Raw genomic sequence first — 571,984 nt, forward strand, 5'->3', positions numbered from 1 at the left:
CCCCCGAGTGGGACGGGTTAGGGGACAGATGATGGGGATGGTGGGAACACGAGGGTGAGAGAATGATTCTATAAAGTGGGCCCAGTGTCCTGACCCCCACGCCCTTGCTTTGCCAAAAAGCAATTCTCCTGCAGCCCTGCCTGGCTCAGTGGACAAGATGTGTCCCATTCCTCAGCCAACTGAGGCAGGGGCAGAGGTCAGGCGGTCAGTGTAGGTAACAGGGTGAGGTGGAGAGGGTGGCGACTAGTTCTCAAGTAGAGAAGGAGGGTCGCTGGCCTCCAGCACCTCACGTACCCTACAGGAAAAAAAGGGAACACAATAAAGAGGGGCTTCCGGGGTCTAGAAGAAAGCAAGTCACACCTCTTCCCATGGGCTTTTGGTTCCGAGGACCCCTCCTCTTCAAGGGAGTCTGTCCTCTAGAACTTTCTTAAATTAAACTTGCTGGCTACGCTTGCCTTGGTGTTTCTCAGGTGTTTATTCCTCAACACACAGGAAACAAGAACACATTACTGATCTGCACCAGACCAGTATCAATGGCGTCTGTAGGGATTTTGTAGATGTCTTCTATAGAGGTAGGAAGTTTCCTTTTACAGTAGTCCTTGTCTGAGGGGGACATGTTCCAAGACCCCAGCAGATACTTCAGTAAGCTCTGAATCTTACACTTCAGTGTCTTTTCCATCTTAACCAAGCACTGGCATGCATGGCAGCAGAGCTCTGCAGTTTGAGGTGCAGTAAAACTAGCCTATGCTTCCATTTCAATGTTTTGTTGTTGTTGTTAGTGGGAATTGCTGAGTTGCTGCAGCTGACCTGCAACTTGATATCTCCTGCCTCCGCTAGCTTCCTGAGTTGCTGGGATTACAAGCATGCACCACTCTGACTGGCAGCTGAGAACTGTCATCATAAATAGATACTGAATTTTGTCAAATGCTTTTCCTGCATCTGTTGAAATATCATAAGGATTTTCTTCATTAGTCTGATTTGGTGAATTGATTGATGGCTGAAGGTTGAACCAACCTTGCATTTCCCATTTGTTTTACCTTGGAATAAACAGTAACTTCAGGATAAAGACCTCTTCTTGCTGGGGATGTTACCCAGTGATACAGCGCTTGCCTAGCATGTGTGAGGCCCTGGGTTTGATCCCCAGTACTATAAAACCAACCAATCGGGGCTGGGTTTGTGGCTCAGTGGTAGAATTGAACCCAATGCCTCAGCATGTGTGAGGCATTGGGTTCAATTCTCAGCATCACATAGAAATAAATGAACAAAGTAAAGGTCCATCAACATCTAAAATTAAAAAAAAAAAAATTAAAAAACCTAACCAACCAACAACATGCCATCTATTGCTGGATTCAAACACGCACACGCGCACACATACACACACACACACCCCTCTCCATATTTCCCAGGCTGGTCTCAAATTCCCGAGTTCAAGTGTTCCTTCCTCCTCAGCATCTCAGGTAGCTAGGACTACAGGTGTGTGCCACCACATGTCTGGCTCTTCAATTTTTCTCATGTTTTGTTGAGGTTTTGGGGTCTATGTTCATGAGGGATACTGCCTTGAGGTTTTCTTTTCTTGTAAGGACTCATGTGGTTTTCATATCTGGTAATGTTGGGTTCCTGAAGGGTTTATTCTTCTAATTTCTGTAACAGTTTGGAACTAGAATTAAGTCTCTCTTTTCTGTTTGGTAGAATTTTTCTTTGTATATTTATAACTAGTTGGTACATCTGTTTATTCTAGTATCTGTTATTTCTAGTTTGTATCTTTTTTAATATTTATTTTTTGGTTGTAGTTGGACACAATATCTTTATTTTTTTAAAAGAATTTCTTTTTTAGTTGTAGATAGACACAATACCTTTATTTTGTTTATTTATTTTTTTATGTGGTGCTGAGGATAGAACCCAGTGCCTCACATATGCTAGGCAAGCGCTCTACCACTGATCCACAATCCCAATCCCTGTTTATTTATTATTTTTTAATATTTATTTTTTTGGTTGTAGTTAGATATAATACCTTTATTTTATCTATTTATTTTTTATGTGGTGCTGAGGATCGAACCCAGGACCGTGCCTGTGCTACGCGAGCGCTCTACTGCTGAGCCACAACCCCAGCCATCCTAGTTTGTATCTGTAGGGATTTATCCTTTTCATCTAAATTGTCAAATCTATGAGCATAAAATTGTTTGCAGTCTTTCCTTAAAATCATTTTAATGTCTATAGGGCCTGTAGTAATGTTCTCTCTTTCTTCTCTAATATTATTATTATTTAATTTTAATATTTTTTTTTTTTAAGTTTTCAGCGGACACAACATCTTTGTTTGTATGTGGTGCTGAGGATCGAACCCGGGCCGCACGCATGCCAGGCAAGCGCGCTATCGCTTGAGCCACATCCCCAGCCCATAAACATGTAATGTTATAAATGTCCTTCAAGATATTATGTTGTGGGCTGGGGCTGAGGCTCAGTGGCAGAGTGCTTGCCTCGCACATGTGAGGCACTGGATTTGATCCCCGGCACCACATAAAAATTACTAAAATAAAATAAAATAAACATATCGTGTCCATCTACAACTAAAAAAGTTTTTTTAAAAAGATATTACATTAGTTACAATCCATAAATCTTGATGTGAAATGTCAGTTGGGTCAATTGGTTGATAATGTTCTTCAATTCTTCTTTGTCCTTAAGATTTTCTATTTGTTCTCTCAATTGGTGAAAGAGAAATGTAGACATCTCTGACTATAAGAGACTACTTGACATTTCAGGTCTAAGTTTTGCTTCCTGCAATTTGAAATTCTATCATTAGGTGAATACACATTTGATTTTTATGCTTTGTTTTATAGTTTTGTAATGTCTCTTTAAAAAAAACACTATTTTTTTAGTTGTAGTTGGACACAAGACCTTTATTTATTTAATTTTATGTGGTGCTGAGGATCGAACCCAGTGCCTCACACGTGCTCTGCGAGTGCTCTACCACTGAGCCACGACCCCCTACTGTCTATTTTTATCTTTGGTTATATGAAATATACATTGCCTGACATTAACAATTGATTAAAGTACTGGAGATAGGATGCAGGGGTACTTTACCATTGAGCTACCCCACAGCCCTTGGTTCTCTTTTTTTAAATTTTTAATTTCAAACAAGTTCTCACTAAGTTGCTGAGGCTGGCCTCAAACTTGTGATCCTCCTGCCTCTACCACTCAAATCACTGTGCCATTGGGACTGGCTTAGGATTTCCGTGTCGTTATCTTACATTGCTCGCACTCTTTAGTGGAGAAGTTCTGCTCTTCCATTTGCCTCAAGTGTGTTGGCCTTAGCCACATGTGACATGGTTGTGATAACTGCTTTGAAGTTTTTGTCTGATAATTCCATCACCTGGGTCATCTGAGTTGGGTCTGTTGATCATATTTTTTTTAATATTTATTTTTCGGTGGACACAACACCTTTATTTTATTTGTATGTGGTGCTGAGGATCGAACCCAGCGCCCCCGCATGCCAGGCGAGCCCGTTACTGCTTGAGCCACATCCCCAGCCCTGTTGATCATCTTTTCCTTTGGAAATGAGTCACATTTTCATGATTCTTTGTACGTCAAGTAATTTGGGGTTGTAAATTGGACATTTTATGAATCCGTTATGTCATTCTCTCCAGAGAATTTCTCCGGAAAATGTTGGGTTTTGTTTTCACAGCGGGTCAGCCTGGTTAGTTCAGACCACAACTTCTACTACCTTCAGTGGCGCATGGTTACAGTCCAGGTTTCATTTGTAAAGCTTCTCTCAACCTGTGCCTCCCAGGTGTAACAAAGCTGTCTTTAAGCTAAAGGACAGGCATGTAGATCAGCGGAGAGAACTGAGAGTCTGGGAATGAACTGATATTTGTGACCCACTGATTTTTGACAGGGATGCCAAAGTAGCTTAATGGGGAGAGAACTGAGTTTTAAACAAGCGGCCAGGACAGTGGGCCACTGCCCAGAGCAACACAGGGCCCACCAACTGCACACCATACACAAAACTCACTCAGTTGACCACGGACCTAACAGAAATAAATAAGACCATGAAACTCTTGAAAGGAAATCAGGCATAAATCTTATGACAATGAATTATGCAAGGTTTCTTAACTATCACACCAAAAGCAAAAGCAACAAGAAAAAAAATAGATTTCCTTGGCTTCCCCCAAATTGAAACATTTTTTTTTTAAAGAGAGAGAGAGAGAGAGAATTTTAATATTTATTTTTTAGTTTTCGGCGGACACAACATCTTTGTTTTGTATGCGGTGCTGAGGATCGAACCTGGGCCCCACGCATGCCAGGGGATCGCGCTACCGCCTGAGCCACATCCCCTGCCCCCAAATTGAAACATTTTGAACTCTTAAGGACACCATCAGAAATGCAAAAAGGCAGCCCACGCGATGGGCAAGCACATTAGGAATTCCTAGAACTCAACAAACAGGCAACTTACCCAGTTAAAAATGGGCAAAGAGTCTGCATAGACACGTCTCCAAGAAGACTCCAGAGGGCCACAGCACATGAAAAGGGGTCACCCTCACTGTCCATCAGGAAGGTGCACATCTGTGCCGCGTGGCACACCAACCCACACCCGCTGGAATGGTGGACAGGCACCAGCTTGGGGAGGGGTGCAGCAGCCGCAGCCTCATTCCTGCTGGCAGGGCGGGGACGGGGCAGCCCCTGTGCTGGTGAGAAGACGGACCTCCCCAGCAGCCCTGCCCCATGTACCCCAAACGCATGCTCTGATGCCTACATCAGCACAATTCACACAACAAAAATGGCACCAACCCAAACGGATGAAGGAGTGAACAGGGAGTGCTCCACCTGTAAGTGGAAATCATTCCGCCACCAGACAGAAGCCGCACCCTGTGACAATGCGGGTGAACCTGTGCCACGTGCACAGCCAGCCTCACGGCAGACGTGCCACTCCACCACAGCAAGCCCACAGTGGGGCTCCACGGCGACAGGCCAGCAGCTGCTCAGGGCTGGGAGAGGGACAGGACCTGGCCAGGGGTGACAGCTAAAGAGCACAGGGCTTGGGGGCTGCTGTCCGCACCTTTTCCACGGGCCAACCCACAGGGTGGCGTGCTTCTCCACCGAGCTCGGGGCCGCCGAGCACCAGCCTCCAGCGGGCCTCCCCCGAGGTCACTTCATACCTGACCTCTGCATGAGCCCCCTGCCCCTCCAGCCCTGCCAGAAGCCAGCCAGCCCCTGCACAGGCGTGTGGAAGGCTGTCCCTGGGATGCCTAGGGTGGCAGGACACCTGGGGGACCCTCAAAGGCCCAGCATGAGGTCACATCCTCCAGGGGGGTCTGGACACCACGGACAGCTCAGGGTTATCCTAAGTCCTCAGGGTTGTCCCAATCCCTGAGGTCCTGGGACCACAGCCCCTCCCTTGCCCACCTGGCAGGCCCACTCAGACCTGAAGAGTGCTAAGCAAGGGTGTGCCTGGTTGCAGCTGTCCCCTGGGAGGGGAGGGGAGGGGCTGGCAACCCTCCCCCCTTGTCGCCATGATGACGCCCTTGCCACCTTGTCCTTCCTGTCGGAGGCTCCCCAGGTTCTGTGGGGGCATCAAGTGCACTCCACCATGCCCACCTGAGACTGGGGACAGGGGTCCCCTCCTTCCAGAGGCATCTCTGAGGGATGGAGGGTGGTGGGGCTGTAGGATTCCTGCTCAGCTGCTGCAGGCTGTGCTAACTCCCAGGCCCATCGAAGGGCTGAGCCTTCCAGCAAGGTCCAGGTCAGAATGGGACAGGTGCCCAGGCCCGGCCTCAGGGCAGCACAGGTTGAAGTGGTGAGGTGGCTACAGCCAGGGCAGCCAAAGCAACCACCCACAGAGTGCTGGGTGTGAGCCACAGCAGTCCAGGAACCCGGGCTTCCGGAGGAGACACACCTGGGCCCACCACGCCCAGGGCAGCTCTGGTCGAAACTAGCAAAACCTGGAAGTAGCTCAACCAACAAGGTTCATCCACGACAGAATGTCACCCAGTGTGGAAAAAGGACTCTTGGTGCCTCGCAAAGGCTCTGTGAAGTGACAGGTGCCAGGGTCCAAAGGTGTCACACCATGTAGTTCTCACTGTGCAGCATTCTCAAAAACCAGGTAAGTGGTCACTAGGGTGAGGAGTGGGGAAAGGGAAAGCCCGAAGGGCTAGCAGGAAGGGGATCTGGGAGTGACAGGATGTCCTGTGTCCTGACTGGGCACAGGTTCCAGGACCCACACATGCTGAAATTCATGGAACCGTTCAAATAAAAATCCAGTTTCCCCGTGTGATCACTTAGAAAGGGCTGGCGGTGCAGCGCTACATGATGTCAGGCACGACACTCAGCCCGCCCCTGCCGGGCGCCACCCAGATTGCCCTGGTTGGGTGCTGCCGCTGCCCCTGCCGTTTCCTGGGGTTCGGGGGCAGTGGGTGTGCACTTAGCTAGTGGCTGTGATGGCCGCCACACTCAATGTGGCCGTGTCCCTCGCGTCATTACTCCTTTGGTTTGAGTGCTGTCCCTTCCAGAACTTGGGTTGGCATTCAGCTGCCACCTGACACTGTTAAGAGGTGCTTAGGTGCGGGGCCCCAGCCTCCCGGGGAGGGGTGCAGCCCCTCTGCTCTCTTCCACCAGGTGACGGCACGAGGCCTCACAGAACTGGAATGCCCAGTGTTGTCAGAGCAGCCCAGAGCGGCCACCGCTGGTCCCTGCTTCTTGGTCCGCGCACTTCCAAGGTAGGGGCCCAACTTAAAGTAAATGAGCCTGGGGGCGGGAAGAGTGGAGATGCCACCCTGGATCTCACACACCAACAGCCGAGGCTGCATGGATCGAGGGCTGGCTGCCCACAGGAGCTTTGGGAAACACACGGGCAACCTCCCCACTGCCCCAGCCTGTGCCCTGAAGTTTGGTATCCCCCAACTCCCTTGAACTCACCACCCTGCACTCCCCTGCCCTCCACATCCACCCAGCAATGGGCACCGCCATGTGGCCTGCTCCCAGCAAGCAACCATCAGTCCTGTCCTCCTTTCCAAGTCCCCACTCACTCCACAGGGCCAGTCCTGCCGCAGGCTTTGCACCTGATCTTGCTCATGACTGTTTTGGGTCCTGTGTCCCACACTGAAAGGAACTCGGGTCGGGTTCTGGATGTCACTGGGCTCCCGCGGCTGGCCCCACGCAGGCAGGGAGCTGCAAGCCAGGCCACGCCAAGGCCAGAGGGCAGGAATCAGCTTAAGGTCATTCTGGGATGCCAGCTCTTGAGGTTTAAGGGCAAACTCAAAAGATTAATGTATGAGGCTTAACCTACTGGGCAGTACAAGGGGATGTGGCCCCTGTCCTCTTCTCAGTTGCCCCACCTGGCTTGGGTCAGAGAGCTGCATGCTTGGGGCTGCGCGGGACCTGGCCTCCCTTAGAGATGCCCACTGGCTAGAGAGTCCAGGGTCCTTGAGGAGGCCAAGAGGCAGGAGGGGCTACCCTCCTGGCTGCCGGCAGGAGCTTTGGGAAACACACGGGCAACCTCCCCACTGGTGAGCTGTGCTCAAGGCGAGGCCTGGGAGTCGCTCCCTGGACCTGCTGCAGCAGAGGGCCAGGGTCTTGGGCCTGGACAGGCCTCATCCAGGATACCATCCTCAGGACCACCACGTGCTCCCATGGCAGGAGCTGGCGGGCAGCCTCAGGCAGTGGCTTCTGCAAGTCCCCCCCCTGGCGGACATGCACACTTCAGTAGGCGGGGCTTGGCTGCCACCAAGCCTGTGCTCAGTGCTGCCCCTGACTCTGGAGAAGCTGAGACCTGGCAACATGGACCAGTGTCTCCCGGCAGGGTGTGGAGGCCATCCAAGGAAGAGGACTTGCCTACATTTCCCTGGGCCTCAGGCTCCCCAACTGGGCTTTGTGACCCCAAACCATCTGCCCTCACTCAGGAGGACCCATCTCAGGCCTGAAGCAGGGCAACCCAGACATCTGGCCACCAGCCACCAGCCCTGGGAGCCTCACAAAACCACCAGAGTAACAGCACATACTCAGCAGGCCGTGTGGCCAAACTGCCCCCCACCTTGAGGAGGGCAACTGCCCAGAGGTGACCATGGGGGCCCAGGCCACACAGAGCCCCTATGTCCTCCTAGGTACCCAGTGCCCAGACCTTGGCTTTGCCCAGTTGTGCTGGTCAGGGATGCCTCAGTTACGGTCAAGGGCAGGAGCCATATTCCAACCTACTTGCAGAGCTGGGGCTAGGCTGGTTCCCCCAGAGCCGGCCATGCTAAGATGCTGACCACACCAAGTCCACGAGGCAGCAGGCCAGGAAGGGGCCAACTTTAATATGGGGGCAACCAGTTTGGGGTTAAAGAGGAAGCTCCCTATTCCTGGTGGCCCCTGCTCTTGTGCTGTTCATGGGCCAGTGAGACCCCGGCCAGGCTGTCTGATGGCGAAACAGGTGCCTTGCATGAGCAGTGGCTTCAGGCTGGGCCTGCTGTCCCGGCAGCTGGTGGCTGGGACTGTCCACAGCCACGGGCACATGGAGCACGCCACGGCTGCTACAGCGAGTCTCACCATCCCCTTCAGGATGTCTTTTCTCAGCAAGGCAGAGCCACTGTGTGGGGGCACGGCTGGGGCTCCGGGAGTCAATCTAGCAGCGACAGCCCCCCGGCCCAACTCTCCCAGAGGCTAGAAGCTTGCCTAGGCTGTCAAGTAGAGGTGCCAAGAGGTTCTGGGGTGTCTGCCCCTACCCCGCAGGAAAGCTGAGGCATGTCGTGGCCCGCTGTCCGCTTTCCCACAGGCACCAGGGCTGCTGAACAGCACCAGGGGCGGGTGGCAGGCCTGGGCCTCTGCCACCATGGAACCACCCCGTCAGAAGCCGGGCCTGGCCAAGGGTCTGCATGTCGCTGTTTAATCCAGAATGAGAGCAGAACAGCAGCGTCACTGTGCAATCGGACTGAACCGTGAAGGGACACCCAGGAGCCGTCCCAGCACGTGAGCCTGCGTGTGCTGCTGTTCTGCCCGACAGCACCTTCTGTGCTGGCCAGCCTGGCCACGCCGGCCGGCCTCCTGGGAGCCCTCCGGGGCCACCACACACCCAAGCTGTGTGGGTTTATCCTTGTAGAATCCTGCGAGTCCTGTGAGGGGCTGAGCTACGAGGCTGCCACCAGGTCTGCGGGCCTGGCTCTGACCTTGACAGGGTCTTTTTCTGTGAAGGAAACAGACACATCTGTGATATGGAAAAGACCACGGCAGATGCTTCCAGAAGACGAAGTCAGAGGCCACTAGAGAAGGCCACTATGGGAAGGTGTGCCCAGCCAGGGGAGGCAAGGTACAAACAGGAAGCCAGTGGGCCCACACAGGGCAGGGGAGCATGGCCCCCAGACCAGCTCCAGTGAGGGGCAGGGCCCCTGGAGCCACAGAGGATCAGGAAACAGGAAGACCAGGACAAGAGAGTCAGGCCTGCTGGGGTCTCTGAACCTGGGACAGATGCCACCACAGGGGAGCCACCCTCAGCTGCACAAACACCCCGGCAGGGCCTGCACCCCGGCAAGGCCTGCGTGGCTGACGAGCCTCTTCCCAATTCTAGCATCTGGACGTGGCTGCGACTGGGCCTGGCTCTCCGCCCTGGCTTCCCCCAGCCAGCCACATCTGCAGATTGGCCTGCCCACTGCACTGGGAACGCTGGCCAAGGGAGCGTTGTGTTGTTCCCTCCTAGGATGCGCCGTCCTGCATCCCAACAAGCTCAGAAGGATGAGGCAGGGAGGTACCTGGGAGTGTTTTAGGAAGGGGCTCTGAAGGAACCTCCGGTAGCTCTATTTGTTCCTGTAAAAAGCAAAGGGTAAGGCTGTAAGGCCAGCAGTCTTCGAGGAAAGGAAACCTACTTAACTAGCTACTGCAGTCGGATTTAAAGCAGGACAAGAGCCCTCCTGTTCAGACCTGAGTCTGCACGCCCCCCAGCTCCAGGCATCTCTGGAGATTCAAACCACCCCAGGTAGGGACACAGCCACTATAGCAGTGGCTTCTACAATGATCCTGGGGTCCTGTGGAGCACAGTGGCCAACTCTTGGGCTGTCCCTAGAGGCCCCAATTCCCAAGGCTAGGCCATGCCAGGACCATGGGTGTGATATGGAAAAGATATGGACACCCAGGCTGTGCTGGTGTCCACGGGTCCAGAGAATGACAGTGGCGTGACTGCTGGGAGGTGTCAAGGAGCCGTCACCCCAGGGCAGTCTGTGGGGGAGGCCACCTCCCAAACTGAGGCCTCTTTACCTTGGGGCCTGTTTTCCTATGCAGTTCACCAGGCTCTCAGGCCCCAGTGGACAGGAGGTCATGGACTCTGGAGGGCTGGGGCAGCAGGCAGCTCTTGGGGCACAGGGAAGCCCTGGCACACTGAGGCAGGGGCCCACAGAGATGGCGCACTCTGCACAGATGTCTGGCAGAGGAGGATGCGATTGCAGAACAGACCCCCCTGGGCCCAACCTGCACAGCAGGCCAGACACAGGCAAGGGGAGAGACCCACATCATGGCTGGGAGGCCTGGCATCTGCCCTATCCACACACAGGTCACTGCCTGTGCCAGTCCTGGGGGTCAGCCCTGGAGACCACTCATCCATGCTGTCTCTTCAAGCTGCTGCTAGAGTTATGGAGAAAGGCCTCTGTTTGGCACAGACCTGAGTCACTTTAGGAAGGAAAAGCAGGTGCAAAACCAGAACCCTGTGCTCAAAAAGACAGCTGCAAATGCCACAGGTGGAGGCCTACTGCATCCTGTAACCCAGTAACTGGGGTCTTACTGCTTAGGCAACCATGCCTGACCCTGGGTCTCATCACCCAGCAACTGTGCCCAGCCCTGGGGTCCTGTACCTGAGTGATAGCATTCAGTTCCTCCAAGATGGCATCTTCATCCTCCTGGGTGAAGCTCCCTGCTAACAGCTCATCTATTTGCTGCAGAAGAAGGAATAGCAGTTAGGTCTGTTAGGTTGGGGCCCAGGGACAGGAGACAGCCTGTGGCTCCAGGCCTCCCCTGGACAGCAGCAGCCGTCATGAGAAGAAGGGCGGTTTGCCCCCAACGTCCTCCAAGCTGGCAACAGCACTGAGCAGCAGGTGGGGGAGGCCCCGGTACCAAGCAACACCTACCCGCTGGTACTCCACGGCCTCCTGGGTCTCGTCCAGGATCCTCTCCACTTCCTCTATGGACATCACCTGGAGGTCACGAGGTTTGGGAGCGTGTCAGTGAGGCAGACGACAGCCCCTTCATCAAGGGCCACGCCTTGGTGCTCTGCCCTGCTTAAGTGAAACCAGGCGAGGGGGCACCTGACCAGTCTGCTGGCCAGTCTGCTCAGGCAGGGCCCTGGCCTGGGCTGCCAGAGCTGTCAGACCTGACTTCAGAGGCCTTGGGCTGCAGGGCCTAGACCCCCTCACCCGAGCCTGCCCTGGCATCGTTCTCTAAGTGGGTGATCTGATTGCCAGGGGTGAGTTAAAATGGCATCTCTGCTTAACTGGCATGCACACCACCAGTACCACACTCAACCAAGTGGCACTCAGGAGCTCAGCTCTCCCACAGCCCGCCTGCTGGCCCACTCATCTGAGCAGGAGGAAGGAGGCCTGCGCTGGGCTTCCTGAAGCAAAGAGGGAGCTTGCTTCCCCTAGGAAACCTTCGAGGTTACTCATCACGCTGCTCTTTACCCTAGCCAGACCTCTGGTCACTAGAACCCACAGACCCAGCCCACACAGCACTGTGCAGCACCCTCCTTGGTCCTTTTGGCCCCGAGTGCCTGTGCCAGCCACTGATGGTACCCCTGGCCCAGCCCAGGTGATGGGCAGGAAGCCCTGCTGGCTCTACTGGACCCCCTCCTCCATGCCTCGCCCAGCAAGGACCTACCTGGTGCATCTTGTTCAGACACTCATTCCCCACCTGCAGCCCCTCCAGCACCTTCATCTCGATCTGGGTGAACTCGATGCTCTGGACCTGAAAAGAACCAGCCCCAGGAGGTCAGCAGCCTGCCTGTACTCCTGACCCAGGGGCAGGGTTCAGGGCCACAGCATGCTGACCAGGGGCTTCTGGGCATTCGGACAACTTCTGCACTCCCCCTTCCTGTCCCCTCCCATGGCCCATTGGAGACAGAGGACAGAGAAGGTGCCAGAAGACATGTGAAGGACGTCTGAGTGCTCAATCGGTGGCTCAGGCTACCCAGAGTGGAACCATGCTGCTTGGGCAGTGCACACGACCAGGGGAGGCTCAGCCCCACCCTGAGCACGCACAGTGCCCAGGACCACGTGGCTCGGGCAGGGGTCCTGCATGCCTACCATGGTCTCCAGGCTGCTGATCTGGCTCTCTGTCCTGTCCAGGAGCTGCTCCCGGTAGCGCTTCTTCTTGAGCAGCAGCTTGGCACGTCTGCAAGGGGAGCCGGGTGAGTGCTGTGGCCCCAGCTGGTCCTGCCCACCAGCTGCAGGCCACCTCCCCCCCACCCACTCACTCCTTCCGGCCATCTCGCAGGAGCTGCCGGGCCAGGGCCCGCTCCCGCTCCAGCTGCTGTGAGACCCTCTTCTGGTACTGCCTCAGCTTGTCCCGCTGCTGCTTCAGTTGCTGCAAGAGAAAGTGGTCTGGTATCGGGCAGCCCACACGACTAGGCCCTGGCCAGGCTGCCTAGCTCTGCCCATGCTGGCTGGGGGCTCACAAAGGAGCTCTCAGATGTAGGCCACCCTCTAAAACAGCGACCTCTGTGGGGCAGGACTATCTCCCAGGGATGTGTGGCAACACCCAGAAGCACTTCCAATTTCATGATGTGGGGTGCTGCTGGCATCTGCTACCTCCCATGTCCACTGCACCAAGGAGAACCTCACTCTAGTCACCACAGCCTGGCCCAGGACACAGGAGGATGGGCTGTGAGCAGTACGTGTGCTCAGGGCCAGGCTGGGAAGCAGCCACCAGTCAGTCCCTGGAAGGTTCACATACAACAAGGAGCAGGCAGCTGAGGGCACCTGAGCCCACGGCACTCACAGCCCAGCGGAGACTTGGGGCATCCCTCCTGCCTCTTAGTGTGTGCTTAGCTTCCCCCTTTCACTTCTGTCCATCTGAATGGAAAACAAGCTGCCAGCAGGCGATGTGCCCATCAACTAAACTCCTTTCCCCACCTTGGCTGCCCAGAGGCACAGGCACTGCCCCTTGGTCTCTCTTCCCTCCTTAGGTCATCTCCTAAGAGGAAATGGTGGTGCTGTGATGAGCAGCGTCAGGGTAGTTCGCACACTCAGGACGGGGCCTGCAGGATGGTTCCTGCTAGTGAACCCAGTCAGGCAGATGCTCGCCTTTAGGCTCAGGGAGTAATCATGGTATACACCGCCTCCCTCCCGGTGCTCACCAAGGGCCGGCCCTGCAGGGCCAGGAGGGAAGGCGCCCACTGTGCAGCCCCCCCCGACCCCAGCCTGCCCGCCCTGCGCCAGCAAGGCCTTCCTGGCCACCACCCACAGCCCGCAGGGGACACACGGCCTCAGAGAGAGTGGAGGAGCCCACAGAAGGCAGGCTGGCTGGGGGCAGGGCAGAGGGCAGGGGCAGCACTGTGCTCTGGGACACGGAGCACCTCGGACCGCGAGGGGCGGGCAGGTCTGAACCACTCTGAACCCGCGAAGGTTCTGCTTGGAGAGCGGAGGGAGGGCAGGGGGCGGCGGGGCGGGGGGCGGAGGGAGGGCAGGGGGCGGCGGGGCGGGGCTTCGGCGCTGAGCTCAGTTAGTGACCGGCGGCTGCTGGCGCTGCGGATGCCCCGGGGTCCAGAAGCCCGGGTCAGAGCCGCCTGGCCCCGACCGGGTTTCCACGGTACAAACAGAGCCCACTTCGAGGCAGACTTAGAGGGGAGCGTCGGAAAGCCAGCGGCCACGTCCGGGCGCCTTCTGGAGGCGGACTTCGGCCCAGAAACAGGTCGCTGTGGCTGCGCGTCCCTCCCCGTCCCCGACTCCGCTCCGCTGGAGAGCTGGGCACTCGGCCGCGGCCCAGCCCTCCCGCCGCGCCTCACCAGGATGGCTCTGTCCTGCTCGGTGACCCGGCTTTGCTTCTTGCGGCCGAACAGATTGCCCATGGCGGCCCCGCGCCCGCAGCCCAGCCGAGCCGCCGCCGCCCAGCGGCCACCGTACCCGGCGCCTACGGCGGCCGCGCAGGGCCCCGCTCCACAGAAAGCGCCTGCGCATGCGCGTTCCACCCCGTCCCATCGGGTCCGCCGCAGGGACGGAGGTCGCGCTCGCGCGCCGCCTGCTGGACTCGCGGAGAGGAGCCGGGCAACGTAGGCTCTGCGGCCTCGGTAGTGCGCTCGGGACCGAAGAAGAACCTCCTACTTAGAGGGACCTGCGGGTCCACTTAACGCAGACTCCCCGCGGCATCACTGCCCTGCGAGCTCTGAGCGCTAGAAGCTGCACTTGGTGATGTCCATTTGACGTGCTGGACCTGAAAGTGTTTGTCCAAGTGCTGCGCAGCAGCCGCGCCCCTGCTATTTGGTCTGGCCGTTCCTTTGCTCCCCTACTGGGTTCTCGCTGTGCTCAGACACAGTGGCGTGGCCAGTCCCAACTTCTTGGTGGAATCTGGCTGTGCCCCTGGAGGAAGGCTTTCTCCCTTCGGGACAGAAGCATTCCCAGGGGTAAGGGACAGCTGCTGCTGGGAATATTGCAGCCCTGTTACATTTGCACTAAGCCCAGGGATTCTCTAAAACCATCTGACCTCTCGCCTCCACCCCACAGGTTAGTTAAATGGGGTTGTGATAGACACCTGCCCCAGGGCGTGGCACTAATCTCCGAGGCACCTCCCCCGGCGTGGCATTGCCCGTTGCCCGTTGCCGGGGTAGGTGTACTTCCCCAGAGGAAATACGGGGACTGTGCTCGTGGTGGAGCTTAGTCCAGAGAGCACTGAGAACTGGGCACCAGCTACTGCAAGGATCTGTGGGCTCCCTGGCCCCATTAAGAGTCAAACTTGAGTTAAGACCACACCTCATCTGATGGTGTAAACCCCTCTCTGATGGGGGCATCTGTGTCCCCTGGAATCAGCAACCATTTAAAGGCAGCCTCTTGTGATTCCAGAGCTGCATGCCCACCTCCTTCCTCTGGGTCACAGTACTCTCCCATACTGGTCCTTCTGGGGGGGGCCTGGAGACCAGCTGGACTTACCTGCAGCAATGCTTTCTGGGTTCTCTCCAGATCCTGAGCTCCAGGTTTGTGACTTATGTCTGGAAACAGGGTGACTTAAGTCAGGTTTTGGCCACCAGGCCTAGACTGTCTCTGTGCACAGAGTGAGCAGTGTTCTAGGGGACTGCCCACTTCTTTTGCTCCCAGGGACCATCTGAGTAGCTGGGGTTCCTACAGGCCAGGACACTGAGTACCAGGCTGGCTGCCCGCTACAGGCCGTGCCCACCTCAGCTTCAGCAGCTCTGGGTCACATCATCCCTGTGACATCCAGAGCCCATCTCAACAATGGCCCTCCATCCCCATGGTGAGCTTGGCAGCAGGCCCAGAACTGAGCGAGAGGCCTCCTGTCACTTGTGGGGTCCCAGGTGGTGTCAGCCACATGCAAAGGTTGTGTCTTCGACCTGTATAGTTGGGGGTGTAGGTGTGCAGGTCACACTGGATGGACCCAGTTCAACAGTCGTCTCTCTGTGGACCTCTGTACTCTGGTCCTCACAATGCCAGGGACACTCCAGCATCTCACACTCACCCACTGAGTCCCCTGTTGAGTCCGAATTTCAGTCAATCCAAAAAACAGGTTGTGGTGGGCTCCAAGGGCGGGTCTAGGGGCTGGGTGCACTGTTGGGCAGTGGGCACACCTGCCTCAGGAATCCAGCCCCATCTGGGCTCTGTCTCAGCCTCCTGTCTAACACCCTGGAATCCACTTCCACACATAACTCCCCAGGTCTCTGCCAACATAGATTTGAAAATCTTTGAATTCTTGTAGTCTGTAAACCGGGGTTTGGCAACTGCACCCTGTAAGCCAGGTCTGGCCTGGAGCCTACTTTGTTTTGTACAGCCTGTGAGCTAAGAATGGTTCACATTGGAAAGGGTTGAGAAACACACACACCCTGCCACCACCAAGACAGAGGAAGGAGGAAGAGGAGGAGGATAGGAAGTGGACAGAGATCCGTGTGTTGTGCAAAGCCTTAGCTGTAGACTATTTGGTCCTTACAGAAAAAGAACCCCAGCCCTGCTGGGAGTGGTTTCCTGCAGTGTCCCAGGTGGCCCTGCTCTGAGGGTTCACTGCAGGCTGTGGAGCCCACTGAGGAAGATGGGAACCCCTGGAGGACTTGCAAATGTGGGATGCCAGTCCCTTGGGCCACTGCTACTAGGGCCACGGGAGAGGCTGTGAGTGGCCTGGGAGACCAGGAGGTCAGCCTTCGTTGAGATTCAGCACTGCCCTTTGAGTTCAGGGTCATCTTTCTATCAAGGCCTCAACTTTCAAGCCAGGAAGCTGGCGAGGGTGTGAGTGGTGCATGCCTAAGGTGTGGAGCCACAGTGGCATCTGCCCAGGGGGAATGGTCATCCCTGCCGCCTGGGGCAAGGGTGGAGGAAACAGTGACTCCCATAGGCCCAGGCCAGTGGCAGGCATTTCCATTGTCAAGGTCAGCAGTGCAGTGCAGTCTAGCCCCAGGTCAAATCCAAAGCAATGCCCATTCCACCTCGGAAGACCTGCATCCTGGAACCAGCCCTGGGACCAGACTTCTGTTTTGTGCAGTCCCGGTCAGCTGGCAGAAGCCACAGTGGTCATGTGAACAGAGAGTAGGACGGGAAGACCTCTAACCAGAAAAGGACTTGAACTATTAAAAGGGCACATGAGAACCCGAAGACAGGAATGGCAAACCGGGACAGAGAAGGGGGGGAAGAAACAGGACCCGGGAGAACAATCCGTCCAGGACAGGGCAGGGAGCCGCCAAGGGTGAGAACCAGGGTCACCCGTGGGGAGACCACCAGTGGGCCACGGAACCCAGAGCGGGTGCAATGGCCAGGAACTCCACCAGGCAGCTGAGGACTTTCCTGGGAGCGCGACTTGGAGGAGCCTGCATTTCCATTGTCTGTACACAGTGCTGTACCCGGCCAGATGCAAGAAGCAGCCACAGGTGGCAGAGCAGGTTGCCAAAGAGCAGGGCCAGGAGGGAGCTGGGCGGTAGAGCAGGTGCCCATGGTTGAGGCTGGGCCCATCCCCAGCACCCCGGACACAACAGAAAGGGAAGCCCCTGCCCCCGCTGGGCAGACCAAAAGCCCTGTGGCCTGGCCCATCGCACGCTCATGCCCAGCCCTGGCCTCTCAGCCGCTGCTATTCCAGGACCCTCCACCAATCCCTGGGCTGAAGGCTCCTCACCAACAAGCCCACGGAATCCAGGGCAGGCATGGGATCCACAAATCCAGCCTGGCCAGGTGGCTCTGGTGTGGCTCCCGGGCGTCCACCTCTGCACTATTCTCCAGCTGGAATCAGCAAAGCCTTGATGTCTGTGGGGGTGGCAGATGGCCACTCATCTCCCTGGATGCACCTGGGTCTCCCTCAAGTTAAGTGGAGGAGAGGAGGGGTGACGGGCTCCCACTTGAGGTATGGTCAGCAAGTGAGGGCGGCTGCCCAGACAGGGCACTGCTGCTTCTGCTGCTGGGAAGGCTTAGTGGGATGACTGGGGGAGGGTTCGAGGTGGACACTGGGCTCTCCCCAGCCAGCCTTTCCCACTGTGCTCCAACAGGAGCCATCCGGAGGCTGAGAGTTCAATGTACCTGTAACCCTGCCACCTCGGGGGAAGCCTGGGGGAGGGTCTTCAGATGCAAGGGTCCTGCAGCCCCATGTTTCCCCATCTTCTCACTCTGCCTTGACCCGAGGATTTAAAGCCCTCTCCATGTCATTCCTGAACTGCGGTCTTTCCAGTGCCCGTGGGAGCCAGCGCCCACCTGCAGCCCTCACAGTCCTGCTTCCACAGGGATTTGCTTTGAGCTGCTTCTGGATCTCCTAAACGTGGCGTTCCAGAACCGGTTCTGGGCCATGACAGAGAGCGTTTTGCCACACAGGCAAAGATGACCACCACCCACCTGTGCTGGCCAAGCTACAGAGAACCACGGACAGGGCAGTGCAGAAAACAGAAGTGTCCTGCGGCACTGTGGGGCCCGAGGCCTGAGGTCAGGTTTCAGCAGCTTCCCTGGGCTCGGAGGGAGGTCTGTTCTAGGCTCTCCCCGCGCTGGTGGCGCTGGCAACCCTTGGCTGCTGGTCTGGAAGGAGGGCTAGGGCTCAACGTGAGTTTCAGGGGCTCAGCTCCAGCTGGAACACAACAGCAAGGCTGTTGCTGAACTGTTCCTGTTGGAGGAGCTGCTTCCTGAATGACTTCTGACACTGGATACTGGGCTGCGTGTTCTCAGGAAGGCAGGAGCCTCTCTGGGCATCTCAAGCAGGAAGGTACGTGCTGCAGAGAACCAAGGGCTCAAAACCACGGAAAGAGTTGGAGGAATGAAGACTAGGGAATCCCATCCCTGGATGGTGGGTCAGCAGCATTGGAGTCTGGGGCCACTAGATCTGCAGGAAGCCCTCTGTGGTGTGAGCAGACATGCAGAGGCCATCCCACAAATTGCAGGCCCACCAGGTGGACTGCCACTGCCCGGAGATGGTGACAAGGACTCCCCACCTTCTCCACCCCTAGAGAGAGCTTCGCATTAGTGGAAATTAACCTGTATTCAAGCTCGAAGCTCCAGCCTGTGCGGACCCAGGGTAGCAGCAGGCTGGGGAACATGGGGCACGCACTGGGGAGGCAGGAGGCAATCAGGAAGTGGCATTCCCGTGGCCTGGAGATGACATGTCTAGAAAGAGGCAAATGGTGTGAAAGTGGTCTCTGTGGGAGCCAGTGCTATAAACCCAACGTCATTCAAGAGTCATCTGTGTCCAGAGGCCCACTAGGCTCCATGCAGGGTGGGCTAGGTGCCCGGGACCCCAATGGGGTGACTCCAGTCCGTTTGGGTGCAGGAACTGGCTGATACCACAACCAGTGTGCAAGCCATAGCTGAACACTCTGTGGCCCTCATCTCCACTTCTCAGTCCAGGAGGGCCCCCATCTCCCAGGCCAGGCTCCCTCCTGGACAAGAAAGCACAGTGTAGGGAGAGAGAGCACCTCGCCTTCTCAGGCCACAAGGCCGCTGACAGGGGAGAGCTCTGATTGGCTCAGTTTAGGCCAATCAGCTGTGGCCTTGGGGAGTAGTGATGAATGATTGGCCCAGCGCAGGAGTCCTGCCCACACCTAAGCCAATCCTCAGTGTCCGGAGAGGGGCAGTTTCCATTCAGCCGGGGAAGGAGGGAGCATTAGCCCCCAAAGGGACTTTTTTGTCCTGTCTTGCCCATGTGTGTGACATGTCCAGGGCACATGTTGACGCCTGGCTCCGGCCAAGAGACCCCAGGGAACTTGTGACGGGGCCGCTCTTGGAAATGGAAAGCCCGCAGGCCGTGGGATGCAGGTGGACGCTGGGGAGGGGCCGTGGGGTCTCGGGTGTGACCGAGAAGTCAGTGGCACCGCGGAGAAAAAGGGATGAGCCCCCTAGAAAATATCGGTCCTGGACAAACGAGTGTCAGAGGAAACCGCTCGCTTTGATCACACCTGGGGGTGTCGGCAGCGGGGGCAGCGGGGGCGGCGCAGGACCCCAGAGGGAAGGTGTCCTGGGGCTGCCCTGGGGAGCAAAGGCCCTGTTGGCTGGTGACCTCGGCGACCCTCGGAATGAGGGACGCCGGCTGGCAGGGATGCAGGGCTAGGACTCCCAATGGGGCCGTGGAGAGCAGGGGGAGGACTGGGGCAGGGAGGGCGCTGCAGGGCCTTGGGCCACTGACCTCCCTCCAGGAGGCCAGGCCCCACCCGACTTCCCGACTTGTGTGGTGACCCCCCGTCAGCGACCACGCGGGGGCGCTGCAGGACAGGCGGCCAAGGAGCTGGGGCGGCAGGCGGGACCCCAAGCACAGGCCGTGGCAGCCCCGGGTGTGCTCAGAGAGGCCCGTCCTGTGCGGACTCGCGAGGTGGGCCCGGGAAGCCCGCGGCGGTGCAGGTTTGGGAGGCCCCTGTGGGGTCTGTCGGCTCTGAGAGTCCCTGAGGAGACACTGCCGGGTGGGACGTCGCAGGGGTGGAGGGTGGTGGTCAGGGAATGCCTCCTGGAGGAAGTGGCATCAGATGCCAGGAGGCTGAGCACCAGACAAGAGGCCGTGGAACAGTGCAGGGTAGGGCAGCCTGGGCGCGAGGGCTGGTCTTACTTGGGCCTCTCAACCAGTCCCTCTGGCTGCTGTTCTGTGGGGTGAGCTGTCATGCTGAGAAATGGGCTTGGGGGCCCTGGAGTGGTTCAGGTGAGAGTCAGTGGATGGGGCAGAGCTGCATATCTGGACTTGCGGATGGGTGAGAGATGGCCATGAGTGGACAGGGCATCGGGCAATCATGCCCCTAGGTGGATGTGGTGCCCTTCAGAAGGGAATGGCAGCCCCACTCCAGCCTGGGACCCCAGGACAGGCCATTTCGCTGGGGGGAACTGAGGTGCACAGGAGTTTGGTAGCCTGCCTGAGGTGGGTGGGCATTTCCACACAGGTGGAAAGTGGGAGGAGGCTCCTGGGGCCTGGTGTGGGGGTCCCTGTTGGGCAGGGTGCTGAGCTTTGGATTGCGCTGTGGCTGCAGCCTGGAGCAGAAGGACACAGGCTGGTGCCTGGGCAGAGGCCTGGGAAGACAACTGCCACAGGAGGCCACAGCCCTTGAGTGGTCCCCTCTGCTCTGGGCCAGTAAAGCACGGCAGCAGTGATGGTAGGTCATGTCCCAGGCTGGTCCTTGAGACCCAGTGGCTTGTCTGAGCCACAGCTTGATGGCCACTGCCTGGGGGACCCCAGCCAGATGCCCAGTGGAGCCGCCGCTTCTGGACCCCTGACCCTGAGATGCAGAACATCTGCTGCCCCAAGCTGCTGGGTTTGGGATTTGTTTGGAGCAATAGGGAATGACACCAGCGCAGCCATCCCACCCAAGCCCAGCTGTCGGCTCAGCCCATGCCAAAGTCTGGCCAGGCCTGGAGGCCCTGCTTGGACACTCACTCATGCAGAGGTGGGTGGCAGGCTCTGTTCCTGGTCCTGTGGCCTCCCTGCAAGACTGCTCGCAGGGGGTCTTCCTCCAGAGCCCCTGGCCCAGTGCAGAGGACAGGCCAAGTTGCCGGTGTTGTGCCCCAAAGGCAGCAGTCCTTGAGGCCTGGGATGTTCCAGCCTGGCCCTCTGTTCCCTGAGACCTGGTCTCTTACTGTCCCTGGCACTTCCTTGAGTCTGAATATGTTCATGCTGTCATTTAGGCAGAATGATAGAATGTATTTCTCCTAGGTCTGAAGACTGGGAAGTCCCAGGGGAAGAGGCTCACGGGCTTGGGGTCTGGTGAGGACCGGCTGTCGCTCTAGGTGGTGCCTTCAACGCTGCATTCTCACCTGGTGGAAGGCAGAAGGTGAGAAGGGCTGGAAGCTACCTGAAGGCCTTTCTGTGAGGGCCTTGGTCCTGCTTAGCAGAGGAGCTGCTGCTGCTGATTTTTTTCTTCAGAGCTGGGGATGGAACCCAGGGCTTCTATGTGCTAGACAAAGTGCTCTGCCACTGAGCAGCACCCCGGCGCTTTTTAAATTTTATTTTGAGACCGGGTCTAAGTTGCTTAGGGCCTTGCTAAGTTGCTTAGGTTGGGCTCCAACTTGCAATCCTCTTGCCTTAGCCTCCTGAGTGGCTGGGATAACAGGCCTGGCGACTGCTGTCGGTACTTTTGATATATTATGAATATTGAACCTTATCTGTTCCATGATTTGAAACATTTTCCCCCTCCTGTAGGTTGTTTTCCACAGTCTTGAAGATGTTCTGTGCATGGAAACTTTTATTTTTATGAATTCTAGTGTATCATTTCTTTTGTCATGTGCTCTTGGTGTCAAATCTAAGACTTAGTCGCTATATGTAAGGTCATAAATGTGCACCCCTGAATTTTTTTCCAGATGCTTTGTCATTTTAGCTTGTATATTGAGGTCATGGGCCCACTATGAGCTTGTCCTCCTACCTGGGGTGAGGTGGGGGCTCAGCTGCACTCTCCAACTGGCCCAGCCCCATTGCAAGGCTGTTCCTAACCCACAAATGGTCTGTCCTCCTTCTCAACAATCAGTTGCTCAGTCAAGTTGGGTCCACTGGTCCCGCTGGCTTGTCCACCTGCCCTTATTTCTGTACCACAAGGTAGCTTTGAAGTAAGTTGAAATTAAGTGACATGAATCGAATTCTTCCTTTTCAGTGTTGTTGGCTACTTGGGGCCCCTGGCAGTGCCATATGAACTTGTTCTTTCTATTTCTGCAAAGAAGGCAGGGGAACTGGGCCGGGGCTGGTGTGAAGTCTTGGGTCCCGTTGGGGCACCGCCGTTTTGCCGTTATCAGGTCTTCCAACCCAAACCTGGGCTGTCTCCTCATCTGCTTGGGGCCTGTGGCTTTCAAATCTGTGCTTAGGTATTTTGTTCTTTTGTGTTTCACTGCAAATGGAATTGGTTTCTTAATTTCCTTCTCAAATTATTCAATGCTGGTGCATCATTTGAATTCTCCCCCTTCACAGGCCACGGAATGGGAATCCTCACGAGGCGGGCTCTCGTGGAAGAGCCTCACCTGGGTTTCCCAGCTGCACCCTCCACCCCTCCCAGGGGCCCCTCCTGGAGTCACAGACACTCAGGTCCAGGTAGGAGCTCCTTGTGTGATCCTGCTCCTGCTAACCCGAGGCCAGGCTACAGTTCTTGATCCCACAGGTAACCCCAAGACTGAGAGCCTGGGGCGATGCCTTCCCCGCCCTCCATTACCCCTGAGGACCCATGTCAGCCAGGGCTGAGGAGGGAAGGCCTGCAAAGCTAGAAGGGACTCTGCCCCTCCCCCAGATACGCTGGGTTCTGTTGGCCTCATCAGGTGTGGGGCTCTGGGTGGGTGTCCTTGGGGGTGGACAGCCTCCTGGTCATGTCTGCGTGGCCCCTTCACCCATGGTGCTGTGCCCAAAGTGACGCTGGCTTCCGGGCTGGGGGCCTGGGTGGTAGGATGGCTTAGGAAGCCTTGGCTCTGGCCTTGGTGGCCATGCTAACTGGAGGACAGCCCTTCCTCTCGGGGCTGGGGTCCTGCATGGTGAATGGCCTGTCACTTCCCTGGCCCCTGGAAGTCCCTGTGGGGCCTCAGTCTGTTTGGAGGATGCTGACCTATCCCAGGGAGAAGCAGGTTCTGGGGGGCGTGGCAACCATCCTCCTAACTGCCCTGGGCCTGCCTGGCCAGGGTAAGGCAGGGTCTCATAGGTCAAGGACCCAAGTGGTGGTTGGAGGTGGGGAGGGCTGAGGGGCACCAGGGCTGCCTCCCTGGCCTGGGGACATGAGGCCCAGCCCGCCAGGTGGGGCCAAGAAGGCTGGGCCCCACGAACATCCAGGGCTGCCACCACTGTCCTCAGGGTCTCCCCTCCCCCCACGGTGCTGTTGAGAAGGCCCTGGGGACACTGGTGGCAGCCTGGGTGTGTTCCCCACCCACAGGGAGCACCTGGCCACAGAAGTGCAGGATGGACCTTCCCTGCAGGGCCCCACAGCTGCCCTCAGGAGGGGAGAGCTAAGAGAGAGCTTCCGGGAGCGACCTGCCCAGGGCCAGCCTGCCCAGCGTGCTCCTGGCTCTCATGCTACAGCGTCTCAGGGATAGGTGACCTCCCCAGTCACTGGCCCCACTTCTTGTCACCTGGCGGGCAGGCGGGGTCTACCCCTACTTGGCCTCTGGGGTGCTGAGGCAGGGTGGGGCCAGAGGTGACTGGGCTGCAGCCACAGGGACCTGGTGTCCTGGTGTCACAGGAGGGCACAATGGCTGATGTGAGCATGCAATAGGCTGCCATTGGGGACTCCCTTTTGCTTCCTCCCTGTCCCTCTCTCCTTCTGGGTGTGGCCTTTGCTCTACATTCCCCTGATCTCTGAGCCAGTTGCAGAAACCAGCTCTCGACCACAAAACAGACCCCAAATCGGAGCGTCCTCCCTTGAAGAGAAGAGAGGCCCATGAGCAGGAACTCGCTCCCTGTGGGCAGCCCCTGGCCTGACGCCCCCACGGCCTCATAGACTCTGAGGGGAGCTGAGCCTGAGACCTTGAAACAGCTGCCTCCTGCCGAGCGCTGCCCCCCAAGGCATGGCCTTTCTGTGGGGCGAACTTTCGCAGGGCCTCCTTCCAGGACCAGCAGCTGCGGGCCCCATGGCTAGTGGGGCAGTAGAGGCCAGGGAGGTTGACCCGTGGAGGGAGGCACTGGAGGCTCTGGGCCTGGCTCACCTGTCAGCACCCCACAGGGCATGTTGCTCCTGTCCTGCCTCCTTGTCCTGCGGGGGTCACCTGAAGCTGGCCATTTGCCTCTTCTGCTGGGCACGTGAGCAAAGCCAGCCTGCAGCCGGCGCCCTTGCCATGGCCACAGGCCTGGAGTGGCTGTGGAGATCCGACTTGCCGTCAGGCCTCCTTCCTGAGACTGCCTCGGGTCCGTCCCCCGCTGTTATGAACACCGGATTTGTTCTCAGGTCGTGCGGACAGAAAAACTGATGCTAATAGGAAAAATATCACTCTTCTAACCAGAGCTGACCTGGCACAGCCCCACAGCGCTGGGCACCTCTCTTGTTTAGGATGAACCCTGACTTAGCAATCCCAGCACAGGAGCCCTCCAGGTCTCCATGGCAACGGCTGCCTCCCTCTTTGGCAGGCGTGGAGGACTGGGAGCAGCGGCCGTCTGCGTCACGGGAACCCACCTTCTCAGGGCTGCACCCATGGCCAGGCCCCAGGTTTGCTGCTCATGGCCGCAGGCTGCCCCCAGGGGCCACTAGATCCCAGGACAGTGGCCAGCACAAGGCCAGGGAGCTCCAGAAGGCAGGAGCCGCGGCCGTGCAGCTGTCGGGGCTGCAACCTTCCTGGCTTCTCTGGCCAAGGACCCTGAGCCTTTGTGGCTTCTGTCTGGAAGGAGGGTCTCTGGCTGTGGACAGAGGGGGCGGTCCGCTGAATAATGCCTCCAAAGATGTCCACATCTCAACCGCAGGGCCGATGACTATGCTTGCCCCCTGCTGAAGCCGGTTAGAGGCTGAAAATTGGTTCATTTGAAAATGGGATAGGGCTGGTCACCCAGGGGCCCAGGGTAGTCAACAACATTGAAAAGGAAGTGATGTCAAAACAAAGCCCTCCCCTTCCCTGGACCTCCAGACACGAGAGACACTGCTGGCTCTGGAGAGAGGAGGGGCAGACCAGGGCTTTCTCCCCAGCAGCAATGCTGCCCTGGGACACCTCATTCTCAGCCCCGCGAGACTCGAGTGGACTTCCCACGTGGCATAACGGCTGGCCTTGTCAGAGAAGCAAGTTACAACACAGCAGCAGGAGCCCCCTGGAGCTCGGCCTGTGCAACCAAGTCATCTGCTCCCAAAGGTAGGGCCGCACTGGGTTGCTGAGGCTGGCTTTGAACTGCGACCTTCCTGCTTCCGCCTCCCAGCTGCTGGGGCCATAGGTGCGGCCTTCCCTTGAACAAACTCCTCTCACAGGGACAGACGGGGCACATGATATAAAGTGCTGCGCTTTCTTGTGGGGCTGAGGCCCAGCTGCCCAGGGCAGCTGCAGAGGACTTAGGCGATAGCCGCCCCAAGGCTCCCCGCAGGCCTGCCTGGCCCCCCAGGGGCAGATGTTGCTTCCTGGGCAGAGGCTGCCACCAGCGGCCACTTGTGCACGTCTTTAACTTTTATTAAGTTTATTATTTGTCATTGCTCTTAGCTTCACATTACGATTCCATGTTTTGTCAAAGTCTTTTTCAATTCTCATTTTGGTAAAATAAATAGAGATAAAGGAACTCTAGGCGGTGCTCTCTCGAGCCTGTTAACTTCATGATTGAGTTTTCGCATCAGCCTGGGAAGGCCCCGCCCACGCGGTGCTAGTGGATGCACAGCATGAGCAGGGCTCCAGTGGGACCAGGGAGGGGAGGGCCTGGCCCTTCCAGAGCCATCTGCACTTTGCCGGTGGTGGTTTTGCCTCAAAAGTAACAGAAATGCAAGTTAGGCTGCAATCGAGCTGAACCTCAGCTACGGGAGGTCAGCAGCTCTGTGGGTGAAGCTCAGTTTCCGGAAGGTTCCAGGGTTTCACCCACAGAGCTTAGGGGGTGCAGGGGAAAGGGTAGAACTTGTGGGGGAGTCAGGACTTTCTAGGGCCTTCCTGACTCCAGGCTGCTTGTGCTCCCAGGCGAGGGAAGGGCCTTCACCCTGGAACCTCCTGGTGGACAGCTCATTTCCTGGGGGCAGCAGAAGGGTCTCCTCCTCCTCCATCCTGCCTTGTCCACCCGTCTGGCTCTGGGGTTGGCTTAGGGCTGCCCTCAGGACTCCATCCACCTGGAAGACAGTCTTGGCCAAAACAGAGCTATCGCCCCCCACATGAGGGGCCTGGCCTTCCTGTCCCGACTCACTCAGACCCCACTATTATTGGTCTCTGATCAGCAGAATCAATTAAGCCCTCTCATTCCTCATCTCTGAAAGATCCTGATTCCCAAGGAAAATGGAAACGCTTTCCAAACGCCATCATTGTAGTTGTGCCATGTGTGTGCAATCGGCAGCAATTCCGAGCTCCCTCCCATGGTCCAGCCGTCCACAAGGCCCCTCTGGAACTGCACATGCACGCGCGCGCATACACACACACACACACACAAACACACGCACACCGGGCAGGCCAGGCTAGGCCTCCAGAATGCTTCTGCATCACGGACTGCAAGATGCAAGCCTTGCTCACACCAGCGTAGGGCAAAGAGCTGAAGACCGGCTACTGCTACCCACAACCCCTGGGGCTCCGTGCACCTCAGCACCTGTGTGAGGTGTGTGCATGGCAGGGAGGCCATGGCACCCACGCACACATGCACCCCAAGCAGGGACATGGAGGTCCTGGCCATGGTCACTAGAGCAGCACTTCAGGGATGAGCCTGCAGTTTGGGACGGTGGCTGATTTGTGAGGACCTCATTGTGTCTAGAGCAGCAGAGCCAATGGGCCCTCTCCTGCGAATGCCTTCCTGCGAGAAGGACCCAAACCAGAGTCCAAGGGCCTGGCTGCATGGGGGGTGGGGTGAGGCTGGCGAGCCCCCCTCTTCGTACCACGACCCCCCTTGACAGGGAGGCCTGCAGCTGAGCAGCCCTGGAGGGCCAGCTCGGGGCTGCTTCCTCCTCACTGCTGGCTGCAGGGGTCTCCCTCCCTGTTTTCTGACACCTCCAGCCTCCTCCAGCCTGTTCCCAGCGGCTCCAGGCTCAGGCCTTGAGAGGACAGTGGGGCCAGGCCAGGCTGGTGGGGGCCATTCTGGGGCCCACGGGAGCCCCAGTGCTGCTTCTCTGTCAGGGCTCTGTCGTTTCTGTAGCTAATGCTCTGATCACAGGAAAAATAAAACAAGTCTGTTCCCTTAAAAAAACCTCAGAAGGAAAAGAGGCCAGGAAGGGGCCGCGGTGCACAGCTGTGTGTCGGGAGTCTCGGAGCCTGGGCGCTGGTTCTCTGCGAGAAGTGATGTCAAAACAAAGCCCTCCCCTTCCCTGGACCTTCTAGACATTACAGCGAAGAGAAAAAAGAAAGCGCGTGGCCCTTCCTCCGAGGGCAGCAGCTGGGTCAGGAGCCGGCGTCTGCGGCGAGCCTGGGGTTCACTGTGTGTGGGGTGGCCGCAGCAGGAGCCCGGTGCCACTATCTGACGCGCTTCTCCACCGAGTACACGGAGATGTAGTAATCGTTGCTTCCCACGGCCAGGTGGGGCTGTGGGGCGAGAGAGCAGACATGAGTAGGGGCATGAGTAGGGGCCACAGGCTACAGCCGGCAAGGTCATTCCCGCAGCCTACCTCTGCACTGAGAGGGCTCGGGAAGGCGGCCTGTGAACTGCCAGGTGTTGGCAGGATGGGGCGTTGCCCGTACGCCAAGCACAGGCAGAGCGTGCATTACCCACAGGGCCCTGCTGGCACTTGGGCAGAGCTGTAGGCAGGCTCCAGTGGAACCCCGCACTGCAAGGAGCAGGCTGGCAGGTCCTAACTTGAAAACACGACCGCCTACGGCCCAGGGGCAGAGTGAGTGGACAGGCCTGTATCACACAGACTGCTGCCTCACCAGGAGGAGCATGCCTGAAACTTTCTGCTGGAGTTTCCCCTGATGGCATGTGTACAGGGACCAGAGGACACTGCTGCTGGCCCTCTGCTCCTCATGTGTTCTGGAGACTAGGAAGGGAAGGCCCAAGGCTTGTGGGTCACTCAGGTGGCCCTGTCCCCTACCCCCACTGCCCCCACCCTGGTGTGAGGGCACAGACCCAGTGTGGGTGGAAGGCCAGGCAGCTGATGGCCCCGACTCGCTGGCCCATGAACCCGTCGTAGTACTTGATGTTGTTGATGAGTTCGCCGTTTCCGTTGTAGATGGCGGTGAACTGGTTCATGGAGCCGCTGCAGCAGGAGGAGGAGGAGAGAGGTTCAACAGTTATGTCCCTCTCCTTTGGGCTGGGAGACAGAACGGCCCCCAGAAGAATGGCTTAGGGACAGGCCAGCTAGGGATGGGGCTGGTGTGGTGGTGGGGACAGGCCAGGAAGTTGGCCCAGGGTCCCCAGGCAGAGAATGGCAACTTGTCTGGATGCCCTCAAGTGAGGATGCAGGCCTCCATCCCTGGAGACCCCTCAAGAGTGTTCTGGGAGAGATGCGGCAGGGAAGAGGCCTGTTCTCAGTTCACGATGGTACTTTAATCTTCCACCCCATCTTTCTCCAAAAGGCACGTGGCAGGGCTGGGGAAAGGTGGCATGGTGGAGAGGGGGCTGCGGGAGAGGCAGCACCTACCATGCGATGAGGTTTGCCTGGGGGTGGATGTCCAGGGACGTCAGCCCCTTCACAATCTGTAGCACATTCACAGACTCAGGCATCCGGGGATCAAAGAAGCGCACATCTCCATTGACACTGCAAGAGAGGGCCGCAGTGAGGCCTGCGGGCCAGGCCTGGGGATGCCCTGCTTGTGCCCTGGCTGGAGGATGATGGCCCCGGACATGTGCAGTCTGACACCCACTTGCACCCGCTACTGGAAGCCAAAGCTGCCAGGGCGTGCTGTGCTCTGGTGCTGGGCCCAGCGGCCAGGCCCTCACTAAGCTCTCCCAGAGCAGAGAAGGGTCGCTTGTGATGCCTAGGGCCACTGCTGAGCCTGCTGCAAAGCAGGACACCCATGGGGGATGGGAATGGCTGTAAGTCAAGGTGCAAAGGAGTGAGCTACTGGTCACCAAGATCAGATTTTGGGCCACTGGGGGCCAGGGTGGTGGGAGATGGAGCTGGGTGGGGTCACACTGCCTGCAAGGAGGGCCCTGCCTTCCACCTCTGCAGGTGTCCCTCCCAAGAGCGGGGTTTTGTCTTTATATCACAAACAAGGAAGAGAGGGCATCTCTTTGAAAGAATGGAGGCTTTGTGACAGTAAATCACACTCTGGTGTCCCTTTAACGGGCAAATAAGTATTCGCTGCTCTCAGCACAGTATTTACCGAACAGCAGAACTGAATTTATGCACAGACAGTGATGCGTGGCAGCGGGCAGCGGCAGTCCTGCTGGCCACGTGCCTGCAACAGCATGTGGCCCTGCTGCCTGTGGGGAGGAAGGGGGCCATGCCCCCCAGGGCTCCTTTCTGCTTGGCAGGTGTCTGACCACCCTCTGGCTCTGCACCCTGACCTTCCTGGCCAGTCCCAGTGCCGGAGTCAATTTCTGCCCTGAAATGCCAGCATCCCTGTTTAAACACCAAGGACGTCTTTAAACGGAGGAAAAATAATGTTTTAACAGCAGGACGTCTCGTGACTATCCCACGTTACCTCACGCTCACGATGTGGCCCTCGGGGTGCTTCTGCAGGTGGGCCTTCACCACCCAGGCTGTGTGCTCCCGGTAGGTCATGACGCGGCTGCAAGGAGGAAGGCGTGGTCAGGCAGTGCTGGGCAGGGCCAGGCTCAGCTCCTCTCCCAGGCCACTCAGGGCTCTGGGCGGACAGCCGTGCTGGCTCCACAACAGGAGGCCACATTATGTGGCCTTGAGTCAAGAAAAAGGAAGCATTTGTGGAGAGTGTTGAGCTGCCTCTGCTGCGGGGCCCCAAGTAGCCCTGCCCATGCGGGGACATAGCCTTTTCCTGAGTCCTACTCTAGTGGGCACCTACTGTGCCCTCCTTGGGCTGGCTTTTGGCCCTGGGCCACTCTCAGGCCCACACTGACACCACGCTGTGTCATACTCCCAGGCCCCATCACTGGTCACTAATGTTGCCCATCTGTGTTAATAGGCGCATCGGGAGTGTGAACCCCAGCCTTAAAAGCCCTAAAGCTGTCCAGGGGCCCTCTGGGGTTAATGACCAGGAGCCCAGGTGGGAGCTGCTGGCTGTATGGACCAGGGCTCCCAGGGGCCTGCAATGCCTGGCAGGAGCTCTCAGGACCCCTCACATACTACCCACAGGGAGGGTACCAGCTGGTCTCCACCCCTAGGCCTCAGAAGCAGCAGGGTCAGGCCTGCTTGGGGTTCCCCACTCAGCCCAGCTTTCCAAGACCCCTGTGTCCCTGCCTGCTGGAGCTTGGGGACCAGCGGCTAGGGCCTGTGGGCTGCCCACTGCTGCCCTGCAGCTTGGGAAGTGGAAGCACGCCTCTCCTCTCCTGCTGCCTCCTGCCACAGTCTAGAGAGCTCTCTGAGCCATCCTTACACCCGGGAGCCACTGCCCCATCTTGGGGGGAGACTGACCCTATGCAAGATGTAAACAGCAACATTCTCAAATGCCTGGGGAGGGCCGAGGGGCCTGGCAGGAGGGGCTGCAGGGTAAGGCCAGGAAGGGACACTGCTGTGAGGCGGATGCAGGGAAGGGAGAGAGGAGGGAGGGTGCTGGGGGACTGGGTAGGGCTGAACTGGTAGGGCCAACACCTGGAGGGCCAGAGCCTGTGTCCCCACTCCCAGCTGAAGGGTCGAGGGTGCTGGGCTTGGGGCAAGGAGGGACCACCATGAACCCGGCTTAGGTGCGTTCTGAGGGCGAGGTCGGCACGGAAGCTGCCTGACACAGCCAATGCCCGGGGAATTGGGGGAGGTGAAGACGGCCGCTGACTTCTCTCCCAATCACCAGGCCTGAGGGAGCAAGGCTGCCTTTTGCTGGGTACTGAGGGGGCCCTGCCTGGGGCTGGGGGCTTCCTGGGATCCTCTGGCCCTCTGTGGAGCCAACTCCCAAGGTCAGTGCCTGCCTGCCCAGATGGGTGTTTTTGAGGGGACAAAGATGGCTTAACTAAAGGTCTGGAGACAATGGACGTCCATGAGATCCACTCTGAAGTGCAAGATTCAGCTGGCTGCAGTGGACTCCTGCTGTTGACCTGCACCCTGGGAGCAGTCTACCAGCTGCCCACAGTGGTGCCTCTGGGGACAGGTTGCCCATTCTGGCAGGGACCTCCCCCCAGGGAACATGAGAGCCTGTGGTGCCCTGGCTTCCCCCTGGGTGCCTGAGTCAACACCCATCTCAATCCTGTCCCACTGTCCTGGCCATGAGGATATTTCATCTCTGGTGGCCACTGCTGTGCCTCCTGGACTGTCCCTGTTGGCACCAAGCCTACTTCCCAGAAAGCAGTGGGTGCATGCGAGACACCAGGAACAGGACCACGGGGACGCCCGGCCCAGCCGTGGATGCTCTGCATCTCCTGTTGAGGGCCTTAAGCCTCAGCCCCCTGTCACCTACTGAGTGGCAGCACCCAGAACAGCAGTGACACCTGGTCAGCCCATGCTGGGCCCACACGTGCTCCCTGACTCCCTGACGCTCCTGCTCACAACCCATGTGAGATGGAGGCTGAGATGGTGGGGCCTTGCCAGGACCCCCCCACTGCCGTTCTCTCCAGGCACAACCTCCAGCATGCCCAAGGCCGTCCACCCACTTCCACGGCCACGGGGACTGGCCTGCGTGGAACATGCCTGGCTGGAAACCTGCTGTGGGCTCCTGGGGAAAGCATTATGTCCCACTGAGCAGCTGGGACTCCTCAGTGGGCAGTGAGGTGACTGCTGTTGTGTGGAGGGGCAGGGGCCGCAGGCAAGGGGGTGGGGCTGAGCTACCATTCGCTGAGCGCCATCCTCCTGTCGTAGACACGGATGGAACCGTCGCCAAGGCCAGCCACAATGAGCGAGCGGTGGGAGTCGCAGGACAGACTTGTCACGCAGCTGTCGGCGCCCGTGGGGATGTCCTGGCCCAGACAGAGAGGGCTGAGATGGGGCACCGCTACCCCAAGCCCACATGGGCCTCACCTCCCTCCCTGTGGGCTGCGGCCTTTGCCTCCACCTGCAAGAGGCCATCGCAGGCTGAGGAGCTCAGATGGGAGGGAAGGGCAGGGGCACATGGGACTCGGTGCAGCCAGATCTGCCTGAACACCTGCCCTGCACCTGTGCACCGGCCAGGGCAGGCTGAGCTCCGGCAGCATCCTGGAGGCACCCAGGGCCACCTGGCTATTGGCCAATTAAACTTTCCAACACCATCTCCCCCTTTCCTGAAGAGAAACAAAGTACACTTTGGCAAGGAGAACTCCTATTAGCTGCCCCTGAGGACTCCTGATCAGTCGAGGGAAGAGCGGAAGCGTGGACCCTGCTTCCCCTGGTGGCTGCACACAGCAGGAAGACTGGTGAACGCCGGCAGGGGGAGCCGCAGGCAGCAGATGGGCCTGTGGGGGCGGGGACGGACACGTGCTTTCCAACCCCAGTGGGGACGCTGTGGGAAATCTGCACATGTGGACTCTGTGTGAGGTGCATGACTCTGTAAGAGCCCCCCCACTTCTCCCTGCACCTCGAGGCAACAAAATACCCGGGAAGGCACCAGGACCACAGCTTTGGGCGAAGGCAGCTGAGAGTGGGGGAGGAGGTGGGTGGCCAGGGACACACTGGCTCTGGAGGCCCTTACACTCCACAGGGAGATGGATCTGAGCATTAGGGTCTCCATGCTTTGCCCTTGAGGAGTGGGCACCTGTCAAGCTCCCCAGCAGGAGCACAATGAAAGTTGTTTGGTGCCATCATGGGATCTGGGCCCAGGACAGCAGGAGGCCAAGCACAGTAATTGTGAGAGGAAGTGACCTCAGGCTGCAGCTCTCCCGGGCGTCACCACAGTGCCTAACAGTGGTGAGGTCCAACCTCATGTCCAGCTCCTGTCACTCCTCCTTCCCGGCTCAGTTCTGTAGCAATGTGGAGCAAGCAGCCTTCCTGCCACCAAGGGGCCAATGTCTCTCCCTCGGTAGGGAGGACAGGAGAGGGTGGGGAGGTCTCTGCCCTGTGCCTCTCCAGGGACTCTAGAGAAGGGTGTCCTGGACTAGAGCCCTCAGGTGCATCCCTGAGGTAGCTGTGATCTTGCCTCTGCTCCTAAAGCGGTAGGCACAGCTGGATTTTAGCAGGTGGCCTGTATGGCCCTTTCAGAGGTGTCTTAGGCAAAACCAGCGCAGATCCCTTTCTTTATTAAAACGAAAAAGAAAAGATGCTTTAAGCGGTGGGGCTGTGGCTTGGTGGCAGAGCGCATGCTCAGCACTTGAGAAGCCCGGGGTTCACTCTCAAAAAAATAAAAAAAAGCTTTGAAAAGCACACGAATAGTTAATCTTCTAATTTAAAATATTTCACCCCGCTGATTTCTGATACTCCCTAATCTGCCAGATAAGACAATATTTAAAAATAATCAGGATTAGCTTAGACTTAATTATGCTGCAGCGCAGGGTCAGATGCCATGATTAATGTGCAGCCAAGGTGGTGATCAGCTCCGAGGCTGGGAGTCTGTTCTCGCCCATCAGCAGGCGCCATCTTGCCCATCTGCTTCCCTGGAGGGCTGAGACAGGCACAGACTGAGCTTGCTCTGGAGATCTGGGTCTGGGTTATTTGAACAAGGGGTCTGTTCTGTGCAGAGGGAGCATGGAGAGCCTGGGGGAAGGGGCTGCACAGGGACCAGGTGCTTGTGGGGCCCACCATGGTTACCTGCACCTTCGTTTCACGGTCGGTGTCCCAGATCCGGACAATCCGCACATCCCCTGAGCTCATGAGGAGGCCAGTTTCTTGCTCCCAGTCCACCACCATCCCAGCTCCTGGGGAGGCAAGTGGGACACGGGGTCAGTCCCTGGGGCTACTCCAGGCAGCCACTCAGTCAGCGGCTCCAAGGAGCACTGCCACCCCTCCCACCATTGGGCAGGTCCCCACCTCCTCCTGAACCCAGGCTGGGGCTCCCAGGGCAACGAGCTCAGGCTGCTGCGGTGGTGGCAGCCTGCCCTGGAACCCTGCCACACTGAGGCATCTGCGAGAGGGAAGAGTACTGGGGCCCAGCCACTTGGGAGGCTGAGGTGGGAGCACCAAGTTCAAGACTGGCCTGGGCAATGCAGAGAGGCCCCGGTTAAAAAGAGAAAGGAAAGAAATGAGGGTGTCCTTTTCTGTCTGGAACTGGACAGGGAGTTATACACGCGCATCATAGTTTCTACTTAATACAAAAATATTTTGTGTGTGTGGTGCCGGGCATGGAATCCAGGGCCTTCCACATGCCAGGTGAGTGCCCCACTGCTGACCTACGTCCCCAGCCCCACACGACTTTAACTGTGTAATTATAAAGGTTTTAAGCATACACGAAGGAACATGGTGGAAATAAACCCTTATAACCCACCACCCAGATCTAACAGTCCCCAGCAGTTTGTTTTGGGGGTGGGGTGGGGCTGGGGGGGCCCAGGGCCTCGTGTGTGTGGCACCCAACTGCCGGATGCGCGCCTGCCCCAGGAGTCACACTGCGGCCACGTGTGCGCGGGCCCCTGGGCTGCAAAACCTGCCTCCTCCACACGGAGCAGCATAGTGCTGCGCGGGAGTCCGACCTCCCGCACTTGCTCTTCCCTCTGATGGCCTGAGGGTCTTCCGACCCGGTCCAGAGAGACAGCTGCCATTCAGACGTCTGTGTGGCACTCCACCGACAGTCATATTAGCTATTCCCTCGTGGAAACCACATCTCAAGCCACACCTAAGTGTGTCCTCTCGCGCAGTAAGCAGCCCCGGAGGGGAGCTGTGGGGCCACGTGCTCTGCACCACATAGTTTCTCCAGCTGTGGTTGCCTCATAACAAAAGGGAGGGAAACTGAAAAGGAAGTGTCCATGCAGTCTGGCCGGTGTGGTCGGCCGCCTGGGCACCAGGCAGGCTAAGGTCCAGGATGAGGGTCTGTGGGGACTGGCACCTGGTGAATGCTGAGAGAAGCAAGGAACCCAGAGCACATGAGTCACCCTCTCTGGACCAGAGACTTCTCCCAGGACGCAGCTCAGTCTGTGTCCCGGCTGTCCTGTGGTGCCACCACCTCATCCTCCTGTGCCCTGGGCCTTCCAGCTGCTCCTACCGCCTGCTTCCAACCAAGGCGCCATAGCCTCGTGCAGCCTGGGCCCCACCCTCTGGCCACTGTCCTCTTTTCTTCAAATAGCCTCCGTAGAAAAGGAGAACACAGGAAGGAGAGCCACAACATTGCTGGGACCTGGACGTCCCTGGAGGAAGGGCATACCTGTCCCCACGTGGAAGTCATGTGACAAGGTACCAACCACATAGCATGGGGTGGGGGCAGGTGGGCTCGATGGCACCTTGTGCAAGGCCAGAGCCCCACGTCTAGGTACACCTGGACAGCCAGTTTGCAGCTTGAGAGACCCAGCTGGGTAGAGATGTGGAAGTCCTCCAGGACAGCGCTGATGTCTGTCCATCTGTCCTACAGAGGGAAGCAAGCCCTAGGTCCTGGGTAGCCAAGCCTGCAGCGTGGAAGTCTTGGTGGAGCAGAGGAAGGGATTCTGGAGGGGAGGCTGCTGTGCCCAGGTGTGTGTAGCTCGCTGAGCAGGAGCCATGGGGGCACCATGCGCCAGTTCAAAGTGTGCTTGTGTCCTGCTCACCCTAGGTACTGGACTGGGAGACACTGCACTCCCCGGAAGGCAGAGGTCCGATCCCTGCTTGACGAATCCTGGACACAGGCCTTGGATGTGTGTCCTGATACATAGCCTGACCAAAGAGCTAATTCTTTCCTTAAAACAGGGAGACAAGGCAGGACAGAGCAGAGAGCGTGGAAGTCAGACCAGCCACCCGCATCCCAGGCCTGGTAGTGGAGAGCCTCGCCTCGCCCTGCGCTGCCCTGGAGCACAGCTGTAGATTTGGTGCCTGCCAGCCAGTGGCTAGGCGCCCAGCTTTGTGGCCAGCCCAGAACTGACCTCTGTGACTTAGGGAGCTCTGGCTCTGGCTTGTGCCTCTGCATGGCCACCTGCCCCAGCCTTGGGGCTGCTGCTCTGTATACCTCCTTGGTTGCTCCAGTTAATGAATAGTTACCACTGACCAAAGGCTCAGGTCAACGTTCACAGGCCGAAGCTGGACCATCGCACTTCTCTCAGGGCCAAGGTGGTGGGACAGTCTCGCCCTGGCAGCCTCACGCTCCACCCTGGGAACGGGGCCCTCCCTGACTGACAGGGTGTGGAGGATGGTCTGGTTCTGCCTGTGTCTTCACAGAGACCACTGCTGTCCTGTGGCATAGCTTCTCACGTATGTGGCAGGGTCTAACCAACCACTGGGACAATGTAGTGAGGACACCCCCGGCCCCACACAGAGGAGGGCCTCTGGTCTTTCTTTAGGGTTTCAGAGACGGTAGTTGTGTTGCTCTTTCCCTGACACCTGCCCCAGCCCTGTGGTTTAGTTTAGTTTTCTCTGGGGAGATAGGACACTGAGTCTCCGTATAAAACTTTTACAGAGGTCAAGGTTGAGTTTTCTCAACCATCTTGAGTTTTCTCACTCATCTTCCCTTTATCTTGAACTTTTAATATAAGAATTCTTACAAAACACTAAGATGTGAGTCCAGAAGGTTCCCTGGCACATCCCTCCAACACCCTGTAGGCCCTGTGGCCAGAGGACAGGCAGCTGTGACTCCACATTAAAGATGGGCTGGGACAGAGAGCTCTGGAAGGCAGGTCTCCCTGTGAACCTAGATTCTGCAGCCAACAACCCAGAAACACACTGGCTGCGGGAGGAGTGAGGTTCTACTTGCTTATAATTTGTCTCAAGAGCAAGGTCCAGAGAGAAGGGGCTCATTTTGGTGTTCTCTGCAGGAGGGAAGGGCAGGGACAGAACTGAGAGAACCAGGAGAGGCCCCACACAGACAGGGGCTGGGAAGAGGACTCGGATGGGGATGCCGAAATCACAGGCAGGAGGAGGAGCAGCCAGTGGTGGGCCACAGTCACCTCACCTGGTGTCACCAGGGTCAGAGGGCTGTGCTCACGGGTGGCCATTCCAAGATGCACAGAGGGCTCTGGAAACTCAGGCCTGGACAGTCTGACCTGGTGGTCCTCCCAAACTGCTTGATGGTGCAAAGCCATGCCCAGAGCTGCTTTGGTGGCTGCCGATCTCACCAGCCTGGGCAGCCCACCACACTGGTCCTCAGGAACATGTGACATTTGCTGCTCAGGGCCAGTTAACCACAATGTGTTTCCAAGCCACATTCAGCTTCACACCAGGACAGGTGTGACCAGAGCTCAGGGCCATACCCAAGACTCAAAGGCACTCAGAACCCTGGGCCTGTAAGCCTCCTGGCTATCAGGGGAGGCCACCTGCTAATAAACTGGGGACTCTGATGTGAATGGGTGGCTGGTAGGGAGCTGGTCCAGAGGCCTTGGAACAGTGACCCTTGCAGCTCTGGACTTCCTCCCCGAAGAGCCCAGACCCACCTCGTGTGGTGGGCAGCATGTCTGAGAGCCCCTGCCATGCAGTCACCATCTCTGGGTTCTTCTCCAAGTCAGCAAAGTTCTTCCACACCCTGATGGCGCCGTCATCTGAGAAGGAGAGAGGGGGACATGATCCTCTGCCCTGTGCTGGCCTCGCCTGCACCCCACATGGGGGTCAGATCCCTGTCCTGGACATCATGCTCCACCATGCCCAACAGTGGGCCCTGCACAGGGCAGCCAGGCGCTCTGGACACCTATTCCCATGCTCTCGCAGTGTGGGACTCTGTGCTCACTTCCTGAAGGGCAACCGGGGAAGCTGGCAGCAGGGCAATGGGACCTGTGGTCTCTGGGCACCTGGAGGCCACAGAGCTTCTCTGGAGCCGGCTTGGGATCCCTGAAGGGGAGCTCTGTGGCCTCCAGCTTGTCCCCGGGGTGGGAAGGAGGGCTTGGTGGAAGATGGGAGACGGGCGGGCCTCACCTTCTCTGTTCTTCCCCTTGAGTACTTCAGTTGCTCATCTTGTGCAGACCCATTCTGTCCAAACCCTTTAGGCCTGCACCTTGTCCCCACCTGCCTCGGTGCTCTGCACACAAACCAGCCTGAAGCTGGAAGGGAGGGTGGCCCACGGGGCTCTCACACAGACACAGGAGGCCCTCTGCCTTGCAGGTGGCCTCAGCATCCTCCAGCAGACAGGCAGGGGGTCAGCTGTGTGTGGTGAGCCTCCCTCCCCAGGACCCACTCTTTGGTCTCAGTCCTGAAGGTTGGCCTCCTCCACCTGTGTGCCTGGCTCTCTAAGGCCACCTTGCAGTGCGTGCCCTGCTCTGTGGCTCCCCATAGGGGCCCACTCTTAAGGAGCCCATCCAGCCTTCTTGCCTTTGGTGATAAGAGATGCTCATGTCTGAATTGTGCTGCCCCTCGGCTGGGCCTTGCTGGGCCCTGCCCACTGTGCCGACGCCTACAGGGAAGGACTGGCTTTGGACATGGGCTTCCTTCTACCAGGCTGAGACGGCTCTTCTTGGAGGAGCAGCTGCTAAGGGACATTTCCTCATGGTCAGGTCAGTCACAGGGAACCCACAAACACTTCAAAATAGATGTCACTGACAAGCAGCAGCCTCGGGAGCTCAGATGCTCAGGTCCGGGACCAGGACCAGACAGGGCGGAGCGGCCCAGGGCAGGTGAGCCTAGATGCCGGTCTCCTCCCTCCGCTACTGACACCTTCCTACCCACACAGCTTGACCCTGGCTTCTCGTTAGCAAGAAGGCATCATGGAGTCAAATTTTTCTTTTAATTTTTTTTTTTTTAGTTGTAGATGGACACAATACTTTCATTTTACTTATTTATGTATTTTTGTGGTGCTGGGGATCAAACCCAGTGCCTCAGACGTGCTAGGTAAGCACGCTACCACTGAGCTCTAACCCTAGCCCCCATGGAGTCAAATTTAAAGTGCCAAAAGAAATGACAGCCAGGGGACTGGGGTTGTGGCTCAGCAGTAGAGCGTTTGCCTAGCACGTGTGAGGCCCTGGGTTGATCCTCAGCAGCACATAACATAAATAAATAAAATAAAGGCATGTGTCCAACTATACCTAAAAAATAAATATTAAAAAAAAAAAAAAAAAAAAAAAGAAATGGCACCAGCCTAGGGTGACTGCCTTGGAGAACTACTGCCTACTGCTCTATAGTAAGAGTGGGATGATGATGTTTCAGGCCAAAATAAAAACCAAGAAAATCTCCAGTGTGAGATCCACGGCCACCGCTACCTGATGGGCACCCTTCCAGAGAAGCCCAACTTGCAAAGGAAGGGGGAATGCAGCCCTGGGCCATCATAGCCAGGCACTGAGCTGCTGCCCACTGCATCTCCCAGGAAGACCAAGGGGACAGAGGCTGGTGGTGGGATGTTTCCCAGAAACATGGAAGGGCCAGAGACCCAAGGCGAGAGGTCACTGTCCAGGAGTCCTGCCAACGCTGCCATCTCTGCTCCTGCCCTGGGACCATACCCTTTTATAAACACCCCCATTTTAAAAAAATTTTTTCTTTGGTAACAGGGATTGAACTCAGGGGCACTCGACCACTGAGCCACATCTCCAGGCCTATTTTGTATTTTATTTAGAGACAGCGTCTTTTTTTTTTTTTTTTTTAGATATTTATTTTAGTTGAAGACGGACCAATACCTTTATTTTGTTTATTTATTCTTATGTGGTGCTGCGGATTGAACCCAGGGCCCAGCACGTGCGAGGCAAGTGCTCTACCACTGGGCCACAACCTCAGCCCCTAGAGACAGGATCTTACTGAGTTGCTTAGGGCTTCGTCCTTGCTGAGGCTGCCTTTGAACTCACGATCCTCAAGTCTCAGCCTCCCAAGCTGCTGGGATTACAGGAGTGCGCCTCCGCACCTGACAAACACCCCCACTTTTAAACTTCATTTTTACTTTTTTGTGGGGCTGCTTTGGAACCCAGGGCCCTTCATGTGAGGGAAGCAGCTCCACCACGAGTGCCCCAGCCTCCGAGCCTCCCTGGTCTGAGTGACAAACTGAACAGCGTGTCTCATGGCCCCCTTGCTCTGCGCGGCTCAGGTGCATGCAGCCAGGCCACTCACCTGTGGCTGTCAGGAGAAGGGAGCAGTCCTGGCCGTTCAGGTACTCCATGGCAGTGACCCTGGTGTAGCGAGGGTTCCCATTGTGGAAGTAATCCAGCTTTTCTCCTTTCTCCCAGTCCCAAAAACTTGAGGGGATAAGAGGAATGAGACCGACCATCAGGGGAATGCAAACAGAGTCACAGCAAGACACCGGTCACTCACGCCCACGGGACGGCTGCCACCAAGAGCCAAAGTAACGAGGGGAGTGAGGAGAAGCTGGAGCCCTGAGCACCGCTGGACACAGAAGGTCAGCCCCTCCTCCTCTGGGCCCATCCAGGGATGGAGAGATGACAGGAACATGGGGCTACACGTCCACCCCTGTCCACTGCAGTGCGGAGCCAGCTGGGGGCCCAGATGGGGTGGGGGAGAAAATGCTTCCCCTTCCAGTGGAAGAGGGCTCAAGGCAGCTCCTGCTCCTGCCATGCCACGGCAAGTTGCCGTGGACACTGCTGTGTCACATGAGCCAGGCACGAGAGGGCAGTGCTGTGCAGTCACTTCTACAAGTCCCTAGAGTTGCCCACCTGGGGCACAGTGGGGGTGGCCAGGCCAGGGAGCGGGTATCTGGGTGTGATGGGACTGCTACGGTTTGGGAAGATGGGGTGCTCTGGGGGCACCATGGAAACGTCCAGCGTGGGCAGCCTGGACGTTATATTTCACCACAACTAAAGCAGAGTAAGCAAGTGAGGACAGTAGGCGTCACGACACTGCCCCTGCCCACCTCACCGCCAGCGGGTACCCTGCACCGCACAAGCCAGGCTCGCTGCTGTGAGGCCCGGCTCTCGGGGCCGTGCCTTCTCCTGGGTGCTCTTCTGTGGGAGCCTCTCAACATGCTTCTTTATCACGGAGCAGGTCTGGAGGCTCTTGTCCCTGTCCTGAGGCCCATGGAACTAGAGGCCACCTTCAGTAACATGACTAGAGCGGGGCATGGGTGGGTGGGCAGGGGATGGCAGGGAGAACGCAGGGATGCTGGGCACTGGTGCTGTCCCCAGGTAGGGTCCGTGAGTGAGGCCTACCAGATGCTGTCCTTGTCAGCCACGGCGATACATGGTGTGAAGGGGTGGAACTTGACCACGGAGGGGACACCAGGATTCCTGTTCAGAAATATCTGGTCGTCCAGTCTGGTGATGCCTGCCGGGGTGTGGGGGGGAAGCAGGATGAGCCAGGGCTGGCTTGTAGACAGCAATACCCACATGTTTTAGAAAGGCCAGTGTCAATGCTTGTGTCTGGGGGCCGGGAGAGGCACAAAGGAGACCAAGGCAAAGCAGGAACCCGGGAGGGGGCCAGAGCACACCCCAGGAGGCAGCATCCCAGGGGCAGGGGTGTCCTGGCTCAGAGCCGATGCTGGCAAGTGCTCCATCAAGGCCCTCAGGCCAGACGGCAGCAGTGTTCATGGCAGTGCAGATCTGTGGCTAAGGGGTCTATGAAGGGCGTATGGATTCAGAATGAAGCCCCAGGGCTGTGACCTGCAGAGACTCAGGCCTGAGACTCAGGCCTGGGACAGGGGCAGCCACCACCTGCACCATATTCAAGGGGTCTTCCAGTCCAGAAAGAGGCTAGCCAGGAGTCCATGACCAGAGGACACAGACTCATAAGGCTAGCCAGAGAGGGTGTGGGTTCCTCCTCACCAGGCCTCACACCAGCACAAGGAAATACCCGCTTAGGGCTTTGCAAGAGCCCACCTGAGAAACAACCAGAAGAAGAGGCAAGAGACGCAGTTGGGACGGGCTGATATGCTTCCGTTGGATAACAGGGGTTTGCTTGGACCAGGTGCGGGTCCCTAGCACGGGGCTCTTCTGCACAGCCCTGAGGAGAAAGGCAGCAAGGCCAGCTCTGACCACAGACTCCTGTGTGGCCCTGGCACCTGGGTGCTTTGGGGACCATATGCCTCCTCAGCTGGCGAGAACATCTCCAGGGTGGACAGAGAAAAGCCGGTGGCTCTGTGTAGCTATGCTGGTGTGGCGCAGCGGGGGAGCCCAGCAGGAGGGCAGCCCCCACCTGGGCACAGCTGATCTGCTGTGGGTGGCTGGGCTGACTTTGGCTGTGGGTCTTACACAGCAGCCTCCTTCCCTTGCCCATGCCCTATGCTGTTCAGGTGGCCCTGAGACCACAGTGCCAAGGGTTGCAGCCACAGAATGTCGGCACTGCTCAGTGCTCAGCTGAGTGAGTGGCTCGGCCAATTCCTCCATCTTCCAACTCTTCTTTTTTTCCCCTTCTTTTTGGCACCAGAGATTGAACTTAGGGGTGCTTAACCACTGAGCCACATCCCCAGCCTTTTTTATTTTTTGAGACATGATCTCACTAAATTGCTCAGGCTGGTTTTGAACCTTTGATCCTCCTGCCTGAGCCTCCTGAGCAGCTGGGATTACAGGTGTGCGCTGACTCTTCTTTCTTAAGTCAGCAAGCAACAGAGGCCGCACTAAGGAGAAGAGTGGTCTGTGGGGGGAGGGCTCTGCCCAGGCGAAGGGCGCGCGTCGGTGGAGCCAGCTGCTGTAGCCTGAGATGCCTTCTTCTCACCCAGGGAGTTTGCTTTTCTTTTTTGTGAGAGCCAAAATAGTGGGCATGGCTTTGAGCACTGAAAGATGAAGGGAGACATCCAAAAGCAAACACAGAACCGAGTGCTGAGGACACGGAGGCTGGCGAAGGCAGAGGCGGGGTCGCCTTGGGGTGGCCTTTGCTGGCTCCTGTTCTCTGGCAACGACTGTGCTTCTCCAGTTGACTGCGTTCAGCCACAGGCACTGCATTTCTACTTACTGTTTACATCTTCCCCAGCATACAGGTGGCTCTCAAATAAAAACAGGCACAGCGCGCCCCAGTGCTGAGCTGGCAGTGCCTGGAGAGGGTGAGACTCTGCTCACCTCAGCGGCTCTCGGGCCGTGTCCACGGCGTCTCCCTGCCGTGTGTGCTGCCGTTTCCAGCAGACCACCAGCCCCTCTCCTGTGTTTTTGACAAATGTCTTTTTTTTTTTTTTTTTTGGTCACAAACACTGGAAAAAAGAATTCCTAACTGTGGTTTATAAAGATATTCTTCTTTTTACGTCTAGAAATCTTGCTTTTTGTTATTCATAACCAGAAATGCCAGTCACATACCACCTCTGCAGCTGGGACCAACTGCTGGTATGAGCAGCTTGAGGTCCCGGGCCCAGCCACTCTGTGGGCAAGAGTGCCCGGCTGTGAGGTCAGGGGTGGCGGAGGCCATGAACTCTGCATCCCAAGCCGTGTGGGCTTGCGCCCTGGGCTGAGGCTGCCTGGCTCTCATCCCTGCTGGCCCTGGGGGCCTCCTGCTCACTGCCTCCATCGGGGGGCCGCCTGCAGCCCAGACCTGCTCTTGGGAGCTCCCTCTGCCAGTCCTCCGCAGTGGCGGCAGCCTGCGGTCCTCAGTCGCTCACTGCCTCCACCCCATGGTGCAAACGAGGTGGTTAGCAAGGGGGTGGTTTCTGGCATCTGTTGCTAATTTGGGAGGTTTGGTGCAAATGGGACTGAAAGCAGTTCGGGATGGACTTGAAGACTGCTCCAAGGACCACGTGGAGATACTGGGTGAGGCCAGACCTGTATTTGTTTTCTGTTCCCAGGAAAGGACACCCTGTCAGCTAGGGAGACATGGACCCCCAGGGCTTAAGAAGCACTTGTACCTCCCCTCTGGAAACACCACAGTGCAGAGGTCGTGCTCCCCAAAAAAGGCTGCCAGTAGCCAGGGCCTTGCTGACAGTCTCCCCTGGAGTGACCATGCCCATGGAAAGTGCAGTCCCAATAGCCCCTCTGCCCCGAGGTGCCCCTGTCCCCAAGCCAGGTCCTCCCTGCTCCCAGCTCCAGTCTGCACAAGCCTGCTGAAGGACTTAACTGCAAGGGGGGCACAGGGGTACTCTGGGTGTCAGCGGCGTGGGGGCTGTACAAGGCTGCACATGGGTCTGGCAGGTGGGCTGCTCACAGGGCACCCTCCTGGGCCTTCTGCTCACCAGGGAGAACTGTGCGCATGCCCTGCCCTGCCGGCTGCTCTTACCCTTCTGGATGACCTGCTGCGCCTGCTTCCTGACGCGGGTGTTCCGCAGAAACCGCCATTCCCGCTCCTTTCGGATCTGGCTCTCCAGGTCGTGTTCTTCAGGGATCTTCAATGACAGAAAACATCCAATTACACTCAGCAACTTGGAAACGGTCACTGTGCAGAAGAGAAGGATGTCTTTCCCAGAAGAGGCAGCTCAGGGCCACGCCTGCAGCGTGCTCTCCATCCACGCCTGGGCTGGGTGACCCTCTAGCCAAGCTGGCTGAGGGCATGGCTAACAGCTGCAGGGTGCAAGCTGAGACCCAGGAAGTGCCTCCCAGCCTGCGCCAGGCCAGAGGCCACGCTGGCTTGGACCATAAGACCATCCATGCGGTGTGGGAGTGTTCTGCACCCCACACCCAGGGTGGACCCGCTGGTTCCTAGCCAGAAATCCAGTTGGGAAGTCCTCCAAGATAGGGTTAAGTAAAGGGGATCAAAGCCTGTCTCCTGGTGGCTCAGGGAGCAGAGGCAGGCCTCCCACAGCAGCCAGGGCAGTCAGGACGGCCATGCGGGTCAAGAGCACATGTGTGTCATTCTGAAAGTGCTCCTGAGGAGAAGTGCGAGGATAAAGGGCACTGAGCAAGATGGCCAGGCTTGTGTCCCTGTGTGCATGGCCCAGCAGTGGGAAAGCCACACACAGAGAACACAGGAGGCTGGGTGGCTCTCGATGACCACGCGGCAGCTCTCTCTGCCTGGCGTCCCTGTGTGGGCAGGCGGCCCACGGCTTGTTCTCCAGCATTTTATCACCATGTTTCTTTTTCTTCTTGAAAATCCAAAACATAAACCCAACAAAAAAAGCAACAACAAAAAGGAGGACATCCAAACCCAGCAACAGGAAGAGGTACCCAGGGCTCCCTGGCTCGGGCCGGCCGAGGAACGGCCCCAGGATGGCAGGGGTGGGTTGTGGATTCATAACAGTGGGTTTCTTTTATGACAATCCAGAGCTTATTCGGAAAAAAAAAATAACAAATGACCAGATAGGTAGAGCAATAACAAGGAAAAACCTGGAAAACGCGTGAAGCCCGTGCAGAGGCGGCGAGGAGCGGCTCCGCGATGCAGCTCTCGTTTCTCCAGGAGCAAACTGGAGAAGGAGGTCTAGTAGGTGCTGCGGGGACCTGAGGGGACCGAGTTCCAGGCCCCTGACCAGCTCTCTGTGGTGGGGGCACCTGGAGTGCATCTGAGGTGGCCAGGCCATCTCCAACCAGTGGCATGGAGAGTCTCCAGGCCCCAGACTGCAGCTTCCCCCGGGCGAGCCCTCAGAGGGGAGCCTGCAGGCCCACAGATGGAGGGTAAGAAAGGACAGAGGAGGTGCAGGGAGAGGCAGGGTGACGGTGGGTGGGCAGAGAGATGGGAGGCGACAGAGGGCGCTCTGAGGACAGTGGCACCAACTGCTGGGGACTCTTCAGGACAGAAAAGAGGAAGTTGGCCAAGAGATTATTGTCCTTTGTGGTGGTTCTTAATCCCTGCTGTCCCTCTTCCTCTGTGTCCCTCTGGGAGAAAGCGCTCTGGTAAACAGGAGTGGAGGAGCAATGTCCCCCGCCCCTCAGAGCTCCTGGGGGCTGTGGGTGGCGGAACAGTGCTACGTGATTAGGATCATGACACCACCGACTTTGGCACCTCTTGGCTTCTTCTCAGACAGAAACCAATTACAGTTCCGCAGCCTCCCACGGAGGTGCGACAGCTGAAAGCCAGGAAGCCAGCTCCTTTCCGGTTGCAAAAAATGGGAAAACCAAATAGAAACCCTTGGGCTTGTGATCTGAGGAAGATGAGGGGTCCCAGAAGGCTGTGGGGCAGCAACCGGGGGCATGTCACAAAAGGGTCCTGGCAGGAGAACCTGCACATCTTGGAGCTGGGTCTCATTTTCAGACCTTTGCATTTAAAAAGGCTCAAGGGCTGGGGTTGTGGCTCAGTGGCAGAGTGCTTGCCTCCTACGTGTGAGGCACTGGGTTCGATTCCTAGCACCACATATAAATAAGCAAATAAAACAAAGGTTCATCAACAACCAAAAATAATAATAATAAAAAAAAGGCTCAATTCAGAACAGGAACAGGACTGTGGAGAGTGGCGAGGCTCGGGTAAAGCTCAGGGGAGAGGAACCTGCTGGAAGGACACTGGTGCTTTTCCAGGGGCTGAGCCCCAGGTCGACACAGCAGACATGGGGGAGCACGTGACCCAGTTCCAACCCTCCATCCTTTACAAGAAGCCACACAGTGTGTTTGTAGCTGTAGCAGGCAGCAGTGCCCACTGACTCCACGTCCTGCCTGAGCCCCCTCCAGGAGCACTGCTGGAGGGGGCCTGTCGGACCCCTGGAGCGCAGGACGTCTATACCCAACAAGGGCCCTGACCTCACTGGCTATGCTTTTCCTTAAGTATGCCCTTGCGTAAGAGAAGAGAGCGCCTACCCCCTAGAGTGCGGCTCACAGAGATCCAATGCACCTCCTCTAGACAGTTGTGGGTTTTGCAAATGCCAGGATCCTAGAACCACCCGCTGCTCAGGACAGAGAGAGTTCCTGCATCCCTAACGAGACCTCCCTTCAGCCCCAGGCCCTGGCAACCCCTGGCCTGATTTCCAAACCCCGTTGTGCCTGTTCCGGGAGCCCTGTGAAGGGACCACTCCATTGGGACCTGTGATGGCCCCGCTGCTGTGCGTACCAGCAGCCCTCTGGGACTCTCTGCTGACTGGTGGCCCTCGCATGGCTGTGTTGGCTCCTCTGTCTGCCGGGGGTGCGCGTCTGAGTTGCTTCTAGCTTTGGTGACAATGTACATGGCCACTGTGAGATCCACATGTAGGTTTCTGCATGAACTTCTTAGGTTCCTCTGTGGGTTGCTGGGGTGTGCTCCTAACTTTATGAGAAGCAGCCAAATGTCCCCCAAGTGCCTACACACCCGTGTTGGCCAAGAAGGGGCACGCCAGTGGCTTCCCATCCCTGGCTAGTCCAATCTTGCCTCGAGTGCAGGTCAGTCCTGCGGTGGTCCTCCGTGTGATCATCTGCCACTTGTGTGTCTCACCTGGGCAAGGGCCATGCAAGTCTTTCGCCACCATTCTTTAACTGGGCTGCGTTTTCCCAATTGTGGGATTCTGAGAGTTCTTATGCATACCACATGCAAGTCTGTGTCAGACATATGCTTGGCAGTTTTCAGTCATTGCCTGTCTTTCCTTTTCTCAATGGTATGTTTCAAAGCTAGTGTTTGATTTTGATGCAGTTCAATGTGCCACTAGACCGTGTGGCTTATGCCTCCTGTATCTTAATGCAAAGTCAGGAAGGTTCTCTTGTTCCTTCTAGAGGTTCTAAGGTCAGGAGTCTTGCAGTTGGGGTGTTCACTTTGTGTAGCTGGTGTGCAGGGGTGAAGTGTGGAGCGAAGCCCTTTCTTGGGACTATAGCACTGCTTGCTGAAAACTTCATTGAACGGCACTGTTTTCACACATTCCTTGAGAGTCAACTGAACATGTCTGTGCAGATCTACTTCTGGCCTCTCGGTTCTGTCCTGTTCATCTATGTGTCTGTTTCGCCCCAATCCCACACTGTCCTGATCAACTTTACACAGGGTCTTGATATCAGAGTGTGAAGCATCTAATTCTCCTTCAATTTCAAGGTTCTAAGGTTATTTTAGTTTCTTTGCTGTTTCCTACAGATTTCATAATAAGCTTGTCAATTTTTTAAAAATTTCATTAGAATGTCGACTAGGACGGCCTGCGTCTACCATCAGCCGAGGGAGTTCTGGCATCTCCACATCACCGTCTTCAGGTCCATGTACATGGTCCCCACTTATTCAGGTCTTCTCTGATTTCTTTCATCAGTGTTCATCAATTTTAGCATATGGATTTCCTTTTAAATCTCTACCTAGGTTTTTGTGGTGCTTTTACAAATGGTACTGTTTTGGAGCTTTTTGTAAGCAGTACTGGTTACTTGTTACAGAAATGCCATGGATCATACCTAATGCCTGTATTCTGCAAACTTTTACTAAACTCACCACAGCTCCTTTTGTAGATTATCTGTAACTTTTTAGACACAAATAACATCTGAGAACAGAGAGGGTTCTTTCTACCCTTCCTATCTGCAAGCATGTGTTTCCTTCTATGCCTCCCGACAGTCCAGGACCTCTGGTAGGCTATTAAATGGTGGGATAAGATGGCCTGGCCTTGCCCCTGATTTTAGAGAATAAGCACCTAGCCCTGTGCTGAGAGTGCCCTGATGAGCGCTGCTGGGCGGGTGTCCTTTACTCCTAGCTGGTGAGTTCTTACCATGAATGGCTTGAGGTGACCCTGTGGCTCTTCTCCAGTCTCTGCTGAGCCAGCTATTACAAGCAACGCAAATCCAAATGTGGTGAGTGTCTTTGGGCAGATGTTAGTACACATGTATCTCAGAGGTTTTAAGTCCTCAGAGCAGGACTGCTGGTTTTGAGAGCATGCCCACTGGCAAGTCTTTCTCTCCTCCTGTTTTTTTTTTTTTTTTGGCAGCACAGGGGACTGAACCCAGGGTGCTCTACCACTGAGCTACACTACCAATCCTTTTAAAAACATGTGAGATGGGGTCTAGGTTGCCCAGGCAGGCCTCAACTTGCCCCGTCACTGGGATCACAGGCGTGCACCCCGTGTGGGCTCTTTCACGATTCTGACAGCCGTGGCCAAGTGCTGCTGTGGAGGCGGCGTTGCCCACATAGCCACAGCACCAGGGCACCTGTGGCCCTGCCCCTTTGTGAACCAACCTTGGGATAGAATCAATCTTTGAAATCTGCCAACTGAGAAAAAAAAAGTCATATTACTTTTATAATCAGAACAAAATTCAATACATCTTTTTCTCTAAGCAGAGAGCAGACAGTTTTTAACTGGGCTCTGTGGTCCTGTGGTAGGCACGAGCTTTGACAGACCACGCTGCGGGGAGGAAAGCTGCCTCTTCAGCTGAAGGTGAGCCACGCCACAACAAGGTCCTCTGGTGGCACAGACCTGTAAGGAACTGATCCGAGTGGTGAGAGCCCGGTAGGAGCTGCCACGGGGGCCACGTCCTGGGTCCTCATCCCACTCGCCATCTGGACACCCTGCTGTCACCGTGGGCCACATCTTGTTCCCTGGTGAATGCTCAGTTCTGTACGCAGTCTGATGTAGTCTGGGGTTTGGGTTCCCCACTCCTCTTGATCCAATCTTGGCCTTAGAACTATTTTTATTTGGCTGGGGCTGCAGCTCAGTGGTGAAGCACTTGCCTAGCACGTGTGAGGCACTGGGTTTGATTCTCAGCACCGTGTATAAATAAATGAATAAAATAAAGGTCCATCAACAGCTAAACACACACACACACACACACACACAAAAGCCCTATTTTTAGTTTACCTGTGAAGAAGCAGGCAACTAAAAAAAGCTCTTAATGCATTTTATTACACAAACATGCCACTAGATGATAAATTAAATTAATAAAAAGAATGCCCAAAAGCCTACCATTCAGAGAAAGTAGAAAATATTCCTGTAAAAATCACAAGATAAAAAATGCCCCGCTCCCTCTTGTGCAGTCAGAAAGGTTTCTAATCCTTGTGAAGGAAAGCCACATTGGTCCCTAGCCCTAAGACTTTGGTTGCCAAGGTGTGATGGACACACTGACAATGAGGGTGACTGTGCTCTCAACCAGGACTGGACAGCGGTCATTTCAAGCTGCACCCACTGACAGCGTGTGTTCGCATACCTGGCAGGGTCAGAGGAAAACAGCGGCTTACTTATTCCACAACTACTGCCTGCTGCCTCTGAGTGGAGCAGGAGTCCTGAAGGGGCCCCTCAGCTACTCTCATCTGCAATGTCCAAGCCTCTGACCTCCCGTGGGAGGGAACTCAGACACTCCTGCAGCTGGTGATGGTCACAGGGTGGACACTGGCCTCAGGTGCACGGGAGCAGCGCTCAGCACTGCTGCGGGAAGCACTCCTGGCAGGACCAGTCGCTGTACAGCCCTCACTGCTGGGAACCTGCCCTGCCCTGCTGCTGCGCGCTGAGGCGGCCCCCGCTCCTTGGTGCCCAGGAGAAAAGCCAGCCCTTCGGAAAACGTCAGTTTATCCCAAGTTCAGGAGAAACATGCTCTGGGCACCTAGACCATTCCTCCTTCATCTTACGTCGATGATGGAGAAGAGGCATCATCCAAGCACTTCCTGAAGAGCTGCTCACTGCCTTCCAGAAATCACCACACGGCCACCACGGCCACTACCACGGCCACCACGGCCACCACATCCACCACCACCGTGCAGTAATAAGGGCAGGCCTCCAGGTCCTCAGCTGCCTTCCAGAAGTCGCCACCCCCCCAGGCCCGTTTCAGGAAGCCAACCTCTGCTACAGGTAAGCGTGCTGGCTTCTGAACTGTGCCACCATGGCTCTAAGGACGGCTCTCTGTCCACGCCGGGTCTAACTGGCTACCCTGCTTGCTCATGACTCGCGTGGGTGTTCACTCTGTAAGTTCCAGTGCCTGCTTTCTCCTTCCTGTCCTGCCTCTCACTTTCCCCGCTGCACATACCTGTGCTGACGGCCAAGGCGCTGAGCCAGACCGCCCCAGCCCGTGTGTCACTGCAGCACAGGCTGCACTTGCAGTCAGGGTGGGTTTCTCTAGGACCGCCCTGGACACAGGGCAGCTTCATGCTCAGTACAAACTGCAGAAGGCAGGAATGTGCGAGGCAGAAACCAGCTCAGCGCCTCCAGGCCATGCCGACCGGCCCTCTGGGAGCTCGCACTCAGGTGCCGCATGCACAGCAAGGGCTAGGTTTTGGCCTGCTTTTTTTCCCCCAAATTTTATCATGAGCATTTCCTTATGCCATTACTTACAAAGCTCACCAAACATGTACTTTTCAGCCATTCAACCTTACTGAACACTAAGTGGATCCCAGTTCCATTCCTGAGTGGTACAGGGACCTACTGCGTCTCTGATGATTTTCGTAAGGTAGCACCTAAGCAAACCAGCCGCAGGTTGAGGGGAACGGCTGCCGGGGGCTTCCGATGCTGACTGTGGAGCTTCTTTTTGGAACGACTCGGCCATTTTACACTCTCCGTTTAGAAATGGAATAGTGTACCCTGCTTCCCTCAGCAAGGGGCTCCAGGGGCTGGGGCTTTGCTGCCACCACAGGTGCTAATGGTGAGGCTGTAGTTTTTAAAAAATATTTTTTATTTTGATTTATTTGTTTTCTTTTATATGTGGTGCTGAGGATCGAACCTAGTGCCTCATGTGTGCTAGGCAAGCGCTCTACTGCTAAGCCACAACCCAGCCCCATGAGACTGTGTTTTAGGCATGTGTCAGGTCAACTGGGGTGAGAGGGGAGCAGTGTGGAGCTGGGCCCAGCGCTGGCGCAGAAGCCAGGCAGGCATCTAGCTGGTCAGAGAACAAGATGCACCCTTCGTTCTCAGACGGCCACAGGAAGGAAGGGGAGAAGTCCAGGAATGTGCTCTATGCTCACGGGGACCGTCACACTGGAGGTCATGCTGTTGGTAGACCCTGTTCCTCCTGCGTGGGAAGGGGGCTTGAACCAACAGCCACAGAGCCACCGTGAACACAGGACACATCTATGCTATGGCTGGAGTTGAATCAGACTCCAAAGCTGGTCCTGAGGAACAAGCCCGAACGTGCTGGTACTGGTCCAGCTAGCGCGGTCTTAGCATCCCCAGAGTGCAATGTCATCAAGCATGGCCCTTGGAAGTTGTGTGGCCTTACCAATGAGGATGGAGTGACACCTGTGGCCTGGGACTGTGGCAAGACAGCCTGCTCCTCCCTGAGAGGACAGGAGGGAAGCACAGCCTGCTCCTGGGGCTGTTCTGTCTTGCTGCTCAAGCACCCACCGTGACAGCAATGGGCACCACCTCCAAAGGCCACCAATGTGGCACGAAGGAGTCACAGAGGCCAGCAGCAAGGCTGGGGCAGCAGAGGGCCCCCCCTGGGCCAGGGGACAGGGGCAGGACAAGGATTTGGCTGCCAGGATCACTGGGAAAGAGTGGAGGTCAGGCTCTGGAACCGCCCGCGCTGGGGACGCACCTTCATGACAGGCTGTGCGAAGTAGCGGGCGCTCCAGTCGCAGAAGCCCGTCTGCATGGCAGCACAGACGAAGCTCTTGTGTCCAGTGGCATCATCGGCATCATCCGCGGTCTTCAGGGCATCAGGAAAGGGGGGGTTAGCCGGGAAAGGAAGGAGCAGTCTCACTGTCCCTCCCTCCCCACATGCCTGTGGGAGGTCCTGGCTAGGGACAGAGGTCATGGACATCTGGGCATGACTGCTAGGGACGGTCCCTCTGCCTCCTTCTCACTTGGGCATCCTGGTGACCAGGTATCCCTGACCGTCTGGATAGGAACTGGGGGTCTGGGTGAGAAGCAGGACTGGCATCTGCCCTGCTGCCCCTGGTTTGGCCAGTAGAGCCACGGCCCTTCTCCTGGGCCAATTCCCATGGCTGGCTTTGAGGGGCAGGTGGGCCTCACATGGTTTATCAGTTCCTCAGTGCCTGGCCAGGGCTGCTCCCCTGGCTGAGCCCAACTGGGTGTGGGTGGGCTGGGCTGCTGACCTCTGTGCCCTGATGCCAGGGGCCGCTATGAGCCCTGCGCTCTGGCTCTGTCCACCAGGTGCAGGGCGGCCCTGTGGGGAAGGCTGCAGCAGTCCCCTGGCGCCCCGGTGCTGGGGTGGGTTTAGGCCACTCACATCCCTCCTGGCACAGAGGAGCCTGGGTGGGGCCGTGAGAGGTGCCCACTTCCTGGAGAGCAGTGGCTTTGGCTCTGGTGAGCCCCAGGATGGGTCAGGTGGGGACCACCACGCTGCTGCACCTCTCTGCCCCCAGCTGGCATCAGGGCCCAGCCAGAAGGCTGAGCACTGACACGGAGAACTGCCGGTCACCACAAGGTAAGTCTGGGTCCAGGGCCAACCTGCAAGGCAGGGACTCCGGTGCCCCCTGGACAACAATGAGAGGGCCAGCTGCAGAGAGGTGCTCAGCACTGAGTGCGCCTGGGGCAGCCAGATGCCCTCAGCACGTCCTCCACACCCTTCTTTGGTCCTCCTGTCCTTGATGAGAAAGTGGCAAACAGCCTGGACAAGACAGGAGGCCTGGGTCAGCCACACTCCCATGGCTCTCAGCCTGGAGGGAAAGCACGGACTCACCCACCGGATCTCCTTTCCGCTGAGGAAAGAGGAGCAGGGAGCTGTGTGTGGAGTAACTGAAGGTTCATGGGAAGCAGACAGCCCCCAGCACCACACCAGAGCAGCTGCCACCCGAGAGGAGGCGTCGCTGCTCACCCAACAAAGGGAACGGCAGGTCAGCTCAAGCTAGTGCTGTACTGTGGGGTCGCCAGGACTCGGGGGCAAGATGGGGGAAACCAGGCTGAGGGCAGAGGGGGGCACAGCGAGAATGCCAGGACCCAAACCCGAGGCCTCGCCCTGCCCTGCCCACCAGAGGCCAAGCCCTCCACCCGGTCAGGATGCTCGGTGCTTGAGGTCAGAGCTACAGGAGGCACAGCCTTCTCACCTGATCTGGACCCCTGTCAAACATCTTCCGTGTCCGGGGGAACTGGTGGGAGTGAGGGGTGTACTGCGTCCCTGGGGGGCCCGTGGTGCCCGGGCGGCCTGAAGGCAGGTCCCGGCTGACTGGTTGCTTGGCCACATCATTGGTCAGGCTGCAGCTGCTGGTGCTGGATGCTGGCGGGGAGCCTCTGCATTGGGAGAAAAGCCGACGGTGAGCTTTATGGAGGGCCACCACTCGGCGACAAGACTCCCTGCCACAGATGCTGCTAACGTGGCGACTGCCGTCTTTGGGCAGCTGCTGGAGCAGGCACTTGCTGGACACGCACAGCAGAGAGGATGGGTGACTGAGCCCGGAGCAGGCCTGCTGGGAGGAGCCTGAGGTTGCTTGCGCCGGGGCAGTCAGGACCCCCGCTGCCTCTGGGGGTGAACACTGCTCTGGTGTGGCAGGGCAGAGCCACTCTGCCGCCACCCACGTGGGGAACTAGGTCCCTGGTGAGATCCCGAAGGCCAATAAATCAGGCTGAGTTCCTCTCTCAAGTCCTGCTATGTGCAGAACAAGGCTCCTGAGGCAGGGCTACTTCTAGGAAGGGCTCAAGTGAGACAGATGTGGGGCGTGGGGGAGATGGAGTACGGGAGGAGCCCGGGAGCAGGGAGGGCGGGGAGGCAGAACACAGGGCAGCGAGGGGGAGAGAGAGGGGGGCTTAGCAGTGGCAGGGCGCTGGACCCTCAGCTGGCACAGAAGCTGGCCCCAGGCCACTTACCCGACCTGGTGGATGTGCATGCCCTTGTTGGTGGGGCTGGCCGGTGCCGACTGGGTCAGAGAGGAGGTGTCCAGGATGCGCTGGGGCCGGGCATTCACTGTGGCCTGAAAGAAAGGACGTGTGATGTGGGGGTCGAAAGGCAACAGCCTCTGATGCCACAGGCGCACGAGGTTGGTGGCTGTTTGTGTGTTGCTTCACGATGGTGGAAAAGGCTTTTGGCTGAGGAAATCTGAAACCCCAACAGAAGGCCCCCATCAGCCCCCAAGAGCAATGCCCCGGACCAAGAAAAGCTGATGCTCATCTAGAAATGGCGGGCTCCGCCTGGGGGGTCGGGGTAGGGCTGGGGAGTGGTCTGTATGACGTTCTTGAGGCAGACCACGGGGCACCTTCAGGACCGTACACGGCCACCTCCGCCTCCTCCCTAGAGTCCACCAGCCCTTGTGCAGGAGCCGTGGGGGCTTTCAGGGCCAGGCAGGGCAATGAGGGTCAGGGAGCACCTTATCAGTATGTGCTGCCCAGGTGGGCTCTGGGGTGGCCACCACCAGGGCAGCCCATGAGCACAGCTGCTGTGTGACTGCCGGTGCCTCCTGTGCTCAGGGTCCAGAAGATGGCGGAGGCCGGGAGGGTGTAAGGCCTGCGGCACTCCTCTGCCTCCAGGGGCAAATGGGGTCTCCTGCCCTGGCCTGCTACCGGGCTGTGACCGTACAACCTCCTTAAGATCTCCCTCGTCAAGGGCCTGGGAGGGCAGCTCGGCACAACCCCGAGTCCCAAGTGACGTCCCTGTGGTCATCTGCACTCAAGGAGAGAATGTCACCACAGCCTGTCATTCCCATGTTCAGGGGCTACCCAAAATAGCTTTTCAAATGTAGCTCTACGGATGAAGAGAAGGTCATAGGTTCTGCAAGTGTCCTTCCAAAAACGTTTGCTGGGCTTAAATTCCAACACAGGAAGCTTTGCGCCAGCTGGGATGTGGCATCTGGGGCGGTGGTCCTGCTCGATTCTCAGTGGACCTTGTGCAGGTATGGAACCCGCCATTTGCTGGGAACCAGGTGGCAAAGGCACTTGGGTGCAGCCACCTTGCTGCCCACCCAGGGCGGCTGGTGTCTTCTTGGTCAGGAGGACGGGCCCACTGACCCTCATCAGGATACCCGCTGAGAGCCAGCTATGCCAGGCTGCCTCTGGAGGTTGGGCAGACGTCAAGCCAGAAGACAAGAGCCCCCACCGCGAGGGCTTTGTTCTGGGGGCCCTCCTGGCCTCAGGTCTCTGAAAAACTCGACTTGCCATCAGGAATGCTGTTCCTACAGTTCCGCCAGTAGACATAAGTCAAAACAACCATAATGGTCTTTATTTAAATAGCGTCGACATTTCCCAGTAAAAAACCCTCGGCTTTGCTGGGCTCATGGCCACACCTGTAATCCCAGCAGCTAGGGAGGCTGAGGCAGGAGGATCACGAGTTCAAAGCCAGCCTCAGCAAAAGTGAAGTGCCAAGCAACTGTCTCTCAAAAAAAATACAGAATAGGGCTGGGGATATGGCTCAGTGAACAAGTGCCCCTGAGTTCAATCCAGGTACAAATATATATAAAAATGATGGAACCAGCAGGAAAAAGGAGCCAAGACTGGCTCTTGAAGGCTGTTTCTCATGATTTAAGAGTAATGTGTGTTCTTCGTGAATTTGTTTTGATTTTGTATTTAAATCATTCAGTCAATTCTGCGGCACACATACCCTGCAAAACCTGACAGCCATGATTTCATAAGTTAAAATGAGAAAAGAAATTTAAAATTAAATCATATGTGTGATATGTGTCTTCTGAAAATTTCTGGAGAAACAGTGGGAGGTAATGGGGTTATGAAGCTTCAGAGGTTGACAGCAGACCTCCACAAATCCCCAGCCCTCTCTCGAGCCCAGAGCAGGGGAACTCGACTGTGGGCGGGCTGCAGGGGACTTTAGAACCATGACTTGCAGCCCAGGTGCCCCTCTGCCTCTGTTCCTGGCAGCTCCTGGGGAGCCCCTGTGGGAGCCCGTGGCCCTCAGCTCTGCCGAGTGCAGCCTGTAGAAGGCTCGATGCTGCTCACACCTGGGTTGCGGCTGTGAGGCCCCATTTTGAATCATTTTCTGATTCTGACAGGTGGACCTGAATGGGGGCGGGGGAGGCTCCCAGGGCCTAGGTGAGCAGGCTTCATGCTCGGATGGAGCTCTCTTCTGCTCTCATCCCAGTGTGTCCACGTTTGGCACTGGTTACGTGGCTGGGTACAGGCCACATGGTGAGTGTGAGTGGACACTCCTGGGAGGTGAGCACTGTGGGGAAAGAGGATATGCCAGAAGTAGGGGACTGCGGGAGGTTTCCTGCGTGTCCTGTCATGCGGCGGGCATCTTGCTGGGAAGTTCTTGGTAGAGGACAGACGGCATGGCGTGTAAGACCCAGCGCCCTGTGTGAGCCCTTCCTGATGGCTCTGCTGTCATTGTCACCTGGCACACAGATGCACCCTCTGGGAAGACCGGAGCTACATTCCCTTGTGGCAGTGGGTCTGAGCCCTGCATAGCATGCAGCAGTGAGAGGTGAGGGCATGGTGCCCAGCCAGCTTTACAGAGGCAGCATGACTTTGTTAAAGGTCGGTTTCAGGCAGAGACGCTGCAGGATGGAGATGCATCCCCCCGGGCAACGCCGGGGCCTGCCCCAGGAGCAGTGAAGCCCACTTCCACCTCTAGCCTCCAGCATCACAGCTCTAGGGGTTCTCTAACCAGACCGTCACAGGACACAGAAGTTGGGCCCACAGCAGAGAAACAGCCCCGGGAGAAATCTCAGTGGCACAACAGGGACTCCCCCTTCTGGATCTGCTCGGACTCCAGTGAAAACACGGCTGCTCTATGTGGGGAGAGTGTGGCTCCAGAAATGTTCCTACTAATTCCACGTCAGAGTTCTGCATTCACGTGTGAAGGACTCTCAACAGGAGCCCGCCGCAGGGCTTGGAAGCCCCCCAGGCTGAGCGAGAGCCAGACCTGCTGTTGCTCCACTGCTGAGGAGAGAGCGCGGACACAGCGCTTCTGCCTCCACAGGTTCTCCTGCAGACTGTTTCCTGAATAACTACTTGAGACTTCTCTTTTGGAAATTTAAGTCCTGGGTATGACATTAACTGCGTGTTCGCTACACTCAAAGCTCAGTGCCCTAGATCCTGAACACTGCAGGAAGGGACCCTGAGTCACCTAGGACCCTGTGTGGCTGAGGCCAAGGAGTTTCACCCTGCTGGCTCGCTCCCTCCCTTGTGGACCTCGCAGGAGGAGAGGCAGGGCGCTCCACCTGGGGCTGTGATACCACTAATGCTCACGCTAATGCATGTCCCCAAAGGGTCAGCCCAGGGACAAGACCAGCCTCACGGCCTGAACACTGGGAGGTGGGGGGAGGTGGGAGGAGCTGGCAGAGGCTCAGAGCCAGGAGAGTCCTGGCTATGCTTATGCTGACCCCAGGCTGGTTGCTGCTCCCAGAGCCCCTCCTCTGTGCTTGTTCTTGTGTGGCTGCCCTTGAGCGCATAGCAGAGTCCCAGGGAGAAAGGTCCCCGGGCTGCCACCCAAGAACCATGGAGCTGGTCCCAGGCATGGCCCACCTAGCATCTTAGTTTAGAAGGTCTTTCCGGGGGGGCTTCTGCAGGGAAATTAACACCATTAATTAAACACCATGTAAAAGGAGCTTCTTGGTGAGTAGCCGTGCTGTGACCCAGCAGGCTCGGCGGTGCCTGCCAGTACCTTTCCTGAGTTTCTCAGTCTTCATCTCACTGGTGGTTCAGGCCTTGGTCTCCCTCCCACTTGGACATTTTGCCTGGGTCAGGGACATGAGCCCCTGGTTTCTGACACACCTGGTCTGCCCACATTCCATACAGGCATATGATGCCAGGGGTTGCTGGGGCCATAGCCACAGCCGGTTCCTTGGGGTCTTTGTTTTCCTCTTTCTACTTCTGTAATAAACACTAAAGCAAAATGCAAGCCTCGGGCCATGGAAGAGGGTTTGCAAACCTGACAGCAGGCTGTAGTGGGGAGGGGGCTCTTTCACACAGGCCTGCTCAACGCCTGCATTTGAATGAAGAATTCTAAGGGGCATCCCACAGTAATAAGGCGCTTTCTGATGAACAAAATTTGGCCTCAGAATTCATCTAAAATAGGCTCATTTCTCTGTAAAAATGAAATATAATCCCTTCAGTTCCTGCAACGGAAGGTAAGGCGCCTCTTGAAATTAAAATGAGAACAAGAAAAATTCCCTTAATACTCATGCTTCCCAGTCTTCCAGAAGCCGTGTCTACTCGGAAACCCACGCACGTGCAGTGCTCGCACACACACAGGTGGCGCTGTGCTGCTGCAGGGTCCCCAGAGAGGCCATCTTGCTCCGGCTGTGGTGTGCCTTCAGGGTGGTGGCCACGTGCACACTGGGTGTGTGCCACCCGAGGCCAGCCAAGCAGGCAGAGAGGCCAAATGCCACCTTACTGGGGACTCCAGGACTCGGTCAGGACACGTCAGGTGATTTCCTCAGGGGCTGCAGCTTGCCTACATGCAAGGTGACACCTAGGAGGCTGAGTCTCCTTGACCCGGGGGCTTGGCCTTCCTGGCTCCGAGCTGCAGCCTGAGCACACAATTCAGAGGGCCCGGGTGGGTGGCGGTGCTGCGCCTCTCCTGCGGTGCAGGGAGGACAGCTCCTGGGCAGCACCCAGCTCCCAGAGGTCGGGTCACAGCAGCCAGCGGGCTTAACACCAGGCTCCAGGATTGCAGTGTGACATGATCCAGGCAGCTTTAGCCAGGGCAGCACTGAGTCTCCATGACTAAAATACTCAAGAAGCCACAGTAGCTGGGACAAAGTGACAAGCCCAGGCCTGCAGCTGGGCTGCCAGGAAGTGCAAGGGTGGCCCTGGCCAGCAGGCCATGCTGTGCCTCCAGGAACAGTAGAGAGGGCGTGGACACCTGTGTGTGCCAGAGGCTATGGCAAGGAGGGGGCCAGCCAGCCTCTGCTCTCTGAACACAAATTCTAAATTTACAGCATTCATTAACATCCATACAAGGCTTTTAAAATGATTTAAGTGAAAACGATTCTTTCCCCCCACCCCTTCTTTTCCATTTCTGTGACTAAAACCCAGGGGCTCGCACATTCTAGGCAAGTGCTCTACCACTGAGCTACACCCCCAGCCCGTTTTATTTTTCAACTTCTAAAATTTTGAGATAAGACCTGGTAAGTTGTGCAGGCTGGCCTTGAACTAGTGATTCTCCCGCCTCAGCCTCCACTCCTGGTGAAAACAATGTCTCAAACCCACTGTTGAGCTCTGGCACTACTGGTGGAGCCTGAGTCAGAGGCTGGCAGAATGGATAAGTGGTAGGGCAGGCCTTCCGTGACACGCTGCCCTAGCCTGCCAAAGCTTCCGCTGCGCTGGGCCCAGGGCCTGCGGCTGACGGGGTGGGGTGCTGGGCACAGGGCCCTGCAGCCTTCCCTCAAGTTCCCTTCCTCCTCTCTTCCTGCCTATTTCCTTTCTCCCCTCCCTCCGTCTCAGACCATAATATGAAACATACATTTTTAAACAGTTTTCTACTTGAAGCAATCCTATTCTCAGTTGAGAAATCAGATGATTGGAGCATGTATTGGTTCTTTTTCTTTCTTTCTTGCCAGGGAATGAACCCAGTAGGTTTCTACTAACAATGAAAATGTTAACGTGATTAGCCATTTTCCACAGGCAGTGATGAGCACAGCGCCAATGCCCTCGTCTCGCAGGCCGCTGCAGCTGGTCACCCAGTGGCGAGGGACTGAGCGAGGGGGTCAGAGTGCTAGAGTGGACAATGCAGGCTCTCCCCAGCTGGGAGGGTGGTGCCTGATGCTGTGACACTAGGAGAAGTTCTGGGGAGGAAGGGAATGAAGTCTCGCTGACCAGTGAGTGGACGCTTCTAGGGTTAGGGTGCCAAATGTGAGCACATCTTTTGAGCCCAGGACCAGGATTTACTTCTGCATCGTTCTTGCCGTGGCTTTAGAGAAAATGGGCCTGGAGACTACTGCATTGGAACACTGGGGAGCCGCAGGGCTCTGTCACTACCACCTGAAGGACAGCCACAGCCACTGTCAGAAAGACAGAGCTCAAGCCACAGGAGCAGCTGTGGTGTGTGAGTGGGGGTGCGGGCAGCAGGCTTCCAGCGCAGGGGCAGTTGCAGGAACTGGAGTCCAGCAGGTGCTGGGCGCTGGGCAGGGCTGCAGGACATGCTGGGAAGGAACAAGCAGGTGGGCTGAAAGCCTCGGTCCTGGTCCTCCTGGGCCTCACAAGCAGCACCTAAGGATGGTCCTTGCTGTGCTGGGGCCAGAGGCAGTGACCGGCACCTGGTCTGGAGTGGGTGCCAGCAAGCTGTAAGACCTGGTGACCTTTCCCTGTACTCTTCTTGCAATTTTTCTGTAAGCTTGAAATTATCAAAAAGTTGCAAAAACATTTTAAATGCTAAAGTAAATAACCTCTAACTCCATTCATAAAAGCAAAGCTGCCAGGTAAGAGTGTAGTTGTTCAGTAAGCAACTAGAGTACCAGAAAGACCTGCTCGACTGTTTTTAGATGCTAGGTGTTGGGTACCTTGGGTCTGAGGTCCCAGCATATGCCCTACAAGCCGCTGCCAGCCAGTCCCCAGCTGCAGTGTAGAGGAGAGAAACCCAGGTGAGCCCGGAACTCTGGGGAGAGAGGACGCAGACGCTGAGCTCCAGGGAGGCGTGGGCGCTGGGATTAGCTGGGTAGAGAAGAGGGAGGGGAGTTTCCAGGGTCTTAAGGGAGGGCCCTGAGCTTTCCATACTCTTCTGCTCATAGGTGGGGCAGCCTCCTGAGGCTGGGCAAAGAACACCAGGAGGCGGGGTAAAAGGCACAGGTCCACATTCCCAGCTACTCAGCAGGCTGAGGAGGAAGAATTCAAGTTCAAGGCCAGCCTCAGCAACTCAGTGAGACCCTGTCTCAAAATAAAGTTAAAAGGGCTGAGAGTGATGCAGCACTAATCTCTGGGATATATAAAATACTCAAAAAACTTAATACCAAAAAACCCCACAAATAACCCAATCAGTAAATGGGCTAAGGAACTAAACAGACACTTGATAGAAGAAGAAATATAATCGATCAACAAGCATGAAAAAATACCCATCATCTCTAGCAATTAGAGAAATGAAAATCAAGACTACTCTAAGATTTCATCTCACTCCAGTCAGAATGGGAATTATCAAGAATATAAGCAATAATAAGTGTTGGTGAGGATGTGGGGAAACAGGCACACTCATACACTGCCGATGGGACTGCAAATTGGTACAACCACTATGGAAAACTATATGGAGATACCTCAGAAAACTTGGAATGAAACTATTGACCTAGCTATCCTGTTCCTTGGCTTATACCCAAAGGACTTAAAATCTGCATACTACAGTGATGGAGGCAAATCAATGTTTATAGCAGCTCAATTCATAATAGTTAAACTACGGAACCAACCTAGATGCCCTTCAACAAATGAATGGATAAAGAAAATGTGGTACATGTACACAACGGAATACTACTCAGCCTTAAAGAAGAATGAAATGATGGCATTTGCAGGTAAAAGGATGGATGCTAACTGAAATCAGCCAATTCCCCAAACCAAAAGTTGAATGTTCTCTCTGATAAGCGGATGCTGATCCATAGTGGGGCAGCAGGAGGGTGGTGGGGGAAGAATGAAAGAACTTTGGTTTGTGTAGAGGGCAGTGAGGGGAGGAGAGGGCTGTGGGGATGGGGAGGACGGTAGAAAGAGACGGACATTATCACCCGACATACATGTGTGATTACACTACTGGAGTGACCGCACCGTGGACAGCCGGAGGAACGAGAAGTCGTGCTTTAGGTCCAAATGCCTTCTATTGTAAAAAACAAATAGGGCTGAGGGTACGGCCCAGTGTGGAGGGACTGCCCACTTGCCATGAGGCCCTGGGTTCCATCCTCAGTACAGGGGAAAAGAAAGAAAGAGCAACAAGAAACTAGAAGGCATCAGGCCAGATTCCCAGGACTCACAAAAGAACCGGGGACTGTCTACACTCCCCGAAGAGAGAACTATCAACCCATGCCCTGTGCTCTCCCTCGAGCACGAGAAGAGGAGCAGATGAAATTCAGGAGCAGAGGGAGGGAGAGAGGGGAGCTGCCAGCCACAAAACTGAAAACGGAGGACAACAGGAGCCAGCCAAGCCAGGAGCCAGCTCTCTGAAGTGTCCTTCGCCACAAGAGCCAGGAGAGGGGCAGTCGCACCAGAGACGTGAGGAACACGGAGCACACAGATGCGAGGAGTGTGGGAAGCAGTGAGGGCCTCACGACTAAGCCACGTGCGGACAGGTCAGGCATCCCATGATCCAGGTTGACGCATTTTGCAGGTGTTTTTTTTTTTTTAATCTCAGGGATTGAGCTCAGGGGCACTGGACCACTGAGCCACACCCCAGTCTTATTTCATATTTTATTTAGAGATGGGGTCTCACTGAGCTGCTTAGCGCCTCACCTTTGCTGAGGCTGGCTTTGAACTTGTGATCCTCCTGCCTCAGCCTCCCGAGCTGCTGGGATTACAGGCGTGCACCACTGCGCCCGGCCTGGATGGTGTGTTTTTAAACTGCCTGGAGATTCCTGCTTGAACTCCCATGACTGGAAATGAGCTCCGCGTGCGGCAGTGAGCGACCCAGCGTACGTACCTTGTAGGCGATGCTGTTGAGCACTTTCATGGCCAGATCAGACACCTCTGGGTAGGGGTCGGCAGCCAGGTGCAATAGGACTCTCCAAATCTGAGTGTAAACACTGTTAAAAGAAACTCCTAGAAAAGAAACAGGAGACGTCTTAGTGGAAACAGCTCCTGCACACGCATTGCTGGTGTCCGAGGCACTGTTTTCTGGACATGTAACCATGGTACCAAGAGCGAGGGTAGGGAAGCTCCCCAGTGAGTTCTCTGATCCTGGGCCAGGGAGTCAAGAATCCCAGCGGTCAACAGACCCCTCACCCACTCTCATCTTCTGAGCCTAGGTCTTCCCCAAATGAAAGCTGGGATAGGACAGGGCAGATTTGCATCTGGGATGCCCCTGCAGACCACAGAGGACCGCTGGTCCCCAGGAGGCATCTGAGCTCCAGTCCCAGATGCCAGGAGCTGCTGTGGCCCTGGCATGGTGTGTGGGCTCCACTGGTCACCCCACATACGGCGCTGCACCAAGCTCCTGGAGAACATGAGAGGTGTATGTGACATGACTCTGCTCCAAGGTCTCCCAGCCTAATGGCCAGCACTGACCAAGAGGGTGCCAGACGCCCACAGCACAAGGCCTTGTGCTGCAGCCCAGGTGCAGAGACAGGTGACACAGGAGCCACTGGGGCCCAGGCGCGTCAGAGGAAGACACACTGCTCAGGGCTCCCAGGTGAGGTCAGCCCCCAGGGTGGAGGCTTCGGGGAGCAGGGCCACACCACAGCAGATGGGAGAGGCAGAGGGGAACCTGAAGGGGTGTGGTCTGAGCGAAGGCTGCCGTGGGATGTGGCTGGTGGGGAAGGGCAGAGCAGCCCCGCAGTGCCCAGGCTCGTGCTGTGGCAGATGGGTGCTGGCTTCCCATGGGGGAGCCAGAGACGACAGGCTCCCAGGGGCTTCGGGGCAGGGAGAAAGCCACACATAACTGCATTCTTTTTATTTTGGGAGAAGCTGGACAATTTGCTGAAAAGCACATGTTCTATTCAACAACAAAAAGGGATTTGAGGAGAATTTCAAATAAGCAGTGATCCTGTGACCCTTCCTCAGACAGCTCTAGTGAGCCCCTGGGTTGACCAAGGAGCTGAGACCAGGCCTGCTGTCAAGAGAGCAGCTCAGTGAGCACGCGGTCAGTGGGACGGGCTTCGTGAGACACACTGAAGCCCCAGACTGGAAGGAGGCTGAGGCGGCCAGAGCCAGCCCTGCTCAGGGGCTCCTCGGGGTGTGTGCTGTGTCGGCTGCTCACCGGCCCCCGCCCTCTCATTTATGGACACAGGGTGGGCAGCACTTCACCTCCATCACCCTCGCCCGCAGAGGAGACTGGGAGGGTACGACCCCACGAGAGCTTACCAAAGCCCCTGCTTCCTCACCATTCTGAGTGGGGGTAAGCTCTGTCCCTGCCCTGGAGGCCCACCACAGAGGCACTGGGAGGCCCAGACCCAAGGAAGGCCACCATCTGGGTGACACTGCCGGGCAGTGACTGCGACCTGTGCTCACGTGCACTCACGTGGTCAGCAGCCCCAGGCCTCTGTGCTGGCCCTGCTCACAGAGCCCCGTGCCTGCAGGAGACCCAAACTTTTGAGAAATGAGACACAGCCCAGTCCAGCTTGAGGAGGCCTACAGAGGTGTGGAGGACCCCAGGGAAACCCCAGCCCATTCAACCCTGCTCTCCTTCTACCCGGCTTTAACTCAGAACAGAACCTCCAACCCCAATTCCACAGCTCCCAACGGCTGTCTAGACCACAGCCAACTCTAAGGAGAATGTTTGGTAAAATCATCCAGAATCTCTGTGGGAACACTTTCTCAAATGGAGTCCACATCCCTGCCCCAGCAGATGGCCTGTTTGTAAGGACCATGCTCTGGGCACTGGGGGACCCCCAGGAAGTGCCTGCATTTTGTCTTTTCAAGAGAAGGCAGGCAGGAGGAAGGTGCTCCGAAGTCACTCTCGAGGCAGGCCCGATTTGTGACGCAGGCAGAGGAGAGAAGGGCGCTGTGTGGCTCTGCGCGCAGCTGCAGTCAGGAAGCAGGTGGCCAGCCCGAGAGGAGCTGGGCCTCCACCAAGCCACAGGAAGTCCTCGCAAAGGTGCCTCTCGCTCACCACAGCCCCCATCCAACACCCTGTCCCCTCTATTATTTTCGGTCTCACAGGCATCCTCTGGCCGAGTGACGCATCGGAAGTGGCTTCCTGTGAAGCTCAGTTGCCGTGTGACACTGAGCTGTGAAGAGACCGTGGTGCTGACAGTAAATCCCAGCTTGACTCAGATGACAGACCTTCGTCACAGAACAGGGGGGTGGGATGAGGGGAGCGACACGCGGCGGGCAGGGAGGGGAGTGGGGACATGAGGACGCAGGCTGCAGCTCCTTAACTGAACAGGTGCCGCTGGCAGGGGTGTGGGGTCCCAGCTCCACCCCTTTGGAGCTGTGTGGCCCCAGGCCTCATGTGCTGGGTGGAGGTGACAGATGTGGATCCCCAGGGGGAGGTGGCCAGCAGGGCCCCAGCAGGAGGGGCCAGCACCACAGGGAGAGAGAGGGAGGGTGATGCCTATTAGCCATTATTATCATTTATTTTTTAGCAACTTGTCTTTATTACTGTCTTGACTTTCTGGCAGACTTTGACTTTGATGTAACACTGTTCATGACTCAACAGGGAATAAAAAAATCTAATTTTTGCTAGTTTCTTTGACTATAATGGATAGTATAATTATTTACTAGTAAAAACAAAACTGTGAGAAGGAATTGGTCTGATTATTTACCTTCATTTCTCTGCTTGGCCAGGATAATGATTCTCTTAGGTTCCCTGTTCTATGGATTGCTCCAATTTAAAATCTGCTGTCTCCAAAACAGAGCACAGCCACCTGCCCGCAGAGATAGAGGCCACTATGTGAACCCAAAGCAGGGACACCTGAGGCCTGCCTGCAGACCCCGGCCATGTGCCGGGCTCCTGCCAGATGAAGAGAACCTATTTTCACGCCTAGACCAGAAGTAATAAAAGACTGTGACAGAAGTTTCCAGGATTTATATTTCAGAGCAAGGGCCCCAACTTTTTGAAAAAGCATATGATGTAGGGAGATCTACTCAGACAGAGCTCTGTGGCCAAGCCTGAGCCCCGGAGCCCTGCCCTGCAGCATGGACAGGACAAGTGGGGACAAGCCCTCACCTGGGTCTCAAGGACCCAGGTTCAACGTTGAATCTGGGGCTGTGGGTGGCCAAGAGCCTTCCACCTCTCTTTAGAAACCAGTTCCCAAGCCGAGGTGGTTCTATGCTGTCCCTTTCCTGTCCCTGGTGCCCCAAGGGGCTCTCTGGGATTGCCTGACTCCTCAGAGGCTGAGCCACGACCAGAAGCAGCTTTCAGAGAGCCAGGTCAACGCTCTGCTGCCCTTCCTTCTCCCTCTGCCAGCTGTGGCCCCAGCTGCTCCCAGCAAGGACAGAGCCCCACAGCCTGCACCACCTCACTAGCCACGCGCCCCACTGTGCCTGTGTGTGCTCTCAGCAACAGCAAGAGGGTTTGGGGTGGGGGCTTTGGCTTTAAAAGCAGTCTATCTTGAGCAGGGGGGCCAGAGCCATCCAAGGTCTCATCACCCTTTTCCAGCCAAGGGTGGGATCCCTGGGTTGCTGTGCTCCGCTGCTTTGCTTCCTTGTAGCTGAGCGCAGGGCCTGTCCGTGGAGGAGAAGGCAAGCTGACGCTCTAGCCAGACCAGGCCTGGCAGGTATCGTGCTGAGAGGCCTAGAGCTGCATGCAGGCTGCCAAGGACCCTCCCAGCCAAGGGGAAGAAGGGAAGGGACAGAGGTGGCTTGGAGGTGGTCATGTCAGGCCACAGGGCAGGAACAGCAGAGGAGGCCTGGGGCTGAGGGTGGTGTCTGGGCTCTTCTCCAGGAGTTGTTCTGTCTTGGGATTCTGAGCCGGGCAGAGGGCTCGGGACTTGGCTTTCAGACCATCTCCTAGGCTTGGGCTATGGTCTGACTCCGACTGTGACTCCTGGAGGCTCCTCCTTCTGGCGAAGGGGTGACAACAGGGTCTTGAGGACCAGGGGCTGGAGGATGGTGGCCAGGCTGGCTCCAGGCTGCTGCTGTGGTCCCTCTGCACCCTCCCCTCCACCAGCATCAGCTCTATCTTGGATTTGTTATATGGGGATGCATTTCCAGCTTGGTACAAAATGCCACTGTTCAGCAAGGAAGACCTGACCCTGGCCTCTAGCTCCACCCTAGGCAGTGCCTCTGGGACAAGACTCCTGTGGCTGGTAGCAGGCCACCGTGCCCCTCTCCATCAAGTCCTGAATGGCCAGTGGACAAGTGGGGACGGAATGCACACAGGGACATGCTCCTGGGCTGGCACTCTGGCCTGGGCATGGAGAGGAACGTGGTGCAGGGACCACGTGCACTGTAGCCACTGTCATGTGGGGTCCCGAGGGTGCAGCACAGCTGGGCCCTCGTTGGATGCAGGCCCTCTCCAGTCTGTGTCCACCGAGCTACTCCACTCCCACAGAAGGGTGTCAGGAACATGGGGAGGCAAGGGCCCGAGACCCTGATGCCTATGCTTTCCTCTCAGTCTGTGCTCCTCCAAGGAAAAGATCCCTGACCCAACACCACAGAGACGCTGTACAGGACAAGTTAGTGCATCAGGGCCAGAACCAAAGCCCAGGCAGGCGTGGGCTGGGCTCTCCTGCTTGCCGAGGAACCACCTCCAGACCCTGGAGCTAGGGAGCACTCGCCCGTGGCCTGCGCCACCAGCTACCACTGCACCTTGGTTGCATTAAAGGTGCATTCCAGTTCAAAGGCACATGTCACAGGTGACAGAGAACTGTCTCCTGGGGTGATCCAGCAGCACTGCGTGTGCTCCGAGTGCCTTAGGCACAGGGCGTGTCAGCAAACCATCAAAGGCCCAAGGCCCTCAGTGCTGCCTGACAAAGGGACTGTCCCTGTGAGTTGGTGTGGTGAGCGGAGCACCTCCTTCAGGTCTCACACCCTGGAGGGTGTGGCGGCCAGACCTGGGTACCGCTGGTCCTCTGGGGAGCAGCTGGTCGGAGCCCTACAGAACCACCAGACAGACTGCCCTTATAGGCAGGACCAAGCAGGTCCCCTGAGCCTTGCGAGGTGGTGGGGCCAGTCCTGAGGCCTCAGGTGTGTCCGGGCTGCCTTCTCTCCAGCTCGGCCCAGCCAGGAGCCAGATATCTCAAACTAACGTGCCGGGGGAGGAGTTCAACTCTCAAAGCATCATAATGGAAACCGGAAAGTAACCCAGAGCTGAAGAGAGAGAACCCTGCCTGTCAGTGGGAGGGTTGGAGATCAGAGGCCCTACAGGGGCTCGCAAGTTCACACTCTTCATTAGGAAGGAAGGAAGACTCAGAATTAATGAGCCGTTTTTATTTTCACTTCAGAAATGAAAAAGAACAAGAGAATAAACCTAAGGAAATAGGAAGAAATAAGCTGCACACAGTAGTGCACACCTGTAATCCCCGCGACTCAGGAGGCCGAGGCAGGAGGACTGCAAATTCAAGGGCCGGTTCATCAACTTAAGTAAGCAACGTAGGGAGACCTTGTCTCAAAATAAAAAATAAAAAGGGCTGGGGATGTGGCTTAGTGGAAAAGCCCCTGAGTTCAATCCCCAGAAGTGTGCAGGCACGCACGCGCGCGCGCGCGCACACACACACACACACACAGAAGGAATAAAGATAAATTAGAGGAACACAAAGTGAAGAAGTAATCACAAAGAAAATCAACAAAGCAAAGTTAGAACTTGAAGACACTAAAAAATTAACAAATGTCACTGTAAGACTAATGAAAAAAGGGAGAAAAGCAAACCCAGCCGCAGGAATGACAGGGGGAGGGGCACGTGAGGACAGCTGGAACAGGCCGCCCCACAGTGCCAGGCTGGAGTGCCAAAGGCTGGAGGCCCAACCGCAGCGCGGTGCCAGGGCTCCCACTGGCTGAGGGATCTCCCTTAGTCACAGTGGGAAGGCCAGGCATAGGTGACACGGAGCGTCAGTGGAGGAAGGAAGAGGAGGTGGAGAGGGACAACAGGTGCCACTGTGGGAAGCAGCCAGACTGAGTCTCACAGGGAGAGCACTCGATGTAGGAGCTGCTGAAGATGCACCGCGGAAAAGGAAAGCTCCCAGTCTCTGTCTGAGACACGAGGAGCGCCGGAGACGCTGGCGCAATCCTGAGGAAGACACACCCAGGCCTCGCTGAGCAGCACCCACACAAGGACAGGGGACGACGGACTTCTAGTGGGGCACCAGCTGCGCGCAGCACCAGAGTTAGTAACGGACTCTGACAGACTGACAAGGGCAGCGAGTGCACAGGAGCCGGGGCCACCTCCCATCAGCTCCTGCTCTCAGCCAGACAGCCCCTTAGGACCACGAGCGCTGGCACTGAAGCAACGGAGCTGGGCGCCCTGAACAAATGAGCCACCACCCCTCACACAGCCCTTCCACTCAGGGGCCTACAAGAGGCACCGGTGTGTGCACACCACCTCGGGCTGGACACCCGCCCTGTGCCAGCACGGCATGAGGAGGGCTGGGAGGCCCAGCAGACCAAACATGGAGACAGAGGGCACGCCTGGCGGTGGGCTGAGGGACAGGGAATCAGACATGCGTTCCTTGGGTGTGGGCAGGGAAGGCATCTATGGAGAGGCCATTTGGTCAGAACCCTGAGGAACTGGGCACGGGCTGGAGGGCCTGGAGCCCGCGGAGACAGGTATGATGGGGAACAGGGAGTGGGGACAGCACCCCAGTAACTGGGGGGTAGGGGGCAAGTCCTGTTTGCTTATAGAAAAAGAGGCAGCCACAACTCGCCTAGTGTTGCACACCCAACAGCAGAGCAAGGATCGGACTCTGTGGGTGTGATGCGAGCAGACGGCAGAGAGGGTGCCGAGGTCAATACCAACGCCAGGCAGTCTGCAAGGTCCCGAGCCCCCGGGCGGCTGTGGCATCAGAGGCCTCCAGGGCGGCTGTGTCTGCCAGGGGTTCAGGGACAGCAGGTTGGCAGGGCTCAGGCTCCCTGTATGATGCGCAAGTGGGGACGCAGCACACGCAGGTTCCACGTGCTGGTCCCTGTCACTGTGGAACATACAACGTGTTTCTCCACATTAAAGACACCCTGTGAAGACTGAGACCGGCTGGAGGTCAGAACAGGAGAGGAAGAGGCTGCTGGGTCAGGGATACATCTGTTGCCAGCAATCTCAAAAACAGTCACGAAGAGAAAACACGGCAAGTTCCTATTTCCACTGACACCAGCGAGCAGGTAGCAGAACCTGGAACCAGGAGGAGGCTCTGCAGGCGGCCCGAGGGTTTTCCCAGGAGCAACGCCCTCTGCCTCCTGCAGCAGGCTCTCACCTCACTGGGTGCAGCTGGCCTGGGTGCTGTGGCGAGTCGGCCAGTGCCCCTGGCCTCCACTCCCTTGATACCAGCACCCCAGTCGCCCACTTGTGACAAACAGCCAGTCTCCCAGGGTGCAAGAACACATAGCTGGAAACCAACAGGACAGGTCCATCCAGTGCAGATAGTCAGAGAGACAGTGATGACAGCCCTCCTACACCAGAGAGCTGAATGGCTCCCCTATCCCTGGACTGGCCCATAAAACATTGTCCTATCAAAACAAAGTGACCCCAGCTTCCCTGTGTCCTGGGGCAGATTGTTCTTACCTCCTCGTGGTTCAGTCAACTTTGATTCTTTCTTGTTCAACTGTGATAGTCTTGGCCCACTTGCCTGACCTGGACCGAGGCCTGTGCTGTCCTGGGGAGTGGGCCGGCCCGTGGGTTGAGGGAGGAGGGCAGAGTGGGGTGGCTTACCTATGAGGGAGTTGAGGGCAGAATAGGAGCTCACGCGGCGCATCTTGTCGATGGTCTCGAAGGACAGGATGTACTCCTCGTTCTCGGGGCTGCCCAGTGTGCTGCTGGCGCTGCTGCTGGTGCTGAGGTTCCCAGGGGAGAAGGCCACCGAGCTGCCCGCTGGCCGGGACACATGGGGCAGGTCAGGGTGGTGCCAGGGCCTGCCCTCTGCTCTGACAATTAACAGCCTGCTGAGGTGGGCTTTTCTTCTACAACACGAGGCTTAACACACACAGGCACAATGCATGCACACACCCTCATGGTCTCCCGGGGACGGGGGTCACGGCACCCAAGCCTTGACTGCTGCTCCCTGCAAGTCTGTGAAGTGCCCTCGGCTGTTCTGTGTGCTCAACTATAACAGCCTTCCTGCACCTGTGACTAGAAGGAGATTCCCTAGAGAGCTGGCTAGTCGCACCGCAGACAGGAAGTCAGGGTGCGTGTCTTGGCAGAGAAGGGCTGAGGCAGAGTGGTACTTGCTTAGATAAAAGTTTCCTAAAGTAACACCCTGAACCTTTCCCACCTACACAGAGTTCCAGGATCTTACATTCTTCCGTCAAGCTCAGATTCTGCAAAGATTTGTTCAGGCTCCTGGCCGTGGTGACAGCCCGGATGTTTCCATAGGAGCTCACAGAGCGAAGCCTGGGGGTGCACGGACTGTCTCGCACTGGGGTCAAACTACCCCCCTCTAGGAAAGAAGAAAGAAAGATAGTGACAGGCTTCGTGGCAGGAGGCCACACACCCTGCACACCCCCCCAAGTCTGCAGGTGCAGCAAGAAGCCAGCAGCTGCCACTGAGGCAGAAAGAATGTAGAAGAGGGGCTTTTTAGCTCAGTAGATCTGGCATGAGCCTGGGATCCAGCTGGACAGACAGTGCACAGTCTGAGAGTGAGCTTGTCCCCACGAGGTGCTCAGGGGTGCGGGCCATGGACCCTGCCTAGGAGCGCCAGCAGGGCTGAGCTCCATCGCATGGTCTGCTGGGGGTGCCTCCCTCCAGTCACTGGCTGCTTTGGTCCAGCAGCTCATTCTTCATCCTCCCTGATGGACAGAGAGGAATACTTTGCTGGGGGTCAGAGCCCCTTCCACTGTGACCTGGAGGAAGAGGCAGTCCACCAGGATGAAACACCAGCGTCAAAAACCATTGTGCTCCAGCAAGCGGAGGCTGCTTCCGCCTGACTCACTGAAACTCGACCAACGGCAATGCGGCTGCATTAGTCACCACAGGAAGATGCTAATGCTCTTCTCTGCAAGTCCCTGTGCCACAGTTTTGCCATCCTTCAAGATTTCCATGAAATTGGTTTCCAAAAAGGGTAGGGAAAGAAGGAAAAGAGTAAGAGGTTCAGAGTGTGGCCCCTTTTCCTGTCCTTTATATTTGGCTAAATGCCCAAGACAATGGAAACCCTGGGGGCCATCCACAGCCAGTATCAGAAACCTCAACTCAGATCTGGCCCAACTAAGTGATGGCTGATGTTGTGGCGAAGGCCAGGGTCACCAGCTGTACCTGTGGCTGCTGGAGACGGCAAGGGGTAGTTCTTTTCCTCCTCCATAAACTGCAGGGCTACGGTGCAGAAATTGCTCTCATACTGCACCACAAGATGACTCAGAGCCACCACCAGCTCCTGTCGAGAGGGAGAAGGGACAGTTAGGCTCACGGGAGCTGGAAATCCACTGGATCACAGGCCTGTGAACTAACACCTGCACTGAGTTGCAACAGAACAGAGTAGAGCAGGACTATAGTTGGCATCAGACACCGGCACGGGCACAAGCCATGAGCAAGCAAATGGCCGTTGAGGCATGAAGGGCCTCCAAAGAACACGGCGTGCCTGCCAGACTTAGCCTGTGGAAGCTAGGTGGGAGCAATGTGGGACTTCCTGGGGCCACCATGTGGGTGCACAACTCCAGGGTGGGCAAGGTATCAGTCCTGCCACCCTGGGCGGAAAGGGCTGCTCTATTCGACCCCAAGGTCTGGTGAGCAAACCGAAGCAGGCTATGCTGCCAAGCTGCAGTGCGTCCTCTAGAACATTCATAGCTATGTCAGCCTCAGCCCCTAAGAGGGAATGAGGAGAGTCCGGGAGTTAAAGTGACTCAGGCCAAATGCCTTAGTCCAAGGAGATGGACACAATCCCTATCTTTTAGGACAGTTTAAGGCTACAACATGAGTGCTCAGAGATCTGAAAAGATGTGAGGAAACAAATCAGGATTTGTTTACAAAATGAATCCTCTCCACCACTATTTTGAGCTGGGGTCAGGTTCTGCCAAGTCATTCATAGACACTGCCACCATCCCGCACTGGCCACTTGCACCAACTACCTAAATCCCTGTCAGACTCTCCAGGTGACCCGCAGAACACACCCCACCTCACATACCTTCCGGACCATGGGGCTCCCGTCATTAATCAGCTGGGCAAGCATCATGGCCACGTTGTGGTCAATGGTGGTGGAGTGGTCTGTCCTCTCAGCAGAGTTGCCCACAAATGTGCCAAGGGCGAAGACAGCTGCACATCGGACCTACAAGGCAAGGGATGGGGTCATAGTTATGCCATGGCTGGCGTTTGCTATCTGCCGGGAGAAGCCTGCACGTCAATCCAATCCAGTTTAGATAAGCTCAGCTCAACTCAATTTCACACGTGCTCATTGAACAGTACTCTAAGCCAGAGCTACACTCGTATTGATGGAGCAGAGATGGGGAAGTCCAGGGGAACCAAAGAGGGTCATCAGGGCCCCAGCTTCAGGCACGAGGACCAGGTTGCAGAGGTGGGAGCTGCATTTCCGCTGGAGTTGAAAGAATCCCTGGGCACTGTGGAATCTGTGGTTGAACAAGACAGGTGTATTGGGGAAGGGGCTGGACTGGGCTTAGAGGGAAGGGGTAGTATGGGAGACGGCTTTGGAAACACAGTGGAATGGAGGCCGGGGTAGGCTGAGTCCTTGGGGGTCCAGAGGTAATGAGGGGAGCACCCTGGGCTGGCATGGTGTCCAAGGGTCTTGGCTCAGCTTTCCTGCCTCCAATGTCTTGTGATCTTGGGGAAGAAGCCAACCTCATGCTGCCCATTTCCTCATCTCTAACATAGGAGTGGCAGGAAGATTCAAGGAAATAACATGAAAAATCCCAGAATTTCAATAAAAGTTGGTAAGACTGCTGTGGGTGTGAGTAGTCTGTGTGGGGGATCCTGGATAATGCTTTGAATGCATTTGGAGTCACAGTAGGTAGAACGGGAAGGTCCAGTAGGTCTCAACCCCTGAGCTGTGAGCCCCTGCCACTCAGAGCTCCACAGCACAAACTGAGGTCTCCAGATCCTGAGGAGGCATTTCCCAATCTGCAGATGGGGTGCACTGCAGGTCTGGGGCCGTGCTCCTGAGCCCCCACACCTCACTCTCCTTCCGTCCCACAAGTGGCTCTGTGCCCAACAGGACCATAGCACGGGAGGACACGGGGATCAGGACTCCTGCCTAAGACAAAGACCAGCATCACCAATAAAAACCAATTCTGGACATTTCAGATGCAGATTTATATACTTCTTGTGTTTTTCCTAATCATACAAAACCTAATCAAAAATAATCTGTGGAAATTAAGGGAAAAGATTGGTGCCATCACCAGAGACGGGAAGGGCGCTGCGGCAGCCTGGGCGTGCTCAAAGGCTGCTTGTGCAGCCCTCAGTGGGCAGGGAGAGTGCTGAGCAGCTGCAGGCCTTCATAGCACGCTGAAGAAGCTGTCTGCCGTCAGCTGCACACGCGCGGCGCACACAGCAGCCCATGCTCCTGGGCGGGCACGCTGGTGCAGAGCTCCCTGGGAAGGAGAGGGGCCACCTCTGTCGGCAGCCAAGGCAGGATCTGGGTCCGAGCAGGTGGTCAAGTGTCTGGAGTAGTGCTTGCCCTCTCACATGGACAGCCAGGCCCTCCCGCTGCTATTCAAGTTTCCTCTCTGGGCAAACTGCCCACCCATAAGATGTCTCACCAAGAGGCTTTGTTCCTCCAAAAGGCAGGTTCTGCTCTCTGATAACACAGGAGGTGAGAGATGATGTTAGGGCTCTCCAAAGCCATAGGGAGACCTGATACCCAGATGGATGGACACAGGGCATCCCTGAAACAAGGGCTGGTGTCTTTGGGACAGGTGCCACTGCTCTCTCCAAGAGACTTAGCTCAAGTCCTACTGAGGTGTGAAGTGCACAGAGGGCCGCCACCCAGAACCCTTCAGCGAGCCAAGAGGACAGTGCCCTCCACTCAAACCTGGGACAGTGGCAGTTTCAGTTTAGACCCTGAATTATTGACAACTATGCAGTAATAATCTTTGACAAACATTGCAGGGTCCCTTGTCCCCATCAAAGTCCAACAAATAGCCTCCAGAGTGAGCCCTGAGGTCACACAGGGGATATTACCACCGTGTGACAAGGGGGACTGGGCAGCACCAGTAGCCGGCAGGTCTTAGTGAGCTGGGCAGATGGTTGCACCTCTGCGGAGTACCCTCCACATGCAGACCATGGGGTGCACCAGGATCTGCCCCAACACTGTCAGCCAACACACACCCGTGCTCTCAGCAGGAGGCCTTCCTTAAGTACCCAAGACGTGAGGGCAGAGTGCTTTATCAGCAACTTGGGGACAGGCAGCCCAGGTGACCAGCATCATGATAAGCAGATGGCCATGCAGCAGGAGAAAGCAGGTCAGGTCCTGTGTTCCACCACCCAGAAGGTCCCTGCTCCAAAGCTCCTACTCACTATCCTGCCATCAGGGACTCAGCCACCCTTCCCTAGCCACCTGTGTCATCAGGGCCCACCTCTCCCTGCAGCTGGCCACAATGCATCAGGGTCTACTTCCTGGGGCAGGAGGGCACCGACCAGCAACTGCATGTACCACATCCTAGCTGTGGTGTGACCTGCAGAAATGGAAGCTTTGTTCTGAATGAAAGCGCCATCTGGCCTAAGCGAGCCCTGCCAGCCCTGTTCCACAGACACTACTTGGTGGCCCCTGCCCTGCCTTCTGGGCCTGGTGGGTTTCACAAGTCCTTTCTAAATGGGCTCTGATACTTTAGAGCCACATTTGGTCTTCATATCTCAGGGGCACTGTTCACATTTATAGGCACTGTCCCAGTGATTACAGGGTCTGGGGGAATGACATTGGTTTCCATCTGGTTTGAGTCCATGTGTAGTGGACATGAGGAGGCTGGCCTGTGGGCAGTAGCTCTGGAAAGCCCAGGACTCTGCCCAGGGCCCCATACCACACATGAGAACCAGCCAGGACATCCCATTGGCCTCAGGCTGGGACCACTGATTGGCCTCTGACCACCAGCCCTCAGTTACCACAGGGACCATAGGCCTGGGGAGGCTGTCTTCCTGGCTACAAGGACACTCAGACCAACTCCCTGGCCACCTATGGCAAGCTTGCCTGGATCCTGCTTCTCTTCTGGCCTAGTCTTTGAGGGGACATCATGCCTAGCGCCTGCTCCCTCCAGCTCCTCCTCGGCTCTCCACACTTCTAGTATTATGTCACCTTGTTTCTTTGAGAACAAACTGGAAAGTAAATTAAAGATATTTCCCCGAGGATTTATTCCTGAGGACACCTCCCTTTGAGAGGCTTGGAGAACTCGTCCCGCCCCCAAGGGCAGTGAGGGCACTGCTGGTAGCAGGCTGCCTGCACCGAGCCCTATCCCCCAGAGACCTACCCTGAGGGCAGCTGGAGCCACCATAGGTGCTAGGTCTCAGTCCATTGGGGGGGGGGTCTGGGAGCCTCATGGGCTCCATTCAAGCTGATCCACAGGATGAGGAGGCAGGTGGAGTCCTGGATAGTCTGCCTCCACCCCCATGGCCAGCCAAGGACTGTGTGGCTGACGTGCATAATGCCTTTGCCTGGGAGCAGGGGTTGGGGGTGGGTGCTGGTCGCAGGCTGCTGCAGCTGAAGCCTAGCCTGGCCCCACAAGGTGCTACAGTGCAGAGCCTGGCCTGCCCGCAGTTGCCCCTTCGACCTCAGAAAGGTTGTCAGTGCATGACTGCACCGAGATCCCAGGGTCCCGCTTGTGTGATTTCCACGTGGCCCTGGAGTCTTGGGACGTAAGGCCACGCTCTAGCCTGGGAAAGCCTCTGAATTGTTCCAACATGATCTTTCCGTAGACAATAGTAGGAACATGGGCAGGAGGCACCCCGACACCCTGGTCTGGCTTAGAGCAACCCACAGGAGGACAACTCACCTCAGGGATAGGGTCAGAAAGGAGGCTGTAGAGCTTCTCGTGGGCACTGTCCCTCACCCCACACCATCTTGCTGAGTCGAAGTTCTGCCAGATCCGCCCCAGGCATATGGCCACCCACTGGCGCAGCAGTGGGTGGGGGTCACTGAGCTGTTCCAGGCAGATGGCAATCAGGTTCCCCTGAAGGCAGGCTTCCTGGACAGGGCAGGACAATACAGACAGGTGGTTCTCTGCCTTCAGACTCTGGGCCTGGATGGCAGCAGCTGCCATTTCTTGGGGAAGACTTGCTCAGTCACAATACAGGATTGCTCCACTTTCCTCATTTTAAACCCCATGGATTCAATCCGCCCCCACAATGGTGAGCTAAATGAAGGGCCGGGCCTCTGCTGATCGTGCACCAGCAGCCCTGGCTGGTGTGCCCTGCTGGCCCACTTTCTGAGGCTGACTGCCAGAAGCACAGTGCCCTCTGCAAACATGGCAGCCTGGCTGAACGTCAGCTCTGTGACATGTGGGGTGAAACAGTCTCCTCTGCAATGCCAGGGGAGGGCTCAGGGGGACTGCAGCCACTGGGACACTCACCTGCCCTGTGGCATAGCTGTTGACGATCACAGCAAGAATGAAAGCCGTCATGGTCCTGTGTTCAGCCTGGAAAACAAAGCCAGCCTTGGTGTACATTCCCCCAGGGTGGCTCCTGGTTCCCTAGCACAGCAGCACCACCTTGCACATCCTCAGGGTGGCCGAGGCAGGGCTGAGAATGAGGGCCACCTTGGTACTGTTTTCTGACTTGGGACGAGCAAGACCCAGAGGGCAAGAGCAGCTTTGGGCTCGCCTGGGTGGGCAGACTGCACCCTTGACCTGTTAGTGCCATGAGCGGGGCCAGGGAAGGCCAGCAGAGAACATCCTAACTTGACTTCATCCCCCTCTGGCTTCCTATGGGATGCTCAGCCTCCATTCCCCTCTCTGCCTGTGCTCATCTTCTGCATGGTGCCTTGGGACGTGCACTCGCTGGCCGTCTTATGTGAGCTGCACCCCTGCTTGTTGTGGCCCAGTGCCTTGAATCCCGCGCTCTGCCTCTCTCCCTCTACCTGGTGGCAACTGACATCCTGCCAGCATGCCTACCACTGCCTCTGCTCCCGCGGCCTGCTCTTCCCTCTGGGCTCTCATGGGCCTGCTGGTGCCTTCTGGGAGTTAGAAGTGGGAAGTGTCACCTCACCACCCAGGGGCTGGCCCTGCAGGTGGCCTTCCGGGGGAGGGGGGAGGCTGGCCACTTCTGGAACTTTCCTCCTCGCCTCTGACAGTTGCTACTTGGATTAAAGTGTGTCCTGGTGAATTTGTTTTCATTGGGCTTTCAGGGGACTCATTGTGCTTCTGAAATCCAAAACCCCATCCTTCCTCCAGATCTGGCAAGTTCTCAGTCACAGTGTGCTTGACTGTGGCTTCTCCTCTGCCTCACCTCCCCTGGCTCTGGAACGAGATGAGCCCCAGTGGACTTGGCGCCTGCGTCTCACCCTCTGGGTCTTGCTCCTCCCAGGCCAGTCTTCTCTAGCTCACCCACACCACACCCCGTGGCTCCTCCTCCACCGTCCACTCCACCTGCTGAGTTCTCAGCGATAACCACGGTCTGTTCTTCTGTTTTAGGTTCCACTTTTTACTTTCCCTCAGATCTTCCTACTTATTTTTGAGGACAGGTATGAAGCACAGGGCATTTTTCTTATGCAGGCATAAAACTATTTTGAAAAAACAACACCTAGATCTACCATTGGTGTAGTTAGACCAAACTGTCTTGGGCCTTTGCCACTCTCATTTATGCCGACTCAGTCTCTGCAGGGACTCCATGAGCCTCCGTTCCTGGGTGCAGCTCTCCTACTGTGGCCTGGCCAGTTCTCCTTCCTGATGCACCTGATGGAGGCCTTGAGGGCAAGCCAGCTTCTGGGAGAGTCCCCAGGCCTTGTGCAATAGGTACCTTCCAGCCCCCAGGGGACCCGGGAGTGGCCCTCATGACTTCCTGCTGTGGCGCTCACGCACTTCCCCATAGGCTGAACAGGCCCAAGGTGGTCTCTCCTTTCCTTCAACCCAGACATGGACAAGCGGTCCTTCTCAGAAGCGGGGCAGCTCTGCTCGTCCTTGTTAGTGAGGGCACAGGGCACGCCTCTCGGGCTCCTGGCGTGAGCGCGGCTGCAGTGCTGTCTGCTCAGGGCCTCGACTTGCACAGGTACAGGGTCTGTGTGGAGTGTGGTATCCTGGAGGCCCCACCAGGGCTCCATAGGTCTCTCAGTTCTGGCATTTGACAATTTCTTCTCTTTCAAACCTGGCTATACCCTCACACTCTCACGCACTGGAGCTGCGGCCTGTCCACAGCAGCTTAGCCCTTTCTCCTTTGCTAGATTGGTTTTCCTACTTGCTCTGAGTAACGGGAAGGTTTATTCCAGGACTCATGTGAAGTATATCAAACCGCCTGTGGGAATGTTTAGATATGTCACTGAAGTGAAGCACACAAGTACCAATGACCTGCTGTACAACAGTTCTGTACTGTTTGTGTTTCTCTCTCTTTTATCATTTAGTTTAGAAAAACAAGTAGAGGGTGAAATCACATACAGAAGTTCCTTTACACAACCAAAGTGACCTGGAATGATAATATGCTTAGATATTCTGGCAAAATTACTTTAAGGAATTATCTGGAGTGTCTATTCTGCCCTCATTCCTATGCTAGGGCTGGAGGTGGGAACAATGACATTGACCTTAAGACGTTATGACAAGTTAGTATATATCATATCCGTGAACATCTAATTTTTGAATAATTTAATAATAAAAATATTTAAAATATAAGCTTTTAAATAATCTCTTCTTTCCTCCTCCCGTCTTCCCTCCTTCCTGAGATCCTGCCATGCTCCAGGGCTTCCGAGGCACCTGAGTCACCTTGTCATAGATGTGAGAGTGCCGGCAGGGCCATCCAGTTGGGTGGACAGGTGCTAGGGAGGGGACAAAGATTTGCCAGTAAAGGGTGACTGGCGTGAGCCCACCAAGCCCCCTGGGATGCAGGTCAACTTGTCCTCTCAGGGGCAGGAAGGGCACGGCATGTTCAGCTGCCCACACCCCAAACTCCATAAGCAAGTGGCCACAGCCACCTTGCTCCTCCCTAGAGAGCTGCGCAGACACACATGTGGGGGGAGGGAGGGGACCCAACTCCCAGGACCCTCCAAAAGACAAATGAGGTCGGTTCTTACTGGCATGTATGGGTCAGCCAAGACGGAAAGGAAGTACTTGTGGCCGTTGTCCTTCACGAGGTCAGCTTGGCACGACTGGAGGAGAAAGGAGACAGAGGAAGAAACGTGTGAGTGTGGCTGGGCTCCTGTTTCCCATAAGTACGGCGAGGGACGCATGGAGAGTCCTGCTCCTTGAGAGGCATTTTCCCTTGGGAACAGCTCAGGTACTGTGCATGGATACACTTCTTGAGCCAAGGGAAAGGGGCTGGGCCCAACAAACTTCCAAAAGGGCAGCACCTGAGTGCCTCTGGGGAAGCCCTCCGCCGTTGGCTTGCTTCATCCCCCTCTGGCTTCCTATGGGATGCTCAGCCTCCATTCCCCTCTCTGCCTGTGCTCATCTTCTGCATGGTGCCTTGGGATGTGCAGTCTGTGTGCACGCTGGCAGTCTTGTGTGAGCTGCACCCCTGCTTGATGTGGCCCAGTGCCTTGAATCCCACGCTCTGCATCTCTCCCTGCTGGACAGGCTGCTGTGCTTACAGCGGCTTCCGCCTCCCCAGCCCCCAACCCCCAGACCCAGTCCTGCTGGGTCATGTCCAACACTGGACACCACTTGTTTTTACAGCTTCCCGCCTGCTGAAGCTTTTCAGGGGATTTTGCTTGGACTCATAAAACACAGGGAAAGTCACGCACACCAATACAATACTTATGGATTTCATCTCACGGTCATGTTTTAACAGGAGCCTCCTAGAGGTCCAAGTCCCTGACCAAAGGCAGAGCTACTCAAAGGTAAGTGCTGGGCCAACTGCCTGGTGCACAAGCGGCTCCAGCTCTCAGGGTCACTGGAACACATGAACACGGCCAGCTGTGGTCATTGTCTGTCACACTTTTGAGGCCTACTACGTGAGCACTGGCCTGCTCCTGGAGACAGGTGTGATCATGTCCCACTCTGCTGCTGGGAGACAAAGGAGCTGACAGCCCACGTACAGGTGACCCGAGCATGCATGACCAGAGCCACAGGAGCTGCGGGTGGGTGGTCTGCAGGAGCTAGGCTGAGGACTGGGCAGGTCTGTTTCAGGGTGGAAGCGAGAGCCGGGGAGGAAAGGGACTGAAGGGAAACGGGCAGAAGCAGCAGATCACACAGGGCCAGGAGGCGTGGAAGGGCCAGCAGGAGCTGAGGCACGAGGGACACGCAGCAGGGCCCCAGGTCCAAGGTCTCCTGCATTGGCAACAAAGGCTGGCTGGAAGGGGCCAGACTAGAGCTGAGGCTCCCACACGAGGGCCACATCGTGGGGCTGATTCCATGAGGTGAGAGGTGCTGCAGAGGCAGGGGCAGGGGAGCCCACCTCCTGCACTACTGCCTGAACAGATGGGGGACCATTTGGTACGGGGTTCCAGGGTGGGAGCCCTGTGGTCAGCATTGGAGGTGCCTGTGAGACACAAGGGAGCCATTGAGCAGGAGGTGGACACAGACCTGAAGCTTGGAGTGGGACCAGAGTCGAGTCGCAGGGGCACTGGTGGAAGCTGAAGACCCCCAAGGGGAGGGTGTGCTACAGGGTGGAGGGCAAGAATGAGGCCTGGGGATGGAGGAGATGGGTGCCCGGGAGGAAAGAGGCTTCCTGCCGTACCAGGCACGCAGCTTCCTGGGTGATGCAGAGGAAGCAGCCTGGCTCGGAGGCTGGTTGGAGTTGGTAGCCCAACCTCCACACGGGACTGGCTGATTTGGGGGACATTTTGCAACTGCTGGTTCTTCGTAGGAATGAAATGATCATGCTTTGGACATTCAGGGGTTGAGGATAATGTCTCAGGAGGCTCCAGGCCCATGGAGCTGAGGAAGAGAGGAAAGGGGGCAGGATCTGAAACAGAACCCAGGTTGAAGGCCAGGCTCTCCTGCTTGCCAGCTAGGTTTCAGGAACCTGTGCTCAGGTGGTGCGAAGACCAAGTAACACGTAAGAGCCATGAAAACATTGTCATGTGGCACAGAGGTGAGGAATGCCATTATTCTTGGAGAGGAAGGGACCTGTGAAGCACGGACAAGATGTTAAGTGGTCAGCCTGGCATGACTGGGGGTCCAGGGTCTATGTGCAGGAAAATCCATTAGGACATTAAGGATAATGCGCCCACAGAGCGAGATGCACTTCACCAGCTCCCAGAGGCTCTGCTCTTGGGGACAGAGGGAGTGCCCCTTTTCTCAGGATCCCTTCTCAGAGGAAGAATGGCTTTGCAGGTGGAATCTGCTGGCAACTGCAGCCCAGAAGCTCTCTGCCCATCCCATTCGTCAGCATGCTGTTATAATGAGGAGTTCTCTGGACAGCACTAAACTGATGGGGTGGGACACTGGCCTCCTTCTGCTGAGATGGGAACTAGGCAGGCTGGAGAGGGGGCGTGGGCTCCGGCTGCTGCTTTTAACCTGAGCGGGGAAGCCAATTAAGCCTGCAGTTTTTAGGAAACAAGAGATTCCTCGCCTTAACTGAGGCTGCTGACAAGACTAAAGCGCATGGACTTGTCCTCCCTGTAAATGCCCCGCCCGAGGGCAGGAGTGAGTGGCAGATGTCCTCAGCAATGGGAAAACCTTCTGAGAAAGGAGCTGCTTTTCTGTGTGGCAACCAGAAGACTGAGAGATCAAATCAGAGCCCAACCGCGGATGTATAGCACCTTAACCACGTCTTTTTTTTTTTTTTTTTGACAGAGAGAGAGAATTTTTAATATTTATTTTTTTTAGTTTTCGGCGGACACAACATCTTTATTTGTATGTGGTGCTGAGGATCGAACTCAGTGCCGCGCACATGCCAGGCGACTGCACTACCGCTTGAGCCACATCCCCAGCCCCCTTAACCATGCCTTGCTGAAGAGTGATGACGCATCACTAAGGCAGAACCTACTAATTCTGAACCAGCCTCTGGAGCCAGGGAACCTGAGACGCCAGTTTCACGTGAACAGTAACTCCAGATCTGGGCCTGGTGATGATGAGGTGCCTATTAAACGTTCTCCCTTTGGATGAGGCTGTTACACGGTGGAGCAGTCAGTAGTAATGATACTTTCAGACATCTACCTTAGTTTCAGTGCTCAGCAGGTATCATTTAATCTTGGTTTATAACACTCAAAATTCTGTGCCCCTTCCCCAGTGACACCTGCCAAAGGGGTAGGGTGCAACCTCCTATGGCCTGTTAACTCTGCCAGTGACTGACAGGTAGCAGAGAGACATAAATGGCAGGAGCAGGGGGTTAGGGAGATAATCCTATAGACCAGGCATATTGTACTAACCACCCCCACCCAATGCTTTCTTTTAAAAAGCAATTTACTTAAGGTCACTCTGGCCCTGCCTGGCTCAAGTCAATAGCACATGCTACACTTTCAGCAAAAAAATTATTATCTGTAGGAGGAATGCTGGCCCAAAGCTCCTCCTTACTGATAAGAAGAACAATGAAGGGGAGGGGGACTTCTGTGACCTTCACACAGACCACTGGCCACAGAATCTCTAAGAACAATGCATAGGCAAAGGTGACCCAGAACTGCCTTTGAATCTTTTTTGGTGTGTGCTGGGGACTGGACCCAGGGGCGCTCAAACACATCCCCAGCCCTTTTATTTTTTATTTTGAGACAGAGTCTCACTAAATTGCTCAGGGCCTTGCAAAATTGCTGAGGCTGGCCTTGAGCTCGGGATCCTCCTCCTGAACTGCTGGGGACACTGTGATAGGGAAAGGCCCCACCTCCATGGGCTCTGCTTGGGTGCCTCTGGGAACAACCCTGCACACTGTGACTTGGAATGTGGTGCAATCCTGCTGTCAGTCAGAATTTGAGAGGTGGAGCTGGGTGGGACTCTCTGGAAACCTCCCTGGGGGAACTGAAGGGCACTAGTGGAAGTGGGGATGTGTCCCTGTCCTTCTGAGGACCCACTTTTCCCCTTGACTGTGTCCCTGTTCCCCCTTTCCTTTCCCTTCTAGTAGACTCCTGACTACTATTCTACATGCCTTGACTGAAACCCTTCCTGTGGACTGGCAAAAAACTGTGCTCTCAGACTCCATGGTGGCTCAGCCCCACAGATGGGTCTGGCCCTGCAGCAGTGCCAAGGGCCTCATTAAACTGAAAGGAATGCAAGGCTTCAAACTACAAGGGCAGGCGAGACAGACAGGTGCTGCGCCTTGAACAAGCACAGGTTGGTGGAGAGGGTCCGGCCCAGCCAAGGCACGGCTCTAGCTGCCACGCGTCAGCAGGCAGCACCTCCCAGGCTCTGCCGTGCTGTCTGCGCTCTCCCGAGATCAAGCACAGCTATGACATATTAAGGCCAGAGTGAGAAGAAGTGGGAGCAGAGGAAAGAGTAGAAAAAGGAATGGTTTCTCAGCGACCCTCCCCCACCACACTGAAACCAACCCTGCTCCTTTGGGTCTCTGTGCACTAGGATTTCAGGAATTAGGACACGCAGGCAAACACGGGAGGACTGGTGGCAGCAGCTTGCGAACAGACCCAGCAAAGGAGCAAAGAGTAGGAGGAAGCCCAGCCCAGGCCCTGGGCCCTGCAGGTGACCAGGGAACCAGGGAACGCTTGTAGGCTTCCCTCCAAAGGATCTGGCAAGAGAGGCATGGGGAAAAGAGCCTGCTTCAACTCTCCTTCTTACAGAGGATGGGACAGCAGGAAACCTGGAATTGACACAGACCAACAGGCAGCCATGCCTAACGAGTGGAGCATGACGGCAGCGTGAAGACGCGGGGAGCCTGGAGCGTGGGACTCGGAACCAGGCACGGCCCCCGGGAAAGAGAGTTCACTGTTGCCCGGAGGAAGGACCTGCAGCCTACAAGGTAAGGAAGTTCCCAGCAAGAGGAGAGCCCTGCCAGGTGAGCCCCTGGGGGGCTGCGCCAGGAGCCTGGAAGACAGAGTGGCTTTGAGCTCTCAGGTCGTTAAGCCAGTGGGTCCAGCAACAGTAACAGGTGCTAGGGGTTCTGCCTACTGCTCACCAGGCTCACTGCTGGTCACAGACTCAGCAGGACACCTACCAGGAACGGAAGACACCCTCCTCCTCACCTCAGCCCCCAGGTTCCCTCTCGCCAAGCACAGACATGGACACTCCCATTTTCCAGAACTGGCCAATAACTTCAGATACCGAGAAGCCCTTTGGCTGCCCTCTCCTACGTGCCATCCAGGGTAGACATCGACGTGGAGCAAGACGACGGTGCGGCAGCTGACAGTGTGCCAAAGTCACTCCTATGTGCACAGACTTTTGTGCTTTAGGTCTGTTTTTGGACACGTTATAAGATGTGATACTTTCAAGGTTAAAAAATCAAAATGATAGAAAGGCATTGATGGAGCTTCCACTCTCCCTGGCCTTGTCTACTTCCTCTGCCACTATACATGATCAGAATTAAGTTTCCTATTTATTCCTCTAATTAAAAAAATATATATTTTTTTTAGTATTGAGGATTGAACCCAGAGGTACTCTAACACTGGGCTACCTTCCCAGTCCTTTATGTTTTGACACTAAGTTGGTGAGGCTGGCCTCAAACTTGGAAACCTCCTGTCTCAGCCTCCCGAGTTGCTGGGATTACCATGTAATGGTGTGCCATACCACAACTAGCAAATGTTTTTCTTTATAGAATGTAAACATGGATATATATACATGGCAACCCTTTTCTTAAATAAAAGGACCTACCACATCCAGGTTGTATGCCTTGCTTCTCTTTCTTTTTGAAATTTTAATTGGACCTGTGATGACATACTCATGGGGTGCAGTGTGGCAGTCATACCTGTTACCTGCCTTCCACAGCTGACAATGCACCCATCCTGGGAGTGGGCCACTCGGCTTATGTGATACTTCCCTCCAGATCGCCTTCTTACTTGAATGCAGTCAGGTTTGCGACTTTTCAAAGACATCTAGGTTGAGTCTCTGCTTTCATCACTTGAAGGTTAAAACAGAGTTTGTCTGGGCTGGGGCTGTAGCTCAGTGGCAGAGCGCTTGCCTAGCATGTGTGAGGCACTGGGTTCAATCTTCAGCGCCACCAAAAAATTAACAAATAAAATAAAAGCATTCTTTTTACCTGCAAATACCAAAACAAACAAAAAAAAACACCCCCAAACCAGAATTTATCTGGTGTTAGGTTTGGCCCCCCCCAAAGCTCTTGTGTTAATAATGCAGGGATGTTCAGACGTAAAGATTAGATTATGAGAGCCGTGACCTACTCAGTCCAATCTAGTTTAAATGGACTGACTGGTGGTATCTGTGGGCAGGTGGGGTACAGCTGAAGGAGGTGAGTCACTGGAGTGTACCCTGGAAGGGTGCACCTTGTGGGCCCACACACAACCACCCCCAGCCCCACTGCCTTTCCAGGTTGCCATGGACTGAGCATACTCTTCTGTCATGATGTTCTGTCCTACCTTGGACCCAGAGCAATGGACCTGGCCCACCAGAGGCTAAATTACTAAAATCATGAGCTTAAAATAAACGTTTCCTCTTCTAAGTTGTTCTTGTCAGGCATTTTGGTCACAGTGATGTAAAGGTGACTAACACAGAAATTGGTACTGAGAAGTGAGGTTGTTGCTATGACTAACCTAACCATGTGGTTCAAAATCCTTTGCAGCTGGCCTGTAGGAGCAGTTCGGAAAAGTTTGGAGATACATGCTAGAGAGGTCTTAAAATGTAAGCAGAGCTTAATATGTGATTTTGATGGGAGCTCAAAAGACCAGAATGAGAATAGGAATGCATACGATAAAGACTGTGCTCATGAGGATTCAGAGGAAAATGAAGATTATTGGAAATTGGACTAAAGGCCATTTGTGTTATATTCTGGCAAAGAACTCTGCTACATTTTACCCATGTCCTGAGACTTTGTTTGAAGCTGAACTTAAAAGTGATGAACTCATTAACCTGGTGGAGGAAATTTTAAGGCAGCACAAGCAGTCAGTCAGTAGCATGGATTTTGCTGGTAGCAAAATCATACCCATTGCAGGCTCAAAGGGAAGAAGGAAGGATTCCTTTGAGAAGAGACTGTGGGGGTGTGCTGCTTACACAAGGGAGCCTAGGAAATTATTTCACTGTGCTTAGTTGCCTAGGCACACAGACACCACTACATTCCTGATCCCAGGGAGCCCAAGTATTGCATAGACTGATGGCAGACCCTGGCGTCTCCCACATGGTGCTGGTTCTGCAGGAAGGCAGGATGCCGGAGTTCAGGGGTCGTGGAGCACTCAAAGGAAGACCTGGGAGGCCAGGCAAAGTGTAGCAGGGTCAGAATCTCCGCGGGCTGCCCGAGTGCGCGACGCATGAAACTGTGAAGGTGGAGCCGAAGCTGGAATGGAAACCCTAGGAATTAAGCGATGCTGGTAATGTGGACTGTCTGCCACAGAACCTGCTGGCTGTGGAGAGAGCCAGGCTAAGGGAGGCCACGAGGGCCACAACCGCTAAGGCCAAAGAGGTGGGGCAGCCCCACCCCTTCAGAGCACGTCCTGCAGCCACGTGTCCTAGATGCTGTACCAGGAGTCTGCCCAGACGGGTTCAGTCTTGTTTTGGTCTCATCCCTTCTTTCTGCACCCTTATCACTGTGATTTGGAATGGGAATGTGTACTCTGTGCCACTCCATATTGCATAGACGTAACTTGCTTTTGATAAGTGCTCAAAGCCAAGAATTTATCTTGAGTCTCAGATGAGATTCTGGACTTGGACTTTGGGCAAAGCTGTGCTGGGACTACGGGACTCTTGGAGAAGGGCTAAATGCATTTCGCACTGTGAGATGGACATAAGCTCTTGAGGCCAGAGATGGAATGTTATGGTTTGGATGTGAGGTGTCTCCTCCAACCTCCTACATGAACACAGAAGTATTCGCAGGTGAAATGATTAGATCACGAGAGCCGTGACCTAATCAGTCCATCCTAGTTTGAATGGATTAACTGGGAGGCAACTGTGGGTGGGTGGGGCATAGCTGGAGGAGGTGAGTCACTAAGTGAATGCTGCCATTTTCGCTACTTTTCAAAGACATCTAGGCTGAGTCTTTGGTCTCCAGGATGCATCTTCTCTGTGGCCCTTCCCTATCCCCGGTTTCCTGGCTACCCAACTTTTCTCCATGCCCTTTTGCCGTGATATTTTGCCTAACCTTGGTCCCAATGGAGTTGGTCCACTGTGGACCAAATCTCTGGAATAGTAAGCTCAAAATAGATGTTCCCTCTTATAAGTTGTTCTTGTCAGGTACTTTGATCACAGCAATGAAAAAGCTAACACATCTGGGTTTTCTTCTAATACTTTCATGGCTTTGTTCTTTATATTTGAAGACACTTGCTCTTTAACTCTGGTGTTCAGGATCAGCCTCCGTGTCAGTGTTCCACTACTGTGACAGAATACCTGAGAAAATCAATATACAAGGAGGAAAGATTTATTTTGGCTCATGGTTTTATTCTGTGGTTGTTGGTTCCCTTGCTTTTGGGCCTGTGGCAAGGCAGGATATCATGGTGGAAACAGATGGTAGAGAAAGCTACTTACCTCATGGCAGCTGGGAAGCAAAGATGGAGGAAGTGGGAAGGCTGGGGTCCCACTATCTCCTTGAGGGTGTTCCCAAAGACCTAAGACCTCCCATTAGGCCCCACCTCTTAGAGGCTCCACGACCTCCCAATGGCAAAGACTCGGGGAACAAACCTGTAACACATGGGCTTTTGGGGGAGATTTAAGATTCCGACTATAACTGCCTCCGGTTATCCTAGCTCTGCCATTGCCACCCCAGTGACCTAAGTGACATCTCCATCATGCATGTCTCACGCCTACTCAGGTCCGTGTCTGGTGCTCCACGGTGCCGTGTCCGCCTGTGGCCCAGTACCACACTGCCGCTGATTACTGAGAATTCATGGTGAATTCTGGTATCTGTCAGGACTACTTCTCCATCATTATTCTTCCTATTCAGAATATTTCTGCATTTTCTTATTTATTTCTCCACATGGAGATTAGATCATTTGTCTAGTTCCAGGAAAAAAAAGTCTGCTGGTAATTTTATTGGGATTATATTAAAGTTATAAATTAACTTAGGGAACACTGACATATTTATGACATTGAACCCTTCTGTAAAGAACAGGCTATGCTTTTATTTGTTCAAGTTGATTTTTGGGTCTCTCAGGAATGTTTTAAGGTTTTTCTCACAGTGGCTTTTTATGTCTCAGGTTAAGATTATTCCTAGATTTATGATTCTACTATAAATGGGTGTTCTTTTCCATTTTATCTTCTACCTGGTTGTTGCTTTTGATTTCTGTATATTAATTTTAAGCCTCCATCCTAGTAAGTTCTCTTATTAGTATTTAATTGATCCCATTGGGTTCTAGGCACACATTCCTGTCATTTGCAAACAGTGACAGTCTTATTGTTTTAGTTTTATGCCTTTCTTTCTCCCATCCATGGGAGGTGCTGATAATGGCAGTGTCCTCTGGCCGTGTTCCTCAGTGGGAACGCTCTCCTGCCACCCCGCCCCTGTGAGCTGCTGCTGGGTGGACTTGAAAGCTCTTGTGGGGAAGGAGTTCCTGATGGCTGTGTATGCATGAGAAGACACTAGATCCTTCCATCCTCCCCTCAGTAGCTTCCCTAATGTTGGACCATCCTTGTATCCCTGGACAAACCCCATTTTGTCAGGGTATATCATCTATTCGTTTGCTGCATTATTCCAAATATTTATAAGTGAATATATTATAGTTTGTTTTTTTGGTGCAATCTCTTTCAAGTTTTAACAACTGTGGTAAGAGACATACAACACTCCACCATGTTGACCACTTTCAAGCGCAGAGCTGAGTGGCAACCACAACTTCTTCCGATATAAAAGCGCACTCTGCCTGCCTCTGTGTGAGCAGCGAAGGGCGGCCTCCCCCACACAGCTCCTCCTGGGCAGTGCTGCTGGGGACAGCCCACTCAGCCCCTTCCCTCTAGGCAGGGCTCTCAGGACCTCGATTCTGCCAGAGGGAGAGAGCAGCCAGTTCCTGGAAAAGGCGCCTGAGCTGGTGCTTCCAAGGCCTCACGTCACGCCAGTCAACTACGGCTGCCCTTCCCACCAAAATGACAAAGTCGGGGGGAGGGAGGTTAGACAGAGAGTTGGGGGACACGCACACAGCCCAGCCAGGCGCTCCACAAGGAAGGGCCTCCTGGGAGCCTCCACTCCCTGGCTGGAGTCAGGTGTCTGAGCTGGTGACTGAGAGTGGCCTGACAACCAGGCTGCCTTCTGCAGACTCGAGGGCGACGTAGAAGGGCACAGTCAGCCAGGGCAAGACGGTCAGTGAGGAGGTCGGGCAGGGCCAGAGCAAAAGAGCACGAAGAGGGCCTTCCAACAAGGTCAACCTCCCAGTTGACAAACGTGCTCGTGGACACAAGCGGGGACCCAATCAGACAGACACTTCTGTACTCGTACTCCTAAGTGTGGGTCCAATAGAAAAACTAAAACAAATGCATGGACAGAGAGGAGATGAGGAGAGGAGGAAATTCCAGTGGCCAAGAAAGGAACCAGCCCACACTCCCCCACTGGTCGCTGGCTCTGGCCCTTCTCCTTGGAGCAGTCTGCTACTGTCACTTTTGCAATAAACCTGCTGCCTGCGGGCGGTCTGTGTCCTGTTCTTCAGTTCTCTGCTGACCAGAGACAAGGAACCCAGCACCCCTAGATGGAAACACTCAGTGCCTAATCCGGTCAGCCTCAGGTGCCACCCCAAGTGGCTGGTGGGCAGGCAGCCATTTCCGGCTTGCTCCCTTTGCTCTTCATTTCATCCAGAGACATCTGAAACAACTGCACCCTCTTGATGACACCCCCACACTCTCCAGACAGACCCAGCAGCAGCCTGGCTGTCACCAACATGCCTGTCTGCCCGGGCCTGGCCTCCTCCTGGCAGGTGGTCTACCAAGGCCCGACCCAGGGCTCGGATGGGGACCTGGCTCCGGTGGGGCGGGGTACTGCCTTCCTGGCCCACAGTTTTCCAGGGATGGCATGAGGGTGCACCTGGATCTCCCCCATCGGAGGGTTCCTGAAAAGCAGCCCCTCCCTCACGTGCAATTGCAGTTAAGAGGTGTTCACTGTGTGTGACAATGAAAACGACACTGAGAAGAGCACGCCCTGCCCGCGCAGCCTCTGACGCGCATGCTCCTGACACTGCACTCTGACGACTTTCTGCATGTTGCAACTTGCAGTGGAGGATGCAAGTGGACCATCAAAGCAGCTCAGGCAGGCTAAGCCGGGATGCGGGAAGGAAGGACCACGAGGCCCTAGGGACTCTGGGCTGGAGGCTGGTACCCGAGGACTCTCCCAAGCCTTGCCTACCCTGACTGGCAGAGCTCCCGATGTTGGGGTGGAAGTCACTAACTCTGTCCAGTCACTGCTGGTTGGAAGGTGGGGGCAGAAAGGCTGATTCTATGAGGGGCAGTGAAGGAAGCAGCCACTGACCGGGGCTTCAGAGCAGGCTGAGCTGGCAGGGAGGGACGTCGTGAACCAGGCGTGCCCCGAAGACAAGCGAGCCACGCTTAGAGATGAACGCCAGCACATCCCAGGGCACAGACAGCAGGAGTCAAGGGACCCCAGGGGAGAAAGCTGGCAAACACCTCCTCAGCCGGGCGCCACACCATCGCCACGTGGGCACAGCCATGTGGGCACACGCGGACCAGGGCACGTGCGAGATGGCCCTCGCCTGCAGGTCTAACCACAAGGAGAGCATTGGACACACTGCAGTGGGCAGCAGCCTACCAAATGCCCAACCTGGCCAGTGCTCCTCCAGCTTCCAGGGCCAGGCAGAAGAGCCCAAGGAGACAGGAGGACCCAGGGACTGCAGGGACTCTGGTGGGATCCTGGACATAAAGCTGAGGCAACGTGAGACCACAGCCCCGATGAGGACAGACACCAGCATGGCGCGTCAGTGGCCAGGCACTACACAAGGCCAGTGGCGGGGGAACCCGGGTGTGCTACGTGGGAACTCCACGTCCTGTCTTCTCCAGGTTTCTGTGATCTAAGACTCGATGGTTTTTCAGGTTTTGTTTAGTTGCAGATGGACACCATACCTTTATTTAATTTATTTTCATGTGGTGCTGAGGACTGAACCCAGTGCCTCACATAGGCCAGGCAAGTGCGCTACCACTGAGCCCCAGCCCCAGCCCCTAAGACTGTTCTTAAAAGTTCATTCCTGTAGAAAGCATGGGAACAGGAGTCCAGGACACAACCAACAAGGAAGAGCCTGGCCCAGGAGGTGGCTCTCACAGGTGGTCACGGTCCACTGCTGAGGGCCACCAGGGCCCCGGGCTTTGCGCTGTCAGGGTGCTGGGAAGCCAGCCTCACTGACCCCAAACACTGCCTCAAATGAGTCTGTGCGTATGTGTGAGGAGGGGGCGGAGGGGGCACAGCGGAGGGATGGGAGGAGAGAGGCTGTGGAAATGTCCGAGTGAGTGAACTGCGAGGAAGCCACCTTGCAGTGGCAACGGCAGCAATTGTGAGACAGGCAGGAGGAAGAAACCCTGCTCTTCCTGCGACTGCCTGTTACTCGCTGTTTGACTCTTTCCTGGGACCAGGGAAGCCTGCACATATGGCCACGTCTCTTCCCACCCCCAAATGTGGATTCACTTCACAAACACCAGCTCAGAGTGTTTTTCCACATTCACCGACACGGTGCCCTTGGTGTTCCCTAGTGGTACTATAAATAAAACTTTATTAACTGTGACGAGGAAGGTCTGCCTGAATTGTATATTAATTGTGCCTACAAAAAAAAAAAAAAAACTCAATTAACTGGAACCCAGCTATAGCAGTCCTTAATTAACTGCCTTCCCTCCCTTAATCTTCTTAATTAGCAGAGAGAAAAATGGTAACAACAGACTGGAGGAATTTATTAAGAACCACCACCCCCATTTTCCCAGAGCATGCACTGCGACAACATGGATCTGGCCACGTTTCCTGTACTTCTCATCAAGCAGTCACGTACCCTGACCTCTCATCACACGGCCTTGAGGATAGTCGAACAAATATTGTGCCCATCGCCTCCCACCCTGCCCCTACCCTCTTTTGCACTGTGAAAACTGCACTTAGCCCGCTGCTCTGCCCAGAGATGTGCCTAAGGAAAGGGACATTCGTCACAGCCACAGAATCATTACTGCTCTCAAGAAGTCCAACGGCGATACAGCACTATTGCCGCTATCCAGCCCCCACTCCAACTCCTCCTGCTAGGCACGAGCCCTTCCCAGCTCTGGATTTGGCCTGGGGCCTATGCCAAACATCTGGCAGTGGCATTGCTCAATGGCTTCATTGAGGAGGAAGGGCTACACGAGAAGCTTATGTGCGGCCTGTGAAGCCCCAGCACAATGAGGGCAATGGATCCAGCCCTCATAAGCTACCTCTGCCTTTGGCGACCCTCCTGCCCCTCCGCAGCCTGCTCTGCCTTCTGCATGGACTTGCACAGCTGCAGCTTTCTGCCACTGGCTTCCTGTCCTCAGGGTGTCGTGCTGGGGTGAATCCTGCTTTCTTACTGCTGAGTAGGATCCCCTTAGTGGCAAACCTCCTTCACCTATTCACTCACTGGTACTTCTGGTTTTGGGCTATGAAACCTGACCATGCTGCAGGTCTCCCAGGTCTCCCGGGTGAGTGCAGCCCGTGTGTGGAGGGGCTGCACTACGGGCGAGTGTGTGCTGAAAACCGCTGTCCTCAGAGGTCCCATGGGTGTGGGGGATCTGATCGGGTGCTGATGCGCACCTCTCCTGACTGGCAGTGCCCAGCATGTCTCCACGTGCATGCTGCCCACTCCTGCTGCTTCAGCGCAGCCTCTGCTCAGACCTCCTGCCCACTTTTCTTGGCATTTTTTTTTTTTTTTTAGGTTCAGTTTGGGGAGTTCCTACGTGCTCTCAGGATACGTTTTTTTATTAGAGACACAATCAGCACACACTTTCCCCATCTGTGAACGCTGTGCTCATTCTCCTGATGTACACATTTTCATTTTAATGAAGAACAATTTGTTAATTTGTTCTGTAAGGACTCTTTGAGTCTTGTGAGAGATCTTTGCTTAATCCAGGGGTCATGGAAGTCTCTTCTTATATTTTTGTCTAGAAGCTGTGTAGTTGTAACATTTACATTTCCTCTGTGATCCATTTTGAGTTAATTTGTATGCAATCCAAGGTATGGGCTCTAATTTATTTTGCTTGCATATGGATATACAATTGCCCTGGCACCGTATAGTTGGAAAGACTGTCTTTTGTGCACTGAATTGACTTGTCTTTGCCCCTTTGTTGGAAATCTCTTATCCATGTGAACAGCTGGTCTCATGTTTTTGAGATGGGGTCTCGCTCTGTTGCCCAGGCTCAAGGGAACCTCTTAATTCAGCTCCTCCCAGGAGCTAGGACTACAGTGAAGTGCCCCTGCTCCCAGGTTTGGGTGGGTCTATTTATTGATTTCCTTCTGTTCTATTATCTATCTGTCTTTCTGATGCCATTTCAGATCTGAGTCCTGGAATCTATAGCTCAGTCCTGGGTAGGCAGTTTAATCTTCCAGCTTTTCTGCTCTATTCAAAATCGTCTTGTCCTTTCCAGGTACTCTGCATCTCCATATGGACTCAGGAGCAGGACTCGTATTAATGGAATAGGTTTTCATTTACTTAGTTTTTCTTGATTCCTGTTAACAATTATTAGTGAGTTTAGTGTATAGATCCTTCGTACTTTTGTCAGACTTTATCCCTAAGTTATTTCATATTTTGATGCTATTGTAAATGTCTATTTTAAATTCAACTTCTAATTGTTCATTACTAGTATATATAAATAAACTGATATTTGTAAATAGATCTTGGAACTGCCAAACACACTAAACCTATTTATTAGCTGCAGTGTCTTTTTAAAATAGATTTGAACAAATTTTCTACATAGATCATGTTTTTGGAAAATAAAGGTAGTCACGTGTCTTCCTTTCCAATCTGTGTCATTTATTCTCGCCTTACTGTGCTACCAAGAAATCCCAGTACAACAGCTGGGCATAGTGGCTTCACGGGTGACAAGGCCAACCTGGGCCTTTTAGCAAAATCTGGTCTCAAAATAAAAACTAAGAAGGGCTGGTGCTGTGGCTCAGGGGCGAGCTCTCCTAGGTAGCAAACACAGCAGAAGCTGGACCGACAGAAGGCGCGGGGCAGGGCTGCAGGATGTGGCAAGGGCAGAGCCCCTGGGCTGGGGCTGTGGCTCAGGGGCGAGCTCTCCTAGGTAGCAAACACAGCAGAAGCTGGACCGACAGAAGGCGCGGGGCAGGGCTGCAGGATGTGGCAAGGGCAGAGCCCCTGGGCTGGTGCTGTGGCTGCAGGTTCCTGGCAGGTGCTGTCGGGAGGGTCCCTCAGGTCCCTCCCACTGCTGGTGTGGCTTCTTGCTTCTTTAAATTGGAGGTGGATCTCACATCTGGTAGCTGGTTCTCTGCTCTCGTCAGTATGGCCATGGCACCAGTGTGCTCCTGCGGCCAGTCTCACAGGTCAAGCTGCACTCTTCCCGTTAGCTGCTGCCTGTGCCTGAGGGGCTCTGTGGAGAGGCTGCGCTCTATGCTGCGAGAGCATGCGTGTCTGCAGCTCTAATATCTCTGATGTTTGGTATCAAGGCAACGCTGACGGAATGACACGGGATGGGGTGTCGTGCCATCCACGTCTCCTCCTTAATGCCTTAAGAGTTTCCAGGGACACCAAATGGTTGTGCAGTTGTCTTTGTAGGAAAGTTTTAAATTACACATTCGATTTCTTTAACAGACATGTGCTATTCAGATTTGTCTCTTCTTAAGGAGTGGAGTGTGTCCAGGCGTGTGTCTGAGTCGTGGTGTCAAAGTTACAGGCTGCTCCAGAGCTTTGCTGTCCGTGGTGTCTGCTCCCATCCTCTTAATGCCTCTGGGCCTATCAGGGTTGCACCGTCATTCCAGACACGGGGAATCTGTGTCTCCCGTCTGTTTCCCTCGCAGGTGTGGCTCATCAATCTTATTGATCTGTTTGAAGACTGGCTTTAGTTGAATTGATTCTCTACGCTGCTTCTGTTTCCTTTCACACTGATTTCTATCCTGGTCTTGATTACTTTCTTCCTCCTGCTCCTTTGGGTGTTCTCTTTCTCTTACTAAAGTCTTAGCAAGCTGGGGCCACGGCTCGACTCTCCCCATGATGTGTGTGAGTAGCCCTAACACCTCCCCTCTCAACCCTTATCAGCTGTACCCACACATTTTGCTATGTTGAATTTTTAATCTCATTCAATGAAAAGAAAAGCATTTAAGAAGTTTCCCTCATGACTGTTTCTCTGAAAAATGTCAAGATTTTCTTGATTTTATATCTTAATATAAAAGGTATATGTATTTAAACATTTTGATTACATGTCCATAATCTTAAGTCACACATTACATGTAATAACAGATTATTATTCTAATGTGCTATGGGTATGTACTCATATTTACAATTTTCATAGTTACTTGTGTAAAACTCACCTTCACTTCACCTCTCCCACGGACCATCATGCCTGCCCTCTGGTCTAGCGGCCTTCCCCCCCACCAACGCCACACCTGGCTGCAGAGCGCACCGAGTCTGACTTGTCCCACTTGGTGGGGAGCGCGCTGTGGCCCCCCAGCCCATGTGGCTGCCGTGCGGTGCTCTGCTCAGGGAAGGTCGACGGAGCCCGCTCTCCGTGCTGGTCTGTCTCCTGCTTCCTCCTTCCAGGGCTGAGGTACTATAACTATGCATTCCCTCGTCCCCCTGCTGTCCTGCCAGTCCTGCCGCAGTACCCAGGCGCCCTTGCTACTGGGGGAACACGCACTGTGATCCCAATGGACGGGCTCCTTTTCACCCTGAAATGCCCTTGGCCATCGCAGGGCACTGCGGCCCTCCTGAGCCTAGTGGTGGAGGACAAGAGCTGTCCCACCCCTTACTTTTAACTCACTTGCGTCTCTTTAGTTAACTGCTGTGTGAAAGTGCGCTTTCGGTGGGCAGCGTACAGCTTTTCCGCCCTGTCCTTTCAGTGACGGTCCCTCGACTTCTCCACCAAGGCTGCTCGTGTGACAGCCTCACACCTACCCTCTTACTTCTCTCAGGTGCCACGTCTAGTCTTGTTCTCCCCCTCTTCCTTCCTTCTCTGGTGTGAGTTCACGGGCAGGACTTCGAATCCTCTCCCTCACTGCCAGCTGGTTCTTCCTCAGCTCTGGTAGGAGCAAGATCACGGCTGAATCTTGTTCTTTGTAAAGGAACTAGGTGCCCTGCACAGGAGCAAGTGCTGTTCCACTGAGCTGCCCCCAGCCTAGACTCCATTCCTAACTCTCAAAACTTGCCTCCAGGTGACATCAGACCACCAAGTAAAAGAACCAAGTAAAAAGCTGAAAGACAGGACCCCTTTGTCCCCTCTCCTCCTAACCTTCTGCTGTTACAGTTATAAACTGCACAGTGCTCTGCTGTTACTGTTGTTCAATCAATCATGTCTTAAAGGGCTCTGTCCAACCTGGCAGTAGTGTAGGTCTTCAGTGAAAATTTTGCTCTGTCTATATATTTTATTTAAAAATCTTTTTTTAGAGGGGAGAGAGTATTGGGATTGAACCCAGGGTGCTCCACTAGTGAGCCACGTGACTCGATGACCTTCAGCCCTTTTTGTTTTGAGACAGCGTCTTGCTAAGTTGCTGAGGCTGGCTCTGAACCTGTCCTCCTCCTGCCTTAGCCTCCCGGGTCACTGTGATTGCAGGTGTGTGCCACTGCACCCAGCTAAAAGTCTGTTTTTCTCCATCTTTGAAAGATACTTTCACTGGTACAGAACTGTAGGTTGACAGTTCTTCCTTTCAGTGCTTCAAAGATGTTGCTCCAGGGCTGGGACATAGCTCAGCTGGTAGAGCGCTTGCCTTGCATGCACAAGGCCCTGGGTTCAATCCCCAGCACCAAAAAAACAAAACAAAAAAAGATGTTGCTCCCCCATGGGTTTTTCCATTGATTCTGGTAGAAATCTGTTGATGTCCTTATCTTTATCCCCCCACTTTCTTTACTGACTGCTTTTTGGGTTTTTAAATTTAACACCAGCTATGAAGTATATGATGCAGTTCTCTTCACGTTTCCTGGGTTCGTGGTTTACTGAGCTTCCTGGACCTGTGGGCTAACAGTTTTCCTCAAATTTGAAAAACCCTTAGCCTGCCTCTCTCCCTCCTCTCTCTTTTCTGGGATTGAGCCCGGGCTGCTCTACTGCCAGGCCACGTGTCCAGCCATTACTTCTTTCAGCACTGCTTCTGACTGTGTCACATCTCCGGCGGTTTCCTCGTGACTCGATGACGTGCCTCGGATTCTCAACTCTCTTCTCACCATGCTTCTATTTGGGTGGTTTTTACTGATACTTTCTCCTGTGACATGCCATCCATTGTTGACCCTGAGGGGTTTGTCCCTCACGTCACAGACTGCCATTTCCATGTCTACGAGTGAGCTGGGTGCTTTCTATAGCTCTGTCACAAGCCTTTCGAATATGCACAGCAGACATGCAACGACATCTGGAAGTTCTTGCCTGCCAAGCCCAACACCGGCAGCTGGGGACATGATGGCACGCTAACTCCCTGCTCCTCATTATGGAACTGCTTCTTGACTCCCCCTGTCTGGTGGTGAGACATGAAGCAGGGAGTGACTTTGGAAGACACTCTGGGATAGGATTCCTTGGAGAATTCAGGGCTTGGAAGAGGCTCTCCTTGCCCCGGGCCTCACTGTGTCAGACCAGTGTCTACCAATACATGCTGCCCCACTGACCAAAGAGTGTGTGGTTCTGTCCAGCCTGTTCCTCTTCCTCAGGGCCTCTTTGCTTCTTCCCACAGCCACTTCTGGAGGACCTAGATACTTGCCACCCACAGCATGAGTTCTCTAAGAGCCTTGAGCAAGATGGTGGACAGCAGCCCTCAGACACCAGTCGGTCCAGCCTGCAGGGGCCTGAGCTTCTCAGACTCCCAGAGTATGCCAGGGGGACTGGCTGGCTCCAACACAGGGCTTGCTCAGAACACTGGGGTCTGACAGCCTCCTTGACCTCACATGCCTCCAATTCACATGAGAGCAAACTCAAGTCACTCGGGGGCCACTGAACTTGGCAGGGAGAACTGAGCAGGCCAGCTACACAGCCCTGCCAGAGGTGAGAAGAGGAGAAGCAACTGCTGAAATCCACACTGAACTTTAATCTCTGGGGACTATGACCAGGGCAATTACCAAGAAGAAGGACGACACTCAGTTTCAAACAGAAACGTTTCAAAAGGCCCCTCAGTGGGAAATCACTATTACATGAGCAGGTGCAACAGCTGGTGAACACATCAGTTTGCACGCTGGGCTTGGAGCCTACAGGCACTGTAAAACATAGCAGGGAGGGTGTTTCTGGCTGCGCCATGGGCAGCATGGTGCACAGGATAATTCCTTCAGCAGCTGTCGACAAGAACCACCAGCCCTGCTCCTTCAGAGAAGCATTGTGGCCTGAGCTGGCGGCCAGCTCTGTCCATGAGCCCATGCAAGCCACATGGGAATGAGAGGCAATTTCAGACTCCATTCCCTGCACACTGTGACAGGACAATCAGTTGCAAACTCGGGGACAACACAACTGTAAAGCGCAGTTACGACAGGCCACCTGTCTTCAGACGCAGACACAGACACTCCCAAAATGACAAAGATATAGCCTCCTTCTAGGCACTAACAGGTACTAGAGACTGGTAATCATGGGAATCAAAGCTGGCTTAAATGTTGCATGCCGCACTGGCAGGCCTGGAGGTGGGCCAAGCTCAGTGTCCTCAGCCACATGTCGCTATCACAGTGGGGGCCTTTTCTGCCCTCCTCTCTCCCTGGGCTTTGCTCCATGGTGGGCTCTTTGCTTCACGTACCCAGCAGCCTTCCCACGTGGTATCAGGGCCAGGTAACAAGTAATGGTGCCAATAAATTTCTAAAAGTGCCAACACAGAAGACAAAGATAAGGGGGTAGGAAAGAAACAGCTCCAACACAATGTCCCGAGGAAAGCCCTCTGTTTGCGTGACCGGGCTCTTCTGTGAATGTGAAAGGAGGGCCGGGGGAATGATCAGAAAGGACAGCTCCATAACAGAGTTGGGCTGTTCCCTGAAGGTCCCTACTGGCTGTCACTCAAGAACAGCTTCCCATGGTGATGGTGGTGGAAACCTGGCTGCAGGAGAAGGGCGGTGTGAGCATCACAGCCAGGACCCAGGTGGAGGGCGGCTCAGTGGGAGAGAAAGGCCTGCTGGAGCAAATGGGGCGACAGGCTCAAGTCCAGTGCTCGACTCCTAAGCCCAGTGTTGTTGCCCATCTCCTAAAGCATTGGAAGTTAGTTTAATGAACATGAAGGTAAATATTTTGTTGAAACACAAGATTCTATTTATTATGTAAATATTCACTATTCTGGTTATTATAGAACAAACAGAAGCATTCACTGGTCAGAGCCAGGCAAACAGCATGGGGCCCAGCAACAGTCAGGGTGGAATCAAGTTCAAGCTGGCATCAGGGGTTCAGAAGACCAGAGCCTTGCAGAACGCAGTGCCACAGCTCCAATACAGCAGGGCCAGAGTCCTGGGGGGAGGGGGTGGGGTGGCACACTTAGCCCAGAAAATAAGAGACCCTACAGCTGGAGGAGAGGCACAGGCTGCGTGTTTCAGGCAGCATGATGGTCTACATAGAAGTCCAAGAGACCCTACAGGTAAATAATTAGAACTATCAAGAGTCCAACAGAGTTTCTGTGTAAGATCAATAAAGAAACACTAGTAAAGGTCCTGCCCCAGCCCCAAGCAGACATGCAGTGAAGGCAGCACTTGCAGCAGAAGCAGGGGTTCCTGACTGTCCACCTGTCAAGCCCCTCAGCACAGCCTCAGCAGGGGTCAGCCCAGCTCTGGGTCTCCAGGCACACCTGTATGAGAGGAGGGTCTGAGCAGGTGCCAAGGGGCCCCCAGGGCCAGGCTGGACTCCAGTCCAGAGGCTTGTTGGTGGGGCTCAAGGAGTGGGGCAGGCTAGTGGCTCTGCTGGCGCCACTGCACAGGACCCTCAAGAAGAAAGCCCGGGTGGAGAGACTGGGCTTGGAGTGGTTGCTGATTTATTCTGCTGCCTCTAGTGCTTGGAGAACAGGGTGCAGCAGGCACAGCTGAGCCCAGTCCAAGGCCACAGGTGGCCTGAGGGTGATTCTGGTGGAGCACAGGCAGGTCCTAGCCACCAAGAGGGAGGGGACCAAGAGGGATGCTGGGTCTTGGCTCTGGTGACTAGAGGGCAAATGGAATGAGGCAGACGGGCAGATGGGCAGGTCAGAGCCAGGTACACACCTGCCTGAGAGGAGGGGCTGAGCAGGTGCCAAGGGGTCCACGGAGAGCAAGAAGGGGACCTGAGAAGGAGGCAGGAGACACACGGTGTTGCAGGGTTCTCTACTCCCTTCTGCTCTGCCTCCCAGGAAAGGCAAGGACCTTCTGGGCTACAAGACCACGACCTCTCCACCCATCTGAGCTGGTGCTTCTGCGTTCTCCCCTTTCCACCTCCACACGAAGCCTCAGGGCCAAGCTCAGCCACTGGTCATGCGCAGCCCTGGGCCTCGGGGCCTCTCCTGTGAGTGCCTGCTTATCCATGACTACGCCACAAGTGCCCACTTGCTCCATGGGGCTGAGGCAGGAACGCTTTCAGCTGGAAGTCCTACTGCAGGTGTCACCCACACACAGCCACACGCAGAGGCCACTGAGGTCCAGCTGGGAATGTGGACCTGGTTCTTCAACTGGACACTGTTTGGACTACTGCTTTGAACACACATTAAAGAGCAAAGCCAGAGCACGCTATCCGCCTCCCAGCAGCTCCCCTCGCCACGTACACCAGCCCGCCCGCGCCCACCATGGCCACTGTTCAGCAGCTGGAAGGAAGATGGCGCCTGGTGGACAGCAAAGGCTTTGATGACTACATGAAAGAACTAGGAGTGGGACCGACTATGAGGAAAATGGGCGCAATGGCCAAACCAGATTGTATCCTCACATAAAGCTCAACATAAAAACTGAAAGCACTTTGAAAACAACACAGTTTTCTTGTACCCTGGGAGAGAAGTTTGAAGAAACTACAGCTGATGGCAGAAAAACTCAGACGGTCTGCAGCTTTGTTGATGATGCATTGGTTCAGCATCAGGAATGGGATGGGAAGGAAAGCACAATAACAAGAAAATTGAAAGATGGGAAGTTAGTGGTGGAGTGTGTCATGAATAATGTCACCTGTACTCGAGTCTATGAGAAAGTAGAATAAAAATCCCATCATCACTTTGGACAGGAATTAGCTGAAAGAATGAAGAAGCTCAGTTTAATGAGCCAATCTCCAGACTCTTTTTTTTTTTCATTACTGTGTTCAATTATCTCTATCACAAACATTTTACATGCAACTATTTCAAAGTGTTAGTTTAACTAAGATCATCCCTTTGGTTAGTAAATAAATGTGTTTGTGCTAAAAAAAAAAAAAAAAAAGAGCAAAGCCAGTAGCCTTGTCCGCCCCCATAGCCCCTCGGGCCAGCCAACCTCAGCCCGATTCCACTCTCCCGCAGGCTCTGTGCCATGGCAGCTCCAGCCCGACTCAGAACCCCATGCTGCCTGGAAGGCAGACGGCCAGCACGGAGGCTGCTTCCGGGACGTCTTTGTCCCTCAAACCCTGCAGAGGGTGACACCCCTCCCGTGCCCAGCACACCCGTCATTCTGGAACCTCCTGGATGCCAAGGCCCTCCCACCTTTCTCCTCTCCATGCCTGTGCTTCTTTCTTGGCTCCCCAGGACAGCAGCTCAGCCTCAGAACCTGCACGCACAATCCCTTCCAGGGCCTCACGGCTACCACCAATGGAATCCCAACCCTCCACAGCCTCTTTCCTAGACAGCCTTCGCCCGCAGGCTGCTACTGGGGTCTGAATGAGCTGCTGCCTCTGCCACGCTGGCTCCAGCCCCAACAGCGGCCCAGGGCCACCTGGCCACCCTCACGCCCTTCGGGACAGAGCTGCCCTCCCCTTCCATCTCTACATAGCAATTGACTCTACACTGAGGCCAGGCAGTTGTTTTTCAACCAGGACTTGGTTTTTATGGGTTTTTTTTGTTCCCAAATCGTCAGTCCCCACAGCCTGGTAACACAGCAGACCGTCACTCCAGCTGCAGGTTCCTCCTGTCTCCAGCCTGTCGCTGCCAGAGCTCCTGTCCGTCGCAGTCCCGTGCTGGAGCTGACTCTCCATCCTCCGGCCCTCTGCCTCCTCGCACCCCTCAGTCTATCCTACATGCCCTTGAAATTGGTTGAAATTGGTACATGTGCAGCCCCACCCATAGGATCACTCAGCCCTCCTCCTTCTGAAACCTCCTGTGTGATGTGACTTGATCCACAGGACTGAGCCTATGGGACAGCAGACCTCTGTGTCACCTACAGATTGGCATGGAGTTCTGAGTAAGGGGCCCTGGCCAGGTCTCTGTGGAGAGAACAAGAGACCGCCCGGCCAGCAAGAATGAGGAGCAGGGACAATGTGAAGAGAGCAGAGGAAGGCAGCTGCAAGTGGAGAAGGGCCCTCGACGGGGACCTCTGCCAGGACCACGCTGAGAGCCGTGGTAGCAGCTGGGGCCTCGGCCAGCACTTGTACGTTGAAGTGGAAAAGAGCCCTGGTGGGACAGGCTGCTAAGGCCGGTGAGGTGCACCCAGCTTTCATCAGGGGCACAGAGAATGGCCTTGAGGACAGGTGGGGGTGGGAGGACAAAGCACAGGTGCTAAGGGAAGCAGGACAGGTAAGCTGATGGCGGGGGTGACAGAGACCAGCTGCTAGGTGCCATGTAGGGTAGGACGTGGGACAGGAAGTGCAGCAGGAGGGCCAGCCCCAGCCCAGGCTCATTGGCCACTGTCATTCAGGGTGAGTGGCCTGGGGTCCACACTCAGGGCCTTGTTTCCATGCCCACCAAAGGACAGACAGAAGTCACTCACGCTGTCCACGGCGAGGATCTTGGCCCAGATGAAGACGAGCAGTGGCCGCAGCTCTCGGGCTGAGCTCTGGAGCAGCTTCAGCACGTATGGGAAGATGCCCACTGACAGGGCCTGGGGCGGGAAGGACAGTTGGTGAGGCCCTGCCTGACTTCATGGGCTACAGCCCTGGGACAATACCTCAGCACACGGGCCAATTCGACAGAAACAAAAGACCTCACTTAAAGCCTACCTCACCTGTAGGTAGACCCGTCTCTGATTTTATTCCTAGAAGGTGTCAGTACTTCTAGCCTTGACCAGGACTGACCTAGAGACGGCCATCTCCAGGGAGCAACGTGCTGGAAGAGTGCACACTTAGTTATTCTTCCTACTGGTAGACTCCCTCTCTCCTCCTCCATGGCGGCTGACTGATGACACTGTATTGGCAGTACCCAATTAGGGAAAGCCCTGAAGTGGACCTCAGCAGGCAGCCTGGTGTGCCCGCCCAGTGCCCTGGCTCCCTCTGCCCACCTGCTCCCCTCTTGCAGTGCTCTCAAGCAGGCCGGACACAACACGGCTGCACTTGTGAGCACTCAGTATGTCACTCAAAATGGACAGCTGCTCTTTAATAATGTGCAACACCCAGTGTTTGTTTATTTATTTCTTTTGCAGTGCTGGGATCAAATGCAGTGCCTTGTACGTTCTAGGCAAGTGCTCTACCACTGAGCTACATCCTTGGGCCAGTTCAATTTCTAATTGTTCACTGAATATAAATTTTCAAACTTCAACTTTTAAAATTTTATTTGCAAACAGAACCAAATAAGGTCTACGTACATATTGCAAATGTCTCCTAGGTCCCTGTTTCGGGTACTGGGGAACCCAGGAGCACTTTAGCACTGAGCTATATCTGCAACCCTTTTTATTTTGGGATAGGCCCTAAATTTCCCAGGCTAGCCATGAACTTGCAATCCTCCTGCCTCAGCCTGAGGAATCTCTGGTATTACAAGTGTGTGCCACGGTGCCCAACTTGGGTGATAGGTCTCTTGAATCTCTCTTCATTACATATTTTTAAATTTGTTCTTTTTAGTATACATGTTGAATCTCTTTTAATGTAAAAATTTCCCCAATTTTCCTTGTGATATATTTGTTGAAAACAGAAAACCAAAATCAGATCATTTCTTAATTCTATTCATGCCAATCTCTTCTGCTTTAAATGGCCATTTCTACTCTGCTATAGAATGAGTAACCAGAAAAGCACTTCAGAACTGTGCCTAAAATAATACGAAAAGGCAGTGATGAGCATTCAGAGACTTCCTGAGAGGGATGCGTGCGGCTCTGTGGCTCCCTGCCTCTTGGCAATGGCAGGCAGGCCTCCTGAGAAGTGCCCCGCCAGCAACACTTCCTCCCTCAGCACTGGGTCTAACATCAGATGGGAACAAGGGCAAAGCAGAAACAAAAGACCCAACATGGTGCTGCTAAAAGCTGTGCAGGAACGGGAGGTGGTCTCCAAGGCCTCGGGATTTCCTGGACATCCCGCAGAGGACATGCACTCTAAATCATGTGGCTGGGGCACCTTCCAGAACACTGGCTAAGTTCAGACTGTCACGTGGAAGCTGATCTCCACCCTCCCCCAGCCCTGGGCCCAAGGAAGGCAGTCAGCACGCACCAGGCTTACCGCCCAGGGACCCAAGTCCAAAAATCTTCCCAGCAAGTCCAAGGCTCTCAGCCGATGCACTTGACTTAGCAGCACCTGGAAAGATAAGAACAGAAGGGCATCACGGCAAGACTGTTCCATTGTTTCCCCGGAAGCCTCTGCCTCTGACTGTGGCTCCGAGCAGGAGTCTGACTGTCTTTCCATCTGTCTGCTGGTTCCTTCTGTCCTCCACAATTCACACTCCTAGGTTAAGAAAACACTCTCTATTTCTTCTTCATGGGTGAAATATGCTCACTGTAGAAAATAGCAGAACACTTCAACTGCACTTGAAAAGGTAACTCAGTGGTGGCACTGTGGTTTATCAACCGCTAAACATTTGTCTTAGACCCACACTCATCCCTGACTGATCCCAAACTGGATAACACGTTATATATATCTATATTCATGTCTCTTCCTTAAACTGAACACACTGTGGTCATGGCTCCACAGCCCTGGACATGACTTGCCAAGTCATTCGGAACAGAAGCACAGCATTTCGTTTATATGAACGAACGTGAGCTTCTAAAAATGATTTCCCACTGCTAGATATTTAAATTATCATAAAATGTTGTTATAAATGATGCTGTGATGAATCTCCTAACCAGCACGACTCTGCACACCCACAAGAGCTTCTCCCCTAGGATAAACTTAAGAAGCAAAATGACACTGTCAAAGCTTCTGTACTTGTGTCACCAAACCACTTGCCAGGGGGGCCATCTGCCCTCCACACAAGCAGTACCACCTCATGGGGCTGTGGCCCTGGGAAGGCACTTGACCTCAGAGACCAATTTGGCAATTTATGAAACAAGGACAACACAACACCCTCCCACAAGGGCCTCATGAAACTAAGTGATTAAAGCTGAGGCTAACCCAAATTATTATTATTGCTATTACTCTAAGACAATATGGTAGGTGAAACTGTCCTTTGAAGCTGAAATTTTTCACAACTAGTAAAAATACTTTCATAGGTTATTTCTCTAGTAAAGCAGTCATGCATACCTTTATTTTTCTATTTATTTTTTTTAAAGTTGTAGATGGATGCAATACCTTTATTTTATTTATTTATTTTTATGTGGTGCTGGGGATTGAACCCAGTGCCTTACACATGCTATGAAAGCACTCTACCATTGAGCCATAACTGCAGTCCTAAATGTTTGACTTTTTCCTAGTGATAAACAGTTCTTAGTAAATGAAAAGAGAGTGCCCTTTGCCATCTATTTTGTATGTATTTTCTGTTATATCAAAGTTTTACTTTTCTCTCTCTCTCTCTCTCTTTTTTTTTTTGCAGTACTAGGACACCCAAGGCTTTGCACATGCTAGGCAAGTGCTCTGTCACTGAACTGTATCCCAGCCATTTTTATTTTTTGAGACAGGTTAAGTTGCTCAGGCTGGCCTTGAACTTGAGATCCTCCTGCCTCAGCCTCCCAAGTTGCTGGGATTATAGGCATGTGTCACCACACCCAGGTCAAAATTCTGTACATTTTTTAAAAAATAATCTTTGATTCAGGGCCTTATGCATGCCAGTCAAGAACTCTAACATGGTGCTACATTTCCAATTCTATATTTATTTTTTTAACTTGGAACATTTTACTTCACCTTCTTAAGACTCATTAGCACATACATTACCTTGAACACTTATCTTGGTGTGCCACAAAGCTGTTAGACACCTGAGGTCCTAATGGAGACTGATTCCTCACTCAGGACAGGGTATCTGAAAACCCCACATATGCACTGTCTCCCTGTCACTGTTCTGGGGTTACATCTGCCTTAAGTCCACAGCTGGCCACTTGGCAGGTGGTGGGAGCTATGTGGCATGCACTAGCATGGGCAGAGGCTGCAGGGGACAGCTCCAAGTTGAGTCATTTATAATGATTTCTTCCTTCATGGTGTCTATACTGGAGGACATGTGTACCAAGTCCCTCAGACCCACAGCATCTCTGTCCTCTGATGTGCTGTCATCCAGTTAGTGTTACGGGGCACTTGCTTTGTGCAGATACCATACTGGGCAGTGGGGCGGTGAGCAGGGACAGTTAGGATCCCTGGAAGTCAGTCACTTAGCCTTGGAGACAAGCACTAACAGCCTTGCTCACTTCGAATGGGGGTGGTGCGCAGTGCTGTCAACACACGTACATAAGCAGAGGTCTGAGCTAGTTGGGGGTTTTGGAAGGGTTTCCCTCCCAGCTAGAAGGTTGCAGCCATATCCTGGAGGGTGATGTGCAGGGATTACAGGGTTCCAGCAGGAAGCTGAGAAAGATGAAGGCATCTGGGGAAGGGCAGGTGGCTGGTCTGAGGTGGGCAGCCTGGAGAGGGGGCAGACCACTTGGCAGGTCCTTGACATTGTGCGTCCTATGCTGGGAGGAGCTGCCCGAGGTGCTGATGCACATGGTAAGTTCTTGCCAGCCCATTTCTGGCCAGCTGTGGTATCTGAAGTCGTTGGGCAACACAGGAGTCTGTGCTGCATGAAGTATGCTTATTTGGAAATAAACATCAATGAAAAATTTTGGGAAAAATGGTATTTTTTTTTTTTGTTGTTCAAACATTATATCTTTTCTTTCTTCTGTTGATTCATATATTTAAAAAAAAATAAATCCAAACAGAAATCAAAATTAGTTACAAAATATAGAGTGGCTCCTTTGGTCTGTATTTGTACTTCAAACAAACAAACAAACAAACAAACAACAACAAAAAAAAAAACCCAAGCCAGAAGCGGTGGCCACGCCTCCCATCCCAGGGACTCAGGAGCCTGAGGCAGGAGGAGCCCAAATTCAAAGCCAGCCTCAGCAACTTAGTGAGGCCTTGTTTCACAATAAAAAATAAAAAGGGCTGGGGATGTGGCCCAGTGGTTAAATGCCCCTGGGTTTAATCCCCAGTACCTGTTTCAGGCTAGCCCAGGAAGTATGGAAATCACAGAGATAGGTGGCAGTCAACAGAGGCATTGCTGGGGTTTTCTTCTCCTCCATGGCAAGCCAGACTGAGGACCAAGAGTGGCTATCTGAAGGCCAGGTAAAGCAGAGCTTGCTGAGGCAGTCCAACTCCACCGGCCAGGTGTACAGAGTCAGTGCTCAGGTTCTGGCCCAGCCTGGCAGGCGGTGTGCCTGGGACTCCAGGAAGCAGCACTGCTGTGGGCATCGCATGTCAATGCACAGGCATGTGAGCACACGTGTGTGCAGAGTGTGCATGATGACAGCACCCTAGGCCGCTCTCTGCTGTCACCTAATAACCCTGTTCTTTCAGACCCAATATTTATTTGAAATAAAATGGTACACTGAGAACAGAGTTCTCGTGAAATGCTCACACTGATTTCCAAGGTCCATGTAGAAGTACAAAAGTTTTACCCTATGAAATCATTCTGTCCTCCTTTTCTGCAATATTGACCTTCATTCTTTCACCTGGGCCATCTCTGCTCACCTGCCACCTGGGGAGGAGGCAGACAGGAATGGTAAGCCCCAGCAGGTTGCAGAGCCAGAAGACCCAGTACACCATGGAGTTGCAATGTTGTGGGATTCCAGAGCTGTGCACAAGATGACCGTGGTCAGCAGAAGTGGTCAGCAATGATGAGGGGAGAAAACTGCCCTCAAGAACAAGCAATGCCTTTCTCCCCAACCTCAGCTGACCTGCAGTTGGAAAGGTACAGAAGGGACAGAGGCTGGCTGGAAGGGTGGTATTTCCATGTTGACCTATTATCTGCGGGCCTTTGAAACCTCTCACTGGACCCTAGATGCCCATCAGCTGATTTCTCTGAGGTGTGGGTGGGTGGAAAAAATTTGCTCTCGCTTATGGGAAAAGTAGCGGGGATCTGATAAAAAGTAGTCTGTATTAGAAAGCTCTTCCCTGAGTTAAGAATGCCCGACTTGCCAAGGCACTAGAGGAAAATTTATAGATGACAGGGTGTGGGCTCTGGCAAATAACAAAGGGGAAGTGACCAGCTGGGTGAACGAAGCCGGCCTCGGGCGCTCCCACCTTCTTCCTCGCTTCCTCCTTAGTTAAAGTTTACCATCGATCCTGGCTGGCAGGGCCTGGGGGAGAGGCTTCCCCAGTGATGAAGAGTCTGCTGCTCTGCATGCCTAAATTATCACAGAGAGATGCCATTTCCCTTCTCTTGGCATCAGGGTTGGCTCCAGAGGCCCTCTCTGTCTCTGAGGGACATGGATTGTAAATGGAACATTAGGAAAAAAAGTCAATAGAAGGCCATTTATAAGAGGGTTATTTGGCAAACCCAAAGAACTGGGTTTCACACACTTGGCATGGAGCCCCCGCTTTGGGAAGGGCCACCATCGCCCCACGGCACTGCAGGAGTAAGAGCAAGGGCAACGGGGAGCAACACAACCAACATGGCCACCTACCGCCCGCCTGGTACCTACACTGGCCACTTCCTGTTCCCATTCAATGAGGACACTGGCCTCCACTGGACATCCAGCTCTGTTTTGTTATTGTTACTGCTGCATTTTTTGTTTTGTTTTGAAAATTTTTTTCCTTTTTTGTTTATAGGTCACCTTGCTATCCCAGGATGGTCTTAAACTAATCTAAAAGCACAAAAGGGGAACAGTAATTATTTTTGCTTTCTTTTTTATAACGTCAGAAAAAAAGCAGTGATAATATACAAAACGCACCAAAAATATCTACAGTGAAACATGACACACAGTTCTTTGTTGCCCACTGGTTGGTAATGCCAGCGTGAACAGACAATTGCTACATTTTACCACATTTACATAGGACCCTTCCAACTCTTTTTTACTGGCTGGCACTCTCAGGGTAAAGTCCTAGATGAGGAGAAATCGCATTTTGTGCCAGGTGAATAATCTCTCAAACCCCCAAAGCTGGCTGATGCAGGGCAGAGCAGATTCGAGAGAAGGGAGGGCTGCCGTATTCCACAGCATGACAGAGAGAAACCCGTGCCTGTTTTAAATGACCTTGTAGAAGTGGGAGCCACTCAGGGAAGCTTTGGTCCAGTGAAGACGGACTATGCTGCCCATTACGTGGGGTTAGCAGCTTTAGTAAGAAGGAGGGAGGTGGACGTCCCTGCACAGGTAGCCCATGACATGGCCCTGCCCGGCGGTGGCACCATGACTTAAGCCCACCTGGGGGAACAGTGCTCTTCCACCCCGAGGGCCTTGGATTTACCTGGACACGGGAGGGACCTCCTCCCTGTCCTGTGCTGGCACAACCCCCCAGACAATCACCACAGCTTCCCCCCAGATCCAAATGCTGTACCTGATTACAAAAAATATTGTGATTAGACCTTGGTGTCTGTGTTGACAGGAGTGGGTACAGCCAATTCTACATCCTTGAGTAGAACAGCTTCTCCCAACCAGGACCCAGTCGATACATGCTGAGACAAGAGCTTGGAGAAATCTTTCTAATATCACTATTGTGATAAATCCCAGTATTCCCACCCTATCCTATCTTTTTAACCCAAAAATCAGCTGGCTGGACACCCAAAACTCATCTCCCAACTGGGTGTGGTGATGCACACCTGTAGTGCCAATGACTCAGGAGCAGAGGAAGGAGGATCTCAAGTTTGAGCCAGCCTTAGAAATTTAGTGACACTATGTATCAGAATTAATAAAAAGGGATAGAGATGCAGTCCAGTGGTAGAGCACCTCTGTTCAACCCCCCGCATTGCAAAAACAAATAAACCAAAACAATCTGATATCCTGCTTGAGTGGGTAACAATCTACTGTGAGTGTGACACAGGCCGTATAAGTGACTGGCCTCTCAAAGGCTCACTCAGAAAGTGTCTATTTCTTATAGCAAAACACTGACAGACCCACTGGCAAAGGAAAGCTGGTGGCTTCCAGGGCCCGTGTTGCTCCAGCTAAAGAAGTTCACAGGAACATCTGTAGCGACACATCATGGCAGGGCGCGGTGGCCACGCCTGTAATCCCAGCAGCTTGAGAGGCTGAGGCAGGAGGATGGTGAGTTCAGAGCCAGCCTCTGTAAAAGCGAGGTGCTAAGCAACTCAGTGAGACCCTGTCTCTGAATAAAATACAAAATAGGGCTGGGGATGTGACTCAGGGGTCAAGTGTCCCTGAGTTCAACCCCAGTACCCCAAAAAAAAAAAAAAGTAGGGGCACATCTGTAATCTGCCGTGCATCCACCTCTCCTCACAGGACTAATCCACACACCTTGGCTTCCACGGCGGGGGGGGGGGGGGGTGTCGCTGTGGGAGCCTGGGTGGAGTGCAGCTTGCTGGCACCAGCACTTCATCAATTCCTGAAGTGCCAATGGGAGGGGAGGGCGGCAACTCCACCTCAGATTTATCTTTACTTGGGGGTGGGGGAAGGAATTGAATGACTTTACTAGGAAAGCCCGTTGGGAATAAATGTGCAATCAGCTCCCGGGTCTTCTGATTGGATCTGTGTGATTTATGCACCATCTGGCCCAGAGCACAGCCACCACAGAGGGCTGGTGTTCCAACCGCTATCATGGGACACGCAGGCAGCCGAGGTAAACCAGCCCTTGGGGACTCTGGGCTTTGGCTTGCTTCTGTGATCAGACGCCTTATAGCCAGGCCTGGTCTGAAGCCACTCACCTGTAGAACGATGGGCAGCTGCTCAGGGGGACTCCGGTTCTCCACACCCATGGTCAGCCACACCTGGAACGCAGTCAGCTGCTCAGCGAAGAAGGGGCTGTGCTGTGGGATGAGCAGAGGCATGAGTTAGGGACCCTGGCCCCACCAGCACCCTGACGGGTCGACAGAGCACTCACTCTGTGGCTCTGACCACACAGGGGAGGGACACAGCAGCGCTCCAGCCCAAAGACAAGGTGGAGCTGCAGGATTTGTGAGCAGCCTGGAGACGGGCAAGAGAGGGCCCAGCTGGGCCCTGTGGCCACGCCTGTGGTCCAGAGACTCAGAGCCTGAGGCAGGAAGGTCACAGTGAGGTGGACCAGCACTAGCCCTTTTTAAAGTTTTATTTTCATACATACATTTAGAAAGTTGTAGGTATCTTAAACATAGAGGTTGAATATGCTTGTGTAAGCAGCATCAAAATCAAGTAGCAGCACACGAGCAACCCCTGGGCCCCCAGCCCCTGCCACAGCCACCTTCCTGGGTGGCCACGTCCTGCCTGCTTCTGTGGGCCAAGAGGTAGAGCCACACAAAGTGAGGTCGAGTCTGGCCACCTCCAATTAGCATGGGGGCCTACAGGTGTAGCTGTGGCTCTTGCTGCAGGTGGAACACCTGTCCCTTCCACCTCCAGGGGGCACCTCGAGTTCCTGTGGTGGCCCTCATAGTGCAGGCCCGAGTACAGTGGAGCCTGAAGCACAAAGAACATCCACTTACCCTGGCTCTACCTTCACTTGAAATGTTAACGTTTTGCGCCCCTCCCTTCCCCACCATCCCAATTTGGTGAAATTATTCCCCAAAGCAGAATCTTGATTCCAGAAATGATGTAGCAAGATTCTTGAAAAGGTCCTTGGCAAATATGCCTGGCACTGGAAAGAAGAGTTCCGCCCAAGAGGAGCACACATGCCAACGGAGGGACCTCTCCTGTGGGGGGCAGAGAGTTCCGATCTCCTGCAAACACAGAGGAAGCCGCCCAGAGCACAAAAAGCCAAGACCTTGTGAGGCTTTCCAAATGCCTGTCAGCAGCAAAGGCCCTGTCCTTCCTGCAGGAGCCGAGGTCTTCAGGCTGCTCTGGCTGGGCTGGAGGGTGGGGAAGTGGTGGGGCAGCCTCTAGGGGAGGCTCGTGACTATGACAAGATGTTGTCCCTGCCCAGACCTGTGGAAGGTGGGCAGGCAGGCCTTTGTTTGAGAGCCTATGGGCATACACCCGGCACACAGGGGAGCCAAGGGCATGGAGCAGCCAGGGCTCAGGGCAGTTTGCAGTACGTGAAAAGATGTACCAACTGCAGCCCAGAGGCAGATGGATACGTGAGGGCAGCGTGGGTGGACTCGGTGGTGGGGGTGGGTGCTCACTGCAGAAGGCGGTAGACAGGCAGAAACATGTGTGAGAGGGCAGTGTGGGTGGACTTGGAGGTGGAGGTGGATGCTTGCTACAGAGTTCTTCCAACTCTGCTCCATCTTGAAACTTTTTACAATAAAATGTTACCAAAAAAAAAAAAAAAAAAAAAGGCAAAAAAACGGGGGAGCAATCTAAGACAAAAAGGTCAGGGAGGTCCTCTTCAAAGGCCCTTGACTCAGTGTAAGGATGGCCTTAATCTAAGAAGGGCCTTGGCCTAAGTAACTCCACTTTAAAATAAAACTGCAAGTCCCTACCAGGCATACCTGTGAAGCCCTCCAATATTGACATCCGGCACAGCCTGATAAAATAAGTCACTTTCCCACAACCCTGATAAAACTCAGAGTGAAGTCACTGTCATTTGCCTTCACCTTGATAAAGGCAGAGGTGAGAGATAAGGGCGGAAACCACCAGACCAGATGGCTTGACCCCAGAATGCAAGATGTCACCGAGAAATCTGGTAACGGCTAATAGGGATTGAAAGGGCGAGTAGAAACCCCGAAATTTAGCATAAATGGTGGAGCAAATGAACACACTCAGCCAGCCGACGCGATGCCCACATGCCGGAGAGCCCCAGGAGGACCTGACTGACACCCCAACTCTTCTCGCTGTTGGCCTGCTCCTCTGCATCGTCCTCACCGCTCTCAAACTCTACGGCCACATCGGGACCCTGGTGAGAACAGCAACTTCTCCTTAGGACCCTCTCCTCAGCTGGCCGTCAGCTCTACCCCAGGAGAAGCCTGCTTCCACTGCTTCCTGACCTGATCACTGCGGCCTGAGTGACCGCGCATCTGCTGGACTTAGATCTGGCACTTGAGCTGGCATGCAGAGGGAATGTCTGTCATGATTAAGTGTGTTTGCAGTGCACAGAATTAACTTAGAATTGCTTGCTCTGGATTGATTCTGTCTATTGCAGTGCCCAGCATTAAGGATTGTCACTTTTCTTGATTAAGAACCTATAGAGGGGCTGGGGCTGAGTGATAGAGCACTTGCCTTGCACTTGTAAGGCACTGGGTTTCATCCTCAGCACCACATAAAAATAAATAAACAAAATAAAGGTATTGTGTTCATCTACAATTACAAAACAAAAAAAGAACCTATAGAGTGGAATTGGACTGATTTGAGTGTAAAGCACTGAAAAGGGCAGGAGCATGTGGACCTTCTTTATTTCTTCCCCTGACTGCGCAAGTTGCACCTTTGCCCCTCGGGGCACCTGGTCGTTCCAGTCTTGGGGTGCACTGAGACCACCGGGGAGGAGAGTGGGTGGATTTAAGATGGCAGTTAGAGGAAGACTGCATCTGTTGCTGGGTGGCTTGGGATTCAAGCTGTGGGAGAACCACTTCTAGGAGCCAAGAAGAAATGGGAAAAAAGACCATTGGCAAACGCAGTGACCATCCATGTCATCGACAGCGTCGGCAAGCTCCGTAGGGACAATTCTTTCAGTTTTCATTAAGAATCCTTTTTTCATTTTTTTTTCCTGTTGTTTATTTTGGTGTGTTTCTGTTTCTCTCCTTTCTTGTCCCTCTAACAGTCAGATCTCTTGTCCTTTTCTCCCCTTTACTCACTTTAGTTTTTCTCCTCATTTACAGCCGTCACTAGCTGTCGCTCTTCTGCTTTCTCTGTTCACATTGAACCCTCTAAACTTTCTGCTACCTCCCCATCACGTTTTCTTTTCTCTTAATGAACTGTGTTCTACCATCTTTTAGAACTGTTCTGTTTACACACTCCTGCCCCCACTATTCACGGTGTGGTTATTAGTACTGTGGATGGCAGAGTTGGGACCTGCTGTTTCTTCAATGCCAGATGAGTTCATGGTTATTTGCTATTTTGCTCTTGGCAACTGCTGACCCCACCTTCCTGTTTTCATGATAATTAGTGCTGTAGAGGTCACAGTAGACACAGGATAGTTATTTTAATGCTGTATATTATTAGCATTGATATTTGCTATTGTTTGTTTTGCCCTCTTCTGTGAGGTGCTGGGAACCTACAGGGACACCACAAGTTCACAGGGTAGAGACTCTGTTGTTGACCTAAACTCAGCCAAAAGATAGCACACTTTGCTCCGCACACAAATTGGCCACTCTGAAACTTCAGCTATACTTTAATACAAATAAGAGAAGAGACAAATACCCAAACTAATAGTCAGGCCCCAAGCAGGAAGAGCTACAGGGTGACCATTGGTCCTACTCACAGACATCCATGCCAAGAGCAAAAACAGAATTACACAAAGGCTGTTGACCCCACACAATGACCCCACACAGGAGTGCTTGATCACTGACCCACATTCTCAACCCTTTTTTATATTTTATTAGAGACAGGATCTCACTAAGTTGCCGAGGCTGGCTTTAAACTCACAATCATGTTGCCTCAGCCTCCTGAGCTGCTGGGATTATAGGCATGCCTGGCACAATGAGGGATTTTAATCTATATCACTCTAACACACTTTGGCAAGAGAAGGCCATGCCATAAAAAGGCTCACACATAAGAGTGGAAGATAAATCCATCCCAACAGATGCATAAAACCCAACACAGGAATACAAGAAATATAAAAAACAAGGTAACATGATACCTCCTAAAGTTCATAATTTATCAGCAACTGAACCCAAAGATACCAAAATGGATGAAATACCAGATAAAGAACTCAAAATGATGATTATAAAACTAATCAATGAATTCTAAGAGATTATAGGAAAACAACTGAATGAATCAAGAAGTCATTACAGGATATGAATGAGAAACTTAATAAGGAGATGGAGATATTGACAAAGAACCAAATAGATATCTTGAAAACAAAAGACACAATAAATCAAATAAAATGTTCAGTTGAAAGTCTCTTTAATACAGTAGACCATGCTGAAGACAGAGTCTTAGAACTGGAAGACAAAGTGGCCAGCCTTGAACATCACACAGTACCAAAGAAAGGAAAATAAGTAACCATGATCAGACTATACAAGAATTCTGGGACATTAAGAGACCAAATGTAAGAAGAATCAACAAAATGGAAAAGCATTGTGAGATGCAGGCTAATAGCACAGATAACTTCCCCAGGAAATAATATAAAAATTCCCAAACCTTGAGAATAAAATGAACATCCAGATATAGAATGCATGCAGAACCTCAAATAGACAGACAAGATTAGAACAAAGAAACAAACAAAAACCTCTCTCCATGACACATTATAATTAAAATGCAATTTTAAAAGCCTCAAGAAAAAAAACACAAATCAGGACACATTTAGAGGCGAGCCAATCAGAACCACTTCTGATCTCTCAGCACAAACTCTAATATGATCCATGAGGGCTTGGAATGATGTGTTCTAAATCCTGAAAGAAAATAACTGTTAACCAAGACTACTATATCCAGCAAAACTATCCTTCAAAATTGAAGACGAAATAAAGCTCTTCCAAGTTAAGCAGAAACCCAAAGAATTCCTCACTCCTAAGCCAGTGCTACAGAACTTAAAGAAGAAATAAAAACAAACTCCAGAGCTCACAAATGGACAAATTTCCATTGAAGAGTGGCCATGCAGATGAGAAATGTTTATTTTACTAAACATTAGAAATAAACTAAAATGGCAGGAATAAACTTCTGCCTATAAAAATATTGAACATCAGTGTTCAACTCTCCAACTAAAAGACACTGCCTGGCAGAATAGATTAAAAAACAAGACTTAATGTTGTTTGCAAGAGACTAAGATTTCAGCTACAGTCTAAAAGTGAAAAGATAGCAATGATGTACCACATGAATCAAGACTGAGAACAAGCCTGAGTAGGAATAAATGGATAAAGAAAATATGGCATATACACACAACAAAGTTTTATTCAGCCACAAAGAAGAATGAAATTAGGTTATTTACAGGAAAATGGATGGAACTGGAGAACGTTATGTTAAGCACCCTGGTTCCCAGTGGGTGAACCAAATCTCAGGAGGTCATATATTTTCTCTCATATGTGAACTCTAGGGAGGAAAAGCGAAAAGAAAGGTGGTGGTGGTGGTGGTGGTGGTGTGGTGTTCTCAGGAAAATCAAAGGGAGATCAGTAGAATAGAGGAAAGGAGTATGGCGGGGAAGGGCAGGGGAGTGATACTGGCCAAATTATATCAGCATATTGTGTGCATGTGGAAACATTCAACAACAAACCTCACCATTATGTACAATTATAATGCAACAATAAAAGAAATATAAAAAAAAGTGCATCTGGCGATTTAACACACCCCACATGCACGCCTCTGAGCATGCCATACATGCGTGCATGTTCACATATACCACAGGCCCAGGCCTCCAGGCCATGGTGACAGGTATTAAAGGTTACAGTACCTTGGTGGTGAGCTGAGCTCTCCCTGGCCACTGGTGCCTCCTGCCTGATTTGAGGGTGAGACACTCTGGCCACTGGTGTTTGTGAGCAGCGATCTGACTGTGAACATGCCAGGGTCCCATCCTAAGCCCTTTGGGTATACAAACTCATTTTAATGCTCTAGGCCCTTTGGATTGAATGAGGACACTGAGGTACAGGGAGGTTGTCTAACTGGCCCATGATGATGGTGCCAGGCTCTTGGCTATGATGCCCAACAGTTTCTCAGGTGGCAGGAGAAGACTCAGTCTTGTTGACCCAGCCTCATGCTCCCCTATGTCATCTCAGCTTCATGGATGGCCTGAGCATGGGATGGCCTGAGCATGTGATCACTCAATGTGATCACCTCTGCCAGCCCCTACCCAGGCCTCTGTTGCTGGGCCCCTGGGTACCTATGGTGGCCTCCTGCTTTCTCCCTTGAGCCCTGACTTGACATGGCACCTCTTTTCTTCTCACAGATTCTTGAGGATAGGGACAGGGTTATTCAAACTTGATGCCTCACATCACAAACGCAAAACCAAGTGGGCCTCTGGGTATTGCAGTGAGGACCCTGGTATCATGTCCAATTCACTTGCAGGCAAGTGCTGTGAGTGAAGCCAGCTGCAACTTATGCAGAGCCAGAGAGACTAGGCTTCTGCCACCTGCAGTGTGGCTTGGGGTTGGGATGCCTGTGTGATGGGAGGGAGCCCTCAGAGGCTTCCATGTGTGAGCCTCTGTGCCCCAGGCTTAGGGAAAGCACAACTCACCCTGCTGAGAGGGCAGAGGATGAAATGAGGGCTGCTCTGGGGAGGAGGCCATCTGCATGAAGAAGAGCAGACTCTTCAGAGCAATGCTTTACACTAAGATCTGCGTTTTCTTTTCTTGGAGGTACTGGGGTTGAACCTAGGGGTGTTCTACCACTGAGTCATATCACCAATCTTTTTTATTTTTTGTTTTGAGACAGGGTCTCACTAAGTTGCTGAGGCTGGCCTGAAACTTGCAATCCTCCTGCAATAGCCCCCGGAGTAAGTTTTTAAAAGGTGACCACTTCAAAATCTAACTTTATGGGTTGGGGTTGTGGCTCAATGGTAGTGCACTTGCCTAGCATGTGTGAGGTACTAGGTTCAATCCTCAGCACCATATTTAATAAATAAATAAATAAAATAAAGGCATTGTGTCCATCTACAATTAAAAAAAAATTAATTTTAACCCTGGGTTGACCCAGTCTTGTAAACTTTGGTCAGTATATTTTTTTCCCAGGTGGGTGAACCAAATCTCTGACACCCACACAGACTGAGGTTTTTATGGAGCAGGTGCCCAGGAAGCAACAATCACAGCAGATGCCCAGGTTGCCCTGGAGGGACTCACCCTGAAGGCAGTGCCTTCCTCAATGATCGTGGGCAACTGGGAGAGACAAATGTCCACAGCAAGGTCCCAGGCCTGCCTGGGGAGAGAACAGAGGGAGCATCAATAGCGTTAGTGTGTAGCCTCTGGCGAGGGGTCCCACGGGCAGAGGAACTACCAGACCCTTGCAGATAGTTCTGGGGAGAGGCCTGGAAGCTGGGAGGCTGTGCTGGGCTTGTCCTGTCGGCCCCAGCGCAGGCACCACTGGGACTGCTGTACTCTGACTCTGGCCTGTCTGCTTTCTTCTAAGTGAAACAAAAAAATACAGTGGTACTGGCCCTCCACGGTGGCTCCCAACTCTGATGTGACCCTCTGTGGCACACAATCTGCCTGCTCCAGGCTGCAGTGCCCTTGTGGTGGAGCTGGGGCCAGGCAGCCTGGCTGTGGACCTCCGTCACATGAGCCTTGGCAGTGTCAACCTGCCCCAAACCTTGCAGTAGGACTGTGGCCCTGGCTACCACTGGCACGGTCTGAATTGTTGGGCCTGGGCCCTGGGTGGCCAGGAGTGTGCTGATGGTCCTTCAGGACAGGACAGGTGGTGCTTATTTGAGGTAAAAGGGGATTGTCCCCATGGTAGACTTGGCTATTCTCACCAGGCTCTGGGGGTGTCAGGACTCAGCTCAGCACATTCACAGCTGCATGTCCTTGGCAGTGCACCCTGGTCTGTCTGGAGAGCACAGGCTGTGACCCCACTAAGCAGATGCCCACACCCTCTCCCAGCTTCGAGCCAGCCCTGTGTTCCATTCTTCAATAATTCCGTGGCTCAGGCACACAAGCCCATTGCAGGGTGATTTATGTGGCTGCATAAACACATCCTCTTACATAATCAGGGGAACGGGGACTTGGTGTCTGGAAGCAGGCTGGCTGCTCTTATGTAAGGCTCTTCGCCAGGTCTCTCTCTTCCTTACTGCTTCTGAAGGACCCAAGAGCACAAAGGGACAGGAGAACTTGGGGCTGAAGCCACACAGGTCAGGGTTTGAGCTTGGCCTGGGTGTGATCTGGGCGTAATTTTGTTGAGTCTTATGAACTATGAGCCCACAGGACAAGTGTAGACTTGTAGGGAAGCCACAGCAACAGCGATTCCCTCCGTGACTGTGGAGCCAAGGCCAACCCCTCCTGAGAAGAACTGTGCAGGCTCAGGCCAGGGGCCATCTGGCTTGGCACTGGGACAGCACAGCACCATGCACGGCTACAGGTGCCCAGACTCCTCCCAGCCCCCCTTCAGCATCGCTGACCTATCACCCAGGGTTGCTTCAACCCTGCAGTCCATGGGGTGCCTTCCCCTCTGTGGCAGAATGGGCATCCCCCTGATCTCGCACGGTGCCTTAATGCGTGGAGCAGCCTGTGGGGCCGTGAGACCTGGCCCTTTCTTTCCTTCTTCACTTTACTGTGTCCAAACCATGGCTATTGGCTTCCTTTTCTAGAAAACAAATGGAGGCAGGCCTGTGGCTGAGGACATGGGACAAAAGGTGCAAGTGATGGCCTGGGAGCTGCTGATGTCATCCTCTGTCCCGGTTTCTCTGCAGGGGCCACACTGCCTGCAGATGTGACACAGAGGGCAGCCCCCTTCCTTAGTGGGGAGAGTGCTCAGCATGCCCCGGCATTGCTCACAGCCCCTCCACAGGATGAGTTGCACCTGGACCCTGAAGGAGGACATAGGGAGGACAGATGTCCCTGGGCCAGCTCCACTGGCTCTCCCTTCCTGCTGGGGACTAGCTGAGCTAAATACTTGACATGGCATGTGGCTGGGCACCCAGCATTGCCTGCCAAGCATATCAGCCCGCAGCTGGCCATAAAGGTTCTGGAAGGCCCTGCTTGCTTTCCCAGCTTCACCTTCTGCTTGGTCCCTTGCCCTCCCTCCCCTCTTCCAGCCCCCTGCAGTCATGGAGGTAAGACCAGGGACAGGAATGGCAGTCTAGGAAAGGTGCTTGCTCTGCTCACTCATTAACAAGCTGGGCCGAGGCTTACGCCCAGGCATCTGGAGGGCGGGATCCAGGAGGACAGCCCCTTCTCCAGCAACACTCTGCCATGCCTAGGGAAGCAGCCCACACCCTGCAGGCTCCACCTCACTGTTGCGTGATGACTCTCCATGGAGGCATCACCAGAAACCTCCCAGCTGTGCTGTTCTCTGCCTCTCCCCTGCTTGGATACATGCAGGCAAGGTTAGGTAAAGAGATCTGGGTGAGGACAGAGCTGGCCACATGGAAACTGAGGGAGAGGAGGAGCGGAGGCCAGGGGCTGGTTTAGCCTAAGTAAGCTGGACAAAGGGAGCTGAGCAGGTGACCAGAGGTGACAGCCTAGATCCTGCAGGTCACAGTAGGGTGTTGTGTGGGCCCTACTGCAGGTGAAGGTCTGGAGAGTGTGATGGGTACCTGGTACTGGAGTAGGACTAGGGCAGGGGTCTGTAGGGAGGTCCCTGAGGTCAAGTTCTGAGATGTCCACAGTGGGGCTTCTAGGATTCTAGATTTCTGCATGACTTCCCTCACCTCCCTTCCTGTTCCTGGACAGAGCCAGCCAGGCTCCTCAGCAACAGTGTCCCTTCACCCATCACGGGAGCACCCCTGTCGTGTTGACATGGCAGAGGCTCTGTCCCCTCAAGAGTACTCCCGACTTCCTAGGGCTCCCTTGGCCCCTTTGTCACAGTGAGTGCTCAGGCAGCTCCTCTGCAGGCTGGGGCGGCCTTGTCCTGCACACTCACCCTCAGGCAAAGTGTTTGGCACTACTGGCTCACTGACGCCCCCAGATGCCATTTAAAACAGACTTTCACCCCCTTGATGGCTCCAGACCCAGAATCCATTGCAGGACCAGTAGGGGCAACTGAACCGGACCTAGCACCTCCCAGCCAGTTCCCAGAGTCCCTGGACTTGGCCGTAGCTTCACCTGGCGTCCCGTTGCACTCCCCAGCCTTCACCTGCCCTCCCTGGTATCTTGCTGCTTCTGCAGGAGCCAGTCTTCTCTGCTGGCCCCTCTCATGCCTTGCCTCAAGCCTTGATAGCAGCCCTGAAGCTCCCACCACTCTTGGCCTCCACCAGGGACGAAAGCTTGGTGGTCCCAGTGCCTCCCAGCTTCTCCAGTTCTGTGGCTCTAGCACCAGCAGGTACCCCAGTATCCAGCCATGCCTGATTGCTTGCTGGGTACCCAGCACACAGTAGGTCTTCAACAAACACTTGTTGAATGAGAGGGAGTGCAACTGCTGTGCCCAGAGCAGCCGGCAGGGCTTAAAGAGAACAGGATGGGGAGAGAAGCAGCCGGACCACAGGGGCTGCCTGGCTCGGGCCCCGCTCTGCCACGGCTGGGACAGCAGACCCTCCCCCTCACTCCTCATCAGGAGGAGGCAGGTCTTCCAAGGCCACCATTTGTGTGAAGCCACACAGTGACCACACAGCAGGCTGGGCTGCACCAGGCTCTGGGCCCAGCCTTTGGCTCCATCTCTCCAGGACCAGCTTCCCCATCCATGAAGGTGTAAGGATGGCATCTCCTGCACAGGTCCTCATGAGACCCTGAGATGACGCTGGCTTCGGTAGGCCCCCAGCCCACAGGTGTGCAGGTGCCTTCATCCCTACTTGCCCCTCCTTGAGAAACACTTTCCTGCAGAAACCACGTGGGGATGGTTTGCTGGGTTTCATTCTGCAACAACAGCATCCTCTGGTAACTTCACAAGACTCAAGGACCCAACCTTTTTTATTTAGACTAGTGGGACGGCATGCTGGCAGACAAAAGGGCATTTTCTGTCTTTAATAAAGGACCAAAACAAGAATGGAAAAATTTAAGCTGAACAAAGGGCCTAAAGAGCTCCTTTTATCTTCAAAGGCCTGAACGGCACCGCACCCCAAGACTGGCACTCTGTACAGCAGCCCCTCCCTGCTGACAATTAAGAGGCAATCAGGAGATAATCAAACACAGCTCCCACCCCAGGCAATAAATAGCTCCCATATGCTCAATAAACCCAGATTGTAGGCAAACGGTCCTCGGCTGCATTGAGGGAGGTATCTACTCTGTTGAGACAGAAGCAAAGTCAATTATTGCAATTAAACTCTGTATGGATGCCTTGCATTTAATCAAATACAAGCTTCAATTTCAGGAGTCAGAAATAAGTGTACAAGTTCAGGGAATGGTGATGAGAAGGGGGCACAGTGTGTCTGACCGGCTCTGAGCCCAGTATAGTCCGGCAACAGTCATAGCCAGGGCTGGACACCAGTGGCTCTGCCGTAAGGCCAAGCACATTCACAGGCCACCTCGCAGTGCAGAGCTGAAAGCTGCTTGGCATTGGAATACTCAGGCAGAAAGAAATGGAATCCATTAGCAAGGCCCAGCAACTGCAAGATCCTAGACTGCACTGGGGACACACACTTCTCACATCCCACCCCGCTGGGGAGATGGCTCCTGACGACCTGAGACCCCACGTGCATCCCACCCAGGAGCCGGGGCTGAGCCTGCCACATTTCCTGCACTGGGAAAGCAGCTCCAGATGGTTTTATTCTCATTTGTGTGAAAGACATGGTGGGGACAAAGCTGAGGAGGGGCTGTGGCTTAGGTCACCGACCGACACAACAGCTGCACAGGGCTGTGGACCAGAGAGCAAGACAGGAGAACCTTTGCTCAAGGTACTGAGGAGAAAAGAGGCTGACTGAGGACACCCAGGACCCCTGAACAACAAGTGCCAAGACAGTCACCAGAACACCCGCTCCCCAGGCCTCCACAGGGGACACATGTGGGCCTAGGCCAGATCCCTGGCAGAGGTGGGACTGATGAGGCTTGCTGGGCAATCTGGCACTCTCTGGGCCAGATTAGGTCATCTCGGTGTCACCATCAAACTCTAAAACTGTGTGAGAACCGTTTTGACAGCAGAGCAGTAGTGCTCTCTGAGGAGCATTAAATCAGTTGATTAAAACTGGCTGCATTTTCTCAGATAAAACCCAACTGAACTTGTAGTCTTAATTTGGGATTCTCAGCTACAGACAAGTGGGAAAGCAGGTCCTATAAAAACCTGAGACTGTGGCAGTGGGCAACTGCAGCAGCCAGTCTGCTGCTGGCACCCAGGCAGGAGCAGAAGCTAGGCCGGTGGCAGGAGGTGTCTGTGTTTGCACCTCCCACAGTGGGAGGCTCTGCGTGGGATGCAGGGCGGGTGCTCAGGAGCCAGGCTGGCAGGAGTCTGTGCCCAGCTGAAAGCTGGACCAGGCTCCCCCCTTCCCCAGCAGCAAGGAGCAGGGGACTTTCTAAGAGCTGGTTGCTGCGATGAGTCACCCGCCTGGAAGACTGGGTTTTTGGGAAACAGGCCTTGGATGGCAAGTGCCCAGGCAGTGGGCTCAGGAAAACCTCCTGGGTCGGCGCGGCCTCCATCTGCACTGATCAATCACAGCAGAAAGCACAGGTTATTACCGCAGAGAAATGCAAGGTTTCAGGACCCCTGAAATTGAGAGTGAAGGAAATGACTCCCTGATGGCTTTGCATCAAAAATTGAACAGGAAATGGGCTCTGAGTACTTCATCACCAGCTCCCCAGCCTGAAGCAAAGTGTAAATGTACATTACTTTATGTTTTAACCTCAATTTTTGTTAGGCTTTGTTCTCTCCCCCCCCCCCCCCCCCCCCCCCCCCGCTAAAAATTCAGCCTCTCCATCACCACCCAAGGAATACAGTAACTAGATTTTGAATCATCTACTCCCAGTGCTCTTTCCTGCGTGCTCCCTGGGGATGCACGTGCTGTGGAGTCTTTATGAGGAGAGAAAGAACCCCATGTGCTGCTTAATTTCATCACCGGGTGCTGGGGGCAGAGAATTGCCACAGGAGACCATGGGCCTGCAGGATGGGTGCAGGCCTAGGTCGCTGACACTGTGGAACCATCCAGCCTGTGCTGCTAGCACACGGATGAGATGGGGAGAGGAGGGCCTGCCTGTAAAGTCATTGGATTAGGGTTACAACTAGTCTATATCTTAAAGGTGTCTAAGACCCTCTAGGGCAGGAAGGCAAACAGCTATAGAGGGTTTCCACACACCAAGCAGTGTCTCCTCAAGAGGGCTTGGCTGTACACCTTGGAGAGAGCAGAGCCCAAGTATCTCTACCAGGGGCCACATCCTTCTTTTCTCTGACTTAGCATAAAAATGGTAAATAATTTTATAGAGAAATAAAAGGTATTGCCATGCCTGACTCTCTAGATCTAGAACATTGTACTATGGTTGAGTTGACTGGCTTCTCATTAAATGTAGTCCAAGCAGAGGACAGGGACAGGCTGCCCTTTGGGGAGGGTGCTGTGCTGAGACCTCACATGTCAGCCTCCAGTGTGGGCGGGGGCTCCTGTGCACCCAGAGTGGCCCTGTGTTCTGCTGCACTGAGCTGTTGTGAGACTGCGATGCTCAGGGTAAGCAGCCTTGGGGCTCTCCAGTCTTCCAGAATGCTCATGCTTGTGCCCAGACCCCTGACTCGCTGGTAACAGGAACTGTGGTGGTTTCCTTAGAGTTACACTAGTGAGCACCTGGGCATTCCTAGTAGAGTGTGGGGGAAATCTCTAACAGTGGGCACACCGGTCTTATAGAGTGGTGATGGCTACTGAGAAATCATTTGAGCCAGCCAGGGCCTGGAGATCAAGCAGTGCTGAGGCCAGTCTCTGGGAAACCTAAGTGCAAACATAAGTCTGGAACCCTGGAAGAAAGAGCAAGTGGTGCAGGCACAACGCTGTGCACCTGCCTCTCCTCTCCCACACACACCCTGTGCACGGGGTCAACTCCCACAGGAAGTGAAGGCCTCTGCAAAGCAACATCCCCACACAATGGACGGGAGGGGGAAGGCAGGAAAAGCCACTGATGGTGACACCTGGTCTGAGGCAAGCCATGCTGCTCGTGGAAGCCAACCATGCAAGGGGATTGGAATTTTGCAGCTCTGCCTTCAGGTCAGGTTTAATTCCAGGCCCTTAGAGCTGCCCTGACCCCAGGAAGCCAGGAGGAGGCCACCAGAACCTGGTGGAGAAGATGCTGGCTGTGAGCCTGTTTCTGTCCTGGTGTCCCATCAGAGGCTTGAAGCCTTTCTCTGACTACCGCATGTTTCTCCATTAAGGCTAAAGCCCGATTTCTACACTGGAATCCCAATCAAAGCAGATTCATGGCATTGTTCTCAGCATCTAATGGGACTGACTTCAGATTCAGGCTGGCACCATCCCCGCCAGGGAGGACATGTCAAAGGCGTGCAGTTCTCCTCCCTACAGCCACATCACCCCAATTTCTGCATGAGAATCCTTTGCTTTTATGTATTTGGCACTTCCCAGCATGGAGACGAGAAGCTGTGACATCAGGTCTTGCAGTAAGGGATCCCAACCTGGAAGAGGCCTCCAGGTGTGCATAGTTGAGACCTGGGGTTCAGGAAGAAGGTAGACAAAGACTCCAGTGGAGGCTGGCCAGGGCTCCTGTGGACTCCCTCCTCCCCATGCACACAGCTGCTGAGCATGCCTGGGGACGGGGGCACTGTGTGGGGAACATGGCATGAAGTTCCGTCCTCAGCATCCACAGCCTGGCTATTTTTGAAAAAAAAAAATTTTAATTTCTCTCTCTCCGCCCCCTCTATTTATTTATTTATTTTTATGTGGTACTGAGGATTGAACCTGTGCCTCACATGAGCAAGGCAAGTGCTCTGCCACTGAGCCACAGCCCCAGCCCTCACAGCCTGGCTCTTAATGCACACTCTGCAGGCTGCTTCTGTCTATGAATATGTTTAGTTTTGCTTTCAGAATGTTTTAAAAATATTGTATTAAGTTTAATATCTAAAAAATAAGATAATTACACATAAAAACATGAATTTCTGGCTCCTGTGTGAAAACTGGGTGCTTGGCTTCTGGGATTTAAAGCTCTGAGTGCAGCTGCTGATGGGGCTGTTCGGAGCCCGTCTCTGCCATAGCCACACCACGGCCAGGGAGCTCCCTGAGGATCCTGGAGTCTGCTCTGCTGAGAGGCCTACTGCCTCCTGCCTGTGTTCCTCCCACCCTCCTCTGAGCCACCCTCCTTGGGCCCCTCAAGCCAGGGAAAGTTCTATCAGTGACCTGCTCACCCCCCCACCGGCCTGGTGGTGTGGCCTCCTGTTCCCGCATGCGGGAGGCACAGGGCCTATGTAAGGTTTGCTGCAGGAAAGAGTCAGAGAAGGGAGAGGCTCAAGGCTGCCTGGAGGCCCCAGCTGGGTTGACACTGGATCCACCTGGTGGGATGCTGGTGTGCTTGAGAGCTCGGGCCGCTTCACGCCTCTGCAGGGTTCTGAGAAAGCCGTCCTTTACATACTCCTTCCAGAGGAGGACTCTGCCCTTAAGAAGCTCAGGATCCCGTGCAGAGAACACACTGGCCTGCCTTCCCTGGAGTCTGCATGGGCTGGTGACACCCATGGAGCTTTGTGCCAGAGCTTGACTTGGACCTGATGAGGCAGGGACTACATTCCAGGCCTGTTTCTCTCAACTCCTGTGGATGTGCCACCTGCCCACCTCCAGGTGGAGCGGGTAAGCGTGGGCTTTCTGGAAGTGAAGTCAGGGTCTGAACCTGCCTCTTGGCCAGGTTGCCCTGGGCTTTGGGCAACTAGCATCCTGGTGAGGGTCAGTGAGGCCTGTGTGCTGACCTTCTGGGAGAGGGTCTGGGACTAGTGGGTGCTCAATGGGCTGCCAATGTGTCCTCATCTGGATGTTGGCTCCCCAAGCCTGTCCTGAGTCTCTCCTGACTCTATGCTCAGCTTCTCGCTGTCCACTGGCTTCACAAGAAGTTCCAGCACTCTGCCCATTCCTCCCACTGTGCCCCACTGTCATTAGTAGAGAAACAAGAGGCCCTGACCTCCAGCCTCTTGCAGACTCACCAAATCCCATCAGTGCCGAGAGGAAACACCTGTGAGACCTGAGCCCTGCCACCACCCAGGCCCAGGGCTCTCCTCTCTGACTCATCTCCAGTCGCTGTCTGTGGGGCTCCCTGTGGTGGGCCAGCCACTCCTCATCCACTACACCACAGTCCCAGACCTCCAGGGCTCCCTCTGCTCCAGCCACAGCCCTGCTCTCTTAGGCCCTTGCAGAGTTGTCTCTTGGCACTTGTCACCATCAGGTCAGAAGCTGTCTCCACATCCCACCTCCACCACTCTCACTTTCCAGGGAACCATCCCTGACCCTATGATGTCATTAGGTATTCTTTCCTCGGGGCACCATCCCCACTAGCCTGTCCTTGCTCCTAGTGGTGACCCCTGCCCCAGGCTCCCACAGGGTGGAGGATAAGCCATGGATGTCTATGCTTCTGTTTAAACCAGTATGCCACATGCGCGTGCCCATATTAGCCTTCCATGCTCAGGAAAGCACAGGGAGGGCACAGGAAAGGACACAGTCTTCTGCACTGAGCTCCTCAGCCAGGGACGGGGAACATCTGCAGGTCAGGGAACTGAAGCCAGACAGGGACTCAGGATCTGGTGATGCCCAGGCTGAGAGAGAATAAGAAAGGAGGACCTCAGCCTGCATGCTAAAATGCCAGGCCAGGCAAAGCTGGTGGAGTACCAGCTGTGACTCACATAGTGCCAGTTGGATAAGGTCCTTGAGCTGAAGTCCTGCTGACACCCTGGTGTCACTCTGCAATGTCCAGCTGTGTGGTCTTCTTGCAAAGACAGACAGTACTGTCTGTCTAACTGGAGGCTGGACAGACTTCCTTTAAGAACAGCTCTCAGGGCTGAGGATGTAGCTCAGAGGCACAGTGCTTGTCTAGCAGGCATGAGGCCCTGGTACAGTTCCCAGCACTCAGACGAGCCCAAGCCCAGGAAGGTAGCGGCTGTATCCTGGATCCCACATGAGGTGAGCAGCCCCCATGGTCCAGGCTTCTCCAACACCCTCTGGATCCTCACACCCTTTACCAGCCCACCCAAACGAGTGCTCAGTGCACGGCAGGGGTGCAACTGCTTGAATCACATTACCTCAGTGCTGGGCTATTTCAATAAGAACGACCCTGTGGGCTGCACTGCGTCACACGTAGGAGTCAGTCTCAGGTACGTGAGTGTTGGAAAGTACCATACCATTTAAAAAACATCAAATGAGATCAAATCCAGGTATTGAACCTTAGGGAATTCTACCAGTTATGTTTTTGTCATGTAAAGAAATGCCCAGTTAAAGCTGGGAGCAGCAGGCACACCTGTAATACCAGTGCAACTCCAGAGGCAGAGGCAGAGGCAGAGGCAGGAAGATTGCAAGTTTGAGGCCTGGCTCACAAACTTATTGAGACCGTCATTCTAAATAAAAAATAAAAAGGGCTGGGATGTACCTCAATGGTAAGGTGACCCTGGGTTCAGTCCTCAGTATTGTAGGAAAAAAACAGTAGAAATGCCCAATTATCTCATTTCTTTTCAGTTTTATATTCATGACAAACAGTGCCTTAACCATAAGATTCCTTTTTTTTTTTTTTTTTTTTTTTGGTAACAGGGGCATTTAAAAAGTAGAGCCATATTCCCAACTATTTTTATTTTTTATTTTGAGACAGGGTCTTGCTAAGCTGCTACTGGAGTTTGGATGTGAGATATCCCCCAAAAACTTATGTGTGAGAAATGACTGGGTTATTAGAGCCTTAACCCAATCAGTGAATTAATCCCCTAACGGGATTGAGTGGTGACTGATGGTGGTACGGTTTGGCAGTAGGACGTGGCATGGAGGGCGTGCCTTTGAGGTACAGATCTTGTATATGGTGAGTGGCGTCTCTCTGCTTTCTGATCATCATGTGAGCCACTTTCCTCTGCCACACTCTTCCCCCGTGATGTTCTGCCTCACCTCGAGCCCCCAAAATGGAACTCCAAATTAACTTTTGCTCCCCTAAAATTGTGGTCAGGTCTTTTAGTCACAGTAGCAAGAAGCGCTGACTAAAACAGTTGCCGAGGCTGGCCTTAAACTCATGATCCTCCTGCCTCAGCCTCCAGAGCCACTGGGATTACAGGCGTGAGCCATCACCTCCAGCAAAGATTCCGTTTTTAAAAGTAGTTTTTTTTTTTTTTAGGGCTTTGTAGGCTTGGAAAATCTACAGGTGAATTTCCAATTACAGAAGGGATCTCTGCCAGACTATACAATAGAGAGCTGCCACGTCAGTGCCATCCACACCTGCCAGGGCCCTGCTTGGCAGGGCCCTCCATGTATAACAGGGTTTAACAGAAAGCAGTTACACTACTGATATAATGCAGTGTTCGGTTTTGTCACTAAATACAAGTAACGATAAAATTTTAAGATTGCTTACATTTTGCCAAAGAACCCGTACTTTAACTTATGCCCCTATTCTGTAAGGTCCCGGGGTAATTCCTAATTTGTTCTCACAAATGGCTTCTTTTATCAAAGTCTTTCAGAATGTCTCCTAGCCATGTCCTTTTCCCCTAGGGATGCTTATCACACTCCCGAGCTGGGTCTCAGCAGCCACAGGGCCAAGTGCAGGGAGACGCAGGGGTAGCAGGACACTGCAGGTGAGGTGGCTGAGACCTGGCTGGTCAAGGTGTGGCCAGGGATCCTGAGGCCAGCAAGAACATGATCTCGGGCCAAGGCAAGCTTGGCAGGTAGGATATACCACGGAGACGGGCTCTAGAGCAGGCGCTGCTCACTTCTTGGCTCAACATCCAGCTGGAGGGCTGTGGGGCTCTACCCTCGGGAGTGGGGCTCACTGCAATGTGGGTGTAGGAATGGGGCTGCCCCAAGGACCTGGGTGAAGCTCTTTACTACCCCTCCTGGAGATTCCAGGCTACTGGCCAGGTAACAGAGCTGTCCCTCCCTGTCACCTAGTGTCTGATGCCTTCCGCAGTGCTGTGACCCCTGAGCACAGCAGTGATATGCAGCGGGGGTGGCAGCCCCAAGCTTTGTGCCCTGATTCAGAGTCATTTCCACCCTGTATGCTCTTGTCCCAGGGATGTATCTAGACACACCATCTTGTCCTCAAGTCACGGCCCTCAGCCTTGCTGCTTGTCCCCTGGAGACTCCCTTTCTGTCTGTGACATGGGAACATCACTAGACCTATTCACAGCATTGCTACAGGCGCAGATGACACCTGAGAGCTCCGGGACGTGCTGACACACAGCAGCACCTGATGTGTAAGTCTCTGGAATCACCCGGTGGCCTGTCCCCTCAGCATCACCACAGCGGCACTGCTCGTCTCCCACATGCCAAGCTGCCCGTGGGCCCCAGCTGAGTGCCTTCAGCAGCTGGTGAAAGACTCTCCCTTGCGAGGTGCTCCCTCCCTATGGTGCAGACACTCCAGCGGAAGCCCCATGACTCCTGTCTCCTGCTGAGGTCTCCTCCCTGGTGTGTTGGTGGGGCTGTGACTTCTGATCAGCAGAATCTAATAAAGGTGGACAGCTGTCCCTGACCACATGTAGCATGACGCAGGCTGTGTGCCCATCTGCCAGAACCTCTACCTCCCTTGCTGACTAGGTTGCAGAAGGCCACAATGGGCCATGTGGGAGGACAGTGGGGTCCCTGGCTGCTTACAGTGGCCTTGAGCCAGGCAGGACCCTGCATGTAGGACATGCCCCCCAGAAGCTCTGTGGTGCAGTTGTTTGAAGCTACTGAGCTGTGGCAACACTGTTGAGCAGCCACATGATACTAGTGGTATCATGGATGATACTAGCATAAGTAGCAGTGCCGCAGTCCGGCTGCAAATCGGGCAATTGGAGAAATTATAATCAACAGTGAGTAAGATTACACTCTACACTCTGTGCATGTGTGCACGCGTAAGTATATAAATTAACTTGTCACAAACCCAACGGATTTAACACTCAGAGCACTCTGATGTACTCTGCAAGTTCAGGAGGCAATTTCTTTCTCAATTTGAAGCTCTAATGAGGATACGAGCCCTGTGTGCAGTGCCACTCTCCATGTGGGGAATTGTGGGGCCTAATGCCACTGGCCTCGCCCACCTAAAAAGGGTCTCAGTAACCTCATTTCTGCAGGAGGCTGGCTACCTGCTTCTAGATCCTCAGGGCGGCTCTCTTTAGCTCTGCCTCAGTCTGGAGCCACGCCTGCCTCCCAGGCACACACAGCTCCTTGCACGGGCACTGCTGCAGCAGTGGGAGCACGCCACCAGGAGAGCTAGCCACCTGCAGCACTGTCTGGCCTGGGACACTTACCACATCGCATGCATGTAAGTCGGCGGGAGTCGGGGGCTGCTGACAGGGGTGCAGTTGTATGACCTCATGATCCTTTCTGCCAGTAAAAAGTTTCGAAACAGACTCGCCACCAGTAGGTCCTGTCTGAAGAGCTTTTGGAAGAGATCTGAGTAGATAAATGATAAAAAAAGTCTTCAGGGACCACTGCCCAGCACTTACAGCCAAACCCACATATTTACTTCCATCAAAAATTGAACATGCACAATTCCCACTGGACACACAGATACATACATATAGACACACTGACGGAGACACACACATATACACACATATCCACATGAACACACACAGAGACACAAACACATAGACAATAGACATGCTCACAGATACAAAAATACACATAACCACATGAACACACATCCACATAATCACACACACAAGCATAAATGTTCATATATACACATGCAGACATATATGTGAACAAATACCAAAAATACAAAGCAACCAATAGCAAAATATAGAAGCAAGGCCTACAAGAGGGATTCTGGCTTCGCCAACGCTCATGCAAAAAGCCTCGCTCCCTGCCACCACTGTAGGCACTGACACCTGGCCACTCATTCCAGCCACACAGGGACCTCCTTAGGCTCTGGCCTTTGGCTACATCACTGCCCCTGCCCCCTCCCCAGCTCTTCTCCTCTGTCTGTCAGCCTTCTCTCCCCACACCCGGGCAGTGGCCAGGCAGCCTCACCGCGGGGGAGCACGTTCCACGCGATGGTGTCTGTAATTGCTGTGAAGATCCAGTTGAGCTCACCCAGAGGAGTCCTCCTGTCATTCAGCCGGCCAGGGATCCTAGAAAGGATGGTGCACTTTATTAGTGCTGTCAAGGTAATTAAAAGGGTTTGTGCAAAGGAGGAGAGGGAGGTTAGGGGCTCAGAGCAGAGGCAGCAGGGGCCAGAGGTTCCACCCTAGAAAGTCAGCCTCCACCTTCCTCTTCCTTCCCCTCCACATCTACACAGGGAGCCTCTTCAGGTGCCTCTGGATGGAGACCCAGCTGGCCACACCCAGTTCCACTGAGTCCCTATTCCCAAGGGTGATCCTGTGGCACTTTGCTAAGAGAGGTATGTATCATGTTTCACAATTCCCCTTCATGGCCTCCTCTCTGTGGCTCCAACTCTGACAACCCGAGAGTGTGGAGGAAGGAAGTCCTGCCCCCACATAACAGGGCTGAGCACAGGGCCTGAGCTCAGCAAAACCTGCTTCCAGGGAGCTTACAGTTCAGCAGGAAGGACTGATGAGCATGCAAACATGGGCTTGTGACAGGTCACACTGTGCGCACAGCAGAGACACACCACACAGATGAGAGAGGAGGCCCCGAGGATGCTGTGTTCTAAGGGAGGTCGGGGAGGCCTGCTGAAAGCTGACCTTGGAAAGAGACCTGCCTCCTAGGAGATGGTGTGGTCCTGAGACGTCTCAGGAAGAATGCATCTGGCAGAGGTGACCATGAACGTGGGGCACTCAGAGTGGTTTCTTGATGCTTCACAGCAACTTAATTTTACCCTGTGGGAAGCATTTTAATTTTATCTGACCGGAAGCTCTTTCTCCCAGAAGGAAAATGTTCACAGTAATTTGGTTGAGAGACTCGAGTGTAATTCCTGCCACTTATAAGACTGAACAGATCAATAGCTCCCATCACAGTCACCCGTTTGGTGGCACTGTCTGCTAGAGTGACACTCAGGGAGGTTGAGCCTCAGATATGGGGAGCAGGTCAAGCAGATGACATGATTCTGCAGCACATGTGCCCTCTCCTTCCCCTGAAGGCCTTTTCACTTTTTGCATCTTCAAGAAGGCTTAGTGATAGGGCAAGAAAAGTGAGATGAAGAAACGAGTATTATTCTCCAGGGCTGAACTGCTGCCCAAGTGGACAGCTTTCAAGCTTGAGAGGAAGTGCCCACGCGCAGGCAGATGCAGGCTCCCGCAAGGAGCTTCAGACAGTGGCCCTAAGGCTGGCTGCAGCTTGGATGGTGCCAAGATTCCAATTGGCTGGGCAGGGTTAGGAGAGACCCACCACTCACTAGGAAGTCCAGGGCCTTGCAGACTGCCTGTCAACAGCCCTCCACATGGGAGGGTGGGGCTGAGAGCCACAGATGAAAGAGCTTGTCCGCTCTCCAGCAAGGAAGCTGATGCAGCTCTGCCACATGGGCTAGGCTAGGGCATGCTACCCTGCACAAGGACAAGGCACTTCTCAAGGCACAGACAGCTGGGGCACTTCTCCAGAGGTCAGCCAGACCTGGAGTGCTTGCCCATGTCTGGGTGATGAAAAGGAAGGGGTATGGGACACCCCAGGGCGGGTGAGGAGACCTAAGACAGTCACTTGTGTCCTGGGTCTGCAGGCGAGAAACATACGCTAAAAACCTTAATAAACAGACGAGACTGTCCATAATGTTCAGGATGAACACTGCCCCTTTCTCAGCTTCAGGCCTGCTGGGTGCACCCTCTTCCTCAAAGCGACATGGGTGAAGATGTCTGGTTGCGAGGCCAGAGCTCACGTGGGATCACATCAATGCAGAGTGTGCCAGGAGTGAGGATCACTTATCTCGAGTACCTTCTCTCGGCCTGCTGGGCGTTCCTGAGACTGCCCTGCTGCTGCGTCAACTCCAAGTCCTGGGTTCCCAGACCCCGCTCAGGCTCAGTAGACTCCAGCAGGGCACAGTGAGAGCAGTTCCACCACAGTCCCCATTTATCACACAGAACGCAGATCAGAAGTCAGACAGGGGCAGGTCGGGTGCAGTGGCAACCCAGAAGCCTGTTTTGAGCTCGGTAGAGGCACCACAGTCCACAGCGCAGTTTGACTACAAACATGAGATGCCACCACCACACGGCACAAGGGCCAGTCTTCACCTTCCCCTGGGCAGCTTCCAGCCTCTGCCCAGGTGGTAAGAAGGGACAGAGTTGATGTGGATCAACTGCCAGGGAGTGGCAACCAACTGTTAAAAGGTCCTTGGTGGATATTTGAACAACATGAGGAAATGCACACATCCCAACAATAAGCAAAGAGATGAGTCCACCCTGGAGGGGCAAGACAACGGGAAGGGTGAGCCGCAGCTACAGTGGTAGAAAGGCCCTTCCTGTCCTTGCATTTGTGTGGTGTCTACACTTACCCACGATGACTGGCCCCCTGTGAACCAGAGGCACAAATAAGACTCTGATCCCCTGCCTGCTCAACCTTGGCCCTGTGAGGTTTAGGGGCCCAATGCAGCAAGCAGCCGGTGGGAAGCAGGACAGCACCGTCGGGGGGAGTGCAGGGGCTGTCAGAATCAGACAGACCATCTGACTACTGTCCATTTCCAAACCTGGACAAACACCGGCTCACAGGAGCCCCTGTCCTTGAATCAAATAACACTGATACACACCTGGCTGACTTCTGGGGCCTGTCTCTGCTGAAAGCGACTGCATTTTGAGCAGAGGACCTGCCTACAGACCACCCGCCACGGTACCCTCACTGGACAGTTAGGCCATTGAGAAGAGAGGCTGGCTGAGGGTCAGTGTGCAATTAGTGGTGTTTTTAAAAATGTTAATCCTGTGACAATCACTGGTGGAGAGATGAAGAGCTAGGCACTCACATGAGGTCCTGAAAGGTCCACCCGGCTCACCCCAGTTCTCCGTGAGGTACAGGCCGGCCATGGCTGGCTGGTGGTGGCATCTCTGCATGCACGCACACACATGGGTGCTTCCTGGAACGATGGAAGGGGTTGGGCCCTTCCCTTGCTCTTGTGTCACTGAGACTCACCACAGAAACCATCTGGGGTTTCCTTTCTGTACCTGAGACCCCTGGAGCGAGACCTGGAGAGAGCCAGGCAGCTGAAGCACAGCCCCAAAGACCACACTGCACCAAAGCTCCCCTAACCCGAGAACCTCATGGATGACAAAGTGACTCTAAGGTTAACCAACAGTGCTCAAGGACAGATTTCTACGTGGAAGTGGGAGGAGCTGTGGCTCAGGGACACATCACTTGACGACAAGATGAGAAAAGCTGAACTCCAGTCCCAGCTGTGCTGTGGTTGGGAAACTTCTCATCCTGTGCCTCTGCTGAGTCACGAAGGCTAACCTTATGTGACACACAGGGACTAAAATAAAATGGGTCCCACTTCCTCGGCAGACACAGCCACCAGCCAGGAAGCCTCCCCCGGCACCACCGCGCGGCACAAGGGCCCGTCTTCACCTTCCCCCGGGCAGCTTCCAGCCTCTGCCCAGGATCCACCTGCCTCAACTTCGACACCAGGGCTGGCGCTGCCACCCGGCTCTGCTGCGCACCGACACGTTTCAGCGCCCACACTCCCATGGGCATGACCAAGGGCACGAGGCCAGCTCTGAAATGCCCACTTGGCATTTTTCCGATTAAGCCCCTTTCTTCTCCCTAACACTTCCTGATGGCCACAAGTTTGCTGTCCACTCTTGGCCCTGCGCAGTCCCTTCTCCATGAGTTGGGTCCTGCTCCGTCATTAGCCACCGTCATTAGGCTAGGAGACTGAATGACATCTGTTCAATGCCTGGCTGCCCAGCTTCTATCTCCCTTTGACTTCTCCTGGTCAGTTGGGCTTCCTGCTCATCACCTCCGTGTCCCCTTGGGTTCCTAGTCTCACTGTGGAGCTTTCCTCTGGACTCTCAACAGGCCCTGTCAGCTCCTGCTGCACCCCAAGCAGGACTTCACCACCCCTGCCCATCTCATGGCCACTGCACATTGTCCCTGCAACCCCTATGCATGCAGACACCGGCAGGGCTCCCAGGTCTTGCTTTAGGCCCCGCCTGCCTTCCCATCCCCCTCATGGCCACCTCTTGCTTCAAGCTCTCCCCCTGTGATGTCATTCCTTCCCCTAGATGCTGGTAGCCTTTTTCTGTCCACTGCAACAGCCTCCCTCAGTTACGATGGAGTGCCAAGGACCTGGAGAACCACGGCTGCAGGCAGGACACATGCATACGGGCTGTGGCCTGGACTCCACGGGGCTCCACAAGCCGACCTGAACTCAGAGACTGAGCCCGGGGCCAACCCAACTTTGACACCGATAGACAGGGGCTTGAGTCTGGGACCCTGGGTCGGCTGTCTGACCTCCCCGAGGCTCTGGGCCTTCTGGGCATCAGCAGTTACATCTGCCTCTGCCAGGACTGATGTGTGCCAGGTGCCACCCACCTGCTCAATCCCACAGCTTCCCTTCAGCCCACATGGGCTCCACGAGGGTGCCCTTAGCACTAGACACAAGTGGAGGACGACCCAGCACAGCCAGCCTCCCCAGCATGACTGCAGACCGGGGAAGGCCACACTGTGGGATGTGGGGCTCGGCAGGGGCAGGCACAGAGGGCCCTCTGGCCTTCGTGAACCTGAAGCTCCTTGTGAGCTTGTTCTCAACTGCTCCGCCTCCTCCGAGGCTAGGTGGTTCCTCTCTGCCCTGCTCCTGACTCGGACTCGGCCGCCACTGAGCTCTGGCAGCTGTCCTCACACCTGTGCTGCCCCTCAGCCTGATTCCAATGCCCACCCTACCGGCCTTTTGAACTCTCCCACCCGATGGCCTTGTGACTTGGGACATGCTGTTCACCCAGCACTGTGGGCCCACCTTGGACCTGTTGCTGGGCAGCCAGGTGACCCCTCCCAGGACATGTGGAGAGGTGTTCCTGTGCTCGTGTTCCTTCACAGCTCGAATCTGACAGGATTAACACCAAGCTCAACACTGGCACCTGCACTGTCACCTTGTCGCTGTAAGTCCCTGCTCCACAGTCTCTTCTCAGAGGCTCAGAATGTTGGAGACCCACTCAGTGGTGTCTTCTCAGTCCTCAACCAAACAGCTCAGCCTTCCTGCAGGAACCCGTCAGCCAGCCTGAGAAACTCCCTACCTTGGGGACCTTCGAGCTCTGTTAATGGCTCGAAGGGTCCTCTATCCATGGCTGCAGGGGCTTGCAATTATTTTTTGCTGCCTCTACTTGAAGACTCATTCAGGACAAAAGGGAGCACAACTCCCCGGCTGAAGGAGTATAGGCTGAGCGTCCTCATCGTCAGGCCTGATGGGTGAAGGCTTCTGTCCAACAGACGAGAACAGAAACTGCCCGTGTGGCCTCTGAACTCTCGATAACCAGCTGGCGGGATGTGAGAACTTGCGAAATGTGTTCCAGCTGCCCGCCTTGGGCTCCCCCAGCCTTCACTCGGACACACACCCTGCTCTGAGGCTCCATGCGTTTGCTTGTGCTGTTCTTGTCAGCTGGGGCAGCCTCCAGTCGCAGAGCTGAGCCCAAGGCCCTGGGGAGCCTCAGAGACATGCAGACCTGGCCAGGAAGCCCCCACTAAGCCCCTGCTCACATCCCCTTCTCTCTCAGCACTGCTCCGACAGGCCCACTTTCTGTGTAACACGGTAATACATTCCCAGGGGCAACGACTTTCTTTCCTCGATATATATCAATCTCCCTGTAGTTTTTGGCAGAGTGCTAAAGCACACTGCATAATCTAAACAGCCCACAAATCTGAGTCACGTTACTTCTACTTAAAAAACAACTGCTCCCACTCATGCCGACGGCTCTCCATCGCCCCACAAAGATAATCTCAACTAACTCCATGGCAGGGTGGAGGCTCAGGATGCCGCCCAGGCCCTTAGTGGGAAGTAGGGTGGAGTGTGGCCCTCCAGTTGTGCGGGCTCAGGGTCTCTCTCAGCTCGTGGCAAGGTCGGGCTCTTCTCTGGGCAGCCACCCCAGGTCTGCAGGGGCCAGCATCCCTCCTGGCCGTGTACAGGTGCTACTTACTGCTTGATAACCCTGCACCCTACAGTCCAGCAGCAGTTCCTGGAGCGCTGGCTAGCACAGGTGACAATGGAAGAGCAGCAGGCCCCACATTCACTCTCCTCATATTACCTCCTGCCTCTCCCCATCGCCTCTTCCTCCTGGTGCAGAACTTTCTAGCACCAACCAAACGTGCCTGTGCTGACTTCCTCCTCAGCAGGACAGATTCGCCTGGTATCTTCTCCTATCCCGCCCAGGCCCATGAGGCTGCTCTCCCTCCTCTGCTGTTCCCAGAGTGGGGTAGCATCTCTGTCTTGATGACACCTGTCCAGGCCACATCTTCACAGGGGCTGGGGGCTCTGTGAGGGCAAGGGCTATGCCATTCCCCAGCTCAGCACAGAAGTACCTGCAGGAGGGTGCCCATGTGCATCTGATGGCCCAGTGCTGGAATCCCACTGAAGGAACACAGGCCAGGTGTCAACACAAGGCTCAGTGAAAAACTATGGTTGCTAGCAAAATGCCTAAGTGGAAATAAAAAGAAACTAAGAAGATGAGAGAAACAGCACAGGTTCCATCATCTGAGAGACACTAGATGCATCTTGGTGATCATCCCTCTAGGTATTTCTGTGTAAAAATTGAATAACTTGAAATGCACTGAAATAATTCACTTTACAAAGAAGTGGTGCATTTTTGTTAAAAACACCTACGGATACACTTAGAACACTCTGGAAAGGTATGCAACAGAGTATTAACAAAAATTGCCTTGGCAGAGCAGATATCATTCATGATTTTTAATCCTTTTTTCGTGTCTACATCTAATAATGCATCTGCTAAAAACACAGCCCTTGTAAAATGAAGAAAAATAAAACTTTTTCTTTTTTTAAATAAGAGGGAGACTAGAGCAAGTACTTCAGCAAGGAAGGACATTCCAGAAGGGGGCTGCTTTCCACATTGGTGGCCTGGATCGAGTTCACTTGCAGTAGGGTGCACCTTCTCTTTGCTGGATGGAAGTGACTTGAGGAAGCAACGGTGCAGGACAACGGGCGGTTCAGTCCCTTCACACGAGTCCCTATACCGTGAAATGCTGCCCGACAAGGAGCATGTGGAGGTAAGCCTAGCAACAATGTCTTTTAAAAGCAATTCTTAGAAATGTAGGTCAGCACATGGTCAGCTCTCCAGTAGGCAAAAGCTCTCTGTCCCAGGCAGTGACTCAGCCTGCGGGACTGAACTGAGGGGAACGAGGGGCTCACAGAGCTGTTGTGGGAACCCGCGACCGCATGTGTGCAGAGCGGTCCAAGTACACAGGCTCTCCATCAGTGCATGCTGCCTTGAACCACATGTACAAAACACGCACATGTATTTTCTCAACTGACGCAAAAATGCCACTCCATGGGGAAAGAAAACTTGAAGGCTGGAACTAATGCACCAGACAACAAATTTGTGAGATGTATGAAAATCTTTTTTAAGCTAATATTCTCCTCTGCCAAATGCAGACACACACCTATGATATTCGTTTCAGAATCTCCTTACTTAAAATGGCATACAATCCAACCATCTTTAATGTCACCTGAACCTTTTATTCCCAGTGCTAGGGCCAAACACAGGGCCTCGTATGTGACAGGCAAGTGCTATGCCACTAAGCAACAAAATGTGAATTTTGAGACAGGGTCTCACCAAGTTGCTGAGGCTGGCCTTGAACTTGCGAACTTCCTGCCTCAGCCTCCTGAGTTGCTACGATTATAGGCAAGTGCCACCACCCTGGCTATCACCTGAACTTACATATAGTGCTAATATGCTAGCCACTCACAGATGTCACAGTCACATCCAAGTGTAAACAAAACCCATGTTTACGAATTGTAACACTTGATATCAGTCAGAATGTTCTGTGATTTTAAAGCCAGAGGAGTTTCTGGGCCCATTGGGCTGCAGAATGTGCCTGAGCAGTGTGCGGAGCAGGGCAAGGGAGGCCTGGGGAGAGGCCCAGAGGGCGTGGAGTCATATTTGTTCAACACACAGGGGCCCGGCTGTGGTTTCCCAGGCTGCTCCCACAGACACTCAAGTGTAGCCCCTGAGTAACAGGCAAGGTCTGGGGCGTGTGGTTCCAGGGTCCCTTGCGTTTCAGTGACAGCTGACCACTGTGGACCGGTGACTCCGTGTTCTTGCCGGCGCGCAGAACAACAAGAAAGGCTGCCGGTGCTGCAGGGCTGTGCAGTCGGCCTCCCTCCCCTCTGTGCACACAGAGAGACAGCCCAGGACAGAGAACAACGGTTTCTGTCCAGCATCTCACACACCCTCAGGCCAATCTTCCTCTTCTTCTTCTTTTAATATTTTTTAGTTGAAGATGGACACAACATCTTTATTTTTTATGTAGTGCTGAGGATCAAATCTAAGCTCCTCACATGTGCAAGGCAAGCATTCTACCACTGAACTACAACCCCAGCCTGAATCTTCCTCTTCTAGGGCACTAGTCCCACCATGAAGATCCCACTCTTAAGACCTCACTGAGCCATCTCCAAAGGGCCCACCTCTGAAGCCCAGCATGCAGGGCATCAGGGCTTCAGCATACGAAGCCCAGGCACATAATCCAGTCTGCAACACACAGGGTGCCACAGACACACAGCAGGGCGACTGCAAAGGATGCCCGTGTAGGCCCAGCCAGACAGCAGTGCCAAAAACCCAAAGAAAGACAAAACCTCAAAACAGTGAAAGAAAGAAGTACAAGTAATTTTCAAAGGAACATGCACTAGTGTAGATCTGGTCACGAGACCAAATGCACACCAGTAAATTAACTTGGAAAAATTTAATATAAAACACTTTAAGTTGACAAGGGAGATCTACTAAGGGGGATGACAGGCATGGCATCAGTAGTAGGGAGCACACTCCCTCTAGGGGGATGATTCATAGGGAAGAGATGCACTAGTACAGGCCCGGCCCAGCTGAGGTCAGAGCTTGGAGAGGCGTGGCTGTCCCCAGCGGCAGAGAAGGCCATCAGTAAGTGGAACTCAGCAATGTATCAAAGAGTAACACATCAGGACCCCGTGGGGTGAGCCATAGGGATATAACATTTCAATATCAAAGACATAATGTGGCACATCAAGAGAAGGAAGGAGAATAGCACACCATTGTCTCAGCTGCAGGGAAGCACTAACTTCTCCACATCGGCTCAGGATGAACACTCCTGCAAAGCCAGCAGGTGGGAGCGTCCTCAATCTGACACCCGTGGGAAAAAAAAAAAAAACCTCAGCCCATGTTCCACTTAAGGACACAGCACAACACATTCCCCTCAAGTGATCCTTGAGATCAGAGCTTAGCACCAGTTTTATTGCTTTTATTTAACAAGGCACCAGAGGCATCTGGTGGCACCACAAATAAAGAAAAAGAAATTAAAGACATAAAAGTTGGAAGGAAAGAAGGAAAACTGTGTATTTGCAGATGACATAATTATACCCATACACGATCTCAAGGAACCTACAAAACAGCTATCAGAACCAATATGTGAGTTCAGCAAGTTTAGAGGAAATGAAATCAGTATGCAAAAATCAATCACATTTCTATATACTGTTCTTAAACAGAAACAAAACCTGAAAATTAAGTTAAGATTTTAAGATTGCAAGATGTGTACAGTTGTAACCACAAAGCACCAGGACACCTAAATCAGCATGTGGTGATCAGGGAAGACGATCACACTTGCTCCTTATGGAAGCACAGTGGATAATGTCAGTTAGACTGGGGACTCTGGAATCAGGCAGGGCAGGACGGAACACACCAAGGCTGAAATGAAGGCTGGACTGGAGCCCTGGGTTTGATTCTGGGACTTGCACCCGGTATTCACACAACTCCACGTTTTTCAAGCATGGTTCCTTCATCTGTGAAATGTCAGCAAGGACACTTTACTGGATTAGGTAAGTGGGATGGGTGTGTGAAGCACAGTGGCTAGCAAGATCAACCACAGCACTTAGTACTAACCCAAAGAAGGGCCGGGGAAAGGGCATGTGCAGACAGAGCAAGGGGATCAACAGGGTGCACACGTGCCATGCCTCCAGGTTCCACAGGTGCCTGCAGCACCTCAAACTCCAAGCCCCAAATGCAACAGACAACATGGCAAGAGGAAGGCCTATCCCAGAAGGAACATGTGACATGGGTGACTTCCGTGGTAAGTCACTCGCCTGGGCTCCCTGTTCCCCCCTGCTGACCACACCCCAGTCAGAATCAGCAAAGCAGCCTTGGGAGAGTGATGGCATGGCTGTGGCAGGCAGTGCCTCAGAACCCACTTGAACAACCCCTCCACCCAAATGAACACCCCACTTCACAATTACCACAGCAGGAGATGCCCCACAGCATTGGCTGAGTTGACACGACGACAAAAAGAAAAAAAGAAAGGAAGGACAAACAAAAGAAGAGAGGAAGGAAGAAAGAAAAAGAAGACAACAACAAGATTAGAGAACACTGCTGAGACAGATTTAAAATCTTTAAATATCTGTATTATGTTCATGGAAAACAAGGTGAGTACCCTTGAGACAATACTTGCCCCAAGTTGATCCACAGATTCTGCAGGACCCCAGTCAGAACCTCAGCAAGAGGTTTACGTACGATCAATAAGCTGACGGGAAATGTGAGAGGCTAGGAGAGTCAAAGCCACTTCACAGGGGACAGTCTACAGCACAGCTACTGAGACCAAGAGAGGGCGGCACTGCCTGAGGACACACAACCAATCAGCAGAGAATGGGTGCAGGGAGCTACAGCATCAAACGGCCTCCACCTGTGGTACCCAGCTGTCTCTTCCACACGTGGCGCTGGGACAGTTCAATACCCACATGGAAAAAGATGGCCTCTGACTTACTGCATACTGCACACAGAATAACTTGGATGATCACAAACTTCAACGTAAAATAAACTCTAAAAGTTACACAAACATACAGGAGAAGTCTCTACGGCTCTGGGTGGAGCAGGCAAAGATTTCTTAGGTGGGACACAGAAAGTACAAATTGGAAAAGAAAAAAACTGCTAAGTCAGACTTCATCAAAATGAAAAGCTCCCATTCTTCAAATGACTGCTTTGGGGAAGCACAAGGCATAGGCTGGGCAAAAATGCTCAACAATCCCCAGATATAAGATCATGTCCAAAACACAAGGACACTCGAAGACAGTACAACTTTAAAACTGGCAAGAGACTTGAGCATACATTTTCCCCCCTAGAAAAAGCTTTATTTTCATTGGGTCCAGGCTTGGGTGGGGCTCACGGTGGTTAAAAAGCTGCCTAAGGGTTGGAGGGAAAGGCTCAGGCCACAGCCCTGATGCCAGGAGATGCAAAGAAGGCCCAGAAAAGGCCACTGCATTCCAGGGCCTCTAGTTGTGCTTCAGGGTGAGTCTTTCAAAGAGATACTCGCCCAGGCCAGCCTGGGGGCTTGCCAGACAGTGGAGGTTAGTCAAGTGGTCTCCCATCTTCTTGATAAGCTTCACCTCCTCATCAAGGAAGTGGTTCTCCAGAAAGTCACAGAAATGTGGGTCTGTGCTAGTAAAACCCAAGGCATGAAGACCCTAAATGGCTTGGTTCAGTCAGGTTCTTCTCCAGGGCCAAGGCAGCTTCCATGGTGTGCGGGGTGTTGCGCCCCTCATCTGAGAAGGTTTCAGCATGCTCTGGAACAGGGCGCAGCCATTGCACTAGTTTTGCATCTTCAGGAGACGCTCAGAGGCTTCATGCTTTTCCTTGGCCAACTCGTGGAAGAAGTGTCTCAGGTCCTCCAGAGCCACATGGTCATGGTTGAAATAGCCCAGGGAGAGGCAGGTGTAGGAGGCAGGCAGATGCAGACTGACCAGGCAGGTGATGGCAGCCTCCACCTCAGTGGAATGATTCTGACGAAGCTGGGAGGTCATGGTTGGTTGTCAGTTAGGAGCTAACCACAAAAATCGGAGTTGGCTGGTCCTGGAAGCAGGAGATGGGTGAGAAGATGGTCCTGGCGATTGCAAATGGAGATCAGACTGGAAGTAAGTTGGAAACTGGAAGAAAAGGGAGTCCCCAGGTGTGTTCTGTCCAAACACTGTTGGAAGCAAGAGACAGAACCATGGAACGTCTGAGCGTGGAGGTTCGAGCATGCATTTTATAAAGAATATAAACTAATGGCCAGTAGCAAGGGAAAGCCTGCTTACCAAATGCAAATCACAGGATGCCTGCAGCTGCGACTCACCTCAGAGTCAGCAGGCCAGGAGTTCACACGCATGCAGCCCAGGGGCATGTGCACCTGGGAGGATGGTACCACACTCTGGGAAAAGTGTGGGATCTCTAATCATGAAACCAATCTTGCTCCATGACCCAGGGTTGCACACTAAGGTGCTAACCCAGAGGAAGTGGATACACGAGGCCGCAGTGTGTCATATTTGTAGCAGCTGTTGGTAAAACCCAAACAACCAAAACGTCCAGCCACAGTGAACCGCAGGGGCTGCAGCTCGACTTGTGAGGAAGATGAAGAGCCACACCACCATGGGGCGCTGCAAGGGCTCCCCAGGGCAGAGGCAGCACAAAGAGCGGCCTACAGCTTTCTATTTGTGCAGGGCTCGAAGAGCTAACCCTAACATACTAGAGAAAGGCCTGGGCATGGGATCAGGAGAGGGATTGTGGGGTGTGGCCCAGAGACACAAGGGACCTATTGTGACAGCAGCAGAGGTTCCATGGTACATAATCTGCCACACCATATCAAGCCATACGTAAAGGGGTTATTTTATCAAATGTCCTTTAATGTTGATTTAAAAACATAAAAACAACTGAAGGGGAAACTGTGGCATTTTGAAACAAATAAAAACAGTGTTTCACCAGCAGACCTGCAGTATGGGTTAAAAACAAACAAACAAACCAGTACCCTCGGATGGAAGTTGAGTTACAGGAAGGAATGAACAACAGATGAGAATGTGGGAGGTAACCCAACATTAACTCTGGGGAGTAGAAATAACATTCATGGGCACAAAAGTATACAGGACATAAGATGAGAAGAATTGCACAGAAGTCAGGAGTCGGGTAAATGGAACTGGGGCTCAAAGTCCTTGTGCTGCGTGGATGTTGCCAGATGCTAATTCAACACAGACCCAGAGGGCTCTCGAGGCCAAACCCAGCCAGCATCATGTGCTCCATAAGGGCTGTGGGCCAGGAGAGGTTCTGTATTCTTAAAGGGCTGTGGGTCTCCAACTTCCCTTCCTAGGACCCAGAGAGACTCTGTTGCACCTGTGTCACCCCTCAGCCTTGACAAGCCTGGCTTTCCCAGGGGATATGGTCAGATAGCAGAGACACCAGACTCCATGCGCAAGCAGGCCACTGCCCAATTCTGGTTCTCCACCTCCCAGAGTCAGGTCCTCTGGGTTCTCCTGGTGGCCATGCATCCAACAGAAGGGAGGCTCCCCTCCTCATGCCAGGTATTCTGCCCACACCCAGACGGCCTCTCTTTTACCACATCCACATGGAATCTGCCCCTTGAGACTAGTCATGCCTTCCCTTGTGAGAACCTTCCTGATGTGTCCCGAGCCCAATGTAACCTTTCTCCCTGTGAACATCCCAAGCCCTACCACAGACCCCTGGTTAGGAGGTGCTACATCCACCCTTCACCCAGGGCTGAGATGGGATGGAGTCACTCAGTCCTGTGCTGGGATCCTCCGAGCTGAAGGAGACAAAAGTAGCACGTATGTTGGAACGCACTATGCTGTGCTGCGCAGATCCCTTTTGATGACGAGGGCCAGGATTTGGGTAGCACTGTGAGGGAAATGGCAGCTCTCTGTGCTGTGTGCAGGCACGTGTGCAGCCGCTGTACTTCCTGCTCTCTCTTGGAGACCCATCCGCAGTTCCAAGCCGGCACCGAGCCTCCTCCACACTCACCAATTGGGACAAACCCTGAGTGCCTTGCTGGGCATGTGTTGAGCTCAGAGGGATCCTGGTGCACCTAGACCTTAGAGGCATGCCAGGGAAGAAGCATTGATACTAGCACCACTCACCTCCAGGGTGATGCCACAGGTGATGGTGGGCACAGTTCATGGGGCCCGGGGAGACCCTTTGCTCTGCTCAGCTCTGTGCTTCCAGGCTTGGGCCAGTGGCTGGCTTGGTCTCTGCTCTGCTGTCTCTTGGGCTTCTGTTTCCCCACTTCACCTGTCAATTAGCCTCCAGTGCCTCATTATTCAACTGGTCAGTGACTGGCAAACGCTAACGAGTTACTGATTTTTCACCTTCAAGCGGCCAATATAATATATTCATGTTGCAATGAATGGTACATTTTGAGTCAAGGCTATATCTTTGGATAGTTTTCCTTTCAAACTGAATCCATACTACAAGTCTGACTTGAATGCAGAGTAAATTCTCACCTCGGCCCCAGCCTGTGCAGTGGGCCCGTGTCTCTGCATACAGGCCCCCACCTGGCCACAGAGCCCACACGCCTGTCCACGGTGTATACTCCAAGCAGGGAACGGTGTGGCTCCGCCACCCACCTGTAGGTGGTCCTCACTGTGACTGCTCAGGCCAAACACCTGCTGTACACCTCAATCTCCCCAGTTTTAAGAGGCAGATGATAAGAGCAGCACCCTTGAAGGGCCTTGTGAGGATGAGAAGAGGGGACACAGCTAAAGCCTGGCACAGAAGGTGCTCCTACCAAGGTACAAATCCGCTTATGGTTTCAAAGCCAGAATAGAGCCCCACCTGGGCAGAGGCTTGGAGCCCAGCAGCCCTGTGGCCTATGAGCAGCAGCTGTTCTACTCTAGATGCTGGACTGTCGGCCCCTGATAATGCGTGTTTATACAATCGATGCTGATCGTGAATGATTTTTGTATGCTTCGAGGCTTCAGTGATCAGAATACTAACTAAGGGCTTTATGGAATGGGCTCAGCACCCTCGGTCCCCAGAGATTTCCAGGACCCCATGTTTCCAGCACTGTGTAAGCCCTTCATTGCCATCTGAGGGCTGAAGAATGTTCCCTAATTTCTAAGCATGGATCTCACTGCCACTCTCTCAAAGGACACGGAATATAAATAAGCAGTGTAGCAGAACAGGCTTATTCATCAGGCAGCTAGGTGAGCACAGATAATGAGAAAAGGGGGGCGGCTCAAGGAAGGCTGGCCCTGATTCATTTCCACCAGAGACAGACGCTTCCCAGCTTCAAAGACTGCCAGACAATCACACAGACACACAGACACACACACACCTGTCACATCTTGGCTCTTAACAAAACACCGTGCATGTCTGAGAGCAGTGACAAAGGCTAGGAAGGGCTTGCATCTGGGATCCTGGGGAACCTTCACCTGGAACAGCTTTAGGGAAGCAGCCATTGGAACAGACCACAGCTACTGCAGAGCCACCTGCAGGGTCTGAAGCAGGGGGCTCTTCTGAGTCGGGGTGCAGGAGAGTCCTGGGCCCAAGTCTGACATGGATGTGCCAAAGCCAAGCTGCAAGTGCCTCGGCAGTTTCCTCACGTGGCCCAGGGCCACAGGCACATGTCCTTTATCCACATGACCTTGTCCTGTGCTCCCAAAGACATCCTTCTCACTGTCCACCCATAGTGTGCCCAGGATTTGAGGCCAGAGCATTTTGGAATTGGAGCCTTGGCCATGTGTTGGCGTTTTGCTGCCCTTCAGGGCGTGCAGCAGATGACCACATGGCAAGGGGCCTTCCTGGGAAGCCTTGGCGCTGTCCCTTGGCACTGAACCAACCCAGGGCCTTGCACCAGTGCAGGTCACCCAGCCAAGGTCTTGGCCTTGGCCACCAGCAGGAGTCTGAAGCAGGGAGCTCTTCCTCTTCTCCAGTGACCAAAGGAGAAGGTTACAGTGTGCCTGCAGCTGGACACCTGCGTGCTGTGAAGACGAGAGGAGGCCAAGTGGCCAAGATCATGGCTGGGTGCCCTGCACTGGTGTGATGAAGCTGTTCTTACAGCGCTCCACACAGGGAGCTGAATGAAGGAATAAAACCATATGCAAAACTAAGCATTCAGAGTCCTTAAAAAGTTGGCAGAAATCAGGAATGCAAGTGGAGCCCAGCTAGCACCTCACTCACGCTCTGCACAACACACAGCGTCCCAACAAGCACGTACCCCACGCCTCTGCACCACACCTCAGCCCACATGGACACCACACTAGGGTCCCTGGGGCTCTTCGGATGCTGTGCTGTTTTGGGGGGATCCTCCCACATGGGTAGAGCTTGGGATTTTGTTCAGAATAACGAACAGCTAAAGAATAAGGAATGAGACCAAGGAAGTGAGCAGAAGAGCCAATTTCTGTTTGTTCCTGTACCTGCAACTGAAAGTATCTCGGCTACCAGTTAACCCACGCCCATATAGGCTTCCATGCTCTGCACATGAAAACCACACCAGGCCGGACAGAGAGAATGGCACCATGCCACCACCCTAGGAGTCAAGCTGATGGGTGGATGCCTTCTCTGTTCCAAGGCAGATGCGACGCACACAGCCGGAAGCTCCTCTCTTGGAAAGTAGGCCAGGAAGCGGAGACACAGCAACATCACCCAACCAATTACACAAACCTTTCCCAGCAAACCTCCTGGACAGCTTCACCAACATCACGCAAATGTTTTTATTCAAATCTCAACTATTCAAAAATTTATATGTTTTGAAATATAATATGGTTCTTGAAACATTAACTACATATAAATTAAAAAAAACAAACAAACACTCACGCGCCTCTGTTCCCACTTGGTTCCGTCTGGCAGTGAGGAAGGTAACTGGGGTGACTATGAGTCTCCGGACTCACTGTGGGGAGGACTACCCTGTCACTTCCACCCCGACTGTCACTGGATGGGAGATGACTCCAGAGAAGGCCGGCCTCCTGCTGGCTCTGAGTGGGGACAGTCTTGGATGCTCCCAGTGTGAACCCTGAGTCTGGGAGGACCTACTCTGAACCAGCTGTAGTAACAGTCCACTTGAGGAGAAGCCAGCATCCATTTTCTGACTAATTCATTTTAGGAAATTTTCTTAAAAGACGAAAGCATTTTTCCCCCCAAAACACCTTCTACTTGTCAGATGAGGCCCTGGGAGCTGGCTGGGCCAGCGGACATCACACTGTGACACCAGGGGGCTGGGCCCAGGGCTGCTAGAGAGCTGCAGCCCAGCGGAGCACCCTCATGCTCCCAGCTCTGGGAGGAGCCTGTGTTCTGGGTGCCACTTTCAGGGAAGGATCTGGGGCATTGTGCCAGGGCCTGTCACCCAGTGGCACGTTGGTGACAAGTACATTCTGTCACGTGCCAGGAGACCCGTCCTGAGCACAATGGCCCAGCACTCTGCCTAGTGGGACCTGCTGCCTGGACCACTGGTGGGGTAGACATGCGAGCAGGAGCCCAGCTGGCTGTCCAGAGGACCTCCTTGAAGGGCACAGCTGGAGAGCAGCCTGCCTGGCACCACGTCTGTGAGTCCCCTGTGCCCACCCTTTCTATCTGAGCTCCACTTCCCCTACCCTCTAACATCTGACAGCAGCATTTGCTACAGCTTGGACGTGGGTTAAGTGTGTCCCCCAAACCTTCCTGTGTAAAAAATCTGATCTCCATTGTGAGGTATTAATTAAGAGGGAGGAAACTTAAAGGCATTTAAAGTTGAGACCTTTGGGAAGTGATTAGAATTTGATAGGGTCATAAGGGTGGAGCCCTGATAAAGTTTGGTTGTAAAGTGTCCCCCAAAGCTCCTGTCCCCACATGAGTCTTCAGAGGGGAAGTGAATGGACTATGAGAGCTGCAGCCTAGTCGGTCCACCCTAGTTTGAATGGACTGGCTGGTGGTAACTGGGCAGCTGGGATGTGGCTGGGGGAGGTGGGTCACCTGCAAGGGAGCATCTGCCCTGGGCCCTTCCCCTCTCTCTGCTTCCTGACTCTGCCATGAGTGAGCAGCTTTCCTCTGCCCCTCCCCTCGCCTCAGGCCCGGAGCAGTGGAGTGGCCGGCCATGGACTGAGGCCGGGCCCCAGATAAACCTTCCTTCCTCCAAATAGTTCTTTTCAACTATTTTCGTCACTGCAATGCAAAAGCTGACTGAAACAAGCTGCTGTGATTGAACCCTGGTGGCTGTGTAAGAAGTCAGACAGATACACACACACAAGACCCTTTCTGCCTTGGGAGTCTGCCAGCAAGGTCATCACCAGATGTGGCCCCTTAATCTCGCACCTCCAGAGTGGTGAGTCAATGTAAGACTCGTTTCTGTAACTTGCCCAGTCTGTGGAACAGAAAAGGGGCCACCACAGGATTCAAACCTCTATGTGAATTAAAACACAAGATCACAACATGAAAGCCCGAGTCTGACCTGGTCTCTGCTGTGTGCAGCCACAGGCCATGGGCAGCTCAGCTGTGCCTGCCACACACGGTAGGGAGGCCACGCAGCCCACAGCCGAGGCCAGCTCCACGCTGTAGGAGCATCGCTCATGTGCACAAAGCACTGCTGAGATCAAAGTACGCAGCCAGGCCCTGCTGGAGGACTTGGACCAGGAACAAGGACCACACCTGTGGGGAGGAGGGAGACCCAGATGGCAAGAGGCCCCATGGGGTTTGTAGAATGCTGGTTGCTGTGGGAGCTGCACTGCACCAAGAGGTAGACGGACCTGGTCTTGAGTCCCTGAGGCAGTGAACCATGAATCAGACTTGCAGCTACAGGTTGTGGAAAAAGTGTTGGGATTCCTAACTGATTGTGCAATGGCTTTCCAAGTGGCTCCGCCTGACCTGACATGTAGGTCAACGTCATCAGTCTGTGTGCTCTGGTGGTGCGGAGCAAAGAGGAGATGGCATCAAGGCAGGCCTAGCAGGTGGCAAGCTGTGGAGTTCACCAGAACCAAGATGAACATATTCTGAGACGACATCTCCAGAAAATAATAATAATGCAGGTGAAAATAATGTGACACTTATTCTAGGAAATGTTCTCTGAACAGGAAACTCCCAGCAGCAAGAGAAGGGGACGTCCAACAGCAGTGGGCTGTGCGGGCTGCTAGGCTTTCTGATTCAAAATCACATCTAATAACTGAAAACCTTCCTTCTTACGAGACCATAACATAAGTGGAAAAAAATCTAAAAGTTTATAAAATGATAGCATTTTATTTTACATGGAGACATCTTGCAAATGACTTGTGCATCCGCTCAGAAACTGATCTAGCAGTTGTGGCTGGGCAGCTTCTGGAGCTAATACATCTGGATTTCTCCTGGTGCAGAATAATTCCCAAGTACGGAATCAGTCATGGCATAAAAATATAAACATAATTCAACCACTCACAATTTAACCTCTGCCGAGCCACAAGGGAGAGCAGCAACATGGGATTTCCAGCTACAGATGCTGACTTGTGTCCATTTCGTCTGACTCAATTCAATGGCGAACACGCCTGCTGAACGGTATCAGGAGAGCAGAGTGCAGGCCTGCTCCCAGCAACCTGGCTTCAGAAGTGACTCACAGTGAAGACTGGGGTTCTAAGTGTCTCAACAAGCTTTTAAAACAGCAAACCTCTCTGAACCCAGAACTGTTTTTCAATTTCACAAGTGCACTTCGATACCCACTTTTCCAAAGTCCCAATGGGAACATTCAGCTGGAGGAGAATGAGCAGATGTATGAGGAACATGTTTCTCCTTTGGCCTCTGAAATCTGAAGGACTTCAGAAATGTGAGGTGACATCACAACTGTAGATTATTTTGCATACTATGTTTTTCTAAAAACACTAAGTCAGAACAAAAATTATTTAGAGTCCTTCAATGCTGCTCCTCGCTCCTCCCTCTCCTTTTTCCAAGTTCCATTTTGCTGCCCAGAGTAAACTACATGTGTTTTTTTTTTTTTTTCTGTTTTGATTTTATGGTGCTGGGGATTGAGCCCAGGGCCTCGCACATCAAATATCCACTCTGACACTGACCAAATACCAGCCCCCGCGTGGACCTAGTTGTGCCTTTTGTAACATGCATATTTGCACGCAGTTTGTGTCATTTGGAAAATGCATCCTACCAGGTTATTTTTTTTGCTTAAGGGCATAAGAGACTGCCTGTGTGAGCACAAGTGCAGTTCCTGCATTCCTGCCACCGGAGCTGCGAGCATGCCACTGTGGGAAGGCAGTGTGACTGAGGGCCTCCTGTGTGAATTGTTTTCCACACACAAGGCCAGCGCTATTCCAGGGAGAACTTCAGCCAACGCTTGCTTTTCTGACCTAATGTGGTAAGCTCAGGCCTCAGCCACTGCCACATACAATTCCATGACTGGGGCCCTGGAAACAGCCCTCTGGCAGATCAACTCCAGAGCACAAGGGTTCACTCAACTCCCCATTTTTTCCACACTGTCCAGGAGTTAAAAGCAAATAAATGCAGGTCAAGTTTAGCATCGGATGTACTATTTCAGATCCTAAGAGGTCAAACAGGAGATGGATGCACTGCTCGAGGAACCTGGGAAGCCTGTGGGCATGTGCACAACATGGTGCTTCGTGTGGGACACCCTGGCCAGCTTCTGGAACCTTCTGAAATCAGTCTGTTCCAAACAGTAAAACGGGCAGGGGGTGGGAAAGTTACAGAACATCAAAGGGCAAGTTTAAGTTTGAGGAAATAGGTCAAAGCGGAGCTCTGAGCCGGCTGCTCTGGGAAAGCGGAGGTGACCTGTCTTCTGCGTTGGCTTAGAGTTTGGAGGTTCTTTTTAAAGTTCAAAAGAATTCGGCTTTTTATTATTTTCTTCTAATATGGCCTCATGTGTAGCAACCTCCTACACTGAGCATAACCCACACAATCTCAGAGAACAAATGGATGTTCCCACACGAAAGGGCAAGATGGCGAGTAAGGAGGTCAGGCCGGGCTAGAACAGAGGAACATGGAGAGGGTCTTCCAATGAGGTTAACTTCCCGATTGACAAAAGTTGGACACAAGCAGGGACCCAATCAGACAGACACTTCTGTACTTGTACTCCTAAGTGTGGGATCCAATAGAAAAATTAGAAAAGATGCAGAGAGGACACCAATGAATAATAGTGAGGAGAGCGTGGACAGGAGGAGATAGGAAAGGAGGAAATTCCAGGGACCATAAAAAGAACAGGCCAAAACATCCCCCACTGGAATCTCAGCTCTGGGGCCCTTCTCTTCAGAGAAGTCTGTTACTGTGGCTTTTACAATAAACCTGTTGCTTGCTATCTTTGTGTCCTGTTCTTCAACTCTTTGCTGAGTAGAGACAATGAACCCAGCACTCCTAGATGGTAACACCCACAGGGTAGAAAGCGCTCCAGGAACCAAGAGTCGAGAAAGGCAGCGACCCAACCACAAGGGCTTCACAATCTACTCACTTTTCTATCAAGTCCAGTGTGACTCCAGGCACCAGGCTGACACATTTCTGCATGCAAAACCTGTAGAAAAAGGAAAGAGTGTGAGAGGCATGAATGGAAAATCTCAGGTGCACCATGGCCTTCAGCAGCAGGGGGTTGAAGGCGGGTGGGCACGGCCATGGTAAACAAGCCAGTCCAGCTTCCTTCCTTCCCAAGGCTTCCGGGCTTTTAGACAGAAGAAAGCCTCACTGCCGAAGCGGTGCGCTGTCAGCAGGAAGGCACTGTCTGCAGTCCATGAAGCCTGTCCCTGGAGAGGAGCTCTGAGATGCAGCAGGAACTAAATACGGCAGGATTCGACTGGACTTCCGTTTTTTCCCTTAAGAAAGTGAGCTGGGGAGAGTCCTGGAGAAACGAACAAATAACCTCAAGGGACATAAAGGAAGCCAGGGGAAGACAAGCAAACACAAATCCAATTACATCTTTTTAATCACACAAAATCCTAGGTGTCAGGGCCTAGACTTCCTGCCTGCACGCAAACCCCGTCCTCAGGAGCTAGTGCAGAACCAGCAAAGCTTTGTCTCATTTGTGTGTGCTGACAGGAGGCAGGAAACCATCTTTCTTTCCTCCTGCCAGGGCACTGGCACAGAGCAGGACAGAATCGATGGAAACATCACACAAAGGCAACTTAATGTTTTTAGCACAAGAAATATAAAATGCTTGATTTATCTAGGTTTAAAATTAAGAATAAGTAACCCCTTTCAAAAACTGAGGGTCCCCAACTTATGAGAGTCCAACTTGCAATCTCCTGACTTCGTGACAACATGAGGGCAACAACGCAAGGGTAACAACTGAGGGCAGAAGCTGCACTTTGCGTTCTGATCTCTCCGGAGGGGGAAACAACCAACACTCGGCAGAGTATACTGGCCACACGGCTAAGAGGATGTTCGGGGGCCAGCTGTATTACCTGTGTTTGTCCGCTTGACCATGCTTTGAACTTACAGTGGCTTATTGGGACATTTACAAAATGCACTCCCATGTCTCACTTGTGGACAGTGGGCCCAGGAGAAGGCCAGGACAGGACCAGGCCACAATCAGGGTAGAATTGGAAGTTACCCTTTATAGAAGTGAGAGGACTGGGAGTATACAGACAGCAGTGGGATGAGAGGGCAGAGAAACAAAGAGGAGCAGAAAGACTCAGAACCAGAAAAATAAGACACAGTCATGCAGTGTTTGCTGGGCAAATGGTGCCTCCTCTGTCCACCCTCTTGAATGAGACTGCCCAGGAACCATGGGAACAATGCCTGGCCATGTACTCTGCTCAAGAAGCAAGGCCTGGTTGGCCTGGAGAGAGGTTGTGGCTGCAGCATTCAGTGGGTTACTATTCAAAGAACAAAAGAAGTCCACGCGAAAGCTGTGCTTTCCCGGTGGCAGGGAGCAGACTCCTCCTGTGAGCATACAGTCATGGCCGTGATGCTCCATCAGCCGATCAGTACTGTGCAGTCCCTTCTGCTGACTTTCAGAGGGTTCTGCTTGGCCCACTTCCAGGTGCCTTTGCAGCCTCACAGCCAGGGTAGACACACACGGCCCCCACGGTGGCTTTGTGGAGCACAAGATCTCATGGTGGATAAACACGATCCACAGGAAATGCAATCTCAGGCCTGAGCCCTACACAAACCATGCTACTTTGTCGTCTGTCTTTTCATCCATAATGTATTTATCGATTGGGATTTCTAGAGTCCAGTAATGACAGAATCATTTGTATCACACTAATCCTTTTGCCAATAACAATAATGAATTCTGGATAAAATATAAAAAACAACCATTTGAAAATGCCAAAGAACAAACAAACACAGGTAGAACCTGGAAGTGCTGTGACCCTTACAAAGAGGATCTCTCTAGATGAGTCACCCCAGCAGACACTGCGACTCAGGGGCAGCAGGCTGGCTGGGCCAAGGAGCTGGAGGTCAGGAGTTCAGGCTGCCAGGAAATTATAGGGAATAACTTTAGAAAGGAAGGAGCCAAAACACAAGCTTTCTGCAAGGCCTTGGCTGACTCCCAAACCCACGCAGGACAAGACTCTAAGGATTCTACAGCAGACAGCGGGGAAGCTGAAAATGTGGGCGAAGATTTGAGGATCTCCTGCCTCTCAGAAGAAAGGGAGGGAGATCAAGTCCTGCCGGGTTAGAAGGCCTTTCCATGGACACACGAAGGGATCAACCCTTAGTTACAAGCCACGTACAGGGTTAAGAGCTGAACATCAAACTAAGAGTGCAGCTGAAGGGAGCAGCTCTGCGAGCAAGCCACTGCAAAACCAGCTCATCTCCTGAAAGCCCGAGTCCAGCCCTGGGACCAGACCTCTGCAGGTTTACCTCCTGCAGGTGCAGAGCTCAGAGAAGAGAGCACAACCGAGAGCCTGTGATGCCTAGTTTCAGACAGCATGCTATCAGAAACCAATGGAAAAAACAGTTTGTACAAGTAGATTCACAGGTGGCCACATTTCAGAACTGGCAGATGAAGACCTTTTAAAATTTTATATATATATATATATATATATATATATATATATATATATATATATATATATATAAAATGTTGATTACTGAGAAATTAGCATGATCAAAAAACACTGAAAATATAAATTCTCTTTTTTTTTGGCCGGGGGTGGGGGCAGTACCGGGGATTGATCTCAGGGTCACTTGACCACTGAGCCATATCCTCAGTCCTATTTTGTGTTTTACTTAGAGACAGGGTCTCCCTGAGTTGCTTAGCACCTCGCTTTTGCTGAGGCTGGCTTTGAACTCACAATCCTCCTGCCTCAGTCTCCCAAGTCACTGGGATTACAGGCGTGTGTCAGCATGCATGGCTGTAAATTCTCGTAAATGAGAAATTAAAACAAAGACATCACACACACAACTTTAAACTATAGACAGTATGGTTATTTGACTGAGGGTGGCATGGCCAATTCAATGAAATCTACAAAACTCACTTCTGCCAATAACACCTCTTCTCACTGCATTAGAATTGTAACACCTGTTTTCATTTTTCACACTCCTTCCTTCCCTTGCACAGGAGTATTGCTGGGCAATAAAAGGCTCTGCACAAAAGTAGAGGTAACATCAATGGCTCAAAATACCCACAAACCAGGTTATTAATGATGAAGGAAACAGCTGATTCTTATTAGTTCTCACAACAAGCATTTGCTGTTCTGTGTTTAATTCTCACAACCTTCTGTGAGGGATTCCATCTGTAAATTAGGAACATTAAGTGAAGCTGGGGAATACCAAAGACAGGTGCAGAGGTGGAGGCTGAGGCAGGAGGATGGCTGGGGCCCAGGAGCTCAGGATAGGCATTTGGCAAGAGCCTATCTTAAAAAAAAAAAAAAAAAAAAAGTAAAGTATGAAAGAATGAAAAGACATGGAAAGCTTTCAGAAAGGAAGATCATTTTTCAGGTAAACAAGAGTCAGATTAACATAGGATGCAAGAAGGCAATGGAGGAGTATTTTAATTTACTAAAGAAAAAGAACTTATAACCCAGAATCTCATGTCCAGCCAAACTGATGTTCAGATGTGGGAGCAAGATAAACTATTGTCAAGCACACAGGCTGCAGGGGGCTTCCCATCAAGACCCCAGGGAAGACATCCTGGGACAGCAAGCTCAGGTCAGAGGACAGAGACCTCAGGTGCAGGTCCCATGTGCCAAGAGATGTGAAGAAAAGATGATGTGCAAGTTGGCCTGTTTGCTGTCTTAAAACAAGGTGCATAAAGCAAAGGAGCAGGGGCACCGTCTACCATAACCTGGATTGAAATCCCAGATAACGAAGTGTCCGGTGGGGGATACCAGCAACAGAGGACTACTCTCACCAAGGTGTGGTGTCCACAACCCCTATAATCAACACAAAGAGCACAAAAGGCCAACAGAAAAGTGGCAAAGGACATGAACAGGCATCCCAAAGACAAGGAAGCACATGGCCACTAAACACACAAATGGATGTGCAGCGACACAGACAAGAGAAATGCAAGCCCAGGCCACATGGAGTCTTCTTACACACTGTCAGTCAGCAAGCGCAAAAGCTGAGTGACTCTGTTGGCCCTGGAAAGGATGGTGGTCTGCAGCACGCCTTCAATACTGCCACAAGAGAGGAAGACAGTGCAACCACTCTGCCTTTGTATCCTAAGAGGGAAGATTCCCTTCAACTACAACCTCACGACTCGATTCTTCAGTAGGTAAGAAATTCTAGCACATGTTCAACAGAACATGTGAAAAGAATGCACATGGCAGCAGGCTCCTACCAACAGAAGGAAGACACAGTGCTTAGTGTCCAGCCGTGCCAGGGGAAGCTCATGTCCCTGAGCGAGGATCAGTGCACAGCAGCTGCACACCCAGTCAGAGTGAACACCAGCAATGTAGCTCGGCAAGCACACAGCCTTCACCACACACAGAGTCTGGACAAAGGAACAGTTGCAGTGAGACAGGCACAAGGAACAACACACCCAGCACTCGGGTGGGGAGGGCAGGGCAGGCAGCCTGGGCTCTAATGAGGAGGTACCGCCGAGGTCTGGGTTCAGGGTGGGCAGTGGGCTTGAGGGCGTTTATCAGACGATGAAAATAAGACTTCACTCACTCAACAGCTGGAGTCAGGCCAGCTACAGACGGGAGATGAGCGTGACCTAGAGGACAAGGGCAAATCCAGTTGTGTGCATCAACCTTCAGTGACATCAGGAGTGGGAAGGTGCCCAGGGCCACCCTGCAATCTGTGAAACTCTGACCGCTGTACTCTCGCCTCCCTTTTTTGCATTCAGATGATCAAAAATGGCTCTGAGTGTGTCTGTGTATAATCTGTCACAATCATAAAGCTTTTGGCAGCCTAGAACTCAATCTGTGAAGTACGCCATATACAAAGAACACAAGATTTGTGAGTCTGAAGATTTAGAAAGTTAAGGCCCTATAACCAAGGCCCAGTTAGGGGGAGGGGGGGGCGTTCCCAAACCAACAAGGCCTGCGTGTCCTCCCCAAGGCCCTAGCCCTCGCCCTCTACAGAGGTCGCTTCCTTTCCAGGGCGCCGATTTGGACGTATGGTCCACCTTGTCATCAGCCACCTCACATAAATGGATTTATTTTTGTTTTTTGCAAAGTTGCGATTTGAATCCTACATCAGTCATGTAAACTTGCTGCCTCTTTAGAATGTGTACAGGCCTTCCCCTTCCTCACCTGATCATTTCATGGACTAGCACTGCCAGGAGAGTCTGTCCAGAGAACAGGAGTGTTGGTTACCATAGCGGGCACCTTACTGCAGGGCACTGGGCCTCAGGGCAAGTGCTCTGGCAGGAGGAAACTTCTCCTGGCAGAGGAAGTATTTATTCCACCATCCTTATGCCACAGTTTTCATTAATATTCACTTTTAGTTTTATTAAAAACATCTTCTCTTTTGACCCACTAAGACAGTGAACTGTACTAATGGATGGACAGACGAAGTCACCCACACAGGTTGATGTGACTCTACGGGGCTAGCATCTGGGATTCCCCTGGCACACTGCAGGAGTCCACCCACTGCCACCGAACTCCTCCGGGTCGGTGCGTGTGTGTGAATTCCTCAGGCTGGATATTCTGGTGAAGGTAACTTTAATAGGGGAGCTTACACTTATTGAAATATGACATGCTTAAATGCTGTTTCATTACCATTTGTTGTACATTTCAAGAATAATTATCTGTATGAATCCTCGTTGCTTTATTGTTCTTGCTTCTCATTTTTTATTACTTTTCATTTCCCGTAACACCTATTCTGCTGACAAGTGATCTTAAAGTCACTTAAATTTTGCAGCTGAATTATTTGACTTCTTAACGTGTTTCCCTCTCTTCATCTCTGCATCACCCTGCCATCTATATTAATATTTGCCTTTTGCTTCCCCACAGCCCCCTTCCTGTGACTTCATGGCGGGGACAGAGCAACTGCTGCCTGAGACCCAGCTTCAGGACCTCTTCCTCTGGTGCTGTGCTGTACCACTCCCCGTGTGCACATCCTTTCTCCTCTCTGGCTGTCCTAGGTAGAGGGATCTGTCCTGGGTCTGCTGGCTTGTCTAATGTGAACTGTGCACTTATGCAGAAGTGGTCGGGCTGCAGAAGCCACTCAGCACTCAGGCCACTCAGGCCACCTCACGCTCTGGGAGAGTGGGCCTGAAACTGTAGCAAGGAAGGTGGAAGCCACGGCCCCACAGGCCTACCACAAATCAGGGGGTTCTGTGTGGTTTGTGGTGCTGGGCTGGAACCCAGGGCCTCGGCGCCAGGCCAGTGCTCCACCACTGAGCCACCCAGCCTCACCAGTTTTGAAGGTCTCTGTCCACAGGGTCCTCTCACTCCTGCCGTTGTCACAGGGAGGAGGGTCACACAGCAGCACTGCGTCTGTCCTCCGTGTCTGGACCTACAGGACCTCACAGTGTGTGGCACATAATATTGACATACCTCCCTACCCCACCCTGTTAAAAGGCTCTCCCTTTCCCCTCGCTTCCTCCTGCTTCACCAGCATGGGGAGCCGTCCTTCTCAGACTTGGCCACTGCCCGTCACTATAGGGTGACTCCACAATGGAGGGTCTGCAGTGCAGTTCCACTCTGACAAGCTCAGAGTCAGGAAGACTCCAGGGAAGGGCTCAGTCCCACAAGACAGCCCCACTTCAGACACCAGTTGCAAGACCCAGGCCACCTGAGCTTCTGATCCCTGGTCTCCCCCTCCGATTTGCCAGCATGTAGGAGAACTCACAGGAGCAGGAGGGCCCCTCACCAACATTCACCGGCGGCTATAACAGACACGACGCAGGAACTGCCCAGTGTGTTGGTGTGGACGAGGTGTGCGGAGGAGTGCGTGGCTTCCGCACGCTCCAGCTCTTCCCTTAGAGGTTTCAATGCAGGCCTCACCATGCAGGCTCGAATCACTGGCCACTAGCAGCTCCACTCAATCTCCACGCCCCCCACGAGAGGCAGGACCTAAGGTCCATTCTTCTAGTCTCGCTCAGTCCTTCTGGTCATCAGCCCCACGGAGAAGCCATCTCAGGAGGAAAAGCCATCTTGCTAGCATACAAAAGCCCTGCTTGCCCCAGAGGTCTCCATGTGCCAGAAACCTGGGACAAAGACCAAATCCTCTTTTAATCACACCACGGGGGTTACAGGAGTAGGTGGCAGGCCCTGCACTGTGGTTCTAAGTGCTGCTGAGTTTAACTCACTCCATTTCCTGCCCCAGCCAGAGGACGCTGCAGCAGAGGACTCACAATGCTTTCTGCTATCCACCAAGGCAAGCGCAATCTAAGAGCCCTTTCGCTGGCCTCTAGCTGGATGGGAACTGCAGCCTGGCAGGGACTCTGTGTTTCTGCAGTCTCAGGACAGTTGCCGCATGCTAGCAATCACCAGGCCTATGGAGGCTGTGGGTCCCTGGGCCAGTGGAGGTGCTGACACCCTCAATCTTTAGCACGTTCCTTCTATACACGGCCTAGTCCTACAAGTGTCCAGCCGGGCCCAGGAGAGACCCAGTGTTGCTATTAGGTGCTAATGACCATCTTGGGGCCATCAGAGCTCTTTCCAGGTCTGTGGAGAGGCACCTAAAGTTCTCCGGTGTTTTCTACAGATGGATGTGTTTCTGTGTGGGGGTAGAGGAGCAGAAGGTATAAACTGGGGAGGGAAGGCAGTCAGGGTTCAAAGACACTCTCCACCCCTCGCAGCACTTGCTATTTCAGACTGCAACCATGACTGTGATCATCTGCAGCATCTCCAAATCCTCAATGTCCCCTGGGAGGAACGCCAGGCGTCTGTCCAAGTGCTCACCTGTGGTCTCTGGCTCTCCTCTAGTGAAGGATACACTCAAATATTTTGCCCATTTAAAAAATGTTTTTGTTTTCCTGTTGGGAGGGTTCTACATTCCAGTGAAAGTCTTTGTCCTGAAATTTGCTGGTATTTATTTCCTCCCAGAATGGCAAAGCAAAGATTGTGACAAACTCCAGTTTATTATCATTTTCTTTTATGAAATATGCTTTTTGAAGTCATACTTAAGAACTTCTAAAACAAAGGTTGACTACTATGTTCTTTTTTCTCCTCTTAAAAAAAATGTTACTTTTCTAAAATCTAGAAAGATTGCCTGGGGTTTAATGGTGAGGTCTAGAGTCCACCTTGAGTTAAACTTTATATGAGGTATAAGTTACAGAGCAAGGTTCATCTTATCACAGAGAAATCCAGTCATTCCAGAAACACTGTTGAAAATACTGTCCTTCAGTGACTTATCCTTGCAGCTCTGCTGAAGTCAGCTGGCCACTTCAGCACAGATCTGCTCTGGCCTCTCTATTCTGCTCTACTGGCCCACGTGTCTGTCCTCTTGCCAACACCACACCATTTTGAGTTCTGTAGCTTTATAGCAAGTTTTAAAGTTGGATAGTATCAGTCTTCAAACCTTATTCTTCTCTTCCAGAATTACTTGGGTAAACTAATTCTTTATAAACATTAAAATCAACCTATCATTATTTACCTAAAAGCCTGCTGGCATTCTGATTAGATCAAACTGAACGTGTAGATCAGTGTGGTAAAACCTGGCATCTCAATGACAGTGAGTCTTGCGATCTGTAGACTACTTCCCCATTCATACAGAGCTTCTTAGATGTCTTTCTTTCCCCAGGGTTTGCAGTGTCCAGGGAGACACTCTTAAGTACTTTGTAACTTTTGCAACCTTACAAAGGGTTGCCCTGTATTTTGCACATTAAGACTCAGGGTCTAGGTTAGTTGTGACTTTAATTCTGATGAATGCCACTATGCTCTGGCAGCATCAACTTCTTTTGAGACTTCTCTTGTACACAAGCTATAGCTGGGCCAAGTGGCTAGGTGGCAGTCACCTTGATGAACGTGCCTGGAATGAAATTCTGAACCCTCCCTTCCAAAACAGGTACCTGGAGGCTGAGATAATGCACTGTCTGGGACTACAAATGCCAGTGCTTTCAGACCGCCATTGAGACACAGCTGGTGGTGACCCCCTGTGAAGCCTCAGTCTGAGGCCTTTGACTCTGTTGGCAGCTTGTTGGCATTAAGGACCTACATGAGTGCCACCCTAAACAGACTGGTCACCAGGGCGATTTCTTTCATGCACTCAAGGGAGTCTGGGTTCACCTCCAGCCCAGGTACTCAAGGTATTTTCTTTTACCTATTTTTGCCTATATTTTCATCTGTTTATTTGGTTTATTTTTGTTTTTTTCTGCTTTTGTGTACACTACAGCAAACTGACTTATTCAGGAGTCATGCCATGCCATGCTTGGCTGATCATGTAATGAAAGGCTATAGGGACCAACCCCTACCAGAAGAAGCAAATCTCCAAGGTTTAAGTGTCACCTGGCATTGGAGAACTGGACACAGCTGGCTGGTCCAGCATAACAAAATGCTACGTTCTTCAAATTTGGATTTCTGTTAATGCCAAGTACAAGGAAAATGTAATTCACCTGCTAGTGGATTTTCTATCCGACAACCTTATTACAATCACTTACCAGTTCTAAAACTGCCTTGGTAGATTCAATGGATTCTCTAGAAATGAGTCAGTCACTTGCAAGTGTGGATGGTCTTCCTCTCAATGGGCACCTCTGTGGCTTCTTTCCTCACCTCTGAGACTGAAGGTCTTCTAGCACCATGTTGGACGGTGTTGTCCAAGTCCTGTCTCGTCTGAGAGCTCAGTGGGAGGACAGCATTCAGTTCTCCCAGTAAACACGACACTGGCTGACAGTATATTTCACACATGCTCTCCATGAGGCTGAGAAATCCCTTTGTATTCCTGGTTTGCTGAGTTTTAGACAAGGAAGGATGTTGAAGTGTTCAGCTTTTATCTGCATTGAGATGACATGAGTTTTTCTTTAAATTGTTAAGGTGGTGGATACCACTGACTTCTGGACAGGGAACCAACCTTGCATTCCAAGAGTCAGTCAGTCCCACTTGACTGGAAGTGCTGTCCCTCTTCCCCACTGTGCTGTAATGAGTGTATGTTAGTTTTCTGTCCCAGGTTCCTGGCCCTGAGCAGTTAAAACTCCTGGAATTTTCTGAGTGATTAGAGTATCTTTTCTTTTTCATATCAAGCCCCTTTTGACCCCACCTGCTAGCAGGTGACTCAGAGGGGTCCTAATGGCTGTAGAATGGGGCTGGTCCAACAGGGAAATGAACTGCATAAAGGCTCCTGAACAGGGGACCCAGAGCTCCTCCTTTGGCAGGTAAGCGCAGGATGGGGTGGGCATGTGGCGCGCTCTCTGGCTCTCTCCACTAGGCAGGAGACCCCTCCTGCTCTGCCCTGCCAGTGCCAGTTTGGGACCTACACCCATGGCACAGTGGGGACCAAGGAAAGGACCAAGCCCTGAAAACCTGTCCCCACTAGTCATTCAGTTCCCATGCCTGCTCCCTCAGTCCTCGGGCCGTGGCTGTCTGGGCTGGGTACAGTGTGAAGGGCAACTCCTCCTCCACCAGTGGGACTGTGGACTGGCTCCCACCAGCCTGCAAGAGTCCCTGGAGGTCTCTGCTGATGAGTATCATGAAGCCCCCACAGCCAGGTTACTCAACCCATCCTCCTGAATACAGAGCAGACGGACAGAGTGTGCGGGTGCCAAACATCACTTAACAGCAACCCAAAACAACCTGCAAACAATGCACCGCTGGAATGAAAACCAGCAAACCCCTCTAACTCTCCAATCCAATCGGTTAAAAAGGCGGTGGGCGGGGGACAAAAAAATCAAAAACCATCCTACTGGGACCCTGGAGCTCTCTGCTTCCTGGCTGCCATGCCCTGAGCAGCTTCCCTCCCAGGCTCCCTGGCTGGGATGTGCTGCTCAATTCTGGCTCAGTGCTCTGGAGCCAGCTGACCATGGGCTGAACTTCTCAACACCTGAGCCAAAAGGAGTCTTCCTCCTCTAAGCGGTTCTTGGGAGGTTTCCTGGTTGCTGCAACGCAACACCAGGTAAGTGCTCTACACAGAGCTGGTCCCCCAGCCCAAACCTGTTCTGTTTTTGAGGAATCTAAGACTTCAAGGGAGGCTCCTGGACTCTCACACTTTGCTGCCCCTGAGGTTACCAATGACTCATGCTGACTTGCCAAGCAGAAAACCAGCACCCCTTCTGAAGAGGCAAATCTGTCCCTAGAGGCAACTCTCAGGATGCAAAGAGCACAAGGAACTGCCAGGAGTGCTCCACCGACAGCGGTGTCGACCACTCTTTGGTGTCGTGGGGCCTGTGCAACGCCACCTAGCTTGTTTGGGACAACTTCAAATTCTTGCTTCTCAGCCTAGGATTCAAGTCTCAGTGTGTTTTCATCTAATAAAGTAAAATCACAAGGCTGTGTTTACACTTCATACTGACAAAGACGAGAGGTGAACAGATACCATACTGCCTGGAGCCAGGCAGACAGGAGGGAGGGCCACAAAGGACAGAGCTTCTCATGGTCGCCTCCCCAGCACCCCTCAGGAGCCCTGGCTGCCTGTTTTAATTCAGGAGCCTGAATGACAGTGGTGCTGAGCAGCAGTGATGAGGTGGTGATGCTGCAACCCCTGGGAGCCACGGTGCTGTACTGAGAAGAGTAACAAGGAGGGCAGCCGGAGGGGCACGCTGCCACCATGTGCACCTGCACCTCCACTCACTCCCTGTCTGGGAAGCAGGGTGGTGGCGTGGCACACCCATCAAACTGTTTCTTCAAGACATTTGTAATCTCTTTTAAATTACAAAGAACTGGATACTTAAGTTAATCTTCCACTGGGCTTACTCTTATCATGGTTCTCTCTTGCCATCTGATTTGCTCTTTCTATGTTAAGAGGACATGCCCTTGACCCCCACCTTCCCCTTACCCTCTCCAGTCAGCCCTCATGGAGCCAGAGGCCAGTCACCACCTCTGTGAATGAGGAGAGGAAGGCGGCTGCAGTGGCCCCAGGCTCTTTCCCACTCACCACTCACCCACTGCCTGGAAAGGGTAACCCCACTTAGAACTCGGGCCAGTAAGATTCTGGGAGCAGCAGAGCTCGTGAGCTTGTGCTGGCAGCCTTCCATGGCTCACTGTGCAGTCAGTCTGTCCCCAACACAGGGACAGAGACAGATATCACTGCAGAGCTCTGAAGCTGGTGCACGTTTCCTGGCCAGTAGCCAAGCCCCGACTGCCAAAAATGAGGGAAGAGAAGATCAGCTGCAAGGAATTAAAACAGGTCTGGAGCGGAGCAGAGCCCCAGCTCCTCCGCCTCCAGCAGAGAGGCAGCCGGGGGACTTCTCATCAGTTCTCCTCTTCCTCTGCCAAGGGGTCTCCCTTTCCAAGCAGACTCCTGAAAGACGAGAGCTGGGACAGACACTTGGCTACCTGGGCTGACCACACCCCTCCTTAGTCGGCATCTCAGGCCAGGTTCTATTCAGGTCTCCTAAATAGGCCACGCACCTCAGCTGCCGCGCTCCCACTCGAGACGGCACCGCAAAGCATACGCTCAAAAGCATCCTCAAATGGGGCTATTTTTTTTTTTTTTTTAAATATTTATTTATTTATCTTTTTTTTAAGTTATCGGTGGACACCACATCTTTGTTTGTATGTGGTGCTGAGGATCGAACCTGGGCCGCACGCATGCCAGGCGAGCGCGCTACCGCTTGAGCCACATCCCCAGCCCCAAATGGGGCTATTTTTGAAGACGTTTTCTGTTTAGACCTGGGAAGTTTTTCCTACTATAATTCTGAATATTTTGCAGGTACTTTTCTGCTACACCAGGTTTACCTCCTAATGACCTTAGGCGAATTGAGCCATGCAAAAAGGAAGGGCGGGCTGCTTCTGCTGCTTGAACTTGAGGTTGTGTGACCAAAGACACAATTTTTAAAAAAATCAAAAACTCTGAAACGCACAGGTCTCCACCTGCCAACATTCTTGCCCCTCCCCCCAGCTCAGTGTATAGAGGGTTCAGTAGGGACCAAACGGTCACTTAAGTATCTTTTGTGGCAGGCAATTTATATGTGTTGCTCTCATTCCCTCCGAGAGGAGACAAAGGGTTCTGACAAGAACCCACCTCCAGAGCAGAAGACCGGGATGAGCCGAGGCAGCAGCCCTACAGAGTTTAGAGGACTTGATGATCTACACGCTTTGCTCAGTGAGAGGTCAGCGTATTATCGCAAAAACTCAATTCATGGAAGGGGAAGAAGAGAGGAGGAGCAAGCAGTGAGGCGAACCCGGGCAAGGAGAAGTGGGAGAGCAAGCAGCTGCTGGGCCCGCAGGTGGGTGGGCAGTGGGCAGCTGGCTCCCAGGGGGATGCGCCTGCTCTGTACTGGCATGTAAGATGGAAAGAGCCTATAAACCGCATAAGAGGAAAGGAACAGAGATGCGAGTGTATCTTGGGTGGCAGTTCTGCCTGAGGAGACTCACTCTTTGCAGCTCCACCTGCCCAGCCCCTCTGCGCCAGCGGCCAGTGTCTGTGTAGACAAACCGCTATGCACCACCAGCTTCTATGCTGACGACTGAAGCTTCCGTGGTTCTGCCTTGTCTAGTCATATGAGGACTTCATGCATGTCCCGCTCCTCTGGTCCCCTTCCCTCACCCACAGGATTCTCCCCACTGACTGCCTCAATCACACTTAGGAATAAAGTGCCAGAGTGTTTCTGAACCTTAAGAGCTCCAACACAGCGTTAACTTCTTGTGAACATTTATCAATTGTGCATTTGATGAGTACCAGACATTTCAGCTGCTTTATGACCGTGAGCACATTAACTTAATAGAAGCAGATGGACATGATGACAACACGCTGGCTTGAGGATTTCACAGGGAATCTCGCCAGATATGGAAAACTTCCACCAGAGCAAGGTGTCCACAGCAGGCGAGGCCAGCGGTACAGGTCAGGTGAAGAGGCAAAGCCAGGAACTTCCCACTTCTCTCCATGCTCAGCAGCACTGGAAGCAAGGTGGGAGGGCCCACGTGGAGAAAGAGCAAGGACCACAAGCTCCCATGCAGAGCATCCTCCACCTGACTGTTCCTCAGTTGGCACTTGCCCCATGGTGGGGAGAGACTGGTGAGCTCGCACACTGCCCCTCTTGCTGATTGTGTCTGCTTGTCCCTAGTCTGTGATTTACACAGGAGGTCGGCAGCCAGGGACGTAGCCCTCCATTGGAATTCTGTACAAATCAGCCCTCGAGGTTCCACTGTGAATAAGGGGCAGCCTGGAGGCCGTGGGATTTCACTAAGGGAACCATAATGTGAACACTGATGGAGAAGGAACAACCCAGATGCTGCTTCCTCTTAGGAGCCCTGGCTGAGCCAGATTCCCCCCTGCAGGTCCCCAGAGCACCTGTATGCACTGCTAGTCACAGGACACAATGACAGTCCCAGGGCTCTGTTCAGACTTTCAACAAGGCACCTGGAGGACACTTAGAGTGTCCTGCGATTCATTTTCACTTACTTTCATGAATGGTTTTGTGTTTTTATAGGAAGAAGCCCATATCCATGGAAAAAAAAAAAAAAAAGCCAGTTCACAATGGTGGAGCGTGCAGACAGGAGCTGCGCTTCTCATTCCCAGTCCTACCAAGGTCCTTAGCCTGCGTCTGCAAGGAGGCTGAGACAGGTGTGGGCTGGAGTGTGCACCCCAGCATGTCCCCGTTCTTGCATAAACTCGTGGTCCTGCTACTCCAGTGGCTGTGGTGGATGCAAACTGCACAGCTTGGTCCAAACACCGTGGAGATAGCCCTCAGCGGTGGACAGCCGCTGCCTTGCGAGCTGAGAACACTCACTGTAGATTGGACTTTGTGCTTTTGTTTTTTTTTTGCTGAAGTAAGTAATTTCACCATCTATTCCTGAAGGAACGCTCTTTTAAACATTGAGACACAAGGATAAGATGATGAATAAGAAATCAACAGTAACGTTATAACAAGAATGAAAATCATTAAAAAGACCATTTCTTGGGCTGGGTTGTAGCTCCGTGGTGGAGTGCTCACCTAGCATGTGAGAGGTGCTGGGTTTGATCCTCAGCACCACATAAATATAAAATAATAAAACAAAGGTATTGTGTACAACTACAACTAAAAAAAATAAAAATAAAAGACCATTTCTTGGTAATCTTTCTTTCTTTTTGGTACTCAGATTAAGCCCAGGGTTTGTTTTTTATTTTGTTGGTTTTTTTTTAAGCACAGAACCCTACCCCTAGCCCTTTTAATTTGTTTAATTTGTTAATTTTTAAATTTGGGGTTTGTTTTGTTTCTTTTGGAACCCAGTAGTGCTTTACCAATAAGCCATATCCCCACCCCTTTTTTATTTTTTTTAATTTTGAGACAGGGTCTCGCTAAGTTCTTAGGGCCTTGCTAAGTTGCTGAGGTTGGCCTCAAACTTGTGATCCTCCTGTCTCAACCTCCTCAGTAACTGGGATTTTAGACATGTGCCACCACCCCCAGCTTTCCTGGAGATTTTTCTAATTGTTATGTTCAAATGAGAGGGTGGCAAGGCTTCTGGGAGGTACAGGTGTGCCAAGAACCTGGGATTTTCTTCCTGGGGCTCGGCTCTCAGCCAGCTCATTAAGGAAGAATGTGGCCTGGGAAGGCTGTGTCCTAATTGTCACCTGCCACTGAGATCAGGATCCTGGAGAGACGGCTGGCCCTGACATCTGGTGGCATGGAAACAGTGTGATTCTGGTGGTCCTAGTACTGCTAGGGCTGAGATACAGCCCAGGGATAGAGTGTGTGCCTGGCATGTGTGACAGATTTGATCCCCAGCACTGTAAAGATAAATAACGATTTGCTGGTGATTTGATTAATCCATAAAAGGAAAAAAATATATATTTTTCAAAGTTGTTATATGCTCATGGTGCTGAAATTGCAAACATTTTGGAGTAGATACAAATAGTCCTATCCTGTCTTTTCCTAATTTCAAAAACTGCATAATTATTTTAAGTTCTACACAATAAACTAACCCTACAGTCCATCGAATGTTGCTGGGATGGAAGCATGCTAAGCCGAGGCTCCTCCCTCTTTGACCTCTAGGATTCGTTGTTCTTCGCCTACACTAGTCCAAAGTCACTCCAGTAGTACATCTGTCATTCCTCTGAAGACCTTTCTCAAAGCCAAACACAGAGACAACACCTCTGCACCAAGTTTCCAGAGATGGTTACGTGAATAACCATCAGTAAAGCTGAAGGGAACATGACCCTGACACACATGCCAGATGGGAAGTGCTCCATACTAAGGTGCTGACTGAGAGACCACCTGGCTCTTGGGGTCAGCCCAGCCCTGACTCAGTCAGGGGCACAGTGTTCGTTCGCTCGCTTGCTCGCTCGCTCGCTCATGTTTACCTAAGGAATCGGGTCACTGTGTCACCTGGGACCTCCTTTCTCTGACTCAGTGCTGGTTCTTCCTCTCAGTGACTTATAGACACACAGAACAGACTTTGCACTTTCTCCATGCAAACACAACACTTCACACCTATGAGCCATCTGACAGGCAGCCTGACCTTTCAGTAGAGAGGTTTGGTGACAGCTGTTGCATGAGCTATGCCCTTTGACCTACTAATCCCATTTCTGAAAACAGATGGAGAAATGCTCCAAAACAAGGAGAAGCTCCGAGGCTCTGCAAAGACAAAAAAAAAACTGTGATTTTATATTAACAGGGGAATCCTTAAGTAATTGTGCCCATAAATATGATGAAATATTGAATTTGAAGCTAAAATACTGGGTGACAACATAAAATGGTAATCTTAAGTAGTTTTTTAATTTTAGAAACAAAATAAAAAAAAATATATATGAGTCCAATTGAGTAAAACTATGTACATGTATGGACAGAAAGGATCAGGATCTCCAATAACAAAAACAGCTGGGACTGCAAGTATGTTTTCTTCCATTGGCTCCTTTTCCTGGTTTGCTCTCATAATATTGTTTGTGCAGTAAGAGGAACGAAAAGAAAGGCTCACTCTGGGGCTCTGTTCACAGCGAGAACCCTGGGACCATGTGGCTGAGGAAGGAGCCATAGGCCATGCTCACCTGTGGGAGACCAACCTCACACGTGACTGAGTCACACTCCCCAGCTCAGTGCTGAGGCGCTCAGTCACAAAAATGTGGCAGAGCTTTCCCCACCCTTCTTGGGTTTGAGGGTCGGTGTCTTGGGCATGGGTGTGTCTTGCTGCAGCCCCATGGGTGAAGCTACGCTCACCTGTTCCTTTGTAATATAACCCCTTGTCCTGTTTAGGATAGAATCTCCTATGGAAGTGCCTTGTGTGTGTCCCCTCCTCTTACTGTGCCCTTGGGTGTGTCCTACCCAGGTGTCAGTCAACCTGCTGACAGTGGACATCATGAAGATAAGACTCTGCCCCCTGAAACCTGACCCCTTGCCTCATTTGAACAGCTTCTCCTCAATAAAAGGGGTCAGCATATGCTCTCTCTCTCTCTCTCTTCCTGCGGACCCTTAAGGTCAGAGGAGCCGTCACAGCAACCCCAAAGAAAATTTGTGTCTCTTGTGTGGTTATTTTGTGCAGCCCAGTTAGCCCAGTTTAACTGGAATGACCCCTGAGCCTTTAAGTCGTGAAAACAGAAACCTGGCACTCACCTGTCTCGCAGCCTGAGCCCTCTGCTCCCTCAATTGCACTGCTCTTGCTGCCTTCCACGTTCTCAGGCACCCCAAGAGGGTCCGAGAAGAGGAAAGCAAACCAGGGAGCCCAAGATCAAGGTAAAGAGAAAACTAGGAAGCAGCCAAAGAAGAAAAAGAACACAGAGGAGAGGAACGGCTGGAGATGGAAGAGTGAAAAGCCTGCCCCTGGCCTTTCCAGAACCCTGCGGGGTTGGCCCTGACCACCACGGTGCCAAGGGACACAGGGGGAGAGATCAGACTTTGAGAGAACAACTCAATTACATGCAAACTTTCCAGGCTAGAGAAAGGAAAAGGAAAGGCTGAGTGAGGACACAAGCTGTGTCAGGGGCCACCCTGATTCTTGGTGGCACTTTACAGTCCCTTGCAAACATCAAGGACTCTCAGCTAGGACCGGGATGCACAGTGCCATTCTGCCTGGACTGAGGCTTTGGGGCAGCATGCATGGACATCAGCTCCTGCTGGCAAAGGCGGAGTGGGCTCCAGGGGAAAGCATGCAGGTTTGGGGTCCAAGTCCTGGCTCCCATTGGGCTCTGCTGTACATTAGGCTGAACCACTGGGCAGGTGCATGCTGAGCATCTGGTTCCTGATCAACCACACATGGATGCTCCTGCATTAGCTCTGCTTTGACTGCTCCTGGGCTATTAGCAAAGGCAAACTGGAAAGCATATGGGAAAGAGCGTTGTGAATTAGAGCATTTTCTATCAGTACGCGGAGCCCCGCTCACACTGCCGTCTCCACCAAGGCCCTGTGTGGTACGCCTGTCGTCTGTAGTGAGGGAAGTGGAGCAATCTCACAGGTTCACCCCGAGAACCTGATGGCTGGAGAGCAGCACGGCACACTCAGGGTGGGAACAGGACCTGTGGTGGTGGGGGGGTGCGGGGTGCAGCCAGGCCTCCTGAGACCTGGCTTCCTCAGGGACCACAACGTCCACATTCACTGCCACTAGGAGCATATCCACCAGACACAGAGGTGTATGTAAACTCACAGCGGGGACAGCGCCTGCAGCCCTTCCTCAGCATCCTTCCCAGCCTACCTCAGAGGAGGCCTGTGTCAGGGTACTATGCTGCTGCCCCGAGGCAGGCCCACCCCCAAGCCCAGGAGGGACATGGAGAGCCAACACCTGGGGAGACACAGCACAACAGAACCAGTGCATGCAGCACAGTGCCAGCACTTGCTCCAGAAAGAACCATTTACTGACACCATCATGACAACATGTCCTGAGCCTCAGAAGACTGCACATCAGGCCACCAGCCTGCTCAGGGGCCTACCCACAGAAGGGTCCTGTGCAGAGAAAGCCAAGCCAAGTGACACCCTGCAGCCACCGTCCTAGAGCAAGGCCACAGTGCTCACTGCACAACCCAGATGCTGGCCAGGCAGTAGTTAATGGCTCTGACCAAGCCCTCAGCGTGAAGCACACCCCCAGTGGCATGCCTTGGAGCACTCTGCAGGCATAAATCAAAAAAAGGGGAGGACTTCCCAACACACTTCAAGCCTAACAACTGGCATGTAGTGAGAAAGACAAGGAAAGCTGACCAGTAAAAGGAAGAGACAGTTGAAGTGGCTGCTTCCCTGCACTCTCAGAATCCACTGCTCAGCTCCAATGTGGACGGTAGACCTACTCACCAAGGCACATGAGGCTGCGGCTTTGCCTCTTCCAGTTACTGATTTGGGGGCCGGCAGAAACCTCCCACCAGCCAGTTTCACAACCCCTCAGGACTCTGGTGACAAACTGCAGGTGGAAGAATAGTGTCCTTGCTGGCCTGGCGCCGAGATGCTGCCCGTCAGGACGGCCCTTGTCTCCCATGAGGCTACACATGTGGCCAAGGCACTTTCACTGCAGGGGACCTATGAAGGAGTCTCTGTGTCTCCACCTCCCACTGTGAGGGTGTTCTGTTGAAGAGACACATTTATCTGAGGAAATCTGATTTAAAAGACTTGCATTTATTAAAGTCATATGAGTGGTTAGCACAAAGAGGCAGGACGGTGACAAAGAACAGAGCTTCTGCTCACTCATCAATATGCCTTTACAGAACCGGGGCTGGGCACCTCCCGTGGATAAAACAAAGTCCAGGCCTCTGACAGGCACCAGGGAGGCTGAAGCTATAAAACAGGAGCAAAGGGGCAGGCAGAGGACAGGAGCCTTGGTTGGGAACCACGCTGGTGCTGGTCTTGATGACCACCAAGGGGCACAGCTAGGCACTCCACCAAAGGGCCAGGGCAGGAAGGGCAGCTTACAAATCAGACCTTGGGGCATTCCAGGGCTTCAGGAAAACTCTAGATAACACTAAGCATTCGGATGCAACATTAGGGAAGAAAATCAAAGGCAGAGGCCTCTCTTTACTTAAAAATCAGCACAGAACCACAGCCATCCATCAACCACAGGACTGCCACCCTGACTCAGGACATGCGTGAGCAGGAGCCCACTCCAGCCACCCACTGGAGGTCCTGCTGCATGTCTGTGCCGTAAGATGGCTGCTGCTCTGGTCAGTCTGCTGTTCTCTGCCGGCACGGCCTGGGTTAGCCCCACTTCTACAGGGCAATTTTCTGGGGTGAAGCCCTGGGGCGCGAGCCGAACATGCCCGGGCTGCTTCTCCTCCCATGGTCTAGGAGCTTCCTCCTCTTGCGTGTTCATTTCATTGGCTTATTTTTTTTTTCTCTCTTCCTTCCTGCTTTATTTATCTTGGGGAGGGGGAAACAAATGGAAAAGAAGGTTCTATAAGCTGATCAGGGAGTGTCAGAACCGTGGAACACTCAGCAGCTTAGAGTCCTCTCCAGCACTGGCTCCTTTCAAGGAAGGACACAGATGATGCCTGCCTCTCCAACCTCTCCCAGCAGTAAGATGTTCTGGGGAGTTCAGGTGGGCCGAGGTCACAAGATCTCCAACCAGGCCTCACACCCCTTGAGCCAGTTCTACACAGCAAATGGTTTCTTGAGGGACTATTCACAGTGATTATGGTACCCTCAAATAAAAGGGGTGGGTGATAAAATACCTGGATCCCCCATCTTATAATCAATTTTTGTAAAAACTTATGGGTTTACATTCAAGCATCCACTGGTCAAGAGTTACAAGCCCATGTGTAGAGATGGCTGAGTGATGGTAAAGAGGCTGCCAGTTCCCTCCCCTGGGCAGCCTGCTCATCTGCTGAGCCCTGGGGCTATTCTGCTAACACCTGTCAGGCAATCGCTCCCTTAGCCCTCTCCTGCTGCCTTCACTGTCAACTTCTCTACAAGGTTCTTCAGGTACCTTAAACAGGCCCCTCATCTCTGGGTCCAGAACCCATGCCATCCATCTAAGCATGCTAGTGCCACACATGTTGCTTCTAATAGGGCCACTGCTCCCAGCAAAACTGACAGGCATCAAATGCTTCTATATCCTAAAACTCCCCACCTTCTGCAGTCATAACACAGAAGCAGAGACGACCACACTGAGAACGCCAGTCACCACAGACGTGAGGAAGGCCACAGCTATGAAGGCCAGCTGTGCTGAGCACACCTGCCCGAGTCCCCCTGCCAGTTACTATACTTACAGCCCACACTTCCTCACTATGAACGCAGGGCTAGAGGTGGCTCATCCCTACACTCCTGCTGCAAGGGCTGGGAAAGCCGATTTCAGTGATGCAGATGATGTGCAATAAATGCTAGCCAATAGCACTCTCGCAGTCCTAGCATTTCAGCCACACTGTAGGAACACGTGGATGAGGGGCAGGTGCCACTTTGGAGAAGACACTGAGCGCTAATCCTTGCTGGGCAAAGCAGCTCATAACGCAGCCTCAGAAAGCACAAGCTGAGGTACCAGGCACCCTAGAGACCAAAACAAGTGTGCTGGCAGAAACCCCCAAAGGGTGTTAATGGCCTCGGGTCCCTCTCGCTGGCTGGCAGCTCTGAAGGGCATCAGTGAAGACAGGTGGAGGCAGAGGCACGAGAACAGCTGTGGGTGTCTGCCATGTTCAGAATCCCCCTCCTCACATGCCAGGTACCTAATACATTCCCCTGGCTCTTCAAGGTGAATGTTAATTTTTCTTTTACATTTCAATCTTTTTCAAACTAAAAGTGATCCTGCTGAGCTGCATCCCATGGGTAAGAAATGCTTTTCTTGTCATTCAGCTTTGAGTATTTTATCATTTTAAAAATACTTCCTCTTTAATCCAAGGTTTTAGTTTTCAGAGTTTTAAAAATGTCATCTTTTCATGATGGAGTTCCAACTCTACTGGGTGGTCTGAGAGCAGAATTCACATGCTGCTGACTCGTCAAGATTATTACAGCTTCGTCTGTATTCGGGTACACATTTTGTGAATGGCCCATATGTGCTAAAACATGATGTGCATTTTTTAAAAATACTTATTTTTTAGCTATAGTCGGACACAATACCTTTATTTATTTTTATGTGGTGCTGAGGATGGAACCCAGGGCCTCACACGTGCTAGGCGAGCGTGTTACCGCTGAGCCCTAGCCCCAGCCCCATGATGTGCATTTTTTGTTTGTTGGACACATGACCCTTAACAGTTCTATCAGGTATGGCTGATTAACCTGCTATCAACTGTGGGCAGGCGAGGTGTGGCTGGGGGACAGGGTCACTGGGGTATGCCTTGGAAGGACACATCTTCCCTGGAGCCCCTCCTCCCTCTCGCTGCTTCCTGGCCACCATGAGCTGAGCAGTCTTCCTCCACCTTGCCCTTCCACCACGATGTTCTGCCTCATCTCAGGCCCATAGCAATGGAGCCAGCTGACCATGGGCTAAGCATTTGAAACTGGGAGCTCAAAATGAACTTCTCCATTTCCAAGTTTTTCTTGCCAGGAATTTTGGTCATAGTGACGAAGAGCTCACTGACACACCTTCTTTGCTTCTTTTTACCTACGTGGTATCTGAGATCCTAAGTGCATTCCTGTCTTCTTTCAGGCCTCACTTTCTGTTTGTCAACAAGGTCTCATGGTCAGAGGCACAGAGGTCATGACCAATGTCCTTCTTGATCTTCTCCACTTTTTCTTTTGTCCCTTTCAACATTATCTCAGATTCTGCTTTGATTCATATCAAAAGTGTCAACCCGTGAAGTTCGCCAATCCCAAAAAACCAAATGCCAAATGTTTTCTCTGATATAAGGAGGCTGATTCATAGTGGGGTAGGGAAGGGGAGCGTGGGAGGATTAGACAAATTCTAGATAGGGCAGAGGGATGGGAGGGGAAGGGAGGGGACATGGGGTTAGAAATGATGATGAAATGTAATGGACATTATTATCCAAAGTACATGTATAAAGACAAGAACTGGTGTGACTATAATTTGAATACAACCAGAGACATGAAAAATTGTGCTCTATATGTGTAATAAGAATTGTAATGCATTCCACTGTCATATATAAATAAAAAAATTAATACAAAAAAGAAATAATTTACTGAGATAATCATAATTTTTCTTTTTTGTTTGTCAATCAGGTTAATTACAAATATTAAACCAAACTTGACTTTCTTGGACAAATCTCCTTTGGTTATAATGTATCTTTTTAGAATATATTGTTGGATGGAATTTGTAATTAAAAAAAAAAAAAACTGTCAACCAACTTTGTTAGTTCATATTTTTCTTTTCATCCTTTGATTTCAACCCTTCATGTTTGTTTTAAATGTACGTCTTGTATCATGACTTTGCTCCTCAAGAAAAAAACTTGATTAGCTCACAGGCAAAGTAAGCAGCCACTTCACCTCGAAACTCGCTCTAGCCCCTGAATTCAGAGTTTCCACTTGTTGCTCTCCTCCTGTTCCAACTGCTGTTGGTGAGAAGCTTTCTCTCCTGTGGGAAGCCCCACTTCCATGCCGACCTTTTGGGTCAGATTCTCAGCTGAGTCATCCAGAAAAGAATATACAGCAAACCTCACAGCAGTGTCTGTGGTTTTGGCGACTGGCACCTTAGCTGCCTTAGTCACACTGGGCTGCGCTCTCCACTCTGCCCCGCCTCCCACTCTCTCACCTGTTCTTGGTCTCAGCTGCAGGCTGCTTCTCAGTCCAGTATTCAATCACCCTTGGGATCTCCAGCTGCCTTCCCTCCTGACTGCTGTTCCTCTCTCACACCTCCAGTGCTACCTTTGGTCAATGTGAGTATCTCTGTCCCACTGGGTCACTTCTCTTCTGCGAGAGAGGTGGACAATTCTTTCCTTCCTGCCTGCACCCACACAGAGCAGAATAAGGAGGAAGAGCCACATGTACAACCAGGAGCCCCTGGGCCGTGCCTCTGCCTGCTCCTAGTAGGGGCCCACACCTGAATGGACACTGGGATCCATCAGCCTCATTCTTCCCATGGCAGCCTGAAGCCTGGGCTTAGTGCAGGGAGTCAGTGGCCGCCACTCCAGGGGCTTAATTCCCTTTCTTATCTACATAAACCTGAGTTTTATGTTAACTTTTTTTAAGTGGAACTCGGTCACACTACGTGATGAACTGTTCATCCTAACAGAAAAATGTCCCTAACGACCCTGGGGCAGTGACAACGTCTAAGTGTGGGGAAAGGTACTGTCCTTGGGGTGGGCACACTACAGGTCCTCTAACCTGGATAACTGGGAGCACGGGGAAGCACAACAAGGTTTGCACAGGACAGAGGACGCTGGGCCTCAGTGAAGATCTCCTACAATAAAGCCCATTTTCCCCAAGTAGAGCCCAAACCAAACTCCCTTGTGACTGAGGTCTAGAAGGCACAGCTCAGCACTCTGTGGGCAGGAGGGTTGGGGGCTGCTCTCCCTAAAAGCGCAGTGGGAAGACAGTTTCACCGGGCTCATGTTTTCAAAGGAAGCTTGATGAGATCAGTGAGTACAAAATTTGTTGTCTAGAAAAGAAGCTGAAATTTAGAAGACTCCTCAAAGAGCAAATGGCAGGTTACCTCCATCCCAAACTGTAGAAATTGATGTTTCCAAAAATGGATCTTACTGATTCTCAGCTGAGTCATCAAGAAAAGAATATACAGCAAACGTCACAGGAGTGTCTGAAACGAACACGCACCATGCACAGCGGCCTGGCCAGAGAAGGTGACCAAGCATATTCACCTACCTAGGACTTTGGCACACATGCATTCTGCCAGCTCCTGACTGCTGTTCCTCTCTCACACCTCCAGTGCTACCTTTGGCCAATGTGAGTATCTCTGTCCCCACTGGGTCACTTCTCTTCTGCAAGAGAGGTGGACAATTCTTTCCTTCCTTCCTGTACCTTCACAGGGGGCACATGAGAGCAAGACTTCCCATGTTGATATGTGCATGAACACCACGTCACTGACGCTTGAACTCCTTGAAATTCCTCAACGTGATTGAAAGAAAGTAAGTATCCTGACCTCTATTCAATCCAAAACAGTGTCTACCATCCCCACTCCTGATGTCAGTCAGGGCTGCAGGCTGCACGACGCAACGGCATTCATCTAGTTCACAGCAAGCCCCACAGCACCAACGGGCACCAGACAGGTCATGATCAGCCACACACAAATATGCCCAGAATGAATCTTAAATGGCCGCATGCCACTCAATCAGAGGGACAGGAAACAGCCAAAGGGAAAATACATTTGTGACTCTTACACTGCACAGAGACACATGGCGAGCAAGGTGACGATGTCATTGTTCATTCTGAATTACCAAAATCAGTTTCTGAAAATTAGAAGGACTGAAACAAAAATGGAAGGAGAAAAGGCAAAGTCTTCCAAGAACTATTTCATCATTAAATAAGAGTCGCAAGCAGCCCTGCCCCGGTGCACATGAACATGTGCTGCACATGTGAAGCAGGGCTGTGTCGGGTTCACAGAGCAGACGACTTCTTTAACGACCATGCCTAGTTTTCCAAACCATTATCTTACTGAGAGAGAAAGAGTTGGGAGAGACCTTCCTGAGCGTTACTGACCAGAACAACTTGAGGTCTCTCGTTCTCTCTTTTTCTCATGGTTTCATAGATTTGATCCACAGCTGGTCAGCTCCCTTGTTCTGGGCCTGGGGTGAGGCAAGACACCATGGTGGAAGGGCATGGTAGAAGAAAGCTGCTCAGCTCACAGTGGCCAGGTACCACAGAAAGGGAGGAGGGGAGGGAGGGGAAAGGGGGCTGGGGACAAGAAACCCTTCCAGGGCATGCCCCCAGTGACCTACTTCCTCCTCCTAGGCCCCACCTCAATGAGCCTCCACTACTCTCCAGTAGTCTATTAAGATAATGAAGCCATCAATGGATTAACCCACTGAAGAGGTCAGAGCCTTCAGGATCCAGTAACCTCCAACCACCACCCCAAGCCCTACTGCACTGGGGACGAAGCCTTCGGTGCACAAGCCTCTAAGGACACTTCATATCCACCCATGACATGAGCATTGTCTTCTTCTAGGTCATCTACTGTCCAATAGATAAATACGACAGTCATTTTCAGCTCAATCCTGGCTCCATTTTCTGGAGCAGGAACTGGCAAACTATAGCCCTGGGGCCAAGTCTGGACCCTGATGTGTGGAGAGCCAGGCTGTATGCTGCTCGGAGTACCTCCAGGGTATAGCAGCAGTCTGCTCAGAGCCACTCCTTCTGAGAAACTCAAAAATGCTAAGGCAGAGTGGCTTGGTAACTTGTCTAGGCAAACAGACAACTACTCAATGTTGGACATACAGAGTTTATCAAAAGCAATAACCCAAAGGTGCACAGCACACTCAAAAGCACAAATAATAAATAAATTGTGCTAACAAATACGGGCCACCTGTGAACTTCCTGAATCAAACCAGAAAAGTATGGCTGCCTGGGCATTATCCGAAGAACCAGCCATGAGCTTCTCAGTTACCAGGTGTGACCCCTCACCTGAAACCCAGAGGGGGAGAAAACCCCATGACTGGGCAGAGCACATACCCCCACCTATCACCAGACCACACGATGAACCCATCAGGAGATGGACCAGTGATGGACCTACAACCCTCTGCCCTAACCCTAACCCCAGGCTTCAACCCAGCTTCAGCTCCCTGCTTCTGAACTGCCTGTCATCTGGACCCTAGCCTAGGGTGAGTTCTGAGCTCAGAGCAAGTTTTGGGGCTGGTTCATAATCTCATCTGACCATCTGCAGTGACCTGATTTTGTATTTGCTCCCTGCCTTTGCTCTCAGAGCAGCCTCCTAAGACCCCGTGACCACATTTTGGAAATCCACACATCTCACTGTATAAAGCATAATGTGTGACTTGGGTGTTACAGATACCAGAAATTAAGACTGGAACAAAGGAAACTGTGTTGGTCCAGCCGATGACTGCCAATGACCACGGGCACTCCATGAACTGCAACTGCTGAGAGTGACGTGGCGTGTGAAATTGCTGCTGCTGTGGAAAGACAGAGTATGTCTGGTCTGTGCTGATGGCCCCGGCTGCTCACGGCAGATTGTTCTTGTAAATAAAGCTGTACTGAAACACAGCTGTGCTCACTGGCTTGGCACTATGTCCTCAGCTTTCTTACCACAACTACAGTGTTGCGGCTTTTGACCCAAAAAGCCTAATTGAAAAAAATCATTGACGATATAAAGCGCCACAGAGAAAGCCTGCTGACCCAATCTGAGAGCTACCCTGAGCTCTCCAGCCTTTATGTTGGGGGATCCTAAATCCTAAAGCCCGGGCATTGGTTAAGCAGAGCACAGGGCACTGACACAGCTTAAGTGGGAGTGTGACACTCGCCAAGTGCTTCCAGCGGTCTAGGACACTTCCAGCGGTCATGGCCTGAGGACGCTGGGGCTTCTGCCTGTGAGACGGTGACAGCCTACGAACACCAACATCCAAAAGCACACACAGAGAAGAGCTTGAGAAGCAGGCCACTGAAAAGTTAGCCCTTGCTGACCTTTCAAGGTAAAATCTTGGATTATCTTTACTTTTCAGTACATTTTCTGCAAAGAATATATGATCCATTTAAATTAGAAATTACTGACTTTTTGTGGGGTGGGTACTGGGAACTGAACCCAGGAGCACCCTACAACTAAGCTACATTCCCAGGCCTTTTTATTTTATTTAGAGCCAGGGTCTCAGTGAGTTGCTGAGGCTGGCCTGGAACTTACCATCCTCCTGCCTCAGACTCCCAAGTCACTGGGATTACAAGTGTGCATGAGTGTGCCTGGCTTAAGTAGACTTTCAAATGAAAAAAATAAAGCCCTTAACTCTGACAACATGAATAAGTACTGTTTGACAAACTATATTCCCTTCTTCATTTATAAGAAAAAAGTTTTAAAATTCATCTCTTGCAAAGAAGTGCACAGTGCCCCTTCTACCATCTTGAGTCTAAGGGCCTAGCAACATGTTCTCTTTAATCTGACTTCAGCACCTTGGTATAGCAAAGCGTGGTTCATGGTAAAAGAATTGCCCACCCAAGACACTGCTTGATTGTTTTAGGCAGTGGCTATCTGAAGACAACTGTCTGCAGCTGTGGCTTATCGGATCCAAAGTCTGCCTTATGGTAACTGTATTAACTTGATTTGTCTTTCACTGCATGTCATACTAAATGTGTATTTTAAAGAAATTTAATCATATCCTCACTCCAAAAAGAATTTCAAGCAGCTATGGATGTAATGCATCATGTCTTGGCAGACAGAAGCACATCCCTGGGGAGGGCAAGGGCCTGCCCTGGAGCCAGGAGCCTGGCCTCCAAGCGGAAGTAACTCTCTGGAGTACCTGGCCACTCACGAGTGGAGGCCTGTGCTTGCTAACTCAGAGTGCAAGAACACAGTGCCAGGGAGGAGCTCACCAACTCCATGAAATGGCCTGTGTCTGGCCACAGGATCTGGGAGTGGCGTGGCAGAGCAGGCGAGGGCAGGCGCGGAGGCCGTTCCAGCCTCCACTGGTGTTGTTTTCCTTTCTCCCTCCTCCCTGCACGTCCATTCAGCTGCCTTGATCTGGGAATCCCCGACCCCCAGTGAACCCTGGGTTGGCAACCGAGAGCGAAGCTGCAGCACAGGGTCTATTTTGGAGCTGGCGTGCACTCAGCAGTAACGGCAAGGAGTCCATGAGGAGAGGCGGGAGATGAGTGGCCAGGGGCCTGCTCCCCAGTGGATCCATGTGCTCCTGCAGAAGCTCCTGCCTTCCAGTTGTACTGCCTCTTTTACCTTTCATTTTATTGTTTCTCTAGAATGTGCCCGTGAGGTCTGGTATGGTTACAGCCAGTGAGGTCCCAGGGCTACTGTGGTCACCTGGCTCACCTTCACAAGCATGACTCTCAAGATATCTACTCATGTGAACAGCTCAGGGGCTCTCCCGCAGAGCTGCAGGAAATGAGAACATTCAACACCTCCGCAGTCGCCCCAGGCCCACCCTCTGAAGTCACCCATCTCCTCTGAATCCTCCCTGTCCAGAGGGGCTGCCCTTCTCACTCTTTTGGGATGCTGCCTGCACTAGGCACATCTGTCTGGGAGCTACCTTTGCTTCCTCCAAACTTGTGCTGTCAGTAATGCTCAGATTCCACTTTCAGCTCATGCAAGGAGACCTCTTGGATCCCACAGCCCTAGTGATGTCCCTGAACTCTGGGAAAACAACAGGCCCTGGCTTATGTTGGGTCATGCACTGCCTTGAGAAGCTCAGGGTTTCTCTGCCTTGCACAAAATGCCCACTGAAGCCCAGGTGAGCCGGAGCCTGCCTGCAATCCTAGCACTCAGGAGGCTGAAGGAAGGAGGACTGCAAGTACGAGGCTAGCCTGGGCAATTTGGACGCTGTCTCAAAAATTAAAAATAGAAGAAAATGCTAGGATGCAGCTCAGTGGTAAAGTACACTGGGACTCAATCCCTACTATTAAAAGAGAAAGAAAATAAAAATGCCCATTCAAAAAGTGCATTTTTGCTTTAGGGCCACATTTTAACTTCAGCTGGAAGATGAGGGCTGAGACAAGTCTCTGTGTGCCCTGTGGAGCTCAGTGTGGGCACTCGGCACCCAGCTAGAACTGGGCAGTGACTCACTGCATGAGCTCCTGGGTCACAGGGACAGCAGCTCTTCCTGGGGGCATAGTTCACACAGTGCAGACGGGGAAAGAACACTGTCCTTACAGCCCAAAGAAGGCAGATACCCTTGGAAGGGAAAAGGGGCCCGAGAGTGAGGCAGAAGGGTGGCGTCCCCATGCACCTTCTTCCTACGAGTGTCTTCCGTCTCCTCTTGTTTGGCTGGAGCGCCTTTCCCAGTTCTGGGTGAGGCATCTTTGTGCCCCGGCACTTTCTCCTCTGCCACTTTCTGCTCCCAGTGCAGATGCTCTTCTGTGTGACGGCGCCCACCTCCCTCCCGCGTCCTGGCCCCTCTCCTTGTGCTCCCTGGTGAGGGCCTCTGCAGACCCGGCTGCTGTGCTCTTCATTTCAAAGGCTGCAGAACCTTTGTTTCTACTTGGTCCTCTCTACATTCCTGTCCCCTGCTCTTACTTCTTGTTACTAGTAACCTCCCTTTTCTCCTCCACTCGGTACATTCCCACTGGACAATGGTTCTGCTCACATAGTCCTCTGGTCCATTTCTGTCCGAATTGTGGTTGTGCTCCTTGCGTGTCTGGCTTGGCCACATAAGGCTGTGTGTTGGGTTCAGAAGACAATGGCCCTGGCCAGGCCCCGTCATTGTTGGCAGTGTGGAGGGGGGAGCACAGGCGGCAGAGACACACCAGTGCCCTCTCTGCAGCCCGTCCAGGCAGGCCCTCTCCTCCTCCTAACTTTTCAGAGAGAAGTAGCCCTAGAAGGAGGCCCTTCCCTGGTAATCCCAAGTCTTGGGAGTTGGGAGAGAGTGGGAGGGAAACTGAATGGCTGGGGGCTGCCGTCCAGCCAGCCCCACTCTCTTGACCCCTCATCCCAGGGTTGGGGTTGACCTGGACTTTGCTGCAGAGGCAAAGCAGGAGGCCATTTTCCTCCAACATAGCACCTCAACAAGCTCAGGTCACCCCTGCCCCAGGCTGTGGCACCCTGAGGGGTCTCCGGAGGGCTGATCACTTTGTTGTCATCATTAGCCCCCAAGACCCACACTTCTCAGTAGCTTCTCTAGAGTCTGGGTAAGAGACCAGAAAACGGAGTTTGGGTTGCAACGCTGACTTGGCAGAAACCCCAAGAAAGTACCCCCACAACGCTACAGTGTGTGCCGCGCGCGGCTGCACAGCTCCCGCCCGAGCACTAGGAAATGTTTATCTACTGGCTGGGGGACAGTGGCTGCATGCAAGCTTTTCATCAAAACAGGAAGGATTTGTTAAAGAAAGGCACAGAGGCACAAGGACCACAAGTTTTAGGCCAGACTGGGCAAGACTTTGTCTCAAAGCAAAATGAAAAAAAGGGCTGGGAGTGCGGCTCAGTGGTCAGGCCCTGGCCCAGCATGTATGAGGCCCTGGGTTCCACCCCACACCACCCCCACAACAGAAGAGGGCAGGACGGCCTGGGCAGGAAGTTGGATTGTCAGCAGCACACACACAGCCCGCCGTAAGCACTGCCAGAGACATGGGTCTCAAGGGCAAGCTCACCCATCTGGGTAATTCCCAGAATATTCCCCAGGGTTCTGGACTCTAAGAATTGTAGTGGGAAACAGGCTGTGGCCTTCTTCTTTACTGATGAGAATACTGGAGATTATACTTGGACAAGAAATGAAATGAATTCTTTTTCATAATAGCCTTTTCTCCCCAAACGCAAGCTGGTTACCCGAACTACCGATCTGATGGCAACAGCACTTCTACACTTTAAAAGAGGTGCACAAGTTTGTTCTTAGAAATTGCAAAGGAGCCAGCTGCATGTGACCTGATCCAGAGGGAGAAGCACCTTCCACTCACAAGCATCTGCCTGGAGTCCTGTGAGTCAAGGGAGACTAGCATGCTCCTGCTGTATTGCCTCGGGAGACCTGGGCTGCAGCCTCAGACCCTGTGACTTGGGACCCGGCCCCAGCAGGCTCTTACCAGCGCAGAGCGATCTTGATGGGAGTGGTGAGGCAGGATGTGAACAGGTCCGCAGGAAGGTCGGGGATCATGGGCAGAAGCTCGTTGGCCTCACAGGCTGCCAGCTGAATGCAGTTTTTCATTGACGGGGGCAAAGGCATCTGGGCAAGCGGGTGGTTTGGGTTAATTGCAGCTACCTATGGGGAACACAAGGAAAAGAGAGCGGCTTAGCTGACACACTTTGGGGAAGGTGGGCATGGGATGAAGAGGAAGAGTGGATCACTAAGGACTTAAGTTTTGGGTTTTTACTCCAAGTCCATCTGAGGAGGCATTAAGGTTGAGCTCTCTCCTGGAGAATGAAGGCAGGGCCGGGAAGTGTCCACATCACTCCCCAGGACCTTCCGGTGGCAGAACATCATTCTGCCCTGCTAAATCCTTCTTCCTTTATGGCTGTGCTTTTCCTTTGTTCATTCTTTCTTCCCTCTGGAACTAGGCGTGGAAGGGACCCAGGGCCTGTGCATGCGAGGCAGCGCTCTTCACCCCAGGCTTGGTATCCCAGGTCCCTTTCGATTCCATTATCACTTCAGTGTCCACGCACACTTTGCCAGGTCTGTTCTGGTGTCCTACTTACTTTAAACATTCCACCAGTCATCCACTGCAACCTTATTTTGGTGTGGTGACTGGTGCAGGAAGTTGTTGAGAGCATATGATATCAACACCAAGAGCAGAAGTCAAGGCCACGCCTGTGGCCTCCCGGCCAAGAGACTGAACGACAGGTGCAGGTGCACTCCATGCCTGCACGGCAGGGGGCTGTATCAAGAGTACAGCTTTCCTATTTCCACCCATTTCTTAAATGTTCTACAACAGGCATGATTTTGTAACCAGGGAGAAAGATATTGGGTTTTTAAATTCAAAAATGTTAATGTCCCTTCAAAGAAGGATAGTAGCACCAGCTTGATATTTACCTGGACAGGATTTAGAGTGGCAAAGGCCCAGGAGAGGCTGCACCACACCTTGATTCCCAGAGAAAAGGCTATATAGGGCTAATTGATGCACACTCTAAGAATGCCACAAAATCTCACTGTTGACTTAAAATCTAATCAAGTGTGTGAATCTTTAAAGTAATGCAGCACATTCAAATGTTTTTAAAACAGGACAGAACTGACAGGCAGATGTCCTCCACACTGCTGAGGCCAGCAAGAGTACGCCGCCACCAGCAAAGCAGCGGCCCTCACGTGAGCCCGGCGCCACACACATTCCCCTTCCTTGGCCTCATACAGTGCATGCTTGTGACAACATCTGAATCCACCAAGTTTTTAATGTCATTTCAGAAATAACGAAGTTCACGAGAATTCATGGTGTTTTGGCCAATAATATTTATTAAGCATGATGCACGAGGGACTGGGCAGATGTTACTCTGCTGCTCCTGAGAATAACTGTGAAGAGAGCTGTCAAGTTCCACAACCAAAACACTCAGGGTCACACCAGGTGAACTGGGCTCACAAAATAATCACACAAGAGACAGAGATACCTTTTTCTTCGGGTCCTGTGACGGCTCCTCTGATCTTAGGGGACTGTGGAAAGAGAAAAAGAGAGAGAAAGAGAGAGAGAGAGCGCGCGCGAGCGAGCACGTGATGACCCCTTTTATTGGGGAGAAGCCATTCAAATGAGGCAAAGGGTCAGGTTTGGGGGGGCTGAGTCTAGCTTCCTGATGTCTGCTGTCAGCAGGTTGACTGACATCTAGGAAGGCCACACCCAAGGGCAGAGCAAGAGAAGGGGACACAAAAAGGGAGTTTCCATGGAACATTCTATCCCAAACAGGGCAAAGGGGTAGGATTACGAAAGAACAGGTGAGTGTAGCTCTACCCCAGGGTGTGCCTACTCGGACAACTGGCCTTGCTGTCCGAGTGGGGGAGAAGACCGAGACCCCAGTCACGGCACTAATGGCACTACCGCGCCAGACTGCAGTGATCTTTCAGATCCCTGGTGCATCAGGACTGGAAGGCGTGGTCACTCGGTGTGGCCCCCACAGAACACAATGTCAGAACTGCTTCATCCAAGAAAGTCTCCAGCTCGGGAGGCATGGCAGTGAGCCACGGTGAGTCTGAGAACCTGGGTGCACCAAGGTCCGGGGGCGAGGGGGTTCCAGGTGACCCTGATGCCTCCCCAGCACTGCCACGGTGTCCAGCTGGGGACAGGCCACAGGGTAGAGGCAAACTAAGAAGACACGGGAAGACTGCACTAGTTCCTGAAGAGAGCACTGCATTATCGCTAGTTGGCCTGAAATACGGTGTCTGAACATAACAAGACATAACACACACCCAGATGGCGCCCGACAGGGCTGGGCACAGTGAAGAGCTATGTGCGTGGTGCCCCAGTAACCCAGCCATCTCAAACCTGTAAAATGAAGTTTAGTGCAAGAAAGTGGCTCTTTCCAATACAGACTGACTTATTTACCACATGGTTCAGCAACAGGGTCCAGAGAATCGTGTTACAGAATGCTGCTCATTCAGCTTCCGGAGCTTTGAAGGAGCTTGTTCTTCAAGTGAGTTCTTGGGCTTACGGCATAAAAACCACAGGACATGATGACATTCCTTTTTTGGATAGCAGCAGACCTCTAAGAAGGACAGGAACTGAGCATCCGCAAGGATGGTAAATACTAAGGAGGGTGCAACAGGTTGGGGAGGCAGGGTTTTTAATCACGATGGCCACACATTTGTTTCCTGAGTTGTAAAGAACACTTCTGCTCCTTAAATTATTAACAACTAATAAGTCCCTCTAGTTCCACAGTTCCTAATATTTCTCAAATACTTTTCACACAGAGTATCTCATTGGTTTTTCCCAGCATCCTCATGAGATTACATATTATCTCCATTTGAAAGATCTTCAGCAATGAGGAAATGTGGAGGCCGCAAGAAATGATACAAGTGTCTAACAGGTTGGTCAGCACGAGCACCAGAGTGCCACCATGCTGCTGCTGGCTTTAGGGCTCCTCTGTGTCATGTTACCATCTGGACCCTCTAGAGCCCACGCAAGTACCTGGGACTCCAAGACTCCAAAGAGCACACCCGGCACCCTTCCGTCACACAAACGAAGCTGCATTGGCTCCCAGGTGCCCAGCTAGCAAAAGGGCGCACATGTGCCCTTGCTTTCCTGCCAGTAACCCTCGCCTGTGGCACTGCAGATTTCTTACACTGAAGGTACTACAGACTGGAAGTGCCATCAGTAACCTGGCTACTGCAGGAACACAAACCCCAGGTACCAATCGGACACCAGTGTGCACGACAGCAGACACAATACAAACCTTCTGAGAAAAACTGTGCTTTCTGGAGGAATGTACTGAATTACATTTGCCATTAATTATTTAATTTTTTCCCCAGTGCTGAGGTGGAACTTGGGGTCTCGCGCCCGCAGGGTAAGCACTCCAGCACTGAGCTGCACCCCTAGCCCCATGTCCACTCCTTTACATGCAGGATGGAGATAGATATATATACATATATATATGTTGTTGGACACAATACTTTTATTTTTATTTGTTTTTATTTTTACGTGGTGCTAAGGATCGAACCCAGTGCCTCGCACATGCTAGGAGAGTGCTCTACCGTTGAGCCCCAGACCCAGCCCCTATGTGCAGTTTTGTTGCAGGAAACAGACTGGTCAAGAAACAGCAAGCTGGGGCTGGGGATGTGGCTCAAGCGGTAGCGCGCTTGCCTGGCGTGCGTGCGGCCCGGGTTCGATCCTCAGCACCACATACAAACAAAGATGTTGTGTCCGCCGAAAACTAAAAAATAAATATTAAAATTCTCTCTCTCTCTGTCTCAAAAAAAAAAAAAAAAAAAAAAAAGAAGCAGCAAGCCGCACTCGGAGAGGAGAACTCCAAACGTTATTATACACCAGCTGGCCCAGAGGAAAACAAAACTAAATTCTGAGTCCTGATCCACAGTTTCTCACAACACATAAACGTTTATAGGTTATCTGGCATCATCTTAGACCCATCCTATTATTGGGGCTTTTTCCTTTAAAAAAAAAAATTCCTAATCTATGTGGCCTTGTGCAGGGTCTCTAACATAAGGCACTTGCACAGAAACAGATAAGAAGAAGAAAGGGCTCTTTTCACAGGCATCTGTTACATTTCAAGAGGGAGTAGTCAGAATCTCAAGTGTTTATTTACACTTCAAAAGGTAGGGACCCATGGTTAAATAGGATTCCTGGAGAAAGGCTGAAAGGGGAGGGGAGGGGAACTGATCCTCTCCCCAGCACCAGTTTCTCACCATATCATTTTTACAGTTTCATTTCACAACCAGGACTGGTTTTGCCAACACAGTTGAAAGTTCAGCGGCACCAAGTGTGTTCACGTGATTCTGCAGCTACTGAGGTGCAGTGGGTATTTTTAAAGTACAGAGATGAGGAAAGCTACAGTAATGTCTGGAAGCATTTCCTGGGCTCTGGCTGCAGAAGCTGAAGTGGACGGGCAAAGCAGCTAGCCCTGTTCAGGAAGCTCATCAGTGCTGAGTCAGGGGCCAGACAGGGCTGGTGGGGCAAAGGCAGAGGCCATGGCACACACATCTGGGCTGGTGGCAAGGGGCCGCACCAGAGTGGGCTCCAGAAAGGCTAGGCCCAGCAGGACACAGGTAGGCCTGGAGTGAAAGACAGTCCCGAAGGCATCTTTCTGGAACTGCTGGCCTATGGCATTATTCTAGCAAGGCTACTAATCGCCACTCGGCATGGGACATGCAAAGATGGCTGACCGATGATTTCTGGTCATCGGAAAATGACTCTAAGTGAGAAGGAGCAACCGCTTTTCCAGACACCAGATTCAAAAGTCTTGCTTTCCTTTCCTGGAGGCAAGCATCTTCACAGCAGAAATCAGGTGCTTTCCCAGTCTCGGCTTTCCTTCCTCCACTCAGGCTCCTTGTTAACCTTCTGAATGGGGCTGGGAACGGACACCAGGTCCTCCTGCCATGTCCTCCGCCATGGCTGCCTGACTGCACCACAGCACTGAGATCTAGTTCCCTGAAGAGATGAAGCGGACCTTTCTACCCAGCCAGCTGCAGAGCACAGGACCACACCGAGGTGCTGCAGTCACCGCAGACAGACCTGTGTGGCATGAAGAGGGAGAAGCGTCCTTAGGGCCAAGGCACCTGTGTCCCATCTGGCTGAGAGGAGAAGCTCCCATGTTCAGATGCTGGGGTTAGGTGTATCCACCTCAGTGTGTAGCTCACGGTCCACTGGTATTTGGTCCAATGCTAAGGGAAGTATCCAGGACACTATGGACACTCTGGATACTGAGTGAGGATATGAGACCATTAGACACAAAACGTCTTCATCCCAAATACATTGACAAAAAAAATTGAGCTTCCCAGTTCAAAATGGCCAATCAAGAGATAAGCTCAGGATGCCCAACCACTTAGAAGGTCCTTGCAGAGTGCGGGTGTGTGATCCAGGGAGGGCAGACCTTGTGATGCATGGCACACACAGGACAGGCCTCAGACTCCACGGCCCCTGTTCGCCTTGCTCAGTGGGTCGCATTCCATCACCCTGGCACACCCTGGGCTGTGCGGAGCACAGGACAGCTCTATCTCGAGGCCATCAGAGCCAGTGGCATCTTTCTGAGAACATCTTGACATTCAAGGCAAAGGGCTCTACCAAGAACACTACTTTTCAGTCTTGCTTCCCCAGAGGTACAGAGGAATCTCATTTCCACAGCCTGTTCAATTCCTGTACTATTCTAGTTTTACGTTTATCTAAGACACTGACCCTCTAATTGACACAATTTCTTGCAGACAGGCCTGTGTGCCAGACTCACTACCTGTAAAGGCAACTAGCTCAGAAATGGATGCTCCACCACGCCAGAGCCTCTGGGCTGAGCAGCACGTGCACCATTAAGCTTCTCCAGGAAACTGAAAGCCAAGAACAACAATAATCTCATCCTCATGAGCCCAGAGCCTTCTGGAGCACTTGGGAAGTGTCCAGAACAATACTCTAATGGATTTGCAACAGTGGGACCAAGGACATCATCTGCTGCATCACCAACACACAGGAGCGAGCAGCAAAGCTGCTCAGGGTCACAAGACATGGCCACAGGCCCCAGGCTGCCGCAGAGCCTGCATTTCTCCTGTCCAAATCAGGCACTGACACTGAGTTGCTCCTGTCTCCTAAAGGACATCTTCAGGAGGTAATGAAGGCAGAAATAACTTCAGAAGACTGACATGGATTTCTTTTTTTTAAAAAAATTTTTTTTTTTTTTTTTTTAGTTTTAGGTGGACACAATATCTTTATTTTTTATTTTTATGTGGTGTTGAGGATCGAACCCAGCCCCCCCCTCCCCCCGCATGCCAGGTGAGCGCACTAGCGCTTAAGCCACATCTCCAGCCCTGACGTGGATTTCTGAAATCAGCATCTTGGCAATACTTTAGTTCTTTTTTAACAGCGACTTTTGTTCTCAATTCAACAATAGCCAGTTATACGGGGCACGTCTGAAAGTTCAAAGAGATGAGCTCGGATGCCCCTGCTGCTGGCCCAGTGTGTGACAGACACTGCACCAAAATGCAGATGCCCAACTACAGTGGTCCTTTTAATACATAACACATGCCACTGTATAAATAAAGCTTTCAACAATAACTTAAAAATCAAGTGGCACCTACTCTTGGGAACTGTGAGAGGCTTCCGGAGAGCCGAGGATGGCTTCTGGTGGATGATGCCTCCATGCGCTGCCTTTCAAAGGCCAGGTAGAGCCCACTGGCAAGTGTCACCATCATCCTGGGTTCAACACAGTGAACTGTCTACTACTATAAGGCCATTCAGCTGCTGGCAACGCAACAGCTTCTAAATGCTCATGACTATTCACAACTCAGTGGAGGTGGCTAATTAAAATCAGAACAAACTCCACTCCTGACTGCTCTTACCCCGAGTCAACAACTAAGAAGCAGTGCTTAGTGTTCCACAGCCCTGTTTGTCAGGAAGAGGCTCTGGAAGGCACCACAGTCATCTTGCACTGTGAGGTGCCAGCTAGTCAGGGTGAAGGGTACTGCCGGGGCTCCCGCCCTGCTCTAAAGCCTGGGTACATCAGCAATGAAGCCCCTTTCTCCTGGGTGAGAGCTGGGAGGTTTCTGTGCTGCATGTTCATGGTCTGAAAGTTACAATCAGAAAATTCCTTTTCAGAGAGCCCTGAAGCTGGGTTTGCACCAGCAAGAGAGGGTGCTCACTAGGGGACAGGCCAGCCCCTGGATCACACAGGAGGAGCCAGTGGTGCTGTTGAAGACCTGCTCTAGGACTGTGTGGACATGGTCCAGGTGGGTACAGGACGCACTGTGAGGTGCTGTGGACTGCCCCATCTCAAGCAGCTCGGTACCCTGGCCTTTCCTTGCACTCCACCTTCTCTCTCAAAAGCCCTTCCTATCCATACACAGGTCTTTTCTTGCTGGGAGCCATTAGCCAAGTAGGTATGACAATTTCCTTGCCAGCGTACCCCATGTTGCAGTGACATTGAATGTATGTGACCTTGCTCAAGGACCAAGGCAGATTAGGGTGTTCCCGGTTTTAAGATAGTCGTGTTTAGGGCGTTCCCAGTTTAGGTTCCAGGTTTAAGATTATTCCTGCTGGGAATAGGGCGTATCCTGCTGCCTGAGTTCCCCTTGAGTTCTCACGGGATTCAGACAGTATATTTTGGAGATAGAAGCCCAGTGGAGGTGGATTTGGGCAGAGAACGTGGATTTCCCCAGAACGTGATTGTAGACGGCTGGTGTGAGTTCGGGAATAAAGAGTTGCTGTTTGAATCTACAAGCTGTGTGGTGGCTCGTGATTGTGTGCCCAGCCAGACTGCGGCATTTGTGCCCAGCCAGACTGCGGCATTTGGCGGCCCGTGCGGGGAACTTCTGAAGCTTGGAGGTAAGTGAAATTGCTTGCCCCTGAGGAAGAGCGAAAGAATGGGTGACCAACTCAAAAAACAATGTGTTATTGTTTTGATTTATCTTGTTTTTGTTTCAAGCTGCCTATCCCTAGAAATTTCTCAGGCAAACTGGAAAAAATGGTTGACTAAAGGTTTGAAGTTTGTCGGCCCTGAGGAAGAGAAAATTGATACAACGATTTTTTATTCCGTTTTTGTTTCATTCAGTTTCGGCTTTGTTTTGTGCTATCTTATTGGGTTGCGTTATCTTTATAGTAGATTAGAAATTAGTAAAAAACAAACCGAAAAGATGTTAAGTAAATTGTTAGAGGTTCAGACCATGGAGAAAGACATTTTAGATCAAGCAAAAGAGAAGGTCTCTCGAGCTAGTCAGACAGAGGAAGAAAATTTAAAGGAAAAGGGGTTGTTAGGAAAAAGGCCACAACAGGAGGCTGTTACTAACTCCATTTTATCACAAGAGGGCGTAATTCAACCAACAGCCCCACCGATGGAGACAGCTGAGTGGCCCTCAAACCCCGTAGTTGATAAATGGGATCCTGAGACAGGACCTCAAAGATTAGCATGCCCTGTACTTGAACAGGCAGGAGGGCAGCGAATTCACCGTGCTTTAGATTTTAAAACGGTGAAGCAGTTAAAGGAGGCTGTAACAACCTATGGTCCCCAAGCTCCCTTCACGGTAAGCATGGTTGAGTCCATTACTAACTTGGACATGACGCCAGCAGATTGGGCTAGCATGTGTAAATCTGTACTAAATGGAGGACAATATTTGTTATGGAAGGTTGCCAATGAGGAATTTTGCACGGAGACAGCTAGGCGAAATGCAGCAGCCGGTTACCCTCAAAGAAATCTAGATATGTTGTTAGGAAAAGGACCTTATGAGGGTCAACGGCAACAAATTGAATATGATCCTGCTATATATGCACAAATTGCTGCAGACGCAGTTAGGGCATGGAAGACTTTACAAGGACATGGAGATTTACAAGGTCAGCTATCTAAGGTAATACAGAGAGCTAATGAACCTTACGCTGACTTTGTAGATAGGCTAATTCAAACGGCTGCCAAAATTTTTGGGGATACAGAACAAGCAATGCCATTAATAAAACAACTGGCTTATGACCAAGCAAATCGTTGCTGCAGAGAGGTTATTAGACCATGGAGACATGAAGATTTAAACACATATATTAAATTATGTAGAGATATTAATGAACAAGGACAAGTCTTGGCAGCTGCAGTACAACAGGCTTTAGATGCCAGGCCAAAAACATGCTATGATTGTGAACAAACAGGACATTTTAAAAGGAATTGCCCCATAAGAGGAGGGTTTAACAAAAGTAGGTATCAAAGGAATAGAATACCGGGTATTTGCCCACGATGCCGTAGAGGGAGACATTGGGCTAATGAATGCCGTTCTCAAACCACCATAGAGGGTACTCCCTTATCAAAAAACGGACAAAGACCAGGTATTTATCCAAGATATCGTGGAGAAAGGCATCAGGCTCCATTGCCAAAAAACGGACAGGGGGGCCCAATGCTCCGGGGCCCACAACCACAAATATACGGGGCAGTGGAGGATCCCAGCAACACCATCAGGGTAGTGCCCAGGACACATTGTCCATTAAATCCCTCATCAGACAAACCCGAGGGAGCGCAGGGTTGGACATCTGTGCCTCTGCCAGAGCAGTATTAACTCCAGAGATGGGAGTTCAAATCATTCCCACAGGAGTAAAAGGACCTCTTCCCCAAGGAACAGTAGGCTTATTACTGGGACGTAGTTCATCTACATTAAAAGGACTTATGATAAGTCCTGGGGTAATTGATCCCGATTATGTAGGTGAAATAAAAATTATAGCTAGTTCTCCAAGAGGTATATCAGTAATTTCACCTGGAGATAGAATAGCACAGTTGTTAATAATACCCAGCCTACATAATAAATTTCCTAGTCATAGTGTAGAAAGAGGTTCCAGGGGATTAGGCTCCACAAGTGTAGATTGGGCTATGTTGTCTTTAAATTTAGATTCTCGCCCAATGCTAAAACTAAATATTCAAGGTCATGAGTTTAATGGGCTACTGGACACAGGAGCTGACCTTAGCATCATATCTCGTCAAGAATGGCCAAAACATTGGCCATTACAACAAGCCACTCAAACGCTTCGAGGCCTAGGAGTGGCGACTAATCCCCATAGAAGTTCTATGATATTAGATTGGAAGGATCCTGAAGGATGTGAAGGAACTATACAGCCATATGTATTGGATCATCTTCCTATAAATTTATGGGGACGAGATGTCCTAGATCAATTAGGTTTGACGTTAACAAATAACATCAATCCTAATGCGCCCACTACTAGGGCTAGAAAAGGCTTTAGGAAAGAAAAAAGATTAGGAAAACAAGGGCAAGGTATAGCAGCACCAGTACAAATAGATCAAGGAACAGACAGACATGGGTTGGATTTTCAGAAAGGGCCACTGAGACAATCAAAATTACTTGGAAATCAGAAAGACCAGTGTGGGTTCCTCAGTGGCCCCTGACTAAAGAAAAGATACAAGTAGCCCATGATCTGGTCAAACAACAATTAGCGGAAGGACATATACAACCTTCCATATCTCCCCATAATACTCCCATTTTTGTCATCAAAAAGAAATCTGGTAAATGGAGATTGTTGCAAGATTTAAGAGCCATTAATAATGAGATGGTTATTATGGGACCTGCTCAATCAGGGATTCCTCAATTGTCTGCTTTGCCAAAAACCTGGCATGTTTTAGCTATAGATATTAAAGATTGTTTTTTTTCAATTCCAATTCATCCCGAGGATAGTCCACGTTTTGCATTTACTATCCCTGCATTAAATCATGAAGGTCCTGATCAGAGATATGAATGGAAAGTACTCCCTCAAGGGATGGCTAACAGTCCAACTATGTGTCAAATATATGTTAACAAAGCAATCCAGCCACTTAGAAATCAAAATCCTGAACTACAAATATTTCACTATATGGATGATGTATTATTGGCACATAAAGATAAAAACATATTGCTGGAATGTTATGCCACACTTACAAACTTATTAAAAAATTATAATCTAGAGATAGCAATAGATAAAGTACAATTAAATTTTCCAATTAATTATTTAGGAGTTCTATTATCCTCAACCATGGTCCGTCCACCAAAAATTCAAATACGAGTAGATCAACTCAAATCACTTAATGACTTTCAAAAGTTATTGGGAGACATAAATTGGATAAGGCCTTATCTAGGTATACCAACAGGAGAATTGGGACCTTTATTTGATATTCTAAAAGGTCCATCAGATCCAAATTCACCCCGCATGTTAACTCCTAAAGCAAGAAAGGCATTAAAAATTATTGAAACATATATGGAAAACATACATTTGGATAGAATTGATATAAGTTTGCCTTTATTATTTATTGTACTACCAACAAAAAATATTCCTACAGGAGTATTTTGGCAAGAAGGTCCATTATTGTGGATACATTTATCTTATTCTCCTAACACTATTCTTACTAGGTATCCTGAAGCTGTAGGACAATTAATACTCAAAGGAATAAAAGCAGCGAAGGGAGTGTTTGGAATTTCTCCCAATAAAATTATTACTCCATATACTATGGATCAAATTGATGAGTTAGCTAATGAGTTAAATACTTGGGCAATAATCATGTGTAAATCTAATGTTTCATTTGATAATCATTTACCATCTAATCCTTTGTTGTCTTTTTGGTCTAAGCATCCTGTAGTTTTTCCTAAAATGACAAGAAAAACACCTATCATGAATGCTCCAAATATATTCACTGATGGGTCAAATAATGGTACAGCAGCAGTAGTTACCCCTGATCAAACTTTTACATTTTTAGTACCCAAACAATCAGCTCAAAAGGTAGAGCTTAATGCAGTTTTACAAGCTTTTGTGATGTTTAAAGATTCTGTATTTAATTTATTTTCTGATAGTCAGTATGTAGTTAATGCTATAGTATCTCTTGAAGATGCTGGTAGGATTTCCCCTTCTTCTACTGTTTTCTCTTTGTTTTCCACTATACAAAGTCTAATCTGGGACAGAAAAGATCCATTCTTTATAGGACATATTAGGGCACATACAGGATTGCCTGGAGCCCTTAGTTTAGGCAATGATTTAGCAGATAAAACTACACATGACATACATATTTTCTCTACATTTGAAGAAGCTACAAATTTTCATAAAAGGTTTCATGTTAATGCTAATACTTTACAAAAGCGTTTTAAAATAACTAAGGAACAAGCCAGACATATAATAAAACAATGTCAAAATTGTGTGACATTTTTACCACAAGTTAATCTTGGAGTCAATCCTAGAGGACTGATACCTAACCATATTTGGCAGATGGACGTCACACACTTGCCAGAATTTGGAAAATTAAAATATTTACATGTTACAGTCGATACTTCTTCTGGATTTTTGATGGGCTCCCTTCATGCCGGAGAAAAAACTAAAGATGTTATAGCTCATTGCTTACAAAATTTTGCCACTGTGGGCGTTCCTAAACAGTTAAAAACCGATAATGGTCCTGGCTATACCTCTACCTCTTTTAAACAATTTTGCTCATCATTTGGTATTACTCATATAACAGGAATCCCATACAATCCACAGGGACAAGGCATAGTTGAAAGAGCTCATCAAACTATTAAAACATACTTATTAAAGCAAAAAGAGGGAATTGGAAAGGGGTATATATCCCCCAAAGATAAACTTAAAATAACGCTTTTTACTCTAAACTTTTTAAATTTGGATTCATCAGGACTTAGTGCTGCGGAAAGGCATATGTATCCAAAAAATGTACATAAGCCTAAAGTACTTTGGAAAGATATTCTAACAGGACAATGGAAAGGTCCTGACCCAGTGATTGTCTGGAGTCGGGGGTCTGTTTGTGTTTTTCCACAGGGAGAACAGCAGCCCATTTGGATTCCAGAGAGATTAACTAAAACAGTTTCTACAGATCGAAAAGAAGATGATTTGACTCAAATCCATAACAGCTGATATCCAGAACTCCAGCTTGGCCATTCTTACATCTGCGACAGTGATTAACCAGGATGCTTTTTTCAATAGCTATTTTATTATTGCATTTTTCTACATCATAAGGTTCTATTTTTATTTTTTGAGCTCATACAAACCTAGGTTAATGTTTTTCTGATCAGTTTTATTTTTTGACTGTGGAGTTTTTAAACATTGCAATGGAGATTTCACCTAGGTAAAGCTACAAGGCCTTTACTATTTTCTTATGTGTTGTACGTTTGTGTACACTCTTGTGTTTTGTGTTGTATGTCTGTATGTGCGTATGTCCATATTTCTTATATGAGGAGCGCTCATGAAAAAATGGATCCGAATTATTATTATTTTTTTATTCACGTGATTTAAATGGTTTAATTTAAATTAGGTAAACAGCTGTTAAGGATTGTTTTTAAAGGTGGTTAACAGATCTGTTTGTTTACTAGTTTAAATTAGGTAAAAGGCTGTTAAGGATTGTTTTTAAAGTAGGTTAACAGATCTGTTTGTTTACTTTCACCTTTCCTTTTCATTATATTTAATAATTCTTTTCAGGATAATGTCTCTTTAGCATCATTGCCAGAATTCCTATCTCCATCCCAGTGCCGGTGAAGAACTCAACAAGTAATGCTCAATCAAAGAGTCAACTTACTTTGGGAGGAAACGGATTTTGGGAGGAAATGGACATATTGATAGATTCCTCTGCTTTGAACTGCTTGCAGAACTTGCCTGGACTATGTAACTATCGTTTGGTGCAGCGAATTGTGGTAATGCTGGCATATCTTTGCTGATGGTGTCACTAGTGATGCAATTTTTATTTCCTTGCCAGCGCACCCCATGTTAATTGTGGTAGTGCTGACATATCTTTGCTGATGGTGTCACCAGTGATGCAATTTTTCCCAAGGAGCCGTCAATTGGCTTGGTGTCATGGCATTTCTGTATCCTCCTCCCTTCTGCTAGTGATGGTCTAAAATTTGGGGGCCAATGGCTTATGCTGGACCGGTAGTCAGTGACGGGTATGATCCAATTGCAGTGGTATCAACCTAAGACAGGAGGCTGACGCCTAAAGGTCAGTTTTCCGATGACGGGTAAGAACCATATGTTGAATTGGACAACCTACCAGGCACGGTCCATAAGCCACATTAACCTCACTCCCCCACTGGCACCAAGGCCAAATTTGGGGGCCAACAGAGGTGAGGCAAAGAACCTCACCCCCCCACTGGTGCATAGACCTATCCACAAGCATGGCTGTATGCTGGACCGGTAGTCAGTGACGGGTATGATTCAATTGCAGTGGTATCAACCTAAGACAGGAGGCTGACGCCTAAAGGTCAGTTTTCCGATGACGGGTAAGAACCATATGTTGAATTGGACAACCTACCAGGCACGGTCCTTAAGCCACATTGCTTGTTGTTTAATTAATCAGAAGGGGGGAGATGCTGGGAGCCATTAGCCAAGTAGGTATGACAATTTCCTTGCCAGCGTACCCCATGTTGCAGTGACATTGAATGTATGTGACCTTGCTCAAGGACCAAGGCAGATTAGGGTGTTCCCGGTTTTAAGATAGTCGTGTTTAGGGCGTTCCCAGTTTAGGTTCCAGGTTTAAGATTATTCCTGCTGGGAATAGGGCGTATCCTGCTGCCTGAGTTCCCCTTGAGTTCTCACGGGATTCAGACAGTATATTTTGGAGATAGAAGCCCAGTGGAGGTGGATATGGGCAGAGAACGTGGATTTCCCCAGAACGTGATTGTAGACGGCTGGTGTGAGTTCGGGAATAAAGAGTTGCTGTTTGAATCTACAAGCTGTGTGGTGGCTCGTGATTGTGTGCCCAGCCAGACTGCGGCATTTTCTGTTATAAGATTCAGAGCAGATGTCACCTTGTGAGGACCAAGCCTCCCTTGGTCCTCACAGCTTCTCTGTCTGCTCACTGGAAATCTGAGAGAGCCCCTGGCCACCCCATCCAGGGCATTGTGCCTGTGTGCTGGGATAATCCAAAGGGGCATCCCCTCCTGCCAGGCAAGGACGCTCTTGGGGGCAGGGGCCACCTCTCCCTGCCTGGGATCATGCTCGACATGCACTAGCACATGAGTCCGTTTCTTGCATTTCTGAGTTGATCAGCTTGTTTCAACCACATGGAAGCATGCTGTCCATCGCCCACTATGTCTCCGCCAAGTTAACAAAATGAGCCCAGTCATGGAGTCCTGGCTGCTTCAGAGAGTAACAGGAGCACAGGACGTTTCCATTTCTATTAGCCAGTGGAAGGGAGACGCCTGGACGACTTCCACAGCCAGCATGAAGGCACCTGTTCCCCAGGTTCTCAAGCCCAACTGAAGACCAGATCCAGCCCCGTGCTCTGGCTCCACCTCTGAGACCGCAACCAGGGAGGGGCAAGCTGGATGCAGCAGGCACATGCTACCGCACAGCATGAAACACATGTGCAAGCGGTACGTGTGGAGGTTACACGAGTAAGAGTGCATGCCTGTGCTGAAGTGTTACATGTGAACTACTGTTTGTGTTTATATATGTGGTGTGTGAGTGTGCGTGTAGTATGTTTTTACGTGTGTGTGCACACCTGTGCCTCCTGTGCTGGCTGTCTGTCTTCACCTCCTTCCGGCTGTGGACTCTGCCTCAGGCACCACCTCCCCTCCTGATGACCACTGACCACGCTCCTCCACATTCCCCTTCATGTCCTGGCTCCTGCTAACCTCTCACACCAACTTCAGGACCACACCCGCTCCCCACTCTGCCAGAGTACAGCTGGCCCTGGGTGTCACCACGTGTCCATTTCCCATTCCCTCTAGTAGCCTCACAGCCATTCGTGATCCCCACCTGCGCTGGAAAGCCCAGGCCAAGCCTCTGGGCCCGCCCTGTGCAGCAGGCCCACCTCAGCCCTCACCTTGCATTTCTCGGCACCCACACACCGGCTGACTCCCTGTGACTGGGACCTCCCTCGCCCTCCCCCAGAGACACTGCCCTGTCTTCCTGCCTGCTTCCGGCCAGCAGAGAACTGGGGCACAGGCCGAACTCTCCTCTCCAGTCACTTCACAGCAGCTAGGGCCACAGTCTACACAGGGAAACCTCTAACAGCCTTCCAGAGCCCCCCTGCGTGGCCAGGGCAGGGCCCTCACACCCACACCCACCTTCCTCTAGCCCCAGCCTGGTCGTCCCAACTCAGGAAATGGTGGCTTCACAACTAGCGATCCTGATGAGAGTGCCTATGGTGTGCGGGCAGAGCTGGGAGGAGGGAGAAGCCTGTGCCACAACACCAGGGGTCGCCCTTAACCCAAATCTGTTCTCATATCCTGCATCTATCAGTAAGTACATCACTCTTCTTTGCAGAAGCACCCCAGAGGCACATATGGCCTCCACCTCTGCCACCACCCAGTCCCAGAACCATTTCCTCCAGTCATGGTCACCTGGCTTCTCCCTCCTCCCAGCAATGCCCGCACCCAGGGAGCATCCACACACTGCCCGAATGATTTCCCTGCTCCAAGCATTGCTGAGTCGGCAGATTTTAGCTGCGTGCTAAGCACAAGTGGGCGCTCTGCCCCGTCTACTCCCTGTTCCCAGATGCAGTGCTTCTCCCAGACTCGGACTCTCATGAGGAAATCCCAAGGGTCGGAGGAGATCTGGAAAGTTCTACATAAGTGCTTCTCGTGGCACCCTGAGGCTGAGTCCCAGGCCACAGCCAGCATAGCTGCCTTTCACAAGTGGCCTCTGAGGGATAGGCAGTGATGGAAGGTTTGTTTCTCCTCACACACCAACAAGCCTCCAGAATGGAAGAATCTGAATGAATTGTTAAATACTGGAGAAAACGGATAACTCAAAAGAGTGGAGGACATCTTTTTTAAAACCAAAATATCAATACCACTAAAAATTAAAGAAGAGAATGAGGATATCACATAACCAAGCGGCTCACTTCCTACCGCCCACAAATGACCACCTGGGGCACGAGAAGAGCAAGGGCGGAGGGCGTGAAAACGGGGCTTGCATGGCGGAGCCAGGAGAGGCTGGAGTCCAGCAGGGCTACACGGGGGCCCTGCCCTGTAAACCCAGCACACAGAGATGCCAACTGGGAAGCGCACCCCCAGTGGGTGACTAGGACGAACGTGGCTCTCAGAACCTCAGGCAGGCCTTGCGAGGCGGCAGTGCTAACTGCATAGTGGTCGCCGTCCTGGCACAGTCCCATGGCAACGCAGTGCAGAGCAGCCGCGGCACTGAACACCAAGGCCTCGGTAAGGGGTCCGGTGCCTCCCGAGGAGACTGCGCACTGCAGGCACTCTCATCAGGATCGCTAGTTGTGAACAGCAGCAAGGAGGAGACTGCGTCACCTGTCGGCTCACACCTAGTATGTCCAAGAGGACAACAGGCTGCAGAGTCCAGCCTGAGCCTGCCAGGAAGACCAGCAACCATCAGCGCTCTTGAGCTGCAGGCTGGACCCTGGATGAGCATTAGACAGCGTCCGAATGCGTCCCACAGAACGCAGAGTGTGTGGAGGCCACACGAGGAGAGCCGAGCCGTGGGCGCAGGAGAGTCCTGACTGGCCAAGGGCAGTGAAAGGCTCTTCCACAGCAGGGTTCCGTTCTCTGCAGAACTTCCCCAGGCCCTGCAGGGCCACCTCCAGGAGCTATGCACACATCAGTCCTGGACCCAATGAGGATGGTGGTGCTCGGGACCGGGTCTGACGGGGGCAGAGCTGTGCTCACTCCATCTGTGTGAAGAAAGGCACCGTGGTCCTCTGCTACTAGCCAACCTCCTCACTTGCCTCCAACAGCAGAGAGGGACACCTTGTGCAGACCCAACCCTAGCTGCCCAGCTGTCTCCTGTGGATGTGAGGGGACAGCCCCAGGAGCTCCCTATGGAAGCAGAAGTGACGAGGACTCGGAAGACCACTCAGGGAGGGCGGCTTGCCCTCCCCCCAGCCTTCCTCTGTGGCTTACAGACCAACACTTCACGCCCGAGAAAGGCTGCAGGAAGGCTCTCGACTCTCTTCCCCTCCAGCCCCTCCACACACTCCTCTGGTGCAGGCGGCAGTAGCACCTTTGGATTCTTGGACACAGCTACAATGAGGGCAGCTGGCAGGTTTTTACACATTCCCAGCAATATCAAGAGTACGACAGATTTACGGGTGAAACAGCCCAAATGTCCATGTATACCCCATTAATAATGCGTAGAGATGAAAGCGTGGTGGCCATTCCTCACCAGGTAATCCAGGGCCAGTGCCAACTTCATTCCCTTTTCTACCCTCCTACCTGGGGGACCAGGTGCAGACAAGGAGGTCTAGAAGAAAGCCTACATTCACCTTCTCACAAAGGGGGCAGTTGGGGCCAGCACTGGCTTCCCCACTCCTTCCCACCACACACAGATGAAATGCCTGGAGCCGAGGTGGGCAGGGGGTAGCAAAGGGGTCAGAGCATCAAATGGAGAAGGACGTGGAGCAGAAGGTGCTGCAGTCTGGTCCACGAGGCACTACTGAACAAGTCACTGGTGTGCCTCAGAGATCCTATTAGTGAAAGAGGCAAACTGCTGTTGAAAAACTAATAGTGTGTTTTTCACTGCTTACAGCTGAAGGCTGTTCCAAGGCAAATGCTTGGGCCTGAAGGAGTCTGTTATCACTCCTTTCTAGGCTGGAACTTGAGGATGTGCCCTGGAAGAATAAAGGAGAGCACCAGAAAGAGGAAGTCATGTGTCCAGAGCACAGTGGATGTATCCAGGAGAGCAGGACAGCAGCGAGGGCAGGCCGTGAACAGCCACTGGTGGTGGTGGTGGCCACAGCAGCAAAGGTCTGGGACACAGGGACCTTGAGGAAGGCATGTTTCAAGATTTGATGCTACCCTTGAAAAGCTGGAGAGGCAGGATGTGTTAAAGATCTGTAATTCTGGAGAGTCCATCCCCAGGAACACAACTCCTATCAAACTGGGAATTGCAGCACCTTATCCAGCCACTGACTCCACAGACGTCTGCGTGGACACGAGCAGACACCAGTTCCCAAGCACCAGGCACAGAGGGTTTGATGACAGCCAGAGAACAGAAAGTGATTACAAAAGAAAGAGCACAGAAGACGAGAGCTGGAAAGATGAGGCAAAGGAAAGCAAGAGGCCTGGAAAGTAAAAGGCATGAGCTACTGCTAACGCAAACAGGAGGAAGCGCTGAGCGCGCCGAGCACTCGGAGCCCTCAGAGCCCAAGCGCAGCGCTGTCCTGGGCGGCAGGAGAGACAGGAATGGAGACTGATGACACACTAAGTATGCTTTTGCTCGAGTCTTCACTACCGGAATCCAAGCCCCATCTCTCCAGTGCTTAGAGGCAAGTCCCTGGTGGCCCCTGAGTCGGTGTGTCACGGCAGATGCCCGTGGGAGCCTAAAACAGGTGATGAGGAACAGCAGTGTGCTGTGCTACCTCAGCCATGGGGAGAAGGGCTGGCAGTGGCGCCCTGTAGCAACAGAGCCCAGCCAGAGTGATGGGGCCAGGCTCTGGGGCTAGGGCCTACTTTTCCATTATAAATAAACCTTCTGACCATTTGATTTGTTTTAAACCATGGCATATACTAATTTGGTAAAAATGCTTACTTACAAAAGATTATTGAAAAGCAAAGAGACTTGAAGATTTTAATTTTTAAATGACAAAATAACATGACATGATGAAAAATATAAGGAAGATTCCTGAGTGACAGGTAGGAACTTTCTGTGTTGAAGTCGCAGCTGTGTGCAGCTAGGCCCGGCGTGCTTCATGCCAGTGTTCCTGCAGGGAGGGGCACCCGGCGCGGCCACCCACAGTCCCGGGACAAGCATGGTGCCCCCAGCAGGACAGAGGCTAGAAATCAGCCCTGAAAACTGATGCCACTCTTATTTGGGTGTGTGCTAATTTATTTCTCAGAGGCTTTCTGGTCCAACTAACCTTTTTCTTGCATTATATTAACCAGTTTTTATCCTCCTCATCCTCTTTTATGCACAGGTAGATCCCCACGCAATCTGGGCTGCCACAAAGACAGAAAGCACAGGGAAGTGCGTCTCTCTCATCCTGGTACAAACCAAGAGAACAGCAGCAAGACTCTGTGGTTTCTACACACTGACACAAACCACTCACTTGCCAATTTCGCTCAGGTCACATGTTATACAACAAAAAGTATTAAAATATATTGTAAATTGACAAAGAAATCGGCTAGCTGCAGAGGATAAGAATGTCCCTCACAAGCCATGTGGGATCGCTGTTTCTACAGCAGATGGTAAAAGGACTAAAACAAACGCTACGATGTTAGCTGGGAGCCAGATTCATCACTTCAATCTCCACTGTTTCTGAAGAGACAAACTGAATGATGGCCATTACCGGCAAGTGTGACAGAGACACTCAGACTGACCCACACTGTGGTCACACAAAGAGTAAAGTCAGAACGTAGAGCTAACTGTAAGACTCGAAGCCCAGCATTGCTGCCTTGCCCTTGCCACCCCAGCGGACCTGTTATTCCTTTTGATCTACTTCATGAAGGATGAGGCGACTAAATAAAACTTTCCCAAAAACACACATGCAAACCTTTTTGCTGCACGCAATGAGGTGTATAGCATCTTGGGCTGATTAATCCTGGCAACATATAGGACACACACAGACACCCCACGTGCTGCAAGCAGAGTTTTGCTGGGCCAAGCCAGCAAGGTGCGCCTTCTGCAGGACGGGGTGGGGTCTGCGCTCCACCGCTCAATCAGCTGCCCTTCCCTCAGCCACTCCGCCACTCAGACATGGAATGCAGAAATCAGCCAGGATTCTTTGGCATATTTATTGACATATTACAAATGCAAAAAAAAAATCGTTTTTGCTATGTTTATTACTTGATGTGAGCAGATGCACATGGCCTCTTAGTGCTTTGGGTGTTTCTGTATCACCCGCCCCTGGGTAAACACAGACAAGATGCCTGAGAATAGGGTAAAAATTTGGTGAAAGGAAACTTGATCTTTCCCTTCTCTTTTTACAGAATGCAAAACAAACAAAGGAGCCAGCAAACAAACCTGTGGCTCCCGGTTCAATTTTCAAGGATAAAGGGCATTATATTTATCAGTCACTCCTATGCAATGTTCTGCCTGAGGACTTCATTTACACACATAAAATATTAAACTGCAGACATGTTAACTTAGAGTTCTACCAAATAGAATTTCAAATTTTGTTGCTGAATCCCTCAGCATTATCCTCTGATGAAATGTGAAAAACATAACAATACGTTAAAATTGAATGGACCCAAAAAGTCTTGAGGAAACATACCAAAGGCTATTTTTTGTTCCTGGATGGAGAATTTCCTGCACTGCAACCAATCAGAATTCGTGACGCCCCGGGGGCTGAGGGCTATTTTATTCTGACACTCCTGCTTGGGTAATGGGATAGAAGCCTCTTAATTGAAACAGCCTCTTCGGCTTCTCTTTAGAATCCACCATTTAATTCAAGTGTCAAATATTAATTAAAACAATCAGAACAAATATCACTCCATTAGCCCAGCACCACACAGGCTCTCCAGCCCCTCCATAGGAGCTACCAGTGGAAGCTATTTGGGTTTCAACCATTTAGCTTGGTGGGTTTGGTTTAAAGGGAAAATAAGTTGGACAATAACAAAGACAGCGCAGCAATAAGGCTGAAACTGAAGAGACGGGTCCATTTCTCCAAAATCAGAAGCATCTGTACCATCTTGATGGTATCTGAAAGGTGAAGACTGCTACAGCACAAATGGGCTCTATTAATGTTATTGCTTAATTACTGCTTCAATTAGAAATGAGGCCAAGTAGAAAGAAAGATAGGCCCATCCACATACGCCACCCACAGCCCCAGTTCTGGAGCCCTCAGCTCTAGAACGCCACCTGATTCAAAGATGCCCAACATTCCCAGCTTCCCACCAGCCACACCGTGGGCGGGAGAGCCCTCACCTCCAGCTCCTGCTCCCTCTGCAGAGCAAACTGCTTGAAGGACTTGACGATCAGGCCAGCGTTGGAGCAGTCATAGACAAAAATAGATGGGCTACCCATCCAGGTTTGCAGGTCGTATATAGACAGAGGGATATACTGAGTGTAGTTCTGAAAAACAAAGAAAGAGCACTGGTTAGATGTGCGTCCCCAGCTCTTGGGCTGCTGCCAGCTCCTGTGAGACAGAGAAGGCACAACAGGCTGCGCCAGCTGGTGGGCAGACTTCCCCCAGTAACCATTCATACCAAACAACAGGTGACAGCAGACCAGACTCCTCCAGACTCCACAAGGGCACTGACTCCAGCAGTGCCAAGGGCTGGGCAGCTGTCCACATCTGCAACCCTACTGCTGCTCTGTAGGTCCCTGCCTAAGCTGCTTGCTGAACCTTAGGAGATGTGCTCATGCCCACCACATCCCTCCATGTGTCCCCCAGGCATCACTCAATGTGCAGGATGTGTGTGTGTGCCGCCATGCACCACGCTGCAGCTGGCCCTTTCTCTCTGCAGCTGCCCTCTGCTCCCGTCACATACGCCTCCGGTGTGAAAAGGGAAGTCTGAGGAGCTGTATGATTGCACTGAGGCCCAAAAGCATTTCAGCCTCTTGGTGACTTCCTCAAAGGGACACAGTGGGTTTGGCCCTGCACTTTCACTCCCAAATCACAGAAGTGATAACCTATGAACACTAATTGGCTAAGTGAGACCCTGTTGCCAGACACTGCAGTGTCCCCTGGAGAGGTCTGTGACACTGTACGCACAGAGGGGAACGCCTCATCTCACTGAAGAAGCAGGACGTGCACCTTAGTGGCATCGTAGGGCAGTGCTTCTCGCTGAGTGCCTTCCCTTGCCTGCCTTTCTTGGACGTCAATAGCGTCTGTGACAAAGCTTTGGCAGAAATAAAATTCTACACACTTAAAGGCGAGTTTTCTTCCCAGGAGCTGAGCATAAATATGGCTTCTGATGCTACCTATAGGGTTGTCCATGGCTCGACAGGAAGGCCAGGCAAGGCCTGGGGAAATGTGACCAGGAGGTAGCCCCAGAAGCTGCCCAAATGCGCAGAAAGCACCAGGTGTGCAGTAGCTCCCCAACAGGAGGACAACATGAGCCACCAACAGAGGCCGGCTGCTCACACTGCCGTCTCCTCTGGGGACAATGTCCCCTGTGCACAGTTCACAGTGCTGCACTCTGTAGGAGAACAACTGGGAATGTCCTCTCTAAAAAAAAACTCTCCCTGAAGGGGTCTAGAGACGCCCACCTTCCCGTGAGAAATCTACACCGTCAACACAGACCATCAAAACACCCGTGAGGTTCTTCATTTAATGGAACTTGACAAGCTGATTCTAAAGTGAGTGCAGAAGAGAAATGCACAAGATTAGAAAAAAAGCTTTAATAAAGAATAATGAATAGAGACTTGCACCACCGACATTAAACAGACTATAAATGTATGGTGATTACAGGCTGGCACCAGCGAGGGTGAGACAAACAAGTCAACAGAAGAGAAGGCCCAGAAACAGACACACATACATAACTGTAACGAGGGTGGCATTTTAAATCAGCACAGGAAGAGCAAACAATTCAATGAGTGATGCCAGTAAGTCGAGCTGGTGGGATACTGCCATCTCTGACTCACCCCAGAGCACGGTAGGTTAGAGACCAACTGAAAAAGCAAAGGTTTTTACTTATTTTGGTGTAAGAAAAACATTCTTAAACAAGTTAAAAAAAAATAAAAGTCTTAAAGAAAAAGACCAACAGATACAATAAGATAAAAATTATATAATCCTGATAAAAACACATACCAATAACTGGCAATTACAGAAGAAAATGGACACAGAAGTGAGAGAATTTATATCTGGAAGGTGTGCACAGATGCTGCTGCTGCAGATCAACAAAGCCAAAACAACAGCAAAGGCCAAACCCTCAGGCAAAGACCCAAAAGGCAGCTCACACAAGAGAGAGTCCACCACGACCAGCAGTGTCGTGCTGCTGGGCGACCACGGAAGTGCAAACTACAGTTACAGTCTGTTAGTCCGTCCTATTCTACGTGTTCTCATACAGTAAGCCAGAAAGAAAAGGACGAATGATACCGCACGGTGAAAGTATCTGCTGAACAGGGCGTGAAGCTTTTCTGGAAGCCAGTTTTGCAGCGCTGATAAAAGTTTTAAGTGGACTTTGATTTGACCACTTCTGTGCTCCGCCCCGCAGGAGCACTAGTGTACACACACATACTTCCTCCTACAGGGATGATGGCGTGTGTACCTGATGCCACTGTGACAGACACTGCTATCTGGTGTCTGTTTTCTCCCTCTGCTTTACCAAGAATCTTAGTTGAACACGTTGTTCAGATTCCTTTGCAGCTAAATCCATCCGAGTGACCAAATTTTCAGCAACGGCACATGACCAAAAGTGAAATGCCCACATTATATACCCTCAAAGCCCCCACTCTGCTGGGATGTGGACGTGGGGAACCAATACTGACCTTGTAAAGGACCACAGCTAAGGGCCAGGAGAGCTGGGAGTGGAGGGAACCTGGCCCCAAACAGTCTACGGGGCTGTAACAGGGAAACACATCAAATTCTACTTTACATCTCAAAGAGAATCCCCTAATAGAGTGGCTGAACCTGGAGCCCATCCTGGATCCCAGCATATCCAATACAAGGAACCAACAGGTCCTCAGGGAATGGGGCACCTGCAGTCTCAGCTACTGGGAGTCAGAGGGAGGAGGACCCTGTGGATGGGAGCTTGAGGGCAGCCTGAGAGGTATGGAGACTTTGTTTCAAATAAAAAAAGGATCAACAGGCAAAGTAGGGTCCATACATCCATATGGGAAATATTATGCCACATTATAGACTGAGGTTTTTTTCATAAGCACTCACATGGAAAGACATCAGAGGCTTATTTAAAATGTAAGTCTTAGAACATCATAGATTGTCACATGGGCTCATGCTGTATAAAGGATAAGAGGAGCCATGAATGTAAAGCACCAAGCTGCCACCTCCTGAGCCCACTTCATGCCGTGGAATGCAGCAAGGGGTCACAGATGGGCTACAAGAGTGAACACTAAACCCAACACGGGCCGTTCCTGGGGGAGGTCAAGCCTCCCTTCATACCTCTGTGATGCCGGAGCTCCAAGGCTCAGAGGGAGGGCAGGGCAGCCATAGCTCTCAGCAACAGCCCTCCCGCCCTCCCCTCTTAGGGCCCAAGGCTATGGTTCCTGCAAATGGGAGGACATTAGCAAGCGCCACATCAGACAGGCCCTGAACCAGCCAGCAGGACGCCTTAAGGTCTCCCTGGGTTGGGGCCAAGATGCACCCTCTAGTTGGGCAGGGCCCCTACACTACAGGAGAAAGATGGCGCCCGCATCCTGGAGAGGGCACATTTGTCTCTGCTGAAAACTGCGCTGTTCATGCACCCCCCACGAAGTTTCAGGACCAGGAAGATTTTGAACACAGCTCACCCTCTGGGTCCTGACCCTGCTGGCAGCAGTGCCATCCCTGCAACTGTAGTGACGTGAGAGATGCTGTCATAGTCACTGCCTTCCAGGTGAAAGTGCACAGGTCCCACAGGTAGGAAAGAATGAAACAAAACAAGTCTATTTTTTAATTTTGCCAAAATCTAGGCACAAAGTTAATCAAGGCAACTCATTAATGAAATACTGATACATTAGGAAAACCATTCATGACTGTCTTTTCATCCTCCGTAATCCACTGGCAGCTGAGTATGGGCTCCAGGTGGATCCCACTACCCAGTGGCACCTGGGCTGCAGCCACCGACCTTCCACTTGGGCCTTGGCCTCATGACTTGAAACGTGAGGGTCTTCTGTCACATCCCACCACCAGAATGCCCCACAGAGGGCTAAACAGATGCCTGCATGGTATGTGGTAGCCCAGAAGGAAAAGCTTCTGTGGCCACTTCCTGGACAGCGTCTCTTCTCTGCGGCACTGTGGAGGGCCATATAACTCTGTGGAGTGTGTGCTGTGTGCTGCACCTGGTTCAGCAGCAACCCTCGGCTTTACACACCTCAAGCCAGAGCCACCTACTCCCTGCCCAGTATGATAATCAAAAAGGTCTCCAGATGGTGCCGAATGTCTCCTGAGGAGAAATTCTGCCTGGATGGGAACTGCTACCGAGGAAGAGAGACAATTTCATTTAATACTTGAGCTGCATATGTTAAGTTTGGAAAGATTGCCTCACTTTGGAAGTTGATACCCCTCAGGGAGCATGAAATCAACTCCATTAAATTGCAGTAAGGAAAATGACCTTTGAGAGCTACTGCTTATTAGAACAGGAGCCTGTGGGCCTCACTTCCCACCTCAGGATGGTCCTGGGTAGTCTGTCAAGCTCCAGGCCAGAGTTATGGCCTTACAAACCAGCAAAGGGCAGTGGCGAGTTAAAGCCCCAGCTCTGCAGGAGGAGCCTGCAGAGGCAGGCGTGAGCAGAGGAAACACATCTGCAGCCAACTGTCTCTCTGTCCACGGACTCTTCCCGTGGCACTGAACTGTCCCATGCAGACAAGCCTGAGCATACAAAGCCCTGCGCACGTTGAAGGCCTGCTTCTACACCCCCCCCCAAAAAAAAAAAACTGAAAGTGCAGAGAATTTCTAATCAAAGCTTCTTTCCTTTCTCTTGAAAAACATATTAAGGCCATTTTTTTAATTTCAAACAAAGAAACAGAAATGGGTTTTAGATAATTTATTCATTAAAATCCACTTTATCTGTCAGGTTATATTAAACATCAGAAGAAAAAAAAAGCCCACTTGCTTCATCAGACAGCCACTGCAGACCCTGCCAACCACAAACATTGCCGTTCCACAAAGGCCCAGCCAGTACCACCTCCCTCATAGGCGGACGGACGCCTCCTGACCTCGGCTGGGCCAGCTGCTTCTGTGAGCCCGGAGCCTCATGCACTGCCACAGCCTATGGGTTTGTGGTGAAGGGAGACGCTGGGTTCTGGCTTAGAGATGCAATGTGAGAGTTCCCTTCCTTTAAAGTACAGAGTAGAAGACAAAAGGTAAGCTGCCTCATATGCCTGGCTTTTGCAAAAAGATGGTCACAAGAGGGCACAGCCTGTCACCAACAAGGCACCCTGAAGGAAGGGCCAGGCAGAACATTAAGAGGACAAGGTATGGAGAAGGTGGCGGTGAAGTCTGTGGCCTGTGGGTGAACAGGCCAGGACAGCACAGCAGCACCCAAGCTGCACCCTGGACGCTGCAGCAGCAGCCACTGTGTGGGAAGGGGGCCTGGCCCATGGAGGGCTGGCCACAGGAATGCAAGTGTCTACAGTCCCTGGAGTACTGCTTTGGGACATGTACTTGTCATACCTGGGCTGCAGGACAGACGGCCAAGCTGGCAACACAGGTCCCCAGGTGGCTCACCTAGCTGCACACCATCCCGCCTGACAATCAACTACGGTGGTGTTTTCCTAAACATAAATAAAGCACCAAGTATATCAGAAGTGGCTACTGCAAAAAAGGAGGCATTAACACGCCCTTGTCAGCCCTGTACTGACTTCAACAGGAAGCGATGGGACAACAGTAGATTCCCGTCACCAGCCACAGCCTGGGCTGAATTTTGCCTTCCCTCTTTCCCGCCTTGGCTCCCTGGTCTCCCAGAAGGTCATGTGCCTCCAATGTGCCCAGTCAAAGGTACATTCTCTGACTGGAATTGATTTTGGGGTATTTTCCCATTTCTCATACTTCACTAGTTTAAACTCTATTTCTTCGTTGGTCTCTCTCCAAACCCCCTCCCATCTACAAACTTAAGCTTCTTCCTCCCAATACAAAACACTATCTGTGGCCATTCCTGCTTCAAGGCATCACATAACAGCCTCCTCAAATCACATACTGTTTATTTTTTAATTACAAAAGTCTCATTACAGAGAAAACTAGAAAAAATATAAGCTTCTCAACAGCATCCCCCAAATCCTTGAGATTAGCCTATTCCAGTCCTTATTTCTTGCCTATCATTTGACCACAGAATTCAGATTCTATACTGCAGTCATGTAAAGACACATGAATGTGCATGTCACAGGTTGGTCCTTGTAAGTCCATGCTCCTGATCTGCCCACAAGAAGGCCTACCAATACTGCCACATCAGTGGCAACGAGCACACCAAGAACCCACGTAGGGTTTGCTAAGCACCAATCCAATGAGACCCAGGATCCTTGAAATGTCTGGTGCCAGAGTGGATTGCAGGGAAAATACTAGAGGCCCTGGAGCACTGTGTAGGGCCAGAAAGAAAGTATTCAAAGAATTACAGAGACATAGCAAAAGGACACAGGTGACAGTCTAAAAGGGTTCACACCGGCTACATGTGGGACAACCTGAGAATCAAAACACCTTAAAGAAAAGGTGTGTGTGTGTGTGTGTGGGGGGGGGGGGTTAAAATTGACACTAGGGCCAATCCAGAAGAGCTATCCATACCCAAGCTGGAACAATTTGAATGTAATAAAAAATGATAATATTGGATTATAACTCAAAGATAAAACAAATATTCATCAGTCCACAGTAACATTAATAATTAAGTAAATAAGTAATAGGAGGAAGAACGACTCTCTCATAGGTGAGCATTCTAGTTCAGACCTGTGGAAGAGCAGGGGAGCAGAATGTCTCCATTAGAACAGGAGGGCAGGAATACGCTCAATGCTGTACCTCCCCAGGCACCTACTGACAGAGGAGAAAACAGCAGCCTGTGGTTGGGAAACTGCAGCACCCTCTTAGCCAAGCCATCAGAGTGGCCTGACGGCAATGAGAGCACCACCACCCATACCAACGCAGTGCACTAAGGGAGAGCCCCATCAGAGTCATTCTGTCCAAAACTCCTAACTGCAGTCTAACCAAAAGAAGATACAGACGAGCCTGAGCTGTGGGGCCGCCTCCAGACACCTGAGCAGGACTCTTCAAGGTGCTAACCTTTGACAGGTATAACTGAACATCTGTTGCACACTGGGGAAGACTGGAGCAGGTAACTCAAACAATGTGGGGTCCTGGAAGGATCCCAGGACAGAAAAGGATTACTGTGTGAAATCTGGTGTCACCGAACAGCCTGTAGTCTAGGCAACAGGACTGCAATGATGTCCATTTCCTCAGTCAGTCACTGCATGAGGTCATTAAGACACCCCAGGGAAGCTGGGTGAAGGTTCAAGAGCTCGGCACTGTATCTGCAAATCTCCTATATGCCAAAAATCATTTCAAATAGCAAACATGAAAAATTTAAATCAAGTGTCAATTTCAACCCCTCTCTAGAAATGACTGAAAGCAGAGGCAAATCTCCAAACACTTACCAACGGCCTCCTTGGCATCCCTGGCCCATCTGACATCTGTCAAGCACCGGCCCTCAGCCTGCACCCCTCCCCTGCACCCCCACTGCCTCCAACAACTCCTTGCTGCTTCCTTCCTTAGGAACCTTCCCTCCGACCTGCTCCTCAAAAACTGGCCAGCAGCGCCGGCTCTTACTGCTCATGTGTACTGCAGGACAATCAAATGCAAGGCTACTGCTTTCAAACCTGCCTATTTTCCTCAACTTTTGTGTTGCTGCGACCAAAATCCCAAAATGAACAACCTGGAAAGAGGAAAGCTTATTTGGGGCTCGGGTTTCTGAGGCCTCAGTCCATGGACGGCCCACTCCACTGCTCTGGGCCTGAGGTGGCAGCACATCACGGGGAGGGGGCAGCAGAGGAAAGCTGCTCAGCTCATGGCGGGGTCGGGAAGCAGAGAGAGGGGAAGGAGCCACAGGGAAGAAGTACTCTTCCAGGGCAGGACCTCCTCTAGCCACATTTACCTGCTAGTTACTGTGGCTTTTGTCCCGGTGGCTTAAACACTCAGACCTTTTACCCACTCAGGGACGCCAATTGCCGGGTGGCATGCGACTAAAACACTCAGGGGTCACTCCAGGGGAACTGGGCTAAGTGGGCTGTGCAAAATAACCACACAAGAGACAGAAATACCTTTTTTCTTTAGGGGTGCTGTGATGGCTCCTCTGACCTTAAGGGCCCGGAGAGAGAGAGAGAGAGAGAGCAAGAGAGCGAGCGAGCGAGCGAGCGCCCACACCTGCTGACCCCTATTATTGAGGAGAAGCTATTCAAATGAGGCAGGGGGTCAGGTTTCGGGGGGTTGAGTCTAGCTTCATGATGTCTGCTGTCAGCAGGTTGACTGACATCTAGGAAGGCCACCCCAAAGGCAAAGTAAGAGAAGGGGACACACAAAAGGTGCTTCCATGGAACATTCTATCCCAAACAGGGCAAGGGGTAATATTACAAAGGAACAGGTGAGCACAGCTCCACCCATGGGGATGTAGGAAGGCACACTCATGCACGAAGACACAGTCGCTGGAGCCCTAGAAGACCGGGGCTATCCAGCTGCATGACCGCCGGATGCCACGCGGCTCAGCAGGAGAGTCAGACCCAGTCATGTGCTAGTTTGCCTCCCACAAGTTACCTCCCATACTAGGATGGACTGATTAGGTCATGGCTCTCTTTCCCACTCAGATGACCTCACCTCTGAACAATCCTGCATTAACAGGAGTTTCTGGGGGATGACTCAGGTCCAATCAGTAACTGCCTGACCCTGCAGTTACGAACCCTCAGGGCAGCTGCCACTCTCTGCAGAGGTGGTCACTTTTCATTCTCTTGCCCTAAAACAGCTTAAATTTAAAGTCTGAGAAAAAAATAAAATAAACGTGACTTGGTCTTTTAATCTTGATGGTGATGATGACATTGCCACACAACATTTCCCGTGCCCACAAAAATGTTATATGAGTTCTACGGAAACCGTGTTTTCCACGTATCATGACCCTATCATTGCCCATTCCACAAAGGAAGGCCCCAAGGGTCAGAAAGGCCTAGCAAGTTGCCCAGAGGAACTGAGGTCAGAGTGGCACCACGTGGGCTGTTTGACCTCAGCGGTGCACTCCCGGCTACAGGTGACCATCTGCCATTCACCCACCTCACCAACTTCCTCCATGCCTTCTGCCCCAACGTGGCTGGTTGTAACTCCGGCCAACTCCTCATGCAGCCCTTCATTTGTCCTGTAATAAGCCCAGAACTGGAGCAGACAGGGCCATGCAATATCCTGGTCATGGGGTGCTCCGGTCTGGTTGGGGACTGCAGGGCAGGTCAGCAACATGATCAGGACAAAGCAGGGAGTAAGGACTCCTGGGGCCCATGTAGGCCTGGCCAGGGCAGGAAGGTGGTCTAGGGGTGGAAGTGGTATCTGAGCGAGGTTCTGAGGAAGGTGTCGGCGTCCGAGAGGGGAGAGGAGTCTAGGAGCGAGACTTGTATTTATGTTCCTGGCTTATTTCACTCAACACAATGTCCTCCGTTCCATCTATGTTGCTGCATGACAAAAATTTCAGTCTTTGGGCAGTATATCTTCCGTGGCCTGTGCATGTCTCCTTACCTGAGGCTACACAGGAAAGACCTCTGCCTTTTCCAACAGGTCCCATCAACGGGTGGCCATCCAACAGTTCCTCCAAGCCCCCAGAAGGCAGCTCAGTGGTCTGAACTCACGGAGGCTTTCCCGTGCCCACGCGCAGAGCCAAGGGCAGGGAAACCAGATTCCTGACTCATAGGGGATGGGAAGACTGAAAGGGACCAGCAGGAAACAGACCCATCTTCAATGTAGGAACACCGTGACTGCAGGGTTAGGGGTCCCTGGCAACCACGGGAACGGCAGGACCCAGGCCTTGGGCATCGTCAGTTTGGAGGTTTTCCAAATGGTGACAGTGCTGCCAGAAAACGCTGAGTTTGGGGCCACACAAGGCCCTGTCCACCTGCACAATCCTAACCCTAACCACACAATGTGCTCCGGAAACTGACTGCTGAGGTCAATAAAAAAGGACAAAATCTCTCATATATACCAACCTTGAGTGTTGAAGGAAGATTCGGCACTCTTTAAAGCGCCCTTGTTTCAACACAGCACGCTGAGTGGCCCGGCCCCACGAGCTCCAGGTTCCATGCTGACTCTTCCTTGGGCTAAGTGGCAGCAGTCCTCCCACTGTGGCTCTCAACCAGCCTACACAGAGGTGGCCTCAGCGGGTCTGCGTCCAGGCCACCCCAGCTGAGAACCCCCCAACCAACTCCTCCTGGCACGTTTCCCTAAGCACTGCGTTTCCCAGGACAGCCACAGACCACAGGCACTTCTTTTGCCCTTCTTCCTATCTCTTCTTTGAACCCCGCTTTAGCGCAAAAATGTAGTTTTTTTTGTAATGGAAATAAAACTAGAAATAACCCCACTGTCCACCACTAGAAGAATGGCTCCGTAAGTTGTGGAACACCCCCAGGGGAATCCTCGCCTGAGGGTCTTTGTGACGGGAAATTAATGAGAGCAGCGCACCACAGCGTGGACCACAGCATGGACCATGTGAGCCGAGCTGGAAAAGGAAGCTGTGCTAGACGTGAGTCATCTGCACAACACAGCAGCAAGCAGAACTCACCAGTGCATGGCAAATTTATTTTTTTTTAAAGCACAAAATTAAATATCACACATTTAAGAGTAAGGCTCATCCAAGGAATGGGCTTATGAAGAGGTCAAATCCCACCCAGAATCAATGTTCAAGTCCTACTCATGGGCCAGGGGTTCACAGGATACCAGGTCCTTAACTGCTAAAGTCTGGACCTGGAAGGCCTCCAGAGGCCCATGTGTTAAAGGCCTGCTCCCTAGAGCGGTGCTACCGGGAAGTGATGGAGTCTTCAAGAGGGGGTCCAGTGGGAGGTTTGAGGACCCTGGGGATGTACCTTCCAAGGGAGCCCTGGGACCCTGGTCTCTTCTTCTCTTTCATTCCCAGCCACAAGGTGAACAGGCCTCCTCTGCCACTCGCTCCACCTTGAGGCATGGTGCCCACAAAACACTACATGCCGAGATAACAGGATAATCTGTTAAGGAATGAATGAAGCCCCCAAAACTGTGAGCCAAAAGAAATCTTCTTTTTGAGTTGACTGTCTCAGCTCTCCTTACAGTAACAGAAGCTCACACTAGCCTACACATGACACACACAGCCCCCTGTGCACGTACACACATAAGCACACGTGTGAGAACTAAATACACACAGCGGGGTCCATTCTAGGTACTCTTTAAAACTGCACACACCTTGCAGGCTGCAGCCACTCTCAGGGAACCAAAAGAAGAGCTGGGCTACCTCCAGCTTTTCCTGTATACGGAGGAAAATTTCTAGTTATATAACTAAAAATTCCTAGAACAACAATACTACAGTAAATGTATTACAAAATAAGCATGCATAATAAAACATAGTATTTAAAATGAAATGTGAATCACAACACAGTGTCCAAATGCCTAACTCACACTCATTAGCACCCAACATGCACATTCACTTCCTGCCTCGGAAGTGATGAGTTTGGTGCCCTTCATCAGCTGCTGCCAGCCCATCCCCCACTAGTGACATGCTGCGCATCAGTTGTATAAGCCACCATGAGAACCGAGCTTAGAGGAAAATTCATTCTAAGCACCAAGATGAATTCCCCACTGCATGGCTAGGAACCCTTCAGCAGGGAAGGTAAGCCCATGGAGCTACCCCAGCCAGGGGAGGGGCCTCTGCACAAACTAACAGGAGTGGAGAAGCAACCTGCCTACCCTGAGCAGGGATGCCACTCCTAGAGAAAGCTAACTGGTGCACACGATTAATGTTTAGAATCACACATCCAGCCCTCACGGTGGCTCATGCCTGTAGTCCCAGCTGCTTGGGAGGCTGAGGCAGAAGAATTTTAAGTTCAAAGCCAGTCTAGGCAACTTAGTGAGGCCCTTAGCAACTCAGCAAGACCCTATCTCTAAATAAAACAGAAAAAAGGGCTGGGGATGTGGGTCAGTGGTTGAATACCTCTGGGTTCAATCCCTGGTACAAAATAACAAAAACAAAAAAACCCATACATCCATATGTTCAAAGAACTGACACCTGGGGATGATGACTCCCAATCTAGTCAGCAGCTGCCACTGGAAAAAAGGGCAGAATGGAGTCCCGAGGGAGCCGACAGGGCCCACTCTGGGTCATGCGGTACTTCATGAGCTGGACAGGCACGGGGCAAATATATGATTTTTCTAAGTAAAATGTTTAACTGAAAAAATACTAACAAAATTTTAGAAGCGTGTATACATATTTTAAAAATAACTTTGGCATTATGAATTCTAAGTACTTCACCAAACCCAAAAATCCACATGGAAAGATACTGATAAATTTGATTACATAAAATTTTAAACTTCTGTACTGCCAAAAAGAAGGAAGAAAGAAAGAAAGTGATGGGACGAGTGGAGGGACTGTCTCAGCACACGCAGGCTGGCACACAGACAGCCGTCGTAAGCCAGCTAAACGCCTGCACCTCCGCTCCAAAGACAGCGTGCGGCAGACACGAGCAGGAATCTCAAAATCAAGACACGAAAGGTCAGAGCGGAAGGAGTCTACTCTCAAACGGGGGTGGGAGGAGGCCTCCACTTCCATCTATGGTAGGACAGAGAGGTGAGAGCAGCAACTCAGGGATGGTGGAAAGCACCCCACCTCAAGCAACAGCGCCATAGCCCTCATGGGTACATGGCTCTCACCTCGGGACGCCACTTCTAGAGACACAGTCAACCAGACACGCAGGGATAAGTGTCCGCCATTAGCACAACGCTGCTCGCAAGGCCAAAGCCTTGGAAACAGCCCAGTGGTTACCGCAGGGGCTTCATAAATCATGTCTGGCATGTCCATCTTTTTAAAAAGAAAATATTAAAAAGAATAAAAAATACAGAAGATTGGTCAAGTGAATTAAAAATGGAAGTTAAAAACATTACATAGACTGGGCACTATCTACCCACCTACTTTCCTTCCTACCCACCTACTTACCTAACTACCTATCTAGCCACTCACCCACCTACCTACAGTGGTAGAGTGCTTGCCTAGCATAAGTGTGACCCTAGGTTCCATCCCAGCACCACAAAAAATAAAAATCATTTCCTCTCTGATAGGATACACAAGATATGGTAGAAATTACTACTAGGATATAGGGCAGGAACCAGGAAGGAAGGAAATAACATTTTTTTCTTTTTTGGTGCTGGGGATTGAACCCAGGGGTGCTTTACTACTGAGCCACATTCCCCAGACCTTTTTATTTTGAGGAAGGGTCTCACTAAATTCCCCAGGCTGGCTTTTAATATGTGATCCTCCCACCTCAGCCTCCCGTGTAGTTGGGATTCAGGTATGGGCCACTGTGCCTAGCAAGAGAAGAATTTTTATTGTTCATTGTATGCTTTTTTTGTACCACCTGAAAAATACAATAAATTTTATAACAAAAGACTTGAAAGCTAGTTAAAAGAAAATCTTGCTATGTGTCTTTTTATCTTCAAATAACTGAAACAAAGAACACAGTTTGAATCCCTGTCTGCAAAGTCTGAGTCCCTTCTGGCAACACAAGCCACCTTCAAGGCACAGGGAGAGCTGCTGGACCTCTGCCCTTGGCTTAATGAAAACCTCAAATACAGAGAAAGAAAGCCACTGGGTGATAATGGGGACTTGCTCTTTCTTGGCTGGCAGTAATGCTCTGGCAGGGATTTCCTTCTGCTTCTCTCAAGCTATAAGAAAAATAACAAAATAAGATCAGCTAGTTTCCCACCTGGTGCCTTCCCTCCTGCCCCTGGAGACTTTTCTTGTATGCCCAGGTCCCTGGGGGATGCTTCCTGCGTGCTTGCAGGGCAGGCTGCAATAGAGGCTGCAGGCGCCCCTGCAGACCCCAGTGCCCAGGGGCTCTGCTGCTTTGCTCATTTCCTGGGCCAAGGAGTAGTGTCCCAGGCGCATGAGACAGGAAGAGCCAAGGTCTCTGGTGCTGTTGCGCCAGGTGTGGGTGAGGAGGGGATGACCCTGCCTCGCCCTCCTCTACACTGTGACCCTACCCCTCTTCTCTTCTCCAGGGGCTTCTACTTCTTGTTAAGGGGCTCGGAAGCAAGGCCTGTGGGCCATGCACTCTACACAACACTGCTCTGCACTGCTGCGCCTTGTCATGCTTTGAACCCTTTGAACCCTAGGACGACAAAGCATAGGAATGCACGGCACCTGCCCCCACAGCCTCACCAGGTCAGAGGGGACTGCAGGCCCCACCTGTTCACGGGCTCATCCCCCACCCCCACATCGAAGGCAGCTGAAAGGCCATCTCTCACCTCCTCACACCCTCCCTCTGCCCTCTTCCTGTTCACCAGGCACAGCCTCCACCCTAAAGTGTAGACAGGAGCTGTGGGTCTGGGAGAGCTCCTCCTCTTGCAGCAACTCAGGAGCCCCACATTGGAGGGTCCAGAGCCTTTGCACACCGCACCCTGCAGCATCTTGACTGGGAAGGCCCAGCCCAGCCCGGCAGCAGCTGCCTTTCCCTGGAAGGCATGAGGAAAGGCAAAGGGCCGGCCCCACGCAGATCCCAGGTGGGGCAGCCCTGTGGTGGTCCTGAGGCCTGTGGCTCTCTAATGAGAGTTTTCGGAAATAGGCCACTTGAGAAACTGGCAAGATATGGTCTCAAGTTTTATACCCTTTAACATCAAGGAAATAATTTTTTGAAAATAGTCTAAAGTTTTCTAGCACTTCTCCAAAGGAAATTAAATTTTGCTGATAGTCTTCTGCTATAGTAAGCAAACATGAAATGCTAGAAATTCTCAGAAAAGAGGGTTCAAGTTTACAATAATAATAATAGTGGCCTTTTTTCTTGGACTCTACTGCATTCTCACTATGGAAAAAGTAATCATTTTAGTACATCATAGGTATCGTCTGGTATACATACTGCTTCTGTAAAAATCACAAATATATTTTCCAGATACTTGTATGTTTAAGAACCTCATGACCTGTGTCGTGTAGTTCACGACATACTGCAGCAACTAAGATCATCCGAGGGGTGCCAAAATGTCAAAACCACACACCCCCCCGGGGGGGGAACAGTGTGGAGGCCAGCCCAGGAGCAGGGGGTTAACCATAATAAAGGTCAGTCAGAGGCAGTGTTGAGGCAAAACCCCAACCCATACAAAGGAGGTGAAGGGGCTGAAGCTGACTGTGACCACCCTCCAGGAGCGGGTGACAGCCGCGTCTGCTCCACAAGTGCCACTTCAGGGACACTAACATTTCTGGGCCATTGGCTCCTGCTGTTGGATGCTGGGCATGCTGCAGAAGGGAGATCAATCTCTCTCCTCTGAGAACAGCACATGCCCATACGCCCACAGCCCAGGGAAGGGTGGTGACAGATCCAGATGAGATTACAGTCCCCACCTGTGAGTTAAAGGAAGCTTCCTCCTGGAGGTGCTTGACAGGAACCAGCCCTCGGGAGGATGCCATAACATGTGGCTAAGAACACTGATTCACATTCCCAGCTCTTTACAAGAAGATGTACTTAGAATTTCTCAGAAATTGGGAGTTGATTCTTCAGAACTGAACTGCTTTCCCTGAAAAATCAAGAGCTCTTCTTGCCCAGGACCAAACTCCTTTTGGTATTAATTACATCTCATCTGCATCCACTGGGGTAGGCCATTCCCTCCCTCCCGCCCGAAAGCTGCCCCTCTCTGGGTGTCCTCCACACAATTTCTTCCCCACTGTCCTGACTGCTTTAGTCTGTTTCGAGCTGCTGTGACAGAATGCCACAAACTGGATAACATATAAAGACAAGGAAGTCATTCCCACAGTTCTGGAGGCTGGGGGCCCAAGGTCAAGGTGCCAGTATCTGTAGGGCCTCTTTGCAGCATAACCAGGCAAGGGCTTCGCAGGGTGAGACAGCGAGCTTGTGAGCTAGGGTCTCCCCCGCCCCGCCCCCCCACGCCGCCATGCCACCACAGGGCCCACCCTCGTGACCTCATCTTACTCTAATCATTCCTAAAGGCCCAACCTCCAGATACCTTCAGCATATGGATTTATGGGTTAAGTTCCCAAAACAGGAGTTGGGGGTGCATTTGAATACAGCTCCACCACCTCTCTGATGCTCACCTACCCCAGCTCCCGTCACTGCAAGCAGGGGTCTCCCCACAACACCACCATCCCCACTGCTCAACTTCACACTCAAGCTCCAGGTTTAAACTCCACCTGGGCATCCATGGCCACAGCACCTTCTCCTGCCACCTCTTCCAGGTCACGGTCCAGTCTCAGCTGCTTATTCTGCCTCACCTCTCTCCCTAGCCCACCACGGCGCTGCCCAGTGACCCCTGAACCCTCCAGAAGCTCATCCACTGGCCTCTCTTGCCACCCAAACCCACCCTTCACACCACCGCAGCGGGAGCAACAAAACCTGTGGGGAGCCATCCGTGACCCATGTGTGAACTAAAACAAGGTGGAGGCCATTAGGCAGTATCAGGAACTCCCTGCTGGTGTGAGAATGCCTAATTCATGTAGCTTCCTCCCTAGCTCCACCACAAGTTCAGCACAGCACCTGGAGTTGAGCGTGACCCGTTAAGAACCGAACAGCCTGCTCACAACCACCCCATCCTGTTTTTTGGTGAAGAAGCTCTTATCGATCCCTTTTGATCTGTACTGCTACATATAAAGCAAGCGAGGGTTCCTTTTGTTAGAAGCTGTACCCCTCTGGTAGGCCTAAACCGTCAGTGCCCCAGGTCTGAATACCCATTTCTGGTCTCTCGTGTTTATTTCATGGTACTATTTTCCTAGCTTTTATTTCACAGCCAGCCCATCCCTCCGACGGGAACCCTTTCCCTGGCCCACGTGAGACATGAACGAGGAAAAGCCACCTGATGCGCTGGGGGCACGCTCTGCTTTAGTACCAGCACCCTGTCTCTCCTTCTCTCTCTCTAATCCCTGGTTTGGACCCTGGGCTCTCACGGCTTGGAGTTCCTTATTCTTCCCCCAAAAATGCATGCTGGCTTCTGAGCCATTGGGTTTCCCCAAGACATCGCCTCCACCTTCCTGTGCAGAGGCTCCCCCTCCTTCCCCTCTTCATGACTCGGGCAGCATCCCTTCTCCAGGAGGCCTCCTGGGACTCCACTGCCCACCACTGGCAGGCCTGGTGCAGCTCTACAGGGCCACGTTCTCTCTGTACATCATCAGTCTTTCTGTTTGACCCAGGCCTACAACCAGTTATTACCATTAGTGGTTATGCTTTCCATTTGTTTTCTCCTTGACAACAACCTGCTACTCCCCAGTTAATGCCCAGAATGTGCAAGACCAAGAGTTTGGTCTCTGAAAGTATTACTGGCATAGGTAAATAAATAACAGGGATTCCAGCGGAAAATGAAAAATCATCTTAAACTGAAACGTAAAGCCACGTAAGACTCCAGCTCCATGTTCAGTAAATCCAGGAGGGGAGGAGATGTGGGAGTAGCCTATCCATCCCGGGTGAGGTGGCATTGGCTTCATGCAGACATGAAGGCCACAGGATTTAGCACCTGTATGAGCCTGCAAAGAACAGAGATGGCCTCAGTTGTAATGGACTTGATAGAGCAGAGGGGGAGAAAAACAAAAAAAAGGTACCGAGTGAGGAAACCCTTCTCTGCAAAGAGGGAAAGAGGAGTCCAAAAGCTAGCTGGGAGTCCAAGCAGTATGTGGCCCCTTCTGCCCCACAGCATGCTGCTGTGTGGATCCTGATTAATGGCCACAGTTCCCGGTCCCACTGCCCGAAACAAACCAGGGAGTGGAGAGGGCAGAGGAATCAAGACAAGGATATGCCCCATGCCCAGACCCTGGCTTTCTGCTGAGATGGAGAAAAGAATCGGGGGCAGAATAAAATGGATTACAGGAAAGATGTCTCCAGTCAAGACTTGCATGCTCCAGGGCTTTCAAATCCCACGCTGTGCTCCCTATAGGGTATATGTACATCAAGTGCTTTGCTTTGCTGGACAGAGTAGGTTTTAAGATAGAAAGGCTTAGTCACAGGATTGCACAGAATCATGTGGCTTTATGGTTATCTACCTACAAGAATAATAGCCGTCTCTGGTGGCCTCAGAAGGGGGAAGATAAATCCACGGAAGGAAGAACAAACAGGACAACAGCCAAGAAACAACTGGACCAAGACTGACTGAGGCCCAAGAGACCCACCTACTGTTTTTATGACCTTCCCATAGCCTGGTCAAGCTCCGACTGGCCATCTGACATGCGTGGATGTGTGGTCTTAGAATCCAGATCCAGCAATTCAGAAAAGAAGACCTGGCTCCCATGGAGCTCACGTGTGAATGGGAACACAGAGACGACCCGTACAGGCTGTGAGAAGGTTGGGAAGAAAAGGAAGAGACGAGAGGGAGCAGGTGCGTGGCACATGTGGAGGCCAGGAAGCACCTGCTGGCAAGATGATGCTGAAATAAGAACACCTGTATCTCCACCCAGGAGCAGATACTGGGTATCTGCAGAGAAGGCTGTGGGCAAGAGAAAAGGTCCTACCCTGTGGGGAGTGGCTGCCTGGCATGCCTCAGGTAAGAAGGTCCTTCTATGAATGCAGTCGTGTTGACTAACGGAGCACCATTCAGATTTTCCACTTGTCCATTTGATTCAGTAGTTCAACTGTAATTAGCAGTTGGTCTGCTGAGCTATGGTGACACGCCTGTCTCACTCCTGATGCTAAGGAAGCCTGTGCTACCCAGAGAGGGAAGTGCCAGCTGTGTTAGTCCTCTCTCTTGTCCTGTCTCTATTCTACTAATTTCTGCTCTTCATTATCTCTTTCTTTCTACTCAGAGTTTAATATGCTCTTCATTCTCTATGGTCTTAAGATAGAAAACAGACTTCAGTTTTAAAGCTTTCTCTTTCTTGATATGTTTTCATTTATCATTTTATAATTTATCAGATTTCTTATATTGAGGAATTTTACTTGTACCTTTTTACTGACTCTCAAAGTGCACTTTAGGATACAATTATGAGAGCTTAGAGCTTGAGTCTAAGAATGACAAAAAAAGAAAAAAATGAAACAAAACAAAAAACAAGAAGAAGGTCAAGGAGAGAAGCCTAATGCAAAAAAGAATAAATAACATTTCAGCAAGTAACTGAAGGAACAGTAGCACTGTGTGTGTCCAGACGTTTCTGAGAGTCACAGGTTCAGTGATGTAGGCAGGCTGCTCACTGCCTCTGGGTGGAGTCCAATCAAACAGTTGATGTTACAAAAACCCACCTATTTCCAACCGTTAGGATTACAGGTGATAAAATGTTTCACTGTCTGGATGACAGAATGTCCATCCAGTTGAACTTCTGTGTTAATCAACTTTGTGTCGCTGCTTTCTAAGAGCTAAAGCTATGCTTCCATAAAGCCCTGTTTTAACTGTATAATACAAGTTTTGACATCATATTTTCATTATCATCTTGTTCAAACTTTGACTCATGTTAGTTCATCTCCAGGTACTCGGGGCTTCCCTAGATGCACAATTTCAAGTCTCACAGTCAGGGAACACATTGTACACTTCAGTCCTTCACACTACGGAGGCACCCGCCTGTGCATACTGCACCTTAGAGAATGTGTGCCTGCAGTGTGTGTGTGAGAGTTGGGTGCGGGGAGAGGGGGCGGTCTCCATAGTGTTTGAGGCAGCGTGATTCAGAATACTGCTCAATTTGCAGGGGGAGTAAAAAATAAATAAATAAATAAGTTAGGCCTAGGTTTTCCTCATATGGAACTTAACTGTTGATTTAACCTATCAATTCTAAATATCAGTTGAAATCTATTGATTATGAAGGAGGATATTCACAATTCCAGCGAGGCCTATGTATTTTGCTTATCTCTCACTTTAAGTCTGTCTACTCGGCTGTGTTTCAAACTCATGCTAAGCATGTGAAGGAACAGGATGGCTTGGGACAGCATGGCCTGTCCCTAGGAAACGCCCCCTTCATCACGCAGTGCTTTTCATCCTGGAGTGACTTGGCAATTAATGACACAGCCGGGCCAGCTTCTTTCCGGGTAGCACTGGCAGGACAGAACTTTCCTTTCTTTTCAGCCTTCCTAATAAGTCTGTATTCATAGTGCACCTCTGTGGACAGCAAGACAGTTCGTCTTATATTTTGATCCAGTTTGACAAATTCATAAAGAAGCAAAACAAGGAAACCAGAGCTTGGAACATTCTGGCAAATAACTGGTCTTCAAAAAGTCAATGTTCACTGTTCATAAATAAGATAAGAGTCATATACCTTATAAAGGACTGATATCTAAAATGTATAATGAATTCTTAAGACTCAACAATAATAAGATTTAAAAAGAAAACAAACAAACAAAAAACCTGTTTTTAAAAATGGGCAGGGCTGGGGACATGGCTCAGAGGTAGAGCACTTGCCTGGTACGCACAAGCCCTAGATCTGAATAGGCACCTCACCAGAAAGACATGCAGGTGGTAATTAAGCATATGAAAAGATGCTCAATGTAATATATCATTAAAGTTGATGAATAACGAGAATTACATATCAAACAATATTAAGAAACCACTACACACCCAATAGAATGGATAAAATCCAAAACATCAGCACCACCAAATGCTAGTGAGGATGTAGACCACCGGGAACTCTTGCTTCGTGCTGGTGGGGAGGCAAGTAGTACAAACACTTTGGAAGAATGGCAGTTTCTTACAAAGCTAAACACACACTTACATAATTTAGGAATCATGCTCCTGTAAATACAACCAAATGAGTTGGAGATATGTCCACATGAAAACCTGGATGTGGATGTTAATGCTTTGTTCATAATAGCCAAAACCTGGAAGAGACCAAGATGTCGCTTAGGAGGTGAACACCTGAGCTGGGGCACACCAGACGGGAGTACCAGTTGGTACTAAAAGGAAATGTGCTGTTGGGCTGAGAGAAGACACAACAACCACAAACCGGAAGAAAACAGATACACACCCGTGTCTAATAAAGGCCAGTATCTCAGATGTGCAGGAATTCCCTCGGGTACCACCTGCATGACTTTCTGGTGAGGTACCTGTTCAGATCTAGGGCTTGCAAGACAGGCGAGTGCTCTACTCTGAGCCATGTCCCCAGCCCTGTCCATTTTTAAGGTCAGGGGTCTGTCTTCTTATTGTTGGGTCTCCTCGCCAGCTTGGAGTGGGGTCCCGGTGGTCCACACCCCACCAGCATTTGGTGGTGCTGGTGTTTTCACTCTGTCCATTCTTTTGAGAGTTCTGAAAAGACAAACCACAGCGAGGCGGGAGACAGCAGGGAGGAGCGTGGGGAGGCCCAGCACAGGGGACTGCAGGGCGTCTCTCTGCAGCCAAGACCCCAGGCGGCCTCCCCGCGGCTGCCCCACCTTCCAGAAACTCTCACAGTGTGTGTGAAGGCAAGAGATGTCCCCAACTTGCTTCCTCAGGTCACGGCTGTACTGAAGGGTCAGAGTAAGCAAAGACAGCAATGGAGAGAAAACTCCAAGCAACCCTCATCGTGAACACAGGTCTAAACTATCAAGCAGAATACCAGCACACGGAGCTCAATTCATAATGACGAGCAGGTTATCCCAAGAATGGAAGGCGTGTACCATGTTATAAAGCCATAAACTCTCACGCAACACAGTATCAGTAGCGGGGAGATAACCTCGTGAGGAGCCTACCATACAGACACGGAACAGTGGCTTCAGAAACACCCTCACCAGCTCCTGACTTCTTAAAAAAAAAAAAAAAATCACACTGGGAATAGAACCTTCTGAATCTAATAAAGGTATTTCTTTCTTTTCCACAAAAGCAAACATCACACACCAACAGTGAAAGCAGCAGGCACTCCCGAAAACACGAGCTGGGGCAGATGCGAGCCAGCCAGGAGGCCGCACAGTGAAGAGGCCCAGCTGTCGGGAGGAGTAAAACTGCTACTGTTTACAGATGCCATCACAGTCGGTTAGGAAAGTTCAAGAGGGTGTCCTGAAGAATTAGAATCAACAAGAGAGTTGGAAGGTCAGCAGATACAACACAAACCAACTGCCTTTCCACGTGCCCTGAGGAGAGCATCAGGAAGTGCAGGTCTTGATGAAGAGGACATGAAGACAGGTCTGGAAGACGGACTCCTCCCGGACCAGCTACCCAGGAACACGGTGCCAACAGGCTGTCTCCAGGCATACAGACCAAGGATGATCAGAGGACCAAAACTGGCCAGGGTCCCACTAAGCAGAGCCAGTCGCGGTAGAAACCGAGACTCACTGCAGGGGACGCTTGGAACAGAGTGGGAAGCTCAGAGACACACCCCACAAAAGCTGGTTTACTTTAAAGCAGGCACTGAAGGACAACAGAACAGGTAGGTACTCACTTATTGGATGTGTGTCCTTTAAGGGCATAATTTGTCACCTGGCCCACCACATTCTGCCATGATGTTCTGCCTAACCACAGGCCTCAAGACAAGGAGCCAGGTGACTGTGGACTAAAACCTATGAAACCTGGAGCCAAACAACCCATTTCCCTCTTTAAGCTGTTTACCTCAGGTATTTTGTCACAGCAATTGAAAGGTGGCACACACAGCGAGGAAGGTGGAAAGTTAAACATTAGTGCCATTTTGCACAGGAGAAGATGGGACCCATTTGAAGTCCCCAGCTCAGAAGGCACTGAGATGGCATGGCATGGCATCCATCAGTGAAACAATCTTTCAATCCGCATGCATCACAGGCCCAGCTTGGACCACAAGGGCCACTCTTCAGAGCAGAAGTAATGTGTGAAAAGCACACGTAGAATTATCACCTGCAGGACAGTCCCAATCCATCTACAGAGACTGGGCCCCAGGCCCCGTGCCTACATGTCCAACAAGCAGGGAAGACCTACAAAGAACAGCATGGTGATGACAGGCTCAGAATTCTAGCACCACACTTTGTCCAGGAGTAAGTCGAGGAGGGCATGCAAGGAAGGTGGGCTCCTTTCTGAACCAGCCAGTGGGTGTCTGGCAGTTCATTGTGCCATGTTTCCTTCCATTCTACTACTGTCATAATTACAGTTTTGAACCTCCGAACATTTCATACAAAATCTTAGAGGGCACTTAAATACACCTAGGGAGAAACAGCAGCCCCTGCAGGCAGAGCTGGGCCTGGCATCCTCCAACTGCCCTGCCTGCTCTGCCTTCTGTCCAGGGTCCTGAAGTCTTCCTCTAGGCCTCTCCACACCACCACCTGGGCCAAACACTAGGAAACAGGACACTGCTGCAATCTTTCAATCCGCATTCAGTCACAGGGCCAGGAAGTTTCAGCGCTTGTCCGGTTCCTAAAGCTAGTAAGCAGCAGCACCTGCAATGGTGTTTGCTGGACCGCCAACCAGTGCTGGAGAACACAATGGGGCCCGCTACATGCCCCCAGAGCTACCTTTGTGGAACATGGAGACAGCAGTGCAGCCAGCTGCTCTGTGGGAACCAAAAGCTCATGCAGGACGGCAGAGATGGAATGCCTGCTCAGCCCAGGAAGGTGGGAATCCTGCCCCGGCTTCGGGAATTACAAGTGATTGCAAGTTCGACCTCAGAGAGGGAAGGCTGAGGTGGCACTTGCAGGGTGGCTGGGCATTGGCTCCTTAGATAACTCGGAATGTTTTACTTTCCAAGAAAATCACAGATTCTCAAAACGAATTCTTGATAAAATTGACCAACTTGCAACCGTTGAGACTATAAGGAAGTGTTCTTTGGCCTCTCCACAGGGAACTGCCAATAGCCCCACGCATCAAGGATACTGCACATGCATGTACTTTGAGAATGACCAGCGTGTCCTCCAACAGAAACAGCTCCTGTGCCTGATCATCTATCAGCTTTAATCACTAAAACAGAGGTGATCCCAAAACTTCCAGCCAGGGAACTGGCCTGTGGTTCCTGTCTATCTGACTGCTCTCTGGTTGGCTGAAATACCACAGTTCAGCAGGAGCTATGGGGAGTTCACCTCTGTGACCACCTCAACTGACAAGCCTCTATCTAGCAAGAGGAAGGCAGGGTTCCCAGGGTGGGCTCACCTTGTTGAAGACCCAGACCTCGCCATTCACTGTGGGCCTGGGCACGCCGTGGCCATTGTAATGGAAGAGGACCCGCTCTTCCTTGGCATTCCGGCGCAGCGAAGTGCACAGCTTCTTGACCTCATCCACAGTTGGGTCCAGGCTCTGCTTATACCGGGCCTGTGGAAAGAGAAGAAATGAGAGGCTTACCACAACCCAGAACAGCCAGAAGGCACTCTATTCTGCCAGAGTCTGTAGCTAGTAGTGTGTGGTTCCAGACACAACCCCAGCCTCTGCCTTGTGCACTGGACAGAAACTCCCTTGCCCGACAGGGCAGGTATACGCACTCATTCATTTAACATACCGTCATTGGGAACGACTTCAAAGTCCAAAGGACATCAACACAGAGAGCCTGTCGCATAGAACACAGGCCAGATACAGCTGCCACTTATAGTACTGAGTACTTGTCAGAAGAGGGAAACCCTCCTGAGAGCACTTCCACAACATGGAACAGAGACAGCTTGCTCAAAGGAGGGTCTGCAGTGCACATGGCAGCAACGGCAGAGCTAGGAAAGAGGCACAGCAGAAAGCCAACTGCCCGCCATATGCCAGCCTCGTCGCCTGCTTGAGGGACTACACCCTTGCCACGGCCTGGACCTAGAAGCCCATAGTGCGGAACTCAAGGAATAAGCAGGATCTGAAACCACCACACAAAAATCAGACAAACAGCCAGATGAGTGGTGCACATCTGTAATCCCAGCAGCTATGAAGGCTGAGGCAGGAGGATAGCAAGTTCAAAGCCAGCCTTAGCAACTGCGAGGCGCTAAATAACTCAGAGACCCTGTCCCTAAATAAAATACAAAATAGGGCTGGGGATGTGGCTTAATAGTTGAGTGCTCTTGAGTTCAATCCCTGATACCCCCCAGGCTCCCAAAAATCAGACAAGCAATGAACAGGGGGCATTGTGGCAAAGAAAGCCCACCAATACAGCAATGAAGATTAACTACGAGGGGAAAGCAAGACGCATGTAAAATCTGATGGTGGGAACTTGCCATACTCTCACCATCCTGAAGGTGTCCACTCTCCCCAGGGTCGTTCACACATACCGCGCAGTCCCAGTCAATATCCTAACAAGCCATTCTAAGGAATTCGAAATCCACATGGGAAAAATACAAACAAGAAAAGCCAAGGAAACCCATGGCAGGGGGCAGGGGGCAGGGGGCAGGGGCTCCACAGACAAGACCACAGACTGGGGAACTGGCAGAATCAGGAAACAGAGCCACAAGACACCTGGGCTTCTCACAGCAGCAATCACACAGTCAAAACATGCCAAATGCTGACTCAGCTCAATGTTGTGCTGACCTGGGTCAGGAGGGTGGGCGAGGGCAGCAAGGAGCCTGGTCAATGACAAGGATGCTGAAGCCAATGATGAGGGTCTCTGCTTCCTATTTATCTGTTCTTGTTTGGTCACAGAGAACTTTTACTGGTAAATCACAACAGAGAAGAACTGGAAGAGCAGAGCTATAGGGACCCTGGGTGGTGCAGTGGAAGCAATAAGCAAGAATCCCGGCCACACCAGGACGTCAGTAAGAAGCCCCATCGACAGAGCAACACCATGCAGCGAAAGCATACTCTTCAGAAAGATGGCATCCTAGGAACACAGCGCAAGGGTGTGCCTGTAGTGACCGCTGTGCTCTCATCTTAAAAGCCTGTGTCTGTTCACTACTCTGAAAAGAAATAAAGTACATAAAGCCCACGCCATGATGCATTGTGAGGGAGAATGCAGCACAGCAGGAACGTGATCAAAGAAGGGCCTGTGAGGGAGCAGCGGGCCTGTGCACAGCTCTTGGCCAGGCCAGCACTGGCTGCCCTGAGCCTGCCACTGCTCCCAGAAGAGCAGAGAAGGGAAGCAAGCCAGAAGACCAGGGAGGCAGACTGCTCAGTTCCAGGTTTCCAGGCCTTGGGCAGAAAAGCAAGGTTACATGTGAGGGAAAAGCAAGAGACAGGGGCCCAACCTCGACCTGGAGTTGTCGGTCCATGTCTGACAACAAAAGCTAGGATGGCAAAGCAAACACTCTTCACAGGTTCCTTGAATTTTTTTGCACCTGGAAACAAAGCCCATCCAGAGACCACAAACCCAATTCACTAGAAGCAGCCCTTCCTGTACTGAGGGCAACTGGGCAGCCCTGCACTGGTGTGGCAGGGTTAGGGTCCAGCGAGATGGAGCCCCTCTCAGTGCTTCCTCCCTTCCGACTGGAATGCTGTTTGCAAAGTAAACAGTGTCACAGAGAAGAGCGATTTAGCAAGTAACACCACGCAAAGTGTTCAAGTTCATTTCCACGCATCGGGCAAGGTGTGTTGACAACCACATGGGGGCTCGGTCAAGGCTGGTCCTCAGGGAGCCAGACCCCACCTGGAAGGAGGACGTATGCCGAGGAGCAAAGAGTGCAGGGGTGGGATGCTGGTGCGGGGCAGGGAAGATGGGCATCGCTGCCCCGGAGACCAGCCACGTCTAACTCACAGGTTCCAGAAGAGCCTATTCAAGGCCCAGCTCTTTGGCAAAATTCCTTCCTGGACCCTGTCAGCAGGAAGTGGTCTTTTCTTTCTTTGAGCTGACATGAGCTGTTCACTGCCCACTTATGTGACACTGAGGCAGATGCCACAGACAGTTGAGTGTGCCCTTCAATGCAGGGCACCACGTCCTCTCCACACAACAACACACTCAGTTACCAGCAAGTAGTTTCTGAGTGACTATCAGACTGCTAATGACATTGATTATGAAAATCAGTAAAGAAACAAACAAATCAAAATGATGAAATCCTACAGGATGCTGCTGTGACATGAGTGAAGGCCAACAAGATGTTGGAAAGTGAAGACACCTGGATGTGGGCACACTACGCCCTTCAGGTCCGCACACTGTGCTACTCTCAGACTCCAAAGCGGGAAAAGGGCTGGGCGTAGTGCCTCGGTAGAGCTCCCGGTGGCATATGCAAGGTCCTGCAAATAAGGGCCTGCAGTGCACATGGCAGTAATGGCAGAGCTAAGAAAGAGGCACAGCAGAAAGTCAACTGCCCGCTATACGTGTCTTCACTTTCCAACATCTTATTGGCCTGGGGTCGATCCTCAGCACCAAAAAATAAAAGCTAAAGAGTTAGGAAAAAAGTAGGGCTGGGGATGTGGCTCAAGCAGTAGCACGCTGGCCTGGCATGCGTGCGGCCCGGGTTCAATCCTCAGCACCACATACAAACAAAGATGTTGTGTCCACCAAAAACTAAAAAAAAAGAACAAATATTTTAAAAAAATTCTCTCTCTCTCTCTCTCTTAAAAAAAAAAAAAGAGTTAGGAAAAAAGTAGAGAGAAACACCCTTGATCATCACTGATCCATTGTTTGTTTGTGCTAGGGGCAAGCCTGAAACGGGATGCTGAGTCTTACTAATCCTGCAAAACATTATGAGAACAGATGACAAATGAAAACCTGGTTCCAGGGGAAGCAAGGGACATTCTCTCCACAAACCTCGACCTTGGCTACGTGCCCTCTGCAACTACATCCACACAGGCAAGTACATTCTGAAATCAGAAAATAAATTTGAAATAGAGAGAGTTAGACATTCTCTCTAGATAACAGACACAGGGGACAGGTCAATCTGTGGAGACTCCTGCCAAAGCGCACAGAGCAAGCTACCTCCCTCGGCCCCAGCAAGAACAGCAAGCACACAGAGGATCGGGAACCCACTTGCCCGGCCAAATCACCCCAGCCAGTGGACAGGACCCACAAAAACCCCAAACCTGGAGCTCCCTCTGACTCATGGCTGCTATGGCAGTCAAATAGATCAGCAAACCACATCCCACTTGGGCAGAAATTTTGCTCTGGGCCTTATGTAAATCACACAAATACCTACACATTCCTCATCCAAGTGCTCCGTAAGATGGAGCAGCTCAGGAGGGTACTCAAAAAACACGTTAGCAGGAGAAGCCACAGCTATGAGCTCCAGGATAGCTGTGCTTGGAATGCTGGTACAGGGAGAGGTCCTGCTTCCATTAAGGCACTTAGGGGTCCATGCAGGGAATGCCCCAGACAGAAAGGCAGGACTCAGCAACATATTTTCAATTAGTGCTAAAAGGAGTCTGAATTTGCTATTTATTTTCTGCAAGCATAGAAAAATCTGACAGCAATTTTATTTACCAGCAAGGGAAATGCCAGAGAAACTGTATGGAGAGAAGCCAGGTTCCTGTGAGCTCAGTGGTTTCTAGTTGTCTGTGAGCACCCCTTGGAGAGGGGCAGGACTGGCTCCATGAGTTTTGTGCGGTGTGCCCAGGACACTCTCCCCAGACAGAACATTACATGTGGGGTACGTGGGCACAGGCCAGGGAACAGCACCTCTGCCCTCAAAGAAGCCAGGAGGAAGTGCTAGGAAGGGACCTCCTTTCCCTGCACAGGGGCATTTGGGGATCTGGAAGCTGACAACGAACGGGAGGACATTTCCCTTCTCCCCAACAGGGACAGCCAGGGCAGGAATGACAAGGAAACCTCCAGAGAATGCAGCCTCTTGGCAAGGAGGGGAGGCCACGCGCCTTCAGGCTGTTTCTCCCTCACAGGCTGGCAAAAATGTCATACCTCCAGTATCATTGGCAGTGTCACTGGACAAAGTGACAAAAACAGCAAGTGTGTCTTGGTGAGCATGTTTACTCTCCACCCATGGGAACTTGTTTCCTGATGGTTCCTGCATCCTACAATACCAGAAAGTACAGGAGTGTGGCTGTGAACCATGCTACCTACCATTCAGAGCAGCATCTAAAGCCACCACCCAAACAGCCACACTGGCCAGCTGAACCCAGCTTTCTGAGCAGCACTGCCCACGCCTCGGGCTCAGGCAGGAGTCAGGCAGTGTCAGTGTCTCACACACACAGCTCCACCAGGGAGACAGGTCACCTGGTTCTACCCTGCAACCCCAGCTGAGGGTCTGCCATGAGATGGCGGACACTGGCCTCTCCTCACCCACTGACACCACTCACTCCTCACGAACAAAGGACACATTTCTCAGAGTCGAAGAACTTGTAAAGTCATCAGCTACAGACAGACCAGAACAGAAGGTGCATAGGACTTGCCACTGGCGGTCACAAAAAGAAAGAGAAAGGGCCCAGACCTGCGCCCGTGGCGCGGGAGCTTCCCACGTTGGGTGTCGGCTGGCTGTACCTGCCTTGCTGGGCTACAGAAACCCCCGTGGGAAGTCAGGAGACAGAGGTCACTGAAAGACAAGCCACCCCAAATGGGAACAGGCCCCACTGCTAAGACCACACAGCTGCCCTGGGAGGCCACCCCCTGCGGGGCAGTTTCAGCGAGCTGCTGAGCCCACACCCTCTGCTACAGCAGGGCTCTGCTAGGTTCCACTCTCCCCCGCACAGCCCTCCATCTAGGGCCCATGGAGTCGGAGCTCCGCTGAGAACCCGCTGCTCTGTCTCCTGAGATCACTCCTAAACAGGAGTGCCCTTCTTCCCAAACACACACCGGGCCACAGAGCAGGGGTCACTCAGGGACACCAGTGAGATTAGGGATTCGTTATTTCTGACCTTGGCTCCAGCAAGGTCTTATCTTTGGGGATTGGGAAGGGAAAAAAAAAAAAAGATTCGGCCTCATTGTTGCTTCCTTACCTATCACAGCAAGGGGACACATTAATGGACCAGCATGAAAGGCACCTCGGATATTAATAATACGCCTCCCAGGGTTGACAGGAATTAATTAATATTTTTAAGAGCTTTGAAATGAGAAACACTAAATTAAATGTCACAGAACTGTGGTGAGGCTTTGTTTCAGTGCAGGAGCGCAGGGTGATGGCTCCCGGCTGGGAGAGGGAGAGGCAGTCGCACCTGGTCGTTTGGGGAGTTTACAACCATTTTCACTGGGCACACAGAGTGACAAAGCAAGTCTTCTACATCACTGCCTGGTGTGCTAGATGTGGCTCCGGAAAAGCTAAATCTCAAGATGTAGTAAAATGTACGCACAGGGACTTTGAAGCTGGCAGTAAAGAGAATAAAAGATAAATAACTGAAGACCCAAAGAAAGCCCACTCCTCCGTTTAACAAAGACGCAGCAGCTCCGAGTGAGTCCCAGTTCCTTCTCAGTGATGGTCTCCTGCCCCAGGGACACCCGGCAACACACGATGCTAAGGAGGGTAAAAGGGTCCCTGGCATGGGATTCTGCAGCCTTCAAGATACTCTCAGAACTGTCCAGGAGGAAGAAACAAAGTGTTAGAACTCAGGCCAGCTCTGCCCAGGCTCCAGCCCACTCTCCCTCCCACCAGCATGCAAGGACTTCTGGGGAAATGCTGGGTAGGGAGGACCTATGAGCAGACCTGACCCTGCTCCCTGGCTTCCGGCAGCTCTGGCTGCTCCGGCCACTCCTCCCACTTCCGGTGTTAGGATAAAAACAGGCAAGATCCTTTTCCCTTTTTTGGTACTGGGGATTGAGCCCAGGGTCCCTTAACAACTGAGCTACACCTCCAGTCTCTTTAATTTTTTATTTTGAGGCAGAATCACCCTAAGATGCTTAGGGTCTCTCTACATGCCCACACTGATCTCAAACTTGCAATCTTTCTCCTTTAGTACCCCAAGTCACTGGGCTTATAGGTATGTGCCACTGTGCCTGGCTCAAGATTCTTTTAAAAAGCCAAAAGAGGAATTGTTAAGATGGTATCTTACAGTTTATATGGAATGACCACATGCTCTACGTAGAAATAAACCCAAGAAAATCCACCTTTTGCCCTCTCTCCAGATTCTATCCCCAGTGCAACCCGACAGGGCCATTGAGATCCCAAAGACCACAGCAGCTGTTCCCAGGTGTGAATGAATTGGGCATTTTACCAGAAAGCAGGTGTTAGGAGGCAGACCTCCTGTCTCTTCCCTCCTAAACCTATCCTTTCCTCTTCTCTTCCAAACGAAGCTGTCCACCCACAGCTGGACACCAAAACCAAGACTCATCCTTGACATTTCCTCCCCTCCACACGATCACCCTTTTCAGTCTCGCTCTCAAAATCCTGGTTGCATCCGCTCACCTCTTTCCATCTGCACTAGCACAGCCATCACTTACCAGGCCAGCCACCAACTACCACCACCTCCACCACCATCACCACTGTCATCGTCACCATCACCATCACTACCACCTTCATCAATCATCATCACCGCTGTTGTTGTCACCATCACCATCACTGTTACCATCCCCACCTTTGTCACAATCATCACCCCAGTCACAGTCATCATTGCTGCCACCAATGTTATCACCACTGCCACTTTTACCATAGTTATCGCTGCTGTTGTCATCACTGATGCCATCATTGTCATCAGTCACCATCACCATCATTACCACCACTGTCACCACCATCACAATCATCATCTTCATCACTGTCGTCATCACTATCACCTCATCACCATCACTACTGTTATCATCGTCACCTTTGTCACAATCATCATCACCACCACTTAGTACTTAGATTAATACAGTGAATTCCCAACTAATCTTCCAGCCTTGCTTTGCTCTCTCTAAATTCAATCTCAAATTTCAATATGTATCTCACTCAAGGCTTCCCACTGACTGTGCAATACTTCACAAAGGCCCACACATCCTCCAAGACCCCTAGCCCTGTCAATTTCTGAATCTGCATTTTAACCAGAATTTATTAAAGAAAGTATCCTTCAAGTCTTGGACTGGATCATATTCTCACCTACCTTTCCTCTATGCCCAATTCCAAGCTCTGCCTGGACACTTCTTTGTTCAGTCATCAAGTGCAAGGTTAAACAAGCCAATCTTGGATGCCCTCATAGACAATGGAGGGGCTTCCCTGGCCCGTGGCACTCCATGTCTCCATTTGCTGATTCTCTTTTCAAGTCTGTCCTCGTGCCCTAATAAGGACACACCCAGCTTGCCTCAGCATCGCAATGCCAGGCACATAGTTGGCGCTAGGTAAATATGTGGGAATGGGTGCATGAGCATGGGCAATGATGAGCAGACACTTCCTACAGAGTTCTCACAGTCCGTGAGCCTCTCTGAAGAACAGAGGTCCAAGGAATCTTCTCTCCTGGATTCCGACAACTCTGTCTGCGGGGTCAGAGTGCAGCAGCAGAGCAAGGCCTGCACTTTAATACTCACCCGCCACAGGCCCTTCACTGCCCTGGCAAACTGACCTGCTATGCCAGACAGGCAGGCCCGAGGGCTAGCGCCGCCCCATCAGCAGGCTCCCTTGGAACCCAACAGAACTGGACAGAACTCTATGGTGAGAGCACTCCTGTCTGTCTGGCCTGAGGAACCAGGAGAGTCTTCTAGAAGCGAGGAGGAGGAGGGTGAGCAGGATGTGTTCGCCTCTGAAAGCTTATAGCGGCATGACAGTCAAGAAAGAACAGTCCTTCTTCCAGACTAGGATAGAGAGCAGCAGCACATGCTACAGGACAGGTCACCGTATGCAGGGACCTTCCCGGGAGTAAAGTTTAAGGAGGAAAGAAAGGTGAAAATGAATGGGGAACAGGGCAAAAAACGTGGACCAGACAGCTTGGTGTACAGATGCCTCCCACACAGCAGTGCCCATGCTTCCCTCCACATCTGCTTCCCTCCCCGGCCACTGTCCATGTGTCCAAGGTGTGGGGAAGGGCTGGCGCAGCATCTCTGCAGGGCAGGCCGTGCTCAGTGCTGAGGCACAGTGGTGGTGTGTGTGTCTATGCTCTCGCTGTGCTGTGCTCCAAGCTCTCTGCACATCATCGCCAGAGCTCAGCCTGCTCCTGCTGGACAGCCAGCTCCTCATGACCCAGCCTGGCATGGAGTCTGGGTTCCCTAGGTGACAGGTCTCCAGCACAAGACACAGCTCCCTGCCATCCACGCCACCCGCCTTCTCTCAGTCCTCCTGCCCTCCGACCACTCTGACTGCTGCTCCTGCTCCTCATCTCAGGTTGTGCCAAGCGCCTCCCTCAGAACCACCAGCTGTTGTGCACTAGCCCATGGCTCCCGTGCTGCAGGGTCTCCTGTGCACATCTTAGTAGATCCCAGGCCAAGGCCTGCCTCACTCCTGCATGCCCAGCCTCTGGGCTCCAAGCCCCACCCTGGACTTAGCCACCCAAACTAGAACCCCAAACCTCGGGCCTTCTTTAGCTATTCCTCTTCCACTCAACTCGGTCAGTGGGTTCCCAGGGCAGGTCCCTCCAACTCAGCTATACGCCTCTCTCTTCATTCAGGCCAAATGCCCTACTTTCAGGCCTTTGGGCGAATCAAGCTGCAAAAACCCCATCATTCTGTCAGCGATTTCTTCCAGACAACTGCCTCCTGAAAACAAACCCCTGATGGATGGCCATAGCCTCCAAGACACATGGCCAAACCCAAGGATGGTTTTCACCTGCCTGGCTACATGACACCCACATGCCCGCCAATCAGCCCAGCATTCTCTCTGCAGTCCCATCCCTACTCTGGAGATTCTGTGCTTCTGCACAGCAGCACCTCTCCCCAGACATGGCCAACATCCTTACCATGGCTGAACACACCCACTCCATCCTCTGCGAGGGACCCACCCACACAAGGAGGCACTACAGCTCTTCAGCTGCACATGGGCACGTGGCCTGCTATCCCAGCTCCACAATCCTCAAGTCCACAGCAATGGAAGGAAGCCTTCTCCTCAAGTTCCTCTGATCCCATCTCTGGATACAGACGTCATCCAGGAGAAGTGTGTGGGGTGAACTACATTTGCTTTATCAACTGTTTACCTTTAATTAACTACAAGCCCCACAATGCCTGTATTATTCTGTCTCAACATGAATCTCAGGGCACACATGATATGGCACTAACTCGATATCCCCTTCCACCTGTGTTTTCCTTCGCCTTAAACACCTCCTTGTCCAGGTGCTGCTCGGTTTTCATTATGAGACTATCCTCCTCCCCAACCCCTTGTTAAAAAACAAAATAAAACATAACAAAAGCCACCATTTGTCCTATAGGTTTAGATGGAACCCTGGGTCTTCAGAGTGGAAGAGGAAGCCTGAGTACAGCTGGTGAGCCTCCCTGAAGACCAGGCTTTACCCCAAGGAATCGCATGCCAAAGCCAATGTCAACCACCCAGCAACCGGTGTGTGGGCAGAGTCAGGGCAGCTCCGTGTGAAATAAAACTGTGTCCTCTGCAGGCTCATTACAGGAAGCTGGCTCCTGAACACACCCAGACCAAACAGCCAATCCTGGCCCGCAGCAAGGTACACAGTGTCCTCAGCCTTGCCTCAGCCAGACCCTCGCTCTGCCCTGGCCTGGCTCCTTGCAATCTGAATTATTGTCACTCTGCATGTGTAGGGGAAAGTGCTTTCTCAGGAATAAAAGAGGTGGCCTTCAGAAGTCTGCAGACACAAAAACCACAGGCCCTTCTCCCACTGGTTCCAGCACCGTTCACCAATGTTTTGAATCTCAGGCAACCGGCTTGTGTTACTCTTCTACACACCACCTCACATGATGGCTTGGGAAGGTCCTGGCTCCAACAGCAGCCAAAGAAGTTCTTTAAATGCCCGGGCGAGCTCTTGCTCTGGGTCCCCCAGTGTGCAGTGCAGAGATGAGCTAAAAAAGAAGTGTGGCAGATGGGCCTTCAGTGTGTCACCCACCTGGTCTCTCTGGTAGAGGCAGCACTGGCCCCAGGGATAGAAGACTCTAGGCTCCACCCCAGATCAATGACTCACCAGCTGTTCAACCTGGGAGGTCAGGAAACAAGATAAGCTGCAATTTTTTCCTCCTTAAAACAAATGCACTAATGCTGACCCTGCCAGCCTGTGAGGGCAGCAGAAGAAGGATCCCAGGTTCAAGGCCAGCCTCAGCAAATCCTATGTCAAAATATAAAGGGCTGGGGGTGTGGCTCAGTGGTAGAGCACCCTTGGGAAGAGTTGGGGAAGAAGAGCAGGAAAAGGAGGAGAAGGAAAAAATGCATGACAGAGTGCTCTCTGGGCAGGTGGATGGACAGCCAGGCCAACAGCACCCCAGCTCCTGCCACAGGCCAGCTGCTGTTCTGAGCACCCACTTCCTACCCCACCACCCTCCCTCACCACCACCATGCAGAGAAGGCACTACCATTACTCCTGTGTCATAGAGAGGAAGTGGAGGCACAGAGAGGACAGGAAATCCCACAAGATCACACGCTGGCCCGTGGCAGAGCCACTTCAAACCTCCAGTCTTCATGGTTCACTGCCTGCCACCCTGAAGACAGTGATGAGGACTGGCAGACCCCTGGTGAGCATCCTCTAGCTGTGTGCACTGTGGACAAGGCGCAGACAGGCCAGAAGGCTTGTCTACCTGTGATGTCCACGGGCATGTGGTTCATCCTGTTTCCCTATGGCTGGCCCTTGTACTCTGCCTCTCTGACGCCACTAACAGGCAGGCCCCTCCACTGAAGTAGGACCAGCATCTTCCACAAGCCTTGAGGGAGGGACCAATTTGATGAAGGACAGCAATAACAACAGAGCTACATGTCGCAGCAACTGGAGCCCCTCACAGCTCCTAGTCCTGCCAGTTTCCAACCTACATCATAGTAACTCTGCAAACACTGCTCCCTCTTGGCTTCTCTGCCAGGCTACCTCCAACAGTGACGGACAGTTACTGGTTACTAGAATTCTCCATATCTGCTAACCTGCCTGGCAGAGATAAGACATTGGACCCAAGTCACCAGGACTGGCACTACTCACTGGACACAGGCACTCAGACCCACGGTCGGCCCTGTGCCACTGCCATTGCTCAGAGAACTCCCTGAGATGTTCCCACTAGGCCATAGTGATGAACAAGGGTGGGCTTGTTGAGAACACCAATCAAACACAAGAGAGAAGAGAAAGGACCTACATGGGCCTTACCTGTTGGGAAGTAGATTTTGTAAAACTGGCCAGCAGAGGGGTCTCAGGGCCACACCCACACATTGCCACTGGGACCAACCATGTAGAGGCCACTCGAGGAAAACCATGTGCAAAGGGACTCACGAAAAGAGGTAAACTTTCATCACGTGCATGCACCCTAAAAACAGTCCCAAAGAGGTACTAAGCGGGCAGCAGCAGCAGACAAGAAAGCCAAAATGTGGGGCCCACCTTTGTGTGGGCTGCATCTGCAAACTCAGATCTTAGCCCTCACAGGAGCAGTCTTCAGGATGAGACTTGTATCTCTTGAGATTTCATAAGAGATTTCTTTTCAAGTTCCTGATGACCCTCAGGAACTAATCTGATTTCCGTGTGGAGCATTAGAAATCTGGGCATGAGACAATACAACCAACAGGCATCTCCAATGGCAGCTCTAAGGACCACAGAAGTCTGCAAGGCCCCCCCACCTGTCAGCTCAATGTTCAAGGGGCTCCTCGTCTCAGGTGTATGCTCACGGGCCTGCCACATGCTTGCTGGGACACTGGCTCAGCATCTCACTGGCCTTGCTGGGATGCTGTTTCTTTCTGCCATCACCCAGGAGTGCACCCAGGAGTCCACGTGGAAGAAGGGCTGCACCTGTGGTATACGGGGTGGCATGGAAGGTCCTGGTTGGCATGCACTCACAGGTAAGAAACCGCAACACTGACCTGAGAGAAGAGCAAGGTCAAGGTAAGTCTTCGTGTGTCGACCTCTACCTTCCCAGGAAGAAGTTTTATGTGAAATTTGTAAAATCGCCACTCTTTCACTATGTATTATGTATACTCCTTTCTTAATTTGCAAAAGGGGCAAAAGAGAACTAGAATAGCTGGTCTAGAAATAGAAGCCACGGCTGTAGCTGGGCTAATCCATTTCTAAAATAAGGGCTCAACAGGCTTGCAGACCTGCCACTAAAGTCACTATGCTAGGACAATTCTGCCTACAGGAAACTTGCAAGGGCTGCAGATCGGCTTGGTGACACAAGTAAAGTAGGGTCTTCCAGCACCTCATGGCCCTTGGCAGGCCAAGGGACCTGCCAAGCCACCTGCAAGTATCCCCACCACATATAGGGAATGATCACCACCACAACAAATTTCCCAAAATGGCAATAGTGAAAAAGGAAAGAATGAAGCTTTGACTCTGATGAAGACACGCAGATTCACACCTGATACAGTGGGGACACAAGGTGAAGAAAAACGCGTAACACACTACCATGTGCCCAAGACAGGGAAGCCAGTGCAGATGCAGCTGGGCAGGTCAACATGCACGTTTTTATTTACACATACAGTCGTTTTCAGAATGTTCAAGTAGTTGCCTACAGAAGGAAGGAGGGCACAGCCTGGAGACGATAAGAAGAGCAGCCAGACTTCTGTGAATACATTTGTTTGTGTACTTAACTCTGGAGTCGTGAACTCCTTCACATAACCACAAAGCGAAAATAACTTTTTAAAAAAGCAGCTCTCACAAACCATAAGCAAAATGAAACAAATGAGCTTAACCCTGAATCCATGTGGAGAAGGAAGACTCTTCTGAGACCTTAAAACGGGATAATCTGCCCTACATCTGGCGTATCAGTGGGGGCAGACACCACAGGAGTAGCTCCAGGGGTCAGTGTTGAAGAGTCAGTGCTGCTCTCTGAGGCTGCTGAGCACAGTGCAGGAAGAAAGAAATGAGCAATGTTGCTGGTGTCCAGGAACAATCTGAACGGCTGGCGTGGGAGGAGGACTCAGCAGCCAGACCAGGAGGCGGAGGAAAACCCATCACTCTCAACTTGAGTCAGCAAGCACTCCTGGTGGGTTTTATCATGATCAGTACACTCTAAATACCACTTCACGCAAAAAGAAACAGGGTTACCTTGGAGAACTAGCTGATTTCAGTCTTAGGACAGAGGATGTGCAAAATGAACACAAAACATCCTGACTAGTCACACCAGATAGAAAAACAGCAATCAAAGACCACTAGGCCTGCAGGGAGGAAAGATACAGTCATATCCACTCTGGGCTCTGTGATCCCCAAAGGACAGATCCGGAGTGATCAAGAGGGAGAAGATGACCAGGTGCTCTATCCACACAATAGCAAGTACACAGCACCATTTGTGAAACATCCCAACTAAACAGGACTGTCTCTCTGCCACTTAGAGGAAATTGAAGAGACAGAGGAAAGCACAGTTTGCCATGGGTTAGAGGAGAGGAGTAATCAACAAAATTCAGACCACCTTCAAGTCTACAGGACTCACAATCTGGCTTATTCCACTAATACTGCAGGAAGAGACAGACATGCATGGCGTGGCTAGACTGGGAGTGATGTTCAGATTATGTCTATGGGTCAGAGTGATGAGTCACAAGGCCTCACCTTACCTGTGTCCTGAGTCAAGGAAACACACTGTGTGTACTGAAAGCCATACTCATCTTCAGAGACACTGGGAGACGCAGGTGAAATGACGCAGTGTTTGGAATTTGCTTCAAAATCAGCTCAGGAAGTGAGGTGAGGGTGAAGGAAGACTGGGACTTTGCTTCACTAGACTGCTAAAGATAGAGAGTGGGTTCAGGGTAAAATTTCCCAATATAAAAAGCTTACAAGTAAATGAATAAGCTACAGAAACAAGACAACCGTTTCTGTGACAGGAAAAGCTCCCAGAGCACTCTCACAAAGAACTCGATGGCAAAACGTCCTGCTCTGGCTGAACTGTGCTTGTGTGAAGCATGTTCCAAAGTGTGGCCAGACATTTTTAAAAAGTGTCTAGGCAGGTAAAAAAGTGTGTCAGCAATAACCCAGATGGCTATCACATCTGAGGAGACATATTTGACCAGTGCGCACTGGTGCTGATACTCTCAGTCTCACACCGTCCTCACCCATGTCACACACAAAAGTGTATAAAGGTGTGTGGTGAGGTGGCTGACGAATACCCAGGAACCATCCAAGCATTCACCACAGGGCTGAGATGCAGATGCCCATTGTCCTGTGCATCCCAGCTGATGGACTCTGGGCTCCTGGAAGGGGCAGCCCACTCCCAACCTGGAGGTTCCTGGAGTTAACAGCACTTCTGGCCACAGGGCTCCTCCACTGGCATTAGAAACAGCAGGTCTCCCTGCAGAGGCCTGAGATGGCTGGGGAGACAAGATAGGGAGCAGAGGAGTCCTAACTCATGCTCCAGGGCAGAATTCTCCTCAAACTAATTTCATCAGCCCTGCGAGTATATAAACGTTTATCACAGATTCAGAGATGCAACTTGTCCCTTGTTGTCGTGGTGGAACATAAAAGTGATTGTTCTCTACTGATCACCCTGTGGCTGTCTGGGGACGGAAGAGTACCTCCTGACCTCATAAGGTCATCTATTGCCTTAAAATGCCACACAGACATGTTGTACACAAATGCAATCACCTGATAAATGTTTAGAAACACTGCAGTACAATTTTTAGGCAACTCATATCAAAATTCAAAATGCAATTTTCTAGTACCTCATTATCATACAATCTATCAAAACCACAAAAGGTCAGCTGCTGTTTTACACAGGAGGCCACCATACAGCCATGTCTACCTGCACTCTGGGAAGACCCACCAGCCCACCAGAACTCAGCTAGGGAGAACAGAGAGCCAGGCCTGCACCAGGCAGCAGCCCTGTGCTGGCCAGACTGCAGAGCCAATGCCTGTCACTACCATAAAGACACAACCACATGTCTCCAAAACAGGAATAGCTAGTAACTGAGAAGGGAGTAATCCAGCTGCCTTCCCAATCCGCCTCTCCCCAGCTAGCATGGCTCAGGAGAGGCTGAAAGCTCCCAGTCGTCCAGCAGACAGTGGCATGGAGAGATCCAGCTGCAAGACTTCTGGAACAGGGCTCCTTGATAAAATGAGAATGGGTGTTCCTCTTCCCTCCTATAAGCACATGTATGTGGATGTGGTATTGGAGCTGTAGCGATCATCTTGTCATCATGACAGAAAAGTCAGGACAACAGAGAAACACACTCAGACCCTGCAACACCAGGCCTTTAAACAGCCAGTCCTGTGACCATTTCCCTGAAGACTTCGGAATAGCCTTTTATTTGTTGACCCAGAGGGAAAATAAGGTACAATGGTTGACAGCATGAACTCTGGAGCCAGAGAAACTCCAGGCCATAATAGCTCTGTGACCTGGCAAACTGTCTAATTTCTCTGAACCGCCTTTTCTCCACCTGTGGAAGGGGGTTTGGATTAAATGAGTTAGCATAAACAAGTATTCCAAGAAGCTCCTGGATCGTGGCAGAGCTCACACAATGCTGGGGGGTGCTGTCCAGCATGAGGGGCAGCTCAGGCTGCTGACAGCTGGGCTCCTATGCACCAGCACTGGGCACACACTCAGGCATCCCTTCTTCCTGCAGCCCACATGCACACTCTCCCTCCCTCTTCATGTGCTTTCCTGTGGCCCGGCCTTGTATCTACAGGGCTCCTGAGCCCCCTCCTGTGAGCCCCCCAGCACTGACCCCAAGAATGCTGTCCCCCCACACTTGCGCATCCCCCTGGCTTCCCTATTTCTTTGCATTTCTTACCACAATGAGCACACTGACTCCCCCACACTAAAAAACCTCTTCTTATAAATGAGCACAAAGAAGAACCTTGAATGAGTACCAGCAGCTACGTGTTGGTAAGTCCCAAACACATACACCATTCTCCATAAAATTAAAACTTTGAATGTGCAACATTTGGAGCCAAAAGTGTAATAAGGAACGAGAACACAGTGAACTCCAGCCTGATATTTAGGGAGCCATAAGCCTGAAGCACTGGGCCCTGCTCATCAGGGCGCAGACTGGCTGCGGGGTCTGGGAGGGTACCAAGTCCGAAATGAGTAGGGCAAAGGTGACTCTTCCAGAAGCACCAGACCATGGATCGGCCACAGTATGGAGGCAAAGGCCTAGGCATGGACTGCGACACTGAGCTGCCTCATGGAGACAAGAGGTCTGGTGCAGACCTGGGCACACCAGCACCAGATGGAGTCCCAAGCATCCTACCTCTGAGCTTTCCACAGGTCACTGTCACCCACAATTCATGTTGTGTGCGTGTTTAAAGTTTAAAAGTTTAGATTTTCTGCAAGGTGGAGCTGCTCCTTCATCCCAGATGGGGATTCTCTGAAGCAGAGAATAAAATAGTGAGGTGAACAGCAGAGATGACCTCTTCATGTCCTCTCTTGTAAACTGCAATTCAGTGACTACACTGCAGCACTCACATGGGCTCACAAGCACGACACCGCACATCCCCTCAACACACATGGTCAGGAGCCCCGCCTGCATAGCAGTGTAGGACAGCGATGCAGAGGGTGGAGCCAACTCCCCACCACATGAGGTCCCCACCCTGAGGAAGCAGCGGTGACAGAGAAAGGAACACAGCACAGGATGAGTGTTAGGACCACGATGCAAAGAAGCTCAGAGAAAGTTTCTGCTTGCAGGGTGAACGCAGTGTGGCCTAACTAAAATCACAGCCCAAGGCGTCACCCACCACATCACGGCGCGGGCCAGTGGGAACCTGGTGAGAACCTGAAAGCAGGCCCAAGAGGACATCTAACAGAGGCCAGTCAGAGATGGTGCCCACAGGGTAGCAACGGGTCCCTGGTGGAGTACACGCCCTGGGGAGAGAAGCAGCGCTCCAGGAGGGAAGGGGCCTGTGGAGGAGTGTGGTGTGGAGGCCAGACGCGCAGGCTCCACCCCAGCTACTGAGCTGAGGGAGCCAAGGAGCAGCTCTAACTGCAATTGGCAGGTACAATGAGCCCTGTGGTTTCAGCCCTCACAGGCCCTGCTCTTAAGGCTTCCTGAGAAAATAAATTTCACTCAAGATTTAAAATAAATCACAAGCAAAGGTCCAAAGTCTGGGCTGCAGGAGCTCGGGAGGTGTGCAGCAAGGATGGAGGCCTGCCACTTATCCTTTTCTGACTCTGGCACCCTAAACCCCGCAGGCGCCAACTCGAACAAAGGCAGTGTTCGAGCTGTGGGCCTCGTCAGGCAGAGTCTTTCTTCCCAGCCCTCCTGGAGGAAATGCTTACCATACCTGCATACCTGCATACCTGCAGAGACACCTGAACTATGGGGTAGGAAGAGCATGTGGAAGGAGCCAGTGAGGCCGTTCCTCTCCTCTCCATGTCATGGCGGAACACAAGCCCTCTCACACAAGGGTATCGCGCTGCAGCAGGACACTGAGTTCTCCCTTCTGACCCTCATGCTGGCGTGGTGGGTTTGTGGCTCCTGGGACTGCTGTGAGGACAGCTGGGCTCCTATGCACCAGCACTGGGCACACACCCAGACACAGGAAGCACTCTGGAACCATCCCCATGGTAAGTCATGACACACACCCAGGACTTTATCTCTGAGACACACAATCTCAGAAACACTCAGCACTGTTTGGGGCAGCCGGCAGCAAAGAGAGAGGAGAGGCCTGAATTCCTTCCAGGAAACTCCTGACTCATAGCTGTCCATCCCTCAGACATAGGACAAACCTGCCCTCCCTGCTGGAATCCCCAAGCTTTGCTCTCCAGGGGGCACTGTTGGTTGATCTTATCCTCTGTTCCAGAAGGGGCTACACAGGAGGAGGCAGCTGGGGACACACAGGACTAGGAGATTCACCCAGGAATGTAGAAGCTACATAAATAAAAATTACTCTGAGACAAATAGGCAAAAGATATGAAGAGACAATGTACTGCAAAAGATATGGAGGTGGCCCTGCATGTACAAAAATATTTGCCTTCTCTTATATTAAAAGAATGTGAGTTAAAAACACACTGGGGCTGGTCATGGTGGCTCACGCCTATAATCCCAACAGCTCAGGAGGCTGAGACAGGCGGATCACAAGTCCAAAGCCAGCCTCAGCAAAAGCGAGGCACTAAGCAACTCAGTGAGACCCTGTCTCTAAATAAAATACAAAATAGGGCTGGGGATGTGGCTCAGTGGTCGAGTGTCCCTGAGTTCAATCCCTGGTACCAAAACACATACACACACACACTGAGGTGGCACTTTTCACATAACTGCACAAGCCGGCACACACTCCTCACAAGCACTCTGTGGAGAGAGGCTTTAAGGTGCGGCTACAAGGGCCACACAGCCCTTATCTCAGGAAGGGAACTGGACAATCACCAAGAAGAACTACACCAGTGACATTTCAAATTCGCTTTGAAGATACACCCTGAGCAAACACAAACCACACCTGCACAAGGTTGTTCAATATAGCGTCATCTGTCACTGCAAAACACTGGGGTCAGTTTTCATAGCATTTGCAAGATGCATTGACACCAGGATACCAAACAGCTCCAAAAGGACCGACAAGGCACCCAGAATTAGTGTGAGTAATCTCCAGGGTACACCATGCTGTGGAGAAGGAGCAGAGTGCAGAGAAGCATGGTCATGGATGTAGCCTGCCTTCTCCCACAAGAGCACCAGAAAGTGGGAACACACCAGAGATCTGCCTGCATTGACCAGGCATGAGGCAGACGATGGAAACAGGTAGAGAATGACTCCACGCCAAGTGTGACTTTTTACACAGTTCGATTTATGGACCCATGTCAATATTCTACATACTCAAAAAATAAAATTAATGTAAACAAAAATGAATGACTCCATGTCTTGCAAATTACTAACAAAGGAGAGAGAGGGAACAAAAGCCATGCCAAGAGGCCTGTGAGCACAGAGGTGAGCACGGAGCCTGACTACAGAAAACCTGAAACAAGGACTGAGCTCACGTGGGAAAGTCTGTCTTCCAAGGCAGAATGGAACAGCAATTCTAATGCACACCATGCACTACAGGACAGAGCCACCTTGTCACTGTGCAAGTAAGGAAGGCACAGCAGGGTGCACATAGGGCCCAGGGTCTGGCTGTCAAGTGCCTGTCTTCAATGACTAGAGCCAGGGCTATCTAGGAACTGCAGGTGCAGGGCTCAGGCAGGGAAGTACCAAGAGGTGGGTGTGCCTTGTTGTGCTAGAAAGCAAGAGAGTGCTCAAAAATGAAGAAAATGTGCACCCACAAGTGCGTGTGTGTCCAGACACATAAGAATGAGTTTGAAGAAGGAACTGATGGCCAAACCTGGGACAACAGGACCGAAAAATAAAAGATGGTAGTAGCAGACTATGTACAGAATAGGAGCCCTTATTTTAAAATGATATAAAGGAATAAATGAATGAAGGTAAAAGAAAATCTTTTCTAATATTTATTTTTTTAGTTGTAATTGGATACAATACCTTTATTTTATTTATTTATTTATTTTTATGTGGTACTCAGGCTTGAACCCAGGACCTTGAGCATGCTAGGCAAGCGCTCTACCGCTGAGCCACAACCCCATCCCAAGAAAGTCCTTTCTTATAGATAAATATGAACTAATAAATAGAGATTAAAAACTGGTACATTACAGCCATTACAATAATAACTGATTCAGACAAGAATCATCAACAGATGCAGAACTGGTATAAGGATCAGGATATATTTACAAAGCCTCAAAATCTTCCCCACAAATTACTTGTTTGGTACAAAGGGAACAACATAACTATGTGTTGGAGCTACAGGACAGATACCATCTTCATCAAGGATTAGAGGGAACAAATAGTACACCTGGAATACAGTGGCACCAGGATCCTCCCATCCGATCTGAGAAGACAACAGCTTCCGGCCAGCCCGACTCTCGCCAAGAGGAACAAGAAGAAAATGCACACCTAGGATCAGAAGAGAACCAGCTGTACCTGTCAAACATCCAGATCAGGGAAGCCGGGCTTACGCCAAAGAAAGGCAGAGCCCACTGCAGACCATGTGTGATCTGGCTCAGCTCCCAGGCCAGGGGAGGCAGTTCCAGCCAGCACTGGAACAACAAGGGGCAAAATCTGACTATGAAACAAATAGACCACAGGACTGAACCAAGGCCACATTTCCTCAATTGGATCAAAGTGCTGAGGTTACATGTGACACCGTCCTGGCTCTGTTGGACCCAGGGGTACTTTAACACTGAATCGTATCTCCAGCCCTTTGTATTTTGAAACAGGCCTCAGACTTGCAGTCCTACTTAGCCTCCTGAGCCACTCAGACCTCAGGCATGCGCCACCATGCCTGGCTCCTAAAAATGACACATACTTACACTTAGAAGATCCAAAAAACTCCACCAAAAAGGCTGTTAGAGCCAAAAACCAAATTTAGCAAAGTTACAGGTTACAACAATAAAACTGATGAGAAAGAAATCAGGAAAACAATCCCATTCACAATAGAGAAGAAAGGGAGGAAGGGAGGAAGGGAAAAGAAAAGAAACAAAACGAAAGGAAACCTAGGAATAAACCTAAACAAGGAGGTAAAGATCTCTACAATGGAAACTACAGAACACTGTAGAAGACACTAGAAGAGGGAAAGATCTCCCATTTTCATGGACAGGCAGAATTCATATTGTTAAAATGGCCACACTACCAAAAGCAATATACAGATTAAATGTAATTCCCATAAAAATACCAATGACAAAGTTCACAGAACCAGAAAGAACAGTTCTAAAATTCGTTTGCAAGAATAAATGACCCAGGATAGCCAAAGCAATTCTACGCCAAAAAAGCAATGCTGGAGGCATCCCAATGCCTGACTTCAATTACACTATAGAGCCAGAGCAACAAAAACCACATGGTCCTGGTATAAAAACAGACACACAGACCACTGCTACAGAACAGAAGACACAGAACAGACCCACACATGTGCAGTCACCTGCTCCTTCACAAAGGTGCCAAACACATTCACTGAAGAAAAGACAGCCTTTTAACAAATGGTGCTGGGAAAGCCGGGTATCCATAGTGGAAGAATGAGACCAGATCCTTGCCTCTCACCCTGCACAAAAGTCAACTCAAAATGGAGCAAAGACCTAGGAATTAGACCAGAAACCATGCAACTCCCGGAGGAAAATATAGGGTCAGCACTCCAGCATGTAGGCCCAGGACTCTCTCAAGAGCACTCCTAAAGCTCAGGAAATAATGCCGAGAGCTAATAAATGGGATGGCATCCAGTTACAAAGCTTCTGCACAGCAAAGGAAACAATTAGAAATGTGAAGCAGAAATCTATGGAATAGGATAAAATCTTTGCTTGCTACTCTTCTGACAGAAGATTGACAACCAGAATATATATATATATATATATACAACTCAAAAACTTAACACCAGAAAAACAAACAACCCAATTAATAAATGGGCAAATGAACTAAAACGACACTTCTCAAAAGAAGAAATACAAGCGGCCAACAATTATATAGAACAGTGTTCACGATTCTTAGCAATCAGGAAATGCAAATCTAAACTACCTTGAGGAGATCCAAGATGGCAGGCCAGAGGGAGGTGGCATTCTGTGTCACTCGGTGACCTGGGACTCCTTTTGTGAGACTACTGCTTCCAAAGTAATATTCCTGCTCCCACAATACCCATGCAGAACTTTCAGCCACCCACCCAAGCAGAAATCACCAACGCCACCCCCACATAGGACATCCGGCAGCTTCCCACACGCAGGAACTCCACACGCCACTCCCTTGCGGGCCCCATCTACCAACTTGGGACTCCCCCGTCAACTGCAAACGTCTTAATAGCAAGCGTTTGTTTTTAGGGTGTATACTGTTTATATTGGGATCTGATAACATTATTTCCCACCTCAAAGAAGAGGTACTGGATCCCTACAGGTGCACTATAAGCCTATAGGATAAAAAACGGTAATGCCTCGGATCCACAGTGCTAGAAAGGAAGATACACAAGCAATAAGAAAAGACAAGGGAAGAAAGACCTATCAAGATACCACATTATTAGAAGAAGAAATGACAGAGAAGGAGTTCAGGATGTACATGATTAAAATGTTCTGCGAATTAAACTATGATATAAGAGAGCAAATACAGGCAGCAAAAGAACATTTCGACAAAGAGCTACATAAATAAATACAGGAAATAAAAGATGACTTCAATAGGAAGAGAGAGATACCAAAAAAAACAAAAAAACAAAAACCCAGAAGTCCTTGAAATGAAAGTACAGTAAACCAAACTGAATGCTCAGTTGAAAGCATCACCAAAGACCACTTGGAAGACAGGACCTCAGACAATGAAGACAAAATATATAATATTGAAAAGAACATAGAAAACACAGTGAAAATGGTAAGAAACCATGAGCAAAAAATTCAAGAAATATGGAAAAACATAAACAGACCAAATTTAAGAGTTATTGGGATACAGGAGGGAACAGAGTTCCAAACCAAAGGAATGAGCAATCTATTCAATGAAATAATATCAAAAAATTTTCCAAACATGAAGAATGAATTGGAAAACCAAATTCAAGAGGCTTAAAGGATGCCAAATGTACAAAATCACAATGGATCCACACCAAGGCACAGTATAATGAAAATGCCTAACATACAGCATAAGGAGAGAATATTAAAAGCCACAAGAGAAAGGAATCAGATTACATATACCAGGAACCAATTATATTATGTGCGGATTTTTCAACACAGACCCTGAAAACTAGAAGATCGTGGAACAATATATATCAAGCTATGAAAGAAAATGGATGCCAACCAAGAATCTTATATCCAGCAAAATTAAGCTTTAGATTTGATGATGAAATAAAAACCTTCCATGACAAACAAAGTTAAAAGAATTTACAACTTGAAAGTCGGCACTACAGAACATCCTCGGCAAAATATTCCATGAAGAGGAATTGAAAAACAACAATGAAAATCAGCAAAGGGAGGTATTACACTAAAGGAAAAACTAATCAAAGGAGTAACAAAGTCAAGTTAAATACCAAAAATAAACAAAAATGGGTGGGAATACAATACAATATAATACTGAATATTAACGGCCCAAACTCACCAAACAAAAAATATAGACAGGCAGATTGAATTTAAAACAAACAAACAAAAAAAGACCAACAATATGCTGCCTCCATGAGACTCATCTCATAGGAAAAGACATCCATAGACGGAAGGTGAAGGTTGGGAAAAATCATACCACTCACATGGATTGCAGAAGCAAACAACATCAAATAAAGGTGACTTCAAGTAAAAGTTAATCAAAAGGGATAAAGAAGGACATTTCATACTGCTTAAGGAAACCATTCATCAACAAGACATAACAATAATATTTTTTTATGCCCCAAATAATGAAGTACCTAGGTTCATCAATCAAAGTCTTCTCAAATTCAAGGGTCAAATAGACCACAACACAATAATTCTGGGTGACATTAACACACCTCTTTCACCACTGGATAGATCATCCAAACAAAACAGACAAAAATCCAGGCAAAGCCACATCAAAGAAACTGTAGAACTCAATAATTTAATCAATGCTGAGAGCCATAGCCCAGTAGGAATGACACATGGCATTTTTGGTTGAAAGGTGAGGCCAGCAAGCCATTGAGATGATAATGGTTATGTTAAGATGTGTATTCAATTGGATATTAGACCCCTATGGAAATCAGTATGGAGGTTTCTCAGAAGACTAAGCATGGAACCTCTGGGTACATACAACCTTTGTATTTATCCTAAAGAATGAAAGTCCACATACTACATACAGTGATACTCACATACCCATGTTTATAGCAGCACAATTCACAACAGCCAAGCTGTGGAGCTAGCCTAGGTGTCCACCAATGGATGAATGGATAAAGAAAATGTGGTTTCTGTCCACAATGGAGTTTTATTAGGTTATAAAGGAGAATGAAATTAGGTCATTTGCAGGAAAATGGATTGAACTGGAGACCATTATGATAAGTGAAATTAGCGAAAATCAGAAGGTCAAAGGTCAAATGTGTAAGCTAGAGAGGAAAAGAGTGAAGGGAAATAGGGGCATCTTGGAGACAATGCCGATGTGGAGGGACACTGGAGGAAGCAGACCTGCAAGATTAGGTAATATGCATTGTAGGTGACAGTTCTCATAGGGCCCAATTCAGCAGTACCTATTAGAATCCATCAGTGCTGAGCACTGCTGCAAAGCCAGCCCCGGGCCAGAAGTTCACTTTCCCAGACACCCTTCTCAGGAGGCACAGCCCTGCGGTGATCAAGATGCAAAGGAAGGAAGCACTTCCAGTTCACACTAAGAACTAAGAATCACGGGTTTCCTGAATTTTGTTTCCTCTCCCAGGCCACAACGTCACCACAGCTTTGCCACTGAGGGGTGGAGAAGTGCCAGTGAGACGGAGCTCCACCGGACCACAACCACGGCAGCATGGGCAGGTAAGGGAGTTGGGTTTCTTCACACGTCACCACAAACTGTGTGACTGGAAATAACAGAAACTTAAGCTCTCACAGCTGTGAAGGCCAGAAATCCAAAGGCAATGTGTGCAGGACCGAATGCCCCGGGGGGCTCTGGAGCAAACCTCCCAGCCTCCTGCTGCTTCAGAGGCCCCCCCTGGGCCGCCTGGAGCCAAGCACCCACTTATTTCCCTGTCTCCACATCACCTTCTCCTCCCTATTTGACTACAGTGCCTCTGTTCCTGGCTTGCAAGGAGACACATGCCTGCACTGGGGCCACTCACCCAGTCCAGAGTAAGGTCCTCCCTTGAGAACCTTGGCTTCATCACCTCTGTCTAGACCAAGTGAAAGCAGAGGCTCTGGGACAGAGCACATGGGCAGATGTCCGGTCTCCCTGGGGCCACAGGTCAGCCTACTATACCACTGTAAGTAGCTGTCAGGCCATGCCACCCCAGGCATGGGCTGCCAATCACCTGCAGGTACTTCAATACACTGACAGGATATTTGGACAGATTCATTCCTCCTCATTGTTCATGTTTCAGGAAAGCAGGTCACAGCTATAATTTTTTCTTTATTATCTAACTATTCAACCTCCAAGTATAAAATCCAACCTCACGAGGCACAGAGACTCCCATGGCACTGGTGTTCATGATACAATTGGTAAGACTGGCCCCCAGTGCTGGTCTCCAAGCTGTATGTCATCAGCCCTCACCTCCCTGGAACAGGGAACATCACACTCTGCTTCTACGTGAACACTGTCCACGCAGAACTGACCACATGTGTGACTACCTGCTAGATGTCACCTGTCTGGGCATGGCAGCCACATATGATATAAAGAAGCCATCGGCAGACACTCACCCCAGCAGGGCAGTGGGACAAACAAATGAGACCACAGCTGCGCCACTTGGACACTAGCACCTATATCAGAGTGGGCACTCCACTCCCGGTCCAATCAAGGTTCCCTTTCTAAGCAGCTATCAATTTAGACCAAAAACTAAGATGAGCTGCCAGGACACTGATGTTTAGAGACAATGTTTTCCTGACAGAACAGCTACAAACTCAACAAAGGTGCAAACCAGTCCCTGCCCCCAAGGCCTCAATTCCAGCAGGACAGGCAGCTCGGTCCACAAATAACAGAGTCATGGTAATTATCCCCCAGAATTCAAAACAGGTTCAGCGGGGCTTGCTCCTTGATGACCCTCCTCCTGCCTTGCTGCATCCCCAGGGGACAGAGTGAAAACCAGGTGCAACTAGACGTGAGGACCCCACACTTCTAACCCCACTGCTGAGTCTGGAGAGGTGCCAGAATCACGCGGTACCTGTGCGTGGTGAGAGCCATCTCATGCTTGCCACATCCATGGCCACGGGACTTTACAGGTAGGTCTTCAGATGGCACAGGAGACCACTCACAGGGGACTGGATCTTTGCTGTCACCAAATAAACCCCCCTGGGATGCAGCACACAACATGGACTACGTCGTTCACTGACTAACCAACAATGCTGAGTCCTATTATTTCACAGAGGCTGTCTGAGTTATTTTAACCAAACATTCTGGAGAATAGCAGCCATGTTTGTCTGTGGTTCTCAAGAGTCAGAAACGGTGTCTTCCATGGCACCAGGTAGGGCGAGGCACTCACCCACCAAACACTTACTGGGTCTTCACCTTAAACTCTGCATAAGAGTCAAACCAAGGGGACAGATGATGGGCACTACTGCAATGCCAATCCAAAGGAAGGGGCTGCACCTGCACCCCGGTGGAGAGTGGACATCTGGACTGGGAACCCGATTACCAAGCTAGTCCCCTGTCACTCACCAAAGGCAACTCCACCTGGCAGAGTCGTCATGGATGGCAGGGGCTCAAAACCCACTTCTCATCAGGAGAAGATCAGGGAGCCCTTGTGCAATGAGGGGCAGAAAACCCAGGATCCAGACCTGGAGAAGAAGGGACACTTGGAAGAGAGGGAGAGAAAAGACAGGATGAGGCCGCGTCCAGTGTGGCAACTTCTGTCGCAGAGAACACCTGGGCTGCTCAAGAGCCAGGGCTAGGGCAGGAAGAAGGTGCAGATTGGAGAGAAGTCCACAGAAAGTCTGAAACGCACAGCTGGAGCTGGGGGAAAAGGCACAGCAGGGGTGCAGAGCGGGGAGCACAAGTGACAGTGCCACTCTGGGGGTCTTAGAACCCGCTCCGAGGGTTATCTCCAGGGCAGTCTCCATGGGCTCCTTGTCACTGAGGACTTTACGACACCAAAGAGCCAGTGGCAGACTGGCATGAGTTTGGCCAGGAAGCTGACTGCTCAGCACCTGTCAGTCAGCACACTGGGGGAAATGCTGGTGAGAGAAGAGGGACAGGGTGCAGGCAGCTGGACAGAGAACTGTGATCAGCTGGACTGGACTGAGCCTCAGAAAATGAACACCGATTCTGAAGACACCTCAATTCCTGCCCTGCAAACTGCTTACAGTTTCCTTGCCCACAATCTGCCCTTTTCAAAATAGGATTTGTAAGTTATTTTCACTATAATAAAAATTAATAACTTGCAGCCTCACAAATCAAGATAAGAGAAACAAAAGGGAGAAGAAATGACAAATCCTTAATTCTGCATACATCCAAGTGAGCCTCAAAGGCATCTTAATATTCCTGAGCTGAGAAAAAAGCAAGAATTCACAATAGCCTGATTAACCACCACCGAATGCCACCGCTGGGGCAGTCCTCCTCCTGCCTGGCCCGGCCCTGTCCTACAGGAAGCATGTCCTGCTGTTCCCTCCCTGCCCTGATCTCACAAGACACCCAATTTTCATCCAGAGGAAGGAAGGAAGAAGAAGAATCAGCCCAAGACAGTGTGAGTATCCAGCAAAGGCAGAGGCTGCTTCTTGTGAAGTGAGAGGGAAGTGCCTGGGGGAGGTAAACAAAGGCACTGTCAAATAAAGCGATAAAAAGAACCTCCACCCAGCCAGACACAGCAACCAGAGCCACTGCCTTGACAGCGAGGGGCGAAGGCAGCAACAACACAGCCTCCGAGGGCCGGGACCCATGGCGGGAAAGAGGGGAGTGGGGAGCAAGGGGTGAGGTTTGAATCCATGACCCTGGAGTCGAAGTCGGAAAACACAGTGTGTGCTGGGCACTATGTCAGGCACTGTAAACCGGCAACTCCTGCTTCCTTCCTTCCTTCGTTTCTTTCCTTTTACTTTTTTTTAAAATAAAAAACTAGTGTAGAATTCTGATCCAGCCTTCCCCCAGGGTTCCCTCAGGTGAGGTCATCTGTAAAGATGGTATAATTACTGAAAACGGAAAGTGCGGCACAGTGCCATTAGCATGTCGGGCCAGAGCCTGAACTTCCCCAGTGGGCTGCTCCACTCCTGTCCCTGCCTGGACGGCACGCTGCATTCACAAACTGACCTGCCTGGTGTGTTAACCTGTGGAGGCCGCAGCCTCTTCTTTTCGTGAACCTCCCGACTGTGAACAACACTGCAGGGTTACAGTGGGCAGAGTCCCTCCGTGGGGGCACTGCTGTTAATCCCCACTGCACGGGCTTTGCAGCATCTCCACAGGAACCTACAGAAGTGACCAGTGTCCGTCTGGGCACCTGGCAGGTGGGCAATGGTCACTGATCACTGAGTAGAGTGGAGGCAGTCCGGCTTCTGACCTGAAGGGCTAGGATTTCCCCCTTACAGGTCAGCAGCAGCTCTGGGGAGAGGACTTGGAGACTTCGCCTATCCTACCCTGTCTCTCAGCACTCCTTCCAGACCAACCACTCTTGCTCTTACATAGAGGCAGCAGGAGCAGCCAGAGCACATCTTAAGGAAAGGTGAGTACGTGAGTACCTGGCCTGGCACCGTCCAGTCGCCCTGGCAGCAGCCTTGCCAACAGAAGGTGCTGTCACCCTTCACCACGCTGCCACCTGGAAAGTGCAGGACGGCACAGTGGGCTTCTGACCCAGTGTTCCCCGACTGTGGGCCCTAGCCCTTTCTTGCATTTAAGGCCATGTTTTGTGTGTGTGCACAGTCCACTCATGCCTTTTTCCTCTTCTCCTTCTTTGGCCCCTTGGTCTCCCGGGGCAGTTTGTATGCTGGGGATCCTGGCCCTGTGCCCACACATGTGTATCGTGTCGGGAGAAGGGCTGCCTGTGCTGAGGCTGAGGCAGGGCCTGCGGTGCTCCCTCAAGACTCCACTCCAGCTCTGCCCACTCGGTTCCCTACCACCCGCAGCCTCTCCTGTGTGTGAGGTCTGGGTCTCACCTCACCTCCAGGAGTGGCAGCTGCCCCAGCAAACCATCTTTCCCTGGACGGGATGTGTGGCTGCGGCACCTGAACCTCCTTGTGTGCTGGGCGTGTGCTCGAGGGATGTGACAAACTCCACTGCACACTGCCTCCTCACAGCAGGCAGGGCTGGCTCCACACCAGCACCCCTAGCGGCTGCACCCGTCCTGGCAGGCTTGTCGCCAGGTCCTCATGGTTCAGCGCTTCCTCACTGTTCTGTGAATTTGTTTTCTCTAAAAACTCCAGAATCGACTTGTGTGGCCCTATTTTTTGGAAAGCATTGGCATCATCATGGGTCTGCATGAAACCCAACAGTGATCTAGGAGAATGGAAACCTTCTGAACACAGGTCATGCTCCCAGACAGCACAGATGCCTCCATTTGTACGAGTCACTTCTGTGCTCTGCAGGAGTGTTTTGGAGTATGACTCGGCGGCATTGCATGTTTCCAGGGAGGTGATCTCTGCTGTGCTTCTGCAGTGCTGTGGTTTGTGTGAGCTGCGCAGAAAGCGCACACACAGGTGGGTGTGACCACACTTTGGCAGAAGCTTATCTGCAAGAAAGCAGGTGGTCAGAGGAAGGTGCACCTCCCCACCTGCGTCTGCCTTCACTGTCCCACAGCCTCCTGTCTTATGCAACCTCAGGCGGGCCGCCTAACTCACACTCTGCTCCACCTGGACACCTGCTCCAACAAAATCTAAGGCACTCCACAGCTTCCCAGTAGTGGTCCCAGGGCCACCACCAGCTCCCCCATCCTGCCTCTCAAACGTCCCCTTGGCCTGGGCAGGGCAGATGTGGGGACAGTACTAGGGACTCTATGCTGGGCTGGAGTATTTCCCTTCTTGCCTCTTTCCCAGTTCAGTTGCAGTAAGCCCTTCAGGCTGAGGGCATGGTTTCCATGAAGTGTGCTTCTCTCTGGTTCCTCTGTTGCTTGGAGGGAAGATCTGCAGATAGGAGCATAAGACATCACTACTTCTTCAGGACCTGAAACCACCAGTCCTCTCCACCAGTCCTCTTTTCTTGACACCTAGAAGCTAGCTGCAATGCTGACATCAACAGAAAGCCACGGTGTCACACGTGCACTGCACCTGATGGAGTGAGGGTACCATTCTGTGGAGAGGACAGGAGAGGGCCTCTGGGGTTTTCTTTAGGTGGTTGGGATTAAGGATCCAAGAACAGCTTCAAAGGGAATGGCACTGAAGATGAAACCCGAGGCACCAAGAGAGGACTGGGGCAGAGAAAGGGAGGCTGTCTCACGGGGCTGGCAGGAGAGCTGGGACCAGGGACCACATCAAAAGCAATTCTTCTGCCCACTTGAAGAGCTGAGGCTTTGTCCTGGAGCCAAGGAAAAGCCATTAAGATGCTTTAAGCAAACCAGGAGCCCTCTGAAACAAAACCTGTCACGTCCTCAAAGAGGAGAATAAGAGCCACACGTAGGAATTACAATTTTAGGGGTACACTTTGGTTACCACACTTCAAACACACAGAGAAAAAGCACAGAATTCCTAAGTACCTCCAGGAGCACAATGCAAAGGTGAACCTAAAGCAACAGCCACCCAGGGCACTCAACACCACTGGCACAGCAGAGACCAGGAATCACTTGTCATCCCACCAATCCAGGCAACCTGATGCAGTGCCTGGCCACACAGGTGCCCTGGCCATATACCTGTCTTGAAACCCTGTGAGAATAAATGTCCTCCCTGCTGAGCTAGCCATGACTGTGGGAGGCCCGGGCTGAAGACCACCACACCAAGCCAGTACCTCCCCTTCTTGCTCTGGCCTCCACAGTGCAGAGCCAGCCAGCCCCAGTCTCGATGAGACTTGCAGAGGAGTCCATGGCTACCAAGATATGCAGCTCTGTGTGACAGGCTCTCAGTTCAGGGTCACACAAGTGTCCAAGGCCTGAGAAAGTTCCCTTGCCACACGTGCCACTTCATGTTCTATGACCTTTAACTAGATGTCTCTCTTTCCCTGAGTTCACGCTTATGCAAAGTTCCTCTGACCATCTGGCTGACCTTCCAAATGCTCTCAGCTCAGCCCGCGCCACAAGTGACCAGGCCAGAAACAGAGCCCTGGCAACTGCTGCCCTGTCACCTGCCCTCAGGAGGCTCCGTTCAGAGTCCATGGGAGGCCCTGACATGTCACCCAGGGGCACCCAAGGCTTGCTACACTTTCTCATGGAGCAGGGACCATATCTTTCTGCTGACGCCTTCCTAACTGACACCCATATCAACCAAGGCAGTGACTACCTATTCTGTAACTCACATCCCTGGGAAATTTTAGTTAAATTCCATTCAGCAGTCACCTGTATTCAGCCAGTGCCCATCTACCAGAACTTTCTGCATCAACAAAGTGGATAGAGAAAGTTACAAGTTTTCACTGACACAAGCCCCTTGCCCCACACTAAAACAAGGCTGGCTAGGCCACAGACATCCAGAATCACCTTGACTCTTAGGTGAGCTGGAGTACAGAGTCACTACCCATGCTAAGTCCCAGACAGTGAGCACATGTGGTGATAAAAGCACCAGGGAAGGACTGGCAAAGACAGACAAAAAGCCCAGTTTCAACTTGAAAATTAAACTAGCGACAGCACAGGAGCAGAGGCTGCTCCTTCACAGATGGCAGGGAGAAGGTGCAGAAGACACAACCCCAGGGCTGCACCACCACCTGACACAGAGGACTCGGGTCTTCTCCACCTGGGCCTCCTCCTCTGCTGCATCTTTCTGTTCTGCAGACCTCACCAGGCAAAGCCAGACACTGCGCCCGGCCTGCACACTGTGCAGAGGGAGCAACAGCAGGCTGTGTCTGGTCCCAGGTCCAGCCTCACCAGACACCATGGCCAAGGGAGTCTGAACTCAAAATTTTTGTGTATTAGAAAGAAAGTAATGAAAGCCAGGCACAGTGGTACACCTACTGTCCCTGCTACTCGGGGGGCGGAGGCAGGAGGGTGTCTGGAGCCCAGGAGTTTTGAGGGTAGCCTGGACAGCACAGCAAGACCCCATTACCAAAACAAACCAAAAAAATTACATAATCAAACTATCACATGGTGCCTCATAAGCATATTTAGTTTTTATTTTTATGTTAAAGTTAAATAAGTTTAAATTAAAAATTACTAGCAGCTTCACACAGGGGACGGCTAGAGAGCCTCACAGCTAGCTAACAGAGACAGAGAGCTTTCCCCACACCTCAACCTAGGCAGCAACCTAGAGATGAGCGCTGTCCTTACCCTCGTCACACAGATGGAGAAACCAAGGTGCAGGAGGGTCCCATGGCTGAGCAATGGGCTGGCCTACGCCCACCACGCTGCCACCACAACGGGTAGTGCCAAGGAGAAAGGACATTCTCTTATTCCAGAAAAGCCATCCACTGCTCTGTGCCCCCCCAGGGGGCGTGGCCTCACTGGCACTGAGAACCCTTCCCTGTTAGAGTCTGTAAACAAGTCAAGATAACACCTGGCATTTTGCCAGGGGAATGTTAGAGTTCATAAACAAGTCTGGATGGTGCCTGGCAAAATGCCAGAGGGAGTGGTTTGAGAAGTAACAAAAGCGAGCCATTAAGTGTAGAGATTCCTGATTGGTTGACTGATGTATCTAGTTTATGCTAATTAGATAAGCTGTGTGGAATGTATAAATACTGCTCCTGTCCTGCAATAAACGGCTCCTACTCCTGCTGTATCAATCTATACAAGTTCTTCGTCACCCCGGTTATTTTGCTGCAAATAAGCAGATCAAGTCAAGGCTTCAGCTACTTTTTCCAAATTTACAATACCAAACACCTGCAGGGGGAAACCCACAGGGCATGAATGGCAAAGTGGCAAAGATGAGCTGCAGCCACAGAGGCAGCATTTGGCCCTGTGGCCTCCAGTGTGGCACTCTGTCCAGAGTTGCTGGCCCTCCTCCAAAGTGCAGCTGTCCCCTGCTAACCTCCATGGCTCCCCAGTCCTGCCACAGGGAGACCCTCTCTCATACGCTTAGTCTGTACTGGGTCGTGGCCCAGACTCTTCATACTCAGAACCAATGCAGAAGGGACAAAGAAAATTCCTAAGCAGATCTCTTCTCTTCCAGTTAAGTGGCAGGACTGTAGAGAACGAAGCACCCAACTTCAGACAGGCTGGTGCCTAGGCCAGCATGCAGGTTCTCTTCTGTATCTACCCACCCTTGCCCAAATGAGAAGCTCCCATCTTTTTTTTTTTTTTTAATTCTATAAATAGCCTCATGTCACTGGGGTCTGCTTATACTGCCAATTTATGAGCTTTGGCACCAAATTATGAAAAAACTTTTATGTTTCTGGAGTTTCTGAATTCCAGTGATGGAGGTGGTAGTGTAGCTACATGGTAGAGCACATGCTTAGCCTACATGAGGCTCTGAGTTCAATCCCCAGCACCAAAAAGATGGTGGGGGAGATGTAAGTGAGGAACTGTACCTAACCCTCAATTCTACTTTTTGACAGCTCTTTCTGAATCCACATGAAAGTGCCACACTTTCTTAAGGGAAAGAATAGAGTCCTCCATACGTCTCCCTTCCTGCAAGGTGAGATGTACTTGCAATGGCTGGAGTCCCACAGCCACGCTGGCCAGCTTCTGCTACTCTGAAGATCTAGCATGCTCCCCCGAATGAATGCTTCTGGATAATCCTTCAGTGAGTGAACACACTCCAATTTTATTTACACTGCTGTTGTTTTTTCCCCTGTAATTCTCAGCAGAGCATTAAAGAGATCTTAGCATGACCATCAGGAAGAAAAAGAGAACAAGTTCTTCCACAGTATCTGAATCTGAACAGACTCCTTCATTACTAAGGAACTGCTCAAAAACCTATTTGATAGTATCAGCCCTTAAAAAAAAAAAAAAAGATAAATCTACTAATGATTATATTTTAAAAGACGCTATGGAGTCAATATAGAAATGAAAGCAATTATTGGAATTCAGCCAAGTATATTTAACACTCCAGCAGCTCCTTTGAACTTAACCCTACAGTTAGGAATTAGATAATGATGGCCTCCCTGACAGCCAGGGTCTCTGAAGCACATCACATCTTGCATGTTACTGTTCTGTTCCTGTGCTGTCAACCGTGAGTAGGTAATTTCACAGGCAAACAGAATAACTAAGGGCCAAAGAAGACAAGAAACCAAGACTGCCAGGTGTGGTGACCCATACCTGTAATCCCAGCGGCTCAGGAGGCTGAGAAAGGAGGATCGTGAGTTCAAAGCCAGCCTCAGCAATGGCAAGGCACTAAGCAACTCAGTGAGACCCTGTCTCTAAATAAAATACAAAATAGGGCTGGGAATGTGGCTCAGTGGTCCAGTGCCCACAAATTCAATCCCAGCACCCAAAAAAGTAAACAACACTAAAACTGTACACAGGGGTCCTGGAAGTGTGTCGGCTGCTAGAGTGGAGTTCACGGCCCCTCAAAACCTCACAGAGTCCTCCATGGGGACTTCTGAAACCATCCCCTTACATAAGCAGCCTCTTCAATACCTATTCTTTTCAAAGGGTTAAGCCACTTGGAGCTGCAGTCTCCTTGCCGGCATGGCTGAAAGGCACATGCACACATCGGGGGTCCAGGGAGGGAGAAAAGAAACCAATAATCAGAGAGTGTTGCAGGAACACCCTACACAGAGATGCACAAATCTCACTACCTAGAAACTGCAGGAGTCCCCTGCTCTGCGGGGGTGCCAGGACATGGCAGGGGCTCCACAGTCAGGGCCTCCTGTGCAGCAACAGAGGCCCAGGCACTAAGTAAAGGAAGGGCTGCAGGAGAGGTCAGAGAGGATGGGCCCAGAGAAGGCAGGTAGAACATGGATCCTGGGGGACAGCAGAAGTGGTCTTTTAGCCCCATGGCCAGAGGCCCTCTGGCTCAACATGGGGGCAACAGGGCCGAGTCAAGGCGGATAAGTCCAAGGTCACAGCCCTTTCTAGGTGGAGAGAGAAGAAACAGCAAGTGCTCCTCTGTAGGTGGGTCTGGCCCCTGACAGAGCAGACCCCGTGGCGGGGATGGTTCCTAAGAGAATCAGGTACACGAATGGGAAAAGGGGTGAGGCCAGTGACCGCAGCCCCAACAAACCCACAAGTGTAGTGTGCTACTTGTGCGTGTCCATGCACCACACACACAGCAGTTTGGAAGGCCGGGTGTGCCACATCTGGACACAGAGGCACCTAAGGTCTGAGCAAGAGCTGAGGACACATCCACAATCACACAGGTGACAACTTTCACCACCCCACTGCTCACTGCAGAGCAGGGAAACACGAAACCCAACACACACAAGAACTGCACAGCACACCAGAGAGACGCCTCAGGAAAAGAGAACGTGTAGGACAAGAGCCAGAGACTGCCGCAGCCATGCTCCTGAAGGAGTGCCCTTCAAAGTTTGGAAGACGAAAGCCTAAAGGCAAAGAACAGCAGGAAAGTGAGTCTGGAGGGCCTGCACCAGGCAGACCAAGGACAGGTGGAGACGAGAGGCCTGGTGAGGCCAGGCAGCAGCAGGAGGGGCAGGGACAGTCTCAAGCTGGTGCTCTATGCATGGTGGTTGCAAAAGAAGGCATTTTCAGGAAAACAGCCTTCGCGTGAAACCTGGGCTCCTGTCTCCAGGGGGCATCACTAAACAGGCCACCTCATCTGACAGATGAGGACCATGATTATAAGTCATTCTTTAGAGCCCTTCTAGACCTAAAGCCATCTAGTGAAGGGTTGAATTCCACTCAGACACAATGCATCTAAAACACCTAAGCAAAGTGACATGAGGCACTGTCAACAATCGTACAACCTGGGTAAAGAGGCAGGCCTAGAAAGGTACTCAGAGATCACAACCCTGTGACCTGGAGGAAGAAGGATAGACTCTGAGCAGCTATTGAACAGAGGTGAGGGAGGGCCATGCCAGTCTGAAGCCTGGTCAGCTGGTGTGAGCCACAGTACTGACCTTCCATGGAAGGGCTTGGGGTCAGCAGTACAGGGCAGAAACAGACCTCAGGTCACTTCAGGAATGACCTACTGTACCCAACAGGGACGTGGCTCAGGGACTGGCAGGCACCACGGGGCTACTGTGTAGAAAGGCCTGTGGCTGCAAGCGTTCTACAACTCAGGTCCCTTGGATGCCCGGGGGCAGAACTGGATATCAGAACAACTGAGCCAGGACAGCAGGCAGCCCCTGGACCGTGCCCACTGCAGGCACACACAGCACAGCAGCAGAGGCCTGGCTGCAACAGCCACTGAGGCAGCTAGACAGGTGCTGAGCTAACCTACAGCACTACCAGGCTGGGAGCCTCACTCCCCTATCAATATTCAATTTGTCATCCATAAACTACGGGACAGGGAGTGAAAACTTTAAGATAGTCATTCTTCTCTGAGATCAAGAAAAAAAGCACTTCCAAAGCTCGGCTCAAATGTGGAGAAGCCTGTCTGAGGATCGCCCTGTCTACAACCGCTCAGATGGAGCTCTGCCTCCATAACACCAAAACAATATTCTAGGAAGATACACAGCCAGGCCCAGCACCCAGCCAGACAGCAGAAAATGTGAAGCATTTTCTTTTGACAGAAGTCTTCATTTCCTCTTTCAAACAAAAGGAGGGAAGGAGGCACTGCGAGTTGCTTGCAAACCTTTAAAGAATGTGCAGAGAAAATCAGGAAGCTGTGAGTGATCCTGTGAGTACGCAGGCATGGGAAGGGCCAGCCCTTCCAACTCAGGTCACACCTACTGAGCCGGACAAGTCCTTCCTCCAGCAGCCAGAGCACAGCCCAGGAGGATGGCCAGGGCCGAGCTGGCTAAAGAATGAGCGCATGCCAAGGGGAAGGCCTGAAGAGCTAAGGCCACCTCCTATCAAAGGCCTTGGCGCAACACCGAGGTCTGCTGTGAACACAGATGGGTAGAACCTGGTCCTTGCAGCTTATGAATATGATGGAAACTGAACTCAGTGCTATATAAGGCTGCTCAGCTGCACAAGAGAATGGAGTTAGGAAGAACCTCGGAAATTATCAGGTGCAATTAGCAGCATGCAACAGGGACAGAGGCCAGTGTGTTTAGCAGGGCCACCCTTCCTCCCCAGCCTTCAAACATCCTGCACCAATGGGAATGGAAGGAGCTGAGCTGCCACAAGATCTGATATCTGCATGGGAGGACTAACCAGGGCAAACTGCCCCTCGAAGCACAGCCCCGTTCTTCATGACTTCCCGTGTCCGTGGCACCATGCTCCCACCTGCAGGCTCTCCTCGTGCTCTTCTGTGGGGAGTCCTTGAGGACTCCCCAGCAACCTGGGAGGTCAGCCTGTTTACCACCAGGAACCCAGTAACAAAAAGCCCCATTTTCATGCTCACAATTACACTGCTCGTTTCACCTTGATCTTCCGAATTGCCTCTGCGATCTTGCGCTGCAACAGCAATTAGTGTACAGCAAATGAAGGGGCCTCTGCATCTGTCCCAGGAAACCTGAAAGAATATTACAATTCCCTCTCATTCGTCAACAACCTGTTATCTCAGCCCAAGAGGCAGAGCCACACAAAGGTCGTGGGCTCAAGGACAAACTGAAGACAGAGAAGGGCTTGAGAAGAACAAGTTAGGCAGAAACGACCACAGAATAGCTTTTAAGTAAGAAGATAAGTGAGTCTGTCCATCTTAGTCCCAATGGACAAGAGAAATAAACCTTGAAAATTACATGAACCTGTAGGGAAGGAAACCCAGTCCTCATTTAACGCCTACTTAAGCATCTGCTCCTTATCCACACAGGCTATGGATACAGAGCGAGCCCTGGGGGCCTGGTCCTTGATGCCCCTCACTGGAGTGCCCCAACAGCCAAGACAGCAAGGACTTGGTGACACATCCCAGAGCTGCTTCCCCTACCAGTAGCTCTTCTTACTTTTTTCCCACTTTTTACTGGTGCATTATAGTTGTGCATAACGGTGGGATTCACGGTTACTTGTTTGTGCATGCACACAATACAGCAACACAATTTAGCTACATCATTCCCCCAACACTCTCCCTTTCCCTCCTCTCCTTCCTCCCCCTGGTCCCTGTCCTTTCCTCTACTGATCTCCCTTTAATTTTCATGAGTTCCAGCCGATTTCCTGCAAATGACCTAATTTCATTCTTCTTTGTAACCTAATAAAACTCCATTGTGGACAGAAACCACATTTTCTTTATCCATTCATCCATTGGTGGACACCTAGGCTAGCTCCACAGCTTGGCTGTTGTGAATTGTGCTGCTATAAACATGGGTATGTGAGTATCACTGTATGTAGTATGCGGACTTTCATTCTTTAGGATAAATACAAAGGAGTAGTACAGCTGGGTCGTATGTACCCAGAGGTTCCATGCTTAGTCTTCTGAGAAACCTCCATACTGATTTCCACAGTGGTTGTACTGATTTACAATCCCACCAACAGTGTCTTCTTTTGTATACTTGATGCTATATAGCCATTCTGACTGGAGTGAGATGAAATCTCAGGGTAGTTTAGATTTGCATTTCCTGATTGCTAAGAATGGTGAACACTGTTCTATATAATTGTTGGCCGCTTGTATTTCTTCTTTTGAGAAGTGTCGTTTTAGTTCATTTGCCCATTTATTAATTGGGTTGTTTGTTTTTCTGGTGTTAAGTTTTTGAGTTGTATATATATACATTCTGGTTGTCAATCTTCTGTCAGAAGAGTAGCAAGCAAAGATTTTATCCTATTCCATAGATTTCTGCTTCACATTTCTAATTGTTTCCTTTGCTGTGCAGAAGCTTTGTAACTGGATGCCATCCCATTTATTAGCTCTCGGCATTATTTCCTGAGCTTTAGGAGTGCTCTTGAGAGGGTCCTGGGCCTACATGCTGGAGTGCTGACCCTATATTTTCCTCCGGGAGTTGCATGGTTTCTGGTCTAATTCCTAGGTCTTTGCTCCATTTTGAGTTGACTTTTGTGCAGGGTGAGAGGCAAGGATCTGGTCTCATTCTTCCACTATGGATACCCGGCTTTCCCAGCACCATTTGTTAAAAGGCTGTCTTTTCTTCAGTGAATGTGTTTGGCACCTTTGTGAAGGAGCAGGTGACTGCACATTTGTTAAAAGGCTGTCTTGGGTTGGGGATACAGCTCAACTGGTAGAGTGCTTGCCTCGCATGCACAAGGCCCTGGGTTTGATCCCCAGCACCACAAACAAACACACACACACAGGCTGTCCTCTCTCCAGTGAATGTTTTTGCACCTTGGTCAGGATCAGAGGCTGCAATTATGTGGACTCATCTCTGTGTCTTCTATCTGTACCACTGAAGACCAACAGCTCTTCTGACTTGCTATATCCTCCCTTCCCTGCACACCTAGAAAGCAACAGGCTGTGCCAGGAAGATCCACTCACACCTATGGAGTAACCCAGCAGAGACTCTTCTATGTCCTGGCACATGGAGCTGGCTCTGGGAAAATCATGCCCCGGCCATAGAAAAGGCACTAGGCAAATAGCATGTGCCACCGTGCACTTCAGTGAGTGTACAGATGCCAAGTGTGACTGGCACAGTTACACAGCCTTCTCTAGGGACATGGTGTGAACATGGCCATGACCCTTTGGGGCCTCTCACTGTCCAAGATTATAGCCTGGGCTCTTTGATGGGGCACTGCTCTCAGCTCATCCTGTTGGCTCTGCCACTAAGGATCCCATCAGGCTCTGCTCCGCTGTGGCAAGGATCACATCTGGTTTTGCTCCCAGAGGTGGAAGCAAAGGATAACCTGATAGGCATTTATGGGATGGTGAGCATAGGAACAAAAGCCTGTTTCCTGATAAGGCTTGGGATTCTTTGCTAGTAGGAAGAGTCTCTAATTTCATATTCACAGCAATTAGCAAAGTATCATAATTTTGGCAAAGAATTCTTAAAATTTTGTTGGATTGAACTGGGTGGTGAAGACTGTCATCTCCTGCCCCTCCTGAATGCTGACCAGGGTTGTGACAGCACTTAGGACTCAGGGTGGCTGCACCTGAACTCACACTCCCCATGCTCTCAACAAGACACCAGTGATTAATCCCAGCACCTCTGCTAATCTCTATTTCCTTATGTCTTCAGCAGGCTTGGCAGAAAGGAGAAACAGTCTTCTCAAACTCTAGCAGGAGAGACAGAATAATATATATAATTTATTTTCACAAATTTGGAGAAAGGTAACCTTTTTAGGTAACACCAATTGACAAGTTTTTTTGTTTTTGTTTTTAATATTTCACACTAAAAAGACAGAAGAAATGGCTATTCTCAGGAGAGTCACTGAAGATAAGAATGTGTCCTCCCTCCTCAGCCTGCAGGTCCCCCTCAGGGGAAAGAAGGCAGGGAGACAGGCAGGCGGGTGGTCTAAAGGTCAGCGGACAAGCACATACTTCCCATAAGGGTTTTTCTAGAGCTGTTAATAGTTTATATCAGTTTTAAAACAAGAAGAGTGCTTAGGAGGCACCCCACAATGAGGCAGGGTCACAGGCTGGGAACCTCCCCTGTGCTCCTCAGGAACCCTCTCTGGCTCTGAAGAGCAGAAGCAGAGACACGCAGGGATGCGTATGAGGATGACAGGGAGCCTGGGGAACCCGCCTGTAGGCAACAGGGACACCCTTGATTGGCACTGCAGAAAGGCAACAGTTACCTGCTTCCTGACCTCCTTTCAAATACAATGCAGAGGAAAGAGAAAGCAGGGAGGGGAAATGTGGGTCCCCAGCTCAGGAACACATAGGGATTTTTTTTCTTTTGAAAGGCATCGTCAACTATCTGTTTAGACTCAAAATTTACAAAAGCATATTGTTCACCTTGTAAGAAAAATTCCAGCTCCTCCTGCAGAACCAAGGGCTCTACAAGTCACCTCAGGCGTTCTGCAGTTAACCCCTGTGGTTATAAATGTCCGTCTTCCAACTGAGCCACCTCCAGAGTGGAGCTCCTATGGAGACCCCTAGGTCTCCTCATTCCTAGCCCTCTCCAAGCCCTCTGAGGAAGATTCTGAGTGCTCAGGGCTTCTTGGAGACCAGGTAGGAGGGGAGGAGGCAGGAGAGGAGGGATAGGGAGAAGATAGTGGCTGTCCCCCCCAGCCCCCCAGCACTGAAGCAGAAAATGATTCTTTGGGGTTTGCTTCTGTTACTCAAACTGGGAACACAAGCAGACACCACTGGCATACTTGTGCTAGGCCCTGACTGTGGACTGGTGTTGCTACCAGGAAGGACAGAAAGGCCCCCTACCCCTGTCCTTTTTAGAGGCCACCAAGACTAGGCATGGTGGGAGGGAGACCCACAGTCTGCATCAACAGCCATGCAGGTGTTCTGCTTCTTGGCCATCGGCCACGCTGCACGGAGCATACTCCACTCTGCTGTCATTGGGGGTCCCCCGCAGAGCTGTGGAAGCTGGGGAGACCAAGGCAGCCCAGACAAACCTCCACACAGGACTATGCAAAGTGCACTGTGTACAAGCAGGCGGCAGGTCCCAGGCACCCTACAGAAAAGCAGGGAGGCTGCAGCCCAGTCCCCCAAGGCCTCCAGAAGACAGGAGGCTATGAACAGGGTGGGCCCCGGAGCTTTGAAGACATAAGTCACTTCTGTTTCTGAAGGCAGTCAGGGTAAAGCAACTATTTGGTCACCTCCTGAGCCAGACACCCATGTATATGCTCCCACTGTGCGCTGAGGCCCTTGCAAGAACTCTACCGTGAGGTGAGAGTAAGTTGCCAGCTCACCTAAGCATTCATCTAAAGTCAACCCAACATCGCTGACGTTCATGTTTCCACGCCTCCAGCAGAGGGGGAGAAACTGCTCCTGGGCAATGCCTGCTTGGCAGAGAACAGGGTGCCTCTTGGCATTCTCTTCCCAACTTGGAGCTGCCTGCACAGGGTTCCTGGAGACACACGCTGACCTGCAGCCCCAAGCCCAGTTACTCAAGAGGACGCAGACATATGCCCACATGGTGTCTTACCCAACACGTACAGCAGCCTGATTCACAACAGCCAAAATGTGTGTCTGCAGGAAAATGGAGACACAGTCTGGTTCATTGGACAACAAAGCCACTTGGCAGTAAAGAGAAGCAAATCACCCACATAGGTGACAGCATGAAGGGCGTTCAAAGACACTATGTGGCCGCAAAGAGCCAAGTAGAAAGCAGCCAGCAAATGCTCATCTGCCCAAAGCCCAAGGACAGGTCAGACCTGTCCAGAGACGAAGGGCTTCCAGAAGGTGGGAAGCCTTGGCCAGGAGGCACTGCCTAGGAAAGGCAGGAGGGCGCCTTCTGGAGGCCAGAATGTTCTTTATCTTGTTTTCAGTGTATTAAACAGAATTGCACAACTGCCAAACTCAAACCAAATGCTTAAGGTCTGTGCAGTCCACTGCAGTACGTGACACCTGAACACGGCTGGAAAAAGCGTGCAGACGGCTACTGGAACCCCGCTCAGCCAGGACCCATACCGAAAGTAAGACATGTGAAGAGACATGGAGTACATAAACAGAAAGTAGAACAGACCTGGTGCAAGTCCAGCCCTGTTGTCCTGACTATGGGCCTGAGGACCTGGTGTACAGCACTGTGCATCTCTGATGCACAAGGCAGAGCCACACACCATTGGATGCTCAGCATCACTGACCACAGCCATGGCATCAGGGCCATGAACACAGGGCCTGTGCTGGGGAACCAGGAGCCCTATGAACTACCTGACAACCAACAGGCGTATCCATGCACCTTCTGAAACCCATGGCAAATGGCAGGGAAAGAGACAGACCCCTCTCCCACAGGAACACAGCCTCTATGGTGCTGAGCCAGGAACACATGAAAAAATCCTCAGGAGCAAACTCAGGAAGAAGCAGGCCCCAGCCATGGTGGCAAAAGCCCAGTACAATTCGGTACTCTCCCAGTCAGAGTTCCACCAGGGAAGTGGCCACAGTGAGGTAGGGCTGGCCAGGAGTGCACTCTGGTCTGTGTGGCCCCTTGCCTCCTCTGAGGGCCTGAGAGGCTCCTCAGCCTGCTGCCCCTCCTTCCCTGACTGACACCTAGAGGGAATCCTGTGTGCCCCACCATCACCCCTGGTGCTATGATCCAGAACCACCCTCCCCTCCCCACTCACCCAGGACCCATACAGAACATGAGAACAAGTCTCTTCAAATAGCCCCCAAATGCTAGCACACCAAGTGGGCCACAGCCCAGCCCGACCATCCGCCATCTCCACTCCTGAGTGTGGGCCCAGGGTTGACGCACATAAGGCAGCACAAAGGAGAAGCCTGAGTGGGTGCGTGAGCAGTGAGCACTGGCTAAAGAGGATGAGCAGGGGACACAGGGCGAGGAGAGGCAGAGAGTGGGATGCAAGGCAGGGAAGGAAAACACACCCATGAGAGGCCGGGGGGTGCAGGAGGGAGAAGTGGCCGGGCCAGAGCTCAGATGCGGCCCTGTTTTTACTTGCTTTCAGTAGGTGAAGAACAGAAACATGGCGATCCTTATAGGAAGGATGATTTGCGGTGGTGTTTGGGGGCATATAAAAAGGAAATGGAAAATGAGGGCGCGGGTGGCTGGGAGGCAAAGAGGGTTCCGGGAAGAGCTGTAGGAGAGTCTAAGGTATCATCAGCTCATCACAGAGCTCCAAGCTGTCCCGTCTCTGCTCCTGTAAAGGTGCGGCTGTGATTTCCACTATACAGTCTGCTTCCTCAGAGAACGTAAGGCGTCAGGGACTGCCTGCTGCGCCGGTGTTTTATGTATCACTGTGGGGGAGATGTTCAACTGGAAGCTGAGGCGGACACTCGATAGAGTGACGGTGAGCTGGGAGGCCATCTAGTGTTCTCACTCTTGACCCACGCAAGGGGAAAGCTGAGAGGCTTCTCTCCCTGGTGTTCAGGAGCCCACTCTGCTGGGCCAGCTTCCCCCCTTGGAGCTTGGGTTTGCATGTCATTCAGGGCACTCTGTGCGCCCGACTGTGGGTAGTGTGGCTTTGTGTTCTGGGGGTCTTTGCGGCTCTTCCACATTATAGACTCCCATCTGCAGGTTCGGATGCTGTCACTGGCACTGCACAATCAGGACTCAGAGTCCCTCCACAGGTGGGCCTCACGGCCAGCTGTCATGGCACTGAGTTTACATGGCATGAGCCATGATGACTACAGCAAAGGCATCAGCAGCCAGGGGCAGAGACGCACACCTGTGGATCCCAGCTAGGTGGGAAGCTGAAGTAGGAGAATTGCAAGTTCCAGGCCAGCCTGGGCAACTTAGATCCTTTCTCAAAATAAAAAAGGCTGGAGGTGCAGCTCAGTGGTAGAGCATCCCTGGGTTCAAGCACCAGTATAGGGGCGGACTTCCTACTTTCACCCTACTTACAAAGTCTATTTTACAAAACATCCTCCTGTCCTTGTAAAGCCTCCAAGTCCTACTCAGAGTCCACCAGCTCAAACCCTTCGCGACGAGGATCCACAGAAGGCATGTTCAAATCACAGAAGGGTCCCTAGTCAACCTCTTTCTCTATCTACCTCCGTTTAAAATGCAAAGAATTCATACCAGCTGACCAAATAGAAGCACACTCAAAGTTAAATAAGCAACATAGAGCTAGGAAAAGAAAAGGATTTCTAATCTTCAAAAATGACACAAACTCTGAGCGAAACTGAGTTAAAATGCCCATGACAAGCTCTGCTGTTTTCATCTTGATATTGGTAAACAAAGTAAAAGGGAACAGGCTGCCACATGGGGCCCTCCTGCTCCATCCACTGGGCCTCTTGAGCTAGCACAGGCCTCACAGGGCAATGCCAACCACGGAATAACTCAGCATGGACTTCTAACCACAGCCTCCATGTCCTGGAGAAGGGTCAGGAAGGAAGGCAAGAAATGCAAAGAAGACAGGCAGGCCCCACACTGAAGCCGCCCAGCCTACCATGCCGCATCCTGGCACAGAGGCAAGAAAGAGTGTAAAAGCAGTGGAATAGTACACACAGAAGTCCCAACCTGAGGCCTCTGCCTTGTCGTCCCCTTCCTTCTCTAAGATGACATGGGAGGGACAGATGTTTTAAGTCACTTGCCTATTATACAAGTAAAACATAATCAGGATTTTTAAATGTAAGGTATATGGCACTCACCCCAGAATAATCATAGTTTATTCCGGGGTCAGATTCTGAAGTCAGAATAGAAGATTCAAAACAAATTTTGACCCATCAACACAAGACATCAAGAGATGAGCAGAAACTGAGAAAGACCAAGGACAGCACTGGCTCCGCTCTCCCCTCCCACAGTCACTGCAGGGGACCTGAGTGAGCAGAAAGGCAGGCTACCAAGCTACCTGCTAAGAGCCACAGCCAAGTAATATGATGCATGGCATTTTTGGTTGAAAGGTGACGCCAGCAAGCCATTGAGATGATAGGATTATGTTAAGATCTGCATTCATATGGTTATTGGACTCCTGCTGTCCACCTCCGGCCTGCTATGGGACTCCTGGAGAGTTCCCATTGGTCGGGGAAGTGTGGTAGGAGGGAATTCCGGAGGAGGGACTTCCTGTTGGGGTCCGGGAGAATGCCGCTTGGGTCAGTCGGCAATCTTCCCGGGAGCATACGGGGCATTGGCGGCAGTTTCAAAAATAAAGTTTGTTCCTGCTTGAGTGGCTCGTGATTTTGTGCCCAGCCAGACTGTGGCAGCTACCACTCTACCTACTTGCCTATCATCCTATCGTCCACCAATCCTTCCACCCATCCACAGGTTTACCGAGCTACATACCACCTACTCTATCCACCTAGCCATCCATCTACCTACCCTTCATCCATCCAACTACCCGCCCATCCAGACACAGACAGACACAGACACACACACACAGAGACACACACACACACACACACACACTAATTTGATAAGCAGAAAGAGTTGACGTCTATCAGTTTTATATACATACATGAAGAAAGCTGAACAATTTTTTTTCTTTTGTACCTTGCTTGTTGGACTTCTTGCCATCACCGAAGTTAAGACTCAGAAAATTTGAAAAGTTTTGGAAAGAGGAGTAGAAGAACCCCTTGAGAACATTCTCAACTTCTGTTTACTGAGTTACTCTTAATTTTGAGTTACTTCCTTTTCTGGGGTTAATTATTGTCATTTATATTTTCCTAGAAGTTATATATCTCATACAGATTTTCCAACTTATTTGCAAAGTTCTATAAAACATTCCTTTATGGCTCTTTAATCTCCTTAAATCTTGCATTATTTCTCTTTAGTTATCAAAGTTTCTCCTTGGATTCTTTTGGTAGGTAAAGATTTTGTCTATAAAACAAAATTTATAACGAAAACTCCCACATAAAGATGGAATGCGGTTTCTTTTCAGCAGCCATCTAGAGGTTCTGGAAGTAGGTAGTACTGATGGTTGTGCTAAAACTAAAAGCCACTGCACTATACAATTATTTTTAAGAATCCTACACCATGTGTCACCAACATGTACATCCTTTTTTTTTTTTTTTTTTTTTTTTTTAAGTTGTAGATGTTTGGGGGCTGGGGTTGTAGCTCAGTGGTACAGCGCTTGCCTGGCATGTGTGGGGCCCTGGTTTCGATCCTCAGCGCCACATATAAATAAATAAAATAAAAGATCTATTTTTAAAAAAAAGTTGTAGATGTACACAATGCCTTTATTTTATTTACTTTTATGTGGTGCTGAGGATGGAACCTAGTGCCTCACTCATGCTAGGCAAGTGTTCTACCGCTGAGCCCCAGCCCCAGCCCAACAAGTACATCCTGATGCTTCCGAGGGAGGTATGCAGAAGCCTTGGTGAACACCCAGAGGTAAACATTTGACACCTGGGTCCCTGCAGAAGGCAAACATCATGAAGCTTCTAAGGGGTTGACCCTCCAGTCCACTACCAGTTACCCCTGCTTCAGCACTTCCTCATTTGGCTGCAGTGTGATCTTATGACTCCTCTTGGTAGCACACAATAAGCATATGGGGCACAAATCAGCCTCCCAAAACGTTTCTCACTTCTGCCTCCTGTCAGCACCTCCAGACCTGGCCCTGGCACCTCCTGTCCTTCAGGGCCATTTACCCATCACTCCAGACCACAGCCCCCAGGTTCACTAGAGGCCCAGCTGCAGTTCAGTGCTCAGACTGACAGAACGGGGTCCTGCACACAGACCACTCCCTTGATAAAAGGAACAGGAAGAGAAGGCCTTGCTAAGGACAGAACTAAGCCCTATTTCAAGCCAGCAACAGTGTGCATAAAGGAGTTTGATTAGCAGAGGAGGGGTAGGAAGCAGATGCCCAGGGAGAAGGATGACGTGGGACACAAAAGGTGGTAAAGGCAAGAAAGCAGTTCTCTTGGGCAGAATGTTCTGGAGTGGCAGTGGGCACCTCTCATCTTGACAGTGAGAAAAGGAACACTGGGAAGCAAGGGTCTGCCACTGCCACCTGGGCCCCTCCTGGTGCAAACACACTAGTCACTTGCTCTCCCCACTAACCTTCAATTTACATTTGCAAATCTTAAAAGGTCCAGTAGTACTGTGCCAAAGTGACATTTCTAGGAAGTAGCAAAGCCCAAAGTGAACATGTCCATGTCTGGCCATAGCTGCTACTCCATTACCCACCTCCCATGCCAGCACAGCAGCAGAAAAGACCCCCACACTGGGGAGCTCCCTGTCAGGCAAAGGCACATGCCAAGAAAGGGCAGGGTGCAAATGCTCACAGCTCAGCACGGCTGTGGGCCTGGAAGAAGGAGGCCACCAACTGAACCAGCTGAGAACAGTTCTGTTGATGCACCACTAAAAACAGCACGAAATTCTAAGTGGACAGTCATGAGCCCTGCCAGCTGCCCTAGAGCACAAGAGTCCAACAAAGAGTGGCAAAGAGGTGCGTCTTCCCAGAACAGCTTAAGGGACTGACATCACAGAGCGTTCACGTTGCCCTACAGGCCAGGCACTCTCCGGACAGTACAAAAGGAGTCCTTCTTTTCTTCTGTTTTAAAATGTGTATGGTTGTTTTAAAGAATTTACAGGTGGTGTCACTAAGCTGCTGAATGGTGACTGAGACACACCTGCACGCTCTCCTAGAAGGCAGCAGGAGGGGTTCCTGCAGAGTCTGGTATAAACTGGTTTTCAGAATGTAAGCTCTTCTTCCAGGAGGCTGCTCCTACCACAGCCTCTGGGGACCCGGCAAGACAGGAAGCGCGTGGGCAGAGCTGACTAAGAAGGCTCCCGGCTCAAGAGCATAACTCAGAATCCTCCCTGAACACAATGCGTGGAAAAGCTGCCAGGCGAGAAGGGTGGAAGAGAGGACAGAAGATGAATGAAAGATGGAGCATGATTAAGGCCAGAGCAAAATTACAAAGGAATGGTTGTCACCAGTACGGTTCTTCACATCTGGGCAGGAAGAGCTAAAGAGAGCAGTCAAAACATAATGGTTAACCCCAAGACAGCCACAAGTCAAGTCTACACGGTCATGCAAACTTCAGAAGAACAGGATGCCAAGTGCTGCGCGCCGCTCCTGAACTGTGTCAACCATGAGCCATCTACCCACAGCTCTGCCTCTGGCTAGGATTCCTCATTTGCAATTTGTCACAAAAAGCAAACAGGTGCATGAAGCCCAACCTCAAACCTCAGAGAAGGAAAACCAGGCTGGCAGGCAAAAGGAGGGAGAGCTGGCCAGGGCTGTCAGCCAGACCAGGTAGACAATGCTGTGACACCATCTTGGCAGCACATCAGGGGATGACACCCACACAGGAGCGCACTCGCCAGCTGAGCTGTACTGTCAGTTTGGACTAATGTTAATGCGCCTGTCCCAAGCAGAAGGTACTGTAGAGTGACAGTGCACACTGGAATGCCGCCCAAGTCCTACAGAACCCGTCCTTAGCTTCTTCCTACATTATCCATACCTGACTCTGAAAATCCTAAGAAAAGAGAGAACTCAATTACGGGTCTTTACTGCACCCTGTATAAAATTTAATCCAGAACACTGGGATAGGGGGATGGAGCCAAGTAGGAGAGCTAGTGATACTGATAGCTACTGCTCCGCCCCTACTCCTGCCTCCAGAGCAGGTACCCAGGACCTGTGGATCTCGGGAAAGATGATCAGCCCAGGGAAAGCAGGAATCTAAGAGACCCCCACCAGCAGTCTCCAGGGCCCAGTCAGGACTGGGCTGAGAGCACGCCTTCCTAACCCTGGCTCTCTGTTCCTCATTTAGCAGCCACTGATCCCTCCTCTAGCCTGGGCAGGTCCAGCAATCACTTCACTGCAGGGGGAGAGTGGGAAAGCCTAGACTCCAGCTGTCCTTAACTACCACCCCATGGTAATACAGAATTCCATACAAACACCAGGTTCTGCCAACAACTCCTACCCAAAACCCAAAGGACAAGCCTGGAAATGCCCAAAATGGAAATGAGAGTGTGGGTGCCCAGCCTTCCCGGGAGCCTCAGTTCATTCCATGAGGCTCAAGAAGTATGTGAACAACTCCACACTGAGGGAGGAGGGCTGCTCATACACTGGACCCAACGGTAGTTTCTACTCTAGTGCTTTGTTGGAGAGATTTTTCTCTGCTTGGCATAAGGATCTGAAAAACCCATATTTATCTAGTAGGAAAATAAAACTTTCATTCCTTGACCACAAATCATCTCACAGATCCAGGAAGAACGATAAACTGAAGAGAAGCTAAAATCTGAAACCTGTTCAGTGTAATCCACCTGTTCAGTGTCATCTCAGGTATATGACCCCTAAGAATTGCTGGGCATCTCAATAGGCACTCAAGTGGACAGTCAGTGCCTGCAGACCCTGCAGCTACTGCAGAGGAAGGGCTGCCTTCACCACTCATGGCTGGTCAAGAAGAGCAGGGCTCCAAAGCAAAGGGCTTCACGACCAAAGTGTCTTGCTTCTTTGATGGACACAGGGACTTGCTGGTGGCCACCTCAGATACTCAGATACCTGCCCACAGTGGAAGTGTCACTTCCTTGGTAAATGATAACTATCCCATGTGAATGTAAAGTTTTTTTAGTTGTTTTGTTGTTGTTTTTGTTCTTTTTTGTAATAAGGCACTTAACCACTGAGCCACATCCCCAGCCCTTTTAATTCTTTACTTTGAGACAGAGTCTCGCTAAGTTGCTGAGGCTAGCCTGAAACATGAGATCCTTCTGCCTCAGCCTCCAGAGTCGCTGGGGTTATAGGTTTGCGCCACCATCACCCTGCTCAGCATGAACTTGTTTTTAAGCCATCAGAAAAATGAAACTCACCCGAGCAGAAGCGTGAGGCCTTCTGCTCCTGCTTTTGAAGAAAGAAGACCTAGTGAGGGGGCTTCTTCCTGTTGGCCACAACCCCCAAGAGTTTGTTGGACAAACTCTTAAAAGGATAAGTTCTTCACTGTATACGCCCAGCTTTATGAGCTCCTACTCCCAGCTCCCAATAAAACTTTTGCTTGAGGCTCATGATGAAATGAGGGAGGTTTTACTGCAGAATTTTCAGCTGAAACAACAGTTGGCATTTTTCCTTCAATCTTCTGCAGAACACAAATTTATGTACCTAAAGGTAATAAGGCAAAGTCTTAAATTTAACAGAAGAAATATTTTACCAGTGGTAAACTGATAAGTTATTTAGAAAAGGGCTCAATCAGCCAGGCAAGGAAATCAGGGCCAGATAGAGTCTGGCAGCCTTCCAAAATAAATATAATCGCTATGGTTCCTCTAAATTTCCTCCTGAACCCAAATCATCCTTATCAAAAATATCTGATTTTGAATATTCATAGCTAAAAATGTAAGAGGAAAGAAGTCTGAGCATCCTAGAACAAGTAAGGAAATCATCCATCTGCAGGGCAATGCCCAGGGGCGCTAGGAGGCTTCCCAGTATGTCTCCTGCACCTCCTGGAAAGGAGCTGTGTTGAGGTCAACAGGCCCCCTTTCTGCTCCCACACACGGCAGTGTGGAGGCGGGCACCAATTTCAGCAAACATTAATGAAAATGACCTTATTGCAAATTGCCCGACCTTTGTGAGTCTTGCAATAAAGCACAGAGAAAGAGAAAACCAGATCAATGGGTCTTTACATCAAAGGTTTAGGAAATTTAATAACGTCCCATTGTTTTGTTGCAGATGGCACATCAACCTCTCTTTATTACTGCAGAAACTCAAAAGCCCTGCAGAGTACAATAAAGCAGTGCGTGTTTAGCTTTGCAATGTTTCAAAGGACCCTGATTTACACTGGGATCAAACACCTTGTGCCCCATGCAGGAGCCTGGTAATCGCCTCTTGTCTGGTGCAACCCTGTCAGGCAACAGGAGCAGCACTGATGGATGCCAGGCCGGCCTTGCTGTCTTCTGCAACCCACATGAAATCCTATGAATGGAGGAGTGTGCCTCGTGCAGCAGGGCAGGCACTGTCCTCACCAGGTGCTCGTGGCACAGCCCCATGTTTCACTGGGGGTGACAAAGGGGACTTCAACCTTAGGCTTGTTTCTGAAATAGACAGGTGTTAAAACGGTTTGTAGTGGGAAATTTTAAAACATTTTTAGCATACTTACAAACAAATGCTAAATAGTAAGTATGCACGGTTGTGCTTTGGCTTGCTGAATGCAGGAATGGATGCAGGGAAAACCCTACTTGGTTGGTATGCACAGCTTTTTGCTAGGCTGCAGCCAATACTTCATTCAGATTCCACTTTTTGAACCAACTCTTGGAGGAATCCCACCTGCGCTGGCAACTGAAACCTCTTTCTAAACATTCTAAAATCTTGAAATAGCCTCCATCTTACTGATCCTTCAAACTCTCGCCTTTTCAAAAAACCAGATTGCAGCTCCAACAGAGCTGCTCACTTGAACCAATTTCCCACCTGAGGACCTCACCCTCTAGATCTGTGTCCACTGTCCCAGAGTGGCTATGCCTCTATCCCATCTGACATATGATTCCACCTGCTATCTCTGTCCAGCATCCCTTCTATATACAGTGTGCCTTGTCTTACACCACAAGGCCTCCTCCAAATGCCAGGGAAGAAAGTTGCTCTTAGACAGAAACTCAGAATTTAAAAAAAAAATAACAATAGGTCCTCCTCCAGAAGATTCCATTTGCCAGCTGGACCATCTGACACCTGCCAAGCTAAACTAATGATAAGGCTAGCAGTAATCAAATCTTAGTAGTCCAAAACACTGTGGATCATACCAAATTAAATAAACATTGACATCCTGAAATATCAAACATGTATGTTACGAAAAACTACCTTTTCTTGTGAAGTAAGCCTTTAAAAGGAAGAAAGTAATAAAAACAACAAAGAACAATGGGAAGACCTGAATGTATCTGGTTACATAGATCCAAAATTACACTCTATCTTAGATAAACAAATATACCCAGCAAAACACAATCACAGAAAGTAAAAACCAGGAGCTGCCAGAAGCAGCTGAGTCAGAAAGGGCTTTCTTTACATTCATACAATGCTAGCAGCTTCCAACTTTGGTACTCTGACCCACTCTCCCTCAAGTGCAGTCTCATCTTGCTGAGATGCTCCAAGAAGCTTTTCTCACTGAAATACTAAGCATCTCAACTATCTTTAAAGGAATGCACACCATTTAAATCCCTCCTGTCCTCATCCAACCCCTAAAATGGGCTATATTCTCAAGAAAAGGGCTATAGAATTTCTCTAGAAACCATCAAGAGGCAACGGATTTGAGAGAGAAGAAAGCAAACGCTTTAGGCACATATCAAAATGAGCATTGAGAATCTGCCTTCTAAAAACTAAAAGTCCATTATTATTGACTTGACCACAGGAAATGCAAAGCACAAAAGCATAGGACTGTTTGCTAATAATGAGTCACCTGGCCACCAGAGCTAGAGCAGGAATGACAGCAGGCCCTGTTATTTGAAGAATGTGAATGGTAGATAAGAAACCCCTATATTCCAGATTTGTGGAATAAACATCCACCAATCAAAGACATAGCAGGCAAGTGTTAAGCAGGCTCTATAAGTCTATTGTTTCCAGGAGGCTCACAGCCCCCAACCTAGGGGGGTGGGTTTGAAACCCAGTTGGGGTGCACAGCCAGGCCCCCTTCTTCCCAACACTCCTGGCAGGTGATTCCAGAATCACGCCCTGCCACAAGCATCCCAAGTTTCTGATTTCCTAAGAAGTTTATGAAGTCCTCAAACCAGGTAATGAGAAAGGACAAAGAAATAGGTCTTTGGGTAGTTTACAAATAACCACGATCTTAAAGGCAATTAAACACAGTTACATTCTGTGCTGCTTTTCTTTAAAAAAAAAAAAAAAAAAACTGTAAGATATAAGCAACTAAAACACACTAATTGGTAGCTAGCCTGCCTTCTGAATCAAAGACTAAGCATATGATAGGTGTCAGCCTTTAACGTTGGGTGCTTTTTCCACGTATCTAAAAACTGAAGACTGGAAGGATAGCGCTACCTGGTTACGGAAACTACATTTCCTGTGCAAAATAAAAACCTTGATTTAAGAGTAATATAAAGGATATTTTCTCTTCTAAATATTTAGGGGAGGGGGATTACACAAAATAGTCTACGCCAAGCATGACTCAGCGACATGTGCGCCGCCGTCAGAAACCACACCAAAGCACACCAGCAGGCAACAGTGCCAGGCAGGCCTGCAAGGAGGTGCCGTCCCTGGAGAGTCTTGCTTGGATTCAAAGATGGCTTGAGACCAAGCAATTGAAGTTTCCTTGTAAGAAAGAAAAGGAAGAACAAATACAGCAGACTTACCCTCGGCTGCCAGTTCTCATACTGCTTCTGTAAATTTGCACCGATGGTTTCCAGAGCTTTCTGAGGACCCATTGACAAAGGATCTGCGGGAGCAATGAAAAGGAGAAAGTTCTTTAACAGGCATTTCCTCTGCTGCCAAAACTTCCCTCCCCAGAGCATCCTCTTCCCACAGTTCACTTCAAAGTCACCACTGCAGCCTCAGGTCTATCAGCCAGCATTCATGGAACTGCGAGTGTGCCCAAACAGGCTTGCTACCATGCTCACAAAAACACCGTTATTAAAATCACCGGCACAGTGCTTGCTCCCCTCCAGCCCTGCTGGCCTATGTCCCTGCACCTGCTGCTTTCTGGTACTCCCTTGTCCTACTCTCCTGCTCCTGTCCAGGATCTGTCATAAAAGGTCTGGGTTGCACCTCTATCAGGACAGAGACCTACACAAAGGAGTCCTCCGGGGACAGCACAAACTCGTGTTCAGACCACAGCTCTCTGGTGTGCAGGGACAGAAGAAAGGAGAAAAAAAAAAAAAAACAGGTAAAGGGGTGGCACATTCTAATAATTTCCATCTGTACTCTTCAGTTCTCCCACAAAACCCAGCCTTGCACACACAATACATCTGTGGCTCGCTGCTTACTTCCCGAGTGGCTTCTGGCACTAGGAACTCCAAGCCTATGGCTCTCAAACTTGTCTGTGACTGAAGACCCCAAAGAGCCTTTGTTTATGTGGCTGCTTCTTTCAGTGTTTACTGTACTAGAAACTAAGATGAGAAAATTTTTCCTATTTCTTTATTCGTTTTTCAAACACAGTACAAACCCACTATATTTTAACATGAATATTTCTGATGAAAAATAACCATGGTTTCTCAAAAACCATTTAGTAAGAAGTGGCACAGCACATTTCACAAGGTTCTTTAGGGCTGAGTTTACCAGGTGGCAGCTGGCTCTCCTGGCAGGTTCTGCATTTGCCCGCATCTTCCCACGGCCCCACCTCACAGGAGTCACCACTAGAACAGGGGGGATCCTAGCTTAGCTAGGCAGGCTGACACTACACCAAACTCCAGGGGCGGTAGCCTCTGTGAGGTCATGTGTGAGGCAAAGTCTAAAGCCATGGCAGTGGGTACCTAGTGGCCACCTCTTCCACAGAGGACTCTGCATCACCGGGCACTGTCCACCTGAAAAACATGGGCTCACTGTGCAGCACACCTTACTGGCTCCCTTCTCTGATGTTTTCAAACACCGCCTTCACTGACTCCTCACATCTCACCAGAAGTCCTCCAGGGCTGAGAAGCCACCAACTCACAGTGGCAAACACCAGTTTTCAAATTCCAAATTTTTTTTTTATTTCACTTGTTTATTTATTTTTTTTATGTGGTGCTGAGGATCGAACTCAGGGTCTCGCACGTGTAGGCAAGCACTCTACCACTGAGCCATAACCCCAGCCCCAAATTCCAATTTTTTTTTTTGTTTTAAAACTTTAAAATTTATCACTAACAATGTGACAGGCTCATTGCATTCAGAAATGTCTCCTTCAGTTGAACACCGCAGGCCAGGAAGGGCACTCACGGCTGCCCCTGCAGCAGCTCCAACACCCACAGCTGCGCTTCCACAGACGCCCAATTCAGCACAGTAAGTTATGGAAAGCACACATTTGACAGATGAACTTTAACAAAACTAATATGTTTTTCTGCTTTATCAAGGGCAATCTTCATTAAAAACTGATTTTTTTTTTTTTTTTTTTTACTTGCAAATGACTAGCAGCAAACAAAATGACAGCAAAGAGCTGCTGACCCTGCTGGCTCCAGTGGTCTTTACCCTCAGGGCCTTTCTAGCCACTGCAATCTGTCATAGGGGACAAGAACATCCTGATGTCATTATACAGTAGGTCTCATCTTGGAGACCCACTTTGTGAATGACTGCAAGTTTGTTTTCAACAGAGATTCTGGTTGCAAATTTGAAAGCAATCTTGCAAAGGACCATATCAGACTGCTAGACAAGGAGAACGCTCCTCTCCTGGAGACTCCTTCCATAGGTGATCTGGGCTCCCTCAGAAACCAAATTCATCACTGCCCACCCTCGTGTGTTCAATGTCTCCCACAGCAGAGCCCCCATGGGCTCCGACTCAGTTACGCACACTGCATTCAGAAATGTCTCCTTCAGGTGAACACCGCAGGCTTGGACAGTCAGAGTGTAACAAGACCTCGAAGCACCAAGCAGCTGTCCCCTCTCGCACCCTCAGAAGCAACCACTTCACTCCAGCAACCAGGGCCTCTGACAGGGCCTCTGACAGGGCCTCCATCCTCCTAACCCTTCTACACTCTCTGATCTTAGCAGTGGACAGGACTCTTCCCTCTTGCATACGTACCCCGACATCCCCTGCCCCTATTCTTCCAAAGTAGCTACACCACACATACAGCAAAGTCACGCTCTGCACTCTATGTGGCGTCCCACAGGTTCCATGCTGAGCCTGGGGGCATATACCACAGCTCTGCCCAACTCCCCTCCCAAGCAGCACCTTCCCCACCTTTCCTTCAGCTAGCCTTTCCCCCTTCTTGGCCACCTGCTGTAAAACCCCACAGAATGAGAGATTCCTCTTTGTGCAAAGTAAATGGCTCCCAAGAGGGGAGCCTGCAGGAATCTGTGGGCAGCAGCAAAAGGACTGGCACCCTGTTGTCATGTCCTCACAGTCACAGGCTGAAAGCTTCAATAGCTTAAAACTGCCCACATTTGCCCATAGAAGCTCAGTGAGCCATAGACAGGATAAACCCAAAGGCATCCACACCTGGACAGGCCCCAACTACACTGATAAAACTAGCCACAAAGAAAGAGCCCAGGAGAAAATCAGATCACAAACTAAGGGTCAAGAGTTAGGAGAGCTCTGGACTGCCTAATAAAACTGGAAGCCAGTCAAAACAGGGCAATGCCTTCAAAATTCTCCAAGAAAGCAATTCCATTCAATTCTGAGGGAGTAAAACAGAGGTCTTTTCAGACATGCAAACATGCAGAGTCTGTATGTCACATTTCTTAGAAAGTAAACCATAAAAAAAAAATAACAAGGACTCCAGAAAATGGGGGCGGGCATTAAGAAGAGCTGAGTCCCTTACAACAGGTCTGGAGACCAAGCAGTCCAACAGGAGCAAGAAGAGAGGTTAAAAAACAAAACTAATAGATATTTGAACATTGGAAAAATTATTGTAACCTCTGACAGACGAACTGTCATACATGTAAAAAATAAAATAAACTCATTACAGGTTCACAGAAAAACTGGCAATAACAAATTACTAGCAAATTGGTGACTACATGGAAAAATCATATACAAAGAACCAGACGCCACTGGAGAAGGGCAGGACACAAATATTTTTAATCACAGCATTCCGTACCATTTACTTGCATTACTCTGATAAAAAATAAAAATAGGAACTAATGATAACATCACAGGCCAGGACTGTACAACTGGAGGCACCTCCTCTAGGGTATATCTGAGGCATCCAGGACATCTCCAAGCTGAGGCACCAGGTCCTCCCCTCTGTGAGCTCCAGTTCACAGCTCAGGAGAGCAGCTCTGCTTGAGGGAAACTGGGTAAAAGCCAGGCTCTAGCACCTGCAGTAGAAGAACCGCAGTAACATGCTACAATCAACAAGAAAGAAGATGCTAATTTTCATTTTTCTTTGTTCTACAGAACAGAGGTCTAAGACTGCAGCACAATTACAACAACCCCAACCAAGTCAGCTGAAACCTGAACAACAGAACTGGTAAGGGAGGGACGGGATCTGAAAAATGAAAATTAGGGGCTACCTAAGCACATAAACAAAGAAAGGGGAGCAGAACTTAGTTTTAACAACAGAAGCATTTAAAGAACAGGGCCTGTGCATGCGTGATGGATAGTGCGTCACACAAAGCTGGCTAGAAAGCCCGATCCCCTCCTACTGAGCAGTGAGGGTGTGGCCAGCAGCTCACAGCCCCAACGGTGGTGAAGGGAACAGGCCAGGCACAAGAGCCAAGCCTGTAATCCCAGCAACTCAGGAGGCTGAGGCAGGAGGAAGACAAGTTTGAAGCCAGCCAGGCAACAACTTATTGAGATATTATCTAAAAAATAAAGAGAATGGGGATGTGGCTCAGTGATAAAGCACCCCTGGGTTCAATCCCCAACACCAAAAAAAAAAAAAAAAAAGTTCTTTGTAGAAAGAAACAGGTGTGGGTACTATTTTTCATGTTTTTAGTCTCTGAATTTCCTAATTTCTTAAAATGCCCTACACATTACCCTTATAATAGTTTTTTAAAGACAGAGAGAGAGAGGGAGGGAGGGAGGAAGGGAGGGGGGAGAGGGGTGTGCCCAGGCTCGCCTGTGCCAGCGGCATTCACTACACACTGCACTTCCTGCACACGCTCTTCTGATGAACCATGTCACAGGGAGGGAGTGCCTTAGGTCCACCTGACCTAGAAAGGACTGGAACTACCCCTCCCCATGGAATTTCACCCTGGGAGGTGAAGGCCCTTCTCCCCCACCACCCTCCGCATGTGGGCACAGAGGAGCTGAGGTCATCCTTCTGGGTGCGCCTCACAGCACCCAGCAGAAACTCCTCCTAGAGGAGGCGGCCTGACAGTGGGACTGCTCCCACTCCAGGCCTGGAATCAGGACACCTCTGGATCCAGAGGGAGGGCCAACAAAGTGGGCTGTCACCTTAATCTACTGGGAATCCCTGCAGTCAAATTGATGGCCTCCCCCCAAGAATATGATGATGAGTGGGAGAGGGGAAGAAGTGTGAGGGAGAAGACAAGAGCAGGGAAGCAGCGTGACGGAATGATGCGTTGAACACTACAGAGACGATTCCCATACACTGAAGCCGACATTCCTATGGGATGGGGAAGACAGATTTAAAACTGTGGCTGTCTTAGCCCCTACCTTCCAACACCTTCTTGGTCTCTATTTTGTTTTGTGGGGAACCTGGGAAGGCTCTGAAGAGTGAGTGTGAGTAAATCAATGAACGTGTGGTGGGTAGGAAGCAGATGTGTCACCTGGCAAATAACTTTTCACTTTTTAAAATTTCTCCTACCTGCACAATTTTCAGCATAACCCCTCTGTATTTCATGTCACTTAAAACTTCACATCAAAAAGAACATGGTTGGGCTGGGGATGTGGCTCAAGCGGTAGTGCGCTTGCCTGGATCCTCAGCACCACATACAAATAAAGATGTTGTGTCCACCGAAAACTAAACAATAAATATTAAAAAATTCTTTAAAAAAAAAAAAAAAGAAAAGAAAAGAACATGGTCTGTGGTCAGACCACCTCCTAACCCATGAGCTTAGTCGAAAGCTCTCAGGTATCTTGGCCCGAGGTCACAGAAGGCATTGGTGGTGCTGACACTTAGACAGGACGAGGCAGAATATTCTCCTACCTCCTGTCTTCTTCAGAGATACACAACCTGATAGACAAGCCACCCTCCTTTCCTCCTTAAAGAACTACGTTCTTCTATCAAGCACTAACTGTGGTCCCACACAGGCTCCTGAGGTCTCCAAGGGATCCTACCACTGTCTCATGGGCTCCTGAACTTAGTCCTGATCCTGAAGAGAAGAGGCAGGGGCAGGGACACCTAGAGACACGCACAGGTGGATCTGTCCGCCCCAGCACCTGCCAGGTGACGGGAAAAGGGTAAGACTGGGCTTCTGGGCCACAGGTAATATGGTTCTGGGTCTGGGCTGCATGGATGTGATCAGTTTGGAACACTTCTTTTTGACAATACACGTGGGCTAGGTGCACCTCTCTGTATGTAGGCTATCCTTCAATGAAAACTTGAAAGAAAATACAACAGAGCTCACTGCTCAAAGAATCTTAATAGTTCTTTGTACCTTATATCTAGTACACACTTAATAAACATTTGTTAATTGACTTATTAACTGAGTATTGCCTACTGGATCCAGTGTGAATTTCTCTGTGGCTTTTAAGGACTCTGCCACTAATTAGTTGTGTAACATTGAAGAACTAATTTTTGAGTGAGAAAATACATAATGGCAAAAAGGCTACTTTGAAACTAGGAATGACTGTATCTTCTTAATCATAATATCATCTCTCTGTATTTCATAAATAGTGAGGGGCTGAGCAAAGCCTGGAGCTACACGGCTACACAGAGGCACACGAACTGCTCTGGCTACTGGCAGGACTTGCAGCAGCCCTCAAGTGTCCAGGGTCCCAGGGTAGGCTGAAATTCTTCAGGAACCATCTCGAACCAGCCTGCCCTGTCCTATCCACTGAGCCTCACTCCATCCCGGTTCCTGTGCTACCTGCTGCAATTCTACAAAAGGCAGAAGCTGAATGGATTTCCAACAGATCTGAGGGGAAGATTGGGACACGTGTTTTTAAAACACAGGCCTCGTGCTGCACACAAGACTCAAGTGGAAAAGAGCCAGGGAGGAAGCTCCAAGTGGTCACACCATCCTCCCTCAGAGGCGGCAATGGAGATACTAAATATTACCTTGAGACAGCAGCACTCTACAGAGAAAAGGGGGTTTTTGGTCAGTGAGTTCCAAGAGCAAAGGTTTTTAGTTGCAGACCCAGAGCTGGGCCAGAGCACTGGAAGTCACTGGCAGACAGCTAATGTGAACCCCTTCCCCAGCACCCACGGGCCCAGCCAGGGCTCCAACCTCAGCCTTTCCAAGAGGGGCCTTCACTCCCCTCCCAGCTTTGCTCTGCCTTCCCAACCTAATGCACCACCCTCAGCACTTCCTGGCCCCTAGTCACTCAAGGCCAACCTCCTCCTCTTGGCCTCTGATCCCTTCCACCAGACCAGGCGGCCCTCCTCGTGCGATGTGAGCAGCAGAAAGGCGAGGCGCCCCACTCACAGCTCCTCCGAACACAGCGCTGGACTTAGCACATATGCACCCATCTGACTTATCTGCTGGCCAATGTGATGACCGGGCTTGTTGTCAGAACCCAAAAGTAGAGTCTGAGCAAATGCTCTGTAACCCCAGAGCACACCAAGGACAGCCGTGACTACTTTCTCTCATCTGGACTGGGTCTCTTGATGCCCGCGTGGAGATTAAGGGGAGAATAACTGCTTTCTCTAAAGACTAAGAGAAAAACAAAGCAAAGAACCTCCTAAATAATTCCTTGGGCTACGATCTCCATGCACCTCACAAGCCTTTGGTATTCCACCCTTGTGACGCACAGCTACCACCGGCTCGCACATAAAAGGTACTCCAGTGAATTACACTGCCTCCTGCTCAGCACGCAGCTCTTCTACAACCTACTCTCAAACCCAGTTCCCAAACGAATGCAAGGCACGCTTCTCTGTTTAGCAGAATTGTTTTCAGTATTACTGCAATAGCATTTAATGGCGGGTCACAAAACAAAACTGCTTCCCTCTGCTTTCCGAAAAGACATGAGAGTCTTTCCAGGAGGTAGAACAGCATCTCTCAAAAGCCAGAGGGAGACAGACACAGAGACAGCGGTGGGAAGGCACGATAGTGGCATTCTGGAGTCGCAGGCTAACGAGAGCCCACTACGCCCACGTCCCCCTCCTCTGCCAAGCCCCTGAGCACCTGGCCACCAGCCACCCATACTGCGAAGGGCCCCGCCTGTGGTCTGCCATCTGGAACAGCAGCAGTAGGGCAACCTTTCCCTGCTTGTTCCTCCACAGACAATGACAGCCAGGCAGAGGCCTCAGGAAGGAGCCTAAGGAAGAAGCACTGGCTACAATGCAGGTGTAGGTGGCACATGCAGGTACACAAAAACAGACTGAAAGATAGGGACCCATGTCTCTTCTCAAGATTCCCATACCCCTTTTCTCTGAGGTCAAAGCAGTCTCAGCCCAGCACAGCAATGGCCACACACACAGCTTATAGCAGAGCACAGGGCATGGGCTCAGATGGCCGTCTGACACACTGGATGTTTAATTTGTTAAATAAAATGAGAAATATCATGCATTCTATTATGAGACATCTGTCAGAGATACTGGCTGGCTGGGCAGGAGGCCCACAAGGCCAGCACACCTAACAGGGGCAAATGAGGCATGTTCACTGCACCTCTCTGCAGCCAGCCACACAGGAAGAGGCAGTACCCAGGGAGCAGCACATCACCCTGCTCGGCATGCGGTGTGCTGCGGGGAAGACGTTGTGTTAGAGTATTATGGAGCAGGAGGCACTGAGTATGGTGCTACAGTCTGAATGTGTCCCTCAATTCATGTTCGTCCTTAAACCACAAAGTGGTGGGGGCCTCAGGGAGTAATTAAGTCATGAGGGCAGAGCCCCTATGAATGGAGGGGCTAGAGGGAACCAACTTGGCCCTGTTACCCTCTTGGCCCTTCCACCATGTGAGGAGAGTTCAAGGCACCACCTTGGGAGCAGAGAGCTTGGCTTGCCACCTCCAGAACTGTGGGCAATAAATTTGTATTATTTATAAATTACCCAGTCTCCAGTGCCTTGTCATAGCAGCACAAATAGACTAAGACAGGGCTGGGGCTGTGTGCGAGAGCACTCGCCTAGCACGTGAAAGGCACCGGGTTCGATCCTCAGCACCACATAAAAATAAAGGTATTGTGTCCAACTGAGAGAGAGAGAGAGAGACTAAGATAGCTGTGGGGGTGTTGAGCGGGTGGATACTGGGTTGTGGTAGGGGCATAAGGAGGCTGCCCTGCCAAGACAAGTCTCTATGTGGGGCTAAGGTCAAGGTCTCAGCCAATCCCCCTATAGCCCTGCATAGCTCCATTTCACAGGTGAAGAAATCGAGGCTCTAAACAGTCCAGGGAGTGCAGCATAACTAAATGAACAAAGCTGGGGTCTGTAACAGAGCACAAAGTGCTAAGACCAAGCGTGAGATGCTGACCTGCTGCCTTCTGAACAGCAGCATCTCAGTGATTTATGAGGCTGTGCCAGCTACGGTAAAGAGGCTTCCTCTCCACCCCTCTGCACTATGACCTGCCATGCAGCCTGGGTCCCTGTCACTAGCATCCCCTCTCCTGGCCTCACCAGCCATGCTGCTGCACAGCCCTCAGCCTAGTCACCTTCACACTTCAGGCCACTGCAATCCACCAGGCCCCAGCTCACAGCTGGGATGATGCAGGCCAGAGGTGATCCGTGGACCCATCCAGGCTCCCACCCCCCACTGCCCTTCTCTGCACCTTCTCTGTGCCCTCAGGGTCCTGTTTCCCTCTCTCTGGTCTCAGGCCACACCATGCAGGTGGCCTCCCCAAGTCCCCAATCTGTAGGGGGCCCCCTTCTCAAACCAGAACCACTTTCCCAGCTTTCTCCTGGAAGCTGACTCCACACTGAGGATTCCAGAAGCAGCTTTCCATATACAAAGTGCAATCCTATCATCTCTCCAGATGGGCCCTGACTCATGGTCTGGGGTACTGGAATATCACCACTGCCTGGACTGGCCATGCCTGAAAACCAAAGCAGTTGATGAAAATGTTAAAATCAACAATCCTAGAGCCACAAGGCAAGGCAGGAAGGGCACATCTGCTTGAGGATGAAGGAAACTGCAAGGCCCTAAAGTGACCTGTCAAGTCAGGGGCTTAAGGCCTGTGCAGAGGAAGCACAAAAGGCACATATGCCACAAAAGGCTGGCCTGGACAGGGTGCTGGCCACGGGCAATGAGGAGGGCAGACAGGGGAGGAGACACAGCAAGAAGTTAAAAAGGTGGATGGTCCCCACGGGGTTGGAGCAAAGGATGAGGTAAACTGAAATGGCCTTCAGTACAGACCACTTGGTAGAGAAGTAGACAAAGGCACGCCACACAGCAGTGCAGGCACACGTGGGCACCCTGCTCCGCCCAAGGTAGAGGTCCCGGGAGCCACAGGCCCAGTTCTGATGACACCAACTTGGTTTCTAAACACCACCTTCCACTAAGAGGAACTGAGTCTAGGAGTAGGGCAGGGAAAGAACTGGGCAAGACAGGAAGGAAGGAAGTACTTAAAAATGATGGAAGCACTGGGCATGGTGGCCACGCCTGTAATCCCAGTGGCTCCCAAGGCTGAGGCAGGAGGATCTTGAGTTCAAAACCAGCCTCAGCAATTTAGCGAGGCCCTAAGCAACTCAGTGAGACCCTGGGTCTAACAAAATACAAAATAGGGCTAGGAGGTGGCTCAGTGGTCAAGTGCCCTGAGTTCAATCCCCGGTACCCCCTGAAAAAAACAGAATGATGGGAACAAAACAAAAGGCCAGAGAAGCCGGCCAAAAAGGTCAGACTCCCACTGCCTGGGTGGGAGCCCAGCTCAGTGCTCGATAATGACACCTGGAGTGAAAAAGGAAACAGGACCTCCAGTAGTCTCCGGCCACTTGTCCAGGAACACAGCTCCACTCCAAAGGCAGTGCAGCCCAGCAGGTGCCAAGAGCTACAGCAACCTGGAGAGGACAGATGAAAACCACACCCTCCAAACAGGGCACCACATCAACACAGCAGCTCTCTCGGTCCTCTAAAAGACGGGGCCCAGAATGAATTCTCAGCAGACATCAAACATTCTACAAAAATAAAGCACACCTGTCATGGGAGCCGAGGAGAAGCTGCAGGCCTGCTGCAGGTTAGAACACGTTTAAGGCAACCACGACACTGAGCAGGCCCCTGTGCTACCAAGGATGCACTGGGCCACTGGCAAGCCTCAACAAGCCAAGGCTTCTGTGGCAGCCACCGCCCACCAGTGCTTGATCCCAAGGATTGCACTGTGATTCTGAACAAGAAAATCCATTTGCAGGAATTACACATTAAAGATTTCAGAAGTGAGCCAGGAACAGTGGCGCATGCCTATAATCCCAGCAACTTGGGAGGCTGAGGAAGGAGGATCACAAGTTCAAGGCCAGCCTCAGCAACTCAGTGAGGCCCTCCCTAAACAACTTAGTGAAATCCTGTCTCAAAATACAAATTTTAAAAAAAGGTTTGGCATTTACTCAGTGGTAAAGTACCCTGGGTTCAATCCTTAGCACCAAAAAAGAATCAGAGGTGATAGGACAGCAACTTATTCCAATGAACCAGGGAAACTGCTCACTACTCTACTTGCAACTTTTGAAACTTGCTTTCAAAATAAAATGCATACTGCCAGACACCACTGCAAATGTGCTAAAGCGAATCTTTAGGGTTCTTTATTTCTCATACCACATTGTTAACATCGTCATCACCAGGACCAGGTCTACCCACTTTTTAATAAAGGACAAATGAAAAAAAAATTTCAGCCTAGAAAAAGCACATGCCATTCTGAACTCAAAACTCCTTTGAGCCCAGTGTAGTGGCACACACCTATAATCCCAGGGACTTGGGAGGCTGAGACAGGAGGATAGTGAGTTCAAAGCCAGCCTCAGCAAAAGCAAGGCCCTAAGCAACTCAGTGAGACCCTGTCTCTAAATAAAATACAAAATAGGGATGGGAATGTGGCTCAGTGGTTGTGTGACCCTGAGTTCAATCCCCAGTACCAAAAAAAAAAAAAAACTCCTTTGAAATTATTACAAAGTAGACTATATTCCTAAATTGTAGGGGAAAAATATATATTTAAATATATATTCATTTGCTGAATTTTTACACTAAAGGAAAGGAATTCTTTCCTTTTCATTAACATCCAGTAAATCTTGATCAAAGAGATTATGGAAGAGGGCTCTCTGGATTTTGGGGAGAGTACATATGAAAGAACTCTAAAGTATCTAATAAAAACCAAAGTCCCTTGGTCCAAGAAATGTGATTCTGTCCTCAGACACCCCCCCACCTATGCATCCCAGTGGGGCCATACGTCCCCTGCAAGGCACATAGCAACCCAGGTGAGCAACGCTAACATAAGAGAAGTTGAAGAGGGACAGAACAAAAATAGACTGAATAAATTCAGCTGGGACAAAGGATTCTTGGAGTGGAAATAGCTGGGGTGGTGAGTAAGAAGTCGACATGCAGCAGCACCATCAGCAAGGGACAGCAGTAGCTGGGGAAGATGGCTACTCTATCGGTGGGTGCAGGGCAACAGGGCCTGGGCAAAGGCTAGTGACTGCCATCCAAGACACAGTGAGATAAGGAGACATGCAAATAAAGAAGGAAAAATAATTTTTCCAACTTGGATTACATATAATTTTCATTAAAGTAATGAACTTCTTTAGCTGAGGATATAAAAAGCTGGGTGAGGATGAGTTTGCCCCAATCCTACCATGCAGAGAAACCTGCATAATCAATATCAAACTTGTCTTGTGCTCACCAGGAAGCTGAGACCACAGTGAAATCAACTGAATTCCATGAGACTATCATCCTCCCAGAGAGACAGGACTCATGCATTATTTCTACCTGGAAGAAACCAGCCAAAATGGAACCATATACACACAGCCCAGCTGGGGGGCCAGCATGGCAGTTTGGAATAGGTAGGGGTCCCAGAACAAGGGGAGCTCCCATCCCCACGGGCCACTCCAGTGGCTTGTGGAAAGCAATGGGGGCAGGCAGAGTAAAGTCCCCCTAGCCTGAATCCCTGAGGCCAGAAGCAGGAGAACCTGTCCACAGAGCACAGGCTCAGGCCCTGGGCACTGGGGAAGGAGTGGAGACGAGGCCTGTCTTACTTGGGGTGGGATAGAGAACTCCCAAAATTCAGACAAAGACAACTGAGAAAAAGGTCCACTTGGAGCAGAGGCAGAAAACACCTTGGGCACAGAATTCTGCACTGATACCAGACAGGCAGACTACTGCAGGACAGGTAAAAGCAGTGGGCTTAATCTCCAGTACCAAAAAGTTTTTAAAGATAATGACTGGAGTTTATTGCAAAAATAAAGCTATCAAGCTACACATCCAAAAAGCTCAAAGAACCCCAAGAAGAACAAATTCCAAAAACCAAACAAGCACAAAAGCAGATATGTCACCAACAGTCTACCCGAAATCTAAAGGTAAAAAGGAAATCCCGAAGACTGCCGGAGACAGAGGATGGGAAACCTAACCAGAAGCCAGCCACCAAGACCAGAATTATAGCACACTTCTCATCCAAAACCACGCCACCAGAAGATGAGTGGCTACTTCCAAATACTGAAAGAAAAATCTCAACACAAAACTATAAGAAGAAAAAATAGCTTTGGACAATAAAGAATTTTCAAACAAAAATCTGGTCAAATTTAATTCCTTCAGACCACACTGCAAGCAATGTTAAAGGAAGCTCTTCCCGCAGAATGACTGGGACACCAGAGGGAAACCTGACCTTGGCGAGGGATGCACAGCCCCCACATGGGAAATGGGAGCAGGAACAGAAAAGACATCTTTAGTCTCACGCTTCAAAACCCTCCTGAGTGCTAGTGAGGACGTGGAGCAATCATACACACACCAGGAATGCAAAATGGTACAGTACAAAACAGCTGGACAGTTTCTCAAGGAACGAACACAATTTAACATGTGACCTGATAATCCCATCATAAATATCTGCCCCCAAAAAAGTCCATACAAAGATTAAGTACTTTCAGAAACTTTATTCATAACTGCCAAGAACTGGAAACAACTCAAAGCTCCATCAACGGATGAACAGGTCAACAAAGTGTGGCATCTCCATACAAGAGGGACAAACAAGACAGGCTATGTCACACTCCCAGCGCAGCAGTATGGCTGCTCTGCCACACACTCTGAGGTGCGAAGGGAGCGAGGCTCAAAAGGGCAAACTGCATGGTCCCTGAAGCGGCATTCTGAGGAAGGGCAAGGCAGGCACAAAGACCAGGGCTGGCTGCCAGAGCTAAGGAAAGAGGGCACAAGGGAATTCTTTCGATATGATGAAAATATTCTATCCATTGACCGTAGTATTTGTCACACAACTGTATGTTTTTGTTAAAGCTCAGAGAAATATATTACATTCAAAAAGGTGAATTTTACTATATATAAATGGTTTCCAAATAAACCTGATACTAAAGTGGGGGAAAGTGGATACATTGTGTAATGGTGAAAAACACTGTCACTGATGGAAGAAAATATGTGCAAATCACAAGGGACTAATATCCAGAAAATAAAAACCTCCTACAACAACAAAACTCAATTCAAAAATAGGTTAAGGACTGAATAGATATTTCTCCAGAGAAGTATCCAAATGGCCAATAAGCCCATCAAAAGATACTCACCATCACCAATCACTCAAATGCAAATCAAAACCTCCATGAGATACCACCTCACACCCACTAGGATGCCTACATCACAAACACAAAACAGTAAGTACGTGGAGCAACTGGGACCCTTGCGCATTGCTGGAAGTGATGGAAATGGCACCACTTCTAAGGAAAACAGCATGGCAGCTCCTCAAAAATTAAGCACAGAATCACCATGTGATGCAGCAACCCTACTTCTGGGACTAACTCAACAGAATCAAAAGCAGATACCTGTACACCATGTTCACAGCAGCGTTATTCACAATAGCTAAACACTATTGTGAGGAAAGCTAAAAGGTAGAAACCATTTAAAAGTCTATTAATGGGGCTGGGGCTGTAGCTTAGTGGTAGAGCACTCGCCTAGAACATGTGAGGCACTGGGTTTGATCCTCAGCACCACAGCACCACACAAGAGTAAATAAATAAAGATGCTGTGTCTATCTACAACTAAAAAAGATTTAAAAAAAAAAAAAGTCTATTGATGAATAAATGCTTAAACAAAATGTGGCAGAACAGACACCAACAGAGTATCATTCAGCCTTAGGAAGAAGATTCTGTTACCTGACACGGCATGAATGAACCTGAAGATCCTATGCCAAGTGAGATAAGCAGGCTGGGGATGTAGCTCAGAGGAAAAGAGCATTTGCCTGCATGTGGAAGGCCCTGGACACACAGCAAAAAAAAAAAAAAAAGAAGAAGAAGAAGAAGCAGAGGCAAATATCATATGATGACACTGATCTGAAGTCCCTAGAGTGGTCCAACTATACAGCCAGAGTTAAATTGGGGTTGGGAGGTGCTGGGGAACTATGTAATGGGAACAGTTTTGGCTCGGGGTGGTGAAAAGGTTCTGGAAGTGGATGGTGGTCATATCTGCCCAACCGTGGAATGTGCCTGTGCCACGGACCCCATACTTCAACAAGGCTGGGATAGTGCTTCACAGTATGCATGCTTTATACCACAACAGAAAACAAAAAATGAACCGTCTCTAGATTTTGTATGGGTTCCAATCCCAGCTCTGCCACTGACGCACAGGACAACTTTGAACAAGCTCTCATCTCTATGTATCCTCTTCCTCATCTCTGAACTGGAGCTCAGTGATAGAACCTACCACACAGGGTTGGGGAGATTAAAACAGTTCACACCATGAGCACTCAGCAGATACCAACAATGAGCTACAGTGTTTCATGTGATTCTTTGCTGGAAATGGCTCAATTTGCTTTTTCTGTAAATACAAGCAGTATCATCATTCAATTTTTTTAAAATGTATGTAGCTATTTTGTGTGCCAAATGCAGGGCAAATTTAAAGGGAAAAATCATCATTATTTTATCAATTTTCCTTGAAACACTTTCTCTGCTACAAAATAAAAGTGAATGCATCTAAAATCACTTAGAGATTACATAACTCTGAAAAGAAAGAAAATCCTGGGATTTACCCAGCAGCACAAGGAAGACTGGAACTTACCGATCCAGCACTCTAAGCGGGCACAAGGCGTGGTCTTCACCACGTCAGGAGGGTCCACACCGACATTCAGGCACAGAACTAAGGCCACGCTGACTGTCTTCATCTGGAAGCACAACAGAAACACATCAACAAGGACTCAGGGGCTGCCTAGCCTACTCACCTCTCCCCGCGCCCAAGCCTCCAGCTACTGTGGCAGGAGCAGCTGTTCTCAGTTTCCTTACCATGAATCTCCAGAAACAGATCTGATCAGAAGACATAACAGCTTAAAGCACTTGGTGTGTTCTGCCAGATCCCTTGCAAAATTGCACAAATTATTATTTACAATCATCTACCATTTCACGAGGAAAACCATCCTGTGGATTTAGTTTCACTCTTCCATATTGTGAAGGTAAATATTTCTTCAAGTATGTTTTCACTATATGTATCTCTCACCTTTGTAAACTGTCCATTCACATTTATATGGCCACTCTCTGTCATCCTGACTTTCTCTGATTAGTTTTCACATGCACATGACACAGAAAGGGAAGGCTACATCTTCCTCCATGGGACACCCCAGGCCATCACTTTCTGTGTCTTCCTCCATACATGCTCCTTTTTCAGTACTCCAATAATAGGAAACAGCCCCACCCACCAGCTGCTTAAGCCCAAAACAACGGGAAGGCATCCTTCACCTGCTCACTTAGTCAATACATAATGAGCACCTACCAGGGGTCAGTCACTATTTACAGGGGCTAGGGAATACATCAGTAAATCAAAGAGATAAAAAATACCAGAGATAAAGGGCTGGAGGTACCACTCACAGTGCCCAGGAAAAGGCTATGAGCTGGGCACCAGCCCTTCCTCCTCCAGTAACCAGCACCTCACACTCAGCCTACTACCTGAATGTCTCACTTCTTTCCAATACACTACCAACTCGTATGCATGTGTAAGTGCGCACGTGTACACACACGCGCGCGCGTGCACGCGCCCCTCCCTTGACACATGCAGTGGAGTCAGGCTTACATGGTCCCTCCACCTGTTTAAAGCTGTCCCGGAGCTACTTGGGAGCTGCATGTCCTGCTGCTACAGCTCAGCTCTCCATCCAGGGTAGCGGTGCCTTTGGTCCCTCCACGTCCTCCAGGCCATTCAGCCGTCTCTGCTGGGCTCCCCCATCCCCTGCCTCACCTGGCCCCGTCTCTCCTGGGGTCTCAGCCTCCTTAAGCCCTCTCCAGCGGTGCCTTCCCCCAGTGCCAAGCCCACCTATGCTCCATGGTCCCAGGCTCATGGCGGACTCCCACCAATGTGTCTAAGCACAAACCTGACACAGGTCAGGCACACAGGTCTTTGTCCTAGTGTTTTGTTTATTTTTCTGTGCTAAGGATGGAACCAAGGGCCTCACACGCATATGCCTGTGTAGCCACTAAGCCACATACACAGCTAGTGTTTTACATTGGATTATTATTCCCTCTGGGTGTTATATTGATACATGATACAATGAGGATTAACTATCTTTCAAAACTCTGGCCAATTGTGCCAATTCCCCTAAGCACTCTCGCCCTAACTCAGTTTGTGGGTCTTCAGTGTACATTAAACAAACCAAAGTCTATACTGGGCAACCGAATTTACCCACTAACCCCACACCCCACGCCTCCTGCCCCACCAGCCAGTTCTTCTAGCTTGAGCTGCTGGTTTAAACAATTTAGCTTCAAATTTCATAATAACTTGCAAGGGTCAGTTTTTCTTCCTTAAAATATATTTTAAAATCTTACTTAGTCCATTTTATCTTCATCCTTTTTTCCTAATTAATCAATTATTTGATTTTTAATCACACTGAGGTTGTGATTAAAATAGCACTAAGTATTTAAATCAATTTGGTAAGAAGTGAAATCTTCATAATATTCTCCTGAAGAAGACACAGCATGTTTTCCCATTTAAGTCTCCTTTTAACTTTTTCAGCAATGTTTTTAGTTTTCCTCACCAAGAAGTCCTGCACATGCTAAGATTATCCCCTGACGTTTCACCAGACCCAGGAACAGGCATGTACTTCTCTGAAACCACTTCCTGTTGACACAGGGATGGCCTCTATGCACTTGGCTAAATGCTTAATCACTCGTCTGTTCTGCAGCAGTTCTCTTTAGGTTTGGAAGCGAATAGCGAGGGCTCTGCCTCATGCCAACAGGTCATTCGTCATTCTGTTTTAAGTCTCACCATGTTGTTCAGAATTTCTAGAACAATGCTACTAAAAATTACAACAGGATGGCAGGGAGATCGTTGCCCTTGATTGTAACAACACTGGGCTGCTAAGAACAAGGATGCCCTTGGTCACATTCAGGTATGCTTCCACAGTCCAGCAGGATACTGAAGTTCTGTGGGAAAAGGAAGCACCTTTGTCCTTCCTCCCCCAGCACTCCCTTTGCACAGGAGCTGCCGCACTGCCGGCAAGACATGAGAACAGCATCTTCCCACAGAACCAAATCAGGGTCTTCTCACTATGAAGAGATAAGTGGTCCCTTGGCCCACTGCCAGAAGGGGCTGAAATTCAGAGAAAATAACAGTGACTACATTTCTTAGTTGTCTTCCAATACTTAAGTGATTAGTGTCAATAACTCCATGGAGCTGATCACTTATTTTACAGTAAACTCAACCTTTGAGGATAAGCTACCTAAATACCTAAAATGGAAATTTCATGGAAATCTTTCCCAATCTTGCTGCAATCAATGTGGACGACCACTAGCACCCGCCTGTCTGCCAGTCTCAAGCCATGGGAGTGCCTCCACCCCCACCCCCACCCCCCCACCCCCCCGTAACATGGAACTACCAGGTCCCAGCAAGGCACCGAGCCAAGCCCTGGAGCAGGTGCCAAGCTGCTTCCTGAGAAAGTGCTGGCTTTATTCACGGTCCTCACAGGCCTCCACAGAGAAAACCACCTTCATGGCTCAGGTTCTCAAATATTCAAAACACAAGTGATCCCATTATCTGCAGTTTCCATTACCCGAGGTCAATTGCAGTCAGATATAGTATGTGGAAAATTCCAGAAATTGATCATGAGTTATGCACTGCTGACTATTCTGAGCAGCATGATGAAATCTCCATCCTGTGAATCAGGATGTTATCCACCTGGTATATGTTACCCACCCATTAGTCATTTAGTAGCTGTTCTGGGCATCAGATCAACTCTCAGCACTGCTGTGCTTGTGTTCAAGGAACCCTTGTTTTACTACACAGCAGCCTCAGAACACAACGGGAGACATGCTGGCAATTCAGATGTATCAAAGAAAAGAAATGAGATGCTTCCTTTAAGTGAAAGATTAAAATTTTAAAAATTGAGGGGGTGGGGGGGGCAACATGCCTATAACTTTTATTGTAATAAACTACTCTAAGTATTCTATTTTATTATTAGTTGTTATGAGAAGCCACTTGGGAACCCAGGTGAAAAGAGCTGTAACCTCACCGTTTGATGGATTAATAATTTGAATGGGTTACTGGGTGGTAACTGTAAGCAAGTGGGGTGTGGCTGGGAAAGTAGGTCACTGAGGACCTGCCCTTGGGAATCATCTGGCCCCTAGCTTCTTCCCCCACCCTTCCAAGCTGAGCAGTTTTCCTCCTCCACACCCTTCTGCCATGATGTTCGGCCTCACCTCTGGCTCAGAGCAATGGAGCTAGCTGACCATGGACTGAGACCTCTGAAATCATAAGCCAAAATAAATTTGTCCTTCTCCAGGTTGTTCTTGTTGGGTCTTATGATCACAGAAATGAAAGGCTGACTAACACACTAGTTGCTCTTGTTAACATCTTATTACACCTGATTTATAAATCAATCCTCAACACAGACATATGGACAAAGGAAAAGACACACTACAGCTACAGCTCGGTGCTACCCAGGGTCTCAGCATTCACTGGGGTCTTGGAATATGTCCGCACGGATAAGGATCTGCTGTAGACCATCTGCTTCACCAGCTAAACTAGTTCCCAACTGGTTTCTCATTTTGTTCTTAATGTACAAAGACAACATCCTATGCACCACAGGAAGAAAGAAGGGGGAGAGTCATTGGGCTGGCGCCTACTCAGTCATTTCCTATTTTGGGATATAGTAGTGGGGCAAGGACATTCAGGGTCCTGGTGAGGTACTGACAACATTTCTGATTCAAACAAAACATTTCTGAGTAAATAAGTAAGCTCTAAGTCAATTACAAAAATTCTCTGACGCTTAAAACATTAGTGGAGGCCCAACAGTCACTTGAGCCCCATGAGACGCTCAGGGCCTCGCCTCCGTGTGCCTGGCAACAGGACATCTTTGCTCACCAAAGGCACTTAGAGCAACAGTTTCTCATTCATTGCCCTAAAGGTGAGCAGAGGAAGGGACTGGCCTGCAGAGTGTGAGGAGAGCTGCACTGTTGAGAGCCACAGCGGAGTTGGAATGGCCCCTGGCATTTTGCCAGAAGTAATGGTTGAGAGGCAAGCCATTATGATGATGGTGGATTGAAACAGGCTGGGTATTCAATTGCATATAGACCCCTGCTGTCCAACTGGCTACTTTGATGTTGTTCTTGCGGAGATTCCTGGGGAGTTCGCGTTGGTTGGTGAGGTTCCGGTGAAGGGAGTTCCAGTTGGTGTGTGGTGTTCCTGGAAGGGCTGCGTGGGTGGCGTTCGCATGAGTTCGGAAATAAAGTTTGTTCCTGCTTGAGTGGCTCGTGATTTGTGCCCAGCCAGACTGCAGCACTGCACAAGATAGACAGAAGACCAGGAAGAAACCAATCTGACACACGCTTGCTTACACAACACCCTTAGACCCCAATTTCCTTCACCATACTCCTTACAAAAACAAGAAAAAAACTTCAAGATCACACTGGCACAGAAACTAGAAACCCCTGTAACAACTAGTTAGCAGCTTAATCCAAAACTGGGCAGGAGTATGTTGAGGGCCACAGCCGAGTCGGGATGACGCATGGCATTTTTGCCAGAAGTAGTGGTTGAGAGGTGATGCCAGCGAGCCATTAAGATGATGACTTTTAAGTTCTCGCAGAGTTCCCGTTGAGTTCCAGTTGAGCTCTCGCGGGGATTCCTGAAGAGTTCGCATTGGTTGGGGAAGTGCTGGAGGAGGGATTTGCGGTTGGTGGTTCCTGGAGGAGCCGCATGGCGTTCAGGAGAGTTCCTGGGGAGCATGTGTGGAGTGTGCTGGTGGAGTTCAGAAAAAAAGTTTGTTCCTCTTGAGTGGCTCGTGATTTGTGCCCAGCCAGACTGCGGCAGAGTATTGCTAACTATCCTTAAGCCAATCAAATATATCTGATTCCTCTATGAATTTTAACCATGTTGCATAATTTATAACATGGGGGTTGGTTCCTAATTGTTACTAGGAATTGAACTCAGGGCGCTCTACCCCCTCAGCTACCTCCTCAGCCCTTTCCATTTTTCATTTTGAGACAAGGTCTCACTAAGTTGCTAAGGCTGGCCTCAAACTTGGAATCTTCCTGCCTCAGACTCCCAAGTCATCAGAAAGTGCTAAGTTTTAAGTTCTTAGCTTTACCTAAAATGTCTTTCTGATATTTTATTTTTGTCTCTGTGGCCAAACTTCTAGATGAATGATTTTTAATAATATAGTCATAGACTTTTTCATGTAAAGGCTATCAAATTTAATGTACCCCAAACTGAATAGTATTTAAAATAACCATTTTGGACTTTAAAACACTTCTCTGATGCAATATGACTTAAGATGATATACTTAGTATTCCAAAAAGTTAATTTTGAATTTGAAAAAAATATCATTCTAAGAAATGATAAAACCTCAAGCCATCACTGATGTGTGGTTAACTCTCTCTCTCAAGCAAGTGTGAAGAAGGTCGAGTTGAGCCCCTAGGTGCCCAGGGCTTGTGGGTCTTGGGAGTGCTGCCTCACAGCTGGACCCCTGGCCATGGTCCCTCTGGCAGTCCCGTTGGAGGATAGACAGACTCCCTAAGATTCTGGGCCCCAAAGATCTTGAGGGCACCCTGGAATCACGGGAGAAGGAGCCCCAGTGGGCAGCAGGGTCCCAGAAGCCAGGGCACTTTTCCTTGAGTCCTCTGGTGCCAGATGTGTTCTGAAAGTCAAAATTTTTCTTAAGACACCCAGGCAGCTCTGGAGCAGCCCAGAGTTCAGAAGCACCACATTGGCGAAAGGCACAGGGACCCTGCCTCTGCCCCACCCAGCCACACGCTGCCCAGATAAGCTGAGCAAGCAGGTCAGGGCTCAGAGCGCTATGCTTTCAGAACTGCACAAACCACCCCACATGAAGGCCTACACCCCAGGTGCAGGCCACCTCCCCAGTTAGACATGGAACAATGCCTCTCATCATCAGAAGAATGCAAACCAAATCACAAGGGATATCTTCATTGGCACCAAATCACAAGGGATATCTTCACTGGCATCATCTTACTTAACTAATGGGGGAGTCTCTTTTTCTTTTTTCTTTTTTTTAAGATACAGGTAAACTGGTGGCACAACCAAACTCAAAAGCTACAGGCGACATGCCACGACCATTGACTTAGTGCCATATAGCAGAAGAAACCATGAACACTTCAGCCTACCCATCATATGGTCTGTCCCTGTGTTGAGTGTGGCCCACACAGACAAATGAGTGTGGGGAACAGACAGCAAGCCAGGGCTGGCTACCCATGTCACAACACGCACTGTTCCCCTGCCTGTCTGAGGACAAAGCCTCCCACTCCCAGGAGCCTTCATTAGGATTCGGAGCATCAAGAAAAACTGAGCAGAGCTGAGGCTACACAAATGCATAATTTATAAAGAAAGTCAGAAACTAGAACATACAGCGAGAGGGGAGGGGAGGGGAGGGGAGGGAGGTAATCAAGGTAAAGGGAAAACTAGTCTGCCCCACCCCAAAGCCTGTCAGACAGGCGCGAACAACAGGCCTGGCAGGAAGACATCAAACTGAATTTCTGTAACCAAAATCTATAACACAAAACTAGATGGCCATTGCCAGCAGCAACTCGGTGTTGGCTTGGGAAAGTCCCTGTTTTTTATATTCCCTTGTTCCTTTCAATGGGAACTGGAAATGAGGGGAAGAGATTCTGGAATTTATGAGTTCAGTCTGCTACACTGAGCCAGCAGCATAACTTAGGTTTAAGTGTGCTTTTCTTTAGGCCAAATTCTGTCTATATTTCACTGGTTTAAAATCTACCTCTACCTGTAAAACAGCCTACTAGAAAGGAAAAGACAACAGGCAAATTTTTAACATCCAAGTCAGGAAGCCTCAGCCACTGCTGCCATCTCAAACATGTTTGTCACAAATTGCTCAGGAGTTTACTCCAATATGGGAGAGCTTTGAGAAGTTGAGGTTTCTAAAAGTTAAATAAAGAAGTACATATACAAAGTTTCAAAAAAAGGAATCAGGAAGAGCTTACTTTAAAGGTGCTGGTTTTTCACAGGGAAGGGGCTTACTAGAGAGAGCATAACCATTTTAAACAAATGCCAAGAAATTCTCTTCTTAATGGATTTCTATGCCAAATACACTTTGGTGGTTCTGTAGTGACAAATGGTGGGTCCTGATGCTGTGTCCCTACCTGGGTGACTCTGCCCAGGGTCTTTAAATGAATTGCCTCCACCCTGCACTGCCAGTCCACTCACAGGGGCAAGCGAGGAATGGGGAGCCCCTTCTTTGCCTATTCTTGTAATGCCCGCAGGACATAATCAAAATGGCTTGTTAAAGGTAGTGTTTAGAACAGAAAGCTAAACAGCCTACAAAAACCTGCTTTCAGGTTGCACAACTGTTGTTAAACTCGTATGGTGAACAGGTACATTCTGTGGGTTGTGAAGTGTATCTGTACACAGCTATAAGACATATTAAATGGCATGGACCTGCACATAACTGAATGAGGCTGAGGGATTCTGAATATTCATTTCAAATGTCTTCATCAAATGCCTATGGCAACAGCAACAGCCACAGGTCCCATGGATGCCGGGATGAACAAGACACTGTCCTGTCCATTTCAGACAAGGATAGACATACACTGGATTTCCCTCCAGAAATGTGCAAAGTCCAACGAGACCCAAAGGAAAGGCTCAAAGCTAACCTTGTCTGACAGAACTGGGGAACACGTTGCAAGGAAGAGCGACACTTGAGTGTGGGGAGAGAATTCACGGGTAAATGAGCAGCGATGAGCAGCGATGGGCAGCACAGCATACCAAGAGCAGAGGCTGGCAGGGGACCAGGGTGCTCTGAGCAGAGCAAATTCAGAAGCTAGACTCCCAGACAAGAAGGGTCACCACGGACATGGCCTTCTTCTTAGAGGCAATGTGCCCACAGAGGGCCCTGGCGCTGCCCCTGTGCTGACACTGATAGACGGAGAGCTCTGGGACATTTTGTATAAATATACACATACATGCTCATACACATTCATATTCACATATATTATTACCCCTTAAAATTTCCACCCACATATGGACCTACATATTTGACAAATGATTTTCAAATCAGCTTCAATTGAAAGTTCAAAGAAAAGTACTGATACTTTACTTTAAACTATAACAAGACATGGGCTTCAAAGAAAAATTCAGTTACTATAGTTTCAAGGTTGAATGACCCCAAAAAACTCACAGGTTAAAGGCTTGCATCAAGGTAGAGGTGCCAGAAGATGCATGGTTCTGTAAGAGGCAGGGCCTGACAGACGCCGGGGCATGCCCTGAAGGGGCCTCTGTCCTGCTTCTCTCTGCTCCTAGCTGTGATGTGAATGCTTTGCTTACACCACCGACCGACCGTTACCATCTGGCAATCTCATCACAGGTCCAAAGCATCAGGCCACCTGAACTTGGACTGCAACCTCCAGATAATAAACCCATTTTCTTTATAAGCTACATGCCCAAGGTAGCTCACTAGAGTCATGTGATTACTATAGTCATAAAGAAAAGGCTGGGATTCAGAATGGCTTCAAATACCTCCACACCAGAGGCCAAGCAAACCAGGTTTCTAACCTAGAATCTAACACCCAAATAGTCAGTTAGCACAAAGATAGAGTCAAATTAAAATTCATTTTAAAACCTGCCCTGTTTTAAGATGCTAGCAATTTTTTTTTTTTTAAGTTAAAAACTGAACACTTCCTGGTGTAAAGAGGAGTGAGAATCACCAAACTTAGGTGCATTCCTGTCAAAAAGGCTTACTGTGGTCCGGTTCCACCTCCAGGCTGAGCTCCCAGTTTACAGGATATGCGGGAATAAGAAAAAATTCAAACACACCACCAAGGCAGGCGGCTTCAGCAGGACACTGTTGTAAAATCAGCCTCCAAGAAGTCAATGTCACTTAAAAAAACAGGTTCCTAATTTGGAAAAGACTACACAAACAACGATAATGAGCACATCTTGATTAATTTTTTTTAAAAAAGCTATCAAAGATGCCATTGGCACTGCAGGCAAATGTGGGCAGAGAGCAAATGGAGATGATGGGGTGGACACTGCCAGTGTTCCTGGGCATGGGGTGGGTGCCGAGATCCCATGGGAGTAGGGCCTTCTCTTTTTGTGAGCTGCTCTGGTGGAAGTCACCCCAGGTTCTGCTGAGGAGCACATCTGCAAGTTTCCCTGAACATTCACCCCCTCAGGGGGAGCAGCCCAACAAGGGCCATCAGCCTCTGCTCTTCCTTATACTTAGGAGACTGCAAATGTATGCAGGAAGAAGGTCAGAATGTGCACTATTTCAAATGACTCAAAATCAAACAACAAAATACTGTGGCTCAGTGGTAGAGCACTCGCCTAGCACGGGCAGGGCCTGAGTTCGATCCTCAGCACCTCATTGCTAAGAGCCATAGCCGAGTAGGTATGACAAATGGCATTTTTGGTTGAAAGGTGACGCCAGCAAGCCATTGAGATGATAATGATTATGTTAAGATGTGCATTTAATTGGATATTAGACCCCTGCTGTCCGCCTCAGCCTGCTACTTTGGAGCTCTCCCGGGGACTCCCGGAGAGTTCCCATTGGTTGGGGAAGGCGGTAGGAGGGATTTCCGGAGGAGGGATGTCCGGTTGGTGTGGTGTGTCCCGGGAGAAGGCCGCGTTGGCGGGAGTTTTGGAAATAAAGTTTGTTCCCTCTTGAGTGGCTCGTAATTTTGTGCCCAGCCAGACTGCGGCACCTCATAAAAATAAAGGTATTGTGTTGTGTCCATCCACACCTAAAAAATAAATATTAAAAAAAAAAAGAAACACAGTCAAAAAAAATACGTGAGATAGTGCAAGGTGTAGGCATTGTCAGGTTAGGCAGAGGGCGAGAGATGTTCTCAACTCTTCTGGTTGTAGGGAATTTTTTCCCCCCGAGTGAATACCGGGAAGCAATCCACATTGCCAAAAACAAAACCAACCACAACAAGAATCCAAGTAAAACGCACTCTATTGCTTGAGACTAGTTTCCAAGTAATTAAAAGCATTCAAGTTTCTAAGAAAGGACAAGTTCTAAAAACTGTTACTCAACAGACTGCAAGTACACCTACGCCACTTGAAAACCCAGTCGGAAAACCAGAGGAGCATCCATATCCAGACGCTGGCCACATCTGCTGCCACTCTTGCTAAACTGACATGGAACATGATGGTGCCTTGAGTGGGAGAAGTGTCCAGGCTTTCTTTCCTTCAAAAAAAGTATCTATACCACTGGCCTTCTCTTTCAGTGAGCCACTTTCATGGAGGTCAAGGCAGGCTCTGCAGAAGGACCACATCTGGAAGTTTCCCTGCACATTCGCTCCCATCACGGGGAGCAGTCCAACAAGGGCCATCACCAGACAGTGCCATTCAGCCCTCAACCTCTGCTCCTTCCTAAGCAAAGTCGCCATGTGACACCTCCAGAGGACACAGTGAACAGAGCCCTGCCTGGCACCATTACCTGACTGGCCTCATCGCCTCTGCATTAGCAGACAGGCAATCGAAGCCCGAGGAGCCCTCCAGCCACAGCAGCTGACAATAATGAGAATATTACACACTACGTGAACACGTTCAGGAATGTCTCTGTCTACACCATCATTATATTGCATAATTGAGCTTTTGCTACACATTCCAGGAATAGGAAGTAAAATATTTTCACATTTTGCTTGGCTGAGTATATAACAAATGTGATAAAACTGAACAAATAGGCAGTGGAGAAGGATGAGATGGGCAAGGAGGGGAGAAGATGGAGGGAGGCAGGGGGCAGAAGGAGGAGGGAGGTGGAGGCAGAAGAGAGCCAGAAGAGAAGGGAAGGTGGCAGAGATGGGTGAGAAGGAGATGGAGGAGGAGGAAGAGATGGAGGGTGAGAACGAGGGGAGAAAGGGAGGCAAGAAGAAGAAACAGGCTGCAGAGGGAAGGCAGTAGAGGAGGGAGGAGGAAGAGAGGCGGAGGCAGCAGGGAATGCAGAGGAGGGGAGGAGTAAAGGTGAAGAGATAAAGGAGGAAGAAGAAATGAGGAAGACGAGGAAGGACAGTAAGCAAACAAAGAGAAAAGCCACTTGGGGGAGGGGGTAGAGCTGGGGCCAGAGCCCAGGATGCTCTACCACCGAGCTAGATTCCCTAGTCCTTTTCATTTATTTATTTTTGAGACAGGGTTTCCCCAATTTGCTAATGCTGGCCTTAAACCTGTGACCCTCCAGCCTTAGCCTCTGAGTACTGGGGTTACAAGGGAATGCCACCACACCTGTCAAGAAAATCAATTTTATGAGCATAGGCCCAGAAGCCAAAGACAAGAAAACCCCATCACTCTCCCTGACTGCCACACCCGGGACCACCCCCCCCCCATGTGGAAGGGTTCCCTCCCAGGACAAGATAGCTGCAGCAATGAAACATGTTCTGAACCACTAGCTATGCTTTTCACTTGCCTCAATGTTACTTTTAAGATACCAATTTTAACTTTGACTTCTTTAAAAGTCTATTACTACTGGCCTATAATGGCATCTCTTAAAAAAATTTATTTTAAACTTAATCAAATTATTTATATACACACCTCCTTAAAAGACATCACCAGTGATTTCTGGCTTAACGCTAGTTCATCTGGAAGCTTCCAGTCACAGGTGGTCATGAGTCCAGTAGTCTCCTTCTGGGAATCCACCCCTCCACAAAAGGAAGACCATTAAATGTAGAACATCTGCCACAAATTCTGGACAAAGCACGTCATTTCTATAATGCCGCTCATGTTCTGGTCTGCTCCCAGTAAAGATCTCTGAGCACCTGAGGCCGGAGAGCCCCACGTATCCAGCATTCTGAAAGCAGTCTATGCTTGGGGCCCAAAACATGGTAAGGTTTATGACAACAAAACATAATGCTTCTACAACACTGAGGAGCACAAGAGACACACTCATGCAGAGCCAGGAAACATTTACCATGCAGTTGTCCAAATTATTAACATCTGTTTTGTTTAAAAAAGGAGGAAAAAGAAAAATTAAGGAAAAAAAAGTCAATAGAAGAAGAAAAAAAAATACAAACAGGCAGATTCCAAAAGAAAACCTAAAATGGCAAGATGCACATGCAAACCTGCAGCAACAAACTCATTCAGGGCAGCCAGAGGAGCCCCACAGCAAGGCTGGAGGAGCTCGGAGCCCCACGCACCTGGCGCTGGCAGGGATGCGGGCAGAGGAGAATCTCAAGCACTCCTGTACACACAGCATGAACCGCAACCATCTTTTGAGAGAGGATTCTGGCAACATGACCCCCCTGAAGAATATACATACACCAAAACTCATTTCCTTTTGTTTTTTAATATTTTGGGGGGGGTATAGATGGACACAACACAATGTCTTTATTTTTATGTGGTACTGAGGATCGAACCCGGGTCTCGCGAGCACTCTACCGCTGAGCCACAATCCCAGCCCTCAATTCCATTTTGACAAGCCATATACTGCAAGGAAATATCAGCAGACCATATGTCCTACAAAAGTACAGCTGCTGTGAAAAGCAGTTCTGCAGTTTTTTAGAAAAACAAACGTGCAGTACATGACCCAGCAAATGCACTCCTGGGCATTTATCTCAAAAAAATGGAAACTCATGTTCAGGAAAAAAAAAAAAAAGTGTATAAATGATCATGGCAGCTTTATTCATGATGGAACCAACCCAGATGTCCTTTAGCAAGTAGTGCTTCACAAGTGTGCTCCATCCACACCTCTAAACACCACCCAGCAACAAAATGGGACAAGTAACTTCCACTCACAATTTAGACGGCTGTCCAGAGAATCATGCTGAGTGGGAACAGAGCCAGTCCCATATGTATGATATGATTCCATTTATAAGACACTCTTGATATGACAAAGCTATAGCAACAGAGGACTTCTAGTGATTTGGGGGGCTGGGAGCGGCATCTATCAGAGGGCAAGGAGAGATCTGTGGTGGTGGAACATTCTGCATGGATGCCAAAATCTGAGCTATGATGCTACAGCAGAGTTTTTCAAGATATCAGCACTGGAGGAAACGGGGTAAAGGTATATGGGGTCTCCATCATTTTGCATACTGTAAAATCTGCAATCATCTTAAACAGTTCATGTAAAACAGAAGAGTACTCAGTCTTGCCTAACTGAACACCTACCCTTAAATCCTTAGCTCCAGGTATCTGAGAGCCTGGATGAAATACGGACCACAACACATGGATTAACTGTTACTTACAATGTTGTACTCAAGTTCATTTTTTTAAAAGTCCACTAAATTCATGTTTCTCTTTGCCCCACCCTAGGAATGGGCCCATCTGCCTTCAGAAGCTGACTGAAGCCCAGCTGGACCTGGGGAGAATTGACACCTAAGGAGCTCTCGATGGCGTCACCCACCACCTGCATTCACCTAGGCGTGCAGATGTTCCTGTCTGCAACGGACCATGCACTACACAGACGGCCATGAGGAATGCCGCCAACACCACAGGCGTTTACCTTCCAGAATAACAGGGAACAGTGTCATTAGCTACTCTGCTCCAGAGACAATTTTCTCCTTCTTTGTCTCTTCCACCTAAAGACTAGCCTATTATTTTGCTTAATAATATTATCCAAATTTATGAAGACTAAGAAAACTACTTTAACCACTTTTTGCAATACAAATACATTTTATAGGTACTTAATATTTAATTACAATTCAAGGATGCTCTCACAAAAGCAACTCTGCCAGCATTTAGTATGTATGTACACAGCAAAGCTCAGGAAAGTTCAGTTTCTACCCATATTTACCATAAAATTCTAAAGAAGTAAGTCTTTTCTTCTCCCCACTTACCTTCCACTCACCCTTGGTGACTACACCTACATCACGTGTCACAGATCAGTTGGAAACTTCAAGCAGTGATACATGTGTCAGTATTTGCTCTTTTGGCTTTTACCCTTTAGTTTTCCCATTCTCTGTATTTTAGAAAGAGATGTCAATCCAAAAGAAAAAGGTAACTGGGTGCCTGCGCAGAGAGGACCTAACACAGCACACCTAAACTGTCCCCAGGAAAAGACTGCCTGCAGAGTGGACCCTCGGCTGGGGGCTGGGTGCTGGCAGCCTGGACTTCTGAGCAGCTCCCACCACCTGGTGATAAGAGTGGCTCACTGGGCCTCAACCATCTGTACAAACAATATGATCATGCCTTCTGGGAGCCTAGAGTTTTGGTATCTGCCAGATAGAGAGTGCCCCCAAGACCAACGCCCAACAGAAACACTGGGGACTAAGTCTCTAATGAACCACTTGGTTGGCAACACGTCATATATGCTGCCCTAACTTGTTCCAGAGGAATTAAGCCTTTCTGGTGGAACTCCCTAGGAGAGGGCACTTGGAACTCTGTGCCTGGCATCCTACAGACCTCAGCCCACATCCCTGTTCCCTTGACTTGTTTGCTTCCGTGTCCTTTCACTTTACACCTCAGCCATGAGTACCCATGGTGAGTCTAGCGCAGCCTCTGCTGAATCATCAAAGGGGGGGGAGGGGGGGCCTGAGGGATTCAACACAGCTCCACATCTGCACAGCCAGATGGTAACCAACTTTCTCCCCATCATTCCCTTTTTAACCCAGGGGATGCACCAGCCACCACCAATTACAAGCTGCCTGACAGACAGCACTGGGTCAAAAACATACCTTTCCACCAGTCCCAACACTCAGTGCCTGTTAGTACTTGATTACAGGCTGAGCCTTCCACTAGAGCTGATGCTCTCAGGCTATCAACTATCTATGCCAAATGTTCCTCGCCCTGAGCTCTTGCTCTTTTGTTATCCTTTATAGATTCTAAGAAAAATTAGATTTTAAATTATTTTCAATTTTACTCAACAAAGTTCATAGGTCATATTGTGTAAATAAAAGTGAAATTATTTTTGTTGAATGAAATATTTTCATCACAAAAACAGGGTGATGAGGGAGGCAGACCACAAATCCAACCTCCACAGTGGTTCCTACTTTTCACTGCACATCAGGGAAACCCATAAAAGTGGGGAAAGGAGCAGGTGCAAAGCATAAGCCTGGCATGGTCGCTGGATGGACAGCCCAAGAAACAACTGCAAAATTTTCAAGTTAAAAAAAAAAAAAAGTAAACTGCACTTTGCTTTGGTAAACCTGTGACATTGGCCAGATCCCTGTTGTACCCCATAACTCTCAGACCAACCTCTGAGTTCATGTAAATTACATAACAGAATCAGCACCATTAGGATTAAAATAGCATGGGGCTTTCCTCCAAAATGCTTCCTCACTCAGCCAGAGATCCCAAATACAGACACCATAACACCATCCTAAAGGATAAAAGAATAAAAGGGAAAAGTTACACAACTTTAGAAATTTTAAAATGTCAGATGGACATCCTTCTCATCACAACAGAGAACTGCTCAAATGGCTCTAGCATCAGCCATGACCTCATGCATACATAACGCGCTCGCCCACGCCCACAATCCTGGAGAACTAGCTACTAAGACATCTGAAACAACAAGAAGTTGGAGCTCTATGATGCCTGCCTGAGGAACCAGGGGAAATGGAGCCTCAGGGCACCTGCCAACTTCTGAGGCACCGCTGAAGAGCAGAGAAGGAAAACTCAAGAACAGAATCCTATAATAGATTTAACTAAGAAAACAAGCAGACTTTTCTTAAGTTTTTAACATTCAAAGGTGCTGATAGGTCAATCCCCTACTTATTGATTCCAATTTCAATAGGACATTTTGAGCATGAGAACACAGCAGGAATAAACTGATTTCCTTAAAATAAAATGGAAATACTAATGTGAAAAAATGCGAACACCATACCTGCCTCAGATGACCTGCTCCCAGCACACTCCAGTGTGCATGTCTGCCCAACATGTCCACCTAAGTAGCACTTGCAGGAAACTAACCACCCTAGTTCCACCTGGTAAGATGAAAACTACAGCAATGGAAAAGCTAACAAGATTCAACTTGCATGGGTCCAAAAGATAGGGATAAATTCCATCACATTTTACAAAGTCCCCAGCAAGATCTCCCCAAAACCCTGTACCCTGAACACAGGGCAGCTGTCTGATGGTGAAGGCATGAAGGCAAAGCAGACCCATGCAGTACTGATTATGTTAAACTAAACCACCTCACCAGGACATGTAACTGCAGGAAGGACCCTGGGTATGCCTTTCCCTCCATGCAGCAAGCCATGAAGACCCTTTCAGAAGCAATGTCCCCCCCAAACCAACACTGGAAAAGAGATCACCAGAGACTAGTCACTGGGCTGTAGCAAATCTAAATTAAACTCTGAAGCAATGCTCATTTCCACAAGCTTCTACCTCCCTCATACAGTGACATTCCCAGAGTTTACCACCTCAATCTAGGTAGCCATCTGCCTACCAGTCAATCCTTCACACATTTACTGTTCTGGGTGTAAAAGTATATAAGCATCATGTTTTGGTCATTTCTTCCAACTTCAATCCTGTGAAAATCCCCAGGTACATATAAAATAAATAAAATTTCTATGCTTTTCTCTTGTTAATCACCTCTTGTATTAATCTGGTTCCTATATTCAGCCAAAGAGCCCACATAAAAACCAAGGGGAGTAGAGGGGATCGTTCTCTGCCCTACAATGGCCAGAACTCATGTAAGAGCTTGGCAACACTGGTGAGAAGGGTGAAACCAAACCAAACCCAACACCTCTTAGCAACAAAGGGGGCACTCACACTTGGAAATACCCCTGCCCAGCTGCTGCTGCCCAACCCACCACCCACCACCTCAGAAGCAGCAGCCTGTGCTCTCAGTGGGGAGCCCTGGGATTATACTAAAAGATTGGACTTCTATTTCTTGTGCTTTGACTTTTCTTCTACCTAATAAAACAAGATGTTTTAAAATAAAACTTGGGGACTGATATAAAGGTCAATTTCCACAAGATCAGAAAACCAATATACACCCCCTCTACTACACTGCAGTAGGCACCCCCCCCCAAAATCAACCCACTCAATAAACACAAAAATGTTCATAAATTCCAGCACCCTTCCCCTGATCTGAATAACTTTTTCACTACAACCACTTCAAAGGCAAAAAGGGCATATACACAAGGAAGAACAAAGGATCATTCATTACCTGGAATACTTCTGCCTATTCCAGTAAAACAATGTTGGCAGAGAAAGTTGACATGCTCTTGATGGAGATTTCATGAGATTACAAAATGGAACCCTGTCTCCAGGCAACTCTGGGATTCCTCTCCCTCCAGATCAATTCAGTAGTCAATCCACCCAACAATCGGCCCAGGAGCAAAGCACGGTTGAGTGGGGAAGGGTGCCCATGATGCAGGCGCTGTTTTCTCCCCACCCCAACTCTCCCCATCTCTGGCTCTCAGTCACACACAACAGTGCAGGCATTTCCTGAAGGTTCTTATGACCTTTTATCTCTAACTTCTGAAATATACATAAGCCAAAATTAAAAAGGAAGGGACGGGAATAGGAAAGAAAGTAGAATGAATCGGACATAAATTTCCTATGTTCACATGCCACATCATGTTCAACCACAAGAATGGGAAGTTATACTCCATGTCTGCATGATATGTCAAATATACTCTACTGCCATGTATATAAAAAGAACAAATAATAATGATAATGATGATTTTAAAAACTGCTATTAGGTAACAAAAAAATAAAAATAAGAAAGGGAGAGTTGTCATGAGGACAGATGTTGCAGGGTTTTATCTGAAAGCACTAAGAGGAAAAAGCCCTACTCGCCAACCAACAATTACGACAGAACCAGAGTACAACCACTGTTTATTAGCGTTTGCCACACTTGAGAAATAAAGGAAAGAAGAGCCACTGGGTGATGGATATTTTTAATTAAAACACTCACTTTTCAGCACCGGCTGCTTCCCTGTGTGGTGCTTAGGGCTTTGCTCTTCTGTAGGCCCCACAGTCCTCCAACAAGCTCTCCTCCCACAGAGGGGCGTGCGAGGTTGATTAAGAGAAGAAATATACTGCGCTGCACTCACTGCTCAGAGAGTCAGAGAGACCCGGAGGCCAAGGGGGTGGTCGTGTCCACACTCCCTCACAGCCTGCTCTGGAGCACTGACAGAGTTGCTGCTGGCAGGAGGGGCTAGTATCAACCTGATCACTAAGTATTTTCTTTTCTACAAACCAGCAATTCTCAAACTTTCATTTTCCAGACACTTTTATACTCCTAACAATTATGGAAGAACTGTAAAAGCTTTTGCCAGCTATAATTATCAGCAGTTATCATTTTGAAAATTAAAATGAGGGTTTTTTTCATTTTTATTGATTTATTTTAAATTAACAATAAAAAATTAATCATAGCCAGGCATGCCTGTAATCCCAGTATCTGGGAAAGCTAAGATAGGAGATCATAAGTTCAAGGATCCTCAACAACTTAGTGAGGCCCTAAGCAACTTAGCAATACCCCATCTCAAAATAAAAAATAAAAAGGGCTGAGGATGTGCTCTGTAGTTAAGCACCCCGTGGTTCAATCCCCAGTACCCAAAAAAAAAAAAAAAGTTACATGTTAACATAAATGATATTTTTATTTTTAATTTTGTAAAATTTTGAGATAGGATCTTGCTAGATTGCCCAGGCTGGCCTCAAACTTGCCATCCACCTGCCTTGGCCTCCAGTGTCACTGGGATCGTAGGTGTGCCCACCACACCCAACTTGGCATTTTAATATTTTTTTAAAATGACTATTTTCAGGCTGGGAATATAGCTCAGTTGGTAGAGTGCTTGCCTTGCATGCACTAGGCCCTGGGTTTGATCCCCAGCACCACGGGGGGTGGGGGGAGATTATTTTCCCAAACAAAACATTTTAGTGAGCTGGACACAGTGATGCACACCTGTAATTCTAGCTACTGGGGAAACTGAGGCAGAAAGAGCATAAATTCAAGGCCACTCTGGGAACTTCACAAGACCCTGTCTGAAAATAAAAAATAAGGTGGCTAAGGATGTAACTTAGTGCAGAGCACCCCTGGGTTCAATCCCCAGAACCAAAAAAATAAGAAAAAATGCAATCTGCACAATGTGTTGCTTCAGCTGAAGACAAAGAAAATCCAGCCTTACAGACTAAATGCAGTCTTTTCAAATAACTGTCAATACTTTTCTTTTCAGGACTGAGGACCAAACTCAGGGCCCCTTGCACATGTAGACAAGCACTCCGCCAGTGAGCTAAATCCCTAACCCCAATACTCTGCTACTGCGCCAAACCTCAAGTAGAGGTAGCTTCTTTTTTTTTTTTTTTTTAATATATATTTTTCAGTTTTAGGTGGACACAATATCTTTATTTCATTTTTATGTGGTGCTGAGAATTGAACCCAGTGCCTCACGCATACCAGGCGAGCGCGCAACCACTTGAGCCACATCCCCAGCCCCTAGGTCATCTACAGTACAGAATCTGAAACCATTTCAGTAACTTTTTCACACTGTTACATTAAAATCTATTATTCTACCTCATACTTTAAGTGATTCTTTTACCCACACATGGCATGGTGTGTTGGTCTGCTTTTCATCACTGTGACTAAACTATCTGACAAGAACAACTTTAAGAAGGACAAGTTTATTTTGGTTCAGTTTCAAAGGTTCAGTCCACAGTCAGCAAGCTCCACTGCTCTGGGCCTGCGATGAGGCAGAACATCATGGCAGAAGTGCTGCTGGAGGAGATCAGCTCTGCTCATGGCAGCCAGGATACAGAGAGGAAGCAGGCAAGGGACATGGGACAAAACATAATCCCTAAGGGCACACCCAGTGACCTGCTTCCTCCAGCTTAACCTAGTTGCCACCCAGTAATTCAATCAAATTATGAATCCATCAAATGGATTAATCCACTAATGAGGTCACATCTTTCATAATCTCATCATTAAACATTCCTGCATGGCCACGTGAGCTTTTCAGGAAGACACCTTATACTCAAACCAGAGGACATGGTTTTTTAGGTTTTTGGTGGGTTTTGTTTGTTTGTTTGTTTGTTTGTTTTTTGTTTTTTAAGTTATAGATGGGGCACAATATCTTATTTTACTTACTTATTTATTTCTTGTGGCTCTGAGAATCGAACCCAGTGCCTCACACATGCTAAGCAAGCGCTCTACCACTGAGCCACAGCCACAGCCCTAGCCCTCACTTCACCCATTTTTTGAAAATATTGTGTCAGTCATTCTTTCAGGAAAAGCAATGCTCCGTGGGGAAGAAAACACAAGCCCACCACAGTACCAAGCACCCAAGGGCAGCCCTTCAGACACCCAGAGTACCTCCACGTGTGGCAGAAGTGCTTGAACACATTAAAAACACATGTACCAAAAGCACAAGATTTAACAAAATAAAACTTGTTATCGCAAGTGCAAGGCTGTAACAGAGCCCCCACCTCCCAAATTTCCTGATCCATTGTTTTTCTGCAACTAAACTTTCTCACGCTGAGAATGGGAACAGAGGAACTGACTCCAAAGACTGGGAGTTGACAGCAAGGCTGAAAAACTGGACCACAGCTTGCTAAATCCACATATGTATAACTTCTGGCTTTTGTACCTATGAATTGCAATGTTCCTGCAGGATGGACAGAGGCAGACTAGCTGTCACCCCAGTTTGGTCCAAACTGTGATTAAATTCTTATGTTTGTGCTGTTTTCTTTTCTTTTCTTTTTTTTGAGAGAGAGATAATTTTTTTTTAATATTTATTTTTTAGTTTTCAGCGGACACAACATCTTTGTTTGTATGTGGTGCTGAGGATAGAACCTGGGCCGCACGCATGCCCGGCGAGCGCGCCACCGCTTGAGCCACATCCCCAGCCCTTTCTCTCATTTCTGATGCAGGCAGGCAACTGAATCCAGGCGGTGGGGACCCCAGCAGTACCTCTGGCCTGGGGTGCTGGTAACAGGCTAGCAAGAATGCACTGCTGGTGCCTTGGAGCCACTGAGACACCAACATCTTTGCCCATCATGCTTTTGCACCCAGCAGCAACACCGACAGGGGAAAAGGCAAACCCCCCTCACAAACCCTGAAAGCGTCCTAAAGAACCCCTGAGGACAGCCAGCAGACCTTGAGCACTGGACTACACTGAGTGTGTATGACCTGAAACCCCCTGAACCGGGCTTTCTATGTTTCTGATAAGCATCTCAGGAATACTCAAAGTTAATGTTCCTAGGACCTGTTTGCCTAACTAAAGCTCCTGTTCTGTAAGACACTGAATGATCATGGAAGTAAGCGAAAAATTATAAAGCTCCAGTTTACTGTGAACTGCTAAACCACAAAAGACAACAGTCAGTCGACAGGCTGTCCAACAACTGTACTCAACTTGTACTAATGTTCATCACCTCTACCACAACAGAACCCCAGATCCACTCCTCCCTCAACCTCAACTCAGGACCACCCCCAGCATCTCACCTGTGTGACCCTCCTGTGAGGTGTTCACAACAGAACAGGCTATGCATCTGCTTGTGTACCTTGTATAATCCCAGCTACTCGGGAGGCTAAGGCAAGAGGATCCCAAGTTTGAGGCCAGCCATGATCTCAAGACTCTGTCTCAAAATATAAAGGGCTGGGGACGTAGCTACGATAAAGCACCCTTCAGTTCAATCCCAGTAACCAAAAAAAAAAAAAATCCATACGGGAAAAAAAAATTCAAGATCTGGATAACAAGTTCTACAAATCCTGCTAAAAGCCAGAGAATAGGAAAAATAAGAAATCACTCCCAAACTCATAATTCTGGACTAGAATAATGTTGGTATAAAAACTGTACCAAAAAGACAAAACTAAACAAAATCAGTGAGTCATTCTCATCAATAACAAAGGGCAAAAATCTTAAATAACTTCGTTACACAGAAAGAGCTCAAGACCTGTGTCCCAAAGTGGAGATAGCCAGGCTCAACCTGCAAAGCAGCTCTGCACCTGAGAGCATGCTCCTCCACTGCAACAAATCCAAGCAGGGAAGGCTGCTGACCATCCCCACCCAGGCAGGAAAGGCTCTTAACCAACCACACTCCTTATCAAAACAACTCTCACAGCAAGGAAAGGGAACTCCCTTAATCTGATCAAGTCTATCTATAAAAACTCTGCAAAAATTGCCATTTAGTAGTAAAAGGCTAAAAGCTTTCCCTATGAGGTAAGAAGAAAGTCAAGGATATTCCCTTCTATTCAACACTAATCCTAGATGGTGTGACACAGTTTTAAAAAGAGAAAATGTAAGGATGAAAGAGAGAAACTGGCACCATTTGCAAAAGACGATGGCTGTGTTTTTAGATCCAAACAAATATGAGAATAAATATCCAAATTATAACATTTGGCAAGGCTGCTGCATGCAAATCAGTTCATAAAAACCAACTATGTTCCTGTGTGCACCAGAGCAAATGAGATAACATTTCTAAGACATCATCAAAATAGCATTTAAAACTTTAAATAACTAGGAATAATTCTAATAAAAGATGTGAAAGACTTCCACACAGAAAATTAGAAAACTTATTATTGAGATCAAGTCTCTGGCTGAATCATCTATGCGGACTCCGTCAGAGCTTCAGCAGGGAAATCAGAGCTGCTGATCCCAAAATGTGTATGCAAGGCAAAGGGGAGAGGCAGAGAGGTTCTCCTGAACACCAGATGCCACAGCTTGCTTTTCAGATATGAAGCCACAGAGATTAAGAGTGTGGTGCTGACACAGAAAGACACACCCAGGGCAGCACAGAGTGCCAGAGGCAGGGCCAGTGGCACGCCCGAGCCAATGCCAGAGACCACTGTAGAGGAGTAACCTCGGTCCATGGAAATAAAAGATATCGGACAAATGAATAGTTATATGGAACAAAGTGAAACTGGACTCCTCCTTCACTCCATATGCAAAGCCCAGTACCAGTAAGTAGTAGTCGGTGCAACTTGCCATCCACGTGGGGCACTGTTGAATGAAAAAGGATGATATGAATAATTATGCCAAGAGAGCAGACATTACACAGAACTTCCAGGCCATACCAGGAGTTACTGCACCCTAGTTAACAGACCTAAGCAAACAGCACCAAACTGTAAAGCTTCAGGACACATTCTGAGACAAATCTTGACCTTACGGTGAGAAGATTTCAACACAAGCACAAGCCTCAGGGAAGATATGCACACACATGCACTGCAGTAGCAAATCTCTCCTGTTCCTATTTACCAAAAGAAAGCCTAAAAAGATGTTTGCTAAAAAAACAGTTGGGGGGAGGGGGGCTGGGGTTGTGGCTCAGCAGTAGAGCCCTCACCTAGCCCGTGCGAGGCGCTGGGTTCAATCCTCCACACCACATAAAAATAAACAAATAGGGCTGGGGTATATGCTCAGTTGGTAGAGTGCTTGCCTTTCATACTCAAGACCCTGGGTTCAATCCCCAGCACCACAAAATAAAATAAAATAAATAAAGATATTACGTCCAACTAAAATATTAAAAAAAAAAACAGTTGTGGGTTCTTTTTGTTGTTTTTGGTTTTGTTTAGTAGTACTGGGTATGGAACCCAGGGCTTCACACATGCAAGGCAAGTGCTCTTCCACTCACTGAGTGTAACCCCAGTTCCCCCAAAAGTACATTTTAAATGTTCTCACCCTATGGTGAATATGCTAATTTGCTAGATTTAATCATTGCACAATGTGTATATATACCAAAACATTATCACATTGTACCCCATAAGTAAATAACAATTTTGAAAAAGAGAAAAATTTTAAATTTAAGGAAAATTAAAACCAAAATACCATACCCATAAAATAAAATAAAACACTGGCTGAAATAAAGACCAGTGTGCTGGCAGAGAGCACAACGGCAGGCCTGTGTGCTGCTGGTGGGAGCTCACAACCTTCTGAAAAGTCACTGGCAGTTATCTTCTACAACTGAGCCCTGTCACCCTGCAATTCTATCCTTAAGCAACCACCCCAAAATTCCACGTGTGAAGCAGAAATCCTATACAAAAATGCCTAAAGCAGCATTATTTACAATATGCAAGGGCAACCCAAATATTCAACCAATGCATATACTGGCAGGTGGTGCACAACAGTGACTGTAAAAGACCCCAGCTGCACCAGACAGATCTTCTGCAGGTGTGGGAGGCACACGGGAGGCACACAGGAGCATGTGCAGTTTACAGATATTCAGGTAAGACTGAGAAAGGAAAGCCAGGGGGCAAGGCTGGTAAGTGCAGCATTGGGAGGGAAGCTGTGGCCTAGGGCCTGCCTGCAGCCGCCAACACTGCCTTCCAGGGACTCGTTTCACCATGTATTTGTGTTATGTATCTTTGTGCCCTTATGGCACATTTAGAAATACTGACAAAGGTTACAAAAACAGAAGAAGTGGTCCACAATAGGCTCATGTTTTCATTCCACAGATGATTTCCGAGGACATTCTCACCCTTGAGATTGTTCAAATCTGGTCTGCGGAACAAGGACAACCAGAGCACACAGAGCAAGTGAGGAAGACCACAGAGACATAAACCCAACCCGGCAGAATCTTCAGCTCCTGGGGCCAGACCCCAAGGAGCTGGAAGCATCTGAATGACCTTGCAGTAGAAGGGACCAGGTGGGACAAGAGTCACCTGAAGGCTGCTCTCTGGCTCCCCTCTGGGGATGGAAACCACAGGCCCTGAGGCCAAAGGAGAGAGCTGACACAACATAGATTCCATTAGACCAGAGCAAAGTGAATTCATCATTACTTTCTCAGGAAGAAAATTTAGGCCTGGCACTGTGGTGCACACCTTTAATCCCAGCAACTCCAGAGGCTCAAAGCCAGCCTCAGCAACTTAGTAAGGCCCTGTCTCAAAATAAAAAAGCAGTCAATGACAGAGCATCTCTGGGTTCAATCCCCAGTACCTAAGAGGGGCAGGGAGTTAAGTGCTGGATTTTGGTCATATATTAGGGGAAATGAAAAACAGAAACTCCCATCTTAGAAGGCAGCTCTCCTGACATGTTCCCCGGGATGACGATTTGACTGCTACATAAGGGATCACCTGGGCAAATAGAAAGCATCCAATCAGCTCAATGAGTCTCAATCTAGCAAAATCTATGACAACTCCAGTGTGGATTTTTGTCTCTCAGGTTCAATTTCAGAGAAAAATAGACCTGTGTAAAGCTAGCATCTGTGGCGAGATCAGGAAGGGTTGAAGCAGAAGTTAACGTATGGCTTCCCAGGCGAACCAAACAATTAAATCTGTGCCAGAAACTGAGGATTGATGTCCTCACAGATTCTCAACATCCTGCCTCAGCCCCTCCATCTGCCTGAGTGCAGAGCGCCTTCTGACAAACTGCAAACAGCATTATGATCTATGCTGGAAACGAAGCTCATAGCCGCCACCACCACGGACCAGCTCAGCAGCCTCAAAGCAATGCTGAAGGCCCTATGTGAGGAATTCTGAGCAAACTGCACATATACTTGGACTATAAAAGGAAGTAGATTCAGGATGAATATTTTTCAGAAATACTGCAAATTTTGAACCTTTCATCACTATAGAATTTGTTTGTTTCACAAGCATTCCAATTCTTTAAAACCTAAAACCTAAACCAAAAATAATATAATTTCTAGCTCCCTCCTCAAAATTATACATTATAAAATAAGTGTCTTACTTCTGAGCCATATGCTAATGATTGCAAGTACAATTCACCTTGACAAAGACAACTGCCCCTAAACTATGCAATGTTTTAAGGCACGCAAACCTGAGTGCCCAGGGCAGTGTACACACTCAGGACCACCCTGCTGCAGATGATGCACACAGTGCCCCAACTGCCCCTGGCAGACAGAGCAGCCCCATGTGCTTCAGAATGCTAAGGGAAAAAATAAACTGGAGCAACAGAACAGTAATAGGAGGCTGTAAAACTAAGAACATTCTTCCATAACTCAGGCTTAATTCCATTTCCAGCTGACACCCTTCTCCAGCTTTCTACACCTGTTCACATAAAAGCACATATTCAGTCTTTTGAAGTGAGGCAGAATTGGAGAAGGATGCAGAATCCAGCCGAAAATAGCTCACGCTCTCTCTGTATTTTATGAGTTCATATAAATAATGTGTGGCTCACTTTAAATGTCTCAACTCTGGTAACACAGTGTCAGTAAACATCTAACACGTCTGAGATCATTTGTTTTAATAAAGTTTCATGACTCACCAGCTACCAAAGCCTTGATTGAATTCAAAGTTCAAAACACAATTCCCATTTTCTCATGATACAAAATTTTTCTAAATAAATAATAGATCAAAGCAGTAACACACTGATGGCATCCATTTTCCAAATGACAGAGAAGGGATATGACTGGTTACACAGTGCACCACTGTCAGTAAAGGGCAAATGGTGGTGAAATAGAAAGGGTCAGGAAGAAAGAGCACACCTGGAAAAAGACCTCCTCTGTCATCAGAGCAGAGTCGCACTCCCAGGACAGCAGGCTCCCACAGGATCCGATCCACCCACAGACTGGACTGCAGAAGTCTTCATCCTAGTGGCCTCTTTCTTCTATGTGGGCAGGAAAACCTCCACAGGGCTTTCCCCCAAATGAATTCACTCATCTTGAAAGGCAGTAAGTTATTTATGAGTCACACTATAAAGTTTAATTTTTTTTTTTAGCTCCCCTGAGTTCTAACCTTATAAGTTCAAAGAAAAACTTTGCACGACACAACCATCCTCTGAAACCCCCAGATGAATAGTTTTTCTGTAGTTCTCAGTAGAATCTCAATGAACAAAAGTAAACTTCATCAAAGTGCAATTCAGGATGCTAATTGATTCCCTTCCCGACAGAGAAAGAACTCAAGGAACCAAGCATTTAGAACAGCAGCAGCAACAACAACAACAAAAAACTAAAGATAGGATCCCCTTGGGCCTGGCCTAGCCTGACACTGCCTGGCTCATTCTCCCATCAACCCCAGCTGCAGAGCAGGCCCTGGACTGGCAGAGGAGGTAGAGTGAATTAGGGAGACCCCACCCCCCAGTCTTTCCTTTCAGTAACACAGATTCCTAAGCAAGGGTCTTACTCTCTGCTCAACAGAGTCCAAAAAAGAAAAATCGAAATCCCTTGTTTGCCCATGGCCAATGACAGGCTGGAAGGTCCAAGTCACCTGTGCCACATGGTGAGCCAATCATGAGGGAACATGTAACTGTTTCAGAGTGCCTAGTTACCCCTCCATCTCACCACCAGGATCAGGAGACCAATACCATCATTCCCATCTTATGTAGTAAGAACGAGGGACAGAGGAGCAGAAACAGCATGAGCAATGGCCTCAGATGCTACCCCGAGCCTCTGGGCTTATAGCATGGCATGCAGGAGCAGAAAGATGCCCTGAACATGGATGACAGGCACCATCTGCTAATTTGCAACTTGGTGGGCAGTTGCTCTACAAGTTCTGAATGTTTATCTGAGGCTAAAAATTCTGATATGCTTTAAAAACCAACCCATCAGCCTTCTGTCACCTTCACCCAAAGACATGAAGAGAGTCCCAGAGTCAGCTGCAAGACCAGGTCTACACAGGCAACCTTTAAGGAAAGGGAAAGAGGTGGCTCCATCAACATCACCTCTTTAGATACACACATCAATCGTGGAAAGCACACATCAATACCTGTTTTGCAGGAAATTGATGTTCTAAGTGATTTCAGAATCACTAAGTCAGGAGCCAGGTACCATGGCACACACCTGCAATCCTAGTGACTCACGAGGCTGAGGCACAAGGATCACATGTTTGAGTCCAGACTCAGCAACTTAACAAGGCCATGTTTCAAAATAAAAAAAAAGAAAAAGGGCTAGAAATGTAGCTCAGTAGTAGAGCACCCTGGGTTCAATCCCCAGCACCAAAAAAAAAAAAAAAAAAAATCACTAAGGCCATAAGTCTAGGAGTGAGCTGAACTATTCCCCTATTCCCTGAATCAGGTCTACCTAGTATCCTTCCTTCCATGACACCAAGCACCCTCCTAGCAACACAGTAATCCTCAATCGCCTAGGAGTGGCCTCCAATTCCTCCTGACAGGTCTCCAGTAACTGTGAGGTCTGTCCCGTGGAGGAGTTTATGTGCAATGACTATCAGCATGTACAAGTCAGTCTCCAAGTGACCAATGGTCACCCTTCTCAGCCTGGGTGAGAGTCATCCATTCTTCCAGAGCCTATCTCCCTTACTCAATATCCCCCACTCTCTGCAACTCACAGAGGGGCACAGGGTCACTTAGAGACCTCTCAGGACCACCCCCTATCAGGTCAGTTCTGCGAACACCGCTCAAAAAAGAAGATCCAGAACAAAATAAGATATTTCACCTGCAGCCTCAACTGCACAGAGTGCACAGGAGTCTGAGCCAAGGTGGAGACCCATCAGGGGCTGCACACTCAGCTCTGTACTCCCCAGGGTGGTCACAGGGACTCTGAATGTCCATCAGCACTTAGGCAATTGACAGGAAACAAGGGGAGGAAGGAAAGAGGGAATGGTGGTAAAGAAGGAAGAGAGGGAGAGTGCAAAAGGGGAGGAAGCAGGGAGAACACTACAGGTAAGACTTCCTACGCCTCCCTTTAGTATCTGAGCACCCCCAGCAGTCTATCCTTCAACAGCATGATCATGGTGATTTTCTCATCCACATTACTACCTGGGCTTAGAAAACTTGGTAAGCACACCAAATCCTTACCCAAGGCACTCACTGACACACACTGATCAGAAAGGGTTGGGACCTGAGCCCCAGGCCGCACTTCCCAAGGGGCCTCCCTCTAGGTCCTAAGAATTACAAAATAATTCTCAGAACCAGGCGGCTGCAAAATCCCAGAGTATTAATATGGTGCAGCTCACCTTCAACTTCTGTGTTCGGAAATAAGCAAAAGAGATGAAAGAATAATAAAAGAAGCAATCACAGTGACTCATAAACATATGCAAAAGAGTTCAGTGCACTTATGGTAACACTAATAATTAAAACAATTAAATGATCAAATCTACATAATTACAAAGACTTTTTTAAATGACACTGCCCATGGTACAAAGAAGGAAACTCTCTGATCCCACTAGTGGGCATGAAAAGTAGCCCAGCCTTCCTGAAAAGCAATTTTGCAAATCACAAAATCACAGCAACACCCCTTACAAGCTTCATCTCCAGTTTTTTACATCACTTCTAAAAACTACAGTAAGAAAATAGCCAGAAATCTGGACCAAAGGTTTCATTTATATATATATATATATATATATATATATATATATATATATATAAATCATTATTTATAATACTGAAAAATCAGAAGCAGACTAAATATCTAACAGTAGAAAAGCTGTTATATAAATTACAGGTATATCCCAATAGTAAATACGTAATTCCAGAGAAACTACAGTCAGGAAGCAGCCTGACCACAGAGAAGCAGGCTTGCATATGGCGGGCAGCCCTGGTTGTTTTGAAGAGCAATAAGCAACTATTCTAATATTCTGGTTCTCCTTCTGAATACAGAAGCAAAGCATCATGGATTCGATGCTGTGGCTCCTTTTCCTGCACAGCACTACATCAGGAATAATCTCACAGTCATAATCTATTACGAAGAGAATAAACACTCATCAAAGAAGCTAAGAAGGAACTGAACTGGAACCTTCTTGATTCCAAAAATGGAACTTCACTACTCCACATCCAGATTTTTGTGAAGAATATGGTTCCTAAGAAGGTTGCACATTTCTCAACCACATGGATCATGGACATCTCTGAAACATTCTTGAATGTTTCTGAATTCTGAATGAAATTCATTCTTAATTTTTAAAAAAATTCTAGTGCACTGCCAGCAGGCCCATCACAGATGTCCCAGATGTGTAGGCATCACTGAAGAGAATTAAGTGGGGCTCTGACCCCTGCCTGTTGGAGGGAGAAATGTGAGATCCCCATGTGGTCCATGATGACCATGTGCTTCCCTAGGCATGAACCAAGACATGCTTCATTACAAAAACCTCTGGCCATAAAGGAGTCCACAGAGTCCATGAGGCCCTTGTGGGCAAGCAAAGAGGCTCATTAGGTGGACCAGCCAGCAGGAACTCACTGTGTGTCTCAGCTATTCACCCTCCCTCGGTGGAGGCTCTGTGTATCAGATGGTTGCAGAGGCACAGCAAGTAGAACCACCACTGCTGCATGGAAGGTTCAAGAATACACAGAACAGGTGGCGGGGGTGGGGCTGGGGCTGGGGTTGTAGCTGAGCTGTACAGCGTTCGCCTAGCATGTGCGAGGCGCTGTGTTCGATCCTCAGCACCACATAAAAATAAATAAATAAAATAAAGGTATTGTGTCCAACTACAACTAAAAGAATAAAAAAAAAGAATACACAGAATGGACAAACTGATGCTACTTGTCCCAAGGAGCAGCCTGCAATGGGGATCAAGGAGCCCACTCTCCAGATGCCCTCCTAGCCTCTGCTGGAGATGCAGACACAAGGAGAGTGCAACTCCTACCTCTATTCCAGAGAATTTTCTATTGGATTCTGCCATCAGGAACACCAGAGGAAGACTGCTGACAAAAGAACCGTGCCCCCTGCACTCCCAGCTCCTTGGTGCCCCTCCTTGGTGTATGTGCCTGGGTGTGAGGACCAGGCACATACACAGCACCACCTGGCTGTTTCCCAACCTCTGCAGTCCCAGCTCTAGTTCCCCAGGTCTTCTCTATTGCTTCACTTTGTCTCCTGGTCCTAGAGGTGCAAGCTGCCTCCTCTAGCTACCTCCTGCCATCTTAAGCTTTCTTGTCTGTCTTTCTAGCCTCCAACTCCCATGAAATCAATTCCCTAACTAATGCCCTCTACTGAAGTACCCAGAAGGTTTCCTATCTTCTTTACCAGATCCTGACTGGGATATTTCCTTATGCTTCAACTCAAAGGGAAAAGACACAATTGAGCATGTTGGTGCACATCTGTAACCCAGCAACTCAGGAGGTTGAAGCAAGGAGGATCTGCAAGTTTGAGGCCAGCCAGGTGACTTGGCAAGATTCTGTCTTAAGACCAAAAAAAATTTAAAAGTCTGGAAATGTAGCTCAGTGATAGAGTGCCCCTGAGTTCAATCTCCCATGCTGTCAAAAAAAGAGAAAAAAAATTACACATATGATCTAAAGCTGTTCAGAGCACTTAGAGCAATAATGTCTGCCCTGTTGCTTGACAATGCTGGGACACTGGTCAGATTGTGCTGATCAGAAACTCCCACCAGAGAATGTCTCCCCTCGTTCCCTAGCCCACCCTGCCACCTTGCAGACAGCCAGTTCCGAGTTCAAATTACTTCACCTCTCAAACCTTCAATTTTCTCCTCTGTTAAGTATGTGTAAGAGCAGAGCCAACTCCTCGTGACTGTTGACATCTAGGAAGCCATTCACCCGCCTCACTTGCCCAAGAATACTCTGGGTTCTAAGTTGAAACAATCCAACTGCTTGACCGAATCTCCTTGGAAGACAGGGTTTTGAAACCCCTCACTTCCTGAGCCATGCACCCTGAAGAATTCTAATTTCATATACACTTTTTTAAAAATAATGATGTTAAAAAAAAAAAAAAAAACAGTTCATAAGCAGGAAAACTGTCTCCTCCTTATCTGGATGCTGGAACCTGTTAGCACAGCCAGAAGTTGATGGGTCTGATCCATCTATTCTGAAAGCATTTCACAGTGCTGGGCCACATTTTGCCTTCAATCAACTAAACACCTAAATGTGTTTTCACGGACATGAAGGTGTCTGAGCCTACCATGTCTTCATTATATGTAAGTCCTCAGATAACGAAGGAAACCCTTTCTGCTTCTTAGCTATTCACCCTCTCCCTCCAGGAAGGCTGTAGATTCAAAGCCCTTCTGAGAAAATGGTGATGGAGACAGGCATGTTGCTGAAGCAGGACACAGGAGAGCATATTCTACAGATGAATGCTAGTCTCCAATCACTGCACCCTGACACCCCGCTGCACCTTTATGAATTACCTGAAAATGGAGGGCACAGCAAGTACACTTACCTGATTCTTGAATGACTTAAGCAGAGAAGATTGCAAATAAGCTCCAGGAAGTAATCAGGAATCCAGAAAGATCTGGCATAGGCCAAATGAAACCTAAGATAAAATCTCATGTTCTGCACCAGCAGAAACCAACCACAAAGCAGAGAATGGGAAGCAGTGGCTGAGCATGTATAAAAGGAGGCTCAAGGAATTTCTAAGAAAGCACAGCAGCATGACAAGCCCCCAGGCAAGGGAACAAACTCAGGCCACTTTTAGCCAGCAGTCTACACCCAGAACTCAGATGATGGAAGTGACCCCCTACCACCGTCCACTCTAGAGGTAGGAAGTTGGAGGGCGGCCAGGGCGTGGGAGTCCACTGAGGTTCCATCCCAGCACTGCAAAAACATTTTAAAGTATACCAAGGGGAACAGCTGTGGGAAATGAAGAAAGAGAGAAAGGGAACAAGCCCTCCAGGCAGGTAGAGGCTCCAGGCTGGTCCTCCAGCTTCACTCCCACCGGGGTTCCATCATCCTCTCACCCTATCAGCTGACTCCCGGGACTCTAAGATAATGAGATAGTCCAAGCACAGGAGGGACAGGGGCTATACAGGAAGAAACCTGAATATCCAACAAGAAACAAGTGTGGAAGTGTAGAATAACAAGAAGATGTTAAAAATTGGCCAAAATAACATTCAGTAACATGGAAGAACTGCATAAGCAAACAAAAAAGAGTGCGACATAGAGTTTGTGGCTCCCTGAGAGCAGCAAGGTAATGTACTGGGGAAATGGCGGGAAAAGCAATGCCAAAGCTCATTTAAGTGGTTCCTAGCATTATTTCATTATCACTATTTTAATACTATATGCTTTGGTTTTTCAAATCTATGACTTTCTTGCAAGTGGCAAACTATAAAACGAAGGTAACTTGTGTTCCAGGGTACAAAGCAGTACAAAATGCTATGGGGCTTAAAACAGGAGGTTAAGACAGGAAGCAGGAAGAGGCTGGATCTGAAATAAACCACACAGGTGTCACAGATTTGCTGCAGCTGGGAAGCAGGCACACTACAGTAACCTTTTTTCACATAGGGACGTGAATATGTCAGAATAAGTGGAAAGCCTAGAGTAAAAAAAAAAATGCAATGCAAAAAGTAACTCCATTTGAAAAACGTGTGGCTCTTTCTATGCAAGTAAATACACTATAAATTTTGAACTTAGAAATATATTATTAACCTCATTTTCATTTGCTGTTAGCTCAGTAAACGTGGCTTTTTTTTATTTTTAATGTAGCAAAAGTGCTGTTTCATGCATTTTATTGCTGGTGCCTATACTGAGATCTCACCCTTCCTCTCTTTGTGTACATCTGGTGTCTTTCCTAAGCCATATCCTTTCCTTTTCTGTCCTTACTAAGAAAGGCAAACAGCTATGGGTGATTCACAAAAACCAATGCTTAATATACTTAAGCAGAAACACTAGGAAACAAAAAGAATAAAAACTGTGTTTCTATAGTAATAATTACTGCAAAAAAATATTTTCCTTATTAAAAATTCTAACATACCAATGCAACTATTTTATTTCAAACACCACTTACACCTTACACATAAAAATCAAACCAGTTTCTTTTTACTTTTTTTCTTTTCTTTTCTTTTTTGGTGTGTGTGTGGGGGGCGGGGATTGAACTCAAGGGCACTTGACCACTGAGCAACATCCCCTGTCCCATTTTGTATTTTATTTAGAGACAGGATCTCACTGAGTTGCTTAGTGCCTCTCTATTGCTAAGGCTGGCTTCAAACTCGAAATCCTCTTGCCTCAGCCTCCCAAGAGGCTAGGATTATAGGCGTGGGCCACCACACCTAGCTAAAATTAGCTCCGTTTCTAAAACTGTTCTGGTAAAACCAAGATGCAGACTTCCTTGAAGTAGAGGATCAGACAGGCTGTTTCTACCCAGTCCCAGCCTCACCCCATTCACCAGACGGCTTGTTTAATGTCACCTGTATGATTAGAGGTGACATTAACATATAATAGAGAAAGTGGCCCCACTCCACAGAAAGTGTGTGATGAGACTGTAGGAAATGAGGAAGCAAAGGAAAAGACCTCAAGATCCAGGGATGAGGGCCAGCTGCTGGGGCCTGCCTTTCCACATGGGGAGGTGGGGGCAGTGCAGAGGAGGAGTAAACTAAACCAAATACCAAATGTTTTCCTTTCTTTGATTTATAATCTCAATAAAAACACAGAGGAGCTGTCCAGAGACTATGAAACTAGAAGGTCAAAATCCAAGGAGAAGAGTGGGCCTCCGCAGACCTAGAGAATCTTCTGATGAGGGGAAGATTCAAGGAGAAAGCTGCCTAAAGCAGGAACCAGGATGAGAGTCCCAAAATCCAGGCACAAGGCCATCCCCACAGACCAAGCGCCACCTCCATACCCACACCCCAGGGAACCTGGCAGTGACAAGAGCATTAGAGAAAAGACACAAAATCATGGCCCTGAGGACACAGAATCACAAGCAGCCTCATGCATTTTTAACAGTTTATTGAGTTATGCCGCCCCCAACCTGTGCGGGCAGCTGAACTTAAGGTCGCTCTGTGAATCTGCAGGGACACCAAATAAAAGAGACACACTTTACCTTTACACAAGCTTCAGGGCGGCTTCTCCGCTCTTGGCCTCAGGCCCCCCAAGACGGAGAGCAAGAGAAAGTCCCGAGAGGCTGGCGAGAGCGAGCACGTTCGGAAGTGGGCTTTTACTGGGGGGACTCTTGTTCTTTAGAAAGTTCCATCCAAAAAAGGTCAGGAGGGGCAGGGTGACCACGGACTGGTGACTGTGACTCAACCCTGGGGACACAACCCACAAGAAGACCATCTTACTATCCGAGCTAGACTCTGCCCTAACCAGAGCGAATGCAGTGGTTGGTCAGAATCTGAGGCATCAGGACGGGAAGAGCGCGGTCATGCATTGTGGCTCCCCACAGAGTTATACTTTATATATCATAAAGTCACCTGTAATAAGTATACAACTGTACGCTGATTTTAGAATATTTAGTTTTGCTAAATCTAACCACACGATCTAATATTAGAACATTTCCATCACCCAAAAAGAAGCTGTCAAGCTTTTTCTGAAATCATTCTTCACTCCACACACACCCCAAGAATCATCCCGACACATCACGGGGAATCACACTAGGTGATCTCCTGTCAACTTCATGCACTTTTGCAAGTTGGGTTCCCATGTCCAGATAGCCCAAGCAACTCTGAGCCACGAACTTGTTTAAAGTGACCCCAGACTGGAACCAAACACCTGACAAAAGCCAACAAGAATCTGCTCTGGACAGAGATACCTTCATCCCTTATTATTATTCGCCTAATTCCAACAAATAATTTTCCAAGTATGAAAACACTGAATAGTAAGAAATAACAGCATATAAACAAAAACACTGCAGGGGGTAATGAATAACTAAGCATCAAACAGAAGATCCAAAATTTCAAAATTGGAATTACCAAATAATACAATGCTATATCTATTTATTCAAATGAAGTAAAAATGGCAAATTGAAAATTTGCTGCGGCTGGGAAGCAGGCACACTACAGTAACCTTTTTTCACATAGGGATGTGAATATGTCAGAATAAGTGGAAAGCCTAGAGTAAAAAAAAAATGCAATGCAAAAAGTAACTCCATTAGAAAAATTCTTTTAAGTAACCTATTAGAATACAACAAAAAATATATTATTAAACTCAGTAGATTGAGAGAACTAAACAGAATATAGAATGGGATGGGGGGACCCAGAGCCTTCTATCAGCAGCTTAAACCTGACTCAAGAGAGAATCTGTGAACTTAATAATGAAAAACAGAAGAAAATGTCCACAATGAAGCACAGAAAGCCAAAAAGGCCAAAAATATGAAGAAAAACGTAAAAGAGAGAGAACACATATCTAATTAGTTTCAAAAACAGTGCAGAATGAAATAGGCAACATCCAAAGTGACAACAGCTGTGAATTTTACCTGATGAAAGGCTCTAAATCAGACTCAAGAAACCCAACAAATTCAAAGAGAAAATGAGCGAAAATCAAAGCTGGGGAGAGGAGCCCATGTGGAGAACAGGCACACCAAGCCAGCTGAAGCACTGGGCAGGTGGCTGGCAGCTTCCGGGGAAATATCAGACGACAGCCCACACCCAGGAGCGCCCTTCGAGAATGAGAACTGAAGGAAGACGTTTTCAGAATAACAAAGAGAACAGGGCATCAGCAGGCCCTCAGGAGAGGAAATTCTAAAATATCAAAATAAGTGATTTCCTAAGGTCCAAAAAAGGTGAAGAGCAAAGAGAGGCATAAATTTTATGTTGACCTGAAAAGACACTGACTAGATAAAGTAAGAGAGACCCAGCCTTGTGGTGCTAAAAATAGAAATACCAACAATACTATCATGTGAGAATCAAAGCAGTTAGTGATTTCCAAACTTTTGAATTGTCCAGGAAAAGGACCAAAGGTCTAGATCTACTTGATTTTTTTTTTTTTTTTTTTTTTTTTTTAGCATTCCTACCACAATTTCTAGGGAACTGTTATGAGAAAGAGAAACAGTGCATGATTTCCAAAAATCATAGTAAAGGGGAAGAAACTAGATAAATATTTTCAAACCATAAAAAAAAAGTAAAGCCGGGTGTGGTGACAAACACCTGTAATCTCAGCTACTTGGGAGACTGAGGCAGGTGGACAGGAGTTCCAGGTCATCCTGGGCAACTTATCAAGACCCTGCCTCAAAATAAAAAGGACTAGGGTTGTAACTGGTAGAGCACCCCTGGTTCAATTCCCAATACTCCAAACAAACAAAAAGTACAGGCAGGACCAAAAACACAAAGTAAGATGGCAGGTTTTGGTCCAAATAAGTGTAAATAGACTAAGTGGTCCAATTAAAATAGAAAAAGCACCAGTCTGGATATTTTTAATCCAACTGTAGGCTGTTTACAAGAGACATAAGAAACACAGGAGCCAACCTAAAGAGAGGGAAAAGTAAACAGTGTAAATAGGTTTAAACAGCCACCAGGAGAAAACTGGTGTAAGCACATTCCTGACACCAAAGAGACACAGAGCAAAAGCACCATTTGGGAGAGGGCCCCTCCAACAGCAGGCTCAGACTCCAAGAATACCTAGGCATTCTGAGCTGACGCAATGCAAGAGCATAACTTCAAATGAGGAACAGAGCCTCAAATGTGAAGCACAACACCAGGGCCCAGGACTGCAGAGCAGCAAATGCAGACCATCACTGCACTGCCCAGAGCAGACATGCAAGATCACAGGGCAAAGTTAGCAGCAATGCGTACTATCACAGGGTGGGGCTGTTGTTGTTGTTTCTTTTTTCTTTTTGGAGGTCCTGGGATGAAATCCAGGGCCTTGTGCATGCTAGACAAACACTCTACCACTGAACTACCTCCCCATCCCTGGGGTGGAGTTTTAACACAGCTCCCCCAGTTATTGACAGAAGTAGTCAAAATCAGTAAAGACAGACCCACAGTATCTGACTTAATGGACACATAAAGAAGGTGGCACCAACTGTGGATACCCATTATTTCCAGTACATAGTGGACACTACAAAAATTGACCATATGCAGGTCCACAGAATAAATCTCAACAAATTTCAAAATGTAAACGCATAAGAATTGTGCAAGTTGTATGACCCACAACACTAGGGGGCGCCATCCGTATGTGACAATAATGTCAATGGCTCCCCCTAGCCAGGCATGTACACAGGCTGCCCTGCTGAAATCAGAGGCACTCTCATCAGATGCAATAAAGCCAAAAGTACATCCTGGAAAACTATGTTTCAAAATTCCAAAACACTTTTAAGCAACAAATTAATGAAGTCAAAATGAAAAACAAAATAATTCAAAGTGAATATTAACACAAATACTTCAAAACTTGTTGAATGCAGCATAGCATTTAATTCCCAGAACTAAATACATATATCTTAGGACAGGCAGATGGCTCAAGACTGATAAGGTAAGTATCATAGATGTCCCCCTCAAAAAATTGAGGAGGAGGGCTGGGGATGTGGCTCAAGTGGTAGCGCGCTTGCCTGGCATGCACGGGGCACTGGGTTCGATCCTCAGCACCACATAAAAATAAAATAAAGATGTTGTGTCCACCGAAAGCTAAAAAATAAATATTTAAAAAAGAAAAAAAAATGAGGAGGGGGATAAAATGAAGCCATGGAGGGTAGAGGAAAGAAATAATATATTAAAAAGTAAAGTAATGAAATATAACAAACACAGAGAGTCAAGAATGCTAATTACTTGAAAGGCTAATAAAATGGACAATCCTCTGGCAAGAATGGAGATTAAAAGGGCGGATGTGCAAATACAGAATGTCACGATTGAAAAATGAACATTATTATAATCATGGAGACAGAATATCATGAACAACTTTATTCCCATAAACTTAAAACCTAGATGAAATAGACAAAGTCCTCTAAAAACGTAACTTACCAAAACTAACTTAAAAAGAAAAACAAATGCAGAAAGCCATTAAAAACCTAAATCTGGACTTTAAAATTTTTTTGCACAGACCACTTTAGGATTCAATGGTTTCATTGGCAGTTCTCCTGAGCATTCATAGACCTGATCATTCCAATCCTGGGCACCAACCCACTGAGCTCAAGAGCTATCATGAAGTGGAACCCTCCCCAGCCAAGGAGAAGATGAGCTGGGGCTGACTTCTCATGGCCCTGACTTCCTGGAAATGCCCCTAAGACAGCTGGAGAAGCTGGTGCCAGGAGCCCTTGATCCACCCGGCTCTGTGGTTCTAGAATGGAAGACAGGAAGGCAGAGTTCTTCAGTGCCCACTGCACACTTATACAGGGCCTGGCACCCCTGGGGGTACTGCAGGTCGGTGCAGCGGCGAGAGGGCGAGAAGCTGCATGCACTGCTGCTGGGGGTCTCCATGAGATGGGGACACTATGAATGCTGCATCTAAAACAACATGCAAAAATAAATCGTATTCTCACCTGCCAACAAAAACAAACAGCTATAAATGCTTTTTGTTCCTTTTTTTTTTTTTAAGCATCAAGATAATATTGAATGCCTAAAAGAATTTCCACAGAAAACAGGCAAGCTCTCTATAGGGAAAAGTATGATTTCATTCAGGGGACCTACATATCTAAATATAAGAGATATGCCATGCTCATGGCTGGAAGCCTCAATGTTGTAAAGATGTCAATTCTCCCCAAATTGATGTTCAGGCTCAATGCAGTCTCAATCAAACATCCAACAGATAATGTATAGTTGAGCTTTGCAAGCTGCTACTTAAACTTATATGAAGCACAAAAGAACAAGATGGCTAAGACATTCTCAAAGAAAACTAGTGTGAGATCTGCCTTAACACGATTTTCTATAAAGCCCCAGCAATTAAGAGAGACCAGCAGATCAAGCACACAGCCTCAGGCAGACCTGCAAGTACACTGCAGCTTTGTACGTGACAAAGCAGTGCAAGAAGGGAAAGGACATGCTCCTCAGCAGTGTTAACTAAGAACTCTAGATCCACCCGGGAAAAGAGACACTGGAGCCCTGAATTGCCCCCAAGAGGGAAGGCAAGACACAGAGCTGCTGCAGAGAACACAGAAATTACCTTCACACTCAGGAAAGAAAAACTTATAAACAAAATATAAAGAAGCACTAACTCTAAAGGGAAAGACTGCCAAATCTGACATTAAATCTGAGAGTGTCAAAAGACCCTACAAAGATCGTGAACAAACAAGCTTCACAGTGGAAATGTATTCATAGTACAAAATATATAAAAGCTCCTAGAATCGATAATAAAAAGATAACTCAACAGAAAATAGACAAAAATACCCAAATGGGCATGTTTTTTTTTAAAGAAACCATACAATTTCCTTGTGCCCTACACATGCTTGCAGGCACATGGACAAGCAAGAAAATTCACTCCATCGTGGTTTGGTAGCAGGAAGGGTAAGCCAGCTGGGTTGTGCTCACGTATCGCAGCCTCACAGAGGGCAAAGGTGAGTTAAGCACACACACCACATACTCAACACCTGGGAGAATCCACTGAGGAAATGAGCAACACACAAAAAAAATAAATGCAGCCTATCACTTAGATAAATCTCAAAATAGGTAAAACTGAAGTGCAGTTTCTAGAAATGCATGCATGGATAGGAAACCATTAAGAACCATTAAAAAAGTAAGAGCAGGGGTTGGGGTTGTGGCTCAGGGGTGCGAGGCACTGGATTCGATTCTCAGCACCACATAAAAATAAAATAAAGGTGTTGTGTTCAACTACAACTAAAAATATATCCCCCAAAAAAAGTAAGAGCAAGATTTGTCGCTTAGAGTGAGAAAGTAGTCAAGATCAAAGGGCACATCAAGGGCTTTCAGGGTGCTGAAATGTTCCCTTTCCTGACCAGAAGTTCACAAATGATTTTTTAAAATATTGATTGAACTGTAAATAGATGTCTCATTATCTTAAAAAGGAAAGAAAATCAAGCAGGAATAGGGTGGATCTTCTTAAATAAACCAGGTAAATGAAAAGAGCTGTTGGACTATTCCTTGCAGGGCTCCAATGGCTGTTAGCACCAAAGAGGATTTTGTATAATTAACTAAGCCTTCAAGGTAGCAAGTCAAATCCAGAGCCCTGAGACTGCGTGACAAAGTGCCCAGTTTAGATCTGTAACACCAACCAGGAGAGGATTTGATTCTCAGAGCTTAAATCCTGCTGCATGTTTAACAACTACTTCAGTTTCTCCTCTGACCTTCCTAGCTTTCCAAAGCCCAAATGAGATGCAAATGCCTCTCTCCCTTCCAGCAGGGAGGGGCTCTCAGAGCACTGGCAGGCTTCTCACCTGAACGGGGCAGGGGCGCTCCTCCAGACATTCATCTGCACTATTTATTGGATACACCAAGTCATCTTAAACTTTAATGGCATATTTAAGTTGGAAGAATACTCCACTGTAAGAAAATTAGGTCGAACAAAAAATACACCCAATAATGAACAATTTGTTAATTACAAAAAATCAACTATCAAGAAATCAACTACACTGTGGCACACATGTGTGATCCCAGTGCCTTAGGAGGCTGAGGGGGAATTCCACGTTCAAGGTCAGCCTCAGCAACTTATCAAGACCCTGGAATTGGTGGGGCAAAGTACCCAAGAGAAGAATGCTCACAGAGAAGGGACTGGACTCCAGAATCCCACACAGAGTCACTTGGAGTTCCAGGCTGAATGACAGGCTATGTGCGCTCCTTGTGAGACTCCAGGAAACCAAGCAAAGAACAACTGCTGGGGAAGAGGAAGCTAGAAAAGTCCAGGAAGGGGCTGGGGAGGTGGCTCAAGCGGTAGCGCGCTCGCCTGGCCTGCGTGCGGCCCGGTTCGATCCTCAGCACCACATACAAACAAAGATGTTGGTTCGCCGAAAACTAAAAAGAATTAAAAAAAAAAGAGCCAGGAAAACCAGGTTCCAACATACAGAAAGAAGAGAGCTGGGAGGACACCAGCAGACACAGCAAAGCCACTGGGCACAGGGCTAACCTAGACCCAGAGTGAAGGCTCCTCCAGGCAGAGGTCTTCAGACTTTTTATGCAAGTGCCAGAATCAAGATTCCAGACTTCAGGGGCCACACAGTCTATCCACCTTGGCCACTGCAGAATGAAAGCAGCAAACAACACATGAATGATGTGGCCGGGTTCCCAAAGACTTAAGCAGGGGCCACATTTGGTCTGCAGGCCACAATGTGCCAATCCCTAACCTAGATCTGTTTTTAAAAAGAAAGAAAACGATCCTTGAAAGAATGAAACTGATTCACAAGTAAATGAACTTCCTGCCAGAATAAAACTCAATGCTACCATTTTAAAAAGACAATAAAACCTGGATCCTCAAAATGTAACATTCTTTAGACTATCACTATGGTCCATCATGCAACCAAAATCACTAGATGTAAGCAAAAGCAGGAAAATATGGCCCATAGCTGTTAGTCAGCTTTGCATCACTGTGACCAAAAGACCTGACAAGAACAACTACCAGATGCTATAGGAGAACAGAGGCAAGCTTGAAGACAGCACAACAGAAACAATCCAAACTGAGCAAAGAAAGGAGTCCTCAGCAGAACAACATCAAGCATCTAAAATAAGCATAGCCAGAAACTGAAGAGGAGCAGGAAGAGGAATAGAAAAAAATGGAAGAAACAATGGCAGTACATTTTACAAACTCTTGGTAAAAACTGTAATCCTACAGATCTAAGAATCAGAATAGGCACATCATAATTAAACAACCAAATTCCAATAATAAAGAGAAAACTCCTAAAAGTAGCTGAGGAAAAAAAGACTCATTACATTCTGGAGGGAAAAAAAAAACAATGAGAGGCCAGGTATGGTGGTACAAACCCACCATCCCAGCAATTCGGAGGCTGAAGCAAGAGGATCAAAAATTTGAGGCTAGCTTCAGCAACTTAGCAAGGTCCTAAGCACTAAGTGAGACCCTGTCTCAGAATAATATATATATGAATAAAGTCGGAGACTGGAAATGTTGGTTAAGTGGTTAAGTGGTTAAGCTCCCCTGGATTCAATCCCCAGTACCAAAAAAAACCAAAAAACTCCCCAGTGAGAACCCTCCCCAGGATGGTACAAACCAGGGACAAAAGAGCCATTCTAGAAGGAGAGCTGCCAACCACAAATTCCACATCCAGGGAAAATACCCTTCAAAAATGAAGGTGACATGAAGACATCCCCAGAAAGGCAAGAACTGAGAGAACATGCTGCCAGCAGACCAAGACTATGAGAATGTTGCATCCTCCAGGCTGAAGGAAGATGCCAAACTCACAAAGGAGCGCAGACTAGAAATGGAAACATGGGAAATGTGAAACATTTTCTGATTTTGTAATTTCTTTCAAAGATAACTAACTATTTTATACAAAGATAACACTGTAGCATGGGGTTTATAACATACAAGTAAATCAGATATCCAATCCAAAAAGAGAGACACAGAGGGCTGGGACTCAGTGGTAGAGCACTTGCCTAGCCATATGTGAGGCACTGGGTGTGAGTCTCAGCACCACATAAAAAATAAACAAATAAAGGTAATGTGTACATCTAAAACTAATAAAAATATTTTTTAAAAAAAGAAGGATGGGCTGGGGATGTGGCTCAAGCAGTAGCGTGCTCGCCTGGCATGCGTGCGGCCCGGGTTCGATCCTCAGCACCACATACAAAGATGTTGTGTCAGCCGAGAACCAAAAAATATTTAAAAATTCTCTCTCTCTCTCTCTAAAAAAAGAAGAAGAAGAAGAAGAAGGATGCAGAGGTCTGTCATCTCACAGTTCTCATGTCACATGGAACGGGGTGTGACATCTTAGCAGACAAACTCTGATAACGTATAAGTTAAGGATGTAATGCTATATATCTGATTTGCTATAAACCACCAAAATATTAAAACAAGAGAAACACATCTAATACACAACAGAGGACTTATAATAGGGCAATTTTTTTTTAACTAACATTAAAATCATCTTGCAGGTTTTAAGTATTATAGTGCAGAAGCTAATAACGTAGCTCATTGCTTGCCTAGCATGCACAATAACTCCAGCCTGGGGGGGAGGGGAATTACAGTACAGGAAAATGCAAACTTTTATAAGTATAAGTCTATCCATCCTACCTCCCACTCCTGTCCATCTGTATCTTTGCATACATTTTTACATAGATGAACAATTATTTTATAAGTATATGCGCCTTTTAAAAAAAAAAAACAGGATCACTAAGAAATCTTCCAAATTAACAAGTGAATTACAACCCTGTCAGAGGACACCTGGAATGTGGTCTTTCAAACACCTCTTTAAAAACCCTCTGATGGGCAGACTCACAGACTCTGGAACAGGAGTCCCCTGTGCTTCTCCTTTGCTAGCAAAGCAATAAAACTTCTTTTTCCATTTTTCTTAAGATAATAATAATAATTTTAAAATAATAAAAATAAATAGGAACATATCATATAGTCTGTTCTATGTCTCATTGGTTTTTATTTAATAAAATATCTTGGAAACTTCCCATACCAGCACATATAGAGTGTAACTCCGCTGTCTTTACCAGCAGCACTGAAATCTATTGACTGATGTACCACATTTACATGATCCCCTCTCTACTGATGGCAGAGTTATTTGCAGTTTATTTACATTCAATAAATACTAAGTAAGCAAGTGAATGAATGCTGCAATAAACATTCTATGGAAAATTAGGATAAAAGCCAGTTTTTCATATTTGCTTGGATTTATTATTCCTAGATTTTAAAATAGGCTTACAATTGTGTAAAGACAAAGGCAGAGTCATTCATTTTTTAAAATATTTACACTACTTTCAAAATGCATTTCTATGGAAGTCACCAAATGAAAGAAAAAATAATATATAGAATCTCCTCAGCATAAAATGCCTCTCGAAGAAAATTCTTTTGCATAAGGGACAATCGGACCACTCCTTCTCAAATACATATAGTTAAGTGAAAAACTACAAAAAACAAAAAAAAAAAACTCTAATATGGTAATAAAATAGATTACAAATTAGGAGTTCCTGCCCAAAATTAAGAACAGCAATATAAAGCACTGACACAGCACCAGGACATCAGATCATCAACACAATGTTAAGGCAATAAATAAGCAAGGGCCAGGGCTCAGCCCTACTCAGCAGGACCAGAGAGTGTCAGGGATTGAGGACAAGGGAACAAAGCCAGCTCCAAGACTACTGTAACCTTCAGACATACTTTTGGCACCTGAGCTCCTTGAGGGCACCTGCAGCAAACACAGCACGTGAAGCCCCAGGCCACTCCGTGGTCATCGCTTTATCCCTTTCATCACAGGACCCAGGCAAGGGTAAGAAGGTACCCCAAACACAAACACAGAAGAATGTGAATCAAACCAAAACTCGCGGGTGAAATTCAAGTTCTAGATCTTAGCAACAAGTTCCTAGGCTTTGCTTTCAGAGAAGGGAGTCCCTGGACAGAATAAAGAAGAAGCCCTGCAAACAAGATGAGGAAACAAAAGACCTAAATCCAGGCGGCAGAAAGTGTGGCTTCAGGCCCACTTCCAAATTCCAAAGGTCAGCCCCACATCTGCTTCCAGGTGAGAATGGAAGGATTTCCTACCTGGAACAGTGCTGGGCCAAGGGAATGTCAATGTTCAAATGGGGAAGTGACAAATGCAGAGTAGAAGAACCAGAGAGGCACATATAGCAGCAAATAAGGGTTTTTAGGACATGTCCAAAAAATTCCCTGTTAAACTCAAGCAGTTCACCTCACAGACCACGAAGTAGAGCAATGAAAATGCTCACCTTGGTAGCACCTTCATTAGAAATAGGGCTACAATAATAACTATGAGATCCTGAAAATTCCACCCCAGTTAGATCCTGAAAATTCCCAGAACTGTTTGAACAAGAATACTCATTCTGGGGCTGGGGATGTAGCTCAAGCAGTAGCGTGCTCGCCTGGCATACAAGCGGCCCAGGTTCGATCCTCAGCACCACATACAAAGATGTTGTGTCCGCCAATAACTAAAAAAATAAATAAATATTTAAAAAAAAAAAAAAGAATACTCATTCTGAATGAAATTAATCTGACCACTAAAGAAAGTGTGAAAGCTATTACTGGATATCTAATATCTGGAGTGATGGCTTATAAGAACAGATTCATTTTCCGTAGAGCATTCACAAACACTAACCTAAAGAAATATGTCATAAAGTCTAGTTTTTTAAAAAAATTTTTTTGTAGTTGTTGATGGACAATACTTTTATTTTTATGTGGTGCTAAGGATTGAACCCAGTACCTCACACATGCCAGGCAAGCATCTGCCACTGAGCTACAGCCCCAGCCCATAAAGTCTATAGTTTTTGATGAATCTGTAATACTTTCCCTTCATTCAACATGAGCAAAATAGAACAAGGATCTTAGGAGAGCTCCTGCCCTAGGCCAAAAAAGGGGAAAGATGGAGAGAGAAATCTAAGCCATCCAGCTTGGAACAGCCACTAGGATGGTGTTTGTTGAAACTTTTGCCCCCCACCAACTGATAGAAATCCTAGGTATGGCTAGCTGCCTCAAAAGGCTACGGTTTCTACACTTTATCTTCCAAATATCCAATCACTTACAATATCTAAGCCACCATACACAAATAGAATGGGGTGGATTATTAGCTTTGCCACATTGAGCATGTGGACAAAAATACAAAGAGGCTCAAGCCAGTGCCCTCAGAACTATAAGGAAGGCCATTTACTGGCCCCTTGTTTCCCTGCAATTCCAGGTCCTTCACAAGTATAAACCCCACTAAATCCCAACACTGCACCATAAGGCAAGCAGACTAAGACCCAGTTTGCACATGTGAACACTAAGGCTAGAGCAGACAGCTAGAGGGCCACAGAGACAGCCTGGACCAAGGTCAGCCACACGCCAAAGTACATCTCTTAGATTAAAAAACTCTGCAATCCTCTGAAAAAGTTCAAGACGATCCACCTCTACATCAGGAGAGCCTTTAGAAATCACAAAATTAACAGGGAGAATTAATAGGGAGCAGTGTGGGCACTAGGAATCCAAGTTGTGGGGCACTAGGCTGGGACTCCTGGCTCTGTTACTTAATAGTAAATAGTAAAAGAATTCCTAAGGTTGGCTGCCCTCTCTAAATAACCTCCGGTTACTCAACTCTAACAAAAGCCTGCTAGTGCTGGATTAGATAAATGGATCCATGCCAAGAAATGTTTGCAGATTTGAAAGGGACACAGAGTGCAGAGTGAAATGGCTCTGAGAACTGAGCCCCTTGCCCACCTCCACACTCAGCGCAGCTTCCCCTGCCTTCCTGTGCCTTTAATCTTTCCCCTCTGCTGGCTCCTTCACAAGGAAGCATTTGTTTACTGTCACCTCCACAGATACTCACCACTGTTAGGAGGGGGCTGTGCCAACCCTGCCCTCCCCTTGCCTCCTAAACAACTAGTTATTTCCCAGCAATCAGCTTCTACTAAACTACATACTCCATAAAAACATATGTAGCAAAGTCACCAAAAGCACATGGTTAAGTCATGCAATAAATGGTTACAAAGTTTCTACTATGTAGCAGACACTTCCCAGAAGTGCTACACACCTGGGAGAGAGCCTTCATGCTTTTTCTACCCAGCTGCTTCCAGCGCTGGCCTTGCAGAACCCAACTCCACGCCACGCTGGGAAAAATGCAGATGGGTGGGACTACCTTGAAACAGATCAGTGGAGTCCACTGAGGCTGAGTGCATGTCCCAGCACCCAGCCTTCTGCTCCTACACTTTTACCTAGGAGAAATCAGTGTGCAGGTTCCCAAAGGATGCATAGAAGAAGGGTCACTGCAGCACAGTCCTAAAAGCATATATGCTGGACGCACAGGAGAGGCCAGCCCAGGTTGTAGACAGTGGACGGCACACTGAGCTGAGAGTGAGCACCTTACACAGTGCAGCAAGTGAGTCACGAGGTTCAGGGGAAAGGACCGGACTGGCAATCTAGGCCAAGAGGGTGGCTTCCCAGGACGGATGGTGACTGGGGAAGGCACAGAAGAGCCAAGAGGCTGCAGGCTGTGCCTCGGCCTGGCGGCTGGTTCCCAGTGTGCTCCCTCCTTCTGTAGCAGTTCATAAAGCACTTGCCACGCGGGAGGTGTTCTTGCCAAACCCAGGTATTTAGGGTCCCTTAAGGTAGACTCTCTTTAAAAAAAGCATAAAACCAAGTCTGACAAATATCAGGATCTCAAGAAAAATCAGAAGATAAGCCCCTTCCTTAAAATGTTTACATGTTTTAGTAAATCTCATTGAAGTGAATATGATCATCGTCTCCCACAAACGCTTCCTGTCTTATCCTGGACCCCATGCACCCCAGCGCCCGCTCTACACTCCAACCAGCCAACCCCTCCTCCCTCAGGGTGCAGCCAGGTTCTCCCTCCTTCAGGGAAGCCCTGTGAGCAAGGGTTCCTCTTCTGAAATCTGGTTCAGCTGCTGCTGTGCCCTGCAGGGCTGAGTGATGTAACAACCCTACACAACTTTGAAAGCCTCTCAGGATCAGAACCCTGTGGCAGATTCACTAGGCTGATCTGCAGCGTAGTTTATAATTCCTTTCAGGGTTATGAACTGGGTCTATACCTTCACATTCCCACAGAGGAACTGGTACAGCAGAGACACTTACAAAGAAGTCAATAAGTAAAGCAAGAACAGGTCAATACCCAGCTGCACGACAAAACAGTTTGAGTGCCGGCAATGGCCTAGCATTTACTGGCACCTGCATTCTTCCACAGGCAAGAATGCAGGACCCAGAAGACTGCCTGGCTCCAAACATGTGCTCCACCCTCCACCAGGTAGGTGACCCTCAGCAAATAATTTAACCTCCTTGCCTCGGTGTCCTCAGTGTAAAATTAGCTGATAGGACTGCTACAGCAGCTAAAGGGACTCTTGTATGGAAAGCCTAAACGATGCCTGACAAAGGATGTACTACCTCAAACTACACCAAGCTTACTAGGACCCTCCAGAAGCAGGAAAGATGGTTAGAGCTAGCTAGTGTGAGGGACAATCCAGTTCTCTTCCTAGCGTACATCTTTTTTTTTTTTTTTAAATCCGAAACATTTTTTTTTAATATTTATTTTTTTTTTTTTAGTTTTCGGTGTTTACAACATCTTTCTTTGTATGTGGTACTGAGGATCGAACCCTGGTCGCATGTATGCCGGGCGAGCGCGCTACCGCTTGAGCCACATCCCCAGCCCTAGCGTACATCTTATTGTAATGTCTCAGCTCTTACGAGGGCAAGGATATCAAAAAGGTATAGTCAGAAGAGCTGGGAGTGAGGTCAGGTTCAGTGGCCGTGCATGTAATCCCAGCTACTCCAGAGGCAGAGGCAAGAGGATGGCAAGTTCCAGGCCAGACTCAACTACTTAGCAACAAAACTCTGTCTCAAAAGAAAACAGAAGCCAGGCGAGGTGGCGCACACCTGTAATCCTAGCAGCTGGGGAGGCTGAGGCAGGAGGATCACGAGTTCAAAGCCAGCCTTAGCAAAAGAGAGTCACTAAGCAACTCAGTAAGACCCTGTCACTAAATAAAATACAAAATAGGGCTGGGGATGTGACTCGGTGGTCGAGTGCCCCTGAGTTCAATCCCCCATACCCCACACAAAAAAAAAAAGAAAAGAAAAAGGTTTAGGGATGTAGTTCAGTGGTAGAATATTTGCCTAGTGTGCAGTTTTTGCCTAATATACCCAAGGCACTAGATTTAATCCCTAGCACCACAAAAGAAGAAAAAGGAAGCCAGGCACAGAGGTGCACACCTATAATCCTGGCAATTCAGGAAGCTGAGGCAGGAGGATCACAAGTTCAAAGCCAGACTAGGCAACTTAGCAAGAACCTGTCTCAAAATAAAAAATAAAAAGGGCTGGATGTGGCTCAGTGGTTAAACACCCGTTGATTCAATCCACAGTACCAAAAAAAACAAAGAAGAAACTACTAAAAATATATACAGTCAACTTTTCATATCCTAAAATTCTGCATCCATAGACTCAACCTTCCAGGATCAAAATATTCAAAAGAGGGCTGGGGATATAGCTCAGTTGGTAGAGTGCTTGCCTTCCACGCACAAGGGCCTGGGTTCAATCCCCAGCACCACAAAAAAAAAAAAAAAAAAGAAGAATATATTCAAAAGAAACATCTCTATTGAACATGTACAGACATTTCTCCCATCATTATACCCTAAACAACGCAGCTGAATAATTATTTACATAGCCCTTACATTGTGTTAAGCATCGTAAGTAACACAGAGGTGATTCAAAGTGCACGGGAGGATATGTGTGGGTGATTTGCAAATACTACACCATTCTATGTAGACTGAGCTTCCTTAGAGTTTGGTACCCACACAGCAGGGGATGGTCCTGGAATCAATCCCCCATGATCCGACTACATTCAAAATTGCCCACACAGTATGACCCTGATCTTGGGGAGTAGAAAGTCCTGGTTCTCTAACAACATCCATTTGTCATATGGAATACATAACTGAGCGCTGGGGTGGTAGCAGTGCTGATGATAAGAAACAAAGCCAGGTGGAGCCACACAGCAACAGGAGCGGTGGGCAGAAGCACCAGAAGCAGCATCTCCTAGGAGGCCTTGGGAGAGAAGGTGAGGCCTGGCTCTGGCTCTCACCCCCTGCCTCTGTTCATTCTACTCTCTTCCACGTACTGCCTCAGAGCTCCTCTGTCCACCCTCACACTCAGCTGCCAGGGCCACTCACACCCCGCCTCCTGATTTGTGTCCACATCTTCCCCAGGAAACTGGTACTGCCTGAAGAGCAGGAGCTGTTGGTTGGGGGTACAGCTCAGTGGTACAGCATGTGCCTCATCCACACAAATCCTAGCACACACACACAAATCAGGAAGTATTCACCAATGTATCTACCATGGTGCTTGGCACACAGCAGGTTCTCAATAAATAGTAGCTAAACTAAATTCCACAAGTCAATTGTTTGAAAATTAACTGACCTTTTCCTGTGTTACTCCTCCTAAGTACAGAGATTTTCATCTCCCCCACCATGCACTACCCACTACACCAGCAGGGGGCTCAGGCAGGTGCCCTGTGCACAACAGATACCAATGAAGTCCAATAAGCAGAACTCCTTAATCATCACTTTGTCAATAAACGGCCTATGGATAATTGCTGCATTGTGCTTCCACTTGACTTTTTATGAGGATATGATTTTTCTCTAATAAAAATTCCTCAAGGCCATAACCATATCTTTTATCCTTTTATGTCCCACACCGCCCCAGGTTCTGTCCCAGACTTTATATGTAATGGTCCTATGATGTTCACAAAAGCAGTGATCTTAGGACTGGTGTGGTGGCTCAGTGGTAGAAGAGCACTTGCCTACGATGTGTGAGGGACTGGGTTTAATTCTCAATGCCGCATATAAGTAAATAAATATTATTAAATAAAGGTTCATCCTCAACTAAAAATATGTATATTTTTTAAAAAAAAGTGATCTTCCCACAAAACACTGACAAACCCCAATCCTCACCCTCTAACAGTGCAGGTGTGTGCACTTCGCTGTACATACATTTACCTCAAACATCAATACAAATAAATATCAACTCCTTAGTGGTTTGATTTCCCAAGAGGCATGGGTTATGATTCAGAGACTTCTGTGCAGGCCAGCTTGAGCAAGTGAGTAGATGAGGACCTTGGAGTGGCTTCTCACTGGCAAAGAAGGACAAGGCAAGCACAAAAGAGGAAGAGCAGAGCGTGCCCTGTGGGAAAGACTGCACTAAAGCTATCTCTGTGCTCAAGGTTCCCAGCATGGAGTGAGCATCCACAAACGCAGACCTCTCCATGAGACCTCTTCTGCTGAGGTTCTGCCAACAATGCGCCCTGCCAGGAACAAGGCACAAACCCAACGCCCAGATCACGGCTGCCAGATTCCACTCTCCACTAACAGGAACTGGCCTCCTTGGGGAAAAGGCAGATTGCAGGACTGAGCAGAAAATGCACAAGGTGAGCCTGGAACTTCCAGCTGTGCGGAGTAAGTACGTGCTCAATACTGGCATGACAAAAGGGCAAAGGAGGTCCCCACTAAGCAAGAAAAGTCAGTAATGACAGTAATGAATCAAAAGACCAAAGGTGAGAATATTGAGACCAAGCAACACGTTTGCTGGTACAATGCTCTGAAAACTACACACTGCTACCCAAAATGCGAACCTCGGGGCTGGGGATGTGGCTCAAGCAGTAGCGCGCTCGCCTGGCATGTGTGCGGCCCGGGTTCAATCCTCAGCACCACATACAAACAAAAGATGTTGTGTCCGCCAAGAACTAAAATAAATAAATATTTAAAAAAAAAAAATGGGCTGGGGATGTGGCTCAAGCGGTAGCGCGCTCTCCTGGCATGCGTGCGGCCCGGGTTCGATCCTCAGCACCACATACAAAGATGTTGTGTCCGCCGAGAACTAAAAAATAAATATTAAAAATTCTCTCTCTCTCTCTCTCTCTCTCTCCCTCCCTCTCTCACTCTATCTTTAAAAAAAAAAAAAATGCGAACCTCAATCTGAAGATGAGGAATTGGGGACATTCTACAAAATGTACCCTTTAGAAGCATCAAAGTCTACAAATTCATAAGACAGAAAGTATAGCAGTGAAGTCAGGTGCCTGGCACACACCTAGACTTGGGAGCTACTTGAGAGGCAATGGCAGGAGGTTTGCTAAAGCACGAAAGTCGGAGACCAGCCTGGGCAGCACAGCGAAATCACATCTGGAAAGGAAGAGGAAAAGAAAAGCAGGACACCGTGGTGGGTCTGAGGATGGGAGAGGACAGAATAAGGGGCTGGAATTTATTATAGGTGGAAAGTTCCAGAGACGGTAACTACACAGTGCTCTACATCCAAAGGATCCCCCAAAGGGGATCCTGATGGTGGACTGGATTATCTCAGGTGTTCACTACAGGACAGAAAGCTGGCCCACCACACCCAGCATCATAAATGCACCCAGTGACACTGAACTGGGGGGTGCCCTCAACAGGGACATTGGGCCCCAGCTCCTTCTTTTCACTGCCCAGCAGTTCTGGTGAAGCAGCTTTGCTCCTCCGAGGGCTGCAGCCACGGTGTGCTGCCTTGCCTCAGTCGTAAAAGCATGGAGCCAGCTGATTGTGGACTGGATTATCTCAGGTGTTCACTACAGGACAGAAAGCTGGCCCACCACACACAGCACCCAGTGACACTGAACTGCACAAGAAAGAGCTAAATGGCACCCCTTGCCACCGTAGGGAAAATCAAAGTCAGAAAATTTTTAAGAAATTGTAGATTCAAATGGGCTACATTTCAATTTAAAAGATTCTATACGCTATGACTAAGCCTGGAAGAGGCAAGAAGGACAGAATTGGTAATAAAGGGACATTATTGGTCAAACAGCAACATTTTAATGTGAACTGCAAGTTACTAATAGTATTAAATATCAATGACAGGAAAGGGAAACAAGGAAAACTACCCCACTTACAATGGCCTCAAAAAAATAAAAAATAAAATACCTGGGAATCAACTTAACAAAGGAGGTGAAAGGCCTCCACAGCGAAAATTACAGAACGCTAAAGAAAGAAATTAAAGAAGACCTTAGAAGATGGAAAGAACTACCTTGTTCTAGATAGGCAGAATTAATATTGTCAAAATGACCATTCTACCAAAAGCACTATACAGATTTAATGCAATTCCAATCAAAATCCCATTGACATTCCTCATAGAAATAGAAAAAGCAGTCATGAAATTCAACTGGAAAAATAAGAGACCCAAAATAGCTAAAGCAATCCTTAGCAAGAAGAGTGAAGCAGGTAACATCGCTATATTTAAACCATACCACAGAGCAACAGCAACAAAAACATCATGGTATTGGCATCAAAATAGACTGGTAGACCGATGGTACAGAATAGAGGACACAGTATGATGGCTGGGTAAAATTAAAACCTGTTATCAATGACTGTCTCCTCACCAGCTGTTTCCTGTTCTGCCTCTAAAGGTACAAAAATTCTCTGCAGAGTCACACCTTCCAGTGCCTGACAAGTTCAAGGTTTAACAACTTGTTATGACATCAATGCATATTAGTTATATTAGACAAAGGCACCAAAAACATACACTGGAGAAAAGATAGCCTCTTCAACAAATGGTGCTAGGAAAACTGGAAATCCATATGCAACAAAATGAAATTAAACCCCTATCTCTCACCATGCACAAAACTCATCTCAAAGTGAATCAAGGACCTAGGAATTAAACCAGAGACCCTGTATCTAATACAAGAAAAAATAGGCCTAAATTTCCATCATGTTGGATTAGGCCCCAACTTCCTTAATAAGACTCCTATAGTACAAGAATTAAAATCAAGAATTAATAAATGGGATGGATTCAAACTGAAAAGCTTCTTCTCAGCAAAAGAAACTATCAGTGAGGTAAATAGAAAGCTTACATTTTGGGAGCAAATTTTTACCACATGCACATCAGATAGAGCACTAATCTCTAGTGTATATATAGAACTCAAAAAAACAAATAACCCAATCAATAAATGGGTCAAGGAACTGAACAGATACTTCTCAGAAGGTGATATACAATCAACCAACAAATATATGAAAAAATGTTCATCTCTAACAATTAGAGAAATGCAAATCAAAACTACTCTTAAGATTTCATCTCACTTCAGTCAGAAGGGCAGCTATTAAGAATACAAACAACAATCAGTGTTGGCAAGGATGTGGGGGAAAAGGCACACTCATACATTGCTGATGGGACTGAAAATTGGTGCAGCCAATATGGAAAGCAATATGAAGAATCCTTGGAAAACTGGGAATGGAACCACCATTTGACCCAGCTATCCCTCTCCTCAGTCTATACCCAAAGGACTTAAAAACAGCATACTATAGGGACATAGCCACATCAATGTTTATAGAAGCACAATTCACAATAGCTAAATTGTGGAACCAACCTAGATGCCCTTCAGTAGATGAATCGATAAAGAAAATGTGTTATATATACACAATGGAATATTATTCAGCATTAAAAGAGAATAAAATCATGTCATTTGCAGGAAAATGGATGGAGTTAGAGAATATAATGCTAAGTTAAGTTAGCCAATCCCAAAAAACCAAATGCCAAATGTTTTCTCTGATTTAAGGATGCTGATTCATACTGTGGTGGGGAGCGGGGATTGGGAGGATCAGATGAACTCTAGATAGGGCAAAGGGGAGGGAGGGGAAGGTAGGGGGCATGGGGTAAAAAAAGATGGTGAAAGGAGATGGATATAATTACCCTAAGAACATGTATAAAGACACAAATGCTGTGAATATACTTTATATACAACCAGAGACGTGAAAAATTGTGCTTTATATGTGTAATATGAATTGTAATGCATTCTGTTGTCATATATAACAAATTAAAATTTTTTTAATTTTTAAAAAATATCAATGACAGGGCTGGAACTGGAGCTCAGTGGTGGAGTGCTTGCCTTGAAAGTGTGAGGCACTGGGTTCTATCCTTAGCACCACCTAAAAATAAATAAAGATATTGTGTCCATCTCAACTTAAAAATATATATATATTAATTTTAAAAAATGACAAATGTCTTGGTTTTTATAACTGCACTGGGGTTACATAAGAGAATGACATGTTCCTAGGAGACATCCATATTTAGGAGTAAAAAGAGACAATGTCTCCAACGAACTCTTCAATGATTCAGGGAAAAAATATGTTTTCACATATGAAAATGGAGACTCATAAATCAAGCAAGATAAGAGGTAATCAACTGGTGAATTTGCCTTAAGAGTATAAGGAAGTTCACTATGCTATTCAACAAACTTGTTTTTTTTTTTTTTTTTTTTTTTTGGGGGGGGGGCGGGTACTGGGAATTGAACTCAGGGTACTCAACCACTGAGCCACATCCACAGCCCTATTTTGTATTTTATTTAGAGACAAGGTCTCACTGACTTGCTTAGTGCCTCACTTAGTAGCTGAGGCTGGCTTTGAACTCACTATCCTCCTGACTCAGCTTCCTGGGACTACAGGCGTGTACCACCGCGTCCGGCCCAAAGTATTTTCTATAAACTTAAAATTACACGAAAATTTGCTGAGGTTGTAGCTCAGAGGTAGAGTGCCTAGCATGCGTGAGGCACAGGGTTTGATCCTCAGCACCACATAAAAATAAAATATATTGTGTACACCTATAACTAAAAAATAAATGTTAAAAAAAAAATTTTTTAAATTACACCAAAATTTAAAAATACAAAATGGTACTAGTCAAGAACAAAAATCATCTGAACAAAGTATGATGGCTGGGTAAAATTAAAACCTGTTATCAATGACTGTCTTCTCACCAGCTGTTTCCTGTTCTGCCTCTAAAGGTACAAAAATTCTCTGCAGAGTCACACCTTCCAGTGCCTGACAAGTTCAAGGTTTAAAAACTTGTTATGACATCAATGCATAATCCAATAATTTACCAAGAATGGCATTTTTCTATGTATTTAATTAAAAGAAAAAGGTTCAAACTTCACTCCGCTGAAACAGAGTGACCCCAGTACCCTTCTGGTGTGTTTGGAGTAAAGGTGGAGAGTCAGCAACCTGGAGTCACCACCCACATGTAATCCACACACCACCTTGTTAAGACTCTAGCTTTAGCATCCTACATGGCGATAATGAGGAGGAAGCATTCATATCCATTTCAGGACTCTTCTACAGCACATCGCTCAAAATGGAAAATGGCACATTTTCGTAAAGCAGGGTTTTTTTAATCTAGGTGGATGGTTTTCTTTCACTCCTGAGACTCACACGAGACACACTAAGAAAAGTTCACATTTCAAGTACAATGAAGAGAGTGACAAGACCACCAAATGGTCAATGTCCCGCTCCCAAGCTCTGTCCACTCTTTAAGCCCCACATTCTGACCAGACTCCAGTGATTCTACCTTCTCCATGTCCTGTCCTCCGGCCTTACTGTGATTGCCTCTTTTCGGGTTCGGTGGCCTCTCACCTGGAACACCACAGCTCCCTCTCCTCTTGGGATCACCTTTCCCCAAAGCCTCCACTCTACCCATAGTCCCTGAGGACAAAAATCATATTTGGCATTCCCCAGCTTACACCTAGAAGCAGCTCCCCAACCACAAGCACATTAAGTCATTGGTTACTGAGTTTACTACTCGTCAGTATGAAAGCTTTATGTTTCACAAAAGTACAACTCAGATGATTTCCTACTTAACATAAAACCAAGGTGCTCCTGGTAATAGCGTCATTCTCCCTGCAGACATCATAACCAACACATTCATCAGTGTACTATAATTAGCTGCTGGCTTGTCTCTGTCCTCCTGGGCACAGCATGCTGCAAGTGAAGTAAAGACTTCTGTCTGCCTCCTCACCAGACTGGCTCAATTCTCCTCCACTCAAAGATCCTACTGGGTAGCAAGCAGTGGTACCCCATTTGGACACAGTGGAAGTCTGGAGGCCCTGCCTGCACTGTAAGGCTACATGGCAGGCAATGCCTCTCCAAGACACTGACTCTCCGGAAAAGCACTCCCAGCTCCAAGTCTGAAGCCCCCAACAGTTACACAGGCAAAGAGAGAATGGAAAGAGTGCAAATTATTAGGTCTTCTGGGCTCCAATCTAATGTCAGTTTCAGTCACTGTCTGACATTTTGGCCAACCACCTCATCTCCTCAAACCCTACCAGTTGGTTTACATCTGATGCCCACTCTTTTAACCATGCTTACAACTCTCAAACTTTTGCCAGCGGCCCCTTTACACTCTTAAAGATTCCTGGAGGGGCTGGGGTTGTGGCTCAGTGGTAGAGTGCTTGCCTAGCATGTGCAAGGCACTAGGATCTATTCTCAGCACCACATACAAATAAATGAATAAAATAAAGATCCATCAACATAAAGAAAAACAAGATTTCTGGAGACCCCCGAAGACCTTTTTTTCATGAGTTAATACTTATCATCATTTTCCATGTTAGAGGTTAAAACAAAAAAAAAATTAATTCATTAATTCACTTAAAAGTAACTCTATAAACTCATTATGTATCAAACAATATTCCTATGCAAAAAATATCTTCAGAAAGTGCTAGTGTGGGCTGGGGACATGGCTCAGCAGTAGAACACTTGACTAGCACACACAAGGCTATAGGTTCAATCACCAATGTTTTTTTGTTTTGGGGGGTTTTTTGGTGCTAGTGAGATAAGTGGCACTGCTACATTCTTCCAAATCTTTTTACTATGTAACTTCAGAAAATACAGCTGGGGTGGCTGGGGTTGTAGCTCAGTGGTAGAGCACTTGCCTTGCATGTGTGAGGCACTGGGTTCAATTCTCAGTACCACATATAAATAAATAAATTAAATAAAGGTCCGTCAATAACTAAAAAAAAAAAATTTTTTTAAAGAAAATACAACTGAATTCTAACATTTGCTTCCACATTCAATTTGTTATGATATGCTATTTTGGTTGAAGTATAGGAAGAAAATCTGACCTCACAAAGACACATGGTTAGAAAGGGCAAGAGTATCGGAGTGTCCAAACAACTAAGAGCATTTTCCTTTGATTTTTATCAACATTGAGTGAGAGTTTCTTAAACTTTTGTTGCAACATCTATCAATGTGAAAGCCTATCAGTGAATAGTAAAATCCACTGGTCTAACTTTGAATGAATCACTTGCCTATGAATGATTTTGCATTTTCATGGATTGGTCATTTTGAAATACTGGTTTGCTGAATCATGCAGATGTTTTCAAATGTGGACATAATTCATTATACATCAGTCAAAATATCACATGCATGGGCTGGGGTTGTGGCTCAGTGGCAGAGTGCTTGCCTCTCACATGTGAGGCACTGGGTTCGATCCTCAGCACCACATAAAAAATAAAATAAAAACAAACAAAATAAAGATATTTTAAAAGTTACATGTATTAATATCACCATGTTGTCATCATAAGAGTCTTTAAGTATCAGGGAGTTGGGGGGCTCACAGGAAGAGATACAAGTTTTCCAAAACTCTAATTTTCATTTGAAAGCTCAAATTTTCTCATTGGCAACAAATATTGCCAGTTGTTTTTCTTAAAGTGACAGTTCACTTGCTCATATCTGAACATGTGCCTGTCAACTGCCAACCTTGATGTCCAGAGCAGGCCTGTCAGCCCTCCTTTGGGGCACCTGGTATCCAGGGAAGCAGGAGCTGGCCTGCAGCCTCGGCTCCTCCTCCAGACAACTACTGGGATCACATGTAGCAGAAAGGTCATTATGCCAAGAATTGAAAGACTGTGGGCTCCAGAGTTGAGATTTAGTAAAACTAATTATTTTCACTGCTTTATTAAGGATATTCTCACGAGAAACTAGAATTTTCTTCACTGTGAGTGCATGGCAAAGAAGACAGGAACCATGGCTACAGTTTGCACTGCTGCCTGGAGTCGTGCTAAGACACCACAGTCTGATTCACTGTCACTTTTGCACCATCAGTGTCAGAATGGGCAGGGTGTAAAGACCAATAATGTCTTCTGTTACCATGAGACAGTCCTGACCCAGGAGCCCTGGGAGCACAGGGAACACTCTGCAAGTACACTGGGCTAAGCTTGGTCTCCAGCATCATTCCCAGTCTGCTTAACACTGGTCTCCCATTTACTTCCATGTCACCATCACCACCTAAATTATTCTCCTAATATATCCTGTTTGAGAGCCCATAAGTTCTCAGCCTTTTAGTTGAAAGATTACAACCATTTGGCGGGTTAGATTGTGGCTCAGTGGCAGAGCACTTGCCTCGCATGTGTGAGGCACTGGGTTAGATCCTCAGCACCACATAAAAATAAATAAATAAATAAGGTATTGTGTCCATCTACAACTAAAAAAAAAAAAAGAGAGAGAGATTATGACCATTTTGTATTTTGCTTTTTTCCAACTAGGCTTTGTTTCTCAAGTTCTGCTTCCTCTCAGTGCCAGCCATATAACCTAGTGACTTTAGGCAAGCCATTTAAATCAAAGCCTTAGTTTCTTCATCAGTAACAGAGATCATGATCCCTAAGTAACTAACTACAATAATGTTGAGCCTTAAGAGATGTAATCTGTGTGGAAGTCGTTTGTACACTGTTCACTTTTCCATCAGTACTTTTTTTTTTGATAGTACTGGAAATTGAACACAGGGCCTCGCATATCTGGGCAAGGGCTCTATCACTGAGCCACATGCCTATCCCTTTTTATTTTTTTATTTTGAGTCAGGAACTTATTAAGTTGCCAGGCTGGTCTCAAACTTGCAACCCTTACCTCTATCTCCTGAGTCACTGGGATTACAGGGTGGCCACCATGCCTGGACCCTTCAGTGTATTTTTGCTGCATCCCTACTATGCACCAAGCACTGTACTGTAGACTAACATAGAGTAGGGAGCATGGAGGATGTCAGCGAAATTTAGTGATCACAAATGGCCATAAGTGTCTGGGTAGCTGCTTTGGGCAACCAGGGAGGAGGAATCAGGTGTGCAAAGATCCAGAGGGAAGAGCATCTCAGGTGTCACTATCCAGGAAACAGAAAAGGCAAGTAGGCGCCAGACACAAAGTCTGCCGCCAGACCGGAAGACTTTGTGAGCCAGGGAGAAGAGGGTACACTCTGCCCCAAACTCTTAGGAAGCCAGGAAAACACCAGGAAGGAAGTAACAGAATCTGATTTAAACCTTTAGAAGACCATTATGTGCAGTGCAAGAATCAGGATGTACCTGCAGTCATCCAGACAAGAGATGGTGGAGCTTAGGCTGGGAACACAGCAGTGGACACCAAATGAAGGAATACAAGATATGCTTTGGGGGTAAAGGTGATAGGATCTACAAATGAAAATGGAGGGTGATGAGGAGAAAACATCAATGATAAACTCTAGATTTACAGCTTGAATAAATGAATGAATAACAGTGTGGCATGTTATGAGGGGGATCCGAGATGGTGATGGAGTCACAGCATCATGGGCATGTAGATGGCATTGAAATCACGGCCCTGATGAGGCTGCCACTCATCAGAACTAGCCAATTAGGTGCCAAACAATAAAGGAAACTGAGGAAGAATCCAGAGTTTCAGGGAGACACTGAGGCCAAGTGAGGAAAGAACAGTACAAGGGACAGAGTGGTCAACGGCGTGGAAAGCTGCTGAGAGGTCACATAGGTTAAGACAGAGAAGGGGGCTGGGATTGTGGCTCAGTGGTAGAGCGCTCGCCTAGCATGTGTGAGGCCCTGGGTTCAATCCTCGGCACCACATATAAATAAATGAAATAAAGATATTGTGTCCAACTACAACTAAAAAATAAATATTAAAAAAATTTTTTAAAAAATAAAAAAAAGACAGAGAAGGGACCTTGATTCAGCAACAAACAATGACCACATAAAGAGCAGTCCCAGGGGCATACAACAGAGCCTCCCAGAGCAGCTGAGGGGAGGGTGCAGGGCGAGGGAGAGAGGCAGGGAGATGCAGTACCACTCAGAAGAGGGCCTACCTCGGGACTGCCCATGTGCTGTTTCTTGAATGTGTCCTCTCTGCCTCCTCCAAGCAAGGTTTATGTTCACAGGATGGCCACAAAGCAGCGCCCCTGAGCCTAGACACATGTAGACACTAACCAGGACACAGTATGTAAGCACTAACACATATTGTTACAGATTCCTAAATTTATAGCTTCACCAAAGTTGACTTATGACCCCAAGAGACTTTCCTGCCCCTCAGCATCTGCCAGCCTTCCAGCTATGGCACATGTTCATTCTCAACTAGGATTGCTTGTCTCTGTTTTCAGTCAGTCTGGTTTTCAGATACCTCTATTATCACATTTTAATTGCTAAGTTACTATTAGTTTGATATTGTCATTGTCAAATTAGTTTGTTGTTTGGTTAATTCTGTGTATAGTGAATGATGCATACATGTATTAACAGTGTTTTGGCTTGTAATTTATAAATAACTAGACGTACATAAATTACAGTTCAAAATGAATCATTCATAAACTCATGGCTAAACAGGTACATAAATACATGTATCTCCCCCATGTGTGTTTTGCTACAATAATTTATAGTTATTACAGTTTGTTTTCCTACTGGAAATTGGGCATGGGGATAATTGGTTTCGGATGGATCTTGTGCCTGGAAGATGTGGGATGGAATCAGGGAGGCCTGAAAACTGTTGCTCTGAAATAAACCATTGACACACTCTGCATGTGTGTGGGACCGTTGATAAACATGCCCTTTACATGCATGTTGGGCCGTTCACAAATGTGTGTGCATGTGGGCAGGTCACAAACAGCAAACCTTCTCACCTGTTCTTTTCTAAATAGCAATCTTGGTAGTTACTAAGATTCACAGAATCCTTATTTTTCTTAATAAGAGCTTCTGAGGGGATGTTGACCATTTATAAATTAATGTTTAAACTAAAAGGTCGAAAATATATCCATTAATCAGTTTTGAAAAAAGTTTGAGCATAGGTTTAATGTAGCAAAAGGAACTACATTTCAAAAGAATGACATAAGAAGGCTCTTTGAGTAGAACAGGAAAAAAATTAAAGAGTTGCTTTAAAATAAATTTCTTTCCATATATGCATAGCAACCACAAATGTTTTTAACTATATAATTAGTACTAAAGATGTCCATAAGATAGAGTTATACAGCCTTTCACAATGACCAACTTTACTCTTTAAACTGCTTTTGGATGAAACAAATTTTCCTAACCTTTCAAAAGTAAGCCAAAACAACAAATGAAGCACTGGTTAACAATGAGTGACTGAGCCAGGCTCAGTGGCGCACACTTGTAATCCCAGCAGCTTGGGAGGCGAAGGCAGGAGGATTGCGAGTTCAAAACCAGCCTCAGCAAAAGCGAGGCGCTAAGCAATTCGGTGAGACCCTGTCTCTAAATAAAATATAAAATAAGGGTGGGGTTGTGGCTCAGTGGTCAAGTGCCCCTGTATATTTTCAACATCATATACTAAAAAAAACAATAATCCTCTATAAAAATATACATAAGCCTAGAGCAAGTCACACACTGTCAGACTAGCTTTTCCTTTTATACCACTGAAATGTTCACACAAATAAAAGCAACTTAAAGGAAAACAAACCATAAAAAGACATATTATAAGTGTACACAGGTGAGATATATTAGCACTCTTTTGCTTTGGAGACCAGGGAATAGGTAAGCGTTGGTGAAAGGCAGATTCAACAAAATTGACTGTTTCCTTTCCTACCTACCACCTACTTGTAGTCACTGTCCACAATCCAACACCATGAGAACTCCTAAGACCTAGACCCAAATGCTAACCCACCACACCCCAGACTCCCTAATTTCCACTGGAGAAAATATGTCCAAGTTACAGCAACAAGAAACCACATATAGGGAGTAAAGTTTAGAAGACTAGGATGAAGCTCACTGCAACTTTAAAAGAAGTTTGCATTAATTTGTTACCAGTTAAACCTTTTCCAGTAGTCTCCCAGTTTCCTGGCATAACTGTACCAAACTTCTGCACTTCACCCCACTTGAACACTACATGGGTAAGAAAAATTTTTTTCCAAGTTGTCTTTCTTCTAAGTATTAACAGCAATAAGTATATCAAAGAACACGTAATACTTGCAAAGCTGTATTTTTTAATTTGCTTAATTTTTATTGTCTGAATTAAAATTTCGTTTCCATCCAGTGAATAACAGCTAATCAAAATAGCCTTTCCCATTTTCAACCAAAAACTGGAATCAAATAGTTTTTGCTCTTTGGTTGGTTTGCAACATGGGTGGGGGGCTGGGGGAATAATACTGGCACTTTCTCAGCGACACTCATTCTAAGTCTGAACTTTCTTCCCTGGAAAAACTACCAAGTGCAAGGGGTGCCGTGAGAATCCACTTACCCGATCCTTCATCCTCCAACTCTGAGCTAAGGATTTGGAGCCTTCGATTTTCTCGCAGTGCCTCTTTTTCATAAAAGCCAGAGGCAGGTTCCAATCTGTAAGATCGGCCTCGTCTTCCTCCCCGAGTCCCAGAAGGGGCGACTGCAGCATCTCGGACTCCATCAGGGGGGGAGGGGGTGGGGGAGTCCTTGGCAGCAAGCGCTCGAGAACCTCCAGCCTTAAAAACTAGTGTGTACCAGGATTACTGAAATAAGATACAGAAACGGGGGGGGGGGGGTCGGAAAATAAATGAATGGAGTTTGCGGAGATCCTTATTCAGCAAAAAGTCCGGGACCCTTTCTCTTAACTCTGCGCGGGAAGTCGAAGTGGGGAGGGAAGAGCCGGTGGCAAGTGGGGCAGCCCAAGGGGCTCCGCACAGACACACGCACACCGGGGTCCCAGGCGGCGCCGGCTCGTCCGAGGCTCTCAGCTCCCGGAGGGGCTGCGAGCCCAGCTGTCAAGGGCCGAGAGACTCCAGGCCTCGCGATGACCCCGCTCTCGGCCTCCAACGCCTCGGCAGACCCGAGGACAGGGACGGGCAGGCCGCCCGCCCTTGGTGCGGGTTCGCCGACTGCGCCAACCGGACCGAGGCCTCCGGCCGAGGGGAACAGGTTCTGCGCGCCTCGGGTCTCGCGCGAGCAGTCTCAGCCCTGAGGGTCCCGCACTCGCCGGAGCTGCTGCGGCAGGAGCCAGGACCGGCCCATCGTGCTCGCCGGCGGCCGGCTCCTCAGCCCCGGGTCCCCGCGGCCTGGCTGGCGCTGGCCTTCGGCCCCGTGGCTTTCTCCTGCCAGAGAACGAGACCCGAGAAGCGGGCGACACCGACCTGCGGAGAGAACGGGCAACCTGGGCTTGCTGCGCTAAGGGAGTTTTGCCCTCTGGCTTGGAGCTACAGTGAAACTCCTCTCATCAGCACATCCAGGAGGACGCCATATTGCCAAGGCCCGGCGTGCACCGCGGTCTACGGCGTGGCCGGCGGGCCAAGCCTCTGGGAGCGTTCTTGCCGCGCTTCCCAGAACGCGGAGGAGTATCCGGAGTTCCCATCCGGTTACCCTGGTTACCGCGGTGCCACTTTCGTTGGTTCACCGCCGTTTCTTCTGCAGATACGGGCTGCGAAAGTCAGTCGTACGAGTGAAACTATGTCCGTTGAATTACTTTTTTAAAAAAGGTTTTTATTATTCAGATGGAGGTACACGCTTCTAAATTAAATGAATCGACTACCTTGCTTCTTCCAGGTTTTGAAAGGGCAACGAAAGCTTCCGAAAAAACCATTGATAATATGATAAAAAATTATTTTTGGTACACGGTATCCCACAGTGTCGATCATATTTTTTTAATTTTTCCATAGAAAACCAAGTGAAAAAAAAATTGTATAGGATGCAATTTTTTGTTTAATCCATTTTATTTTCTGAGCAGTTTATTCTTATTTTGATACAGCTTTGCATGTGAACGATGGAAGCTGTAGATTTGTGTGCATGGAGACAAGTCCCTTGGGACTTCATTTTTCTGTTTCAATTCAGTCAGCTTTGCTAGAACTGTGCTAGTGCAGCTGGGAATATAAAGCCACATGCAACAAGCAGTCCTGCCTTGAATAACCAGGATGCCTAGGGAAAGGCACATAGAGCCACTGGATAGAGCCTCCTCTCTGCAGGCTTTGGTGCCAGCTGGATTGAAGAGTTGGCTATATTGTTTTCCAACTCTATGACCCTTAACTAGCTCAGAAGTGTTTCTTGAACTCCAGAATGTGGATAATACTACCCATCATGAAGGGTAAAATTAACTGGTGAAGGTGCTTACTGTATAGTGAGTGCCAGGCCAGTGTTACGCTGATGGGTTCTATGACTACCGTGCAAGCTCCCCTGTGAGTCTGGCTCATCTAAAGCCTTAGGCAGGTCTCTAACAGGTACCATTTCTCAGGGTGGTTTCCCTGGTTTGGACACATTCTGGTTCACAGAATGTGACAGGCCCTGTCAAAATCCTACTGTGCCCCTTTCAACATGAGAGTGAATGCTACAGTTCCAGCATATAACAAGTGGTTAATGAAAGTTCCTGCATTAATTACCATTTCAAATATTCATTTAGTTATACATCCCACAGAGCCAGATTCTACCACTGAAACTCAGGGCAATCATCAAAACACCAGAGGGGGCGTCACCCTCCCTCCCCTGCTTTCTGTCGGCAGAGAGAATAGCAGCATAGTCAGGGCAGAGGCTTCTGGGCTGCAGGGTCCCAGAAAGACCCTATTCTCACCAAAAGCATGAAAATAACTCCTGCCAGTGCCTTGTCATCCTGCCCCTCCCTATCCTGTAACCCTGCAGCAGGTACCAGTGCAGGCAAGGGCCCTTCCTTCAACCTGGGCTGCAGGTAGCTCTGCCCCAGCCACTTTTGCAGGAAGCCACAGCTACAGCAAAGCAATTCCTCTATTCCTGCCAGGTGTGGTGTGCATGCGTCTAATCCTAGAGACTCGGGAGGCTGAGGCAAGAGGATCACACTTTTGAGGCCAGCCTCAGCAACTTAGCAAGACCCTGTTTCAAAAGTTTTTTTTTTAAAAAAGCTGGGGATTTAGGGCTGGAGTCATGGCTCGGTTGTAGAGTACTTGCCTGACATGTGTGAGGCCCTGGGTTCGAGCCTCAGCACCACATATAAATAAATAAAAGATCCATTGACAACAACAACCAAAAAAAAAAGAAACTGAAGATTATATATCTATATAAATTCTGGGGATTCATCTCAGATGCAAGACCCTGGGTTCAATCCTCAGAATGGCACGGAGTCAGGTGCTTTTCCTTCCTGTCTCTGGAAAGCCCATTTCCTCTGTTTCCTTGCCTGTAAATGCTGTGACTTTGGGAGACCCACCTACTGCATTAGGTGTTTAGGTAGTAAGTTGCTGAGAGCCATAGCCAAGTAGGAATGATGCATGGCATTTTGGGTTGAAAGATGACGCCAGCAAGCCATTGAGATGATGTGATTATGTTAAGATCTGCATTCAATTGGATATTAGACCCCTGCTGTCCGCCTCGGCCTGCTACTTTGGAGCTCTCCCGGGGACTCCCGGAGAGTTCCCATTGGTTGGGGAAGTGCGATAGGAGGGAATTCCAGAGGAGGGATTTGCTGTTGGTGTAGTGTGGCCCTGGAGAACGCCGCATGTGTGGTTCGGCAATTTCCCCGGGAGCGTCTGTGGAGTGTGCTGGTGGAGTTCAGAAATAAAGTTTGTTCCTGCTTGAGTGGCTCGTGATTTTGTAAGTGAACCTGTGAGAGTCCAAACATGGCCCATGGTCAGGATCACCCAGAAAACTGTTTAAAAATAAACATGCCCAGACTCACCCCAGAACCCCTGAATGGGGGGGAGCAGGAAGACAGGAATTCAGGGTCTGGATTTTCTATTCAGGTAATACTCATGATAGTGTAAACCCCCCAAAGCATGAGGAACATGAAGAAGGTTAATTTCTAGGGGTATTTCTGGTACCAACTGTGATTCAGGTAAAACCCAGGAAGGGGCTGGTGAGAGCTCCGTTCCCAGCCTGAAGGTTGAGGAAGGGGCTTGACAGCTGGGTGTTTTGGCTCATTCCCGTCGTCTCCGCCACTCAGGAGGTCGAGGTGGAGGATCACTTGAATCCAGGAGTTGCCTCGGCAGCAAACAGGACCCCATTTCAAAAAAGAAGACAAATGGGGGCTTGGCCTATGGCATCATGATTTTCAAGAAACCCCCTTCCGGTGTGTCTTGGATGCTTCTATTTAGACTCCAGAAAAGTCCTTGGAGGAGCACCCCAGCCTCTACAACCAATGACAGGCTGTAGGTTTAAGTGCTGATATTTCTCACCTGGGTGATCCCTGCCCCATGGTGCATGCTGTCAGCTGGCTGCTTGGGCCTGCGGTCCAATTTCCATGTCTCCAATTCTTCACAAGCAAGGACATCCACTTCCATTAGGCCTCTAAATGAGATAATTTAATCTTGAAAACAAGTGTTATGAATCTCAGAAAAAGCAAAAAGCCCGAACTGATTCAAGCCATGAAAATGGGGGAGGGTATTAATGATAACCTGCTCCTTGAGCCTCTTACACTCACTTCCCAAGACATGCATGCTCCTAAGCATGTTCACAAGCCAAGTGCCCCTGAAACCATCCCACCAGTGGACAGCAGGTACAGGTACTGGGCTTGGGAGGGAGAAAGGGCTTCCAGGCCCAGCTCTGATCCAGACTAGCAAAATAACCCTCCACCTGCCTGATAGGGGCAGGGACCTCATCTTACAAGATGAAGGTAGGTCCATGACCCCTTCCAGCCCCCAAACCCAGCAGCTTGGCAACCAGAAGCAAGAAAAGACAAGAGACAAATAGAAGAACCGGAGAGTGTTGGTCACATACAACAGGATTGGGGAAAGTGGCAGCAGGAAAAGAGTAGGCATCAATGGCCCAGATAAACAGCCTTTCCCGAAGGCTGAGGGGTTCTGGATGTGCACAGCCTCCAGGCTCAGCCAGGACGGGGAGGTCTCTTCTCAGGACGAGGCCACGGCAGGTAAGGTGCTCCCTTTGCAGGCAGGCTGGGAGAGATCCATCCTCCAATACTGCAGGTTCTCTGCTAGATCAATCAAGGGCACTGAATGTGTTTTGTCATCAAGAATGAGGAGCGAGACTGGAGGTCAGGAAAGTCAAGAAACCCAGTGCTCGCTGAGCTATGGCTTTCCGTGCAGGAGACCAGCCAGCTCCAGCCCCTTCCAGAGAAATCTGTGCTTAGTGTTAAAGAAACCAAAATAGACAGAAACTACTTTGCTTTTGTCTGAGTGTCATTACTCTGTTTTTAGCAAAATTTAAACCACCCCTTGGCGGGTCAGATGTTTTGTTGACAACAAAGTGAGAAGATAGGGGGTGGCGGTAATGGGCCTCAGCGTCAAAACCGAGGCTGACGGAGCCGGCAAGTCTGTCTCCCTTTCTCTTTTTCCTACCGGTAAAAATATGGTGATGTTTATGTATGTGATTTTCACCCTCTACGTTGTACCTGTCTATTTTATTTTTACAATGAGCATGTAGATCTGGACAAGCAGAAATAACATTATTCCCATTTTTTGAAAGAGATCACCCTCACCAGCATGGTGCCTCTTCCTGGATGAATCGAGGGCTGTTGCATAGTCCCAGCCTCAAAGAGCCAGCAACAGGACCAAGCCAAGAAGGAAGTGCACCAGGCAAGGGGGCAGAGGCAGCTCGGCCCAGCTCCGTCCTTCCCACCCACGCTGAGAGCTGTTTTGTGGAAGGTGGTGAAGTGCCTCTGTGGGAGCTCAGAATTTGGAGCAAGACAAGAGCAAGAAACTCCAAGAGAAGGTGCTCAAAGACCAGTCCTCACTGAGTCTAACTTCCAGCCCAGGTACCCTGACCAGTTATAAGGGTCCCATCCCCAAGACTTTGTGGGTCAGACACCCCTGTCCCCAACCCTTAGGAACTCTGTGGAGGAAGAATGGAGGTCGGCGCCCTTCCCAGGTGTAGACTCCATGAGCAGTGGTAACCTTCCCCCCCCCCAGGACACTTGAGGTGGAATCACAAAGACAGGGTTCAGACAAGAGAAAAAAGTGGGGAAAGAAGAATTTTATGATCGAGACTATATTGGGAGAATTTGTTATAAAGAAATGCAAACTGAATTTTTATGATGTTTTATTTTAATAGTGTTGCCTACAATAAGAGTATACCTTTATGAAAATACAAATGATATGGCCATCTCCTCTTAACCCCTCGCTTGTTATCTTACGTAGTGTTTACAGGTCAGTGACTCTCGAGAACTGTGCTGAACATGAGATCCCAGGAGGCAAGGCTCACCCAGCCGTCGCCTCTGCGGACGGGGAGATTAGAGAAACGAGCCTGTAAGTGAGACATTAAAAACCTAATACTTGGTGAGTGTGGATGGGAAGCCAAGTCCTTTTAGTGAGAATTAACTCATCTAATCCTTCCTATAATCCCATGTAAAAACTCCCATTTTAAGAGGCTGGCTGTGGCTTGGTGGCAGAGTGCTTACCTAGCCAGTGCAAGGCCCTGGGTTCCATCCCCATACAGCAAAGAACAACAAGACTCCCATTTTAGATCCACTTTATCATTAAGGAAGCTGAAGCATAGAAGATTAAATAGCTTTCTCGAGACCCTTCGACTCGTGGGGGCTAGGCGAAGGTTCCATTCAGACCAGTCTGGGATTAGCTAGGCCCAAGCCTCACAGTGGGCAGCACAGGGTCCAGCATGGAGCAAGGGCTGCCTGTTGGCAGCTGGGGATCCCACCAGCCCCAGCTCATGCTGGGAGACACAGTCTAGGTTCAGATTCTCACTCTGGCGTTTCCTTGTCCCAGACTCTGGGAAAGGAACTTGACAGTAAAATGTTTAACTTGATCCCCACAGCACAGGCTGGAGATGTAGCTTGGTGGTGGGGCACTAGCTTAGCATAAGTCAGAGGCCTTTGGTTCAATTCCTCCAATACCACCTTTTTTGAAATTAAATATATATATATATATATATATATATATATATATATATATATATATATATATATATCCACAACATGTCTTATTGTACCCGTTTTACAGATGAGGAAACTGAGGCACTGGCAGATTAAGTAACATGCCCAAGATTATACAGCTAATATGTGGTGGAGCCATGATTCAAAACAGGTTGACTCACGGCAGAGATTCTCAAAATTTGCTGTATATCAGAATCACCTGGGGAGCTTTTAACATTCCAGATGCCCAGGTCGCACCCATACTCACAAGCATGCTGCAGCATATCACCCTGGAATTCCCAGGTGATTCTATATGTGGGACCCAAGTCCTTGAGGTCTGCTTAGCCTTGTGTTACTCAGTGCAGGGAGCTGGTTTCCAGCCCACCTGGCCCTGGAGGAGGCAGGAGGACTGCTTCCACAAGGACAAGAGTCACTCAAGCCACGGAGAGATGCGGTGCTGTGTCGCCTTGTCCAGGCTGTGCAGTGTATGTGGGGCTGCTGGTAGGATTGTGCCAACAACTGAGAGGGGCTGGTCAGAGAGGGCCCATCAGAGGTGAATCTGGGTTCTCTCTCGGTTTCTTGAGACAGTCTGGTGTCCACCCACTGCTCTAACATGACTGTCAAAAGTACCTTATTACATCCTCAAAAATCTCCTGGTTTGGACGACTCACTCGTTATAATGCTGCTACCCGTTCTCCTGGGACCCTCCACTTTTTTCTCATTGCATGCATCATTGTTCTGATTAAACACGTATTTGTGTCAATGTCCCTTTCCACCTGCTAGATGGAAGCTCTTGGAAGTCAGGGACCACGTCTGTCTTGTTCACCACTTCTGCACAGCACATAGGGCCCAGCATGAGCACGCAGCATCGCTAAGCTTCTCAGGCAAGGGGGACCCCAAGGAGCCACTGTTGGAGGCAGATTCAGGCTCAGAGAACAAGCATCAGCATGGCCTGGACAGCTCAGTCTGCACAAGGCACACTGATGACATTTTCGGGCCACCACAGCTAGAAGTGACCCTTTGGATGGAGCAAGCCGTGGGGCAGACCTGGGGAGACTGTAGGTTTCCTTAGAAATTCCTAAAGCCACCCCAGAAAGAAGAGCTGCGCAGAGATTTTTTTTGTTGTTGTTGTTCTAATTAGTTATACAGGACAGCAGAATGCATTTCATTCCGTTGTACACAAATGGAGCATAAACTTTTCATTTCTCTGGTTGTACACAATGTAGAGTCACACCATTTGCACAATCATACATGCCCAGAGATTTAAAGGGTCATGCTAACCTGATACTAAAAGAAGAGTGACTTTGTACCCCATGTGAATGACAAGGGCTAGGAGAACATCCTTGCCCATGAATATCAGAGCAGATCTGTCTCTGATTATGTCCCTGTGTTTTCAAGTTGTGCTGAGTGCTGGAACACCGACCCACAGCGTCATTTCTTCCCACACCGTAGTTCAATAAGGCATCTGGGGATCTCTCCTCCCTTGGAAGTCTGCACCTAGCCAGAGGGAGCTCCCCTGGAAGGGAGCACAGAGCTTCTGTTGGTCAGGTCTGTGGCTAATGCCACTTCTGACTGAATTCTATTGGTCAGAACTCAGTCACATGGCCACAGCTAGCTGCAAGGGATACTGGGAAATGTAGCCTAACTATGGAGAAATACCAATAAGATTTGCAAGATTTCCAAGATTTCTTTCTAGAAATTAAAGGGTCAAACAGGGCATATTGGCTGCTATAAAAAATTCCCACAAATTTGGGGCTGGGGATATTGCTCAGTTGTTACAGTGCTTGCCTCACATGCACAAAGCCCTGGATTAAATCGCCAGCACCACACACACACACACACACACACACACACGCACGCACGCACGCGCACACACACAGATTCCCACAAAGTGAACGTCTTAAAATAACAACCTTCTAAGTTCATAATTGTAGAGGTGGAATTCAGAGGTCCACCTGTCAGCAGGACCATTCCACTTCCAGCTCCACGTGAGAATCTAGACTCCTTGGCTCTGTCGGTCCTTGCTGTTGTAGGCATCCTAATCACTGCCACCTCTGCCTCGTCGTCACATGGCTTCTCCTGAGCATCTCCCCCTCTGCGTCTCTCTCTTATTATTATTATTATTTTTTTAGTACAAGGGGTGATTGAACACAGGGGCACTTTACCACTGAGGCACATCCCTAGCCCTTTTTATTTTTATTTTGAGACAGGGTCTCACTGAGTTGCTTAGGGTCTCACTAAATTGCTGAGGCTGGCTTTGAATTTGAGATCCTCTTGCCTCAGCCTCCTGAGCACCTAGGATTGTAGGAGTGCACTATCGGGCCCAGCGCCTCTCCTCTTCTCATAAAGACAGCAGTCATGTTGGGTCCAGGGGCGCCCTAGATCATCTTGGCTTGTACCTTACTTATGTCTGCAAAGACCCTGTTTGCACATGAAGCCATCATCACAGCCTGGTGTTCGAGCTTGGATGTGTATTGTAAGGAGACAAAGTTCCACCCACAACAACCAAAAGGTATAAACTTTTTTCTGGGAATGGCACCCAGGGCCTCATGCATGCTAGGCAAGCAGGCTACCCCTGAGCAATGCCCTCAGCCCCAAAGACATGAACATCTTGAAGTTCCTGAGACACTTCCTCAAGAAATCATCCAGTTTGCAAACACACCGGTGTGAGAGTCTGCCACCATGCCACCTTCTCAGAGCCCAGCGCCTAGGGTTTGCTTTCCTTCTTTAGTTCTATTATCGGGATTTTTGCAAATTTGGTAAGTGAACAATGACGTCTTATTTCTGTTTTGCAGTGTCCCCCACGGAGGAGGTTCAGAAATTGCAAGCAGTGCTCAGGAGCCACATCATCCACCACAGCTAAAGAAAGACGTGTCCTGGACAAAGGGCTGGGGACAGAGCCGGGCCGGCCACGGGTGTTCACTGGGCAATAGGCAGCCATCACATGACACCGAAAAGCAGGATTTAGGGACATTTGTCTGGGAGTCGTTAGCTCCTGGTTCTCCTCTTGCAGAAGGCGAATATCAGAAAGCAACGAGGAAAGAAAAAAAAAAAGTAAAGAGGACAAAAATTTCCATTTATCCATCTGAAATTAATGTCCCAGCAAGAAGGCCTGGTGGCTTCTGCAGACAGCCCAGCTGCCGCTGCAGAGTCCTGTCTGGGTCGCTTGTCACCATGGCAGGTCCAGTAGACGGCTGCAGGGGCTGAACGCAGCCTGGTAGCTTCAGGAGCCATCCCATCGGTGCCACCCCGTCAGAACACTCCGTGCCGAGGCCAGAGCCCGCCCCCGTGAATTATTCATACCAGCCACCTCACCAGAGGCATCCATCCCAGGCTGACGTCTGTCAGCCAGGGAGAAATCTGTGAGTATAATTTGTATTCTCAATTTTTGTCATAGTTGTGGTCGTTATTTCTCCCCATAACCTCCATCTTCCTCCCGTATTTTCCCTTCTCTAGTTTTTAATCAGAGGGATATGTCAAGAGTGACTTTGAAAGTTGTCACGAGCAGCTTCTCAGCCTTGTCTGGTTACCAGGAGTTCCCTTCCGGATATCTGCACTGGACCCCGGACCGCGACGTACGCGAACACCAAGCACGAACTCGATTGCCTTTTGAAATGCTGGTTTATTCGCACACCACACAAAGCAATACACGAGGTGGCTGGCTCACACTGCACGATCTTACTCTCAGGCGATGAGAGTTGATTGTGAGCAAATACATGGAGTTTCCCTCGCGCTTATATACTCTATATGTTTACAACAAACTTGTTTGTGTCTAACTTATCTAACATAAGCACACTACCTAGTTACATCATCAACTTATCTAACATGGGCATACTATCTAGTCATCCTATAGCCAAAAACATGTTTACAACTAAAAAGTCACTTAGTCACTGCAAAGTCCAAAACAAGTCCAAAACAAGTCCTTTTGCTGATTCATGTTGTTTGTTCATCCTTGATGTTTACTCCTGTCATTCCACCCCCTTGATACGGAGGCGCCGATGTTACTGATGGTGCCGATGTATCAAAGCGACAAGTACGGTCCCCTGTCTTAGGTCGTCCATTCGGAAGTTGCCCGTCCTCGGGGAAACGTATGGGCTGTCGCGGCCCTGCAAACCAATCTTCAGATTGGAAAATGCAATCCACGGCATCCATGCAGCCACCGACCACACAGGAGTGCAGAAAAGGCTGAAGCATAGCACGAAACTCACAGCAGAAGGGAGCTTTCACTCTTGGAACGAAAAGTTGTTTCAATCGTAAATAAAGGTCCAAATCCAAATCCTTTACTAGATCCAAATCTATCACCAAATTGTGAACTATCATAAATGGATAATTAACATCTTTTTCAGAGAACATCGGAATTGGAGTCATCCGGTCCTTCCTGAATAATAGGTCGTTCCTCAGCTTGCGTCCTAATATCCGTTTGATGATTATCTGGTCCACAGACATAGTTCCTCAAGAAATTCTACAATATTAACCAATCTTAGGTAAGTGTTGATGACAATCCACATAAGTCCATAATTTAATAAAGTAAGGCTTACAAATGTTTCTTAAACATATGTCAAATAAAGATCTAGGAACATATGTATTCCTTTGTCTGCATTGCGAATTGATTCTACACAATACAGCATCACCAAATAATAATGATCTATTATAGTTAAGTGAAATAAGTCCATTAACATAAAAAGTACCTGCATTAGAGTGTAAGGTTAATAAATCATGATCAGACTTCATCACTTCAGTGAACAATCCAAATAAAGTCTTAACACACAAATGTATATTATATCTACAATAAACATCACAATGCAAATTATTATCAAAAATACAATTCCAAACATGATTCAAAAACACACACAAAGAGGGCACTTGGCCTTCCAAGGTCCTATCCAGTGGACACCATGGTCCACTGCGTAAGGTTACTAGTCTACATAAAAGAGAAAAACGTTCCTGCCCAAACAGTGTATATGCACTATATAAAAACCATGTATTTACATGAAATTCGATGCAAAGATGACAATTTGCATAGTGCAACTGTTCAGAATAATTCCTCGATCTTTCCGTCCTTCTCCTTCTTGGATTTGATGTTCTTAGTGCCTTTCGTTTCATGGTCCCTGTAATGTTGAAGTTTATCCATTTTAATGTAAGTTTTCTTTCCTGCAGACTTATTAATCTTTAAACAAACCTTAATACATAATACAAATAATACAAAACAACATACATATAGCAATCCTTCCTTAAGCCAATGGAAAGGGTTCCATCTCATAATGCAACTAACATCTGCATGAACCAATTTTCTAAAGAAACCTACAAAACTACAATCATAAGTATACTGAAAGTCACGCGGAATCAAGTATCCAGAATCAACTAACATTTTAACTTTATGTGTTTCTCCTGAGAATCTTTGGAGAAGTTCAGTAGTTTGATTATGTACTGTCTCAATTTCCTTTCCCAATGAAGCATAAATGGACTTAGCTGCCTCCGTCGCCTTCATCATATGTTTATATTCTTCCGACAGAGGTGGCTGGGGCACAAAAGTATGTAACCCAAAAGTATGATTAGACAAATAAACCACCTGAGTCAGGACTCGTACATTTCTCGTGTTAGTAAAATTCAAACTCCTAAACAGATGTTTCTGAACGGTCAAATTCATATGTTCCATCATCATGACATTAGTATGTATATGGCAACCAGCATTCAGACTCAAAGAATCACTATAAGAAATGTTTTGCCATCGTTGAACCATATACGGTTCAGGATAACAAGACAACATATTAAAATTCCCAAGATCTAACAAAGTAGCCTGAGGCATAGATATAGTTATATCAGAAGTCCTAGGTTCATCTGAGAAAAGATCATAGGCTATAACAGTTGTTTTACCTATCGCATAAGTGGCTTCACTAGGCACATAATATGACATATTGTTCCATTTCAACCAATAAAACTTATCAAATGGTATTATCCAATCTTTACCAATTTTCTTTGGTATAGCCTTAGTTGGATATCCTATTACAACCTTAGATGTCGACATTTGCCATAAATTAATCATGCAAACACCAGTTTCACACCAAGAGTCCTTTGTAGGATCTAATATGGTTATAGCTGATGCAGTTTCCATGCCTATGCCAGTTCTAAATAACAGTCTTATTTCTTCTAATCCCGCGGTGATCATTGCCTGCAGATGTTCACACTCCTGAGTTGCCTCCAATTGTTTCATGCGTACATTCCACGATGCATCCATAGTCTCGATCACCTTACTTAATGAATCAACATGATGTTTCAAAAGTTCCTGTTCTGCAGAAAGTCTTTCCATAAGCAAGGACGCGGAGTGCAGATTTTTAGATAATTGTGAGATAACAAAGTTCTGTTTATTCTGAAGTCCACGCAGAGCTGAAATTTCCACTCGAAGTTCCTCCGTCATTGCTCCAGCGATTGCTGCCCCCAAAGCTGCTCCGGCCAGGAAAGCGCCAATCGCTGCGAACTGCAAAGGTCTCCGTCCTGCTGCATTTCTTTGAACTGAATAAAACAAATCTGGCAACACAGTAGACTCAAAAGAAGGACATACAGTTTCACCTTTCAACAAATCACTAACAGACAATCGTAACACAATTGGCTGTACTTGTGGTTGTATCAAAAATCTAACTGGCTGATGTAGTAAAGGTAAAAATCCTGGAGCCTCTAAAGTCTTCATAAAATTACCGTCCTTTTCCTTGCGTGGGAAGAGGACCGCTCTTGGGAAATGGGCAGTAACCCATCCCTTGGTTTCATTAAATCCTCCTCTATCAATTAAGCAAGGATTCAAAGAGGTCGGTTCCATGTAGCATTTCTGCATATCCATCTTTGTACTATATATAATATGATTACCTGCATGTGCATCAAACACATCAGTATTATTATGTAAAACATCATGTGTTACAATATCATAAAGATTCCATTCATTTTCACTTCCTGGTAATAACATATACCAGTAATAAGGTAATTTTCCTGGATATATTTTACTAGGCCAAGTAGAGAAATCCATTCCTTGTGTCAACCACCATTTCAGAGTTCTTCTATCTGCTACATCCACATGGTATCTAATTATAGTATCCCAGAGCTGTGCTCTAGGGCACCCAGTCTTCAATGACCAGTAGTCATCAGCATTTACCAGGTAAGTTTCTGTTTTGTAATTCACTAAAGTAACTTCATCCAAATCTGGTGGTACAAATGCAAGAGAATATACTGTTGGATGTAAAGTATAATCCCTCGTTTGTTTTTCCTCATTGCCTAATACAACATTACCACCTTCATAATGTTTGGAAACATTTCCAGTTATATTTACATCAAGAGGAATATCATAGTACGTGGAATCATTATGCATAATAGACCTATGAATACCAATCACATATTGCCATGAATGTGGAAACCATCTGCAAATAGATCTTTCCATAGCTAAACTAACATTTTTAGTGTCCACATAATTAGAATCAACTCCCATCGGGATTGACATATTATGGACATTCACTCTGATTTTGTCATCACTCAAATTAAACACGGGAATCAAAGTCCCAAAGAAATTATCATAAAACTTAAAGGTACAGTCTTCGCATTTATAATAAGGCCACTTTGAAGATTCTCCTTTGGATCCATTATAAGTATAATCTACCTGCAGAAATGTAACATTATAAAAGTGTTTTTCCAAAATATCCTTAGGTGTGACAACCAATACAGGTTGCCAGGACTGATTATCAAACCTATGCCACGTATTATTCACCTCAAGATGCATATGAGAGGCATTCAAATATACAGCATGAAGAGGATTCTGTACACAATTTTGTCTGCTAAAATTATAACACCATGTCCAATTAAATATATTATAATATTGTGTGTAGTTTTTCCACACTGTCTGGTTAACAATGTATTTGTCCACGGTGAATTTATACTCATGTAACCCTGGACTATGCACTCTCTGTCCCAATTTCGGGCCATCCACAATCTCTGAGAGGTCCCATTCATTGTTGGCATTTTTAAAGACATACCTCCTTGTTTTGTTTTCAAATAATAGCCATCCAGAGTGATTAAACATTCCAAATTCAGGATGTAATACCCCAGTCGTCCTGTAAACTGGACCCAGCCTACAGGCCTGTGTGTGAATCTTATAAGTTACAGATGAATAATTACCAATTTTATAATAATATCTATATTGGCACCACTTAAGGAAGGTTGAATCAACAGGGAAGCAAACTCTACCAATAAATGCTTGTCCCTGTGTTCGGTTAAGCATATCTCCAAAAATGCTACGGATACAAACATACCCGATTTTATCCTTTATTTTAGGAGGCGTGGCCACGGGTTTAACCAAGTTATGGGTAAATGGCTGTGGTAAAGGGTCGGTCAACACAACAGGTGATCGCCAAGTGGCGGTACCTAAGGTATTGACTTTCCACCAATTATCTATAGTAAGATAAGATTGGTTCCGTATTTCTAAGGATCTATCAGGATTCTGTAGAATCTCGAACTTTCCATATATAGGTAAATTAGGAAAATCCGCTACACAAGATACATAATGGGTATAATTCAAATGAGTTCTGCTTTGCACATCTTCAATATATATAGACATATTCCTTTGTTTAGTGCTCATGGAATCTAGATACTGCTGTAACTCTTTTGGACACCATGTCCCGTAGGGTTCAACTAAAACTTGCGGCCATCTAGGCAATGGCCTAGCTCCTTGTAAATGTCTAGGCAATCCTTTCCACTCATCCAACATTTTCTTAGAATCATTATATGGCAACAAATTTATCCCCAACGTAGTTGTTCGTGGGGTTGTAGTTGTAAATTCATCAGAACCTTCTTCCTCTCCATCATCATATGAAGAATAGTCATATTCTTCATATTCATAATCGAATAAATTATAATCATTCTGTTTGTTGGACACCCAAACCTGAAAAGGCAGTGATGCAACATCCTTTTCTGCTGCTTCTATACATGTAAAGTCATTCTCTTCTGTAGACTCCTCAAAAGTATATACAGTAAGGTTTGGATTATTAAGCACTGCTGCTGTAGCATTATAGCTCTTAACTAAAGGTTTGCCTCCAAGTTTCCTATAATAATACACAAAATGTGGCTTATAAGACCACATATCCATAATCCCAGGTACCAGGTGACATCGGAGGGGGTTAGTTTCATATTTATTAGAATATCCTCCATCCGCACTAGATCTAAACATTGGGCTATATATCCCAACTGTATTGATGTCCCAAAAATGGTCACACCCCTTAGGTGCGAAGTATTTGTTATAATGGTGGCAAAATGCATAATTATGATAAAACAAGTATCTAATAGCAGTAAAATTTTGTAGGAATTTGTTACTTCTCCAATATTGTGGTATTACTGCACAAGAATTATTACACTCTTGAAGTGAATGAGTGAAATTAATATAATTGAAGATCCAATCTTTGTAAGAATGCTTGGTCAGGTTAATGTTCCTGATACCAAAATAATATGGAGTTGTAGTAGTAAAAGTAGTGGGAGTTGTAGTTTGATTTCCCATTACTGAATAGAACTGCAGGGCTATCAAAAGTAGCAAAAATAGCAAAAGTAACAAAGTCCTAGGTGCCATTACCAGAAACACAGTGTATAATTAAGTACATAACAGGGTAGCAACTCCCGTGCCAACAATTTATGATTCACGTTAATAAAACAAGTAGAACCATTCAAAAGAGCTGTCTGCCATTCGTTACAATAAAAATATCCACCCAAAAACAAGCAAGAATATACAATCAGGATAATAAAGCATATGTTAAACCAAACACACAAACGTTTACCTAGTGACAACATCTTGGCTTTTTACTAATCTGAGGTCCCCTTTTCCAGTTGATACCCATAGGGTATTTCCTTGTCCGTGTGATACAATCTCACCTTTAATCACAGAGTTATCTTTTCTGTTACGTATCCACACCTTATATGGTCTTATATTATCTGGTTTTGGGTCCCCGTCTGCCTGCACATCGATGTCCTTTTGGAATGTTTCCTCAAAGGGTGATCTCCTGTGCAGTCTTTGCCTAGAATTAAGTTCAAAAACTGCAATCAGTATTGCCTTGTCAAACGGCACATCTTGTCCTATCTGCCACAATTTAGTCTTTAATAATCCATTGAACCTTTCAATATTTCCTGCTGCTTGTGGATTATAGGCCAAATGAAAATCCCAATTAATTCCTAAAACGTCAGCTAATTTCTGAACATTTCTACCAGTAAAATGAGAACCCTGATCGGAAGTCACATTCCAAGGACATCCATATGCTGCACACCAGCTCCAAATAGTTTTCATAGTAGAGCTTTGATCTGCATGTCTACTTGCACATGCATGTCCCAATCCGGTACTACAATCTACCATAGTACACACATATTTTCCATTCTGCAAAGGACCAATATAATCAATTTGTACCTTCTCATTAAATCCTCTAGGGGATGGTCTATTGTGGGGTGGATCTCTCCGGAAACGTTGCACCGAGGATGCACATAGTTCACATCCAGATATCGCACGCTTACATGCTCCCCAGGTAACTTTTATATTTCTGCCCTGAAACCACTGGAACATTCCATGTGTTCCAATATGTCCTAATTCCTTATGCAATTGTCGGATCTCATCCTCCGAAATATCAGCATTCAATTCAGGAAGTTTTATATGCCAATTTGGGTCACGTTTCAACCGAATCTTTGTATCTGTTTTATCTAATATTTTCCAAGGGGCCTTATTCACCAATTTTAGCCCTTCGGAATCAAATTTACTCAATTTGTCTGCCACATCATTAAATTTAGATATTTCATCTGTACGTCCTGTGTGAGCATCAACGTGCGCTATCTTTACATGTATAGGTGCCTCCGCAAGAAATTTCCAAATATGTATTCCCCATACATCTTTTCCATTAATTTTATAATCAGATTCCTTCCACTTTGCAGACCATATGGCAATACCATTACAAACTGCCCATGAGTCCGAAAAAACGTGTATATACTTTTTCTTTTCATGGATAGATTGTTCAACGGCCAATTTTACTGCACAGAGTTCTGCTAACTGTGCTGAGGCATCCGAGCCTTCCTTCACTAAGATCTTATTATCACTTGGTCGATATGCCACAGCTTTCCATTTAGTGATATTTCCTACTACTTTACTTGATCCATCTGTGAACCATGCATTTTTATGAGAAGCAACTGCCCCCCATCTTCCAATAGGTTGTGTCTTTGGTTGTTTAACCTCTACCGGTACTTCTACCATAGGCTGAGCAAAAACTAATTCTGATAACCTTAATGTCTTATTATTCCCTGACACTGTTGCATCATTAATTATAGTTAACAAATACCATTTCCATTTCAACACTTTTTGTTCCATGGGTAAACCTCTAAAATCTTCCTCCTTAGTTCGTACCCAATCCAAAATTGGTATCTGAGTTCTTAATGTAACTACTCTATTAGTTAAAACAAAACCTAGACTCTGTACCGCCGTATAAGCTGTCCACACTGTTTTTTCAAAGAAAGAGTACTTGTTTTCGGAAAAAGGAAATCTTTTGGAGTAAAACCCAACTGGTTTAGTCTGACTATTACTTTTAGTATATATGCCCCAATTTCCAAAGTCATTGGCATATATTATATCAATTACAATTTCTTCACCAGGTTGAGGTACATACAATTGGGTATATGTCTGAACATATTCCTTAGCTAATTCTAATGACTTTTTCTGTTCCGGTCCCCATACAAAGTCCGCAGCTTTCCTGCATACCCTGTGTATTGGAGCCAGAATCATTTGCAAATATGGAATATGTAATCTCCAATATCCCAAAATGCCCATCACCTGCTGAGCCTCTGTCTTGGTTTTTGGTGACTGTAAAGCCAAAATCTTATTTATCACTGCATCCGGAACCTTAGGTCCTTCTGTAGTCCACACCACCCCCAGATACTTAACTGACGTGGCTGGACCCTGAATTTTATCAGGATTGATGGACCATCCTTTTGACTTCAATAATGTAACTACCTCGTCCTTTACCTTATTTAACTCGGTCATATCTTTCCCAGCAATTAATATATCATCTACATATGACCATAACTTAGTAGTTCCTTTATCTTGAAAATCCTTTAACGTTTCTTGTAAAGTTACATGTGCTATAATTGGGCTATTTTTATATCCTTGTGGTAACCTCTTAAACCTATATTGTACTGATTCCCAAGTGAATGTAGTCAATTCTCTACTCTTAATATCTAATGGGATAGCGAAAAACATATCACTCAAATCTATAGCACAAAAACAAGTAGGTGAAAAATTTCTAATTTGAGCATAAATGGACTCTACATCTGGGAGAGTACCTGGCATAGAGGGGGTTACTTTATTTATATTCCTATAGTCTACCGTCAATCTCCACTTGCCATTAGGTTTCATAACAGGCCATACTGGACTGTTATATTTAAATGATGATGCCTTTTCTATTATATCTTTTTCCAACATTTCCTTTATTGTGGTGCTAATCTCTTCATGTCCTCCTTTAATAGGATACTGTTTAGTAAATACTGGTGGAGTATGGGGCAATTTTACTGGATCAATCTTTACTTGGCTTAAAATTTTTGTTTCAAAACACTTCAATCTCTTCAAAGGTAACCATTCACCATATAATAACCTGAGTTCCTGAATTCCTAATACTCCATGTGGAACTTTGCCTACCAATACTTGTATTGTATAATCCAAATCATATATTTTAAATGTTACCCATTCTTTTCTCATTTCTGCACTATGTCCAGATACTCCTTGTACTATAACTTTTTCCTTAGCTGGTTTATTATTTACAAAATCATCTCTGACTATTGTTACCTCGCTTCCCGTATCTATCAGGAAGGAGTCTGTATATTCTTGATTATCAACTATAAATTTTAATTGTATGAACGGCCGGGTGTCTGGCCGTTTTGCCATCTGGGTGTTCCAAACCTCTGCATTGTTAAACCAAACCTTCTTCTTTGGCCCTGCACCTGACTTCCTCGCGGTACCGGCCTTTGTGGGTTCATTCTCCTTCCTATCTGTCTGTTGTTTACAGCAACATTTCCTTGTGTCCAGGCTTGTCCTGGTCGCACCTTTCTCCAGTCTTTGCCATTTCCCAACATATTTCTGTTTCTTGGGAGGCTCCGCTGGCCAGGCGGGCCTCCCAAACGGAAGTTTTTTGTCTGGTAACATTTAATATTTCCGTTACCATTTGTTGGAAAACAGACTGGGTTTCGGGCTTTAGCTTGAAATGTCATTGCAGCTTGAAATGACATTTTGTGCTCTTGTTGTAATTCTCGATGTTGCTTTAAGAACTCAACTACATCCCATAGGGTGTTGGCTCCAGCTAGCATGGTTGCCAACATCATTCTATGCTGTTCTGGTGCCCCTTTTATAATTATTCTCCTAAGCGCGGCTGTTAAGTGAGCACTTAAAGGGGATCCTTGAAACTGATTATAAATTTTGCTAAAAATAGCTAACTTCTTTACTATCTTAATCCCTTCACTGGGATTCTTCCACTGTATCTGGCCTTCAAAGGCACCCCAATCTATATGTGGGATGGCCTCTGCCCAGGCTATTGCAATCCAATCCCAAAGTGTGCGTACCCTGTCAGGTTCCTCTTGTATAATCTTTGCTAAAGTGTCCGCAACACTCGGATTGTCTATCTGGATATTAACCACCTGCATCTCCTTGCCTGCGAGTCTTATAGACTCGCCTCCCTTACTATGAATTGTAAACAAAAAGTCTCCGTCGGTCTGACCTTTCTGTGAAAAATCTTGCCTTAACTGAACCATTTCAGGTCTAGTTAAGTCCCTAGTTTCAATAACTTGTTCCAACCCATCTGGGCGTCCCCGTCCGGGTGTGGATGTTTTAATTACTGAAACTGGCATGCTGGCCTTATCAGGAGCTTCCAGTTGGTTCAATATGTCTTTCAAAAATGGGTTATTACTTCCATTTTTAAGGGCTTCTTTTACTAACCTTTTGCCTCTTAGCCTGTCATCATCTATATCATCTATAATTTTACATAATATTCCCGGGATTTCTTTCTTGTCAGCCCGTTCCATTATGGGCTTGACGGTCTGAGGATTACTTAATGTTACCTCAACTGTGGTTCCTTTCTGGAACTCAGGCATCTTTGCCTGAACAATTCTTTCAATACCTCGCCATGGCGATTGAGATTTTAATTCCTTTTGCTCGAGCTTTAGTTCTCCTATTCTACATTTCTGCCTAAATCTTTTTATTACTTCCTTGAAGCCCATGTTGCTATTTTTAAGAGGATCCTCAGTTTAGCTATATGAATTTTCCAAGCAATAAACCCGTTTGTTTCTATCTTATAAGGTATCTGACTTATTCCCTGATGCCAGCTATATAGTGCCCAATTCTCTATCCTTTCCTTAAGCCACCCCATGCACAGGGACCACCGTCCTCCTAAGGATTTTGGTGGGGGCACTCCCCTTTCATTCCACCTTCAGCCTAGACGCCGGATGATCACGGTCATTCTAGGTTTTCAGTAGAAGAAATTGTGCATTGCCATGTGGGTTATATTTACCTGCTCCGGAGCTCTTCTTCCGTATCCTGCCGACTACGCCAACTGTCACGAGCAGCTTCTCAGCCTTGTCTGGTTACCAGGAGTTCCCTTCCGGATATCTGCACTGGACCCCGGACCGCGACGTACGCGAACACCAAGCACGAACTCGATTGCCTTTTGAAATGCTGGTTTATTCGCACACCACACAAAGCAACACACGAGGTGGCTGGCTCACACTGCACGATCTTACTCTCAGGCGATGAGAGTTGATTGTGAGCAAATACATGGAGTTTCCCTCGCGCTTATATACTCTATATGTTTACAACAAACTTGTTTGTGTCTAACTTATCTAACATAAGCACACTACCTAGTTACATCATCAACTTATCTAACATGGGCATACTATCTAGTCATCCTATAGCCAAAAACATGTTTACAACTAAAAAGTCACTTAGTCACTGCAAAGTCCAAAACAAGTCCAAAACAAGTCCTTTTGCTGATTCATGTTGTTTGTTCATCCTTGATGTTTACTCCTGTCAAAAGTCCTGCCTTCCCCGGAATGTGTTCTCTCGTGGCGGGGAGAGCTGGCGAGGACCGCAGCCTCCGTCTCTGAGTTTATGTTGGTGATACTTATTTTTATTACCTTTGAGTGAAAGTGATTGCTATGGTTATCTCCTTCTTAAATATATTTTTCCCTTTCATTTATTTTGAGTACAGTTTGAATTTTTATGCCTCTTCCATCTCATGCTCCCCAAAGAGGTGGGGAGGAGCAGCAGGAAAGACACAGCCCCCCCTCGCCCGGCAGCACGCAGCCACTTTACAGCACCCCTGCCTTACGGGGTTTTCTGCTGCTGTCACTGAATTCCTCAGTCTGAGTAGCTCATAAAGAATAAAGGTTTATTCCGCTCATGGTTCTGATCACTGGAAAGTTCAAGGTCTGGGAGCCACATCAGCAAGGTCCCTGCCAGACACAGGGTCACTGGGCAAGATGGAACAAGTGAGCCAGCTGGGTCCCTCTTCCTCTCCTTACAAAGCCGCCCTGCCACCACAGGACTGCAGGTCCTCGTCTATCCTGATTACCTTCCAAAGGCCCCCCTCCAAACACCATGAACATGGTCTAGGTGTCTGTTTCCAACTTGCCCAAGCCACAGCAGTCCCCAGGAGAGAGCCTCCCCTCCCGGCCTGGGGGCCTCGTAAAGCATCCCCTCCACCTCTCACCCCCAGGGCGCTCCAGGAGCCTACCTATGACCCAAGCAGGATTATGGATTGAACTGGGGCCTCTACCTCGGAACTGCATCCCCAGCCTGAAGGTCCTTCTGACAGAGATGAGCCGGGCTCTAGGTGGGCTCAGAAACTTCTAGAACCAAAAGCTGCATCATCCAGCTAAAAACATCCAAGGCTAACAGCCTCACAGTGCCCCATGTCTGGGTCTCAGTCTGCCACTCAGAGGGCACACCTGGGCTCCCTTCTCCTCTAGCCTTTCAGCACAGCCACAACCACCCACTGAACCCTCGGCTCGTAGCCCGGGCCCTAGCTGAGACCTCAGTATAACCAGATCCAGGGGGAAGGCTATATTTCTCAGGAGCAATAAATAAATAAAGACACCACCCTCATTCTGAGCTTGGCGCCACCCTGTCCTGGCCTGTGGGAGAGGGGAGTCAGCCTTGTCCTCAGTCCTCAGGGAGGGCTGGAGGGGAGGGGAGTGAGACGGGCAGCTCAGCAAAGCTGCTGCTCACGAGCTCTGAGTCCTTGGGAAAGTCACCTAACCTGTCTGAAGCTCAGTTTTCTCATCTCCAGAATGGGGGAAAGCTTGCCCTTGGCATCGAGGACAAAAGAGACAATGAATGTGGTAAGAACTTTGTAAAGTGGTTTTTTAAAAAAATATTTTTTTTAGTTGTAGATGAACAAAATACCTTTACTTTATTTATTGATTTTTACGTGGTGCTGAGGGTCAAACCCAGTGCCTCACACGTGCTAGGCAGGCACCTAGTTACCACTGGGTCACAGCCTCAGCCCTGATACTTTTTTTAAAGCTAAAATCAGATTAGGGATCCTCAGGGCTCATCACTGTCACCCCAAGGCCTAAGCATCTGACCCATAACTCTTGACCTTCCACTGCCCCACTGAGCTCCGGCCACACTGACCTCCACACCCCTTTGGGGACACCCAGGCGAGCTCCTCCCACCTCCAGGCCTGGGCACTGGCTCCCAGGTACCCACGAGCTCTTCTGTCAGTCCTCCCTGTCGCTGCTCGCGATGCCATGCAGAGAAGCCTTCTCCGGGTGCCCCAAAGACCCACTGCCCTGTCCCCCTCTCCTGCTCGTCTCCCCGCACCACCCTCACTGCTGCCCGGCCCATCTCCCACTTCCGTTTGTTGTGAGAGGGAACTAGTGAGGGAGGGTGGGCCGGTGGCCGTGGTCTGCGCTTCTCTTGCCTTCGCCGCAGGGTCACGTTTGTTGGATGAGTGACCAAAGGGGAACTGATGGCTGGAACACTGAAATGGAAACTTCTAGAACAGGCTGAGCCCAGGTGTTTGGGAGACTCACATCCCATCAACTGGATGTGGTTCCCGTCTAGAAGGGAGAGGGACTATAGGCCTCCAACAACAGCTCAGTGTGACAAGGCCCGGGACCCCAGGAAGGGACTCCTCACCCCAAATGGGGGAGGGGGCTGAGGAAATGATGTATATCCACTCAGCACTGGGGAAGAGGGCAGTTTTCAGGAAGCCCTGAGGAAGGAAAGAGAAGGCCCAGGATGCTGGTGACCGCTTGGAGAGGGGCAGGCAGGCCGGCTAGAGAGTGGGCAGCCTGTAGGGAAGGGGAGTTGCCGGGGATCCCAAGCAGGGAATCGCGCAGGGTCAACTGTGTTCTCCAAGGGGCTTCTCTGGCCAGTGCCACGAGCAGAGAACAGCCAGGAGGCGGGGGACACTGGGGCTAGGCTCTAACACCGAGCCGAGGCGGGCCCTCCGCCACCATCACTCCCACATCCCCAAAACAAAGCAGTCCCACCTCCCACAGCAACAACCGTTTGGGGGTCTCCAAGGTGATCCAGATAAACTGATGCCAGCCCAGCCTTGGGCTGAGGTGGGAGGGAAGAACAGGTGGGGCCTGGACTATTTTGAGAACAGATGAGGTGGAATCCATGGGTGATTGGCTGGAGGTGGAGGCCAAGGGGACCCAAGAGCAATTCCAAGCTTCCGGCTCAGGCACTGAAAACCCAGGGCACATGGGTGGGCATCCCTGCCACCCACTGGAGTTGGACCCTGCAAGGCACGGACCACCCCTGTGTCTTTGTGCTCTACAGCCACGTACAGGGCTATGGTTGTAACTAATCTAGGAGGGGACAGTCTGGTAATAAGGGGTGGGGATTAATGTTGGTGTGAGCAGAAGGTGGCTCTGCCGTGTGCAGTGGAGCACAGGCAGTCAGGTGGAGTGGACATTTGCTGCAGGAGATGGGCGGGGTAGGGGGTGGTTCTGGGCTGCTTTGGGACCAGGTGGCACAGTGTGGCACAGTGTCAAGTGACAGCTTGGGCATGTCCCAAGAAGCACAGGGGCATGGTCCCTGGCTCTCCTCTGAATGTCCTGATGGGGGAGGCTGTCCCTTGGGAAGTCCTGGGGTAGAATATCAAGCCACAGCTGGCCAGCAGGAAGATAAGAGCCTTCCCTGGTGACCTCCTGCATGTCGAGCTCATGCACAGCTCCTTGGGGACATGGGTCAACCCAAGTCAAGATGGTTAATTGTGCATGTCAACTTGAGTAGATGAAGTAATTCCTAGAGAACTGGTAGGCGTTACTTCTGGGTGCGTCTGGGAGGGTGTCCACAGGGGAGACTTGAGCGTGGGTGGGACAATCTGTCCTAACTGTGGCTCACCTGTCCCATCAGCTGCAGCCTTGATGGAATGAAAATGCAGTGGGAAGGAGGCTGGGGATGTGGCTCAAGCGGTAGCGCACTCGCCTGGCATGCGTGTGGCCCAGGTTCGATCCTCAGCACCGCATACAAAGATGTTGTGTCCACCGAAAACTAAAAAATTCTCTCTCTCTCTCTCTCTCTCTTTAAAAAAATGCAAAAAGAAAATGCAGTGGGGGGCTGGGGATGTGGCTCAAGCGGTAGCGCGCTCGCCGGGCATGCGTGCGGCCCGGGTTCGATCCTCAGCATCACATACAAACAAAGATGTTGTGTCCGCTGAAAACTAAAAAAATAAAATAAATATTCTTAAAAAAAGAAAATGCAGTGGGAAGGATCCCTTTGTCTGTCCTAAAGCTGGGACACCTCTTGGGCTTCAGACCTTTGCACTCCAGGACTTGTACCATGACCTCTGGATTCTTGGGCCTTCAGCCTCAGTTTACATCATCAGCTTGCCTGGTTCCAAGGCCTCTGGCATCCAGGATCGGCAGCCTGCAGGCAGCCTGTGGGCTTCTCCGCCTCCACGACTGCATAAGCCATTTCCTCTAATGAGCACATATCTACATACATCTTCCATCAGTCTGTGCCTCAGGAGAACCCTGACTCAGGCACCTGTCATTGGAATGAGGATTGCAGGTCCTGTGGGTACGAGTGGGGCAGGAGGGGAGACATTGGGGAACTGCTGTATGTTGTGATATTTGGGTGATGTGTGCTTGAGATGGCCCAGCATGGTTGTCGTAGCTACTCATACAAGCCAGACTGGTGTTACAGTTTGAATGACAGTGTCCCTGCAAAAATCTATGTTGAAATTCAATCATCAATGTGATAACGTTAAGAAGTGGGCCTTTAGGAGGTGAGTAAGGACTGGGGATGCAGTTTGGTGGCAGAGCATTTGCCCAGCATGTGTGAGGTCCCGGATTCCATCCCAACACTGAAAAAAAAAATGGTGATGAGGTCCCGAGAGCCTCGTGAGCAGGGTCAGCCTCTGATGTCGTGGTCTGTTCTGTGGATTTCTTCCATGGATCCTGGCTCATCACTCCCTGCCCGTGGCAGGTCATGGAAGCTGGAGTGGAAACAGTCTGCCTTCGCCTTTTGCTGTCCATAAAAACATTTCCAGACTAACCTCATCTGCCAGTTAGCTCACAATATTCTTCTCATTGCCCAGTGCCCAGGAGGAAAGGATGCTGAAGCCCTCCCCCATCGATTGGCACCAGATGTCCCGTAAAGACTCCATGAACCCCAAGGACAGCCTCAGGAGCTTCAGGAGAGCTGAACACAGGAGGTTCTGATCTGCACCCCCATGCCTTGCCCTATGCATCTCTATCCTTTGTAATGTGCTTTGAAATCAATGGGTAAAAAGAAGTGTTTCCTGAGTTCTGTGAGCCACTCCAGCAAATTGAGGGACCTGAAGAGGAGATGTTGGCACCTCCATTTAGAGCCAGTGGGTTAGAAGCACAACCTGGGACTTGTGACTTGCTTCTGCAGGCAGGCAGTCTTGGGGCCTGAGCCTTCCACCTGTTCCATGCAGATGGTGTCAGAACTGGCTTGGATCAGAGGACAGCAGTGTCCGCTGCTACAGGGTCACAGAGCTCTTCTGTGTTGACTGCAGCATGGAAACAGTGGGCAGAATTTGGTTTTCCTAACATGTGGGGCCTTACAAAAGGGCTGGAGAGAGGATGTTCTGTTCCTCTCCCAGACAAGGACCCCCCTCTAAAACAAGCTGCCATCTTGGAAGTGACACCAGGCTCTCACCAGACACCCAACTTGCTGTACCTTGATCTTGGGACTGGTGTCCCTGTCTCAGAACTCTAAGAAATGGATTTCTGTTCTTTATAAGCTACCCAGTCTCAGGTATTTTGTTATAGCAGCATAAATGAACTAAGACAACACCTTGTCACATACAACTTGTACCAGAGTTCTCAGCCTCAACACTACTAATATTTTGAGCAAATCATTCTTATTCTTTTTAAAATATCTTTATTCATTCATTTTTATGTGGTGCTGAGGATTGAACCCAATGCCTCACTCGTGCCAGGCAAGCTCTCTACCACTGAGCTATAACCCTAGCCCTCTTTTTTTTTTCTTACATTTTAGCATGTTTTAAAATCGTGGTTAAACATGTATAACACAAAATTTACCATCTTGGGGCTGGGGTTGTGGCTCAGCAATGGAGTGCTCGCCTAGCATGTGCAAGACCCTGAGTTCCCTCAGCACCACATAAAAATAAAATAAATGAAGGTACCATGTCAAACTACAACTAAAAAAATAAATATTAAAAAAATTACCATTTTCAGTGTAAAGTTCATTAGCATTAAGCTTATTCACATGGTTGTGAAGCCATCTCCACCATCCACCTCCACAACTCCTTCATCTTCCCAAGCTGAAAATCTGTCCCCACTAAACAACTCCCTCTCCCCCAGCCCCTGGCCACACACATTCCCCTTTCTGTCTCTATGAGTTCAACTGTTCTAGAGATCTTGCACTCAGTGGAATGATGGAATATCCATCTTTTGGGTCTGGCTTATTCCACCTTGTTTTCAAATCCCTCCATGCCATAGCATTGTCTATTTTGTGTTGCTGTAACAAAACACCACAGTCTGGGTAATTTTTTAAAAAACAGAAATCTGTTCGACACAGCTCTGGAGGCTGGGAAGTCCAGGATGAAGGTACTACAGGGTCCTTGTCTGGTGAGGGCTGCTCTCTTTTCCAAGATGGCTCCCTTTCATAAAGACAATCCCCCTCCAGGAGAGGAGCTCTCAGGACTTACGTAACCTCAGGCCCCACCTCTGGATACCATCACAATAGCCTTTAAGTTCCAACATCTGAACTTCAGAGGGACACATTCAAACCACAACGAGTGTCCTCAGAATGTCCTTCCTTTCCAAGGCAGAGTAATATTCTGAGCAAATGATGCTTTGCTGTGAGCCGTCCTGGGTCCTGTAGGATGCCCAGCAGTGCCCCTGGGCTCTGCCCACTGGATGGGATGCCAGTTTTACCTGCCACCTCTCAATTATGACAACCAGAGATGTCCCCAGACTTTGCCAAATGCCCCTGGGGAACCAACGCTAGCCCTGGTTAAGAACACTGCTCTGCACACACATCTGTGAAAACCTGAGTCTCCCCTGGTGTGCCTCCTCTGGCACAGAGAACATATCTCCAGCTCAGGGCTCAGCCAGGGCCAGCACAGTCGGTGACAGCCACACGCGTCTGCTGTCAGCAACACTTAACAACATTATGGAAGATTTTCACATAGCCAAACATTAAGGTGGGTTTTTTTCCCCCTTTAATTAAAAAAAAAAACAAAAAATAAAAAAACACCTCTCTCTGAAATCCCCATTAAGCTTACAGCAAGACCCACGCAGGCTGCACCGTCTCCTGTAAGCCTGATGAGGCTTCTCAGTTTGCCTCACAACTGGGGAGACGTAAATCCTACTTAGAGTCAAACCTCAGGAGATCCGTGAAGCATGTAAAAACCAAAGATAAACAGGCCTGCTTTGCCACTGCACACACGTGAGCTGGATTTTCTCCAGTAATCCAGGCCTTTCACGGAAAAAGCCAAGAGCAAGGAACTCTCAGCACAATCCACAACACACAGCCAGACCAGCCAGACCAACGGCCACCGCCACAACCCCGGCAGGGTTTTAGAGCCGGCCTCCTCCCAGACGCTGCCATCCACCCACATCCCATCCAGCTCCCGGGGCTCTGCCGGCTCCCGTAGCCCTCACACTTTTTTTTTTAATATTGTTTTAGTTGCAGATGGACACAATACCTTGATTTTCTTTCTTTATTTTTATGTGGTGCTGAGGATCAAACCCAGGGCCTCACACAGACGAGCGCTCCACCACTGAGCTGCAACCCCAGCCCCCAGACTTGTTTATTTCCTAGTAAACCTGTGGGCGGGGGGAGGTGAGTTTGTAGGGGACTTGGGAGTGAACAAGAGGGCCCCTCGGGTTACTGGGACGAACTAGATTCTGTTGGCTGGCCATTGATTGGGAGTCACAGAACTTCAGAATCGGAATCAGAGAAACTCATAGTAGGAAAACGTCCCCCGTCCTGGGGTAGGAGGAGCAGTGGCCATCCAGCTTCTTTTGGAACATTCCAGAAAAGCAGCAGATTTGCCCCAGTTCTTTGCCCCCTCTTGGTGGCCCTGCCCTCTGTCTTGTGACTTGTGGCTTTTGCCACAGAGCTTGGACATCATCCCTGACTCCTCAGTGCAGGCCTGTGCACTCCTGTCCAGCCTTGAGACCTGCTGCGGCCCACAGACATCTACAGGGAATGAATCCAGAGCTTGGGAACGCGCTTGCTGGGCTGGGCTCCCCCTCGAGCCGCTGCTCTTGCCTGCCCACTAGCCAGGGCTTGAATCAGAGCCACTGGTGACCCATCGTTATTGTGCCAATATCTGCCCTATCCAAAATGTGGCCGAGCTGCACTCAGCCAGGTGGCCCTCACATAGAACCAGCTGGCCGGCGCACGGGAGTGCTGCACCGGGCAGTACAGGCCCCGTCCTCTCTCAACGTTCTTTGTTTGTGGACCGTGACCTTTCCTGTTGGGCCAGCCTTTGCCTCGTTCTCACCAGGGTGTCGGTGGACCTGAGCCCTCAACAACCTAGAATAAGAGTAAGCAGGTCTGGGTTTGGTTGGCATCAGCTGTGCTATGTAGCCCTGAGTCTCCCCAAATCTGCCTGAACTTGGGACCAAGGAGGCTCCAGACAAGGGGAAGACTTGGTCCTGGCACCAAGGAACAGTCAGGTCAGGGACAGGAGGGGTTATGGCACCCAAGTGACCCCATAAACAGTGAAAGACAATCAAGCCTCATTGCAGGGAGAGCAACAGCCCTGCTGCTCTCCACTCACCCCTACTGCCCCTCCAGCCCTGCACCCCGCCAGAGGACTGGTCTTCCTGCCCTCCACACCTTTCCCCTTCTTAGCTCCTTCCCAAAGTGGCCAGTCCTGGACCCATGTGTGCCCACCCACGTTCACAACAGCACTCTGCACAACCACCCAGATGTCCTCCCAGGGGTGACTGGACACACAGTCTTGGCCCATCCACACGACGGGATATCATCCAGCCTTAGAAAGAAAGGCAGGGCTGAGGTGCAGCTCAGGGGCAGAGCGTTGGCCTCGCACACGCAAGGCCCTGGGTTCATCCTTAGTGTGTTTTAGGGACCTCTTACAGGAGGTCCCTAGACTCATCAAATTCATGAGACAGAAAGTAGAACGGGGTTGCCAGGGGCTGGGGAGGAGAATGGGAGTCATGTTCAATGGGGATGGATCTTTGGTTTGGGAAGATGGAAGAGTTCTGGAGGTAGGTTGTGGGGATGGTTCTGCACAGCAATGTAAATGTGCTTCAAGCCACAGAACTATACCCACAAAAGGGACTAAAATGTTAATTTTATGTAACATATATTTTGCTTTGTTTTTAAAAAGCGCCCTGTCCTGTTTTCCAGCTCCCTGAGGCTCTTACCAGGCTGTTGGCTCACCAGGTAGCTAAGTCTTGTGTGGCCAAAGGCATGCATGTGATGTGCCCCTGTGTCCCCCACCGTGGGACTCTCTAGCATCCTCATTGCTTTAGTCTAGGGAGATAAGGCAGAGTGACACCAGGCCTTGGGGCAGGCTGGGGAAACACTGGGGACAGAGAGTGGGCCCAGGCCTCCTGTTCCCTAGAAAAAGCCACTCACCCTGCTAGCAAGGAGCAGCCTGCTATTGCACGCGCTCAGTGACAGGAGCCTTGGCCAGCTGGAAGGTGAGCACTTGAGCAGGTAGGAGGTGTCAGGGAGAAGAAGGAGGGAAAGCCAGTGAGCAGAGTCAGTGGAGGAGGACCAGGGAAGTGGGCTGAGGGCTCCTGCAGGAAGGTGGCTCTCCTGCCACCAGATGGCCTGGATGGGACCGACCTGTCCTATGAGGTGCTCTGTGTACCCACCTGGGACCCAGACTCAGGGACCCTCTGTTCAGCAGCCTGGGGGAGCAGGGTCCTGTCAGCAGCCACACACATGCACTTGGAGGAAGGGCCTGGCCCTTGGAGCCCTGGGATCATGAGGCCTCGTGAAGGGCTCAGGGCCAGAGGGACCCATGTCACACTAAGATTCTGATTGACCAAAACGGTGAGATGACAAGTAAAGTTGTCTTGAGTCACTAAATTTGGGGACAGTCTGCTCCAGAGCCATGCACAGTGACTGTCGGCAGCTGTCTCTAAGCCGGCAAGACAGTTCTCCCCCGGAACCCCACCCACGTCTCGGGCAGACTCCTCGATGGCTCTGTCCATGAGTCCTCACGTTCTGCACCCACTCCACGCCCAGCCTCCGACTCGCAACACAGAGCCCACGTGCAGTGGGGCCGCGCCTCTCTCCACCACTTTGCCCTTCCAGCAGGAGGGTCCCGAGCCTTCGCCACGAGAGCACCTGCTCCCCGATCCTGCTCCACTCTCCATCGAGCCCAGCCTGCCTTTCCCTGGCTGCTGAAGTGCAGAAGTCGGCCACCTGCTCTGTTCGCTTCTGGGTACCCAGGAATCACAAGTGTGTGCTGCTGGCCGCCGTCTGGTCCCAGTTCTGGCCTCTAATTTGGTCCCCAGGGGACAGACGGTCTCATTGCTTCCAGGGTCTTTCAGCTAAGTCTGGGCCCTGAGTGCCAAGGCTATGGGGGGCACTGGGCCACATGGAGAGGGAGGAAAGCTGGGAAGGAGTCCTGGACCTGAGCTCAAGTCCAGTTCTGTCTGGACAGTGAGCCTCAGCCACAGACCTTCCAGAGCCTTCTGTGAGAGGCTTACACTAGGTCATGCATGTGCAGGGACCCTCTTCTGAACTCGGCTGTGGATCTTTGTGCCGCAGTCTGGCTGGGCACAAAATCACGAGCCACTCAAGCAGGAACAAACTTTATTTTTGAAACTGCCGCCAATGCCCCCGTAAGCTCCCGGGAAGATTGCCGACTGACCCACTCGGTGTTCTCCCGGACCCCAACAGGAAGTCCCTCCTCCGGAATTCCCTCCTACCGCACTTCCCCAACCAATGGGAACTCTCCAGGAGTCCCATAGCAGGCCGAGGTGGACAGCAGGAGTCCAATATCCATATGAATGCAAATCTTAACATAATCCTATCATCTCAATGGCTTGCTGGCGTCACCTTTCAACCAAAAATGCCATGCATCATATTACTTGGCTGTGGCTCTTAGCATCTTTGGACCTCCCCCACTACTGGACAGAAGCACATGGCCGTCAGGTTCACTGTTCAGGCTCTTGTGAGTGGGTTTTTATGATCTGGTTCCCCACAGCCTTAGCTCCCAAGGCCTGGGGGTGCGATCTGCAAGGCAAAGAGCTGTCACACACGCTGGCCCTCAGCCTCTGGGCACTGCCCAGCCTCATCCTTTGCGACACCATCTTGTATCATCACAGTGTTCTTCTCCTGCTGTCATATATCCACCTCTCTTGGCCCCGCTGCCCAAGAACTTCCCTCTAGAAGTTTACCTGCCTCTCAGTGTTGAGGGAGACAGAAACTCTCCCACGGGCTTTCCCAGAACTGGGGATACATCCCACAGGGCTCAGCACTTAGCATTGGGCCCCGGGCTCCTGGGGCTCCTGGGGCTCCTGGGGTGGGAGCTTTCTCAGAGCCTTGTTACCTGCAGTCACACCAACGACCCTAACCAGCCACAGGTGTTTGTTACAGGTGCCCTGGCCTTTACCCATCCCCCAGCTACTATTGGGAGAAGAGGCTGAGGGTGAATTTCTGAGGAGAAAATAAGCTGCCCCCATGTCATACAGGGGCCACACAACCCCCTGGGCTGGGATTTCTTTGAAAATCAAGGTCCCCTCTGTCCTTCAATGCTTAGTCATGGGTCTGGCAGATGCATGTAGAATGGGTGGGTGGGGATGGAGGGATGAAGGATGGATGGACAGGTAGGGAATGAATGGTTGGGTAGATAGATGAGTGAATGGGTGGGTAGGTGAATGAATGGGTGAATGAGTGAGTCAGTACAGGGGTGAATGTGTGGATGGGTGGATGAATAGAAATGTGGATGGTTGAATGGGGCAGAGGGGTGATGGGTACATGGATGGGCCAATGGATGGATTGGTGGATGGATGGATAGATGGATGAACAGATGCATAAAATAATGAGTAAATGAATCCCTGGCCAAGAAGCAGAAATCCATGTCCGGGTCCCACCACTCACTACTTTGTGACTTATTTTGTTAAATGGAGTAGGGGTAGTTCTTTTTCTACTAATCCCATAAGACTGTTGTGAGAATAAAATTAGATGATACAAATAAAAGTTCTTTGACTACCTACCTAGAATCATACCAGCAAAAGCAGTCGTTTTCTTCCTTCAAACGCACACTATGTTTTTAGGCGAGCTCATCGATTCACGAAATCTCTTGACGGATCCTCTGGAAGGAAGGGCACTTTCTGGGTTCTTCAGAGGTGGGAACAGAACAGCAGAGGCTCTGTTAAAGAAGCCGTCCCCGTAGCCAGGAGGTGAAGGTCACAGGCCTTCTTCTACAGGTCTCCTCTGAGCCGCAGGGTCAGGGGCTGCCCCTGAGCTCTGGACCCTGGTCCTGGATGAGAGGGTCACAGATACGCTTGAAGACCTGCTGCCGTGATTCGACCGAGTCAGAGCATTGAGGGGCTGTTGCCAACACGACTCTACAGAAAGAGGACAGTGCGGAAGTGACCGAGTGGAACTCTGGTCTGAACCGAGTCTTTCAACACTTCTGAACGGAGAGATTGACATCTGACGTGGTGCTTTACCCACCAAAGCCACGTTTTTAAGACACACTCCGGGTCTCTGTGACGGAGAGAAGGGAACAGGGAGAGAGGGGAGGGCAGGTGGGCTGCAGCCTCCTACCTCACCCTCCTAGGTGACACCGTCCATAGGAAGCATCCAACCTGGTGACCACTGATGGAAGTGCTCTGGACAGCAGATTACTCGGGTGATCACTGGGATTCAGGCCTGTCACTTGGCGACACGGGAAGCAAGCCCCAGGGGTCCTTCCCCCTTTTCCTTTCTGTGCCTCCTCTCCCTTTGGATGGGGGTCAGGAGGTGGTAAGGGTGGGGCCAGCTGGAGGAGGAGCAGGAATCAGAGCTCACAGGCCTCTGTCCCCTTTCCCCCTTCCCACGCTGGGCATCGTCCAGCCCGACCACAGCGGCCTGCACCTGGAGGCAGAGTGCTGCCTGTCCACCCAGCACAGAGCCGACCCCCCGCCCTGGGATGGGGCTCATGACCGGAAGGAAGGGGGGTGACTGTCACAGCAAGCACCGCCCTGCCCCACGTGCCAGCAGGCCCCACTGCAGGGCTCACTGGAGGACAGGAGCTGGGGACAAGTGACAGCTCTATGAAAAGGGCATAGCATTTACTTCAGCAAACCTGAGACTGGGGATTGGTGAACTGACCAAAGTGGGTAAATATCAAGGGTTAAAAAACAGGCCCCCACTTCATCAGCCCTGAGGCTGAGTAGCATACATCACCCTTTAGAAAGGACAGGCACCAGGGGTCAGCAGGGACTCAGTAGCCTTCAGAATCCTAATATCCCAGTTTCGCACTTTGGGAACGCAATGAGACAGTTCTATTTTAGCCTCCTACAGCTCCCAGGAGCTGGACCCCAAATGATCTCTAATTATTACAGAAATCTCTGATTTCTGGGCCAGTTTCCAAACCCATTATTGTGGCTGTTCATCAAAGGCAGCCATAGCTGGGGACCCACGGACTGAACATCAGGCAAGTTAGACCCAGATGTCCGATGAGGCCCCACTGTGGGTTCAGGACTCCCTGCCCCCCTCTCCCTCCTCTCTCTGTATTGAACCCAGGGCGTCCCACATGCTAGGCAATTGCTCTGCCACTGAGCCTCATCCCCAGTCCAGTACCCACTGTTCTCTAGAGGACATGGGGGAAGCCGTCCCCTTAGCTTGAGACGTTCAACACTCAGCTGAGCAGAGAAGCCAGGCAGAGCATAGGGTCCTATGTGGATGCCAGGCTTTCCGGCCCCTTCATGAATGCCTTTCACCCAGGAGAGCTCTGCACCCCCAGAAGTCATGCAGAAGTGGGATGGCAGCTTGTTTTTGATTGTTACATGATGGGGACACTACTGGTACTGAATAGGGAGGGGCCGGGGGTACCAAATGTCCCAGAAGAAGCAGAGGGCACTACTGTTATGGTTTATTTTATGTGTCAACTTGGCCATGATATGGTGCCTAGTTATTTGGTCAAAGAACAATCTAGAAATTTACATGAAGGTGTTATTTAGATGAATTTAACTTAAGTCAGTAGACTGTGTAAAATGATCCCTTTCTGTGTGGGTGGGCCTCATCCAATCAGATGAAGCCCTGAAGAACAAAGACTGAGTTTCCCAGAAGAGGAAGGAATTCAGTTGGCATTTGATCTCAAGACTGAAACATCCACTTCTGCAGATCTGCTCTGCAGATCCAGACTTGCTAGCTCCGTGACCAGGTGCGCAGGTTCTTTTTAAGAAGACCAATCTGTGTGTTGCAAGCACACTGTTTTTGATTTCTCTGGAAAACCCGGACTAATGCAGCCACTCTGCCTGACAAGCCACCAGGGTACCCCAGAGAGCCACAGAGTGGCTGGGCTTGTCCTTCCCAGGTCTCTTGCTTTCTGTCTCTAAAATGAAGGGACAGGAAGGACAGAAGGCCACCCTACATGAAAATTCTGCGATTTGACACTGAACGGCAGCACGTGAGAAAAGCCCCAGCCCTTCTAGACTGGTCTATGTGCCTGCCCTTCCCAAGCTGGTCTGTGTGCCTGCCCTCCTGCCCCGGCCTCCCAGCCGTGCGTGACTCCCTGCTAATCAGGAGGCCGCCTTGTTTGGGGCAACAGGAAACCGTGGACTGTGACGCTCCCCAGAGGGGTCTGGCCTGTGTTTGCTGGCAAAGCCAAGCCTCAGGGCACAGCCTCAATGAGAAGCTCAGGAGCATCTGGAGCAGGTGGAGTTCACCGTTTGTGACTCTTCCTGAGAGACCTCAGGTGATAAGGTCCCGAGCCCCTGATGTCAGCTGTACAGACCAGCCCTTCCTCCCGGTCTGCAGAGCCTGGCCCTCCTGGGTGGCTCCAACCTTGACGCTAGGGAAAGTTAATGTTTTTCACTAAATAATGTGTGTTGGGTTTTTCCACTGCAAGCTCCATGTTCCCTTATTCACCTACAGAATGAAGAGGGCGTGCGGTGGCCACGCCTGTAACCCCAGTGACTCAGGAGGCTGAGGCGAGAGGATGGCAAGTTCAAGGCCAATCCAGGCAATTTAGTGAGACCCTGCCTCAAAAGTAAATAAATCAATCGATGGATAAAGGGCTGGGGATGTAGGTCAGTGGTAGCGTGCCTCGGGTTCGATCCCTAGTTTAAAAAAAATAAAAAATTGACCTGTGGCGCCGGACGGCAAGGAATCTATAGTCTGTTCACTGCTCATTAGAGGAGGTTCGGAGTGTTTAGAATAAAAAATGTAGAAAGGAAAAAATTGCCCATAACCCTCCAGATTTAGATTGATTTCTCTCTGGGATTTTCTCTGTGCTTAACATTCGTAGTTGTGGTTTTGAGACAGGGTCTTGCTATGTTGTCCAGGCTGGCCTTAAACCCCTGGACTCGAGCCATCCTCCTGCCTCAGCCTCCCAGGTAGCTGGGGCTCCAGGTGTGCACCACTGCACCTGGACTGTTCCTCACCATGGGCTCCAGGGCAAGTAATTAGCTTTGGGTGCCTTGGTTTGCCCACCTGAGCAGAGGAGAGCATGTGTCCTGGTCACCTGGAGGGAGCCACCTTGGCTCTGAGAGGTGGGGGGAGAGAGAGAGACAGACAGACACAGAGAGACAGAGAGAGAGAGACGGGGGGCGGGGGGAGAGAGAGAGAGAGAGCGCGCTTGAGCTGTTGGACTGTGGCAAAGCTGCTTGCAGTAGACCTGGGGCGTGAGTGTGGTAAGTGCAGACGGGGTCTCAGACACAAAGCGCTGTAGGCCTCTCAGAGCAACAGCCAGGAGGGTGGAGGGAACTGGGGCGGTGGCTGAGGCCCTGGGTTCTTGACTCGGGACATTTGGGTGCTGGCCATTAACTTCCTTGTGGCTGTGGACCAGCCTCCCTATCTGGAAATAAAGGCATCAAGGTCTGGGTGATGGGGGACCCCAAAGCCACTGTGATTCTGGTATCTCTGCCCACTGCCCTGGAGCACACAGCCTCCGGTGCCCAGCCCCACGTGCCTTGCCCCACAAGACTGACCAGGACTGGACAAAAGCCTGGGTATGAGCAAGAAGGTGATGCAGGAGGCCAGACCCAGGACAGAGGTCCCAGTTAGAAAGTCACCCATGGAGGAACTAAAAACAGAGTGATAAACTGAGTGAGCGAAGACCTCATCGACCACTGCAGGGAGCCAACAGAAAATCTCTTTTTTTTCCTTCTGTGGGCCTGTGAATCCAGGCGCTCTGCCACTGAGCTGCATCTCCAGCCCTTTGCTTATTTATTTTTATTTTTGGAGCTGGGGATTGAACTCAGGCACACTCTATCACTAAGCTATGTCCCCAGCCTTTTTTATTTTATTTTGAGACAGAATCTCGCTGAGTTGCCCAGGCTGGCCTTGTACTTGTTATCCTCCTGCCTCAGCCTCCCATGTTACTGGGATCACAGACACCATTCTTCCTTTTTAAGGCTGAGTAATATTCCATTGTATGGATTAACCACTCCCCCCCCCCGTACTGAGGTAGAACCCAAGGCTTCTTGCATGCTAGGCAAGTGCTCTGCCCCTGAGCTGTACCTCAGTCCTGGGAAGATAGCATTGTGCTTATCCACTCATCTGTCAGTGGACATTTGGGTTGCTTCCACCTTTTAGCTATTGGGAATAGTCCTGCTGAGGACAGAGGTGTACAAGTGTTCTTGGAGACTGTGCTTAGTGCTGGAAGCCTCAGTTGTTCATATAACTGCCCCCTATTCTAAGGCCCCTAAAATCCTAAGCAGGTTTTTTTGTCTGGTTTGGTAGCTGTGCTTCAGATAGAACCCAGGGCCCCATGAATGCTGGGCTACATCCCAGCCCCCAAGTCGTTTTTAAATCCAGAGACCCCCTTGAGCCCTTAGTAAGCAGAGTGAATGCATGTCCAGCAACACGTGCGTGAATGTAGCAGACCTGCACAGGAGAGGGTGCCTGTGCCACCCTACACGTGCCATCCGCGATGTAGAAATGAGGAAACTGAGGCAGAGAGGGGGACAACCTTTGCTCAAGCTGTACAAGAAGTATCCAGCCAGCAAGTTCTGAACCTCTGATGCCGAGCCTGTGTTCTAATCCACGTTGCTTAATGTCTTCAGTGATCCTGGAAAAAGTGGAGGGGCAGGGGAAACGTCATTGTGTGGACAGACTCAGGCCAGACCAGCTGAGCGGTTCTGAGGGCTGCAGGCTGTGCTGATTCCCGTCCGAGTCTTATTGACCAGCCATCCTCCTGTTTCCCCACCACCCCTTCAGATGCGCCGTCCCTGGACGCTTCCTTTCTCTGAATCCAGTTCCATGCTGCACAGAGGCAGGACGTCTGCTGATCCCTGAATGAATCAGACAAGGGAAAGGTTAGGAGCCAAGGGGAGCTAAAAGCCCCTAAAAGTTTAACGAGATCCTGCCAAATGGGTGATTGGCTCCCACTGAGATTAGTTTTAATCAATTATTAAGCAATAGTTTAATATTTTAAGAGTCCGTGCAATCACAGAGAAATGAAAACATCTCATAATTTCCCCTTACCTGGTCCAAAAAAAAAAAAAAAACTAAAACAAGTACAGCTAGGGTGGCGTGGATTTTTAAAATATCCTTATGTTGAGGTAATTTTATGTCTTCATTTTTGTTTCATCTTTCCCCACATTTTTTAAAAAATATTTTTAGTTGCAGATGGACACAATATCTCTATTTTATATATGTATTTTTATGTGGTGCTGAGGATGGAGCCCAGGCCTCACACGTGCTAGGCGAGTGTTCTACCGCTGAGCCACGACCCCAGCCCTTTTCACGTTTGTGTTTTACCCTTGACTTGTTTTCCCCGCCAAGCCCGAGCCTGTGCGCCAGAGTGGGTGCCTAGTGGGCCCAGGGGCAGACTGAGCTTGGGGACCAGCGCACAAGCATGGGCTTGTTGGAGGGTCCGCGGGAGACCCCATGGCCTTCCCCACGGTTCCCGGCTTACTGACAATGGCCCAGCAACCATCCTCCTCGAAGCCTCTGCGCATGTGGGCAAGGCCTGGCCCCTCCTCTGTGGCCTCCACTGTCCATCCTCCATGGGTCTGGGACAGTCCCTCTCCTTCCTGGCTCCTAGACCCAGTCTTTCCAGAGTCAGGAATTTAGGAGCTAGGGTAGCCTCCGGCAGGAGAGGGGAGGGTCGAACAGGTCACCACCTACCTGAGCATCCCTGAAACCACAGTGGTGACAGCTCCCGCCGCATTCCGTGCCTACTCCGCCACCGGAGTCTAACGTAACACGCCTGTCCCATCTGAGCGTCCACCCGAGGGTCCACCCAAGTGTCCACATGCCCACCAACCCTCCGCCCGTCCGCGTGGCAGCACCTACCTGGCCAGCGCTAAGCCAGGGAGAGGAGACAAACCTGCAGCCCTGCATGCCACCCAAGGTGCTGGCTTCTAAACTTAAATATCCTCAAGGTTTGCCGGGCACAGAGGCAGACGGTGGCCTCTCCTCAGAGCTGGTCCTCACAGAGAGGGGCCTCTGTGCTCAGTCCAAGGAAGCCACACAGGCCCACAGCAGGACAGCTGGGATATAGGTGTTATGGTTCAGATGTGGTGTCCCCAAAAGCTCACCTGTGAGACAACGCGGGAAGGTTTGCAGGAGGAATGATTGCGTTATAGCCTTAACCCAATCAGCTAATTAGCCCTGATGGGATTAGCTGGGTGGTGGCTGGAGGCAGCTGGGGTGTGGCTGGAGGCAGAAGTGCTCCTCGGGGTGTGGCTCTGGGGCACATATTTTGTATCTGGTGAGTGGAGTCTGACTCTGCTTCCTGATCATGGTGTGAGCTCCTTCCCTCTGCCATACACTCCACCCTGATGTCCTGCTTCATCTCGAGCCCGAAGGAATGGAGCCTGCCTTCTACAGACTTCGACCTCCGAAAGCAGAGCCCTGAAATAAACTTTTCCTCCTCTACAGTTGTTCTGATCGGGTCCTTTTAGTCACAGCACTGAAAGACTGACTAAAACAGTGGGGTTGTGGCTCCAGACAAAGGGACCCACCTGAGACGTGGGCCCTGGGGCCTCGTGGGGCCCTCGGTCCTGGCCCAGCACACTGTACCCCCAGTACCCAGTTTCCAGCCTTTCCAGCTGCAGAAGGAAGTCACCTGCAAGTGGTCTGCTTGCTGGGAAGCCCCCAGCACTTCCTGCCTGCCCCTGCCCTCCAGGGGAGGCCCATGGCAGAAGGAGGTGGGGTCAGAGCATCAAGATACATCTGCAGACAATCCAAATCCATTTGACATTTCTAGATCATGCCATGTCCTAATTGGTGAAGACCTTCAAGATTGCTCTGTGTTTGCAAAGTTTTCTGAAATGGGCCTGTGCTGTGAACTCCCACGGCCTCTGCCTCCCACCCAGCGTTCTCCCCGCCCACTGCAGCCCCCAGACACCTGCTGTGCTCACGGTGGAGGCCTGATACATAGCAGAAACCCAAGCGCCTGCTTTGGACCTGTCTGGACTCCAAGCCTCACTAACCAAGGGCAATTTATAATCCATCTGCCTGAATAAAATTCACAGGTGACGAAAACGCCCGAGAATTTCCAAGCCACTCCCGGCTGCAGGTTGTGCGGTTCCAGGGTGGCTGCCGCCTGTATCAGTCGTGGCTGCCGCGTGGGCGGGTTTGAGCCGAGCTGCGGCCACAGGAACACGCTTGGCAGAGCTGGGCTAAGCCTTTCCTGCTTCCACTGGGTTCAATAACAGGGTTTGCTTTAACTCTTCAGTCAGGGAATCTGTGTGTCCTAAAGACAGTATGTAAAATATTTATTAAGAAGAGTATCTATTTTTAACCAGGGATGATTTCAGTTCTATTATTCATGCCGCCTCCGACGGCAGGCTTAACAGAGCAGGGGCAAACCTGAAATCAGAGACCAAGGGCCTGCGGGGTGGCAGGGGGATTCCAGGCAGGAGGGCGGGGAGCAGCACTGATGTCACTACCTCGGTTCAGCCACACCTCCACAGTCGGGGTCACTCTGCCTATGGGAGTGAGTAAAAAGCTTTGGCCTCGTTTTAAAAACAAAGTCCTCTGCACCCCTGCCAACGCTTTCCAGCCTCCCTCTTCTGGAGAGATGGATGCAGGCCGCATGGGAATCATGCAAACACAGCCCCTTTCAACCTGCGGAGCCCTGAGCCATCCCTGGAAAGGACAGGGGTCTGTTTCCCTGGCAGGCCTCTGCTGACATGGTCTTGAAAAACAATGCTTGGGGCTGGGGATGTGGCTCAAGCGGTAGCGCGCTCGCCTGGCATGCGTGCGGCCCGGGTTCGATCCTCAGCACCACATACAAACAAAGATGTTTGTCCGCCGAAAACTAAAACAATAAATATTAAAAAGTTTTCTCTCTCTCTCTCTCTTTAAAAAAAAAAAAAAAGAAAAACAATGCTTGCCCCTGGTGTGAGTGAGAAGGAGGGTCTCCAGGGATTGACCCCTTGCCTGCATGGTGGGACTTACCCTGGATAACGGGTGTCGGTCGGGCAAGGTGCCCCAACTCCGCCAATGGCTCACCTTGTCTCAGGTGTCCCTTCTTTTTCCTGAGATGGGACTAGTAGGGAGCCGTGCCTCAGATGGTCCTGGAGAAGCACGGGCACGCAAGGTGCCCAACCTGTCAGAACCCCAACAAGAGCACTCACTGCCCACTGAGCCAAGAGCAGGGCAGCAGGTGGCCAGCAAATGCACAAGGGTGATGACCACTGAGGGACAAGCTTGGGACACCTTCTGCTCCTCCTGCACAACTGGTCAACTGGAGGGCAGGCCTGGGGGGCAGGCAGACCAAAGGCAGAGCTTTTGAAGAGCTCTGGGACCCAGGGCCAGTTCCTTAGCTATTCTCAGGCTTGGTGCTCTTGACTACAAATGGAGACCCCAACATCCCCTGCTTCCCAGAGGTTTTAGAGTTCATGGAAGAGCCAGGCATGTCTGTAGTGGGCCTGTGCTGTAAACTCCCACTGGCTCTGCCTCCCACCCAGCTTTCTCCCCTGCCCACTGCAGCCCTCAGACACCTGCCCTCCCTCTGCTCACGGTGGAGGTCTGATACATAGCAGAAACCCAAGTGCCTGCTTTGTGCCACACACCTGTAATCCCAGCAGTTTAGGAAGCTGAGGCAAGAGGATCGTGGGTTCAAGGCCAGCCTCAGCAACTTAGGAAGGCCTTAAGCTATTCAGCCAGACCCTGTTTCTAAATAAAATATAAAAAGAGCTGGGGATGTGGCCCAGTGGTTAAGTGCCCCTGTATTCAATCCGTGATAGAGAGAGAGAGAATGAGAGAGAGAGAGAGAGAGAGAGAGAGAGAGAGAGAGAGAGAGAGATATCATAGAAGATACTGTGCCTGCGTGTCCTGTTCCTCTGTCCTGCAGACTGGGAGGTGGCAAGTGGTCAGGAGATGGACAGGCAGACAGATATTTTCATCGGGTGCCACTCCTTATGTCCGACACACGTTATCCAGGGTAAGTCCCCCGGTCTCTACAGTTTTCAGTGTTGGTGCCACCATGCAGGCAATCCCTGGAGACCCTCCTTCTCACTCACACCAGGGGCAAGCATCAGGGAGGAGGCTCCCTTCTGGTCAATGCTCATGGAGGCAATGGGACACCTTGTCTCAGGTGTCCCTTCTTTTTCCTGAGATGGGGAGCTGGGCCTCAGATCGTCCTTAAGAAGCACAGGCATGCAAGGTGCCCCAACTCCTCCACGCCTGCCTGTCCTTGCCAGTGGAATGGGACAGCTGATGGGGGTGGGAGGAAAGGGGGTGCAGGCTCTGGGGGGCAAGACCTTGGGGCGGACATGGGGAGGGGAGGGGGTTGGGACATGTAGTCCAGCGCCAGAGGCCTGTGTAAAACCCAATTAGACGTGCTGCTGGAAGGAAGCCGAGCATCCTCAGGCCTCGGGGAAGGTGGCCAGGTCAGACTGGCTCTGGCCTGTGTCCCAGGCTCTTGCGACTCAGATCCTCTGACAGCCTCCCAGGTCCCTGACTCCATGGAAAAGCAGGAGGAAGGAGGGTCAGAGAGCCCCCTTTGTCTCAGCACTACCTAGGGAGGGAGAGGCACTTGACCTGTTCTGGGCACTGCAGGGCTGCCCCCCAAGTCCTGCTCCTCCCTGCTGTGTGCCTGGACAGCACACAACTGCTTGAGCAAACCCATGCCCAGGGGAAACAACCCCCAGCCCGGCCTGAGTCTGGGACATGAGGGACGAGGTCAGGATGGCTCCCAGCACCCTCCCTCGCTGCTCCTCACCGTTGCCTGCACTGCCTTCTGTCCCCAGAGCCCCCAAATTCCACCTGTGTCCTGGAGTGCCTTGGAGCCACAGGGTCACAACTGAGGGACCTTGGTGAATGTCTGTACGGTTTCAACTGTTTAACATGGGTGTGTGTTCTGTTTTATTTTATATTACTGGGGACTGAACCCAGGGGCGCTTGACCACCTAGCTGCACCCCACCCCTTTTTTAAATTCTATTTTTTTGAGCCAGGGTCTTATTAAGATGCTGGCACTAAACTCTCATCCACTTGCCTCAGACTCATGAGTCACTGGTAATTACTGGTATTCACCACCAGGCCCAACTTGCATTGTCTGTTTTTTTAAAAAAATTTTATTAAATAGTAATGAAAGTGTACCTGTAGGCCTTTTTTCTAATGTATTTTTTGCCTTTATTTTATATAGTTGTCAATGGACCTTTATTTCATTTATTTATTCTTTTTTAATATATTTTTTTATTTTTTAGTGGTAGTTGGACAAATACCTTTATTTTATTTTTATGTGGTGTTGAGGATTGAACCCAGGGCCTCACACGTGCTAGACGAGCGCTCTACCCCTGAGCCACAACTCCAGCCCCTATTTGATTTACTTATATGCAATGCCAAGAATCGAACCCAGGGCCTCACACATGCAAGGCAAGGGCTCCACCACTGAGCCCCAGCCCCACCCCACCCCCACCTGAAGCCCTTTTAAAGAAGAGAAGACAGAGGCCCAGGACTGGGTGAACAGTGTAGAAGAAGTGGCCTGGGCACTCAGGGTCTAATGAACCTCAGCTTGATGCCAGGTCCCAGGCACACCCCACTGCAGCTGCCCGGCTGCCCGGTGGCCCACCTCCCCAGTCCCTGCCTCTACGGAGCTCTAGGTCTCCCTCCTATCAGGAAATTAAATCCTCGGGAGCTTTGCAGGCAGGTCAGGGGTTCCCTCCCATCTCTATCCTAAGGCGGCCAGGAGCCCCTCTGTGTTGGGGTGCAGGAAGGAGGGCCTCGGGGGCACAGGGCTGCACCTCTGTGCAGAACAATCCAGACAGGATGAAACTGAGGGCTGCGTGCCCAAGACCCTGTGTCAGGGACTGTAGGCTGAATCTAGCTCCTGAGATCAGGGACAGCGCTGTCTCTGCTTGGCACATGGCATACTGAGGCTCAGAGGTCAGGGCAGCTGTCCAAGGCCCAGGCAGCGGGCAGACCCAGGACTTGAGCTAAGGTCGGTGCTCTCCCTCAGCTGCGGAACCTAACTTGGACATTCCGTCCCCGGGGCCTATGTGCAGCAGTGGTGGAGGAGGAGGGTATGAAGCAAGTTCTTGTCAACGTCACCTCTCCCTTGCCTCCCACTGTTTCTGTGTCCCTCCCAGCGCTGGCCCGCCCACTCCTTTCCTGGCACCAGGCTGGGCACATTCCCTTAGCCCAGAGGGAAGAGGCATCTGACCACAGTGGGGAGCTTGAGTCTCAAGGGCTGCCTCGCAGAATGCCAGGTCCCCGATGGAAGCGCCACGTGGGCCTCCCGGTGGCCAAGTTATTGCCTTTATTTATGTCCCTCTGAGGAGCCGCTTGAGGCTTCCCAGCAGCAAAACACTTTAAAGCAATCAAGAGAAGCCAAGATCCTGACCGCGGGCAGCCTGGAGGCCGAAGCCTCCAGAGCCCGCAGTGGGCCGGTGGAGAGGGTCTGCAAGGGCGGCAGGTGGGAGCAGAGGAGGGGTCTCCGGCAGAGGGCTGAGCAGGTGGCATGGAGGAGACGGAGCCCAGGGCTGTGGCTGCAGGGTTGCACGCACCTTGTTGGGGGCATGACCGGGGTGAGCTGAGTGGCTCCTGTGTGTGACACTGTGCCGGGCATTGTGCAGAATTCTCTCGGGCTTCCCAGATCCCTTGTGCACTGTCATGGCCACATCTCAGACATGCTCACTGGAATCTAGACAGGCCAATGTGCAGAGACCCAAAGCTGGGAATCGAGGTGTTAGGATCCAAACCCAGGCTTGGGGCAGAGGCAGGGGAAGACTGTGCCCTCGACCATTAGGCTACCTGGCCTTCGGGTGTGGAAGTTCCTTTAGCACTCCCCAACACACACAGCCACTTCACTCCTTCTGCAGCAGCCTTCAGCCTCAGCCCTTGCCCCTGCCCACGCCTCCTGGCTGCGGCCCACAACCTGTGGATCACATCTCAACAGCTTCCTCCTCTGGCCAGGTTATCGTGCAAAGAGCAAAATCTCCTTGGGGTGGATTTGGCAGAAGAAGAGCCTGGGAAGGGCATTGGTGGCCTTCAGATGCAACAGAAGCTGATCTACGGTGCTTGGGCAGGACCCCAGTGGGCAGACGTGGCACTGTCACAAAAAGCCCAGAGACAGCTGCTTTAACTGCAGCCTTGCCTTCCAGCTCCTTCCCACAACATGGTCACATGCCCCTCGGGTCAGCAGGAGGCTGCTCAGGAGTAGACCTGGAAGGTGTTACATGTTCCAGCCGGAAGTGACCAATTCTGTGGCCCCAGAGAGGGTAGGGGCTGGAGCCTGGGCTGCTCACCGAGGCCCTGGATTCTCCAGGTCTTGCTATTGTCGTGGAGCCAGGGAACCCTACAGGACAGGCTCAGAGCCGCAGGCTGTGGACACACCAGGTGCAGAGGAGGGCAAGGGAGCTGGGCGCCTCTGTGCCTCGGAGGTTCCTCAGTGGGATTCTTTGTAACCCCGCGGTGGCAGCCAGCACAGCTCTTCCCTGAGTCCTGTGGCCCATCCAGCAACTTGTGGAACCTGAGGAGGGGGCTGTGGGACCCCTTGACTTACAGCCCAGTGACAACCTTGGATTTGCAACTGGGTCTAAAATGAGGGTTCCTCTTGTCACAGAACAGAGCCCTTGATGTGAGGTCTGCCATGACTCCAGGGAGTTGGCGTCAGAATCAAGGGGAACTGTGGCACACCCGGCTGGGGTCCCAAGAGGTGGAGAACTGGCCGATGTAGGGGGGAAAGTCCACGTATTTGGTGTCAGAAGTTTGAATCAGAAGAGTGCAGAATGACGATGACACTCCCCTGGTGTATCAGTCAAGGCTCACCTATTCCAGAGAACTTTCTGGAAGACCTAGAATGAATGGGCACAGAGAAGCAGGGGAGGGCATGGATCCAGCAACCAGCAGGCTTGGGTCAGAGGTGGCTGCTTCTCACTGGTGAGCAGGGCTCCTGGGCAGGCCTCAGAGCCCTCCCGCACAGCCATGAGGTCTGCATCTGTGGAAAGTGGGGAGACTGTGGACCAGCAATTGAGCTTTGGAGCTTCACCTAAAAGAAGTGAAGCAGGGTCTCCTGCGTTCATAGAAGCCTAATCACAATAGCCCAAAGTGGACGCACAGACAAGTTCTATAGGACTCTACTCACGAGGTCCCTGCAATAGTCCTAGTCTTGCAGACAGCACGGTAGCACACACCTATAATCCCAGCAGTGCAGGAGCCTGAGGCAGGAGGATCAAAGCCAGCCTCAGCAACTTAGCGAGAGGCTGTTTCAAAATAAAAGAACAAAAAAGGGGAGGCTGGGGATGTGTCAGCGGTAAAGCACCCCTGGGTTCAAACCCTGGCAGAGGAGGAGGAGGAGGAGGAGGAGGAGGAGGAGGAGGAGGAGGACGAGGAGGAGGACCTGCAGTTCATGTTGAACAGGGACAGAGTTTCAGTTTGGGAAGGTGAAAGGTCCTGGGGATGGGTGGTGGGGATGGTGCACATCCCTCTGTGCCGTTGGACCATCACTGAGTCGTGACCAAGGGGGAAATTTTTATGCTTTATGAAATTTTAACTGAAATTCAGAGGGGGCTTGTCACGCAAGGGTCCAGCCTGTGATGCTGCTCAGAGAGCCCTCTCTCCCTCCTTCCTCCTGGCTTGGCACTGACAGCCCCCAGCCCCGGGACCACTGCCACTTACCCCTGGTCACTCCCCTCTATTATTGCTAACATCGGAGTCCCTGGGAACGGCAGTTATAATCGACCTGTACTAAGTGCTTCCTTGGGCCAGCACCACCCTAAGAGCTTTGTGGAGCTGTGCACTTCACCCTCACCACGGCCCAGAGAGGTAAAGTCACCAGTCCAGAGTCTCATAGCAGCTGATAGAGGACAGAGGCTGAGGTGGCTGCTCTTGCTGCTGTGCTCCCCTGACCTTCCTCTCACTGACCAGTCCTGTCTAAAAAGAATCAAAGCAAATGCCGAAGGAGGAGAAGGCCACCAAACCAGGAGCACCCCAGAGAGCCGCACCCCTCCCTGGGCTGCTGTGAGGACCCTCCCACAATTAGAGCAGTCCTTTGTGTTTCCTGGGTGGCCGGCCAGCCACGCCCTTCAGTGAGGAAGGGTCCTCTGTCCCAGCTCTTCCCCTTGCCCAGGAGGCTGATCACCATCATCTGAGGGCCCACGGGGCTTCGAAAACCATGACTGACCCGGACAGTGCTCCTCTTGTCCTGTTTCCCAGAAAGGACAAAGACAGCTGTGTGGCAGGAAGGGCCACTAGGGGTCAGGAGCCCCTGGCCCAGGGCTAACTCAGCCCCCGTCTCTGGGTCTCCACGTGCCCCTCTTACATCACTAGCACAGGTTGGGGCTGCAGTGTGGAGACCAGGACCTGGACATGTGCACTGAGGTGAGCAGTGCTTACCCAGATGCTGTCCTGGGCCCACTGTGTGACGCAGGACAGGTGACGCATGCCAGGTGCGAGGTGTGGGGGGGGGGACGCCCACGCAGTGGCCTCACACTGCGGGCATAGCCCAGAGTGAGCTGTAAATGCTTCAGCAGCAAATCAATTCTACAAAGCAATTTGTCCTCTCCTCCAGCGGGCCCCAGGAGGCTTAACTTAATCACTCTGGGACAGTGTCAGAGACAGCCAGGATGCACAAGTCCCCGCCTTCCACGGAAACAATCACAGCCAGCTGGGAGCAGGGGCTAGAAGCCATGTGTCCACATTGGGAAGGAAAGCCCGGGGTCTGCAGCTGCTTCTGTGGCAATGGCCATCTTGCACGCTCTTTGGCACAAAGTGAGTGCTAAAGACATTAGTTAGCATAGCCTTTTTGGCCTGTTTCTCTAGCAGGGGCTCCTAGTCTGGGGTCACACCATCCTGCCTTATGGCCACAGCTGGGTGATGGTGACACTGGCTAAACTGACTTGGGGCTCCATTCTACTGTCCTGGGAGCCACTGCATCAATCTTACTATGTGCTGGGGCGCCCTGTGATCAGAGAGGGCAAGTAATTTGTCCAAGACCAGACAGCCAAGAGTGCAGGGGCTGGATTGCAGCTCTGGTCTTTGGCTCTGGAGGCACAGAGAAATACTGGTTTCCTTGTCCCCTGGTCCTCCCCTAGCACCTGGGTTCTCAGGAGCAGCCCTCTCCAGGAAAAACAGGACAAGCTTTGGAGAAACATTTTCTATGAATGGTTCAGTCCCCCGCCCTGCAGCATCAGCAGCAGGCCCACACAGCAAGCCTGGCAGCGCGGCCAATCAGAGAGGCCGCTGCTCCAGTCAGGGAAGGCTCCCTCCCTCCCCTGGGGCATGGGATTCCTCCTCCTCCCCCAGATCTGCTCACCCCCAACCCTGTCCCTTCCTTTTCTTCGGTCCTCCCCCTATCCTTTTAAAGGGAACACTGCAGATTTAAACCACAAATTAAATTTTTAATGAAACCACATAAGAGTAGTGCCCAGCGCGATGCAATATTGATGAGATCACAGTGTCCGGCCGTCAGGAAAGCTTTTTAGGATGTTATGCAATAGGGGACCAGATTAATTATTCGCATCAAAGGGCTCTGCACCTCTGTAGTGCTGAGGGAGCCCAGCGAGTGTGATGCTTTCATTGTTGTGAGCTCTGAATGGCAGTCACAGGGCAGGAGACAGTGACTTCACAGACCCAAGTACCAGACTTAGAGGCCAGGGAATGAGGGGAGAGGGAATGCGCAGGCATGGGAGACCGCAGGCAGGAGGGAGAGGGATGCAGGAGTCTGCCTGGGAGCACTTCAGCCCACAGTGGATTCTGCAGCAAATTTTTTCTCAGCTGCTCTGGAGCTGCCGGTGCTGCCTCCCCATCTGTCTCCCAGGCAGCCCTTCACTCAAAGGAACAGTGGGGTGGGGCAGGGCCATGCCTGGGTGCAGGGACAAGAAGTGCCCTGAGTCTGGCCATCAGAAGGTGAGCTTCCTAGTGGCCAGGGCTTTGTCCTGCAGACCACTATCCAGTAGCAACTGGCTTCAGCTCCATCATGGGTTCCCGTCTGCAGAATGCCTCCAAGTTGCCCAGGAAGAGATGGGATGTCCAGGCAGCTCAGCCTCTCCAGGCTGGCATAGCTGGGCCTGCATGAGCCTCCACGGACACCCCTGGGTAAGCAGTGTGGGCTGGTTGGTGGGAAGCTGCATACAAGGCGGCTGGAGTGTAGGCGGTTCCCCTCCTCGGCCCCTGCTCCCCCAGCTAGCACCTAGTGACCTTGGGACCCCTGGTGTCGGTTCCAGCTCTGGCCTCCCGTCAACGTGCTGCAGCTTTGACTGGTTCTTGTTCCAGGAGGCCAAGAAAGGGCACCTTAATAGGTGAGGGGTCCCAGCTCTGGAGTTGGAGGGACTTGTGTGGGGTTTGTACATTAGAGACGGTATACGTGGGCCACTGCTCCCAGTCACCACACTCAGCACCATGCCTGGGCCAAGGGCACCATGGCCACCTGCAGTCATCTGAGCTACTGACCACCTGTCACCTGTAGGACCCAGGGGGCTGCCGTTGGCCAGGATGGTACTGGGCACACCAGGGAGGCACAGAGAGAAGCCACGGTGTCCCAGGGGTGAGGCTGCCAAGGTGAGGGTCTGGCCATTCCCTGCAGCCCTGTCGGCCATGGTTCTGTGCAAGTGCAGCAGGAGTGCTGGCTTCTGCTTCTGTCCCTGGAGCGTCTCTGACCTCACCAGTAGGAATGGGTCTTCACAGCTACATGCCGGCCCAGAAGTGTGCCACCCTTGAGCACGGGTGTGAGTGGACAAGACCCTCCCTCTCCCTCCAGCACCCACAGGGGGATCCCTGGGATAGTTCCCAGCCTTCCTGGAGGGCTCCACGGGGCTGAGCCCAGTCACCCTGGCAGAAGCCAGCTCCATGACTCCCTTCACAGTCCCCTCCAGGCTCTCTCCCCCCCTCCCTCATCACTGCCTGGACCACTCCCCAAAACAACCCCCTTCCAGCCTCAAGCCCAGTACCATCCTGGGCCATGAACAGCACTGAGCCAGTATCCACCGCAGGAAAACAGAGTGGGCGGGGCAGCAGGGCAGGCAGAGCAGCCAGCAGGGCCAGTGAGCACAGCGCCCAAGTGGCGGGTTCCTCCAGGAGGCAAGCGGGCCTAGCCCCTCAGGGCCTTGGGGCCATCACTACTAAGGTCAAGCTATGAGCTACAACTGGAGCCTGTCCATGGCTTGAGAGACCCTGCTGAGTGCCCAGTGGCTGTCAGCGGATGGGACAGTCCAGAGAACAGAGGCGGGGTGAAGGCTGGTTTGTCACCTGTCCCAGTTTCCTGCTGCAGAGCACACTGCAGAGCACTTCTGTCCCTATGAAGAGCAGGAAATGAAACAGGAAATGAAAATCTTCCCAGAAAAGGAGTCTGGGGACCCTACGACATCTCCTAAGAAGAGCCTCCCTCTTCTGCCTTCTTTCCAGCCTCCAGAGCTGATTCAGGTTTCTTCTTTCTCCCCCTCCGCCTCTCCTGAAACACACACACACACACACACACACACACACCAGGGTGACACCCAGGAGGGAAGGAGGAACCACACCCCTGCAGGTCTGAGAGGTCTGGAAACTGACTCTGCACAGTCTGGACAGTGGGCTGCTTGCTCCTGCCTCCTGCATGCTGCCAGCTGGCTCTGAGACCTCCCTGGACTGGACTGGACTGGACTGGCCCAGCCCTGCGGACACAGCACACCTGGGACAACAGTCAGTTCCCACTGGCGCCCGCTGGCCAAGGCTGGCACTCTGCTGGCCACCTCCCCTGCAGCATCTCACAGGACCCTCACATCCTACCCAGAGCCTCACAGCCGGGTCCTCAGTGCTGAGACCCCAGGGCTCACATGAGGAACCTCCTTCCCTCCCCTCCCACCTCTCTCTGAACCAGAGGGTGCCCGCCGACTGCACCAGTTTTTGACGTCCTTATGCAGGGTGGAGGCTGGCCTAGGGCCACAGGGCTTCCTGAGGAACACCATGGAACCTGCCTGAGTGAGCCGTAGGCCATTTGGGCCCAGCAAGATGCCACCTTAGAGGGATCTTAATATAATTATGGGTGGCAGATGCCCACGTTTTAAGAGAAATGTTTGGAAGAAAAACTTGAAACCAAGAAAATTCTATCAATCAATAAAAAAAAAAAATAGATGGAAACCTTTTTGTGTCCCATTATCCAGGAGAGCTCCTGGCACTTAATCGGCCCTGGAAGAATGTCCACCCAGTATGTGAATAAATGAGTGGATGAAGCTCCCAAGGCCAGCCTCATGCCACTGGAGTTGTGCTTCTGGGGCCACCGCACCAAGTGTAAGGAGCTACCGTGGCCTCGCCTGCACAGGGTGACACAGAGGAGCAAGCTGCCCGCTGCGCCACCTTGGAGGGGCCTCACCAGGTCAGAGAAGGGAGCAGAGGCGAAGACACTGATTCTGACATGGGAAGCTCCCTGGGGAAGCCCTCGACTGCAGCCCTGTGTATGATACTGGCACCCAGCACCCCGTAGTCTGTGTCCGCCAAGCCTTCTCTAGGGCTGCCCTACACCCGGGGGAGAAGGCATGAGAGATGTCTGCTGCCTGTTGGAAGGAGACCACGTGCTCCCCTCCCAGGTGTGAGTGATGGCGTGTGTGCACCGGCCCTGTAATAACTGTAATCCCTTGCCAGTTCATACCATTTTTATTCTGAAACACTTTTATGCCTCAACTCATTTTATATGTCATATGCCCTCTCCTGGCGTTTGGCAGATGGTAAATTGATGTGCAAGGACACAGCAGGCTGGTGGCCCCAGCACCCATCGCATCGAGCAGATGCCACTAACGTGAAGGAGCATCCTCTCCCAGGAACAAATTGATGCCAACTGGGGTGCTCAGGGGTGGGGGAGGTTCCAGGGCCATTCTATTTTGCATTTACAAGCTCGATGTCATGAAGGCAGGGGGAATGACTGATTGAAAGAATCATAAGTCTGGAAAGTACCATATAAATGCCTCGGAGTTTATCTGCCATCATCACTGTTGAATGCAGAGACCAGGAGTCTTAAGACAATGTCCCTGGAGTACTGGAGTCCCAGAGCTGTCCGGTGGTCTGCCTTACTCTCCACTCACTGCTTTGCAGTTTCCCCTCGACACACTGAAGCCCCCACCACTGCATAGCTTGTGCCTGCTGCCTTCCCCGCCTCCTGCCACTCTCAGACCCCTCTGGCACCACTTCATCGGGAGACACTCCTGCAACCCCCACCCCCGCCCTGGCTGCCACTGGTTTAGGCATCTCCTGTCCCTGTGGCACTGCGCATCTTGCTATAGGTGTATTTACACCTGTCTCACCCACTAGAGTGAGCCTCTTAGGAATGGGTGCCAGTGTTTTATTCACCGCTGGCCCTGGCAACTGGCCTGCCCCTCAGCAGATGCTCTGGAACTATTTGCCCAACTGAAAGCAAACGTTATGAATATGTACACTGTATTAAATGCCCAAGGTCCTGCCTGGCACCATGAAACCCCTGCTTGGAGAAAAGTAAGACTAGCCTTCCCATTTTTTGCCTGCAAACTCCTTTTTACTGGGAACAAGAAGTCATAGATCAAGAGCTCAGTCCCATTCATGGAAAGACAGGGCAGGGCAGAGAGCGACCATCCAGTTCTTGCCCTCTTCCAGACTGGGCCAGCAGCTGCCCTGGCTGCTCTGAGGAGGAAGGGCTGGGAAGGAAGGAGATCCTCATGTGGGAACGCTGGGATGGGTACAGAGAATCTGGAGAGGGAGCCAGCCGCTTGAGACTGCAGCTGCCACAGGTTCCCTTGAATTTGCACAGTGGGCATGGACAGGTGAGCCCTGTGGAGCTGCAGGGCTGACAGTGAGAAACTCTGAGCGCCAGGGCTGCAGATGCAGCCTGATCTGCCTGCACTCTGGGGGTGAGTGCACTGAGGCCCTGCCACCCCTCAGGGCTCCTGTCTTTGAGGTCCTTGTCTGCACAGGTGGTCACAGAGTGTGCAGGCTCGGGCTTGACCCCCCCACTACACCCTCACTGGACCCGTATGACATTGGGCTTTCCTCAGTGTCCCCATCTGTAAGTGAAGACAGTAGCTCGTCTATGCTTTTAAATGCATGAATGTGGACAGAGGGTTTTGGAAAAGGACAGCTGTGAGTTTGTAGGACATGGTGATGACTACAGGGATGTCCATGCTGAGGTCAGAGGAGAGCAAGCCAGGGAGCAGGTCCTGTGTTCTGTCACACAGAGCTGGCGGGTGGGGCCTGTCAGGCGAGTGACTGAGGCACAGGTGGGTTGAGGCTGTGACTCAGAGGCCCTGTGAGGATGGCTGCTGTCAGAGCCAGCCCACACCCATCCCCTAGGCCCCAGGGACTCCTCACATAGGAAGGGTAGGAGTCAGAGCTGGCTGCATCCAGAGGGCTCAGCTGTCAGAAGTCCCTGGTGATGCTCCCGTGGGGCAGCCTGCAGCACCTCTGCTCTGCCCCGAGGACAGCCTGAACACCCCCACACCTGGTGTGAGGCACTAACCACACAGAGAAGTGCCCGTGGTACCTGGAAAGCCCAATGAGCTGTTACAGTGAGCGGCTGAATGCAAAGACCAGGAGTCTTAAGACAATGAAACCTGCTCTCAGATCCAGAAAAGAATATATCTTGCACCTAGGGGTTGCTGAAAAACAAAGCAGACCCCGACACAACCCGAAACCTTACAGGAAAATGAAAACACCAGCTGCTTACTTGGCTGCAGGTTGTCCCCCATCCTCAACAAGATGCCAGCACATCTAAGGGTGGCTCATGGCATGACCTCCAGAGGCACTTCCACCAGCTCTGTGCCAGGGTGCACCATGTCCCAAAGCAGTGATCTGTGAGGACTCCTGCTCCTTCTTTTCAGGGGGAGGGGGCTGTTGGCCATTCCCCACTCCCCTTGCCTCTCCCAGGCTCATCCCTGCAGGGGTAGCTATTCTGAAAGTCATTGGGGACCCTGATGCTAGAAGGGCTCAGAAGCAGGAGGAAGGATTACTGGTGTCCCTGTCCAGCACTCTCCCAGGCCCTCCCAGCATCCAACTGTTGCCTGCCCAAGGGGAGCCCTTCCCTGATTGAGGTGGGGGTTCTAGACCTGCTCATGGTCTTGGCCCTAGAGGAGGATAGGCCTTGGAGATGCTGCATGATAGGGTTTAGGCACACCCCTGCTCTGACTGTCCACCTGGTAAGGACCCTGGGTGGGCACTGAAATCCTCATAATGCCACCCATTTTCCCTGTCTTATGCATGCCTGCCTTTTCCACACTGACCACCAGTCAGGGCTCTGAGGCTATAGTCTGCCTTCTCTGAACCAAGTGAGAAGATGTCCCCCCCACCTGTGTTGTGTTGAGCCAACAGGTACCAGATGATTATTCTATTTTCTGGAATTTTGCAGGCTGATTGACAAATAAGCATCTTAACGTTTAAATTATATAAACTTATAATTAAATAAATTACATTAAACTAATACTCAAAATGCATCACTTCCTCATTACTTTGTTACATTTACTATTGCCTGTGCTTTTGAGATTATTTACATCTATTGCACCAGCCAAGTCGGCCTGGCTTCCCAGCTCCGTGTAAGGTCCTGTTCATGACTTCCCCTCCCTCACCTCGCCTTGCCTCCTGGATCTGGGCACAGAGAACTGGGTGTCGCATGCCTCTGCCCTGGCCATCCCGCTGAATAGTCTGGCCTCTTGCTTTTTTTTTTTTTTTTTTTGAGGGTTTTGGGCAGGGCGGTCCTTCATTTGGACTCCCTGGCCCCCTCCGCTCCCAGCTACTTCCAGAACACTGGGAGGTAGAAGGAACCCTAAACACGACAGGATGGACTCTCCACCTGCCCAGGGTCTTGAGTCCAGCCAACAAGGACTTAAAGGCTTAGGCAGGTGTTTCGCAGAGCGCCTCCTGGCGGACAGAACGCTTCACAATGGCGGATGGCTGGACCGAAGCGTCCTGCCCTTGGACGCTACCCTACCTTCTCCTCCAGGCTCACACTTCTCGGAGGTCCCGGGAATCTGTCCCCGGGCCCTCCCTCCACTTCCAGTGCCGCCCGATCCCATACTCTGCGGAGGGGTGACCCGACCCTCAGTGCCCTGGTGCCAAGCCGCCGAGGTCGCCTTCCTGACGTTAGACTTCAGGGTCCCCGGCCGCTCCTGGGCTCAAGACGGAAGGCCTGGCCAGGAGTGCCTGCGTGGTGCCCTCAGCCAGGGGAAGGGCGGGCTCCTCTTCCGCGCCCACGAGCTCGGGGCCGGATCACCCTGCCGCGGGGCCCGGCCGGGACCTGCCTCGGGCTACACTTGTCGGGGAGTCGGGAGGCCCGCCCCGGACTCTGGCTGGGAGTTGGGGGCAGAAGTCGCAAAGCAGCGCAGCGCCCCTCGCGCCCCAGGCCGAGGCGCTCCAGGCTCACGCCCGCGTGGGGAGGCGCGTGGCTAGTCCCTCCCTCGGCTGCTGCGGGTTTCGGCGCCTTTTGTAGGTATTGAGACCCGCGGGGCTGGGAAGCCCGCCAGGCCTCGCCGCACGGAGCTGAGGACAGCGGCAAGTGGACCGCGGGGTCCCTCTGGCGCCCGGAAGCTGCGGTCCGAGGACGCGCGGGACGTGAAAGGACCGCGCCGCCTCGCAACCCCGGCTCCGGGAGGGTTAAAGTCTGAGATCGGGAAGGCAGGCTGCGGGCGCGGGAGGGCGAGGGGTTGGGGATGGGAGACGGCCGCGGAAAGGGGAGGAGGTCGCGGTCTCTCATAACCACTCCCACCCAAGCATTGAACCCCCGGTCCCAGAGCTGCCGGGGGAGCTGCCTGTGGGTCTCTCCGGGCTGGGGGCCCCAAGGTGGGGACCCAGCATGGCCCATTGCAGGGCGATAAAAGGCTTCGCGGAGTAAAGGAAGAGAGGAGTGGGGCGGTCATCGGGCCAAGCAGGCCGTGGCTGTAGCCCGGGCTCCACCTGTCACCTCGAACCCAATTTGGAATCCCCCTGCCTGCTTCCTTCTGTACACAAGGGGAGCTGGCACGAGTGGATTTCCGAGGAGCTTTTGGCTCTGACCCACGCTGGTCTGAGCGGCGGCTCCGGCCCTGGTCCCTAGTCCCCAGTTGGGCTTAGGAACTCGGACAGGAATCCAGGGAGCTGAGCCCCAGACCGCTGTCCAGAAAAAAAAAGGTGTGAGTCTGTGAATGGCTGACTGGGGTGTCTGTGAGGAAAGGGCCAGCGTGCGGAGCTCCACAGGCGTAACGCCCCTGCCCACTCTGGGACGCTTGCCACTGTCCGTGGGGCCCAAGAAATGAGAAAAGCTGGGGCGCACGAGGAACAAAAAATCCCACAAGCACACACAGACACACACGGGAACCTAGGCAGAGGAACACACCGACACGCCCAGAGCGCACGCGGGCCTCCGCGATGGGAAGGCGCTCCGCGAGTGCGGACCCGTCTTCGCGCTGGGTCCACTTCGCTCGCGCCTCCAGCTTCCAGGGCGCCGTCTGTCCGGAACTGGGTTGGCTCAGGTGGTAGCAAAGACTCGGATTCCCGAAGGCCACTTGGGAGAAGTCCCCAACGCCCCGCCCGCACGGCGGACGATATTGGGTCCCTAAGGCCTGGGAGCTGGGGGAGGGGAAAAGCAGGAGAGATGGGAACCGTGTCGTGGGAAGTCCCCAGACTCAGTGGTTTCTGAACCTCACCCGGCATGTTGGATTTGAGGTCTTGGGTGGTCACCAGAGAACCGGACTTCGCGGGTGCTCAGTGAAGCCGAGCGAACAGAACCGAGTTCTGTCTCCTGGCTTTGTCGTGGTCTCTCATCCGCCCGGAGTTCCGTCGGAGATTGGGGGACACCATATGTAGCCCATCTTTGAGGCCAGGCCCGATATCCCACTTGTCCCTGGGCTCTCTCAGCCTTCGGGGAAGCGGCGCGGGCAGGGGCGGGGGCGGGCCGGCGGAGGCGGTGGGAGGGGGCGGCGGCGCGGGGAGGGGCGGGAGAGGGCGCCAGGAAGCAGCCCCAGCCGCGCTCTCGTGCGACCCCCGCCGCGCGGCGGGCCAGGGCCGCAGACAATTAAAGCGGGATTCCTCCCCCGCTGACGTCGGCTGCGCCGAGGCCCCTCCCGCGGCAGCATAAAAGGCGCGAGCTCCGCAGCGCAGGCGGCAGTGGGGGCCGGAGAGCGCGGCGGTGTGGACCGTGCGGCCAAGGAACGCGGCTCCCAGAGCGCGGGCCGCCCGAGGAGCGACAGCCGGAGCCCGGTCCCAGCCGGAGCCGAGCCCCACCCGAGCCGAAACGGGTCCGGCGCTCCAGGTGCCCGCAGCCATGCTGGCCGGCCGCGCCGCGCGCACCTGTGCGCTGCTCGCTCTTTGCCTCCTGGGCAGTGGGGCCCAGGATTTTGGGCCGACGCGCTTCATCTGCACCTCGGTGCCGGTGGACGCCGACATGTGCGCCGCGTCCGTGGCCGCTGGCGGCGCGGAGGAGCTCCGGAGCAATGTGCTGCAGCTTCGCGAGACCGTGCTGCAGCAGAAGGAGACTATCCTTAGCCAGAAGGAGACCATCCGCGAACTGACCACCAAGCTGGGCCGCTGCGAGAGTCAGAGCACACTGGACTCCGGTCCCGGCGAGGCAAGGGCGGGCGGCGGCCGCAAGCAGCCCGGCTCGGGCAAGAACACCATGGGCGACCTGTCCCGGACGCCGGCCGCTGAGACGCTTAGCCAACTCGGGCAAACTTTGCAGTCTCTCAAAACCCGCCTGGAGAACCTCGAGGTCCGTGTGAGCCGCGGTTTCCCCTCCGGGTTTTGTGCCCCCCCCCGCCCTCCCCCACTACGTCCCCGACCCGGCCCGGCACCCCCCACTCCGGTCTTGGTAGCGAGCTTATGCCGGGCCGGCGCCTCGCCGAGCCTGCGGGGACCCGCGGGCGGCCACTCGCCGGAGCTCCTCGCCAGGCCGCCCCCGCAGTCGCCCGCAGGGGACCGCGCCGCGGGCCTCTGGCAAGGTCTCCCTTCCTCGTGTAACGGTGTGGTTTTCCCCTGCCCTTGTGCCCCCGCAGCAGTACAGCCGCCTCAATTCCTCCAGCCAGACCAACAGCCTCAAGGATCTGCTGCAGAGCAAGATCGATGACTTGGAGCGGCAGGTGCTATCTCGGGTGAACACATTGGAGGAAGGAAAGGGGGGCCCCAAGAACGACACCGAGGAAAGGGTCAAGATCGAGAGCGCCCTGACCTCCCTGCACCAGCGGATCAGCGAGCTGGAGAAAGGTAAGGGCTAAGAGGGGGGCCAGGCTGCCTGCTCGCGGCTCCCTCCAGGGACCGGGTGAGACAGACTCCCCTGCACAGCCCAGTTCAGCCCTGTAACCCCGACTTCCTCCACTCCGGAAGCCCCTCCCCAGGTTCTGATCTTCCAGGCTTGTTCTCTAGCTTTGCTGGTACCCTGGGCCGGAGACATCTCCAGGGACAAGAGGCTGAACAGAGGAAGGTATTGCATGGTGCACCTGTCCCCATCAAGCTGTACTCACACTCCCGAATTTTTCAAGTCTGATTTGTTTAATCTTCCGTAACTTTGCACAGCAGCTGTGGTTGGCCCTGGTTAAGAAAATCTGGCTCTTGCTGGTCTCTGTCACCAGCAAAGAATGAGGCATTAGCCCACTTGGGCCTTGGGTACATTTCCTCCCAGTTGCCCTGAGCCCCTGATGTTCGCTCAGGATCACCAGGTTCCCCCTCCCACCCAGAGCCATGCTCCTGTCTCCTTTCTGAGTGACCCAAGCTTGGGCATCTTGTTCACCTCAGCAGCTCTCAGGTAGTCAACTCAGGCTGGCCCAAGCACAGCCCCGCACAGATGAGCTCTGCCTCCAAGTCGCAGAAATCAAACAAGGTTGTAAAAAGGTGGGGGGGCACCTAGGAGTGGAGCAGGGCCACGTGACCCTGCTTGGACTGCAAACTGTGCCGATGGATTTAAACAGTGCCATCTTAAGGCACGTTATGTAACTGAAAAACAGATCAGGGGAAAGAGGGACCTCAGGAGGGAGGGGGAGGGAAGGAGGAGAGATGCTGGGAAATTAAACCGTTCTAGAGAGACACCAGGGGCTGGATCTCCCCACTGTGGGCTTGTATGTGGGGGGCACTGTCTTAAAGGGGCCAGCCCTGCTCTGCTATCAGATACCTGGCTCAGAGGAGGAGGGGATTGCTGTCCTGTCCAAATGCCTTCCAGAAGTTCCCCTTAGCCTGAGGTACCAGGTCTGGGCTCTGGGGTAGGAGCACAGGTGGGCACCCAGGAGATGGCAGGGTGCTTGTGTTCCTGGGCTCTGATGTGAGTACTCAGGGGGCTGGGTCAAGAGTCAGTCCCACACCAGGCCCAGCGCAATAGCCAATAGCCCGGTGTGTTTGTCTATTGGGGTGAGGGGTTTGGACATTCCCTGGAGACATGGCTGGCAGGTTGGAAGCTGATGGCAGTTTAAAAGGACTGCAAACTGTGCCGGATGGAAGCTGTGTGGCATCCTCAAAGTAGTCACTCTGCCCCCACCCCAGGGATGCTGCCCACTCCTGCTGCCCTGCCCTGCCCTGCCCTCTCAGCAGGGCTCCAGTCTGAGTCCCTGGAAGAGCCTGGGGGAGGGGACAGTGCTTTCTTCCAAGGGATGAATGGGATTGTGGAAACGGCCTGGCTGCAGCAGGGGTGAGCCTGGAAGGATTCGCAGCAGGAAACTGTGGCCTGATTGTCTCCTTGAGGGTTAAGAGACACCGACAGGAGTGGTGAGGGGTTCTGAGCACAGTCACCATCCTGGAATCAGGTCGGCCCCCAAAGGGGCTGTTCTGTGGGGAGCTAGCCTCGTTCCTCCTTCCCCTGCAGCCACCTTCTCGGTCAGTTGACAGGATCCCACCGACCTGAAGGCTGGCCATGCCTTTCCCATGCCCACCTGGCAGCCCAAGGGCGGATACCCACAGCCAGCCTGTGTTCCCCCTCCACCCCACCTCCTCAGGGTGGCACCATGTGGAAGTGAGTGCTAGCCAGGCCTGGAGTGCAGAGACCTTGGGTCAGCTTTTTTACCATCTGGCCCCATGCCCTGTCTGCGTCACAGGGTTGGTGGGGACCAAACACAATTCAGATGCCAGCTAAGCACTGGGTCAAGGTGTCGGACTGGGTTCTGTCCTCCCCAGGTCAAAAAGATAACCGCCCTGGAGACAAGTTCCAGCTCACATTCCCGCTGCGGACCAACTACATGTACGCTAAGGTGAAGAAGAGCCTGCCTGAGATGTACGCCTTCACCGTGTGCATGTGGCTCAAGTCCAGCGCTGCGCCCGGCGTGGGCACGCCCTTCTCCTATGCCGTGCCCGGCCAGGCCAATGAGCTAGTCCTCATTGAGTGGGGCAACAACCCCATGGAGATCCTCATCAATGACAAGGTAGGGACTGCAGGACGAGGCCTTCAGGCCCCAGCTCTGTCGGGTGGCCTTAGATGCTGCTGTGGCCCTTCTACCCAGTGGAACTGGGGGAGGCAGAAGGTGAAGGACAGAAGTGGGGAGGGGTACCCTCGCCTGCTCTCTGCTCCAGAATAGGGAGAGCCAGAATGTTCCAGACAGAGGCCTCCTGTGTGGGGATGGGGGGAGGTGATGGGGACATCCATCCTGCTGATGTGATCCTGGCTCCTCCGCTGTTGGGCCTAAGACGGTCTTGGCTTCTCCATATTTGGTGGTCCATAGGTGTCCTGGGTGGGGAATCAAGGTGCTCTGGAGATCCTTTCTTAGTCCACATCTATCTCACTCAGCCCCCTACTCTCAGGAGAAGGCCAGTTCCACCTGTTCCCTGTTCCAGGGCAGACCTTTCCCTCTATTGACCGTTTCCCCGTCTTGTCCCCTTCATTTGCCTGGGAATTAGCTGCCAACTTTCAAACCCCTTTATCTTCATGTCCTTCGTGGTAGTAAATGGCTAAAGCTGGGAATCAGATTCTGGCCCCTGATCTTGAAGCTGTGCCCCAGAGAGGGTTGTGCTTTCTGGGCTCCATTTCCCCAAGTGGGAGGCCTGTAAGGTTCTGTCTGCTGCGCCATCCCCTGCCTGGAGTGGAGAGGGGGAGTGTGAGTCTGTTCCAAGGCTGGTTTTGAAAGCACAGTGTCATCCCCTCCTAGCATCCCCCAGGCTCTCTGCAGGGGCCTGCTGGGGTGCAGACCTGAGGACTAACACCTGGAGATGGGGTGAGGGAAGAGAGGAGAGGCCTGGCAGGGGGAGGCAACAGGAAACTGCTAGGGATGCTGCCCTCCCTCGAGGGCTGGTTTTATAGACCCGCTAAGAGGGAGGAGGGCACGTAGGAGTGAGGTGGTTTGTGCCCAGATGCATCTCTGGGCTCCTTGGCAAGGCATTGGGTTTCCTATGGGATTCCATGACCCACCCATGGGTGGGGCTGATGGATGCTGAAGTTCAGAGGGGAAGGTGCTACAGGAATTCAGTCAAGACTCTCGATTTGGATTTTGAAAGTGAAGTGAGGGGAAAAAAAAAAAATCACAGTTGCACCTGTGAGATCACCAATTCTGAAAGCTGTCCTCAGCCATGGCATGGTGTGCTCGTTCTTCTTCCCAGGTGGCCAAGCTGCCCTTTGTAATCAATGATGGCAAGTGGCACCACATCTGCGTCACCTGGACCACCCGGGATGGGGTCTGGGAAGCCTACCAGGATGGCACCCAGGGCGGCAATGGCGAGAACCTGGCACCCTACCACCCCATCAAGCCGCAGGGCGTGCTGGTGCTGGGCCAGGAGCAGGTACTGGTGGGGGAGGGGAGAGAGCTGCAGCCTGGGGGCGGGGAAGCACCCTGGGAGTTGGAGAAGTAGGAGGGCAGGAGTTGTGCTGGGGTCTGGGCCCAACCCCGGCCTGGGGGCTTCTTCAGGGACCTGGGGCAGGAGCAGCTCTGCATCCAGCCCTCTCAGCGCTGCAGTGAGACTCTCTTTGGCATGGGGAGGCCGATTCTGCTTTTAACAATGAATAATTTAGTTCCCAAGAAGTGGTTCCTCTCCTCCCTTGGGCACCTGGGAGGGAGGGGGAGGGGTGGAGAAGACAGGGCTTCTGTTCCTGGGGGAGTGTAGTTAGCTGGGGCTGGCCAAGAGTGTGGTCTGAGTAGGGCCCCAGGACTCTGTTGCTGTAGTTGTCCACAGCCCCACTGACCCCTCACTTGCTGGCTGAGGGACAGGATGGGCAGAGTCCAGAGGCCCCCAAGCAGAGATCCCCAACCAAAGCAGAGGCGGTGGCCACCAGTCATTTTCCCGAGCTGCCCTCAGAGATTGACAGACGTGTGGCTGAAGACTCAGGGCCAGGGAACAGAAGGGTACCAAGGACAGACAGAGCAACCCCAAATAGGAGAGACAGACACCCAGACTCATCCCCCAGGGATAGGCCCCTCCACCTGGTCCCTGATCATCTGGCTGACCCTCAACCTTCATCCCCTGCTCTTCTCCAAAGGACACTCTGGGTGGCGGGTTTGATGCCACACAAGCATTTGTGGGTGAGCTGGCCCATTTCAACATCTGGGACCGCAAGCTGACCCCAGGGGAAGTATACAACCTGGCCACCTGCAGCACCAAGGCCCTCTCTGGCAATGTCATCGCCTGGGCCGAGTCCCACATTGAGATCTTTGGCGGAGCCACCAAGTGGACATTCGAGGCCTGTCGCCAGATCAACTGACAGCTTTCGGCAGGGCTGAGCCCCGGCCCCACACCCACCTACCCTGCTTGTGCAGTGATGATCCATCGTCTCTTCTTTCCCTTTCCCCAGGAATGAATCAAGGCCATGGCCCCTGCACATGCACACGCACACGCACACACACCTGCGCACACAGCCTGGTTTTGCCCTTCTCATGCACACGAAGCAGTCCCGGCTCTTCTCCATTCCTAAGGAACCCCACTTCTCCCTAGGAGCCCCGACTGTTTCCCAGGTGTGCCCTACTCACAGCGAAAGAGGTGACATCAGCATTCTGGACAGTGCGGAAGTCGGTGAAGGGGTGTGTGTGTGTGTGTGGTGTGTAGCTGGGGACGACTTTCATTCTAGAATGAATATCTGGTTTCCTCCTTTCCTTGTGGCTTTGGGAAACCTCGTGATGGGTCAGAACTCTGAATTTGCCAACTCTGTCCGCTCCTGTGTGCCTTGGGGCTGGTGCCGCTTCTCCAGCACACACATCTGTCTTCGTTTGCAAACTTCTTTTGGAGCAGCATAGCTCTCTAGTGATGTAGGAAATGTGTTTTAATGGTTTTTCAAGGCCAGGGGGACCTTTCTACAGAGAGTTTTTACTCCATATTAGAAGTGAATGCTCTCTGAAGGTCGGAGGCTTCTGTCCTGGGGTGGCATTGCCTTCCAGTCCTTCCCTCACCCTGCCTGGTCAGCATCCCTGCTGTCTCACCTGAGGGCAGTGTGGGCCTGGGGGTCTGGCCTGCATGCCCCCTTGGTGGCTCTACCGCAGGACTGGGCCTCGCTCCTGGGCCTCCCTGCCTCTTTGCATCCTGTGGAGCTGGGACCTGTTACTCCCTTTCAGCCACCCAGGCTGTACTGCTTGGGCCCAAGTGGCCCTGAGAGAGGAGTGTCCCATGAGCCCCAAGATTCAGAGGTCTAGTGCTTTGGCCCCCACCTCTGGTAGTTGGGGACAGAGGTTTCAAGTGGTGTCCTCTGGACAAGGAACCCATGTGCTGACTGAGACCCAGCCCCAGAAGGCTACAGAGACTCAGCCCAGCCGGTCCATGAGAAGGTCTTTCCCTTGGCACTTCTGACAGCCATACCCCTCCCAGCACCCCAGGCCTGGATAAGCTGGCTCAGATGGAGCCGCTCAGATGGAGCCCGTCCTGGCCAGAGCAGGGCCTGCCAGCCTCTCCTCACAGGGCTTAAGCAGCCCCCAATCTGCCACTGGCCTGTGACTCTGAGACCTGACTCACCCAGAGCCTCCGGCTTCTTTTCCCCATGAAAAGCAGCACAAGCATCCCCTTCTAATCCTTCCGAAGAGGGGAGAAAAGTGTGTGTGTGTGTGTGCGCACATGTGTGTGCTTGTGTGTGAGTGACCTAGAGCAAACATCCAGGAGGTCTTGCCCAGGATGGGGGAGCCCCTGCTTTGTCCTGCCAGCTGGTGGGCCATCTCCAGGAATCTGACTGGCAAAAGGCGGGCGGGTCTGTCTAGAAGTCCTGCACACCCCCTGGCTGGCCTGCAGCTGCAGACGTTCTTCCGAGGAGCAGGCCCTGCCTGCTGTCCCTCCAGGGGCACCTGGCTCCTACAGTGCAGGCCCGTGTGTGTCAGAAACCCGTGCATCTGTGTGTCTGTGTTGGTGTCTCTGTCGCTGTGCTCATTGTGTCTGCACGGTACCGGCTGCCGTTCCGCACTGCATCACTCTGGCCGAGAGGGTGCGGGTCGGCACCGCCCTGTGTGTTCTTGTTCAACAGTGGCTTTTTTTAGATACTCGTGCTTCCTCAGTGCCCGTCGGGTCGTGGCTTTCTCGGATCTGCAGGGATCTTCTCTGTTTGCATGTTCCTCGGGTGGCGTGTTCCTTGCTCCCTGGTCCGATGTGTGTTCCCTTGCCTGCATGGACTTCTCCGGTTCTGTGTTGTGTGCTGAGTGCCACCCAGTGTTCTTTGACCACCCATGCTACTGAAAATGGCTGGGTAAGCAAGCAGGGGTGTCAGTGGAGGTCAAGAGGGAGGTCAGTGCTCCCCTGTCCTCCCCGCCCCCCAAACACACCAAGAAGCAACTTTAACATGTAGGCTGAGAACGAGCCTGAATGATACCCGTGGTTGGGAGAGAGCAAGAGAGCCTGGAATCACCTTTCCAGAGCAGATGGAGCCCCACCCTCACTCCAGCCGCCTGGGAGCCCCGCGTGGGCAAGGCCCAGAGCCGGCTGTACCAGGTGCCCTCCTGCCAGCACCTTCCACCAGCCCCTGCCCCTGCCAATACCGGACCCCAAACCACCTCTGCCCACAGTGGGCAAGGTGGGAGCTGTCCGTCCAGGACCACAAGCCATCCTCTGCCCTAGCTAGAGAGGGCAGAGCATCCCAACTCACACCTCTGTCCCTCCAGCCTCCAGACACCTCCCTTCCCTTCCCTTCCCGCTCCCTTGATGCACCCATGGTGCCAGACACGGATATTTAGCTCCCGCCCGGCCCTCACTGGAGTCAGTGCCAAGCCCCTTGACTCCCTCACTGTGTTCACACTTGGCACTTTGCTGGCCCCGAGAAAGGTAGATGACACAGCCGCAAATCCAGTCCACAGCCCCATTGCCTCCTTGATCTGACTGATGTTCCCTCTTGCACTGAATTCTACAAGCCTCTCAGGTAAGCCATTTTATAAAATAAGAAGATAAAAAGCACTGTCGGCACAGTGTTTGCTTTTGCCCAGCTGGTGTCCGACAGCTCCCTGGGTGTCCGGGTGGGACCGCTACCGAAGGAGGCCCCCGGGCCCTCGGGGGCTGAGATCCCACTTGAATCGTAAGCCTTCTTGCTTTTGATAACACAGTATTATTTCTCTTACTGTAGAAGAAAAAGTTTATTACCAAACAAGAGTATTTTTATGAAAGAATAGGGCAAACCTATAAATTATCTCAACCTATATCTCCCTGGAAAACACTTTCAGGCTCCACCAAAATGTAGGACTGAAAGCGTGTATTTTGGAAGAAAGAGATACATTTTGTATGCTTTCTTTTCCTTTTGTAGATTCCCAGTTTATTTTCTAAGACTGCAAAATTCACTTTGTCACCAGCCCTGGGACCTGAGACCAAGGGGGTGTCTTGTGGGCAGTGAGGGGAGGGAGTGCAGGCCTGAGGTTCACGGTCATTCCAGTGAGTTCCAAGGCAGGCCACCTGATCTCGAAGGCATGTTGGGGACAGGAGGTCAAAAAAGTCATTAATGGTGGGACCTTTGTCTTGGAGCTTACTGGTCAAATAGAACAAATTGAGGACTTGAATATCAGTTCTAACCTCGATAGAAGCAGCTAGGGTTATGTAGTGTCAACATTAAGAGGATCGACTCCTTTGAAAGCCTGTGGCAACTAAAACATGGCTCGAAGCAGTTGTGGTATCATCTCTTAAAACACAGTGTGGAGATTTATTCAAATAACATTGGGAAATGTCTCGCTTCTGTGCACAGTGGACTTAAGTGCAGTGCAATTTGTTAAAAGGGAACAAGTCATTGAGAAAAAAGCCCAATACTGAGAGTCCCAATTTTGTCTTATTTGCCAAAAAAATAAAATAAAAGCAAACCCCCTGAAGTTGATATTGTCATAATGTATATAATGTAAAATATGAAAGAGAATCGATGTATCTTACTTTTTCATTATTTGCTAACCAAAGCTGTACATTTTTCATACAATTTGCAGCCTTTTGGGTATCAAATGGGTCAAAACCATGGGACCTGCCACCTCCCATCAGCAATTCTAGAAATGCACTATTTCTACTGGTATTCTTGCTTTTTTTTTTTCTTTTCATGCTGAAATGACATGAATTGTTGAGTTTATTTTTACACAGTAAAGAGTGAAGAAAGACTGTGGTCTCCTTGGACTGTATGTTTTCTAGAACTTGCCAATGTCATCAACCTGCCTGGCCACATCCCTGGGCTCACCTTCCTCACCTGCAGGGTGCAGGTGACCTTCACCTGTAAGGAACTTGGGTTTGCATTATACTGTGTCCCTCAACAGCTCCAGAAACCCCTGGGGTTCTGGGGTGGGGGGGTCCTCATTTCCCAAGGGCCGCTGACACTGAGGCAGAGAGAGGTGAAGTGATTTCCCAACTTGGGGAGATCACACTAGCCCTGGGATGAGGAGTCATTCCCGGTTCTGGGCTCCCCAGCAGCTCTGTTCCCTGCTAGGCCTGGGCTTCATGTTCCCAGGCAACCCTGGCCACTCTCCTTTGCCACATCCTGCTGACATATGCCCCACACCCCCTACTCTGGAGTTCTGGGCCACTTTTCTGCACTCAAATGGAGGATGTCCCCGCATCCACATAACAAAGAGAGTGGATACCTTGGGGGCCCTGGGCCTGGGGAAGTCCTTGCTTTCTTGACCAAGCTCTGGATGTACATAAAGCTTGTGAGCTGCTCCCTTCCAAAGAACACAGTGCTGAGGATCTGAGAGCCCTGGTGTTAGAGACCCCAGGACACTTACAAGCTGGGGCCAGGGAACATGGAGCCAAACTAGCCTGCCTGCTTGCTTGGTCCCCCAGCACACACACCATACATACACCCTCGCACAAGCACAGCAGACAGGCTGGGTTGCAGAAGGAGCCAGGGGCTCTGGTGTCTTGCTGGCCCTGCAGGATTGGGTGGGGGGCAGTTTTCTGCCGGATGCCTGGTGTTCCTTGGCCAGGAACTGGGTTTGGTTGGGGGGGTGTGAAGGAGTCCTGTTGCCTGGCAAGGTGGTGGGAGGTGTAGCAAGGCAGGCGGGTCCTCCTCCTCACACTCAGGAGCCTGGTTGGCAGAGAGCAGCCCCACTGAGCAGGGGACTCCTGCCCCTTCCCTCCAGGGCCACCACGGTGGGTGGGTGGGTCCCACGTGCTGGCTCCAAGAGCTCCTGCTTCCCACTCAGGAAAGGGAACAGCTAGTGAGCTGCTTCACACTTGGGTCTCTAGCCTCCTGTGGGAGCTCATTCCAGACTGGGTATCTTGACTCGCATTCGGAGCTCGCGCTAGAAGCAGCTGCTGGGAAGGAAGATGCCAGGCCCTGCAGCTGTGCAGGCTTCCGTGTCTGGGCACAGGGACATGGGCACAGGATTCCAGAGTCGAAGGGTCTTGGAAGCCTCTTGGATACATAGGACCGTTCTCAGCTTCCACACTTGGGGTGATGGGGCTCACTACCTACAGAGACGGTACACGTTTTCAGACAGACCTATCGGCAAGCTCTTGCTCACATTTCTACCTTTTCTCTCTTTTACTGTGCTCAGTACACTCAGCTGCAGGGTCCCCCCATTTGTCCACACATTTGAAGACAGCGGGTGACCACGCTGCCCCCAGTCATCCAGTCTCATCAAGTCGCACCAGGGCAGGGCCAGCCTGTCAGACCGTCGGGTGCCTCTAGCTCTTCTCTGGCAGAAAAGATGCTGCATCTGAGACCTGGAGAAGGTCTGTGTCGGGACAGCCTCGAGGGCCATCTAATCCCACTGCCCCACTTTTCAGAGTACCGAGGCTGCGAGAGCGTGTGCAGCCTGTTCAGAGCTGGGCAGCTCGACTGCTCAGGTGCTGGAACTGGGACCCAAGGTTACAGATGCCCAGCTCGGTGCTCTCACCCACGGAGCCTGGCTGAACCACAGGGGCCTCACGCGTCACGGGGGGCTGCCAGGACTTACCTTGCAGGGCTGTGAAAACAGGATGCAGTGTGAGGCCTCCCCTCCCCCTGCCACCAGGACCCCAGATTCCTCTCAGGGTTATCATCACTGATACCCTGCCCCCAACCTGGAATGCTGAAGTCCCAGAGGAGGCCGCATTTCCAGGCTGCCAGGCTGGAAGGTGTGATGGATTTGATGACCTGAGTGATCCACAGGTTCCCTGCTGGAGGGTTGGTGTGCAGCATGGCCAAGTCCGGAGGGGGACTTCAAGAGGAGGGACCTAGGGGGATGTCCTTAGTTCACTGGGGGCATGCCACAGATGACTTCCTGTTTGCTGATGTGACTTTCTCTCTCACACGGGCCCTCCACCAGGAGGTCCTCACCAAGGGCTAACACTCGGGCTGTCTGATTTTGGACTTTCAGTCTCCAAAAATGTCAGCTAACTAAACCTCTTTGCCATGTTAAGTTAGCCTGCCCCAGATATTTTGTTTTAGTAACAAAACATGAACTATGATGGGGGTCTTCCTGAAGGTGGGCTGTGGGAGAGCCTGGCTGCAGCTCCTGGACTCCAGCATCCCAGGGAATCTGGTCAGTGTCACCTTCTCCAGTTCTCAGCTCCTGGCCAGCTCTCAAGGACTGTTTTCCCCACCACCACTTAGGAGGGCCCCCCAGGGGGCCACAGAGGAGCCTAGAGCCAGTCCTAGAGTGTCTGGGGTTGGCTGGAAACAGCCCCTGTGGGTGCCAGAGCCTTGCATGTCCTGCTCTGGTTTGTGTCTCCTGCCCCACACAGAGCCTTGCACCCAACACTAAGTCTTCGGTGCTTCTGGAAACTGGCATACTAGAGATCCCAGACACTTACAATCTGGGGTCAGTAAGCCTGGAGCCCGGTAGCTTCGTTGCCCCACCCCCACCCCCCAATGACATGCTGGGTTAGCAGAAGGAACCACCGCTCTGGTTTCTTGCTCGCCCTGTTCAGAGGTTTGCTGGATGCCTGGTATTCCCTGGCCAGGACTCAGGAGCTGAGCTTGGAGGGGTGTGAAGGAGGGAGGTTGCCTCCCTGTCAGGCAGGTCCTCCTCCCTCGAAGTCAGCCCTCCCCCACAGAGCATCCCGGGAGGAGTCCTGACCTGCTCTGTCCCATGTCCTCTCCTTAAAGTGGCCAGGGGGCTTGTCCCAGCATCCCCCTCCCTTGCTGAGGGAAACAAACATGCTCCATTGGCTGAGGGGTGAGTGCTCTGGGCCCACCTCCCGTGCTCAGGTGAGTTCCTGCAGGCTTGACTTCTCCAGATGAGCCGCCCCACCCCAGGCACAGGAAGTGTCTCCTCTCCCAAGCTGTCAAGGCCCAGCCCACCTGCTTAGTCCCTGGAAATGCCACAGACTCCCTCTGCGCCCACTGGTGACACAGTCCCCTCATGTTGGGTATATAGACAAATGTTTCTTTTTTTTTTTTAAAGAATTTTTTTTTAATATTTATTTTTCAATTCTCGGCGGACACAACATCTTTGTTTGTATGTGGTGCTGAGGATCGAACCCGGGCCGCACGCATGCCGGGCGAGCGCACTACCGCTTGAGCCACATCCCCAGCCGACAAATGTTTCTAAGAGTGGAATTCTACGGTTTTTGAGGTGCTGGGGGTTGAACTAGGGCCTCAGGCGTACCTCTGAGCCACACACCCTAACCAAACAGTAGGATTCTTAAGGCCTGGAAATCATTTTGTCCCTTGGTGCCTTCAAGGAGGACACTTGCATTTCCTGAGACTGACCTGGTCACCTGGGGAAGTGGGAAGCAGTTGGCCCCCCACAGCCCTGGCTTAGATAGTCTCCATGGCCCACTAGGCTCTCCCTGGAGTCTACGGCCTGGCCTCCTCAGCCCATGGATGCCAGTAGTGTCGCTCTGCAGAGGTCATCTGACCCTCCCTGGGCAGAGGTCACCTGACCCTCCCTGGTCAACCTGTCTCCCACCTCGCACAACAGGAATTCTGGCCCCTGCCTGTCCCCACACCAATAGACTTTTCCACTGCAGACCTTCCACTCAGGGTCTCTGTGGTCCTTCCCAAAATCTTCAGGCCAGACCCCTGCCCTTGCTACCACATACACTGGTGGCCCAGAAGGTTCTCAGCTACCATTGCAAGTGAGGTGCGGACAGGTCCCAGGGTGGACCCTCCATTCATCAAGCTCCCTCCTGGGAAGGGGGCAGGGACTGGGCAGAGGAGGGAGCACAGGAGGGGGCGCAGGAGATGAAATCACCTCTGAGACCTTCACAACACACTCCCTCACGCATTCATCTAGCTCCTGAACACCTGCCACAGCGGGCACCTGGGCCAGGTGGCCAGGTGCCCACCTGGGGTTCTGCAGGCCAAAGAGGAGCTGTCTTTGGAGGCCCAGCTCCGGCACCTGGGCAGCCCCAGTGTGTAGCCAGGGGGAAGCTGGCTGCTGGGGTGGGGAGGCAGGCGTGAGTTTGCGTGCTTATGTGCCTGTAAGACACTGCCAAGGAAGCCGTCTGTCCCCTGTTTGATTTCTGTACTTCTCAATTCAGGCCAAGGTGGGGGGCCATCTGCTCAAGTGGGCACAGAGAAAACATTTTCACTGTGCAGAAAATTGGCTTTGGAGGGGAGGCTGTGTTCAGCACAGAAGCAGCCTAGAGCTGTGCAGGCAGACAGAGCCCGGGCTCTGCCTGCAGAGGTGCTGTGCAGGCAAGGCTGGGGCAGGGAGAGGTGCCCTCTGCACACCTCCCCTCTGCTCCCATCCTACCCTTCAAGCGGCCTTTGCGAGGGAGGGGGCTGAATTTAGGAGCAACTCTGTCTCTTTAATGCTTTTAATGAGATATAATTCACCTATGTAAAGTATACAGTTCAACAGCTTTTAGTATAGTACGTATTTTTTTTTTAATTGTGGTGAAGATATACAACATAAAATTTGCTATTTCAGGGGCTGGGGTTGTGACTCAGCGGTAGAGTGCTTGCCTACCACGGGTGAGGCCCTGGGTTCGGTCCTCAGCACTTATTTATTTTTATTTATAAAAATAAATAAGTAAAATAAAGGTATTATGTCCAACTACAACTAAAAAATAAATATCTAAAAAATTGCTATTTCAAATGTACATTTTAAATGTATGTTCTGTGGATTAATCACACTCACAATGTTATGCAATAATCACCACTATCTATCTTCAAAGTGTTTTCATTACTGCAAACTCAGTACCCTTTATGGGAAAAATGCCCATTCTGCCCCCACCCCTCACCCTGGTAACCTCCACTCTTCGCTCTCTATGGCTATGAATTCATCTATTCTAGGGATGCCCAGGAAGTGGGATCAAACTCCATTCTTCCTTCTGTCACTTGCCTCCTTGGCTTGGCGTGTTTTCAGAGTTCTTCCATGTGACAGCACGTGTCATTACTTCCTAACATTCATGGTGTGCAAAGAGCACTTCTTACTTACCATTCATTATTTGATGATGGGCACTTGGCATGTTTCCATCTCTTGGCTGGTAAGGGCATGAGTGTGTAAGTATTCCTTGCCCCCACTAGGGATTGGGGAATGACCCCAGGGGTCCTGGACCACTGAGCCACATTCTCAGTATTTTTTATTTTCAGTTTTTTGAAACAGAATCACAATCTCACTGAATTGCCCAGGCTGCCTCGAACTTAGGATCCTCCTGCCTCAGCCTCTTGAGTAGCTGAGATAACTGGTGTGTGCCACTGTGCTCAGCTGCAAGGATCCTTTTTTTTTTGTACCGGGGATTGAATTTGGGGGCACTCGACCACTGAGCCACATCCCCAGCCCTATTTTGTATTTTATTTAGAGACAGGGTCTCACTGAGTTGCTTAGGGCCTTACTTTTGCTGAGGCTGGCTTTGAACTTGCAATCCTCCTGTCTCAGCCGCCCAGGCCACTGGGATACAGGCATGCACCACAGTGCCCAGCTGCAAGGATCTTTTAATTCTCTGCTTTCGATTCTTTTGGGTATATACTCAGAAGTAGAATTGCTGGATCACACGATGATGCTATGTTTAGCTCTCTGAGGGACTGCCAGACTGTTCCACAGCGGCTGCACAATTTTACACTCCCAGGAACCGTGCACAGGCTTCCAGCTTCTCCACATCCTCACCAACACTTTTTATTTTGGGCTTTTTGATCATAGCTGTACTGAAGGATGTGAGGGTGAACCACGTTGTGGTTTTGACTTGATCCCCTGATGATTGGTCAACTTCTCATATGCTTCTTGGCCCCTTGGATAATTTTCTCTTGAGAAATATCTATTCAAAGTCCTATTGCCCATTTTTTTTAATTGAGTTGTTTTGTTGTTGGTGGTGGTGAGTTTGTAGAAGTACTTTATGTATTCTGAAATCTTTACCAGATAGATAATTTACTAATATTTTCTCCTGTGGGTTGTCTTTTCATTTTGCTGATAGTTTCCTTAGATGTACAAAAGCTTCATATCTTTATGAGTCCTCTATTTTTTTAAACATCCTCTATTCATTCTTTATTTTTTAATTTATCTTTCTGCGGTGCTGAGGATCAAACCCAGGGCCTCACACCTGCTAGCGAGTGCTCTGCCCCTGAGCCCCAGCCCCAGCCCCTGTGTTTTCGTGCATTGCCTGTGCTTTGGTATTCATACCCAAGAAATCATTTGCTTGACTAACTCCTACCTGTCTCTGCTCCTGTCCGCATGTGATTTAGTCCCTGCTGCTCTGCCTCATCCCACTGACCTTCCCTTCCAGTATGAGCCGCGTTGGATGGGTCTGGCAGCTGGGCCTGCCCACCAGGCTATGAACTCAGTGGGCCGAGGCCCTGTGTGTTTTGTTCCTCTTAGAAATCCCTTCTGGCTTGAACATTCTTGGCTCTGGGTTTTGCTCTTCAGAATTCTGGTTCTCGAAGAATCACAGAATGTTAGCACAGATGCAGAAAGGAGGAAAAACAGAAATGCTCCTTGAAACGAGCACTGGCTGCTGTCACACGGGGGACAGTGTCACCCCAGGCCAGCCTGTCTCTAGGAAAATACCCCAGTGGTTTTCCTAGGTGCCCCTTGCCTCCAGGGGTCCAGGCTAGAAGGAGACATGAAGGGAAGAGAGTGCTCAACACAGAGGGATCCATGGCTTCCACAGACCTCCTGGGAGAGGTGAGAGCCCCAAGAACCCAATCAGGGAGGGAACCATGTGGAGGGTCACGGACAGAGGGAGATGGGGGTGGGGCTGCTTAGCCACCAAGAGATGCTGCACTGTCCCTGCAAGGTGCTGCCACTCCACATGCTAGGAACGCTTGCCACCCAGGACTGTGCTTTGTGCACAAGTAGGAGTCGAGGCGAGTCCAGTGAGGACTGCCACCCAGTGTGCAGCCAAAGCTGGGAACACCGAGGGAGGTGGGTGCAGGGCATGTGCCTCCCCCAGCAGGATGCATTCTGCCAGGGGTGGACAGGGCCACGCTGTTCCCTGAAGTCATGTCCATCTAGAACCTGTGAGTGGGGCCTCATTTGGAAATAGGGTCTTTGCAGATGTAGTCAAGTTAAGATGAGGTCATATGGGAATCAGGATGGGCCCTAAATGCAACATGACTCGAGTCTCACAAGAAGACACAGAGCAACACAGGATGCATGCCATGTGACCACGAGCCTCTGTGAATCAGGGGCACCCAGGACTGCTAGCCGCTGCCAGAGGCTGAGGGGTCTGGCCCAGACCCTACTGCAGAGCCTGTAGGAAGGAACAGCCCTGCTGACGTCTTGGTGTTGGACTTCCAGCTTCCAGGACTGAGGGAAAGCACGTTCCCATTGCTGTGAGCCACCTGTCTGTGGCAACCCAGGACACTGATAAGGAGCAGAAGTCCTTCTATTTTAATAGCAAAGGAAAGGGAGGCCCTCAGGCCAAACCACAGGACAGGGCCAGGTGGCTGCTGGCTGGCTGTGGAGGCCCTGCTCCAGCTGGGGGCTGACTTCTGATGCAAGAAGGAGCCAGACCACTTTGGGCAAGGCAGTAGGTAGTTCTGAACTCTCTAGGGCTCTGGGAACACCAAGCCACTAGTGCCTTGGGTCTGATGGTGGAGAGGAGGCTGCGCGGCTGTCTGGTCAAAGCCATGTGTGCATTCTGTCCCACCTGCAGCCCGCGTTGGTATTGAGTCCTCTGGCAGGGAGGACAACCCAGAGCAGGGCAGCTGACAAAGAAGAAAGCCCAAGTGGCTCGGAAAGACAGCTGCATGCAGGCACATGCCCCCCATGGAAGTCGGTGGTGGGATGGAGAGAGGGAGGAGAGGCAGGGACCGGAAAACACAGGACTCCTGTCGGTGCAAAGGCAGGTGGTGTAAGAGCCATGAAGAACGGCAAGCAGGATGGACAGACACAGAACCAGAAGAGGCAAGAGGGAAGCCAGGGGACAGTCGTGGGGACCCTGGAACTGCAGCTACAGGCAGAGTGACAGCTACTGAGAAGGGAGAACATGCTCGGCCTCAAAGGTGACTGGACAGGTAGGGACAGCATGAACAAGAGGGACAGGAGTGAAGGAGCAGTTGGGGTCAGAAAGAAAATAGCTGGCTTTGCTGTCGCTGGTTGCTGGCCTGGCAACAATTTTGTAGCTCAAGAGTGTCACCGGATATCAGTGTCAGACAAGGCCCCTCTGTGACCAGTATGGATGAAGACAGACCTATTGGGCCTCATCTGGACACGGGATGTGAGCAACATCCAAGCTGGGGCTACCCCGCGTCCCCTCTCCTAGCCAGTGGGGTGAGGGCTGCTGCTTCATCGGCTTTGGCTTCTGCTCCCCTGTGTTCTTTCTGCCTTGGCCATAAAAATGAAGACCCCAGTCACAGCAGTGCCCTGGCTTACTGGCAGGCCCGGACAGTCCTGCTTCCTTAAACCTTGCCTACTGTTCTCCCAGCACAAGCCCAAGCCTTGTAGGTCCCAAGACCCTCTGGCTGAGATGCTACAGTACCCCTGCCCCCACTCCACCCCCATGTGGCCTCGCTGGTTGCCAGTCAGTCTTCCACCTTGACTCCACTGCAGTGCATTCTGGGAACTTTGGCTGGACCGTAATACACACCTCCTACACCGTGGAAAGATCAGGTTTTACTGAGTGAGATGGGAAGCCCCTGGGTGGTTTTAAGCAGAGGATAAAAAGGAAGTGATTTTGGAAAGAAACACTCTTGGGAAGCAGCAGAGGCTGTAGAGGGGCAGAGGCGTTTGGAGCAGTTCCCCTGTGGCTGCTGGGGATGGTGAGGGCTCCTACTGCCCTGCAGGGAGGGGGGCAGGTCATGAGGACAGGAACCCATAGATGGCTTCTAGTGCCCAAAATTGTTTTCCAGAGGCTTCTGACAGAAGAAACCAGCTGCACCCAGCTGGATAGGGCTGTTTGCTCCATGGGCTCCAGACAGCCTGGGAAGAGCAAGGACCCTAGTAGAGGAGGAGTACAGAGAGGCCACCTCTTCCTCCACCTACTCCCCCTTGAGCAGAGGGACCACCATATTCAAGACCTCTTTAAGACAAAATGTTTGAAGTACCAGCAGGCACCAAGGAGCCAAAACCCATGGGGCTGTGTGCCCCCACCCTCTGTAGTCATTTGGTGTCAGGGGCAGCATGAGAGGCTGCCTAGGAGCCGAGGCCATTCCTGGGACCCTGGAGAAAAGGGTCAGAGGTCAGTGTGCTCCTCAGAGAGGAGGGACCAGACATGAGGGTCCCTGACAGCTAGGAAAAATGGGGTTCAGAGCACAAGCACACTGCTTCTGACGTGGGCCAAGGCAGCCAGGAGGGCCTTCCCCGGGGTGCCAGGATGTGTGCCTCTTTCCCCAATAATGGTGAGATTGTATGTGTCTTCCTTTGGTTTCTGGTCCTAGGGCACCCCATGGCCCAGGGAGTGCAGAGGCAAAGTGTTGGCAAGGGCCCCTTGTTGCCTCCGTTGACATGCTACTTCTGCTTCCTCTGGGATCCTAGGCACTTGGAGAGTGGATCCCTCTGTTGGGTCTGCTTGTTGAATTTCCCTTCTTCTCCTGGTCTGGTGGTTTCCTCAAGCCTCATTGCAACCCTCTCCCCATCAGGTTCACCCACAGGCATTCCCTAGAGCCTCCTGTAGGGGAACAGCAGCTCTGGGACCCAGAGGCCCCAAGAGTGTCAGCCAAATCAATGCACAGTCGTCTGCACCTATGTCCCTGGCTGCTACTGTGTGCTGGAGGGAGGAAGCCAGCATGGAGAGTCTGAGAGGAAAGCAAACTTCATGAATCATATCAAAAGCCTGTTTCCATTCATACAAGGGTCCGTGGGGTGGGGCATACATACTGTAAGGAAGAACCGTAAATGCATTAAGAAAAAAGACTGGAAGAAAGCATTCCGAATATTAAAGAGTGTTTCTACATGGCTGAGGGATCAAGGATTTTCATACTTTCAAGTGTTTCCCTAAGTTTTCTACCCTGAACACGTGTTAGTTACATAATTTAAACCTTATTTATTTATTTTTAAACCAAATTCTCCAACCAACTGTACTTTTCCCCAGTTGCTGTAACTTTCCTTTCAGCCAGATTGCTGGATGAACAGGAGCAACAAGCCTCCCTCCGAAGCTCACATTACATCACATTCTCGTTGTCATTCTTTCTTCGTTAGACGCTGATTCGTTGGGACCGCTCTGCGGGGTCCAGCATTCGGGCTGAGGCCACACTTCCTTCCCTGTCCACACGGGGCTTGCAGCTCGTGGCATCCTCCCACTTCCCTGCGACTGGGCCAAGGCGTGGGCCCTGACGGTCTGAGCTGCCAATCTCGGGTCCTTCCTTCGGCTGACCCCAGACCTGAACTTGGGGGTGGGGCAAGGGCCCGCCGCGCTCTGGGTGCCTGAGAGCCGCCCCCTTCAGGGAGGCCCCAAGACCTCTGGCCAGGGCTGGAAGAGAAGGCGCGGGGACGGGGCCCAGGAAGACTCGGTGCGGGAGGGGACCGGCAGCGGGGATGGAGTCCGCGAAGGGCGCTCGTGGCTTCTCCGCCCCAGACCGGGCTGTCCGCGGTCCCTGCCCCCGAACTCCCCGGGAATGGGCCTCTGGGGCAGAGGACGTCCGCGACACCAAGTCGCAGGGCGGGAGCGGCGAATCTCCCGGAGGGCAGGACCGGGCCGCAGCCGCAGGGACGGGGACGCAGAACTGGGTTGTCACGGCAACGCGGTCAGCCTCGCGCCGATTGGAGGAGTCGCGGGGGCGGGGCTATGGGAGCCTCGCGAGAGTTCGGTCTCGCGGGCTTCCGGTTGGTGGATGGCCGTGGGGGCGGGACTTCCTACTTGAGCCGGTGGTCCCGCGGAGTCCTTAGCTGGTGGCTGCAGCCCGTCAGTCCCCCCCTCGCCAGCAGCCTCGGCGTCACCCGATCCTCACACCGCACCGCCGGCCGCCCTGCCTCTGCCGGCAGCGGGGTCGAGCCGTCTGTGTGGCCGGGTCACTGCCGTACCCAGCCGGGTCTCCCTGCCCCCGCAGCCAGAGTGACCGCGGGGAAGTAGGCAGGCCCCTCTGGTCCCCTGCGCCCCTCGGACAGCCAGGTCCTTACCCCGTCTGCCCCTCCGCTTCCTGACCTGCCTGCTCCGCCCTTCTCAGGGCCTTGGCACTTGTCCCCTTTGCTAGGGATACTTCTTCAGATGTCTTGTGGCTCTCACCCTCAGGACGATCTGAACCGCCACCTCCTTAATAAGGTGAGCCCCTGTTTAAAGCTGCACCCACAGCACACTCCATGCTGTGCTTTATCTCCGTAGTTGTTGCTGCCATCAAACATGGGTGGTGATATGTTTATTGTGCAGGCTCTTCGATGGCAGAGGCTCTGTCCGTTCAGGTCAGCGCAGTGCCCAGTAGCATAGTAGACTTCCTTTTCCTTTTCCCCAAGAAAGGGCACAGAAGAGGCCCTCCAAGGCAGGAGCTGGATTAGAGGACACTGCCCCAATTCCAGCAGGGTTCTTAGACCCCTTGGTTGTTCTTCTGAGGGAAGGGGAACCCGCATAGGTTTGGCGACTGTTCATGTGCCAAGTGCCTTGAAGAGCCCATTTCTATAGGAGGGCCTAGGCACTTGGGGGACATCCTGCCCTTCAAACATAGTCACTCAAAGCTTAGGATCTTTTGGGCCTCAAGATACTGATTTGTGGAGGCAACCCCTCCTGTGTGCTGGGCACACCAAGTGCTGGTTTGGTGACACCTTGAAAGTTGCCTGGGTCTAGTGGGAGGGGATGACAAGGAGAGGGGTTACAGCCATGCAGAGGGAGTACAAGGCCCACCCCACTGAAGGAGGAGGGTGGGGTCAGTTTCTAGGGTAGGTGTCCCTTGGAGCCACCTCTGCCTGCAGCAGCTGGTATAAAGCATGTTCTGTGGACAGAATGGGAAGGAGTCAGCTATCGTTGATTGCTTACTCTGCTTGATGGGGCTCTAGGTGAACTCCATTTATATGACAGACCCTTTACAAACAGGAAGGGTAGCCCCTCGTGTGAGATTACCCTGCCAGTGGGTGCCGGGTCTGGCTCTTCAGCATACTCTCCCATCTTTGACTTCTCTTCCTGGGGTGCTGCACGGCCTCCCAGCCAGACAAGCCTCCTGGGCTGCCCAGAATTGCACACTAGTGTCTGGTCAACCAGCTTCCCTGTGAACCCCAGGAAGCCAGAGAAGAGGGCTTTGCAGGCATGTGGCTTGGGCATGCCAGGGCAGCCATATGCCAACCAACCTCACAGGAACACAGCAGAGGCCACTCTGGCAGCAGATGCTCCTGCACTGATCTGGGACTCTCAGTGGCATTTCCTTCAGGAGAAATGCCTGGCTTCTCTTGGCCCTTCCTCCCGCTGCTGCCTCTCTTGGTTCCAAAGGTAGGGCTACGTCAGCAAGGGGCTATGCTGGCTCAGTCCTTCTGGCAGGAAGCATGGTGGCCAGAAATGGACATCTGGTCTGCCTCAACCCCCATGGCCAGGACATCTGTGGCCCCGAAGAGCTTGGTAGCATGGAGAGCAGGCACCAGGGAAAGGCCACACACGGCAGTGTGCCCACCAAGTGGTGGAGTATCCCTGACATGGTCCAGCTGGCATCTACCCTGGCCACTGAGGCTTCCTGAGAGCAACCCTGGCCTGGAGGGCCCTTCCATGCCAGAGCTGTCCATCTGCCAGGTGGCACTGAGGGAGGGAGGAGCTGGGCATTGGTCGTGACTGACAGCCAGACCTGTGGCTCTAGACTTGAGGATGCTGGAGGAAGGGACAATTTCCACCCTGCCCTGTGGCATGCCCTGGGCATTGCTTGGGCAGTGGCATCCCCCTGCTCTGCACAAGTTGGATCTACAGACATGGCAGAGGGAGAGAGACCTGACAGACTTTGTTTTGCAGATGAGGAAACTGAGGCCGTAGGGGGTGGCAAGCATGTGCTGTATGGACGCTCTCACTCCCTCTGCACAGGCTGAGCTGGGCGTCGTTCGCTCCATTTTACAAAGGAGGAAGTCGGGCTTGGAAGAAGCCGTGGTGCTTCTCACTTCTGGTGAAGTCACTTATCTGGCCCTGGCCAGCATGGAGACTTAAGCAGGCCCCAGTCAGCGTGCATACTTACCTGCCGTCCCACAAGATGGGAGGTGCCACAGAAGCCAAGCTGAGGGGAGGCCAGCCCTGGGGCCACAGGCAAACTCTTCCCAGAAGCAAGATGGGCTGGAAAAGCCAGGAACTCTGTTTTAGGCAGCCATCTTGCTGGCCCCAGTGTCAACATGGAATTAGCCCACCAGGGATACCCCAAAAGCTGCTCACCGCAACCTGACTGCCCCAACTTGGCTCCTCAGTCCTTAGTGGTCAGGGCACCCTCAGGGCGCTAACTGTGAGAACAGCCTTGGAAGGCCAAAGGTTTCCCAGGAGAGCCTTTCTGGACTTGGTCTCAGGAGAGGTGGGACCTGGCTGCATCCTCTGCCACCTCTGGGGGTATCAGTCAGCTTCAATAGTGTGACAAGTTACCCCAAAGTTTGGTAGCTTCAAACAAGCAACATCTCTGAACCCACAATTCCTGGGTGGCCATTTCTTCTGCTTTGGACTTATCTGCTCAGGCAGCTCCATCCCTGAAACCCAAAGCTGTGACTCTGCAGCTGCCAAATGCAGCTGGGTCCCTTTGACCTCTACTCAGAGGCCCCTGCTGGGGGTTCAGACTAAGTCCTTGGGTGGCTCCTCTCAGCCTCCTTCCTGTCCAGATCCACCCTGCAGACCTTTCCCTTCCTGGCATTCCAGCACAGGGGCACCCAGATATCGTCACTGTCATCATCACCAATTGTCTCTTCTATGCATGGCCCAGAAAGGAGCAACCTGCACCAGGTAACCCAGCAGAAGAGAGGGGCAGAGAGAAGTGCTGTGGGCACTCTCCCATCCACAACAGAGAAGACATCAGGGAAAGGTCCCATCCCAAGTGGGCAGAAGGCACTCTGGGCCTTGGGTTTGTCTTGAGCAAGCTGCATTTCGAGACAGAGTCCCCGGGGGAATCCCAGGTGTGTGGGGGCGGCAGGAGGGGAAGGTGGCTTTGGGGGCCTAATCTGCAGGGCCCTGGAAGCCGGCTGAGCAGTCTGAACTTGAGAGCATCGGGAAGCATTGATGGGCTTTGGGCCCAAGACTGACAGCAGCACAGCTGAGCTCCAGGAAGGCTTTTCAGCAAGTGCCTGGGAGTGTTCTTGGAAGCAGGCTGAGTATAAATTATAAATAAACAAACGAGAACTCTGCAGTCGGGCGTGGGCCAGTGGGAAGAGGGGAGACAGGAGGAGGGGCCATGTGGCCCCAAGGCCACTCCCTGGCCTGGTGCCCACCGGGCCCTCTTGTCTGCCTCTGGGCTGGGGGGCCACTCTGCTGGGGCACCTGCTGGGGGCTCATACTCCTGGGGCAAGCTGCAGAGGGAGGCCCTATGTGCACCCTCGTTGTGGGAACTGGGGGCCACCTGCCTCACACAGCGCAAGGCACAGTCTCCCTTGGACCAAACAGGGCCCCAGTGGACACTCATCTGTGTGGGAGGTGTCTTACCAAATGTTTGAAGGGGAAAAAAAATCCCGTTTTCTTAGTTTTTTTTTCCTCTCTATTTTTGGATTATTTTTCTAGATGACTTCATTTCTAAGAAGGGGTAGTGGAGAGGAGGATGGAGGGAGGAGGGAGGGCCCAGGCCCTGAGCTGGGCAGAGGGAGCTGGGGCAGGGGTGGGAAGAGGACTGAGCACTCGGGAAAAGTGGAGGAGCATGGACCTCCCTCAAGTAGGGAAGGATCTCAGGAGCCGGGAGTGTGGCCTTCCTGCTCTCCCAGTGCCCTGGGTGCAGCAAGAGCAATCCCCCAGGATGTCCTCCACCCCACCCCACCTGCCACTGGCAGAACCCACTCTGTGGGCTACGGAAAGGAAGCACTGCTTTGTGTTAGGAGGCTCGGTGACTCTTCTGGAGAGCTGCAGAGGTGGCCTCAGTGGCCATACAGCCAGGATCCACGTCCCAAACACATGGCAGGGATCCAGCAGCCCACACCTGCCGCCCGGAAAGCCAGAGCCCTCGGTCATGCCCTCACTGGGTGAGGGGCGTTGCTTCCCTGGGCTGCTCACTTCTGAGAAGTGGGGAGCCCAGGTGAGCTGCCTGCACCCTCCCGCAAGGAAGGCAGGGAGCCACAGCTGCTACTTCCCCTGAGGAAGTGGTGACTTCCGGGCACAGGAAGGGTGCTTCAAGGTAGCAGCCACCCCAGCACCCCTTCCTGTCCTGAAGGGCTTTCCAACTGAGATCCTCAGCTGCCCGTGGCTGCTGTGGGGACCACACCTGGCCAGGCTCGGTGTGAGGTGGGACTGGGCCTTTGTGATCTCTGAGCATCGGGAAGGCAGCAAAACCAACCATGCTGTGGGGTCGCCCCCCGGGGTGGGGGAGCCAGTGGGTCTGGGGTGGAGCACAGCTCTGTGGCCTTTCTGTCCCCCTCCAGAGCTCTGCCCTTAGCTCCTCAGGCTAAGCCCCTGGGGCCTGGCTGGGGAGAAGGAACAGGACACTGTGGGGGTCACCACCGAACTTCAACAGAAGTTCACTCTCACTGTTCTCGAGGCCAGAAGTCCAAAATCAAGGTGCTGGCGGGCTGGGTCCTTCGGAATCCACCCAGGCTCTCTCCACTGTGGTGCTGGGGACCCTTGGTGTCCTATCCTGTGGTCACTCCACCTCTGCCGGAGACTTTCCCCAGCCTCCCTTCTGTCCCAAACCTTTCTGGGCCTTCTTTCTTCTTGAGATCTTTAACTCCATGACCTCTGCAAACTTATCCACGTAAGTCATAGTTGCAGGTTCTGGGTGGACGCAGTTTAGTCCCCTATACGAGGCATGAGTCCAGCTCAGAGCAGGTCCAGGGGGAGGAAGGGGGAGCAGGAGAGGAAGGGGCAGCAGGTGGGAGAGAGGTGAGTTGGATGCAGGAGCCACTGCCCCAGGCTGCCCTCAGCTCTGTCCCCCTCTTAGTCATTTATGGCCCACATCACCTTGTGAGGTGTTGTGAGTTTCCCGTCCCCCCAGGACCTCTAGTTCCCCTCTGTGCCTCATCACCCTGCTCTCTGAGTCCAGAAGGCAGGAGAGACCAGCCGTCCCTCTCACCCAGCCCTGCTGCTCCCTGGGGTCATGGGAAGGACAGTGGGTCCCTCATTTCCCAGCCCTGAAGCACTTCCTTTTCTCCTCCCAGATACCCTTGGAGTGTAGGCCACTGCTTCTCAGCAGGCCCCTGTGGGCAGCAAACATTCTCAGAGATGGAGAACCTTCCAGATGCAGGGGTCAGAACTGGGGTCAGACTTGGCGGCTCCCACTTGTCTCGTTGGCACCATAGCACTGCCCTCAAAGGGGATGCTTATTCCATCTCGGGATGAGAGAGACAAATCCTAAATGAGTCCACAGACTAAATGCAGACCTCGAGCCCAAACATGGCTGACCTCCACTTTTAACACAGCACCAGCTGCACCACACTGGGCCTGATCCTGAGAAGGATCCCATCAGCATCAGGCTGTCCTTTCCTGCCTGGACCCTGAGGACAGGAGGCTCAGTGCCTCTGCTGCCCGAGCTGAGTGTCAGGGAAGCTGTCCTCTGGGGAGAGCCCTTCTCCATGTGACCCCCAGCCTCACATGGCACTGACCCATCTCGTGAGCCTTTCCAGGGCAAATTCCCATTTCTTACCCTCCCTTGAGAAAGGGGGCTCTGGGAGGCCCCTCCCTTGGAGGGCTTCTGGCCTCTTGCTCCCCAATCTACAGTGTCAAGGACATTGGGCCCTTGAATTGGGAGGCAGCTGGGGAGGGTGACTTTGGACAGGTGTCCCAGCACCATGCCTGAGTCAGGTGGACCTGCCCGGAGGCGACAGAGTCTGCCTGGGACTCCAGTCCAAGGACACCTGTCACAGGGTCTGATTATCAGCCCCTGGCCAGAACGAGCTGGGGACACTCCTGGGCATTCTTGGACTGAGGCCTGAGGGGGGCACTTCCAGTGCTGCACGAGTCACCCTGCCATGGCCAGTGGCGATGTCATACTGGCAGCCACAAGCAAACTGAGGCTGAGTAACAGCCGGGCTGAGTCACGGCAGGCAGAGCCTCTGCACACGGTCGGTGGCCGGGGGTGGGGAGAGGGGACAGGGGCCCACCTGCCATGCTCCCCTGCACTTCTGGAGGCAGCAGGCAGACGGTCCAGAGAACGTGGGCTCTTCTGGCTGCACACCCGGGCTGCCCAGATGCTGACCAGAACCTGGGTTCATAGCACATCTTGGCACTAAGCAGCCCCAGGACCTGGGCCACTCAGGCTTTCTTAACCTCAGTCTCCTGTCTGTCTGAGGTGACAGTAGCTGCTCCTACTGTTGTGTGCAGGTGACAGGAGGCTAGAGCCCGGGGCTCCAACTCCAGCTCCCCTGCCCTGATCTCTGCCTCCCAGGAGAAGCCCTCATGGCTGGATGGGCACTGCTCTAGAGCAGGGATTCTGAGAGCGCCATGGGGCCTTCCTTCCAGACCCAGGCCCTCCTAAGCAAAGCAAGCCTCTGGGGACAGAGCCATTTCCTCCATGACATTCCACACCTCCTCCTTCCTTGGGGCCCAGTGTCTCTGAGGGGTTCTGGGTCCAGTGGACTGGGCTTCGGGGGCAGCCGAGGCAGGCAGGGTCTCCCACTTCAGTCAGCTTCCTGCCCGGCAACCTGACCAGATCCCTCACTGTGTGGCTCCTGCTGCAGCCTGGGGGGCTGAGGAAAGCTGGCAAGGGGTCTTGTTTTGCATGGGGTCCTCACTGACAGCCACCCCAAGCTCTGTGGGCTCCTCAGCCTCTGAGTGCAGGGTGGAGGCCCTGTCTGCACACCTTGGTGGTGTCTGATAGGGTGTGCTGGTGCCCGTCACCTCCTGACCAGAGGGCCCTGCAGAGGGCAGGCCTCTGTGCTAAGGAAGCCCCTGTCCTGCTGAGCTCAGGGTTCAGGAGCCAAAGGTGTCTGAAGACGTCAAACCACTCTCCCCAGGCCCTGAGGAACTAGGAAGAAAGGGACTTGCCCAAGGCCACCCGGCCAGGCATGACAGGGGCACGCAACCCTGACCTGCAGGGTCCCACACCCTCTCTGAGGCTGGACCCAAGCTCCCTGAGCCCCGTGTCCGGGATCTGGCTCCTAGGCCCCACCCCAACCCTGGAGCCCATGTGATCCCAGCCCCCTCCCTCTGATGTGGTCCCTGCTCCCCCCACAAGCGGGTGCCTGCCTCTCCCGCCCCCACACTCCCTGCGGGAAGGGGTTCCTATGGCACCCCTTCCCCCGCACACACTTAGCTCACTGGCAGCCATCTGCCCCGAGTGCCTGAAATGCGGTCGGCCCAGCGCCTGCAGCGGATGTGCACGCTGTCAGCCAGGGCCAGGGCCCCGGGCGGGCCCCCAACACTCTGTTGGGGCAGAAACACCCGTCCAAGGCTGGGCAGGTCAGGACACCAGGTGACCCTGGGTAAGGGTGCTGGTGGGGCTGGAGTCAGAGCTGCCCAGCAGTAGCCCCTCACTCCAGCTGCTTGGGGAATTGATGGGGGCCTCTCTCTGGCAGGCTGCACCCTTGAGGGGCAAGACTGTCCCTCTGCTTGACTCCCTGGGGAAGCCCACAGTGTTGAGGTGCTGGTTCCAGGCCCCAGACACACTCCTGCCAAGAAGGAGCAGGTGGACCCCTCAGTCCTACCCCACGAGGCTGCCGCTGCAGAGAGCAGGCGGAGGCCTACGGAAAGGGGTCCTGAGTGTCCTAGTGTCCCCAAGGTCGGAAGCTCAGCGGGGCCGAGGCAAGCCCGACCCCAGCTCTTCCCCTGGCTCTGGCATTGTGTGTCCTGGACTCCATCTCCATCTCCTCTGGCTTCTTAACACTGTGGGGGCAGGTGGAGTCCTGGGTCAGGGGACCCTGGACCTGCACGTCCTCGGAGGTGGTGGCCATAGACCTCAGACCCACTGGTCATGTCCAGGACGCATGCACCCCGTTGGTGAAGAATCCTGGTTTCTAGGCAGCGACCTCCAGACTTTGGAGAAAAGGCCTGCTGAGGACCCGGAGACCCTGGCCTTTGGCCTGGCTCTGCCCTCCCCAGACCCAGGAGTAGGGCTTTGTGGTGGTGGGTCCCCAGCTGGGCACTGGAGGGGGGGCCAGCATGGAGCAGGGGCCTGGTGGGGAAAGCGCTGGTGGTCGGCAGCACCTCCACTGATGTGGGACCAGGCCTTCCCCAATAAACACAGAAGATACTGGCCAGGCCCAGAGCCCTCAGGACTTTGGTTCAATGTGAGATAGAACGTCCCGTCCCGGCTGCAGAAAGAACTAGAAGAGCATTGCAGGGATCTGCTTGCTGGGCAGCCGAGCTGTGGCCTCTGGCTCAGCATTCCTTGGTGTGAGAGAGGAGGGGAGGTGATGGGGCCTCCTGCCAGCCGAGTTCTTGCTGCAAGCCAGACTGCCTGGGCCAGGATGGACAGCCCAGTTCCTTAGGACCCCATTAGCTGAGGCTCCAGGATCCTCTGAGACCCAGAACCCACTGCCAAGCCCCACAGCCTGCCCCGGGTGCCCCCTTCCCTCCTCCCACGCCCCCGCAGCAGCACGCAGACACACACACAGGCTGGCACACGCACACACGCGCGTGCCCGCCCCCGGGCCGCCTCTGCTCCCTTGCGTCTTGAGTTTGTTTTGCTTCGGCAGGGCTCGAACGGGGACACGCTGCACTCTCTCAATTGGCAGCTTCCTCGGACCCCCCCGTGGAGGTGCCATATGTCAGTGTCATGAATAGACATGAGGCTGGGGGGCTGGGAAGTGGCAGCTGCCAATCATTCACTGAATAGACCAGGGTGGGGGCATCTACTGCACCAGAGGGCGTGCCGAGGCTCCACTCTGACAAAGCCATGGGTGGAGTGTGTGAGGGTATGTCACTGGTCCTCATCTGGGGGACATGTCCCAGGCACCCAGAGCACATGAGTGTTGCCGGTCAGAGAGGTCACAGCCGAGACTGGGACTTGGTTTCTGCCCACCAAGTGCCAGCTGACCAGCCCACACTGCCCTCCCAAGGATGCCACCCCAGGAACGCACCCTGGTCTCCGGTTCTGACCTGAGAATGTTCCATCAGGCTTCACCAGGGTGGGGCCCAAACCACACTTGCGGGAGGGGCAGAGGGGACCAAGTTCAGTCCGCGCCTGCTCTGGGCCCTGTCCATGTTCACAGCTCTCCTGGGAACTGGGCTCGCATCCTCATTCTAGGAGGAGAAAACGAGGCTCTTCAAGGGCTTTAGAGGCTGCGTCAGTCTTACAGCTCCCCAGCAGCAGGGGCAGGTACTGCTCTGGACTGCCAGGGTGTGTCCTGTGGTTCAGGCGGCCTGTCTCTCAGCCATGCCAGGGCTGCTCTGCGCCTCCTGGCCTCTCCACCCCATGCCACCCTGGTCCCTGGGCCCAGCCCCTCCTTCCCTCCTGTCGGGCCCTCCTCCCTGCCCTGAAGATGCTGTCACCCTTGATTCCCACAGAGCCGCACACACCACCTGCCTGTACTGCTGTCCCTCTTCCTCCTCAGTCCCCTCTCAGCCACCACTCATTAGGGAGGTGACTGAGGAGTGAATGAAGGGACTGAGGCAGCAGAGGCCAGAGCCATGCCCAGGCTAACGCTGGGGTAGAGGGAGGAGCGAGGCCCCGCCTCAGTGGCCCCCACAGGCCCCTCCCTCCTTCCTGGCCCTGCTGGAGGCCGAATCCAGATCCGATTGACCGCTCCAGGTTAATTGGCTCTCTCTCCCTGCCAGCATGACGGATCCTGCCTGACATTTCCCCAGATAGTTAATTGATACCCAAGTAATTTGTCATGGAGACCTCGTTATATGCCAAGTGGGTCCCCTAAGCCGTTAGCGTCTGTGCCCCAGAAACAAGATTGGCAAGTTAATAATGGGGCCTTAATCACACTGTTCCCTGCTGGCATTGGAAGAGAATTACTGGGCGACGGGATAGGGAGCTGGTGGGAAGAGACGTTGCCTTCCTGGGGCCTTGGAGGAAGCTTCATGAGGCCCGGAGCTCCTGGGCTTCTGCAGAAGGCCCCAGGCTCCGTTCAGCCACCTGGTGTTTCACCTCTGGCAACAGAGCCTGGACTTTCCACTGAGAAGCCCCCTGTCTCCATAGGTGGGTGGAGGCTGGCTCCGCCCTGGCTCTGGCCACCCTGAGCCACAGCGACTTGCACAGGGAAGGCCCGGGCCTTCCAGGCACACCGCCTGGGGCTTCTGCTAGAGCTGTTCAGCTAGAGGCTGGGCAGTGCTGGCCCACCCTGGCATCGACACACAGGACCCCGTTTTGCTTTCGGTGGTTTCGGTCACACGTGACCTGGAGTTCTGAGTACACACGGGGCCACTTGGCTCCACACCTGCACACTCTTGCTCCAGGGTTTGCTCACTGGAGAGCCTGTGAGGAACCCCGGGGAGGACAGCAGCCTGGTTAAAGGCCAGGCCTGGAGCAGGGTGCGTCTGAGGATGGCTCCACTCTGCTCTCAGGGGTCTGCTCCCCCTGCGGGGGCCACAGCGGGGAAGCCAGTGAAGTGCAGGAGTCCTGGGCACCCAGCAGCCCCGGCAGACAGCCCCGGCAGACAGCCCAGCCCAGTGGTTTGGACCGAGTGTCCCTGAGAGGCCTGCGTGTCAGGCGTGGTCCCCAGCCCACTGCACTGTCCGAGGGGTTGGAACCTGTGCAAGGTGGGCCTAGAGGGTGGGGTGAGGTTGCTGGGGGTGTGTTCCCCAGGGGACAGTGGGCCCCTGGTCTCTTCCTGTTTGCTTCCTGGATGCCATGAAGGGAGTAGCTTGGTTCCTGCCATGACATGCTACTCTGTCACAGGCCCAAAAGCAACTGGGTCAGGTGACCATGAACTGAAACCTCTGGAAACATGAGCCTGTCCTCTTTCTAAGGCGATTTTCTCAGGTATTTTACCACAGATGGTCTCAAACCACACAGCACTGTGGGCCCGGAGGAGGAGTCAGCAGGCCCTCCAGGCACTGGGCTTCAACATGGTGACCTGCGACATGCAGTTCATATCCAGGCTGTGGACAGACACCTGAAGTCACATACCCACGTGCCTTAAGACTTGAACAAAACAGCTCACTCCCAGGCCTTCCTGCTGGAAGATCAGGGCTAGGGCGCTGGCTCTGAGGCAGGGGCAGGATAGGCGGATGCTCTCAGTATTAAACCAGGGAGCTGTCCAAATCACAGGGCTGTGTGGGATGTGGGAAGGAGGGGTGCCACCAGGAAGTGGATGGAAGGACTTCCCGGGCTGGAGGGGTCCTGATGGTAGATGGTGCTGAGGTTTGAAGGTTACTGAGGTGCCTGAGGAAGAATGGCTCTTGCTGTGTAACAAGTTATCCCAGGAACAAGAGTTACTATGGCAGTTTCTGGGGGACAGGAATCTGGAAGCAGAATGGTGGAGGACTCTGGCTCTGGGTGTCATGAGGTTGCTTGAAGTCCAGAAGACAGTTGGGGCGCCATCCTCCCAAGTCTCTATGGGGTTGGAGGACCACTTCCAAAATGGCACCCTTGCATGGCTAATGGCAGGACGCTTGCGCGCCTAGCCAAGTGGACCCATTCACAGAGCAGCTTATGATGGGGCAGGAGACCTCCCTCAAAGCAAATACCAAGAAGGGGGGAAGGAGGCAAAGGACGAGAATGAGGGAAGAGACAGCGAGAAAGGAAGCAGTAGAGAAAGACGAGGAGAAGGAGAAAGGGGGAGATAAAGACAGAGGAAGGAAGAAAAAGAGGAGAGAGAAAGAGGAGAGGGACAGGGAGAGAGAAAGAGAGACAGGGAGAGGATAGGAGGGGAGATAAAGAGGAGAGAGACAGAGATAGGGAGAGAGAGAAAGAGGAGAGGGACAGGGAGAGAGAGACAGGAAAAGAGTGACAGAGGAGAGAGAGGAGACACAGAGACACCACCGAGGAAGAGTCAGAGTGCCCCGGAACCTAACCTGGAGCCAGGGAGCGAGCCATGGCTTCTGCCGCCTCCCTCCGTTGCTCATACAGACCCACCCTGTGACACTCAATAGGACCAGGACACCAGTGCCAGGAGGGCAGATCACTGGGCCATCTTGAAGACTGGCTACCACAAACTCCAGAAAAAATAAGCACATAGATGGCCTAATGTTCTCAGTACCAAAGAGATTCATGTTCCATTTATTCCATGGCAGAGTTTGGGGATAAATAAGTCATGGGCACATAGAAAACACGCCCCCCACCACCACCAAATGAGGCAATTATTCAGTCCAGGAAACACAAGAGATTGTGCAGAGGTGTAATTACAACATGTTCCTCAGCAGTGACCAGCGTAAGCAAAGAAACATCTTTTTTTTTTTTTTCCAGTTGTCGATGGGCACAATAGCTTTATTATGTTTATCTAGTTTTTTTATGTGGTGCTGGGAATCCAACCTAGTGCCTCATGCATGCTAGGCCAGGCAAGCACTCTACCACCAAGCCACAACCCCAGTCTGCAAAGAAACATCTTGCACATGCTGAATCCTGATCCCTGGGGACAGGAGGAAGCAGGAAGCGGGTGGTGTGCACGTGTGTGTGTGTGTGTGTGTGTGTGTATGCGTGCGCGCACGCATCTGGGCTCCAAAAGTGCTTACACATGTGCATCTGGGCTCCATGAGAGAACAAACTTTCAATCCCCACAGCGGAATATTGATTGGTAATTTCTAAATCTGAAAAGTAAAGGGAACAGCAGCAGTAACATTGCTATTCAGAAGTAAATGCTGAAAGAGCAGCCGAAACACCAGGGGGAGCAGGGGGCTGCGAAACGGCCTGGGTTCCATCCCAAGCCCTGCAGAACGAGCTGAGCTTCCAAACTGTGCACACTTTGTTTAGGAAATAACAAAAGAAATGTGAATCACCAAAAACAAAACCAAACAAAAACAAAGCACCCAACCTCCCGCCACACCCAGCTCCCTGCAGCCTGGGCAGGAGCCCAGGAAGCCAGGCCTCTTCCTGGGCCTGGGCCCCCCAGTGTCCTCCTTCTCCTCCTGCAGGTGCCCTGGGTCTTTCTGCTCTGTCCTGGTCCTCAGCTTGCACCCCTGGCCTGCCACCACCTGGAGCTGCCCTCTGCAAGGTGGGAGGAGCCTGAGAAAGGGAGGAAGCCAGAGGGTAGGCAGGCAGAACACCACCAGCCCTCACTGGCCTGCAGGGGGTGTGGAGGCTGAAGGGCTTGGTCCCTTGGCTGGGGCGGGGAGCAGACTGTACCATCCTTCCACGCTCCTCGCCCACCACCCACCTGCCACTCACCCGCATGCCAGCACAGCCGCCTCTGCTGTTATTAGTAATGGGCAAAACTCCATGAGGGCCCTGGCCAGGGGAGAGCAGTGGGACCACTGGGCTGCTGGGGCTGCTGGGGCTGCTGCTGGGGCGGGTGGGCCAGGCTGGAGAGACCCACCTCACGCAGGCCCTTGGTGGCACCCCAAGTTCCTCACCTCTCTGAGGGACCCGAGACCAGGCTGCCTTGGGTAGGAGAGGGGTGTCTGCAGCTGGGGCACTGCGCCTGGAGGGGAGGGAGCAGCCGGCCCCTCGTGCTCCCCAAACAAGCAGCACGCAGGGCAGGAGCCTGCATTGGAACCTGCACACAGCTGTCCCCACCAGACACAGAGCTCCAGGCAAAGCCCCGTCAGCTCTCTTCTGGGTGCGTGCACAGTCGCTGGGATCTAAGGGGCAGATTGGTGCCCCTGCAGCCTGAGCTGGCCCTGGGGCCCATGGCTCTAGTGAGATGTTGAAGAAGGGACCAAGGGGCCCAGTGTCTGGTACGGGTGGACTGGGGCTGGCCTTGGACAGATCCTACTGGTCACTCCAGCCCTGAGGGGTCCTGGGTGAGAGCCAGCAGCCAGGCCAACCCACTGCTGGAAGCCACCCCTTTCCAGTCACTAGGCAGTTTGGGGGGCGGGGAAGGGGCACAGAGGCCGGCAGGTGAACTGGAAAGTCTATTTGGATCTGACTTCAATTATTAAGAGGTTCAAAAATATTCTTAGCACTGAAGAGCTGTGGTCTGCTGAGATGGACATCACTGCGGCCTATTTTTAAGGCTCTGCGGGAAGGAGCCCAGACGCCACTGCACTTAGCCCCCACCCGCCCTCTGCTCAGGCGTGGTGTCTGGCTGCCCACCCAGCCCTGGCCCCAGCCCCAACCAAGCCTGCACCCTGCTGCTTCTGTTTGTGCCCTTGAGCGTTACTCTTGCAGCCCCATGAGAGGGGTCTGCCCCACTGTCCCTACCTGTGGGCTGCTGGCTAGACAGCCATTACCTCTGGCCTCTGTGGACCCTGCTTCTCCAAAAACAGCCTTCCTCACTGGAATCACCATGCGCCAGGCCTGAGCCAACCCTTAGTTCCCCTGCCTGCGGTCTTCCCAGTCCCAGGGAAGGCGGAACAGGTATCGTTCCCTCCTGACATCTGTGCTGTGCCCAAGGCACTAGTGAGGCAGTCCATTCCTCAGCTTCAACCTTGTGCTTCCAATCTCTCTGACCGTGGTTCCTGATGGACCTCTGGTAGGGAAAAATCTGGAAGAAGGGCTGGGGTTGTGGCTCAGTGGCAGAGCACTTGCCTAGCACGTGTGAGGCCCTGGGTTCTATCCTCAGCACCACATAAAAATAAATAAGTAAAATAAAGGTGTTGTGTCCAACTACGACTAAAAAAATAAATTTAAAGAAATCTGTAAGAAGCTGGGAGGGTGGGTGGTAGGGCCAGGGAGTACAGGGTGAGTGCATGTCAGGGGTGTGGTGGGTAGCCGGCCAGGGCTGTGCCTCCTGGGGACCCTGATGGCCTGGGGCACCCTGGCAGGGGTCCTAGGCCTCAGCTCAGGCCCTCTACCTCAGCAGGTGGGTGGAATAACGTGGCAGCTTTCCTAGGAGCACGCTGGGGTCTTTGGCAGCTAGTCACCCCTGCTCAGATCCCCTGGAGTCCCCCTAGCTCCCTGACTGGCTCCGCCCCCGCTGCTGCTGATTTAGGTGCATTCTCTCCCTAAGGGCCAGGCAAGCCTCTCCCATCCTCAGTGGGAAGGGGCCCCCAAAGGTGTGCCTATCCCTGGGCTTGGGTGAGAACGCCTCCTTGATTCTGGCTCTCCTTGTATGCAGTGCCTGCATGGGCTGTGGCAGTCATGTGTCTCCTGGAGAGCCTTTCCCAGGTCTGCTTGGGGAAGTGACATGAAATTTTAGGGGGACAGCCCTGGGGGCTTCCACTATGGCCCTGTTATCCTCAAACCCTGGACAGGACTACACAGGGGTCCTGGCCAGGAGGCTGACCTGTGCACAGGTGCTCAGTGGGCAGGCGCCACCCTCCACCTACCATCTTGTTCCTGGGACCAGCCTGGGACTCATCCACACTTCACTTGCTGGAGATTTCCTGTGTCTGAGACTTGGTACGTACCTGCCATCTAATGCCCCAAACCTGATGAGGAAAACAGGTTCCAAGTGGGAGCTGGTGCTCAGCTATCAGAGGCTGCTGTAGACCCACCCCAGGGGGGTCCTCAACACCCACTGCAAGCTGGCTTGCGTAGGGGCCTGGCAGCTTGACTTCATCTGGATAGGACGTAATGGGCTGTCCCTTGGGCTCAGCAGGAACCCGTCACCCCCAGCCTGTGCCTGAGTCTCTTTCCCTGCTGCCCTCCTGTTTGGCCCACAGCCCAGCTGCACTAAAGGCACTGGGTCAGGTTGCCTAGAGACCCTAGGAAATACCCACAGATGGTGTGCAAGACACGAGTGTATTTTTTAATTTTTATTTTGGTACCAGGGATTTAACCCAGGGGTGTTTTACCATTGAGCCACATCCCCAGCCCCATTTAGTATTTTATTTAGGGACAGGGTCTCACTGACTTGCTTAGCACCACACTTTTGCTGAGGCTGGCTTTGAACTCACAATTCTCCCATCTCAGCCTCCCGAGCCACTGGGATTATAGGTATGTGCCACTGCACCTGGTGACATCAGTCTATTGAAAGCTGCTCATGGGGAAGGCCCAAGGCAGCAGGCTGGACAGGTGGTACCTGTCCCTCACAGTGAACCTCCTGTGTCTCCATCCCTTTCCACACCTTGTCCAATGGTAGCTGGCTGGACAAGAGGAACTTGTCATCTCCATGGTGCCCCCAACACCAGGGCAGTCACCCAGGGAGGAGGGTTTGCCAGTCAGGCCGCAGCAGTGACATCATTAGAGTGCTCCATTGCATGATCAGCATCCCAAGAAGCAGCAGGCCTGGTGTGTGTGCAGGAAGGCAGCTCTTACTGTAACGCTAGTCTGCCCACGTACCACGTATGAGAGTCAGTGTCCCTCAGGATGGCATTTACCTGGACATTCTGGTCTGGGCGTAACATGGCTTGGGAATAGACAGGGGTGTTTCAGGGTCATGATGTCCCACCATCCTCCATTTCTTTAAGGACGACCCCCCGCCTCCTCTTCTCCATTGCTGGCCACCTTCCTCCAACCTGATCTGGAACTAGGGAAAGGGACCCACGGGATCTGGCAGCCAGCCCTCTACCCTGTCCTCTCCACTCTGGGAGCAAACTGGCACATGAAAGACCGGGGATGAGGCAGGCTGCAGGTGCCACCCACTGCGCCCTTCCTCTCAGTTGCCACTCCAAGCCCATGCCAAGAGAGGAAGTGGCCAGATGGGTCTGGGAATGAGCTGCCTTCCCACAGTGGAGACGGGGCTTGAGGATATGCCTCTGGGTGGGGATGGCAAGAGCATCCTGGCTCTCCAGAGGTGGGCATGGGCCTCAACTGGCTTCCTGTTTGGAATCCTCTGAAACCCTAGGTGCCTGTGCCCACCCTTGGCTTCGATTCAGAGTGAGGACACTTGTGGGAGCTGAAGCATGGCCACACCAGTGTGGATCCCCTCTGTGGCCCACTATGGCTGGAGGGGCACCAGTTAAAAACGAACCCTGAAAGAAAAGACAGAGCAGGTGGAGGCAGGTCTGTATTCAGAGGAGTGGACGGGGCAGGAGAGCCATGGTGCTGGCACAGCCTGGGCCACCGGGCACGGGAACCCAAATCCTCCCCCTGTGCTCTAGGAGGATAATCGCAGGCACTTTCTGGTTTGGGACTGACCCTGGGAAGGTCTGTCCTATTTGGGTATTGTGGCCACACCCACCAGCCAGTGCTAGAGAGAGTGGGCTGTCATTGACCAAGCTGGGCTGTGCTTGGCCATCAGCTGGCTGTTCCAGGGGTGTGTCCAGGGTCTGCGCCTATACCTGTGGTTAGGTGAGGTCCCCACAGCTACTGTCCTGAGGCGGGAGTGGGAAGCCAGCAGCCCGAGTGCTCATGGCACCTCGTCTCCTCCACTCCAGAACCGGCTCTGCTGCTCCTGGGAGCCTCTAAGTCTGTCCTGGGGCCTCTGCTGTGGTCCTGAGGGGTCTGTAGGCTCTCCTGGGCCCCCTTTGGGGCATGCCTTTGGACAATGTGCCTTCTGACTCCTGGTAATGACATGGAGAAAGGGCCATCATCAAATGCCACAGCCAGCCCGGAAGACCCTGAGTGGCCCCTGGAAGGCCCACGGCACTCAGGCTGGCCAGCCCCGACTATGGAACTGAGCAGTCCAGCGGCCCATCTCTCAGTTCTCAAAGCAGCTTAGCAAGGCCTAGGAACAGCCTCCAGGAAACGAGGGCAGGGGGGAGACGGGCACAGAGGAGGCACAGCTCCCGAGTGCTCGGTGCTGCCAGGCTTGGGCACCTCACAGTCTTCCTTTGGGGAGGGAGAAGTGCCAGAGGCAGGCCCCGAACCCAGGATGCCACTGCGGCCTGCATTGCTGCTTAGCAACACCCTGGGCCTCACCTTGCTCCACCTAACAGCGTGACTGAGTACCTGCCTCCTGGTGAGACTGCCGCCAGGCTTTGCTACCTGCCCACAGTGCTCACGACAGGCCTGCGCTCCGACCCCTAGCACAAGAACTACTGTGCTGCCTCTAGAGGTGGAAACTGAGGGCCAGGGTTCCTGTGATGTAGCTGTCTGTGTAGGCCTTCCAGGGGCCATGCCATTTCTGTGGAAACCGGGCCATGAGAAGCTGGGATAGCCCTGCTGGGAGACAGGCCTTGGGCCTGATGTTTCCAGAGAGTTCCCTCCAAGCCAGGAGTCTGTCTCACTCTCCTCCCCCTTTGGGATCTCTTCTGGGTTCCTGGCCAGTCCCAAGCCACAACACTGAAGCAGGGAGAGGCTGGGCCACTGCAAGCCTCCACCTGTGGGCAGCATGAGCCTTTCCTGGTGCTCACCTCGCTCGCCCTGGTTCAGATGGCCTGAGGTGTCCCAGAGTCCTGCGAATGTGTTCTCGAGAGCGGATGTCAGCCTGGAGGAGACAGCTCAGTGAGGTGCTGGCTGATTCTGAGCCAGACTCTGGACACATCGTTCCTGCCCAACAGCCTAGGGACACCCCCACACCTCCCACAGAGAGTCCTCCTCAGGACCAGCCTTCTGGGAATCAGGACGAGCAGGCCCTGGTGTGTGGGTGACAGGGATTCCAAAAGCCTCAGTGTTGAGGCCCTGAACCAGGGGAGGAGGGTCCTGGGGTCCCCACGGGAGCAGCTCTGCCTGGCTTCCCTGGAGACGCCGCTCAGCTCTCTCCTTCCAGCTCCTGCCGTCTCTAGAAAGCTCAGCCAGGTTACCAGAGGGAGAGGGAGCTGTGGGGCCTAGGCAGAGACTGGGACAGACCCTAGTGGGGAGGGATATGTGACAGGGCTCAGTCCCAAGTGGGACCCTGGCCTCAAGAAGCCCCCCTGATCCTGGCTCAGACGGGTTTAGCTTAGCTTTGGGGCCACGTGACTCATGGGTGGCAGCAGCTAATCCCCAGATGGTCCTGCTTCAGTTAGTGGGGGAAGTGGGTCAGGGTGGGCAGTGGGCGGCAGCAGCCCTGCGTGGCAGGAGTGTCTGCACTTGACACAGGCGGTGCACCAGCATCTACGACCAGGGAGGGAGACTGAGACCACACCCATCCCACACACAGGAGCTTCTGGAGGGTGCTGAGGCCAGTGGCCCAGGAAGAAAATGGCAGGTCTGGGACCCTCACCCGTCCCAGCAGGCGCAGGGACCATGGGCTTCTGGGGACAGGTGGCTCTTCTCTGAAGTGTGGGTTCAAGACTTGGTGGGGGCTCTTCTCCAGCTAGAGGCACATGATCCTATTCCTAGGTAGTCAAAGTCCTTTTCAGGTGGCTGACCCCCCCAACTGTAAGAAGAGGGAGCCACTCCGGTAAGCTGAGAAGAGGGCAGAGGCCTGCCCAGCAGGTCTGGGATACACAACCCAGAGGTCCAGGGCTGAGGACCTCTGACACAATCTCCTGGATTTTTTTCTCATTAGGCCACTAGGAAAGAATGGAAGAGGAAAGGCCTCTTGGGGCTGGGGACACTCACAGGTTTGACAGCCCATGTGCCTAAGACCCCAGTGACAACCTGGATGGAGAGAGAGCAAGGCTCTTGCTAGTGGACGCCCACAAGACACCTCTTGGCACAAACGCCCCAGGAGCACAGCCATGGTGGTGTGCAGGCTGCTGCTGCCACCTGGAGGCCATCCTGCACTCTTGTAACCAGGCGGAGGCAGGATGAGGTCCACTCTCCACAAGCTTGGGGCCTCTGCTGGGTGGCTGCCTCCATCCACCCAGCAGAATCTCCAGGGCTGGGCTGTGGAAGGCAGGGTCTCAGGTGCAGACCATGCCCCAGCTCCTCCCAGAGGCCTGGTAGCACACAGGGAGCTGCTGCCCCAAATGGCAGATCTGAACATCCTGCACATTGGTTGCCTAGTCCCTGCAGATGAGGTCTACAATCTGAAAGCTCAAGACACCAACTGGCTACTGGTTGCTTTACCCCTCCCTGTTCTGGCTGAGCTGCTTGTGCACATCAAACTCCTTCCTGCCCCAGGGCCTTTGCAAATGCCATTCCTGAGCCAGGAATGCCCTTCCTGAGGACAGCTTCTCCTTATGGCTTCTGTGGAACACATACTGGCATGTGACTGGTGTTCCCCCATCATGATTGAAGGTGAAGGTGAGCTGTGGGCATCCTGGGCTCAGCTGCAGGTTTGATTCCTTCTCAGCTGAGCCAACTGGCTCATCTCAGTGCTAATATCCTGACCCCTGAGCACCAGTTTAGGTGCTGGGTACCTGGTGTAGCCACACCTGGAGTTCCTGATTAGCATAAGCCTTCCTCATCCCCTCCCCCAATGTTCCTGCAAGGGCCTCCAGCAAGGGCTGCTTCTTCTGGGCTTCTGACTGGGGTCTGGTGGAGCACTCTGATATCAGAGCTGACATCAACTGATCCTCCAAACAACCTGGTGCCTGGGGACAGGAGGCTCAAGTGAGGGAGAAGCTGAGTGTTGGGCACAGTGGCCTCTGAGGCATAGGTAGGTGGTCTCGGGAAGAATTCCTGGGAACTCTGCATCCTCTTGTCCACCCTCCTGCCTCCAGGGCCCAATAAGTCCACACTAGGCTCCCCAGCAAGGAGCCCACGGACCTGCCCTCAGCCCAGGGCCATCTGGTCCTCAAACCACTACTGTGTGACCCCAGCTGAGCTGACAAGTGGTGAGAAGTAGAGGGGCATGCGCTGGACCCCACCTGGCGCACAGGCTCTGGGATCCGGAACCTGCAGCAGCATTGGGTCAGGCGCACGGCTGCCTCCAGGCTTATCTTGTGGCCCACGGAGATGTAGAGAGGCTTGATGCTGTGGCTGTGGCTCTTCAGGGCCTAAGCATGGAAGGGAGGTCAGAGAGCTACGAGGACACGTGCCCCTGGTCCAGGCCAGCCGCAGGGGCTAGAGGCACTGAGGAGATCCTGGGTGGCAGCAGGGAGCTCTTGGACTCCCATCCCCTAGGCTCCTTCCCGCTGCCTGTCCCAGGGCAGGGTGGACAAGTGCTGGCATCGAGGAGCCTGAGGTGCATGTGTGCGAGTGCATACACTGCCCTAATCTCCAGAGCAGGGCCAAGGCCCGGGCCACTCACCATTCCCAGGACAGTTCCAGAGCCTCCCATCAGAGGAAATGTATCTCCTCCAGCCTGCAGGAGCCGGATCTGGAAAAGGGGGAGAAAGCTTGCAAAAAATGTCTTTTCTTGGTGAAGGGCTGAGGCAAGCCTCTTCCTGTTTAAAACCCAGTCAGAGCTGGGTGCAGTGATGCACGCCTATAATCCCAGTGGCTCAGGAGGCTGGGGCAAGAGGATCATAAGTTTAAAGCCAGCCTCAGCAACAGCAAGGCACTAAGCACCTCAGTGAGACCCTGTCTCTAATAAAATACAAAACAGGGCTGGAGATGTGGCTCAGTGGTCGAGTGCCCCTGAATTCAATCCCCAGTAGCAAACCCCCCCCCCCCCCCCCAAAAAAAAACATAGTCACAGCCAGGGAAGGGCCCTTTCTTGAATGAATACTGTACCCGAGCAAAGCCATCTGCTGAGACAGCCCTCAGTGTGCCCAAGGACCCCATCTGACTTGAAAACAAGGACTTTGAGATGGGCAGCAGCTCAGCTGGGACCAGCGCCCTGGTAAGCAAAGGAGGGGCCAGGGCACACAGGGCCACCCTGGCAGCAGGCTGTGGCCAGGACTGAGTTTCTGCCTTCCTCCTGCTTCCTTTCCTACTAGGAACTTGGGCACGTGTAGGCCACCTCCACACTTTCCTTTGCAGGGAAGAGGATGGACCCCCACCCACTTCACAGATGTTTATGGAGCGAGTGCTCCACACAGTGCCTGAGCCGGAGGAAAGGACAGATAGGGTCTCTGCTCTTGGAATTTGGTGTCCAGTGGGAAAGCCAAAATGTTAACGTCACCTCCTCAGTGCAGGCTGTGGAGCCAGAGAAGGGAGATGCAGGGATGAGAAAGGGTGTGGATGCAGTCACAGGCAGCAGCAGTGGCCCAGAGCACGGGCGCACCGTGAGCAGGGCCTGGAGGCTGAGCTATGTGAGCACCCTGGGGGACAGGCGACTGGGAGGTGTGTGTGTGTGTGTGTGTGTGTGTGTGTGACTGGAGGACATGACCTACAGTAACCTATAGGCGTGTGGCAGCAGCCCAGAGGTGGAGACAGAAGAGGCAGTCCTAGAAGGGGGAGGAGTCCAGGAGCCCCAGGGATTGCAAGCCACAGGCTGGGAGGCAGCCAGAGAACACCAGACCTGCTTTACTCTGGGCCAGGATCCAGGGACACAGAGGTGTCTGGGAGGTAGCTGACCTGTCCTTCCCATCCCCAGGGCCGCTCCAGCACCTGCTGGCTGAGCCCAGGCTGTCTAGGCCTCCTTACCTTCTCCTTGTGCAGGGCATTGTTCTCCAGCCCATCCACCTGCAGGAGTTTCTTGGCCACCCCAATGCAGGGCAGCTCTGTGAGGACGCCAAGGTGGCAGGCCACCCCGAAGCCTGGCAGGGGGCAGAGGAGGGTGAACTGGGGCAATGGGGTTGGGCAGGAGTAAGCCACGCAGCCTGGAGATGGGTGCAGGGTGAGGGATGAACAGAACCACACCCTCTGCAGACCAGTAGAGCACTCAGGGACCAGACTCCAAGACGTCCTGGGTGAGGTTGGGGCAGGGGAGGCCTCCTGCCTGGCAGGCCCAGTAGCCTGATCAGCATGCTCACAACACTTCACCCTCTGCTTCCTTTTATTTTCTGGCAACTTCCTTCCTCCTCTCCCTTTGCTGCTGCCCTAAGGCCTCTGCATATCTTCCCATGGCCTGTGCCGTGCCCTGGAGCAGCCAGCTGGTCCCAGCACTAGCATCCAGGTCAGCATGCATTTACCCTTTGGCTTTGGGCCAGGATGACCATCAACCTCAGCACTCTCCTGGGCCAAGGTCCCTTCATCTATAGGAAATGCCACTCCCGTCTGATTCTAGACAGAGGCCTGACTGTCCAGCTTGGGGATAGTAGTGAGGGTGGGGGTGCCCTGAGCTCAGACCCATGACTTTTCACAGGGGATAGGCTGGCACTAGACCAGGGTCCTGGAGAGGGGCCTGCGTAGGGTACTGTGGGGAAGAGGAGGGTAGCAGTGAGGGTGGGGTGAAAGGGGAGCTCTTCTCTGGGTGGGGATCTGTCCTGATGGTGAAAACAAGCCCAGAAAGCAGCCATCAGTGCCTGGCTGGCAGCAGATGCTCTTGCTGTGGGGTGGGAAGTACCCTCTCCCAGTCTCTCCCAGCACCCACCCTGACCTTCTCTTTTGGGAACAGGATTACCTCGGTGGTGAAGCACCCCATTTCCATCCACAAGAAGGACCTGCAGAGCCACAGGGGAGTCACAGTCAGCTAAGCTGACCCTCACTCCTCAGATTGGGATGTTCCTGGAGCTGCAGGAAGGGGAACTGCCACAGAGGTCCAGCTGTTTTGAAAATCATCTTTTTTGGCTATGGTGGTGGTGGCTTGCCGGGGGCCTTCCCTCCCCCAGGCAGAAGCAGAGGGGCGACTTTCCTGCCCCTGGGATGGGTCACTTGCCTGAGGCATGAGGCCCGGCTCCTTCTCCTGTAGTTGCTGCACCAAATCCACCAGGAAGGGCACCTCTCGGAAGGCCAGGAAGCCTGCCACGTAGGGGGCCGTCAGGCTGACCATTCGGCTCTCTTCATACACCACCTGCCACCAGGCATGCAGGTCAGTAGGGCCTGAGGCCACCTGCTTCCTCCCTTCATTTTCTCTGCCTTATTGCCCTGAAATTAACTGCCAACAACCAACCTTCCCTCTCTGCCCCACCCACTGCTCCCTTCCCTGCCCCACCTATGGGTGGGACATGCAAGACAATAGGTTTGAAGGAAGGGACAAGATAACCTTCCCTGAAAATGGTGAAAATGGTGGTGGGGATTGAGTGCTCATCCAGACCTGGTGAGTTTGAGGACCCCTGGCCCCTCTTCCCAAGAGCTCTTCTAAGGGTGGTGACTAGCCCCACCCCTGGGTGCCCCTTGCCCTTCTGGGCCTCCTTGTAAGTCAACGCTGACTCCACCACCTGCATGGGCCGCTGGAGGCTCAGAGACAAGGCACAGGAAGGCACTAGCATGAAGGCAGCATCCTGTGGATACTGGGAGGGACGGGAAAGCCAGGTCTCCTAGAGACTGGGACAGTACGGCTGCCACACTGGCTTTATGAAAAGACCTCTAATCATCTAGAAAGGCGGGCATGCCCTCAGAGCTAGGAAATCTAAGAGAACCGGTGTCTCCAGAGACAGGAGAATTTAGAGACACTGAGGGAGGAGGGGAGTGCACACTGGGTGGAGCTACGGGGACAGCAGAAGAACTGACTGAAGACCTTGCACACACTGCCAAGAGGTGAGGAGGACAGAGGGCCCAGAGGACCTGGGCTTCCTGAATGGCTGGGAACAACCCAGAGAGCTTTTAAAGTTAACTCCTTTTCTTAGGCTTCTCTGGCAAAGAGACTGTTTCAAACCCAAAAGACCCTGCCCCACAGGGAAGAGGGTTGCTGGTTATCACCTCACCGGGCCTGTAGGTCAGCCTCTGCCTAGAGCACTTGAGGGCGGAGTCTCCCCAGCCTGAGTTACTCTGTAGCCTGGTGAGTTTCATTCCCCACCAGGGGGCACAGTGACATCTCTGATAGGCTCATCTTATGTCCTGGGCTTGGGAAACAAAAAGGGGCTTTCCTTTCTTGTTGCTCTATCTGGTTTTTGGAGCTTGTGTGAAGAAATTCTAATTAAGCAGCCACCATCATCCTATGGGGACACACCCCCATTTTTGTTACTGAATCCTCCAGATGTCTTGATGATAGCTCCCAAATTAGTTTCTACTAAACACACCTAAGAGAACTGATTCTTCTGTGTTAGTCTGGAAGTCTGGGACTTGTCTCTTGGCCTTTTTATCAGTAACTCAGTAAGAAACTTACCTACGAATGACTCAAAGTGGGGTAGGTCCACTCTAATGGTAAACAAGAGAAACTGATTCTTAATGAACCCAAGCAGGATGGATGGCTGAAGCCTACAGATGACCTTCCACAGGGACACAAGGTGCATCCTGTGTCCCCATAGGATGATGGTGGATGATGGTGCATAGTCTTCACCTAGCCAGCTCCCACTTCCCTATTAGGACCCAGAGAGCCCCTGACCCCACGAGTCCAGGAGTGGCCCCTGCACCCTTGTCTTAGTCCATTTGGGCTGCTATAGCACAATACCTCAGACTGGGTGCCTTATAAACAACAAAGATTTATTTCTCTCAGTTCTGGAGGCTGGAAGTCCAAGAGTCCTACTACACACACATTCTCTAGACTATGCCAGGAGAGGAAGTGTGCCTGGAAAGGCCAGGTGGCACAGTCTGCGAGGGAGCAATGCTGTCCTGAGAGGTGTGGTGTGGGGAGTGGGGAGTGGGGAGGATAACAATGGTGGGAACCCAGCCTACAGGTCATCTCAAGCAGAGAAAAGATCACAAAGGGCCTTCAAGCCACTATCAAGCGCGAACTTGATTTATCTTGAGGCCCCAGGAAGGACACAGAAGTGCTGTTAAAAGAACTCATGGTGACAATGATAGACTTTATCTTTTTAATTTCTTATTTTTAAAGGAAATCACTTAGGCACCAAGGAGCAAGACTTGGGGTGGGGAGCCCATGAAAATTCGGCTCAGAAACCTACAGGAGCAGAGATGGCAGCACAGACAGGGTAGGGGCCAAGGGGAGGCAGGCAAGGGGCCAGATCCCCGCAAGACTGAAGAAGCTGAAAATGCCAGCTGACATCCGCCAGGATGTGAGGGGAAGGGGAGTCCAGGAAGGGACGGCTGCTTGGGCAGCTCTGGGTGTGTGCTGCCGGTCACTGAAGCCGGCCAGGCTCGGAGGTCCAGACCACGGGCGGTCCCTACCGGCCACAGAAAGCCCTCAGCCTCTCTCTTTCTGCTTCCCCTCCAACGCCTCTCGCCGGTCACTGGAATCCTACGACAGCGGGCTGGGGAGTAGGGCTGTCCTGGCCTGTGCCAGGGCCTGGCTCACCCCACACCGCCGAGGAGGAGAAAAGGACAGAGGAAAGGCCACCAGTCCGCTCCCGCCTTCAGCCCGCGGTCCCTCCAGGTTACCTCGAGCTCGGGGAAGCTGAGCACCACCAGGGAGGCACAGGCGCTGACACTGTCCCCTTTCACGAAGGACACGTCCACGCCGCCGACCCTCTGCAGACCCGAGAAGGCGGGGTCCCGCTGCCACGCCTCCGTGTCGCGGTCCACCAGGAGAGCCTTCAGCCGGTCCTGCTCCCTGGGAGGACAGAGGGGTCAGCCCGGCCGGGCGCGGGCCCCGCCGTCCCGCCGCCGGGTCCCGAGGCCGCAGGGCCCGCGAGCGCCGCGCAGCCCCCGCCCCGGCCGCGGCGCGCCACCGCTTACCGTTTCCACAGCGACAGCGTCTCCTCCGGCGGCCGCCCCGCGGCCTCCGGGGCCATGGCTCGGGCCCGGCGCTTCCGGCGACGTCACTTCCGGCGCGCCGCGCAGGCCGAGAGGCCGCCGCGGCAGGAGTCGGCCGGGGTCGCGCGGATCGCAGGACCGTTTCCAGCGCAGGGAAACGAGGGAGCGCGCGAGCGCGGCATGCACGTCCGGTTCCACGTGGGCCGGCCCGTCCTGGGTGGGAGGAACGCGTCCTCGGTGCTCCAGTGCCTGGCGCTGTGCGAGGTGCGGGGGCTGCACACCTCGAGGGGCTTCACAGGGGCAGGAAGCTGGGTGACTAGATGGCGCAGCTGCTGCGGCCCGTGATTGCGGAGTGACCCGGATACCCCGGGCGCTGGCCTGGACCTGGTGGTTGGGAAGGATGTTTGGGAGGGACCTGAAGGGTGAGTTGGAGAGCGCAGGCCAGGCGGAGGGAACAGCGGTGTAAAGGTCCTGAGGCACGGAACGGCAGCCAGTGAGGCTGAAGCGTAGCAGTTTAACCCGTGCCTTATATTCTATGAGAACATAGAAAAGTGTGTGCCTTAGTCATGTAGTGTGAATATAGATTTCAAGAGGACGATACAGAACACTGCATTAGATTAGACTAATTAGTTTCAGGTGTGGGAAAGACTTCCTGTAGCACCAACAACTGACAGGGCCCTGAAAGTGGGCAAGTTCCCGCCTGGGGGAGTGGGGGTGTCCCATTTCTTGAGCACCCACCCCATGCCAGGTCCTACTCTAATTTCTCACTACAGAACTGGGAGGCATTTTGCACGTCAGAAAATGGAGGCTGAAAGAGATCAAATGGCTTTTCCATGGTCATTGAGCGAGCAAACAGGAGAGGCAAGACCCATACTCATGTCCATTTGGGCTGTGATGTGTCAGCCTGGTTGCGTTAGATTTAGGGTTCTGAGGAGGTGGCTGTGCTCTGGGCTGAGGTTCCATTGTGCCTTGGGATACAGGTGGTGATCAGGAAGGAATACTGACCTTGGTGGGTCCACGTGAAGGGAAAGGCAGCAGACTAGGGAGCCCCCAAGCAGGAGCAGCCTCAAGAGCAGTGGGGGCAGTCTACACGTGCAGGGCCCTCCCCAATTGGCTCTCTAAAACACTTCCACCAGCTGAAAAGGAAGCAGGCTCTTGTCCCTACAGGGAAGGTGTGAGTTTTGCTAGTATTTTCACTCAGGAGAAAGCACTTGTGCCTTTTCTTCCCAGCTGGACCTGGGATTCTGAATGCTTGAGCATAGGCTTTATCAATTTGAAGGGGTCAGAAAACTGCAGAACATGTGCCAGTTGTTGCTCAAACCACTGGAACCCAGCTCCAGGCCTCAGGGTTTCTGTCCCACTGAGCACTCTGCAGGCCCATTCTGGCAGCATATCAAGGTGCAGTTGGTAGCTGGAGCTCTGCTGTTTTAAGTCCCTTTAAGCAGAGGACACCCTCCACTCCCCGGATGAGGCTTAAGGTTTTTCTACTACGGACATGCTGTTCTGCTGTTATTCTGTCCAGAGGAAGTTTACTATCTCACGTTCTAGAGTGGCCTTCTGTTCTGAACTGACTGCTTCACAAATACTTCTGCAAGGACATTTCCACAAAAACCCACAACCATTCCCACAGCCTACATGCTGTACACAGTAGCATGGCCCACAAAGAGGGATCCTTTAGCAACAGAAATCAAGTTTATTAAAAAAGCATTACAAGTATAATGAAATTTACTTTTGCCTCTGCTCCAGTGTATTTTTGTATAAATCATGCTAGATATGACAGTTAAGGCTTTGAAAGCATAGCATCTAAAATAAAACATAACAGAAAAAAATGCCCAGGTCAAAGGGAGAAAAAGGGTCTTCACATCAAGGACTTGACACCTGATTCTATCTGTGAAGGTGTGGCAGTGAGGACCTGCTGGCCCTGGCAAGCTACACCCTGACCCCCAGGCACCCAAGGCCAAGTGCTCTGGTTCTGCTAGGCAGGGATGTGGTGGGAGGGAAAGTGGAATGTTCACAGCTCACTAAATGCAAGCACATGTTCTGTGAAAGCAGCTACTACCCAAGGTCCGTCACTGCACTTCCTTCTGCAGACGCTGGGGGCTCATTCATGGAGAGGAACTGCAGTTGCTTCTATGCCTGCCTTTGCAGGTGTGCACAGGGAGGTGCCTTGTGAACGTGAGGCAAGCACTACTGAGCTGTGCCCTTCACCCCTCTTGCATTTCTGTAGCTCAAAAGTACAGGCCTGATTGGATCCCTAACTTATCTGGAATGTACATGAAAGACAGGGCCTCCAAGGTGTGGATGGCTGGTATCCTGATCCCACTGCAAATGGGCCCTGAGCTGTGAGGAACAGGAATTCATCCAGAGGTTTCAAAAGGAGACAAAACTTACAATGAAAAAGGCAGCACAAGATCAGGGCAAGTATTTTCCCTTTTTCAGAAACGGAACTGGTTTTGTACTCTCTCTGAGGCTCAGTTTTTATGGTGCGGTAGAGATCCAAAGAAAGGACTGGGAATTCACATACTCAGGGAAGCTGACCTGGCACCAAGACTGCATGCTTACATAGTACAACACCCACAGCCAAGAACTCCCCATGGCATCACCAGGAGCTGCCTCTGATGAACTTCATTTATAAGCTCAAGATACAAAAACCAGAAGGAGCTCTGACTGACAGTAGACTCCATTTTATTCATGGGGAAACCAAAACCCTAGCAATGTCCTGAATCCCATGCTCGTCACAGATTTGTTGGCTCTGACCTTTTGGAATCTGGCAGTGACTCACAGTCTGGTTGGTGTTTGTTCATGTGGTCTTAAGGCAAGTGTGGACACCCTGGCTTTCCTTGTGTTAGTGAGAAGATGAAAGTGGTGTTTTCACATCTTAGAACCCAAGAAATATGGGCACAGTATGCAGAATTTCAGAGACTGGAAGAGAAAAGAAAAACAGATTCTCTTCTATGTGCGCAGAATAGAATAGAGTAGAAAAAAAGACCAACACGCCTGTGTTCTGCCTGTGTGGCAGTAGGAGGAAGAGGCTGCAGGCCCGACACAGGTCTCTGCTGGTGTGCCCCTTCGTTTCTGTTCTTCAAATGCACAGGGTGGCAGGTGATTTCCTTTTCCAAATAATTGCCATCCTCACCACTTACTGAACAGTATTCATATATAACACGAGAATTCTGGAATCTGCATGTGTTCCAGAAATGGCTTGGCTTTCAAAAAAGCTGTAAGCTGGCACACTACGTGCTGGCCTTGACTTCAGTGCTGTGCCAACACTTTCCTCCCAGGTGCCCCCAGAGGCACAGAGAGGGGAGGGAGCCCTGTCTGCAGTGTATCCAGAAACAGAGTGGACAGTCCTATCTTGCTTGCCGGTCCTGTTTCCGTGCAGCTGCTGCTTTCCACACAGACACGCAGCTAGACAGCAGGATCTCTTCTGGGAACTGGGATTCCACTTCCGGAAGAATGTCACTGTCTTTAGTTTCCATGTAACTCACCAGAGTGTCCCTCAGGCTGCAAAGTCAGGAAAAGAGAAAGTGTTTAGAGCTACAGGAGCCCACCAGCTGCCACTCTTTCCAGGCATTGACAGGTCTGAAGTGCTAACTAAGACCAGAAACCCTGAGGGTCAGCTTAAAGTCAGCCAGCTGTCAGGTTCCTGAGCTGGACCTGGAGTCCAAGGCTTAGCTTCCTCAAGGATGTCCAGCTGGGCCACTTCAGGCACTCCCCTGACAAGCCTCTCTGGCTGCATCAGAAATGGGGCTTTGCCATTCAGAAAAGGCATGCATTCCCTCCCATGGCAGATTCTCTAGAAAGGGGAGCTCTGTTGTACACAGGCGTGTGCCATATGGCCTGAGGGCACACACAGCCAGTGTAGCCTGACTATCCATCCAGAAAACTAGTCAAGTGAAATGCCTGCCTCACACCACACATTAAAAGTGAACTAACGAAACAGACGTGTGAGACAGAACTATAAAGGTAGCAGGAGAAAGTGTGAGGCTGCTTTAGCACCCCAGGATGCGATAAGGAGAGCCTCCAGAGAATGTCTCCATGGTGGCTTTTTCTGTTTTCTTTTTCATACCGGGGATTGCACCCAGGGGTGCGTTACCATCTGAGCCACATCCCCAACCCTTTTTCATATCTTATTTAGAGACAAGGTCTCTGAGTTGTTTAGGGCTTTACAAAGTTGCTGAGGCTGGCTGTGAACTTATGATCTTCCTGATTCATCCTCCCAAGCTGCGGGATTATGGGCGTGTACCACTGAACCCAGCCCCACAAGGCTTTATGTAAAACTCCTCCATCAGATTTGACTTCTAGATGATGTGTGGATCAAAGATTAATCTGTTCTATACAAAGAGCTTTTACAAACTATTAAGAAAGAGAAACTCATCAAGGTCCATTACATGAAGATCATTGAGAAAAGCGGTTACCAGGCCCTGCCCTGGATTTATTATATCACCCAGAGTGGCAATTATCAACTTCGTACCAGCTAGGTGGGAGAATTGGGGGGTTTGAACATGAGGGCTCCCTCTCCTCAGGGCCCCACTGCATATTTTAGAGAGGGGCTGGAAAGTGTGGTGGGGTGTGTGTGTGGGAGGGGGGGGGCAGGCCACTGACTTAGCAAGTTTCCTGCTCCCAGCACCCCCCTCCCCCGTCTCTTTTACTCATGGGCCAGGAGGGATGGTCTCTTTGCCTCCCTTACTCTTGGGGCCCCCTCACCCCAATTTTATATGAAGAAGTATTCAGAGGGGCTTGAAGCCCCCCTCATGAGTGCCTTTTTGCAGTGTCCTGCCTTAGGGTATACTTGGGACCCCTCCTTCTTCACAGCTGCTGAGCCCAGAGGCCCCTCTGGCCCGTTACTTTTAGGATGTCATCAAAGTGATGAACCTCAAAAAAAAGAGAGATAAGCTGGTCAGGTGTGGTGGCATATGCCTATAATCCTAGCAGTTGGTTAGACTGAGGTAGGAGGATTATAGATTTGATGCTAGCCTCAGCAATAGAGGCCCTGTCTCAATATGAAAAATAAAAAGCTGGGGATGCAGCGCAGTGGTTAAGTGCCCATGGATTTAATCCCTGGTACCAAATGATAAAAAAGAAAGAGATCAACTGCCCTGCCCAGTAACCAAAAGCTACCAAAAGATAATTCAGAAAAATGGTGATAAATTTTAAAATGTGCCAGCCACACAAGTAGGTAGGGAAACACAAATGAAAGCAAGATACCATTTTTTGGCCACTAGATTGACAAAAATGTAAAATTTTAGATAATTTTGGGTATTTTTAGACTTTATACATTGTTGTGGCTTTTTCTTCCTAATCCAAAATGCATCTCTTTGACATAGTTAAGTATACTTGTAATAAGAATAAATGATTTTTTAGTTATTTTTTTAAAGTCCCCAAAAGATTAAAACCAAAGAAGCCAGCCCCTAGTTGCTCTTGTGATGGAGAACAGTAGACCGAGGGTCCTGTGTAAGACAGAACTACCATTGTGTCAACGGGAGGGGCAAGCGTTCTGCACACCTGCTGGCTGGCAGGGTGCACACCGTACCTCCATTCGGGGTTGAAGCTGTCCTGGGTCTGGGTGTTCCTTAGTTTCAACACCATCATTTCATGGAGCTCCAGGAGGAAAGCATCCAGGTCTGTGTGATTCAGGAAGGTGCTGAGGAGCTTAGCACTTTCTGGGCTGAGGTCGGCTTTGAACATAGAACTGATTTCCCGGAAGGGATCCTAAAGAAGATGAACAAGCACAACATCAGAGCCTGGGACAAGGGTGTGGCTCCCTCCATCTGGGCAGAGGCAGGGCAGACTCACTTTCTTCAGTCGCAGCAGCTGTTCCGACTTATGAGCAGAGAGGAACTGCCAGAGGGCAATAGCGTGTTTTAACTGACCCCTGCTTAAGGCCTGGAAGAGGAAGAGTCTTGAGTAGGAGGTGAAGGCACACAGACTCCCTTGGTGCTACCCAGGGCATTTCTCCCTGTTTTGCCCATTTCCTGTCACTAGGCCACCTCTTTTCCATCCAGAGTCTACCTGTCTCGTCTTCCAAATATCTAAGAGTCTCCCCCTCCTGTAGCAACTCGTGTCTCAGCATCACACAGTGAGCAGGCAGCCAATGTCCTTAGTCCCCTGTGCATCCTGCTCTAGTAGGTGGTCAGCACTGGGCATCCCTGCCTCTCCTGGCGCCACTACTTTGTAGACTGACTGGGGGTGGGGGTTCCTGACCACCCCTTTCCAGGAGTATCTACATGGGTGCTCCCTGCGTGGTGGCATTCTTGCAGGAAACTAAGGTGAGGCGATGCTGATTCTCCTTGAAAGGCACACAGGACCCACCTCTAAAACTGGAGTCGTTTGATCACCCATCCGAAGGATATCTTGGACGTACGCATTCAGATGCATATTTGGATCCCCACCAGCTGTGCCTAGAAAGCCCAGAGTGACCTCTACAACAGACAGGGCTTCACAGGCATCACTGTAGGACTGCAGTTGTCCACTGATGGCACCTATGGCCGAGCTGGGGAGGGGGCTCTGAAACCAAAAGCAGGACAGAGGCTTGGGTCAGGCTATTGCTTCTCCTACTTGGTAAGAGCCTAACTCTGAGCTGCCGGCACAGGCAGGCCAACTGTCCAGCACTTGTGGTAAGAGCTGATCCCTGTGCTTGCCGAGTGTGCCAGTGTACAGACTGCATAGGAACAGGCCTGAGCTAACTGAATCCTCCAAAGGCCCCGTGAGGACGTGGAGAGGCACAATAGCCTCTCCATCTGTTGACAGCAGAACCTAAGGAGCAGGAGAAATTGAGTTCTCGATCTGTGGCACCCTGGTCAGGACATCATCAAGACAACAACCCCCAAGGCGTCAGAAAGTATTATGATCTGTTTGCCACCGGCTTGCCTCTCTTCTGGAGCCCCTGGGGTCCTTTGGGAGCCAGAGAGCCTGGTGCTCCCAGTGGACACCAGGATGGGACCAGACTGTCCTTATGTATGTGGATGGAACCACCCTGCAGGTGAGGGCTTATCATGACCACCTGTGCCATTTTGTTCTTGATGCCCATGAAGAGATGTTCGAAGTTCCAGTCATGTCTGTACACCAGCGTAGGTATCCCCTGAGGTGAGAAAGAAAAACAGCTTTTGGAAATTAAATTCATAGTGGAGGCTTCCATGTGATGGCAGATGTATTCTTCAGCAGTGACTCAGAGGAAGGACCAAGGCAGACAGTATATTCCTGGGCGAGGCATGTAGCTTTGCTGCCTCCTAATGCTCTGTTTAAGCCACACTCTTTGGACACAGTAGTGTAAGAAGTCCAGCCTGGCTACAGCGGCCATGCAGATATTGCCCTGTAGACCAGTGTGTCTGAGGACCACAAGAGCCCAAGAGTGTTGGAGGAGCAGGAATGTGAATGTGCACATTGGTGAGCTCTCCAGCAACACTGAGCAGAGACCGTGCACAAGGCAGCCACTGTCAGGATGAATTAAAAATGGCTTTGGACTCCAACAACTGACAGCCTGATTGCGGGCAGTGAGGGAATAAGTAATCTGAGTATGACACCTGACTGGACCCGAAAGGATGAGTGCGGCCACAGACAGGGACAGTGTGGAAGTGCTACCATGTTCAGGGAGTCAAGAGGCAGGTCACAGGTTTGAAGCAGCAAGTGAGGCAGGGGGTGGAGACAGCTTGAAGGTTGGTCTGGGGCCAGGTGACGGGCTTTCTGTGCCAGCCAGGGGAGTGCGGTAGAGCCCAGGTAGCACTGTCCACATAGCATGGTGCTGCAGGGAGCATTGGGCAGCTGGTCTGAAGGCTGAGTGCTCTGAACTGAAGCCATGGCAGTGGCAGTTACAGGACAAGGGTGTGGGGAAGGCATGGTGGTGGTTCCTGGGCACGGGCTGCATGTGAACTGAAGGGACGGCAGCAATGACAGGTCTTCTGGGTGGTGCCATTATCTGTGGTGGACACCCAGTCCACTGAGACTTGAGGCTGCCCTGGGGACATATGTAGATGGGGATGTGGAAGACAGCTGGGGACACCTCCCAGCCCAGAGAAAGTACAGGGACCGCAGACCACCAGTGGGGAAGAGACGATGCAGAGGAGACCTTAGGTGTCCCCTCAGTCTGTTCTCCCTGAAACCCACAAGGACTGTTCATGCCTGACAAGCCAGTCATTGCAGAGCGCCCAGCCTACCTTGAGGGTCAGCAAGGGCTTGCCCTGGAGGAAGCGGCTGCTAATCTGCTGCTGGATCTTCTCCAGGTCGAACTCCTGTGAGGTCTTCCCGCCTTGTTCCACTTGGTATTGGCAGTTGGAGAGAACCAGTGGAATCAGGTCCCGCTCCACTTCGTAGCTGACGACATGCAGGTCAGTGACCTCAGAGGCACCCACGGAATAGCTGCGGGACAGAAGATGTCCCTTGGTGTCCGGGGCAGGTATGGGGCATGTGCTTCTGCCCTCATAGTGTGAGCAAGTGAAAACCATGTGCAAACACTGGGCTTTGTTTGTGGAGGAAAGCTGAGAGGGTCTGGGGACGGGAGCTATTGCTGGCTGGAGTCTGCAACCAGGCTTGGTGGCAGGGGTGGTGGGATGCACAGTACCTGTTGTTTTCCTTGGAGAACTTCTCCACTGTGTGGATGATTTCATTGTGTAGGTTAATCAAGTAGCTGACTAATGCAGTTGAGCAGAGACCCAGGCCCTGACGCCGGGGCAGGATGACCTTAAAATCTGTGTCCAAATCCAAGTCGGAGCTGCAGTACTCTTTGGGTAACTTGATTTCACCTTTAAAAGACAGGGTCATTTCTAAGCAGAGGGATTCCGCTTTGGGCATTTGGGTCACAGCCTGGAGGTAGGGTAGGAGGAAGGCAGTGTGGGCAGCTGCCTCCATAGAGCTGGACCCTGACTGTTAAGTTTTCAGTGGTCTCAACTCCTTTCTGATTCCATATTTATAGATTCAAGAGGACTGAGGGTTAGGTTAGAGACTGGTTCACGTAGCTCAGCACCTCTGTCCACAGGTTGCATTGCCAGGCATACAGCAGGGTGCTGGCAGAACCAGGTGGAGGAGGACACTTACCGTTGGTCTCCAGTGATCGCCTCAGTGCATTCCACGTGGACAGGAAGATGGTGATCCTGTTGTGGAACAGCTGCCTCAGCCCATCTATTGAGCAAGACACTTGGTAAGGTCCCCATTGGAAACAGTGCCCTGGCCAGGGTCAGACCACAAGGCGTGCTACCTACCCACAATCAGCAGCACACCTGCATTTCACGTTTGAGGTTGTGTGAGAAGGGGGGTGTGTGTGGGGGGGGTGGGGGGGGCAGGGATGTTTCTAGCCACAGCAGCAGCTCTCAGTATGTCTCTGGGATTTGGCATCCTTTTTACCTCACATTCTAGCTTAGGACCTAAGCCCCAGCCTTCTGCCCCAACCTGAATGATCCTTTTGTACCACCAAACATGGATGGTCCTTATCTTTTGTTGGAGCAGACAGCAGTCATACCTGAACTGTGACTGCTAATAAAACTCCTGATGGTACTGTATTCATCTTCTGGAACATTCTGGAATTGTTTCACCAGATCCCTTTGCAGGGCCAAAATCTCAGGCAAGAATTTCACCAGTCTCAGTTCTGCCTCCTGGAGAAGGGAAGATGGCTCAGTAACACTTCCACTATGTAACTGAGAAACAACATGGGGCTTGTAGACTTGGGGCAGGCTGGGGACTTTGAGTGGTTTAATCTGGTCAGTGGATTGTTCTACACGATCACACCCTGCAAATGGGGAAAGGGCCATCCCATCCTCTGGCCAAGTACCGAGAGAGGGCCTTTGATACGGTAAACATGCCCTGCACTCAGGGATGTAGGATGACAGGACCAAGTCCCCGCACTCCTCCAACGAAGAGCTGCTGTGAGGACTGATCTGGGCCCCGTCTCTCAGTTTGCACAGGAATCAACTCTAGATGACCAAAGACCCAGATGTAAGACCTGACCTCTGAAGCTACCAGCAGAAAAATAGAGGAAACATTCCAAGACATTGGCACAGGTGATGGTTTTCTGGATAGAACCCCCAAACCACAGAAAGTAAGAGCAAAATGATCACATCAAAATTAAAGTCTCACACCAAAGAAAACACCCAACGGAACAGAGACAGCGTATAGAATGTGAGAAATAGCTGCCAACTATTCACCTGACAGCAGGTAAATACCCAGAATATATAACTGAAAAATAAATAAATAAATAAATAAAAATCAAAGTAATACATTTTAAGATGAGCAAATGATCTGAATAGACACTTCTCAAAAGAAAAAATAAAAGTGGTTAACAAATATATGAAAAAATGTTCAAATATCAATAGCCATCAGGGAAATGCAAATAAAAACTACAATGAGATGCCATCCCACCACAATTAGAATGGCTCTTATAAAAAGAAGATAGGTGTGGTGGCACACACCTATGATCCCAGCTACTCTGGAGGCTAAGGCAGGAGGATCACAAGTTTGAGGTTAGCCTCAGTAAGTTCTAGTCCAGTCTGGGCAACTTAGCGAGACTCTGTCTTTAAAAAAACAAGGGCTGGGGCTATAGCTCAGTTAGTGAGCACTTGCCTCGCATGTGTGAGGCACTGGGTTTGATCCTCAGCACCACAGAAAAATAAATAAATATTGTGTCCATCTACAACTAAAAAGTGTGGAGGGCTGGGGATGGGGGCTATAGCTCAGTAGTAGAGCGTTGCTGACCTAGCATGCCCAAGGTCCTGGTTCAGTCACCACTATTCCCCAACCCCCCAAAATAAATGAGCCCCAAACATAAAATAACAAATGTACGCAAAGATAAAGAGAAAAAAGAACTCTAATATACTCCCGGTGGCAATGTAAACTAGTACCTCATAATGGAAAACAGTATGGAGGTTTCTTAAACTAAAAAAACGTTTACCATGTGATCCAGATAGCCCACTCCAAAGGAAGTCAGCCTATGTTTACGTGACACCATTCACAATAGCTGACATGGAATCTCCCTGAAGCCCATCAGATGAATGGATAAAGAAGATGTGGTTTATACATAATAGCTGAAAATAATTCAGCTGTAAGAAGAATGAATGAAGTCCTGTCATTTTCAGCAAAATGGATAGAACTAGAGGATGTTATGTTGTTAAGTGAAACAAGCCAGACACAGACGAGATCAGTACATGCTATATGCATACATGGAAATATCACAATTCCATTAATGTGTACAACTAATTAATTAGTAAAAGTAAATAATTAGGGAAAAATAAAAAGAAATTTGCCTCCTAGGCCCACTGTTGGGTGTGAGGCTGCTGGAAGGAAACACCAAGACCCCAGGCAGTGGTCACTGGGTTTTGTTCTGAAGAGCCAGGATCCAGCATCCTCAGTGAAATGAAACTGTGTCTTGATAAGAGATCACAACACTAGCACCAAGTCCTTCCTAGTGTGAGCACCAGACCTTTCCAAATCATTCTGCTCCCTGTCAGCTATGGTAATGACGGTCCATGAGGGAGGAGGTGAGAACATCTGCTGTGGCCCAGGAGAGCTCAAGTGGGTAAAAGCTGGGGACCACTCCTGAGCCTGGCAGTATAACTCGACATCATGCAGCACACTGCCTCCTGCCTGCAAGGCACAGGGAGGCCCCTGGCTGAGCAGGCACTTGCTGGTGACCATCTGCTCAACTTCTGGGGATGAAGACAAGAGCTGAGTGACCAGGGTGGTCCCTCCTGGTCTTTAAGTTCCTTACAGGGCACCACTAAGCCCACTTGTGCATATTCCACCTGTGACTTCAGCAGATGTGTCTTTAGACCTCTGCGCTCTCCCTGAGACTCACGCTACAGGCCTTGCCTTCAGGATCACAGTGCTGATGGGAAGGTTAGGGTTCTGCCTCTAGGAATGATGACTCTGAACCCAGTCACAGCCTCCCGGTCCTCAGGAGAAGTCTAGCAGGTAAAGGAGGCAGACCATGAGGTGGACACACCTTCTGCAGGAACTGCCAGAGCATGGGCACCATCTCCTTGCCGTTCTTCTGCTCCACAACATGCTGGAGGTACTCGACTGTGATCTTCTTCCTGCAGCTCCAAATCTTTGAGCAATGAACCACATTTTTCTGGGGCAGTCGGGGCAGGAAGTTTGCTGGGTCACCATATATGATTTTGGCCACGGGGTTGGAGCTGACACGTTCATCCTGGCTGATGAGCGTGCTCACAGTCAGCAGGGTCTTGTCTAGATGCTGGGTAAAGAAATGACACAGCATTCTGCACGTGGGGCACTGACCCAGAAAGCCGAGCAGATGCCACAGTGGCTCCGCAGGAGTCTGCCTCTGCACCCCAGACGCTCACTTTTGCTCTCTTTCACTGTGATTCAGGGGTTCCTTGTTCCTAAACAGAGCAGGACTCTAGGGCCTGTATTTCACCACCCTTCACTTCCTGACTTCCCTGTCCTGCTGTGGATAGTTGGCTCTGATGTTCTCAGTGGAGCGCTCATGAATCCAGAGTGCCCGTGCATTTCTGGAGGGTCTCTGCCTCTTACTTTCACAACCTGCTGTAAAAAGCAGTGGAGAGCAGGCTGCTGCCTGCCCTCTGAGAACTCCTGATAATCCTTGGCCTGACTTATGGGACCCTTCTGGACAGAGAGCTAAGGATTGGTCACCACTTGCCCCTTACCTCCAGTTCAGGTAGAAGAAGAGATGCAACATGTTTTTCCCAATTGTTTCTCCGTTCTTTGGTTGACAATTCCGCATCAAAATTTAAATGCCCTACAAAGAAAACAAAAATGTCTGTGTTATCCAACAAACAAAAAACAGCAATCTCCATACAGTAAGCACCGAATGACATTAATAGATAGTCTTCTTTCCTTAAGTTAACCAGGTACTGCCAACACCAGCCTCCAGACCTTGTGAAGATGCTGTAGTCTCTGGCAAACCTCCAAGCCATAGCTGTGGTCTTTTTTAATCTTTTTTTTTTTTTTTTTTTTTTTTTGTGGTGCTGGGGATTGAATCAAGGGCTTTGTGCATACAAGGCAAGAACTCTACCAACTGAGCCGTGTCCCCAGGTCCCTACAGCTGTGGTCTTAAAGGCATTCCAAACAAATGGCTGAGGACAGGACGAGAACTTGACAGCCACACAGAGCCAGCTCACTGCTGCCCCCAGGCCCGTAGGCAGAGGTGGTGCCATGAGCTGGCAGCAGGTTAGGGCTCCCAGGTCCGTGTGCTGCAGAAACCACACCACAACAGAGGCACTCGGCAAAGTTGGTCTCGCTAAGGTGGGAACTACACACTAATGCTGTTTTCTGGCAAAGACACCCCTGAAGGGGAACAGATTCTCTGGCTGTAGGAACATTATTGCAATTGTAATTATCTGTAGGCTTTTAAATAACATGGTTCTACAGTGGTCATCATGATTTTTGCAGGTAAGCAACAAACTGAAATCCCTCCTAATGCCACCCCGATAACCACTTACAAAGTCCCCTTGCAAACCTATGCTTTGGGCATGGATATAAGTGTTTAGAAGAGTTAGTTGGGCAAACAGTGTTTGTAGCCTCCTTTTGTTCATGTTACAAATTGTAGATGTGAATATACTAGGTCAGGGTACAAGTGTGACATCTTTGGGAAAGCAGAAGTGGGACACGTGTCACTTGCTGGGGTGCAACATGATCCCAGGGCACAGGTTAAGGCTGTGTGCACATGCACCAGGTGTCTGTGCTGCAGGCCTCAGTCAGGCAGGGGGTGTGTGGAGGAGTGCAGTGCCCTCCAGCCCCCGCAAGAAGAGTAGAGAGCTCACTTCCACTCGTGTCACCGCTCGGCAGGAGCCAAGGGAGCCTGGCCTCCTGGGAGTCGTGCCCAGCCCTGTCCCTTGCTTACTCTGGCCAGGGAGTGAGCACTGCTCTTTGAGAAGGCAGCGCAGGATGAGGTGGACCACGTGGGTGGTCTCGTCGGCAGTCTTCCCCAGTGTCTTTGTTAACTGCTTCAAGTCTCTCTGGATGTGCTGCTGCAGGAATCCTCTTGGGTCCCTCACTGGAGGCTTGATGATGTTTATCAGGGCCTGTGGGGGCAAGGACCAGGCAGAGGTGAACACCACCACTGGGAGAGGGTGGTTTCTAGGTGAGGCCAGGGTGCTCTCAGCATGACGCAGGCAGCAGGGGACGGAAGGCAGGTGAGTGCAGTGGGAGACTGCTGACTGATGTCATCGTGGTGTGGCGGGGAACACTGCCTTGTACCTCCTGCAGCCACCATGAGGTCATAGGCAACAGGGTCCCCTGCCCTACCATGCCCAGCTGTGGGCCGAGGACAGAGCTGTGCACTCCAAGTAGACGTTATGATCTGAATGTTACATCCTATTATACACGTGCTAAGATGTCACACTGTACCCCACTAACATGCTGTGTGTCAGTTAAATAAAACAGATTTTGAAAATTTCAAAATGAAGTGGAGTTTCCATAATCTGATGAGTAGTTGCTCTACTCCATCGAGGCCGCAGTGGAAAAAGTAGGGTCTGTAACTCTTGTACCACTCGTGGACTAGGTAAAACCCCCAGGGGCTAGGACTAGGCAGACAACGGACTGATGCAAAGGCAGCTGGCTCTTCCCATGGCAACTTCAGAGTCTGGCGGTAGCGTCCTGTACCTTAGGACTTTGGGTGGCTCCCAGAAGCATAGCCAAATGAGTGAGGAGCCGGATGAGGATGAAGACCACGGGGGACAGCTCTCGGTCAGACACCACTACGACACCTCTGTGTTGCGGGTGGCCCAGCACATGGCCAGTCCTGGTTCTGTCTGTGTTGGCTCTGGAGAGGATAAGAGAAGGCAGTGAAGGCTAGAGACATCTGTTTCTCCTCAGCTGCAGGGGCCGTGCATCTTACAACCAGGTTCCCAGTTTGTTTTGTTTGTTTTTTGTTTTTGGTACTCGGGATGGAATCCAGGGGCTCAACCACTGAACCACATTCTCAACACCCACTTTTTTATTTTTTGAGACAGGGCCTCACTAAGTTGCTGAGGCTGCTTTAAAAATTTTTGATCCTCCTGCCTTAGCCACTGGGATACAGGTGTGCACCACCATATTTCCAGTTTTTTTTTTTTTTTTTTTCAGTGCTGGGGATTGAACCCAGGGCCTTGTGCATGCTAGGAAACCACCCTACCAACTGAGCTATACCAACCCCTAGGTTTCTAGTTTTAAAGAAATACTAGATATTCTACCTGCCTAGACCACCTGCCTCCAAGTCTTTCTCTCTTTAGACCCATCTGGCTGGCTGGCTGGATGGATGGCTGGCCAAACCCTACACATTCCCAGTGTTAAGTAGCTGCATGATGTGGCCATTAGTGCAGGCTGTCAGTATGGAGGCCAGGATTGAACCCAGGGCCTTGTGCGTGTGAGGCAGGCACTCTACCAACTGAGCTGTATCCCTAGCCCTATATTTTTATTTTTGAGACAGGGTCTCACAAAAGTCCCCAGCTGTGTTCAAACTTTTGATCTTCCTGTCTCAGCCTCCAAAGTAGCTGCGATTATAGGCTTGTACCACTGCCTAGCTGAAGGTCAGAATTTTATATGGTTTCTGAGTCTGGTACAGTGGGCTGTCCGTATCTGCAGTCTGTACCTGGATTCAACCAACTGTGAATCAAAATTTTTCAGAAATAACTATGTCTATACTGAATAGTAATTTTTCTTCTTCTTCTTATTTTCTATAAAATATTATGAGTATTTACATAGCATTCACTTTGCTTAAGGTATAATAAGCAACCTAGAGATGATATTTTAGAAGTCTATAGTGAACCGGGCACAGTGGTGCACACCTGTAATCCCAGCATCTTTGGAGGATCACAGATCAAAGCCAGCCTCAGCAACTTAGCAAGGCCCTAAGCAACTTAGTGAGACCCTGTCTCTAAATAAAATATAAAAAAAGGGACTGGGGCTGTGGCTCAGAGGTAAAGCGCTCGCCTACCATGTGTGAGGGTGGATTCGATTCCCAGTACCAATAAAAAATAAAGATATTGTGACCACCTATAACTAAAAATTAAATTAAAAAAAAAATATATATATATATATATATATATATATATATATATATAATCTATAAAAGGCTGGGGATGTGGCTCAGTGGTTAAGACCTGTGTACCAAAAAAAAAAAAAAAAAAAAATGTACGGGACCATATTTGTAGGTCACATACAAGTACTGTGCCACGACATATAAAGGATCTGATCATCTGGAACTGAGTATATGTGGAGGGCAGTGTCCTGGGAATAGTCCCCACAGAAAAGATAGGGAGGGAGGGATGTACTTGATAAGACTGATTACATATTAAAAAGAAGAAAAACAGGGCTGGGGAGTAGCTCAGTTTTAGAGCACTTGCCTGGCACATGAGGCCGCAGGTCCCGTCCCTAGCACTGAAAACAAAGCAAAAAAAAAGAAAAAAAAAAAAAAAAAGCCAAACCCCAAAAATGACTACAGGTGTGCTTGATGTGGCTCCCCAGCACAACCAGGGCACAGATGTGCAGCAGTGGACAGCCCAGGGCCACAGGCTCTGAGGGAGGGAAGCTGAGCCCACATACCTGATGCTCAGGAAGCCGGCGTGAGGTTTGTGGTCGACACCTCCGATGAGAGCACCGCAGTCAACACAGGAGCCCTGCTCCATCGGCATGCCACACTGGGACAGAGAGGGGACCCACAGTGAGCATCATGGCATGCATAGAAGCCACCCTGCACAGGAGGTGGCCTGTCCTGCTGGGACTGCATCTGTGCGTGTGTGTGTCAAGGACGAACAGGAGCCTGGGGACAGGGCGGGCACTTAACCAAGTGTGCTATCCAGCGGCAAAGGTGGCTTTATTTAAAAATAATCAGCATGACAGTTTTTCCTCCCAAGTAGCGTAACAAGTGTGCACAACCTGGTCTCCCATCCTCACACTCACCACCTCTCTCCGAGAGTCCAGAGCTTCACTATCTAACTGGACAGACCTCCTCATCCACTGGAAAGAACCCAAACACCTAACCACAAGATCTGCCCCTACCAGGGCTGGGGATATGGCTCAAGCGATAGCGCGGTCGCCTGGCATGCGTGGGGCCAGGAGAGCGCGCTAGGGCCAGGTTCGATCCTCAGCACCACATAAGAATAAAATAAAGATGTTTTTATAAAAAATAAATATTAAACAAAAAAAAATTTTTTTTCCTCTCTCTTTCTCTCAAAAAAAAAAAGATCTGCCTCTACCAAGGGCCCATGTTTCCAAGTCACAGGGTACCCTGCCACATGTGAACCACAACCACAGCAGACCCTTCACTGCAGGCTCTCAGAACAGAGTGGTCCTGGAACCTGTTCCTATCTCACTGCACAACAAGGAAGTGAGTAGGTTCAGGAGGGTGAAGTGTCTCCTGTTCACTTTATGGAGCAGCACACTGGAATCCAGTCCAGCAGCCTGTTGCTCAGCAAGCGCAGATGCCATGAGCAGCCCAGAGACGCCCTAGAGTCCTGGAAGAGCAGCACCCACTCTTCCCCCAGGGCTCATCACTCACGCCCCTGAATCTTTCCTGTCCTCGAATGTCCTCTGGTGTCTAGCCCACACTTGCTTTTTGGCTAGTGATCCAGCTGTGTGGCAGGGCCAGGGAGGGAGTGGGGCTCCCAGCCAGCAGCACCATTGTATCCCAGGGACTTGGGCAGTGCCTGTAGATTCACTGGTCCAGGAAGTGCTGCTACTGGTACCCAGTGAGCCGAGGTCAGGCATGCTGCTAAATATCCTACAATGCAATAAAGACCTGCAGTAAAGAATAATGTCCACAGTGCCATTTAGATGCTCAGTTGGAACACCATGAGCAGCCCTCAGAATGAGCCTGTATCTCCCAGAAGGTCAAGACACTTATTCTCTGCACCCTTCCACTTCAGATGAGAAATGCACATTTTGAGCCTCCCCCAAATACCAAGACTCACCTCTCCGACAGAGCACGGATGACCGTTGGGACAATCTGTTCAAAGAACAACAGGACACATGTTAACTAGTGAGTCTCCACCAAATGACCTATGTGGGAAGGGGAAATTGCTGCCCTCCTCTCTGTCCCTGACCAAAAGGACCCACAGCCTACGTCCTGAGCTCCTCACCAGGATCCTTGAGCCATGCCGTCAGCTAAGTTACTAGACATGTTCCTGGAGTTAACTGAATACGTGCCACCAGTGAAAAATGTCTGAACTTGGCTTTACACAGCAGAGAGGTGAGATTCACGCACTAGGGTGGCAGAGGGGACAGTGTTTTGTAACTTTCTATTCCCTTGGATGTTTTCTTTTTTTTTTTTTTTTGGCAAAACCATGTTTTATAACAATTTGAAAAACTAGTTATTGGGCTGGGGATGTGGCTCAAGCGGTAGCGCGTTGCCTGGCATGCGTTCGGCCCGGGTTCGATCCCCAGCACCACATACAAACAAAGATGTTGTGTCCGCCGAAAATTAAAAAATAAATATTAAAAAATTCTCTCTCTCTCTTTCTCTTAAAAAAAAACAACAACAAAAAAAAAAAACAACCTTGGATTATGGATTATGACTGCTTTTGAATGAGCCTCAGAATGGTCCCCAGGTCTCCATTCTCCCAAATGACATTTTCTGGAGAGCAACAATGCAGGCCAAAGGTTTTGTCCCATGACTATGCAGGAAAACGTCATCTAGCCAGCAAACTATGTGGCTCTCAAGCCACATGGCTCTGCCAATTGCCAAAGGCAGGAGGAGGCAGGTGACTTGGGCCTTCAGCAGAACCCTATGAAGCCCAGGACCAACCCCAGGTCTGGCATGATCAAAGGATGGTCTTACAAGCTGCAAAGCGTGACCCCTTGAGACACCAGTACTCACTGTACCAGCAGACGCCTTCCAGACCCCTCCACTTCTGGGCTTGAGCTAGCAGGTCTTCAGGCATCGTTGGAAGAAAAGCATTCTGAAAGACCCAGAGCAGAAATCACCCTCCTAAGAGGGCCTGTTGGCTATGGCTGCTAACCAGCAAGAGGCACAGAGTGAGGAAGTTTCTACTCAGCTCGAGAGCTGTTTATAGAGGACGTACAGCAACTTCATGTGAAATGACAGCCATGACACCAGCACTGTGCTGAAGGACCAAGTGGGGCAACAGTGCAGAAATCTAGAAGATGGACAGGTTTGACAGTTCCCATGGCCACATCTCATGTTGTCATGTTGGCTGGATCTCCCAACATGACAAACCACTGAAGTTTCACAGGGCTGCTTACCGCCATGCTGGCCGGGGAGAAGGCCAAGTTCCGCAAAGGGGCCAAGACTTCGCTCTGTCCACACAGAAGGACAGCTGCAGCATGAACAGCCATTTCTGTCACTGTTCCTTCAAGGCTCTCGACACCAGGGCCCGTGCTCAGCAAGGGCAGAGTGTTGTTCACGAGGGATGCTGCGAAAGGCCTGACCCCCGGAGGAGACAGGACCCTGCTGTCTTCAATGAACTGGCTCACAGCCTCGCACTGCTGGCTCGAAAGATGTTTTTCACATTAGGGTATGTCAAAGAAGAGCGCTGTGTGAATTCAGGATTTTCTCTTTGAAAGTCACACATTTCAATATTGAGTACTTATCAAATATCAAGGTAAATATAGTTAAATGATCACCAAATGAGGGTAAATTAATCAGGCTGGGGTTGTGGCTCAGCGGTAGCGTGCTTGCCTAGCATGTGTGAGGTACTGGGTTCAATTCTCAGCACCACATATAAAAAAAATAAATGAATAAAGGTCCATCAATAACTCATAAAAATTAAACAAGAACAAAAAAGAGAATGTTCATATAGAAACACAATAACCACATTCTTGAGTACAGATTTCAATACTCTGTTTTGATAAACATTATGTAATGTTCCTGAGTCTATAAGCTTGGGTTAAACCGAAAATAGTTCTTCCACATAACAAGGGTACACCCTCTGTCCTATAAAGGAAGTTTCGGAAGGTCATACTTTCTATTATCCTAGATACAAATAAAAGTTGTGACTTTTACTGTGCTCAGAAAGTCCCTCCCAATCATGAGACTAAGTGCAAGCCCAGCGTGTCCCTCACCTCTGGCTTAGGGTGGAGGTCCTTGTTGCGGGAGCAGTGGAGAGCAGCCACTTCTCGGTACAGCACCAGCAGCAGGTAGACCACCTGTCGAGCTCCAGGGCTCCTGCAGGCCTGCGGGCGGGATGTGGAGTGAGCATTCAGAAGCTCCACAGCACTACCTGAAGCGGCCTTCCCAAGGCCATGCACCAGGGCCTCCATACACGCCTGGGGCTGTGCGTCCATGAGGCATGCTCAGGTTAATCAGGCAGCCTTGCTGGAGGAACGGAAGTCGGCACCTGTTCTCCTCCAACTACCTCACTGATCTTAGCAATGTTTCCTGAGAAGAGACAGGATTTTCTGTTTTCTCTTCCCAGCACAAGGCCAGGATAAAGACTCAAAAAGGAAGCAAGACCTGAATAAGTTAAAGGTGACAATCCTGGGGCTTGGTGGAGAGCACTTATGTCCTGCTCTATTTTTTTTAATGTGAGCACCACATAAAAAAATAAATAAATAAATAAAGGTATTGTGTCCATCTACAACTAAAAATACTAAGAAAAAGACCAGAATCCTAAAACCCTGTATTAACATCAAAATAGACACATAAGCATATACATGGATTGTGAATCTACATAGCCATGGATTTGGCTGATAGTGCTGACATCTTTCACTCACAATAATCCTATAGAGAATTATTTCTCAGCAAGGTCTTAAAGAGATAATGCACATAAACAATAAAAAAGAAGTGGCTGATGGCCTTGGCAAGTGCAGCAAATGTATGAGCCCAGCTCAGTTGCTGCTGCACTACTGTTCTAGCCATTAGTTCCCCCATGCTGGCCAGTGCACCATGCTGGCCATGGGCACATGCCTCCTGGCATGCAGTGTGATTCTAGGGACTGTTCAGAGCCCCTCTCTTCACACCTGCATCCTTGAACATAACCAGAGAAGATGGGGCACAAGGGTCCCCTGGCAGCAAGGGAAGCTGCATGCCATCCTACCGTCAGAGCAGCTTCAAGGCTGGGGGCCTTGCCCTTGAGCATGGCTTTGCCCACCGCGTCACGAAGTGCCTTGTACTCATCCCCATACACCAGGTATCGGTCCATCTGGCCCGTGTGGTCCTTCTGCAGCCCAAGAGCAGGGGGTTAGTCACAGTGGAATGGGGTGGGATGTTTATAAAGAACCCTTCTCCACAGGCAACCCAAGGCACGAGGCACCACTGGAGGCTAGAGGCAGCTGAGCTGGGTCACCCTGTGGGGCCTGCACAGGACACTCCTGGGGTCTTCAGGAGCACGGGAAGGAGGGAGGCTACCCCTGGAACTGCTTGCTTTCTGTATATATAGCACCATACCAAGCGAGGTGACAAAAACATGTCATCCTGAGTCCCACGTGGTCATGCTCAAAATGCCTAGAGGACTGGGACTGCAGCTCAGTGGCAAAGTGCTTGCCTAGCATGCATGAGGCACTGGGTTTGATCCTCAACACCACATAAAAATTAACAAAAGAAATAATAAAGGCATTCTGTCCATCTACAACTACAACAACAACAGAAAATGTCTGGAGTTTCAGTGCCATTTTGTGACCCCCGGGACAGTAAGAATTTACCAATTTCTGAGCACTAGGAGCTGAGAAGCCTGAAAGTCAAACTCATGGCAATTGTCTCTCAATTCTCACCGGCCTCTGCCTGGCAGTGAGCACAAGACACTGCCTCTAAGCTGATCTCCTTATAATTTGCTGGAAGCAAATATTAAAAAATACTCATTCACTTTCTCTCGTCTAATTCAATTAGAAGTGAAGCCTGGGAAGCTGCAGGTGAATGAGAAACCAGAAACACTTGTAAGTGAGCACCCACAGGTGTCCATGCCTGCCTTTGCCCTCCAGTACATGGCCTAAACCCACGCTGAAGCAGAGACCAAGGACCAGATAGATGCCTGCCAGTGCCCTCCTGTCGCGAGGACTGGGAGGTGGGGCAGGGTGGGGAGTGGTGCCCGAAGTTGCCCGCTCTGCCAGGGTCCTGCCCTCACCTGCTGTGCAGTGACTCCCTTGGGAAACACCCACTGGCACTGACGGCCCTGCCTGGAGAGGCTCTGCACAAACTCCATCCCACGCAGGCTCGCGAGCCTCCGGACCAGGTACACGCGGTGCCAGTCGTTCCCCGCCCGGGTGCAGAACTGCTCGACGTGCCGCAGGTAGCACTGCTGTTCCTCAGCCAGCTCTGAGAATGCAAGGACAAAACTGGTCAGTGACTGGGGACTGAGGGCCTGCTTCTAGGGAACTCAGTAAAACACACCCAGGAGAGGGGAACATGGTAAGGGTCAGCAAGACCCTAAGGAACTGTCCAACTTCTCTAGGCAGAGCCAACTTCTCCCAGGTAGGGAAGACCTGCCTGAGCCCTCCTGAATCTCCAAGAGGAGGTCAGAAGCCCTGTCAAGACACAGGCGGGTCCTGGCCACCTCCTGCAGGTACTCGACAGATGCCGCAGTGGCAGGTCCTTGGCCTCGTCTCCCTGAGGAGCAGGTCTGGAGGAAACGGCCTTCCTCCCTCAGGCACTGGAGTTCACTCTGTGTGCAGTAAGCGCTGGTCTTCTCCTGAATTGAATCCTGAGGAACAAAGAACAAGAAAGAAAAGAATATTATGCTTTTTTAATAGGCAAGTCTCTGACCCTCTGAAATTGCTGGGAGAATTAAAGGGAAGATAAAGACCGCCATTGTAGAGCGGAGTATAAATTTTTTGGATCATAGAAAACAAATGGAAAAAGCAAACCTGTAAAGAAAAAAATGTACAATTTAAGATAAAAAGAATAAACCCACATGTGTTAACGATGTTTAGCAGAGTGGCTTTGTTTTATATTCCTGTAATTCTCGGAAGCCTAGTTTAACAGAAGTCAGCTGACTTCCTTCATCTGCTTCTGATGCCACATTGAGGCATATGAAGGAATAAAAATATGAAGAAAATAAAAATAAAAAGGATTCATGATCAGGGCTGGGGATGTGGCTCAAGCGGTAGCACGCTCGCCTGGCATGCGTGCGGCCCGGGTTCGATCCTCAGCACCACATACAAACAAAGATGTTGTGTCCGCCAAAAAACTAAAAAATAAATATTAAAAATTCCCTCACTCTCTCTTTAAAAAAAAAGGATTCATGATCTCACCAGCTGTGGACGACCCTGGCTAACCCTGTGACATAGTCATCCAGGCTGCGGTTCCTTCCACTTTACACAAACGTGCGCACGACTGTCAATAGACACGTACTGCTTAACAACAGGACACCTTCAAGAAACGCATCCTTAGGGGATTTCACCACCGAGCAAACGTTGGACAGCTTTACAGGCTAGGTGGAGATCTCACATACCACCAGTGAGTGGTGTACGACAGTGACAGAAATGTCACCAAACAGCTCGTGACGTGTGTGACATCTAAGGACAGAGCAATGTCTTTGAAACTTCTTTCTTTTTCCACGTGAGAAAGAAACATCTGTTAATTGCACTGCGTAAAGCTACATCCTGTCAGTTTTCAGAAACTCTGCCACTGAGTAGACCACATGGTTCAGATGGTTTGCAGAAGCAGAGCGACGAAGCTTACTTCCAGGCAGTTGATGAAGAGCATGTACAGTTCGGTCTTGTCTTCAGTGATGAAGGCCTTCTTCTCTAACAGGGACAAGTAGGCCTGGATGTAATCTTTCACTGCATCGAAGCTGTGGAAAGAGCGATATTATTTCTGGTTATATCAGGATGGCAGAATCACCCTACACAAAAGAACATCTACTAACCAATCATCTGCCCATCTATTTTTCTCTGTGTGTATAAAGGTATAATACATACATATGGAAGTATATAGATTTAACAGCTTTTTATTAAAAATGTTATCAGAGTCTCGGGGGAATATGGAATTCCATATTGCAGACCAGCTGTTCTTAAAACTTATTGAGAACTGCAGACAATTTTTTGTTTATTTAGGTCAAATCTTTCAATGTTTATGGTACTAAAAATTAAAACTGAAAAGTTTCAAGAGTATTTATTAACTCATGTAAGACAAAAAGAATAAACCCTCATGTTCTTGGAAGCCTAGTTTAACGAGAAGACAGCTGACTTCCATCACCTGCTTCTGATGCTACATTGAGGCATATGAAGAAAATCTGGCCTTACAGACGATGTAGTTGGAAAAGGAGAAAATGTTTAACAGTCCTTGCATATATTTGGGGCTATTCTTTTTCGATACTGTACCAACCCTTGAAAAGTGATCATTTCTCAAAGCTGGTTGTGGGGCCTGAGACCACACCAGTTCTGTTTTCACTTTCAATTACGTGACACCCACACAGTCTACTCTGCTGTGGATTGTTCCCAGTGTTACAGAAGGAACCCAGGGCCTCCCTGGGGGCTAGTCAAAGCCGTACCACTGAGCTGCATGCCTAGCTGCTGGATCATTTTTGACACACATGATTCTGAACATTAGGCATTGGTCATTTGGAAAAGCCTTGGTTTGCTGAGCAAGGCAGATTGTGAGAGGTTGGCATCTTTTTTCTACGACCTGTTGTTGTAGATACCTACCTATATTCATTAACCTCACTACAGATCTGTGGTCTGGTACTCATTGGTTAAGGCAAAATGGCAAGGCCTGAGGGTAGCAGCCACTCTAAACCGGAGACCTTAAGGAGTGGCATGCTTTGAGATAACCACTATCCTCTGCTATGCAGCTGGAGTGTTTCTGGTCTATTTCCTGCTGCTACACAACATTAAAAACATTACATGTTCACAGTGGAGAAGTAAACCATGACTCTGGTTATAATTTCCTTCACGCAGAGAGGCCCACAATTTACCCATCAGTGCTTTGGCAATGTCATCACAAATAGCAACATGTTGAAAAGGCAAATTACTGTCTCACTTTTTTAAAATATATTTTAAAATTGTAGATGGACACCATGCCTTTACTTTATTTATTAATTCTTATACGGTGCTGAGGATCAAACCCAGTGCCTCACACATGCTCGATAAGCACTCCACCACCGACCTACAACCCCATCCCCACTTAGTATTATTTTTAAGAATTCAGCTCAGGGACCCCTTCCCCACCAAAGAATCCCACCATCACTCTGAGAACTGAAGCCTGATGAACACATAGGATCAGCCAGCTTGGACAACATGACAGACACCATGTTTGGACAACACGGACCGCCCATCTAACCAAGAAAACACAGAGTCCATGCGCCGTGGAACTGGACTTGGAGGAAGCCAAGGGTGAAGGAGGTCCTGAGTTACTCCCCCACAAATCATACTCTGGGGTGGGCTGTGGAGCTAGGGTCAGAAACACCCCTCTGGATGCAGGGGTTCTGCCTGCTTCACCACGCCGAGGATCCCTCCCCAGCACTCCCTCGGCCATGGTCAAATCATATGCCCCTCGGGGACAGTGTCTATACACAACCATGAGCTAGGACATGTGGCAGCACGAAGACCAAGCATGGCGCACCCAGAGAAGCCAAGGCCCTGGAGAGGCGCGCGCTCAGGGAGCCGCTCCCACCTGTACTTCAGGAGCAGCTTCAGCACCACGGAGCGAATGACGGGAGTCTTATCCACGGCATCATCAAATGGTGAGAGAGACTTCGTGTGTTCCCGGTGTCCTTAGCCAGAAAGAAAAAGATGCTTTCGCTCATATCATGGCACCAAATGGAGAGGAACTGAATCTAGGTTTGAAGGAAGAAAGCAACTCACGCTGGGGAGCATCTCTCAAGAGCTCCTTCTGCACGAAGAGTAGAGACAGCAGCCCGTCAATCACGCTCTTCTGAGGAGGGGTATTGTCTTTGAAGCAGACAGTAGAAACCAGGTCCACAAAGAAACTGTTGCACATCTGCCGGAACTGGGCATGTTTCCCAATGGCCACCCTGAGGAAACGGCAGCAAACCCAGTCAGAAGGCTTAGACAGCGTGTTCCCGAATCCCTGCATGCAGAATGATTTGAGATTCACACAACATCTCATTTTACACCATCAGATTCAAGTGTGCACTGCCTTTGATCGGCTGGTCTTTGCAACTGCCGACAGCATCTACACATATCTCCTCCAAGAACAGCTCCACCGTTGAACCAGCCCAAGCATGTCACAGAACCCCTCGGTTGGGAGGAAAGATGGGAAAGCCACCACTGGCGTAGCAGGACCACGGTCTGAAGCGCACAGAGCTATAGCTCTCTTCCCTACCCCCAGAGGCTGGGCAGAGTGGGTGTGTGGCTTTGTGGTAGAGGGCTGGCTTGCCAAGCACGTACAGGCCTGGGCTCCACGCCGCACCCGCCACCCACGCGCAACAGAGGACGGAGAAGCTGGTCTCTCTCAAGGGCTTCATTTCATATTGTCTGAATTTTGCTGTCTCAAAATCTTGCTGGACATGTGATATCTTGGAGAGAGAGGAATTCTGAGGCACCCAATGTCTAAGAAGTGCCCAAGTGAGAGCCTCACTTTAGACAGCTCTCCAAAGCCAGGCTTTTACCAGACGGAAGAAAAATTGAAGTTCTGAATATTATTTGAAAAAAAGGATGGAGAAAAGAGGAAGACTTTTAAAGAGATTGAGTGTTTTACCTGTGCTCTCGGGAAACTGTCACAGAGAACTTGTCAGGCAGGTCGGTTAAACAGTAGGGGCAAATCATCTGCCCGGGGACGAGCCAGCTCTTGATGCAAGGCAGGCAGTACACATGGTCACAGGGCAGACACACAGGGTCCTGAGCATCTCCCAGGCAGATGGGGCACGGCTGCACTCCAAACCTGGAATCCAAGCAGGCGATGGGCCCAGGCAGGGCCCCCCAGGGGCAGCGCTCCCTCCTCCCTGGAGCCCAGACCCCTCACCTGGCCAGGCTCTTGCTGGCTTGCTCCTTGCACTCGCAGAGAGTGGTCATCACAGCCATAAAAGGCCTCTGGGTCTTGAGGTTGGAGTTCTCTTGAAGACACTGGAGAAGAAAGTCCTGGTGAGAGGTGGCACCCAGCGAGGGGGAGCAGAGGTCCCCCCAGTCAGCTGTGCCCTGGGGCAGCCCAAGGCCTCAGGGTTCTTCGCATGTCCCAGGCTGCCAACTCTTTGTGGCCTGCTGCTTTTTAAAAACGAGGACTAAATCACCAGGTCTCTTCTCCGCTCCTCCTGTCGGGTCTACCCCCTTCCCTCATCTGGTGTTTTCAAACATTAAATAATAACGTCGTGGCCTTGCAGACACACCATTAAGCTTTAAGAGACCTGGGCATTTTTTGAGTATTTATGTAGGCCTTGATTGGTTGATTGGGTGATTGATTTAGAGACGGGGTCTGCCTGTGTTTTCCAAGCTGCTCTCAAACTCCTGGCCTCAAGCGGGGACTGCAGCTGTGCACCGCCACCCCTGGCTAGAGCATGTTTTAAAGGAACATCACATGGAGACCCAGGTGGCTGCACGGCTGCCCTTCAGGTCAAGTCCCCTCCACTCCCAGGTAACCACCCGCCTAAGCTTTTCCTCCGAGGGCACATGCACCTGTGTCATCACCCTGCCCCTGTCCTGCATGTTCTCCTTTAGACCCAGAGGCCTGGGAGGCCCCACTGCAGGCTTGCTTCTGCGACTTCCTGGTCGGCTGCTCAGCTGCAGCTGACGGGTGTTAACTACTGTATGGCCGCCCCCACGACTCTTCCAGATTCCTGTCATGGGCATTCAGTGTGTGCTGGGGCTTCTGACTCTGAACCGTGTGTGCTACACTAACAGTCTAGGGTACATGGGCTTCAGTAAACACAGGAAGTTGGGCTGGGGAGCACTTTCCTGGCATGCACAAGGCCCTGGGTTCCACCCTAGCACCACGAAATAAATCACATTACGGAATATTACTCAGCCATAAAGAATGAAATTATGGCATTTGCCAGTAAATGGATGGAAATGGAGCCTATCATGCTAAGTGAAATAAATCAATCCCCGAAACCAAAGGCTGAATGTTTTCTCTGATATGCTGATGCTGACTCACAATAGGTGGGCAGGGTGGGGGTCGGGTAGTGGAGGTTCACCAGATGAGATAGAATAGGGGGAAGGGAGGGGAATAGGGATAGGAAAGACAGTAGAATGAATCGGACATCACTTTCCTACGTTCACATGTGAGTACACGGCCAGCGTAACTCCACATCGTGTTCAACCATATATGTCTGATAGGTCAGAATGCACTCTACTGTGAGAGTACAACTAAAAAGAATGACAGCAACAAAACAATAGGGGGAGCCCTCTGTTCCCCCTGATCTGGGGAGTCACAGCTTCTGGGACACAAGTCCCTGTGTTTCTCCTTTGCTATTTATTGCAAAGCAATAAAATGTCTTTTTCCTGTTTCAAAAAATGCAAAAACAAAAACAAAAACCTCTCAAGTTCCATGGTCCATTAGCACACTCTGTGAAAGGTCTCCTGTGCTTTCCAGCTAGACAAGGGACTTAGTTCAGGGCGATGAAACATGAGCTGGAGTGTGCGTGGGTCCTGGGTGCAGCTCAGGGGCCAGTGCCAGCCCGCACGTGTGAGGCCCCGGGTCCCAGCCGGACGGCCACAGGCTCTGCAGCAGGAACAGCCTTCGAAGACCAGCGGCTGGAAGGTGGTTGTTGAGGAGGACAGAGGGGCAGGCAAGAAGCAGTGTGGGCACCTGACCCTGGGAGTGAGCAAGCCCTGGCCTGCACAGACCATCCTGCACAGGGCCTCGGACATTCTGGAAAAGTCGGGGTGCACTGGCACTTGGCACCTGTGCCAATCTCCTCTTAGAGCATTGGCCTGCATTCAAAGGCCGCACACCTGTCTGCAGTGGCCTTGCACAGACACCCTGACAGAGGGCACTAAGGAGGCCAATGGCCTTCTACCCACAGGGGGTACTCATGAGACAGTCACAGGACCAAAGTCATGTTGTGCTGAGTGGCCGTTGTTGCTAGACAGCCTGGCCACAGAGATGGTGGCTTTCTCAGAGAAAGCCGCTGGTTGTACCGTCATAGCTTTATCTGGTACTGGAAGCAGAGGCTCAGTGGTCGTCTGTTCCCATAGTCCCACTGATTGCTCCAAGGTCATCCTGGAGGTCGGTGGAGCCCACCCCTTTAGCCCTTGCAAAGCATCCACAAGCAAGTTCCACAAGCAAGTTCCAGACAAAATGCATGCATTCCCTATGCTGCTAGGTGAGAGCCCAGCACTGACCTGCATCCCACCAAGAGATGTGCCCAGTGCTCACCTTGTCCAGTGAGAAGACGTACTTGGTCACCAGCTGACACAGCTCAGGAATCTGGCTCTCAGTCCCCAGGAGCACGTGCTCCACAAAGAGTGCAAGCGGGAAAACCCGATTCCACTGGGTCCTGTACAAGAGGGTGTCACACACTCAGCTCTGACAGAGGACTCTGAGACAGGAGGAGGAGACGAGAGGAGAGGGCAGGCTCCAGGCAGCGCGGGAAGGTGAGCTGACAGGAGGGGTTACCCCCAGCCCTGCCCTCAGCAGTGCTCCTGGCCAGCAGGACTTGGGGTCTCCCTCTGCTACCTCAGCACACACTGCCACTGGGCACAGGGAGTGCCTCTTGACACTCACCGTCCAGCACAGGTTGTGACGCCCTCAACCCTGAAGGCCTGCCCCTCTGCTTGCCCTGCCCGCCGTGTCCTTCCACCGGCTCCCTGCCACCACTGTATTTCTCAAGGTGCAGCTGAGCAACCTGCCAGCCTTTTTGGGCCCTGGGGCACCACGGCCTATGTGCACGTGGCTCTCCTGTCTCCAGCACCTGTCGACAGGCTTCGTCAAGGCACCGTGAGTGCACAGAGCCCCCTGTGTCAGAAGCATGTGCCCGCCCTGCTGCTAAGTGCGTCTCGACCTGGAGCCCACGGGTGAGCGCAGGCCCAGCGGGCCAGGGACAGGCGGGCCCCAAGTCTCACCTGAGCTCCGCAGCGACAGCTCTGGCCACGCTCCCGCTGCCTTGCAAGTACCCATCGGAGCACACGAGATCCAGCGGCATGGATAGCTTCCTCACCAGCTGCAGCCAGGCCTGGGCACTCGGCTTCAGGGTGTCTCCCGTCAGCATTTCAGCACAGGCCACGGCGGCCAACACATCCAGTGTCTGGGAAGAGGAGGACAGCGCTTGTGTGACCCTGCGGGACACCCGCCCTCCACCCACCCTCTTCTTTGCCTGTGGCTCCTATGCCCCTGAAGGGTCTCCCTTGCTCCTGGGGATGGGCCAGGGCCTGGGCCTCCCACAGGGCCATCCTACCATCTCACTGCCAACGATGTCGTGCTTCTGTGCCGCTTCAGTGAGGCTCTGCAGAACCTGCGGGTGGGTGGTCACGATTCTGGAGAAGTTGTGCAGCCGCGTCCTGAAATGCTGATAGGCCAGGTGCACCCATGGCAAGCAGAGCCCGTCCTCCGGCCTCCCTGAGGCTGCTCGCAGCTCACAGATGCAGGACCACAGGGCCATCTGCAGAAACTGGGGTTTCGAAGGGTTTTAGTATGCATTTTTCAATCATAAAGAGATGTTTTCCTGCGGGAAATCAGAACTATTCAAAAAACCACGGAAAAGAAAGAATTACAAACCAGACTTCACATCTCCCGACTGCTTTTCAGTAGAGCCTCTGGCCACTTTCCTAGCTACGCCTTAGAATCATCCACAGATCAGGATCTGAGGATTTTTCCACTCAAGATTAGACTATGAGAATTACTCTATCACTTACTTGCGGAACACATCATTTTCAATGGTTGCGAAACAACCATTTTAAAATGGCCATACTTTAGTTTGTCCCTCCTTTGTTTATTTGGACACTTAAATCATTTCTAATTCTTCATGATCAGAAACAAAGCTGGAAGAGCCTTTCTGGGACACCTGCCCAGGCTCCGCTGGCTCTAGCAGGATGGCCTGCAGCTGGGGACGAGCCGCTGTGACCACCTGCCACATAATCGCTGCTCAGCACCTGCCCGGGAGGCCTCGCAGTTCCACCATTCCTTTTGAAAACTTGGTTTTGCCAAATGGGCAGGTACAAGTGGCATCTGAAGACTGTTAATGTTCTCTTGACTTTGGTAGGTGGGGGCTGAGCAGGTGAGCAAAGCTTTCCAGACCCCCACACGATTACACTCTGTGTAGCTGACTTGTAGCTTCTACCTGTTTTAAAAAAATCAGGATATATTCTGCTGATTCCCAAGAAAACCCTGCTGACCTTCCATGGCGCTGGCTGCAGTATGTTCTCCCACACCCGCCACCTCCTTTCACCGTTCTGAGTGTGGCTACCAGGCAGCCGGGTGGATTTTCTCCAGAAACAGAAAAGTATCAATCGTTCCACTGAATTTCACTTATTATACTCATCTTAGGAGGTCAGTTACATTAATTTTGTCAAGAGAAACTCAACAATTTAAGGAGGTCTCCAGGAAAACTGGAGAGCTTGTCAAGGTGCTAGAATGTCCCATTCCAGGAGGTGTTGGGGGGTGGCGAGGACTGGCCTGTGGTCTGAGCAGCTCAGAGGATATTCTCAGCCTGGCACCAGCCCTTGGAAGCCGAGTTCCTCTTTGTCCCTAGTCCATTCGTGCAATTTCTACACTTGACCTTGAATGGACACCTACCTCCAGCTCCTCTTGGTTGGACACTCTCATGGTCAAGAGCAGGAAGTCCCTGGAGTAGCACTGAACCAGCTCTTGCTGCTGATCTTCAGGGAGTTGGGCAAGAAACATGCCCAGGGGAGTCTGCTGGAAAATTTCCACTAACTTCTCTGACTGTCCTGCAGGGAAGAAGCCAGAGTGGCTTGAGAGAAGCAAAGCCACAAGCTGAGAGAAGCTCGCTGCCCAGGAAGGACCCACAGGCTAGTACAGCCCCCCGGGGCAGCGTGGAGACAAGGTCCTGTTGGCTGCTTTATAGGAATAGAGAATGGAGATGTCCAGACGAGGGGACACGGAAAGGAAGGACACGCCACCCCAACAGGAAAGCACGTCTGAGGTAGCCTGAGTTTTGTGCTACACGTCTGTCGGGTGCAATGGGCCCCAGGAGTCCTGGGTTCCCAGGGCATCAGGACCGAGTGGGCTGCTCTTCAGGGCTGGGGTCAGAGCCTGCACCACCCGAGAGGTTTGCCTCCAGCAGGTGGGGAGTCTGCACACTCTGGGGACCAGCAGGACCAGGCCGGGTGCTGCCCCGAGTAAAGAAACACCCTCTCAGCAGGAGACAGACTGCTTCCAGGGGACAGCGGGAGAATATGGAACCGGAAAAGCAAGTTCACTTCGAGTGTACTGACTGGTTCTTCAAGTAAAGGTTGAAAAGATGACTTCACACGTGAAGCATGACTTCTCAAAAAAGTCATTTCCAAAAAAAGCACTGGCATTGGCTTTTCTGGAATGACTATTGCCAACCCTCACCCCCAGAATGTGACAGCAGAGCACACTGTCTAGCTCATGTGACTCAGGAGGGAAAAAAGAGGACACGCCCCTTTTGTTGCCAGCAGCTGTTGAGAAAGCTTAAAGGGGACGTTTCCCGGGTCTGACAGGACAGTGAACTCGCAGCAGGTAGGAAGCTCCGGCAGCTGCTGGAACAAGCTCCAGTTCACCAGACTGCCAGCCAGAGAGCCACCACATCACCTAACGGCTCCTTCACAGTGGGACTTAAAGGCTTCAGCAGAAATTCCAAAATGAAAAAAAAAAAAAGAACTTTAGCCTATTCCGCACGCAAAGTATGAAAACTAAAAGTCCTGGAATTTACCAGGTGCTAGCCACTGTCAGCCCGATTGAGGCCAGGCAGCCTCTCTTGAGGCCAGGCAGCCTCTCTTGGGGACAGGCTGCTTTACAGGGCTGAATCAGGCCCGACTTGAGCAGGGCTCACCTTTTGTATCCGTGATATACTGGGCCTTGACCCAGAGCTCATCCAGATAGTCCCTGATTCTCCAGCTGAAGGGGACACTGTTGCAAGCACCCTCGGGAAGGCTCATATGGTTCTGCACCACAATGGAGGACATCTCACTCTTGGATCTGCAGTGGGGTGAGGTGAACAAGAATTGGTTCCTGAGACGGTGCTCTGAATACCAGAGGACATGTGACACAGTCCTCAAAAGGTGCTGTGGGGGGGCTAGTGTTGTGGCTCAGCGGTAGAGTGCTCGCCTGGCACACGCAGGGCCCTGGTTTCAATCCTCAGCACCACATAAAAAATAAATAAATAAAATAAGCGTAATGTATCCATCTACAACTAAAAAATAAATATAAAAAAAAATATTAAAAATAAATACCGTGGGCCAGAGTTGGCTCCATGGTAGACTGCTTGCCTGGCACGTGCAAGGACCTGGGTTCCATTTCCCAGACCACACAGAGCCAGTCAGGGACCCTGCTGTACAGGAATTGGAGACTGCCTCACAACCTGTGTTTACAGACAGAACGGAAGCAGGCCACATGGGCAGGTTTCTGGTGCTGGCACCTGTGCCTCTCCTGCATCTTATTTGGCTACCTTCCAGAACTGGAGTCTTTGCAATCTGAACAGGAATCTGGGGGAGGCTCGACACAGAACTGGGAAGAGCACAGGGGGACACGCTTTCTCAAAAGGGCAGTGTCCCCACTGCACCCGGATTGAACCTGGCTTTCTCGCTCTAACAGGTGCCCTGAGAGAAGGAACATGGAGAGAGGACACAGAACAAAGCTGCCAGGATGCCTGGCCTCTGAGCTGGGTCCAACAATGTTCCGCTTCCCCAAGTACTGGGAGCAGCTGAGGTGCTGCGTGGATTGTCACTCACCTTGTGTTATTCGGCACAAGCGGAATATTCAGGAACTTAGTGTCACGGAAAATAAACATCCACATGTCCTGGACCCAGACTGGGGAGTGTGCTCTGATCAGAAGCTCAAGGTTGCCATCTCTGTCGATGAAAGAGATCATGCTGGCCAGCAGAGGGGTGACCATGCCTTGGACTCGCTTCCAAAGGGTGTGCCTGCAGCAGGGGCAGACAGAGGACAGGGGACAGTGGCTTAGCACAACAGCCAGTTCTGTGATCTTGATGTCTCCTTAAGTATAACAGACTCACAAATACAATTTTCTTAAGTTTAGAAGCAACACAAGAATGGAACTTAATTCTACATCTAGTAACAGTAACTAGTATTTTGAAAAAGTGGAATAAATATTTGCTGCTTTTTAATTCTTTTTAAATATTTTTTACTTGTCCATGGGCCTTTATTTTATTCATTTAGATGCGGTGCTGAAAACCAAGCCCAGTGCCTCACACTTGCTAGGCAAGGGCTCTACCACTGAGCCTCAGCCTGAGCCCATGCAGCTTTTTTATATAGTGATTTTTTTCAGAACAAGCCATCGAGGTTCTATAAACAAATCAAATAATCACCAAATTCACTAAAAATAATAAATATTGCAAGAAGAAAAATCAGCTGTAGATAAAATATAATAAAGATGAAGGGACCAAAGTAAATTTGATCTAGATAACGTTAAACAAGAAAACACGGTCATCTAGAATTCAGCCTTTGTTGTTGGTGTTTCTGTAACTAACCCTGAGTACTTTAGAGTGACTGTGGTTAATTGGTTGAATTAACTACATTTCACTTTCATATTAAATTGTGCTTTTACGTAACAAAACTTCCACAATTTCTTGTGGTAAAGGACAAGAATTACAAATTGTGTTTCAAAAAAAAAAAAAATGAGGGCTTTTGTATGAAGAAAACACTTCTGAATATACAATATCCAGTATTCTAGGAGGATTTAAAAACATCTACTGAGAGAACAAATATCCTATTATACAAGAACATCACTTAAGACCCCCAAAATAGAACATGCACAGAGGATGGTAGGGTGAGGTGAAAGGGGCCCTGGGCTGGGCACAGCTGAGCATCCTGGGAAGTGCTCAAGAGTAATGCAGTCCCCTCAGAGGGCCTCCAAGAGACCGAACTCAAACAACTTGAGAATCAAAAAGAATATCGAAAGCAGCAGGCCACATAACATGGTGAACTAAAAACCAGGACTTGTGATGTAGAGGACCCCAAGGAGCCAGCTATCTAGCCCCGAGGGTACGTGACATTAAGTCCCAGATACACAGTGCTGGTGAAGTGTCATGACGTCTCATGGCCCTGCCAGCCCCAGGTCCAGCTGTTCCTGGACATTGCAGGTGACCACAGGGAGGAAGTCTGTCCTGAGTGCTGTGGAGTCCACGGAGCAATGAAAATGGAGGCCAGTAAGGCCAGAGCAACAGTGGCAAAGGGGCGACGGGAACAGGGCTTGGACGTGTGCTAGGAAATGGAGACCGTCCATCGGGGAGGCGTAAGATGTGCAGTGTCGGTCTCACAAACCCCTCTAGGAGGTGTAGCGGGAAGGGAGTCAGGAGCACAGGAGAGAAAACCCAACAGAGGCTCCGCAGAGGGGAAGCCCGCACCCCGGGCCCTGGCTGCCCACACTCTGCCTGTTCCCACACTCCCACTGCGGCCATCCGGGGAGAGGGCCTGGAGCCAGGGAGTCGGGGGAGAAGGGCAGACCTCGGGGACCATGGAGGATCTCAGTGGCCTGAGATATCTCTGCCAACAGGTGGGCTCAAGCACCATCTGAGATCCCATGCATGCTCCTGTCCCCACAGCACAGGGTCTTCAAAGGTCATCTCAAGACTGAAGACAAAGGTCCACAGCCAATAAATGACACTCCAGGGTCCTAATTTTGTTCTTCTGCTACTTCCCTGCACACCACCATCTCAATTTTAATAACTAAAGGCAAACTGGCTGCGGTCTATGGCATGCTGGCAAACATCCTGTGAACATTTTTTTGTTTGTTTGTTTTCTATTATGAAAAATATTAAGCAAACAAAAGCAGAAAAAGGAGGCCCACAACCCCCATGACCACCATCCATGAGCACAACCAGGTGACCAACAATCCCCCATGACCACCATCCAGGGGACCAATACCCCTCAAGACTACCATCCAGGTTTGCTTTGGGCTCTTGAAGCAGAAATAAAGCTCTGCATGCTCAGAGGTAGAGAAACACCTGCTGCGCTCCCTCAGCTGGGAGGGCGGAGGTCCCCACGCCCCGGCCACCCTCCGCACCTGAAGGTGCCGGCCTCCTGGAGCGCGTCCTGGTTCGCAGCCGCTCGCCCCACCCACTCCTTCAGAGTGCGGAGCTGGTTCTCTTCTTGCTTCTTCAGAAGGACAGAGAGGCGCTCCTTGGATATCCGCAAGAACGCGGCTGTGAAAAGGCAGAAGGGACAGAATCTGTTGCACACAGGGGCACCAAGGTGCAGGCTCTATGGTGCTGCTTGTCTGGCTTCCCCATAGAGGGAAGCCTTGGGCCCTCTGGGCAGGCCAACTCTAGAGCAGAAGTCAAGAGCCCGACTACGCCAGCTGCCACGCCAGCTGCCGCCCACTGCTCAGGAAGGGCCTGCTGGAGCAGGGTGAGAAGCAGGGGCCCGACTCGTACCACTGCACCTGCCGACTCCGCTCAAGAGGCTGAGGAGGACGGTGACTCTCCTCACGTTGCGCGGGCAGCTCTCCTGGTCCCGGAGCATGCCCACGGCACTTTGCACACAGCTCCGCAGCAGTCGGGTGGTGTCCAGGACCTGTGCCTGCCAGGGAGACAGCACGTCGTCTGCTGCTGCCGTGGCCAGGGAGGGTGAAAGCCAAGCTACCCCTGAGAGGATGGCCTCATGTGAGTCTCCAAGGCGAGGCCGACCTACTGACCTCCCTGGGCTGGGACCCGTGTGCTGCCTGACCCCCTGAGGACCACTGGCAAGGTGGTGGCAGACATCAGGGATTTCGTCAGAGGTTGAGGGAAGGGGCAGAGCTACCTAGGGGGCTTCATAAAGAAGGGAATGGCAGATCTTGTCCTGGTAAGTCCTGACAAGTGAAGAGAGAAGTCAGGGGTCAGCCTGACCCTAGAACAGCTGCACGGGCTCCCGCAGAACTCACATCACTGTCCCTCAGATCCGCAGCCTCACACCCCATCTCCTCAGGACCTTCCCTTTCCAACTCCTCTTCTGTCACCTCCCCTGACTTGCTGGTTTCTGCCTCCATCACCTCCTCCTGGTTGCCTTTCGCTGCAAGTGAAGGAAACACGATCAAGTTACCACTTGGAGAAGGAAGGGGTGGGTGGTACCACATCTGTGCTTCGGCTGCATCTCGCCACCATTTCCCCTGTCCCAAGCTTCCATGGTGGCCCCAGATCCTCCAGATCAGCACAAAATCCACTGGTCAGCTGGCCCACAGCCTGGGCTGAGAGCTGGCACATGACCCACAGCACACCAGCTGGTACCCTGGGTGCGCTCGATGGCCCTCCGTGGCCCTGGCGATCTGGACTGTGAGCCAGGCACACCCTGAGTTCCTGCAGAGGACAGGTGCTGAGACCAGAGATGACTCAGGCATGGCAGCACCGACTCCGGCACCACAGAAGGCTGCCGGGCTCAGCTCCTTCCACCCGCCTTCCCCCACCTCCCAGACTGCCACCTACAACTCACGCTCAGGGCTGCCTCCTGGCATGAACAGCTGGCTGATGGTGAAACTCTGCAGCTTGGTCACATCAGAGGCCATGACTGTGGACCTCCGGAGGTCATCGATGTGCACAGACCTCCACAGTCCTGTGAGGAACAAGGCCATGAAGTCTTCTCAAGACTTTGCGGCTTTCTTCTTACCAGTTATAAGCAGGGACACACCTCTGTCCAGATTTCTAATCACACTACTTAGCCAGAGGGACAATTAGTACCTCAGAGTCTATGCTCCTGAACCACCAGACACTACATGCACACCAGCATGCTCACCATCAACATGAGATTGAGCCTGATTAAATGGTGTGCAAAGGCTGCATGGATCCAGTTTGTGGTTCTTTTTTTGGGGTACCAGGGATTAAACTCAGGGTCACTCGGCCACTGAGCCACATCCCCAGCCCTATTTTGTATTTTATTTAGAGACAGGGTCTCACTGATTCGATTAGCACCTTGCTTTTATAAAGGCTGGTTTGGGACTCGCGATCCTCCTGCCTCAGCCTCCTGTGCCACCTCACCTGGCTCAGTTTGTGGTTCTTTATGTGCATCTCACTGTACTTACTGTATCATACTTAGAAAGGGCTACAAGGTGCTGACGGGTTGGTCTCCACCTATGAAATCATAAGACTTATTTCTCTCTTTCCAGAATAACAATTGTCTTATATAATCCAGCTGGTGACCATTCCACAGAAAAAGAGATGGGCTGATTTGAAGATAGTGTTTCCCCAGAGCAGGCGCAAGAGCAGAGCAGGAGCATGGGCCAGGCCATGCTGACACAGCAGCAGATCCCAGGGCGAGGGCGGTGGCGGGGGGCCCAGAGACAGCAGGGGTTGGTATCTGACCTGAATGTGGGCAGCCTGGGACCAGAGAAGCAGCTCAGACCTACGTAAAGACAGTCACTCGTATTTTGGCCCTACCTCCATGGAATCCCACGTAGGATGCTCCGCTGCCCATGCGGGACACTTTTGTGATGAAATAGATGAAGACACAGCCCTGAGTTCCTTGCATTTTGTTGACTTCATTGATGGCAGAATACCTATCAAGAGAACAAAATTAAAACAAAGCAAGCAACTAAACAAAAGCCCAGTTGTGATGTGGCTGCTGAATGTCCCAGGAGCTGTTGGGGGTTTGACCACATTCCACACCGCCAGGGGCCACCACATCTCTGTGACAGGAGGAGGGTGGCTTCCTACTGGCAGGCTCACTTCCTCCCTCTCGTTGCTGACCAGAACCCCCACGCAGCACTCCTCAGGGGCCACACGTGCCAGAGCAGGGGGCTTGCCAGTCTTGCCATTTCGAGAGAGTACCCTGTGGTCCTGTGTCCTTGCAACGCCCCTGTCGGATCAGGCTGGACCTTAACTTGTACTAGGGTCTCAGTGCTTTAAAAAGGCAGAAGTCACTCTTAAGTGACATAAGGTGACAGAACACAGCTGATTCTGAAAGCATCACATTTCCTCTATGGACACTATAAAAATGTACATAAATATTAATTTACTTACATAGTCTTACTGCCCTTAAACTTGTAGTAAGTTATTTTCTTTATATGCAGTGCTGGAGAGCTGACCCAGGGCCTCAGGCATGCTAGGCAAGTGCTCTACCACCAAGCTGCACCCCACACTGTCCTTTAATTCAAATTGTGCAATTCAAAACCAAAACGACCCAAACATGACTGCAAACACAGGCTTTAACGCGTTCTTCCACCCACCCGAACATTCCATTGTTGACGGGTCTTGCATTCCCCGCCTTTGGGCCATTCCTGGCCTTTCCCTTCATTCTTTCCTCTCTAGTGTCTCTAGCCCATGTCAGGGGCTGGGAGGGAGAGTCTTTCTTGTCTCCACACCATTTTTCAGGGAGGAAATTCTCTAAGAGGTCCTGGGTAGCTTTTGGCTTATGATGATTTTCTGAGAAAAATCCCAAGAACATACTTAGCTGACGCAACCAGCTGAGCACTGTGAGCGCCGTCGTCAAAATCCATCTGGACGATGAGGATTTTACATCTGGCCGTCTTCACTAAGCTGCTTCTGAAAGAAAAAGGGATCACCCAAGTGAGTCCTCTGTCCTAAAACACAGGAGCCACAGATCAAGGGCTGAGGCAGGAGGGCCGCAAGTTCCAGGCCAGCCTCAGCAACACAGCAACTCAGCAAGATGGTGTCTCAAAATCTAAAATAATAATAATAATGAAGGGCTAGGGACGCAGCTCAGCGGTAGACTGGCTGGGTTCAATCTCTAGCACTACAGGTGAAACAAAACAAAAACATGGATCACGGTACTCCACAAAGTGAAGGGAAATTCAGGCCATGCAGAACCCAGCATCTGGGTGGGGTCCCCCTCCACAAGGTGAGGACGCAATCCACTGGCGAAGGAGAGGCCTAGGCAATGCTCAGGAGACAGGTGGACATGACTGTAGACAAGGCCACTTACAGCTGGGGCCAGAGGGTCATACCAGGGGACCGAGCAATGACCCTCTCAGAGTTCCTGACAAGTGGTTACCACGCCCTGGCACACAACACCGTGAACCCAGGACATAGGCCAAGGGTGATGGGCAGGCAGGGCATCTCACCGGACTTCCTTGAGGAACGAGTACTCAGTGTCAAACTGCTGCAGTGACAGGATCGCGGGCTTCGGGGCCAAGCCCTTCACCTGCGCCCCTAGGGCCTCGCAGTCATGGCTCGTCAGCAGTCTGGAGAAGGTGGTGACCTGCAATGTGGGCACACAAGCCATCAGCTGAATTCAAGCAAGGGCACAGAGCACTGGGTCCGAACCCGGGGTCAGTGGGCATCCGAACAGAAAGAAGCCCGACCCAGAGCAGCTTTTACATGCAAGGATGGCTGAGGCGAGGACCTCCGGGATCAGCACAGAGAAGACTTGCCCTGCCCCAAAGATGCCTCGGTCTCCTTCTAAGATGCCAGCGTCTCTCTTTCTGCTTTGGTCCCCAGCTAAAAGCCTCCTGATCCTTTAGGGCTCAGCTGAAAACTAGAGTTAGCCTCCACCAGCTCTTCCTCCCTCGGCACTTTGCAGTTCTCTGCCATGGACCACGCTCCACAGTGCAAACCCAGCTGTTCGCGGCACACCAGGACCTCAGCTCTCCAGACCCCTTCTTTTTCTTTTTTTCTTTGTTTTTTGTTCAGTACCAGGGTATGAACACAGGAGAGCTTAACCACTAAGCCACATCCCCAGTCCTTTTTTATATTTTATACAGAGACAGGATCTCGCCAAGTTCGAGGGCCTTGCTAAATTGCTGAGGCTGGCTTTGGACTCTCGATGCTCCTGCCTCAGCCTCCCAAGCCTCTGGGATTATCAGTGTGGCCTTCATCCCCGACTTCAGATCCTTTCTCTGGGCCTGTCCTCAATGACCAGCTTCCAATTCTCACGTTCGACCACAGCAGACACACAAACTATGCCAAACAGATGCCACTACTGGCTCCTAAACCTGTCGCTCCTTCCTGGATTCTCCATGGCAATTGCGCAAAGCTGCAGTGAGCTCAGGAAGACTGTCCCCCACCTCTGTACCCTACATGGAGTTGGTGACTACCTCGGCCACACTGCCTGCTAACCGTTTGCAGTTTACACCACGCCAGCCGCCTCTTGACAGGTCTATCCTCTCAATGTCAGTCTCTTGCTCCACTGTCTTGCCATTGCCCAAGCAAGGGGCACATCTATGTACACCTTCCTCCACACTCCTGTGTAGGCAGGACCAAGGTCAAGGCTGCTGACAGGCCCTCCATGCATCTCTCCACCTGTCCCATCCCCAGGACCCAGCACTCACAGCCTGAACTTCACGCTCGGGCAGTGGTCCCCTCCTCGTCTCCTGCACAGATGCTGATTCAGACTCAGTGTCTGTGCTCCACGGAGCCCTCTGCCTCTGACGCCTGCCAGCCAGCCCTCACAGCCAGCCCAAGAGGCCTCTCTGAACTGCCTGTGATCCGTACCCTCACCTGGCTACACAACAGTGACCTATGACACTCAGGGCATCTGTTGGAAGGCATCCTCGTCCGTTACTCTAACAAGGTCCAAGGATGAGAAGCAGGCCAATCGACTGACACCCCGGGAGGGCCGGCAAGTGAAGTGAACACTGAACCCAGTGCTGCTCTCACAGCACAGCGCTGGTCACCCACAGGCAAGGGAAGCCTAACTGAGCTTATCCTCTGCGACTGACACAGAGGGGACACTCCTGCCTCCCATACCATGCACTGACTTAATGGAATTGAGACGTCCCGGCCCCAGATCAGGACTCTTCGATGAAAGAAGACGGGAGAAGCTATGGGGGCAGTCACCTCTGTGAAGATGGCATGACGCTCCAGGTCTGCGGTGCGAAGGTGGGCCTGGAGGAAATCGGCAAAGGAGTGGTGCTGCTGCTTGTACCAGTATTCCTGCGACAGCGACTGTGCAGCAAATGAGCCCAGCGCAGAGGTGCTCAGCCGCACCATGGCATCCGGCGTGGCACAGTCCAGCAGGATCAGCTTGGCCTCCTCGAACACCCTGTGGTACAGCTCCTCTGATGGGTCCCCAGGGCCCTGCCTCTCCACAGCCTGCAGCACCACGGAGGCACAGGCGTCGGAGTGGTAGCCGATGAAGACATCAGTAGGGGTATACTTGTGCCCAGGCATGAACTGATGTTGGTCCTTTACATTAGCAAACTGCTCTGCCCACCGCGTGAGCTCCTGCACGATGCTCTTCTGCCACCCCTGCAGCACCGAGCTGAGGTCCAGGTAGTGCTTCTCCAGCCGGTTAATGAGGGGCACGGGAAACTGCTCGTACACCACATTTTTCTCCTCGACGACAATCAGGCGAAAGTCGGGGTGGACCCGACACTTGACGCGATGGGTGCCGAGCCCGAGGTCCACGTACTTCTGGCCCCCGAGGTAGACGTAGTACTGGTTGAGCGCGTCGTACAGGCTCTCGTAGAGGTGCTGCAGGTTCAGCAGCACCACCATCTTGCCCGTCTCCATGCAGATCTTCACCCGGTTGATGTTTCTGCAGATCTGGGTGTACTCCTGGTCCCGGGGAAAACTGGAACCAAAGATGATCTCGGGCTGCTGGTCCTCACTGAAGAATGATCGCTGCAGGATCTGCAGGGCCACGTAGTTTTTGGTCAGCACCAGCAAGTAGCGGGACTCAGCATCTTCCAGCTCTCCAAGTGCCCCCCTTTGCAAGCCCCAACAAATGTTCTGCTTAATGAGATCCAGGGTGCTGACCTCTCCCATGCACCTGGCCGCAGGTAAGCTGGCCGTAAAGATGTCCAAAGCGGGGATGTCATCTTTGCCACTGAAGTTCCGAAGGACCGCCTGCGCAATCTCCTGCGGGGAAGGCTTCCTGTTAGATGCTCTGGCGGTGCCGAAGACCATCTTGATGAGGCTGTAGTAGTCGCGAAGCCCGAAGAATTCCTTGTCCTGCCTCTGGCACACCATCTCATAGGCCTTGGCAAAGGGAGCGAAGTACCCTTGGACCCTGTCCTGCACCAGGCTGTCTGAAGAGCAGATCCCTCTGGCACTCTCTATGAGCTCCTTCTCACTGGGGCTGCCGCGGGACACAAAGATGCCCCGGTTCATCTTGGCAGGGTCGAGGGCCCAGTTGGAAATACCTATGAAGCCGACTTTTTTGTGGGGGGCGGGATCGTCTTCAATGCACCCGTCTTCCAGCAGGGGGTGCAGAGTCTTCAGAGGCATTTTGGGGGAATCTTCTGCCAAGCCGACCTCATCCAGCACCACCACAGACACGTACTGCTGCAGGTCCTTCCCCTGCTGGAAGCGAGCGCACTGCTTGAAGGTGTTGATGATGCCCTGTGGGGTGGAGTGGGGGCTACACTGGAAGGACACCAGGTGGACCTGCTTCAGGCTGCGGAAGAGAGCGGAGTGCGCGGCCTGCCCCTGCATGGCATCTGCCACGATGGTCTTGGCGAGAGATTTGGAGCTGCCAGGCTTCCCCACCAGGAAGAGGGGGATCTTCAGCTCAATGCAGATGACCATCATGAAGACGTTCTCCTTCAGAGCCAAGTTCCTGGCTATGGTTTTCCTCAGAGGCACCCCACTCAGGAAAAGATCCTGTGTGTGCGTGATCTCATCCAGGATGACCCGGCTGTCGTCATATGGTTCTGGAAAGGACCTGCAAATGGCTCTGCGGTAGGACTCCTTGTCCTCTAGGGAGGCGTGGTAACAGACCCCCACTGCCAGCACCAGGGACCAGAGGACGGGGTCTCTCCTGAAGTTATTTTTGCTGACACGGGACTCGCAGAGAAAGGTGTTCAACTTCTCCAAGAGCATCTCGCTGCGGCCATGAAACCACGTGAACACCTTCACACAGCGCTCCACATCCCGGAGGCTGACGAAACTGCACTCACTTTCAGTGTTCCTCATGAACCTCTGAGAGGCAGAGAGCACTTCCGTGATCACACAAGTCTCATCCTCGCTGATCCTGACGTGGTCCACCAGTCTCTGCACAATCTGCTGGATGTAGAGTTTTTCTGAAGTGTCATTCAGCTGCCCAAAGTCCCACACCAGAGGAATCAGACTCGGGGGCAGGGCGTGGACACGGTACACCAGCTGCCTGAGGGGAATGGAGCCCAGCCTGTCTGCCGTCTCCTCTGCACTGACCCTGTACCCCAAACCAGCCGACTCCAAACGGCAGATGGTCTCCCGGGAGTGCTTCCTGTAAGGGTTGCAGGCAGCTATGATGTGCAAGCCTGAGTCCTCCTCCAGGGGCTGGCCATCCACGGTCCGGTCACACAGGACTTCCTTGATACAGCTTATGGCTTCTGTTGTGTTGGCTTCATCAAAGAACAAGATGGTGTCCAACTGGTGTTGGTGCTTATTGGAGAAGGCAGTATCCTCGGCTTCCCAGACTTTGGAGTGGATCATGGCTGCAGCTGTTCCCCCATGGACCTTGACCAGCTTCATGGTCTCAGCCTGGGCACCACAACGCCGCAGATCACTAAGGAATTTAATGAGCCTGGTTTTCCCACAGCCGGTTTCTCCCATGATGATAACTGGGATCCCACAGCGGAACCGCATCTCAATGGCCAGGATCTTGAGCATGTTGTCTGTGGTAAGCTCATATGTTTCATCAGGGTCCAGGGCCCATGGGATTCCCAGTGCCAGGCAGAGTCTCAAGAGTTTCTCATGTCTGGGCAGGTTATCAAAGTCAACATTAAAAGGCACCCTCTGCAGCGACAGACCCCTGTACAGTTCTGCTGTCATGACATCTTTCTTGATTATCTTCCCGTTGAGATGGTTGATGGCATCGACACTACCCTTGTTATTGGGCCGGAGATGGAAGCCTATGAATGTCATTGTCACACGGTCGCCATTGAAGAACACATATGGGTGCGGCTCTGACTCCCACCTCCTTCGGAGTGTAAAGGGGGCAAGGTCTTCTTCATCAACCCCATCCATGGTGACCGTGTGCTTCCCTGGGCTCTGGTCAGAGGTGTGAAGTGTTGGAGTCGCAAAGTCTCTTGCCATGAAGATCATGAAGGTGACCACAAAGTTCTTGAAGCCACTCAGTGTGTCTCCCGTGAAATCTGGGTTGCAGAACACAGAGGCCTCACAGTCCTTCAGCTGACAGTTGAGGAACCGAGCAAAGTTCCGAAGTTCTGACCAGGAGGGGTTGATGACCCCACAGTAGATGAGGAGGTGCTGGATGCACTCCCCCGGGGTGCCTTCAACAGACCCTTCTTGGTACTGAAATGTGTCTAGGTTTTGCTTTCGATGGAATCGTTTTAAGTATTGGAAAGGTCTTTGGAAAGTGGCACTGCGGAACTCGGTCCTGTCCATTCCAGGCTCCAGGAAGCTCCTCTCAGGGCTCAGCTCCATGTCTATCACTTCTTTGGGAGGTCTGCAGGTGACTTTGGGGAATATGTCAAGAAAACTGAACTTGGGGGCATGTGGATTCTGCAAAGAAGAGACAAAGAAGTGAGAAGGTGATTTCCTGGAAGATGCCCGAGTAAACCCTCCACGCTTTACCCTGGAAGGGCCTCTAGGAGAACCCTCACTTGGCAGCACATGGCCTTCAGCAGGCTCTTGTTCATAGAGGCTGGCATTTGCACATTAGGGCATCACAGAAGCCCAACCACAGCAGCTGTGTTATTAACCAGGAAGCCTTCCAACCCAGCCTCCTGCGGCTCCATCTCTCACCAACCACAAACACCCACGTGACCACAGAACTCCCTCCTGACAGCTAATGGGGTCCCATGCATGAAGTCTCCCTGCCATCTTCACTGGCAGTGAAGGAGATGGTGGCTGTCCATGGAGGAACCTCTGCACTCAGCACAGCTGGGACTCCACCCTGTAATGATCTGACGGATATAGAAAGATCCAAGATGCTGCCAATCCACGAGAGCATTCTCAATCCAGTGAGCTTTAAGACCTATCTCCAAGCATGTATTCCCGACACTTTGCTCACTGCTTGTCTAAGGCGAGAGTGAGAAACAACTAAGACGTGTCACCCAGGCCACAGGACACAGATTTGAAGGTGTGCTGTGACCACCTGCAAATGCCCCATGTACATACCAGCTTTAAAGACCGCTTTAGCAGTCCTGAATTTCCTTCTGGAATTTCAACGATATATAAATGGCGCGGGTTCCGAAGCCACATTTTCCCACTTACATCCATCAGGTATTGCAAAATGAGGAGTTTGAAAAGAAAGACCCAAGTTCCAGTCTGTACCTAGAAACAGAGGAGCACAGGTTTGTAAAGACATAATTGATGACCACTCCTCCCAAGCCCCTGGACCCTCTGTCTTGTTCCCTGAGAGAAGGGTACTGACCATGGGCAGGCGTAGAAGGGAGGGACTCTTCGGACAGGGAGAAACAGGTGGGCCCTGGGAATCACATCTTCTGACATGGCCATCCAGTTGCCACACAGCACTTACCGAAGCAGTCACATCCAAGTGGAACAGCATGGGTGTTTTCTGGTACTGAGCATCCAAGAAAGGCAGGAGGGAGCCCAGGACACAGCTCTCATCCACCTGAGCCTCTGTCAACCGGATTATCTTTAAAGGCACCTTTTTGTTGTTTAACTTCCTTTTCAGTTTCTCATGCAGTCTCTTCACATAGAGAGATTTCCCTGTTAAAAAAAGGAAATTAGATCCCCAGGCCTTGGACCAAGAGAAACAGGATCCAGAGACAAGAAGTTACTTCTCAGCAGTGGCACACCCCTTCGGAGGCTGAAGCAGGAGGACCATAAGTTAAAGGCCAGCCTCAGCAACTCAGTGAGGCCCTGAGCAACTTAGCAAGACCCGGTCTCTAAATAAAAAAGGCTGGGAATGTGCCTCAGAGATAGGGAACCCCTGGGGTAAATCCCCAGTTTAAAAAAAAAAAAAAAGTTCTTTGTGTAAAATTCATAAGTGACACCATGGAACACCAGATCGGAGCACAGTCCACCACGAAGCCAGAGTCCCCGCCGCACCGGCAGCCAGGCCACTAGCAGGACAGCAGTGGAGGTGTAATAAAGTAAAGCAGAGCGGTGTCCCCAGGGAAGGGGAGCCGGCTCTGTCCTGACAGGGCGCAGTGCTGTCGCGGGAGGGAGTCCAAGGAAGCCTGGAGGAGAGCACGAGGCCCCGCCTCCTGGGCCACGCCCCCTGCACCTCTGCTCATGCCAATGCGGCCAGCCAGGAGGACTCGGCAGAGTCCACGCAGGAAAAAAGTGACCTGCACAAAAGGGCCCCCGGGGAGGAGCAGGGCTCCAGGAACTGCAACCTGGGACAAAAGGAGGTCCCCTTCTAGGGGAAGCGCTGACTGCAGGGCGTCAGACCCTCCTGAGACTCACTTTCCCACCTGCAGAGGGTGTCATCTGAGGTGCTACAGAGGAAGGGGTCACTGGGCAGCCCTGAAGGACGGCCCTGCCCACCCCAGAGCTCTCATTACCAACTCCCGCTCTCTCCGAGGACACGATCCCCACACACATCCGGTCTCTGAACACAGCTGCTGCTGACAGGGTCTGTGCTGGGACCTGGTAGTGACGTGCCAGGTAGTCCCGGATGGCATGGAGGGACGAGGCCTGGGGGATGAGGTGGGCCTTGTGCTGGCTGAAGGCCGAGGGCAGGTAGCAGCGCTCCTGTGCAGCGTCGCAGACCAGCACCAGCTGGTAGTCCTCCCGGGGACACTGTGTGCACAGGCTGCGGAAGAGGGCCTCCGCCTGGCAAGCCACCTCATAGCTCAGCTGATCCGCGAACAGCAGGCTGTAGACCTTGCGCCCCTGGGAAACCGGGGCCAGGCAGCGGCGCAAGAGCAGGGCCACCTCTTCTAATGTGGTCTCTGGGGTACAGAGCAGCACCTCATCAAAAGTAGGCAGGGGCTGGCCCGGGGCCTGCATGTAGATGGCCAGGGCAGCCAACAGCACCTCAGAGTGGCCACACAAGACCAGGTTGGGCTGGCCAGCCTGCAGACCCACGGGGAGAGACCGCTCCACAGGAGGCCTGCCCATCCTGGCCAGGCGAGCCAGACAGTGGCCCAGGGCCTCCAGGTCCAGGCAGCCAGGCAGAAAGACACTCATGCTCTCCAGGGACTCTTCCATGATGGCCCTCAGCTTGGTCACCAGGCTGATCTCAGAGGACTGCAATGGAAGTAACTTTTCCGTCACTGTCCTCACACGGTGTCCGCTGGCCTCACTGAACCCCACAGTGGCCCTTAAGACGTCGGCTGGGGTGCAGTTGTCTTTGATGAAGGACAGCATCATGAGGGCAGCTGCGCTGGGTCTCTGCTTCCTGAGCTCGGTGCTCAGGAGGACCAGCTGCTCGGCCGTGTAGAAGTTGAGGTAGAAGTGCTCCCTGCGCTTCCTGCTCACTAGCTCCTTCCAGTCATCCAGGAATCGCTCCATCTGCCTGCAGAGGGCTTCCAGGAGCTGGGGGACGTCCCCACTCTCTGTCAGCTGGCTCACCAACTCCAAGTGGAAGTCCATGCGGACGGAGACGCCGTTCCTGGGGCAGCAGTAGACCTCGGCAGTCCAGGTCCGAAATAGCAGGTTTCCCGCAGAGTACAGGTTCAGGAAGGCTTGCATGAGCCGCTGCACATGGCAGAATACCTGGGGGACACAGGGGCATGAGGCAGACCTCACAGTGAGCTACTGGACACACACGGGTTCAAGGGGCTGGGTGACTGGGAAACACGATCCGCCTCAGGAGAGGGCTCCCTCCTTCTGGAAGTGATCAGTGCTGGGTAGGAATGTCAACTGTGGGCTGGGCGGGTGGTAGAACACTTGCCTCTTACGTGCCGGGCCCGGGCTCTACGCCCAGCACTGGGGGGAAAAAGTCAGTTGTGAGATCCAAAAACACTATAAGGAAAGAAGCTATAACACAAGCAAGAGACCATTACACAGACCAACAACCTGTGTCGCAGTGACTTCAGGAGTGCTCTACCATCGAGTTATGTCCCCAGCCCTTTTCATTTTCAGACAGGATCTCACCAAATCGCTGAGGCTGGCCTCTAACTTGCAATCCTCCTGCTTCAGCCGCACAAGTGTCACAGACATGTGCCATCAGAATCTTGAGGGGTTGACTTTGCCAATTTACAGAGTAAATGAAGGCATTCATGCTTCTTCCTACCTGGTCACCTCCTGTTCCACGCAGCTAACTCAACTACCAGCTGGTGACAGATCCTCCTGGGGGACCTAATACCTCCAGGACCTATCCCTCTACTGATTTCGCTCCAGGCAAGGTGCACCCTGCAGACCACCAGCTCCACTCTCTGAAGCCACTCGGCCCAGCAGAGGCCAACCCCTGCCCCTGTCCCTCCATGGGCAGCGGGGCAGTGAATGTGCCCAGCCTGAGGCAACAGCGGCAGCCGCTCACCTCAGAGAACTTTTCTACTTCCATATTCTTGTGGTCTTTCTTGCCAGACATCAGCATCAGCTTGTTTAAAAGATCCTTCAGCTCTTCCAAAGAGTAGGAGCGCCCTGGCTCCAGGCCACTGTGACCCCCAGGGAGGATCAGGCGCAGAACAGCATCTGATGAGATCTGGGAGGCACAATATATTCAGAGGTCATTTTCTGGTGGCTAAAACCCCGACTCGGCAGCGGGCCAGTGCATGCCACCAACACCACACCTTGAATCTAGGAAGGCTCACCTTCTGGTCACTTGTGGGTGCCCTGATCTCATAAATGCCTCTGCTATTGATGGCAGTAGCCAGGGACAGGGACGAGAGCTCGATGGACCCATGGCTTTCCTTCACGGTCTTCAGCCACTCCAGATTCCTGGCAGAGTCTCGCTGTTGGGACAAAAGCAGAGAATATGGGCCAGGGTGAGAATGAGGTCTGCCTCCCTCCTGCCTCTGCCCTTGCTGGGCAAACTGCACCCACCCTCCCCCAGGGCTCCGGATACAGCTGCTCACCCAGTGTCACTCCCTCAGGACCCTGGTCACTTAGTGTGGCTTTGCTGATGTGGGTTCCTAGCTAACCCTTGGAGTGCATATGGCCTGCACTGACGGATGTTTGGGTGGAGAGCCAGAGGCTGCGCTCCCCAGAGGGAAGCCACCGACTGCTGGGTCCCCAGAACAGAGGCCCTCCGAGAAGAGATGCTTCACTGAACAGCAGCCCTGTTCTCTTACTGTCCTGCCACGGTCCCCAAACACCACCAGAAGAACTTAGGAAAAACTGCAACAGACGGGAGCTTCTGGCAGAAAAACTGCCAACTGCTCTGTCTCTGCATCTCCCACAGCCATCCACTCGCAGGGGCAGACGTCCTGAGCCTGTTGCAGGCCTCTGGACGTCTCTGCTCACTGGGCAAGTTAGGCAGCACCGTGAAGCCAGACCCTGCACATGCACTTCACTGCAATGTTGTCTTTCTTCTGATAAAAAAATTAATAGATTGTGAAGACTACATGAAAGAAATAAGAGGGTGATTACTATCATTTAGAGGGAACCACTGCACAGCCTTTCACATGCTTCCTGCCGTGCTCTGTCCACCCCTGTCCTGTAGGGCGGACACTGCTCTCGACCTGCAGTCCTGCGGCTCCCTTCCCACCCAAGACAAAGAAAGCACGTCCATAGGTGAGAGCTGCTTTTAAACATGCGTTCAAGCAGCTGCCTACATGCCTCCGTGACCGTGTGCCCTCAAAGCACAGCTGCTGCCCAGGGCTGCAAGTCTCCAGGCCTTAGAACCAGGAACAAGACGCACCAGCTTGCTGGGCAGGTGGGGGTCGTTTTTCAGAGCCTTCCACAGCTCCTTCAGCAGCTCCATGAACTCGCTGAAGCCGGCCTTCTTGTCCAGCTTGTACAGCAGGGACGCGTAGCCCTGCACAGCATCGTGCAGGCAGGCCACCCGGTCCACGTCAATGTCACTCTCTCCAGCCGAGATGGAGGCCAGGTCCACAAATACCTTGAGCTCGGTGATGCCTGGGGGCACAGAAGAGGTCAGCACAGGACCATGCCACGATGCTGCACAAATCACACCTGGGGCACGGTCCTTAGCGAGGCCATCAGTGGACACTTAGTAAACATCTAGGGCCTGCTCCACTTCCTGCCTTCAGTTCCAACTCCAGGACACCTTTACTTTTGCAGTACATGATCCCACCACTGACCAACAACTAACCTCTACCAGACAATGTCCCAGGCACTGTACTAGCCTTGTGTGGACCTTATTTCCTTTAATTCTCAGACATCACTACTTAAACAAAAACAGGTTCAATTGGTAACCAATATGTGGACAATTAATTATTTAAAAAACTGAGCTAATTCTCCTGGGGTTAATTATTAATCAAATAGCATACATCAAAGCAGACTCAGGAGTAGAAGGTAGAGTCAGCACAGTGATGGATGAGCGCGGAGCCAGTGTAGCCTCAGGGCCACAAGGAAGCAGGCCCCAGGCCTCTGTGGTGTCAGTGCTGTCCCTCTCCACCTCCTGGCCTTTATTTCCTACCTATCCCCCATCCCAAATTGAATCCACACAACCACGCAGGTGCCCAGCCCTAGGCTGGGAAAGAAATGCACACCTTCTGCCCACTTGCTGCAGCAATGGCCCATGCAGCCAAGAGCTTGCCCAGGCCTCTGGCAGAATGAGCTGGAAGGATGCTCAGGAAAGCGACGCTGGACTCCACAGATGGAGAGAGCAGCTCAGGAAACAGTTTAACCAGAACCCTGAGAAGCTAGCCTGAGGCAAACTCTCTGTGGGCCTGGAGGCAGACACTGTCCCCCAGCTGACGCACCCACGCGATGGAGGTGGGATGGCCTCCAGTTCGGAGCCCCACTTGGCAAACACCTGAAGCCGAGCTCCTCCGTACCTCCCAGCGCCTCGTGCAGCCAGCTGACGAACTCCTTCTGCAGAGCCAGTTCCTGCAGACACTGGCGGCGGGGCTCACTGATGTCCTGCAGCCGCTTCTTGGCCCGGATGAGCTGCGGGCTGATCTGGTCCAGTCTCTCATGGCGGGTGGCCTCAAAGTCATCAATCTGCAAAACAAAGCTCTGCTGTGGGCTGCACCAGCGACCACCCATGCCTGCCCTCCCGTGTGCCTGGACCAGCAGCTGCTACAGCTACAGGGTGACACACTCTTGCACAAAGGACAGCATGACCTCCACTGCGCTCCTTGCTGGGCTGCAATAGCTACTGTCCACGGCACTCAGGTCCCATGAGGAAGCTTTTATGGACTTTGAAACCTGCTCCTCACGGCAGCCCCACCAGGTCCAAATCATTGACTTCTCTGTTTAGGGCAGTTACAGACGTGCTGACAGGTTCAAGTTTAGGTACAGACCATTCCACACTCTGCTAAGTTTTAAGCACTATCATATCTGTCTCTCCCGGAACATGAACCACACACTGATAAACCTGGGGCTAGGAAACAGGACAAAGAGACGCGGGCCTGAGCCACAGTGGGAGCAACGTACCGTTTGAAATTCCCACGTGAACTAGGAGAGGTACCTGGACAGATGGCAAAACATTTCCTTTTGTGATTTTATAAAGTAAAGAGAAGAGATTTTTCTGGGAAAGGGGATGGTTTCTCTATCCTAAATTTTTGGTTCTCATATTGATCCAAAAGAACTCACTCACTCAGGAATAGTCACATTATCTCAAGCAAAGGTAAAAACACAGGCCTCAGAATGTTCCAGTGCAGCCCAGACGAGAGCCCTTGAAACAGGATGCCACACTGTCCTTCCCAGAAGCCCTGGGGCTTCTGAGGAGTCTGAGGTAGCCCCCACCTCACAGGAGTCCCCAACAAATAACTTACAAAGTTTATTAAAGTGTAAAGAACACTGAAGTCGCCAGTCAATCCAAAATTATTTTTGACATCCAAGATGACCTTGGCTGAGCTGATGGCCTGGTGCAGGCTATGGTACTCCTTGATCTGCTCAACGCGCTCCGAGATCCAGCCTCTCTGGTCCTGGGGGTCTACTCTACACATAATCTGGAGGTCTGAAGTCAGGTCATTGTATTTATCTATAAAGTCCTTGAAGATGACATTGATTTCTGCAAACGTGACCTCTCCTGACTTCAGATCCTGATACAGTTTCATGAACCTCTGGTAACAAGGCGAGTACAAGTACTCATAGGCATCTAGAAGCTCAAGGGTCGGCCTTTCAGATTCCCCTTTGGGATCACTCAATGATTCTGCGGCTTCTTCCCAGAAAACCTGGAAGATGTGGCTGTCTATCAGCGAGTCTATCGTTCCAGCTAATTCCTGGGCTTTGGGATCCAGGTTGTAGTGCGTCATCTGCTTGAAGGCCAAGGACGATGGCTGGCTCACCATCATGGCTTCATTCAGTCTTTTGAGGTTCAGGTCTTCTGAGTGTCTTGCTTCAATCTCTCCAAAATCCACTTTGGACACCATAAGGAAACAAAGAAGTGAGACTGCCAGTCACGTGGCATCTTATTTTACTTTCCCAGTATTTCTAATCTCTTAAGACAACACAAGTGAATACCATTGCTGAGAATTTTTTCTCAGGAAGATTCATCCCTCCTCCCCTCCACCCCACCAGCGGCTTGTTCATCAGTTTTCATGATAAAGAGCAGACTGCAAGCTCTTGTGTGGACAGGACAGTTGGAAACACACGTCCATCTCCTCCCACCCAAACCTCACTCCAGTGATGGGATTAGAAATTGTTTTTAAAAGACTACAACCAGCAGGGACCAGAGGAGCAGAAAAGTTGCCGAGAGCAACAGGAGCTAGAAGTGGAAAGACAGCCACACCAGAGGCAAAGGACACTTGGGGCCTGAGTACCCAGACCCTGGGGACACAGTGGCATGAGTTCAGTCAGGCCTGGCACAAGCTCCTGGCAAGCAAGGACACTAGCTGTAAGGTCACCCTAGACCAGGGGAGGCAGAGAGGGATCAGGAAGTGGGTTCAAGGTGTGTTTAAGAAGCAATGAGGGAGGGCTGGGGATGTGGCTCAAGCGGTAGCGCGCTCGCCTGGCGTGCCTGCGGCCCGGGTTCGATCCTCAGCACCACATACAAACAAAGATGTTGTGTCCGCCGAAAACTAAATAAATAAAAAGAAGAGCCTCTTAAAAAAAAAAGAAGCAATGAGTGAGAGTCCAGCCCCACCTGGCAAGGGCAGGGAGGACCACCTGCAGGGCTCTCAGGCCTGGAGGCCTCTCTAGACACAGACCTGTCCTAGGCAGCTACCGAGGACGGAGAGGATGACATGGCCCTCAGGAAGAAGAACTGGAGTAAAAGTGGGCTCACCTCCTCCTCTCCCTCTTGGCTCCAGGAACCTGGCAGCCGGCAGGGGCTGCAAATGGGAGACCCACAGGAGAAGCCCTCAAGGACCAGGTCAACTCCAGGGCAGTCACAGAGCCCCAGGGGCCATGCCCAGAAGCCCTTAACATGTCAGTCCACTTGCGGCGACTGTTTCACAGACACAGACAACAAAAATCTCTAAACAGAAGAGGAAAATCTATTTTTTTTTTTTTGGTACTGGGGGATTGTACTCAGGGGCACTTGACTACTGAGCCACATCCCCAGCCCTGTTTTGTATTATATTTAGAGACAGGGTCTCACTGAGTTGCTTAGTGCCTCGCCGTTGCTGAGGCTGGCTTTGAACTCACAGTTCTCCTGCCTCAGCCTCCAGAGCTGCTGGGCAGGAAAGTCTTTAAAATGCAAAACAGACACCAAAAATCCCAACAGTAGCTCAGTGGTAGCACGCTTCCTAGCATGTGTGAGGCACTGAGTTCCTTCTCAGCACCACATACAAATAAATGAAAAATAAAGGTACATCAACAACCAAAAAAAATTTAAAAAAAATAAAAAAGGAAAGCCTAGGTTCTGTTCCCAGCGAAAAGAAAAGAAAGCCAGCCAGCAGGTAAAAGCAACTTGGACAAAACAAGAAACAATGCGAGGAGAAGAGGATCTTTATGAACACCAATAATCTCAGAAAGATAAGATACTGAACACGAACCATGAGAACAGCATAGTATATAAACAGATCTCTCAAGAAAAAAGGGGAAGGGTTGGGGTTGTGACTCAGTGGTACAGCACTCTAGAAGCCCTGGGTTCAATCCTCAGCACCACAAAAGATGAATAAATAAAGGTATTGTGTCTATCTACAGATAAAAATTATTAAAAAAAAAAAAAGTGCCAGGCACTCTGCTGGCTGAGGCAGGAGCATCGAGCGTTCAAAGCCAGCCTCAGCAAAATTGAGGTGTAAGCAACCCAGTGAGACCCTGTCTCTAAATAAAATACAACATAGGGCTGGGGTGCAGCTCAGAGGTCGAGTGCCCCTGAGTTCAATCTGGGATATCAAAGTAAAACGAAAAAAAGGAGTGCCTTCAAATTCAATATATGTGAGTGCTGAAATGAAGATTTCAATGCCCGGCTGTGGGAGGAGGCAAAGCCCAAACAGGAGAGATGTCACAGGAGCTGGAAACCACACCAGGAGGCCCAGCAGCCGCTGATGTGAACCCAGGAAGAAGAAAAGCACAAACAACCAATTCAGGAGAAAGTCCTCGAGCTCTAAGACCAGAGCCCCAGCTGAGGAGCACCTGCAGTCGAGGAGACAGAAAGGAGATGGATGGCACAGCTTTACGACAACGTCAGGGCACCAGGGCCAGTCAGCTTTCGAAAGCATCCCGAGAAGGACAACGAGCCCCATGCAGAGGATGAGCAGCAAGGCTGCATGTGAGGTCCCAACGCAGCACCCAGGGGGCACTGTGATGGACATTCTGTCCCTGGCCCAACGATCAACCTGCAGCAGGGGCACAGTTCTGAATCTGGCCTCCTGTGCCCCTTCCCAGCAAGCAGAAGATGCCACGCTCTGTCCAACAGGAGTCAAGGGCAAGCCAGGGATGCGGGACTTGCCCCACCGGCCCAGAGGTCAAGGCAACCCTGGGAGATGAAGGGAGATGAGGGCCACCTCCCCACCAGAGAAATGAGCCCTCCATCCTGGAGACCCTTCGGAGACGTCCGCTCACACGGCTGGTACAGTTTGGCGTTGAATTAGAGACAAACCCGATGGAAAAGGGGAAAAGGAGACAACAAGACAAGCAGAGCAATTCCACCGCTGCAGAAGCTCTGCCGGAACATGGGGTGGCCCTGGTCCACGGCACGGCTCGCCTGTGAATCCTGTGTTCACGCCATGGCGAAGGCCTGGCCCGAAGACTGCTCCAGTAACTCAGGGCACCACTGGGCGTGACAGGGCAGCAAGTGACCTCGAGTGCTGGGCCCACACTGGAGAGCGATCCCCCCACCCCACCCCATGGGAAGCTGGCACAGGACGCTGGGAACCGGGGGTGTGGACGGGCTTGGAGGCACAGCAACAGGAGCGAGAGCGGAGCCTGCTTCCCCCGGCAGACTCATGGAAAACTCGGCTAAAAATGTATTTTAACAGCTCTGACCCCCAAATAAGGCCCTGCTCTCTGTGGCCCTCTTCCGGGCCCCATAGCTCTCAGGGGTGTCCAGAGCGACTGCGGGGCCGTACCTTGGACGAGGTGCTTCACCTTCCTGCTCAGCCTCAGGAGGCTGTCCACCTGTCTCTTCTCGCTCTTCAGAAACACGACTTCTCCCCTCCTCCACTCCAGGGTCTCCTTCATGTCACATTTTCCCTCTTGGAATGAAAAACTCTTTTTCTCTGGAATACAATGACAAAGTCACCAAAGGCAGAGACACTTCTCCGTGACACCCCCTTCTCCCTGGGAGTGCCCTGCAGTCACCACAGGAAGACAAGAACGCCTCCACCTGGTGGCATGGAAGAGGACACCCAGCACACGTGTGAACGCAGGCTTCACACCAGCCTGGCCCAGCTCACCTAACTGCCACAGGTCCAGAAACTGGGTTCTGTGCTTTAGGATCAGCTCCAACTGTCCGATCAATATAGACCCATCTAGGACGTCACCAGCCACCTTCATGAAGACAGAGTTGGCAGCAGCCATCAATCTCTTGGCGTCCTCTGTGAGGTTGTCTAACAGCTTCTCATCCGTCCCTGAACAGATGAGGAACATGGTGAGCCCACGGGCCCTCCGCCTGCTTCCTCTAGAACCTCACCCCCAGCGCCATGCCCACCTGACACTGGCTGCGTTCACGGTGTTTCCAGAAGTGCTGCCGCCTCACTCAGCTGTTCCCATACCTGTCTTACCCCAGTGCTCTCCTGCTAGACGGAGGAGACCCTCCCAATGGCCAATGTCAGCCAGGAGAACCACAGGGTTGAATGCCTGAGCCTTCACACTCTGCCTATCTTGGCTGCAGCTCAAAACTTGGAACGTGAGCTTTCAGATGACCTCAGAGGACGGCGTTTTAAAATGTGCCTAGTTTAACTGCCATATTTATCTCACAGTAGTATGAGGCTCAGTTAGTATCGTGGACGACCGAGTTACCTTTACCATTAAAAGCAAAGATGGCGGGGGACTGGGGTGCAGAGTGGTGGTAGGGTGCTAGTCTAGGAGGTCCAATGCCCTGGTTTTGTCCCCAGCACCACACACATGTGCATACACGCGCACGCACTCACAGTTTAATTCATAATTACAAAAACACGAAGGCAGCTGAGATGACTTCAGTGGGAAAATGGACCAACCCACGCACATCTAGACAAGGGTGCTTTGCTCAGCAATAACAGGAACAGAGCTTTTGTCGGGCCTGAAACCTTAGACGCATCCTGCTGCGTGCGCAGAGTGCGGACATTCAAAACAGAAGTGCACTCCTCTCCAGCAAGCTGCCAGGCCAGTGCACACAGCAGCCACCTTCATGACCCCCGCGCTGCTCCTGCACTGCTCCTGCCCCTCCTGTGGCATTGGGTGTGACTGATTTTGCTGAGACCATCATCTGCCCTGGGTTGTATTGCCCTGCCCAGTGCTTTCCCACTACAAGATCTGAATCTAGCAATTTACACATAACCCTGCACAACTGTCCTCAGGGCAATGCAGAACCTCTGGAAGGTGACACATGACGAGTCACACTCGTCATGGTTGATAGAGGAAGTCTCCAACACCCTGGGTAAGCAACTTGCCCCAGACACTTTCAGAGGGTCTGCTTCAAGGACAGTGTGTGCCCCCAGGAGCACATGTCCAGCAGGCACTCAGCAGACAGTGGCTCTGCCGTTAGATGCTCTTTATTACACAAGATGCCTAGCACCTGCCTGGGCACCCCCGCCCATCCTGCCTTTACCAAACCTCAGCACATGTAGGCTGAGGATCAGGTCATCAAGCACCTTGCCCTATTCTGCTACCTGAGAAAGGACAGCAGACCCAACCATCCCTACACACACCATACAACTTGAAGAGCTGCTTCACATCTGGCCCCGTGAGCAGATGTTTAAGAATCTCATCCAGGTCGTCCACGGCCTCTCCATTGTTCCTGGGCCAGGACTTGGTGATCACGGCAGACACAAGGCTGCCAAATTTCTGCAAATCATGACAAGAGACTCCCTCCAGGACACTGGTCTGAGACTAGAAGAAAATGAATTAAAAAGAATTTAGAAGATTTCACTGATTTGTATTTTAATGACAAGTTAGTACCCATCAGCATTTCAAAAATCTACTGAAGCTAGTTTTTTAGTGCCTTAAAAAAAAAAAAAAGAACAAGAAGAAGAAGAAGAAGAGAAGTTGGGAGTATCCCCCTGGTAAAGGGAGAGCTTAGCATGCTGGGAGGCCCTGGGTTCATCCCCAGTCCTGCAAAAGAAAGGAAAACAAAAAAGTACCTAACATGTCCTAGAACTTTTCCATCCCCCTGTGGCCTGTCTCCTTACGTGAGGTACCAGAGATTTGAAGATGCACGCACATGAACACACCCCAGCAAGCCCAAGTCACACGCCTTCCCAGCTCACTGCCACCTTCTGCATTTTTCTTAGTCTTGCCTGTCATAAAAAATACTAAAAACAAGATGAGGAAGCCTCTACTACATTGTGTGTTTCATGTCCTAAGCTGTGATTCTCATGAAGACCGCTCTCAAACACCACAGATACGCCAGTTCTCCTGATGCTTCACCAAGAAACAAAACACTTTCCTTCTTTAGGTTTATAATTTTGCAAAAAAAAAAAAAGTTCAGTCATCAGTAAAAAACCACAGGGTGAATAAACAACAGACACTTTTTGACGTATAAAAGGACAAAAGAAAACATTAACTAGCAATGCATAAAAAGTTACAGACCATGATGAAGTGAGATTTATCCCGGGAATAGAACCATGTTTTAACTCAAAAATCAGTCAATAAGCTGGGTGTGGTGGCACACGTCTGGTGAGGCTGAGGCAGGAAGATTGCAATTTGGAGGTCAGATTCAGCTACTTACTGAGGCTCTATCTCAAAATGAAAAACAAAAAGAGTGGGCTGGGGTTGTGGCTCAGCAGTAGAGCGCTCACCTCGCACGTGCGAGACCCTGGGTTCGATCCTCAGTACAACCTACAAAAATAAACAAGTGAAATAAAGGTGTTGTGTCCAACTACAACTAAAAAATAAATATTAAAAAAAAAATAAAAAACCTTCCCAGGTGCAGTGGTGCACATCCATAATCCCAGCTATTCAGGAAGCTGAGGCAGGAAGAAGATTGCAAGTTTGAGGTCAGCCTGGGCAACTTGGCAAGACTGTGTCTCAAAATAAAAATTAAAAAGGGCTCAGTGGCAGAGCACCCCTGAGTTCAATCCCTACTACCACAAAAACAGAGGAAAAAATTTAAAACCTCTGTGCCCTAACACAACCACCAAGAGTGAAAACAACCCAGAGACTGGAAGAAAATACCGGAGGATCACTTATCTGACAGGAGATTTGCACACGATAATCCAAAGAACTCTCACAAGCCACAATAAAAGAAAGACATACAGCCCAATGAACAAATGGGCCAAAGATCTAAACAGACATTTCTCCAAAGACACAAAAAATAGAAATAGCCAAGAATCATATGAAAAGGTGCCCAAGGCATAGCCAGAGCCACCTGAGAAGCCACTCCACACCCCAGACTGCGTCACAGGGCAGAGAGCACAGGCTGTGGAGTGTGGAGAAGTCAGGACTCTCCTCGGCTGGCAGCTGACATGGAAATGGCCCAGCCGCTGTGGAAATGTGCCCGACGGTCCTTCAGATCACACAGGGTCCAGCCACTCCACCCGCAGGCGTAGAAAGCGTGAATAACACGGCCACACGAACCCGTGCACGGAGATTCACAGCAGATCTACCACAGCCACCTCAGGGGGAGCCCAGATGTCCATCAGGGGACAAAGCCAAGCACACTGTGTCCATATGAAGAGCAACAAGTAGCCATGAGAAGGGACAAAGCATGACAGGAGCTCCAGCGTGGACAACCTGAACAACGCTCAAAGAAGCAGGCACCCAAGGCCACATTTCATTCCTGAGACACCCGAGTAGTCTCTGGAGGAGGAAGGAAGACTAGGTGTTGCTGAGGAGGGCCCTGGGGCTGGCGTGGTGAGGGTGGACGTGACAGCTGAAGGGCTGCGCTTTCTTTCTGAGCTGCTGAGAATGTCGCCAAGTTGACAGTGGTGGTGGCACCCACACCTGAGAACACACCCCACGGCCCAGGTGCAGCTCCGGAGGGCGAGTGACAGGGCATGTGAATACGACCTCACTGAAGCCCTGAGCCAAGAGCACGCAACAGAGTTGGGCTGTGCTCAGTGGTGGAGCACTTGCCTGGCAAGCAGGAGGACTGGGTCCCATCCTCAGCACCACAAAAATGATATAAAATAAAATAAAGGTATTTTGTCCATCTACAACTAAAAATATATTTAAAAAACTAAGAGCAAGCAAAAGTCTTAGCAACGACAAGAGCCCAGAAAAAGGAACCTCTACTTCTTGGGACCCTGCTGGCCAGCAATGAAGCTCAGGCCTGTGCAGGGTGGGAAGTGTCCATCCAGTAGGAGACAGAGCAGGGCATTGGGGCCAGCAGGCAGCCTGGTATTGTGCAGGGACAACTCCTGCCAGGCTCTGGGGAGAACCTCCTCCCACTTTGCAGAAAAAAGCCAAGTGTACCAATAGACTATTTCCCCTCTTTTTTGCAGTGCTGTGGATAGAACCCAGGGCCTCGCACATGCTGGGCAAGCGCCCCGTCCCAACAAGGATGGAGTCTATTCGACTATTCCTTCCACAGATGTGCTGTTGACCTTTGGGGTCTTTTGCTGCATATCTGCTGGGCAAGAGTTAACAGGCCATAAACAAACCAGTGGCAACGATCCAATGAGCAGTCAGAGGTGCAGCCTGCCAGGTCACCTGCACCGAGGCTTGGGAGCGCCACTGTGGTTTCACCAAGTACGGGGCCCGTCTCTGCAGCAGGAAGCCAAGCTGCATCTCAAGGAGTGGGCACCACACGCTGCACAGCAGCATGGGGCCCAAGCCAGGGAGGGGCTGCCCAGGACCCAATCCTTGGAACCGGCAGGCACTTAGGGCTGGCGCTGACCATGTTGGCAAGCAGCCGTGAACCCAAGCATGTTTCTCAGGAAGAGATCGGTCACCTGGCAGGCAGAGCTCACAGCTTCAATGACACACTTCTCAAACCTCTTGGCCACACTGTCCTGCAGGCCAGCTGCATCCCAGAGCGTGCTGCAGAAGACAGAGATCTGGAAGACAGGCCGCTCCTGGAACACACAGGTGGGTGGGGCGTGAGTGCCTGGTGGCTCTGACTCCCCTCCTGCATGCCCCACCCTACGCATGTCCTCCCTGGCCATCACCAGAGGAGCAAAGATGAAACCGAGTTGGTCTCTTTTCCCATACTGGAAAAAAAAAGCAGCCAGAATAGCTGCTTGCAAAAACATGGAAATTTTGAAAAATAAGCCATTTTTCCTTGCTTTTGTCTTCCTAAAAAGATCCATTTGATCAGGCCCGTATAGAACACTCGTATCATGTAGAAACCAATTCTCATGGGTCACAGGCCTTCATTCAACATAAAGGGTAGTTTTTTGAGTTCTCCATGTCACAGTATTTAAGAAGGCTCCTGCCCACCACCAGGTCCCTTGGAGCCTGCACATGGAGGGCTTGATGACATGAATGTCTAGAGCCCCCAGGACAGCACAATTCTATTCCCTGGCTCTTCTCAGGAATGTCACACTAGAACTCTAAAGTGTTTTGGGGACAAATTGCAAAGGCCTGATCAGGAAAAAATAAAAGGAAAGCTGGGGTGGATCTCAGGGCCTGCACATGCTGTAACACCCAGTGCTGCCAGCAGTTTGGGCTCATCACCACCCTGAGGGTGTCCCCGAGGTCTGGTACCTGCTTGAGCCTCCCTTCCATGTCGCCCAGCAGCGATTCCTTCCAGCCACACTCTGCAGGAAAGTTTATTCCCACCAGCCGCCGCCAGACCTGTAAAAACCCACATGTTAAGTGACAACCACAGGGACAGGTAAAGACCACAGGGACATCCTACAGAAAACACCCAACAGCCAGGCGTGGGGGCACCTCTGGTCCCAGCTGCTCCAGAGGGCAAAGCAGGAGGATTGCGAGTTCAAAGCCAGCCTCAAAAACTTAGCAAGTCCCTGAGGAACTCAGTGAGACCCTGTCTCCAAATAAAAAATAAAAAAATAAAGGGCAGGGATGTGGCTCAGTGGTTGAATGCTCCTGGGTCCAATCCCCACTAAAAGCACTTTGCTAAACCCATTGAAGGCACCAAGCTAACAGGTCCCCACACCCAGGTAGGCATCCCGTCCCCACACCATGTCTGCTCGAGAGAGGCAGCATTAGGAGGACAGGAGCCTGGAGCAGCTGCCCCCTCCCACGTGCCTCCATATGTCCACCTAATGTCTGGATCCAGGGTCCACCTCGGGACACACAGTGCATTTACTGATCACGTCTCTTTTCTGGAGAAGTTCGCTGCCTTATCTTTCCTTGACAATTTTGAACAGTTCAGGGCATTCTGCAAACTGTCTCTTGATCCCACGATCACGACAGGTTTGGTCAGGGCACTATGAAGTCAAACCACGTAGAAAGTGCACTCGGTGTAGGTCAGGTGTGGCAGACGACTGCACTTGCCACAGCTGCCCAGCCAAACACCTTGGGCCCGACTGAGAGGCCCATGAGATCTGCTAGTGCCATCAGGGCTGACAGAGAGGCCGGCCTCGGTTCAGGCTTATCCGCCAGCTCTCCTCACTCACTGCCATTAGGGCTTCTGCGCTGAGCCCTGGGAATCCTGTGCCTCACTGACCTCAGGATTGTTGAGTGATCCCTGCCTGCATCAGCTACTGTGCCTTGGTCACAGAGTGACAGTGTTGTATTGCAATCATTTCATCTACATTTCTTAGCTACCATCTTTAACAGGAAAATTTTAAATTTTTTTCTTCTTGTTTATCAATTAATTTTAATCCATTCCTATCATTTGGCCTTTTAATAATCAAATGTACCAGATTGGCTAATGTGAGTATCTTGAACATGTTTCTTAAAACATGGAATAGCTTTAGACTTACAAGAATGCCAGAGGTAGCCCAGATAATTTCTATGAACTCAGCTTTATATTCATTTTTTAGTTGTAGATGGGCACAATAGCTTTATTTCATCTTTATGTGGTGCTGCGAGCACTCTACCACCAAGCCCCAGCCCCAGCCCAAATTTCTATGCACTCCTGACCCCAATTCTGCCATCGTGACCATGACCACCCCTGAGCTGTCATAAATGAAAAGCTCGCAACAGCAGACCACCAGTAGACCATCGTCGACAACCCCTGACTCCACCGGGTCCTCGTGCCGTCCCAGTAGGAGTCCGCACCGCCACGTGCGTCCACCCCTCTCCCTCAGCGCTCCCCGACGCTCCAGCACCACGAGGTCCTGGCCCCTGTGCACTCCATTGTCCCGTGGAGGCGGCTCCCCTCCAGGAGCAGCGGTGTAAGACAGGAACGAAAGTTAGAAGGCACAATTGGGCCATGTGTGCTGGCCATCCGGGGCAGGAGGGTCGCAAGTTCCAGGCCATCCTGGGCAACCTAGCAAGACCCTGCCTCAAAATAAAAAATAAAAATGGCTGGGGAGGTAGCTCAGTTGTACGGTGCCGCTGGAATCAGTCCCTAATGCTGCCCCCCCCTCCCAAAAAAGCCATGAAGTGAGGTAGGTGAGCTCAGGTCCCAGGGTGCCACTGCCACAGTGCTCTGGGGGACAGAGCTGACAACTGTATGAATCGTGAGTTTCACTGCTGTCTCCAGCTCCTTCCATACACAGAGCTCTTGCCTCCCTTCTCCTAGTGAGAAAGAGCCCCACCTTCCAACAACATGTTCGTCTCCCCAGACCCACTAACTTTACTTGTAAAACAGCAATAACAGCAGCAACTACCTCAGCACAGCTGCTTAATTAATTTCCATTTTTTCTTTATCATTACGACTGCACTTAGAATCTTTCTTTCTTGTCTGTGGCTCCACGGCTATCCTTCACTATAACTGAACGCCTGGGGATTATACCGCTTAGAATCCTGGAATAACATTTAATAATCCAATTGTGTTTTCCTGGGATTTCAGTGTGTTGATATAAAACTTCACAAAGCAGTTGGGGGACGATTACTTTTGTCTTTGACTGAAACCTACGACCCTCTGGCCCTGGAGACACCCTGGTCCAGTTGGTTGGGGTACCCCTGCCTCATATCACAATGAGTCGGGCCCCTACTCTATGAGAAGACCACAAGCAGGGCCACAGTCTCCCTGGAAGACCGTGGCTCAAGGGGACAACTCTCCACTTCTAAGACAGGAGAGCAGACCTTTACTTGTGGTGAGGACCTCCTACCTCCAACTCCCCTGCTGCAGCTCTCGAGGGACCCAGGCTCCTGGGTCTCAGGCGCTATATTGTGGAATCGCCACGTCCAAGGCTTTGGGGGCAGAGTCCATCCTGTCAAATGGCTTTGCTCAGCTGCTGGCTAGCATCTTTACCCTACTGTCACCTTTACCTTCCATTTCCAGTGACACACAGCTGGCTTACAGCCTCAGACCTGAAGCAGAGCCCGATGGTCCTCCTGGCAACCCCTGCCTCAGTGTGACCACGGTATCACACTGTACCTGGCAGCCACCAACTCCCCGCCAGGGAAGGGCCAATGTCCCTTCCTGGAGAAGGGGCCAAGGCTCAAGGCAAGGCTCAGGATGAGGCTGGGCCTCCAGGCTATGGGCCTGCTGGTCCAGCTTCGGGCATCCCCACCCTGGTACCTGAAGAGGCTCCACAGACTCAGGCAAAGCATACCTGGATCTCCTCGGGATACGAGAACTGGACAGTTGAGCGTTTCTGGAACATGCTCTTCACAAACACCCTGCGAAGCCAGGATCTAGTGGTGGCCAGGACACCCTGCAGGACACTTGTCACTGAGCCCTTCCAGGCTGCAGCTCCTGGGTCCTCTGCCATGTCCTGTGGGCACATGAGAGAAAGTCACCTACTCTGCGCTGCTGTTCCCAGCACCCGCGCCACGGCACAGCTCTGTCCTTGATGGAAACCTCCCTGACACAAGCACTGTGCTTCCCACTGGGCTCCCTTGAAAGGGGCGATGGGAAGCAGCCACTCTGCTGGCCTGGAGGCCAACCCAGTCCCCTTCCCATGGGCACATTGTGGGGACAGCCCCTATCTCTCTCCTCTGAACTTCCACCACCACACCCACAGAGCCACCTCCAATTGGGGACTCAAAGCCTCTAGTGACCTGACCCTCTTTCTTTGCACTCCAGAGGTATCTGCCAAGGAGCACACGCCTCAGACCTCATTTTAGAGAGGCCTCCCCTGAGGCCCTGAGGACTACACGGTATGTGCTTCCATGGAACCCACAACACCTGGTTCTGCCACCTCCTGCCCCTTGAGGCTCACAGAACCACCCTGGGTCCTCCGCCTCAGCAGAGCCATCAAGCTGGCCAAAAAGACGCCATCCTGCCGTAGGGAACCAACTAGAGTGGAAGAGACGGCCCTTTCAGACAGCACGAAGAGCGTGGTCCGCAGACACAGTGAGTGCCCAGGTACAGAAGCACAAGGAGCCGGGGAGGCAAGCCAACAGCAGCAGAGGGGACGTGGGCTCCGGGCAGGGTAAGCAGAGCACAGGGCACAGGCGAGGGCAGGCCAGGACATCACTGGGGGTCTCAGGGAAAGCAAAACAGGGGCCCTTGCATGATGTCCCTGAACTGCACAGAACCTTCCAGAGCAATCTGGATGCCTCAGCGGGCATACATGTCCCTTGTGCCCAGGCATTCTACCAACACCCAAAAGTGGCCCAGCCAAACACTGGCCCATCCTGGTGTCATCCAGGGCTGCACAGAAGTGGTCAGTAAAGGAACGGCTGGGAGAATCCCGAGGCTGAACAACCCCAGTGCCCTGACCTGTGCTCCAGGCCCCACAAGCAGCCGCCTAGCTGGGCTCCCAACGAGAGGCTCCCAACACTCGCCCCAGCGTGTTTTCGTTCTGGTCAATTTTGTCACTGCATAGCATTTTTATTTTTGCAGCAAAGATGGAGTATCTGTGACCACAGATCTGGGACACTGAACGACCATGACAAGTAAATCCAGGCTGGGGCTGGGGCTCAGCGGCAGAGCGCTTGCCTAGCACGTGTGAGGCCCTGGGTTTAATCCCCAGCACCACATAAAAATTAATAAAGCTACTGTGTGCTCATATACAACTAAATAACTATTTTTAAAAAGGTTTGGGATGGGGGCTGGGGATGTGGCTCAAGCGGTAGTGTGCTTGCCTGGCATGCGCAGGGCGCTGGGTTCGATCCTCAGCACCACATACAAAGATGATATGTTTGCCGAAAAAATAAATATTAAAAATTCTCTCTTTCTCTCTCTCTCAAAAAAAAAAAAAAAAAAAAAGGCTAGGGATGTGGCTCAGTGGTTAGGCAACCTTGGGTTCAACCCTAGGACCAAAAAAAAAAATCATTCTTAGAGTGTGTCTGTGGTATCTTAAAGAAGTAAGGCTGAGCTGGGGATGTGGCTCAAGCGGTAGCGCACTCGCCTGGCATGCGCAGGGCGCTGGGTTCAATCCTCAGCACCACATAAAAATAAAATAAAGATGTTGTGTCCACCGAAAACTAAAAAAAATGAATATTAAAAAATTAAAAAAAAAAGAAAAAGAAGTAAGGCTGTAAGAATAAGGTGAAGACAGACTCGACCACCTCCATCGTAACCTCACAGTCCTGGTGCGCAAGGCCAAGAGCAGAGTCGTCCACAGACACAGCCCAGCCAGAGGCTCAGGACCCGCCGTGGAGAAGCTGCACAGCACCGCGCAGCCCCCCACGCGGCCACAGAAACACTGCCCCAGCAAGACTCGGGTGAGAGGAGACAGGGTGAAGGCCAGGGCAGCGGGGCTCCAGAGGCAGGAAGCAGAGTCAGCGTCCCTCTGGGGCACGAGGGCAAGGATGCATTCAGGTGCTCTTCCCTTGCAGGCCGAGGGGTGCCAGGGCCTGAGCTGGGCAGCTGGGCAGCAGGGCCCAGGCCCCACAGCTGTGCTGTGCCGCAGGGAGGATGGAAGACCTTGGGCGGGGGAAATAGGCCCTAGGTTTCTGTGAACAACAGAATCAAGGGGAAAATAGGGGTCATCTTCTTGCTGAGGCCAGGTGCGAGGTGTGTAGTCTGCACACGGCTGAACCCATCCGGTGGGTGCCTGAGAGCTGACTCGACCACTCTCTCTGCTACAGGCATCCCAGGACCCCACAAGTTCCCTTCCAAATCAGGCTGCGTGGAGTCAGATTCCACGGATGGGCATGGCATTTGGTACCTAAGTGCCACTTACCACAGCAGGACCAAGTCCAAGGACTCTGCCAATGACCCACGCAGACAAGGCGGGGATCTCGAAATACTTCGGGGTTTTGGTGATCTTGCAGACAGCTTCATGAAGCTTCAGGCACACGGTCAAATAGGACTCCAATGATGTCTTCTCCAGAATCCTACCCACCAGGTATCCAGAGAGATCAGTGAAGTCGTTAGGAAATGAGGAAACAATACCCATGAGTTACCAGTCCCTTCCCTTTTAAAGACCTACAAGCCAGGACTCTCAGCTTCTCAGGAGGCTGAGGTAGGAGGCTGACCAAGTTCAAGGCCAGCCTAACAACTTAGCAAGACCCTATCTCAAAATCAGTAGAAGGGCTGGGGATGCACTTCAGGTTCAATCTCTACTACTATCAATAAATTACTTAAGATAAATTACCTACAAGTAAAGCATTTATTTGATCTCCTCTAGGTAACATTAAAATGGATCTAAAAGCGGTGAATAAAATAAAAAGGGAACATAGAGTAGGCATCATGGCACACGCCTGTAATCCCAGCTACTTGGGAGACTGATGCAGGAGGATCACAAGTTCCAAGCCAGCCTCAGCAACTTAGTGAGGGCCTAAGCAACTCAGTGAGACCCTGTCTCTAAATAAAATGCAAAAAAGACTGGGGATGTAGCTTAGTGGTTAAGCACCCCTGGACTTAATCCCTGGTACAGGGAGCACCAGGAAGACATTCCTTTTGTTTTAGTTCAGCAGTTGGAACTATTCTTATTAAAAGCAAGTTAAAATACTCACAAGCATATTACCTTATTTAAAAAAATAGCAAAGAATGAATATTTCTAATCATTAAAATAAGATTACACTTGGAAAAAAATTCAGAACATTACAGGAGGGAGGGGGATGCTAAGGGAAGAATGTACACTGCTCACCGAATGTTTTCCACCTGGTGAGACCCACGTTTTGTATTGATGACTAACAGCAGGGTGATATGAGAAAGGTCACTTCGAAGTCACAGGGGCTTGCCATGCAGGGAGACCCTGCGCATCACCCCAAGTCCCGACACCCTGGGGCCCGGGAGAGGGAGCAACAGCAGTGCTCAGAGAGGTTCTGGGACTGTGGGCCCTGGTGCACATTCCTGGCTGCATTCAGGTGCTCTTCCTTCAGGGACAGAGGTCATGCACAGTGCAGGAGTAATTGTTCTGCAAGGCCACTTTTGATTTTTTGGTGCGAGCAGGTGGCTCGCACCCCATAGGAGCCCGCGCAGAAGAGGCTGCAAGGCCTTTCTACTTACGTGTCCTGGTAGATGTCCACGAGGTGGATCAGCATATTGAAAACACGCTCGACAACCTAGGGCCGGGCAGAGAAAGGGCCTTATGAACAGTCCAATCAGGAAACAGCTGTCTGTGCCAAGAAGGGCACAGGACTGACGCATCCTGTTCTCCCTGTGCACAGCCTTCAAGGGCTCAAGGGCCCATCTTCACCTTCCACCAATGAAACCCAGGCCGTGAATCTGCTTTTTTTTTTTTTTTGGCTTTTCTTTTTTGGAACAGGGGATTGAACCCAGGGCTTTGCATACACGAGGCCAGTACTTTGCCACTAACCTACATTCCAGCCCTCATACCATTTTCTTTACCCCCCAAAAGCTAAGGAAAGACAGCAGCTACGGAATGTGTGACATTCACAGTGCCTTCTAACAGTCGTAAATAAAACAAAAGGCTACTGTTCTCTTGCACTCTTTTTATTAAACCAGAATCGAGTCTGGGAAGTCAGACTTGAACCCTCAGAGGTAATGACCTCTTATTTCAGCAATTCTGTTATTAGTTCTCAGCATTTTCCCCAGCCCGTTCTTCAGGACAGAAGACCAGAGCCCTCAATGCTCAGCTTGTAGTCTGCTTTGGCTAAGCAAGGACCTGACACCCTGCTCCCAACCACAAACCTCTACGTTTTGGTAAGAGATCTCCTGAAGCCCTTGCAGCCTGTAGTGAGTCCCTAGGAAACAGTCCAGGACCCGAGTGGGCACGAGACTCAAGTACTCCGTGGAGTTTTCCATATAGGGAACCAGGCTTCCCAGAGGCAGCAAACTGAACCAGGATCGGAAGAGGTACTCATCCACACACAGCAACTGCTTCCTGCTCTCCATGAAGCTAAGAAACTGGTTCCTGAGTGAAGAAACCGGGACAGAGACCAGGGCATCAGAGAGAGCACTGAACAGACTCAAGGCAAGGAAAAACAAGGCTGGGGATATGAAAGCATCATGGGAACAGACATGGAGTGAATCAACGAAAACTAAACAACCACCAGGCACGGCGGCACACCTGTGATCCCAGCAACTCAGGAGGCCGAGGCAGGAGGATCACAAGTTCAAGGCCAGCCTCAGCAACGAAGTCAGGCCCTGTCTCAAAAGAAAAAATTAAAAAGGGCTGGGGATGTGACTTAGTGGTTAAATGCTCCTGGTGTCAATCCCTAGCACCAAAAAAAAAAAAAAAAAGAATCAACAACAAAAAATTTGAATTCAGCTTTCATTTTAAAAGGTTCCAAAAACAGACCAGAGGCGAAAACAATTGAACTCATTGCCCTCATCCCTAAGGATGGCAGGTTACCTCCCAGTGGACAGTACGACAGGGGGACAAGAGGACAGGGCACTCAACAGCCAATTGAAGCACCTACCTGTGTGTGGAAATGAGCGTGGTGCTGTCTTCATGTTTTAATGATTCAGATTTAAGTTTACTACTTTTTAAAATATTTTTTAGCTGCTGATGGATCTTTATTTTATTTATTTGTATGTGGTGCTAAAAACCGAACCCAGTGCCTCCCGAATGCTAGGCAAGCACGCTACCACTGAGCCACAACCCCAGCTCCTTTTTTGTGGGCTGGGGCTGGGGCTCAGTGTCAGAGCACTCGCCTAGCATGTGTAGGCACTGGGTTTGATCCTCAGTACCTCATAAAAGTAAATAAAATAAAGGCATGCTGACCACCTACAACTACAAAAAAAAAAAAAATGTCAGGGCAGCCACCCAGGGCTTCCCCCATGCTGGGGGGCCTCTGCCACCGGGTGAGCCCAGCCCTACCACTTTCTTTGTAGGTTGTGCTTTCCAGCCTTCTCTGAGAACCGCTCCCCACTCCCAGGCCAGGCTCCTTAGAAGCAAGCCCTCAACATCAGGCAGCTGTGCTTAGGACCCTCGCGCTTCCACTGCAGCCCCTTCAGGGCCCTGAGAGCGGTCCAGCTCAGAAGGCAGCCCCTCTTGCTGCACCGTGCCCGCTGCATGCCCGAGAAGGACGTGTGTCCTGCCATGCTGGGCACTGAGGCCCCTGGGCGCCACCTGGGTCTGGCTGGTCCCCGGCTCTCTCTCCAATGTCTGATCACTTTAAGATCACTTTAAGGTCTTCTTTAAACTACTTTCAAAGTAGATGGGAAGGCAAAGGGCAGTAGTTAACTTGTAGAAAGCAAACAGAAGGAAGCGGGTGGCTGGAAACCACGTCAAGAGAAAAGGCTTATTTGGGACTAACTCCTGACAGGCTCACTGAGGCTGATGTGAAGCCAGGAATTACGGCCGAGGTGTCTCCATCTGCCTGGGAAGGAAGATTCCTTTAGTAGCGTAACTTCTGACCAGCTACTGACCCCAGTGCTCACGTTAACACGGGATTGACTTGTACATTGAAGCCCCTTAAATAGGATGGGTCCCCTTGACAGTTCCGGAGGGGGACCAACTAAGGTCAAAACTCCACCCCCAACATGAAGAGCTGAACACTGACAGCAGAGCGTGCAGAGGGGGTCCCAGCTCTCCTGGCATAAGGAATACGCTTGGAGACAGCGGTCTCTGCTCAGAGACGCCCTCTCTCTCTCTCAAGAGTGCTCTCTGGGGCGGGGGACACAGCTCAGTTGGAAGAGAATTTGCCTGACATACACAAGGGCCTGGTGCAATGCCCAGCACCAAAAAAAGAAAGAAAAAAGATGCCGTCCGACTGAGCCTGCCTTGCTTTCACTTCACTTTCACGTGCATGACTTTGGTGTCTGACTTTAAACTTTCTTTCATGGAAACCCCGGCGCTGAGGTCTGGAGTTTTAGCTCCGGCTCTCCTGTGACACCCACGGTTTCCACCTATCTGCCCATGCCAAGGTCCGGCCTTGACCTTTCCACAAGTTGTTCTCAACACACTCCCTGACCCCCCGCCTGGACGTCTTTGGGTTTCACCCCCATGTCCTCGCTGGCCCTGGAGAGGCCTCGTCTCAGGTTAGGGGTTATGAGGGAGGGGCCAGGGATTTGCTGTAGCTTCAGGGAGACTCAGTACATGGAAACGACCCATCCCCTGGGCCATGGTACCCCTGTCAAAAGCCAGAGCCTGAGCGCCCATGGCCACTGGCTCCTCTTTCCTGCTTCAGCGAGCTCCTTGTGTCCAGGTCTCAGGAACAGTGACTCTTCCTGTTCTTAGTCCCTTTCCACCCTGGATGGCCACTGTCTGGCCCACACTGCAGGACCCAGTGAGCCCACGGTCATTGCCTCTGTACTCTTGCCCACCCAAGGCACTACACTACAGGAGGTCTGAGCCTCCCACCCACAGGGCAGCGCTGTGCCCTCACAATCAGTGCAGAGACTCGGGGAGTCCTCTGCTTCTCCCAGCCAGTTCTCTGGCCTGAGATTTATGGCCAGCAAAAGGAGGTGCCTGCTCTAAGCCCTGCCCAAAAGGTGCTTACCACCCCCACCCCAGCTAAGGCAAGGTCTGAGGCCAGGAACTGAGGTTTGCGGTGCTCAGGGCTGTATCCTGGGACCCTGAGCACACAGAGGTGCTCTCTAAGTGTCTGTCACACAAATAAGTGGACACATATTAGTACAGGCATAAGACTGTCCAGCACAGTGGCCACGCATGAGATCCCAGTCACTCCAGAGACAGGAGGATCACCAGTTCAGGCCGTCTCAAGAACTAGACTGGGTCGCAGCTCGGGGCAGAGTGCGAGAGTCGGTGCTCCAGGGCACCCTAACACAATGCAGCTTCTCAACTTACTCATTTAGCATTTCTTTCTGAAACTGTGAGAAAGAGATTCCCTCGAGGGCTGCCCATGTGTCCTCGGGCTGACTCACAAAGTCCTTCCTGGGGGGCGCCAGCTGCATACAGTAGTGCAGGACAGGGAGGATGCCCAGCCAGTCGATGACCTTGGCGTCCATGCACCTTTGGCACAGGTTGACCAAGTACTCTCGCCATCTAGGAGGGAACCAGACCCACTGTGAGCTATGGAGGGCTGTGTCCAACCCACCCTGGGGTCCTCTGTCCCAGGAGGGAAGGGACGGCCACATGCACGTAGCACAAGGAATCTGCTGCAGGCCTGGATGGAGTCCTCGGACCAAGAGACATAGGGTAGCCAAGGGACAAGTTTCCCTGCCCCTAGAGCACCAGCCCCACAACCCCGCCCCCTCCCCCCCAGCATCATTCCCACCCACAGCACACAACTAAGGAGTTGAAGTGCTCAGGTTCCAGCCAGGCATTCACACAGGGCCTGTTAAACCAGACAGTCTGGCAATGGCGGCCCTAAACACAAAGCAAACTTTTTTTTTTTTTAAACTGGAGATTGAACCCAGGGACCCTCCATCACTAAGCTACATCCCCAGCCTTTATTTTGAGATAGGCCTCCCTAAGTTGCTGAGGCTGGCCTCGAAATTGCAATCCTCCTGCCTCAGCCCCGAGTTGCTGGGACTACAGGCATGAGCCACTATGCTCAGCTACAAAGTCACTTTTTAAAAGGAATGTCACATGGAGTGTCCCCCACAGGCATAGAAACTGAAGCTTCTCCCTCCTCTCACACCCCTGCACAGCTGTTTGTACATTCCTTACCACAACCCTCTTTCACTGTGCAACTGCCTGGGTGTTTAAAACGTAGGAAACCCACAGCTGCTCAGGAAAGGCCAGCTGATGTCACCCACGCTCCGACCAAACAGAAGCAGAAGAGACCCTGACCTCCGAGCACAGTGGCTCAGAAGAGGTCACCCCTCCCACATGAAAGGCTGTCTCTGACCCTTCCCCAGGACGCAGCAGGCACATAGTGCTTCCAGAGCTTCCGCACGGGCGTGGCAGCGGGAGAGCATCCCTGGGGTCTGCAGCTGTCCCAGGCGACACCAGCAGGCAGGCCTGCGCCTGGCCCGGCGCGCTGTGTGTGCAGAGGGCCCCCAGGACAATGTTGCACTTTGATTCACTCGTTTGTTTGTTCCAGATGGGGTTCCACTAAGTTGCCCAGGCTGCCCTAAGCTCTTGGGCTCCAGCGATCCTCCTGACTCAGCCTCCCAGGAGCCGGGATGACAGTGAACCCAGAATTCAACAACAGCAGCCATGGCACACAAGCCAGGAAGTGACAGGAGCAAGTGGTGACATGACTGTGGTTTCATTTTTCCCCAGAGTGTGCTCAGCCCTTCTCTGACAAGCCCTTAACTCTGTAATCAGATAAAAGTCGTGACAAACTTGAGACAAAACACCCTGGGATACCTCTCAGATGCGCCTAGGATGTGGCTGAGGTCGCTGTGCAGGGCGTCTGGGGAGCAGGTGCTGGGGCAGAGGATGGAGCACAGCGAGGTCAGGTCACCCTCCGATAAGTAGAGTTTGGCATCTTCCACCAGGAAAAGGACCACCAGGCCCATCCTCAGCCTGCTCCTCACAGGGCAGCCTTCAGGCAGGGCGTCCCCACTCTGCCCTTCCAGAAACGGTCCTATCTGCCTTTTCAAGTACTTCCACAGGTGCTTCTTCACCTGACGCAGGGGGAAAAGAGGCACAGGCCGTGGAGCGCCTGCCCTGGGGCCTGGAGAACCCCTGGGCAGGGGCTAAGGCCCTGAGGCAGGCAACCTCTGGGGAGGGTTCCATCTGCCCTACGTCCCCCCTCCCCAGCCCCGTGGGGTTCTGGGCAGCAGGCACAGTGATGCTCAGTCCCCCACCCTGCAGGGAGGGAGAGGGGAGGCCCCGGGTGCTCCTGAGAGCGCCATGTCAAACTCAGAGGGAGCGCCAGCTCTGTCTCCAAGCCTCGGTGCGGCTGAAGGGGCCATGGTGGGCTCCACCCCTTCTATTTTTTAATATTTAATTTTTTAGTTGTAGTTGGACACAATACCTTTATTTTTATGTGGTGCTGAGGGTCGAACCCAGGGCCTTCCACGTACTAGGTGAGCGCGCTACCGCTGAGCCACAACCCCAGCCCTCCACCCTTCCTTTCAACTCTGCCCAGGCCCGCGAAGAACTCAAGACCAGTCCCCGGAATGAGGCTCCGAGGTGCCATCAGGAGCAAGCACGTGGGGGGAGAAGTCCCAAGAGGTGGTGCAGGAACAAAACAGACGCAAAGGTCCTCCTGCCCCCTGCACCTACCCCACTCAGTCACAGGGTCTCCTGGCCTCCAGTGGATCGGGGGACCCTGACCACCCACTCCAGAGCTGCTGGGGACCACGGGGAAGCCTGATACCTCTGACTCTCCGAGGCCCAGGCTAAGCCAGGGCTTTGCTTTCCCCTCGTAAATCATGGGCGCTCGGACAACAGAATAAAACTGCCGGAACTGCGTGAAGAAGTTCTTCAGGTTGATGGGGTTCCAGGTCTGCAGAATGCTGAAGATACGGCCCAGCATGATCTCGGCCGCCATCTGCTTGCCCTTCACCAGATCCTTCTTCGTCTTATCATTGAAGAAGTTCTGTAATTTCTGTAATTTCCCAGGAGGCTTCATGCAGATTATGTCATCATACTGATGCCAATCTATGAGTAACAGCAAGAAAAATGTCACACGGAAGACCTCAAAGCCCACCATTCCTGGGCACCAGTCCAGAGGACAGAAACACAGGGGAGCAGCCAGACACAGTGGCGCACGTCTGTAATGCCAGTGCACAGGAGGCTGAGGCAGGAGGATCACAGGTTGGAGGTGAGCCTCAGTAACTTAGGGAGGCTTCGTCTGAAAAACAGAAATACGGGGGACTGGGGTTGTGGCTCAGCAGTAGAACACTTGCCTTGCAGGTGCAAGGCCGTGGGTTCGATCCTCAGCACCACATAAAAATAAATTAATTAATTAAAATAAAGTTATTGTGTCCAACTACGACTACAAAAACTAAGTATTAAAAAAAAAGAAATACAGGAGTGCAGAGGATAAAAGAAAGGAAGGAAAATAAGAGGACTCTGGTAAACTGAGGCAATCGGATCAGAACTTGCTCCATCGGCTGCGACGGCAGGGCACACCCCTACAGATGAAACCCAAGACAGCCCACAGTGATGAGCTCAAAGCCAAGTCTCTGCTTAGCCATGCAGCTGAGTGAGCCTGGTAAAGCTTTGAACAGGAGCACGCGGAGGTTAAACATTTTATACCAAAACAGCGTCTCTCACTAACAACTGCGCCCTGTAAGTGACTCAGGGTGCAGGCACTATTTTCTCTGTGCCTCCTGGGAACAAGAACCACCACCCCAAAGAAGGTGGTGCAGATTCCCCAGCAGATACAAACAGAGTCACTAGCAGGTGCCCAGTGCAGGGCAAGGGCTGAATTCATGGCTCCCCTGAGGGCCAGCTGCAAGAGACACAATTACAGAACTAGAAAAACCAGAGATGTAAAATAATCAGAAAACCCAGTGGTTAGCCAGGCACGATGGTGCGTGCCTGCACTCCCAGCAATTCAGGAGACTGAACCAGGAGAGTCAGAGTTTGAGGGCAGCCTGCACAACTTAGCAAAACCTGACTCAAAAGTTAAAAATGAATACAAAGACACAGGGATGCAGCTCTGGGGTAGAGCACTTGCTTAGCATGCATGAGGCCCTGGGTTCCATCCCCAGCAGTGTCAAAAAAAAAAAAAGAATGAAAAGAACAAAAGGCCGAAAACTTATGGTCAGAGGCAGCTGGGCATGGTGGTACATGCCTGTAATCCCAGCGACTCTGGGGGCTAAAGTAGGAGGATTGCAAATTCGAGGCCAGCCTCAGCAACTTAGGAAGCCCTAAGCTACTTAGGGAGATTTTGTCTCAAAAAAAAGAAAAAAAAAAAATTTAAAAAGGGCTGGAAACATGGTTCAGTGGTAAAATGCCCCTGGGTTCAATCCCTGGTCCCAAAAAAAGCCCTGTGGGTAGAAAGACACAGCTGAGCAGGGCTCCTGAGGCCCGGAGCAGGCGCTGCACGCACTGCTATCCCATGGCTGGCTCTGCTACCCCAGTTCTGCCCTGTCCCTGCCAGGGGATAGTTGGCCAGGGTTCATATGGCCTCCTGGGGACTTCTGACCCCACTCGAGCCCCTCCCTTTGTGGCTCTTATCAGAGCAGAAACTCCATCTTTACTCATGGAATTATCTGATGAGGTCCAGTCTCCCCTCAAAGCTGAAGTCCTCGGCGTACGTTACTGTCATTAAAAATCACGTGTACAGCCAGGTGTCTTAGGGCACCTGTACCAGCGACAGGACAAGGTGGGAAGACCCGGCTGGGTGCCCAGGCAGGCCAGCATAGCCAGTATCTGCAGATGGTCCCAGAGGACCTGAGGAGGTGCACACAGTTCTTCCAAGGATTCAGCAGGTTGAACATGGAAGCCAAAGTGCCACCAGCAAAATGTGACAAGGACAAACAGCACAGGCCCACAGGGAGGCTATGGACACCTTGTCCTGTTACTGGTCACCACCTGGCCACCCCAGGAAGGGCCAGCCAGCAGTTTCCTGTTCCAGCTTTGTCCCAGTACGCGGGCCCACTCTGCCCGCAGCGCCAACCCTTCCAGTTTCCTCTCTGGCAATAGTTAAGCCACAGCAGGGGCAACGCACAGCAGAGGACCACACAGACCTGGCCGTCGCTCCGCAGAGCAGTGCCCAGGGCAGGACGCGGGCGCCCTGGAGCCCTTACCTCCGGAGCGCACGAGGGAGGGCTTGATGCACAGGCAACGGTTCACATGCTCGCCCGCCCTCTGCGGCTGCTTGTAGATGTACTCGTACTCCACCGCCTGGTTGGGGCCGCGGTGCAGGACGTACTTGTAAGGGATGGCTCTGTCCAGGCTCCCCCGGGGAATGACAATGCTGCCCTCGATGAGGGACCCGTTCTCCCGCAAGTCCCTGCGAACCAACAGACACCAGCACGTTATCCAGAAGGCTTAACTCGGAAGACTGCGTTCTCACACACACCGGGAACACAGACCCAAAGGTACAGCGGACACTGCCAAGACGCATGTCTAGAACAGAACAAGCGCCCGGCAAAAAGACACAAAGAAATGCATGCTGGGAGCCTCACACACACTCCCCAGGGAGCAGGGGCCCGGGACTCGCTGATCACCTCTACCACATGCCGGGGGGGGACCTGGGACCTGGGACCCAGGACTCGCTGATCACCTCTAGCACACTCCTGGGGGGACCTGGGACCCGGGACTCGCTGATCACCTCTAACACACTGGGGGGTACGTGGGGACCAGGGAATCACTGATCACCCAGGGGAACCGGGCACTTGGGAACTCACTGATCACCTCTAGCACACTCCCAGGGGACCGGGGACGGGGACTCACTCGACGTAGAACATCTCGCAAGCGTCACTCCACCCGGGACGTCCGAGCTCCTCTCCTCCCCTGATGAACACGGTGTGCAGCTCGGGGTCAAAGGCGAAGTGCTTGGAGATGATGGCGTGGAAGTACACGGTGACCCCCTCCTCGGGGCTCAGCAAGCTGGAAGAGCCAAGGGAGCAACGTGGATGCCCACCTCCTCCTTTCTCTCCGGCTCTCCATCACACCTGGCCCCTGCCCACCATGAGCGGCGAAGCCGAGGAGCAGAGGGTCAGCAGGAGCAGCCAGCATCCTCTGCACTTGGCTGGGCCTGGTACCTCTCAGGGGTGTGGACTGGTACCTTGGGGAGTGGCCTGGTTCCTGGGGGCGTGGCCTGGAACCTCGGGGCGTGGCCTGGAACCACAGGGGCGTGGCCTGGTACCTGGGGGGCGCGGCCTGGGCACTGGCCTTCTGGTGCTTGTGCTCCTTCTCCTTTTTCACAGCAGCTGCGTAGTTCCTGTCACTCCCTTCCAGTTTCCTAGGGTCTGTGGGCTCTGAGCTGTTTTCGCCTGCCTTTTTTCCAGGAGCAGCCAACCTGTCCCTGGTCTCACCTTCCTAGAACAAGTAACCAAGCCCCAATCTGAAAGGGGGGACTTCCCGCCTGCCCCTCAGCCATGCATCTCACAGCAGCCCGGGTGGACCGTCCAGTCCTGCCAGCCCACTCCCATGGCCTCTGAGCACCCTTCCCCAATCCTGTCCCGGCCTCTCCTCCCTCTCTCACGCCTGGGACCCTAGTTCCTTCCGCTGATAACAGGCCACCACAAACCACCCCAGGGTCTTGGCACGCCCATACTTTTGTCTGGACCTGTCCCCAGGGACCCCAGGGCTCGCCCCTCAATCCCTCTAGCCTCTGCTCCCCCAGCCCCACCCTGGAGGCCGCACCCAGCCACCCAGCTGACGGGCCACCTTCCCTTGAGGCACCAACCTGCACATTCCCGGGGACCCCCCACATTCAACTCTTTCCCAGCCTCGGTCTCCCCCTCCAGCATGGGAACCCCCTGCAGGCAGGCTTGGTCTCCTACGCACTGTCCCTAGCACTCCACAAACATGTGCCCCACACCAGACGGAAGACGGGCTGGCAGCGGGCTGCAGCAGGGAGGGCCAGGAAGTCTGAGCAGTGTCCCCCAGGCCCAGCCCGTCAGGAAACCTGTACCTGGCGGTGTTCCTTGGCAGCAGGGGGACTGACCAAGATGGGCACCAGCCTTCAACTGCGTGTGGGGTCAGCAGTCCTTTCCCGCCCCCAGGGACCAAGTCCCAGCTACCCTCCCAGACAAGGAAACACGTCTCACCCCCACGGCACACCACAGGGGCTAGGGCCAGCACCTGCCACGACACCATCCCTCACACTCACCCCAGAGGCTGGGACCCCCGCCTGCTGCCTGGCCCTCTGGGCATCCTTCTGAGGCTTAGAGTCCCCCTGGGACTCAGGCAGTGGGAGCCCTTGGGCAGCACCTTCAGCCTTGGGGTGGGCTTCACAGGCAGAGGTGGGTGGGACAGACACCTCCTGGGAGGGGTCACTATCCCCAGAGGACGCGGCGGTGTGGAGGTCCTTTCCTTCAGAGTGGTCCTGGAGCACCGGGCTGTTCTGAGCCTCCTCTGCAACCTTGCCCGGGGCAGTCTGTCCCTGCTGGGCTTGGCTTTGGTCCAGGGCTGTGTCCTGAGACCCAGGGTGTGAAGGTGAGTTGGGACTCTGGGGAATGGAGGGAGACAGGGCCAAGGAACTTGGCTCCGAGGAAGCAGAGGTATCCTGGTTCTTCTTCCTTTTCTTCCTTTTGCTCTAAACAGAAGAGAGATGTTAATCTTACCTCGTGGGTTCACTCCAGCCTGCCCATGTTTCCTCCCGTCTCCCCCATTTCTCAGGTCCAGCAAGCTCAGCTCTGCGAGCCACTCGAGCATCACCCTGCAACTTCTTATCTCGGGTAGAACTGAACGTAAAAACCAAGGGTGTGGGGCAAGGGGGCCAAGGTAAAGGAGGCCCGCGAGAGCCTCGCATGCAGTAGCTGGGGAGGTCTCTGAGATCACCCTTGGACACTATGATGTTCCAGGACTTTCCACATGACACTCTGCGCATGTGTCACAAGCAAGAAAACCAGAATCCAGGAGGAGAGGAGAGGCTGCTGCTGTGCCCTAGAAGGCTCTGGAAGCTCCCTGGCAAGGGAGACCAGTGAGATCCTAGAAAACAGGAAGCCAATCAGTGCACATTCTACAAAGATGGGGGTCACTGGAAGGAGAAATAAATGTTCCTAATGCTTCCAAGGGAAGCCATACATGGTTAGCCAGACCTTGACGTCTCCCAGCAGATAAGACTGGAGAAGCTAAGAGGCTTCTCACAGGTTCCCAAGAGTGACCCCCACCCCGAGGAATTTCAGCTGATTCCTAACAGTAGAGAGGGACAAGGTCAATTTTGACCAAGTTGGTCTCGAACACCTGGCAGGAGAATTACAAAGCACAGCTGCACATGGGCTGGCATTCATAGCTAAGGTGGCACAACTGGTGGCAAAGGCATCAGAGATCACCAGGAAGTTACAGCTATACAGACTGTATAAGGAAACCCACCTACACTGGATCAAGTGTTGCCAGTTGCTGTGTTAATAATCAGGGGTAGCCCTATTAGGCAGACAGGACCCTCCCCTTATGAGATCCTCTGTGGGCATGCTCCTCTCATTACAAGAAGTATATGAAAAGATCTAAAAATTAAACCAGGACATGCTAAATAAAATAGACTAGAATTAAGTTGGACTGTCTTCTTGTTATTGAGTCATGAGTTCTTTACATATTATGGACACTAAACCCTTGTCTACAAATGATTCACAAATACTTCTCCAGTCCACGAGCTGCCTTCAGTCCACCTTGTCTTCCTCGGAATGAGGAGTTTCCATTTTGATCAAGTCCAGTTTTTCTACTTTTTCCTTTTGTTTCTTGTGCTTTTGGCGCCACGTTTAAGGAAGTTGTGTTAAATATCTGGTGACCAAATGCCAAGTCTATATTTCCTCATCCTGCGTTTTATTTCTGGAAAGTCAGCAGTAACGTCTCCACCTTCATTTTTGACTTTCCTTCCCACCTTTCCCTTTTTATAGATACTTATTGACTTCTATGTGGTGCTAGGAATCGAACTCACACGCTAGGCCAGGGTTCTGCCCCGGCTACAGGCCCTGCCCTGCACCTTTCCTCACGGGTGCGTCAGGGGTGCACACGGGGAGGGAGCCTGTTGTTACTTACACTGCCTACACGTCCCACTGCACCTGGGGCACAAGGTAGCAATGCCGTTTCCAGTATCCCTCCCCAGGACTCCCCTCCCTCCTCCTCCCCCATCTGCCCTCCTCTACTCATCTCCCTTGGATGTTCCTGAGACCCACCCCCACCGTCCTTTCCCGTCTTCCTCTCTAGCTTCCGCACAGGAGAAAACACAGGATCCTTGACCTTCTGAGTTCTTTAGGTATTATCTCCTTTTTTTCTTTTTTTTAATTTTTTAATATTTATTTATTTTTTAGTTTTCGGCATACACATCTTTGTTTGTATGTGGTGCCGAGGATCGAACCCGGGCCACACGCATGCCAGGCGAGCGCGCGACCGCTTGAGCCACATCCCCAGCCCCCCTTTTTTTCTTAGTCTAAAAGTTTATTGATTTTGTTGATCTTTTCAAAGAACCAACCTTTGATTCACTGACTTTTCTCGATTGCTTTTCTTTCTGTTCTGTTCGTCTCTACTCTAACCTTTAGTATTTCCTTCCTTCTTTACCTTTGGATTTAGTTTCCTCACCTGTTTCTAGTTATATAAGGTGTGAAGCTGGGATCAGACACAGGCTGATGTCCCCAGTCCTTTATGAGTTTGTTTTGTTTTTTTAATTTGAGGCAGGGTGTTGCACGACCCTTGGGGTCTCCCTATGCTGCTGAGGCTGGTCTCAAACTTGCAATCCTCCTGCCTTGGCCCCTTATCCTTTTTCTGTTGAGACAAGGTCTGGCTAAGTTGCTGAGGCTGGCCTTGAACTTTGGATCCTCCTGCCTCAGCCTCCTGGTCACTGGGATCACATCCATGTGCCACCTGCCTAGCTGTGGTTCCTTGGCTACTCTTGCTCGTTTTTCTCTTCCAAAAAGATTCTTCAACTTACTCTACGAAGTTTTTTTTTTTTAGACCTTGTCCTGCTGATCCCTGGAGGATTTTTAATCACCACGCTGAGTGTCTTTGTGGTGACTCTCACTTGAAGGTTCACCCAAGCCTTCGGTATCCCTCAAGGCTGGTTTGGGTAGCCTTCCCCACTGAGGAGGGAGTGACTCCAGGGGAAGATCACAACTGTGCACCACACACACACACACACACACCCCTCACTGCCTGCACACACAGGCCCTGCACCCTGACACACAAATACACACACCCCACCTCACACACACAACACACATACACACCCCACGCACCCGCACGCATGGACCAGAGCGCTGCAGCATGTCCCTGCCACACACTAGACCACAGAGCACCCCTGCAAGGAACCTCAAAAAGCAGCCCCAGCCCAGGCACGGGAAGCCACTATCCCAGGAGGAAGCCTGGGAGCAGACCTCAAGCTCTGGGTGTCTGTGAACCGGAGCTGAGTTGGGGAGCCACCCCGCCGCTCCTGGACACTTGCAGGGAGCTCCCCAGAAGCCTCCCGGGGCTACAAGCAATAATCCCCCAGTGTCTAACACCTCCCAGAGGCTGATGGGGCCTCACCCCCAAGGAAGAGCACCTGCCGGCTGCGGAGGACCTACACGTAGGCCCTGCAGCACAGCAGAGGAGCCCCCGCCCCAATCCTCCGCACGCAGACCGGCAGCAGGACCCACGCCAGCCCAGCCACAGCTCCTGAGACCCGCATATGGGGTCTAGGGCTGGAGAAGGAAGGTGGGGCCCACGGCCTGGAGCCCATAGACTCCTGGGGGATGAACCAGGCGCCAGGGACAGCTGCACAAGAAGGTTGCCCAGGAAAAGCCAGGGGCCGGGAGACATGGCGGCAGCAAGGGTGACCCAGCGCTGGCCCAGCTCAGCCATCAGGGAAACAGGGACGGGTGCGGGCAGCACAGATCACTCACTCTTTGGACAGTCCAGGTCCCGTCGTCACAACTGGGCTCAGCTGCATTTTCCTGGCGATCGCTGGAGCCTGGGGACAAGTGCAGGTCTCCATTTTCTTTCAGCACTTTTCCACACTCCATCTCTTCCTCCAGGGCCGGGGCCACCACGGAGCTGTCGTCCTCAGAATCTACAATGCAGAGGGATGACAGGTCAGATCCCCAACCTGACCTGCGGGACTCGGCCCCCGTGTCAGCCCACAGGCAGGACTCGGCCCCTGTGTCAGCCCACAGGCAGGACTCAGGCTCTGTACCAGGCCCACAGGCAGGACTCAGGCTCTGTACCAGGTCCACAGACAGGATTTGGCCCTGTACCAGGACACAGGCAGGACTCAGGCTCTGTACCAGGCCCACAGGCAGGATTTGGCCCTGTACCAGGACACAGGCAGGACTCAGGCTCTGTACCAGGTCCAGACAGGATTTGGCCCTGTACCAGGACACAGGCAGGACTCAGGCTCTGTACCAGGTCCACAGACAGGATTTGGCCCTGTACCAGGACACAGGCAGGACTCAGGCTCTGTACCAGGACACAGGCAGGACTCAGGCTCTGTACCAGGCCCACAGGCAGGATTTGGCCCTGTACCAGGACACAGGCAGGACTCAGGCTCTGTACCAGGCCCACAGGCAGGATTTGGCCCTGTACCAGGACACAGGCAGGACTCAGGCTCTGTACCAGGTCCACAGACAGGATTTGGCCCTGTACCAGGACACAGGCAGGACTGAGGCTCTGTACCAGGTCCACAGACAGGACTTGGCCCCTGTACCAGGACACAGGCAGGACTCAGGCTCTGTACCAGGACACAGGCAGGACTCAGGCTCTGTACCAGGCCCACAGGCAGGATTTGGCCCTGTACCAGGACACAGGCAGGACTCAGGCTCTGTACCAGGCCCACAGGCAGGATTTGGCCCTGTACCAGGACACAGGCAGGACTCAGGCTCTGTACCAGGCCCACAGACAGGATTTGGCCCCTGTACCAGGACACAGACAGGACTGAGGCTCTGTACCAGGTCCACAGGCAGGATTTGGCCCCTGTACCAGGACACAGGCAGGACTCAGGCTCTGTACCAGGCCCACAGGCAGGATTTGGCCCCTGTACCAGGCCCACAGACAGGACTGAGGCTCTGTACCAGGTCCACAGACAGGATTTGGCCCTGTACCAGGACACAGGCAGGACTGAGGCTCTGTACCAGGTCCACAGACAGGACTTGGCCCCTGTACCAGGACACAGGCAGGACTCAGGCTCTGTACCAGGTCCACAGGCAGGATTTGGCCCCTGTACCAGGACACAGGCAGGATTTGGCCCTGTACCAGGTCCACAGACAGGATTTGGCCCTGTACCAGGACACAGGCAGGATTTGGCCCTGTACCAGGTCCACAGACAGGATTTGGCCCTGTACCAGGACACAGGCAGGACTCAGGCTCTGTACCAGGACACAGGCAGGACTCAGGCTCTGTACCAGGTCCACAGGCAGGACTCAGGCTCTGTACCAGGTCCACAGGCAGGACTCAGGCTCTGTACCAGGTCCACAGGCAGGACTCAGGCTCTGTACCAGGACACAGGCAGGACTCAGGCTCTGTACCAGGACACAGGCAGGACTCAGGCTCTGTACCAGGACACAGGCAGGACTGAGGCTCTGTACCAGGTCCACAGACAGGATTTGGCCCCTGTACCAGGCCCAGAGGCAGGACTCAGGCTCTGTACCAGGACACAGGCAGGACTCAGGCTCTGTACCAGGCCCACAGACAGGATTTGGCCCTGTACCAGGACACAGGCAGGACTGAGGCTCTGTACCAGGTCCACAGACAGGATTTGGCCCTGTACCAGGACACAGGCAGGACTGAGGCTCTGTACCAGGTCCACAGACAGGATTTGGCCCTGTACCAGGACACAGGCAGGACTGAGGCTCTGTACCAGGTCCACAGACAGGACTTGGCCCCTGTACCAGGACACAGGCAGGACTCAGGCTCTGTACCAGGACACAGGCAGGACTCAGGCTCTGTACCAGGACACAGGCAGGACTCAGGCTCTGTACCAGGCCCACAGGCAGGATTTGGCCCCTGTACCAGGACACAGGCAGGACTCAGGCTCTGTACCAGGACACAGGCAGGACTCAGCCCTGTACCAGGACACAGGCAGGACTCAGGCTCTGTACCAGGACACAGGCAGGATTTGGCCCTGTACCAGGTCCACAGACAGGATTTGGCCCTGTACCAGGACACAGGCAGGACTCAGGCTCTGTACCAGGTCCACAGGCAGGACTCAGGCTCTGTACCAGGCCCAGAGGCAGGACTCAGGCTCTGTACCAGGTCCACAGGCAGGACTCAGGCTCTGTACCAGGACACAGGCAGGACTCAGGCTCTGTACCAGGACACAGGCAGGACTCAGGCTCTGTACCAGGACACAGGCAGGACTGAGGCTCTGTACCAGGTCCACAGACAGGATTTGGCCCCTGTACCAGGCCCAGAGGCAGGACTCAGGCTCTGTACCAGGTCCACAGACAGGATTTGGCCCTGTACCAGGACACAGGCAGGACTCAGGCTCTGTACCAGGACACAGGCAGGACTCAGGCTCTGTACCAGGACACAGGCAGGACTCAGGCTCTGTACCAGGCCCACAGGCAGGATTTGGCCCTGTACCAGGACACAGGCAGGACTCAGGCTCTGTACCAGGACACAGGCAGGACTCAGGCTCTGTACCAGGACACAGGCAGGACTCAGGCTCTGTACCAGGCCCACAGGCAGGATTTGGCCCCTGTACCAGGACACAGGCAGGACTCAGGCTCTGTACCAGGACACAGGCAGGATTTGGCCCTGTACCAGGTCCACAGACAGGATTTGGCCCTGTACCAGGACACAGGCAGGACTCAGCCCTGTACCAGGACACAGGCAGGACTCAGGCTCTGTACCAGGACACAGGCAGGATTTGGCCCTGTACCAGGACACAGGCAGGACTCAGGCTCTGTACCAGGACACAGGCAGGATTTGGCCCCTGTACCAGGACACAGGCAGGACTCAGGCTCTGTACCAGGACACAGGCAGGACTTGGCCCCTGTACCAGGTCCACAGGCAGGACTCAGGCTCTGTACCAGGACACAGGCAGGACTCAGGCTCTGTACCAGGTCCACAGGCAGGACTTGGCCCCCGTACCAGGCCCTCCAACTGCCTACATGCCACAGTCTGGCTGGGCACAAATGCCGCAGTCTGGCTGGGCACACAATCACGAGCCACCACACAGCTTGTAGATTCAAACAGCAACTCTTTATTCCCGAACTCACACCAGCCGTCTACAATCACGTTCTGGGGAAATCCACGTTCTCTGCCCAAATCCACGTTCTCTGCCCAAATCCCCGTTCTCTGCCCAAAATCCACCTCCACTGGGCTTCTATCTCCCAAATATATTGTCTGAATCCCGTGAGAACTCAAGGGGAACTCAGGCAGCAGGATACGCCCTATTCCCAGCAGGAATAATCTTAAACCTTAAACCTGGAACCTAAACTGGGAACGCCCTAAACAAGATTATCTTAAAACCGGGAACACCCTAATCTGCCTTGGTCCTTGAGCAAGGTCACTTACATTCAATGTCACTGCAACATGTCAGCAACATGGGGTACGCTGGCAAGGAAATTGTCATACCTACTTGGCTAATGGCTCCCAGCATCTCCCCCCTTCTGATTAATTAAACAACAAGCAATGTGGCTTAAGGACCATGCCTGGTAGGTTGTCCAATTCAACATATGGTTCTTACCCGTCATCGGAAAACTGACCTTTAGGCGTCAGCCTCCTGTCTTAGGTTGATACCATTGCAATTGGATCATACCCGTCACTGACTACCGGTCCAGCATACAGCCATACTTGTGGATAGGTCTATGCACCAGTGGGGGGGTGAGGTTCTTTGCCTCACCTCTATTGGCCCCCAAATTTGGCCTTGGTGCCAGTGGGGGAGTGAGGTTAATGTGGCTTATGGACCGTGCCTGGTAGGTTGTCCAATTCAACATATGGTTCTTACCCGTCATCGGAAAACTGACCTTTAGGCGTCAGCCTCCTGTCTTAGGTTGATACCATTGCAATTGGATCATACCCGTCACTGACTACCGGTCCAGCATAAGCCATTGGCCCCCAAATTTTAGACCATCACTAGTAGAAGGGAGGAGGATACAGAAATGCCACGACACCAAGCCAATTGACGGCTCTTTGGGAAAAATTGCATCACTGGTGACACCATCAGCAAAGATATGCTAGCATTACCACAATTCGCTGCACCAAACGATAGTTACATAGTCCAGGCAAGTTCTGCAAGCAGTTCAAAGCAGAGGAATCTATCAATATGTCCATTTCCTCCCAAAATTTCCTCCCCGTACGGGCCACCAAATGCCACAGTCTGGCTGGGCACAAATGCCGCAGTCTGGCTGGGCACACAATCACGAGCCACCACACACCTTGTAGATTCAAACAGCAACTTTTTATTCCCGAACTCACACCAGCCGTCTACAATCACGTTCTGGGGAAATCCACGTTCTCTTCCCAAATCCACGTTCTCTGCCCAAATCCACCACCACTGGGCTTCTATCTCCAAAATATACTGTCTGAATCCCGTGAGAACTCAAGGGGAACTCAGGCAGCAGGATACGCCCTATTCCCAGCAGGAATAATCTTAAACCTTAAACCTGGAACCTAAACTGGGAACGCCCTAAACAGGATTATCTTAAAACCGGGAACACCCTAATCTGCCTTGGTCCTTGAGCAAGGTCACGTACATTCAATGTCACTGCAACATGGGGTACGCTGGCAAGGAAATTGTCATACCTACTTGGCTAATGGCTCCCAGCACCTACACACAACACATCACTACAAAGCTACAGTTGGATAAAGACCTGCCACGAGCCACAGCTGCAGACACGTCCCTTTGCCCAGGAGGGGCCTCCATCCTGCTATGCCAGCTGAACCTCATCCAGTCAGAACCTGTCATCTGCCCTGGCTGAAGGGGAGGTCTCAGGGAGGGCTCCAGGGCTCCCTCTGGAGCTGGGCAACCCCCCCCCCCCCCCCCCCCCCGGTCCACCATGGTGGGCTGGATTTGGACCCTGGAGTCCAGTTCTGCCTCCAGCCTGAGGACAAAGCCAACACATGCAGAAGAGCTGTGCTGCCAGGACCAGAAAGGAGCGCGAGCCCCAGGCACACCCAATCCCTGCCACCGGGCCCTGGCTTCCTGGACCCTCCAACAGCCAGTTCAAACAGAACCAGGTACAGCGGCCATCTCATTTCCCCGCTGATGGAGGTCCTAACTGGACCACAGGTGCCACTTCCGCCCATCCCACTGGACCATGAGCAAGACAAGCACCCCCAGCGCTGGGGAGGGTGTGAGCAGAGACAAAGCCCTGGGCACACTGCAGCCAGGGCAGCGGGAGGGGGGGCGGCTGACAGAGGTGGCCCCGGCAAGCACGCCAGTCCTGGGGGTAGCGTGTCCTCCAGACAGACTGGCGGGGGTGAGAAACCTGCCTGGCGAGGCGGCGGGGCGGCTGCAGGTGAACTCGAGTGTCCAGGCCAGGTGCCTCACAGCAGCAGGCCCTGCCAGGGTAGAGCGCTCCCGGCTGCTGAGCCACACCAATTTTCTTAGGAATGTGCAGAAGAGACGTGTGTGGTGGTGCACCCCTGTAATCCCAGCCAGAGGAGGCTGAGGCAGAAGGATCACAGGTTGAAAGCCAGCCTCAGCAACTTGGTGAGGCCCTGTCTCAAAATATAAAAAGGGCTGGGGGGCTCTGGGGATTCAGCTCAGTTGGTAGGGTGTTTGCTGTGCATGTACAAGACCCTGGGTTCAGTCCCCAGCACCACCAAAAATAAAAAATAAAAAAAAAGGGTGGGGATGTGGCTCAGTGGTTAAGCGCCCTTGGGTTCAATCCCCAGGACCAGAAAAGAATGGTGTGAAGCACACACCATCTCACGGATGCTAGACAAGCACTCTGTCCCGCAGGACGGCGCCCCAAATGCTCCACTTTAAGAGATCAAATGCCAAAGGTAGGTTATCATAATCTTGTTACCATTCAAAAGCAGACACACCAGGGGACAGCCCAGCAGGCTTCTCCAACCCAGAGGGAAGCAAAATCAGATGCCAGATGCCTCTGCCCAGGCCTCTTCCCACCCTGGGAGTCCCACCCACCTGTGGGGCCCAGGTCACTGAGGTCAGGTCAGAGTCAACCCAGGCTGGGCCTCCACTGCAGCCACCCTGGTTAGCCAGGGTCTCACCCATCCAAGCCAGGGGCTGGGGGAACCCCGCCACCCCCCCACACCCCCACCCCAGGCCCCAGAAGCAAGGCTGCTACCCCACTGCGAACCCACAGCACCCCTGCCTCTCTGGAGCCCGACGACGCTCTGGCAACACTGGGCACACTGCCTCCGTCAGAGATGCGTCCTCCAGGAAAGCAGAATAAAAAGGAGACAGGCTGCCTGGAGACTGGCGCCGCCCCAGGAGCCTCCCAGCATGGTCCCTGGGGGCAGGGACCTGGGGCAGGGAGGGCTGGCCCACAGCTCTCCGAGCCCTCCCCCCACCCCCCCTGGGCAGAGACCCCAGGTGTCCCCATGCCTGCATCCATGGGCAGAGCACAGGTACCCAGGGTGGCCCCAGGACTCCTGCCCCCTGCAGCAGTGAGCCTCGGGGAGAACCTCCGAGGGACGGAGGGGCGGGGCCTCCCTCGGCTGGGAGCCAGGTCCCGGGCCCTGTTTCAGTTTCTATTCTTAAGCAGTTATCACAGGGCACAAGGAAGCCCGGCCGGCCTGTGGGCTCTCCCTGCCTGCAGGAAGGACGTGGCCAGGCACACACCTCAGGGATCATTCAGGAACAGGGTGATGCCTCCGAGGGACCCACCTTCCTGAGCCACTGGACAAAGGAGGGGGCTGGGCTTGTGTAGGTTACACTGAGAGGTGACGGAATTAATGAACCTGTCAGCCTGCGCCTCAGGAATTGGGGTCTTTGTTTTTACTGGGCAAGATGGAGGGCTGAGGGCCAGCGGCCAGGATTTATTTGGGGAGAGGAGACTGTCGTTCTAGGTTTGATGGCCACCTTCCCCCCAGGGCTTGTGGAACGTATTGGTGAAGCCAGATTTAAAATTAGGTAGTCAGTGTAGTTAGGTAAATCGGGTCTAATATCGAGTGAGATCTAAAATGGAGGCCATGAGAATGAATTCCAGGAAAAGTTCAGCAACTCTTGAAATGTTAATGAAGTCCAGGAAACAGCCCCCGGCAGATGTGAAGAGAGCCCATCCCAAAGAAGTGTTAATGAAGTCCTTCCCGCCCAGACTACTTCTCTGCCCCACCTGTGCCCCACCCCTCGGGCCTTCCCACCTACATTCCATCACTGAAAGAACTATAAAAAGGGGAGACTACCGCACTTCCACGGATTCCACCTCTTGGGTCCCCTTCTTCCTCCGGGAGAAGTCTTTTCTGCTGTCCTTTAATAAACTTCTAATTTCTACTCTGACCTTGCCTCGGCGTGCTTCTCTGGTGTTATTCTTCAACATAGGGGAAGCAAGGACTCGGCACCGGTCAACAGCGGTAACATTGGGAGGCATCAGTGCTGTGAGTTATGGCTTCTGTTTTTACTCCTCCTCCCAGGCCACCCTGATGGGGGCGCTGTCATTTTCCATATCTAATAAGTGTAACAGATGATGTAAAATAAACTATAGGGACACTGTCCTGGGGGGCTGGGGCTCAGTGGTAGAGCACTTGCCTCCCACGTGAGAGACTCTGGGTTCGATCCTCAGCACCACATAAAATAAATAAATAAAGATAATGTGTCCATGTACAACTGAAAAAGTATTAAAAAAAAAAAAGGGACACTGTCCACTGACTGATAATTAGTGCCTGGGCAAGGGAGATGCCCCCTCCCCCGTCTACTCGGCCCACCTCAGGAAACCTGATTAACACCTAACACCGGGCACCCCTACCTTTTGGGTTGTAAAGAACTTCCTCAGGGAATCTAAAGCTCCTTGGAAGTGTAAAGGCCTCTGGGAGAAGCTCGGGCCAAGGCCAGAGATCTACAAAAGACCTTGAAAGAAGAGCCAGTCCTTCCCCTTCTCCCGCTTCTGTGATCACTAGAAACCCGGTGCTCGGCCACACATCGTGGAGACTAGGAATTTTATGGCACCAGACAGCCTATAAAAGTCGTCAGAAACCAGAGGTGGGGGCTGAATCTGGAGTCTCATCTGCCTCCCCGACAGGACTCACCCTGAGAAGCATTGGCTTTTGGTGAAAGGCCACTGGCCCTGCCGTGCCCCAGCAGATCCCCCTCTGTGCTGTTGGCAAGTGGCTCTGATGCCCTCCACCGTCCCCATCCCTCACCCAAAATGAAAAGAGGGGCAGAGACCCTTCAGGGAGGCCCTGCAGCATGATGAACATGGGGTTATTCATCGGTCCTTGTCCCTGATGCCAATTTAATAATGAGGACACAGTTTTGAGAAAAAGGAAAAAGGTTTGTTGCTTTGCCAGCAGAGAAATGGAGGGGGGCGGTGCGGCTCGGGTCCCAGAGGCTGGGATTCTGAGCCTCAGGGAAAACGGCCTTTTCAGCTCTTCAGAAGCTACACTCCAGGTGTACCTGGGGGGAGGGGCGGGGGAGGGCCCCTGGGGAGTTAGGCTTGGCATGTTAATTTGGGAGATAGTCACCTCTGTCCCCAGGAAAGCCAGTAACTCAGGGTAATCTGATTCCCAGCCCCCAAGTTAGGGAGGGGGGGAAGGAGAAGAGGAAAAGGAAAAACACCTCCCTTTTAAAATAGGCAGCAATCGGGCTGGGGATGTGGCTCAAGCGGCAGCGCAAGCGCGGCCCGGGGTTCGATCCTCAGCACCACGTACAAACAAAGATGTTGTGTTCGCCGAAAACTAAAAAATAAATATTAAAATTCTCTCTCTCTTTAAAAAAATATATTCTGATAAAAAATAAATAAATTAATTAAATTACGCAGCAATGGCTACCTTCAAAAGGTAAAGTGGACCACTATTACCGGGTCTCCACTTCCCAAAGGGAAGTGAGACTAAATGAAGCCCCCCAGGGGCTCTACCTGCCCCACTGTCCTTCCTGGCCACCATCATAGACCACCCTGTCTTGTCCAGTAATCAATTTTTTTTTGTTTGGTTGGTTGTTTTTTTTTTTTGGTACTGGAACTTGAACTCTGGGGCACTCAAGCCACACCCCCAGCCCTCTTTTGCACTGTAGAGACAGGGTCTCACTGTTGCTTAGCACCTCGCTGTTGCTGAGGCTGGCTTTGAACTCGGGATCCTCCTGTCTTAGCCTCCCTTGGGATGGGGGAGATCCGTGCAGCCCTCTGGAAGCTCTGTGCCCCCATAGGCTCCGGGTCAGTGGGGTAGGAGCAAGGGAGGATGTCTCTGTCTTCCTGCCCTCAGCAGAGAAGGCACTTGTCTCCTCCTGTCCCTCCACTGACAACCTGGGCAAGCTACACGGACCTGCACGGACGCCTCCCACGGAATTGCAAACCCACAGACTCTTCCCCCTCCCGCAGCCTCAGGATGTGCTCTGGAATGTCCAGGGCCCTTTAGCTCAGCCAGAGGTTCTTATCCCCAAGGCAGACGAAACCTCAGTTCCCTCAAAGGAAGGAAACCACCACAGGTGATTCCAGCAAGAACTTCACAAAGCCGCTGGGGGAAAGCGCCCCCCCCAGAGTTCTGTCAGGGAGGGGCGGCTGAGGCTGCCTGCTGGCCCAGTTCCCGTGGGCCTGGAAGGCACAGCTGCCCCCCCTCCTCACTTGACCCCAGCACCCCTGAGACTTGCCTGGTCTGGGGGTTGCAGGAGGCAGCCTCTGTCCACACTGGCTGCAGAACTTGGGGGCCTCCTCCTGGGAGACATGCTGGCACTGAGGACACTCCATGCCTCTGACAGCAGGCTTCTCCAGCCTGAGCCCCTTCCCCTGCAGGTCTGGAAAGAAGAGCAGAAGTCCTCAAGGCAGCCGCTATAAACCGTGCCTCCTGTCATGTGACCACAATCCATTTCAGTTTCATTTTCTGAGAAAGTGGAATGCTGTAACCAGAAAGGTCCCCTGGTCAATGGAAGCCGGACAGCAGTGTGTCCCTGAAGCTGGCCCTGCAGCAGGGCTCCACTGGACGCTCTGACTACATCCCCTGGTGTTGAAACTTACACATTTTTTCCCTTTTTCCTAATGTTCTCTTCCCTAACCTCTCCTTCCTGATTTTCTTTCCCCTGGGTTTCTCCTCCCAGAGCTCTCCTCCCTAATCTCACTTCTCTGCATCACCTCTATAAAAGACCCCTGTTCCTGCTGATGGGCAGAATCACAGCCTTTGGGACAGGAGTCCCCTGCTTCTCCTTCTCTATCAAAGCAATAAACCTTCTTTTTCTTTATTCTCAAATCTATGTCCCCGTTATTGGATTGGAATCAGGGACAAGGACCGAGCTTGCGGCAACAGCCACTGCTCCATCCCAAGTCCCACTCTGCCCAGGATCCTCTCCATCCGGTAGCAGCTCCCCCCCCCCCCCCCCCCCCCCGTGCCTGGCTACCACCCAGCAAGGCTTGACTGCAGCTCCAACAGGCCACAGGCCGGCCAGCTTCTCCAGACAACCCCTGAGAACTTGGGGGAGGCAGGCCGGGGACTCCGGTGCAGCTGCAGCCAGGGCAGGACCCTGAACCAACGGACACAGGCAGCCCCCGGGCAGCCTGCAGAACTGCTTGGAAAGTCAACCTGGGGCCGGGGTGCCACTGCCTGCCAGAGGTGCCAGGGTGCCTCACCTTGCTCCCCTGAGAGAAGGGACAAGACACCTGCCCCCACAGTAGCCCGAAGAACAGGTGAGGGATAGGTGAGTCATACAGGGACAACTTTACAACACTAGAGAGGTGCTAGTGGCCATGGTCACCTCTGGCTGAGCAGTGCCTCCTACACAGGCCAGCCCAAGCTGGGTAGCCCAGGTTTAATGAGCTGGGGTTGGGGTTCCCAATAACTCGGGGACACTGCCATCTATGGAGGCCCACTCCTCTCCTTGACCAGGTGGCATCCAAGTGAAGCCAGATTTAAAATTAGGTAGTCAGTGTAGTTAGGTCTAATATCGAGTGAAATCTAAAATGGAGGCCAAGCTGAGAATGATTCCGGGAAACACAGGACAACTCATGGAATGTTAATGAAGTCCCGAAAAGGCCCTAGGCCAAAGTCCACCCCAAAGAAATGTTAATGGAGCCCAGGAAACAGCCCCCAACAGATTTGGAGATAGCCCATCCCAGAGAAGTGATAAGCCCATCCCAAAAAGTGATAATTAAGTCCTTCCTGCTGTGTCCTAACCCTTCCCCGTGCATTCCATCACCAAACCTATAAAAAGGGGAACACATTTGCCTGCCAAACGGATTCCACCTCTTGGGTCCCCTTCTTCCTCCAGGAGAAGTCTTTTCTGCTGTCCTTTAATAAACTTCTAATTTCTACTCTGACCTTGCCTCGGCGTGTGCTTTTCTGGTGTTATTCTTCAACATCAGGGAAGCAAGGCCAACAGCGGTAACACAAGTAGGAAGGGGGTCACAGCCACTCCAGGCCAAGTTCAAGATGGCGGGCCTGGGCTCTTGCCTAACCTGTGAATCCCAAGGCACACCTACCCATCCACCACCCTCTTCTGCTGGTTGTGCAACAAAGAGCTGCAGAAGCAGTGGCCCCTCACCAGCTGGAGGTGCGAGCTGAATGCAGACTTCCCCTGCTGCAGCCCCCTGCCCCTCACCCAAGGTCTGCACTGGAGGGCCAGCTCTTCCAGGTGGTTCACGTGCCACAGCCCAGCCCCAGTTCCCATGAGCCCCCTCCCCTCCACACACCCTGAACCAAAAATACCACCAAGGTCTGGACACTTCCTCAAACACTTTCAGTGACTCCCTACCACACCCCTCCCCAAGGCTCCTTTCCACTGGAGAGAAGCAAAAAATGGCTTCCCTCTACCCTCCTAGGTTCTTTAGCTGGGCTATGAATTAAATCCACATCAGACAGACTAGCAGAAGGAAAATTATGCACATTTAATTATGTACCTACCCACAAAATGTGAGTTGAAGAAGGGCCAGTTAGCTGTTACCCAGCACCAGAATTCCTGGAAGGGACAGAGCTTGGGGACTCCTGGGGTGGACACAGGGAAGGCGAGGGAGGAACTGTGATGTGAATGAAGTTGTTTTGCAGTTTCCCAGGTACTGGGAGCAGCCCTCTTTACTAATGCAGATTTCTTTCACAGGCAATTTCTTTTACAAAAGGACAGTCTACAGAGCTACTCTGCAACTCTAGGTTTCTCAGAATAACCTAGTTCTGCCTCCCAGTGAAGCAAGAACAAAAGTTGGGCAGTTAGTGTAGAGAGATGATCTGGTTGGGACGGAAGGGGGAGGATGAGTCGATGGAAATGAAGTTAATACCTTCAGGACCTACCCCCTCACCCGCCGCCCCACATCACCTGCCTCCGGTGGGATTCTTCCTCCCAGCAGGGACTTGTTAATGGGGATTCCCTGGGTGGCTCCTTTCCTGCTTCTCGGGGAAGACACTGTAAAATGGGGAGAGGTACCCTGAATTGTCCCCTTGCCCCCACATGGGCAGGACAGAAGGAGGGGGGCATGAGAAGTAAGAAACCGGGAAACTAATAAAAAGACAATATTCACCCCCTCCGCAGGATACCAGCTCTAGGACCCCTTCTCTGCGGAAGGAAAAGTCTGTCTCTGTTCTATTCTTTAAATAAAAGTTGCTTTCAACGCTTGCCTCGGGTCAATCTTCAACACCTGGGGAAACGTAACTCTTTTGTCACCCGGAACACTAGGTCACATTTTGGGGCAGTGTGTTCTGGGCCCGTCACCACGTGAATGAAGTTGTCTAATGCAGTGCTCTCCTGGCCAACAGACCAGAACTTCCAGAGTAGGGCTCAGGACACCTCTCCAAAGCACTCTATTGTGCAAGTCTGCACCAAGGACCAAAAGGCAGAGTGAGCGGCCCAGGCACCCCACTCAGCTTCCGTCCTTTCGCCAGTCACCAGCCCGGGGCAAAATCAGGCGCGCCCCGTCCCCACCACCACGACCAAGGAAAAGCGGGTGGGGGCAGGGGTGGCTGACTCGCGGGGTCTGCGCTGCTCAAGGCCCCCACCCTGGCCTTGACTTCTGCGCAGGAAACTGGGAGGGCGCAGCTGTTCCGGGCCGCGACGCCGTTCTCCTAAAGTTACAGGAGTTGCTCCTGGTGGCGGCGCAGGACGCGGGGCCCAGCCGCAGGCCCAGATCCGCCCGGCTCCGCTAGGCGCTCCCGCCGCAGCCTTTCCTCCCGCAGCGCCGCGGGGGAGGCTCCTGCGCTCCCCGGGGGCAGGGGCTGGTCGGGAGAGGGCTGACCTCCGGGGAGGTGGCGGGGACTGAGGAAAGGCCTGCCGCCCAGCCGCCGGGCGGCCAGACAGCTGCGGGCGGGGCGGGGCTGGACCCGGTACCCCGAGGCGAAACCGAAACTTGGAACCCGCAGGAAGAGGCGGCCGGCGCCTCTGGACGCAGGCACCGCCCCCACCGGGCCTCGCACCCCGACCCGCGGGACGCTCTGTCCCCCTGGCCGGCGCCCAGCCCAGCGAGACTCTTGCCTCGCGAACCCGCAGCCGCATGCCGCATCTCCGTCTCTGGGCGCCCCTCGCGCCCAGAAGACCCCGGACCCGTACCCCGCATCCCTGCACCCTACCCAATGGATCCGGTACCCAGGGAGGGAATCCTCGCCACAGGGACCCCAGGTGCCCACAAGACCCGCACCCCCGCATCTCTGCATCCTGCCCAGCGGGATCCGCACCTCGGCCGCCAGCGCGTCCACCGCCTGAGGCTCGCATCTGCCGCGCCTGAGCGGGCTGCCGGCCCGCGCGCGCTTTCGTCCACAGGTCACGCGGCCCCTGGCACCGCCTCTCCGCCAGCCTCGCGCTCCACAGGGCACGCGTGGGCGTGACCGGAATTCCCCGCTGGGTGGCGCCCTCCGAGGTCACCTCCCAGGTCACCTCCCAGGTCACCTCCTCTAACCCAGAGGCGTCTTCAGCCGCTGCGCGAGCACCGCGTACAGCAAGGAGCCTGACTTGTGATGGACCGGGTCTCCCAAGGTCGCCCCCACCCACCGAGGGCGGGAGTGCCGCAGTCTGGCTGGGCACAAATAACCCAGCCGCCAGGAGGCATTTGTAGGTTCAAACAGGAACTACTTTGGAGAGCCTTGGGGAACCCTCGGGCATGCGGGTCCCCAGCCCCGGGCACCCAGCACCTTGGACAGTGTCCACCATGGCTGCCTAGGGGCCTAAAATCCTCAGGACTCGCTCCTCCAAACTTCCAGACACCATTAAGAGGCTGGGCGTGGTGGCACACGCCTGCGATCCCCAGAGACTTGGGAGGCTGAGGCAGTAGGATCGAAAGTTTGAAGGCAACCCTGTAAGACTCTGTCTCAAAATAAAAAATAAAAAGTGATGGGATGTGGCTCAGGTAAAGCACCTCTGTGTTCACTCCCTAGTCCAAAAAAAAAAAAATTAAATCTAACGTTGGAAAGAAAAATAGGGGTCACCATCCTGCCCAGAATGTATCTCTTTAATTCCCAATTCAGTTCGTGGTTCAAGATAAATGAAGCTTCAGACAGGATTATCAAGTTACCGAGGGTCAGCGGTTACCAGGATTTATTTGGGGAGAGATCTATGCTTAAGTCTCTTCGCAGAGACTGTCATTCTAGGTTTGATGGCCACCTTCCCCCCAGGGCTTGTGGAACGTGTGGGGGAGCATCAGTGCTATGAGTTATGGCTTCCTTTTTTACTCCCTTTTCCAAGGCCACCCTGATGGGGGGGGCTGTCATTTTCTGTATCCACAGAAAGGAGACGTCTGCCTGAGGATCTAGGAAGTGAGTCCTAACACACCCTCAGGGTGCCCTGGGACCCCACTGGAGCACACCTGGAATGCAGCCCTTGGAGAGTTCCTTAAAATCCCTCTGTTCTCCCTGGGGCAGAACCACAGCCACTGGGAGAGGAGTTCCCTTGGTTCTTCTTTGTTAGCAAAGTAATAAGCCTTTTTCCTGTTCCCCAAACCAATTCATTATTAAATTGGCATGAATTGGCATTGGGGACAAGGACTGCGCTCACAGGCCATGACAAGGGCTCCCAGGCGAGTGCAGGCAAGGCAAAGCACATGCACATGGCCTCCTGGAGCGGACGCTTGGCGGTCAGGAGCCCAGACAGCGGAGCAGCCACACCGTGAGGATGGTCTGCAGCCCAGTGGGCCAGTCTGAAGGCCGTGGAGGTGCCCACAAATGCAAGACCAAACTTGACCCAACAGGCTGAGTCCGACTCACTGATCCTGCCAACCATGTTTAAAGTGAGAAAAGAGTAAAAGTATAACATATGGCCCAATAGATTTAGAAAACAAGAGGGGAAGTGCCGAGGTCCAGCCCCGGCAGGGGGAGTGAGGGACCAGGGGTCCTAAGGAGGAGTGGCTTTGGCGAAAGAAGAAGAGTCAGGAAGACAGGATGCAAGTTACCAGCAACCTTCAGAGGACATCTCTCTGTCCCTGGAGGCACCTTCATTTTTATACCTTTTTTACAGGTGTTTTTTCAGGTAGTTAGTGGATAGCTTCAAAGCCCCAAACTTTTTTGATTTACATAATTTTCAAGAATTACAATCTTTTCTGATATACAATGACCACCTAAAATATTGAGGACATTGTTCAGAATATTCTTCTGTAACCTTAGACAATCATGATCAAGCTTTTACGTTTTCTCCTCAATCACTAGGTGCTAGGAGACCCAACTAGACTACATGACTCCTGACCTACTATTCACTTCTAACTTTAAAGCATACCTATAATTATTTCATAAACCTTTAACTTTAAAGCATACTTATGATTATTGGTAAGTTTTCTTACTTCTAAACTAAAATCCCAGTAAAACACACTTAAAGTAGTGAAAGTCTATTATTTAAAAGCCTACTACTCTGAAGTGCCTCTAAAATATATCTATGTAAATTTTACATTTTTCTATTTTAATTTCCAAGGTAATTTCCTTTTTTTCATACGACCTATACGACTGCTTTCTTAAAGAACTCCCTTGATCCTTGGTCAAAGCACACCAATTCTTATGTCTTTGTGATCTTGAACTAAAGGGCAGGCTTTGCACCTCAACCCATTTGTCATTTACATTAACTATGTGTTTTCCATTCTCATCATAAGTTTCTGGGTACAGCAAAGGAGGGTCTATTGGTTGGGGAATGTATTTTTATTAGCCTCTTGTCCTTGAGGGGATGCCACAAGCTACCTATGGTGGTCCTTGTACTGTGGGCACAGCCATCGTTTTTCTGTAGGTAGGTGTTGTACAGGTTGTGGTTTTAGGAGGGGGTGGGGGGGGCTACTGTAAATTGTCAACCATGGGATAAATGTTTCTTGTTGCTCAGGCTTGAGGGATAACACCATTGTCTGTATCCTGAGAGACACTGAAACGCGCCTCATGGCCTTCTCCGTCGTATCCTTAGTCTCATTCTGGGAATTCTCCTGCCATCTCAGGCGATACTCACTGTTATCATTGACTGACGTCTCCCTGTTATCCATGTCATGGGTATCACAAACAAGACACTTAACCTTCCTAATGGTTCCAGTTTCCGGATGGCGCGGCCCTGCCATCCGGAAGGGATCCCCCACGCTGTGACCCTGTGGGACAGCAGGTGCAGGACCGCCTTCACCAGGAAGAGCAGAGCTGTGTGGTGGACCCAGGCTGCAGTTTCCTCTGCAGGGCTGAGCCTGGAGCAGAGGTGAGTGTGGAGCAGGAGGGCGAGGGAGCTGGAGGACACGGCCAGGGCTTCAGGGGCTTCACCTGCAGCTTTGTCCCTCAAGAAGTGATGACTAAGCCTGTTATCCCAGCCACAAAGGAGGCTGAGACAGGGGGATTGCAAGTTTGAAGCCAACCTTAGCAACTTAGCAAACCCCTAAGCTAATTAGTGAGACTGTCTCAAAAAAAAAAAAAAATCAGAAAGGCTGGGGATGAGGCTCGGCGAGAAGTGCCTGAGCTTCTCTCCTCTCAGGAAGAAAGACCCCCTGTTCACGAGGGGCCTTGGAAGACCTGTTTGAGAAGCCTGCAGGGGCACAGGAGGGAAGCCGTCCCCTGTGGCCACCACTGCCAAGCCACTAGCCTGTTCCCCAACACAGGCCCTGAAGTCCATCCCACAGAAAAACTGATGTCCCAGAGAAGTGTTTTGTGGGGAAAGAAAGGCTTTATTCAGTGGCCAAAGAATGGAGAAGAGCGAGCGTTGCTCCCCATCAGCTTCCCAGCTCCAGGGCCTACAGATGCAGGACAGGACTCAAGAGGCCAAGAAGGGGCAGGAAGCTCGCGTCCTTCCTGGGGTCAGGTGGAGCTCTTCCAGGAACCGGGTGCCACTTTTAAGAAAGACATTTTAGTTATAGATGGACACACAGCTTTATTATTCCATGCTGAGGAGCGAAGCTGGTTCCTCGCAGGGGCCACGGAGCCCTCTACCACTGAGCCAGGCCCCGGCCCCTGGGCTGCCTTCTTCCCCTCTTTTCTGGGGTTTCCCTCATGGGGGCTAGTGGGTGTGTTTAGCCTTGAAGGGGAGGATGGCGGCCAGGCAAGTCTAGGTCCTAGAGAGACATTTCTCAACATCACCATGTCTGCTGGCCGGAGGCGAAGACAGCAGAGGAACAGACACGGTATGAAGGCACAGGTGACTTCCTGTCACTCCTTGGACACCTGCAAGCCCAAGGGTCAGTGTTTTCAGCAAAAGCAGGCTTCGGAGCTGGGCACAGTGGCACACGCCTGTAATCCCAGCGGCTCAAGAGGCTGAGACAGGAGGATCCTGGGTTCAAAGCCAGCCTCAGGAAAATCGAGGCCCTAAGCAACTCGGTGAGACCCTGTCTAATAAAATACAAAATAGGGCTGGGGTGTGGCTCAGTGGTTCAGTGCCCCTGAGTTCAGTCCCCAGTGCCTCCCCCAAAACTTAAGCATACAACACAGCCTTCGGGTCCCTGAAGGGCAGCCTCAACCACTGCTGTCCTGACCATGTGTCACAGGTGCCATCTACCCCAGTGCTGACGGAGATGGGCAGTGCATTGCCCAGCCACAAACTGCCCAAGGCAGTGGTTTAGATCCATCAGGAGCAAGTGAGGAAGAGGAGTCAGCTTTCCCCCAGCAGCTGGCCACAGTCCTTGTCTTTGCAGCTCTCAACACACTGAAGGACTTAGACCTCTAAGGAAAGAACCAAATGGAGGAAACAGAGAGGGAGGTGGCTCCACAGTAACACAGGTTGATTCAGGACAGACCTACAGAGGGGTTCCCTTCAGAGGCTGGGACCTGTCTTCACTTACAGCCTAGGGAAGTCATAGGGGGTGTCAGGGAAGGGTCCTATGCAGTCACCTCCATACTTTGAGGCAGTCACAGCTCCTTGTTGACCAGGTGTTTCCCAGGATTCCAGTCCCAGGTAACAATTCCCTGCCCTGTGGGATAGTGGGGTATTGCCTGGGTTTAGGTCAGGCTGAGTCAGGGTGACCAGGGTGAGGATTTTCCCAATGGAGCTGCCTGTGTCAAGTTCTTCCTGACTGCAGTCTCCAGCCCAGCCTGCTGCACTCCTGGCCCAGGGACGGACCGTGGGACGCACCGTGGGACGCACCGTGGGACGCACCGTGGGAACCTTGGCCTTCTTGCCACCTCCAGTGCTGGTGGACTGATTGGATCTGACCCAAAACATGCGTGGGGCGTGACTTTGCTCCTCTCCTGCATGTCTTGAAGGTCCTGGAGTCTCCTCCAGGCTGCTTAGCCACAGAGCAGTTGCAGGACATGGAAGGGTGCTCTCCTGCCTGTGTGTGTGTGTGTGTGTGTGTCGCGGGTGGCTGGGGCTGGGCGGGTGCTGGAGGTGCAAGCTGCGGAGAACAAGGGCCCTGTGAGGGAAGGCGTGGGAGCAGGGCTGGCCAGCTAGGCTCGCTGCTCCCTTCCTGCTCTGGCTGGGTCCCTGGGCCCTCCGCCTTCCAGACCCAGATATCTAATGCAGGGCTGTGGGCCAAGGCGGGATGAATAGAACACCCACATCTCCTCCCGGAGTGCCCCCAACTGCGCACCAGAACCGGGCAGAACAAGGTGGGCCTGGAGCCCCCGGCTGCAGGGGCTGCTTCCCAACTGTCTTCAGATCTTGGGGCTTTGGGTAAAAGTCGACTGGAGCCAAGTTTGGCAAGTGGGGTCAGCTCTTTTCTGAGCCTGCGTATTCCTGCCTGAGGATCCTGCTCCTTTAACGCCTTAACATAACCAATGTCCCAGAGTCCATCTTGGCCTGGGTTAAAACAGGTCCCGCTGCAGCCCTGACGCTGCCCACTGCGGGCTCAGACCCACCGACCAGGAGGGTGGTAGCCTCTGGTGACCTCTCACAGCCTCACAAGGACCTGTGACCACGGCACTGAACCCATCTGGGCTCCAGTAGCGTCACTGTCCTGCCTTGGGGCTTGGGGCTCCTTAGTGTGGGAGGTGGGACGTGGATACTTCCCTCCACCCACCGTCTCCTTTCCAGCACCAGCACCCAGAGCAGTGAATCTTGGAGGAGAGGACCTGGTGGGATGAACTCTGTCCTCGAGTGGTTGGGAGATTCAGTGGGGCCTTCCGCTGCCCTTACTTGCTGGTCACTGACACAAGCAAAAGCCTTTGGCTAAGAATTTGATAACCTGAAAGGCCACTAATGATTGTCACTGTGTAGTGAAAAAACCCTGAAATCCCACTGACTCTGGAGACTGAGGCAGGAGGCTGGCAAGTTTGAGGCCAGCCTCAGCAACTTAGAGAGTCCCTGTCTCAAAAAAAAAAAAAAAAGAGAGAGCTGGGGATGTGACTCAGTAGTCAAGCACCCCTGGGTTCAACCCTGCTTACTTCTCCCCCCAAAAAACTAGCCCCTAAGCTGCTTAGGAGGAGCCATTGAGAAGAATGTAACTGAATACTTGAGGCTTTGGTGTTGAAAAAGGAGGGAGTGAGGGTGGTGGGGAAGGGGCTCAGAATTGCCAGGAACCTTTTCTTCCTCCCTAGAGGACCTACTCGGTGCTCCAGGCCCCGGTATTTTATCTGGCTTGTGCAGGTAGTTCCTTCCAATTATTCTTTATTTTTCTTTTGGTAAAAAGAAATTTGTTGTATGGTGACCCTGGAATGTCAATGATTGAGGATGGACCCAGGGCCTCTCCTACTGAGCTGTGCCTCCAGCCTTTTTATTTATCTTTAATCAGGGCCTTG

The 571,984-nt window shown here is 51.2% G+C and overlaps 6 protein-coding genes, 2 long non-coding RNA genes and 2 pseudogenes across 20 annotated transcripts; 4 read left to right on the forward strand and 6 right to left on the reverse strand.

Moving 5' to 3' along the window:
* Window positions 1-8,246: 8,246 nt before the first annotated feature.
* On the reverse strand, window positions 8,247-14,093 carry Chmp6 (charged multivesicular body protein 6). Its single transcript, XM_046463334.2, has 8 exons — window positions 13,946-14,093; window positions 12,416-12,525; window positions 12,246-12,333; window positions 11,821-11,907; window positions 11,076-11,141; window positions 10,803-10,883; window positions 9,711-9,765; window positions 8,247-9,148 (listed from the first exon to the last, which is right to left on the reverse strand). Exons 1-8 carry the CDS (start codon window positions 14,006-14,008, stop codon window positions 9,093-9,095), a joined length of 606 nt encoding a protein of 201 aa, XP_046319290.1. The 5' UTR covers window positions 14,009-14,093; the 3' UTR covers window positions 8,247-9,092.
* On the forward strand, window positions 11,958-25,746 carry LOC124105907 (uncharacterized). 3 transcript variants are annotated; one of them, XR_009228525.1, is made up of 4 exons: window positions 11,958-12,349; window positions 21,250-21,367; window positions 22,492-22,678; window positions 23,435-25,746. It is a non-coding gene; the product is annotated as an uncharacterized LOC124105907 (long non-coding RNA). The 3 variants fall into 3 exon arrangements; XR_006855908.2 differs by having other exon boundaries at window positions 11,963-12,349; window positions 22,492-22,611; XR_009228524.1 differs by having other exon boundaries at window positions 11,963-12,349; window positions 22,492-25,746.
* Rptor (regulatory associated protein of MTOR complex 1) lies at window positions 25,631-365,542 on the reverse strand. Of its 2 annotated transcripts, XM_046463332.2 has the most exons (35): window positions 365,425-365,542; window positions 364,563-364,806; window positions 301,055-301,157; window positions 285,540-285,622; window positions 231,670-231,828; window positions 207,831-207,977; window positions 186,018-186,193; window positions 154,638-154,697; window positions 133,392-133,492; window positions 132,665-132,809; window positions 119,551-119,626; window positions 112,426-112,527; window positions 105,867-105,950; window positions 104,225-104,335; window positions 80,399-80,473; window positions 77,754-77,819; window positions 77,178-77,369; window positions 73,370-73,510; window positions 72,505-72,622; window positions 71,552-71,692; window positions 70,969-71,127; window positions 63,154-63,272; window positions 54,471-54,574; window positions 53,714-53,897; window positions 52,243-52,353; window positions 44,216-44,321; window positions 41,233-41,347; window positions 40,181-40,305; window positions 37,594-37,698; window positions 33,863-33,969; window positions 31,976-32,103; window positions 29,730-29,816; window positions 28,724-28,840; window positions 28,210-28,339; window positions 25,631-27,668 (listed from the first exon to the last, which is right to left on the reverse strand). In XM_046463332.2, the coding sequence occupies exons 2-35, from the start codon at window positions 364,722-364,724 to the stop codon at window positions 27,600-27,602; spliced, it is 4,008 nt and encodes a 1,335-aa protein (XP_046319288.1). In that variant the 5' UTR covers window positions 364,725-364,806; window positions 365,425-365,542; the 3' UTR covers window positions 25,631-27,599. The 2 variants fall into 2 exon arrangements, with proteins under 2 accessions (XP_046319288.1, XP_046319289.1); XM_046463333.2 differs by lacking the exons at window positions 25,631-27,668; window positions 28,210-28,339; window positions 28,724-28,840; window positions 29,730-29,816; window positions 31,976-32,103 and adding an exon at window positions 32,137-33,716 and having other exon boundaries at window positions 364,563-365,542.
* LOC124105906 (fatty acid-binding protein 5-like) lies at window positions 102,070-102,642 on the forward strand (annotated as a pseudogene).
* LOC124105905 (ferritin light chain-like) lies at window positions 140,176-145,368 on the reverse strand (annotated as a pseudogene).
* A 9,123-nt stretch (window positions 365,543-374,665) lies between the features above and the next one.
* Window positions 374,666-386,122, reverse strand: LOC124105902 (uncharacterized). 2 transcript variants are annotated; one of them, XM_046463331.2, is made up of 3 exons: window positions 385,610-386,122; window positions 376,053-381,100; window positions 374,666-375,525 (listed from the first exon to the last, which is right to left on the reverse strand). In XM_046463331.2, exon 2 carries the CDS (start codon window positions 380,656-380,658, stop codon window positions 376,096-376,098), a length of 4,563 nt encoding a protein of 1,520 aa, XP_046319287.1. In that variant the 5' UTR covers window positions 380,659-381,100; window positions 385,610-386,122; the 3' UTR covers window positions 374,666-375,525; window positions 376,053-376,095. The 2 variants fall into 2 exon arrangements, with proteins under 2 accessions (XP_046319287.1, XP_046319286.1); XM_046463330.2 differs by having other exon boundaries at window positions 374,666-381,100.
* Window positions 386,123-422,153: 36,031 nt separating this feature from the next.
* Nptx1 (neuronal pentraxin 1) lies at window positions 422,154-431,214 on the forward strand. Its single transcript, XM_046463336.2, has 5 exons — window positions 422,154-422,768; window positions 423,052-423,259; window positions 425,153-425,397; window positions 426,566-426,745; window positions 427,440-431,214. Exons 1-5 carry the CDS (start codon window positions 422,325-422,327, stop codon window positions 427,659-427,661), a joined length of 1,299 nt encoding a protein of 432 aa, XP_046319292.1. The 5' UTR covers window positions 422,154-422,324; the 3' UTR covers window positions 427,662-431,214.
* A 23,569-nt stretch (window positions 431,215-454,783) lies between these two features.
* Window positions 454,784-468,981, reverse strand: Endov (endonuclease V). Of its 7 annotated transcripts, XR_006855887.2 has the most exons (11): window positions 468,882-468,981; window positions 468,585-468,756; window positions 466,024-466,158; window positions 465,769-465,808; window positions 464,850-464,962; window positions 463,570-463,638; window positions 463,187-463,315; window positions 460,862-460,935; window positions 459,848-460,069; window positions 458,945-459,538; window positions 458,368-458,852 (listed from the first exon to the last, which is right to left on the reverse strand). XR_006855887.2 is itself a non-coding variant. In XM_046463188.2 (9 exons), exons 1-9 carry the CDS (start codon window positions 468,935-468,937, stop codon window positions 459,916-459,918), a joined length of 942 nt encoding a protein of 313 aa, XP_046319144.1. In that variant the 5' UTR covers window positions 468,938-468,981; the 3' UTR covers window positions 459,561-459,915. The 7 variants fall into 7 exon arrangements, 3 of the variants coding, with proteins under 3 accessions (XP_058441258.1, XP_058441259.1, XP_046319144.1); XR_006855888.2 differs by lacking the exons at window positions 458,368-458,852; window positions 458,945-459,538 and adding an exon at window positions 455,725-455,747; XR_006855886.2 differs by having other exon boundaries at window positions 458,368-459,538.
* A 3-nt stretch (window positions 468,982-468,984) lies between these two features.
* On the forward strand, window positions 468,985-483,266 carry LOC124105842 (uncharacterized). The gene is made up of 4 exons (XR_006855890.2): window positions 468,985-469,163; window positions 477,119-477,223; window positions 477,871-478,032; window positions 478,784-483,266. It is a non-coding gene; the product is annotated as an uncharacterized LOC124105842 (long non-coding RNA).
* On the reverse strand, window positions 470,570-565,670 carry Rnf213 (ring finger protein 213). 3 transcript variants are annotated; one of them, XM_058585273.1, is made up of 67 exons: window positions 565,556-565,670; window positions 561,561-561,704; window positions 551,755-551,921; window positions 548,049-548,474; window positions 546,999-547,252; window positions 546,665-546,820; window positions 546,016-546,221; window positions 543,633-543,916; window positions 542,675-542,934; window positions 541,205-541,402; window positions 538,141-538,363; window positions 537,496-537,551; window positions 536,225-536,378; window positions 533,705-533,866; window positions 530,775-530,864; window positions 530,021-530,143; window positions 526,838-527,018; window positions 525,386-525,559; window positions 525,059-525,208; window positions 521,375-521,961; window positions 520,433-520,598; window positions 519,331-519,548; window positions 518,282-518,422; window positions 518,008-518,172; window positions 516,086-517,241; window positions 515,092-515,285; window positions 514,731-514,886; window positions 510,501-514,112; window positions 508,787-508,923; window positions 508,152-508,247; window positions 507,144-507,262; window positions 506,203-506,322; window positions 505,658-505,785; window positions 505,170-505,308; window positions 504,800-504,938; window positions 502,506-502,697; window positions 501,608-501,753; window positions 500,365-500,519; window positions 499,028-499,240; window positions 498,696-498,877; window positions 498,010-498,130; window positions 495,661-495,761; window positions 495,397-495,579; window positions 494,541-494,710; window positions 494,350-494,449; window positions 492,418-492,529; window positions 491,224-491,437; window positions 490,862-491,052; window positions 489,839-489,961; window positions 488,865-488,975; window positions 488,046-488,288; window positions 487,660-487,741; window positions 486,755-486,789; window positions 485,388-485,482; window positions 483,468-483,627; window positions 482,707-482,887; window positions 481,511-481,602; window positions 480,826-481,077; window positions 478,351-478,483; window positions 477,930-478,013; window positions 477,457-477,637; window positions 477,053-477,254; window positions 475,903-475,980; window positions 475,212-475,406; window positions 474,696-474,785; window positions 474,433-474,611; window positions 470,570-472,403 (listed from the first exon to the last, which is right to left on the reverse strand). In XM_058585273.1, exons 1-67 carry the CDS (start codon window positions 565,590-565,592, stop codon window positions 472,250-472,252), a joined length of 15,468 nt encoding a protein of 5,155 aa, XP_058441256.1. In that variant the 5' UTR covers window positions 565,593-565,670; the 3' UTR covers window positions 470,570-472,249. The 3 variants fall into 3 exon arrangements, with proteins under 3 accessions (XP_058441256.1, XP_046319145.1, XP_058441255.1); XM_046463189.1 differs by having other exon boundaries at window positions 505,170-505,314; window positions 547,080-547,252; window positions 565,556-565,669; XM_058585272.1 differs by having other exon boundaries at window positions 505,170-505,314; window positions 565,556-565,669.
* Between the last annotated feature and the right edge of the window lie 6,314 nt (window positions 565,671-571,984).

This window comes from Marmota monax, unplaced genomic scaffold (genome assembly GCF_021218885.2).
Source record: "Marmota monax isolate L192 unplaced genomic scaffold, Marmota_monax_Labrador192_F-V1.1 WCK01_AAM20220418_F8-fsc00220, whole genome shotgun sequence".
Taxonomy (NCBI): Eukaryota; Metazoa; Chordata; class Mammalia; order Rodentia; family Sciuridae; genus Marmota; species Marmota monax.

Excerpts from the sequence above, each read along its gene's own strand:
- Chmp6 (XM_046463334.2), bottom strand. The coding sequence starts at position 14,008 with ATGGGCAATCTGTTCGGCCGCAAGAAGCAAAGCCGGGTCACCGAGCAG. Across the intron at positions 11,142-11,820 it reads GTCTGAACAAGATGCACCAG|GTGATGTCCATAGAGGAAGT; the intron begins GTAGGTCCTTGC and ends CGTGACCTCCAG. Across the intron at positions 9,766-10,802 it reads AACTGAATGCTATCACTCAG|GAACAAATAGAGCTACCGGA; the intron begins GTACAGGACCCC and ends TGCTTTTTACAG.
- Rptor (XM_046463332.2), bottom strand. The coding sequence starts at position 364,724 with ATGGAGTCCGAGATGCTGCAGTCGCCCCTTCTGGGACTCGGGGAGGAA. Across the intron at positions 105,951-112,425 it reads AGCTGCCCATCGTTCTACAG|GTGCTGCTAAGTCAAGTGCA; the intron begins GTGAGTGGCTTC and ends TTATCTTTCCAG. Across the intron at positions 77,370-77,753 it reads ACAGCTATGCCACAGGGCAG|GAAGCCTGCCTTCAGGGGAA; the intron begins GTGAGTGTCCCA and ends TGCCCTGTCCAG.
- LOC124105902 (XM_046463331.2), bottom strand. The coding sequence starts at position 380,658 with ATGGCACCTAGGACTTTGTTACTTTTGCTATTTTTGCTACTTTTGATA.
- Nptx1 (XM_046463336.2), top strand. The coding sequence starts at position 422,325 with ATGCTGGCCGGCCGCGCCGCGCGCACCTGTGCGCTGCTCGCTCTTTGC. Across the intron at positions 423,260-425,152 it reads GATCAGCGAGCTGGAGAAAG|GTCAAAAAGATAACCGCCCT; the intron begins GTAAGGGCTAAG and ends TGTCCTCCCCAG. Across the intron at positions 425,398-426,565 it reads AGATCCTCATCAATGACAAG|GTGGCCAAGCTGCCCTTTGT; the intron begins GTAGGGACTGCA and ends TCTTCTTCCCAG.
- Endov (XM_058585275.1), bottom strand. The coding sequence starts at position 468,937 with ATGGCCCCGGAGGCCGCGGGGCGGCCGCCGGAGGAGACGCTGTCGCTG. Across the intron at positions 466,159-468,584 it reads TCAGCTTCCCCGAGCTCGAG|GTGGTGTATGAAGAGAGCCG; the intron begins GTAACCTGGAGG and ends GCCTGGTGGCAG. Across the intron at positions 464,963-465,768 it reads TGGGGTGCTTCACCACCGAG|GCTTCGGGGTGGCCTGCCAC; the intron begins GTAATCCTGTTC and ends GCCCCCTGCCAG.
- Rnf213 (XM_058585272.1), bottom strand. The coding sequence starts at position 565,592 with ATGCGAGCCTCAGGCGGTGGACGCGCTGGCGGCCGAG. Across the intron at positions 538,364-541,204 it reads CAGAAAGAAATGCTAAATGA|GAACCAGTTTCTTAGCTTCA; the intron begins GTAAGTTGAGAA and ends TTCTTCACTCAG. Across the intron at positions 495,762-498,009 it reads ACGTCTTCTCACTGGACAAG|TGTCTTCAAGAGAACTCCAA; the intron begins GTGAGCACTGGG and ends TTTCTTCTCCAG.